Raw genomic sequence first — 567147 nt, forward strand, 5'->3', positions numbered from 1 at the left:
AATCCACATTACTTGCTTTGGATTCCATTTTTTAATTTTTATTTCTTCAATTTCTTCTTTATTTCTTCAAAAGTGGATGGGAATCTGGGAGGCAGTGACCATGAGTTGGTTGAGTTCAGGATCCTGACACAGGGAAGAAAGGTAAGCAGCAGGATACGGACCCTGGACTTCAGGAAAGCAGACTTCGACTCCCTCAGGGAACGGATGGGTAGGATCCCCTGGGGGACTAACATGAAGGGGAAAGGAGTCCAGGAGAGCTGGCTGTATTTCAAGGAATCCCTGTTGAGCTTACAGGGACAAACCATCCCGATGTGGCGAAAGAATAGTAAATATGGCAGGCGACCAGCTTGGCTTAACGGTGAAATCCTAGCGGATCTTAAACATAAAAAAGAAGCTTACAAGAAGTGGAAGGTTGGACATATGACAAGGGAAGAGTATAAAAATATTGCTCGGGCATGTAGAAATGAAATCAGGAGGGCCAAATCGCACCTGGAGCTGCAGCTAGCGAGAGATGTCAAGAGTAACAAGAAGGGTTTTTTCAGGTATGTTGGCAACAAGAAGAAAGTCAAGGAAAGTGACTGGAGGGCAGGGATAGGATACAGAGGGACCTAGACAAATTGGAGGATTGGGCCAAAAGAAATCTGATGAGGTTCAATAAGGATAAGTGCAGGGTCCTGCACCTAGGATGGAAGGACCCAATGCACAGCTACAGACTAGGGACCGAATGGCTAGGCAGCAGTTCTGCGGAAAAGGACCTAGGGGTGACAGTGGACGAGAAGCTGGATATGAGTCAGCAGTGTGCCCTTGTTGCCAAGAAGGCCAATGGCATTTTGGGATGTATAAGTAGGGGCATAGTGAGCAGATCGAGGGACGTGATCGTCCCCCTCTATCGACATTGGTGAGGCCTCATCTGGAGTACTGTGTTCAGTTTTGGGCCCCACACTACAAGAAGGATGTGGATAAATTGGAGAGAGTCCAGCGAAGGGCAACAAAAATGATTAGGGGTCTAGAACACATGACTTATGAGGAGAGGCTGAGGGAACTGGGATTGTTTAGTCTGCAGAAGAGAAGAATGAGGGGGGATTTGATAGCTGCTTTCAACTACCTGAGAAGTGGTTCCAGACAGGATGGTTCTAGACTATTCTCAGTGGTAGAAGAGGACAGGACAAGGAGTAATGGTCTCAAGTTGCAGTGGGGGAGGTTTTGGTTGGATATTAGGAAAAACTTTTTCACTAGGAGGGTGGTGAAACACTGGAATGCGTTACCTAGGGAGGTGGTAGAATCTCCTTCCTTAGAAGTTTTTAAGGTCAGGCTTGACAAAGCCCTGGCTGGGATGATTTAATTGGGGATTGGTCCTGCTTTGAGCAGGGGGTTGGACTAGATGACCTCCTGAGGTCCCTTCCAACCCTGATATTCTATGATTCTATGATTCCTTTAGCACTCTCGGATGCAACGCATCCGGCCCCATGGATTTGGTCCCAATCTGTAACTCACATCCCTCCTGCACCTTCCCCTCCCCCGAACTTGGCTATTTCAATCCATAATAAATTGTGCATCATCATCTTGTTGGCACGAGTATGTGTAATATACACTGTAGTCTTGGGCAAGAGAGGAACATTAGTGATGGGAATTGAAGATCTAGAGTTGGGCTGTGCACACCCTAGCTCAGCAGTTTGGGGGTCTAGCATCCTTCCAGAGCCTGGATCTAGGCCCATGGCTTGTAACACTAGCTGTATTTATTGCAATGAGTGCAGCAGTGTCTGCATCCTCGTCACATCACAGAGCGGTGCTCACCATCTCTTCATTGGCAGAAGTTGCTCAGCTGAACAGCAGAGCCCTGGCCCCATCTCAGTGCTCAGACCGTCCCTACCCCACCTCTCTTAGCCACCTCCTCCTGCCACTCTTCTTTGTGCTTCTTCCATGCCAACCCTCTGTACTGGGCACAGCCTTCCTGAACCTAACTACCCAGGGACTCCCTTCTGTAAGCTCCCTGCCTTCCATGGAGCCCTTCGCTCAGCGAGACTTCACCCTGTAACCACCATTAATCATCCAATGGCATTACCAGGAAATCCACAACACAATCATGCTTCCAACAGGAAAGTGGTGACCTCCTTCCATTTCCCTTTGTCCTATCTGCCTAGGTAGCTACATGGCCCTGTCGCCATCATAACCGATACCCCCCCAGGTTTTAAAATAGAAACATCTCTCTCTCTTTTGCCAGCCCGTAGAAAAGAGAGTAGGGTCAGTTTCTGGCCCTTCCCTTTGCTGATAGTCATGTCTCTGCGGGAGTGGGTGTTCAAAACGTGCTCTGGCGGAGCAGAGTTTTGCATTTAGTTCTGAGCCCAGGGAGGCCCCGGGTCATTCTGCCGCAGCGAGTGAGCTGAGGGCCAGTTCCCAGGGAAGTTGTGTCTCCCACACTCACCAGCACCCTCACGGCTACGATGGGGAGACCTGATCAAAAGAGGAGGTGCTCTCTCAGGTAGACAGGGCCTGTACTGGGGTGCTGGGTGCCCTCACTGGTCCCTGAAGCCAATGGAAGTTGAGAGAGGTCAAGATCAAGGCTGTGTGTGTTTATTTGACTGTGAACTGCGAGAAACCCACAGGAAATAATCACCACCTGCAGCAGCAGCAAACCCAAATGTGTCTGCATTTAGTGCACATTTCCCCGATCATCCTCCGTGAGCCTCTGGGGGATACTCAGGAGGGCTTGTGGAAGGCTAATCATGCCAGTGTGAACAGAAAATCACTAGCTGAGGGTAGGAAAACAGCCAGGCTTGTCAGAGCGCAGAGAGATTAAAGCACTCTTAAAGTTTCTTGTTGATATGTGCAAGACAATGGCTGTATCTAACACACATGCTGTATGCAGGGATCCTTTAAGCCTTCGGTCACAGGCACCCTCCTCAGGTGGACTTATCAAAGACAGGCCAAGGTCTTTGAGAAATCAGAAGCTCCCTCACTGTGGCCTAGCCCTGGCACACATCTAAGGGAAACTCAACCCAACCAGAGAGCCAGCACAAGATCTAGGCTGTCTGTACAACCCACCTTGGGCTGGCCCTGTGTCCAGGGAGAATGGTACCTTTGTGACACTGAAGTATCTGGGAGTTTTGGGTGGCAGAGACTCAATGCATGACTAAAGCAGTAAGGATGCAGTTCTTCCTGAGATCTGTGCACTGTGAAAACCCTGCTGCAACCCTACACAGAGGGCTACACTAAGGCACCATGGAGAGTTCTCTGCAAGCCCTCAAGATGTGGAGATGGAATCAGCACCAGACCACAATAGACCGTGTGATGGGGTGTGCTCTCCACACTGGCCATGCAAGAACTGAATTAGGCCAGGGGGCCCCAATCAGCTAATTAGGCTGCAAACAGGGGAGCTGTAGGCAGCTAATCAGATAGATGCTCACCTGCGAGAGACAGGAGGGGTTTCTACAAAAGCCAGGAGGCTGGCAACAGAGGAGGCAGCTGGGAAAGGCTGCAGTCACTCCCTAGGAAGAGGGAGGAGTGTTTGGAGGCTGCAGAGATGAGTTCCCTAAAGTTAGTCCCTGGGCAGAGGGAGGGAAGAGAGTGGCAAGCCCTGAGGAGTGGGGAAGGCCAGGAGGTACAGAAGCAGCTCAGGGAAAGGCAGCAAGGTGCAGGGAACAGACCTTGGCTGCTGTGTTGAGGGTCCCTGAGCCGGGACCCGGAGTAGAAGGTGGGCCCAGGTTCCCCTGTGGGAGCAGCATTGTGAGGCAGAAGACTGCCCGATACTGTTGGAAAGTGGGAACCTTGATACACTCCCCCAGAAAAGGAAATCACAGCAGTGACCTGCCCGGAGGGCTGAGTCCCGAAGAGGACGCTGCAGCTCCTGAGAGCGAGAGGGGGGCTGCAGGGGGGAAACTGACGGGGTCTAACCGCTGGAAGGGGCTCTGGCCTGACCAAGCGAACCCCTGCTTCATGGCAGAGGATCATTGCCAGAAGGGTCAGTGAGAAATGCCCATCACATACAGCTTGGCACAACTGGCCAGGTGCATTATGGGAGAGTTAACATGACTTTGCTCTGAAACATCAGGTACTGGCTGATCCAGAGTCAGGACACTGGAGCTAATACCGAAGAGTTTGAAATGGCATGGAAAAGACTATGCATCAAATTCACACTGGTATAAGTATGCACTAGTCCATTACCTTCCATGGAGCTTCCCTTGGTGACCCTTCACTACATGTATAGCAACAGGTTTCATTTTGAAAAGGAGGACTGTGGCACCTTAGAGACTAACCAATTGTATTTGAGCATGAGCTTTCTGTAGCTCACGAAAGCTCATGCTCAAATAAATTGGTTAGTCTCTAAGGTGCCACAAGTCCTCCTTTTCTTTTTGCGAATACAGACTAACACGGCTGCTACTCTGAAAAAAGGTTTCATTTTAATTGCATCGAATAACCTGTCCAGTAAATATCAGCTACAAGTAACTGTAGCTCAGCCAGTGCTGTGTACAGGCAGGTTCAGGGCCTGAGACAGTTCTCAAAGTAGCATGCCACCTTTGCATTCATGCAGCTAGAGTTTGTTTGCTGTTAGACCATGCTCTGTCCTCTAGACCCAAGGTGTTTGAGGGAAAAGCCACATCTTCCTAGCTCCCAAAGCCAGGGTCAAAGGGACCTATTATTCTCATCTCCATGCACAGGTACAGTGCAGTATTTACATACTGAACTCTCATTAGCATTAATGGGAGTTTTGCACATAAATCCATGTGCATCAAGATGAAAAAATAGAAAAATCTGCCCTCTGCACAGGGCCTTCTGGATGGGATGGGAAATTTAAGCAGGACATGTTCTTCTCACGGAAACGCAACAAAGACAATTAGGAAAACAGAGCCCGGAGGGAAAAAACACAGCAACGGTTTCACAGGCTAATTCAATGACAGATCAAGAGACCCTTGTAGAGCATCACGTACGGCCTAGCAGAGACGCCTTTGGAATCCCCACGGCTTTGAATTTCATGCTCACCACAGCCATGCTGATGCAATCATCCCAGAGAGACATGACCATGTAAACAGGCCGCACTAGTACATCGCTGTATTAATCTGTCTGAAAGGACACTGCAGGGCTGGGTCAATGCATACCTTTATTGTGGTGTAAAGGCTCCAGAGTAATGTTTGAAGCTGGTTTTAGAAATATATCTTCAGCTCAAAATTGCTTGGAAAGTCTAGAATAGCTTGTGGGGGGTTCAGTGGATGGAAGGGGAGTGAAACCAAGTGGTTAACGTTGGTAGGGTCCCACATGAAGTCATCTAATCCATTCCCTGGCTGCTGCTGCTTGTTGCAGGAGTGTAACATCTCTAGAACATTTCCAGCAAGTAATCATCAATCAGCAGTTGAAAGATTTAGTGACTGACTTCACTGCCTCCCTGGAAGCTGGCTTAATTGACCAGCTCATTCTACCACTGCAACAGGTTTTCCTATAGTTTTGATGGTTTTTGTCTAATTTCAGTTCACATTTCTAGTCTTGTCTTTGCTAAAGAACAATTATGAGGGGAGGGGGCAGGGAAGAACCCTCTACAAATATTTGAAGGGTAAGTATAGCACCAAGGAAGAAAGGAAATTACTTTGGGTGATGTGAGGGCATGTAATCAAGAACAACTGGATAAAACTGTGAAAAGGAAAATTTGGGATGAATATCAGGAAAAACATTTTGGATATAAGCCCTGTAACCTGAGAGACAGTTTCATCTCTTGGGTCATTTAATGGTAGACAGGAGAAAGCCCTGGAAGCTGTCAAGTTCAATGGAACTACTCATGTATGTACAGTTAAGCATGTGCTTAAGTGTTTGTGTAACCCACACACCTCCTGGTGTGGTGTTCTGGCCCATCTCGTGGCACCAAGACCACTCAGAGAGAGAGAGAGAGATTGATGAGTCTGCTTTACAGCCTTAGCTAACAGGCACACGGCTTTTAGCTCATGCGGTAGAGGCTCACGCATTTAGCTCCAGAGGTCCCAGATTCAATCCCGCCTGCCAACGACCAGGGTCTGTCGGTGTTACATTTGCATCAACAAGGTCTTAGAGTACGGAGCACTGACAGCAACAAGGACAAGGGGGCTCTGAGGTGTGTGGGGCAGTGGGATGCTGTTGTAATATGATGACGGAGGAGGAGAAAGGAGGAAGGGAATACAGAGGGAACAACCCTTCCTAGCGTAGGTTGTTTCAATATCCAAATTCTGTGATGGGGGCAGCCAGCACTGTGTGAAAGGGAATCACCTCCCTGGTCCCCTTTACACACCCCAGCCTGTGCTGGAATCTACTGCAGAGCATCACAGGGAATACTCACTTTTCCCTCCAGTAACCCTACTCCCGCCCTTTTGTGAACTAGTAAAGCGGAGGCCGCAGTTTTGATAATAAGAAAACAAATTAACTCCTGGTCGTCCCCAGCCTTCGAAAAACAAGGAGCGGGGCGGAAGAAGTGGCAGCAAAGTTCTTGAAGACAATGATAACAACTTTAATAAGAAGCAGTAGCTGTTACCAAGAGGAAGTGAAGGGAAAGCTGAAAGGTTCCTTGCTAAGTCCAGGTGGCTCTGGGCTGTTGTTAATTGCAATTCCAAAAGGCAGAATAAACTCAGGATGGCACAACGGATGGAGCCAGGAGGACACAATGTGAGGAAATATAACACGGTAAATGACCTAGAGAGGCAAATGGAGCAGCCGATGGGCCGTTGAAGTGAGTGTGATGGTAGCTCAGAAGGGATCTCACGCGAGTGCTTTGTCTCTTCTTGGACTTCCCAGCTGCAGCGTGGAACCAGCTATTGTAGGATATTACTTTGCCGCCCATCACCCTCACATCAGAGTACCTTCCACAGACAATCAGGAAGCCCCTAGTGGACTTCTCTGCATCTTGGCCTTTTTTAGGGTAAAATGTCTCACTTGGGGCCTCATTCTGGGTTTTTTTGGGTAGATTGAATTGTTTCAGGTTTTTGGGGTCGCTGGGGATGTTAATGCTGAGTGTCTCATAATGCTTGCAGCTACGGACTATGCAGTAATGGATAGCCTGTAATCTCGCTGCTCTCTCCAGCCTGTATTATCTTCATATATCTAGTGGGCCTGATGATGATTGCACACTGGTTTTACACCAGTGTCACTCCCCTGACTCACACCTATGCACGTGTCTGATCCTGCTCTCATTGGAGTCAAGGGCCAAATGTCACTAATGTCGAAAAGGGACCCTGGCGGTTCCATCATCATAGAATCATAGAATATCAGGGTTGGAAGGGACCCCTGAAGGTCATCTAGTCCAACCCCCTGCTCGAAGCAGGACCAATTCCCAGTTAAATCATCCCAGCCAGGGCTTTGTCAAGCCTGACCTTAAAAACCTCTAAGGAAGGAGATTCTACCACCTCCCTAGCTAACGCATTCCAGTGTTTCACCACCCTCCTAGTGAAAAAGTTTTTCCTAATATCCAATCTAAACCTCCCCCACTGCAACTTGAGACCATTACTCCTTGTTCTGTCATCTGCTACCATTGAGAACAGTCTAGAGCCATCCTCTTTGGAACCCCCTTTCAGGTAGTTGAAAGCAGCTATCAAATCCTCCCTCATTCTTCTCTTCTGCAGGCTAAACAATCCCAGCTCCCTCAGCCTCTCCTCATAAGTCATGTGTTCCAGACCCCTAATCATTTTTGTTGCCCTTCGCTGGACTCTCTCCAATTTATCCACATCCTTCTTGTAGTGTGGGACCCAAAACTGGACACAGTACTCCAGATGAGGCCTCACCAATGTCGAATAGAGGGGAACGATCACGTCCCTCGATCTGCTCGCTATGCCCCTACTTATACATCCCAAAATGCCATTGGCCTTCTTGGCAACAAGGGCACACTGCTGACTCATATCCAGTTTCTCATCCACTGTCACCCCTAGGTCCTTTTCTGCAGAACTGCTGCCTAGCCATTTGGCCCCTAGTCTGTAGCGGTGCATCACCACTGACCGGGCTATTAAAAGTCCCAGTCGGAGCCACAACAGGGCTAAGTCAGGCTCCCTGCCTGCCCTGGCTCCACGCGGCTCCTGGAAGTGGCCGGCATGTCCCTGTGGCCCCCGCAGCTCCCATTGGCCGCAGTTCCTGGCCAATAAGAGCTGTGGAGCCGACCCTCAGGACGGGGGCAGCGCGCGGAGCCTCCCTGGCCACCACTGCACCTACGGGCCTGGCCCCACCCCCCTGCTCCTCTCTGCCCCCTAGCCAGACCCCAGGCACCTCCGGCTCAGGGCAGTCTCCGCTTCCCACCACCTGTGGGGCCCCACCTGTCTCCCCGGCGCTGAGCTGTCTGGGACTGGGGCAGAAGCCTGGCCAGTCTCAGCCAGTTTGGGGGGGGGCAGTGTGAGGGCTTGGCTGGGCCCCTCCAGTAAAGTGGGTCCCAAGGGAGCCTGCCTGGATGATTGTGCCATTTCTGAGGGGCCGGAACAATTCCCAGCTCTGGGACCAGCCCTGGCTGGTGTGCCAGCTCAGCCCAGCAGACACAGTCGCCTCCCAGCAGGGCCAGTGAGTGCGGCCGGGAGGCAGGGAGTCGGTCTCCGGGAGACCTGGGGGGCGGGTGCTGGGCTGGGAGCGGGCGGGGAAGATGTGTGTGTTGGGGCACGAGGGAGTGGGGTTCTGTGGAGGATGCTGGGCAGTTGTGGTGGGGCTGTGGGCAGGAGGGCACTGGGCAGGGGTGGTGTTGTGCAGGGCACTGTGTATTTGCAGGGGGTCTGTGGGGGGCTCTGGCCATAGGGTGTCGGGGGGATGTTGGGCAGGGGGGCTGTGTGGTGTGGCCTGGGCCAGCCCCTGATGGGAAGGGGCGCGCTGGCCGCACAGGGCCGGGCGGGCCACTGTGCACCTGACAACTGTCGGTTTGTAAACAGTGCCCTCGCACTGAGCTGGGTGGAACAGGGCCACCCCTGCAATACCATGCCCCTGGCCGGCCCCTCGCTCTGGGGACTGACCTTCCCGCCCCAGGCTCCATTGCCTCCGTGGGGGCCCACAAATATGTTTGGCGCCAGGCCCACAGAAGGTTAATCCGGCCCTGCTTTTATACAGGCACCCTACCGTGACTCAAAGACTCTAGCTGACGGAGAATCCATCGCATCGCTAGTGAAGTGGTTTCAGTAGCTTAGTCTCTGTTAAAAGAGAGATGAAGCCGCTAGTGCTGAGTGGGACACGAGACCTCTCAGACTTCAGCACACAGAGAAATCAAACGTTAATCTCCGCAGGGAAAAAATAAATGGAGAGAGGCTTAGTGGGAGCCTTTCCATTGACTTCAGTAGGCTTTGAATCAGGTCTCACCTGAATGGCCTGAATTCATTAAGTTGGTCTGAACACCACTGCAACAGCAGGGTTCCATTGCCTGCAGGGAACTTATCGCCGATACACGTCAGAGACAGCCGCTAGAATGCCAGTCATTATCTCCCATGTACAGACGCAGAAGAAACCAGCATTCTGAAGAGGAAATTACCTGAATAGAAAGCTTTGAAATCAGGGCTTCTCACACAAGGATTTACATTTTTCTTCTCTATCATATAAAATAAGTGACTTACCTGGCTGTTCTCTGTGTCTCCTTTTCTATCTGGAGTTGTTTGCCAAGAAAAGCACTATGTCTACTGCTCTTTTAAAAACTCCTAGATAAACATACAGGTCAGAATGCCAAACTTCTCTCTAACTCATCAACAGTGGTATAAAGCCCAAGAGGGAAAAGTGCTCTTTCCAGGAGCTGCAGGCGAGACTGCTGAGACGTGCGGTATCGGACACTTAGGATCAGAAGTTACAGTGAGTCCCCGTGGCACTTGGCATAGTTAATAAAGGCTATGAGAGACAACACACACAGCATGGCTCCTGGGTCTGTGGGTGGAACATGGCACTGTGTAGCACTGAGTAAATAAAAAGCAATTGATCATTGGACTCTTGTATGACATCAGATATTAATACCATAGGCACCAGAAACAGGACTCTGTATTTCATGTAAGAGAAACACCACCTGAAAAACCTCACACAGGTTGCAGCAAGGGGGAAGAGATCCTGTGCCCAACCTTCTGCATTCAGCAGACTCTGGTTTGGTTCCTGGGCCACAGCTTCAATGGAGAACTTCAAAAGTGAAAACAGATCTTCCCCATCAGGCCACAGAAGAAAATATGTGCTAGTGAGAAAGAGCCACTGAGATTTAGGTAAGCCCACTGGGGCAGGAACCATTCTTTATTTTAGGTCTGGACAGCACTCAGCACAATGGGGCCTGGACCTGAGTGAGGCCTCTGGGCACTACTGTAATGCAAATAAAAATTAACTCACAGGTCAGAGCTGGCACTTCAGTCTTTGGCACTAGATTGATTTAATGACAGGTTTCAGAGTAACAGCCGTGTTAGTCTGTATTTGCAAAAAGAAAAGGAGGACTTGTGGCACCTTAGAGACTAACCAATTTATTTGAGCATGAGCTTTCGTGAGCTACAGCCCACTTCATTGGATGCATAAAAGTGGAAAATGCAGTAAGGATATTTTTATACACACAAATCATGAAAAAATGGGTGTTAATCACTACAAAAGGTTTTCTCTCTCCCCACCCCACTCTCCTGCTGGTAATAGCTTATCTAAAGTGACCACTCTCCTTACAATGTGTATGATAATCAAGGTGGGGCATTTCCAGCACAAATCCAGGGTTTAACAAGAACATCTGAGGAAGGGGGGGCCGTTAGGAAAACAAGGGGAAAGAGAAAAGGAGTACTTGTGGCACCTTAGAGACTAACCAATTTATCTGAGCATGAGCTTTCATGAGCTACAGCTCACTTCATCGGATGCATTTAAAGCTCTCTCCACAAGGAGAAGTTTGGAAAGGGGAGAGTTGGCTGGGGGGAGAGTTCAGTTAAACATGCCCAGCTACTAGAGTGATGGGTGGCAGCATGAAACCATAAGACAGAAAACATTCAGTGGCTGACGGCCACAGCCCAGCGTCTCTCCTGAAACCGCCAGCACTTTAGAAATGCAGCCTCCACCTGGTCATTTGATTTCTGGAGTTTTGATTTGTTCTGAGGGATGTTCCCACCACCTTCTTTTTGAGTATGACTGACAGGGATCAGCCACCGATAGGCTTTAAAAATGCTGCCTGAAAGTTAGTGAGTTGAAAGGTAAGAATGAAAGGGAGAGGGGTCATGTTAAAAATCACAGATAAATAAAATTCCTTCTCTATGTTCCTAACAACATGTGAAATTGCTAAAACAGAGAGAGGGCTTTAAAAAACTAACAAACAATCCAATGACAATGTCTGGATTCCATTCCTAGCTCTGCTGCAGATGGACACACCCTGGGCAAGTCACTTCACCTCTTGTGCTTTGGTTTCCTCACCTGTAAAATGGGATAATGATCTGTCATAAATATAAAGGGAAGGGTAAACCCCTTTGAAATCCCTCCTGGCCAGGGGAAAGCTCCTCTCACCTGTAAAGGGTTAAGAAGCTAAAGGTAACCTCGCTGGCACCTGACCAAAATGACCAATGAGGAGACAAGATACTTTCAAAAGCTGGGAGGAGGGAGAGAAACAAAGGGTCTGTGTCTGTCTGTAGTCGTCTTGGCCGGGGATAGACCAGGAATGGAGTCTTAGAACTTTTAGTAAGTAATCTAGCTAGGTATGTGTTAGATTATGATTTCTTTAAATGGCTGAGAAAAGAATTGTGCTGAATAGAATAACTACTTCTGTCTGTGTATCTTTTTTGTAACTTAAGGTTTTGCCTAGAGGGGTTCTCTATGTTTTTGAATCATAGAATCATAGAATATCAGGGTTGGAAGGGACCCCAGAAGGTCATCTAGTCCAACCCCCTGCTCAAAGCAGGACCAATTCCCAGTTAAATCATCCCAGCCAGGGCTTTGTCAAGCCTGACCTTAAAAACCTCTAAGGAAGGAGATTCTACCACCTCCCTAGGTAACGCATTCCAGTGTTTCACCACCCTCTTAGTGAAAAAGTTTTTCCTAATATCCAATCTAAACCTCCCCCACTGCAACTTGAGACCATTACTCCTCGTTCTGTCATCTGCTACCATTGAGAACAGTCTAGAGCCATCCTCTTTGGAACCCCCTTTCAGGTAGTTGAAAGCAGCTATCAAATCCCCCCTCATTCTTCTCTTCTGCAGGCTAAACAATCCCAGCTCCCTCAGCCTCTCCTCATAACTCATGTGTTCCAGTCCCCTAATCATTTTTGTTGCCCTTCGCTGGACTCTCTCCAATTTATCCATATCCTTCTTGTAGTGTGGGACCCAAAACTGGACACAGTACTCCAGATGAGGCCTCACCTATGTCCAACTCTTTCAATTTGCCTACAGCCAAGTTGCCTGTCCAGTACAAGGGCTGGTCAGGAATGTGGACTTTTGCAGTCTATGATGATTATCCCATCCCCATGCTGTTGGGGGAAGACTTGGCCAATCACGTGAAGCAGGCCAAGAGGGTGGGAACGGTCACCCGCAGCCAGGCTAAACAAGCCGTGGGGCCTAGCTCTGTTCCGGAAACTTCTATCAGGGCCCGGTCAGAGGTGATGGACCCGGACCCCAGGCCAATGTCTGCAACAGCAGTAGTGGATCCAGTCCCAGAGACCCAGACGGAACCAGTCCCAGAACCGGAACCAGCCGAACAACCAACACCAGACCCCGTGCCAGCACTGAATCCAGTACTTGCAACCTCAACACCAGAGGGCCCCACCGAACCTGAACTGGCAGCAGCCGATAACCCTACTCAAGAGGCTCAGCCGGAGCCTGAATCCCAACATAGTGCACCAGCGGAGAGCGGTTCACAGTCAACAGAAACAGCTCCATCCCCTATATCGCTTCCAGAGGGACCAAGCCTATGTCCCCAATCCAATGAGGAACTGATGTCTCCAGCATCAAGGGAACAGTTCCAGACCGAACAGGAAGCAGATGAAAGCCTCCAGAGAGCGTGGACGGCGGCATGGAGCAACCCACCGCCTCTCAGCTCTTCTAATCGATCCAGGTTTGTTGTAGAAAGAGGACTTTTATACAAGGAAACTCTTTCTGGTGGACACCAGGAAGACTGGCATCCTCAGAGACAGTTGGCAGTTCCAACTAAATACCGGGCCAAGCTCTTGAGCTTAGCCCATGATCACCCTAGTGGCCATGCTGGGGTGAACAGGACCAAAGACCGTTTGGGGGGATCATTCCACTGGGAGGGAATGGGCAAGGATGTTTCTACCTATGTCCAGTCTTGTGAGGTGTGCCAAAGAGTGGGAAAACCCCAAGACCAGGTCAAAGCTCCTCTCCAGCCACTCCCCATCATTGAAGTTCCATTTCAGCGAGTAGCTGTGGATATTCTGGGTCCTTTTCCGAAAAAGACACCCAGAGGAAAGCAGTACATACTGACTTTCATGGATTTTGCCACCCGATGGCCGGAAGCAGTAGCTCTAAGCAACACCAGGGCTAAAAGTGTGAGCCAGGCACTAGCAGACATTTTTGCCAGGGTAGGTTGGCCCTCCGACATCCTCACAGATGCAGGGACTAATTTCCTGGCAGGAACTATGAAAAACCTTTGGGAAGCTCATGGGGTAAATCACTTGGTTGCCACTCCTTACCATCATCAAACAAATGGCATGGTGGAGAAGTTTAATGGAACTTTGGGGGCCATGATACGTAAATTCGTAAATGAGCACTCCAATGATTGGGACCTAGTATTGCAGCAGTTGCTCTTTGCCTACAGAGCTGTACCACATCCCAGTTTAGGGTTCTCCCCATTTGAACTTGTATATGGCCGTGAGGTTAAGGGGCCATTGCAGTTGGTGAAGCAGCAATGGGAGGGATTTACACCTTCTCCAGGAACTAACATTCTGGACTTTGTAACCAACCTACAAAACACCCTCCGAACCTCTTTAGCCCTTGCTAGAGAAAACTTACAGGATGCTCAAAAAGAGCAAAAAGCCTGGTATGATAAACATGCCAGAGAGCGTTCCTTCAAAGTAGGAGACCAGGTCATGGTCTTAAAGGCGCTCCAGGCCCATAAAATGGAAGCATCGTGGGAAGGGCCATTCGTGGTCCAGGAGCGCCTGGGAGCTGTTAATTATCTCATAGCATTCCCCACCTCCGACCGAAAGCCTAAGGTGTATCATATTAATTCTCTAAAGCCCTTTTATTCCAGAGAATTAAAGGTTTGTCAGTTTACAGCCCAGGGAGGAGACGACGCTGAGTGGCCTGAAGGTGTCTATTACGAAGGGAAATGTGCTGGTGGTGTGGAAGAGGTGAACCTCTCCATGACCCTTGGGCGTATGCAGCGACAGCAGATCCAGGAGCTGTGCACTAGCTACGCGCCAACGTTCTCAGCCACCCCAGGACTGACTGAACGGGCATACCACTCCATTGACACAGGTAATGCTCACCCAATTAGGGTCCACCCTTACCGGGTGTCTCCTCAAGCTAAAACTGCTATAGAACGGGAGATCCAGGATATGTTACAGATGGGTGTAATCCGCCCCTCTGAAAGTGCATGGGCATCTCCAGTGGTTCTAGTTCCCAAACCAGATGGGGAAATACGTTTTTGCGTGGACTACCGTAAGCTAAATGCTGTAACTCGCCCAGACAACTATCCAATGCCACGCACTGATGAACTATTAGAGAAACTGGGACGGGCCCAGTTCATCTCTACCTTGGACTTAACCAAGGGGTACTGGCAGGTACCGCTAGATGAATCTGCCAAGGAAAGGTCAGCCTTCATCACACATCTCGGGCTGTATGAATTTAATGTACTCCCTTTCGGGCTGCGAAATGCACCCGCCACTTTCCAAAGACTTGTAGATGGTCTCCTAGCGGGATTAGGAGAATATGCAGTCGCCTACCTTGACGATGTGGCCATATTTTCGGATTCCTGGGCAGACCACCTGGAACATCTACAAAAAGTCCTTGAGCGCATAAGGGAGGCAGGACTAACTGTTAAGGCTAAGAAGTGTCAAATAGGCCTAAACAGAGTGACTTACCTTGGACACCAGGTGGGTCAAGGAACTATCAGCCCCCTACAGGCCAAAGTGGATGCTATCCAAAAGTGGCCTGTCCCAAAGTCAAAGAAACAGGTTCAATCCTTCTTAGGCTTGGCCGGTTATTACAGACGATTTGTACCGCACTACAGCCAAATCGCTGCCCCACTGACAGACCTAACCAAAAAGAAACAGCCAAATGCTGTTCAGTGGACCGGAAAGTGTCAGAAGGCCTTTAACAAGCTTAAAGCGACACTCATGTCTGACCCTGTACTAAGGGCCCCCGACTTTGACAAACCGTTCCTAGTAACCACAGATGCATCCGAGCGTGGTGTGGGAGCAGTTTTAATGCAGAAAGGACCTGATCAAGAATTCCACCCTGTAGTGTTTCTCAGCAAAAAACTGTCTGAGAAGGAAAGCAACTGGTCAGTCACTGAAAAAGAAGGTTATGCCATTGTCTACGCTCTGGAAAAGCTACGCCCATATGTTTGGGGACGGCGTTTCCACCTGCAAACCGACCATGCTGCACTAAAGTGGCTTCACACCGTCAAAGAAACTAACAAAAAACTTCTTCGGTGGAGTTTAGCTCTCCAAGATTTTGATTTCGACATCCAACACATCTCAGGAGCTTCTAACAAAGTGGCTGATGCACTCTCCCGTGAAAGTTTCCCAGAATCAACTGGTTAAAATCGTCCTTGAGATGTGGAAAATATTGTTAGTCTTTATGTACTTGGTAGTATATTTAGAGATGCATGTGTCTTATTAACTCTGTTTTCCTAGAGCTCCAGGAAGAAATCCCAGCCAGTGTTTCACCCTAGCTGAGATTTGGGGGGCGTGTCATAAATATAAAGGGAAGGGTAAACCCCTTTGAAATCCCTCCTGGCCAGGGGAAAGCTCCTCTCACCTGTAAAGGGTTAAGAAGCTAAAGGTAACCTCGCTGGCACCTGACCAAAATGACCAATGAGGAGACAAGATACTTTCAAAAGCTGGGAGGAGGGAGAGAAACAAAGGGTCTGTGTCTGTCTGTAGTCGTCTTGGCCGGGGATAGACCAGGAATGGAGTCTTAGAACTTTTAGTAAGTAATCTAGCTAGGTATGTGTTAGATTATGATTTCTTTAAATGGCTGAGAAAAGAATTGTGCTGAATAGAATAACTACTTCTGTCTGTGTATCTTTTTTGTAACTTAAGGTTTTGCCTAGAGGGGTTCTCTATGTTTTTGAATCTAATTACCCTGTAAGATATCTACCATCCTGATTTTACAGGGGGGATTTCTTTATTTCTATTTACTTCTATTTTTTATTAAAAGTCTTCTTGTAAAACACTGAATGCTTTTTCATTGTTCTCAGATCCAAGGGTTTGGGTCTGTGGTCACCTATGCAAATTGGTGAGGCTTTTTATCCAACATTTCCCAGGAAAGGGGGGGTGCAAGTGTTGGGAGGATTGTTCATTGTTCTTAAGATCCAAGGGTCTGGATCTGTAGTCACCTAAGCAAATTGGTGAGGCTTTTTACCAAACCTTGTCCAGGAAGTGGGGTGCAAGGTTTTGGGAAGTATTTTGGGGGGAAGGACGCGTCCAAACAGCTCTTCCCCAGTAACCAGTATTAGTTTGGTGGTGGTAGCGGCCAGTCCAAGGTGTAATATTTTGTACCTTGGGGAAGTTTTGACCTAAGCTGGTAAAGATAAGCTTAGGAGGTTTTTCATGCAGGTCCCCACATCTGTACCCTAGAGTTCAGAGTGGGGGAGGAACCGTGACATGATCCTTCCCAAGCCCTCAGGGGTATGGCAGGATAAATATATTAAAGACTGTGGGGGGCTCAGTTACTATGGTAATGGGGGCCAGATAACTAGAGAAGTATCTGAGATAGAATCAGAGTCTCCACAGCCTAAGGAAGGGCTGACTCAAGGCATCCAGGAAAGACTTTTAAAAAGCTGGGAATCACTTATCAAATGTTATAGGCTCTGGTTGAATGAGCGGACAAAGCTCTTCTCTTGTCAATATCCAGTTCTCTCCTTGGTTCCATTTCTTGTTCTTCACAAGAGTAATCTCTTCCACCTTAAGGACAAATACAAATGGTTCCAATGGCCCTGCTGGATTCCAGGCTGAAATTAGCAATAACATGCTCACCACTTAAAATGATGCCATCAGGTGCTGTGGCTACGACTCAACATGCTGGTACGGAAACTCACACAAAGTCTGGGTCAGTTTGCAGAATTACCATTGTTTATTTTCCTCAGTGTTTCAGTTACACAACCAAAAATAAAGTCAGTTTAAAATTAGCAGTAGCCTCAAAATTTGGAGCCATGACTGCAGTCTGAGATTAAACCATTTAGACTATCAGAGCCAACGAGCCACAAGAAAGAGATCTGTGTTTGCAGTTGAAAAGGAAGGGTTCGCTTTAATTGCAATAATTGTGGCAAAAGGCAGTACAACTGCTGTTGTTTAATGGAAAGACTCATTTAGCTAGAGCCACCCACACAGCTCATTTTTCCCTTTACTTCCTCTTAGCCTTATCTCCAGAAGCTGCCAAACAGAGGAGATTAAAAAGTGTGTTTTGCAGGGAAGGGAACTGACAGATCTGGCCTCTCCCTCACTCCTGCCTTTGCCTTTTGGTTTCTGCTCTGCTGATGGTGCCAGAGATTTATTTTTCTTATCTGCACTGAACGTTGTTTCTTGTTGGTGTGCTGATTATCGACCATGTTTGTTCAGTTTCAAACATTTTGCTATATTAGGGGCCCTCCACTGTAAGTGTTTGCAGGGTAATGTACTTGCAGGAGAAAAGGTCAAGGTAGGGGCCTCTGACAAGATTTCTCAGTGCTCCTGGCCCTGCCAGTGCCATATGCCCTAAGCTCCCTATCACAAGGGGACTCTACACAACAGTGATGGATGGCTGCAAGTGCAGAACTAAACCATGATACAGCCCTCCTGCTGGTCCAAGTAGGTGGACAAGGCCTCCCTAATTGAAGGGGTGATGCTAAAGCACAGGTGCGTTCTTCAGTATTTCACACCATCAGTGTATTTCACTTTAGGAAACAGGCTCTTGAAACTCAGAGGTGCTATGCTCAGACAGTCGCCCTGACACAGAGGGAATGGTGGGAGTCACTGACTCATGAGCTCGCTGCTCATCAGCTGATACACTCCATTTAAATAACTTTACATTCCCCTGAAGTGTCCTGACATTCTCATAAGTAAGCTGGAGAAATGTGGGGTGGGTAGAACTAACATTAAGTGGATACATAATTGATTAAACTGCAAACAAAGAGTAACTATTAATGGAATGACGTCAGCTAGGAAGGAGGTCTCAAATGGGGTTCCATAGGCATCTGTTCTGGGTCCAGTGTTATTTAACATCTTTATTAAGTACCTAGATGTAGAAGTAGAGAGCATCCAAATTTGCAGATGACACAAAGGGGGGGGGGGAGGAGGGAAGGTTGCAAACACTTTGGAGGATAAAACTAAAATTCAAAGGGATCTTGATAAATTGGAGAACTACTCTATAGACAACAAAATGAATGTTTAATTAAATGAAATTTAACAAAGACAAACTTCAGAGAAGTGCTTCTGAAGTGCTTCAGAGAAACCAAATGCACAAACACAGAGGGGGTTAACTGGCTTGGCAGCAGCACTGCTGAGAAGGATCTAGGAGTTGTGGTGGATCACAACCTCAGCCTGGGTCACCAATGCAATACTGTTGCAAAACAAAGCAAATCCACTTTTAGGTTGATTTAAAAGAGGCATAGCATGCAAGTCACAGGAGGTGATAGTACCCCTCTACTCGGTGCTGGTTAGGCCTCAGCTGGAGTACTGTGGCCAATTTTGGTCCCTGCTGTATAAAAAGGATGTAGAGAAACTGGAGAGGATCCAGAGGTGAGTGACAAGGATGATCAAAGGGATGGAATGCAAGCCATAGGAGCAAAGGCTGAAGGAACTGGGTATGGTTAGTTTGCAAAAGAGGAGATTAAGTGGAGACATGAGATCTGGAGGGATAGCTCAGTGGTTTGAGCATTGGCCTGCTAAACTCAGGGTTGTGAGTTCAACCCTTGAGGGCGCCATTTAGGGATCCAGGGCAAAAATTGGGGATTGGTCCTGGTTTGAGCAGGGGGTTAGACTAGATGACCTCCTGAGGTCCCTTCCAACCCTGATAGTCTATGATTCAAATACTTGAAAGGCTGCCATAAGAAAGATGGAGAAAAGTTGTTCTCTCTTGCATAGGGGGCAGAACAAGAGGCAATGGGTTCAAACTACAGCACAGCAGATTTAGATTAAATCTCAGGATACACTTCCTAACTGTAAAACAGTAGGACAATGGAACAAACTGCCTAGGGAAGTCATGGAATCTCCTTCACTGAAGGTTCTCAAGAAGAGGCTGGAGCCATTTGTCTTCGATGGTTTAGATATAACAAATCCTACATCTTGGCAAAGGGTTAAACTAGATAACCCTGGCAGTCTCTTCTAATCCTCCGATTCTATGACATACAAACTCTAACACTCCACCAACAAGGCAACCCTTTAACACCAAAAGTGTCTTTGGGGCAAGACCCATGTCTATTTTAGTCTCTGGAACATGCCAACGCAAAGCCATGCCAGTATCAGTTATTAATACATAGCAATTTACAATGCACACACACCCCACCCCCTTTGAGTGCCCAGCAATGAAAGCACTTGGATGAAGGTGGGCACAGGCCTAAACAAAGACTGGAGCAGCCAGATACAAATATCAGTTCAAATGGGCTGATTAAGACGCACAGCGCACACATGTATGGATTAAATGCCACAGAGGAGAAGGATCCTGCTGCCACCCATGACATGAGCCAGACACAGGGTTCTGTAGAACCGGGGGGGAATGTAAGAACCCATAACCCTGACTATTCAACTCGATCATTTACTGAGATCTCTACATTATGAAGGTTGGAGACTATCCTCAACAGGCAACATTGTTTTGTCTTAGAAGGTGTGATCCTGATCCCTGGGGGAAATTCCCATGTATATTCAGTTATATAGACTCATTTTCAGAACTTAAAAGTCTCCCATTCAGAAACACGCTAGCAGATGCACCCTGATATTTAATGCTAGATAGCCACAAACGTACCAAGGAACAACACAAGACTTGGTTCTACAGACATGCGGTTATTGTTACTGGCTAGAATTTAAAAGGCCTCCCTGTCTTGTTTAATTCTGTCTGATTTGTTCTCAGCCACGCCGGATGTTTTGTTGCACAAACAGACTCCCTCTGGCTGATGAACTGTCAGTGCACTCACCACTATTTAAAATAAAACTAGGACATTTAAGTGAAGAAAGGATGCCAGTGTCTGAGTCTTAAACCAGCACATCTGGCCAAGGCCATCAGTACAATCCCTCACTGATGCCCAGGATTCTCACTGCCCCTTGCTGGCATCAGGGATTCTGCACAATAATAATGCACAAAACAAACTCCAATACCTACTGCAAAGGGCCTGGGACCACCACACTGCAACAATGGTATAAAACTGGAGTAACAGCAATGAATATGGGTAGACAACCCTGCCCTGCACAAAAGGTATACACAAGAATTACTTTGCCACTAAACTGCAGCTGGTTCTGGGGTGGAGGGTTATAGCTAACACTTCACACAGCTCAGTGCACCACAGTCACTGAATATTTATATTCAAGGGGAGGAGAAATTTGACAACGGATGCCAGAACTAACCCAGATTCTCACAAAAAGTGCCCTGGATCTTTCATATCTTCCCTGAGCTGGTGGGAGCTCAAGTTAAAGTTCCATCCAAAGGAGATGCAGAGCAGACTGCTTGGGAGTCAGTCTCTCTCTTGTAGAATAAAAGATGAAGGGCCAGATCCTGATCTGGCATAAATCTGTGTAGCTTCATTGTCATGAATGGAACTATGCTATTTACACCAGGTGAGGATAGAGCCCTTCTCAAATATTGCATTACATTAGCTATCTTCCAGTCACTGGGTACAGAAGCTGATTTAAAGGACAGGTTAAAAACCGTAGTTAATAGTTCCACAATTTCACATTTGAGTTCTTTCAGAACTCTTGGGTGAATGCCATCTGGGCCCGGTGACTTGTTACTGTTCAGTTTCTCAGTTAATTCCAAAACCTCCTCTAGTAACACTTCAATCTGTGCAATTCCTCAGATTTGTCACCTATAAATGGTTTCCAAAAAACACCCATGAACCTGAGCACTGGTGACTGATACTTAACAAAAGTAGTGTCACACTGATGGGAAAGAGAGAAATAATTCTAACAATATCTTCATGTACAAACCTTCAATGCAGTTTGAATGGAGACCAGAAAAGAGGAAGCAGGAAAGGGTCACACATCATAGAATATCAGGTTTGGAAGGGACCTCAGGAGGTCATCTAATCCAACCCCCTGCTCAAAGCAGGACCAATCCCCAACTAAATCATCCCAGCCAGGGCTTTGTCAAGCCTGACCTTAAAAACTTCTAAGGAAGGAGAGTCCACCACCTCCCTAGGGAACCCATTCCAGTGCTTCACCACCCTCCTAGTGAAATTTTTTTTCCTAACATCCAACCTAAACCTCCCCCACTGCAACTTGAGACCATTACTCCTTGTTCTGTCATCTGCTACCATTGAGAACAGTCTAGATCCATCCTCTTTGGAACCCCCTTTCAGGTAGTTGAAAGCAACTATCAAATCCCCCCTCATTCTTCTCTTCTGCAGACTAAACAATCCCAGTTCCCTCAGCCTCTCCTCATAAGTCATGTGTTCCAGCCCCCTAATCATTTTTGTTGCCCTCCGCTGGACTCTCTCCAATTTTTCCACATCCTTCTTGTAGTGTGGGGCCCAAAACTAGACACAGTACTGCAGATGAGGCCTCACCAATGTCGAATAGAGGGGAACAATCACTTCCCTCGATCTGCTGGCTATGCCCCTACTTATACATCCCAAAATGCCATTGGCCTTCTTGGCAACAAGGGCACACTGTTGACTCATATCCAGCTTCTCGTCCACTGTAACCCCTAGGTCCTTTTCTGCAGAACTGCTGCCGAGCCATTCGGTCCCTAGTCTGTAGTGGTGCATGGGGTTCTTCCGTCCTAAGTGCAGGACTCTGCACTTGTCCTTGTTGAACCCCATCAGATTTCTTTTGGCCCAATCCTCTAATTTGTCTACAGCCCTCTGTATCCTATCCCTACCCTCCAGCGTATCTACCTCTCCTCCCAGTTTAGTGTCATCTGCAAACTTGCTGAGGGTGCAATCCACACCATCCTCCAGATCATTAATGAATGATGTTTTAGCAGAGGGCCCATTTAGTTAAGGTTTTTCCCACATGTCCTGCATTTTTCTGAGCACCTGTATCTTGTCCTCTCCACACTGCTGCCCAGAATATCACCTGCTCAGAAGCAGCGCAATATGCTGTCATGGCTCCTGCTACTGCCCCGTACTAGATGCCTGAGCATTTGGAAGTGCTACGCAAGGTTATGAAACTGCTCGTTATCTCCTCTCTTCTCAGGATAGAGAAAGGTTCAGTGTGATAGGCTCTCTGCTCACCTGAGTAGACCTCTAAACTTGATGCTAATAGAAGGTGGACATTAATTCTCAGGGAGCTTTAAAGAATCTGAATTTCCAATTCACAGAGCTGCTTTGCTCTCCAAGGGGCTCGCTTTAAAAATCACTTCAGGAAGACTTCAAAGGGAATGGAGAAAGTTACTTCCTATTTACTGCTCCAGTTTTATTCCCTTACTGTGTCTGGACCCAGTAACCCCCAGAACCTGTTACCTAGCCTCCTCGCCTCAGGTCAGGCCCCTCACTAAACCCTTACAGACCTAAGACAAACGGAAATACCACCACGAACCTTCTTCCCTCACGCTGCAGTTCAAACAGGTGCTTTGTCCAAAGCTGGCGCTCCCCTGCTGCGGTCACAGCCCAAACCTGGCAGCTCGGTTGGCGTGAGGGCAATGAACCCGTGGGACGCGCGGACAGGTTGGCGTGGAGGCAAATAAAGCAGGTGAACACGAGTCCACCAGGCTCCGACGGGGGCTACGACTCTGAGCAGCTCCACACGGACCCCACCGCGTCCACGTGCCCGTGGAGCTCCGGAGACAACCCAGCTCCAGCACCTGCACTGGCCCAGAGCAGCCGGGGCGTGCCGTGGGCCTAGGCTTCCCCAGAGAAAGCCCCCGCCCCGGTTACCGCACGGGGCTCGCCTCAGGCCTCGTGCTGACAAAACCGCCCCGTGACCCCCTTTCCCCAGTAACTCCAAAGTGCCACGGACCCAGATTCACCCTCAGGGCCACAGCGTGAGGATGGGGCAAAATCAGGGCCGTTGGCAAGGCAAGCCCATCCCCCAACGCCACAGACAGGGCGGGACGGGCAGCTCGCTCCCCTCCGCCCTTTACCGCCTGGGCCGGCCCCTCAGCTAGGCCCAGTGTCTCCTCTCCCCACAACCCCCCATTACCTGACCGGGCTGGCTCAGGTGCCCCCTGCCTGCCAGCTGGCCTGGGCTCCCCGGGGCACTGCGCCCCACTTGGGAATGGGGGAGGCCGGTGCTCTGGCCAGGCCTAGGCCCCAGCTCCACAGCAAGGTCTGGGGCAGAGCTCTGCTGGCAGGGCGGGAGCCCTCGTGTGCCGCCCACCCGCCCTGCTGGGGGAGCGGTGCCCACGGGCAGGCAGGGGCACCGTAGGTTTTGGACAGCAGCCAGAGGCGGCTGGAGAGAGAAGGGGAAGCCAGAGCCATACAGGCCGGCCGCTCCAAAAACCACTTTGGGTTCATGGTGTCGAGTAGGGCTGTCCACAGCCCCTTATTACAAGGGACATCCCTCATTTTTTCCATCTCTGTGCAACGAGATTGGCAGTTGCTGAGTGCTGAAAAAAGCAGCAAGGAACAGCCCCTGGCGAAGGTCGGGGACTGCTGATTATTATTAATAATAAATAATATCAGGAGGAGGGTGGGGCAGGGGTGCTAAGAAAACAATCCCTCATTTTTCAAATACAACATTGGCAGCCCTAGTGTTGAGGGTCAGGAAGAGTGGGCTTGTTTAGTCTGCAGAAGAGTGACGGGGGATTTGATAGCAGCCTTCTACTACCTGAAGGGGGGTCCCAAAGAGGATGGAGCTCGGCTGTTCTCCGTGGTGGCAGATGACAGAACAAGGAGTAATGGTCTCAAGTTGCAGCGGGGGAGGTTTAGGTTGGATATTAGGAAACACAGTTTCACTGGGAGGGTGGTGAAGCACTGGAATGGGTTCCCTAGGGAGGTGGTGGAATCTCCTTCCTTAGAAGTTTTTAAGGTCAGGCTTGACAAAGCCCTGGCTGGGATGATTGAGTTGGGGATTGGTCCTGCTTTGAGCAGGGGGTTGGACTAGATACTTCCTGAGGTCTCTTCCAGCTTTAATCTTCTATGATTCGATTAACTCATGATATTTGGTGTTTTTCTGGCAGCACCAGCTCCAGTAGCCATGGGAAGTTGCAAGAGTCTGAGCTTCCATTGAAAAACCAAAACAAAACAAAAAAACCCCACAAGTTTCTCGTCATTGTGGTGATGGAGAAAAGCTTGCAAACATGACCCGAACGCCTCCTAAAGGCTTCAAATCTAGCAAGCAAAGAAACAGAACTCCACTGTATTATTTGTGGGTGTAACTCACGTATTTTGAGCACTTGGGGTTGATGACACTGGATAGGGGCAGTGAGGCTCTCTGTCCACCAGTCCTAGAGTCGGGGAGCTTGGTCCTTCCCCTCCAATTAACTATGGGATTTCTCAGATGAGTTGGCTTGTCCCCTACCCTAAACGTTGTGGGACAGTCCCTAAATTCAGAGAACCATCCCACCTCCTCATGCTCTGAGATGGGCAAAACCCCAATATTAAACCAGCCCAAAGGGGAAAAGCAGAGAGAGAGAGAGCTATTCCCTGTCAAAAAGTGTGCTTTGCTGGGAGAAAGGGGATCAGTCTGCTATCCAGGAGGTGATTAGTGACTGCCCCCAGGTGCAGAACATGACTAATTGGGTTCTTTCCCTTGCTTTTCAGATGACAGGGGTCAAGCCCTATCACTCTCCTCCTTGGGAAGGGCCTGGTGAAGGCTGGGGAGGAATACAGGCAGCTCAGCATGAGCTGGGAAAAGGGCCTGGAGAAAGGCTCTCCCATAAAAGCTGCAGCTGTGTGAAGCAGCATGAAGCGCTCCAGGAAGAAGGTAGGTCTGGCCCCAAGGAGGGCAGAAAAGCACCACAAGGGAGGCCCGGGAAGCACAGAGGAACAAGCTCTAACCCAGCAGTTTTCAAACTTTTTGAGCTGAGCTCCCCGTCCCCCTTTGATTTACAATTTTGGGTTGTGCCCTCCCAATACCTGCCCCACCCTGAAAATGCAAGCGGTGGAGGTGCATGCGACAGTCTCGGGGGGCAGAGCCAGTGCTGGACAAGAGGCGTTGACACAGACCCACAGGCTGGGTGGCCTGCTGAGGTGAGTCGGGGGTGGAGGTGCGCTCCCTCCCTGAACCCCGCCAGAGCCCGAGGCCTGTCACCCGGCCCCAGGGCCAGAGCCCGAGCCACCTGGTGTCATCACTCGTTCCCCAGAATGTTCCTGCATGCTCCCTTAGGGGGCACCCCCCACAGTTTGGAAACCTCTGCCCTAACCCTGCTGAGCCCCAGCAGGAGCAGTGTACCAGGGCAGCCCCGTCAGTGCCCAGTGGGTGACATTGCCTGGCCTGGTTCTTGCTCTCTTAACCACACACACACACCTGGTTGTCACCCTTTCAGCAGCCGTGTATTTATTCATCACTTACAAAGTATAACAGAACACACTGCCGGCTTATAGCAACTGCTGCCCCCACAGCCTTCTCTCTCACCCTCTGAGCTTCCCCCTGCTTCCTCTTCCTCCCACTTATATCCTCCCAGCTACTGAGCCAATTGCCTCACTAGCCCAGCAATTGCCACCCACCTGTCGGTAATCCCCAACACCAACGAGTTAATTGGTTCCCTTTACACCTGTGCTCTTTCCAGTGCCGCAGCAACCTCAGGGACCAAGGTGCTGCTACTCACAGGGCCCTGTCATAGGCACTTACAGGAACAGGGGAAAGACTATTATAATCCCAGAATGGGAAGACAGTATTTTAAACTGATTGGGCAAAACTGAGGACTGCACCCGGGAATCATCAACTGGAAGAGGTCATCCAGTCCCCTGCACTCAAGGTAGAGTTAAGTATTATCTAGATAATCTCTGACAGGTGTTTGTCTAACCTGCTCTTAGACAAACACCTATCAGGGAGGGTCTGGATAAAAAGCAACTAAAGGCCTGACCAGCCAGGGCAGGGATAAGGGAGACAAAGAATACTTTAAAAACACAGAGTTGCTTGAAATGCAGCTGTGAGGTACCTACTAGGAAACCAATGGACAGGATTATCCTGGCAAGGAGGCAGTGGGGTGCACGCTCTGACCAGGAGATACACACCTGGATGGTCCTGGCCTTTTCTAAAATACTACTCCCACAGCCAGGAGCAGAACCCAGGAATCTGGAGACCCACCACTATACGGCTGTTTAGCAGTGTAACACATTGGCAAAGAGTGTGTCAGGATAGGCGAACCACCCAGTCCTGTTTCCAGTACTCCCTTAGTGCAAATAGTACAGGTCTGTGCTATGGCTTTGAAGGTCCTGAGTTCAAATCCTAACAGTCCATGCAGGATTAGATAACATGTAATTAAAGACTGTGTCATAAAGCATATGCATGAGGCTGCAGAATTAAAGGTGCATTGGTAATGTAAGCAGAGTCAGGATGAACTCCACCCTGACATCTGGTGGTGAGGTGTGGCAAGTTGTGGAAAAGAACTTCAGGGGCCGATCTCATTTGCATAGGCACACCCACCCCGCCTAGAATGAGGCCATAGCTGCCCAAATGGTCACTTTGGCTGCTGTGGGACCCCCAGCGTCTCTGTCCCTGGTCAGGGCAGCCCCAGAGTTGAAAAGTTTATCTGCGGAGCTTTACCTCCCAACCTGGGTGGAGATGGGACGGGGGTAAGAGGCACCTTACACGATCTGAAGCTGACCGCTCCGCTCCACCAGCCGGTCCGCAAGGCACTCCAGCCGTCCCGCAAACTGCTCCACAATAGATCTTCAGGCTCCCCCACTACTTAACACAACGCTCAGTGATTTCAGCTCTTAGCCAGTTCAGCTCTTTGGTGAATTCAGCTTGCAGTAGGGGAGCCTCAGTGCTGGTGCACTGTCAGCCCAAAGCGAGCTCAGCAGCCTGTAACTAGACTTCTAATGAAATCAAAATTAGCTCTGACATTCCACAGTGGAGAGAGGAGGACGTGCAATTAGCCTGTAAAGCCCTCACCAAGGGGCCCATGCCACCAAGTATTAATACTTGTCCCCAGCCTCTCTCTATTCACAGAGTTTTGGAACCCATGACCCTTGCCTAGCGAGTGCTACATAGTTGATGGTGAGTCCCTCCATCATAACAAAAGGCTAAATACAGTTCCCAGCACAGTTCCCATCATCAGGGTAATAACAATTTATTCTTCCTGACCCAATAACAGAGACACTGGGGATCCCACAGCAGCCAAAGTGACCATTTGGGCAGCTATGGTCTCATTCTAGGCGGGGTGGGTGTGCCTATGCAAATGAGATCGGCCCCTGAAGTTCTTTTCCACAACTTGCCACACCTCACCACCAGATGTCAGGCTGGAGCTCATCCTGACACTGCTTACAGTAACGTTAATTCTGACATTTCCTGACTTTTGAATACTTGACTTTGCAACCTGATTGTTCTTGTAGAAAAGGACTTTTATTTGTAATCTACATATATTTCTCTGTGGCACCCTCTCAAGTTAAGAATCTGGGAGAACCTTGGTAATAGGTTATAGAGCCTGTCCATTTTAAGCAACCAGTCTGCCTCCAGTCAAGCTCCAGAGGGACTGAAGGCTGTTCCCATATCCCATCTAATGTATGGTTGGTGGCCCTATCTTAGTTGCGTGAGGCTTGTGATATTGGGGGTCTGTACCTTTAAAGGCGGAGCTTCCCAGATAGAGTCTGGGTGTGATACAGGGAAGCTTTCGTTATTGTTATGCACAGCCAGTTGATGAACTCGACTTATATTAAAGCCGAGCTGTTGCAAGCAGTTTAAACACTAGGTGCTCATTGAACTCCACCAATCTCAGTTCCAGGACCCCCATCACAAGCTCACCACCATGCTTTGCAAAAGTGGCACAAGTGGCAGAGCTAAAAAATGAGAGGGCCATGGAGAACAAGCTACTCCTGGTGGACGTTCAACCCACAGATCGGGATTTAGGCATGTTGACAGAGCAAAGTGTGTGGGAAGCTTGTCCTGCTATGGTCCGGTAGATAAACAAAGGACTTAATTCCCAAGGCCATCAAGCCCATGTCTGCACCAGCACTAAATCCAGGCATATAACTATATGCACTTTATTTATAGATATGCAAAATAGCTCATTAAATAATTTGCAGAAATGTTTCATACAACAGTGACCAAGTGTCCCCAGTTCTCCCTTCCCCCAAAAGGCATTAATGCAACAGGGGAGGCTCTGTCACAGGGTGTGCTGAAGGGATGAGGCTCTGAGGGGCCTATGAGGCTCTGGTTGTCAGGATAAAAGCCAAAGTGAGCCCTAAAGCTGTTGAAATTCCCCATCATCACTACTTCAGATGGCCATGTGGTTTTGCTATGGTGAGGCTAATTAATTACATGCTCTTTCAACTGGCTTGATTATGCTAAAGCTGAGTATTGTATTAAAAACAAATTCCATAACTAGTGCTGGAAGCAGGGCAAGAATGATCCGGGACAGTCAGAGAATTCTTTGAAAAGCTGAAAGGAGAGTAAGAAACAGTCTGGAAGTCACATGGGTACAGGAGAAAATTGTGTCCAGCTCTAAAGAAGGGGCTGTGGGGAGAATGCATGGTCACTGTACGGGTCAGTAATTTTGCCTCCACATTTACCATGATAAGAAATAATGGTTGTTAGCAACCAGGATGAAAAGGTCTCATTCATGCTGCTGGACCTGCTGCGTCTTTGCCTCTGGAGAAAGGCAAAACAGGAACCAATGGCTGGAAACTGAAGCCAGAAAAATTCAGACTGGAAATAAGGGACAAATGCCTGATCAGGAGAGTGATTAACCCTTGGAACAAACACCCAAGGAGACTGGTGGCTTCTCCATCTCTTGATGTCTTCAAATCCAGACTGGATGCCTTTCTGGAAGATGCTTTAGTCAAACACAAGTGATTGTGTTCACGGCAGGAGTAACTAGGTGAAACTATGGCCTGTGTTATGAAGGTCGCACTAGATGATTAATAATCATAGACTTACCATAGACTATCAGGGTTAGAAGGGACCTCAGGAGGTCATCTAGTCCAACCCCCTGCTCAGAGCAGGACCAATCCCAATTTTTGCCCCAGATCCCTAAATGGCCCCCCTCAAGGATTGAACTCACAACCCTGGGTTTAATCCCTCCTAGCCTTAACCCTAGATTCACAGAGTTTATCTTTTCCTTGGGGCATCAGCATTTCCCTGACTCTGTACAGCACATAGGTCATACTCAGCAATGCCTTTGGTACACAACGGGAAAATGGGCTGAGGGAAACAGACTTGACTGGGCCCTTGGCTGCTGCTGTTTGCATACAGCAGGTACGTAGAGCCTTGTCTCAGCTCCCTGTTGCTCGCATTCTCTGCTGAGTTATGCTAATCTGTGTCCCCTTTCCTTGGGCCTAATTACCATTGTATGCACCGCAAGCTGGCAAAATTACTATCCTTGATTTGACACTACTCTCCTTCATTAAACTGGGGAGAGTTGTGCACCGCATAAGAGCCAGATGGACCCGTGAGTACAAGTGGGTGCTGATGGGGTGGAATTTAGGGAGAAGGAAGGAAGGAGCAGCAACATCCTTTAATGTAACATAGCTCTCTCCCTCTCCTTGCTCACAAAGTGCAAAAATATCAAACATGGCCACTGCATCTCTTCTTCTTGTAATTTCCTCCACACAAAATTTCAGACATTTTTCCACTCCCAATGTGTTTCCATGTGATTCAAAGCTACAACTGACTCTAACCGAAACATTTCAGACAAAATTTCAGGGATGTGAGATTGCCTCAAACCAGCTGGCTGCTCCATAGCTGTCCCTATGGAACAGCTTGGAAGTAAGTGCAGAGTTGTACAATGGCAATCAATGTTCAGATAATTGTTGTGAGATGTGGCTCGTATCCACTGACTTACAGTAGCCGGATAGCAGTACGTTGGGCTACCTTACCATCTCAGTTTGATTAATAAGCAGGTGGACATAGCATTATCCCATTCAAGAGCTGAGGCTTTCCGCCATTTCTGATGACTTTCAGGGTACAAATCACAAAGGGAAAACAGAACCATTATCTTACAAGGTGGATGAAGCTCTGCTTTACAGATTGAGGTTTCCATTTCATTCATAGATTGTTACTTTTTGGATTGCATAGACTCTGGGTTATTTTACAAACCACTATCAGAACTAAATACCCTGCATGGAATAGTCCCTAGGTATACTGAGATATAAGTCATGTAATACGCCCAGAAGTTTGCTATAAACTGCAGAGTGAAGATTTTGCTTTACTGAAAAGACAAAGCATCTTTTCTATCAGCACTACTCAACTGTAGAACAAACACAGAAATACAGGCTCCTAATGACAGTGACTGATAGCCCAGCACTTCAGCCATTTAGAAATGCACAGGACACTCCTTGGAGAAGAGACTGTAAGGAATAAACCTACGTTGGCCTCTGGTGGTATAGGCGAGATTTGTGCAATGTGGTTTTTCCAGCTCTAATTTCTATGACTCAAGTACCAGCTCCCCCCTGAGAAACCCATGTGGCTCACTCAGGAATTGTACAGACAATCAGAGTGGTCATCAACTTTAAAAAGATGGTCCGGACAAATCACAGCCTGGATCAGCTGAATGTCACGTAACAGGGTGGTGTCCAGCATGGACTGGCATCTCCAACTTGCTGAGGGTAACTGTTACCACCTGCCAGGAGCCAATATTCAGGGCCTGAGGGATCCCAGCTCAGGAACAGTGTTCTGAGGCTTAGGGAAAAAGCTGGCCGAAAAAAAGCCAAACAAAGAACTTTACCCTAAAACCAGGCATTGTTTACATTTCCCAATTCTTTATAAAGGAGCATTCAGCTGCCCCATGCCAAAATTTGAGAGCACAATCTTGCTCAAGTTTCTGTGGGTTTATTACATCTGTGATTGTGATCGTCCGCAGAGCTTCCTCCTCCGGTGAAACAGAATGACTTGACCTAGGTTTGACACCATGCACAGGAATATGAAATGCCAAATAAGGACTCAGGAGGTTGACAAATGGCTACACAAAAGAGAAGTATAAACTAGTATAAAACAGTTCTCTGAAAACATTTGCTCAATATGCAGCGGCACTCAAAAAAAGCTAACAATGTTTCGAACCATTCGGAACGAGATAGATAATAAGAGAAAATATCATGACACTATATCAATCTATGGTACGCCCACACCTTGAATACTGTGTGCAGTTCTGGTGACCCCCATCTAAAAAAACATATATTAGGATTGGAAAAGGTACAGAGATGGGCAATAAAAATGATTAGGGGTCTGAACAGCTTCCATACAAGGAGAAATTTAAAAGACTGGGACTGTTCAGTGTGGAAAAGGAGATGACTGAATAGGGGATCTGAGAGAGGTCTATAAAATCATGACAGGTGTGGAGAAAGTGAAGCGGGAAATATTATTGATCCCTTCACAGAACACAAGAACCAGGGGTCACCCAATGAAATTAACAGGCAGCAGGTTTAAAACGAACATAAAGAAATACTTCTTCCCACCACGCACAATCAACCTTGGAACTTTTTGCCAAGGGATGTTGTCAAGGCCAAAAGTATAACTGGGTTGAAAAAAGAGTGAGATGAGTTCTATCCGAGAGGGCAGGTCCAACAACGGCTATGAGCCAGGATGGTCAGGAACACAACCCCATGCTCTGGGTGTCCCTAAGCCTCTGACTGCTAGAAGCTGGGACTGGTCACTCAATGATTCCCCCTGTTGCATCTGGCATGTTGAAGACAGAATAGTGGGCTTGGTGGACCGCCGGTCTGACCCAGTCTGGCCATTCTCATGGCCACTTTTAGTTCTGGCTTAAATCAGCATTGGCTTTTCAGCAACAGCTGTGTAGCCACTGGATCAGAACTCAAATGCCACCCTCCTTCTCCTTATATATGAAGGATCAAGGCAGGGAGCTAGAAAAAACAGGTCAAATGACTTTAGATCAGAGGTTTCTGAAGGTTGCAGATGGACAGAGACTTATTTTCCTCATCGTAAAAAACAGGGGTAGGCAAACTTTTTGGCCTGAGGGCCACATTGGGGTTGCAAAACTGTATGGTGGGCCAGGTAGGGAAGGCTGTGCCTCACCAAACAGCCTGGCCCCCACCCCCCTATCCATCCCCTCCCACTTCCTACCCCCGACTGACCCCCCTCAGAACTCCTGACCCATCCAACCCGCCCTGCTCCTTGTCCCCTGACAGCCCCCTCCCGGAACCCCCCATCGTTGAGTCAGCAGTGTGCCCTTGTTGCCAAGAAGGCCAATGGCATTTTGGGATGTATAAGTAGGGGCATAGCGAGCAGATCGAGGGACATGATCGTTCCCCTCTATTCGACATTGGTGAGGCCTCATCTGGAGTACTGTGTCCAGTTTTGGGCCCCACACTACAAGAAGGATGTGGATAAATTGGAGAGAGTCCAGCGAAGGGCAACAAAAATGATTAGGGCTCTAGAACACATGACTTATGAGGAGAGGCTGAGGGAGCTGGGATTGTTTAGCCTGCAGAAGAGAAGAATGAGGGGGGATTTGATAGCTGCTTTCAACTACCTGAAAGGGGGTTCCAAAGAGGATGGCTCTAGACTGTTCTCAATGGTAGCAGATGACAGAACGAGGAGTAATGGTCTCAAGTTGCAGTGGGGGAGGTTTAGATTGGATATTAGGAAAAACTTTTTCACTAAGAGGGTGGTGAAACACTGGAATGCGTTACCTAGGGAGGTGGTAGAATCTCCTTCCTTAGAGGTTTTTAAGGTCAGGCTTGACAAAGCCCTGGCTGGGATGATTTAACTGGGAATTGGTCCTGCTTCGAGCGGGGGGTTGGACTAGATGACCTTCTGGGGTCCCTTCCAACCCTGATATTCTATGATTTTATGATCCCTAACCGCCCCCCCCCCAGGACCCCACCCCCTATCCAACCCCCCCCCGCCCTGCTCCCTGTCTCCCAACTGCCCCGACTCCTATCCACACCCCTGCCAGGCCCCCCGGGACTCCCATGCCTATCCAACCCCCCCCCGCTCCCTGTTCCCTGACTGCCCCCCAGGATCCCTGCCCGCTCCCCACCCCCTTACCAGAGCAGTAGGAGCTTGCAGCCCCGCTGCCAGGTACAAAATATGAATAGAAAAGAGAAGGGGGCCCGGCTAAAGATGCTCTCTAGGAAAGAGAGGAGACATTCTGAGCCCTCCTCAGGCATGTAAACCGGCCATTGCTCGGTGAGGGCTGCACCATTCCAGAGTGCCCTTCCACTGGCCGGCTAGGCAGATCAGTGCATGCATGGACATCATAGAAAATAAATGGAAGTTGTCCTGTATCCAGTACGTTAGACAGTGGCTGGTGAGCCACAGTTCAGCAGCTTCTGGATGTGCCTAGCACAGTACTAAGCCCCTTTCTCTGTGTCTGTTGATCAAGTACACAAGCCACCTTAAAAAAATAAGACAAATCTTTCTCTCCAGCTATGTAACAATTGGAGGTACAAGACATAAGATTTCTCCCGGTATGAGACCCAAACTCCCTGCAGATGATGATCCTTTGCGGATGATACTAAACTGGGAGGAGTGGTAGATACGCTGGAGGGCAGGGATAGGATACAGAAGGACCTAGACAAATTGGAGGATTGGGCCAAAAGAAATCTGATGAGGTTCAATAAGGATAAGTGCAGGGTCCTGCACTTAGGATGGAAGAATCCAATGCACCGCTACAGACTAGGGACCGAATGGCTAGGCAGCAGTTCTGCGGAAAAGGACCTAGGGGTGACAGTGGATGAGAAGCTGGATATGAGTCAGCAGTGTGCCCTTGTTGCCAAGAAGGCCAATGGCGTTTTGGGATGTATAAGTAGGGGCACAGCGAGCAGATCGAGGGACGTGATCGTTCCCCTCTATTCGACATTGGTGAGGCCTCATCTGGAGTACTGTGTCCAGTTTTGGGCCCCACACTACAAGAAGGATGTGGATAAATTGGAGAGAGTCCAGCGAAGAGCAAAAAAAATGATTAGGGGTCTGGAACACATGACTTATGAGGAGAGGCTGAGGGAGCTGGGATTGTTTAGCCTGCAGAAGAGAAGAATGAGGGGGGATTTGATAGCTGCTTTCAACTACCTGAAAGGGGGTTCCAAAGAGGATGGCTCTAGACTGTTCTCAATGGTAGCAGATGACAGAACGAGGAGTAATGGTCTCAAGTTGCAGTGGGGGAGGTTTAGATTGGATATTAGGAAAAACTTTTTCACTAAGAGGGTGGTGAAACACTGGAATGCGTTACCTAGGGAGGTGGTAGAATCTCCTTCCTTAGAGGTTTTTAAGGTCAGGCTTGACAAAGCCCTGGCTGGGATGATTTAACTGGGAATTGGTCCTGCTTCGAGCAGGGGGTTGGACTAGATGACCTTCTGGGGTCCCTTCCAACCCTGATATTCTATGATTCTATGACTCATCCGAACAGCTGAACTGCTCCTCTCAAGGAGCGGAGAGACAAGGTCCTGAGAGAATCTCTCTTCCTGGACCAACTTCGGTGACTAGCAGGCCAGGCTGTGGCTCTGACTGCAGCAGCTTCTTCAGTTCTTGAAGACAGACTGATGGGAAGAGCAACCCTGTGTGATGGTTTTAATTAGGGACACAGGTACTGCACAGCCCAATCCAGGTTTAGTTGGGCAGTTTCTCTGAGTTGCTCCATTCTTATTTTTTAGCCCAGTCCAATTTTCCTTCATGACTTTTGTGTTTGTTTATAGCCCTTACCTAGGGAGCCTGTAAATGATTCTTCCCTCTTTACCCTCCCTGGTGGAGGCTGTTTGACATAAGCTACCAGTAGCAAAGCACAAAACACGGGGAGAGGGGTGGTGGCTTTGGTCTGTGAATTTAGATCTACTGTTGTGGGTTCTGTTCCCAGCACTGCCTCACACTGGAGGTGGAACATCGGTGAAGTCACTTCCCCGCTCTGCACAGTGATCCCCGCTCTGTCAAATAGGGACAGCGTACACCTACCCCACAGTGATCTCAGGCTTTATGAATTAACAGCTGTGAAGTGTCTGCAGAAGCGCCAAGTGTTTATCCACAGGACAGTGGCAGAGCAGCTGTGTAAGCATCTTGCACACTGCTCTGCCAAGGTGCCTTCAGTCCTGACCTAGAGAAACAGCCTCTTTGCTGAGCATATGGCTACACGACAAGCGCCACAAGAGTTTTTCCATCGCTGCAGTGAATTCTTCTAGCTGCATCTACAGGGGTCCGGGGTTAGGTCGCACAAGACCCAACATTTTTCACAGCCCTGAGTGATGTAGCTAGGTCAATCTAACTTTTAGGTGTAAACCAGGCCTGAGTCTGCCCACATGGGGCTAGGAGAATTAGTACAATTCCAGAGAATGGGAAGAAAGTCAAGGAACAAAGCAAGGGAAGCAAAAGGTGGAGAAAAGACCAAAAAAAAAAAAGTCACTAATATGCTATTCCTCTACGCATTAAAGGAGCATGAAACACAAATATCTGATCTTTTTGTGAGGCAAGTAACCCTTCTTTACTCTAAACATCCCATCGTTATATGAGGATTTCACCTGACTCGGACACACAGGGTATATCTACACTGCAGCTGGGAGGTGTAATTCCCAGGTTGGGTAGACATTGGGGAGGGGAGGGATAAGCTCAGTGGTTTGAGCATTGGCCTGCTAAACGCAGGGTTGTAAGTTCAATCCTTGAGGGGGCCATTTAGGGATCTGGGGAAAAAATTGGGGATTGGTCTTGCTTTGAGCAGGGGTTGGACTAGATGACCTCCTGAGGTCCCTTACAACCCTGATATTCTATGATACATAGCAGCAGCTTTCACAGGTATTAAGAGAACTGGCAAGTTCAGTTTGGATCTGAATGGATACAAAGAGCTTTCTCTCGTCAGTAAAAATATCAGACACACACATGTAGTAGTTAGGGTGACCAGACAGCAAATGTGAAAAATCAGGACGGGGGTGGGGGGTAATAGGAGCCTATATAAGAAAAAGTCCCCAAAATTGGGACTGTCCCGATCTGGTCACCCTAAAAGTAGTTATCAGTGGTTCACAGTCATGCTGGAAGAGCATAATGAGTGGGGTCCCACAGGGACTGGTTCTGGGTCTGGTTCTGTTCAATATCTTCATCAATGATTTAGATAATGGCATACAGAGTACACTTACAAAGTTTGCGATGATACCAAGCTGGGAGGAGTTGGAAGCGTTTTGGAGGACAGGATTAAAATTCAAAATGACCTGGACAAACTGGAGAAATGGTCTGAAGTAAATAGGATGAAATTCAATAAAGACAAATGCAAAGTACTCCACTTAGGAAGGAACAATCAGTTGCACACACACACAAAATGGGAAATGACAGCCTAGGAAGGAGCACTGCGGAAAGGGATCTGGGGGTCATTGTGGATCACAAGCTAAATATGAGTGTGACGAAGTTCCTCCTCTGCCTTGGTGGGTCCTCGCTTTTTGGCAGATTTGGTCGCCTCAGATGTTCACAGCAGCCCTCAGTTTGGCTGCTTCTGCTAGAGGCTCAAACCTGCCGTTCACTCAGCTAACCTCATCGCTGGCCAGCATGGGGGAAATGGAGACCAGTCTCCACAGTCTCTGCTGATCCACGTAGCGGGTCGGGGACAGGCCAGATCCTTTTCCAAATGAGACCTTCCCTTCTAGTGTTGCTCACAGACCAGGTCAACTCCTCCTGTGTCCGATGAGGAGTTGGGAGGATGCGGGGAACCCGGGCCCGCACTCTACACCGGGTTCCAGCCCAGGGCCCTGTGGATACCAGTTGTCTACAATGTCTCTTGTATCAGCTGCGTGACAGCTACAATTCCCCGGGCTACTTCCCCATGGCCTCCCCCCAGCACCTTCTGTATCCTCACAGCAGGATCTTCCTCCTGAAGCCTGATCACACTTGTACTCCTCAGTCCGCCAGCAGCATGCCTTCTCACTCCCTGCTCCTTGCACCCCTCCACTAACTGATGGGAGGTCCTTTTAAACCAGGTGTCCTGATTAGTCTACCTGCCATAATTGATCTAGCAGGTTCCTGATTGCTCTAGTGCAGCCCCTGCTCTGGTCACTCAGGGAACAGAAAACTATTCATCCAGTGGCCAGTGTATTTGCCTTCTACCAGACTCCTGTACCCCATTGGTCTGGGTCTGTCACATGAGTCTACAGTGTGATGTTGTTGCAAAAAAAGAAAACCTCATTCTGGGACGTATTAGCAGGAGTGTTGTAAGCAAGACAGGAGAAGTAATTCTTCCACTCTCCTCTGCACTGATTAGGCCTCAGCTGGAGTCTTGTGTCCAGTTCTGGGTGCCACATTTCAGGAAAGATGTGGACAAACTGGAGGAAGTCCAGAGAAGAGTAACAAAAATGATGAAAGTCTGGAAAACATGACCTATGAGGGAAGATTGAAAAAATTTGGTTTGTTTAGTCTGGAGAAGAGAAGGCTGAGAGGGGACATGATAACAGTTTTCAAGTACATAAAGGGTTGTTTACAAGGAGGGAGTAAACTGTTCTTCTTAACCTTTGAGGATAGGACAAGAAGCAATGGGCTTAAATTTCAGCAAGGGCGGTTTAGGTTGGACATTAGGAAAAACTTCCTAACTGTCAGGGTGGTTAAGCACTGGAATAAATTGCCTAGGGAGGTGGTGGAATCTCCATCATTGGGGATTACTAAGAGCAGGTTGGACAAACACCTGTCAGGGAGGGTCTAGATCAGTGGTTTTTAAACATGTTTTCTGGCGACCCAGCTGAAGAAAACTATTGATGCCTGCAACCAGAGCTGCCGTGACCCACTGCCTGACATTTTGCGACCCACTACTGGGTCGCAACCCGCAGTTTGAAAACCACTGGTCTAGAATCAGGGGTTCTCAAACTTCATTGCACCGCGACCCCCTTCGGACAATTACTCCACAACCCCAGGAGGGGGACCGAAGCCTGAGCCTGCCCGAGCCCCACCATCCCAGACGGGGGCAAAGTCAAAGCCCATGCCCCACTGCCTTGGGTGGGTGGGGTTGGGGGAGGGAGACCAAAGCCAAAGGGCTTCAAACCCTAGGCAGGAGGCCTGTAACCTGAGCCCCCACGACCCAGGGCTGAACACCTTGGGCTTTGGCCCTGGGCCCCAACAAGTCTAATGCCAGCCCTGGCGACCCCTTTAAAATGGGGTCATGACCCACTTTAGGGTCCTCACCCAAAATTTGAGAACTGCTTAGTCTAGATAATACTTAGTCCTGCGATGAGTGCAGGGGACTGGACGACCCCTCGAGATCCCTGCCAGTCCTACGATTCTATGTGTAGGTCAAGGTAAGTGGCGCTTTAAAAACTTGAGCTGGCCCGTCGGGGAAAGGCTCAAGATCAAGTGGTGCTGACACAATGTAGTGGGGACACAGCTGCAAGCTAAAGCCTGGGTTAGCACAACACAGCAGCTGCTCATCCAGTCACTCTGGGCTTGTCTTCACTGCAACAGTTAGCACTAGTTAGTACACTCCAAATAGTCAGACTGTGAAACAACACCAGAGTGACACAGAGTGATGTGATTAGTCTCACAGAGTAACTGAAGACGAGTTTGCAAATCACTCGAATGCTTCTCCCTTCTCTCAGCACAGTGATGAGTGCTGACTTTCATTGTCTGGGCTTTGTTCTGGTAAATCTGGAAGCGGTTAAGGTGATTCCACTGAGGCTGCCTAACAGAAGGATCAATCAGGCCCGGGGGGCAGCTTTCTCCTCCATTTTTATTTTGAATAGTTGGCCCTCTACACGGTGTGTGCAGCTATTACTCCAGAGGGAAAACAGATGGAAAACAAATGAATGCACATCACAGCTTGCCAGCACGGCATAGAGAGCCTTAGATAGCTGGGAAAATTCAACCTCCAGCAGGCCAGATCCCATTGCCTGATACAGTCACAGTAGCTACACTGATCTGGTCCTTCAAGGTTCCAGAGAACAGACAGGCGAGTAAAGCAGCCAGGGGATACAAATCAGGTAAGTGGTCTCTGTGAGGACACCCACATTGTATAACACAAGTGAAACAACACGGAGCACTCAACTGAATTGTGTTTCAAACATCATAAACAGAGGAAAAATCTCATACAGCCTCTCCTATCCCCTTCAGTCCTGAGCATCTCTCCACCTTGCTCAGGATTTACCAATTACAGTTCATATCCTTGTGGAGAACTTGCAGCACCAAAGAGACTATGAGTTTTGAACAGGCTGAGTCATAGGCAAAAAGCATAGAAGTGACCGCTGCTAAACGATAATTTATTAAAGACTGTACTATCATTTCCTAAAACAATGGCACAGACAATGATTAAAAATCATAACAATAGCTTGGAGTTTTGAAGATCATTATTATAGTACATCTATAGACAATAACAAAGCAGATATGCAGTCTCTGAGAACTCTACAAGCAGGCCTGTGAAGTACAAGATTCATATCATACAGCTGTACAAATGTCCGAGAAAAATAGAAAATAAAATACAAAAGAAATCACCCAATATGCAGTCCTTGACTTTATTGACAGTGTTACAGTACATTATGTGCCAGGACTGGCTTGTTCCACCTTCCGTTTTCAGAGTGTAACAGTGCTCACTTGGCTGCAAACAGGAATGAAAAGAAGTCTCAAGTACAAACCCTAATCTTTGTCTCCCAACCTAAGAAATATGTTAAAAGGCAATGCAGTAATCATCTTTGCTCAGGACTTCTCCTTTTACAAGAAACAAATTGGACACGCCTTTTATCTAGTGCAAAAATATTTCCCATGGTGACATGAATTCACAGAATGACGGACAGTCATACTTATGCAAACCATCCTCTGCATGGCCAACAGCAAGCTCATGATCAAGAGAGATCCCTCCCCACCCAGCCTGTGTAAATGGACAGAGTTCTTTCTGATGAGCACATGCTGTATCTGCCCCAGACAGGCCATTGCATCAGGGTACATAGCAAGGAATCCTCAGCTACTCCATGGAAATAAATGCAGTTGAAATCTTGTAAATATTGAACCACCAACTCAAATCCACCCCCCGCGTTTGCTACATGTCAAAAACCTAATAATAGTACAGTGCTGAAGTTAAACACAACAGAGCAGCCATTGAATGTGTCATCACCACAGTGCTTGCTCCATGGGACAGAGGTGCTCAGAGTATGGCTCGTGGAATCTAGCAGCCTGCAAGAGCCCTCAGTTCACAGCGATTCGGCTGCACCAACTAGTGACAGCGTGCTCAGCGGTGGTCTGCTCCTGGTTAGCTGTCTCTGCAGCTCTCAGTTGGGCAAAGGCTTGGGCACAGGCTTGGGCACCCGGGCTCTTGACTGGCTTGTGCTGACTCTGCTCATGACAGCACCATCTTGGTCAGAGTTCACTCTAGCTGCAGCGTCTAAAAAACAAGCCGCGTTTCTGAAGTTGATGCTGAGGTGCCCGCGTGTCACGTGGGAATGTACTGGCACTCTCGACACAAGAACCTCCTTTGGCAGTAAGGGGCACAACCGCGCTTTCCCAGCAGCCAAAAGCAGCGTTCTCCTCCCAGCACATTTGAGTGGTTTCTTTCATGGTTTGATTCTGAAGACATTTCATGTCTGCCAATTCCAGAGGATCAAATCACAGCGCTCCATCTCCACACCACCCAGCGTGCCCAGCCCAGACGGACAACCATTTTGTACAAAGCACAATTTGCATCTGAACTAAAAAGTGTGTGTCTCGTTCTCTAGGATGCCTTACCCAGCCACTAAAAATAAATAATTCACATCAGATTGGTGGACTTGTTTCCTGCACGCCCCGTGCACTATTGGAGCGAACACAGACTAACTGAAAAACTTTTTGTAATTAAGAAAAGAAAATGGTTGAACACTTGCACATATTGGCACAAGGAAAACGAGAGGGGGAATGTTCAGAGCTCAGTTCAGGTGCCTTCTTCCGTGGAGCGGGACTCAGATTTCAACTTTACAAACTCTCTGGCCACTTCATCATTGGTTCGTTGAGAAAGAATCCTCAGGACCGTGAGCCCCGTCTCGTCCATGTGAATCCTACGCCCTAGTGGGCACCAGCAAGCACAGCTTCCTTTGTCCGCTATATCTCTGAGCTGCATCACAGCTATCCCCAGGACCCGATCTTCCCGAGCAAAGCAGTAATCTTTCACACAGACTTGGAGCTCATAGGCATCTGGGCCGTCTTCATTCCCCAATATGCTGAAAATGACAGGCACAAATTACTCAAATTAAAGCAGGAAGCACACTGTCTCCTTAGATCCCCTTGCAACAAGGGAATCCTGTTAAAAATGTTATACAGACACATTTATTTAGTGAGAGTCATGGCAATTACATGGGGAACAACTCCCAGAGCTGTCACAACAGGAATGTGCCATCACCCTGGGCACATTTTAGGGCTCTGAGCCTGCCATAGAAACTTCACTTCCAAAGAAAATCTTCATCAAAGCAGAACACCGTAAAGGTGTTTTACGAAGAAAACAAAAGGGGCCATTCTTTGTTTCTTTATGAGGGATTAAGACAACCTGACTTCCATTTTTCACCTTTTTGCTTGTTTTTCATATTAGAAATTCAGGTCCTGTTTAGCGTGGAGTACTCTATGATAACTGGAGAACTAGTAAAATGATGATGTCACAAGAGTCAAGAGAGCAAAATTTGAGCTACGGAGAGAAGGGATTTTTAGTCAGACTCTTTTAAACCATTGTTTTTGTTGAGACTCTCACAACTTGACATTTTGGAGAGAGGAGGCCCCTGTTCAGTGATGGTGAGAGCTTAGAATAGATATCCCAAAGACTCCCCCGCAGCAAGCCCCCCCAGCAAAACCAGAGATTTAACCTTCCTCATATTTTTAAGGTTAAAAAAAGGGCAGAATCCTCTTCGCCACATTTTGGAAAAACCCTTTTCCAGCCTTCCTTACAATCAAAGCAGCAAAAAAGTGACAAGCTCCATTTTTTTCCAAAATCTTTTGCAAGTGATATTTAACCTCTCTCATTCGGGCTACGGAGTTGAATGAGGACTAGTCTACTGCTCCGTTTGTAAGACCTTCAGAGGGCAGGGCGCTTTGTATTAATGAAATGCCAGTTGAGAAGTTCAATATTCAGTGTTTAGAACTGCTGCATTTCTAGCCATGGGAGAAGATGGTATCCTTGGAACAGGTTTAGAGGGCTGCTTCTCCCATGTGGCTAGTAAAGATGGAAACTAATGGGAAGACTTTTGCTATCACATGAGGAAATTTCAGCCTTAACTCTACCAACAAAAGCGATGACTCATTAAAATAAGGGATCCTCATAAAGCAGGCTGATGTGCAGCAACACACACAATACGCATGTCTGAAGGTAACGGACAGATGCTCTTTACATGAGTCATGAACTGTACACATCTGTCCCTGAAATCAGTGTTCCAGCAGCAGCCGCCGTTCAGCACTGTCATGATGAATTGGTTCCTCATGCCAAAATACTGGACCTAAGACGCACCTGCTGCTTCCGGTTACCTTACTGACACCAACAGGTCATTCTATTGCACGTAGCAGCGACGTGATCTGTGCTCTGCACGTGCTTCCCAAGGCAGACCCTCAGCCTCTCTTTCATACTCACAAGTGAAAGGTTTCGTTGTATTTGGGTGCCCAGTTGTTGCTCTTTGATTTGGTTGTGAACTTTCTTTTCTTGTCACTTTGATGAGGTCCAATCATAGTGACTTCAACAAACGGGCGGAACATGCCGGATGTTTGCCATTTCAGGTCATTGGCTGCCACAACTAGACAAGAGAGAGAAAATCAGAGGCTCCTCTGTAGAAAGGTTCATCTGTTCAAACTGCTCTAGGCAGATTTTAATGCTGAGCTATCCACAAAGATCACACAAAACAACTCCTCTGGTTAAAGGCTTCCCAGCTGATCTTATTTCACAGTTCAGAGGCTCTGCTCTGAAAGAGATCAGTCCTGAACTCACATGGGGCTGGGATATATTATTTTACTGAACAAATTACATGGTTTTTATTCATGATTTAAAGTTCTGTGGAGGGAATTCCGTACTCAGGAAAGCAAGAGGCTGGTAATAGTTGCAATCGGCAGAAGGCAGGCAGCCAGCCAGTTTGAGGCACACAGCTCTGACAGTGCACCTTAATGCTGATCTGCAGCTCCCCATTGCCATTCCAAATGTGGGCAAGCCTCCCACTGAAGTGTCTATCTCCTTGAATTTAGCTGGGGAGAGCAGACACACTTGGGTCTCTTGATTTTTATAAACAAGACTATTCCCTTCTTACCGTCACTTCTCTAATTGGTGTAACACGGAGTCCTATGTGGGATGAGTTTGAGTCGTCACTCGGGGAAAAGAAAGTGCTCTGATACTATGGCTAGCGGCAAGCCACATGAGCTGCAGCTTCTGGCAAGGTTTTCTCTGCGACGGGTTCTCAGCCTTAGAGATCTTCCTCCAGACCCAGCCACCAGAGGCCAAATCTGTTAGCTCTCTAGACACACTGTAAAACTCACCTTTTCCCCCAGGCCTTTGTGCGGAGAGATGGTGGACATTTATGTGTAGGGAACCCCACTGTTACAGTGTGGGTTTTACTCTGTGGAATGGGGGCCTTAGAGAGACTTTTGTACATTTGAAGAAATAAAGAAAACAAATTAAAGGCAGCAAACATCGGCTCACGAGAAAGTAACCCGAATCGGCAGGTAGTGATCGATCTATTGAGAATCAATTTATCGTGTCTCGTCTAGACGCGATAAATCGATCCCCAAACACACTCCCCATCAACTCCAGAACTCCAGCTCACGAGAGGCGGAAGTGGAGTCGACGGGGGAGCGGCAGCGGTCGACTCGCCGCCGTCCTCACAGCCAGGTAAGTCGACCTAAAATACGCCGACTTCAGCTACGCGAATACTGTAGCTGAACTTACGTATCTTAGGTCAATACCACCCCCGCCCATGTAGGCCGGGGCTAAGAAGGAGCCATGGAGAGGGAGGAGGAAGAGGTAGCCCATTTGGTCATCAGGGATTTTTGGCTTAGTCCTGAACGTGGACAGACTTTGCTCTCTGGTGGCTCAGTGAATGGAATGGTTCCTTAACGAATGTTATTTTATGCCTTGCTGTGCACAGCACCACAGTATGGTGGGATATCTGCAGGCCTGATGAGAGCCATGTATTTGACTTGAGTGTGTTCCACAAAATTACTTTCAAAAAGGAGAGAACTGTGGATCACCAGGTGACTGGGTGAGCTTGGACACCACTGCCATCATGATGCTGTTTCTCTGGCTAGGCCAGATGGGAGCCCAGTTTTGTTCTTCGTTTAGTACAATTGTTAATTCTACCCACAGACTGGACAAAATCAGATACACTGATCTATGCCAGCCTACAGCACGGGCACTGCAGTCCACTAGTACCAGTTCATTCCTGCTGGGCAGAGGTTAGCACCCGCAATGCTTGAGCGGCTATATACAAAGCTTCCTGCTTTACTATACCTTTCACTGTGACCTTGTGTTCACCAGTTCCTGGGTGCGTATACAGGTCGATCTGTATGGACACTTCACCCACGGGATCATCCACACCAGAACCTGATGCAGAGATTGACAAACACCGAAAGATTAGTTTATTGGCACCCAGCTTCGGCTTATGCGCTCAGCAAGGCAATACCCCATTTGCAGTAAGTTACCCCATCTAACCAGCTTCCTTGCAGACCCTTCTAGTTTGATGTTAATTCAAAGGTCGATCCAACATCACATTTGTAGGCCAAACACACACCATATACATTACAACTTTTGGGAACAGATTATAAAAGTAATTATACTGCAAAGATTTCACACTACGAAGGATTAAAGCATGGTTTTTGAAGTGCCTTGAAAACCTACAATGGATCCCAACAGAGAGCATCTGCTCATGAGTTCCTACTAAGATACTGCACACATGCAGGCATTCCTGTGACCCGGGTCAAGCACCATTTTCCCTCCATGCAAACAGAACTAGTGAAAACAGAGGGGGGAAGGTTTGGAAACAAGGGATAAGGACATAGGATTAATACTAAATTTGCTCTGAGCCAAAGTACATGTCCAGTCTTCCAAACAGCGTTCTGTACCTCCACACTGGATAAAAGCTATGATTCCCACTGCCTCCATCCCCCAAGGAAGAGAGGAGTCCCTTCAGACCATTATGAGCCATATAAGACTATGAGGAAAGTTAAGAGTTCACAAGCTGCTTGGAAACTCTACTTTTTCAGTTAGCCAGTGAGTAGTTTCATAAAGGAAAAGGTAGCATGTTTTAATAGAACAGGCCCGGGGAAGGGACAGAGGTCAAATGAGCTTTAAAATTCTCATGCTATGTTGTGTTTGAGTGAAATTCAGGACAAAATTTGAAAGAGAGCACTGAAAAAAAAATTTGGTTCAATGCTCTAACGCAGTGTTTCTCAACCTGGGGGTCACAACCCCCAGGGGGGTTGCAAGAGGGATTATGGGGGGTTGCAAGCAGGGCTGGTGTTAGGGGTGGGAAGCAGGGCAACTTGCCTGGGGCCCCACTAAGCTAATTTACATGTTTCAGCCCTGAACCGGGCTGAAGTCCGAGCCCCCAAGCTTAAGGGAGGGGGGGTCACCATTTTTTTAAGTCCAAAGGGGGTCACCAGCACAAAAGGGTTGAGAAACACTGCTCTAATGTATGACTGAATTCACATGTCTGAAGGGTATTCTGTAGGCAGCAATCGCCCAGTCATTTTAAAAGAGGAGGATGTAAACAAATGTAGGCCATTTCCTGACGTGCGTACGGCACGGCCCAGGCAGTGAGTGCACAGGGACCAAGGCACCTTGACATACGTTCATGCATCTTGAACCGTAACCGATTTTTTGGGGAGTGCACCTGAAGGCTCTAATTTATTTATCATGCCCTGGGAGCACTAAACACTCGTTTAAGATATGAACAGGCTGAGTGGGTTTTCTTGAATGTATCTTCTCCCGATCAGCAGACCGTGCACTAGTAGAAAATGACTAAGTACAGAGAGGAAGGAACAGAATGTGAACACTCTATCAAGGCTGGGGGGGGTGTCTAATTTTAGCCCCTGCCTTGGTTTGTTGGCATGTATTGCTCCTTCACTCTCTTCCAGCATTGTTCTGATGAGTAGCCAGGTTACTGGCATATCGATAAAAATGCCAGTAACCTGGCTTCTCTCTCTACATATATAGAAAAACCACAAAGATAACTGCCCTCCAGGCACTTCAGGGACTTTGTATATTTCAATGCCCTTCCTGCCCACAAAAACCGAGAGAATGTTCAGAGTACAGGAACTGAGTGACATGCATGACTCTGCTTTGGAAGAAACCCAAGGCACGGAGCTGTGCTGCAAGCTATCCAGTAACGAAGCTGGCATTTTTCAATGTTATGGCCCTTGTTTTGGGGAGCATGCACCGTGTTTTACCAAAATTACGTTGGGCCTGATCTGCATTGCATTTACCCCAGTGTAACCTGACAGACTCTGAAGGAGCCACTCCCTGACTTACACTGGTGAGAGCAGAATCTGGCCCATTGATTTTAAAGCTGATTCAGTTTGGGGCTTGTCTATCTTAACTCTGTTGCTTTTTATAAGAAGATCCTGCTTTCTTATCTGAAGTGCTCTTATACACAGAGGGCTGGGAATATCTGTAGATGGCAAATAGGCATAAACATTCTACACCATTTACTAATTTCTTGGTGGTGGTGACAATTAAAACTTGGGCATGGAAATCTTGCTAGATTTGTGATATGTGAGAGTGAGGGCTGTACACTGAGATCACAAGTGCAACACGTTACAGATACGTTTTCACTTAAAAAACAAAACCCAAAAGCTTTGGGCAACGTACAAAAATTGGAGAGCTGAAACCCAGCAAGATTCGAGTGAGTGGCAGGACTTCTAGCTCCCCCTCGAAGTCAAATACTTCCGCTGAGCCCTACCCTCGCGTATGTATGACACATTACCCCGTACCATGAAGAACCTGCCTCAGCAGCGTGAGCGTGCACATCTAGTAGTGACCACACAGCCATAGGTCGGGCATAGCAGAGGGTAAGGACAGCCTGTAGCATCTGGCAAAGACTGTTTATTAACCCTTTATTGTCAGAACAGAATGCACATTCCCGTGAATTAATCTCAAGCTCAAGCAGTCAGTCACACAGTCCGCGGCGCTGCTCTCTGTAGGGTGGAAGCAGTCCACAAGGGGTTAGGTTCTAGGGGGAGCTACAGGGAGGCAGGTCTCTGGAACGGGTTTCCAAAAGCAAGGGAAGTTTGCAGCTGGCTAATGTTGTTATGGTAACAGCATTAGTCTTGAACATACCCTTATCAGGAAGAACGTCCTCATTAGCGGTAAACCTAATACCTTTCCCATCATGCACTGAGTCATGAATTCAAAAGGCAAGGAGCAGGCAGGACAAAGAGAAAAGAGTGTGAATTACAATCCAGTCAGCGGTGACACTTAGACAAATACAACTCAAGGAAGTCAAATATTCTCGCTCTTAATAGACTAATATACCCTTCGCTCTGCTGCACCAACACAGGGTTGGAAAGCGATGCTGTTTGTACAAGCCAGGGAGTCCGTTTGGGTTAGCATTGTGAGGGCATGAATCTTGCTGCTGGGAGAAGTACACTGAGAGCTCTGATCCTCAAACGTTCTAGCTTGGAAGTCTGATAGCTTTGTGCTCTCGAAGCCCTTGCAGTCAGAGGGGGCTGGAGTGCCTCAGCGGCTGCCATGCACGGCCGTTCGGTGGTGCAGCAGGGGCAGCAGACGCCTCACTCACAGAGTTACAGGAGCACAGCACTGACTTTTTTCAGCCATTCCCTACTACAAGCCTATGGGAGGCCTGAAGAACGTGAGAGGAAACCCCAGCTGGAGAGAACTCTGTAAAGCAGGAATCAGCCCTAAACACCGGTGCTGTTCCCCCTGCCCCCCAGATGCATGCCCAAGTTCTCCAAATCATTCTATAGTCGGGGGCTATTCAGATATGTTTGCAAGGTCCAATCCCAGCACAGGGCCCGGAACTGAACTGTAGCCAAAGAGGACTCAGTTCACAGCTTCTTCAATGCTGCTACGAAAAATCGGTCACCAGAAGGCCTGGTTCAAACCCTCCCCCAAAGTCCTCAAGGGCTCCCCACCTGGAGAACTCTCTAGGGTACAGTATACAGCAATATGGGGACTGCCAGACTGAATTAGCCCAGTGCTCCACCTAGTCCAGAGTCCCATCTCCAACAGTGCTTCAGAGAAGTGACCTCACAGCCACCAGTTATGGGATAACTTCACTGAGAGAAAGTTTCCTCCTAACCCCCCTCCGTAGTGCATTTAGCTTGTGTTCTGAAGCTGGTGGTTTATATCCCTCTCAAGCCCCTTTCAAAACAATATTTCCTGTAACCGCTCTGGACATTTTTGTTATCTACACAAATATCTAATCTTTTTTTCAATCCTGTTACACACATGGCCTCAATATCTTGTGGCAGCGAATTCCACAGGCTAAAACTGCACTGTGTGAAATAGTATTTTCTTACATCAGTTTTGAATTTGCCACTTTTCCGTTTAGTTGAATGTCCCTTTCCTCTTGTATTAACACCACATCAGTGCAGCCAGAACATTGCAGGTCAGCATAACTGAGTGTGGTATGACCATGCGGAACGTTATCCCACAGCCTGGAATATCCAGACAATGTGCAGGGCATAAGACCTAGTTAAGTCTACTGCTTTCATGTGGCACGGATGAGGGCATCAGTAGTGAAAAGCTATGCTAAAGTAGACAAAATGCAAAATCAGAAGGATTTAGGAGCTTGGTTCATTTTTAGGGTTGAAAACCCTCCAGGATTGTCCGGGAGTCTCCAGGGATTAAACATTATGTCATGTGAGGAAACCTCCAGGAATATGTCCAGCCAAAACTTGCAGCTACGTTATACATCTTGTTGGACTGGGAAGTGCTTTGCTCTGACAGAGCCACAAAACTGACTCTACCATAAGTATGGGTACCTAATAACAAGATGGGTCCCTTCTCATTTCCCTCACTCCAGCATCTGGAGGATTTTGTTCACTGGAGTTCATCGTGGAAGGCATCTTGTGCTTACTCTGTCTGGCCACCAGATGTCAACGTTGCTTTGCAAAGATACAGCTTCAGGGGGTGGGGGGGTGAGAAAGCCTGGATTTGTGCTGGACATGGCCCACCTTGATTACCATGCACATTGTAGGGAGAGTGGTCACTTTGGATGAGCTATTACCAGCAGGAGAGTGAGTTTGTGTGTGTGGTTTTTGGAGGGGGGTGAGGGAACCTGGATTTGTGCAGGAAATGGCCCACCTTGATTATCATGCACATTGTGTAGAGAGTTGTCACTTTGGATGGGCTATTACCAGCAGGAGAGTGAGTTTGTGTGTGTGTGTGTGGGGGGGGGGGGTGGAGGGTGAGAAAACCTGGATTTGTGCTGGAAATGGCCCAACTTGATGATCACTTTAGATAAGCTATTACCAGTAGGAGAGTGGGGTGGGAGGAGGTATTGTTTCGTGGTCTCTGTGTGTATATAAAGTCTGCTGCAGTTTCCACGGTATGCATCCGTGGAAGTGAGCTGTAGCTCACGAAAGCTCATGCTGAAATAAATTGGTTAGTCTCTAAGGTGCCACAAGTCCTCCTTTTCTTTTTGCGAATACAGACTAACACGGCTGTTACTCTGAAAGCTTCAGGAGTGTTTTCCTTGTTGATGATAGTAGCATGATCCTTTAGGTAACTTTGAAACATTTACATGCATTGTGTTTCTAGATCAGTGGTTCTCATCCGGGGTACGTGTATCCCTGGGAGTATGGAGAGGCCTTCCCGGGGTACATCAAATCATCTAGATATTGGTCTAGTTTTACAACAGGCTACGTAAAAAAACACTAGCGAAGTCAGTACAAACTAAAATTTCATACAATGACTTGGAGTACTTGTGGCACCTTAGAGACTAATTTCAGAGTAGCAGCCGTGTTAGTCTGTATTTGCAAAAAGAAAAGGAGGACTTGTGGCACCTTAGAGACTAACCAATTTATTTGAGCATAAGCTTTCGTGAGCTACAGCTCACTTTATCAGATGCATTCATTTTGTGTGAATACAGACTAACACGGTGGCTACTCTGAAACCATACAATGACTTGGTTAGACTGCTCTCTATGCGATACATGGAAATGTAAGTACAATATTTATATTCCAATTGATTTATTTTGTAATTATATGGTAAAATGAGAAAGTCAGCAATTTTTCATGAATAGTGGGCTGTGACACTTTTCTATTTTTATGTCTGATTTTGTAAGCAAGTAGTCTTTAAGTGAGGTGAAACTTGAGGGTACGCAAGGCAAATCAGACTCCTGAAAGGGATACAGTAGTCTGGAATGGTTGAGAGCCACTGTTCTAGATCTCAAAAGAAAGGGTGTTTGTTGTAAGTTTGTGCGTTTCAGTCCCACAGAACGCTGCCTGAAGGACACTTTATTTGACTTTAAAAGGATTCTTGTTTCTGCCTCTTTGCCATCAACTTCTCCAAGCAGAGAGAGGCAGATACTCTAAAATTCAGATTTTGACTAGCCCCTTCCATACAGCAGCGAACAAGATGTTTTAGAAGAGCTTCTTCCACTTCTCCATTCCAGTCCCACACTTGGTAGCAGAGTCGCGCTGGCAGAGTCAGGGCAGCATGAGAGCACAGATGTTATGATTTGGGGGACCCCAGGCTGCTGGAGGACTGGTGCATGCAGGGAGGACTGGACTATTAGCGGTGAGACTGCAAGGGACCCCCCCAGAGTTTCTTGCATTGTTTGTGCTTTGGGACAGCTTGCAGCGTGGGATAGAGGCGGTTAGGGACTATTTAGAAAAGCTGGACGTGCACAAGTCCATGGGGCCGGACGAGTTGCATCCGAGAGTGCTGAAGGAATTGGCGGCTGTGATTGCAGAGCCACTGGCCATTATCTTTGAAAACTCGTGGCGAACCGGGGAAGTCCCGGATGACTGGAAAAAGGCTAATGTAGTGCCAATCTTTAAAAAAGGGAAGAAGGAAGATCCTGGGAACTACAGGCCAGTCAGCCTCACCTCAGTCCCTGGAAAAATCATGGAGCAGGTCCTCAAAGAATCAATCCTGAAGCACTTGCATGAGAGGAAAGTGATCAGGAACAGCCAGCATGGATTCACCAAGGGAAGGTCATGCCTGACTAATCTAATCGCCTTTTATGATGAGATTACTGGTTCTGTGGATGAAGGGAAAGCAGTGGATGTATTGTTTCTTGACTTTAGCAAAGCTTTTGACACGGTCTCCCATAGTATTCTTGTCAGCAAGTTAAGGAAGTATGGGCTGGATGAATGCACCATAAGGTGGGTAGAAAGCTGGCTAAATTGTCGGGCTCAACGGGTAGTGATCAATGGCTCCATGTCTAGTTGGCAGCCAGTATCAAGTGGAGTGCCCCAGGGGTCGGTCCTGGGGCCGGTTTTATTCAATATCTTCATAAATGATCTGGAGGATGGTGTGGATTGCACTCTCAGCAAATTTGCGGATGATACTAAACTGGGAGGAGTGGTAGATACGCTGGAGGGGAGGGATAGGATACAGAAGGACCTAGACAAATTGGAGGATTGGGCCAAAAGGAATCTGATGAGGTTCAATAAGGATAAGTGCAGGGTCCTGCACTTAGGACGGAAGAACCCAATGCACAGCTACAGACTAGGGACCGAATGGCTAGGCAGCAGTTCTGCAGAAAAGGACCTAGGGGTGACAGTGGACGAGAAGCTGGATATGAGTCAGCATTGTGCCCTTGTTGCCAAGAAGGCCAATGGCATTTTGGGATGTATAAGTAGGGGCATAGCGAGCAGATCGAGGGACGTGATCGTTCCCCTCTATTCGACATTGGTGAGGCCTCATCTGGAGTACTGTGTCCAGTTTTGGGCCCCACACTTCAAGAAGGATGTGGATAAATTGGAGAGAGTCCAGCGAAGGGCAACAAAAATGATTAGGGGACTGGAACACATGAGTTATGAGGAGAGGCTGAGGGAGCTGGGATTGTTTAGCCTGCAGAAGAGAAGAATGAGGGGGGATTTGATAGCTGCTTTCAACTACCTGAAAGGGGGTTCCAAAGAGGATGGCTCTAGACTGTTCTCAATGGTAGCAGATGACAGAACGAGGAGTAATGGTCTCAAGTTGCAGTGGGGGAGGTTTAGATTGGATATTAGGAAAAACTTTTTCACTAAGAGGGTGGTGAAACACTGGAATGCGTTACCTAGGGAGGTGGTAGAATCTCCTTCCTTAGAGGTTTTTAAGGTCAGGCTTGACAAAGCCCTGGCTGGGATGATTTAACTGGGAATTGGTCCTGCTTTGAGCAGGGGGTTGGACTAGATGACCTTCTGGGGTCCCTTCCAACCCTGATATTCTATGATTCTATGATTCTATGACTGTATGGAGATCCCAGGCAGGTCTGACTCTCACGGCTTTAGCTGTCACTTTCTTTTAACAGCAACATTGGAATGAGAGGTCCCACCCCACAGACTGCATTTAAATCAGGGTATAACCTGAAATCTTAGGTTATAACCTTAAGATATTATCTTAGCCTAGGCTTAGTTACGTTGGTTTTCATGTGCTTCTCCAGGGATGAGCAAGAATCACAAAACCACACAGGTGGCCAATGAACGTCCTCTGGCTATGGACTGATACTATTCTGTGCAGAAACGAGGAGACCACTGCTTCTGAACAGCTGTGAGATCCACAGCAACAAATCATTAGCCACATTAGTATTGGGGGCCAATGTGGCAGTGTTACCCTGGCTTCCACAGAACTCTCGGGGGCCATCACAGCAGCGTAGTAAATAACTTGTCCTACTGCTGCGTCTTTCCCTCCAGCAATGAAGATACGTAATAATCTAGACAAAAAGAACAGGAGGACTTGTGGCACCTTAGAGACTAACCAATTTATTTGAGCATGAGCTTTCCTGAGCTACAGCTCACGAAAGCTCATGCTCAAATAAATTGGTTAGTCTCTAAGGTGCCACAAGTACTCCTTTTCTTTTTCCTCCAAAAACAGTACAATTCCCTGTACAATAACTCCAAATCACTTCCCCCCAATCACTTACCAACATTCATGCCAGGAGCTTGGCTGTGAAATTAGCGTCAGGCAAGAAAACCTCCAAGAGTTAAATTTGCACATATTTCTGTTCCTTCAAGATGTAAATATTGAGCAGGAAAACCCCAGCAAATAGAAGCTCTGAAACTGTCATGTTTCCAGGAGTGTGACTGCCAAAGACGCTGCAAACCAGTAGTGCAAGCCATGGCAATTAACATCACACTGGAGAGCTTTAGTCAACCCACCTGATGACAAAAGAGAGCCTTACCCTGAGCTGTCTGTGTCTGGACAAAGGTTTTGATGAGAGTGTCCGTGGTCTGAGTGTAGAGGGACAGCGCATAGCGGAGTGACTGCAGGTCTGGGCTCTTCTCCAAGAAGGTTTTCTTTAGGCCATTCCCACCAGCATGGAAATATTGCTAAGAGCAAAGAGCAAAAGCAACAACGTAAAAGGGAAACCGCCACCAGCAGCTGCTGGCAGCCCCTCCGAAAGCAGAGGGAGCGGAAACCTTTGTGAAGCCTTTTTTGCAGCAGTGGCTGATTCCTCACCCCAACAGCTCTCCCATCCCTGTCAGACCCTGACTCTGCAAGCACACACAACCCTTAAATATGCTGGCTCCATCGTACTATTGACCTGAGTGCCATGTAGGTGTTGAACTAGGCACCTCTTCAGAAGTGGGTTTATGCAACATACTTGGTAGCCCTGAGTCATTCTGGTGCCTTATTGCTGATCATTCACTGAGCTATGTGCCAGGTACTATCCATTCCAGAACAGCGTCCGGGGAGTGTCACTCACTTTGATAGTATCCAGAGCCAGGTCCAGAACCGCACACTGCTTTGGAGTGAGACTTCTAGTTTCTTCCCTCACCATGTGATCCTGAAAAGAACCATCAGATCAAACATTAATATACTTCTAGCGGCAAAGGCCCCAGTAAAGCTAGGTGCACTGGATTCACACAGGGCTCTCTGGCTGGGGCACTGATACAGCTATGTAAGAAAGAGTGATAGGGTCCCTTTCAGAATCATCCTTTGAGGCGACTGATAAAAAAAAAAGTTTCCTCAAGTTCTGTTGTGTGCACAAGAGGGAAGGAGGTAAACACTCCGTGGTGACAGACTGCATTTTAATCCAAGCTTGTACTTTGCAACCCTGTTTCATGAAAAGCCCCAAATGACAAATCTGCTGGTCACTCATGAATTATGCAGCTCGCCCCAAAACTGCTACTAACAGAACCTTCAAACCACAGACCACAGTGACATGTTCTGTGTGTCTCACAACTTGGACAGAAAAACTGCTTGAGAGATTTTTTTGGGAAAAAATTTATTGGTCCTACTGTATTTTTCATACCCCTCCATGCATACAGGCTGATTGCCTTGGTGCCGAGTGAAACAGTACAGATCCAAGGAAGAAGAGTAATACCGTCTATAAACTTCTAAAAATTAGCTAAAATACAGAAACCTTGGGACCTACCACAACTAAAAATCAGTGCTGTGTATCCCCCTAGAAATCTTCCTTTTCTAATTGTCCATCTGTTAGAATATACTGTTAACAGAATTCAGAGTAACAGCCGTGTTAGTCTGTATTCGCAAAAAGAAAAGGAGTACTTGTGGCACCTTAGAGACTAACCAATTTATTTGAGCATAAGCTTTCGTGAGCTACATGAAGAAAGCTTATGCTCAAATAAATTGGTTAGTCTCTAAGGTGCCATAAGTACTCCTTTTCTTTTTGTTAACAGAATATATTTTTAGTTCTTAAGTGTCATGAGACAATCAACCCGCAGACCTGTCACCAGGCCAAGCATTATCTCTTTGCAGGCTGGGCCTCAAGCCAGTGTAAGTTTGGAGGGTAAATTCTACATTCTGGGGGGTGCATATTGGTGAAGGAGAGTTTCTCCCGCAGGTGGGTTGGCCATTTGAGCTGCTGAGAGGTTTAGAATTTTAGTAGCAGCAGCATTCGTGGTCAGTATGTAGGGGAAGCAGTCAATGCAATTTATTACACACAATATCACGACTACGCATTTCGTGAATGTACTGGGGTCTATCAAAACCCAGACATTTTTCCACTGGGAATGCTGACTGCTGCATTACACCTTTCAGGGAGACACGCCTGCCTGGCCATTTGCACCTTTCATAGCAAACAGAGTCATGATGTAGCTACCCGTTCCTGTCTTGTATTTCTAACACTTGCCACGGGAGCCCCGTCAATCTTCATAATGACCAAAGATAGGTACATTTCATGTTCTCTTACTGCCAGGTGCTGGTTCCAAAGGCTGGCCTGGCTGATGTTCCATTTGTTATCTGGTTGAGCCTGGCTCCGCCTTTAGTTAAATATAGACTGGGGCCCCTTGACCTTTGCGAAGTAATATGTTCAGCCCTCACGCTGAACATGTGCACGCAGCTGGCCTAGATTCATGTGGCCCAGATTTTCAAACAAAGTTAGGCTCCTACGTCCATACAGAACATAAGAAGGGCCAGACTGGGTCAGACCAAAGGTCTATCTAGCCCAGTATCCTGTCTTCCAACAGTGGCCACTGTCAGATGCCCCAGAGGGAATGAACAGAACAGGGAATCATCAAGTGATCCATCCCCTCTCGCCCATTCCCAGCTTTTGGCAAATTGAGGCTAGAGACACCATCCCTGCCCATCCTGGCTAATAGTCATTGATGGACCTAAGTAGCCTGTATTTCAAGAGTGCTGGTGCCCAGTGGCTATTGGGCTATTTCAAGAGTGCTGGTGCCCAGTGGAGCTATTGGGTGCTCCATGCTTTGGGGAAGAAAATAAAAAAAAAATCAGCCCACTTTGTCAGGTCTTTTAGTATAAATGGAAGGAGCCAAAACTTTAGACCTCTGAATTGAAAATCTCTGCCTGCATGCCGAGTTCCAGGGTAGGGCAGGTGCTTCTGGTTTAGGATTCACACAGTTATTGGTTTGCCATTCAGCAGGTTCTAATTCTCTTCCTTGCTGCATCCCAGAGCAGCACCAATGTGTGGAGCTACCCAGTGAGACCACAGCAGTCTCTTTTCTCCCGGCAATGGCCAGTGTTGCACAGCATCCCTTCTGCTGCGGAAGCAGGAGTTCTCCTTCGGTTTCTCTTATGAGCTGTGAGTAACTCAGTTGAAGCTAGTGCTGTTTCACATTCCTGTACACAGAGGGCAAAGCATTCTCTTTCAGTCAGTCTCAGAATAAACATCTCATTCATCTAGAGCACCCGGCTACCCTATCCTGGGACTGGGCTTGTTTAATCAAGGTAGCTGTATTTCCAGGACATAGAGCAGCTCTCTCATCTGGTGCTAAGTCCTGTTGAAATGTCTCCTATGTCCCTGTCTGCAAGTTGGGAGATTCCCTACCTTTTGAGCCCATATTAGGAGATCAGCCTTTCTTTCTCCTAAACCATGGAAACTCTTATTCTTCTCTGACGTTTGAGCTGCTACTGAGACAGACCTTGGTCTATGTTACCATTTGGGGAGTAACATGTGTTTGCTCCCAGATGGAGTTCTTCAGGGTAAGCTCTACTTAACAGTGTGACGTGGATTTATCAGCCCAAGAGCTTCACCGCAACATCTGCAGTCAAAGAGCTGCCTATGATCTTCATCTCCCGCATACGAAGCTTATTTTCATCAGCCATCACCGCTTCCATAACAGAGTGCAAGAGGTGTGGCTTTGCAAGCCAGGAGCACTTTGCAAACACAATAAAAAGATTTCAAGTGAGAACACAATTTCACTGTCTGCCAGCACGGCTGCGATCAGCACGTGAAAGAGCCAGCTGCATTGTTCCTTGCTTCAGACAGCAGCATCAGCAACAAAGATCTGGAGTCAGAACTAAGCTGGCCATTCTGGGACAATGGGAGGCAGAGCAACCTGCAAGCGCCCTGCTCCATGGATGCTATATATGGGCTCAAACACAGAGAGCAGGAAAAACTTGTTTCCATTCAGCAAACCGAGCAGATGACATTTAGAAGATACCTGGGAATCAAGTATGCATATTACCAAGGTGCCATTTCCACAGTCACTTTTCAGACCATGAAATTACTCTAAAACACATGGTGAACTGATTCATGATCAGGACAAGAGACCATGCTTGTCCAGTTTGCCAGCTTGAGTTTTTCAGCCGAGTTACTAGACACCCCTGGGCTCTCTTTACACTTTCCTTTTTGTATTAAAAATGCAAGGAGTGGGTTGGATCTCCTATGCACCCTGTCAAGTGGCAGAGAAGCCAAGGTGGCTCAGCATGGCCTTTCACTCGTGCTCTCTCTTTTAGTCTTATATATAGTGATTACAGCTACTCAGGCCCGCAGAACCGACACCCCTTTGGAATCTTTGCTCTTCGGACAAAGTTCATGTGGATGCAGTGTTCTATCTATCTATTAGAAAAAAGGGTTACCTACCTCTAGTAACTGTTGTTCTTCAAGATGTGTTGTTCATTTCCATTCCAATAGGCATGCACACGTGCTGCACGCATGATTGTCGGACGGTTTTTCCCCTAGTCAGGTCGGCTGCGGAGACCCCTGGAGTGGCACCTTTATGGTGGTGTATATAGGTTCCTGCTGACCCGCCGCCTTGCCGGATACTCCGACAGAGGGGAGGCGGGCGGGATTTGGGATGGACATGAGCAACACATCTCGAAGAACAACAGTTACAAGAGGTAGGTAGCCTTTTTTCTTCTTCAAGCGATTGCTCATGTGCATTCCAATAGGTGACTTCCAAGCAGTTTCCCTGGGGGAGGGGTCGGAATTCACCTGGTTGCCGAGTGCGGCACTGCCCTGCCAAAGGCTGCATTGTCCCTCGCCTATTGGGTGATGGCGTAGTGTGACGTGAAGGTGTGGACGGAAGACCGCATTGCTGCCTTACATATGTCCTGGAGAGGGACCTGTGCCAGGAATGCTGCGGACAACACCTACGCTCTCGAGGCGTGCGCCGTGAGCAGAGGGGCTGGAATGTTAGCCAGGTCACAGCAAGTCCTGATACAGGACGTGATCCATGATGAAATGCGCTGGGATGAGATCAGGAGCCCCCTCATCCTTTCTGCAATTGCAATAAAGAGCTGTGGTGACTTACGAAATGGCTTTGTGCGCTCAATGTAGAATGCTAGGGCACATGTCCCTAATGTCCAGGGAATGGAGCATGCGCTTCCTGTTACTGGCATGGGGCTTAGGGAAGAACACAGGCAAAAAACGTGTCTTGGTTCACATGAAACTGGGAGACTACCTTTGGCAGAAACGCAGGGTGAGGGCGTAACTGCACCTTGTCTTTATAAAAGACTTACGGGGGTCTTGGAAGTCAGCGCTCTGAGCTCGGATACCCTTCTAGCTGAGGTAATGGCCATGAGAAAGGCCACCTTCCAGGAAAGGTAGGACAGAGGGCAGGTTGCCATGGGCTCAAAAGGGGGCCGCATGAGAGCGGACAGGACCAGGTTGAGGTCCCACCGGGGAACGGGCTGTCGTACCTAGGGATAAAGACCATCCAAGCCCTTGAGAAACCGGCCACCATGGGATTACCGAAGACTGACCTACACACTGCCGAAATGGCAGCAAGGTGTACCCTGAGATGATATTGCCAATCCCTGCTGCTTGAGGTATAACAGGTAGTCCAAAACAAGGGGAATTGGAGTTAGCTGTGGTTCAGTTCCCCTCTGCAGAGACCAGATGGAAAACACTTCCACTTTGCCAGGTACGTGGCATGAGTGGAGGGTTTCCTATTTCCCAGCAGGACCTCCCTGACTGGATCCGAACACTGGAGCTCAAGAGGATTCAGCCATGGAGTTTCCATGCCATGAGGTGGAGGGACTCCAGATTGGGGTGTTGCAGATGGCCGTGGTCCTGTGTGATTAGAGTCGGGCACACAGGAAGGGCTACTGGTCTGTCCACTGAGAGGTTCATCAGCATGGTGAATGAGTGCTGGCAGGGCCACGCTGGTGCTATGAGGATCAAGGAAGCCCCGTCCCGGCAAGCCTTGAGGAGGACTCTGTGTATGAGAGGGAAGGGGGGGAACGCATACAGCAGGTGACTTGTCCATGAAGGAGCCTGGGCTGTGGTTCAGGAAGGAGCAGAACTGCTGGTACTTCCTGTTGCTCCGCATCGCAAACAGGTCTATGTAGGGAGAGCCCCAGCTCTGGAAAATCAAGTGCACGTCTGGCCTGAGGGAGCATTCGTGACCATGAAACGAGCTGCTGAGGCGATTGGCTAGTTCGTTTTGCACTCCCAGAAGGTGCGACGCCTCTAGGTGTATCGAGTGGGCGATGCAAAAATCCCACAGCTTGAGGGCTTCCTGGCACAGGGGAGGGGAGCGAGCACCACCCTGTTTGTTTATCTAGAACATCGCTGCAGTGTTGTCTGTCAGCACCAACACACATGCGCCCTGCAGGTGGGCCTGGAACGCTTGGCATGCCAGACGAACCGCCCTCAGCTCCCTTACATTGATATGCAGCAATAGTTCTGGGTGGGACCATAGGCCTTGGGTTCTGGTGTTGCCCAGGTGCACTCCCTAAACGAGCGCCGAGGCGTCCGTGACCACGGATAGCGTCGGTTGGGGTTTGGCAAAGGGTACTCCCGCACAGACCACTTGTGGCTGCAGCCACCAGTGAAGAGACTCGAGACTGCAAGCAGGGAGGGTCACTATCATGTCTAGTGGGTCCCTGCCTGGCCTGTGCACCCGCACCAGCCACGCCTGGAGGGGCCAAAGGCATAACCTGGCGTGTTGGACCACGTATGTGCAGGCTGCCATATGCCCCAATAGCTTCCTGCAATTCCTGGCCTTGGTTGTGGGAAATTGGCGAAGGTTTTCGATAATGTCCGTGAGTGCTTGGAGGCGCAGCTCGGGCAGGAATGGCCTGGCCTGCGTGGAGTCCAAGAGAGCTCCTATGAGCTCTATTTTCTGCGTCAGGGCCAGTGTGGATTTGGGCACATTCAATATGAGGCCCAGCCTGCAGAATGTGGCCTGGGCCAGAGACAGGCTCTGGGGCTTGTGCTTGTGACTCTGCCTTGACAAGCCGGTCGTCCAGGTACGGGAACACTTGCACCGGACGTTTGCGGAGGAAGGCTACCACGGCCGCCATACACTTGGTGAATACCCAGTGGGCCGTCAAGAACCCAAAATGGGAGCACCCTTAACTAGTAGTGCTGGCCACTGACTACAAACCTGAGGAATCATCTGTGGGCAAGGATAATGGATATATGGAAGTATGCATCTTTCAGGTTGATGGCAGTGTACCAGTCCCCTGGATCCAGCGAAGGAATGATGGCGGCCAGAGGGATCATGTGAAACTTCACTTTCCTTATGAATGTGTTGAGATCTCGCAGATCCAGGATAGGCCAGAGCCCCCCTTGGCCTTGGGGATGAGGAAATAGCGGGAGTAGAACTCCTTGCCCCTGAACTCCTGAGGAACCTCCTCTATTGTCCCTAGCATGAGGCGCGATTGCACCTCCTGCAAGAGTTGTTTGTGCAAGAGGAGTTGTTTGAAGGGTCCCTGAAGAGGGATGGGGAAGGTGGGTGGGAGGGAACAGAACTGGATAGAATATCCCACCCCTACCATGCTGATGACCCAGCGATCTGACGTGATCTGGGACCAAGCACAGTAGAAGAGGGAGAGTCGATTCACAAAGTGGGGGTAAGGATCAAAGACTAAAACTGATGCTCTGTCCTTGGGCGCATCTTCAGAAGTTTGACTTTGGGCCAGGGGGAAGTTTGGCTGAACCCTGGCCTTAGAATCATAGACTATAAGGGTTGGAAGGGACCTCAGGAGGTCATCTAGTCCAACCCCCTGCTCAAAGCAGGACCAATCCCCAACTAAATCACCCCAGCCAGGGCTTTGTCAAGCCTGACCTTAAAAACTTCAAAGGAACGAGATTCCACCACCCCCCACTAGGTAATGCATTCCAGTGTTTCACCACCCTCCTAGTGAAGTAGTTTTTCCTAATATCCAACCTAAACCTCCCCCACTGCAACTTGAGACCATTACTCCTCGTTCTGTCATCTGCTACCACTGAGAACAGTCTAGATGGATCCATCCTCTTTGGAACCCCCTTTCAGGTAGTTGAAAGCAGCTATCAAAACCCCCTCATTCTTCTCTTCCGCAGACTAAACAATCCCAGTTCCCTCAGCTTCTCCTCATAAGCCATGTGTTCCAGCCCCCTAATAATTTTTGTTGCCCTCCGCTGGACTCTTTCCAATTTTTCCACATCCTTCTTGTAGTGTGGGGCCCAAAACTGGACACAGTACTCCAGATGAGGCCTCACCAATGCCGAATAGAGGGGAATGATCTTGTCCCTCGATTTGCTGGCAATGCTCTGACTTATACAGCCCAAAATGCCATTAGCCTTCTTTGCAACAAGGGCACACTGTTGACTCATATCCAGCTTCTCGTCCACTGTAACCCCTAGGTCCTTTTCTGCCTTGGCCTGAGGAGGACTGTAACAAGTACCTCCTGTTATTTCTGCCCCGTCTCCTTGACGAGTCTCGTCTAGGAGGCCCAGAGTAGAAGAGGGACGGGGGAGTGAGGCTTGAAAGGCTCTTTGAGGTACAGGGGTGTGGATCACCAAAGACTTCAAAGTCGCCTGTGAGTCCTTAAGGCTGTGGAGGCAAGAGTCCGTATTTTGGGCAAACAGACCTGCACTGTCAAAGAGGAGGCCCTGGATTGTGTTCTGGACCTTCGGTGGTATCCCCAACACCTGGACCCACATGCTGCGCCTCACTGTCATGGCGGTGGCCATGGTCCAAGCCACCAAGTCCACTGCGTCTAACAGGGCCTGGAGGGAGGTTCTGGAGACCACCCTGCCCTCCTCAACGAGTGCGCTAAACTCCTTGTGCGAGTCAGCCGGGAGCAACTCCTGGAACTTTGCCAACGAGCTCCAAGAGTTGACAGCATAGGGGCTGAGTACTACTTGCTGATTAGCCACTTGAAGCTGGAGCCCCCACATCGAGTAGACCTTCTGGACAAAACGGTCCAGCTTCTTAGAATCCAGTGACTTAGATGCGGGACCTGGCTGTCCTTGCCTCTCTTTGTGATTTGCTATATCAACCACCAGAGTCCCCGGTTGGGGGTGGGTGAAAAGGTGTTTGTACCCTTTCTGCAGCACAAAATAGCATCTTTCCACCCCTTTAGCGGTGGGTGGTATAGAGGCCGGAGTCTGCCAGAGCACCTTAGTGGTGTTCTAGATTGTTCTTATTAGGGGCAAAGCCACCTCTGGGGCAAGGATGTCCACCATTGGGTCAGACTTCTCCATGACCTCCTCTGTCTGGAGACAGAGGTTTAGGGCCACCCTCCTAAGGAGGTCCTGGCATCCGTCACTGATAGGGCGGTGGTGGTACCCGCCACCGCCTCATCTGGCGAGGAGGTGGCGGTGGCCTATGGGACAGGGTCTTCCTGCCCTTGGGCTCTCGAGAGGTCGGGTCAGGTACCTTGGAGCCGCCCGTGACTGGAGGTGGCTCCATTGTCACTGATGGCACTGGTCCAGGTGCTGCGCCTGAGCGTGACAGCCCAGAGTTCCTGTCTCATGCGTGGTCCTCAGGAGCCTGGGGGTGTGGCGAGCCAGCAACGTTTCTGGGGAGTGGGGGGGCACGGGGTGCAGATGCCACCGACACTGGCCTGGATCCCTGAGCATGATGGTAGGCCCAAGGGGTCCAAAAAGGCCATTGTACTGGGTTCTGCCACTGGGGCGGCCAGGCGACTGCCAGTGCCGATGACTCCACTGGTCTGCAGTGCTGGGATCGGGAGACGTAGTGGCTGCATCAAGATACAGAAGACTCAGCGACCGACTCGGACAAGTAGTCTGCCCGACTACGAGGGGGGCGGAGCCTGATGGTGCCAGGGAGTGGTACTGGGGAGATGGTAAGTGGTGCGGTCGCATCATAGGCTTGCCACAATGATGAACCAGAGGTGGGGCTGCCATCGGTGCCGTAAAAGCTGCTGGAGCCACGTGCGGCCCCGGGATAGATGCTGCAGCCACTGCCGGTGCATGGGCATGCGGTGCTGGGGATTGCGCGATCATGGCAATGAGGTCCTGTACTACCTCATAAGTGTCCGACGTGGAGGGAAGGTTGAGCTCTTCCTCCAGATCCTCCCAAGTCAGGAAGGACACCAACACCGGACTCGATGGGCCTCCTGTTGGGGCCAGAGTCAACAGTGCCAGGTCTTGAGGCCCAGACCATAGGTGTTGCACCGGAGGACGCACCCCGCTGGAATCCCCTCGCAGCTCCTTGACGGGGGAATGATCTCTGTCCGCCTTCTTTTTCTTATGCGGCACCAGGGACTGTGAGCAATGCTGCCTAGGGGCACTGGCCTTATGAGTTGGGGAGCAGCACCAGTGCTCCTCGGAGGAGTCCCTCCTCGGTGCCAGGAGATCCCGCTCCGAGGCCGGGGCGCTATGCACAAATGATGCTGGTGCAGCTTCTGGTGCCGGCTGTGGGCAAAGGGCTGACTCCATCAGGAGGAGCTTCAACGATAGTCCCGCTCTCTCTCAGTCTTGGGTCTACAGCTCCTGCAAATTGGGCACTTATCTGTCCTCTCCTAAACAACTGAGACAGGCAGTGTGCAGATTGCCTGGGGGCATAGGTTTCGCACACCTCTCACACGTCTTAAACCCCTGCGACCGAGGCATGTCCCGGTGCCTGGGGAAACTAGGGCGGGGGGAAAGCCCCCTAAAGTAAGTCCAATTAACTACAAACTAGTATAAAACTAACTATGTACATCAGAGAAAAGGGAACCACGAGGTAGGCACTTGCGAATGCAAGAGACTGAGCTGCTCCAACGACCGTCACTGGTGGTAAGAAGGAACTAGAGCAGGTGGCGGGTTGGCAGGGACCTATATATACCACCATAAAGGTGTCACTCCAGAGGTCTCCACAGCCGACCCGATGGGTACTGCTCGGGGAAAAACCTTCCAACGATCGTGCAGGTGGCGTGCGCGCACCATTGGAATGCACATAAGCAATCGCTCGAAGAAGAACTAGTGCCTCTGGGAGGGATCGAGAAGAGGGCATGTACACTTTTGTGTGCAGCTAACATGCACATAACTGAACTTCAGTGGACACCTCCCCTGTCATCCTAGACTTCTGTGCGCACATAAGTACACAGGCATGCAAATCAGGGGCTGCACAGGAACACTGAATGTGCATCTGTGCAAATGAGGCAGGTGCAATTCTGAAAATGAAGTCCTTTGTACAAAAAAAAATTGCATTTCACTGAACTTATGCCCACCAGATTTTCAGGCAATAGCAGTTAGCAGAATGTATGTACCATTTCAGATTTATGTTCAGAGCAGCTTTACGAGTCGCAAAGGCCCTCATATGACCCCAGTGACTTGAGAAGACAAGGACTATCCCCCATCCTCTTGAAGCCTTTGGCCAGCTGGCTGCCTGAAGCAAAGTTGCTGCCCGTCTGCTGAGCTACCTCTGAAATCTGCGAGCAGAGGTACTAGGACAAAAGGAGGAAGACAGCTTAGCTGCCTCGCAGCTGCAGGCAAAATAGCACAGCACAGTCCCTGGCACAGGAATCTGAGCTTTGAGTTCTGCCGCAGAAGAGCCCGAGGGGCTCCTGAAAAACCAAGGTGCCTGCAAGGAAAGAGATAACGGTCCCGAGGTGGAGGGTAGACACGGATGGAGAAGAAACGAAACAGACACAGTCACAGTCCATTAACATCTTGTGTCAATGAGTGTAACAAATGTGGTACACGCACAACGCAACTGAATTTTAGTGGCAGGGAAACCGTGTTAATGGAACATTTAAAAATGCATTAATTCAGTCAGAAAAATGCTCTTTGCATTGGAAAGCACTCTACAATCAGCATCTTGTACCAAGTTCAGCGTCCTGCCAATCCTCCCTGCTGCACAACTGATAATTGTGTGCGTTGCGATTCCTTATTTGCAGCTTCTCTTGCACACAGGAAGGTTAAATCATATTCAGAAGGGCCTGACAGGTATAAAGCATCTCAATTTCTCTATTTGCATATCGTTCTTGTTTGGACCCTGGGAGCAATGCTTGATTGGCTCACCATGCGGCAGCGTGCACTTAGTGACATGCGTGTCAGCTAAGGTGCCATCAAAGCACATGCTAAATGCCAACTTCCAGCAAAAGGGAGCCTACGCAGTCAGAATTTCTGGGCACAGTTCAGCTCTGCTCTAGAAGTGACAGTCATTTTCATATCAATGAGTCCAATTCAGAAACTATTCCTTCGTCAATAGCTCATGCAGCGTACATGCCCATTGATATTCATTTATTACAAGTGCTGATCACTATTTATAAAAGAGCTCAAAGCGAAAACTCGGCATTTTCTATTGCACAAGTACAGGTAGAGGAATTGGATGGATTCGCAAAGTGTTCTTTCTTTTTCATTTTAAAATAAATTACCCGATTGTTCACTTGTTATACTGAACATGCAAATAATTCAATCTACAGTAAACGAAAAGCCATGCAGTAAATCTACGGGCAGCACACGTTAGTAGCATGTATTTTAAGGTGCACATTGCCAGTCACGGAGGGGGGAGACAAAACGCATGCTATGCACTACTGCACTTTCATGTTTGTATACAAGGACATACATGCAAGCCACACACAACATCAATACCTTCAACTTTGACAAGTGTCCCAGTTCCTTAGCAGCACTGAAAATCAACTGCGTACCCTATGATTGCAAGAAGTTAAAGTCGAAGAAAGGAGAGAAAGATTAGAAATCAATTTTTGAGCAAGTAAAGGAAAAAGGTGCAAATCAAGTTGGTCCATTGATCTTGATATAACAAACCCAGTGCCAATCATGCTAGTTTATTTTCCTCCATTTCCAAGGAATACATTTGTTAGCTAGGGTAAAGAGCAGCCTTCCTGTGGACAGCCACATACAGGGCTCCCGCAGACTGTGGTACACTGCTAGCTCTCACTTGCAGAAACCACCTGTGTAAACCAATTACACATCTAGATGGATTACCCACAAATAGATTGTGAAGACATTGCATTACCCTAGACTTGAAGCTCTCCTACAAAATTATAACCAGACCTTAGGATCTGGGAGTGAAAAGCTTTTATGGAGTTAATGATAAACTAAGCGCAGATCACATTATTAGTTAAAACTTTTGTGTAGACATGCAGCACAGTGCAACTGAAGAGTGGGGTTAAGCACGTTAGCCCCACAATTTGATTTGCTTGTTTTTCAGTGTATTATCTCAGGCAGAAGACAGGCAGGCTCAGTCTATTGGAATACTATAACAATTCCTTATTCACAAACATGAACAGATCAATACCTAGACATCCCGTTCCCACACCATGGTTTACTTGTGTCCTCTGAACAATGACGCAACAAGGAAGGAAGCTGGAGCCCTGGAGATGGGAAATGTGACTTGGAGCCAGATACACTGCAGCACAATGAATGCTGATCCTTGGGCAGAGACAGAGGGGAGGATGCCATTCCTTTCCCTCTGCCATAGCATCTTTCCACCCTTCTCCAATGCACCTGTCACCTGGGTACGGGAGTACTAAACAAAATTAGTAAGGCTGCAAGCAACCAGACAGTGATCGCCATCCCTTACTCCTAAGATCCTTTACGGGGTGTGCTTGAAATGATTTTCTTCCTCCCCCTGTGTTTTCTCCCCATCTCTTTTCCTACCTCTGATCCAAAGGGACTGTTCAGCGGAGAGCCTGAGGAATCCAACCTGCCCTCACACTGGTCATGAATTCCCTTAGCTCACCTTAGCTCTCCGTTGCACACTCTTCCAGGCTACTCTGGCAGGTGCTGTGGGGAGGAGGCTGTAAATGTCCAGACTTCTCCAGTTGAGTTTTCCCCTTTCTTCTCAGTGAGGGCTGAAATGTTCTGGGAGGATTGTCCCCTGGAATGGGGAACTGGACCCTTGTCCCTCTGGGCCAGTAAATGATAATTAGGGCACCACTGTTTAATTTTGTTTCAGTTACTTTTCCTAATGAACACCATACACCACTTCAAAAGGAATTCCAGTGAAGCTAGCCCTGCCCTTGGGATTGTTGGTGTACTCGGTAATTTCCACAAGGCCCATCTGTTTCCAAATATCTCTAATGAGCCCCTCACACTGTACATTATTTTCCTTTGCCACCTCCCCTCCCTACCCCTTTACCCACTACTCTTCCTTACTTCAGTAAGCCCTTCTCTCTCTCACATACTTCCACAGCAAGAGCCACCAAAACAAACAATCCTAGTGCTAAAAGTCTGGAAGAGTTTGGCTGGTGTAGTTGAGCAAAAAGAAGGCCAAGAGGGAATCTGATTGCACTGTATCAATATATCCCAGGGGGGTAAACACTAAGGAAAGCAAAGAGCTATTGAAGCTGAAAGACAGTGTTGGCACAAGAATAAATGGGGATAAACTGTCCAGGGACAAATTCAGGCTGTAAATTAGGATGATGCTTCTAACCATCAGAGGAGTGAGGCTCTGGAGCAGCCTCCCAAAAGGGGTCAGTGGGGCAAACAACTTAATTAGTTTTAAGAGAAAGCTGGACAATTTTATGTGTGTGATTGTGTGACGGGGTTGCTTGTGCTGCCAGAAGCTGGAAATGGGTGACGGGATGGATCACTTGATGATTCCCTGTTCTGTTCATTCCCTCTGGGGCACCTGGCAGTGGCCACTCTTGGAAAACAGTATACTGGGCTAGATGGACCTTTGGTCTGACCCAGTATGGCCATTCTTATGATGGTAGGGGACAGGGCTTGGCAGCCCTGGGGGGCCCTTCTGGTTTATGTCTTATGTTCTGAAGCTCATGCTTCAGGACTCCAGCTGGTCTCCTGCAGGGGTCAGGAAGGGATCCCTGTCCCCCAGGTACTCTGGCGGTATGTACTTTGTTTTCTCTCTGAAGCATCAGGGATGGCCACAGCTGGAGATGGGACATTGGACGGGGAGTGTCAGGGCTCTGAGGTGGCACTGAGCAGTCTCTCTCTCAGATGCTTGGCTGGCTGGTTCTTGCTCACGTGCTCAGGGTCTGACTGATCACCATATATGGGGTCAGGAAGGAATTTTCCCTCAGGTCAGACTGGCAGTGATCTGTGGGGTTTTTTAGCCTTCTTCTGCCACGTGGGGGTGCGGGTCACTAGCTGGAATTATCTGGGTACATCGCACTTCAATGTTTCTCTGCCATTGTGGGGTCTTGGACATTGGTGCATCTCAATCTCTCCCATTCTCTGCCTGTGGCACATAATTGAGTGTCTGTATGTCAAGAATTATAACATTCAAAAACCCCAGTCGGTGAACACTTCAATCTCCCTGGACACTCAACAACAGACTTAAAAGTGGCAATTCTTCAACAAAAAAAATTCAAAAACAGACTCCAATGAGAAACTGAAGAACTGGAATTAATTTGCAAACTGGACACCATCAAATTAAGCATGAATAAAGACTGGGAGTGGATGGGTCACTACAAAAACTATTTTCCCCCTGCTGTTACTCACACCTTCTTGTCTACTGTTTGAAATGGGCCACCCTGTTTACATTGGCCTCATTACCACTACAAAAGTGATTTTTCCTCCCTTGGTATGCTACTGTTGAGAATAGCCCATTTCCACTTTAATTGAATTGTCTCGTTAGCACTGACCCCCCACTTGGCAACTTCCATCTGTGTGTGTGTGTGTGTGTGTATGTGGGGGATGTGTATATATACACACACACACCCCTACTGTTTTAGTCCACTCCATGCATCTGATGAAGTGGGTTATAGCCAACGAAAACTTATGCCCAAATAAATGTGTTAGTCTCTAAGATGCCACAAGGTCTCTTCATTGTTTTTGCTGATACAGACTAACACAGCTACCACTCTGAAACCTGTCTGGGTGCAGCTAGTTGGGGGTCAGTGGCATAGAGGTCTGGATGTGTGGGCTCAGGGTGGTGCAGAGGTGTGGCACTTGCCAGGGTGAGGGTTTGAGTGCAGTGAGCTCAGTTGGGGGTGGTCTGGGTACAGGGGTGGGAGTCCCAAGGCAGGGGGGTTCCAGATGCAGGGATTGAGGTTCACTGGGCTAGGGTTCAGATATGGAGGACTAGAGGGGTTCTGGGTGTACGGGGTGAGGCTTGGCGGGGGTGTCTGGGTATGGGAGGTCCAGATGCACGGGGGTTGGGTGGATGGGGGTGCAGCTCCCCATACAGTGACCACTCCCCCCACAGCTGAAGAACGATGGGGGCAGGAAGCAGGGAGGATGCTGACCTTCCTGCAGCTTGGGGAGGTTTCTCGGGGTGAGTCTTACACAGCCCCAGCCACTCCTTGCAGGGGAAGAGGAAATCCCATTCTCCCCTGCCTCCAGCCCTGCTGTCTGCTCTGGGTGCCTGAAATGATGTATCTGCGCAGCTAGAGAGTGGTGCGTAACCACTCTTGCAGATTCTCTTTGTTTCCCTGTCAAAGTCATTTTTCTGTGGGGAAGCAAAGAAATCTGTGGGGGACGTTAATTCTATGCACCCGCAGTGGTGCAGAATTACCCCAGGAGTAACAAAGGTATATCCTAGTAGCTTTTACAAGGTGCTGTTAACTAATCGCACTACTGCACTACCTGACTGATGCGTGTGACTGCACTTAGGGTTTTGATCTGTATTGATGGCCAAATGGTAAATGCTGTGTGATTTCTGGAGTTCATTTTTACTTACAAGAGGTTCTTAAGGTTCAGCACCTGCTGAGCTAAGCAGAAGAGCACACACTATTTTCTAAATCAAGTTACAAGACATTTTAAATGAGCAGCCCCAAAATGCTATTTAAATATTAATATATCACAGTTCAGTTCTGTCATTCCTCTTTGGAATTTTTCAATACGAGTTTGAACAACAACATTAGCCACCCAAGGCACGTAGCATTCCTGCAGCAGTCTCCTAAGTAGGCCAGGTCTGAAACACTGAGCAATACCCAAAAAGAAAAGGAGTACTTGTGGCACCTTAGAGACTAACCAATTTATTTGAGCATGAGCTTTCGTGAAATACAGCTCACTTCATCGGATGCATACCGTGGAAACTGCAGCAGACTTTATATACACACAGAGCAATACCCAGTGATTCAGAATGCTTCATGGAACAAAGCTGCTCAGATAACTACTCTCCAATTTTTCTTTCCCACTAGGCACTATCCCTGTCAGTCAATGCCAATCTCTGTCAGCATATGTTTGCAAACAGAAGTTATTCTGTTATTACAGTGAGTTTGTCATCAAAGTTGGGATTGCCTAAATGAAATAACATGGACAGCTCCTGTCTTTGCCTGATGACACTCTTGTAAACAAGATACTACGGCTCCTCAAAAGGCTGTTTATCCATGCAAGAAAACATCCCACCACCATTCTGGAGTTCCAGAAACTTAACCCCATATATCCACTCAGCCAAGAGAGACAGTATTGTAATTAAATGTTGATCTTTACTTATACTTGGTAAGCTATGTGAATTGCTCTCTGAATTCCTGCAGCTCATGTTGCCATTGGTCTTGAAATCCATGGAAATTCAATATCCACAGGCTTATGAACCAGTGACTGGAGTGTATTATTAAGACACTTGCTGCTGCCTGCCGTCCTAGAGGCGTGAAAGCAACAGGTGAGATACAATTCCATTATAACCTACATCCCATGAGCTGGCTAGCTTCTCTTGTCAGAGAGCCACTTCCTGCCCAATGGGAGAAATCCTGCAGAAGCAGGAGAGGACTTGGGCTTCTTTTCGTAGCCTCTCCATTTTGAATGTGTCAGAGAAGGTAACATGAAGCCATATGGAGTATCACAGAATGGCTATTCTGTGGCGACTTCCAGCAGGGTTGCAAGCAGTAGCTATGTATGGCCTTTCAGCGGGAAATGTGGTATCTGGTGCTTTCCTCCCCCTCAGTATGGGAACTTCAAAAGGGGCCGGCATAAAAGCCCAAAGCAGCTCCTTCCCCTGGTGCCCTAGGAAAGCTGTTATTTCATCTCTTCAGGTTAGAAGGGATTCTTAGGATCATAATAAGGCTGCTCTTACATTCAGGCTTCCGCATATCTACTAACAGACTCTTTCTACAGCAGCTTAAAAGTAGCCTAGAAAACATACATGCCCCCCCCCCCCTTAAAGTTATTTATCTTCACCATTCTAAATCCAGCACACAAATGAAACTGATTAAAGAAACACAAACATGGTCACTTAAAACCTGAACATAGAGAGAAGGCCATAGTTTGATGCTCAGATCCCTTGCAATAGTTTCTTGCTTGGAAGGTATGATTCACTGTGTGCAATACAGCTCTGGTGTTTACAGCATCCTTAAGGGTGAGACAAGGGCCCTCCCTGTCACAAGACAAATAAATTTACATCAAGATGCAAGTCTCCACCACCTCTTCAGACACCATGACCTGAACACCTTTCAACTCATACCAGAAACCAGTGACAAACAAGAAGAGCCACTCATTACACCAACCCAGGCCAAGAGCCTGCTTAAATGTGGACAAGTAGTAATATTTCTGGACCATTTCCAAACAATTAGCTTATAACCCAGGGCCAGGAGTTTACTCTGCCTGTGACTGGACACCATCCTAGGAAGCAGCTGGATATCTGGGATTGCAATGTAATCTGCTTCTGTAGCTCACCAGGATTAGGGGACAGGCTAATTTTTCATCATTAACAGGTCACTGCAGTTCATGACACACATTAATCCAATTGGTTCCTGCAGCTGAACACTTATATACATCTACCTTTGAAATCAGGTGTATCCTGGTCATGCTTCAAACAACTCCCCGCAATCGGAGACAGAAACACTGCCCCTCTCAGTAGGGACGATGCCTAAAAGTGTCATTAATGAGCAACCCCAAATTCACCATGTGTAACAGGAGAAAAACACTCCCCAGCCTAGGGAGCTGATGATCATTAAGTGAAAGCGTTTCCATGGTTGAACTAACCCAGTGTAGTCAGCCCCAGCCACCGGGGAATTTGACGTGCGCTGCCTTCTGAAAAAGGTTGCAGACTCCTCCTATTCAACAATTCGGTGCACTTGACAGTCACCCTTTGGACTCCAGCATCTCGGATGCTGTGCTGGGAGAGCACTCTCTCTGCCTCAAGATCCCAAAACCAATAAAACCATTTCTTTAGTTTCTTAGATTACGGCCACCACTTTCCTTTCCAAGCTCACCCTTCAGAACAGGCTGGTCTGCAGACCACACTACCCAGACAGGGTTATATGGCAGAATGAGAATGGCTTTGCACTGAGTAAGGAAGAAGGTTACGCTTTACCGTGTGGTCTGTGAGCGGAGGAAGCACGATCAGCTTCTCCATGGTGTTCATCACCACCCTCCACAGCTCCTTCAGCACCCTCTTCAACACCGTCTTTTCGCATACCGTGGCAAAGAGCGTCAGGCTGCAAGGAGAGAGCAAGAGCTAATTAAAACAACGCTGTTCCAGCAGTGCAGTCTGCAGGAGAAATGGAGTGGAAGTGTGGGTGAGATTTAATGCCTCACCTAGCAAACAATTTATGTTAACTCTTACCTAAGGTCTCATAGGAAAGAGCAGCGTTCCCTTTGCCTACAGCACTGCTAAAGTAACATTTTCTGTTGCTTTTTCCTTCAGCTTTAGCACTAAGACATTTGCACAGAACAGGATTTTTGTGCCCAAGAATTCAGCCACTGCTATTTAACATCCAGAGAAATACAAAGTTTTCATTTGTATTATGGTAGCTTGCCAGGGGCCCCACACAGGATCAGGGCCCCACTGTGCTGGATGCTTACACATAAAATAGGAGAAGCACCCTGCCCCAAAGGGCTCATCCGTCTAAATAGGGAAAGACCCAGCAGGTGAGTTTACACTAAGAGAGGGCCATTATGCTCTGCTGGTGTGACCTGCAGCAAACACTCCACAATCACTCTGGATTGTGCTAGAGCTTCTCTTTTAGAGACGCAGGGAGATGAGGACACAGGAACACAAGGATTTATCTATTGGCTAGGTGTATATATAAAATGAGTGGATGAGACAGCGTTATAATTATGTTGGTCCCAGGATATGAGAGAGATAAGGTAGGTGAGGTAATATCTTGTACTGGATCAACTTCTGCTGGTGCACGGGACAAGCTTTCAAGCTTCACAGAGCTCTTCTTCAGGTCTGGAGAAGCAAACCAGCGTGTTCAAGTTAAATACAGAGTGGGACAGGTTGTTAAGCATACGAGGGTCACACGTGTCGTAGCATCACTCCGTATAAAACGGGCACTTACTTACCTGCACTGCACCTTGTTCTCTGAGATGCGGGTGCAGACGCGTATTCCACCCAGGGGTACAGGCGCCCAGCACGCCGACGCCAGAGAATTGTGCTTAGCACTAGTTGTAGGGTGGCACTCAGCTCTTGTGGTCTTAGCCCCTCGCCTGACTGTCCAAGGGTAATGCCACCTAACCCCCCTCAGTTTCTTCAATCCAAAATCCCAGGCTGCAGACTCTGTTTAAATAGAGACTGCAGAACAGCCATCCCAAAGTTTGCATCTGGTAATAGCATAACTGTCACGGAGTCCCTGGGCGATGCTCTGGAACTGCTCCCCATGAAGCCAGTCAGGACTCTGGGGCAGTCGCCTTTCTGTGAGCAGCCTGTCTTCAGGACACACAGCTCACACAGCTTCCACCTTCCTGGGTCTGACCTCGGAGCATTCAGCATCCTCTGCCCCTCCGTGCGCTTCCCCCAGTGAGTCCGCTCAGGCGGGGCTCCTGGGGAAGCCAGAGGGTCCTGCACCCCAACTTCGCAGTCAGACGTGACTCTCAGCCAGCCAGGAAAACAGAAGGTTTATTAGACGACAGGAACATGGTCTAACACAGAGCTTGTAGGTGCAGAGAACGGGACCCCTCAGCTGGGTCCATTTTGGGGGGCAGTGAGCCAGACGACCACGTCTGCACTTCACTCCATGTCCCAGCCAGCCCCAAACTGAAAACCCCCTCCAGCCCCTCCTCCTCTGGGCTTTGTTCCTTTCCCGGGCCAGGTGGTCACCTGATTCCTTTGTTCTCCAACCCTTTAGCTCTCACCTCGCAGGGGGGAAGGGCCCAGGCCATCAGTTGCCAGGAAACAGGGTGTCGGCCATTCTCTGTGTCCAGACTCCTGCACACACCGGCCCTCTAGGGCTCTGCAATGATCATACACCCTTACTCCATCACCTAGATACTTAAGAACTGCCTAGAGGAAACTGAGGCACCCCCACACTATTCAGAGGAAACATTAAGAACAGTCCCACTTCGTCACAATAACACCTAGCTAAAGTGTGTACAGAAGACCAAGAAGCTGCCCTACAAATGTTCACTATTGAGATATCATTGAGAAATGTGATCTGTGTTGCTTGTGGTCTTGTCTAATGGGTCCATGTCTGTGGGGGCATAGTCTGAGCTACCTTTGGGGTTTAGATGGAGGGTCAGCCAGTCTCCTCACAGATGATCTCCCAGTTAGATAATACAGGTTCCTGTATTACCACAGCTTATGAGGCAGATATTACGCTATTATCTGAGCTGCTTCTGAGCATTTTCCTTCCTCCTCATTTAGCCAAGTATCATTCACGCGGTGAGGTGTAGATTGCCAAATGCTGGAAGAACAACCTGGACATGGTGCTGGGTCATCAGGTCAGGCAGGAGATGGAGAGATTTAGGAGGCTGAGCTAACACACTGAGAAGGCCAGAGTATTAACATTGCTTCGTCAGGCCATTGCAATAAGAATCAACTTAGTATGGTCCAATGTGAGTTTGAGGATAACCCGAGGAATCAGAGGGAAATGGGAAGGCATACAACAGGTCTCTTCCCCAGTTCAGATGGAAAGCATCAGTTAGGGACCCTGGACTGAGCCTCACTTGGAAATAAAACTGACATTTTCTGTTGCCCTTCATTGTAAAGAGGTCGATGGAAGGAATGCCCCATTCTGTGAACATGGACCTCACTCTGCTGCTCTTCAGTAACCACTTGTGGTTGCTGAGAAAAACCTGCTGAGATGGTCAGCCAGCTGGTTTTGAGAGCCTGGTGAATGTGCCACCGTGGGCATAGTTTCTTCCTGACAAAGCCAGCTGTAGTGGGCTCATCCCTGCTTGTTCACCGAATACACTGCGATGGTATTGTCTGCAAATGTGTGAACTGCTGCTCCCCAGCTCTGATCTCAAAAGGCCTGATACACATTGTATATTGCCTGAAGCTCCAGCATGTTAATATGACTGGAAGCTTTCTACTCTGACCACAAACGTTGAATCTTTCACTTCCCTAGATACACTCCCCAACCTATTATGGAGACATCGGTGACTATTGTTCTGGTTGGTGGAGGATGGGCAAACGGAACCCTCTGGCACATATTGTTCTGTCCACTAATATAGTGAGTCTGAGGCTACTCGGGTAAGCCTGTCCAATGAGCATCAACTGGGGCGATAAACCCACCTGAAGCATGGCAGAAGAGGGCAAAGAGACAATCTTACACGCTGCACCATGTAAGTGTGTGTGGCCATATGGCCCAGTAGTCCCAGACATATGTGGACTTGATTTTTTGGGGTTCAATATTGGTTTTTCTTTGTTCAAAATCAACCCTTGACAATCAGAAGGGTCCAGCATGAATTGGACACAACTAAGGACTTGTTCCCTTGATCTGCAGCTCAATAGCCAATTGTCCAAGTATGGGAAGACATGAATTCACCTCCTCCTAGGTAGGCCGCTACCACCATCATGCATTTAATAAAGATGTATGGAGCTGATAACAGGCCAAAGGGGAGAACCCTGTACTGGTAATGCTGGCCAGCAACGTGGAATCTCAGGAACTTTCTATGGCCTGGGAAAATCACAATGTGGAAATAAGCATCCGAAGATGAAGAGCAGCAAACCAGTTATGAATCAAGGCAGGGAGCATAGTAGCCAAGGTAACCATGTGGAATTTCATATACTTGACGAACTGGTTGAGACCAAGGATAGTCTCATTTCTCTCTTGGAGATCGGGAAATACTGGGAATAAAATCCCTTCCTGTGATAACGAGGAATCTCCTCCACAGCTGCCAGAACACGAAGAGTTTGGAGCCGCTGAAGAGGCAGTGACTCATAAGAAGGGTCCCTGAAAAGGGAAGGGGGAATGGAAAGGAATTGTTCAGCATTACTCAACCCCAAAATGCTTAGGGCCCATCTGTCCATTGCTGTGGATTCTCAAGCACTGCAGAAGCGAGACGGCCTGCCTACAGACTGAAGAGATGGTGTTGAAACATCCACAAGTGGCATGGTGCTCTTGATTTAATAGTCAAATGGGCTGCATTCCCAAAGGTGGAGGTGGACGAGCTGGCTGGGTGAAAGCAGATCCAGACGACCTTCTCTTGTGGGACTCACTGCCCTTTCTGGAGTAGTCCCGGTGCCTCAGTTGGTACGGTGCCTGTCTAAAATACCTTTGAGTGGTATTGCTATTGTTGCTGACCTCCAAAATGACACCTTTTTGTGGTTTCAGAGCAGCCGCCGCCGGGATAGTCGGTATCTGCAAACAGAACAGGAGGGCTTGTGGCACCTGAGAGACGAACCCATTTATTTGAGCACGAGCCTTCGTGAGCTACAGCTCGCTTCATCGGATGCAAAGAGTGCAGGGTTGCTTATGAGTCCTTAAACAAATGCAACTTCTCATCTGTCTTACCAGAAAATAAAAATCTGTCAAAGGGCAGGTCTTCCATGCTCTGTTGGATGTCTGCACTGTTCCAGAATTCTGCAACGGTGGTGCTCTTCTCATCTTAATCGCTGACACCATAACTCTGGCACTGGACATTGCTGTTGCAGCTGCCAACTACAAAAATGTCTTAGCGACCAGATGAAACTTCTGCGATAAACGCCTTCATCTCCTCCCTAGAAGATTCAGGTCATTTGTCCATGAAGTTGGCTACAAAGTCCCAGTTCAAAAAACTGTACTTGGACAGCAGCACCTGCTGGTTTGCAACACACATCTGGCAAGGACGAAGGCAATATATTTTTCAGCCCATGAAGTCTAACCTCTTTGTTTCCTTGTCTTTAGGTATAGACTTGTACCTATCTTGTCATGACCTCTCATTGGCTGCAGTCATGACAACTGAATTGGGAGCAGGATGTGAATAAAAATGCCCGAACCCCATGCACAGGAACATAACTCTTGTCCATATGCTTTGCCATAGGTGTCAAAGCAGCTCTGGTATTCCACAAACCTAGGAGGACTCCAACAGTACCTCACTAATAAGGAGAGCTACTCTCCCTGGGTTGAAGACTGAAGGATGTCCACCAATTTGTGCCTGTTTTCCTGCACAAACTCAGCCTGTATAGCCAAAGTAATGGTCTCAAGTTGCAGTGGGGGAGGTTTAGGTTGGATATTAGGAAAAACTTTTTCACTAGGAGGGTGGTGACACACTGGAATGGGTTCCTTAGGGAGGTGGTGGAATCTCCATTCTTAGAGGTTTTTAAGGTCAGGCTTGACAAAGCCCTGGCTGGGATGATTTAGTTGGGGATTAGGTCCTGCTTTGAGCAGGGGGTTGGACTAGATGACCTCCTGAGGTCCCTTCCAACCCTGATACTCTATGATTTGATGAAAGCATGAAGCTATTTAAACTTCAGAGCTCCTGATGTTCCTTAAAATCTTCAGGGCCAGGGGAGGAAGATTCCGACACTGCAGAGTCATTGAATGAGGAGGATGAAAGCAACGGAGCCATTGGAACCTCCTGGTGCAGTACTGGTTCTTGTATACATGGATCCATGTGTACCTGCTCTAAGGGAGATGCCTCCATCTGAGTTTGCAATGTAGGCGGCTGAGGAGGGGATACCACTGGCTGGTCAGTTTATCTGGCCCAGGAACAGGTGGAGGATTCGGATTTATAGAACGAGGAATCGCCCATTGATTCCATGGAGGCTGCTGAGCATAAGGGCATGGCATTAATAACCAAGAACCCGTCTCCACTGAGCGAACAATACAGATCCCAGTATCAATCCAGATCAGAAGGTGGTCTTGACCACCTTCTAGACTGGTGTCTGAAGAACAAAACGTAAGGGGGATGACCACCCCAGGCTTGATGCCGATGGACACTCAAAGTTGTTCAGAAGCAATGGGGGAGTGACCCTCAGAAAAGCAAGCAAATGTCCAGCCGCTTCCCCGGTCCAATAAGTTGAACAAGGTCAGCTCCCAGACTACTGCACTGGGCAGCACAGCATGGGGAGGAGGTGACCAGCCCTCTGTGGAGAAAGAAGTGGTTCAGGACTATTTAGAAAAGCTGGACGAGCACAAGTCCATGGGGCCGGATGCGCTGCATCAGAGAGTGCTAAAGGAGTTGGCGGATGTGATTGCAGAGGCATTGGCCATTATCTTTGAAAACTCATGGCGATCGGGGGAGGTCCCAGATGACTGGAAAAAGGCTAATGTAGTGCCCATCTTTAAAAAAGGGAAGGAGGAGGATCCAGGGAACTACAGGTCAGTCAGCCTCACCTCAGTCCCTGGAAAAATCATGGAGCAGGTCCTCAAGGAATCAATTCTGAAGCACTTAGAGGAGAGGAAAGTGATCAGGAAGAGTCAGCATGGATTCACCAAGGGCAAGTCATGCCTGACTAATCTAATTGCCTTCTATGACGAGATAACTGGCTCTGTGGATGAGGGGAAAGCAGTGGACGTGTTATTCCTTGACTTTAGCAAAGCTTTTGACATGGTCTCCCACAGTATTCCTGTCAGCAAGTTAAAGAATGGGCTAGATGACCTCCTGAGGTCCCTTCCAACCCTGCTATTCTATGATTCTATGATTGCATTGGCATTGAGGTAGGTACCGAAGTCAGTGCCCCAAAGACGGGTCAGGAATATCACATTCCCACTCAGCACTTTGACTCCCTGTGGAGTATTTACACCCTCCAGACCATTGTACTCCTCCTAGTCACAGGAACGAAGCTTCCTCATTTTTCAAATACGTGCTCTCTTTACATGAGAGATCCTAGCTGGAGCTCTATTCCTCATCTCCTCTGAGACCTCTGCTGCAGCTGGAAATCAGAGACCAGGCAGGTGCACAACTTTGCTTTGCTTTCCTCTCCTCGTGCCAGAGATGAAAAGTAAAGTTTTAATGGAACAAAGTACGCCCAGAGTCCAAAGGCAGAGGCACCGCTAGTTTCAAGGAACACATATTCAGCTGTAACACGTCTGTAGAGGGTGTACACTGGCGTCCTTCTGTAGCTCAGCTGTGTCTCTCTCTTTCCAAACACTAGCCACGTGTATCTGAGTGAGACACCACAGATAGAAGACTAAGCAACAGCCCAAGTGAGAAGGCCAAGTATTCCTACCTGGCAGAGCCCATTCCCACAGAAGAGCGAACATACTGATTGTAGGGCCAGGAAAAGTCCATGTGGCCCAACGGCTGGGTTCTTTGAATGCTGATTTGAAACCCACTTTCCTGCTTCTCTCAGGAGAGCCCTCAACACCCTTCTCCAGAAACACATCCAGGTATTTCTTGGCTTCAATTTTGTGCTTGGTTATAGCTGCCTTACTCAGCATCAGTTCTCTGTGTTTACTCCCTTTTGCCTGGAACAGTCCTGATCAGTTTCCTTATTCGCCTCTCACTGACCATCCCCGTGCCAGTGTAAGGGCGCAGAGAGATCAGACTCACCAGCAGAGTCCCACGGGGCTACATCTATAGGAAGCCGTTGGGAGAGCTGAGGACACAACGCACTGGCTGAAGTGCCAGCAATCCATAGACCACACTCCGCTCCTTTATATCCAGCATGAACACAACCCTCTCCCAGGTCTCTCAAGGCCTAGCCAAAATCCTCAGCTGGGTGAAGAGCAGCTGGCCAGAGCTGAACCCAGGCAACGAAGAGGTGATGCTAGCCAGACACAGGCAGCATTTAGAGGAACTTGCCTCCTCTGTAGGACAGACAGGAAGAATAATCCAGGCTCTGCCTCTGACTTGCTGTGGACAGGAAAGAAGTCATGAACATTCCCACTTCCGCTTCCCACCAATAGAAGGTGATGCTGCCTCCAAGGAGTAGTTAGGTAAAGAAAGCATGGAAATTGCTTTATGGATGTAAAAGTGCTTCTGTGTACGCATGCTAACTATGAAGCACACAGTCCCTTTCAGCATCCAACCCGAGGAAAAGTTGGAATGACTCAAGTACAAATGCAACAAAATAAACCATCTCTCATGCAACAAAATCACAAATTATACCTGGCGAATGTCATGGGATTCACAGAAACACCATATCATATCTGCTGGCTGACACTTTCAAAACGAGAAAGTCTAATGAGTCATCCAGAAGCCGCCTCTTTTCCAAAGATAAAAACCCTCCGGGATGACTCTGATAGAGAAGATGTCTTGAGGGAGTCATCCAGAAGGCTGAAGAAACCCCTCCCAATCTGTTAGAGATTTTATGTATGTATGGCAGTATGAATACAGAACTGAGCTCTTCTTACTTTCCATCCAGGAAGTCCATTAATGGCCTCAGGACATTATCCGCATCTTGCGCCACCGTGGTCCTGGCATTTGCAGGGATATTTCCGGTCCCTTTTACTTGACAGAGTATATCTGACATCTGCTTGACACACTCATCAATACGGCTCTGAAAGCTAGACAGACGAGAAAAGCAAGGTTATTCAGTGGCTAAGCTATCACCTCTTGCACATGAAAACATAACATGCACTCACTAATTACGCAATACTCCTCCTGATTCCATCCAAGACCTTCCCTATTGCTTCCTTCTCAATGTTGTTAAGAAGGACACACTATCAGGGTAATCAACTGTGTAGAATATCAGCAGTGACACTAGGATCCCTACACATGGTCTCATCGCGTTGGAGATAAACTCATTCACTTAATTAAAAAGCTGCCCTTTCTTTTTGAAAGAATTACAACTGCACCCAACTAAAAGCATACTGTTCTGTGTCTGGTATATACAGTCTATGACTTCATGCAGATCAGGAGCGTAACCAGTGCTCAACTTCGGTGCACTGCGGACAGACACATACATGCAGCTCATTGCCAGACCTCACAATAGAGGGTTAAAATCACAGGTGCTCAGCAGCAAAGACACGTGCTGACTGAAACAATCCCCAGTGCCAGAGGGGCCGGGTTATACATACTGTCAAGACGGTAACTGGGGCTTGGCTAGCCAAGTGAACAATGTCTGTCTCTCTGTTGAAGTGACATGCCACGGTTAGGGGAGTTCAACTGTCTGGAACTCCCAAGGGTAGACAGGTAGAGATCCCAGCCACGTCCATTAGGGAAATTAGCTTGTCACAACCACTATCAGTAGATGGCAACCAACCTAGTTACTGCAGACCAGGGGTTCTCAAACTGGGGGTTGGGACCCCTCAGGGGGTCACAAGGTTATTACATGGGGGGGGTCGCGAGCTGTCAGCCTCCACCCCAAACCCTGCTTTGCCTCCAGCATTTATAATGGTGTTAAATATACAAAAAGTGCTTTTACTTTATGGGGGGGGGGTTTGCACTCAGAGGTGTGCTGGGTGAAAGGGGTCACCAGTACAAAAGTTTGAGAACCCCTGCTGCAGACAGTCCAGAAGAATCTAATGTAGTGGTTTAATGTGCGGAATACTGCAGCAGAGCCTTCAACACATCAGCTGGGAATACAGGGAAATGCCTTGACATTTAAGTTGGCAATATAGTTGTAGCTGTGCTTATCCCAGGGTATTCGAAAGACAAGGTGGGTGAGGTCAAATCTTTTCCTGAAGAAGCTGATCCAAAAAGAGGTATCACCTCACCCATCTTGATATTTAAGGCAATTATTACTGACAATAGATGGTAAGTGTGGCATTCAATTAATGTTTGTGTAGCGTCTTGAACATGTAAGAAGTGCTAGGGGTTGCAGCCAAGATACCAGATCAACCGAACATGGGGGCGGGTGTGTGTGTCTCTAAAGCTGGCTCCTAAATCTGTATTTGGGCACCTAAATAAGGGGCCTGATTTCCTATAGTGTTGAATCAGCAGGGCACCTGTGACATAGGTGGGCCTCTCTCCTTTCAAAACATGCAGCCTCGGTTTCTGCTACTCACTATGCTCCGTGCCCCACCGACTTTTCCACCTACACCCTCCCACTGCCTTCTTCCCCCACCATGGAGCAGCCTCCCCACAGTGCATCAAAACATCCTGCTGATTTCTAGCATCCTACTCCATTGAAGCAACCCCAGAGCCAGGATCTTCTCTTTCTATTCTGCCTCTATTCTCATGTTCACCTCTCAGACACCGCTGCGGAGCTTGAGAGAGTGGGTACGCCCCGGCGTGGCACTCGAGCGGAGTGCCAGCATGCAATGCTGCAGCAGCCAATTGTCAGGAACACAGGCAGCTCGATCAGATTGACTGTACAGAGTGTGGTGGGTCTCGCCCACAGGTCAGGGTCTCACTGATTGCCATATTTGGGGTCAGGAAGGAATTTCCCCCCAGGTCAGATTGCGGCATAGATTCACCTTCCTTTGCAGCATGGGGCACGGGTCACTGGCAGGTTTAAACTAGTATAAATGGTGGATTCTCTGTCACTTGAAGTCTGTAAATCATGGTTTTAGGACTTCAGTAACTCAGCCAGAGATTAGGGGTCTGTTACAGGAGTGGGTGGGTGAGTGAGATTCTGTGGCCTGAGTTGTGCAGGAGGTCAGACTAGATGATCACGATGGTCCCTTCTGATCTTAAAGTCTATGAGAGGCCTCATATTGCAGGGATCTGTGCTTGGGAATGGGGTGGGCTGTATATAAACAAGAAATTATCAACTTCTCAGGTTCTAACAGCAGCTGCTTCCTTTACCCCCAGTGAGCTGAGTCTTCTGGTCTGGACCCTTTCCTCCAGCTGGCCCAGGGAAGTATTGTTTCTAGACTTTAGCAAAGCTTTTGACACGGTCTCCCACAGTATTCTTGTCAGCAAGTTAAGGAAGTATGGGCTGGATGAATGCACTATAAGGTGGGTAGAAAGCTGGCTAGATTGTCGGGCTCAACGGGTAGTGATCAATGGCTCCATGTCTAGTTGGCAGCCGGTATCAAGTGGAGTGCCCCAAGGGTCGGTCCTGGGGCCGGTTTTGTTCAATATCTTCATAAATGATCTGGAGGATGGTGTGGATTGCACTCTCAGCAAATTTGCGGATGATACTAAACTGGGAGGAGTGGTAGATACACTGGAGGGGAGGGATAGGATACAGAAGGACCTAGACAAATTGGAGGATTGGGCCAAAAGAAATCTGATGAGGTTCAATAAGGATAAGTGCAGGGTCCTGCACTTAGGACGGAAGAACCCAATGCACAGCTACAGACTAGGGACCGAATGGCTAGGCAGCAGTTCTGCGGAAAAGGACCTAGGGGTGACAGTGGACGAGAAGCTGGATATGAGTCAGCAGTGTGCCCTTGTTGCCAAGAAGGCCAATGGCATTTTGGGATGTATAAGTAGGGGCATAGCGAGCAGATCGAGGGACGTGATCGTTCCCCTCTATTCATAGATTCATAGATATTTAGGTCAGAAGGGACCATTATGATCATCTAGTCTGACCTCCTGCACAATGCAGGCCACAGAATTTCACCCACCACTCCTAAAAAAAACCTTTATTCGACATTGGTGAGGCCTCATCTGGAGTACTGTGTCCAGTTTTGGGCCCCACACTTCAAGAAGGATGTGGATAAATTGGAGAGAGTCCAGCGAAGGGCAACAAAAATGATTAGGGGACTGGAACACATGAGTTATGAGGAGAGGCTGAGGGAGCTGGGATTGTTTAGCCTGCAGAAGAGAAGAATGAGGGGGGATTTGATAGCTGCTTTCAACTACCTGAAAGGGGGTTCCAAAGAGGATGGCTCTAGACTGTTCTCAATGGTAGCAGATGACAGAACGAGGAGTAATGGTCTCAAGTTGCAGTGGGGGAGGTTTAGATTGGATATTAGGAAAAACTTTTTCACTAAGAGGGTGGTGAAACACTGGAATGCGTTACCTAGGGAGGTGGTAGAATCTCCTTCCTTAGAGGTTTTTAAGGTCAGGCTTGACAAAGCCCTGGCTGGGATGATTTAACTGGGAATTGGTCCTGCTTCGAGCAGGGGGTTGGACTAGATGACCTTCTGGGGTCCCTTCCAACCCTGATATTCTATGATTCTAAGTGGAGGTTTCCAAACACAGGGGAAGACACCAGCTTCCGTGAAAATGACCATGCAACTGGGTCACCGAAACCCAAGAACTCCTCGTTTGCAGGGTCACATAACTAAAACATTACGTGTTGGCAGCTACATCTTACTCTGTGCATAAACTGCCACATAACGGGGCAGCCCAGCATAAAGCAGTCACTGCAGTGAGCTATGGGTGTCAGTCTCTCAGGCACCAACGGACAGGATTCCAGCATTCCTCGGTTCATCTCTCCTCTCCTCTAAGAACAAACAACATCTAACCTGCAGTTAGCTGGAAACCTTGCTATGTTTCCTCTGAGCTATAAAACCTGGAGTATTTATTACGTGTGAAAAGCTGATGTGGAGCGTTACACTAAGTGGGATGGTAATAGTGTCTCCACACTGTTGATCTATTGAAATATGAGCCCCCGACCTAGGTGTGTTTGGAATTACATTTACTATGTTTGGGATGCGTGGAATGGGATTAAGGGTGTTCTAAGGATAGAACCACACCAGGCCAGGACGCAGAGAAGGGATTGCCAACTTGTTCAGAGAGACCACGTGAGACACTGATTTATTGATTTAATTTAATTTTTTCTATAGAATGGCCATTTCAGCTGCGCAAGTGGCTCCATACCAACCACCAATCTTTATTAAGGCTTGTTTCGTTGGTATCTATGTCTAAGGTGCCTATCGTCTTGGTAGGTGATGAGGTGGCAGGTGGTTCTCCAGCTTGCTCTAGATTTAGTCATGGATGTTACTTTTGCACAACACATGCTGTGGGGTGTTGCCCCCCATTCTCTGGGGGAACGGTACAGTAAAGCGGGGCTCTGTAGATAGCAAAGGGAGTGCTCCAGGCCTGCTGTTGAGAAAGCTCATCTCTTCCCCTTTGAATCTGTACCTAGGCTCTTGAAGACAATGTACTGGAATATCCGAGCTGCCACGGACGCCCTCCCCGACCGGTCTTGGGGTTGGGGTATTGTTTGTTATACAGTGTTGGAAGCCTACAGCTCTTCCAGAAGCCAGCGTGAGGGTGGGAAGAGGTGGGTGTGGGATCATGCCTTGGGGTGAATTACTCTCCCACTATCCATCCTTGCACTGAAGACTATATTTGGTCCATCAGTAATGCACTAAATATGGCTCTTTGACCAAACCAGGCTCTATCATCCTGTGCTCTGTGATGGCGCTTCCTCAGGACAGAGGGAGCAGGGAATTTAGATGTCATTGTTTCCTCAGCCACTGCAGCTATCCCTCAAACATGAAAAAAGCTCGGATCTGATGCATAAGAGGTGCAAAGTGTCCCAGGAGTTGCCATTTATACAGACGCTTTCTACTCTAGTGAGGACACCTACGCTACCTCTCAGTTACATCCTTGAGGAGAAGATCTGTTTTGCACAGTAAGCCGCCCTTCCACTTTTAATTTGATGCCATCACTTCTGAATAGATGAAGCAGCTGAACCCCATTGACTGGTTAATCTCTCTCTCTTGCTGGCACACGTTTCTGAAACACTCCCTGATACGTGTGCTGATCCTGCATAATCTCTGTAAATTACATTTTCAAATGCCGAGAGTCCACCCTAATTGTCTTGTAACATTGGTACTGTGAAGACAAGTGTCAGATAACAATACTAACCCACTAATTATGATTTCTCACTTATCCGCCATCTAATTATGAATGTCATTGACTCAGTTCCATGTGTTCGTATCTCCCCATCTCCTGCTGCCACCATCCATGAATAGCAATGGGAGTTACACACTTAGTTACCAGTTTCATATGCTGAAAATGCAGCTGTGTGTCAACAAGTCCCACAAAGTAACTGATGATCATAAATACTACAAATGTATGGATGGGAAGCAGAGCAGTCAGGCTGAGCTTTTATTCTCACCACCCAGGTGGGAGCTACACTACTGGATGTGCCTGCATTAATCTTTTTACAGGGCATAGATGAGATGAACAGTCCTTATCGTGGGGAATAGTTATTTTCAAAGATTAATAGACTGGATCAGTTGGGGGATATTTTACTTCGGAACATAAGACTGGAAGGGAACTCCTGGCTCATCAAGTCCAGCCTCCTGCTATCATAGGCCACCCCAGCCTATAAATTCCTTCATAAATTTATCAAACTCCACCTTAAAACTAGTTAGGTTGTTTCCCCCCCTACTCCTGCTGGGAGGCTGTTCCAGAACCTGACTTCTCTGATGGTTAGAAACCTTCTTCTAATTTACGGGCTAAACATATTCATGGCCAGTTGATACTCAATCCATGCCTCCCGACAGAGGCCTGAACATCCAGCAGAGGGGAAGTGTCTTCAGCCTTCCATTCTTGCTTAAGCTGCAACTTTTGTGCTCACTGTAGAATTGCGAGAGCTGACACACAATCCTTGCCATAGGCAGTTTGTATCTATGATTTGTAAATAAAGCTTTTAATTGCCACTAGCAACACTTTTGGTGCTTGTCCCAACAATGACTGACCAGCCTATAAAAAAATGCCCACCTTTGCAACATTAGAGTACTGGGTCTCAGTGTGAAACACAAACGCTAAGCCAGTTTCCTTCCGATTTCAATCCTCATTTAACAATCAGAAAGCATTCAGCTGTTACATGCTTTAACAGACTGTTTGCATTTAAACAGGAATATCACTCTCTGAATGTTGAACTGGAAACTGCTTTCAGAGCAAAGAAGAGCAGGGTTCAATTCTCCCAGAGACACAAGTGCTGTTAGCAGCAGGATCAGCAATATATGTAATCCAAATACAGAATCTGAATTGTGAAATGATGTTCTGTTCCCAGGCAGAGCAATGAACACAACAGATACAATTTTCTGAAAGTTTCTCAATTCTTCAGATGGAGAACTGAGCACATGAAGAATTAAGCAAATTCAGGGCCATGAATTTGATTTAAAACAGAAACACAGTGTGCAATTGCCATGTGTTTTACTTTCATCTCAGTCTCACGAGAGATGCAGCTGGAGTGGAAGGAAAGGAATGTTTCTATGGCTATAGAAGCTAGATGTACTCACCTGTTACCAAACACAACACTGAGTTCATCCAAAACATTGTTCAGTTTCACCTGAAGCTCTTTGAGATTGTCACTTGCTTCTGGGTCCAGCTGTGGACAAAAGGAGAGAGCTTAGCTGGAAAATCTAGGTTGGTTTGCTGTTCCCCAAAGTACTATTACCCAGTGCTGACTAAACGGTAGAAAATCACATGAAATATCCTCAAAATGTGTATACTAGCATCCTTTCCCAGGCACCACTGTAGAGTTCATGGCCAGCTGCTCTAGAGACTTCCCCATAGAACTTGGGAACCATGAACAAATGTTACTTTGGCTCCTACTTTCCGCCACCTCTTCTCAAAGTCATCCCTTTTCCTGATACTTGTGGAGTTAAGAAATAAAGAAACATTTAAACCTTTCCGGCACAGAACCCAGACTGTGCTGTGTTACTGCGATATATACCTTTGGGTTCTGAGTCACCTTGGGGCTATAGGTTTAATTTAAGACTGGCTTCTTTAAAGTGGGGCTTTTCACTGGGGTTTGTTTCTCCGTGTGTGAATTTGAGAGTAGTTGCATCACCTTCCACCGCCAGAGTCATTACACAGACTTCAGGCTGCAGTTCAGTGGAGCATGGGGAATAAGGCCACAGGTTCCCCACTCTTTTGAAAATCTGGCAGTGTGTCACAAAGGGAGTGGTTATGTGCTGAGCACTTTGGAAAATATGTTGTGGACCCTGAGCACATGAAGATCTGGCCCCTTAGTGATCAGCCCTGAATACTCCTGAGTCAGCCTGAGATACAGTCAAGTTCTCTGTGTGCGAGTCTTTCAGCTGACGCATTAAACCCTGAGATCCTGTCTGTACTGCATGAACGGTACTGATCTCTTGACCCCTGCCCTAAGAGTCCTGGTTTGCTCCACGATCCATAGCTCATAATTTCCCTCTTCTGCATTCGTGCAGTGTGCCTGATGCTGGTGGTTGCCACTCTCCAGCCTTAGGTGGTTGCATTTCAGCAGGGCAGCGATGCCTGCACATGCAGAGTGTGTGAAGTGCTTTGGGATCCTCTGGGCTGGAAATGCTGTGTGAACGTGAGATAGGATCACTTCTGGTTACATCAGCGCTTCTGGTTCTTAAACATAAATGAAATGCCTCTGCTGTTTGTGAATTGGGACTTTAGAACTCCAGCCTGCCCTCCAACTTAGACCTCCTATATATTCACTTGTTGCAATGGCAGTGCGGTGGCTAGAATTCAGGGGCTTAGGTTTCTAGGCTAAATCCCAGTATTGGAGCTAGACAGGAATTAAGCACAACAGGAGTTCCTGCTACCCCATTCTGTACTGGAGCCCTGCTTGTTTTCTTTAGCATCTATCAGAGAAAGGAAATCCTCAAGGGAAATACAGAGATTTGGAATGGGATTCACTCCTTTCCCTTTAGTAAACTAGCTGGGAAAATCCAGATTTTAACAGGTGTTAGAAAGTGTGCTTACCAGTCTTCTAGATCTGCTTTCAAAAACAGAGAAAGAAACAGCAGCTGTTGGTTTATTTATGAGTCTCAGGAGTGAAGTGCTGACTGCAGTGACTTTCCTGCTTTATTAATGTGAGTTTGTAAGGTTATTCCCTGTGCACCTATTTCTCCACACACACAGCAACGAAGATAGCCCCCGATCTAACCATGCTAATTAGAGGCTTTGGGCCCAACTCACAGGTGACAAAGCTAGGTATACAGCCTCCTAGTGGTTGCTTTTCTTTCTACCACCCGGCCCCCTTCCATTTCCCAGGCATGTAAGACCCCATCAGTTTACAGAGTCTCCAATGCAGAATGTGTAATTTACAGCACCATTACTCCTCTGAACTCAGCCCACCGCCTGAGGGAGTGGGACTCAGGATCAGCCTGACTCACTGTGACATTTCAGACAAATGCTTTGCCAGCTGAACTAGAGAATCAGCTCTCTTCTAATGCAAGCCAGTAGGACTGGTACTGATCACCCACCACTCCTTATATTCTGCTATTTCTTCGATAGCTACAGGCTGTGTCCGTACTGAATCCACAGGATTTTTTAGGTCCACATCTAGGACAGCAATGGTAGATTGCAACTCCTGACCCTTGGAATATTGAGCTCATGCCCTGTGCAACTGGTGAGTTATTTTACTGTGGGAAGTTACATAAGCACGGCCACAGTGGATCAGACCAAGGGTCCATCTAGCCCAGTCTCCTGTCTCCCGACAGTGGCCAATGCCAGGTGCCCCAGAGGGAATGAACAGAACAGGCAATCAACAAGTGACCCATCCCCTCTCGCCCATTCCCAGCTCCTGGCAGACAGAGGCTAGTGGCTCTCAGAGCATGGTTACCACAGAGGATGCATTGAGTGCATTCAGGTTGCGTCTTACTACTTTATTCTTGTAGCAGTGACCCTGCCCTCCCGTGAGAGGGCAGAACATGGCTCCCCGGTATCCTAGTATCACCAAGTTTTGCATTGGCTAGAGAGGATATCTGGGAGCAACACTTCACACAGGGCATGAACACTCAGGCCTTTACAGTGCTTCTGGCCAAGGGGCTGCAGACCCAAACTCAGATCCCTGTAGCACTCTCTCTCCTCTAAACTGATCCCCCACCCCCCTGTTTCAGGTGTGATTCACAAGACTGCTAGTGACACTGATTAAAAAAGTTTCTAGCTTTTTCCTCATTACCCATTAGTAGCCACTAAGTACCTACATGCCTGCAGCTTCCATCCAGGACACACCACACGATCCACTGTCTCCAGCCAAGCTCTAAGATAGAACCGCATTTGCTCCAATCCCTCAGACAGAGACAAACAGCTACAAGATCTCTATCAAGCGTTCTTAAAACTACAGTACCCACCTGCTGAAGTGAAAAAACAGATTGACAGAGCCAGAAGAGTACCCAGAAGTCATCTTCTACAGAACAGACCCAACAAAGAAAATAACAGAACGCCACTAGCTATCACCTTCAGCCCCCAACTAAAACCTCTCCAGCTCATCATCAAAGATTTACAACCTATCCTGAAAAATGATCCCTCACTCTCACAGATCTTGGGAGACAGACCAGTCTTCGCTTACAGACAGCCCCCCAACCTGAAGCAAATACTCTCCAGCAATCACAACAAAAACACTAACCCAGGAACCTATCCTTGCAACAAAGCCTGATGCCAACTCTGTCCACATATTTATTCAAGTGACACCATCATAGGACCTAATCACATGAACCACGCCATCAGGGGCTCGTTCACCTGCACATTTACCAATGTGATCTATGCCATCCTGTGCCAGCAATGCCCCTCTGCCATGTACATTGGCCAAACCGGACAGTCTCTATGCAAACAAATAAATGGACACAACATCAGGAATCAGAACATTCAAAAACCGGTAGGAGAACACTTCAACCACTCTGGCCACTCAGGAAAAGATTTAAGGGTGGCAATTTTTCAACAGAAAAGCTTCAAAAACAGATTCCAAGGAGAAACTGCTGAGCTTGAATTAATATGCAAACTAGATACCATTAACTTGGGTTTGAATAGAGACTGGGAGTGGCCGGGTCATTACACATACCGAACCTATCTCCCTATGTTAAGTATTCTCTCACCTTCTTGTCAACTGTCTAAATGAGCCATCTTGATTATCACTACAAAAGTTTTTTTCTCCTGCTGATAACAGCTCATCTTAATTAATTAGCCTCTTACAGTTTGTATGGTAACTTCCCCCTTCTCTGTGTGTGTATATATATATATAACTTCTTACTATATGTTCCACTCTATGCATCCGATGAAGTGGGCTGTAGCCCACGAAAGCTTATGCTCAGATAAATTGGTTAGTCTCTAAGGTGCCACAAGTACTCCTGTTCTTTTTGCGGATACAGACTAACACGGCTGCTACTCTGAAACCTGTCACTAAGTGATAGTGGAAGGAAAGCCAACTGTGGTGCTGAATTTCTCAGCTCAGTGGCAGAAAAGTCCTTTGTCATTATGGAGATACTGATTCTTCTGAACAGCTACTAACACATAAGGAGGAAAAGTCTAGATAATGTATTAACTAGCTCCTTAATGGCTGGTATTGGCATTCCCTGGCTCCACACAAACTGCAGGGGATTAACAGAACGTGATTTAGGTCCATTAGAAGGGCATGAGACTGGTGCCTACTATTTCTGTATCCGAATTAGATACAAGTTACAGGTTTCAGAGTAACAGCCGTGTTAGTCTGTATTCGCAAAAAGAAAAGGAGGACTTGTGGCACCTTAGAGACTAACCAATTTATTTGAGCATGAGCTTTCGTGAGCTACAGCTCACTTCATCGGATGCATACCGTGGAAACTGCAGAAGACATTATATACACACAGAGACCATGAAACAATACCTCCTCCCACCCCACTCTCCTGCTGGTAATAGCTTATCTAAAGTGATCATCAAGTTGGGCCATTTCCAGCACAAATCCAGGTTTTCTCACCCTCCGCCCCCCCCCCCCCCACACACACAAACTCACTCTCCTGCTGGTAATAGCCCATCCAAAGTGACCACTCTGTTCACAATGTGTATGATAATCAAGGTGGGCCATTTCCAGCATAAATCCAGGTTTTCTCACCCCCCCCCCCACCCCCATACACACACAAACTCACTCTCCTGCTGGTAATAGAGAACCTGGATTTGTGCAGGAAATGGCCCACGTTGATTATCATACACATTGTGAAGAGAGTTGTCACTTTGGATGGGCTATTACCAGCAGGAGAGTGAGTTTGTGTGTGTGTGGGAGGGGGGGGGGTGAGAAAACCTGGATTTGTGCTGGAAATGGCCTAACTTGATGATCGCTTTAGATAAGCTATTACCAGCAGGACAGTGGGGTGGGAGGGGGTTTGTTTCATGGTCTCTGTGCGTATATAATGTCTTCTGCAGTTTCCATGGTATGCATCCGATGAAGTGAGCTGTAGCTCACGAAAGCTCATGCTCAAATAAATTGGTTAGTCTCTAAGGTGCCACAAGTACTCCTTTTCTTTATACAAGTTACAGTCCTTCATAGACTTCCTTCAGTTTTCAGTGTAGCTGGAAACTCTTCTCTGCCAATATGGTGAAGCACTGATAAAGGCTCCTGAAGGAACTAATATCTACTTTGCTGCTTCGTCAATGAATGTCAAATGTACCAGCTATCCATGAGAACAGGAAATGCCACTTGGACTGCACAATAAACCTGGCTTGCAGAGCGGAGCAGCAAGAAATATTAGAAAGTTGGCGCATTGTAATGCATATCATGACCATGACATTTCTGCTGGAAGCTGGAACTCCACTGCCTTATGGAGTCTTACAATCTCCCTCACTCTGGGTGCATGGAGCGTGACACTGAGAAAGAAAGCTAATAAAAATGTTCTCTTTCTATGAAACATGAGACAGCCTAGACTACATGGTGATTAATTCTGAACAAATGCTCTAATTCTAGTAGGACTAATACTTGGCACTTCTACAGCATCTTGTTTGAGGATCTAAAAGCAGTGTCCAGACAATGAATGGAGACTCTCAACACCCACCTTACACATGAAGCCAGAACGTATTATCTGTATTTTCAGAGACGAGGCATCCTGTCTCTATTTGAAGCCATCAAGAAATGGAGACTCTACCACTGCACAGGGCAGTTTGTTCCCATGGTTAATCCCCTTGCTGGTAACAATTTGGGCCTTATTTCTAAATTTGATTCTGTCTGACTAACGTCCACCTACTGATGGTTGTCATGCCTTTTGCGGTTAGATTAAAAAGCCCCTTGGTACCAGAACTTTCTCCCTGCATAGGTACTTATACACTGTAATCAAGACACCTCTCACTTCTTTTTGATAAGCTAAAACAGATTGAGACCTTCTTTAAAAAGACACAATACATTGGTTTTTATCTTTATCCCAGGCTTATGTCACATGGTCCCAAGGATCACTCACTTCTCCCCCACCTTTCAGGAAAGGGAGAAGATGGAGGGCTGAGCAAAGCCAGCAGTATGCATTTCTAACTCTAGTGTGGATTTGACAGAGGTCTTACAAGACTGAAGAACTCAGCAGGATAAGAAGCTCTTAGCAGGAGCCTGGACCCAAGGAATGCTTTCCCACAGCTGTTATAACAAAGTCAAGGCTGTTCTTCAGCGATCCTGGGGTTTGTCATACAGGTGACTGAGCATTTAAAATGAGGGATAAATCTGTCTGAACACCAAGAAGAGAGTATGTTTTACTGGAGCATTTTTCATACAGCTTAGCTGATAGCCAAGGGCATGAAAACTGGAGGAAGACAAGTCCAATGAAGACATTGTTCTCAAGGCTCAAAACAGTAGCACCTGAGAGTTATGAACACCTCAGGAATGGAGGTTGTTCATAACTCTGAAATGTTTGTAACTCTGAACAAAACATTATGGATGTTCTTCCAAAAGTTTACAACTGAAAATTGACTTAATACAGCTTCGAAACTTTACTATACAAAAGAAAAATGCTGCTTTCCCTTTATTTTTTTAGTAGTTTACATTTAACACAGTACTGTAATGTACTTGCTTTTTTGTGTGTGTGTCTGCTGCTGCCTAATTGTGTAATTCCGGTTCCAAATGAGGTGTGTGGTTGACTGGTCAGTTTGTAATTCTGGTAACTCTGATGTTCCACTGTAAATATCCTTCTTCTCGGATATTTTCCCTGAGAAGCTTGTACTTCATAAAAATCTAAGTTTCTACACCTTTTAATTGGGCTTGTGCAGCATATCAAGAATTCGTGACAGTGGGCAGTGCAGTACATGGGTTTTTTTATCCTGCAGAAGTTAATGATTGCATAACTTGTGAAAGGCAGAAGAAGGTAGGAGTGGGCTGCAAAGTCGTTCCTGATGAATGAAAATAGAAAGTATTACACTGCCCACTGTCAGACTGTTTGTACCATTCCCAAGCAGAGGTCTGTAGAACAACATGAGGGGTGAAGAGAAAACAGCACAGGTGGCATGAATGCTTTACTTGCATGACTTTATGACTGCCACATTCAAAGATATTCAGATTCCAAGGCCAGAAGGGACCACTGTGATCATCTAGTCTGACTTCTTGTGTAACACAGGCCGGAGGCCTTCCCCAAAATAATTCCTAGAGCAGAGCTTTCAGAAAAACATAATGCATTTGTGAAGGGATGAGTGAATTATACAAAAAGAAAAGGAGTACTTGTGGCACCTAAGAGACTAACAAATTTATTTGAGCATAAGCTTTCGTGAGCTACAGCTCATTTCATCAGATGCATTCAGTGGAAAATACAGTGGGAGTGGATGGGTCATTACACAAAGTAAAACTATTTCCCCTTGTTTATTCCCACCCCCCACTGTTTCTCAGACGTTCTTGTCAACTGCTGGAAATGGCCCACCTTGATTATCACTACAAAAGGTCCCTCCGCCCGCTCTCCTGCAGTGTGTATGGTAACACCCATTGTTTCATGTTCTCTATGTTTATAAATCTCCCCACTGTATTTTCCACTGAATGCATCTGATCAGGTGAGCTGTAGCTCACGAAAGCTTATGCTCAAATAAATTGGTTAGTCTCTAAGGTGCCACAAGTCTTCCTTTTCTTTTTGCCAATACAGACTAACACTGCTGCTACGCTGACACCTGAATTATACAAGTTACTCCAAAGTTATGTCAGTGACATCAGTGAACATATATGACTGCCATCACCATAGAATCTGTGCCTACAACATTTACACCACAACGTCATTGTGTATTATGCTTTTACCACTACAAATAATTTCAGAAACGCTATTTTTCCCCAAACACCTAACATTTGGGAGAGGTTTTTGGAAGCTATATTGATAATATTTGTATCCCTCTAAGTCAAGCTGTCCTAGCAGCATGAGATCCACTGCACAGGCTCAAAGGGAGAAAAATAAAGTGGTATAAAACTCTAAAAATGATCTAAGAGAGCTTTTCAATCACGTATTATGTTGTAGTTTGAATGAGGGAATCTCTTGGGATCTTCCAAGGTGGGAAACCAGGGCAGTACACCACACTGGAAGGAGGATTTTCCAGATCTTTTGTGCTCCAGCTTGTGACCCATTGAGGCTACAAGATATTGGGTATTATGCCCAGGGGTTTAGGGCTGAATGCTGCCTTATCCCACAGCATTATCCTTGGGTAATGTTTTAGGGAGAGTACAAGGAATGCAGGCAGGAATAGGATTTCACATTTGGGAAGAGCAGGAACAACTATTTGAAACCTGTTCAGAGCTTTGTAATATTAGAAGTACTCCATGTGTGGATGGATTAGGTGAACAGAATGCAGCTGAAGTAGTCAAAGGTGCATGCTATCTTAAATTCATTGAATCTTTCTCACCACCTACAACTCCTAACTTCCATGATTTGTCTACCTGCAACTCCTAATTTATTAGTATAATTACAGGAAAACTGCCTGGGTGCTTTCATTCGGCCAGAATACCTTGGGTAACACACAAAAATAAACATTTACTGAGAGCATTGATGTGACCTCACCGTAACATTTTCTTATTCTTTACAGGGAAATAGCTCCTCTTATTGCTTTTTAGACAGCAGTGAGGGCAATGTTTACATTTTAGTGCCAACCACTGTTTGAAGTATGGATGCTGTATGCACCTCTTGTAAACACCAAGTAATTGTCCTTCTTGAAGGAGAGGACAAAAACTTTGCACAAGATGAGGTATTTCCAGAGCATATAATTATCTCTATTTTCAGAGTCGTCCTCTCACTAACTGATATTCACCAGCCAGGACTAATCACTGTCAGAGTAGCCACTAAATAAACTAGAACAAAGCAGTCTAGGCTAGCGGAACAGAGGATCTGGCAGGGTTTCAATCTATGCAGAAAAGTACTAAATGCATTCCAAGAGGAAAACCCTGGGGAGGTCAGCTATTTCAGGTACTCGGCACAAGTTAAATGAAGTATTTCTGGTGAACAGTGGCAAGCGGATGAGGTGAACAAACAGCATGTAGCAAAGAGTCTCACTCCCAGGAAAACTTTCTAATATATTGAGTAAACTATATTCCAGTTGCTCATCATGTCATTCGCATTCTTTTTCTCCCCAGGTTTGTGAGTCACAGGGTTTGAGCCAGAGTTCCCCGCACATCTCCTCCTCCTTGTATAATCCCACAGTGCAGGGAGACCACTGAAGAATCATAGAATATCAGGGTTGGAAGGGACCTCAGGAGGTCATCTAGTCCAACCCCCTGCTCAAAGCAGGGCCAATCCCCAACTAAATCATCCCAGCCACGGCTTTGTCAAGTCTGACCTTAAAAACTTCTAAGGAAGGACATTCCACCACCTCCCTAGGGAACCCATTCCAGTGTTTCACCACCCTCCTAGTGAAAAAGTTTTTCCTAATATCCAACGTAAACCTCCCCCACTGCAATTTGAGACCATTACTCCTTGTTCTGTCATCCGCTACCACTGAGAACAGTCTAGATCCATCCTCTTTGGAACCCCCTTTCAGGTACTTGAAAGCAGCTATCAAATCCCCCTTCACTCTTCTCTTCCGCAGACTAAACAATCCCAGTTCCCTCAGCCTCTCCTCATAAGTCATGTGTTCCAGTCCCCTAATCATTTTTGGTGCCCTCCGTTGGACTCTTTCCAATTTTTCCACATCCTTGTAGTGTGGGGCCCAAAACTGGACACAGTACTCCAGATGAGGCCTCACCAATGTCGAATAGAGGGGGACGATTACGTCCCTTGATCTACTGGCAATGCCCCTACTTATACATCCCAAAATGCCATTGGCCTTCTTGGCAACAAGGGCACACTGCTGACTCATATCCAGCTTCTCGTCCACCGTAACCCCTAGGTCCTTTTCTGCAGAACTGCTGCCGAGCCATTCGGTCCCTAGTCTGTAGCAGTGCATGGGATTCTTCCGTCCTAAGTGCAGGACTCTGCACTTGTCTTTGTTGAACCTCATCAACCTTTGTTGATGGTTGAGCCAACCATCAGCCTTTGTTGGCTCTAGACTGTTCTCAATGGTAGCAGATGACAGAACGAGGAGTAATGGTCTCAAGTTGCAGTGGGGGAGGTTTAGATTGGATATTAGGAAAAACTTTTTCACTAAGAGGGTGGTGAAACACTGGAATGCGTTACCTAGGGAGGTGGTAGAATCTCCTTCCTTAGAGGTTTTTAAGGTCAGGCTTGACAAAGCCCTGGCTGGGATGATTTAACTGGGAATTGGTCCTGCTTTGAGCAGGGGGTTGGACTAGATGACCTTCTGGGGTCCCTTCCAACCCTGATATTCTATGATTCTATGATTCATCAGATTTCTTTTGGCCCAATCCTCTAATTTGTCTACGTCCCTCTGTATCCTACCCCTACCCTTCAGCATATCTACCACTCCTCCCAGTTTAGTGTCAGTTTCTCAGCCATTTTCGTGTCACTACAGGAGGCGGCTTTCAATGGAGGATGCTGCAAAGGGACAAGCTGGGCTGGGAGGGAGAAGCTCGCAGCAGACGGAGCTCAGGAAGGTCATGAGTTTTTGTATAAATGTAGTTTTGTTCTGGATGATTGCTGTGTGATATCACAGCTGAGATCTGCATTCCTGTTCCAGCTAGAGTCTCAGCACCCTGAGCACCGACTGTCTGGACAGAGGTGGAGTGTTAGTGTACCACAGACTGAGTGCAGAACATATGTACCCTAAACACTCCAGTACGTTACACACACTGCACTGTACCTTACACCAAACAGTTCGACGTGCGCTTGTTATTTCATTTATGTGATCTTGTATGCTCATGAAGTGCTGAGTCATTATGCAGCATTAGGAATGAGTGTGAAAATGCAGAGGTTTGCACACCCGCAGTGCTGGCCACAGGACTCTCCTGTGAACCTGTGGTGCAAGCTGAAACCCCCCCTATGATTTCTCAACTCACCGGGAAAGTGCTGGGATAGGCATTGTTGAGATTCTGTGCTGAAAGACGCACCTTTCCCAGAGGGTGATCTTACCCAGGCTAAGTGAAATAGTTTATATTGTCATTAAATACAGTTTACCACCAGCCATTTGAGATACTATGTTATTTCCGATTGTAAGTATAAGGAAATACTGTGGCTATCTGATAGCACTGTTGGGTAACTTGGCAAATGCTGATTTCTTAGTGGTGTTCCCTGTACATGTGAGTGATGCCTTCATAAAACTATTTACATACGTTTAATCATGGGAGCAATTGTTCTGAAAAATTGGCCCTTTGTGGCCATTACTGATATAATATCAAGGCTGGGTGCACCCCGTGCAACACAGAAGTCTGGGTTGCTGGGACATTTTGTTTGAGGAGAACTGTGCTCCACTGTGAAGAAAACCTCTTTGCTGTCATCCTTGCATTAGCCGGTGAAACATTTAGCAGGTTTTGTTTTTTTTTTTAAAAAACAAGCATTTGTCACTTCTTAGAATTATGCCACTAAGCACGAGAGAGACTTGGAAACAACAGTGCAGAGTCAAAAAGTTGAACTGCACTTCAGTGAAACACCACCCCTGAACTCTCCCCTTGGCGTGCAGATGACAGCGCAGCGTCTAGCTCGTCACAGCTAAAGAAAATGCCCTGAGGCTCTAAAAAGATTTTTTCCTAACATGATCAATGTTCTTTTCTTCATCACCCCGAGTCTTGAAAAGCAATGAAAAGAGAGAGAGAGAGAGAGAGAGAGAGAGAGAGAGAGAGAGAGAGAGAGGAAAAAAGATGTACATTATAGCTGAGCATCCTCTCTTCACAAACAGCAACTGAAACAAAATTCTTTCATGTCTCTGAAACTTGCTACACTCTGAACAAGAGTGTCACAGGAACAGCGCAATAAATCTACCTTGGCAAACACTTTTTTAGTGACCCAAAGAATGAGACAGGTGAATTACACAGCATGTGCGTTTTTTAGAATATATTAAATGTACGTCATTTACTCCCAACCAAGTTACTGACCTTTACACACTGCACAAAATGACTTGTGCCTGTAACGTGGAGGGTTTGTCGACATTCCTAAAAAACAGACTTGAAAACATCTTCTTGTGCCCATGTTAATGCATGTTCTTATTACTGTCTTATTACTACTTCCCTTGTCCTCCCCCGGGCTCCTGTCTGTTGTTTGAAAACCCTGCTGTTGTGTTCAATTAGACAAAGATTTTCAGGGCAAGGGCTGTCCTTTCACTCTGACAGCCTGGCACCTAAAGCAATGGGGCCCTAATCTTTACTGGAGGCTCTAGGTAAACCAGTAGTTATGGGCGTAAGTAGCCAATTTTAGTGCTCTTACCTCCTTAGCACCCATGGCCTCAAACATCTTCTCAAGCTGCACTCTCAGCTGCTGAATGTTGTTCATCAGGATGCAGGGCTGAAGGAGGCAATGGCAAAGTCTTGTTACTGATCAGGGTGACAACACTATTTGTTCTTTCACTGGCATAGCCAGGGCTAGAATTTCCCCCAGCATGTAAAGGAAGAGGAAGGGCAGGGGCAGATTTCAGTGCTAACAAAGCTTAGGAGGAAAGTCCCTCTTTCCAACCAGGAAAGGGGGCAGCTGCTTGCAGACATGCCAATCAGTGGTTAAGGGGTTGCTCCAGTGACAATTGGCTGATCAAGTAGACAACTGGCAGCTGCCCTCCTGTAAGAGTCCATTCTGATATCGCCCCCAGACTCTCAACTCTGACCTGTGCAGATCTGAACTGCATACAGATCATAAAGGGAGGTGGTGCACAACAAAGTGGCCGCTCCCAGAAATTCACGCATCAGCGAGGGGGAAAAATTTATCTGCTCAAGCTCCCCCGTTTGCAATTAAGGGACTCTATGTAGCAGATCCCAAACATCTCTAGCGTGAGACTCAGCTAGGGATGAAGGGAGAAGGGATGCAGTGATCCATCTCAGCCTGCCTCATTCAGAATCTCTCCCCTGAACACAGTACCCATGGAGGCATTTGAATTGACAATAGCATCCAGTAGCAGTTTGGAGGATTTGTATCATAGAGGCAGATATCTGACCTAGAAAACTGCCAGGCCATGGTGAAGTGGCATTAATCCGAAGGGGACGAGATGCATCTTCTGTTTTAAGTGCCCTGACGTATGAGCAAATCCGCCCGGCTACAAGGGAACAGCTCCCCACTGGATCAAATAGTCAAACACCCATGAATGATGATCCTCTGCGCCAGTAACACTCCTGATGAGAGTGCCAGACTTCCAGTTGAATGGAAGCTTTTCTATATAGGGGATTATATTTTGCCAAACCCTACTTCTACCAATCAAGGGATTTTCTAAGGGTGCTTTCCAATTGTCCATATATGGGGAAACTCCTGCCTGATCTATAAGTAAGGAAGGTCACTGATGTGGGTCTTAAAGAAAAGGAGCATCTAGCAGACTGACTGAGTTCTAGGTCACAGAAGTGGAATGGCTTGTCTTGTTTGGACCATCCCTCTTGAACAGAACTGGGGGATGGCGGTGTCCCAGCCCCATCTGTTGTCATTCATGGATATGTCTACACGCTGGGGCACACAATGGGCATTTTCTTCCAGAGATTAAGCTAAGGTTTCCACCACACCAGCACGGATCAGATGTGGACTATTTTGGCTTCACAGTCTCTTTGGGGTAATTCACTCTTGTTTTTGCGTGCCATTAGCAAAAGAAAAAACTTAGGGAATGCAGTGTTAAGTTTCCCCGAACATGGACGGATGCCAATTCTATACGCATCCCTGGCAGGCTACCGGGTTGGGTACAGCACCGAGTACTGTTCAGAAACTAAAGGAGATTTGAACCATTTGTGAACACAACAGGTGGAAGCCATTTGCATGCTGTGGCCTTTACTTCAAGAAAATGATGGGAAATTATGTCTTTTGAAGAAAATAATTATGGGTAGAAACAATGAAACCTGTATAAACAATTAGCACTTGCAGCAGAAAGGGGAGAAAGTCTTGGTAAACACATGAAAATTGAGTGAACAACATTGTTTTTGTTCTTTCACTCTCTTGGGGCAGACACAGCTGCATTACCTATTAAACTGCACAGGAAAAAATACACCAACTAATGGCCTCGAGTGACCCTGGAATGCTGGAGCACTTATCGATCACTCCGTTTACAGCCACTGTGATCGGAGTGTGACTTCTCTGGTGCCATGTCCTGACAGAGTCTGAATTACATGAGCACAAAGGGAGAAAGCCCATTTGCTAGGAGAAGGCTGGAGCATTCCCCTGGCTTCATTAAAGAAGAGCGTCAAGAACAGCATGTGACAGACATCCAGATTTCAGACACAGTTTTATTTACCACCACCATTAATGATGTAGAAATGGGGTTGAACAACAAGTTAGTTTAAGTAGGGGATAATAAACTGGGAAGTGTTTGTGAAAGCCAAATGGGATACAGACATAGTATAAACATCTACAAAGAGTGTCCCAAGCCCATTTCTTTTCATGGCTGTAAAACAAGATTTAGACAATAGGGTGGATGCCTCACTCCAAAGGGCCCTGGAAAAAGGTGATAGCAGCAGCCATAAAGCAGTTCCCCAGGTTCAGAATGAAAAGATGGGGAGAAGAGCCCAAGCCCCAGCAAGGCAGGCAGAGTCTACCTTGGCCATCACCTTGTCACGTGGCCAAGCACCCTGTGCAAGCATGGAGCCCGACAGGAATGGTCCATCTCTGCTCTCAATAATTCCATGTGCGGCTGTAGCCTGAGGAGGGAGGGGATCACAGCAGAGTCTACAAGGTGCATGCAACTGGAATATTTATTTCCATCTCCTTAATGGAGAGTAAACCCTCTGACATAGGTGTGGTGGGACTGACACACAGCAAGTGCCCAATTAGGAATCATTAAAAAATGGATAGAGAATAAGATGGAGAATATCTTATTCCCCTTATATAAATCCATGGTACGCCCACATCTTGAATACTGTGTACAGATGTGGTCCCCTCATCTCAAAAAAGATATGTTTCAGAGCAACAGCCGTGTTAGTCTGTATTTGCAAAAAGAAAAGGAGGACTTGTGGCACCTTAGAGGCTAACCAATTTATTTGAGCATAAGCTTTCGTGAGCTACAGCTCACTTATGCATCCGATGAAGTGAGCTGTAGCTCATGAAAGCTTATGCTCAAATAAATTGGTTAGCCTCTAAGGTGCCACAAGTCCTCCTTTTCTTTTTTCTAAAAAAGATATACTGGCGTTAGAAAAGGTTCAGAAAAGGGCAACTAAAATGATGAGGGGTTTGGAACGGGTCCCATCTGAGGGGAGATTAAAGAGGCCAGGACTTTTCAGACGGAAAAAGAGAAAAGACTAAGGGGGGATATGAGAGAGGTCTATAAAATCATGAGTGGTGTGGAGAAAGTGAATAAGGATAAGTTATTTACTTGTTCCCATAATATAAGAACTAGGGGCCACCAAATGAAATTCATGGGCAGCAGATTTAAAACAAATAAAAGGAAGTTCTTCTTCACTCAGCGCACAGCCAACCTGTGGAACTCCTTGCCTGAGGAGGTTGTGAAGGCTAGGACTATAACAGGGTTTAAAAGAGAACTGGATAAATTCATGGAAGTTAAGTCCATCAATGGCTATTAGCCAGGATGGGTAAGGAATGGTGCCCTAGCCTCTGTTTGTCAGAGGGTGGAGATGGATGGCAGACGAGAGGATCATTACCTGTTAGGTTCACTCCCTCTGGGGCACCTAGCACTGGCCACTGTCGGTAGACAGGACACTGGGCTGAATGGACCTTTGGTCTGACCCAGTATGGCCTTTCTTATGTTCTTAACTTTGATTTGCTCACCTATAAAATGAAATTAACTCCATAAAACTCCTGGGGCTTGATGACATGAGCAACAATGATGCGGTTTATAGCTTCCCAGCTGCAGTATGAGGACTCTTTAACCTGCTATTTTAAAGCTATTGCAGAGCAGCTCAATGATGCCTGGGTTTCTAAAGGTGGGGAGGGGGGAAATCAAATGTTACTCACTAGTTTCTCCTTGGAGCAGTAGGACTGGAAGCACTTGGAGAGAATGTCAGCATACTGCATCAGCACTTTCCCAATTGTCTGCAAAGACAACAGTGAATGATGTTACACTCTGCTCTTCGACTGAGAAATGCAGGATGTTTGCAGAAGAACACAAAAATAAAATCAAACCAATAACTTAGAGTAGACAGGATTCTTCAAAACTTTTAGCTTCTGGTTCTTCAGGGTTCATTAATTTCATTTTTGGGTGGCTTTTTTTTTTTAAGCAATTTAAGCGTTCTATGCAGATGTCTGATAATCAGACTTTTTAAGGACTTTCTCTTTGTGTATACTGTAATGAATAATCTCTTTGTAATGCTCCTCACTGCACTTTAATGTAGTACTGTTTCAAACAGTACTATGTTAAAGGACACTAGGGACCCTTTAGTACACAGTAGCAGGGTCTACATGGACCAATTAATGTGCAAAACATTAGCGTGCTTTGGAAATCACCCCCCTGTGGTGTGTGTTATCGCTCCACATAGACAGGCCCTTAGATACATGTAAGCATTTCTGGTGTTTACTGGAGAAATGCCAATGTTTTCTAAATTTTTATTTTTTGTCCAGGGGGTGTTTTATCAGCGTTTATCGGTTAAAACCAAAAATAAGAAGCCCTAAAGTTCTTTAAAGTTCTCCATACAATTGAAGGCAGATGAAGAGCTAAATGCTAGTGCTATTACCTTAGCAAACCTCCTCATATAGTGAGCTACAATCATAGGGTCTGGACACTCCAGCTTCTTAATGATCTCAAAGCTCTGATTGAGCTGTGTGAAGACATCCACCACCGAGCAGGAGAATAGAGCATGCTCAGATGTTTGCTGGAACTAAACAAAAAACACACACAGTAATTTCTGAGTGTCTTGTACGGATTTGAGAGAGGCAGCTGGTATTTCTCAGGTATCTGTCCTTTGTCTGCTGCGTGGGGCACTGGGCAGCTGCAAAGCAGAATATGTTCACCCCAGAATTAAGGAAGGAGTTTTCAAAGGGTCCCAAAGAAGTTTGGAACCTAATTTTCAAGGACTTATGAGACCTATCTCCCTTTGACAATTGCAGTCTAAACCAGGAAGGGACATGACTCAGCACCTGGGATTGGCAATTACACTGCTGAGACCTTTCATGAAATGCATCGTTTGCCTGTTCATTTAATGAGCAACATGGAAACGAAAACGCACAGAATTTTTTTTTTTAAATAGAGAAATATAAATGAGGGCTCGCATCCACATTCAAACAGGCTACGTACAGCACAACAACGCCTTCTGGGAGTGCTCGGTGAGGTTAAAGAACAGATGGATTAAGGTCACTTTCATTGTCACGATTAGACAAGTCCCTAGATTCATGTGTTTCAATGACTTCTCTCACAGGCATGGGGATGTGGGAGAATGCCAAGCCTCTTGCTGACACAGATTAGCAGCAGCACCACTTGTAAATGAATTGCTCTGCAGCCCCTATTAGGTTAAAACAGTTCCTGAGGACCTGGGGACAAAGTCTCAAGATAAAGGAGATTCCTATTTCTTCAGTGAGCTAAAATGGCTGCATCCGCATTCAGGCTCCTGAATTTGCTGTGGTAATATTTGGTTCCTGGGCACAGTAATCCAGCTACGTACCCCATCTTTCTTATCTCTTTCCAGGGCTCCATGCAGGAATTCCAGGGAAACATCTTCATTCTCATCCAGCCACTGCATCACAAACTGCTCAAACCATCTGCCACAGGGAGAGGAAGGAGAGCAAGTTACAGTGTGAAACGCGGTGCCTAGTCACAACTACTAATCTTGTGGCATTCCCACCTCTCAGCACTCGATGAGTCTTTCAGTGATTCAAATGCCTTCAAAACAGCAAAAATCCTGGCTTTCCTCTCCCCAGCTTTATTGGTTACATTTATTGCCAGACAGCAGCTGACCCTCTAGCGAGCCAGTCTGAAAGCTGATCATCATCTGCCCAGGTGCCCAGCTGGCTTTCCCCAGGGAGGATCTGAAGGACAGCAGCACCCTCACACACAGGTGTACTGACACATGTGCCCACATTGCTTCCTGGGCAGGAACAGTAGGCCACAATCTCGCCTGACGCCCTGAGCACTGGATTGTCAGATTGGGCCCCTCATAACCACGGGCTTCAGTACAGTTGCTACTATTTCACCCACTTCGTTCATTCTCCCTCTGCACTGTTCCACCTCTGCTCATGCTCTCTCCCTCTTCAGTAGCTTGGTTCTGGTTTTGCTTTCAATGTTTTTACTCCTTTTTCTCTTTTCCTGTTTGCATTACTAGCCCTCTCTCCCCCTCCCCGAGAACCGTGTGCTCACTAATTTTACCAGTGGCTCTGAGAAATTTAACCACACATGCTCCCAGGGACGAGCTAAGGGATACAGGTTTGGGAAGAGAAGCTTGCTGTGTGAGCTTGCAGCTCTCGCTGTCAGATCTGCATTGCATAAGGAAAGAGAGAAGGAAGTGGCTTCCCTGGGCCTCCTGCCATTTTGTCTCCAGGTGCAGGAACATATTTTGGGAGTTGGGGGAGGCAGATCCCAGATGAGGCAGTTTTCTCCACTCTGGTGCTGCTCTCTGCTACCCCATACCCTCCGTAGGGTAGCCTGGCATCCTCTCTCCCAAAGGCACAACTGCTCTCCAAGTTGGATCCAGTCTTTTAGACTCTTTGGCATGCTAATTCGTTAACAGTCTGGGAGAACGCTTGAGTAACCAGAGCTTAACGTCCGATTGGTGGCACTATACTATCCCCACAGGAGACACCAGCCCATGCAGAATCAGCAGTGCCATGGTGACTTATCTCTTGTGAGAGTGCAAGTGAATTCAGTGCATATGAAAGGGGCCAGACTGACCCACCCTAGAGTGGAGCTCCATGAATCCCAAGAACAGGTGGAACGTGGGCAAAGGAGAACAAGCTTCCCCCATGCTTTCCCATCTCCTATCATGGAGAGGGGAGAGAGTAGCATAGCAGGATGGAAAGGGCTCCGGAAACTGGGCCTGTTAAAAATGGGTGCCCTTTTGTGCCAAGGAGGTAGCTTTACAATTAAAGTGGGGACATTTATCCACTTGGAACTGGACTAGACTCTTAACTCACTGCACCAGACAGCTACCAGGACTGATGTGCTGGATCTGAACCAGCAAAGAGGAAGAGAAAGGACCTGTATTCCATCAGCAATCCCTTGAGCTAGCCAGACCCCATTCTCTTGCTGTTTGAAAGCATCAGGACAATAGATAGGGGAGGTTTTCGGTGGTGTTTAAGAAGCAGCAGAGCATTTAAGGTTTCATCTGAATTAAATGTCTCTCTAGAGTTCATTGCACAGCTCTTCTCTATGTAAGTATTTAAGTACTGTAGCTGCAGCAAATCTCACTTTCATATAGTACCAAACAGCATTCACAAACAAGGGGAAAAAAGGCCCATGTGTGAATTCAATCCATAAGAAGTGTATTACAGGAGCTTCACAGTAGAGTACGACCTTCTCTGAACAGGCCATGGAGCTCATTCAAATGGTGCTAATTATGGGCTGCTTGAATTAGCAAAAAATGTGAAATAACGTGAGAGACACGAGAGCGAGACAGACAGAGAGCGAGCGCACAACCGCAGAGCAGCCTTAAATACTGGGTAGCCTTAAATACTCCTAACACCTTTGCATATACAGCACATCCCTGTTAATATTGGAAATTGTAACTGACACAGTGTTAAATGCCAGCAGCAGCCTGCCTACACCAGCATGACCCAACAGAGCTGGCAGCCACGCTGACCTATGTTAGCAATGATGGGAAAATTTCCCTCACAGAGACAAGGTCTTTCCATGTTCCAGTGAAATTGCTTTTGACCTGGCAGTTCTGAGGCTTTGAAAGTCATGGTTTGTGCATGGGCTGCAGGACTCTCTTGATTTGAGCGTTTTGTTTGGTTTTTAAATAACGATCGTGCTTTTTAAGCCATGACTCATTCTTTTTACAAGAGAGCTCAGGTACTAAGGAAACAGAGGTAGTTTATAAGAGGGTAGCTAGCAAGTCTCCGATTCGCTGCAGAGCTCCTGAGTGGCAAGCTGCACACTGTATTGTATTGCTTACTGCCCCAGAAAGTTACAGCTCAATGAATGACACAGGCTGCTTGCTACTTACTAATTGCTGCTTATGGCACAGAAGGAGGCAGAACGGCCTACTGGTTATCCCTTACCAGCCATTGCGTATTGCGCCTTTGACATTCACTGCACGCTCACAGAAGGAGATAAGGGCACTTCAGAAAGTGTGCCACACGCAGTGATGAGAACACAAAGCCACTCGCCATAGATGGGATGCATAATACTTCCAGCATAATGGTTTACAAATTCACGGTCATCTAGGTGTTTTGCTGTCTAGCCAGACTGCCTGGCAAAAAGGGAGGGTAATTTTGGGGAGGGGGGTTCTTTTAAGACCCTCCTCCACCAGAAACTCCATAGAGAGAACTATGCTAAGAGAACATTAAGGATAACATAAGAATGGCCATACTGGGTCAGACCAAAGGTCCATCCAGCCTAGTATCCTGTCTACCAACAGTGACCAATGCCAGGTGCCCTAGAGGGAGTGAACCTAACAGGTAATGATCAAGTGATCTCTCTCCTGCCATCCATCTCCACCTCTGACAAAAGAGGCTAGGGATACCATTCCTTACCCATCCTGCCTAATAGCCATTGATGGGCTTAACCTCCATGAATTTATCCAGTTCTCTTTTAAACCCTGTTATAGTCCTAGCCTTCACAACCTCCTCAGGAAAGGAGTTCCACAGGTTGACTGTGTGCTGAGTGAAGAAGAACTTCCTTTTATTTGTTTTAAACCTGCTGCCCATTAATTTCATTAGGTGGCTCCTAGTTCTTATATTATGGGAACAAGAAAATAACTTTTCCTTATTCACTTTCTCCACACCACTCATGATTTTATAGACCTTTATCATATCCCCCCTTAGTCTCCTCTTTTCCAGTCTGAAAAGTCCTAGCCTCTTTAATCTCTCCTCAGATGGGACCCATTCCAAACCCCTCATCATTTTAGTTGTCCTTTTCTGAACCTTTTTTAATGCCAGTATACCTTTTTTTAGATGAGGAGACCGCATCTGTACACAGCATTCAAGATGTGGATGTACCATGGATATATATAAGGGCAATAAGATATTCTCCATCTTATTCTCTATCTTTTTTTAATGATTCCTACCATCCCGTTTGCTTTTTTGACTGCCGCTGCGCACTGCATGGACGTCTTCAGAGAACTATCCACGATCTTTCCAAGATCCAAGATCTTTCTCCTGATTAGTTGTAGCTAAATTAGCCCCCCATCATATTGTATGTATAGTTGGGGTTATTTTTTCCAATGTGCATTACTTTACATTCATCGACAAAATTATTTTAAAATTAATTAATTTCATAGACACATTTTTACATATTGTTTGGCAGAGAGCAATTGCCTTCCTCTTCCTGCCTGTTTTAGTAAGTGATCTAAAAGAAATTGCCACACCTTTTTAACTTATTCGCACCATCTAACACTCAAGCCTGTGCTATACAGGAGGTCAGACCAGATGATCATAATGGTCCCCTCTGGCCTTAGAATCTATGAACTCACACAGCAAGTGACGCAGAGCTCCTGTGGAAATGATGGTCTGGTAACATGCCAATGCAGATTGACCTAATGAATATGCAGGAGGCATCGCACCCTGACTTTGGAGGGCTTGACCATGTAGTCTTTACAGCCCTTTTGAGAGTTCTGGTTTTGAATAAACTCTTCAGTGTAGTGCGCTCTCCTACGCCATGAATGGGAGCTGCGTCTTCTGGCTGAAAGGAAATTTCCTATTGTTGTGTGTTACAGATCTAATGTAAGACAAAGGGCTGCAGTTTCAGCCTGTCCTGAACCTGGTCTCTGCTTCTATGGCCAGAATTTTGCAGACAAAATTAAGGCTTACATGCCTAGGTACCTGGCTGCCTCCACAAATCAGGTACTGAGACATTTAAACAGTGTTTTCAACTGACCATGCAAGTTACAGGGGCAAAAACAGACTGGGTTTTCAAGATTGGGCCAAACACGTGCACAGTAAGTCACGATATCAAAGGCAGAAATGCCTTCTACCTCCAGAGACTAGCTCGTCTCTGGTACAATCACACTACTTGATGCGTACTAAAGTGTATAATTTAGAAAAAAACATGATATATTAAGCATTTTGAAAGGACAAAGAATAAGAAGTTCATGCTTTTGGGAATTAACATCTTCCGTCTTTCCGCTGACTTCTGTGATGGACAAGAGGAAGCTCTAATGCTCAACTGCTGGCTGCATTTCTACCCAGTTTCAGAAATTGATGCTGGATTGTTGAAAGCAAGGGGAGTGACAGGTTTAAGAGTCAGCACTTAGAAACCTTGACTTTATTTTCAACCCAACCTCAAGGCCATCAGAAATGGATCACTCAGAAAGCATTCTCCCCCACTGCCAGGTATGGGATAAGGCAAATGGGTCTGAGCTCTGTCTCCTGTCCATTCTGAGGCGTAAGAGTTGGCTCTCTGGATAGTGGAGTTTTGACTGGTCTCAAAGAGTTTACTAGGTTTAAAGCTGAAGCAGAGAATTTTAAGTATCTTCTGTACTTAATGAACTTGCATTTCATAAAATAGAAACTAACTCATTGCTACAGTTAGCCCCAGTGGTATTTTTGAAGGGGTGGGCGTAGGAGCGCAGACAGGTAAGGGAGATGGTTGAAATAGTCATTAGACGTGTTTGGTTACATGCCTAGTGTTAAATATTAGCACTGATCAGCAGCAGAGGTTACTGAGACTGCACATACACCAGGGCACTAGGAACTCTATAGAGAGATACCGCACAGACAAAGCCAGCAGGTTAGATCATTGAATATTACTGCTTAGTGACACTCCGGTCACATTTTTCACCCATAGATCGCAGAGCTCCTTAGGAAAATAGCTAAGCATCATTATCATTATTTTACAGATCTGTAAACTAAGACACAATACAGAGAAATCAAGTGACTGCCTTCGCTGACTCAGAAGCAGAGCCAAGAAAGGAAACCAGGCTAGCCTCCTGTCCACGTGACCATGCAGCCTCTCATTGCTCTGCTGATCTGTTCCCAAGGCCCACAGTTCAAACTGGTTATTATATCAGGTGTCCCAAATTCGAGTGATGCCCTGTAGATCAGGCATGCTCAAATTATGTTCACCTGAGGGCTGCGCTGACAACTTGCTAGGAGCCCAAGGGCCATGCCTAATTTTAATAATACAGCTTAGATGGCACATGCCCTTATTTTTAATTCCTTGGTGTTGCGCAGCAGCTACAAGCCGCAGCAACAGGCCAGGTTGCAATCTGGGACCTGTAGTCACCAGCAACTACAGCTCCATATTAAAGGGCAGGACAGACACACTGTATAACTCTGATCCTCACTGGCCTCCCTGGATATAGACCATGTGATCCAGGCTCTCTGCTTTGCCCTTTGTTGAATGCAGTATTTCATGCTGAAACTCATGGGATTCTCCCAAGGTGAGCTTGCACTGAACCAGCTCTGCCCTTTGCGGGACAGATTGATATCAGCAGGATGGGCCTGCTCACCCTGTAAATCAACCCCAGAAAACAAATTATTCAAGTCAGACCCTTTGCAACCTCTACTAAAGAGAAAAGGCATCAGAACAGGAAGTGGGGCGGAATTGCTCCAGGGCGGCGAGGACCTAAGTGAGCGCCTTGCTCAGGGAAGGTGCCATTATTGGAGTCTAATCTAAAGACACCAGCACTGCTTTACTAAGGACGGTGCCTATTTAAAAAAAAAAAAAAAAAGGCGGCAGCCCCTAGCGGCAGCCCCTAGCGGCAGCTCCAGCTTCTGGCAGGAACTTGGGGTGGCCACTCAGACAGTGCTTGGAAGCCAAGGTTTGATAAGACAGAGCATTTGCCGTTTAACCGTTGATTACAGAGTCAAAATTACAAGGCCCACCCCAATGTAACCAGATCACAGATTGTAAGCATGCCATAGAAATGCCCCCAAATCAAACCTAGATCCCAAGGTCCAACCCTCTGCTAAATACTTTGGCTCTTGAGACTGAGTTGAGACATACTGTACAATGAGATGAAACAATCACGTATGTAAGGAGGAGAAAGACCAATAGCAAGAATAGCTGAGAGAAGGCTAGTATGCTTTCGTTATGGTCAGAAAGAAGTGTAGAGGCAGTAAAGATCGGAAAGGTAGGAAGACTAAGGTAAAGCAGAAAGATCACCCTAAGGAAGGTGTGAAATGGGGCAAGAAATGGAATTTATAACAGAGAACACAACTGACTTACGCTGGATAGTCGGGCACTTTCCCCTTGAAGGCAGGCAGATTGCAAACATACTCATTGTACAGCCATTTCACTTTGAAGTGCAAATTCATATAGTCTGCACTTTTACATAGTCTGTGCTTCTCATGATCTGTTGGGAAGAAAACAAGCAGTCAGGTATGTTAAATTAGCATTATTCCAGCTGCACTGGTCACAGCAGGGTTGCGTACAACACATCTGCAATGTGCTAAGGTACTGGTGCATGAGGTATGCCTATAATGCCATGACATTTCAGCAGTTAGGATTTCTACAGCATTTGGGGGTTCTTTGCAGATCAGCAGGTTGAGTTCTGGAGTAATTTTGCACAGCTCCATCTAACACTTCAAAAATAGAAGAATTTCTGTTGTCATGACAATAAGAGGAGAACGATTTCTTATGGCCTGTCCTCCTCTTCACATTAGATGCTCTGGATTTTGTCGTCCTAAGAAAGAAATAATACGATTCCTAGAGATGGCATTTGGGTTCTCCTAGAGTATATTTGTTACCACCATTTAAATATCTTGCAGCCTCCAAGAGAGGAGGGCAGAGAGAGTTAAGTTCCGTATCTTCATTTGTTAGTGATGTCCTAGTATGGAGTAGGTGTGGATTTCTACAGGGGCTCTGCAAGGCATTTTCATCACTACAGCACATGCATCTTTTGCCTCCCAGACTCAGCTGGCTCAGTCTCTGCAGAGCAGAGGTGAAAGACTAGGAGGCCACTGCTGGCTCAGTGCACTGGGGACACTTCATCATCAGGAAAACACAGTTCTTGCTGGTGCAGGAAGGATGTCTCATGAGGAAGCAACTCTCTTCCTTTGTATCTCCACCATCCTGCGGTGGCACAAAGTCAGCTCCACAAGTCATAGGGGCTAAGGAAATGTTCTCAGCTGCCCTGCTTGTACCCTCATCTGCCCAGGACTCAATCAGCAATTCCCTCCTCCCAGCATTTCCAGCCGGACTGGTGCAGAAGGCCCCGGGTCACCTGCTCTCTGGGGTTGGGCCATTATGATCATTTTACGCCCCCACCCCCACCCCCCAAATTCTTTATATGGGCTGCCCATAAAGCAGTCAATTGATTTTAAGGCAGACCTGCCTGCTTGTCAAGCCTCGAGTGGGAAACAACCTGCCTATACTTTAACTTATCCTTGAGCTTTGTCTTAGTAGTTAAATGTGTTCTCACATCACTTGTTTTTAGAGAGGTTCCACCATTACCACTTACTTTCACTAGCAAGCGATGAGAGATTTTGCTACATCTTGGAAAACTCAGCCGCCAGAAACATCCCTATTCCCTTCTGGGATATTATGAAGGATACTTCTCTATCAGACTGGTGCTTTGTTTTAACCACCACCGAGTCCATGACTACAATCCTCTTTCCAAAGGGACACCTGCTGCATTTGGAAGCCTCTTACTGGGTTTTATTTGAGGTGGGTCCAAGCTGCAGAGATTTCCCTGGATCTGAGTTTTCCCAATGCCACAGTTGGTTTGATGGCCAAACTTTATACATGTATGTGACCCGTTCACTCCAAGTGACGTTTTTCTTGGAAGTGAAGAAAAAGAGCATCGCTGTGTCTTAGAGCTTGTCTACATGAGCACTTGGCAAGCTGAGATAGGAATTTACCCTGCCCCAGCCTGCTGCAGCATAACGGTCCACGTGCACCAGCTGATGTGCGTTAATAGTTTATAAGAGCACTTTGAGCTAGTCTCTTTGAAATGGGACCAGCTGAAAGTGCATTAACAAATTGTTAACATGTGTCAGAGTAGGAGTGGACATGTGGACAGTAGTTAGACTGCAGCAGGTAAGTGCGGGGCAGACTTAACCTCCCATAGTCTAATTGCTTATGTAGATATGCCTTAGCTTAATGAAGCTGTGATATCCTTTGTGCCTAAGGAGAATAGGAGCCCCACCTCAGAGTATCTGACCTACTGGCCTCTCTCAGTAGTAAGTGCAGAAGTAAAGACATATGTAGGGGGTTTAGCAGTCAGACTGGAGTTGGAAAGAGACACAAGTATGCACTCCGTGCCTCTAGTGAGAGGAGGGAAATCAGTGGACAATCAACACTTTGTTCATTTTGATGTGGAGCACTACAGGGGTTGCCATCGCCCTACTTGACAGAGCAGAGAGTCATTCTTGCATAGGAGCAGCTACCAGCTTATAACACAACTGGATGCATTTGAGATGAAGTGGCTTGAGCAGTAAGTTTTTCTCCACAGGTGACAAGGAGACCATACAACTTTCTAAATGACAAGCCCTGTCAAAGTAGAGGTCAGTAGTGCTTGAGATGCAAGATGTGTTACCTCCCCTATGAAAGATGGATATGTGGCTATAGGAAAAGCACAGGCCATGAGACAGACTGATCAAAGAAAATCTAACAAATTTATTTGAGCATAAGCTTTCGTGAGCTACAGCTCACTTCATCAGATGCTGTAGCTCAGGAAAGCTTATGCTCAAATAAATTGGTTAGTCTCTAGGATGCCACAAGTACTCCTTTTCTTTTTGCAAATACAGACTAACATGGCCGCTACTCTGAAAAAAGAAAATCTGATACATTTTAGTCAGAAGTTTGGGGGGAGGCCTAGGTATCACCTTGTCTTTGCACAATACACAGCATAAGGTGTTGGCCATCAGGACTTACAGCTCTGAGCCACTCCTGGCAAACAAAAATTAGACCTTCAGCACAGGAACATAGGAACAGCCACAATGGATCAGACCAGTTGTCCATCTAACTGAGTCTTCTATCTCCTGCTGTTTCTGAGGAAGGTGCAAGGAAAGCCCGCACAAGGCAGGCATGGCACAAGTTATATCCTGCTGTTTTTCTGTCAGAAAAGCGTCTGAGTCCACACCATGTGGAACTGCTACTCCTGTGGGAATTCTGCGCCACTGCGCATGTGCAGAATTCATGTCCCCTGCAGATTTCTTTGCTTCCCCGCAGAAAAATGACTTTCTGACAGGGAAGCAAAGGGAAGCTGCAAGAGCAGCCATGCACCACTCCCTAGCTGCGCAGGTACATTGTTTCAGGCACCCAGAGCAGCCAGCGGAGAGGTAAATCACCACAGGGCTGGGGACAGCCCAGCCAGTGGCTCCTAGCCTGAGCCGGGATCAGCTCCTAGTGCTGGCTAGGCTGGAGGCAGGAGAGAACAGGACTTCCTCTTCCCCTGGAAGGAGTGGCTGGGGCTGTGTCAGACTCACCCCCAGAAACCTCCCTGAGCTGCAGGAAGCTCTGCATCCTCCCTGCTTCCTGCTCCCATCACTCCTCAGCTGTGGGGGATGGGTCACTGTACAGGGAGCTGCTCCCCCATCTGCCCAACCCCCACACATCCGGACCTCCCATACGCAGACACCCCTGCCAAGCCGCACCCTGTACATCCAGAACCCTCCTAGCCCTCCAGACCCAAACCCCACCCCACTGAACCTCAACCCCTGCATTTGGAGCGTCCTGCATCCAGATCCCCTGCCTTTGGACACTCACCCCTGCACCTAGACCACCCCCCACTGAGCTCCCTGCACATAACCCCCCACCCTTTTGAGCCCCACCCCCCTGACCCCCCACATCCAGATCCCCATGCCATTGACCCCAATTAGCTGCACCCAGCCCCCCACAACACCAAGCCCCACTCCCCCAGCACCCAGCCCCCCTCTAAGACCCCCACAGCTGAGGCCCAACCACTTTCACCTGGAAACCCCTGCCGAGTCCCATTGCCCCAGCACCTGAAACCCGCCCCAAAGAGCCTCTGTGTATACAGATACCCCCCCCACACACATGCCTAGACCACCCCCCACTGAGCTGCCTGCATCCAGGTTGTCCCACACAGAATCCTCTCACCCCAGACCTGGATCCTCCCACACTGAGCCCCTCCACACTTGGATCCTGCCTGCACCACACCAGCTGCACCTGGCACAGGTGCCCCAGGATATTTCTGGGGCAGGCATAGGTCTTGTGCTGTGTCAGGGTTGGGTGTAGCCTCATCACTGAGTCCGTGTCCCCGGAGCGAGGGGTGGAAAGGCTGCACAGTGATCTCCAACCTTCGTGCAGCCAGTGGTCTGTGCTCCCCACTGTCATGCGGGAGCCTCTGCATTTATTTACGACAAATAAAACTTGCAGAATTTTAAAATATAGTGCACAGAATTTTTAATGTTTTGGAGCAGAATGTCCCCAGGAGTAAATAACTGCTGATCCTGAGGTTCCAGTGGAGGCAGCCAAAGGACTCCCAAGGACCCTTTGCTTTTCTGTTGGAGAAGACTGCCCACGGAGCAGGACCCCCCACCAGCATTTAAGAGGAGCTGCTGACCCAAGACGCGGAGGCCCAAAGGGACGAACACCAAAGTACTCAGAAACCATGTGGAGTAAAACCTGAATGGGGCTTGAACTCTGAAGCTGTCTGCCCAAAATACTCACCAAGGTGGCGCTGCATAAAAATGACATGGCACCCACCACCTTGGAACTGAGAAAACAACAGCACCCACCTCAGATCCAGCAGGGACCAGTGATCCCTGGATCCAAGTATAGCATTAATCGGCCCCCAAAACAGGTCTTCCCGGAGCTGGGAACTTGTCATCAGTACTGAAGAGATGACAGTTCTGGAGAGAATATTGGAAATGCTAGACAGGTCTGAGTAATGCGACATCTCTTCCAGCAGATCCTTCAGAGGGGTTAGGGGGGTCTGCCAGACAGTTCCAAGGGGCATCCCCACAAATAGGACTGACCTGACTATGTTAGGTTCCACTGGAAGAATACGGATCCTAAGCCATTTTGCCATTTCCTTACTGGGCACTTTTACAAGTGACTTGGGATGTCACATCTTGGCTCAGACCCCTCCTCAAACTCAACCAAAACAGGGAGCGCAACAGGGCAAGAGGAACACCTCTTAAACCCTGTGATCTCAATGGATACAATGTCTCAGGCAAGGCCCCTGGTGATCCCAGAGCAGTAGAAATTTGACAAAAACAGCCAACACACACATTTTAAGTGGAGGTTACTTACTGTAATTGGAGGTTCTTCGGGATGTGCAGCCCCTTTCTGTATTCCACATGTGGGTACACAGGCACACCATGCACCTGAGTCTGGAGATTTTAGCAAGCAGTGTCTGTTGGACCACATGTGTGCAGTGAATCTCCTCGTGCTCCTAGGTGAGGGTATAAGAAGCAGTGCGGGTCGACACCCTCTCAGTTCCTCTTCTAACCGCAAATCTGATCAGATCCGCAGCAGAGGGGATGGAGGGCAGGTAACAGAATACAGATGGGGCTTCACATCTCAAAGAACCTCCGGTTATAGTAAGTAACCTCCACTACTTCTTTGAGTGCTGGTTCCTATGTGTATTCTATACGTGGGAGATTGAAAACCAGTTATCAGATCGAAGGTGGGGGCAAGGAAGCCAGCAACAAAGATGCATGCAGTACTTCAGATCCAACTGCTGCATCTCTAGCAGCAGCTTGTCCTTTTGAAATACTCTAAATGGGGGGTGGGTGGGTAGGTCCACCATGAAGGCTCCCAGTTTGCTGACCCTCCTGGCTGAAGTGATGTCCACTAGAAATGCCACCTTCATGGTCAGGTGGGACACGGAACATGATGTTAAGGATTCAAACCGAAGTCTAGTGAGCTTTGACAGCACAAGGTTCAGATCCCATAGTGGTGTGGGTTTAGTGACTGGCAGAAAGGCCTGGATGAGGCTTAGAACCTGGGGGCTCCACTTCTAAGCACATTTGCTTGTAGGGGTGCTGCTCATTTGGTGAAGCCAATGTTCCGGGGAGGGCGGGGGGGGAGAGGGTGTCTCCCCGGCCTGGATCCGAGAGGGCTTCATAGCCTTCTCCAGTAAGAGTTTTCAAACTCACGATCTTAGCGGAAACAGCCAACAAATGCTGCACTTCACTGAAACGCCCCCCCCCCCCCACACCCAGACAGTAGAGGCAGTGTTGGTTTGTTGCTGACAGAGAAGGATCTAGGGCAGTTTTTGAAGCTCAAGAGTCTGGCATAGTCCCTGATTGTGGGGAGGGAGTTCCTGGTCTGGGGAAACAATCTATACTAACCACACTAAAATTAACAAAGCATATTATTTACAGGTTTTCTGAAAGAGAGGACACTGGATTCTGACTCAGACCATGTGGCATTAGAAGGAACTGAGAGAGCGTCGACCTACACTGCGGCTTGTACCCTCGCTCGGGAGCACAAGGAGATCTACTGTGCATGTACGGGCCAACGGACACTACGCGTTACAATCTCTAGACTCAGGCGCAGGGTGTGCACCGGGACCCAGGTGTGGAATACACATAGGCACCAATACTCAAAAAAGAACTAACACTTACAAGTCTAAAATTTTCCTAACTGCACTATTTAAGGACTATTTTATCCTAAATTACAAAGCAGAAGAATGGAGGGGAATGCAGGCGTCACTGGGTTGGCGTGCGGGTAGAGGGGAATGCAGGGGTGACTAGAAGGGCTGGGGTGTTTACACACAAACTCTGGAACATTGTGAATTCTACAACTATCCCTTGCTCCCAACTACTGTGACTCCTATAGAAGGGCTCTCTGGAGGCAGAATCAGGAAGGATAAAGCCAAATCTATTTGCCCAAAATAAGCCAGACAAGAGAATGCACTAAAGGCAGAGAAACTAAAATTAGCAGAGTCATGGATCCAAGTCTTTTCCAAAAATATTTTTGTTCGGTCTAGGATAAAATGTTACTAAAATGCAGAGCAGGAAGATGCATGACATCAGCAGAAGCATAATCCTGGGGACTGACCTCTAACACAATCTGCAGCAAGAAGGAGAGAGGGTGACACTGACTTAAGAAAACTAAGGGAACTAAAAAATAAAAAGATGATGAAACCTTACCACCATAAAAGAGGACTTTGCGAATGCGAAAGACAGGTGGGGCTTGTGACAGAGGAGAGACAAAAGTGAACCACAGGAAGAAACAAACATGATGGAGATCAAAGAAATCCGTTGAAACCAAAAACCTCTTGCCCCTTAGCAGCTAACTCAATCATGACCAGCTGCTCTCCCCTTCCAGAGACTGGCTACAGGTTTTGGTTACCTCTACCCGTTTGATAAAGGGAAGGATTTCAGAAGTTACTGACGATAAGAGACAGCCCACAGCACAGAGCTATACTGGCAGCATGCCCGTGATTTCCTTTTTCAGACAGAATTGTGCTCTTGTACCTTTTATTTAAAGCAACCTGTGTTCCACCCCATTAGCATATACCCTTTGCTTCTTCTGAAACATGTTATGCAGGAAACATGTAGGAGTTGGAGATCTTAGTGGACTTATGTGCTGTAGCCTACCGGACATGAAAGAGCTTAGCAGCAGGACTAATGGAAAAGTGCATGAATATTTTCTGACAACTGCTGTGTTTCATCCTCAGCAAACCACAAGAACAGAGAAGAGTTCTACAAAGGTCTCTTATTTCCCCTGGGAACACAGTCATACTGTAGATGTTACAGCTGAAAACGAGCTCTTAGGGTCATCCAGTCCACCATGAGGGCTCACATGGGATTGCTTCTTTGCAGCATGTTCTCCAGTGCTTTGTCTAATCTATTCTTGACCCAGACGTTTCCACAGTCTAATACACCTCGCCATTTGTTTTTTTCTTGAGATATAACCTATACTTTCTTTAGTTAATTTAATTCCATTATATCAAAAGATAAAAATCTTATAGAGACCCTGAACTATATCCCCCTCTCTCTGGTGTTTCCACAACTCAAATGCTTGTGCACAGTTATTGAATCTCTTCCCCCTTAGTAGTAGTTTGATCACCCTATACATATTTAATTCTTTCAGATCTGTCAGTCCCTTCATCCTGTTCTTATCCAAGTTCCCTCCAACTTACCAACATCTTTCTAGCTCTGAGGTGGCCCACAACTAAACAAGCACCATACCTCATGGCTGGCAGCTTCTCTATTACTGTCACAGTCAACTGCCTTATTGGTAGAAAACAGAGCTGCATTCCCCTTTGCTTGGAGTCTCTACTCTCTGGATCATGAAGCTGCCCTCTGTGTGACTGAGGGACCTCTAATGATCCATGTTGAGCGGCAACTGTTTGCCACAGGTCAGCTGTTAAGCAGGTTAATCGTGCAACCAGCCAACTCTCACCACTCAGAGCTGCCACCTTATATCCCACTCCCCAACATGTCTTTCTGTGTGAACCCAAATCATGTTGTTTTTCAGCCAAGACGACATCTCTAGCAGTCTGTGAAACAGCCACGGAGAGAATGCTGCTAAAGAGCTTTGTCAGACATACTTCTCCAAGATCAGTGCCTAGCTTGCTGTGGGTTTCCTGAATTCTGGTCTCCTTTACGTAGGTATGACATACAAACAACACTGCCATTTACTTGCACACCAGGCGTTTGTGGAAACCTGTACAGATACAGCTAGAAAAGAAAACTTCCGGAGAGGATTGTGTTCAGAGCTAGCATCTTTCCAAACCCGAGAGCACTTATACTGCCGGCAAATTTACTTCCTGACTGACCATTTCACCCTTGAGTTCGCTGCCTACATGAACGAGTGTTTCTCAACAATGCTCTGGACAACTAGAGAAACCAGTCATTTCACCTCTCTCAGGTTAGCTCTTTTGTTCACTTGTGCTGTTTTGAGGACATACTGAGTTCACAGTGTCTCTTCAAAAATGAAAGAGCTCATGTCCCCTGCATAAAGGCCCACCAGGCGCCATGACTGACAAGTCTTAAGGGCTTGAAATCCCAAGGACTATTTTCAACCTGGTATTTCCTAGATCTTAAGTCACTAGAAACTGGTATGTCCTCCTCATAATAATTTAGATTGGATGATTCTGGAAAACAGAAGAAAAAAACGCTAATGGCATTTAAATAAGCCTGGGATTTCTAAAGCTATGCATCTCCTGTAGGCACTCTCTTGCTTCCTACCAAAAGATCCTGTTCACTAACAGAGTAAAGAGCTCCTGGATGCATTCCTTTTACACTCAATATTTACCATTCACATTTCCCCCCCACTGTTCTGTGTGCACAAGATTTCTTCTTTAATTTCAAGGTGAATTCACTCTTTACTGATCCTGAGTAGGTGCCCACCCCTAGACAATGAGTGAGGATTGTAAGGAAAGGATAATTCTCACCCCACATCCGTGTCTACATTACATTAAGTTATAATGTGTCACAGTTCTTTATAAATCCTTCCATAAATCCACCTTAGTGTGCTTCATAGCACCCCTTAGCAGTGTACATCAGAGCCTCTACAACACATCATCTTTATTGCAGCCTGGGGTGTGGAGGGAAGGTCACGGATACAGCTCCTCAGACTCACCAGCAGAGCCACCTGTCAAACATATTACTTACCTGGATTTTACTGAACTCATCATTTAAGCTCACAGCAGGCACTGTCTGGAGAGTGAGATTCCTGTCCTCATTCTCAGACACGGGGCTCTAATGCCCATCCTGTGTCCACATTCCTTTTTAATTTGCTATTTTAAAATCCCTCACCGCAGCTTCTTAAAATCAACCTCATTTAACACATCATATTTTAATAATTTCCCCTTTAACTTGCCTACCTCCTTACCCTTCAAGGGCTTAACTGCAGCAACCTTTCACCAGAGCATCCCTTACTCTCCTTTTTGTCCTATAACATATTGATATGCCTTACCCTGTGGTTCAAGGAACGATGCTCTAGGGGTAGCATGCTAGCCCAGGATTTGGAAGACCTGCTCTGCCACAGACTGCATATGACACCTTGGACAAGCCACTTTAGGTCCCTGTGCCTCAGTTCTCCATCCATAAAGAAGAGATAAAAAGAACGTCCCTGTTTCACAGGGATGTTATGAGGATAACTGCGTCAAAGGCTGCGCAGCACTTCGATTCTACCGTAATGGGGGCCACATAATGTATCTATGACAGACAGATACAGGCCAAACCCTGGCTCTGGTTCACTGACAAAGGAAAATGAATGCCACAGGTGAGACTCCAAGTCAGAACACTCTGCTGTTCCTTCTAGAAAGCTTCATCCTAGGAAACAGCAACAGAAACATCCCTGTTGGCTTTGATTATCAAGATGGAAGGTGGAACAGAGACAGTTCCAAGTAGTCACGTCCGAGACTATTTCTCCACTAAAACCATCACCTGGCATTACAGCTGGCAGCAAAGGTAAAGCCAGTGCTGAGCAAAGGGGATCCAGGGCCATCATGGCAACCTGCATCACTTAGGATACAGGAGGCAGCAGCATTATGCAGGACCTGGAGCTTCTAGGTGCTCTCAGAAAGGCAGCAGAAATTAAAATTCTTCCTCAGTGGATCTCACCTATTTTTAGCTGATTCATGGGCCCTGACTGGGGGATTCCACCTAGAATTATTTGGCACGTGAGACATCGCTACCAACCAACATTTGAAGTTAGTTGGCAAAAAAAGTCTCTTGAACAGCAGTTGTCTCCAGCTCCCACAGCATCAATTAATTTGCTGAACCCTCTTGGTAGATCAGGTTCAGTTAGCGTAAGAGCTTAATATACTACAGCTCTGTAGACACTATCAAGGATGCTTTTGGTAGGAGAGGAAAATCTCTTTACCTACTCACAACTACGAACTCTACTGAAAGGCAGGAACTTACCACTTGGTGAGTTGAGTGAGCTCATTTTATCCAGAACTTAGGAACAGACACACAAGGAAAAACATCATGAAAACAGTTAAGAGCATGTATTTGTACTTTGGAACGACACACACACAAATCTATCTTCCACAGAATACATTTGCTATTGTTGTAGAGATGGGCCCTCCTGCTCGATCGCATTGAATGCACACTGCCCTGGGACAGACGGATTACACCAAGAGGACTGAATGAGTATTACAGCAGATACTGACAATGCTCGGGAGTTCAGAATCTCAGGGTACAGCTGTGCAACAACTGGACTAGAGGGGAGCCAAGTCCAGTGATCGAGACTGATAAAATCTGCTCTTCGCTCTTTACATAAGTTCATTTTTTACTTAAATTTGCATTTTTCATTGAAAGCTATGAGCTAATTTCAACATCTGAGTTTAAAACAAAGGCAACAAGAACTATAATAACTGAATTTAGTTTAAAGCCAGTTTTGATTACAATTGTTGTTGGCTTGTAGAAGGCAAATTAAAGAGCATTCAGAGTAACGCTTACTTAGAAAACTAGAATCTCCACAAGGCAGAATCTTTCGAAGAGCCACATGCAGAAGACGGCTAATACATGTTACAAAGTTTTCAGACCTACTGAACCATATGCATGGTCAAGGTACAATTATACAGAACTACCTCCTATTGTTCTTCAGCCTTCCTTTAGCTCCTCACCATAAAATCCTTCTCAGTCCACTAACTTCACCTGTACCAACCACAGGCCACACAGAAGACCACCCTATAAAAGGGGGGCTCTGCATGTGTGTACCCCTTACAGTTATTTTCCTGCACCAGTGTGCTAGGGGGTGTACAAGACACAACTGCAAGCCAGTTCTCACCGGAGAAACTTACAATTGAGAAGATATTAAGATGGGTGCCAGGATGCATTGTGATAACTGGATCAGCAAATTTACTCTAATTGTGAACTCTATCATCAAAAGCATAGGACAGTTCATAATATGTCACAATAACCTGTAATAGGAAATACTGATGGAAAATGGTACAGAGAGAGATAAAAAACTAAGTCTAAACAAACAGGACTAGCGATATGGTTCAATGGCTATGTTAAAATCATTCTTCATAAAAACAGAAGATGTGGAACTGGAAACTAATAAACCAAAACTGGTATGTCAGATAGTAGGTCTAATTCATGGACAAAATAATGAGGGAATGGGCTATTCCACACACCATTCCCTTTGTGGGTCTTTAAAGAAAGAGACTTGGGGGTAAGGGAGAGGAAGAACAGACAGTGGCTACAGGTGCGAGCTTCATCATCACGGCTGCCACTCCCACTGCTTCCTTGGACCCTGGGCCTTTATCACCCTCATCCTGACTTGACCCGAGTTAATGACAGAGGGACCCAGACACCACCACCCCCGCTACCAGCACCAGCTGAATCCCAACCACCACCAGAAGGAAACAGGATTGGACTTTAACAGCAGCAGCTCCAGGTTGTCTTAACTAACTTCTCTTTTCCCCAAAGAGACAGTTATCACCATCTTGGATACCACCTAAGGAGACGGTCATACAAGGGTTTTTTCCCTCTGAAACTTCCTCCAGCTAAAGGGAAAGGGAAAAAGGGATGCTGTGAAAATGGAAGCCTTACTTAATACTATATTTTTTAAGAGCAGGTTAGACAAACACCTGTCAGGAATGGTTTAGATAATACTTAGTCCTGCCATGAGTGCAGGGGACTGGACTAGATGACCTCTCGAGGTCCCTTCCAGTTCTATGATTCTACACATTTCAAATGTTTTAACTGTTTTTCCTTCTTTTCTTTATCTTTAATAAAAAGTTAAGAGGATGTCTAATGGTGTTTAAGCCATGGCACTCAGCAGACTGAGGTCTCTGTATGCCAAGCCCGAGACCTTGCTTAACACTGTTTAATGTTGGACAGTGACTGGGTTATGTTAACACTTTCGGCCCTTTCTTCCATCTAAGTTAATAAAACAGATGCACTACCATGGTTCTGGGAAGACCATGCAGGGGGCAACATAGGAGAAGGTGTGGAAATGGGAGAGAAGCTGACAAATGGCTGAATGAGGCTAGTAGCAGCATGAGAGAAGAGCAGACAAGTAAGGCAGGGCAGTTGTGAAGGACCTTGAAGGTAAGGACAAGAAGTGTAAGCTTGATACGGGGAAACAGACACCAAATGAGGGATTCAAAGAGGGGGATGATATGCTCAGAATGACCAGCAAGGAAGATGACGTTAGCACCTGCGTCCTGAACAGTAGAGCTCTGCAAATCCGCGGATATCCATGGACCGTTTTTGAGGCACACAGTTCGGATGCGGATACAAATTTTTTATTCACGCAGGCTCCACTGAATGGGCTTGAGGGCTAAGGGAGGAGTCAAAAATGGCAGTTAGGTGCTGCACTTTGGTGAAAGGAGGAGAAGGATGTTGTGGTTAGCAGTGACAGAATGGGGGAATGGGAAGGACGACAAGGAGCTCAGTGCTGGCCATGGTAAGTGTAACTGATGGCAAGACATAGAGGAAGACAAAGACAATCAGAGATGTGGGATTTGATGAAGGGAGCTGAATCACCAAGCATCAAGAGTGTGGCTCAAACCATGTGAGCCAATGAGAACACCCAGAGAAAGGATGTAAATAGAGGAGCCAAGGAAGGGACCAGTGGAGAGAGAAGACACTATCAGAGACAACATAAAGTGGCCATGCATTAGTCTGCCACAGTATATTTATATGTGGCTACAAAGCAGAAAATAAAGTGGGCATTCGCAGCACCCTTCCAGGCTGGAAAGACACAAGACCAGGTGCAGCAGTGATCCAGGGAACAGCATCTTTTCCCCTATGGTTTCAACTGATAACCAAGGGGCTGCAAGTTAAATGAGCCTTGACACTTGAAGGATGCTGGTTAGGAAAGCTTGCACAGGTCCGAGCCCCTCCCTCTGTCAGGCTGTCCACCGTTCCACTAGTGCTAACTCACTGAAATCAGATAAAGAAAGAACAAATGGTTTGGGGGCCATTTTGATAGTGACAACGTAACAACTGGAGGTGTTGGAACAATAAATACAGCATACACAGATTATCAGATGCAGATGATATAGGGCAATGGAAGTTGAATGCACTCTACATCTGGCAAGATTGGGTCCAAATATTATAGAAGGTAAATTCAGTAAACTTTTAACACTTTAAGAAGAAAAGGAGTGCTGGAAATAACAGGACTCTGCTCTGGGAGTGACCTGGCCTCTGTATGCATAACTCCCATTTCTGGGAATGATAAAACTCCTATGGATGAGTCTGCCTTGACTATTTGAAGATGGAGACCAGATTCCTAGGAGCCCACCAAATGCCTCTTAGGTGTTTCTTACACTGAGCTGCCTTCACACTGAGAGGTTTGAAAAGGATAATCTGCCTGCCTGCCTTTGCATCACTTAACTCACTGAGGGAGAGAGACTTGTGCTGGAGTTTTGGGAGACGGAATGACAGAACCTTCCTATTCTTGTATGTCCCAAGGATTAATACCAAGAGTAGATTTCAACACCAGTCTGCTTGAGTGAAGATGGACCGTAGTGTGCTGAGATCAGCACACACTACAAGCTGTAGCTCCATCATATTCCAGGTGAGGATGGCTGAAGTCTGTTCTATTTTTTTATATATATATATATACATACACATATACATATACACAGAGAGACAGAGAGAGAAAGAAAAAAAACTCTTCTCAGGCTCCTGGGTGAAGTCTGGGCATCTTGTGCGGTTAGTTACCATAGAGGAGGTAGTGTTCACAGAGAATTTAGCACAAGCAGGGATTTCCCAGATGGTTGTGGGAAACCTCTCAAGAACTTCTGCTGCTCACTGCAGAACCTCACACTACACTAGGACACCACCACGGTGCAGTTTTCATTTCTGTAGCTTCCATTGCAAATATTTCAGATAATTAATGGGAATTTAAAAACAATTAGTTTGCAAGTTCCGCTCCAAGCAACTCTGTCCAGCAAGTTATCAAGTGAGCAGTCAAAAGCAGAGGAAATAGGATAATCCTGCTGCAGTTCGTACAACTTGCTTGGGAAAGCTAACTGTCAGTTTCCATTTACTTTTTTGATTGCAGTTTGGAGGTTTTGATGACTGAGGCTTTCTAGGGATTAAAATGCTGTGTGGTCCAGCTTTCCACTTCCTACAGCATTTCTGATGTGCACTGGAAAACTACTTGAGACGGTTATACAAAACGATCACCCTGTCAGACTTTTCCTTTAGTGCTATTCACATGCTATCGACTAGGAACAAAAAGTTAGCAATTACAGGGCAAGAGCCTACAGTAGTGAGAAATCCCAACATTCTCCTACCTTCCATGGCATATTTCATATCCTGAGCAAAAAGGCTCCACATGACTTCAGCACTGACCTTCCCAACAGTGAGCTCCTGAGGAAACCTGCATGGGGGAAACAGAGATAAGGCTTTAATAGTTTAAGAATAAGGGGCATTTTCATTCAGCTCTGAGCTAATCTATCTACTGAAAGATTCAACACAACAGAAATTTCCTTCATCCTGTGAAGATAAAAGGCAGGTATCTGGAAAGTGCCAATTGGACTCTGTGCTATAGATTAAACAGATTGAAAATATTCCTGCTACTGTAACTATGTTTTTAATCTACAAGACTAGCTATTGCACGGCTGTTCTCTAGAAGTAGCTACATACTATAATTCTGTAGTATTATGTCAAAATGTTTATCCCTCTTATACCTTTTTTCTTTTCCCCTTACAAAACTAGGTTTCTTGTCACTGTTGGGATTAGTGTGCAACATTGCCAACAGGCTAACACTAAGCAGGTGCACCTGCAAAATCCCGAATGTGTAATCTGCCCCTTTGTCTGCAGGAAACATGGTGGGTTGCTGGAGACAGCTGAATGGAAAGTATCTGACATCTTCCTCACCAAAGAGAAGAAGTGGATCCTTTTGCCCTGAACAAAGCCATCCCCACCCACTGAACTTTCTCAGTTCAGCATAAAACATGGACACACCTAAATCACAGCACAAAGTGCTGCCACCACAGGACCAAGTATGTGTGTTAGAAAAGTGCATCCCAGAAAACTGTACAAGAAAAAACAACTCTCACCCCATTTTCAGGTGTCTCACTGAGTTCAGGATTGTAATAACCAAGGTGTATGGGTTCGAACTCCATCAAAACTGAACCTTTTGAAACTCTTCCATCCCAATCAAAAAGAATTATTTATATAGACAGACAAATAAGACAGAAAGACAGACAGACAAGATAAGTATTCTCTATAAATACACAAATAACAGAAAAGATAGAAGACAGTTTCACAAATAAAACACAATAGACAAAGAGTTTACTTCTAGTATTAGCCATAAAGAACATGGAGGATTCTTACTGGTTCAGCACAGGGGTATATGAATTTTTATCTTCTTCTATAATGGAAACTATGAGAGTGATGAGTTTAGGCCAGAAATCCAGGTTCCTGATGCTGGGGCCTTGCTCCTCAGGAGGAAGGTCCTGATTTTTGTTCTGGAAAGGAAGTCGTGAGAAACTGAATACTGAATTTAAACAAATATGACTTCTTATCAGGCCTGCGGGTTTCCTGTGAACTGCACATGCTGCATCCTTTGCCACTTTCTTCTGAAGTTTCCATATTATGGCTCTGTCTTGACAAGCTACCTGATCTAACACAAAATATCATAAAACGCAGATTATGCTGCTAAAAGGCAAGCCTTGCGTAACTCTGGTATTAAAATGGCCATTTCTTTCTTGTTTACTGCATTGGGACCAGGGACTTGTTTCTGGACATCTCATGACGTGCTTTCTTGCCTAAACTATTTCTAACTATTTCTATTTCTAACCACTTCTAATTGGATCACAGATATTTACTAATCTATCCACAATGACAAACAATGCATCTCTTCATGCCATCTGCACATTACGGTAAATGGAACAATTTGGATCGATGTAGCTATAGTGTAGAGTTGCACCAACCACCATGAACGATACTCAAGGGATAAACTAGATTCAGTAAAACAAGATAGAACTCTGTGCCTGAAGACTCATGTAATTTAAACCCTATTCCTTCTGTTAGCTTACTATGCGTTCTAATTAGCTGTTGCTGAATGAACATTATATCAAATCTACTCTTTCAATAGACTGCTCCAATCATGGAATAAAACATCTGTGGTTTTTGAAAATGATCTCTAAAGCAATTAGTGACAGTAAAACAATCATCCTCTTTCATTCACCGCAATCAATGCTCATCAATTGGCTACAGCTGATGTGCATTCATAGAATCATAGAATCATAGAATATCAGGGTTGGAAGGGACCCCAGAAGGTCATCTAGTCCAACCCCCTGCTCGAAGCAGGACCAATTCCCAGTTAAATCATCCCAGCCAGGGCTTTGTCACGCCTGACCTTAAAAACCTCTAAGGAAGGAGATTCCACCACCTCCCTAGGCAACGCATTCCAGTGTTTCACCACCCTCTTAGTCAAAAAGTTTTTCCTAATATCCAATCTAAACCTCCCCCACTGCAACTTGAGACCATTACTCCTCATTCTGTCATCTGCTACCATTGAGAACAGTCTAGAGCCATCCTCTTTGGAACCCCCTTTCAGGTAGTTGAAAGCAGCTATCAAATCCCCCCTCATTCTTCTCTTCTGCAGGCTAAACAATCCCAGCTCCCTCAGCCTCTCCTCATAACTCATGTGTTCCAGACCCCTAATCATTTTTGTTGCCCTTCGCTGGACTCTCTCCAATTTATCCACATCCTTCTTGAAGTGTGGGGCCCAAAACTGGACACAGTACTCCAGATGAGGCCTCACCAATGTCGAATAGAGGGGGACGATTACGTCCCTCGATCTGCTCGCTATGCCCCTACTTATACATCCCAAAATGCCATTGGCCTTCTTGGCAACAAGGGCACACTGCTGACTCATATCCAGCTTCTCGTCCACTGTCACCCCTAGGTCCTTTTCCGCAGAACTGCTGCCTAGCCATTCGGTCCCTAGTCTGTAGCTGTGCATTGGGTTCTTCCGTCCTAAGTGCAAGACCCTGCACTTATCCTTATTGAACCTCATCAGATTTCTTTTGGCCCAATCCTCCAATTTGTCTAGGTCTTTCTGTATCCTATCCCTCCCCTCCAGCGTATCTACCACTCCTCCCAGTTTAGTATCATCCGCAAATTTGCTGAGAGTGCAATCCACACCATCCTCCAGATCATTTATGAAGATATTGAACAAAACCGGCCCCAGGACCGACCCTTGGGGCACTCCACTTGATACCGGCTGCCAACTAGATATGGAGCCATTGATCACTACCCGTTGAGCCCGACAATCTAGCCAGCTTTCTACACACCTTATAGTGCATTCATCCAGCCCATACTTCCTTAACTTGCTGACAAGAATACTGTGGGAAGTATTCAGAAGATCACAGGCCACAAAATTTAGTCTATGCTGGTTTATCTTCAGATATCATTTACAACATTATCTCAAGCCACTCAGCCTTGATTTTTGCACATCTATCCATCTACTCACAGGATCTGTCTGGTACTCGCGACTATACAGTTCATGGCAATTGTTGAAGATGTATTCATAGGTTGAGTTGAGACAGGCCTTCACACAGTCCTTTACTACTTGGCTGGCTCGAGGTGGGCTCTGTAGCTCTTGAACCTGGCAGGGAGCAGGAATAAAGTTAAAGAGATACTGCTCATGCGTCGTAAGAGGAAGAGGGCTTTAACCCAGGACTTGAGAGAGACTGGTTCAATTCCTTGTGATGCCTCAGTGACCTATGAACCTGAACAAGTCACTTAGTGTCTCTGAGCCTCAGCTCCTCACCTGCAAAACAGGGATAACAGCACAACCCTACCTCACAGGGATGTTGTAAGCATAAACAGCATTAAAGATTGTGAGGCACTCCGATATTACAGTCATGGGGTCCAGATAAGGAGCTAAACTAGACAGCTGTATCTAGAAACATAGGTTAGAAGGGCAAGGCACACAGTACTGCTATGTGAGGTTCAAGGGACTTCATGAAATCAGGACACAAACATCAAAGTCTCTCCCACTGCAAAAGACAGTCCAGAGAAAGACTCCATCAGAGCTCATGACATTTGATCAGCCAAGAGTTCCCAGAACATCTCATGTTATTTTTTAAAATCCACAATGGTGCCTTCTAATTCAGGAATTCATTTGACCTCTTTGTTAACAACTTTAAAATGTGGATTAGAGCCATTAATAATAGTGTGCAGACATGTACAGCCTTTTCCCTCTTGCAGCCCTCATTCTTTTTGCTTTATACTTATTATTCTACCTCACACTCACAATGCACATCTATTCTAAAAGGCTTTGCAAGCATCAGATTTGGGATAAGACCATGTCCTGAAACACACTTGGTTTTACATTTGGTCCTGTTTTTTTTTTTGTTTTGTTTTTTTCTTAATTTCTAACCGTTCTAAGTAGAAAGCAGAGTTTGGGAACAATTTTAGCATTTTACAGAAATCTTGTATGGATTATGGGGACTTTCAAATGCAGCACACGCTATAAGACGACATTTAGTTAGTTTATCTGGTGCTTTTTCATAAGAGATAAAACACGTTCCTTGCCTGAAGAACTTACAGTCAGACTTGATAAAGCACATTTTGAAATGCCATGAATGAAAACTCATTTAAAAAAAAAGGTGAAGATGGCTAAGTGACAACAGTGTTCTCATCCATCACATCATCTTCGGAAACCAAGCATTTAAAAACAAGGCAATGAATAATTAAAGATATCAAATCTTATGCTGCCCTCATAAAAAACAAATATAAGCACAAAAAAGACATTTCATTATTGCACAATGACCTTACCTGTGAGCCATGACTCTCTATTAATCAAGTAATTATTTGCGTTATCTTAATTTCAGTATATATTTCCTTTTGAGAGATACAGTTAAATGAGAAATATTATTGCTTAATATATTTATCAGACCATAGAAGTTTTTGTACAGACTTAATTGTTGTTTATTGATACGGCTGGAAATGTAGTTTTACAGGAAAAGTTTATAAGTCAATAAATGGTAAAATTACATATCCTACCTGGGTACAGAAAAATTGTATGTTTCTTTGTCAGAAGGATTTTGTGATTACTGATGATGAAAAGTATTTATTTTGCATCAGAGTTAGGAGTATTAAGTTGTGACACTGATAAGAATGTTTACGTTTACTACGTGGGCAGCACAAGATTGCTGTTGCCTGCGACTAGTCATTTCCACGCAGAAAAGGGTTTGGCTTTGGAGAATAACGGGTTAGTTCTTCATTGCAGTAAGCAGGCTTTTCTCTGAATAGTATAGGACAATGACACACACACACTGGAATATTATCGCTGTGATGAATCCTCACCTTCATTCTGAAAAACGTGATGCTGGTCAGCAAGTCCACTGTGGATTTCAAGTCCTGTAACCGCTCAGGGCTGCTGGCTGGGAAATTGTTCTGTTGGCATAAAAGTGAAGCCACACCTGAAAGAGCAATCAGACGTCCACACAAACTCTCCCGCCCATTCAGAATAAACATGTTAAAAACCCTTGGAAACGTATCGAGCCCAGGAGCTTCTATCACTCAAAACCATGCTCAGTAAATAAAGGTCTTCACATTGAACAAGGTAAGACCTTTTCACTGCAAGAGTTCATCTGTTTAATTAAAAAGTTCTTCATGTGAATTTAGTGTTCATGAAAGGTAGCAGACTGATAGTCATAAGAACAGCCACACGGAGTCAGACCAATGGTCCATCCAGCCCAATATCCTGACTCCCAATAGTGGTGGGTGCTCGATGATTCACAGGGAATGAACAGAACAGGGCAATTATCGAATGATCCATCCCCTGTCGTCCAGTTGCAGCTTCTGGCAGTGACACACTTAGGAACGCCCAGAAAATGGGGTTGTGTCCTGACCATCTTGGCTAATAGCCATTGTTGGACCTGTCCTCCAGGAACTGATCTAATTATTTTTTTAACCCAATTATAGTTTTGGCCTTCACAACATCCCCTGGCAACGAGTTCCATAGATTGACTGCATTGCGTGAAGTACTTTCTTATGTTTGCTTTCAACCTGCTGCATCCCAATTGCATTGGGTGACCACTGGCCTTGTGTTATGTGAAGGGGTGATCTCTTTTCTAAGTTGAACAGTTCCAGTCTTCTGCAACATTCCTGGTATGTAGAACAGGAGGACTTGTGGCACCTTAGAGAAACAAATTTAGTCTCTAAGGTGCCACAAGTCCTCCTTTTCTTTTTGCGGATACAGACTAACACGGCTGCTACTCTGAATTCCTCATATGGAAACTGTTCCATAACCTTAATTTTTGTTGCCCTTCTCTGTACTTTTTCCAACTCTAATATATCTGTTTTGAGACTGGGTGACCAGAACTGCATGCTGTATTCCAGGTGTGGGTGTACCATGGATGTATATAGCATCATTATGATATTTTCTGTATTAATATCTATCCCTATTCAAATAGGTCCTAGCAATGTTAGCTTTTTTGACTGCCACTGCACATTGAGCAGATGTTTTCAAAGAACTATCCATGATGACTCCAAGATCTTTCTTGAATGGTAACAGCTGGTTTAGACCCCACCATTTTGTATTTATAGTTGGTATGATTTTTTCCCAATGTGCATTATTTGCATTCATCAACGCTGAACTTCATCTGCCATTTTGTTGCCCATTCACCCAGTTTTATGAGATCCCGTTGTAACTCTTCAGAGTGTGCTTTGGACTTAACTATCTTGAGTAATTTTCTATCCTCTGCAAATTTTGCCACATCACTGTTTACCCACTTTTCCCAGATCATCTGTGAATATGTTGAACAGCACTGGTCCCAGTAGAGATCCTTGTAGGATTCTCTTCTTTATTAAAGTTTCAACCAAAGAGCGCCTCTGGAGCCTTTTTAAAAGATTGGTGTTACGTTAGCCATCCTCCAGCAATCTAGTACAGAAGTTCTGCAATTTCATATGCGAGTTCCTTCAGAATTCTTGGGTGAATACCCACTGATGCTGGTGACTTATTACTGTGTAATTTATCAATTTGTTCCAAAACCTCCTCTACTGGACACTTCAATCTGGGATAGTTCCTAAGATGTGTCACCTAAAAAGAATGGCTCAGGTGTAGGAATCTCCCTCGCATCCTCAGCAGTGAAGACCAATGCAAAGAATTCATTTAGCTTTTCTACAACAGCCTTGTCTTCCTTGAGTGTTCCTATAGCACCTCCGCTATCCAATGGCCCCACTGGTTGTTTGGTCCAGCTTCTAATGTACTTAAATTTATTTTTGATGTTGGTTTTAGTGTCTTATTAATTGCTATTTAAATTCTTTTTTGGCCTGCCTAATTACACTTTTACACTTGACTTGCCTGAGTTTATGCTCCCTTCTATTTTCCTCAGTGGGATTTTACTTCCAGTTTTTAAAGGATGTCTTTTTGTCTCTAACCTTCTCTTTTACTCTGTTTAGCCATAGTGGAGGGGTCTTTTTTTGGTCTCCGTCATATTTTTTATGTGGTGTATACATTTAGTTGAAGCCTCTATTATGATGTATTTTAAAAGTTTCCATGCAGCTTGTGACTGTTTGTTTGAATGTCCCTTTAGCCTGTGCCTCCTCATTTTTGAAGTTTGATGCTACTGTGGTGGGTTTCTTTGGTATTTCCTCCCCCCAACAAGGATGTTAAACTTAACTACATCATGGTCGCTATTACCAAGCGGTCCAGCTCTATTCACCTCCTTGGACCAGATCCTGTGCTCCATTTAGGACTAAATCAAGAATTGCCTCTCCCCTCATGGGTTCCAGGACTAGCTGCTCCCAGAAGCAGTCATTGATGGTGTCTAGAAATTTTCTCTCTCCAACCTACCCTGAGGTGACATCTTCCCAGTCAATATGGGGATAGATGAAATCCACCATTTTTATTGGGTTTTCTAGTCTCTCTAATCTCCCTCAGTATTTCAGAATCACCATCCTGGTGAGGTGGTCAGTAATATATTCCTACTGCTTTACTCTTATTAGTCATGCATGAAATTTCTATCCAGAGAGTCTCTATAGTACAGTTTGAGTCATTTAAGATTTTTACTACACTGGACTCTATGCTTTCTTTCACATACAGAGCCACACCCTCACCAGTATGATCTACTCCATCATTCCTGCATATTTTGTACCTTGGTATTACTGTGTCCTATTGATTATCATCAATCCACCAATTTTCTGTGATGCCTATTATATCGATATCCTCATTTAACACCAGGCACTCAAGTTCACCCATCTTAGTATTTATATTTCTTGCATTTATATAGAAGCACTTACAAACTTTGTCAATATTTAGTGCTCTGGCTTCATGTGATGTAATTGACTAGGACTCTTTCATTTGACTTTCTTTTCAGTTCCTACCTGTACTTTATCAACTTCTGTCCTCTCTTCTTTATATATAGAGGAGCCTCTTTAATAAATCCTCCCCTAAGGGATGTCTCTGTCTGAACCATGTACTCCTCTGCATCTGTCCTTAATTAAAAACTGCTCTACAAGCTTTTAATTTTACAATCCAGTGATCTGGTTCCATTTCAGGCCAGAAGGCCTTTATTTCCCCATAGAACAAGTACAGAATAAGCAGCAACAGAGCATGCTTCCTCACCTTCCCCTGACAACATACCTAGTTCTGGGCTGGAGCCTGATCTCAAACTAACTGCTTGACAAGGCTTTGTTTTTCCCCACAGCTCAGTTTTTGGCCGCTCTTTGGAGACAGCCAATAAGGATGCCAGGTGTGGTGGGATTTGTGATTTCCAGTGATATAGAAAAGAAGATCTGAATCCCATTTACAATCCTCTCACATAGCCAGATGTCAGCTACCAAGACTCAGACTCTAATGCCAGACGGGACCATTCTGATAATCTAATCTGAGGTTGTGCAAAACTCAGGCCATAGGAATTCCCTGAATTACTTCCTGTTTGAACTAAGGGAAATCTTTTATGGAAACATCCAGTCTTGATTTGAAAATTGCCAGTGATAGAGAATCCACAATAACCTTTTGTCAGTTGTTCTGATGGCTAATTACCCTCACTTCTAAAATGTGCACCACATTTCCAGTCTGAGTGTTTCTCACTTCAACTTCCACCCATTGGATCGTGTTAAAGCTTTGTCTGCTAGATTGAAGAGCCCATTATCAAATTTTTGTTTCCCATATAATTATGGACCGTGATCAAGTCAACTGTTATCAAGAGATGTAGCGCCAAACCTTAAAGTTTGTCCCTTAACACAGTCTTAACTCCAGTCTAGTTCCCTCTCACATATTGTGCCCATTGCCATAGTAGCCGAGTACCTAGGCATTTCACCTTCTATTGCTTGGACCTTAGCTGAATAAAATTAAATATTTAATTCTCTTTTCCAGGCCAAGTGAACACGAATGGAACTAAGGGGAAACCCCTGAGACTTAAAGGGAAAATAGATATTCCAGAATGCTGGGAATGTCCGAATTCTCAGGGGTTAATTGTTGCTGTTGACACCAGACTGTGAATTGTCTCCACTTTGCGGAATAACACTTTCTAGTGGATTCCTTTCTGCTGCTGTTGAAGATCGTTTGAACAGCCTCTGAACATGATGTTCCACATCCATCCAAAAACCAGGCCATGAAGTTGAATGAGGCTGCGTTATGGTGCTGTACCTTGCCCTCGTTCTGGGTTAATAGGTCTGGGAAGAAGGGAAGGATTGAATGGTTATGAGAGGTAACACTGACATCTGGAGAATGCTGGGGTACCAAACTATTGGGGGCCATTTGGGAGCAATCAGGATAACTGATGCCCCGTTGTGTTTTATCTTTCTCAGCACATGACAGAAGAGTGGGATGGGTGGAAAAAACATACATAAGCTCCTGACCAAGTCCGGAGGAATGCACCTCCCTGGGAGCCCTGACCTTGTGCACCCATGGAGCGTAGGTCCTGCATTCTGAATTCTTCAGAGTTGCAAACAAGTTGCACATTGGACATGCCCATTGGTGGAATATGCTCTATTACTGAGCTGCGTAGTTCCCATTCATGGTCTTTGGACAAGATGATGCAGAGACTGTCTGCAAGCATAGCGTGTATCCTGGGAAGTGCACTGCTGATAGAGTGACACAGGGAGGGATGCACTAGATCCACAGATTGGCAACTTCCATGCACAGATCTCGCATCACCTTGTCTATTGATTCAGAATATTGTTGACATGTTGTCCAACTGTATTTGCCCATAACTTACTGCTACATATGTTAGGAAACTTTCACAAGATCTGCAGACAGCTCACAGTTCCAAAAGTTGGTATCTTGGACTCCCGAAGAGTCCATGCATCCTGTGCTGTATATTTGTCCAGGTGAGTGCCCCAGCCCAACAGGGAGGCATCCATAATTAGTTCCTTCTCTGGTGGAGGTGGAGTGAAAGGGACTTCCATATACACGATAGCTGCTTTCCCATCTGTTTAGTGAGTTTTGTATTCAGAGGAATGATCTTCTATGCTGTCTCCATTTGGGATGTATACTGTCTTGAGCCAGGCTCGGAAAGCATGAAGTTGAAGCCTTGTGAATGGTGTTACATAAGCGCTGGCAGCCATATGCCCTAAGAAAGCAAGACCCTCCCAAACTGATGTTTGTGTAGTAGCCCAAATCTCCATGACTAGCCCATGACTGGTGCTTTCATGGTGAGAAATCTGTCTCTTGGAAGGTATGCGCTTGCTGTGATGGAGTTCAGTATTGTGCTGATAGTTGTCCCACAGGCAGTAGAATTTAACACTAAATTGTCTTCATTTAAAGATATGCCCAGTGATCACAGCAGCAGCTTGAGGAGAGCCGCTGTTGCTGATTGGACTCCTTGGAGAGATCGCTCCATCAGTAGCCAGCACTGAGATATGGAAAAATCAAAACTCCCTTGCAGTGGAAGTGAGCTGCCACAACTGCCATCACCTTTTTGAAAACCCTTGCAGCTGTGGTCAGGCCAAAGGGAAGAACCTTGTACTGGTCACGGTTAGAATCCAAGGTGAACATGAGAAATTTCCCATGTGCAGGCTGGATATCTATGTGGAAGAAGACATCCTTCACGTTGAGAGCTGTGAATCAGTTTCCCTTGGTCAATGATAGGATTTACTGCTGCCAAAGTTACCATTCTAAAGTGCATTGCTCAGATGCAGACACTGAGTTGCCATAGATCTCAGAGAGGTCTCCACGCTCTCTTTTTCTTGGGGACCAGGAAATATTTTGAACAGAACCCTTTTCACTGGTATTGGAGAGAAACAGGCTCCATGGCTTCCAGTTGCAGATGGGAGTCTTATTTCCTGAGAGAGCATTCCTTCATGAGAGTGATCCCTGAAGAGGGATCAGGGATAAAGGAGGGTGAAAGGGAGAGAAAAATTCTATTGTGTATCCTACATGGATGATAAAAAGCACCCATTTCTTGAATGCGCTGCTTTGCCAGTTGTTGGAGAAATGGGTTAAGGGAAGGAAAATTTGGTAGTAGAGTTGGTTCGCAGCTCTTGGCAGACCCGTCAAAATGGTTTCCTTGTTGACTGCTGGGTTTGGGGGATAGTGGTAGCTGATGACAGAACAAGGAGTAATGGTCTCAAGTTGCAGTGGGGGAAGTTTAGGTTGGATATTAGGAAAAACATTTTCACTAGGAGGGTGGTAAAACACTGGAATGCGTTACCTAGGGAGGTGGTGGAATCTCCTTCCTTAGATATGTTTAAGGTCAAGCTTGACAAAGCCCTGGCTGGGATGATTTAGTTTGGGATTGGTCCTGCTTTGAGCAGGGGGTTGGACTAGATGACCTCCTGAGGTCCCTTCCAACCCTGATATTCTATGATTCTATGATAGAAGCAGGAAACACAGTCTGCCTGAATCTTTGTAGCCTCTGACGCTTCCTTGGGAGTTTGTAAGATCTGTGATGGACAAATAGTTGTGCAGTTGTACTTTGTCTAGAAGGTTGCAATTTATGAAACTTCTCCTTGGGTGCTAGTGTATAAATCCCAAGAGAATGGAGGGTTGCCCAAGAATCTTTTAATGAATGAAGGGACTCATCTGTCCTTTCCCTATAAAGATTGGTCTCTTCAAAGGCTAAGTCCTCAATAGTAGACTGGACTTTTCTTAGGAACTCGGATGACCGAAGCAATAATGCTCTCATCACAACCACTGCAGTGGACATTTATCAGGAGGTCATTTCAGCTGTGTTGAGAGTAGTCTGTAGTGATGATCTCATAATCAGCTTTCCTTCCTCAATGAGAGCTTCAAACTATCCCTGGAGCTCTTTGGGGAGTTTATCTGAAAAGTTTGTCAATTTATTGTAGTTCACTTGATGTACTTGGCCGTAAGTGCCTGACAATTTGCTACCCTGGGGTTTTGGCTGGTGAAGGAAAAGACCTTTCTACCAACTAAGTCCAAGGACTTAGCTTCCTTATTGGAAGAGCAGATTTCAACTGGTGCTTTCGGCTTTTCTCTGAGGCTGCTTGGACTACCCAGGATTTAGGCACTGGATGAGTGAATAAAAATTCCACCCCTTTGCCTGGGACTGAGTTTTTTTTTCTCTGCCCACTTAAGGGTGGGGCACACATGGTTGATGTGTGCCACACCACCTTTGCTGGTTTCAATACTGCTTCGTTAATAGGCAATGAGATTTTACTGGGTCCCATGCTGTGCCAGATATTACTTCCTCTAAAGGGATTTGGAGCATCTCCACAACCCTCTTCAGCAGGTCTTAATATTGCTTGATGTCATCAGAAGGCGAGGAGGAGGTAGGCATAATTGCCTCATGTAGGGACGAGAACGAGAACCCTGACTGACCCAGCAGTTCTGGAGGTGTCTCTGGATTCTTCTCTTCTGTCAGCTCGTGAGGAGGGTCTGCTTCCTCTATGTGAGGAGAGTGATGCTGCGAGTCCTATCTCAAACAAACCGATTCAGAGCAACATGTATACGGACCCAGTAGGACCAACAGGATTGGTCAAATGGTGGTTGAGGTGCATCCCAAGGCATAGGGTACTTAAGTTCATGTGGAAGATAATCCATTTTGTACGACTTTTATGGAGCCCATGAGATTCTTGATACCTTGTCTGGACTGTGGGAGGTAGCATTCTCTCACCCATGTTCATGCTATCAAATGAGAAGATAAGATCTTGTTCCATGGATGGTGCCGATAGACTCAGCTGCTTGGCCGCCTCTGTTAGTTTACAGTATCAGGGAATGGGTGTCCATAAGTACCAATGGTAGTGTTGATTTAGCAATACCCTGATTGGGAGACAGTCTGGGAAGAAAGACCTCCATGTAGCCACTTGGGAAAAAACCGATGTCTGTGGAGATAACGGCGCCTGAAAGGATGGGTGATTCAGCAACTTGCAGGACAAGGAGGATTTGCCGGGTGGTAAATTTGTCCCCTGAAGAGGGGGAACAAAGGCTGGTCTCTGTTTGCACCGTTAGAGTCAAATTGGTTGGAATTCTCAGTACCAGTTTCCTTCCTTCCCTCTCTAATGTCCAGAGAGTGGGCTACCGGATCCCTCACTGCAGCCCTTTTCTGCTGCCAAATTCCTGGCTTTATCCTAGTCCCACCTGTTCCTTCTCAGATGGCTCCTTCATCATTCAGGGGTTACTTAGGCTACAGCTGTGCAGAAATAGGTGGCCTATCTGGTTAATTGATGCCTTCTCAGCCCCATCAACCCCTTCTAGGGTAATATGGGGTGAACATCCCATCATACTGGGCATAGTAATCACCTTGAAGAGTACAGACAGGAAGGGGGGGGGGGGAAAGAGTCCCAACTATACTAACTCTCAACTACTAATCTATAAACTATTCTATAACTATTTTCAGGTAATTAGGAAGGAAGCGAATTTGCTGAACACTGGAGCTTTCCAACACACACCATAGGTAGCAAAAGGAAATTGGAAATACGGTTGGTCCACACGGCCACTTTATACCCTTAGTAAACAGCACGTGGAGAACTGCACAGGCACAGACTGGAGGACACGATTAGCAGAAATCTTCTGGTCTCAGGCGCCCATAGAGCACCAGCACCCCACAGTGGAATACAAATAGGCACCAGCACTTGAGGAACAACTCTACACATGCGCAGCAGCAGGGTCCCCATGGACTCGCATTGTGCAGTAGAGTAATGTGGAGTAGATTTACACCCCAGTTTGCCACGAACTGAAAGTTCATGTAGACAAGCCCTCAACATGCTCGAGAGGGTGGGTGGGATGCAGTTACAACAGAAGAGTGGATAGAAATATCCTTTATAATGCATTCATTGGTTTTGCTGCGAAGTCAACCTCATCCAGACACCTTATTGATATCTGCATTGATCGTCAAAATAATTACAACAGAGGAGTTGCAGAGAGATCCAATCTGTTATCTCCTGGCACTAGATGGGGCACTCAGGTATTAATTCAAAGCAGCTAATTTAAGTTGGTAGGATTCAACGTGAGCTGCATGAACAGCTAAGAATAAGCCTGTGAAGGCAACCCCCTTTTCAAGCTAACATGTGCATGCCCTCCCCTGTGCTTGGAGCACTCACCAGTAACAAAAATTTCTCTAAGACAAGATTTAGTTACAATCATTGGGTTAGTGTTGTGAACTGAAGAGGTACTCATGGCGCAAAACATCTGGCAAAGATTTTTAAACAGGACACACTCAAAAAACTAGACTCATTTTCTTCTGCCTTATGTAAGCTAGTAAGCGAGAGTTAGATGAACAGAAAGCAATAACTGGCTTGTATGTAATATGCTTGTTATTTTTTACATGCCAACATAACATGCTTCAAAACCCCTAATTGTCAGAGGATGACTTACGTCAGAGCTATCCTTGAAAGGTTGCAGAGTAACAGCCGTGTTAGTCTGTATTCGCAAAAAGAAAAGGAGGACTTGTGGCACCTTAGAGACTAACCAATTTATTTGAGCATAAGCTTTCGTGAGCTACAGCTCACTTCATCGGATGCATACTGTGGAAAGTATAGAAGATCTTTTTATACACACAAAGCATGAAAAAATGGGTGTTTACCACTACAAAAGGTTTTCTCTCCCCCCACCCCATTGTAAGGAGAGAGATAGAATCATAGAATCATAGAATCATAGAATATCAGGGTTGGAAGGGACCCCAGAAGGTCATCTAGTCCAACCCCCTGCTCAAAGCAGGACCAATTCCCAGTTAAATCATCCCAGCCAGGGCTTTGTCAAGCCTGACCTTAAAAACCTCTAAGGAAGGAGATTCTACCACCTCCCTAGGTAACGCATTCCAGTGTTTCACCACCCTCTTAGTGAAAAAGTTTTTCCTAATATCCAATCTAAACCTCCCCCACTGCAACTTGAGACCATTACTCCTCGTTCTGTCATCTGCTACCATTGAGAACAGTCTAGAGCCATCCTCTTTGGAACCCCCTTTCAGCTAGTTGAAAGCAGCTATCAAATCCCCCCTCATTCTTCTCTTCTGCAGGCTAAACAATCCCAGCTCCCTCAGCCTCTCCTCATAACTCATGTGTTCCAGTCCCCTAATCATTTTTGTTGCCCTTCGCTGGACTCTCTCCAATTTATCCACATCCTTCTTGAAGTGTGGGGCCCAAAACTGGACACAGTACTCCAGATGAGGCCTCACCAATGTCGAATAGAGGGGAACGATCACGTCCCTCGATCTGCTCGCTATGCCCCTACTTATACATCCCAAAATGCCATTGGCCTTCTTGGCAACAAGGGCACACTGCTGACTCATATCCAGCTTCTCGTCCACTGTCACCCCTAGGTCCTTTTCCGCAGAACTGCTGCCTAGCCATTCGGTCCCTAGTCTGTAGCTGTGCATTGGGTTCTTCCGTCCTAAGTGCAGGACCCTGCACTTATCCTTATTGAACCTCATCAGATTCCTTTTGGCCCAATCCTCCAATTTGTCTAGGTCCTTCTGTATCCTATCCCTCCCCTCCAGCGTATCTACCACGCCTCCCAGTTTAGTATCATCCGCAAATTTGCTGAGAGTGCAATCCACACCATCCTCCAGATCATTTATGAAGATATTGAATAAAACCGGATCACTTTAGATAAGCTATTACCAGCAGGAGAGTGGGGTAGGGGGAGAGAAAACCTTTTGTAGTGGTAAACACCCATTTTTTCATACTTTGTGTATAAAAAGATCTTCTATACTTTCCACAGTATGCATCCGATGAAGTGAGCTGTAGCTCACGAAAGCTTATGCTCAAATAAATTGGTTAGTCTCTAAGGTGCCACAAGTCCTCCTTTTCTTTTTGCTATCCTTGAAAGAACATCAGTTGTTCTGTAAGAATAATCAATTATGAACCCATTTATGCAATCAACTCTCGACATTACAAATCAGACCTAATTACATTTTGCCACAGCGCTCACACTATATTACTATTTTTGGCAGAATGAACTAACATCTTATCCAAGGATTAACTTTTCCCCCCAATCATAAAGAGTATCATTCTACTATTTATAATTATATGCTTCCCAGTGGTACTTCTAACAGAATTAGAATGTGTCTTGTGTGCACGCAGGGTGGCTGTCAAAAGATTTCTCTCCACTCAGAACACAAAGACTACAATTCAACCCCCAAGCACCACAGGACATTACTGGAAATCAGCTTTTCTTGAAGGTTGAGACACACAGGCTTTTCTAAAGATCTTTTTTTAAACAACATTGGTTGCAGTCACCCTTCCAGCCTTCCCTGCCATGTACACATGCAACAAACGCAGATTAGCCACAAATAAAGACATGCAATATGTTGAATAGTGAAATCAGAAATGCGGCACCAATTAAGATCTGGCTGAAAATTCATCCCAAATTATGTTATAATAGATTGTGTATATTTCAGTCTCCGTATCCTCCCCTGCTAAGTGCAAAGTATGACAGAATGAGATATTTCTGTATTGAATTGTGAACTCCGTTTTCTATTGTAACATCCATTTTCTGCTTGTGCTGAACATGAGTAGCCCTTGCCCAAGGCAAATCTATTCTGATATATCCTGAATGGCTATTCTGACCAGGAAAGGTGGTTGACATCTTGTTCAGGGACTATTGAGCAGAAGCAATCATAGAGCAATCTAGGGCCAACAATTTTGATTCTCTCAACTTCTGGCCCAACCCCAGGGAACAATGGATTTTCTACACAGAGGCTGGAAGGAAGAGACAAGCTTTTCAGCTGAGCACATGGCAAAAAGAGAGAGAGAGAGAGAGAGAGATTGCATGAAAAGGGTGGCCATTCATTGCCACCTACACGAAGTGATGGCTGGAGACAGAGAAGGCAGGAGGGAATCTGCTTAGTCTGAAATGCTGACAAGACCTAAGACTCACAGACGGGATGAGATCAGGCTATGGGGGATCGGTGCATCTCACGAATTTTGTTATTTTTCAAAGATCTTTAACTTTAGTGCTTTTTAAGAGTAAATTGACTGTGATTAGTAAATCCCCTTGCTAAACCTGTGTTTCTTGTTTCCCTGAAGGGGTTAAACTAGAAACCAGAGTGCCCACAACCTAGAGGGAACTTTCATGGATCATAGCTATGCAACTAGAGGCTTGGGTGGTCTGAGGGACTTGTTCCAGGGTCTGGGGTGGCTTCAACGGAGAGTCCCATGTCCCAAGGAAGGGCTCAGACAAGGAGACTGAACCTGGGAGTGCCCTTACAGATCCAAAGCTGGAACCCTGACCAAACTCTGGCCAGCCCCAGTAGGCTTGGAAGCACATGGGACACAGTTGCTGGGTCCACTCCCAACAGAGACTGGGCCAGGTTGTGACACAGAGCAGCTCTTATTTTGTAGGTATGTCCTTCAAACAGGCCACTTGGGGTTACTGCTGGTATTTAACTCAAAGGGACTAGTTTATTCTGACAGTATGTTGGGAGAGTAGCAAAAGTCAGCACAGTTCTCAACCCTCAGACTATTTCCAAGTGCTGATCAAAGGGCTTGAGGTGGTGAACATACAAGAAGGGGAATGGTTTAATTGTGTATCTGAAGAATTAGTGCGTGACAGTGATTCCATATGTCACAAAAATGCCCAAAATAGGGAGATTCACTGGAGAAAATCCATGCTCTACACAAGAGAGCCTGAAAATACACCATTTATAGGCACTTACCCTATACATGGAGAGGTCGATACGGAGTGAATTGTGCAGCTGGTCCAGCAGTTTAACAAACCTTTCTTTCTGTTGGTCGGGAAAAAATATAGTAAATAACCTCATTCTCCATCACAGGAAATTAGACCTAATCAACACTCCCAATAACGAGAGTGCTGCCCAAGAACTAGCGCTGGATCACAGAAGAGTGGGAGGAAGTTTAATGGATTTATTCTATTGTGCAAACTTGGAGGAAAGATAATATTTGCTTCAGGTCTCTGAATTTACTCCTAAACTTGATGTAATAGTAATTTCAGTATAACATTAGAAGGGTCAGGAAAATTCCCCTTCATCACTTAAAGGAGACATATGTACCATTCAAGTATAGAGAGAATACAAGACCACAAATAAACTTATTGAAACTGATGTATGAATTCCAGCTATTGATCTGCATGGTTGCAGGTACATAATGATCACATTTAAAAGAAAGACTTATTCCCAAACAGGTTCCAACCAGTGATACGAGCCCTAGCTCTTGTAAGTTAGATTTTCAATTTTGTTTTTTTCTTGCTGAACAAAAAACTGCCAACATTTCATTTCATTTGAAACCTTTTCAAAACAAAATGTCAATTCAAAACAAATGTTTGTTTTCGGGGGGGAGGGGGAGGGAGGGGGATGTGGGGTATGTGTGTGGGGGGGTGACCAAAATGATCAGGTTGACCTGAAATTGTGAATCGTTTCACTGCTTGAAACGTGCATTTAAAATTTTTTGTCCAGCTCCAGTCTCTGCCTTACTTGGGGCCCAAACTCTGGCGGGTGCTGGTTCGGCACAGAAGCAATCTCCCCTTCAGTCAGATGTGCTCTCCCCCGTAACAGAGCGTGGCTTGTCCCAAACCCCATTCTGACAATCTTAAAAAACCCAAGCTCTACTGCATATTACAGGGAAAACAATTTAACAGGAGGGCAGTGGGGACTGGACAGTACAATCCATGTCTTAATAAATCAGTATTGAGTTCCCCCCACAACAGAGTAGAACCTGAGATACACAAACATCAAGTGCAGCAGCTGTTTGGAGACAGACTTTTAAAGAAGTTGCTAATTTAAGTTCTGAAACCATCACATCCCACGGTATACATTATCTACAGTACCTCACGCAGCGTTCAATACAGTTTGCTCATTTCCACACCATTTGTATTCTGGTGTTACTGGAGCACAGAATGCAAGCATCACAATGCATTATACTGATTAGTATCTAGTACCGATGACCAAGACCACATCAGTTGTGTTAATTCCTCATACAGAAGAGTCCCACTGCACCATCCAAGGATATAATGCTCCTAGTGATTCACTTTAACGTCCACGAAAGCCATAAGCAAACCAAGCAAGTAAAACTGTAACAGTAGCATAGCAGGACAGTTAACACTGAAACATACCCCAAAGTTTGAGGCGGCAAAGCGGTCAGAAGCAGACACGTTTGTAGATGCAGTCGTGTGTGCATAGTAGGCATTGATGTTGGCCAGTAAGGTGCTCATCACAGCTGGCACTCCTGGACACATGTACTTGGAGGACAGACATGCAAAGTGCCTGGAACAGCATAAGCAAGGTCAGTTATGGAGAAGACACAAAGATGCTCTAAAGTTTACAAGGTTATTTCTGGCCCTTGGGGAAAAGCAGAGCTATAGAGTTGATTCTTTCAGCTATTTCCACCCCATTAATATTGGCAACGCACGGCTCAAAGTACCATATCAATGAGAGCTGTAGCTATAATCCAGAATTTCAACTTCTTGACAAGTCTCCATTGTCCCAACACTTGACTTTTCTGCAAAGATACCAGCTAGTAGTAGCAAAATAAATGCTTTTAGCATGGCCCTGGAAACATTACATAATAGCCTCTCAATTTGGCAATTTATTGATAAGTCCAATCCTGAGATTCTTCTGTTGCTCCAGGATACGGTGATTCTGAGACAATGCCTGATGCAAGGAGACCTGCAAAGCATACTGCTCCTTCCAATAGTCAGTAACTTCCTAAGTGACGTGCCAGCAGGAATTGCAACACACTCCCTGCCTTGAGTGCAGCAGGATCTACATACCACTATCTTTGTGCTTTACAGACATTTCTTTGATTCTTTAGGGCTAATCCTGTCATCCTGCAGGAAGTATGTTGTCTCATTTGCATTTTCTCATATAATTGCTCTTATTAAAGTGTAAGGAAATCTCTTACAGGAAATCTTAAAATTATTCCACCAGCATTTGGTCTTGAGGAGTGATTAAAGTAAACAACCAAAGAAAAGCTGGTATAAATAAGGAAAAACAGCCCTTTAAAAAAGGGCTAATATTATAAGACGTAACACAAGAGAAGAGTGTCCATGTGTCAGAAACTTGTTAGAACTTCTGCTACAAATTCCAGAGAGATTCTTTTAAACATGAAACAGGTCATAATCCCTGTGTCATCCTTAGGCAACACGCAGTCATTAGCTTCCATGTTACTCACCTTCCAAGTAAATTGACAGGGCTTTACATGAAAATATTTAAGAATCAATGTTTCAGATAAACACATGGCATTGCATTAGTTGTATATGGTAGGTACCATACTGGCCTACAGGTAGTTCAGGCGCTCAACTAGTACTGTATAAAAATCCAGACAGACAGACCTGCATGTCTCTACCTGTGTCTTTCACAGATACGTTTATGGAAGAAAGAATGATCTCCAACTACTTTAATTCTTCTGAAAAACTGAAAAGCCCGATTCCCAGCAGAAAGCTGCTATCAGGGTTTGAGAAGGGATGTACTTTTTAGCAGTTCTTAAAGATGTAGCATAACTGATGAAACGTAGGTTCTAATCGTAACCCATAAACACTATATGTGAGCAAAGAACACCTGGGGGCTGGCTAGCACAGCTCTATTTCAGTAATTCCTTTCCATTTTGATTATCATCGTTCAACTGGCAGAAAGTGAAGATATGTGCATGGAGAACGACCTGTGGAATGCATTCAGTGCAAGGGCTTCAGGATGCCCCAGAACTGAAACTTCAACTTCAAAGGTGAGTTTCTTCAAGCTAATCTGCCTCATTCAATATTTAACTGAAGACAAAAAGCAAATGCAATACAAATGGTGGTCTGCAGGAAGATGCAGAGTGCATTAGGAACTCAAGTCAGAGCTCAGTGTTTAGGAAAGGCCCCCAGGAAACCAAGAATTGGAACAGTCTAGTTTCAAACAGAGCAAACCAGGTCATCGCCTTCGGCAAATCCTCCTACTTAAAAACTGATTGTTCTGGTTCTTGACCCAGGATTCTTTGATCACCATGAAAGAGCACTGGTGTTAAATTTGGGTCACAAATACCCTTCTTCCTCATCCCCACTAGACGTTTTTATTTGGGCGTAGGGAGGACACATTTTAAATAACTCCAGCGGTCAATTAATGGAGGACCCAGAATCTCACACCATCAATGGTTTACCTCTGGGAATCAAGCTCATGCTTATTTACATCAACACCACCGGATACGGCTGCTCAGACTTGAAATTCAAGGGGCAGGACTATCAGCCAGCTGTGGGTTCCGAGTCCCTCAATCCTGATCCTTCTTCATCCACTGATTTCTATCTTTTGAGGAAGCTAAGCGAAGAGCATGATAGCCCTTTCCTACTCACAATAAACCTAAAGGACAGTAGCCAGCAGAGCCAGATGGGAAATCACAGGCCATGCCAGCCATCCTAAAAATATTGAGTACCCAACATATTTAGAACTCTTCCCTTTGAGATTAAATAAATTAACTACAGCAAGGGTTCAGTATGAGGAACACATGGAAAGTAACTTACGTCATAGCCTGGTATATTGTTTCTATACCGTAACGCATTGCAAATTCATCCACGATCTCTTGGGCTGTCTCATCAAAATACACCTTCCAGGCATCATCTCCTTTGGCATCAGGGATCTTCACCACCCCGTTCCCTTGAATGTCTGTGAGATAGTGGAAGAGGTTCTGAAATGGAAACAAACTAAATTAAACCTGATGTGTTGGAAGCCTCTAAGGCTGAGCGCAACATGACCGTCTTGGAACCACCCTGGAGACAGAACATCTGAAACACCTATTTGCTTTTTTATTAATTTATTTCAGTTTTCTTCCTCAGCATCCATGACAGGATTCCTCAGATTCATCCCTACAATTTCACCTACCAATATAAATAACTCACTCATACTCTGAGGAAATAAAACTTTAGCTATTCCATCAGTGCTCAAATTTATGTTAACAAAGGACAGCATGGACAACCTGCCCCCAGGACCAAACCCAATGTGCATGAAGTGGAGCAGACCTTTAACACAAGCGTGAGGCCTGCAACTACAGGTCACCGTCCCCATGGGCCACACCTCAGTATTGAGGGTAAGGGAAACTGCAAGCTGTGGTTTCAAATAATGGTTAAAGGTATGTGCAACTTTGGATATGTCCTTAATGTGACTTTGTATAAATCTAAAGAAATAAAAATAAAATGGATGGAACTTCACAAGCATATTTGATTCACAAACTACATGTCTGCCACGCACCCGAATCATACAGATGCAGTCTGCCCATAGTAAAACCACCTAACAGAACAGTGCAAAAATTGGCTTAATGCTTTTTCAGCTTCTCTGTCACATCATGGACCATTCACAATGATCCCCATGGTCTGAGGTGCTCAGAATGGAAAGCTAGCCAGCCATTTCACCATGATTCTACAGCTTCCTTAATCATTCTGGCACAACAAACTTCACTATGCAGCCACAAGCCTTTGCCCTCCAACGTTTCAAGCTAACAGTCACACAAAGAACAAGCTGTGACATTGCCTAAAACAAGGTGCAGAACAAAGCCTTCGAAGGTTTAACACTCCACTTTACATTTGTAATTTAATTAGATTGCAAGGCCCTTGGGGGAAAAAGCACCTCCCTCAGTGGGCCAAATTGTGCAACTTTTACTCCAAGGGAATTCCCACTGGTTGCAATGAAAGTTCTCTTGAAGTAAGGACTTTGTAAAAGATGCAATAAAGTATTTTCTTCCGCCAGCGAAATCTCAGACTGATTGGTCTCCTGAAACTTAAAAGGCTCTGTAGGGGAAATAAAAATGACTTAAAACGGACAAACTGTTTAAACTAACGTAACGGTCCTTTCCCAGGCATTCATTATTTGCCAAACATTCTGATCATTATGATCTTTGGAAAAAGGGATATTTCTAACGATATCCCGACTGACTTGGGCTCAGAAAAGAATCAGCTACGTACCCTTATTCATTCCAACCTTCAGCCTCATCTAGTTACACTGGAAAGGCTTTCACCCACTGCTGCTGTACAGTAATCAACACACGTGCAGTTCAGCATATTTCTCAGTGTTTCTCCAACTCATGTCGTATACAGATACATAAGCCTTCAGGACATTCACCTCCTCCGTGTGTAAATCAAGTGATGAAAAATCTCATGTTCTAATTAGGAGCCACAGGACTTTTTGCTTTAACCTATGATTTCTCCCGATCTAATAATTTTAGCTGCAAAGCATCTCAGTTTTGTCTGTGATATACAGACACATTGGATAAAAGAAGGAAAGAAATGATCTTTTAAAAGGAGGAAGGGAATGACCCTGCATATTCAGAAGGGGGAAAAAAAACCAGACAATTAGAGAAGCAGAGTTGCCACTGAACTAAAAAGCGATGATTTGACCGTAACACCTGCTTGCCAGCCCGTTACATTTAGTTGACACCTCTTATCCTTATTCTTCCACCTCCCAGAGGTATCTGGCCCACTTTTGCCCACCTCAAGAGACACCAAGGATTGAACAGCCATGGACACTGGATTATCCTCTATTCCCTAACGGTCCCTAGTAGTAAAGTGGTGCAGCAGTGTGGGGGAAGATTATACTGCCATTGCCTGCACTCCGCCTGCTCAGTGGATAAATAGAGGGGCTTCACCCCCAACACTGATACCCTAAAATATTTCAGAAGACAATTAACAATTTATTCACAACCCAGCCAAGATGAGATATCCCACCTTGTACATGGGCAAAGCTTTTGTAGCTTTCTTAAAACAGGCAGTGCTATCCACATCTTAATGCGCTTAAAAGCGCTTATAGTTACAGCGGGACAGACTATGGTCTTTCTATAAGCAGGCTGAGAGAGTTCATGGGGAAGAAGACACGGACGTATACCACATTACCAAGCCAAGGGGTTAGGACAGAGAATGCATAACTACTACCACTATCCACCACTGGCTTACTCACTTCATGAAGGCATGTGTACTGAATGTGATACGGAGCCACCTTCTCTTCTCCTTTTATTTCCACATTGATTTGCAAGCGTATAGCACCAGATACAGCAGATTTATCGGTTCTTTTCTCTAGAAAGAAAAATAAGTACTAAGTTAAAAATATTTTTCTTTGCACAGGAACTAGCTCTTATGGCCACAGCAACACAACGCGGTAAAAGGAAAACACATGTGGAAGTCCAGGCTGACTTTGAAATGAAATACGACCCTTCAATATCGTCTTTTTCAAAGTGTTCGTGTAAATTTGCATTTACCAAATGAACACAAGTGCCATGACATATTTACGCCGTTTCACACACAACTGGGATAACTACATGCGTATTTCAGACATGTGCAATTCAACGCATAAAAAAAATAATTAAAACGCAGTTCTTTAGCCCCACTGGCACAGGACAGCCACTCTACTAACACGCAGGTTATTGAATCAGAAAAGCCAAAGATCATGCTGAAACCCTTTATTTCAGAGAGTATGTGAATCTGAGAATGAATTTAGTGACCATGAAATTAAGGAACTAAGGGTTAAACTTTCAAAAGCAACTACGTGATTTAGGAGACTACAACCCATTTTCAAAGTTGATTTAGACGTGTAGGCGTCAAAGGGCATGTCTACTACATGAACACTCTGTGGCAAGCTGGTGTGTAAATCTACAGCGTCCCAAAGTGCCACACACTAACTGCTCGTGTGAACCCTGCAGCTGTACACTAAAGGTTCCCTAGTGCAAATTCAGATACTGCTGTTAGACAGGTTTTCAGTCTCGTTGACTTAGGTTCCTAAGTCACTTCCGAAAAGGGGACTTGAGCACTTCAGAACATTTTACCCTCACTTCAGTTGGATTAAGAGCATAGCTCTGCCCATGTACCTCGATCACATGCTGAAGTGCTTGTTATACCAGTCCAGGCCCTTAAACAGGTTTGCAGCACCCTGTGGAATTCTGCACCTTGGCTTTCCAGCACCGAGGGACAATTAAGACAGATTCTGTGGTAGTTTTGTGTTGGAGACTACCATAATCCCAGCCAATTTATTTCTACTTGTTTCACACATGAGAATTGGAATCCAGTCTCTACAGGTAACAGGATATTCTAAGCCACTGCACCACCAACCCCACAGGTTTATTTTTCCCTGGCGTTAGGCTACCAAAGGTTAGTCCACACAGCACTTGTTCAGTTTTGAAACCTGGGATCCACCTTTCCTGAGACACCCTTGCTGGAATGGGTAACAACTTGTGCTCTTTTTTCATCTCTTACACAGTTAGAGACCATTGTCACCCCAGGGATTCCCCTATTCAAACACTCTTGATTCTTTTCATCTTTGTAAATCTTGAGGCCTGCACCTGGTCAAGGTGCACAGTGTTGGCTCCAGGGATGCTCACAGTTCTCAATGTTGATCGGGTTATCCCGAAGCCTTCCCTATACAAACATCATTCAATAACCATGACAGTCAACTAGTTCTTAGCTTCCAGCAGAGACCCCACACAACCCCCTTCCGGGACATACTGAGAAGACGGTCAGACACAGGGGTAATATACCTATGTGGCTATGCCGGGCATGTCTTTGTCACCATTACAAGAGAGTAGAGCAGAGTGGGTTCCCATAGGCAGAAGGTGCAAATACCACTCACTGAAGTTTGTCTTTGTTTTGGTCCTTGCTTGTAGAATGCTGTTAACATTACCCCTATGGTAGTGGTGGCCAAGGTATGACTCGAAGGACAAATGCATCCAGCCCAAGAGCTCTACAATGGCTCTTAACTTGAATATAGACGTTATAGTCTGTGGAGACTACAAGTCTCAGCATGCAAAAATATATTTTGATTTGAGATGTTCTGATCTAACCTAAGAATGGCCCTACTGGGTCAGACCAAAGGTCCATCTAGCCCAATATCCTGTCTTCTGACAGTGGCTAATGGCAGGTGCCTTAGAGGGCATGAACAGAACAGGTAATCGTCAAGTGATCCATCCCCTGTTGCCCATTCCCAGCTTCTGGCAAACAGGGGCTAGGGACACCATCTGAGTCTCGACAGACTACACTCAGGACAAATGCAAAGTACTCCACTTTGGAAGGAACTATCAGTTGCACACATACAAAATGGGAACTGACTGCCTAGGAAGGAGCACTGCGGAAATGGACCTGGGGTCCTAGCATATCACAAGCCAAATATGAGTCAACACTGTAACACTGTGCCACTGTAAGCTCTCTAGTGTAGACATGGCTTAGTCCTGCCATGAGTGCAGGGGACTGGACTAGAAGACTTCTCAAGATTCCTTCCAATCCTACGATTCTATGATTCTACATTGTCATACTAAAGATAAGCACCACGGCAAACTCCTCCATTTGATGCATGCAAGGTATGGCCATCAGGCTACTTGCATACCATCCACATTTGAGCAAAGACTGGATACTCCTGGTTAACACCAGGCCCAACTCTCTGGACAACACACTTAACGATGAAAATGTCTTCAAAGGAATCAATCAAGAAAACACATTTAAAGATCTCATTCTTGTCACCCAAAAATATTTTTTCCCTTAAATTACTTTGCAGTACAACGTCCTTTACTACTACATGAGTCAACAACACGATGCTGTTGAAAAAAAAAAGATGCAATTTTGGGTTGCATCAACAGAGGCATAGCATGCAAGTCACAGGAGGGGATAGTACTGGTCCACTCCATGCTGGTTTGGCCTCAGCTGGAGTACTGTGTCCAATTTTGGTCACCAATGTAGAGAGAGAAAAGATGTAGAGAAACTGGAAAGGATCCAGAGGTGAGTGACAAGGATGATCAGAGGGATGGAATTCAAGCCATAGGAGCAAAGGCTGAAGGAACTGGGTATGTTTAGTTTGGAAAAGAGGACGTTAAGGGGAGACACGAGATCTGTCTTCAAATACATGAAAGGCCGCTATAACAGAAGATGGAGAAAAGTTGTTCTCTCTTGCCACAGGGAGCAGGATAAGAGGCAATGGGTTCAAACTATAGTATAGTATGTTTATATTAAATCTCAGGAAAAAATTCCTAACTGTAAGAACAGTAGAACAATGGAATAAACTTTCTCAGGAAGTTGTGGAATCTCCTTCACTGGAGATTTTTATAAAGAGTCTGGATAGCCATCTGTCTTGGATGGTTTAGACACAACAAATCCTGCATATTGGCACTGGCAGTCCCTTCTAACCCCACAATTCTACAGTAACGACAGGAGTAATGAACTCGTGGAACAAGAAGGAGTTGCCTCTTCAAGCGTTGGAACACAGTGAAATGAATCGTAAGCCACTCCTCTGTCACACATCTCTGATGCTATACAGAGCTGTGGCAGGGAAGGACTAAAAGCTACTAACAACAATTTATCAGAGCATTAGAAATATTTGCTGGCAATCAAGCCTGTCCCAAATTCAAACATATGTCTCGAGCTCTGCAACAGAACTGATGTGTCTAACAGAGCATTTTCCTCTACACAGAGTTGAATGTTCCTCAATTGTTGCTGCATAAGACAGACAGTTAATGATGCTAAAAATAGAGGTGTTAAATGCTTCCACCAGGTAAGCACATACTGCTTTAGGATGTGAGGACATTATACCCCCCGATTACCATCTTCTTCACTTGCATTAACGTGGCCAGGATGCAACAGAAGGTAACATGCCTCAGGTCCAATTTTCCAGACTTCAAACCCACTTCTCCACAACCCTACTGACCCACACGGGCTGCCCATTAACCCCGGCAACAATTTAAAAAATGAACGCTCCTTTGTAGTGCAGTAAATAAAGAAATCTGTTATAACTTCAGAAATCCATAAAATATATCTGCCTGCATCCCTAATCTAGGCTAATCAAAAAATCAAAAACCAAATTCCCATTATAGATGACCAAAGCGCTAAGGGTTAGAATTATTGAGACTATCCAGTGCTGAGTTTCTTTGCACATTGACAACCAGCGGGACTTTCTGAGAGTGGAATGGACTACACTGTCTTTAAACTACTCTTCTGTTAGAATTCACTAAAGGAGCCTTTCATACAGACTTAACAGAATGAACTATTTCATTCCACCTACAGATCTTTTTGGAACGAACTCCCACCTCCTAATCCTGCTCAATTAATTGACCACTAAAATGAGGCACAGTGGGAATCCACAATGTCTGGGGTATGGCCATCTTATTTTTGCCAGCCTGGTCCTTTGTGCCTTTTCCGACACTCTGCAAGGGAACAGCATCTTTAATAAGTTACTAACTCCTCTGAGCTTTACTTAACTTTTCTTGCTATGAGGAGAAACATCCCCCACTAAGATGTCCTCTGTGTCCTCATATGAGCCTTCAAGCTTCCCCACTTTCCTGCTTCTAATTTTTTTTTTAAATATAATTCAGTCTAAGTGAAATGTGCTCATCTAACAGCCCTTGAGATTGAAAGCCCGTTTATTCACAGTACAGGTACAGCATAGGCCCTGGCATCTCATACCCACAGGGAGCACCTCATAGGATGAGAGAGGAGTTCAGACTCTGGTTTCACTAAGTAAGCATCCAACAAACAAATTAATTCCAACTGAGGGTCACATGTGTCTGCTAAGAAGTGGACTGAAATTCAATAATTTATTTCTTATAGGCCAGTGAACAGTTCTCCAATGCTTAAAACTTTCAGTTATCTATAATTTGAGGGTGGATTTGAACTGGTGACCTACAGGTGAAAGATGCCATATCCCATTCCTCAGTCAATCTGCCATCCCCAAAGCCCTCTTACTTCTGTTAAACAATAGAAAGAACTCTCTCCTCCATTCTCAGCCTAGGCAGAACAGAAGAGAGTCTAGAAACAAAAACTGAACCTACATCTCCCACACAGCTGTACAGAATAATAATCACTGGGTCCACTGGGGAGGCCAGAGGAAAATTTCAGCCCAGTACAGATGTCAGAGTTTGTCCCTACTCGATCCGCAAACTCAGTTCTTTAAAAGCAGCTTCTCCTTCAGCCACTCTGGAGACACTGCTCCCCCTCCCAGAAACACACATCTGGGGCCCTGTGAGAGGCAGCAGAAGCATTAGGATGAAGGCAGTTAGTAATCTTCAAAATTCTTTCCCATCGCCATGTGCACATACTGTCACTGCTCAGATACAACTCACCCGCTTACTGTCGGGGGGGCACCATCACCACCTCCTCCCTTTTTCCCCCATTTTGTGAATGGCCCCTACATCTCCAAAAAAAAAAAAAAAGTGTGTGTGGCCAAAACTATTTGGCACATTTGTGTCAAATTCACAAATGGTTTCAGGCCAACCAAAACTTAATTTTTTAGCAAATCTACTATTCATGGAAAAAATTTCACCCAGCTCTAGTGATTTATAATGCTTGCAAAGAGAAAATACTCTGCCTTTATGATTCTCCAAAGAGCATGTATTAGCGAATGTTTTTCACTGGGAAGACCACCACCTGATAGCCTGCCCCGTAACATACCCCCAAAACTCTTCAAAGTCACATGTTCTTTGGAAATTACACTAATGCACACACAGGATTATGAGAGTTCCTAACCCAAACATGCCTAATTTAGTAAGGAAAGTTCCATACATTTGTAAACTCTACCAAGGATTGTAATCTAAATTAGAGGACTGAAAAGCTACTCACCAAGATTGTACCATACATCCATCTCTCCACTCAATGTGCGGACTTCGATGATGGTCTGCCCCAAAAAATCGTCCGACTCACGTTTCAGCCTCTGCTTGACACGAGACTTAATGTCGTCATCCTCATCCCAGACACGCACTTTGATCCGATCCGAGGAGTTATGGCACTCACTGTGAACAAGACAAGTAAGTACAGATGGGTGACCAGCCACAGAATCCAAGGGTGTAGAATGCATGGTTTTACAGCATGACTGACCATTCTCTGCTATTCGTTTAGTGGTATTTATTTCATAGATGTTCATTCACATTGGCAGCTGATGGCGAAGGATGCGAGATGCAAATAAAATTTAAGTACTCAGCAGGAATTGTGCTACAGAGTTTTTGAAGGCCTTCTGCTACAATATAGCCACAAAACTCTGAGGACCCTGACCACTACCAGGGACTGCTAGTGGATACTGCATGCCGCCTAGTGATTTGATTATAGTGTATTAGTCAAAGGTTCAAACTTCTGTTAAACAACAAAGAACTCTCTCCTCCATTCTCCTCTCCTCACCAAAGAAGACTCAAATGGAGGCCATTAACTTAATTTTGTTTGAGACTTTATTAGTGTCACTAGCAAAGCAACAGTGTATTAATGCACAAAACAACACAGTCAGGGAGATGATATAATACTGCTTCTGTGTGGGAGGAAGGGATGGGAAACAGCAACTCTAACGAAGTTGGTATTTAAGAGCTACAACGTGCCCCAGGCAGGGAACTAAAGAAATCTCCTTCAAAAAGGCAGCTTTGTTCTCAGTTGAAGCTTCACATCTGATCTGATGCTGAGAAAAAAAAACTCAGGTATCCTAAAACCTAAACAGGCAGGTGACCTGCACAACACACAGAGGAAATGAGAGAACTCAAAAGCTATAGGGACACAGCAAATAGCGAGATCTTGTCACAAAAGCCCTGCTCATTTATTGGGCATGTGATGTGATAAAGCAATTTGAATGCTCATATAAAAGCATGACAAGGGTGATTACTCATAACCGTTACAAATGTCTGGCCGCACCAGAAAAAAAAGGGGGTTCCTGAAAATATGGCAATTCCTGCTGAAGGTCTATGTTCTAGCCTTTTCAAACCTACTGCATCAGTTGCTAAGCAACAGGGGGAGAATGAACAAGGAGAGAGAATGAAGAAATGGGTCAAAAGAGATTTCCTAAGCCAAGTCAGTGAAATGTGGCAGCAACCATGGTGTTTACATGTTCCCTACCAAGAACTCATTTGGTCTCCCATTGCCATCTATTGTGTTTTAGGATTCATTAACAGACAGCTAATGCAGAAGAGCTCACTGTGAATTAAATGGAGAAATGCAGAGGCAATTTGAGGTTGTCCTGATCGTTTGCTGCTGTTTGAAAACCAATCCATTCTGCATTCCTCAAGCGATTCAAAGTACCACTTAGAATACAGAAAACCAATGTTTCAATCAATATTTCCCTGGTTTTAATTCTTTCCCTCCCATGTGTAAACATGTACAGGTGTTTAAGATGATTTATTGCATGGTGTGCTGAAGAGGAGATGCTAAGACTGTTGGTTCTTCCTCTAGCTCTCAAACCTATTTGGGCATGTTGCCATCTCTGTAGGCCCAGCAGAATAAGAGGCTACACACTAAAAATTCTTCATAACCCAAACAAATATTATAAAAAACTCTCAATTTCCTAGGGGCAGATTTGGAAAGGTATTTAATTGCCCGAAGATGCAGACAGACATGCACAATGGGATTTTCACAAGCTCCTAAGCAAGTTAGGTCCTTAACTCCCACTGACAGCATTTTTCGGTGCCTAAGTACTTCTGTTAACCTGGCCCTAGGTCTTGACCCTCTACTACAGTCTGTCAAAAGTACTGCTTCTTTAGGAAGATACTCAAGCTGATTTGACCTAGTTTGATCTGCACTGTGCGCCTTTTAAACTTGAACATGCACCATACGAGGTACCTGGAATAACGGTGTTCTCTTTCTTTACTTACAACAGGGGACCGCGCAGCACCACAATCACCGCAGAACGTTTTCAGTGGTACCAACTGGATCTGTACACCTCAAGACTGTTACTGTCTCTACCATACACACCTTTCCTTGAGGGATGCTACTATTTTTATGGGGCTTCTACCTCTTTGTATTTCCTCTCCTGGCTCTGTACCAGAGTGATTCACCGGAGCTCTCTGTGCTGTTAAACACCTGAACCTGGGGGGACAAGGCAGGGGGCGGGGCGAGGCGAGGTTTAAGGCAGAGTACACCTATAGAATCTGCAGTCTTTGTTACTGTTGAACCAAGACAGCCAGGCTGATATCAGCCCCACTTCTACAGAAACGAGAGCTCTGGGATCCAACTCGAACACGTTTATTGCCTGGGAGATGAAGGACAATGCTCACTTTTAAATTGAAACAGCATAAACCCAGTCTTGTGGAGTCTGAACATATATCGCAGTGTTAAAAAACGTCCCCACAATGCAGGAAGCAGCACCTCTCTAACGCTCTCCAGCACTTGCTGCACTTCTTATGTTCCTGTTTTCTCTTTTTAAAATATATTTATATTAGTTGGAGTGTTTTTATTGTGATTGTTTGTGACGTTTCACCTTGATTGTCTAGTTGTACTGAATTATTTAAAATAAAAATTTTCAATAAAAATAATGTACAAAAACCAGGGGGTAAAAAATGAATAAAAAAAGATGAAATGAGTCAAACTGCTTCCAAGATGGTGTTTTCAGTGGGGGTCTAAATTAGCTGTTACCACTCAAGAAAGATCTTGGACTCATTGTGGAGAGTTCTCTGAAAACATCCACTCAATGTGCAGTGGCCGTCAAAAAAGCGAACAGAATGTTGGTAAACATTAAGAAAGGGATAGATAGATACTAAACTGGGAGAAGTGGTAGATACGCTGGAGGGCAGGGATAGGATACAGAGGGACCTAGACAAATTGGAGGATTGGGCCAAAAGAAATCTGATGAGGTTCAATAAGGATAAGTGCAGGGTCCTGCACTTAGGACGGAAGAACCCAATGCACAGCTACAGACTAGGGACCGAATGGCTAGGCAGCAGTTCTGCGGAAAAGGACCTAGGGGTGACAGTGGACGAGAAGCTGGATATGAGTCAGCAGGGTGCCCTTGTTGCCAAGAAGGCCAATGGCATTTTGGGATGTATAAGTAGGGGCATAGCGAGCAGATCGAGGGACGTGATCGTTCCCCTCTATTCGACATTGATGAGGCCTCATCTGGAGTCCTGTGTCCAGTTTTGGGCCCCACACTACAAGAAGGATGTGGATAAATTGGAAAGAGTCCAGCGAAGGGCAACAAAAATGATTAGGGGTCTTGAACACATGACTTATGAGGAGAGGCTGAGGGAACTGGGATTGTTTAGTCTGCAGAAGAGAAGAATGAGGGGGGATTTGATAGCTGCTTTCAACTACCTGAGAGGTGGTTCCAGAGAGGATGGTTCTAGACTATTCTCAGTAGTGGAAGAGGACAGGACAAGGAGTAATGGTCTCAAGTTGCAGTGGGGGAGGTTTAGGTTGGATATTAGGAAAAACTTTTTCACTAGGAGGGTGGTGAAACACTGGAATGCGTTGCCTAGGGAGGTGGTGGAACTTCCTTCCTTAGAAGTTTTTAAGGTCAGGCTTGACAAAGCCCTGGCTGGGATGATTTAACTGGGAATTGGTCCTGATTTGAGCAGGGGGTTGGACTAGATGACCTTCTGGGGTCCCTTCCAACCCTGATATTCTATGATTCTATGATTTAATTGGGGATTGGTCCTGCTTTTGAGTGGAGGGTTGGACTAGATGACCTCCTGAGGTCCCTTCCAACCCTGATATTCTATGATTCTATGAAGACAGAAAATATCATATTGCCTCTATATAAATCCATGGTATGCCCACATCTTGAATACTGTGTGCAGATGTGATCGCCCCATCTCAAAAAAGATACATTGAGTTGGAAAAGGTTCAGAAAAGGGCAATAATAATGATTAGGGGTATGGAACAGCTTCCATATGAGGAGAGATTAATCAGACTGGGACTTTTCCAAGCTGAAAAGAGATGATTAAGGGGGGATATGATAGAGATCTATAAATTATGACTGGTGTGGAGAAAGCAAATAAGGAAGTGTTATTAACTCCTCCTCCCAACACAAGAACTAGGGGTCATCAAATGACATTAATAGGCAGCAGGTTTAAAACGAACAACAGGAAGTATTTCTTCACACAATGCACAGTCAACTTGTGGAACTCCTTGCCAGAGGATGTTGTGAAGGCCAAGACTATAACAGGGTTCAAAAGAGAACCAGATAAGTTCATGGAGGATAGGTCCATCAATGGCTATTAGCCAGGATGGACAGGGATGGTGTCCCTAGCTTCTGTTTGCCAGAAGCTAGGAATGAGCGACAGTGGATGGATCACTTGAGGATTACCTGTTCTGTTCATTCCCTCTGTAGCACCTGGCATTGGCCACTATCGGGAGACAGGATACTGGACTAAATGGACCTTTGGTCTGACCCAGTCTGGCTGTTCTTATGGGAGGGAGGGAAATTGGTGAAACTGTGACTTAATGCCTCCTTTTCACAAATAAGAGTTTCCCTGGCTTATGCCATTATCATTTATTTATTATTTTAATTCCTGTAGTGCTCTGATGGCCAAATTAGACTCAGGACACCATTGTGCTTAGTATAGTGAAAACACAGAGGAAGACACAGTCCCTACTCTGAAGAGTTTACAGTTAGAGCTGGTAAGGAATTTTTGACAAAATATTTATCAGAAAATGCAATTTCATTGACAAAAACGGTTTGTGGAGAAGGGTCGGCGTCTGTGAATTTCCTGATTCAAATAACATTTTGGAAAAAATGTTTTGAAATTGTCAAAACATCCAGTTTCAACATTTTTTAAATGAAATGTTCCATTTTACAGTTCAAAACTTTTTAATTCAAAATTTCAGCTTATTTATAGTCTAAAAAAGTAAACAAATTAAAAAGGTTGAAACTGAAATGAAACATTTCAACTGACCCAATCAAAAAAAACCAATCCTGTATTATCTCTTTGTGAACATTTTCAAGATTTTGACTTTTTGTTCCAATCTGTGGCAGGAAACATTTTGGAAAAATGGAAAATTCTTCCAGCATACAAAAACTGTTTCCCTATTCAGTTCTACCTACAGTGTTTTTAAGACAAGAGGAAACTTGTGGGTGTAACAAACAATTGAAGGAACGGGGGAGGGAGGACAAGGGAAAGAGGAATATTTACATAGATTTAAATAGGCCAGCTAAGCACATAGCTAAATGATTTTGAGCCATTTAAAAAATATAAGTTACAAGGTAAAATTAAAAGGATAAATATCTTTAAATGCCTAGCGAGCACTTATACAGCCATTTGGGACTCATATTTCCTTTAGGAATCATGGTAGCAGTGGCTGTGGAGGGGAGTTTTGAAGGAGAACAGGGTAATACCGTTACAGGCTAGTGTTACAGGGAGAGTTTCCTGCACATAAAGGGTGGCATGGAAGAAAGTGAAAAGGTGTTTGTAAGAGAGGTGGATAATATAGAGTGGCATTGATGGCAGAGTGAAGGAGACGGAGAAGGACATGATAGGACAGAGCGGATAAGCAGGAAGACGGGCTCTCTGCAGGAGTTTTTAATGGATCTGAGGGGAGCAAGGTGGTTGTCTGGAAAACCAGGCTAGAGGCAGCTATCTGAGGTGATGCGGGATGAGGGAGTTGCAATGATGTAGAGAAACAGAAAGAGTGACTCAGAGATGTTCGAGGGAGAAAGGAGCAAGGTTTGGATACAGCCTGAATGAGCAGGCTGAGAGAAGGCGGAGTCCAAGCCGTCCCACTTACAGATCTGGGGAAGGGAGGATAGTTGTGTTGTCAACAGCGATGGGGAAAACAGCGAGCCAGTGTTTCTGGCCACGTTAACTTTTAAAAGGAGAGGCCAGCTAAGTACATGGAGAGACAGACAGGTTAGGGTGGAGAGGCCACTGGGTAAGTCGTCAGTGTGAAGATGGCAATTGTGTCTAAGCAGATGAGGTCACCATAACAAATGGTACAGCGAAGGGAGCAGAAGAAAGAGCCTAGTGCAATCCCCATGACAGTGAGAGAGGGAGGCAGAGAAAGAATGAAAAGATATGAGGAAGAGATGGCTTGAGAGATCAGAGAACCAGGGGAGGAGGAGAGCATAAATCAGGGATCGGCAAACTTTGGCACGCAGCCCATCAGAGTAAGCCCCTGGTGTGCAGGGCTGGTTTGTTTACCTGCCGCGTCTGCAGGTTCGGCCGATCGCAACTCCCAGTGGCCGCACTTCGCCATCCCAAGCCAATGGGAGCTGTGGGAAGGGCGGCCAGCACATCCCTCGGTCTGCGGCGCTTCCCACAGCCCCCACTGGCCTGGAGCAGCGAACCGCGGCCAGTAGGAGCTGCGATCGGCCGAACCTGCGGACGCAGCAGGTTAACAAACCAGCCCGGCCCGCCAGGGGCTTACCCTGATGCCAAACGTTGCCGATCCCTGGTATAAAAGCAGCTGAGAGGTCAAGGATGACAACCATGGAGTAAAAGCCCTGAGATTTGGCAAGATCTCCTTGACAAATAATTATCCCAACAGAACAAAGAAATAAGTCTTCTGTTCCTACCAGTATTAAACTCGTTTGTTCTAGAGCAGGAGTGGGCAAACTAAGGCCCGGGTGCCACATCCAGCCCTTCCAACATTAATCTGGCCCTCGAGCTTCTGCCGAGGAGCAGGGTCCAGGACTTGCCCTGCTCCAGCACGCCAGTCGGGGAGCGGGGTCAGGGGCTCGCCTCACTCCGTGCATACCATGGCTCCTGGAAGCAGCGGCATGTCCCCTCTCTGGTTCTTACACATAGGGGCAGCCAAGGGGCTCCACACGCTGCCGCCACCCCACGTGCCGTCCCTGAAGTTCCCATTCGTTCGGAACCACAGCCAATGGGAGCTGCAGGTGCAGTGCCTGCAGATGGGGCAGCATGCAGAGCTGCCTGGCTGTAGCTCCACGTAGGAGCCAGAGAGGGGACATGCCGCTGTTTCTGGGAGCTGCTTGAGGGAAGCGCCACCTGGAGCCTGCACCCCTGACCTCCTCCCACGCCCCAACTCTCTGCCCCAGCCCTGATCCCCCCCTGCCCTCCGAACCCCTTGGTCCCAGCCCGGAGCACCCTACTGCACCCCAAACCATTCATCCCCAGCCCCACCCCAGAACTCGCACCCCCAGCTAGAGCCCTAGTCCCCATCCCAAACACCCCAACCTCCTGCCCCAGCCCAGAGCCCCTTCCCACATACTGAACTCCTCATTTCTGGACCCACCATAGAGCCCACACCCCAGTCGGAGCCCTCACCCCCTCCTGCACCCCAACCCCCAATTTTGTGAGCATTCATGGCCCGCCATATAATTACCATACCCAGATGTGGCCCTTGGGCCAAAAAGTTTGCCAACCCCTGTTTTAGAGGGACAAGTTACTCTGAAATCAGCCATTTTGCTGTTACCTATCTCTGCAGCTGTGATTACACAAACAAATCTTCAAAGTGCAAAAGGCAGAAGCAGTGCTCAGAACCACTTAATCTCTAACTACATTATCCCAGCTTCCTCCTAGGCACTGCTGCATAGCATCAATTCCACTGTTCAAATCCAAATTTCATAGGGGTCACTGAGCTGGGAAACTATGGGTATGTCTACACTGCAATTCAAAATCCCACGGCTGGCCTGTGCCAGCTGAGACGGGTTCATGGGGCTTGGTTCTATTTAACTGGGGCTGTGACGATGTGACGCAGCAGGGAGGGGGGAGTGTTGACCTGGGAATGTGCCCTGGGGATGGGAGACCTGAGAGCCTGTAACCTGAGCTGGGAGGGAGAGGTAGAATCATAGAATATCAGGGTTGGAAGGGACCTCAGGAGGTCATCGAGTCCAACCTCCTGCTCAAAGCAGGACCAATCCCCAATTAAATCATCCCAGCCAGGGCTTTGTCAAGCCTGAAATTAACAACTTCTAAGGAAGGAGATTCTACCACTTCCCTAGGTAACACCTCTGCCCAGGAATGTGAACAGAGGCTGCAGAAGGGAACCTGCTGGGGGGGTTTAGTTTCAGTTTGGTGCTGGGTGGAGGAACGCAGGGAACCCCAGGGCTGGGGTCTAAGCTCCCTGCTCCCCCAGAAGGACTTGACTGAGGAGTCCTGGTTGTACCCACAACCTCTGTTTTGGACTGTGTTCCTGTTGGCCATAAACCTTCTGTTTTACTGGCTGGCTGAGAGTCTCAGTGAATCCTAGGAAGAGGGGTGCAGGGCCTGGACTCCCCCACACTCCGTGACAGGGGCATAGGCATTTGGGATTGTGATGAAGCTCGAGCTCTAGAACCCAGGAAGGTGGGAGGGTCTCAGAGGTTGCAATTAAACATCCCCTTCACCCAAGTCAGCTGGCACAAGCCAGCTGCGTGTCTCTAATTGCCGTGTAGACAGAATATGATTTTACTTTACTACCGGTTTCATCCAACTAAGGCCCAGGCACAGGGGATGAGGAAGCACAACTGAAAGGTTCCACGGTCATCAAGATGTAGCTGAACAACAGAGGCAGAGCAAGCAACAGATGTAACCGTCTTGAAAGGGGCAGGGTAAACACAGAACTCAGAGGAACAATCACATGTAACTACAGAGATGACTGAAAGTTGCTGAGCATGATAATAGGCTAGGCTGCTGAAAAGACAATTACGGAACCAAACGGAAGCTGTGGGTGACACCACAGTAGTTAACTATGTAGCAGTGCCATGCCTGAAGCAATAGCCGTGATGAAGTGTATTATTTGTGGCTGTGTGTGTCTAAGTATAATATTGATTATTTACTGAAGGGAGGCAATGCAACCACTCTAACCACCATACCCTTCCGCAGTGAAGGAATAAACACACTTTGCAAAGTGCCCAGTGACAACGTAATCTGTTCCAGACAGAATGATTTCACACCTGCCATTCAGGATCAGACCCAGCTGGGTAGCACAAAGCAGTTTCCATGGGAAGATATTTTAAAGTAAACAATTTGCATTGTGCCAAGGACAGGAGATGCAGAGTTGTCCTATTGTACATAGGGCAACTTCCAGTGTCCACATCCATTAGACACTGGGTCCTTTTCCAAACATTAGCAAATGATGCCAATAATCGTATGCTTTAAAGTGGGGTTAAGCAGCCTCTCAGCAAGCACAGGGCTTTGCCTTTCAAAGGAAATTTTGTTCCTTATCAAATTTCTCCTAAATACTATACATGTAATTTCACTACATAGATGCAGGTGCTCTGCATCAGCCCTTCCAAAAAGAACTAAATAGAAAATATAAACTTTCCTAGTTTCAGAGTAGCAGCCATGTTAGTCTGTTTTCGCAAAAAGAAAAGGAGTACTTGTGGCACCTTAGAGACAAACAAATTTATTTGAGCATAAGCTTTCGTGAGCTACAGCTCACTTCATCGGATGTATGTAGTGGAAAATACAGTGGGGAGATTTATAGACACAGAGAACATGAAACAATGGGTGTTACCATGCACACTGTAACCAGAGTGATCACTTAAGGTGAGCTATTACCAGCAGGAGAGCTGGGGGGCAGAGGGCTGGAACCTTTTGTAGTGATAATCAAAGTGGGACATCTCCAGCAGTTGACAAGAAGGTCTGAGGAACAGTGGGAAGTGGGAGGGGGAATAAACATGGGGAAATAGTTTTACTTTGTGTAATGACCCATCCACTCCCAGTCTCTATTCAAGCCTAAGTTAATTGTATCCAGTTTGCAAATTAATTCCAATTCAGCAGTCTCCCCTTGGATCTGTTTTTGAAGTTTTTTGGTTGAAGAATTGCAACTTTTAGGTCTGTAATTGAGTGACCAGAGAGATTGAAGTGTTCTCCGACTGGTTTATGAATGTTATAATTATTGACGTCTGATTTGTGCCCATTTATTCTTTTACATAGAGACTGTCTAGTTTGACCAATGTACATGGCAGAGGGGCATTGCTGGCACATGATGGCATAGATCACATTGGTAGATGTGCAGGTGAATGAGCCTCTAATGGTGTGGCTGATGTGATTAGGCCCTATGATGGTGTCCCCTGAATAGATATGCGGGCACAGTTGGCAACGGGCTTTGTTGCAAGGATAGGTTCCTGGGTTAGTGATTCTGTTGTGTGGTTGCTGGTATTTGCTTCAGGTTGGGGGGTCTGTCTGTAAGCGAGCACTGGCCTGTCTTCCAAGATCTGAGAGAGTAATGGGTCATCCTTCAGGATAGGTTGTAGATCCTTGATAATGCGTTGGAGAGGTTTTAGTTGGGGGCTGAAGGTGACAGCCAGTGGCGTTTTGTTATTTTCTTTGTTGGGCCTGTCCTGTAGTAGGTGACTTCTGGGTACTCTTCTGGATCTGTCAATCTGTTTCTTCACTTCAACAGGTGGGTACTGTAGTTGTAAGAATGCTTGATAGAGATCTTGTAGGTGTTTGTCTCTGTCTGAGGGGTTGGAGCAAATGCGGTTGTATCGTAGAGCTTGGCTGTAGACAATGGATCGTGTGGTGTGGTCTGGATGAAAACTGGAGGCATGTAGGTAGGAATAGCGGTCAGTAGGTTTCCGGTATAGGGTGGTGTTTATGTGACCATCGCTTATTAGCACCATAGTGTCCAAGAAGTGGATCTCTTGTGTGGACTGGTCCAGGCTGAAGCTGATGGTGGGATGGAAATTTTTGAAATCATGGTGGAATTCCTCAAGGGCTTCTTTTCCATGGGTCCAGATGGGTCCAGCCCCCAACTAAAACTTCTCCAGGGCATCATCAAGTAAAACTATATCCCCATGTTTATTCCCCCCACCCCTCACTGTTCCTTAGACGTTCTTGTCAACTGCTGGAAATGGCTCACCTTGATTATCACTACAAAAGGTTCCCCCCCCCCCCCCCCGCCCCCCGCCCCGCTCTCCTGCTGGTAACAGCTCACCTTAAGTGATCACTCTTGTTACAATGCGTATGGTAACACCCATTGTTTCATGTTCTCTGTGTATATAAATCTTCCCACTGTATTTTACACTGCATGCATCCGATGAAGTGAGCTGTAGCTCACGAAAGCTTATGCTCAAATAAATTTGTTAGTCTCTAAGGTGCCACAAGTACTCCTAAACTTTCCTAGAGTGCTTTAAACCATCTTATAGAATCTAACAAAGAATTAGAATCCTGCCTTAAAATCGTACTGGATAGTTCAAAATATCCCATTTATTCTCGTGTGGCAGTGGCCACAGATAATCAGGATATAGGCTTCCTTGTGATAGACGCTGCTACACACATAGAAATAAAGTGCATGCCCCATACATTTCCAATCAAATGTAATTGTGCAGAAGGAAGGGATCAGTCTCACATTTTTAAAGGTCTTTAGAGTAATTTCAATAGAAGCTTATTAAATGACTGTGAAACTCACTTGGTTTCATTCCTATTAAATTCCTCAGGACTTTCTGTAATGGATGTGGAGGCAGTTACAGGTTTCCAGCAGGCAACAACAAGGATGGCCTACTACCTGCTCTATCAAATAGCTTACTCTTAGAGATGTAAATGCACTCTGAGAACTGGTTATTAATCTAAACGCTAATCCTGTGGCAATGTAGGCAGATAATGGTCTAAAATAGTACTGATTTGGGAATGCAATAGGTACTCTACACAGTACTGATTTGGGAATGTAGACCCAAAAAGATCTCAAAGTTTTATTCTTGGAAACATGGTTCTAAACCTGAATTTCCAGGCTGGGCCATATGTTCTTTTTTCAGAGAAAAGAAACATACAGGAAAGGAGGGAGATCACCTTTAACCAAGGAGTTTACTCGTATGCACCTTGTCTTGCCTTATTCTAACAAGCACGGGAAAACCATACTTGGAATAGGTACTCCATTCTTAGGCTTGGTCTACACTACCAACTACCAACTTATGTCGGTATAACTACGTCACTAAGGTCATGTCTACACTACCCGCCGGATGAGCGGGTAGTGATTGATCTATCGGGGATCGATTTATCGCGTCTAGTGTAGACGCGATAAATTGATCCTTGATCGCTCTGCCATCGACTCCGGAACTCCACCACGGCAAGAGGCGGAAGCGGAGTTGATGGGGGAGCGACGGCCGTCGATCCCGCGCAGCGAGGACGTGAAGTAAGTGATTCTAAATCGATGTAAGCTACGTCGACTTCAGCTACGCTATTCTCGTAGCTGAAGTTGCGTATCTTAGCTTGATCCCCCCCAGCGTAGACCAGGCCTCAGGAGAGGGCTTCTCCCATCAGCACAGCTTCCACCTCTTGCGGCAGTGGATTAACTAGGCCGACAGAAGCAGCTCCCCCGTCGGCGTAGGTAGTGTCTTTAAGTACTATAGCAGCAGCGCTGAAAGTGTAGACAAGCCTTTACACAAAGCATTGACAACTGAGTTTCTGAACACTTTCATGAATTTTCTTGTACCAGTGTCTGTGAATAGCCCTATAAGGCATTCAGTTGTACATACACCACCTTGCATCACATCAAGGGTTACAAAGGAACCCTAAAATGGCTAAACTTTTTATCACTTAGACAGACATCCTACTTTGTAATAAACCTTCGAAAAGAGCATTTAATTGTGCTTCTGTTGAATGAAGACACCTTTGAGAAGTTAGCCAGCTAGTAATCACTGGAGAGGAAAGCTGTAAAGAGTTCATGCAATAAACCAAACAGAAAGCAAAAACCAATGAAAGTAGAACTACCAACCTACGACCACCCCCTGACCTGGCCCCTCTGCTACCAATGAAAACCCAATGAAACCAACTTGTGCAAAAACCAATGGAAGTAGAACTTACCAACCCACTGACCTGACCCCTCTGCTGGTTTGATTTGTCTCCCTTGGGTATTTTTTGTCTTTCAGACCATAAGTTCTTAAGGTAGGAACTGTATCTTGCCTAGTACATTGCAGGTACTATCACAACCTCTACAATAACTGATACAAGCTCCTCACTTTGATTATAAGATCTAACAAATAATTTCTTTATTAAAAAAATGATGATTTTTCTCTTGGATAAGCCTCCTTGGGAGAGAGATTTCCCAGTGAAGAATGTTTTTGGTCAAGTTGTGTAGCATATGTTCAACAGCTAGGCTCTGATTATGAATGCTAGGAAATGTCAGCATTTGAAGAGTCATCAGCAGAAGGAATCCATAAGCACCAAGCATAAATAGCATGTCTGCAATTGACCTAAATCTCTGAGAAGACAGACTCCTGTGTCCTAGACAATTAAAAATGGCTCTCCTTTTATCCACAACAAGGTCAGTTGCAACACCTAGGAACACCTTGAACCTGGTACAGTTCTTTTTCAGCATCCTTAAACCTCAATATCTTGTCTATTTAAATCCCACTTTCCTCAGCTCCTCTCAACACCTCATCCTTCTTGGTGCTCTGTCCCCTAGCAATACTAAAATGAATGTTTGCACTAAGATCAATTTTCATATTACTGGCTGAATCATGGATATTTCCATAAAACTTGTTCAGTGGCACAATTAAAACACTGAAATTTATCACACTGTATTATCTTTACCACAGTATTTGTTATATTCCCTAAAATTAGACTGGAACATACTTGTAAATACCATGGTAACGACACTGCCATAAATCAAGATTTTAATGGCACTCACACAAATATAGATGGAGGCAGACTTATTGCTATGTTGATTCTAGAGTTATTACAGTAATAACCTACAGTAGTTCCTGTTTAGGAGGTAATAACTTTACCTTGGATTAATAATGTTAAAATAAAAGAATCTCATTTTTTGTTTTCATTGTACATGGTAGAGACAGGCTTGGGGGTCACAAACTCAGTTTTGAAATACAATGCAAACAAATATATTTCAGTGTGCAGAGAAGAGCCTTGCTGACCTAGAGCGGGAAGGAGTGGGGGAAAGAAGAAAAGAAGAGAAGGAGAGAGGGATTGATAATTTGATGGTAAGAAGGAGACAAAGAGGTTTTAGCTAAAAAAAATTTAGGATCCAGAATCTTCGCAGTCCACTTTATTTTCAGAAGCTTTTTTTTTTTTCCATTTACTGTTTTTACATTTAATTAAAATGAGTACCTATAACTTGACAGTGCTTCTTATTAACTCGATAACCATATCCTGGGCTCACTGACTCAGCCTTTGGCGCTTATTTGCCATATAAGCAGCCTTTATTTTAAATTTAGCCCAAAATAGGTTGATAATCTTGTAAACAGATTATCCCTCAAGTTATCATTATTTTATTTTTACAGCACTGTAGGAGAGCAAGTAGCTTTAAAAATAAGTGACAAGCTACCCCCAATGCGCTAACAAGCCAGTTCAAACACCACAGCAAGGAGTAACAATGAAAGGAATGGTGAGGTCTTTTCTTTTGTGTGTGTTTTACTGCTACCTTTCTAAAGAATTTCAAAGGTTGTTTATTATAAAGGAACAGTGTAAGTCTTCAAACTATTAAGGATTTTCTTCCCTCTCTGGGGATGTCTAAACAACAACTTTCTATACAAATATTGATAAAAGTAGATACAGAATCTATGAACTATTGAACAAGAAGTGGAGGCAAAATGGATGTGCACACTTTTGTATAGTTCAGTATATATCACTATACAGATTATGCTATGAGCACACACTATGTAAAACAGAAACAGACAAAACACAGTCACGACTACAAGTGGTGAAGTACCACGTACAGACACAGGAGAGAAAGGTATGCTCGTGAAGAAATACAGACAATATAAATGGATCAGACCAGGGGCAGATATTCAGTGAGTACTTACAAGTGGAATTTCTCCTCCCAAACAGGGTTCAGATTCCCAAAAATTGTTTTAGTTCTCTTCTTTGTCTTGCCAACTTGAACCGTCACATATGGATCACTGGATCCAGTTTTGTCCTTAGCCTGCAGACCCTGAGCACAAACCACTGTGGAGAAAATAATAATAAAGTTTTGCTATAAGCCTGCAGTGCTAAAAGATGTGGCATGTACTGTGTGACAGAACAGCTTACTGCACTACGCTCCTCAGAAACAGGAATGCTCACCAATGACAGTTTAACACTGAGAACCACAGATTCCAAGGCCAGAAGCGTCCATTGCGATCATCTTGTCGGAACTCCTGTATAACAGAGACCATGCAACTGCCCCAAAATAATTCCTAGAGCAGATCTCTTAGAAAAACATCCAGTCTTGACTTAAAAACGCTCAGTGATGGAGAATCCAGCACAGCCTTTGGTCAGTTGTTCCAATGGTTATTCTCACTGTCACAGGCACCAACTTTTGTCAGCACCAGTGGGAGCTCACGCCCCCCCCTGCCCCACCCCCCACGCCCCGCCCAAATCCGCCTCTCCCTGCCCCTATTGGATCCCTTCCCCAATACCTGCCCCGGCCCAGCCTCCTCCCCCAAGAGCACCGCATTCCCCCTCCGGCCCCCTCCCTCCCAGGCTTGCCGCGCGAAACAGCTGTTTCACGCCACAAGCGCTGGGAGGGAGGGGGGAGAAGCAGGACCCAATAGCGCGCTCAGGGGAGGAGGCAGAGGTGAGCTGGGGGGTTGGGGGGGCAGGACGGGTGGGGAGCTGCCAGTGGGTGCAAAGCACCCACCAATTTTTCCCCGTGGGTGCTCCAACTCTGGAGCACCCACGGAATCAGCGCCTATGCTCACTGCTAAAATTTACATCTTATTTCCAGTCTGAATTTGTCTAGCTTCCGCTTACCGGTGATAGTGATTTTAGCTGACCATTTGGAAGTGCCATCAAGCACGCTCTGTTTCACTGTTTTCATTTGCTGAGCATGTGTTAATTTGTTCTCACTAAAAACATCTCTGATCAAGTCAAAAATTTCTGGCTTGTTCCGTTCCCGAATCTTCATGCGATCCTTCATGGCCATGATGATGTTTTGGGTCCGATCCTCTGCTCCATGTTTAGAGCTCTTCTCTGCTGCTCCTGTGTACAATAAGGCATGGAACAGTTACCAAAAACTTGTAAACAATGAGGAAATCATATATATGTTATGTTACAGAATCATGATGACAGAGATCAAGTTTATTATATTAAAAAAAATCAGTTGAGAAGATATGTTGTGATAATTGGGACTACAAATTTACCTAATTGGGAGCTCAACTGTGAAAAGTGAGTGACAGTCATAAAATGTCACAATAACCCTAATAACAACAAATGTTGATAGGAAAGGGTGCAAAAGGGAGACCGACTGAATTAGTCCAAACAAGGTGGCCTCCTGGGATAATTCAAGGATTGTGTGAAGATCATGCCTTTTAAATGAGAAGAATGTGGGAATGGAAAATTAGCAAACCAAAATTCGTGTGCTGGAAATTAAGCTTAATTGGTGGATAAAATAATGAAGGGACAGGGCTATTTTGCCCATCACTATCTTTTGAGGTCCTTTTAAAAAAGAGAGAGATCAAGAGGAAAATTGGTGAAACAATCCCAGCAACTCCTGGCACCCGAGGGTCTACCATAACATGACTGGGCCTTCACCATCCTAATGCTGAGACATGTTCTGACCAGACCAGGCCAAAGCAAGGCACCAAGATGACACTGCCACCTCCACTGGCTCCGACTGAATCCAAACCACTATCTGGTATGTGAGATGATGTGTTCTCTCCATTGCGACCCCTCCTCCCATGAACTCTTTTCCTTCCCCTTCTTACTTATTCTCTTCCCTATCACTCTCCTTTTTCCTTCTGTCCAGTAAGAGTCTGGTTTGGCTGGCTAAGACTGTGTATTTTGCAATACTGCCATAAGCCTGTGACCAGAGAGGCAAGTAAAAGCAATGCCCTAAACAGCCCAACTCTTGTACAACGGTGCCAGGTCTTGGGGTGGCTAAGACGACCAGGCGCTGTACCTGTGTTTTTCCAGCAGTGAAACTGCAGCAAGTGAAAGTGAGCACCAGACAGCAGCTGCATTTTCTATCTTTGCCCATCTTCTCTCCCTCATTTATGTGCATTTCTCTTGTTGTCTTCTCTAGAAACAGGATCAGACTTTAACAACAACAGCCCCAGCCCATCTTAACTCACTTTTTTTCTTTTCCCCAAAAAGGGAAATTATCATAATCTAACACTGTCAAAAAGAGGAGATTCCTTCTAAAAACACTGTCCAGCTAGAGGGAAAGGGAACAGGAAACGTTGTTAAAATGGCAGGTTTCAGAGTAGCAGCCGTGTTAGTCTGTATCCGCAAAAAGAACAGGAATACTCATGGCACCTTAGAGACTAATAAATTTATTAGAGCATAAGCTTTCGTGGGCTACAGCCCACTTCATCGGATGCATAGAATGGAACATATAGTAAGAAGATATATTTCAGAGTAACAGCCGTGTTAGTCTGTATTCGCAAAAAGAAAAGGAGTACTTGTGGCACCTTAGAGACTAACCAATTTATTAGAGCATAAGCTTTCGTGAGCTACAGCTCACTTCCTTGAGCTGTAGCTCACGAAAGCTTATGCTCTAATAAATTGGTTAGTCTCTAAGGTGCCACAAGTACTCCTTTTCTTTTTAAGAAGATATAAATATACATACAGAGAAGGTGAAAGTTGCCATACAAACTGTAAAAGGCTAATTAGTTAAGATGAGCTATTATCGGCAGGAGAAAAAAAACTTTTGTCATGATCATCAAGCTGGCCCATTTAGACAGTTGACAAGAAGGTGGGAGGATACTTAACATGGGGAAATAGATTCAATATGTGTAATGACCCAGCCACTCCCAGTCTCTATTCAAACCCAAGTTCATGGTATCTAGTTTGCATATTAATTCAAGCTCAGCAGTTTCTCATATCAAGCATTCTTAAAACTACAATACCCATCTGGTGAATTGAAGAAACAGATTGACAGAGCCAGAAGAGTACCCAGAAGTCACCTACTACAAGACAGGCCCAACAAAGAAAATAACAGAACGCCACTAGCTATCACCTTCAGCCCCCAACTAAAACCTCTCCAGCGCATCATCAAAGATCTATCCTGAAGGACAATTCCTCACTCTCACAGATCTTGGGAGTCAGGCCAGTCCTCGCTTAGACAGCCTCCCAACCTGAAGCAAACACTCTCCAGCAACCACACACCAAACACACTAACCCAGGAACCTATCCTTGCAACAAAGCCCATGCCAACTCTGTCCACATATTTATTCAAGTGACACCATCATAGGACCTAATCACATTAGCCACGCCATCAGGGGCTCGTTCACCTGCACATCTACCAATGTGATCTATGCCATCATGTGCCAGCAATGCCCCTCTGCCATGTACATTGGCCAAACCAGACAGTCTCTATGCAAAAGAATAAATGGACACAAATCTGACATCAGGAATCATAACATTCAAAAACCAGTAGGAGAACACTTCAACCTTTCTGGCCACTCAGGAAAAGATTTAAGGGTGACAGTTTTGCAATAGAAAAGCTTCAAAAACAGACTCCAATGAGAAACTACTGAGCTTGAATTAATATGCAAACTAGATACCATGAACTTGGGTTTGAATAGAGACTGGGAGTGGCTGGGTCATTACCCATATTGAATCTATTTCCCCATATTCAGTATCCTCACACCTTCTTGTCAACTGTCTAAATGGGCCAGCTTGATTATCACTACAAAAGTTTTTTTCTCTTGCTGATAACAGCTCATCTTAATTAATTAGCCTCTTACAGTTTGTATGGTAACTTCCCCCTTCTCTGTGTGTGTGTGTGTATGTGTATATAAATATCGTTTTACTATATGTTCCATTCTATGCATCCGATGAAGTGGGCTGTAGCCCACAAAAGCTTATGCTCTAATAAATTTGTTAGTCTCTAAGGTGCCACAAGTCCTCCTGTTCTTTTTGTTGTTAAAATGAACACCCTACTTAATTTACATTTCAAATGTTTTAACCTTTCCCCTCTTCTTTTCTGCATCTTTAATAAAAAGATTTTTAATGGTGTTTTCTCCCCGGCACTAAGCAGGCTGAGGTCCCTGTACACCCAACCCCGAATCTTGTTTAGTGCTGTTTAATGTTGGACAGTGAAAGGGTCATGTTAACACCTTTAACTCTTTGGGACCATTTATTTCACCAAAATTAATATAAAAGAGACCCTCAATTCAATGCCTCTTGCCACTGACCAGACTGAAGTTGGGATTGAAAAGTGGTGGACAAATTTCAACTAAAGAGGCAGCAGCTAATTAGTCCCACTATTGTATCAGATACTACATTTAAGAAATATATACTGTAGATGTGGATTTCAGGAACCATTTTAAATACTGTGCTTTAATTGGCCAAACAAGGCATAAAAGAAACATTAGATGTGTTTCCACAGTAGAGGAATCCTTTCTATTGTAAGCCCAATTTGCATCCTCATCTATCTTCAAAAGCTTCTCTTCATTTGAAATATATAGTCAGAAGACACTTATCACAAAATTTGAGTTAAATGTGTTCCTGAGAGATAGCACTTTGAAAAACTGGTATGTTTCACTTTTTGAAATACCTTTTAACTAGGGTTGTCGATGAAAGCAATTAACTAAAAAAAATTAATCATGATTTAAAAAATTAATCGTGATTAATCGCACTGTTAAACAATAGAATACCAATTGAAATTTATTAAATATTTTTGGATGTTTTTCTACATTTTCAAATATGCCAATTTCAATTATAACACAGAATACCAAGTGTACAGAGCTCACTTTATATTTTATTACACGTATCTGCACTGTAAAAAATGATAAACAAAAGAAATAGTATTTTTCAATTCACCTCATACAAGTACCTTAATGCAATCTCTTTATCATGAAAGTACAACTTACAAATGTAGGTTATTCTGGTTACAAACTGCACTCAAAAACTAAACAATGTAAAACTTTAGAGCCTACAAGTCCACTCAGTCCTACTTCTTTTTCAGCCAATCGCTAAGACAAAGAAGTTTATTTACATTTACAGGAGATACTTCTGCCCACTTCTTAATTACAATGTCACCTGAACGTGACAACAGGCGTTCACATGACACTTTTGTAGCCAGCATTGCAAGGTATTTACATGCCAGATATGCTAAACATTCGTATGCCCCTTCATGCTTCAGCCACCATTCCAGAGGACATGCATCCATGCTGATGACATTTGTTAAAAAAAAAAATAATGTGTTAATTAAATTTGTGACTGAACTCCTTGGGGGAGAATTGTATGTCTCCTGCTCTGTTTTACCCATGTTCTGCCATATATTTCATGTTATAGCAGTCTTGGATAATTACCCAGCATACGTGGTTTGTTTTAAGAACACTTTCACTGCAAATTTGACAAAATGCAAAGAAGATACCAAGATGAAATTTCTAAAGATAGCTACAGCACTTGACCCAAGACTTAAGCATGTAAATTGCACAGGAAATCTATACACATTGAGAAGATTTAAGCTGAGATTTTCAGAAGTGCTGAAGCAACCAAGACTTTCCATAGGACTCGTGCTCTTAAGTGAATGAGATACTTCTAGAAATGTGTGCACAGGAGTGGTTCTGATAAAGCTGAATTTTTATTTCTGCATGATTTGCTACACATTTTTGAATGTCTGAAGAGATGCAGGTGACAGAAGACTTCTATACAAAGTTCAGAACAGTCACTTGCTCCATAGTAATAGTTGTTCTTCGAGAGGGAGGTAGTGTAGATCCCACTGTAGTTGCACATGCGTGCGAGATCAGATTTTTTTTTTTAATAGCAATGTCTCTCAGGGCCATGCACAAGCCTTGTGCCTCCTCGTGCTCGTGTGTGATGGCATAAAGGGCACCGCAAATGCAACCTTCCTTCAGATTCTATGCAATTCAAAGGTTTGAGAATTCTGAAAGTAGGGATGGAGCCTAATGGGATCCACACTGACTATGACACCTCAAAGAACTACAGTTACTACAGGATGTTGCCTGATTTTAGGAGATTAACTGGCGAGGCTATAACCCATATATATATATATATATTATATATAAACAAGAATATTAATCTGATCAGAAGATAAGGTTCTTGTCCCAGAATGAGGCTACAAGGATAAGTAACCATAGTTTCTTCTTGTAGTCAGTGTCAGAATGGATCACACTGTATGTGCCTGGCAATTAGTAGGCCCCCAGGACGGTGGAAATAAGGAGTTTCAGCTGCATCAGTCAAAGAGACACTGTAGTACTGCTGTCTTGAATTTGGCAGCTGATCTAGTGGCTAAATCCAGTATGTAATATTTGACAAAGGTGGCGGTTACCCCAGCACGTTCAGTGGATTTTGGCTATTCGCATATTTCTGAAGCAGGCAGAGAATGTCACTTGATATCTGCAGTGGGAGAGGTATACCAGTCAACTGGCAAGACAAGGTAAACTGTGTTACCCACTTAGATATTCTCTGTAATGAGATGGCCAGACCTTTGGAACAGCTGGCTATAGCCAGAAATAAACAGGAAGACATATTTGAATGGTTTCATTATGTTGATGTAATAAAGTAGGGCTCTGAAACATCCACAGCATGTAACTTCTTCTCTCCTTGTGTAGAATGGGCAAATTAATGGATTAATTGAGGTAGAATTCCAGGCTTTCTGAAAATCTAAGTATACTATATCCACTGGATCCCCCTTGTCCACATGCTCGTTGACCTCCTTAAAGAATTCTAGTAGATTGGTGAGGCATGATTTCCCTTTACAAAAACCATGTTGACTCTTCCCCTACAAATTATATTCATCTATCTGTCTGACAATTCTCTTCTTTACTATAGTTTCAAGAAGAAAGTGGCTGTTTCCCAGGAGAGAAAGTTCTATTTTGTAAATGGAGCCTGATAGTTCACAACCCAGAGGTCCTGGGATGACTTGAAATCAATCGCTGGCACTGGTGTTACTCTCTCACCTGATGACGACGACAAGGAAGGCGCTTTGGGAGGCAACATTGATTTTTGCTCCTGTCCCCCAGTTGTAACCTCAAGTTGCTTGTGGAGGCCAATATCCTGCTCTAACACGGAGGGCCTTGCTAATGGCAGCACTCCTTCTCTTCCTTTGTGCTTGGGAGGGGAATCTGGGACCTGTGCAGAAATAGTCCTCAATAAGGCCAACATGGCCAAAGTGGCACATTGTAAGGATTCTGGCCAAGGTTGACATTGGCTGGTCCAGAGCCAGTGATGTCTTGCTTGAGATAGGGCTCCAAATGGGACCCTCTAGTATCCCTTCTTTAGGAACACTTTCTGAATGTGGGAGAGCGGGGTTCCTACTTCATCACAGTGAAACTGCATAGGCTTGCGAGGATGTTGAGTATATTGTCATCGAACGGTGCAGCCCTCGTGCTGGTTGGGATGTCCCAAAGTCTCAGAAGGAGACGCCAATTCCTCCCTTAAGATATATCTTGGGCTCTAGGTGAGTTTGACCACTGGTACCAATGTCAGTATGTGGTCGTCCTTCTCCAGTCTTAGGGTACATCTACACCGCAGCTAGTGGTGTGCTTCCCAGCTCAGATAGACAGCACTTCTAGCTCTGCTTGAGCTAATGCACTAAAAATATCAGAGTAGCTGGAGGTAGCACGGGTATTGGCTTGGGCTATCCATTCAAGTACATAGCTAGGGAGGCTAGGCAGGTTTGTAATTCAGCAACTAGCCTGAGCTGCCACCCTTGTTACCCCAGCTAGTCTGCTATTTTTAGCACACTAGTTTGAGCAGAGCTAGCATGTGTGTCTACTAGAGTTGAGAGGCACACTCCCACCTGCAGTGCTGATGTAAAATTACAGCCAATGGATGACTTGGAGACTATCTCTGGAGGAACAGCATTTGTGATTGTCCTTGCAGAAAGGTCCCACATGGTGTTTTGAGCGGATTATGATAATCTAGTCTGATCTCTGGCATTACCATGGGCCGAAGTGTCTTTGAAAAACTCCCACTTAGAATATTGTAGCTATAAAAATTACAAATGTTTGAAAGGCTGCAAATTCAAAATTAAAGTGAATGACCATAAGAAGAGAGGATGGAGGTGAAGTAGCTATTACACACCAATCACAAATACAAGAAGCTAGCAGGAGATAAAATCTTTCAAGGGCATTCAACTATTAAGTCGAACCAAAGAAGTCCAATATGTAAATCCTGCTTATCTACACATCTCCAAAATCCAAAAGCTTCCTAGAAGCGCGAGATAGTAATGATGGCCCCAAGATTTATCATTCCCCAATAAATTTCATAGTTATGTTAACTGCTCACAAGAAGCTAGCATCAGTTAGATCTGAGCCATGAATTAAGGAAAATACCACCACAAACAACAAACTGGACAAGCTAGAGAATAACAGTTTATAAAATTTTGAGAGGACACCAAGATGGGAGGGGTTGCAAACCCTTTGGAGGACAGATTAGAATTCAAAATGACTGGCAAATTGGAGAACTGGTGTCATATCAATGAGATGAAATTCAACCAAGACAAATGCAAAGTATTTCACTTCGGAAGGAAAAATGATTCGTGCAAGTACAAACTGGGGAATAACTGGCTAAGTGGCAGTACTGCTGAAAAGCATTTGGATCACAAATTGAACAGGAGTCAACAATGTGATGCAATTTCAAAAAAAGCTAATCTCATTCTGGGCTGTATTAAGAGGAGTTTTGTATGTAAGACCCAAAGTAAATGTCTCACTGTATTCAGCACTGGTGAGGCCTCAGCTGGAGTACTGTGTCCAATTCCAAAGGACACACTTTAGGAAAGATGTGAGAGTTCAAACCAGAGAGAGTCCAGAGAAGAGCAATAAAAATGGTAAAAGGGTTTAGAAAACCTGATCTCTAAGGAAAGAATTTAAAAAACTGGGTGTTTTTAGTCTTGAAAAAAGATGACTTTGGGGGACCTGATAGTAGTCTTCAACTACGTTAAGGGCTGTTATAAAGAGAACGGTGTTCAATTGTTCTCCGTGTCCATTGAAGATAGGGCAACAAAGTAATGTGCTTAATCTGCAACCAGGGAGATTTTTGTTAAATATTAGGAAAAACTTTCTAACTATAAAGGTAGCTAAGCTTTGGAATAGGCTTTCAAGGGAGGTTGTGGACAAACACTTGTCAGGGATAATCTAGGCTAGGTTTATTTAATCCTGCCACAGCACAGGGGGCTGGACTTGACTTCTCGAGGTCCCTTCATGCCATACATTTTTATGATTCTTTGATTCTATTAGATAAATAGGAATATCAGACTTTACCCTACACACAAGTTTGCAGTGGTTTACTAAGGGTGTGTTTTTAAACTGGATTTAGTTAGATCTGTGCAAAATTCTGTGTGGACACATCAGTTTAAGAGTGTCTTATTTTGGTTTAGCTTAATATGTTTTTACTGGATAAAGTTAAATTGAAATAAACTACTTAAACCCCGATCATGGTGTCTATACACAATCTTGCATCTAACACTAAACTGCTTAAAAATATACATTTAATTAAACCAATGAAGGTTTGTGTGTAGACAAAAGCCTTTGGGTCATAGGAATACCTAAGGATTTGAGAATGTGGTCAACTCCTTCATGAAGCTAACAGGTGATATTGGGAAGTGATTCACACAAAGCATTGATGAGATGTAAAAATTTTCAGAGGCTATTGACTGAGTATAGAGACAGGTGGGAGGGACTTCTGCCCTGGGACCACAGTAGAACTCTGGGGTTAATTTATCTCTATAGATTTAGCCACAGGTTCTCTGCTTTGTCCCAAGGACTCACACAAGGAGCCTGGGGGTTGGGTTGTGCAAATTGCTAGCCTGCAGATGGAAAGACAGGGACTTGTGGAGTCCGGAGCGGGGCACCTGGGTTGTCAACAGCCAGTAGTTTTGTGAGAGTTTCCTTCCAGACAAGGCTCCCTTGTGCTGCAAGCAGGCTGTAGCAATTCCCCCTGTACCCCTTGCATAACCCCCTAAGTGTCTCAGTAATCCCCACAGTCTGATGTGCAAGCACCTCTCACCTCCTCCCACAGTGATATCTTGTATCAGCCAACGATCCAGTTATAGACTGAACATTAGTAAAGATATATGGAGCTGAAATGATCCAAAGGGCAATACTCTGAACTTCAAATACAAAGTACAAAGCAACTCTAACATGACTAAGGCTTTCAGTCACAGGGCATACACTATCCCCCACATAATAAAATCCTTGGGTAACTGGCCTAGAACACACAACCTTATTGAGAGAAACCAAAAAGGCAAACAGTCCAATTTTATCAGCATTATCTGGGATTCTGAAATCTAGAATGAACTAAAAAACTTACCAACTTTACAGGAAATAACTTGCAATCCAATCCAGTCCCTAAGAGCTTCAGTGGCATGGGTGGAAATGTTCTGTTTTACTTTTAATACTTTACAGCATTACTTTTGGAGGCAATCACTGACCACACCAGATGTGAATGTAAATGATTTGTTATAAATGATAGATAATTTCCTAACTTTAAGGCCTGCTTGTTCTTGCAAGGTTTGCTGTATAAGAATAAACTCTCTTCCAGTGAATGACTGCAGTGACAGAGTTCAAAGGCCTGAAGAACATACAAGATCTTGAGATGCTCAGTGCCCTATAAATGGGTTTGGACGTCCTCAACGCACTCTCTAGAAACCAGTCATGGTATGAGTCAATCCGGGAGTGGAGGCACAGTGGTCTGGTTTCCCTCTGCATCCACTCTCAGATTGACCCATACCATGACTGATCACAACTATTAGCAAAGCATAACATAACAGCACTGGCAGTTTAATGGAAAAAAAATCAAGACAGCAGCATTGGTGGTATAAAAGACAGCTGTTCAGTAGGAGGAGGATGCTTGGAAATTATTTGTTCTTAGAACTTAAAATAGACATTAAAATGTAAAGTAAGCATATTCTTACTCATTCTGTGCAAATATTTCCCAAAACAGAATATTGGGAGCAAACAGGTGCTTCATCACCCTGGTGCTTTAATCATTGCTCGGCATGGAAAATTAAATTTTATCACGACTGCAAACATACCCTTCACACAGGACAATCCAATTTCAGAGCCAATTTCGGAGGTTATAATATGTTCAGATTCTAATAAGCAAAAGTTTCCTATTCACAAAAAATGTTATTGGCTTCCAATCTTGAATCAAAAACTGTCTGAAGAAGTTAAAAGTGAACTTGAGCTCCAGGAGCCCAAATGGCATCAGAAGTCAGGATTAATTAATAATACTGTTTTCATCTGGCCAGGAAGCTAAACCCCTTCTTGTCAGATGCCAACATAGCCACAGCAATCCATGCATCACTAGCTACGAGCTGATGACTGCAATCCATGGCAATAAGGGAAGCTCCAGATGGTGTAATGTTCAGTGGCCGGTCTTCCAAGTAGCACAGACCAACAATAACACATGAGCCCCAGCATCATGCATGCCACATTCCTATTCAATAAAAGATTCAGTTTAAGACCTTGATTCTTTATTTTAAGACCCTCAAATGACTGAGCTAGTTGTAATCCTCAGGCAGGATGGAATTAATAGCATGAAAAATCAGACACAGGAGTAAGACACTGGGCCTTCTCAGTAGCTGGTCCATGGCTGTGCAACTTCCTTCAATGAGGATCTTACCATCAGAACATCCTCACTCTGAAAACCCTTCAAAACTCTGCTCCCACACCTTCTCCACCCTCATTTCTTAGCGTCATGGCCACTCATCCCCAACCTTCGCTTCCCCATTCATATCAGTCATTTTCCAGCTACTCCCACAAAGATATCTGGGGTTTGGGGGTCCTTTGGGCACTACTACAATTAACAGTGCCAATGCCATGTTCAGTGCAAGGGATAAAAGCCATCTTTTTCCAGTAGCTTTCCCTTAGGGATTTCAACAATAGCTTGATGTGAACCGAGGATAAAAAGAAAGGAAGGAAGAATGGGAGTACTAATGGAAAAAGAACTTCTAGCCCATCCGAAAATGGCAGTAGAAGGGGATGAGAGAATATCTTCTCTTGACCAATTAATTATATATGTATGTAAGTACGTTAAATGCTCATATTACAGCAATAGGCTTATTATAAATACCTGTAGAAGACAGAACTTGGAACTTTGTATTCCTTGGAAACAAGAGACTGATGTTAATACCAGCTATAAACCAGATGCTACAGTGACAACTACCATATAAGAATCCAGACAGATTATCCCTCAAACAGCTGATGAACAATTATCCCTCAAACAGAGCAATGAACAATTGCCAACTGTGCCCACATATCTATTCAGGGGACACCATCACAGGGCCTAATAACATCAGCCACACTATCAGAGGCTCGTTCACCTGCACATCCACCAATGTGATATAGGCCATCATGTGCCAGCAATGCCCCTCTGCCATTTACATTGGTCAAACTGGACAGTCTCTACGTAAAAGAATAAATGGACACAAATCAGATGTCAAGAATTATAACATTCATAAACCAGTTGGAGAACAATCTCTCTGGTCACTCGATTTCTGATCTAAAAGTGACTATTCTTCAACAAAAAAACTTCAAATCCAGACTCCAGCAAGAAACTGCTGAATTGGAATTCATTTGCAAATTGGATACTATTAATTTAGGCTTAAATAGATACTGGGAGTGGCTAAGTTATTATGCAAGGTAGCCTATTTCCCCTTGCTTTTTCCTACCCCGCCCCACCAGATGTTCTGGTTAAACTTGGATTTAAACTTGGAGAATGGTCAGTTTGGATGAGCTATTGCCAGCAGGAGAGTGAGTTTATGTGTGTGTGTGTGTTCCCGGTGGGGGGTGGGGTGAGAAAGCCTGGATCTGTGCTGGAAATGACCCACCTTGATTACCATGCACATTGTAGGGAGAGTGGTCACTTTGGATGAGCTATACCAGCAGGAGATTGAGTTTGTGTGTGTGGTTTTTGGAGGGGGGTGAGAGAACCTGGATTTGTGCAGGAAATGGCCCACCTTGATTATCATACACATTGTGAAGAGAGTGGTCACTTTGGATGGGCTATTACCAGCAGGAGAGTGAGTTTGTGTGTGTGGGGGGGGGGGGGGGGGGCGGAGGGTGAGAAAACCGGGATTTAGGCTGGAAATGGCCCAACTTAATGATCACTTTAGATAAGCTATTACCAGCAGGAGAGTGAGTTTGTGTGTGTATGGGGGGGGGGGGGTGTGAGAAAACCTGGATGTGTGCTGGAAATGGCCCACCTTCATTATCATGCACATTGTAGGGAGAGTGGTCCTCAGTCCCTGGAAAAATCATGGAGCAGGTCCTCAAAGAATCAATCCTGAAGCACTTGCATGAGAGGAAAGTGATCAGGAACAGCCAGCATGGGTTCACCAAGGGAAGGTCATGCCTGACTAATCTAATCGCCTTTTATGATGAGATTACTGGTTCTGTGGATGAAGGGAAAGCAGTGGATGTATTGTTTCTTGACTTTAGCAAAGCTTTTGACACGGTCTCCCATAGTATTCTTGTCAGCAAGTTAAGGAAGTATGGGCTGGATGAATGCACTATAAGGTGGGTAGAAAGCTGGCTAAATTGTCGGGCTCAACGGGTAGTGATCAATGGCTCCATGTCTAGTTGGCAGCCGGTATCAAGTGGAGTGCCCCAAGGGTCAGTCCTGGGGCCGGTTTTATTCAATATCTTCATAAATGATCTGGAGGATGGTGTGGATTGCACTCTCAGCAAATTTGCGGATGATACTAAACTGGGAGGAGTGGTAGATACGCTGGAGGGGAGGGATAGGATACAGAAGGACCTAGACCAATTGGAAGATTGGGCCAAAAGGAATCTGATGAGGTTCAATAAGGATAAGTGCAGGGTCCTGCACTTAGGACGGAAGAACCCAATGCACAGCTACAGACTAGGGACCGAATGGCTAGGCAGCAGTTCTGCGGAAAAGGACCTAGGGGTGACAGTGGACGAGAAGCTGGATATGAGTCAGCAGTGTGCCCTTGTTGCCAAGAAGGCCAATGGCATTTTGGGATGTATAAGTAGGGGCATAGCGAGCAGATCGAGGGACGTGATCGTTCCCCTCTATTCGACATTGGTGAGGCCTCATCTGGAGTACTGGGTCCAGTTTTGGGCCCCACACTTCAAGAAGGATGTGGATAAATTGGAGAGAGTCCAGCGAAGGGCAACAAAAATGATTAGGGGACTGGAACACATGACTTATGAGGAGAGGCTGAGGGAGCTGGGATTGTTTAGCCTGCAGAAGAGAAGAATGAGGGGGGATTTGATAGCTGCTTTCAACTAGCTGAAAGGGGGTTCCAAAGAGGATGGCTCTAGACTGTTCTCAATGGTAGCAGATGACAGAACGAGGAGTAATGGTCTCAAGTTGCAGTGGGGGAGGTTTAGATTGGATATTAGGAAAAACTTTTTCACTAAGAGGGTGGTGAAACACTGGAATGCGTTACCTAGGGAGGTGGTAGAATCTCCTTCCTTAGAGGTTTTTAAGGTCAGGCTTGACAAAGCCCTGGCTGGGATGATTTAACTGGGAATTGGTCCTGCTTTGAGCAGGGGGTTGGACTAGATGACCTTCTGGGGTCCCTTCCAACCCTGATATTCTATGATTCTATGATTCTATGGTCACTTTTGATAAGCTATTACCAGCAGCAGAGTGAGTTTGTGTGTGTGGTTTTTTGGAGGGGGGTGAGGGAGTGAGAGAACCTGGATTTGTGCAGGAAATGACCCACCTTGATTATCATACACATTGTGAAGAGAGTGGTCACTTTGGATGGGCTATTACCAGCAGGAGAGTGAGTTTGTGTGGGGAGGGGGCGGAGGGTGAGAAAACCTGGATTTGTGCTGGAAATGGCCCAACTTGATGATCACTTTAGATAAGCTATTACCAGCAGGACAGTGGGGTGGGAGGGGGTATTGTTTCATGGTCTCTGTGTGTATATAATGTCTGCTGCGGTTTCCAAGGTAGGCATCCGATGAAGTGAGCTGTAGCTCACGAAAGCTCATGCTCAAATAAATTGGTTAGTCTTTAAGGTGCCACAAGTACTCCTTTTCTTAGTGCAGATACTGTTTCTACCAGTGTTTGTATAGTGCGCACAATGAGGCTCCAATCCGACCTAGGGCCCCTGGGCACTACCATAATATAACCAACAAAAACTAGATTTGGTTTAGATTAGAAAGGAGGAAACTATGCAGAGCAAATCTGAACCCAGATCTCCACAGAATCTCAATATCTTTCTGGTTTCTGAGCATCAGTACAATATGTCCAATAGTCTTATTTCATTCAGCAAGTACAGGAGTTCTTGACTCAAAAGAACAAAACCTCAGGCAACTGATCAAAATTTCAAGGTAGCATCCGAAAAATGGCATTTGTTCCATGACCCTGCTCACTGCAAATCCATTTTACTTGTGTAACTTTATCCTATAGGTTTATGTGGAATTAAGCGAAACTACATTTGGAGAACATGCTCTCAAACTGTCAGAATAAGGATTCCTGCTAAAAGAAAGCCCCACACATCTGATCTTAATGCAGCTGGGAAAGTTCAAAGTCTCAGATTTATTTAATCTCAATTCTTGCTTTTCCTGCAGGAATCCCTATTATGATGAGAGATGCGTAGGCCAGCTGGGACCTTTGCTCATTCCTCAAACTCAACCTATACCCTATCTAAAGAGTGAGAGAGAGTGAGTGTGTGTATTCTACCTTCAGGAATACTGGAAAACTCATGAGAAAGCCTTTTCATGGGAGACTTTTTTCAGCCCTAATATTTGTGTGCTTATCCCAAGGGTACACCTAAACATTATGATCCATCACCACCTCTCCAATTTCTCTGCAGCTCCTTCTGTGTCTGTTCCCTCCTCTTCTTGATAATATGTTCACCATCTTCAGCTACCCTCCTATCTTCAGCATCTTTCCACACTCTGGCTAGCTGTAGTGGGGTGGACACCCGCTCGGGCCCAGAGGGGTTTAAAATAGCCCTGGGAGGGGGCTGGGGCAGGGGAAGAGCTGGGCTGATTGGCAGAGCAGCCACAGCTGGGGGCCAAGCCCCAAACAGACCCAGCAGGCCTTATCATAGAATATCAGGGTTGGAAGGGACCTCAGGAGGTCATCTAGTCAAGCTGCCTCTCCACATTAATGGATTCATCATAACAAACACTCTCCAACCCTGTAAGGCACATGAATATTACCATTCCAAATTTGCAGATGGGGAACTGAGGTAGAGAGATTAAAGGACTTGCTCAAGGTCAATGGAGAAGTCTGTGGCACAACCAGGAATTGTACCTTCCTTTGTAGTATTTCAGACCAGTGCCTTAAAACACAAGTCCATCTCTCCCTCTCCTTGGAAAGGGCATGTGTCTGCAAGAGGGTGGTGGCGGTGCAGAACAGCAGCAGTGTAGAGCACAATTTCGAGATCTCATTCATTTCAGAAAATGTGTAGTCATTTTAATAGAAGCTGAGAGACTTCACCAGTCGTTAGACTAACACAAATCTAAACAAACCGTCAATTACGAGATTCTGTATACGTGCACAGTTTGGAAAAGACTATGGACAACTTGTTTGCAAATGGCTCTTCTCCAGTCCCCTCCTCTCCCCGTTCCCACCCACCCCACTGTCAAAATGTTACAAGGAAAAGCCACTCACTCTGTAAGCAATCAGCATTGAGCAGGTCTTGGCACTTCTCGTGACATTTGACCCCACATTCAGTGCAGCGCATACCCTGCCGTGCAATGCCCCATAGGAGCCCTTCACACTCGTAGCAATATGTAGGGGTCGTAGCTGTCCACACCTCAAAATTGTGAGGGGTTGTGCAGGAGATAGGGTAAATTAAGGCTTGCAGGGTCTTCTTATATACATGAGATTTCTGCAATACAAGAACACACATGAAGCAATGTCTGGGATTAGGATGCTGTTAACATGCATTGTTTAAGCAAGAGAGTCTTATCCTGGGATGATGGGACTGTTTTCTTTAGGGAATGTATCATTTTTCTTGAATGAAAAAGAGAAAAGGCTAAGATTAAATCATCAACGCCTGTCATGTTACGCCTGATGGAGCCATGACTGAGGTAGCCAAGCATGCTAATCAGAGGACCTGGTAGAAAACACCATTTCAAAATCAGTTTTGCAGTTACTTTAAATAAACCATAACCAATGACATTTAGAGAGCAAGAGAAGTTAGGTCTGTGTGTAATAGTACACTACATAACAAAGTTCTACTCGGCATGTCTTTGTTCAGAAATCAGACCCTTACATGCTATTCTAAGGTTCTATCTGGGACATCATATTTGACACACATTTTTTAAAAAAACCAAGTAATACCAGTTGCTTTACACCTAGACTCCTCGTCCTGCAGTGCTCATCTGATACTCCAAGAAGAATCTTAATATTCACAGAACCAGCCCCCCAATTTGTTTAGGAAAGGCCCCGGGGAACAAATAAAATCTACTTACCAGCTCTTCATCCTTAAGAGAAGTTCTAGTGGCCATTGCTGAGGTAATTCCAGCCTTTCTGGATTGAGCCAATGACTGAGAAGGAAAAGTGTCTGTTATTCATTACAAAAGTGTACACAAATTCACTGGAGGTCACATATTTGTACATGCACAAAAGGGAAGATTCTGCTACCAGCAATGGTACTGAACAGAAAGTCTACACAAGTCAACAGCCCTCTGCTACATATTCCAAATGTAATTTCCTTACCCCAGAATGAGTCAGGGTGTATACTTTAAATACATAAAACTTGTTAACCATTTATGTTTCCTTCTGCCCTAATCCACTTTGTTCTGGAGTGAATTTTATTATTTTCCTCTGTATGAAGTGTAGATGAAAACTGGATTCTCTCCTGCATCCTTGAAACAGACAAGGTTTATACACAGTGTTCTAAACTCATGCTCCAGCTTTTACATTCAAGTTCACTCAGACAAAGGACATCAAATTATCAGCCTTGTCACCTAGAAAGAGCTCCAAACAGGGATGGCTGGATTGGGTCAGAATGAGGAGAATAAACTAAAATCTTGAAGGACTTTATGGGGTTGGAAGGGCAGTGTGTTCGAATGTGTCTGTGTGTCACATGCAGTGGCAATCACCGAATATAATGATCATCACTGCTTCTCAGAGTATCTACCTTCACATTACATATGATGGAGGGACTGCAATCTTACATTTCTTTGGTTACTGTTTTTTCAGCACCTGCCACTGGCATCTAAACAATATCTAAAAGGCTAGATAAGCAGATTAGGTCCTCCAGCAAACTACTCTAGCTATAGGAAGGCAGACAAGGAAATACGAGATGATGTTGCTGGTTCTATTAAAGCCAGCTAACCCTCTCAGAAGCCATCTCTTACTCTGATTTATGATGCTTGAGAGAAGACTGAAAAGGTTCATTCAGTCAGTGATGTGGTGGGCCAGAGTGAGGCATATGCATGCATTGTGGTATGGCAGCATTCAAAATAAAAAAGCAGAAACATTGGAGGGGAAGTAAAGTAAAAAAAATCTTTACTTCAGGTAAAGACGTGGTGGACAGTTTTTAGCTCCACTTACCATAACCTGTAGAGAGAGTGTGAAAGCATACAAAAGAAGTATAATAGGTTAATTCCATTATTACAAAGTTCCCAGAGATACAAGCAGTTAGTAAAACATACCCTCCTAGCCTCTGCACGTGCCAGATGAACAAACCAAATTCTCTATCTTTACATAGAATACATTTAGATATCAGTGTATGGGGGTTAGAGATTTCACAACTTCTCCCAAGTGTTACTGTATTACCTGCACCTGATACTATACTCAACCACCACCCATAGAAGTTACACTCCTCTGACATGCCATCAGTGTAAGAAAGCAAGCGGACCTCACTGTATGGTTTCTATTGGAGCATGTAACAGTGGGCAAACAGGTTTCAGTGATGGGAGGAATTTTTAACCTTCAAGGAGCACAACAAGTCCTGTGTACAGACACGAGGAAACAGTCGGCAGATTTATTTCTCTTGAACGTTCTTAGCACCTAGTATTTTTCCGAAACACCAGTCTAGACGTTTTCATATTCTACCCATAGGTTGGAGATAAATTAACTGGAGTAATAAACAGTATTGCGCCCCAAGGCACAAAGGGACTAGAGCAATTATAATATTCATAGAAAGAAAAATCTTACCAAATCACTGACAAGTGGAATTGGTTTCTTTTTACGTAGATCAGGCATGCTGTCAATGCCATAGAGACCACCTGCAGGCCTGGAAGTACATGGGGGAAATGTGTTAATAAGGTCACAGAAATGGCACAGTATGATACTGTCACAAAACATCCTGTAGAAACCAAACATGGCCTCCTGCAAATATTGATCACTCTGCTAATAAAGTAATCAATGTAAATAGAAGGAATCAATCTTGACACTTGAAGGATTAATACATTGTGACTCAGTAATAAATAGAAAATGCTAAACCCTACAACGAATAACCGTGTCAAGTTTAAATGCTGAGAAGCACTTTGCTTTCTTTTGGTATAGCTGCACCACAATTTACTGCTGCTATTTTGAGCATGTCATAAAAGTCCTTGGAGGTTTGGAAACCATGTTGGCCTCCTTCTTATCCCCTCTCTTCGCCGCCCCTCCCAATGAAATCAGTTTTGATCTCTCCTTCAGAAAAAAAAATCACAAGTTTTGACAGAGTTAATGCCAGAAGTAATCATACACAATTGTGGCAGCAACACTTCAAACTCTAGACAGACACACTCCATTTACTGTAACCCCAGCCTCCTGTCATTTTTTGTGTATCTACCAATATTCAGAACACTGTTACAGTGTGAGAGAGAGGTAGATAAGGTGGGAAAGTGCCAAAGGGAGAATGACCAGCCTAAAGGTCATAGCCAACTGTCATTCACATCAGTGCAGAACACAAGTCCTGGGACTCAGGCCTTTAGGATTTTGGGGGGAAATTCCGTATTTTGGGGAAAAGGAGAAAACACTTCTCTAGTTTTTTTATTTTTATGATACCAAGACTATTTCTAATATTCCAAACCTCGGGGCAAGGATGGATTTCATCACCAAGGACTATCACTAAGCTGACAGGTAGAGGCATGAAGATTCATAGACAACAGGAATACAAGTGCTTCAATATGGTAAAATTATATTTATTTTACAGCATCCAGAAGAGATGCAATGATTTTTTTAAATCAAAACTTAAAAGATTCTCCTCTCCAAAAATAAATAGTTTTTAGTATACTTTCTTTTCCATGCAAGTTACCTGACCAATGCAGGATTCTTGTAACAGAAACAATCATCGCCTTTAAATTTCAAACATTTTCCATATAAAGAGAGGGGGATTTTAAAACATTATAGATTCCCACACTGAAGTGCCAGCCATTCATTAGTAAAGTCGGCAGCGGAGTGAATGGCTGTGTTCTTTCCATGAAAACCAGAGTCATTTCCTTGGCAACGCTTACAGCGTGTAATATTAAATGGTACCGTTCATTTTCCTTGGTGCAGAAAACAAATCACAATCATCCTATTAAGTGATAATATTAGGCAAATGTAAGTTTGAGCTCAAAGTGGCTTGTCACTGAGAGTTAAGTGCCTCACTAAATCCATTGCATGCATTTACACAACACCAAGTAGAAGGCAGTATGCTAACTACAAAAGCGCAGAGCACTAGCTGTGAACAAATGTGCTTTCCTTTAAGATCACTGTGGTTACACTACATGTGTCAAGGTTCCTCCCCCACTCTGAACTCTAGGGTACAGATGTGGGGACCTGCATGAAAAACCTCCTAAGCTTATCTTTACCAGCTTAGGTCAAAACTTCCCCAAGGTACAAAATATTCCACCCGTTGTCCTTGGATTGGCCGCTACCACCACCAAACTAATACTGGTTACTGGGGAAGAGCTGTTTGGACGCGTCTTTCCCCCCAAAATACTTCCCAAATCCTTGCACCCCACTTCCTGGACAAGGTTTGGTAAAAAGCCTCACCAATTTGCTTAGGTGACTACAGACCCAGACCCTTGGATCTTAAGAACAATGAACAATCCTCCCAACACTTGCACCCCCCCCCCTTTCCTGGGAAATGTTGGATAAAAAGCCTCACCAATTTGCATAGGTGACCACAGACCCAAACCCTTGGATCTGAGAACAATGAAAAAGCATTCAGTTTTCTTACAAGACGACTTTTAATAAAAATAGAAGTAAATAGAAATAAAGAAATCCCCCCTGTAAAATCAGGATGGTAGATATCTTACAGGGTAATTAGATTAAAAAACATAGAGAACCCCTCTAGGCAAAACCTTAAGTTACAAAAAAGATACACAGACAGAAATAGTTATTCTATTCAGCACAATTCTTTTCTCAGCCATTTAAAGAAATCATAATCTAACACATACCTAGCTAGATTACTTACTAAAAGTTCTAAGACTCCATTCCTGGTCTATCCCCGGCAGAAACCAGCATATAGACAGACACACAGACCCTTTGTTTCTCTCCCTCCTCCCAGCTTTTGAAAGTATCTTGTCTCCTCATTGGTCATTTTGGTCAGGTGCCAGCGAGGTTACCTTTAGCTTCTTAACCCTTTACAGGTGAGAGGAGCTTTCCCCTGGCCAGGAGGGATTTCAAAGGGGTTTACCCTTCCCTTTATATTTATGACAACATGTAAACTAAAAACAGAACTTTTCAAGCAAACATCCTGATTTCCTCCATAAAAGAGGGATGGACCGCCATGACAGAGACTTCTTATTTTAAAATGCGCATTATGCAGCATCAATACAGCACACCTTACGTGGATTAAAAACTGGCTACCTGACAGATCTCAAAAAGTGGTTGTCAATGGAGAATGATCATCAAATGGGGATGTTTCTAGGGGAGTCCCACAGGGTATGGTACTAGACCAGTGGTTCCCAAACTGGGGTTTGCAAAATGTTACAGGGGTTTTTTTGGGGGAAATTCCCTAATGGCGGACAGAGCTGTCCCTAGGGACCCCGGGCAGCATGGGGGCAGCAGCCCAGAGCCCCTGGACTTCCAAGAGCTAAGCAGATCAAAGCAAGCATATCTGTCACAATGAGGAGATTTAAACTTCAAGACTCCTTATAAGAAATGGAAAGGGGGGTGGACATTTTTTGCTGTTTTTAAAATTAAATAGGCGGCTAGTATTGTTTTTAAAATTATTATGAAGAACAAGTTTAAGCTTTGTTGTAATATACATTGTTTGCCTGGACTGCTCAAGACATGAATGCTTGTGTAGGAGGAACTCTGAGTTGGCTTCTTAATATCTTCATGCTGTTTCACATTTGATACTCCTTGATGAAACATAAGAGACTTGTCTTATAACACGCTTATTCAAAGTGATACAAGCTACGAAAGTGAGATCTTGGAAGAGTGTTGCCATTTTCATAATGTAATAAAAATACTGTAATGATAAAAAATAATAGTGTGTAATAAGCATGTCATTAAAACAAATTTTATATTTCCGAGATCACTGCTTTTATAATTTATACTCAGGTAAAGGAAATATTCATTTTTAGGAGGGGGTTTGCGAGACTTGACATTTTATTGAAAGGGGTTCACAGGCTGTTAAAGGTTGGGAACCACTGTACTGGACCAAATGCTATTAAACATTTTCATCAATGATCTGGAAATAAATACAGAAATCACTACTGGTAACATTTCTGAATGACAATGAGTGGTGGAGTGGTTAGAACTCATTATACTGAGGACAGTCATACAGAGTGATTGGTATTGCTTGATAAACTGGGCCCATTCAAACAAAAGGTGTCTTAACACAACCAAATGCAAAAAGTTATACAACGAGAAATGTAGGCCACACTTACAGAATGGAGGACTGTATCCTGGAAACCAGTGACATTGAAAGGATCTAGGGGTCGTAGTGAACAAACCACTAAACATGAGCTCCCAGGGCAATGCAATAAGAGCTAACGTGATCCTTGAATGTATAACCAGGGGAATACTGAGTAGGAGGAAGGTTATCTTACCTCTGTGTACTGCATTGGTGAGACCAATACTAGAATACTGTGTACATTTCCAGAGTCCACACTTTGAAAAGGATGTTGAAAAGTTGGAGAAGGCGCAGAAAAGAGTCATAAAAATTGTTAGAGGGCTGGAGAAAATGCCTTACAGTGAGAGATTGAAGGAGCTCTACTTATTTAGCTTATCAAAAAGAAGATAGAGGTGATGATTGCTACCAGTAACTAACTGCTTGGGGAATAGAAATTTGATAACAGAGGGCTTTTCGATCTAGCAGAGAAAGGCATAACAAGATTCAATGTCTCGAAGTTGAAGCTAGACAAATTCAGACTGGAAATTAAAAATTTAACCTTAAGTTAGGTTAATTAACCATTAGAACAATTCACCAAGAGTTATGCTGGATTCTCCATCACTGGAAATCTTGAAATCAAGATTACAAGTTTTTCTAAAAAGATCTGCTCTAGTTCAAACAGGAATAAAGGGAAGTTCTCTGGCCTGTGTTATACGAGAGATCAGACTAGATGCTCACAATGGCCCCTCCTGTCTTTATAATCTCTGAATCTAAAAATAGTTAACATTTGTATATAACCTTACATCTTCAAACCACTTTGGAATCATTAATGGAACTGAACAAATTCTGTTAGGAATGTATGCTATAATCAATTCTAAAGTACAGGATAGCCTTGGAGTTAAGGCACTTAGAATCATAGAAAATTAGGGCAGGAAGAGACCTCAGGAGGTTATCTAGTCCAATCCCCTGCTCAAAGCAGGACCAACACCGACTAAATCTTCCCAGCCAGGGCTTTGTCAAGCCGGGCCTTAAAAACCTCTAAGGATGGAGATTCCACCACCTCCCTCAGTAACCCATTCCAATGCTTCACCACCCTCCTAGTGAAATAATGTTTCCTAATATCCAACCTAGACCTCCCCCACTGCAACTTGAGACCATTACTCCTTGTTCTGTCATCTGGTACCACTGAGAACAGCCTAGCTCCATCCTCTTTGGAACCCCCCTTCAGGTAACTGAAGGCTGCTATCAAATCACCCCTCACTCCTCTCTTCTGAAGACTAAATAAGCCCAGTTCCCTCAGCCTCTCCTCGTAAATCATGTGTCCCAGCCCCCTAATCATTTTCATTGCCCTCCACTAGACTCTCTCCAATTTGTCCACATCCCTTCTGTAGTGGGCGGATCAAAACTGGACACAATACTCCAGGTGTGGCCTCACCAGTGCCGAATAGAGGGGAATAATCACTTCCTTTGATCTGCTGGGTAAGCTCCTACTAATACAGCCCAATATGCCATTGGCCTTCTTGGCAACAAGGGCACCCTCCTGACTCATATCCAGATTCTCATCCACTGTAATCCCCAGGTCCTTTTCTATGGAACTGCTGCTTAGCTAGTCGGTCCCCAGCCTGTAGCAGTGCGTGGGATTCTTCCATCCTAAGTGCAGGACTCTGCGCTTGTCTTTCTTGACCCTCATCAGACTGGCTCTGTCACACAACTCTGATATGTTCAGCAAGTTGCTGCACCTCCTTTTCTGCAGCTGGAAAATGGGGACACCACCACAAATGTCTGGGGGGCACTCAGATATGAGGGTGACTGGGGCCATATAAGCATCTAGATGGACTGGCAGAGGCTGGAAAGGAATGGCCAACTACATGAACCAATAGGGCAAAATTAGTGATATAAATCGAAATAGTTACTGAAGATTCCTGTACTTTTAGAGTATATGGTTTGCTGTAATGTCATTTTGATCAGTGGCTCTCAACCTTTTCAGACGACTGTACCCCTTTCAGGAGCCTGATTTGTCCTGCGTACCCCCAGGTTTCACCTCACTTAAAAACTACTTGCTTATAAAAATCAGACAAAAATACAAAAGTGGCACAGCACACTATTACTGACAAATGGCTCGCTCTCTCTTTTTTACCATATAATTATAAAATAAATTGATAGGAACATAAATATTATACTTACATTTCAGTTTATAGTATATAAAGCAGTATAAACAAGTCATTGTCCATATGAAATTTTAGTTTGTCCTGACTTTGCTAGTGCTTTTTATGTAGCCAATTTAAAACTAGACAAATATCTAGATGAGTTGATGTACCCCCTGGAAGACCTCTGCATACCCCCAGGGGTACGCATACCCCTGGTTGAGAAGCAGTGGTTTTGATGATTTACAGCTAACCAAATTTCACCTCTCTCACACAATCTTAACTTTGTCAGCTTGTTTGGTTGTTGAATTGAACTATGGTGCTTGCTGTCTGGCACCACGTCTCAATCCCAGGCCCATGGGGCAGGCGAGTGGGAGCTGTACCCTCTGCACCAGGCTACAAGGGCTGACAAGGGAGCTGCTGCCAATACCCCGTCACCAGAGGCTATGCTTACTGACTCAGCAGGGTCAGATGACTACCAACAGACTGGTGATTGGACAACATGGTGTGTAAAGCTTCCTCTTCCAGTCCTATCCCTTGTTTGAGCAAATAGTCACTAGGCCACTTACTGCCCAGACTCTGAGACCAAGTCCCTGCCTCCTGCTCCTGCTATCTTGCTTTATTCCCGCTATCACACCTCGTCCCTGTTCCAGTGGCCCACACCTTGTTCCTGGTTCCTGCTTCTTTGCCCGGATCCCAGTTGCTGACTCCAGCTTTGACCCTTGGCATGACCTCTCACTCAGACTCTGCCTTCGATTCTTGGTGTGAGCATGACCCCAACACTACTCAAGGCTCTGACCACTGGATCAGACTATGCATCTTATAGGCCATGACAGTTTGCTCAGATCAACCTCAGTCTCCTCCAGGACTCTTCGTTGAACCCCTAGTGGGAGCACAGACACCACCAGGGCTTCTGCTCCATCGTCACTCCAGGGGCCTGTGAATCGGCAGCAGAAGATCACTGCCCTCTAGGCAGAAAACTAGAAACTGAAGGACCAAGTATGACATCTACAGATGAGAAATAGTTCGCAGCAGCAAGCTACCATACTCAGAGCAGTTGTGGGTACCCACTCAGCTTTTCGTACAACACTGGCTCAGATGACCAGCCCCAGAGTGCCTGTGTTGGAGAGATATGATGGGACCTGCAGTAAGTTTCACAGGTTCATTACCCAATGCAGACTCCTGTTTATGCTCCATCCCAAAAATATAGAATCATAGAATATCAGGGTTGGAAGGGACCCCAGAAGGTCATCTAGTCCAACCCCCTGCTCAAAGCAGGACCAATTCCCAGTTAAATCATCCCAGCCAGGGCTTTGTCAAGCCTGACCTTAAAAACCTCTAAGGAAGGAGATTCTACCACCTCCCTAGGTAACGCATTCCAGTGTTTCACCACCCTCTTAGTGAAAAAGTTTTTCCTAATATCCAATCTAAACCTTTCCCACTGCAACTTGAGACCATTACTCCTCGTTCTGTCATCTGCTACCATTGAGAACAGTCTAGAGCCATCCTCTTTGGAACCCCCTTTCAGGTAGTTGAAAGCAGCTATCAAATCCCCCCTCATTCTTCTCTTCTGCAGGCTCAACAATCCCAGCTCCCTCAGCCTCTCCTCATAACTCATGTGTTCCAGTCCCCTAATCATTTTTGTTGCCCTTCGCTGGACTCTCTCCAATTTATCCACATCCTTCTTGAAGTGTGGGGCCCAAAACTGGACACAGTACTCCAGATGAGGCCTCACCAATGTCGAATAGAGGGGAACGATCACGTCCCTCGATCTGCTCGCTATGCCCCTACTTATACATCCCAAAATGCCATTGGCCTTCTTGGCAACAAGGGCACACTGCTGACTCATATCCAGCTTCTCGTCCACTGTCACCCCTAGGTCCTTTTCCGCAGAATTGCTGCCTAGCCATTCGGTCCCTAGTCTGTAGCGGTGCATTGGATTCTTCCATCCTAAGTGCAGGACCCTGCACTTATCCTTATTGAACCTCATCAGATTTCTTTTGGCCCAATCCTCCAATTTGTCTAGGTCTTTCTGTATCCTATCCCTCCCCTCCAGCGTATCTACCACTCCTCCCAGTTTAGTATCATCCGCAAATTTGCTGAGAGTGCAATCCACACCATCCTCCAGATCATTTATGAAGATATTGAACAAAACCGGCCCCAGGACCGACCCTTGGGGTACTCCACTTGATACCGGCTGCCAACTAGATATGGAGCCATTGATCACTACCCGTTGAGCCCGACAATCTAGCCAGCTTTCTACCCACCTTGTAGTGCATTCATCCAGCCCATACTTCCTTAACTTGCTGACAAGAATACTGTGGGAGACCGTGTCAAAAGCTTTGCTAAAGTCAAGAAACAATACATCCACTGCTTTCCCTTCATCCACAGAACCAGTAATCTCATCATAAAAGGCAATTAGATTGTCAACAGATCAAGTTAAAGTAGGGGCTAATATAGAGCCTGCTTACCAGTGAGGCTCTGGCATGGGCCTCTTCCTTTTTAGAACAGAATCATTCAGTACTGACCAACTGGGATTCATTCTTACAAGCGTTTGCCAGTATTTTTCAATGACCCTCACAAAGCCCACACAGCAGAGACTGCCTTACCAAAGTTTCAAAAAAAAAAACCCAACCTGGGGTCAGCCCCTTCCTATGTTGCCAGTACAGATGTTTGGCTGTAGATGACACCTGGAACGCCGTCATCCTCCATCCATTTCGGCATGGCCTTTGTGAAGAACTAAAAGACCAGGTGGATCCCCTCCCCCACCAGTTTAAAAGGCTTTCACAGGCCTGTGCATCCGGATAGGCACCAGACTGCATGAATGGCAACTGGAATGTAGGAGGAGCCCTCCTACCTCACGCACTTACCTAAGGCTCAGCCCTCAGGACCAAGTGAGCTTGTTCCCGCCTATCATTGGGTGAACAAGAGTTCCAAAGATGGGAAAACCTCTTCCTCTATTAGGGAGGAGCAGGGCATACAGTAGCCAAGCGTCCTGTCAAAAACCATGCTAACCTGATGACAGTGAAGAGACTAACTTCACACCCAGTCATGAACCCAAGCCTGGGTACCACCAGGGAGAAATCCTTAGATTATGCTAAACTAGGAGTTCCTCCTCCACCTCCACTTCTACAGATTTCCCTAAAATTGCAGATCCTGCAGGTTGAGCAGGACTTTCCCATACAATGACTGATTCGGGAGCAGGGGACAATTTTATGGATTTTTCCACCATCATGATCTTCCGTCTCTCACTACAACCCAAGGTTACACCGGATGTGGTAGAAACAATAGGTGGATCTCCGCTGGCATCAGGCCTTGTTACACAGGAGACTGCACTGATGGAAGTGGTGACAGGGGAGCACCACAAAGTCATACGGTTTAACCTTATTACCTCCTCACATTTCACCATGACTTTAGGGGCATGCTGGCTTACCACCACAATCACCATATTCATTACCTTCCAATCCAGCTTCTGTAGGGAGAGTTGCTTTCCTGTTCAAGAACTCAAAACCCTAGAAACCAAGACTGAGGGTACCACTCTGGCAACCCAGACATTCCCCACATAACAGCAACCATGTCAGACCTAGAAATGCCAAACCCATACAATGGACCACATCTTCCTGCAAAATACTAAGACTGCCAGGATATTGTCATAGAACAGAAAGCTGACTCACTGCTTCCACACTGTGTTTATGATTGCCCCATTGACTTTCAGCCCAGAGCTAACGTGCTATTCAGGCATGTATATTTATGTCAAAACCAGAGCTGGCAGCGTTAAGTGAGTACCTTCAGGAAAACCTAACTAAGGTTTTATTTACCTCCTCTGCAGGAGCCCTAATACTCTTTCTGGCAAAAAAGACTGCTCCTGAGAGTTTGTGTAGACTACAGGGCACTGAACATAATAACTATATGCAATCAGTACCCCTTACCGGTAAAGCCCAGAGGACCTGGACTGAGTCCGGTCAGCTCAGGTGTTCACCAAACTGGACCTCAGAGGAGCAGGATATCCTAGTTCAGTTTGTAATAGCATATTCAGAGGCTATTTAATTTAATTTTAAATTTTTATATATATATACACACACACACACATATATATATATACACACACACACACACACACATATATATATATATATACACATAATTATGGTCCTGCCATAAATGCAGGGGACTGGACTAGATGACCTCGCAAGGTCCCTTCGAGTCCTATGTTCTATTCCAGTAGTCCAAAAGCAAGTCACGACCACCATGTCCACGAAGTTCTCAAACGATTGCACTAGCATGATTTATATGGAAAACTGGAAAAGTATGCATTTGACCAATCATCCTTCAAGATTTTGGAGTTCATCCTGTCAGCAGACAGACTATGGATGGACCCACAGAACGTGTCTGCAATTTGGGGTTGGGCCAAACACTGAATCATCTGAGACATCCAAAGGTTTGTGGGGTTTGCCAACTGGAGACCCACCAATGCTTTGAACACCTGAAGACAGCTTTCACATCTCAGTTGCTGACTCTGACTTTGACACTTGGCATGACCATGAGTTAACCAGCAAGTTAAGGAAGTATGGGCTGGATGAATGCACTATAAGGTGGGTAGAAAGCTGGCTAGATTGTCGGGCTCAATGGGTAGTGATCAATGGCTCCATGTCTAGTTGGCAGCCGGTATCAAGTGGAGTGCCCCAAGGGTCGGTTTTGTTCAATATCTTCATAAATGATCTGGAGGATGGTGTGGATTGCACTCTCAGCAAATTTGCGGATGATACTAAACTGGGAGGAGTGGTAGATACGCTGGAGGGGAGGGATAGGATACAGAAGGACCTAGACAAATTGGAGGATTGGGCCAAAAGAAATCTGATGAGGTTCAATAAGGATAAGTGCAGGGTCCTGCACTTAGGATGGAAGAATCCAATGCACCGCTACAGACTAGGGGCCGAATGGCTAGGCAGCAGTTCTGCGGAAAAGGACCTAGGGGTGACAGTGGACAAGAAGCTGGATATGAGTCAGCAGTGTGCCCTTGTTGCCAAGAAGGCCAATGGCATTTTGGGATGTATAAGTAGAGGCATAGCGAGCAGATCGAGGGACGTGATCGTTCCCCTCTATTCGACATTGGTGAGGCCTCATCTGGAGTACTGTGTCCAGTTTTGGGCCCCACACTACAAGAAGAATGTGGATAAATTGGAGAGAGTCCAGCGAAGGGCAACAAAAATGATTAGTGGTCTAGAACACATGAGTTATGAGGAGAGGCTGAGGGAGCTGGGATTGTTTAGCCTGCAGAAGAGAAGAATGAGGGGGGATTTGATAGCTGCTTTCAACTACCTGAAAGGGGGTTCCAAAGAGGATGGCTCTAGATTGTTCTCAATGGTAGCAGATGACAGAACAAGGAGTAATGGTCTCAAGTTGCAGTGGGGAAGGTTTAGATTGGATATTAGGAAAAACTTTTTCACTAAGAGGGTGGTGAAACACTGGAATGCGTTACCTAAGGAGGTGGTAGAATCTCCTTCCTTAGAGGTTTTTAAGGTCAGGCTTGACAAAGCCCTGGCTGGGATGATTTAACTGGGAATTGGTCCTGCTTTGAGCAGGGGGTTGGACTAGATGACCTTCTGGGGTCCCTTCCAACCCTGATATTCTATGATTCTATGACCTTAACTCTACTCCTGGGTCTGACAGCCCACATTATGGGCTCTGACACTTGCACAGCGCACATGCTTTTGCTAACGTGCACATTGCAGATATAAAAGTAGGAGGATCTTACTGCTCAGCAACATATGTAATATTTGTAGGAGTTTTATTACAGCGTGATCTGTTGATGGATGGAATAGTGTCCGTGTATAAGCAGAAAGGGAATGTTTAATTTTTTGCATAAATATATTGTTTGGTTATATACTGTACTGCACATGAATAATATTTTGTGCTGAAGCTTTACCTCAATTTTTTAATATTTGGTATCAATACTTATTTTGTATTGGAAGCGTACCCATTGAGAGAATGTGCATGTCTATTTTAATACTACAGAAACAAGGTGGGTGAGGCAAAACCTTTTATTGGACCAATTTCTGTTGGTAAGAGAAGTTACGTGTAAGCTCGAAAGCATGTCTCACTCATCAACAGACGTTAAGGCAAAATAAAGCTTGAGTGGATTGTGGCACTTCCCTAGATTCTGAGGCCAAAAGGGACCACAATGATCATCTAGTCTAACCTAATGCATAACACAAGACATAGAATTCACCAAAATAATTCTTCTTATGAATTTTTAAATATGTTATTAGACCTCTCATCGTATAAGAACGGCCACACTGGGTCAGATCAAAGGTCCATCTAGCCCAGCATCCTGTCTTCCAACAGTGGCCAATGCCAGGTGCCCCAGAGGGAATGAAGAGAACAGGGAATTATCAAGTGACCCATCCCCTGTCGCCCATTCCCAGAACCAAAGCATTTGGTTCGGTGCTAGCTGTATTAGGCATTAACACCCTTTCAACCTGAGCCATCTTTTATTGAAGTTCTTTGTGTGGCAGAATACAGTATATAAATCACAGTTTGGATAAACATCACATTTCTGGTGTAATGAAGAAATGTTAAATGAATTATTTTGTCTGACGCAAATTTAATTGTGTAGAATAGTACAAGTCTTGTTTAATACAAAAATAATTTAAAATAAGTAATTATTTCAAAAAGTATAATTTCTACTCTTCAGGCCAGCAAATCATCTTAAGTGTGTGAACTGGTATATTTATTATACAAACTCCTTGTTAAAAAGAGAGTAGAAGGTGTTGTTTATAGTTAGAATAAATCACTATCTTCTGCTACCGCTAATTGCCAGTTCTCCACCAACCTCCTCAGCAGAGTCTTGGGCTCCTTTGGGAAGCAGGAGGTTGCTAGGCAGCACTAGGCTTCTGCAGGTGTGGCAAGGAGCTCTCTATGGCACAGCCAACATTGCAAAACAATTACTAAAAAGTAAAGAGCTGTAAAATGAAGCCTTATTTGGTTTAACTTAATGTTTGGCTAAGAAAACCTATTTCAATGTTATGAAATCTAATTTACACACAGGGAGAACCAATATTATGCTAAGATTTCAGGACAAAGCTGCTTCTGCACATCAGTGCCTACTGTGTATTGTACACATGCAATGACAGTGAATGAAAAAACAAAGCAAAGCCATATGTTTCTATCCAAATATCACACACACAAAACTCAAGCAGCATTAATGTGTCCACGTCTTTGTCCTGAACAAACTCGAATTCATTATGAAGAAACTACAGTGGTGACATCCAATATGCAAAGCATCACGCTGACTTAACTTGTAATCAAAATCTGCCAGCTCCAGTTGCTGTGGCTAGCATACTACACAGTGAAGAAACTGCAACTCACCTCACGCTGACGAGCTACAGATTAATAGTTGTGACCATTATTGAGCTAAAGAGATTTTGCAAAGCTTTGCCGAGTCCCTCCAGTTTTATCAGCTTACTCTACTTGCCATCGTTGCTGCACTCATAGGGTAGTTTCACAACATTCTTTAGGTCCATTTTTATCAGGAGCTAGGACAAGGCATCTGAACACTGGCAGAACTCAACGTTTATTCTGAGATGCTGGTTTTCCTTTCCAATATGGCCAGCTTCCTGGCTGACTCAGAACAAGATAGTATACAAAGCCTCCTCTAAGATTTTAGGCACTTGACCACTCCAATTTGGATAGAAAGGACTATGAATACTTATGATCACCATACACGTTTGCATATAGCACTTTATAAACAAGGTGTAGCCATTCCAACGTAGTACTTGAGTCCAGGTCTCAACATGAACAGCCGCACAATACACACTATTGTTATGTCGCTTTCCTCTCAATTTAAATGGAGGCTGTGAAAACATATCAGCATCCTGCTCTTGGAAGCGGTATGGTCATCTTTATGACTTAAAGCGCTACAATTTGAAGAGAATCATTAAAAACAATTTGTAGCGTGCATGTCGCTTATACTTTTGCTTAAGTGAAATGAGACTCAAAATAGCGTGAAACAATTAAAATGGAAAATTAAATAGTACAAAATCCCACTTACCCTTCTTTGAACCAAGGTGGTTTTGATGGATCTCCATCATCTTGACCCTTAAATAATGAAAAAGAAACAAAGTTAGCTTCCAAAAGAAGAGAACCTGAAATAAATCAGCAGGATAAGGTTTGGGGAGAGGTGTAATGGAGCACACTTCATGCAGGTAAACGCACACAAACACTCCATTTCCAGAAACACCTCAAATGACTGCAGCAAGGCGGGACAGGTCATGGGGATACACAAACAGTTGATGGAATCTCATCAAACACCTAAAGAGGGACCAAAAGAGCCTGTTCAGTGCACTCCCCTTTCAAAAGGAGTCTCAGAAGAGCAACTCCAGCCTTCCCCACCCAGCCAAAGAATTCCTTATCGCTCTAGATCACCAGGAGTACATTTATATTTGAATATTATAAATTAAAAACAAGCTGTAAGAAATGCACAAATGAGGGACAGAATGAAGCTACAAACATAAGTGATCTTGATTTACTTAGCAGGGGAATACCTCAACCTACTGTGATTTTATTCATGCACAAATATAAAGGCCTTCCTAATCCACAAAACAAAAACTTCAGTTTGCTGTAGAACTCCACCTTTAAGTTAATGTGCAAAAGCTTTGTACTCCACAGGGTATACAGGGACACTCACTTTTTAATGAGGTGCCCAGCTGAGAACCAGGACAGCTGCAATCCCTAGGCACAATGGGGTAAACTATGGTCAGGTTTTCAGTATCACATCTGGCTTGTGTCAGTTCAAGCCACACTCTTACAGTATTCAGAGTAATACTTACAGTAGTGTAAGGAACATACATTTGTGGGCAAAATGTCGTTTGACTTTGCTTCTATAAAAATTCCTCAATGGAATGACATAAGAATTGAGAAGGATTTAAATATTTATTATGTACCTAAAAGGACCAGTAAAATTTGCTGTGCAGAGAGAAATTGTTTACTGTAACTATATCTGGAGAAAAAAGGTACCTTTATTGTCTGTTGCTAACCAACTCTTGGGGCTCATGCTAAGGTTGCCATGTGTCCAGTTTTTGACTGGACTACCCAGTCGAAAAGGGACCCTGATGTAGTAGTAACATAAGCCTGAAACATAAGCCCTTGTATCAGAGGCTGGTATGAGGCCTGAGATAAAGTAGTGGTCAAAGCTTTGCTGATATAAGGCAAAGTCAGGCTGTGAGCAAGAGGAAGGCCCTACTCACAGATTTTGGCAAGAACAGGGCTGATATTGCGAAAATGCACATTCCTAAGAGGTGCTAGCAGAGAGCACACATGCAAACACATTGCAGAAGGGTGGTACCAGAACACCCCAATACCAGCGCGTTCTCCAAAGATAATAGGAACACGCTGACCCCTCCTAAAGATAAGGTCTGGATGACAGTGTGATGGGCGGAAACTGGCTATGTCAGAGTGGGTCAACTAACTACCTCAGAGGGGTAATATGTAACTTGTTTGTAACTGATGTATAAAATGGAGTCTCAGAGGGAGAGTCAACCTAGGGGGGAATGGAAAGTCCTGCTATTCACTGAGCTGCGTCCATTGTCACGGGCACACGTCTTAGTATCCTTGTAGAGTCTGCCAGCTGCTATTACCATGCCTTGTCGACAATAAACCTGGCTGGGCGCCTTCGTATCTTAACGGATCCTGTGGTCATTGGGCAGTTCGACTTGAGGTCTGCTCTGCCAACTATCTGTACAGAGCTGGGACGGCACACAGAGAACACACACATGCAGGCAAACATCTAAACGCTTGGCAGCTCCAGTCAGCACGGCTAACAGGGCTGCTAAAAGTCTGGTCTGCAGCACAGTGGGGGTAAGGCAAGCTCCCTGCCTGCCCTAGCTCCACTCGGCTCCTGGAAGCAGCCGACATGTCCCTCCAGGTCCTAAGTGCAGGAACCATGGCCAATGGGAGCTGCAGGGACGGCACCTGCGGGCACAGGCAGCACGCGGGTGCGAGCAGCACGCAGCGCTCCCTGCCCCCTGGGCGTAGGAGCCGGATATGCCGGCTGCTTCCGGGAGCCGCCCGATACAAGCACCGCCGGGCCAGAGCTTGCGCCCCAAACTCCCTCCCACACCCCAACCACCTGCCCCAGGTCGGAACCCCCTCCTGCACCCTAACTCCCACCCCAGCCCTGAGCCCCCTTCCTGCACCCTAAATCCCTCATCCCTGGCCCCACTGCAGAGCCCACATCCCAGCCAGAACCCTCATCCCCTCTCACCCCCCAACTCCCTGCCCTAGCCCAGAGCCCCCTAAACCCCTCATTTCTGGCTCCACCCCAGAGCCCACGCCCCCAGTGGGATCCCTCACCCCCCCCTGCACCCTAACCTCTTGCCCCAGACCCGTGAAAATGTGTGAGGTTGGGGGAAAGTGAGCGATGGAGTGAGGGGGTGGGGCCTCTAACAAGGGGCAGGGCAGAAGTGGGGCAAGGGTGTCCAGTTTTGTGCGATTAGAAAGTTGGTAACCCTAGCTCATGCCCTTCCAGAACTTCATCTTCAAAGCTGAATAACTACTTTCTAATGGTAAGATTGGGGTATGTGGAAGAGATCATAACATTTAAGAGTGATTATTTTAGGTCAGTATGAATCTTAATTTGCTGACAGTATATAAATCACGTGTACAGAAAAGAAAAACATAAGTGTAAATCATTATCTGTGGAGATTGCAAAGATGGTTAGTATAACAGGCACCCTTTCTCTAAAAGTGGGTGTCCTCTCCAGAATCCACATCAATGTAAAGGGACATCTGTCAGCAAGTACATTCCAGTCAAATAATGGATAGAAAACAGAGGACAGCATCAGAAAGGAATATTCTTCTGTTTCTTTCCTGTGGGCATAACATAGAAATTATGGACAGAATCACATACTTATGAAGAACCCTCCATGGAAAACCTGAAGGTACTGAGAAAACATAGCGAGTTTCCACTCAGTTTGAATCATCAACCTCTCAGGGCGAGAAGTCCAATTTCCTTACTGTTATTTATTATTTCTATAGCTCCATTGGCGTGCATGACACTGTCTAGACAGAAAACAAGACTCCTATCCTGAAAAGCGTACAGTCTAACTTGGATTAAACAGATGAAGACAGGATGGAGGCAAATGTTGCAACAAAGTCAGACAGTTCAAACTAAGTTTGGCACATGCCTTGCTCATTCCATTGATTTAAATATATATATATAAGTTTTAATGTATCCCAACTTTGACGATACATGATTGTGAAGGCTTGCAGAACAAGCAAGAAGCAGGAGCTTTCAGCCCTACTGAAATCTGAAGATCAGTGGAGTTTCCTCACAGATCTTGGGGCATTTGCAGAGAGAAGGAGCATTCCTCTGAGGGGGCTATACCTCTTCACAACTTCCTGGGTGCCCCCGTTGAAGCCATGCCATCCATACCCTCTCACCTAAGCCATACCTCTACAGTCCCACTGAGGTGATCTGACAATGCAGAGTGAGGACACAAGGGGACCATAAAAATCTAGAACACAGTATAAACAGGTATTTCCTTTCAAAGCGGAAAAACAGAGTACAGGAATAATTCCCACACTTTTCCTATAAACTTCAGGAGAAGATGCAATGAAGCATATAGTTAAATCAATAGGATTGTCAAGCCCGCTGAAGATATGAATTTAATGTTCTGGTAGCAGTAACACAGGAGTGAAAAAGCAATTTTTCCGCTGGAATCAAGGACCAAATGTGTTAAGTGCAAATTAACAGTGGTTTATTGCTGAAAATAACTTCTCAGACACAGAGAGTGGTAGAAAAAGTATTTGACTAGCTCATCAGAGGTGTACTAAATATAATTAGCCAGTTTTCAAGAGATTAAAACACCAGCATAGATAGTGTCCAGAATATTTAATATTTCTAAAATCTGCCTGACAATAAGGGATTGGAAGCTGCATTTCCTGCAGCTAGGATTAGTTGAAGTTAGACTTCAACTCAGGAGGTGCTATCACAGCAGAGAGAGAACGTAACATATCATAATATACCCTACAGCACCTAGTGACATTTTGCAGAGAGTTACATTCGCCTGTCGAGGGCAGAGATGTCAGATTGCAGTGCTGTTAGAGTGGAATTACCACAACTGATGAGCGCTGTCCCTTGAGCCTGGCAGTTTGTTGTCAGAAGGTAGCACTGCACCTTTCCCATGAAAGGGAAAGGGTTCAGCAGCCGGCCACGGGCCTGGGCCAGGCTGCTAGTTACAAGACAGTTCGAGTCAGTACAAAACACTTAGCCCTGGTCTACACTGGGAGGGGGTGTCGATCCAAGTTATGCAACTTCAGCTATGTGAATAACGTAGCTGAAGTCGAGGTACTTAGGTCGACTTACCGTGGTGTCTCCACCGCAGTGAGTTGACTGCTGCTACTCCCCCATTGACTCTGCCTGTGCCTCTCGCAGTGCTGAAGTACAGGAGAGCGCTCTGGGATTAATTTATTGCATCTAGATTAGATGCGATAAATCGATCCCCGCTGGATCGATCGTTGCCCGCGGATCCGGCAGGTAGTGAAGACATACCCTTAGGGTTTGGCGGACAGCAGTTGTTAGCTCACAGAACAGACTGCAGCTAAGGCAGCCAGACCTATCTCAAAGCCAGGAAGTCCAATACTCAACAGGGTGGGACCAGGAGACAAACTAAGTGACAAAGGAGAAGGCGGTTCCAAAGGATGGCTGGTATTTTAGCCATTGTTTCTCATGAACCAAGCAGGAAAGGAAAGAAAACGTGTACAATTTAACACCCAGAGTATCCACAACCAAAGCGTTCATACAAAACCATTCAGGAATTATTTCTAGTAAAAAAAATTCAGCATTTCTGCCATCCTTACTTTCCTTGAGTTGTCCCTCACTCCTCAAGAAGCAACTTGGACTACTGAAAGCTAGGAACCACTCATCACTGAAAGGGGTGCAAAATCCAGCCCGACTATTCATTTAAATCTGGACATTATCTTTTACTATTCATTTTGGTAAAGTGTATAAATGTATGATAATGTATTTCAATAATGGAGTCTTAAACAGTTACTCAAGTACATAAAACTTGAATCATTACATCCCTGTTCATTTGGTTCTATACTTCTCATACTGACAGCCAATAATTTTACAAACCTGGGACCTGGTCCACCAAATACTTACCAGGTATAAGAGTAGCAGCCGTATTAGTCGGTATTCACAAAAAGAAAAGGAGTACTTGTGGCACCTCAGAGACTAACCAATTTATTTGAGCATAAGCTTTCGTGAGCTACAGCTCACTTCATCGGATGCTGTAGCTCACAAAAGCTTATGCTCAAATAAATTGATTAGTCTTTAAGGTGCCACAAGTCCTCCTTTTCTTTTTGCGAATACAGACTAACACGGCTGTTACTCTGAAAACTGTAACAAGAGTGATCAGGTAAGGTGAGCTATTACCAGCAGGAGAGCTGGGGGGGGGGGAGGGGAGGGAGCCTTTTGTAGTGATAATCAAGGGGGGCCATTTCCAGCAGTTGACAAGAACGTCTGAGGAACAGTGGGGGTGGAGGGGGGGAATAAACATGGGGAAATAGTTTTACTTTGTGTAATGACCCATCCACTCCCAGTCTCTATTCAAGCCTAAATTAATTGTATCCAGTTTGCAAATTAATTCCAATTCAGCAGTCTCTCCTTGGAGTCTGTGTTTGAAGTTTTTTGGTTGAAGAATTGCAACTTTTAGGTCTGTAATCGAGTGAGCAAAGAGATTGAAGTGTTCTCCGACTGGATTTTGAATGTTATAATTCTTGACATCTGATTTGTGTCCATTTATTGTTTTACGTAGAGACTGTCCAGTTTGGCCAATGTGCATGGCAGAGGGGCATTGCTGGCACATGATGGCATATATCACATTGGTAGATGTGCAGGTGAACAAGCCTCTGATAGTGTGGCTGATGTGATTAGGCATTCTTACAACTACAATACCTACCTGCTGAAGTGAAGAAACAGATTGACAGAGCCAGAAAAGTACCCAGAAATCACCTACTACAGGACAGGCCCAACAAAGAAAACAATAGAATGCCACTAGCCGTCACCTTCAGCCCCCAACTAAAACCTCTCCAACACATCATCGAGGATCTACAACCTATCCTGAAGGACGACCCATCTCACTCACAGATCTTGGGAGGCAGGCCAGTCCTTCCTTACAGACAGCCCCCCAACCTGAAGCAAATACTCACCAGCAACTGCACACCACGCAACAGAACCTCTAGCCCAGGAACCTATCCTTGCAACAAAGCCCGTTGCCAACTGTGCCTACATATCTATTCAGGGGACACCATCATAGGGCCTAATCACATCAGCCACACTATCAGAGGCTCATTCACCTGCACATCTACCAATGTGATATATGCCATCATGTGCCAGCAATGCCCCTCTGCCATGCACATTGGCCAAACTGGACAGTCTCTACGTAAAACAATAAATGGACACAAATCAGATGTCAATAACTATAATATTCAAAAACCAGTCGGAGAACACTTCAATCTCTTTGGTCACTCGATTACAGACCTAAAAGTTGCAATTCTTCAACCAAAAAACTTCAAACACAGACTCCAAGGAGAGACTGCTGAATTGGAATTAATTTGCAAACTGGATACAATTAATTTAGGCTTGAATAGAGACTGGGAGTGGATGGGTCATTACACAAAGTAAAACTATTTCCCCATGTTTATTCCCCCCCTCCACCCCCACTGTTCCTCAGACGTTCTTGTCAACTGCTGGAAATGGCCCACTTTGATTATCACTACAAAAGGCTTTTTCCCGCCCCGCTCGCCTGCTGGTAATAGCTCACCTTACCTGATCACTCTCATTACAGTGGGCATGGTAACACCCATTGTTTCATTTTCTCTATGTATATAAATTTCCCCACTGTATTTTCCACTGAATGCATCTGATGAAGTGAGCTATAGCTCACGAGAGCTTATGCTCAAATAAATTGGTTAGTCTCTAAGGTGCCACAAGTTATCCTTTTCTTTTTTACCAGGTATAGTGCTTACTACCACACATAAAACCATGGGACCACTTACAGTAGTGAACACTACACCCAGTAGCATTTACTTAAGCTGTAACTCACAATTCTCCTACCAACCAATAACCTTGATTTTTAAAACCCATTTAATCTTCTATTCCTCGTAAACATTGCATCAATCAAGTTATCAGCATAAGTGAAAAACATATTGATATGTAAAACCACCATACATAAATGGTTGAAGAAGCACCACGGTTAAAATTATTTTTTTAAATGTGTCCTTACCTGTGTATAAGTACGTTAAATTATTAACATTGAAAAAAAATGCCAATGTCTAAATTTGTTTTTGTAAGGATCAGGAGGACGAAGACGCTAAGATAGGAGTGACTGTGTCAGTACCCCTACCGAACCTCCGAGTGTGTTTTCAGAGGCATTGGTGAGCTCAGACTGAGCAAAGTGGTCACAGTTATTAAACACTGGACCAAGATTCCAACTAACCTGACTTGATCACTCACGCATTTTTACACATGATGTTCAAAGTTACAGAAAAGCAAAAGGTGACTATTTCATCCACGCCCCCTGTATCTGCAAAGAAGCTTCACCATAATGTAACAATGGCATTAGCTTAAGCAACTGACTGAAAGGTTGCCATCCCAGGGGCAGCTGGAGGATAACCAAATTCAGGCAATTACAATTCTCTATGTGGCAGACTCAGCAGCCTGGCAGGTATCTGATGCTTTTACATGAAAGGAGGAAGATGACAGAGGATTTACCTCAGAGAAAATGTTACATACGAGACATTTCGTTTTTTATTTGTCATGTGCACTAATATGAAGCAGTTGATACACACGTGACTAAGCTAAAGCTTAAAGCTCAAACTTCTGAATTCGGGGAACTATGACACCTCGGGAGATTTGTTCCACATACAAGCCAAATGACCATGTGAGGTTCAAACTGCTGCAGGAAGCCGGTTTTGCTCAAGACACAGAAACTAATGAAAAGCAATTCATGCAACGAGTACCTAGCCCACATGGCACTGACTCAAAAAAACCCAAAGTGAGACATGAAGGAAACCAAAATGGCAACTGAAACAGGAATGAAAGGTTTTTAAGACAGGCAGAATTTCCTCTGCACTCGAAGTTAAGAATACACGCTAAGAAATTGCATAGCACTCCATGAAAAACTCCATAAATGCACTGGGGGTAGGGAGAGGAGAGAGGGGAACAAACATTTTTCAAAGATTTATCACACAGTTAAACCCAGTACCGTCTGTGTACTTGAATGGCAGCAAGCAGTGATGCAAATCTCAGCATAGGTCCTGTGACTGGAGAGCAAACTGTTTCAGATTAGCAAATACATCTAAGTACAGATGGCACAGTTGTATCCTTTACACTGTATATTGGAACACAAGACACTGTAATTCCAAGGAAAATATACAGCACAGTAGCCAAGGAATCGGTATAGGAATCTACAGCAAACCTGTATTCCAGTTCATGTAATATTGCTTGAGCCCAGTGTTATTACAACCCATAAATGGTAGTTTCAGCTTTTAAATGCAATAATTATACAGAAAACATTGAGAGATTAATGAAGTGATGCTAGTGATGAAGAGTGTGGACTGGAACCATTCACTTTGTCAAGAGGTGCAGGAAGTAAATGGGGTACTAGAAAACACTAGATAAAACACTTACATTGAACCCACTTACCCTTTGCTAATGTTGCACATGTATATACGCACACAGATCACAGAGTATCATTCAGGAATCTCTCAATCTATAAAGTATGAATATTTTTTCCTTAGGAGGTAACCCGCACTGAACAGACTCTTCTTTGCTCATACACGTTATTAGCGATTCCTCTGAAAACCAAAACATGCTAAACTCCGGAAGAATCTGAAAGCCTCAGCTGAAGCAACTGGTTACAATTAGACAGGGCATGCACACACATTGGAGCTTCAGAAAAGGAGGAGACACACTGGTTAGAATATACAGTATGTATAACCTGAAGTTCTCCTCTACTTCCTTCTGCAAAAAAAAGGGGGGAAGGAGAAGAACAGAGTTAGAGTAGATTTCTGCCATGGACTTTGCGACAGAACTTTGAAAAGTGGAATAAACCTTTGCCGAGAGTCCAAGAGCTGTTAGTGTGGTGGGAAGCTTTTCACATGCTTGTCTGGAACATTTACATACTAAGGTCTATTTAGCTAAAACATGGATAATTTTTAGTTAGAGCTTTAACATCAGGGTTCATGTTCTTATGCATATTAAATTGTTTTTAAACAAACAAAAAGGCTTCAGTTCCCTTTTCATTAAAAAAAGACAAACTTTTTCATAATCCGATTTTCTTCTCAGAATTTTGTATCACACACTTTACATGCTTGCCTGGCGGATAAGGCCAAAGAGGCAAGACCCTCTTAAACAGTCCCAGGGCGATTAGTCTGGACTTGACATACTCCTAGGATAAGTCGATCTTCTGTTATTAATTGTATTTAGATCAAATGCCTAAGCAACAGCAGGCTGAAGAAAATCAAGAGGGGTAAAATGGTCCCGTTTATTAAAACTGCAGTGAACATTTTTCAAACTTGCATTTTTCACCTACTGTTTCCCCCTGACGTAAGGTTACTGAATTTTGCCTGCAAGTGCACCAGCACAGCTTCCCCAGGTAGTGTTGACCTTGCTGGAGAGGCCCTTTTATCTTTTCCATAAAGGCCATTTTCAGTTAGGTGGCACCATCAGCTATTAGCATATTGCCAAAGGTTGGCTCTCGTGAATGAGCCACTGCAGAGTCATTACGCTATGAAACATATGCAAATACACCTGTATGTGTGAACATGGGGGAGTGAGAGAGTGCGTCCATCAGTCCTCTGGGTTATTTACCAACGTTCCTTCATATCCCTACCTTTCTTTCTACTCTTTCCCCCAATCTTCTCCTAGCTGCACTTCTCCATCCCTCTTTCATCCTCTCCCTCTCACCTGAAAATAACACTAACTCATACGGCCAGTGCCTCCTACCTCATACAGCTAACAGCAACAGAGCTCCCATCCCTACCTACACACCCAGCATGAGACTTGCAACAATGATTCAGAGTTCTGCAGGGTAAGCACCATCTCATTGCTCAATACATTCTGGGGTGCTTGCAAGCCCAGGAAGCATTACAAACTCAGAATCTCTGAGAACCCGTACACCTGGTGTGCTTACAGAGAGAGCGTGCAACCACAAGGAGTGGCAGTGCAATGAAGCCAGTAAAGATCCCTTCCAGCAAAGATGGGATGGAAGCTTTAGGATGTTTGGGTACAGTGTTCCTCTCCCCATGCCACAGCAGGCTAGAGCTCTATCCTGGAGGACAAATATCTCTTTCAAAATGGGGTCCAGAATAGCAGGCAGTTACCACTTTCTCAGTCTTTTCAAAGATGCTGCCATTTTCCTGCATAACTTGTATTACTTTACTACCAGACAGCGAGCAGGAATTTCACACGTACACAGATAACTTGCACCATTTATCACAGAAAGAAGGTGCATTTCTTATTTCTCTCCCCTCACTTCCCAGCTTCTTCATCCTAATGATAGAACGCATTCTACATCAGAGGGTTTAGGTAGAGCCTAAGGATGGTTAATGGGGTCTGCAACAGCCTAGTGCTGGCCTTTTCAAGGCAGGCTACAAGATTCATCTGCTTTCCCTGGCTTTTCTAGGACTGGTTTCAGAGTAACAGCCGTGTTAATAAATTGGTTAGTCTCTAAGGTGCCACAAGTACTCCTTTTCTTTTTTCTAGGACCGTGGCTAGGCACTTTATAAACGGGGGAAAATAAATACTGAAATCAGGAAACATGCTTCCTCCTCTCCTAATTTTTCTGTTAATCAGAAAATGGCAACAACTGTGTAATGAGATATTCTTGGTCACAGAAAAGCTGAAGCTTCAAGAGGAATTTCTTAGAGAGTATACTCCTTTAGGTGACTGTGTATTTATACATTTGATTTAAAAGACCAAAGTCTTCCTTTCTTCCTACCCTTTCTTTTTTGTCTGTCAGCAGAAAATAGCAGTCTCCATTGTGTAAATTTTACTTTGTGACTTTTTCTAAGCAAAGACCATTTCTGTTTTTAATAAGATTTTTATTTTATGAAAAAAAATCTGAGGGTTTCCTACAGCGAAACTAGGCTCCCAAAAATAAAATAAAGCAGTACTGTACTTTAAAAGACCATTCCAACATTAGTGAAGTTTTGCAAGAGTCACGCAAACTTTTAGAGATTATTTGCACTTCTAGTTCACAGTGATTTGTAGGTATACAAAGAGACATTTCACAAACCTTACAGTGTAACAGTTCTTTGTCTGTATGAAGGAACCAAATGACTTTAGAGAAAACAAGCACTAAGTCAAGTCCTCATAGCAACTAGGGGCAATCAGTTGAATAGCTAAAACAATTTGTAAAATTGCTCTATATAGGGTGTAAATTACATATGTGTGATCACTAAGAGTATTAAAATAGACAAGCTACTTTTAACTTAATCACTGAAAGTAAAGTCATTTTATGCAAATGACCAGCAAGAATGCAGCTAAAACTTATGCTTTTAGCAGAGTTTCTGGATCAGGATATGTATGGCTACAAAATCAAAATATTGCAACAGAAAAATTTAATGCACAGACTTCTATACAGTTTTCAATTCAAATAAAATGTTAATTTAGTTTTAGGCTATGTTTGAGCAACTACCCTTGATGGACTAGCTAAAAAAAATCTGTGTGTGTAACATCATTAGAGTCTTCACAAGCATAATATTCAATGGCGTTTTTATCTTAATGTTGACTTTATGGAAACCAAGATGGACACCAGTATGATCATATGAATTTATCCAGCTCCTTGAATCTGCATCACAAAACACTGACACAGTATCTGAGATCTTCACAGGCAATGCACTGTAATACACTGCAACAGTACAATATTATTACCCCAGTTTTCAGGAATGATCCTGGTTGCCATAAGCTGGTGGCACAAAGTATATTGTATTGCTAAAATGTCATGAAAGTTTAAAGACATTGGGCCATTCCGAAATATCACACCTGATCCGCTAGTAATCTGACAAAACTGGGATAACCAATTCTAACAGCTGGACTAATTTGTTGCTTTTACTGGGCCACAAAGAGGATAACTATATATTTTATACACATAGAACTATTAAAAAAATTTTATTACAGGTTGCAAAATCAAGCACTCAAAGGTTAGTAAATTCTAGAATTCAGCTCTTTAGTGCACATGCATTATGATACAGCCTCTAATTACATGATCTCAAATTATTTTTTCTACAGGAACAGTGCCTCGTTGAGTACACAGAATGGACCAGGTTCTGGACATGAATACAAGGTATGCAGTGAAGGGAAGCTGTTGCCTGTAGGACCCCTGCCTCATTTGCCATAGAAGATGGAATGTGGGTAATGAATAAGACAGGGGATGGAAGGAGGGGAAAGGATGGTTTCCCAGTTAAGATAACTAAAGGCTGCCTTGGAATACTGGATTCTATCCCTGTCTCTGTCACGGAGTTCCTCGTAGACTTGGGCAAATGACCCTTTTTCTTTTTGGTTTGGTGGACAAACAGAATTTTTTTTTAATTTAAATTAGTTTGGGGCCTACCCAAAATAAAATGTTTTTTTTTTCTTCAGTGAACCAAAAAAAGTTGTTAAAAAAATTGTAGGGATGTCAATTAATCAGTTAACTCACGTGATTAACTCAAAAAAATTAACCACAATTAAGAAAATTAATCACAATTAATCACAGTTTCAATTGCACTGTTAAACAATAGAATGTATAAGTAGGGGCATAGCGAGCAGATCGAGGGATGTGATCGTTCCCCTCTATTCGACATTGGTGAGGCCTCATCTGGAGTACTGTGTCCAGTTTTGGGCCCCACACTTCAAGAAGGATGTGGATAAATTGGAGAGAGTCCAGCGAAGGGCAACAAAAATGATTAGGGGACTGGAACACATGAGTTATGAGGAGAGGCTGAGGGAGCTGGGATTGTTTAGCCTGCAGAAGAGAAGAATGAGGGGGGATTTGATAGCTGCTTTCAACTACCTGAAAGGGGGTTCCAAAGAGGATGGCTCTAGACTGTTCTCAATGGTAGCAGATGACAGAACGAGGAGTAATGGTCTCAAGTTGCAGTGGGGGAGGTTTAGATTGGATAGTAGGAAAAACTTTTTCACTAAGAGGGTGGTGAAACACTGGAATGCGTTACCTAGGGAGGTGGTAGAATCTCCTTCCTTAGAGGTTTTTAAGGTCAGGCTTGACAAAGCCCTGGCTGGGATGATTTAACTGGGAATTGGTCCTGCTTTGAGCAGGGGGTTGGACTAGATGACCTTCTGGGGTCCCTTCCAACCCTGATATTCTATGATTCTATGAATACCAATTGAAATATATTAAATATTTTGGATGTTCTTCTACATTTTCAAATATAGTGATTTCAATGACAACACAGAATATAAAGTGAACAGTGCTCACTTAATGTCATTTTTTATTACAAATATTTGCACTATAGAAATGATAAAGAAATAGTATTTTTCAATTCACCTCATACAAGTACGGTACCATCTCTTTAGTGTGGAAGTGCAACTTAGATTTTTTTTTTTTTTGGTTACATAACTGCACTCAAAAACAAAACAATGTAAAACTGAGTCTACAAGTCCACTCAGTCCTATTGCTTGTTCAGCCAATTACTGTTCTGTGACTTTCCAGGACCTCCGTGACTTCTGCAGTGGCGACCCAAGGGCCGCCTGAGCAGCTCGGGCAGCCCTTGGGCCAACTGCAATGGCCACTGCTGGGGCAGTTTCAGGCCCCCCAGCAGCAGCAGCAGTTTGGGTGTGGGAGGGGGCTCAGGGCTGGGGGTTGAGGTGAAGGATGGGGTAAGTGCTCTAGGCGGCGCTTACCTTAGGGGACTCCTCAAAAGTGTCAACATGTCCCTCCCTCAGCTCCTAGCTCCGCGTGCTGCCTCCGCCCGCAGGCACTGCCCCTGCAGCTCCCATTGGCCACAGTTCCTGGCCAGTGGGAGCTGCGGAGCCGGTGCTTGGGCTGGAAAGCACATGAAGCTAGGAGCTGAGGGAGGGACATGTCACCGCTTCCGCAAAGCTGCAAGGAGCTGGGTAGGGAATCTGCCAGCCCCACCAGCCCCCCTCCCCTCAGCACAAGTGGGGGGTCCCGAGCCATGTGCTGCTACCCGCCCCCCCAGACCAAAAAGAGTCCAGCGGAGGGCAACAAAAATGATTAGGGGACTGGAACACATGACTTATGAGGAGAGGCTGAGGGAACTGGGGATGTTTAGTCTACGGAAGAAAAGAATGAGAGGGGATTTGATAGCTGTTTTCAACTACCTGAAAGGGGGTTCCAAAGAGGATGGCTCTAGACTATTCTCAGTGGTAGCAGATGACAGAACAAGGAGTAATGGTCTCAAATTGCAGTGGGGGAGGTTAAGGTTGGATATTAGGAAAAGCGTTTTCACTAGGAGGGTGGTGAAGCACTGGAATGGGTTACCTAGGGAGGTGGTGGAATCTCCTTCCTTAGAAGTTTTTAAGGTCAGGCTTGACAAAGCCCTGGCTGGGATGACTTAGTTGGGGATTGGTCTTTCTTTGAGCAGTGGGTTGGACTAGATGACCTCCTGAGGTCCCTTCCAACCCTGATATTCTATGATTCTATGAACTTGTGCACTGAATGAGGCAGGTATCTGGTGAGGGGAAAAAACCAGTATGTGATCATGGAATTAAGACTGTATCGGGCAGATAAGTGATATATTCAAGCTAGGTTATAGTATTATTATTATTATTATGTGGACCAGCATTAGAGAGAGATGAGACACTGCCAGGGGATTTCACAGATATTTGCTGACAGCAGAGGAATGGCAAAACTCAGGAATTTGGGGGTCCATTCTAGGCTCTGGAGAAGAGTGTGAACTGATAGGTACAGACTCTTCTACCCATTCCCCCAAATATGGCATCTTCTGCTCACCTCCTCCAACTTGTCCCTGTACTAATCCTGTCTCTTTCCCACCCCTAGCTTCTTATTCCAGTCCCACTCTCCTTGCACAGTCATTCAGTTCTCCCCTGCACCCCATCTCCTCGTCAGCTCTATCTCCCCTGACCTCCCTCCCCTACCCCACTGGTTCTGACTCCAATCTCCTTGCCCAGCCAGCCCCAGTTTACATACATGCGCTCCTTATGCCAACCTATTCTCCCCCAGCAGGGAGTCATTTAGAGCAGGGGTTCGCAACCTTTTTCTTGCTAAGGCCCCCCTCAACATGCTATAAAAACGCCAGGGCCTAGTGTGGTGGGGGAGGGAGGGAGGAAGAGCACGGTGTTCCTGCCCCAGGGGCACCCTTGGGCATAGGCATAGTTTTACTTCTATTTGGGGGACAGGGGGCAAGGGCTTGCGGGGCTTGAGCCAATGCCACACAGCAGAGTCCAGGGAGGGAGTGCCACCTCCATCCCCTGACTCACTCAGGAGGCCACCCAGCCTGTCCAGGCTGTGTGGGGACGCAAGCAAAAATATAATTCAAAGTGGGGACTCAATTCAAAAAGTTTTAAAAAGCTGCTCAGGATGCCGGGAGGGAGTAGCTAGGGGCTGTATGCAGGCAGGGGGTAGCTAGGGGCTGTGTACAGGCCAGGGGGGATCCCAGTGCAGCTCCTGGATTCCGCCCCTGCACCATTCCCGGCTGGGGTAGGGGGGCCTGGGGTAGGGTGAGCAGATGTCCCAATTTTATAGGGACAGCCCCGATTTTTGGGTCTTTTTCTTACATAGGCTCCTATTATCCCCCACCCCGTCCCGATTTTTCACATTTGCTGTCTGGTCACCCTAGGCTCGGGGGAACTGGGTTTCATCTGCAGGGCTCCGCGCCCCCCCTGAAAGGGCTCACAGACCCTTAGGGGGCCATGGACCTGCAGCTGAGAACCACTGATTTAGAACAAGAAGAGAGAAGCTCCCTGCTCTTAGTTCAGGTGCCCAGACCAGGACCTGGCACAGCCCACAGCAGCCCAGAGCTGCAATTGCAGGGAAAATCCTGTTCAGCCCTGGGGCTGGAGCATGCTCAACGCAGAGGGAGTCTGAGGAATTTAGCTGCTAAAATATAACAATGCTCTACTGAGCATGTGTGAACTCAAGTTTTTTCAAAGGCCTATAAGTTGGCCAAATTTGGACAGGTTTTTTTTGTTGTTTAAGGGATTGTTTATAAAAAGGGATGGGAATAGGTACTTCCCAGAAACGAAGGCCACCCCCTCACAACTTACAAAACATGGGGCAATGGAGCAGAAAAAATACCAGAACTTAATGTGGGCAAAATGTATTTTCCACTTGTTCTTTGAAAAGGCTGAAAGTTCTGGCTTTAAAAAAAAAAAACAGCCTCAGGCAGACACCTGGGATGGAAAATATCAGTCGAACTGGTTGAATGTTCAGCAAAGTTATAAGCAATTGAAAACAAAGTCATTTATTGGGAAGCATCAGACACCCTTAATAAAAGGCCATGCTACCAGCCCCGCCTAGAATCATTTGCCCTCCAGCCATCACCAAAAATTAACACTTAATTCAACCCTTACCACAGAACTCCATCCAACTGACTTGTTCAATTTTGAGCTTCCTCAATTTGTCAAGAGGATATTCCTTTGTATTCAAATTCAACTGAAAGAACCACTATTTAGATACATCTGCCAAGTTCTAAATTGTTCAGGTAATTTGCATTTGGGTACAACTATAAGTAATTTAAACCTTTACACCAATTATTCCTTCACCAGAACACACAACGATTTATTAATACCTTCCAGGTTATTTCTGTCCTTCGCTGCACAGTTACCAGACGTCTCTATTAAATATCTTGAACTTAACTTTCAAACTAAGATATAAACAACTATAATTCAAGGTCAGAGTTGCTTAGAGGCAGGCAGGAGGGATTAGGTCACCAGTGGAGCTGACCCAGACAGTTATAAAGGCTGTAAAAACAGAAACATTTTATTTTTAAAATGAGATTTCAACAGGCATCATGAGTTGGCAAGGCATATTTCATTGCATTCTGAGTATGGTGACCTTGAAAAACAGGGTTTGACTCAGAAATCTATACTAAGCTAAGTGTAGTGAAGACAGAGCACCATAGCACCTTAAAGCAGCTCCTCTTCTCTATTATAACATCTCCTGAGAAAACAAACACCAGATCAATCTCATTTTAATGGAACAGATTTTATGATTAACTTTCTCATGCCCTCTAAGACCTTGGCCACAACCTTCATCATCTTCTCGCTTCACCTACTGCAAACCGATGTGGCCTCCTTACACCATCCTTAACTGGCTCCAGGCTATTCAGAACATTGGGGCCAAACCCATCTCCCCCCTCCTCCTGTTCTGACCACCTCACCTCACTTTATTAGCTTCCTCTCCACTTCCACGTCAACTTCAAGCTTTGCCCTCATGTTCCAGACTATTTTGCAAAAAAAAAAAGTCTGCTCCTCCCTACATCTGATTTCTACCCAGTTTCAACTTCCTTTGCTCATGCCAAGCCTCCCTCAAAACACTTCAGTTTCCTGCACCAAGAACACATACTACACCTGATGTACTAGAGCAACTGTAATAATAATTTACCACTTTGATGCCCCTTTACATATGCAAAGCACTGTGCAAACACTGATTGATCTTTACATCATCACTATGCTGTATTATCCCCATTTTACACATGGGGAAATGGAGGCAGGGAGCTGCAGGGACATGTAAGGTTGTCCAAGAAGCCCATGTCAGAGTCAGACTAGAGTCCAAGAATGCTGACACTCAAGCACGCTCTCCTTCCTCCAGACCACACTGCCTACTATCGGGATTTGAACACTTTGATATGTCTATACTAGGGCTGTCAGTTAATCGCAGTTAACTCGCGATTAACTCAAAATTAATCGTGATTAAAAAATTAACCGCGATTAATCACAGTTTTAATTGCACTGTTAAAGAACAGACTACCAATTGAAATTTAAATAATTTTGGATGTTTTTCTACATTTTCATATATATTGTATTCTGTGTTGTAATTGAAATCAAAGTGTATATTATTTTTATTACAAATATTTGCACTGTAAAAAAGTATTTTTCAATTAACCTCATACAAGTACTGTAGTGCAATCTCTTTGTCATGAAAGTTCAACTTACAAATGTAGAATTATGTATAAAAAAGCTGCATTCAAAAATAAAACAATGCAGGCTCTAAAATTTTAGAAGTCCATTCAGTCCTACTTCTTGTTCAGCCAATCGCTCAGACAATCAAGTTTGTTTACATTTGCAGGAGATAATGCTGCCTGCTTCTTGTTTACAACATCACCTGAAAGCGAGAACAGGCATTCACATGGCACTGTTGTAGCTGGCGTCGTAAGATATTTACATGCCAGATGCACTAAAGATTCATATGTCCATTCATATTTCAACCACCATTCCAGGGGACATGCATCCATGCTGAGGACGGGTTTTGCTTGATAACAATCCAAAGCAATGCGGACCAACTCGTGTTCATTTTCATTATCTGAGTCAGATGCTATTAGCAGAAGTTGATTTTCTTTTTCGGTGGTTCGGGTTCTGTAGTTTCCGCATCAGAATGTTGCTCTTTTAAGACTTCTGAAAGCATGCTCCACACCTCGTCCCTCTCAGATTTTGGAAGGCACTTCAGATTCTTAAATCTTGGATCAAGTGCTGTAGCTATCTTTAGAAATCTCACATTGGTACCTTTTGTGTTTTGTCAAATCTGCAGCGAAAGTGTTCTTAAAATGAACAACATGTGCTGGGTCATCATCAGAGACTGCTATAACATGAAATATATGGCAGAATGCACGTAAAACAGAGTAGTGGACATACAATTCTCCTACAAGGAGTTCAGTCAAATTTAAATAACAGTTTTTTTAACGAGTGTCGTCAGCATGGAAGCATGTCCTCTGGAATGGTGGCCAAAGCATGAATTTTAGCACAAATTAATGTTTAGCATATCTGGCAAATAAATACCTTGCAATGCCAGGATCAAAAGTGCAATGCGAATGCCTGTTCTCACTATCTGGTGACATTGTAAATAAGAAGAGGGCAGCATTAACTCCCATAAAAGTAAACAAACTTGTTTGTGTTAGCGATTGGCTGAACAAGAATTAGGACTGAGTGGACTTGTAGGCTCTGAAGTTTTACATTGTTTAGTTTTTGGGTGCAGTTATGTAACAAAAAAAATCTATATTTGTAAGTTGCACTTTCATGACAAAGACTGCACTATGGTACTTGTAGGAGGTGAATTGAAAAATACTCTTTTACAGTGAAAATATTTGTAATCAAAATATAAATCTAAAGTGAGCACTGTACACTTTGTACTCTGTGTTGTCATTGAAATCATTATTTTTGAAAATGTAGAAAACATCCAAAAATATTTAAATAAATTGTATTCTATTATTTTTTAATCGTGAGATTAATCTTTTTAATCGTGCGACTAATCGCAATTAATTTTTTTAGTTGCTTGACCGCCCTAGTCTATATTATACTATACTTATCTAGGCATCATAAATTGCTTCAACTTTAGTTGCACAACTGCAAACAATAAAACCTGCAGAACTAAACATTGTATGTTTTGGTTATATCCTAAAGTTAGACATAATAAAATTTGTATAGCACTCCCTCTTCCCCATACTTTCTGGATCTGAAGATGCTGTACACCTGAGCACCTTGAAATCCAAAAAGGTGAAAACAAAGAAGAGTAGGTACATTTATTTTTGTATGAAATAAAATTAACAGTTTTAGAAAACATCTTTCAAAGAGAGATATTCCCCCGTCATCTTGAAAGTTTTTTGAGTGTTCCCTTGAAAAACAAACTGGTAAGTGCTAAGCACAGACTCTTAGAAGGATTTTTCATGCTTGAGGCAACACATATCACAACATTCTGTTTTAATAAATCCTCCAATAAAGAATACACATGAAACAAAAAAGTGAACTATTAATTTAAAACAGCGTAATTTACATCATTGGAGAAGGCTACCTACTACTGAAGTCAAATATTGATTGATAACTGCTTTGATTGGTCCTGCTTTGAGCAGGGGGTTGGACTAGATGACCTCCTGAGGTCCCTTCCAACCCTGATATTCTATGATTCTATGATAGAGGAAAAACATGGTTCAAAGCCATAGGCAAATTAAGACTTGAGAGGGAAAGGGCATTCATTTTCTGATGTACTGAACAGTTCCTTATTCTGAACAGGTTTCAGAGTAACAGCCGTATTAGTCTGTATTCGCAAAAAGAAAAGGAGGACTTGTGGCACCTTAGAGACTAACCAATTTATTTGAGCATAAGTGAGCTGTAGCTCACGAAAACTTATGCTCAAATAAATTGGTTAGTCTCTAAGGTGCCACAGGTACTCCTTTTCTTTATTCTGAACAGTTTTTTATGACTTACTACAAAAGGAAAAATGAAAAAAGCAATTGTAGATAAATCACAATGACTTAAAATAAGGAAATCAATAGGTATTTCAGAACAGGGTTCAGACACATGCTGCCTCCATCAGTCTCTGGAATATAGAAGCCCCTCCACCCTACAACTCACCAACATTTCCCGGGCTTTATAGTGATTTGAGGTTAAGAGAGTTTATCCCCTGACTTCTAACTAGACTAGGTTAGAGGTCTGGACACAGTGAGGATTGCAAGGCTTCATTTTACCAGATCATTGTTAATAGGTCAGCTCTATGGGCCAGATTCTCAGCTGGGGGAGATCAGCACAGCCCCACTGAAGTCAACACAGCTACACCAGTTTCACCAACTGAGTATCTGACTCTGTATGTTTGTTACCTCCCCTTCCAATAACATAATGCAGTCTTACATGAGAACCAAGCGGTGAGGAAATTGAGTGATTTACACAGACATTACTGTTTACTTATTCGTACACTGAGTGCATGGGCACCATTAGTAAACACTATCCTCTATTTACTTTCGATCTCTGGTACTGGTTATATTTACAATCTTAATCTCAAAGCCAAGGCCACTGTCGATGTTAAGGGATTTTACTTTTAATCCCTACCACTGCTACCACAAATTCATCTCCACCACCAATACGGAGCCTTCGCCTAGACAGGTATCTGGCTACCCCAGTTGATGTTAATGCTGCACCAGAGCAGATCAAACCAACAGAATGTTTAAAGCATTTGCAACAGTCGGTGACCTGTCTACATTAGGGCTCCCAAATCCCTGTTCGCAATAGTGGAATATTTCCCTGGGGTCTCACCTCATGGACAGATCTTTCAGAAAAATTACAGAAACGTAAAATCATACTATCCATGCACATGGGCTTCAGCTTCACCTGTCATTTCACTGTAAGCATGGTACACGGGCTAGTTTAACATTTACTATTCTACTAATCACTGATGGAGCCACCTGGAGAAGCGTGGACCCATTCATTACTAAACAGTTCCACTCCTGAAACTGGCAAGTTTAAGTACTGATAGCTGAAAAACACTTTCTTATTGGATTTTGTAACTACTGTAACTTGGGAAAGAACCTGGTCACAGAGGACGACACAAAAAACCCCAAAACACCTGCTATTTTGGAGATACATGACTAGGATCCTCAAAAAGAATATGAAGCCTGATCATTTGTATTCCATTTTACAGCAATTTCAGTAATGCATTATTACATAGTTTGAATTTTAGCATATGGTATAGATTGCTTATTGCGGATTTTTTTGTTTGTTTTTTTAATTGACTCAATATTGTTACATCATATGTACTTTGTATCTGTAACCATTTACAAATCACCTATAAAGCATTTAATAAGTAGTTCAACCACCGAGTTAAATATTGCATATCCAGCTGTAGTAATAGTAGACTTTAGAAAAAAAATTAAAAAACTTTTTAATATACCTGAATTCATTTCATCGGTCGAAATCAAGCTTGCTTCCTGTGCGAGGTCCTTTAAAAGTCTCCTACGCACTTGTCTTTTTTCCCTTAGCACATTTTTGAAGTTGTTGATGCACTTGTTCAGGTAGATAGTCTCTGCACACACCTTTTCAAGGCTCACGGGTCTGCACTCCTTTGTTTGCTCAGGTAGAGAGCTAGCATCTGTCACTATCTCACCAGAAGGTAGGGACTGTCCAGCATAAATCTCCGAGTCAGAACTCAACACCAAACTAGGGACAGGAGACTCATGAGGGACAGGTGGAAGCCTGGAAGGAACAAATTGCATTTGAACTACAGCTTCACTGTTGGCAGACGTGTTGGCCTGGCTCTCAGAAGACTGACTGGGGGGGCTTTCTGTAAAGTTATCAGAGCTACCACAGACACCTACACCACTCAGCGCAAGTCCACCATCATGTTCCATTTGGAAGCTGGCATCATTTTCCAGGAGGACTTCAGAGTCACTGGTCTCCAGCTTGTGAAACACCACCTGTAGAGCTGATCTAAAATGATGAATAGCTTTCCCAAGTTTGTTAGTATAAAACTTCATGTCCACAAGATCAATGTTATCCTGGGAATGGTCAAGAAAATACTGGGAATTTTCTAACACATCCCTAAAGACCTGGTCAGTTTGATCTTGGTCATTCAGATCTATCTGGACCATATCTTTCAGCGTATCACTACTATCAGCTAGTTTATCTGCTGTGTGAACACTGCTTACAGTTGTAGCACCCGTAGACTGATCTTCCAAGAGAAGATTTATTTGCTCTGTACTGAGGAACTCAAGCATGGTGTTACCGTCCATTTCATTTTCTCCTGTAGTTATTCCCTCAGCTTTGTCCTCCTCTAAAGGGGAAGAGCAGTTCTTAGCCACATTTTCAGCATCAAGCCCAAGTTCTCTTCCATCACATAAAGCATGTATATGGCTGGTGTGATCTGAGGTCTCTGGGGAGTGGCAGGAATTTCCTTCATCTGTTTTCGGCAAACGAGTCACCTGAAGAGTTTGCTGAGGTGTGTGGGAAACATGGAGAACAGGCAGAGGAGAGTCACTCTTTTGTGAAGTTTGCTCATTACAGTTGTTTATAATTTGCGATACTTGCCCCATTTTTATCTCAAGTTCAGAGATCAAGTTACTTTTCTTAGCTAAGGTTGACTTGTGTGTAAAACCAACTCTCTCCCCTAGACACTGTGTTTTTCTACTTGTGTTTTTGTACCTAACCTGGTAAGATTCAGTTTGAAGGTGTGCATCACCACCAGTTCTTTGAGCCTCTTCATCACAGTTCAGAGAACTCCAGTGATTTTTCTTGAGGCCAGGCTGCAGTAATGAGAGTGGATCTGCTCGGCAGCCCCTTTGGCCAGTCTGTTGGTTTTCCTCTTCGCTAGCAACAATCCTGACCCCCGTGCTTTGCATGAGAATAGACTTTTGTAAAATGAAATCTCTTTGTTCAGGGTTTGCAAGTTTCACAATTGCTGGTCTTGGTACTAACGGTTTGCCTGGAGTTGCGTTTGACCTATAAGCATCTTTTATGTACTTACTACACTGGATACCATTCAAGCAGTAGTACTCAGACAAAAAGCTGCAAATGAGCTCCATAGTGTTTTCACCATCTTGTTCTGGGATACCATAAAAGTATAACACTGGTTCTTCCTTGCGTACAGCTCTGTATGCCTCCCTGGTGTGTGTGACGTGAGAGGTTTTGGCAGTGGAACCGCTCTGTAAGCCTTCTATCTCACTCAAGACCGTGTCTACACAGCTGGACACTTCATCCACTGAGCCTTTTATCAAGGTAAGGTGTTGCCGGAGTTCTGCAATCTCTGTCTGGATGCGACTTATCCCCTGTAACTCTTTAACAATGTACTCAATCACATCTGCAGAATGGTCTCTTGGTGGAAGGCTATTACTGTTGTATGCTGGAAGCTTATTTTCATTCTCAGTGCTCTCTCTCCAACTCATGGTAATACTAAGGGTAGAAAGGTCCTGCCCCTCAGATATTACACCCTTGCTCTGACAAATAGGCTGCATAGTACCCTCAGATGATATTCCTCCTAAGTCTTGCTGATTCCGTTGAACTGAGCATGGTATTTTTACACAGCCATCCCAGTTAAGTTCCACGTCACCAACACAGACGTCACTCATCTCCCCAGAACCATTTCTCCTGTCCTGAGCAAAGCCCACTCCAATAGGAGAAAATTCAGTGCTTGTGGATTTCCTCTTTATCCCACAAACATACATGTCTGTTTCAATTTCTACTGGGGAAAGCTGGTGACTCGGACTCACTGAGATCTCATTTACTTGGCCTTGCAGAAGTCTCTTCATTTTGTCCCTCAGATACAAGTGGAGTCTTTGCTTCTTGAATTGCTTCCTGGCCAAGAGTTTTTAGAACAGATTTTCTGTGCAGAAGAAGAATATCGTGTTCTGGCCTTTTCAATCTACTGCTAACAAACATCAGCAGCAGCCGCACCTGTGTTTCTCCATAGTACAATATAGCAGTACAAGCACACATCAGTCACTGCCCAACGCGCACACGCCCATCCAGGGTTTATTCTTTCATGGAGCAGCTACCAAAAGAGAGGAAAATATTGCATTCCAATCAGAAAATACAAGGCAATTTTCCGCATATAATAAAAAGTAATCGCATCCACAAAAAGCCAGTTAGAAAGAGAATCTATTCTTTCAAATGTTCCTACCATAATGCACTTATTTCAGCTGTTGAACTGACAACCAGTTCTACGTGAGGCATTCTTTAATAAAGCAAGTGTCTCTCCCTCTCTACCTCCCTTTCCACAAGGAGGAAAAAAATACCAAAGAATCCAAAGCCCTCTGACGAGTCAATGTGTGACCATGCCTTTTCTACAGCTACAACTGCAAATCCCACAAAAGTAGCTACCCCTTCTGAATACAAAATTCTATCCCAAAATACGAAGGATTCTCTTTCTGCAGGTGTCCCTTCTCCCTGGGCCCACCATCTTCACCCTTTCTTGCTTCAAAAGGGAAGTAAGATCAAGTTTAAATTTGCTCGGTATCAGCAATCCCCAAGGAATCACTGAGATTGACATAATGCAGCAGCAAAGACTGGATGATAGTTTTGGGACTATAAAACTCTTTCATTATTTTAATAATAAATGTTAAAATAAGAAAGTAACACTAAAGAAACATGCAAAGCTTACAAGCTCCCAAATTAACCTACATTTAATATATGCCATATACAGATTATGAACAAACTGACTGATCTGACAGGATGATGTCATTCTTATTCCAGTTCTCTGGATTTTACACTGGATCATTCCAGGATCACACCCATCCCCCAGAAAGGAAATTAACACTGTATTATCTGTTTAAGGCTCGTCTGACCCCCATTAGCATAATATCTGAGCACCACACAGTCCCGGGGCTTGTCTCCACAGCAAGGTACTGAGCAGCAAACCAGAGTGTGGCTCTAAAGCAGTGTGACTCTACATTCCCTTATGGACACTGCTGCAGCATGCTGAGAGTCTCGGAATGCCATCAGTGCACTGTAGATTCACACCCTGACATGCCGCACAGTGACCTGCCATGTAGACAAGCCCTTAGTGTCACCTCAGCATCCCCATTTTACAGGTGGGGGAACCAAGGCAGTGAGAGATACGCTCAAGGTCACACAAAGTATGTGTCGAATAGGGAATTGAATCTAGGTCTCCTAATCTTCAGGCTAGTGCCTTAACCGCTGTATTATCCCTCCTCTCCCAGGCATGTGCTCTAATCAGGACAGCATGTGGCACAGCTGGTCAGTGTAGGAGCAATACTAAATGCCTCTCATTTTCTAATCAATATTCAGTCCTAGAACAATTATTTTAAACAAAAATAATTCCACAGTGCATTGAGACAAACAGCACATAATGAATCACTGAGCACAACATAAAAATGGCCATACTGGGTCAGAGCAATGGTCCACCTAGCCCAGCCTCCAGTCTCCAACAGTGGCTGGTGCCAGATGCTTCAGAGGGACTGAACAGAACAGCGTGATTTATTGAGAGATTAATCCCCCATCGTCCAGTCCCAGCTTCTGGAAGTCCCGCTACTGCCTAAGTATTAATATTTTTACCAACAAATAAAGCCTTTGGGGTGCAGTTTTAGCCCATACACCAGTTTCTGAGAATGAAGGCTTACTGTAATGTCATTACCTTTGAGTGGGAAGTCTAGAATTCTTCTGTAAAAGCAGGGGAAGGGAGAGTTAAAGGGAGCTTCTCCTCTTCTTTTGAATTACCAGCAGAGTAAACTCAAGCCTCTCCTACACTTTACACAAGCACTTAATCTCCATCCTGAAAGCTCAACACAAAGCTAACCTGGTGCTTGGCACAACTGCTATGAGTCTCATACATGATTCAATCCACAACAGGGATCTTCCTTTGCTTCATTTTGATGCTACTTAGCTGAGCAGCACCAGGTCAACTGCTTGCATAGCGAATCACAATCTGAGCTTTTCCCAGGGGGTCTTTGTAAACACACTACACCCCACCTCCTTTGGAGAGTAGCATGTACTCGCTCTGCAGTACTCCTAGCCAAGAGAGAGGGCCCAGTAACTGATCCCATATATCTCTCATTATGTGGCTATACAGTGTACTAACCATAGGAGTATCAAAATGCTTAATTTTATTTGCACTGAGGTTATGGCCTGTCTTAGGGCCTGACCCAAGGTCCCCTGAAGTCAGGGGGAGCCCTTTCATAAAATGAGGGGCAAACCCAAAGTTCATTGAAGATGTATCTTTTAAAAAAAATCAAAAAAAGTATTTACTTATTTCAATTTACAGAGTACCTATCCAGAGCTCTATATGTCTACAGCAAAGCTGGGCTATGAAACTCATTCCCATAATACATCCCCCTCTAACTACACCCCACGACTATAACTGGTCCACTTTTTCATATAACATTCTCATTTTTAGTAACCATTTTCTAATATTTTCAATTAATACATTTTGGTTTTGGTTTTACCCTTCTGCTTTTCTTCAGGAGGGAGGATTCCTTACATCTGGACAAAGCAATGCTTGCCAACACTCACCTTTGTATTAATTAGATCAATTTACTTTGCCATAATTAAGGTTGTGTATACTGGAAAGATACTTCCACAGTTGTATCAGCACTTTAGTTTACAAATCGCATTATTCCATTGGTGGAATTTAGCATCCCAATGTAGTTTTCATTCCAAAATGTAACATGCACCTCCAAAGAGGCTAGTCAGACAGAGTTATGCTGAAAGATAAAAGTATTCCCATTTCATAATTTTTTGCACTCTTCTTAGGAAAAAATGTTTTGGTTTAATAAAGTGAAAGTGTTCAGGCCCTAGTCCATAAAAAATGTAGCGTTTTTCTTTTTACGATTTAACTACTCCCTCAGGGAGCTGCACTGACCTAGGAAATAACGTTTGTTCAGGCTATATTTCTCCATCAATTACGTAGTTACCTCTTCAAGTCACTTAAGAATAATCTTTTTAAACACTAACAATTTTTAAATTACTCAGGCACACAGTTACAGAGATTTACAATGTAGAATGTTAGTCTCTCTGTGGGGCAGAAGAAAGTAAAGATAAAAAGTTGTGGCTTCTTATGTACATGAGCCAAGTATCATACATATCAAGTCAAAGTTGCAGGAACTATCAGAAGCCTGCATCCCAAGAAAGGGGGGGAAATTAATAGGCAGGAGTTGTAGACCAGGCTGGATGAGCAAGCATCTCAGAGAGGTGATTAAGAAAAAGCAGAAAGCCTACAAGGAGTGGAAGATGGGAAGGATTAGCAAGGAAAGCTACCTTGAGGTCAGAACATGTATGGATAAAGAGAGAAAGGCCAAAAGCCATGTAGAGTTGGACCTTGCAAAGGGAATTAAAACCAACAGTAAAAGGTTCTATAGCCATACAAATAAGAAGAAAAAGAAAGAAGAAGTGGGACCACTAAACACTGAGGATGGAGTGGAGGTTAAGGATAATCTAGGCATGGCCCAATATCTAAACAAATACTTTGCCTCAGTCTTTAAATAAGGCTAATGAGGAGCTTAGGGATAATGGTAAGACAACAAATGGGAATGAGGATATGGAGGTAGATATTACCACATACGAGGTAGAAGCCAAAACTGAACAGCTTAATGGGACTAAATCGGCGGGCCCAGATCATCTTCACCCAAGACTATTAAAGGAACTGGCACATGAAATTCCAAGCCCATTAGCAAAAATTTTTAATGAATCTGTAAACTCAGGGGTTGTACCGTATGACTGGAGAATTGCTAACACAGTTTGTATTTTTAAGAAAGGGAAAAAAAGTAATCCGGGTAACTACAGGCCTGTTAAGTTTGACATCTGTAGTATGCAAGGTCTTGGAAAAAATTTTGAAGGAGAAAGTAGTTAAGGACATTGAGATCAATGGTAAATGGGACAAAATACAACATGGCTTTACAAAAGGTAGATCATGTCAAACCAACCTGACCTCCTCCTTTGAGAAGGTAACAGATTTTTTAGACAAAGGAAACGCAGTGGATCTAATTTACCTCGATTTCAGCAAGGCATTTGATACGGTTCCACATGGGGAATCAGCAGCTAAATTGGAAGAGATGGGGATCAATATGAACATTGAAAGGTGAATAAGGAACTGGTTAAAGGGGAGACTACAACGGGTCACACTGAAAGGTGAACTGTCAGGCTGGAAGGAGGTTACTAGTGGAGTTCCTCAAGAATCGGTTTTGGGACCAATCTTTTTATTACTGACCTTGGCACAAAAAGCAGGAATGTGCTAATAAAGTTTGCGGATGACACAAAGCTGGGTGGTATTGCCAACACAGAGAAGGACCGGGATATCATACAGGAAGATCTGGATGACCTTGTAAACTGGAGTAATAGTAATAGGATGAAATTTAACAGGCAAAAGTGCAAGGTCATGCATTTAGGGATTAATAACAAGAATTTCAGTTATAAACTGGGGATGCATCACTCGGAAGTAACAGAGAAGGAGAAGGACCTCGGAGTATTGATTGACCACAAAATGACTATGAGCCGCCAACGTGATACGGCCGTGAAAAAAGCTAATGCGGTCTTAGGATGCATCAGGCGAGGTATTTCCAGTAGAGATAAGGAGGCGTTAGTACCGGTATACAAGGCACTGGGGAGACCTCCCCTGGAATTTACTGTGTGCAGTTCTGGTCTCATGTTTAAGAAAGATGAATTCAAACTGGAACAGGTACAGAGAAGGGCTACTAGGACGATCCAAGGAATGGAAAACCTGTCTTATGAAAGGAGACTCAAAGAGCTTGGCTTGTTTAGCCTAACCAAAAGAAGGCTGAGAGGAGATAGGATTGTTATCTATAAATATATCAAAGGGATAAATACCATGGAGGGAGAAGAATTATTTAAGCTCAGTACCAATGTGGACACAAGAACAAATGGATTTAAACTGGCCATCAGGAAATTTAGACTTGAAATTAGACGAAGGTTTCTAACCATCAGAAAAGTGAAGTTCTGGAACCGCCTTCCAAGGGGAGCAGTGGGGGCAAAAGACATATCTGGCTTCAAGACTAAGCTTGATAAGTTTATGGAGGGGATGGTATGATGGGATAGCCTAATTTTGGCAATTAATTGATCTTTGACTATTAGCGGTAAATATGCCCAATGGCCTGTGATGGGATGTTAGATGGGGTGGGATCTAAGTTACTACAAAGAATTCTTTCCTGGGTGTCTGGCTGGTGAGTCTTGCCCACATGCTCTGGGGTTAGCTGATCGCCATATTTGGGGTCAGGAAGGAATTTTCCTCCAGGGCAGATTGGCAGAAGCCCTGGGGGTTTTTCGCCTTCCTCTGCAGCGTGGGGCACAGGTCACTTGCTGGAGGATTCTCTGCACCTTGAAGTCTTTCAACCACGATTTGAGGACTTCAATAGCTCAGACATAGGTCAGGGGTTTGTTACAGGAGTGGGTGGGTGAGATTCTGTGGCCTGCATTGTGCAGGTCAGACTAGATGATCATAATGGTCCCTTCTGACCTTGAAGTCTATGAGTTTATGATTCATACACAGATAGTGAGGTTAATGCCGAAGATATTCTGCTGTGTAAAACTATTTCTCTTTAATGATGGGGAGAAGGATTTCTGTGTTGCAAAGACTCCCTCACTATGCTTGGTGTTCACCACACTGTGTTCCTTTGCATCCAGCTATAACTCTGCCACGGTGGTTTAATGATTGTTCCTTTAGATACCAAAAAACAATGAAAGCTGGAATTTGCTTTCAGTTCATCTGTCTGTGGCTGAAACACTATTGTAATACACTGAAGAGCAGCAGATCATTACATGGGGCTTTTTTCTAGTGGAGCACCGTGATAGGGTGTTCACCACACACCAGCCTGGAAGGGGTTAATTAATCAGGTAGGGCATAGGTGAGTGGAATTAGGTGGTCTAAGTAATCCCCTGAATGGTAACAACAGAGCCTAGCTGACAAGGAAGGAGGCGGGGTTAGGATAAAGCCAGGAGGCTGGCAACAGAAAGAGGCTGCAGAGTTGTAGTGTACAGTCACTCTATGGGAGTGGGGAGACATGTTTCAGGCCACAGAGTGCAGTTGTCTGCACTTACGCCCTGGGAGGAGGGCATTTGAGCTGGTACACCCAGAGAGGGGAGAGCCAGAAGCTGTAGGAAGGAGTCCAGGGAAGGAGCAACAGGGTCTAAGGGAAAGCAGGCCACCGATGCAGGTATAGGGTCCCTGTAATGGAACCTGGAGCAGTGAGCAGGCCTGGGTTCCCCTACCAACATCCTCGGGGCAGTGCATGAGGAGACTGCCTCAAACAGTCGGTATGGAAAGACACTGATACACTGGAAGGAAAAGACGAGGGCCAAGGACTGGCTGGAAGGCCAAGTCACGAAGACAGAGCATCCTGAGTCGCACAGAGTGCAGCGAGCAATAAAAGTGGGGGGAACTGGACCTGGAAAGAGCTGATCACCACAGAAGCCAGCAGCACGCGCCACCTGCAGTGATTGGGCCCTGTGACAAGCCCTTACTCAAGAAGCTGCAACCGCTCCAAAGATGCCAGTCCAGTGCAAACACCACAGAACTGTGTAATTACACATATTCCTAAGGATTCTCATTATGGAGTGGCAATTTGTCAAAGTAAGGGAGAAAGGAATTAACTTGACTTCAGGAACAAATAATGACTAGCCAGCTTTTCCCAGGAAGAACAGACATGAAAGAGGTATTTCCCAAAAGACTGCTATGAAGTGGCCAGAGCAGAACACAGGAAGGTCTGCTCAAGCTGAGGGAGAACCCCATTCATAGGTTTCAAAGACAATTCATATACCACTTCATCCTACTGAAACACAGAAGGTAAAACCTTTCAGTTTCATCCAGAGGCAAACAGGATTGAAGGAAACGTTGCCACTGGGAAGAAAGTATCTTACTCCTTTCAGGCTAGCAGGTCATACGTTCTGTTGCTTCTACAGGCCAAGCTCATTGCACTCACCGGGGGCTCCTTGCATCCCTCCATTCTTCCCCACAAGCTCCCTGTGCATCACCCTCTCATCTTCTCTTTCAGGGACTCTCTGCAACCCTCCTACCGCCTCCCTCATGCCAGGGGCTTCTGTGTATCCCCTGTTCCTCCCTCCCCCAAAACCATTTATCTCCCATTGACAGGGGCTTTGTGGGCCCCCCAGACTCTCCATTCACCCCATGTTACCAGACATGGGCTCTGTATCCCCATGTCCATCTCCCACTATACCACTGTCCCCCAATTACAATGTGTGCTCCACCGTACCAGAGACAGATGCCATCAAATTGAGCGTAAGACCTCACAAGCTCAGCCACAACTCCAGACTAAATACACCCAAAGGAGTTTAAGAACTATAAATGAGAAGATCATTTCTTGCCAACAACTAATGCATCCAAGAGTGAGCCTATGCCACTGCAAATGAGAAATCAGAAAGAACTTGGAATTCCTGGAAAACCAATCTAGACCTGGATGATAAGACCAATGACCAAATCATGATGAACTGAACTGAGGGACACAGCTGAAACCTCTACTGTCTGACCCAACACCAGTACAACTAACAGGAGGCCTAGTCTCTAAAGAGAGAAAATATTTGCACCTTGACCTTTTTCTAGATATAGCAGGGCCCCTTGTTAGATGGATACTCTGCTTCACGTGTCATATGGTGGAAGTCACCACTCAAACTTACCAAAAAATCCATCTCTGGCCAAAGTGAGCAAAATCTCTCCAGATTTTTTGAGCTCCACAGGGATGAAGACAAACTTTTTAAAAAGTGAAAACGTTAAGGAATGAGGTGAATTAACACTCGTGAAAGCCAATGGAAGTTGCGTACCTAGCTCCCATTTCAGTCTTTGAATGTCTCCCCATAACGTATGAATGCCACAAATTCGTTTTCTTCTGGCCCTATAGATATACGACAGCAGAACAAGCAGGAGTGAAAATCAGGGGGACACAAGCAGTAAGCACACTGGGATGATAAACAAGAGTGTAAAAGGTCCAAAGAAGAAAACGAATAGATGCAATGATGAGACTAATGCTCGACATTCGGGGACATACAAGGGCTTTACATTCACAGTGCAGTTCTGAGGATTTTGGCTTTCCCCAAGGGAAAACAACTCGTTGCAACTTGGGCTGAGCGGTGGCTTTGACTTCACCCCAGCTCAGTCCCTCTGTCAACCATTGCACGGATACAGTGCAGAGCATGAGGAGCAGCTTTACAGCATCTTTCTCCAGCAGCACCGAGTGGCTCCAGGAAAGAGAAGTCAGTCTTAGTGAATGCGCCCTATTCTTTGCGTTGCTAAGCCATTGCCAGAATGTGTCCTCAGACCCCACTTCATCTGACCAAGAAGCTTTCAGAAGCCTGGTACTTTAAGACATATCTCCCACCCCAGTCCCCCAGTACAGTTAAAAGACTCAGTCTGAATGTGATGAAAGATGATCAAGGCAACACTAGAATGGTGAAGGGGCTCAAAGAGGGCAACAAATTCCAGCGGAGGAGAAATATTTTGGAACAGTCTTTCATCTACCAGGGCTCCCACAGAATGCACCCTGAGCCACGGTATCTGATTTCACATGAAACGTATCTGAAAATGCTTAAAGTTCTGTATTACCTGTGCTAACAATTAAATAAGAAAAGCAATGAGGTGAAATAATTGATACGTTACCTCATCAGTAAATGTAAAGAAATACCTGCTGAAATGCAGGACACTTTGTAACTGCAAGATTTTGACATGAACAAGAGAAAGGAATCTCATAGTTAAGGCTGCCATAGCAACCTCTGCCAGCACTCTTCTACATGCTGCAACATTGTTTCCTCCTGAGAATTTTTATAGAATCTTAAATATACTCATTGCTGAAAGGGTTTCAATAAAGACCCAAACGATGGGGTCTGAGTGGTGTGGAACAGCTACAGGCACTGTTGCTGGCAGTACCATCTCTGGAGACTGGCAGGCTACATTTTAATTGACAAAAAAAGGTTTAGGCTTTGATTAGACAGCGCTTGAGGGAGGCAACTTCGTATTTCTTTGCTTTTTTCTAACACCTCTTCTCTTCCAAAACTTGATTTTTCAATAAGTAATAGAAATTGCCACTTGTTTTAGAGTCATAATACGAATTACTTTTTAAAAAAATTACACAGCTCAGTGAGTCTGGATTCATGGCAGCAGCACTAAGTGCTGCTAAAAGAGAGAATAATCTGAAAACTCGTTCACCTGGAGGACATTACTGCTACTGAAGTGACAGAGAAGATGTGCACGGCACTTTACAGATGAATTTTAAAAAGGGAACATGCCCATAGCATTTATAATCAAAGTGAAAGAATGGTGGATGCTGCACAAAGTATGAGAAAGAGCAACATTATAAGTAAGGGATTGTGAGCGACAGTTTTATTATACACGTCAGTTCCTTTTTTAATAATAATAGTGTTTGTTACTGTATAAGAGCAAGAACTGCAGTGACTGTTACAGTTCCAAACTGTTTCTGTTCTAATCACCATTTGCAGTTCCTCAGCCCTTTCTGAAACATTTCGGGAGGACGTTTTCCAGGTCTGGGGTTTGCCCAAGAATGGATTTGTTTGGAAAAGGTGAAAAACAGTGCAGGACATTTTTGTGCACACAGACAAGCCAACCTCGTCTCCTACCCCCAACCTAGTGGCATGCCCACTGGACCATCCTCCCTATCTCTCGCATGTCCTCATTTTTGGGAACTTAACTCTGCAACCCTAATATTCTTTTAACATTGCTGTTTGTGTGAGGTTTAGAGGGAACAAAGATGGGAGTGGTAAAGCAATACATGTATTAAGAGGGTAAGGATGTCCTGCTCGTTAGTGGCCAAAAATGAGCAACTTGTAGACAAGAGTCAAAGGAACGGAGCTGTCACGGAGTTAAAAGATGGGAATGGGCTGAATGCCACTCACTAGGAAAGTGACAGGTTTGAGTTTTACCACTGCAACTCATGCCTGACCCTGAGTAAATAACAAATCCTAAAGTATACTTTCAGACCTGAGAATGCCTTTCCAAGACACAGCACAGGGCAAGAGGATGAGAAGGCTGCCCTGAGAAACAAGAGGAAAACCTTATTTATTCATATTCTCATGCAAAATTACTTCTACCGATATACAGTAGCAAGTGGGGCAGTCAAGTGTTTGAATACAAACAGCAGATTAAGTGGAATTAATTTCAGCAGCTCTCTTAGTTTCATAATCTTCATGTTAAAGTATATTGAATTTTTCACCAGACTGGATAAATCAGGTCCCTCAAACAGAGCTTAGGTAAAAATGACAACCTAGGAGCATTGTAATTGATCAGAGATGAAAGTTTTCTTTAAAGCAGACATACCTAAATCAGAACCCTAGTGACCAAGCACTACAACTGACAAGCCAGGTTGAAAGGAAATGACACTTAACAACTGAAACACAAGTATCAGGTTTTCCTGACTAGTCACCTAGGATTCCAGAATTTAGGAAGCTACTTACTGGGTCATTGAAACTACTTCTGAACATTCCAGTTACATCCAAGGTAGAATGTGCATGCAGTGCTTCCAAATAACCTAGATATATCTTTCAATGAGAGACAGAGGCACAGTCATGAAATGGTTAAAGGATGCTAAGTGTTCTGTTTCAAGTAAGAGAATTGTTACAGGCTGTACCTTTCTCCCATTTGCAGTCTAAATGACAGACTGGCTTCCATAAAGAGAGCAGAGGGAACAGTTTGAGTTCCCAGGCAGCCCCAGTGTTTCTGACAATAGCCACCAGAATGAAAGAGGAGAAATAAGATTTTTCTCAGAACTGGAATTGCTCACTGAAAGGGCATGGAACTGATTTTCCAGCTTGCTGTCAATGCGTGTGGAGAACTGTGTGGGTTACAAGGTCAATCACAGTTGGAGATGGTAGGTAATGCTGGGTAGTCCAAAATGATGCAATTAGGAGATGCAAACTTGTGTGTTAAACAGTACTTATCACAGCTGGAGGTAACGATCGGCACTAGCTCATATCCCTGGCCAAGCTCTAACCGGCTCAGTAATTCTTCCTGGGATTTATCCCACCCTCAAAATGGGCTGAGGGATTTATTCCTTTGCAAGGGAATTGAAATGAACACTTCATTACAATGAGGGGGTGGGGTTTAATAAATTATTAAGCCCACTTAAGACTGTCTAGATCAATTTAAGGGGACAAACAGCAGCCATTGCCATTTAGATGAATTATGAAAGAGAACATATAAAGTTGATGGAACATGCTTGCTTTTTAGCTCACCCTGCTAAGCCTCAGCCAAAAAGGATTTTAGTCCAAGAGTGCTCAAACTGAACAAGATTTATTTCTCAAGGTTTCTTCCTTTGTATGTAAAGATAAATAGCATTGCCAGTCCTTTTTAAGTCTGGAAGTTCATCTCAGAAAGGCTTTCTGCATTAGTAATAGTGAGTCGCCCATAAAAAAGGGGCAGAAATAGAAGGTGAGAAGATATCTGAAATTGTCACACCATCTGCTCTGATTCACAAGCCTGTACAGCATCCCTGATGCTTGCTTCATGCCAGTCATCTCCCCTTGCCAGCTCACAAGCTCTTCAACCCATGAAATTAGGCCAATGGCAAACATTTTCAGGTTTTCTGTGACTGGCATTCATAGAAGAATCTGAAACCATTAACTGAGTTACTCAAACCAGTTACTTTTCAAGTGATCAAATTAAAATAATTTTCTAATTTAAAAAAAAAAACAAAATAAAAAAACTTTCCCCTCAACTATTCCCTTAGTAAAGATCTTTGATGCCAAGTTCAAGCAGAAATATAAACCCTCCTAACTCAAAGATATTCAGAATAAACACTGACACAACCTTCAACTATACCAATGCTAAAGACTCCTTCAGTAAATGAGTATAGATAGTAAAAATATAAAGCGTATGAATACACACATTATGGAGTAGGTTCTCCTCTCAATGCACGTGTGTTTAACTCCTGTAAGCTTCTGTTGGTTCTACTGTATCAGCAGGGTAATATCACCAAAATATATTACATAAATAAAGAATATATATATATATATATATAATCAACTTAAAAATACACAGCAATTTTCCTTGGACCCAATAAACTTTAGTACTTGCTGGCAAATTGAAGTTTACATTTAGCAAATTCACCTGTTCCAATCACTTACCTTACTGCTTCAAACAAAAATAAAAGGTTAAATTAAAAGGAAATTCACTGAATTAATAGAAAACTATAAAGCACAACAGCATGTTCTGACAGAAGAAGCAAATCTGGAAGGATTTGTAATCTTGTTACAGGTTAGCCAGACAATGAACTTTCACAATGTAGATTATAAACACATAATTCTTGGTGTCCCGTCACAGGTTGCTGGGAAGGAGATGCTATTGTAAAAGGCATCTCAAATATCCTGTTCTACCTCAACCCTGGGATACGGAATAGTGTAAAGTTCAAGACATTTAAAAAATGCAGACAGCTGCTAAATATCCAAAGTGAAAAACAGAAGGCAACAAATGTAAAGCCACAAATCCACAGAATCCAGTCAGTTTCAAGGAGGATTCCTCAAAAGAAATTTCTTAGTTCAGCAACATAATTCATTTTTCCCTTTTCCAGCCAGCACCAAGTGCAGTCAAACTTCAACTGTATCTTCAGTTGTGACTCAACAGAAAATATTGTACTTAAAAGAGGCAGAGAGAAAGCTGTGCAGCAATTGCTACTTCTACTCCTCCTCTTCGGCTGCTTCCTGCCTAAAGCCTTACGCATAACACCCTACCCTCCCTCTCTCCCTCACACACCAACACTCCTGGACTTGAAATGATTCTTCATGTTATTATCCATTCAGAAGGAAATGGAAATTGATGGAACCAATCTGACAATAAACCAAATACACTCTTCTGGAATCATGAGAGCAGACAGCACAGCACGGCAGGCTGACACATACTGGAAAAGCTCTCAGGGTGAGTCTATGGTAGCTCTGTAAAACCCTGTGTGGGGGGAGATATGGGGGCTGGGGATAACTGCAATTACTTAATGGCAAGAAAATTTTTTCCCCAGATTATTTTTTTATTATTAGCAGCAGCATCTACTGTCCACCCACCCTAATTTAGCTGCAAGAGATGTCGTCACCCTTGGAAGGCAGCTCAGTCATAAAAATCATCTTACATCCTACAGCAGAGGACTGTATCAATTCTGTTAAAAGACTGAGGAATTCAGGACTCAAAAGACATGCATGTTGATCTCCTGCTTCCAAAAATAAAAATCACTTTGTTAAAACACACACATGCACACAATAGAAAGGACATGGGGGTGTAATATATACAACCATGATTTTCTTAATTTATTTTGAAACATCAAGACTTCTCTTCTACTCATTCCCCACTATAGAATAAAAAACCTAACTTTGTGAGAAGTGAAGTACTTAATTTAAAAGGTCTTCCTCAGACACTGACTTTGTTCCCCGCTGGTCTATTCAAAACACTGCTGCTAGCCTTTCCAGCCTACTGTTCTAGCCATTAATCCTACTCTTCCAATTCTTCCACTGGATCTCCCTTCTCCACCACATCCACTGAAAGCTCATGTTTATACTTTTAGGTACTTCACATTAGACCCTTCCTCTCTTGGTTCTGGTTCTCCACTGAGTGAGCAACACTCTTCAGAGCTTGGAGTATGGAGCAGGAGCTGTGTAGGTTTCCCCACGGCACTTCAGTTCTGATGAGGGAACAACTCACTGATGCAGCATCTGTAAAGTTCTTCACACGCTAAATGGTGAAGTTTTCAAAGTGACTTAGGAACTTTTGAAAATCTCAATCTTAGCCCCTCCTGTCTGCTCATCTTCTGTCTATTTACTTGGTCTTGAACCTTTTTGTATATTCACCCACGCACCTAATTCTTTTAGCTATTCCAGCCTTGAGCATTTACTTTACCAATTCTTCCACAAAAACCTGTGTGCTTTCTTCCATTGTGCTCCTTATTGCATGGAATAACTACCCAGACTAAGCCATAAAGCCCTGCCTTCTTCCAAGCCCAACACTTACACCTTACCTCATTGCCTACAGCAAAAATGTCAGCTGATCATGGCTGGACAGCAGGGATTCCGGACAACATCTGTTTTAGGAGAGTAAAATGAGATTCTGCAAATTTTGCACATAGCTGCTCTAGGTAGCCACATGTTCCTATCACTGTTACCCATACCCTTTCTCGCCCATTGCCTCTGTTTGTTCTCACCTGCTGCTTTTTGTAGGTGGGAATTTTGAGGCAGGAACCATGATGTTTCCTATGTAGAATCATAGAATATCAGGGTTGGAAGGGACCCCAGAAGGTCATCTAGTCCAACCCCCTGCTCAAAGCAGGACCAATTCCCAGTTAAATCATCCCAGCCAGGGCTTTGTCAAGCCTGACCTTAAAAACCTCTAAGGAAGGAGATTCTACCACCTCCCTAGGTAACGCATTCCAGTGTTTCACCACCCTCTTAGTGAAAAAGTTTTTCCTAATATCCAATCTAAACCTCCCCCACTGCAACTTGAGACCATTACTCCTCGTTCTGTCATCTGCTACCATTGAGAACAGTCTAGAGCCATCCTCTTTGGAACCCCCTTTCAGGTAGTTGAAAGCAGCTATCAAATCCCCCCTCATTCTTCTCTTCTGCAGGCTAAACAATCCCAGCTCCCTCAGCCTCTCCTCATAACTCATGTGTTCTAGAGCCCTAATCATTTTTGTTGCCCTTCGCTGGACTCTCTCCAATTTATCCACATCCTTCTTGAAGTGTGGGGCCCAAAACTGGACACAGTACTCCAGATGAGGCCTCACCAATGTCGAATAGAGGGGAACGATCACGTCCCCTCTATTCGTGCAGCACCAGGATAATAAGGCCCTGATCTGATTGATGCCACTGAGTTACACTGTAATAGAACTGATTAATACTAAATGCACCGAATACTGTGCTATGACTTTCAGATGAAGCTCGAAATCCATTTACCCATGCTGAAAACTACCTAGAGGAGTAAATAAAATGAAATACAATCCAAGATTTCTATAGCATTAACCATCTTCAAAGCTCGGCACACAAATCCAGGACAGAATGAAAATGTTTTCCCAGGGGAACAAGGCTACAATAACTAACCTGAAAGTATCACAATTGAGCATAATTTTCTCATTGACTGTTAGAAAATCTGTCCAGCGCCTGGCAAACATTTGTAAGACGGAGCCTTTCAGCATGCATGTCATTTCTTATTTCTTAAGACTCCAGCATAGGAGACCCAGTCCTAGTATTGTATAACTATTTAAATCAACCCAGGTTCAGATCTGATTCAGTCTTCACTGCCTAGTTGGCAGGAGCTGTCAGCACTCAAGAGGCAATATGAGAGAAGCATAATGGGAGACGACAACGTCCTTTTGGTCAGGGTTTGAGAGCTCTGAAGGGAGTGGGATAACTAGAAGGATGGTCTCTGCACCCTGAGCTTTCGAAGATTAGCATATGAAATAGAATTTCAGTGATGTTACATGGTTTAGGACTAACTAATGGACAGTGGGCAGCTGCCACCAGTTAACAGAAGACAAGAGAGTCCTTCAATGACTGCAGGGTGCTGAGGAATGAAATGACAGCAAATACTGAGACTCTAATGAGAGTTCCAGGGAACAGAGACAGATGTGAACCTCAGAACTGCAGACCGAAATCTTGAAACATGGCTATGAAATAATGGAAAAGAAGTTAATCGAGCAGCAGAAGAAACTATTCCTCCTTGAGAACCTGGGGAATGTCTCTGCCTAAAGCCTGGTTGGGTTTTTTATTTGTTGGAGGGTGGACATTGGCAGAAATAATACTTTCCACATAAGGCCAGACAGCTGCAACTCAGATCTGACTAAACAGCCCAGGAGACAGAATGGACTTTACATCCAGGCATTCAGTTATCAGGGTTCACTGCAGTCAGTTATTTACCTTCCTGCAGAAAAATTAAATTTCTACTTACTTTAAATAACTTTTTTTTTTACTTCACTGCTGGGCTAAAATTAAAACCTGAGCCAGTAGGGAATTATTAAAACTGATAAAACTGAATTGAGAAATCAAGGCCAAATGCTTTGATGTGTATTCAGTTTATATTATTCTATTTTTAAAAAAATTCTTGTTATCTTTCCATGTCATTCCAGCTTTCTGTAGAGTAAAGCACCGAATTACTTATAAACTTGTAAAGTAAGCAATTCCTCACATAATAACGTACTGCAGCGAAGGTTGTAGATGATACAGCAGTACAAGCATTCAGGTTTATCCTCTTCTCCACAGCCACAAGGAGACCATCTATCAGTGGCATCAGGGCCACAACCTAGTCTGAAGCCTGACCAAAAAGGGCTTGAATTGCTGGAACTTGGTAGTTACCTCCACAATGACTGCACAAGAAAAGGGAGGATGACTACAGAGGTTTGCAGTCATTTGCATGATCACAACCAAGGTGACATGGCTGCAGACTCTGTTTTTGTGAACTGCAGAACTAGAACACATCCTTTCTTCTCGCAATTGATTTTAAATAAATCACCAATGCTCCCCATTTTCCATTACAACCAACCAATAGCACCACAATAACCTCTTGCTGTAGGCATCTCAGAGATATCTTCAAATGAAAGAATAAGCCTCCCTTTCAAGCACTGTACGAAGCATCAATTCCTTTTTTCATCCAGGAAGCAAGGATGGATGCAGCACCAGTGTGTGGGCAAAAAAAGGAATATAAGGTATATATCATACGTATTGGACATATAGGAAACAGACATGCTGGCCACAATTTGACTTTGAAGCTTTAGTTCAGGGGTTCTCAAACTGGGGGTTGTGACCCCTTACGGGGTCGCAAGGGCATTACACGGGGCATCGTGAGCTGTCAGCCTCCACCCCCAACTCCACTTCACCTCCAGCATTTGCACTACAATCATATGTCCAGTTATCTTAGACCAAGAAAACCCTCCAGCGCACAGAAAACTCTGAAAACCACAGCTCAGCCTCCCTGAGCCACCAGCAGGAACAGCTGGCCATCTCTATTGCTCTTCCCCTGAGGCTCCAGTCGTCCTACCAATGGCCCCAGAACCCTCCCCTCCTAGCTGGCCTGTCACTGTCCAGTCAGCAGACTGACCCTCAGCAGATTCACCACACTGCCCTCTGATGACCTGTTAGCATTCAGCCATTTCATTGCAATACTTTTGCCGGCTGGGGTGCTTGTAGTCCTGTAGCAGTTCTAAAATTGCTGCTTAAATTACAATCAGTTTTCTATGATTCTATGGGCCAAGTAATGTCAGAGCTCGAGAGGCCGTCTAGTCCAGCCCCCTGTGCTGAGGCAGGACCAAGTAAATCTAGACCATGCCTGACAGGTGTTTGTCCAATCTGTCCTTAAAGCCCTTCTGTGACAGGGATTCCCCAGCTTCCCTTGGAAGCCTGTTCCAGAGCTTAACTACCCTGAGAATCAAAGTTTTTCCTACTGTCTAACCAAAATCTCCCTTCCTACAGATTAAGCTCATGACTTCCTGTCCTACCTTCAGTGGACATGGAGAACAATTGATCAGTGTCCTCTTTATAACAGCCCTTGACCTATTGAAAGACTTATCAGGTTCCCCACAGTCTCTTCTCAACACTAAAGAGGCCCAGTTTTTCTACCTTTCCTCATAGGTCAGGTGTTCTCAACCTTTTATCATTTTTGTTACTCTCCTCTAAACTCTCTCCAACCTGTCCACATCTTTCCTAAAGCATGATGCCCAGAACTGGACACAATACTCCACTCATTGGTGCCTAATAGAGCAGGAGAATTACTTCCCATATCTTACATACAACACTCCTGTTAATATACTCCAAAACGATATTTACCTTTTTCACAACTGCATCACACTGCTGGCCCATGTTCAAATTGAGTATGTTTAGGCACATAGACAGCAAGAGAGCAGTTAATGCAAGGAGAACTCTCCCTCTGCTGCTTCCTCTTTCAAATTACATCTCTCTCTCTCTCTTTTAGTGATATCTAATATGTAGTCTTGATACTTCATGAGATCAACATTTTAGCTACACACCTAATTATAAAATCAACTTCACTGACTGAAGCAAAAGTTTCTGGAGTAAATATACAGAGATGAGTGGGAGGAAGAAATGGAATTATAGTCCCATTTGAAGTAGTGAGTGCAGAGGGGCTCCTAAAAGCTTCGGGTGAATTCAGAAAATGTGCAAGTTTTACATGCTTTAACTAAAAAATTGTGAGTCACAGGAATCACAGAACAAAATTAAACAAATAAAAGGTCGAGTATATTCCCCTGACCAGGGCCATGTCCTTAGGACCAAGAAACATGGGCATAGTCAGCTCCAGATATCCTTCCTTACCTGCCTCATGTTAGAGAGACCAGGTGGGCCAGGATAGCATCTGTTATTGGACCAACTTCTGTTAGTGAAAGAGACAAGCTTTTGAGCTTACACGGAGCTCGAAAGCTTGTCTCTTTCACCAACAGAAGTTGGTCCAACAACAGACATTATTTCACGCACCCTGTGTCATATATCCTGGGTCCAACATGGCTACAATAAAACTGCATAACTCATTTTAGAAAACCGAACTGTATTTAGCAAACGTTAGCCAACGTGTTCATCAATGTATTTTTAAACACTACTTCACACATTGTGGACACAGTTGTGTTTAACAACATTTTAGCTGGTGGCAATCAACCCACGGGTCCCCCAGTTTTTCTGGTCTCAAAGGCTGATGGTTGTTTCACCTCTCAGGCCATATGTATGCTACAGGAACTACAGCGGCATGGCTAAGGCACCGTAGCTAGGCTGGCATAACCTATAGTGCAGACACAGCTTACAGTGATGGAAGGGGTTTTTGTGCCACTGTAGGACTGTCACCTCCCCAAGCAACAGTAGCTGGGTCAATGGAAGCATTCTTCCCGCGACCTAGCTATGTCTGCACCCTTCACTGTTTCACACCCCTGAGCGCTGTAGCTATGTCAATTTAAATTTTAAGCGTAGATCAGGCCTCAGGGATAGTCTGTGTGAAGTTCCTTAACAGCCTGAGACACAAACAGCCCAATTAAAAATGAAGTTTAAATGGGAGAGAGAAAATCAGATTAAAACAAAAGAAATCGTCTCCATGTAGTACCTAGTCTGACACTCTGCAAAAGCTAGGCGAGATAGGTATGATTTAAGATTAGTCACAGGAGATGCTTATCTCCTATTTCCCTTCTGAGCTTTGCAGCCTGTCCATGAGACAGCATCTGGTTTGGGGTCCTCTTTGGGGTCCCCTTAGTTGTACCATCCAAGTTACTATGACTTGCCCTCCAGTTCTTCCCCTAATATGGCATAACAAGTTTCAAAGCATTCTGCCCAGGCACATGGATCTTACAGCACTTAGAAAAATCAGATCTGAAGGAAACTGCTCCAACCTTACTTAGTGTTACTGCTGCTGTTTCCCCCATAACACAGTGATGATCCTTCAAGTCAACAGTTATTACACTGAATCTCTCCTTATCCCTTATAACAACGATCCGTGTCAGAAATACTTAAACTCTACTGCAACAAATAAGCTGACTTTTTAAAGCATGACCACTATATTCATCTAAACTCTGGCCCCCTGACATTAAGGAAGCGTAAAACATTTTCTTGAAAGTAGGCATATATTGTCTTATGTACTACAACCCACAAACTCTATATTAACTGGAGCAAATCCAAGTAATGCTTGGAACATTTTCTTTTGAGACTTTTGTTAATTACCTCACTTTTTCATATTTTAGTTCCAATAGTAATTTAGAAATAAATATTTTGAACTTGTTAAGATTGTAGGCTGGGAAAGTATACAAATATGAGAAAGTAACTTTGAGTGTAGTGGGAGGCTGTCTTCCTGAATTACAAAAATATTCTGGTTTCAGAGTAACAGCCGTGTTAGTCTGTATTCGCAAAAAGAAAAAGAGGACTTGTGGCACCTTAGAGACTAACCAATTTCTTTGAGCATGAGCTTTCGTGAGCTACAGCTCACTTCATCGGATGCATACTGCGATGAAGTGAGCTGTAGCTCACGAAAGCTTATGCTCAAATAAATTGAAAAATATTCTGGGTTTAAGTACCCACAAGTCGTCATGGTACCATATAAAGCCTTCATTTTCAGGCATTTTGTCAAAAGCTAGGGTGTCAAGAGAAACTCAGCATGCAACATAAATACTTATTCTGCTCATAGGCAGCAGCAAAAATAGCAGAAATAAGGTGCCGGGTGCTGCCCAGAACATAAAGGAAGATAATGTCCAGGCTTGATTATTAAGTGTAAATTGTGGATAGAGTGAAGAAGCCAGGAAGAGGTAGAAGACAAAAAAAGAGCAGAAATACAGGGTGTAGCATAGTTTTGCAAAGACTTGAAGATTTATGGATAGGAACCTGGGAGGCAGTGACCATGAAATGGTCGAGTTCAGGATCCTAACACAAAGAAGAAAGGAGAGTAGCAGAATACAGACCCTGGACATCAGAAAAGCAGACTCTGACTCCCTCAGGGAACTGATGGGCAAGATCCCCCGGGAGAATAACATGAGGGGGAAAGGAGTCCAGGAGAGCTGGCTGTATTATAAAGAATCCTTATTGAGGTTACAGGGACAAACCATCCTGATGTGTAGAAAGAATAGTAAATATGGCAGGTGACCAGCTTGGCTTAACAGTGAAATCCTTGCTGCTCTTAAATACAAAAAAGAAGCTTACAAGAAGTGGAAGATTGGACAAATGACCAGGGATGAGTATAAAAATATTGCTCGGGCTTGCAGGAGTGAAATCAGGAAGGCCAAATCACACCTGGAGTTGCAGCTAGCGAGAGATGTTAAGAGTAACAAGAAGAGTTTCTTCAGGTATGTTAGCAACAAGAAGAAAATCAAGGGAAGTGTGGAGCCCCTTACTGAATGAGGGAGGTAACCTCATGACAGAGGATGTGGAAAAAACTAATGTACTCAATGCTTTTTTTGCCTATGTCTTCACCAACAAGGTTAGCTCCCAGGACTACTGGACAGCACAGCATGGGGAGGAGGTGACCAGCCCTCTGTGGAGAAAGGAGTGGTTCGGTGCTATTTAGAAAAGCTGGACGAGCACAAGTCCATGGGGCCGGATGCATTGCATCCGAGAGTGCTAAAGGAGTTGGCGGATGTGATTGCAGAGCCATTGGCCATTATCTTTGAAAACTCATGGCAATCGGGGGAGGTCCCAGATGACTGGAAAAAGGCTAATGTAGTGCCCATTTTTTAAAAAGTGAAGGAGGAGGATCCTGGAAACTACAGGCCAGTCAGCCTCACCTCAGTCCCTGGAAAAATCATGGAGCAGGTCCTCAAGGAATCAATTCTGAAGCACTTAGAGGAAAGGAAAGTGATCAGGAACAGTCAGCATGGATTCACCAAGGGCAAGTCATGCCTGACTAATCTAATTGCCTTCTATGAAGAGATAACTGGCTCTGTGGATGAAGAGAAAGCGGTGGACATGTTGTTCCTTGACTTTAGCAAAGCTTTTGACATGGTCTCCCACAGTATTCTTGCCAGCAAGTTAAAGAAGTATGGGCTGGATGAATGGACTATAAGGCGGATAGAAAGCTGGCTAGATTGTCGGGCTCAACGGGTAGTGATCAATGGCTCCATGTCTAGTTGGCAGCCGGTATCAAGTGGAGTGCCCCAGGGGTCGGTCCTGGGGCCGGTTTTGTTCAGTATCTTCATAAATGATCTGGAGGATGGTGTGGATTGCACCCTCAGCAAGTTTGCAGATGACACTAAACTGGGAGGAGTGGTAGATACGCTGAAGGGTAGGGATAGGATACAGAGGGCCCTAGACAAATTAGAGGATTGGGCCAAAAGAAATCTGATGAGGTTCAACAAGGACAAGTGCAGAGTCCTGCACTTCGGACAGAAGAATCCCATGCACCGCTACAGACTAGGGACCGAATGGCTCGGCAGCAGTTCTGCGAAAAGGACCTAGGGTTACAGTGGACGAGAAGCTGAATAGGAGTCAACAGTGTGCCCTTGTTGCCAAGAAGGCCAATGGCATTTTGGGATGTATAAGTAGGGGCATTGCCAGCAGATCGAGGGACGTGATCGTTCCCCTCTATTCGACATTGGTGAGGCCTCATCTGGAGTACTGTGTCCAGTTTTGGGCCCCACACTACAAGAAGGATGTGGAAAAATTGGAAAGAGTCCAGCGGAGGGCACCAAAAATGATTAGGGGACTGGAACACATGACTTATGAGGAGAGGCTGAGGGAACTGGGATTGTTTAGTCTGCAGAAGAGAAGAATGAGGGGGGATTTGATAGCTGCTTTCAACTACCTGAAAGGGAGTTCCAGAGATGATGGTTCTAGACTATTCTCAGTGGTAGAAGAGGACAGGACAAGGAGTAATGGTCTCAAGTTGCAGTGGGGGAGGTTTAGGTTGGATATTAGGAAAAACTTTTTCACTAAGAGGGTGGTGAAACACTGGAATGCGTTACCCTAGGGAAGTGGTGGAATCTCCTTCCTTAGATATTTTTAAGGTCAGGCTTGACAAAGCCCTGGCTGGGATGATTTAGTTGGGGATTGGACTAGATGACCTCCTGAGGTCCCTTCCAACCCTGATATTCTATGATTCTAAGAACTAGGGGTCACCAAATGAAATTAATAGGCAGCAGGTTTAAAACTAACAAAATAAATATTTCTTCACTCAACACAGTCAACCTGTGGAACTCCTTGTCAAATGACGTTGCAAAGATCAAGACTATAACAGGGTTCAAAAAGGAACTAGAAACATTAATGGAGGATAGGTCCCTGCCCTGCTAGGTGTCACTAGCCTCTGTTTGCCAGAAGCTGGGAATGGGCAACATGGGATGGATCACTTGATGATTTCCTCTGAAGCATTAGCCACTGTCGGAAGACAGTATACTGGGCTAGGTAGACCTTTGGTGTGGCCATTATGGCCTGACTGCCTGTTTACTCCAATGCCCTTCTCCCTAACTCCCAGTTTCCTCACCTCAAGCTCACTCTACACCTCTCCCTTATACCTTCCTCTTCTCACCTGTTCTGTCCTCCTCCCCCTCTTCCCCTCACCTGGTCCTTCTGTTCAGGTAATTTCCTCTGAACTAAACCCAACACCCCAAAAACAACAAAACTAACAATGTGCTACCATCACATTGATAGCTCAGCTTGTATATTTTATCCCTTTCTCCTATACCTTTGTCTTGTCTATTTAAACTGTAAGCTCTTCAGGACAGGGAATACTACTCCTCCTCGGTTTGTAAAGTGCCTAGCACAATGTGGTCTGACCTTGGCTGGTCCTTAGGCACTAAGACTGTAGTAAACATGATTAATAATAGCCTGTTCTCCAGGTGCAAGTTTTTGCAGTAAGTAACATGCACAGAAACCAGAAAAATACTTCTCTTGACTATTTAAATCCATTTACACAGTACTTGAAGGCTCCAGTTAGCTCCTGATTAAATGACAATCTTATGCAGTTACACAGGTTTCCACAGAAATATGCATGGCATCTCCCCCTACACATAATAAAATATGCTGTGTGACAAAATCCATATATACATATGGAAAACAGGAAAAATGGAGACAAACAGCACTAAGTGATAAAAAGACAATATATGCCAGAACAGTTTCCTGCCTTTGCTACGGCTTGTTTTTAAAACTGTAAGAATGACATTAAGGGTCCGTTAGTGCAATATTAATAGTTCATGCTCCTTCTGTGATCTCTCAAGTGCCACTTGTTAGACTTTTTGGGTGGGGGGGGGTTGTTTTTAAAGCCCGGTACTTTGAAAGTCAGGACCCACTGCTATCAGTGTAGTGCAGCTTTTCTTGTACAGATTGTTTCATCTATTTACAAAACTGGGAAACAGAACCCCCGACTCCTACACTAAGTCTTTTAAAAAAAGTGTTAAGTCTGGCTTTCCTGAAAGCCTACACTATTTTTAAAAGCTGGTTACGTGAGGATTTCTCATCACAACCCGTGTCTCCCACTCCACCCCAGTTCTGATGTAGAGTAACTAATCTATTCCACTACTGGATGGGTCTTTCAGCATCTCTAAAGAAGAACACCATGTGCACTATGTACAGGTGCTACACATAAATGCTCAACACACTGTGGACAGTCACTCCTCTGTTCTACTTCTCATTTAATTGTGGGTCTCTACCTATGGATTGTGCCACTATTTTCTTCTGCCCTTTTTTTTTTGGGGGGGGGGCGAGAATAATGGGAGAGAGGAGATTCTTAGACCTGAAGTTGGCAATGGTTGCTTCGTCCAATATTATAGGGATTTTCCACAGCCTGGGGGCTGCTGTAAAGAGGGCTTATTCCCATTATTAGATGTAGGCTCCATTAATCTTAAGGTAACATACAACTGCTCTAGTGGGCCCTAGAAAGAGGCAGGTCCTTGATATCTCCCCAATAAAGGCTTTCTATACCACTGCTGGAACCCTGAAGTGAATTAAGTACAGCCATAACTGCGCAGCCAATGCAGGTTGAAGAGCAGCAGCAGAATATGCTCGCTGCAGCTCATCCTTTCAAGGAGTTGCATTTGTGCACCTGCTGCAGTTTCTTCATGAATTTATCCAGACCAAGGCAAATAGTTATATATGCCCCTTCTGGAGGTGGACAACGCATGAACTACTGTGACCAGGTTGCTCGGGAGGAGTGGAGGACTCTTGCTGCAAGTCAGATTTGGAAGAAGGCACTTTTGGAGACAGTGTATAACTGGGAATCCAGAGACAGTAATGAGACATAAGGTGTCTAGTTCATATCATAAAGCCATCTATTTGACACAAATTGTCACTCTGTTCAGCAGCAAAAGACAAACAGCAGGGAGTAGTGCAGATCAGGAGTGAGATGGATTGGCAGAGCTGTATGGGGATGTCACTACAATCTTATGTGCTCTGGGGTAGAAACCTAATTCTCAACTTGAATTGGTTTCTTCTACTTTACTATCTAATGCACTGCGGTGTAGTAACAGACCTGCCCAGAGATCATGGAACATATTGTACTTGTGATCTAACATGGGGATTCACAACCTGGAGGCTGGGTCATAATCACCCTACATTTCTTTATAGCTAGACAAAGAGGGGCATTTCTGAAGCCTGTGTTATAATATGGGGTCACAATATGGGAAAGATTGAGAACCACTCATCTCAGCTATGCATAAATGTATTTTTAAGTATGTAAAAGATACAAGAATTCTAATGATGCAACCAATGTAAGAACATTTAATGGCATTATAATTTGGCTCAACCAATGTAAAGCATCCCATACATATGTGAAATTGGGGTGGGGGCGGCACTGTGATCCTGAAAAATTCCACAAACTTGAGAAAGGAAACTCAGAAGGATTTCCCACCATTTTATACAAGATTATCTGGGTCCTGCAGTTTTACAGGAAGCTAGAAACCAAAAGGTGGAACAACTTAATGGGAAAGTCATCTACCCAATATGTGAGTTCTCACACTTTTCAAAAAAAATAGTTATCTGCAGGATTTTCAGCAAAAAAAGCAAATATTTCCTACAAGATTTCATCAATACTTTATACTAGTTCAGCTCTAATGAGTAATTGCTAATTTAGGGTCAAATTTAGCTCTCATCACACCTGTGCAACCCAGATGATGATATGGTATGGGACAAAAGTGTCCAGCTCTATAATTTCAGGGTTGGTATTTTCTTTAGTAGGCCGTGAAAAGAAATCAAAATGGACTGTTAGTGTCCTACAATGTTTAGAGAAGCATACAGGAAATCATGTTAGCAATTAAGGTTTCTAGTTGTACTGGTCCTTGGGAAAAGCTTTCTAGCCAAAAAGCTACTTCCCAAGAGACTTACATAAGAACGGCCATACTGGGCCAGACCATAGATCCATCTAGCTCAGTATCCTGTCTTCTGGCAGTGAAATTTTCTCTTACTTTTCAATTTCTCTTTTCCAAAAAGGGCATGACTGCTGACTTTTCCTATCAGAGATTAGTCCAGCCAAAGCTATTCCAACTCATAACATATTAATGAATATGTAGAACTATTACCACTGTATACACATGGAAAATTATCCCTTTACTAGAGCTGTAATTCCATGAATGTTCTATGTAAATCAGGTTAAAAATTGGTGGTAAGTCTCTAAGAGAATCTTAATAAGGATGAGCAAACTTAATACAAATGGTATTCCCATATAAGAAGTGAGAGAGTAGATATTTGAATCGGTGGATATGCCACCCTTTGAGGTGCTGACAGGGGAGATGAAATTTATCTCTCCTCCAAGTAGAGTAAATCTGCTGATTCTCTCCTCATTGTAGAATGACTAGCAGTGAGAAGGAAATAATTAATCAATGCAGATTACTTAAGTACCATAGTAGAGCAACCTTTTGCTAAAGGCTGTGTCAGCAGACACAGTGATGAAACCACGTGGGGCTCTGTGAAGGCATATGGTGGGCTAAGTTTCTGCTTGGCGATTTCTTCTGCTATTGCACAAGACTGGTCTGCCCATTAGCTAGCTAGAGAACAATCTGGCAGAGTGTGGCTATAGTCTACATACATACTTATGTACCCTCCACTGCTTTAGTATCTGAGCACCTCCCAAGTATTTACGGATTTATCCTCACAACACTCCTATGAAGTATGGGATAGTATTCCCATTTGACATATGAGGATCTGAAGTACACAGAAATGAAATGTAACTTAAGTGTAATTGTAAATGCAAGTGCCTGAGATCATGCAGGTAGTCTGTAATAAGGTCAGAAACAATTCCTATCCTAACTGTTCTCTCCATTGTACCAATGGGATCTTTGAGGAAAGCAGGAAGTTAAAGCAGAGAAACTCTCTACAGATTTTTTCCCAGCATTGCATAATTTGATCTGTGATATTTCTCAGAAATGGAGGAAACCCTGCCAGATACAATATCTGGCAAACACAAAAGTCTTGCAGATGGAGATGAAATTCTCCATGTGACAACAAATCTATGGCAACCCTTAGGAAAAGTATATTTTCAGAACTGAAATATACAGAGCTTAAACTCACGTCTCTGTTACCATGTGGGATGCTTTGGGAAATGCACAGCTTAATCATCTTTGGGGTACTGGCCAAAGACATTTGCAAAGATTTTTTTTAAATGATCAAGCAGGAGTAAAATAGTAAAAATAAACCAAATTCCACTGAAACGATTAGAAGTCAGTACACTATGAATAGTCAGGAGCTTGGGAATTGGATATGGACAGTTTCACCTCTGGGTCACCAATTCAAATACAACCCAGATTGCTAATAATGGCAAGTAGTTGTCATTCAAAGCGCTGTTTGTTGACCTGTGGGTCTCAGTCCAGTTTCAAGTGGACAAGTGCTCAACTCAAAACATGTACCATCACAACTGGCACTAATTAGTACCCTGCCTACCATTCTTCACCAACGATGGGAAGTGCCAAAGAGACTGAACTTCCTACACAATCCTAGAAGGTGTCCTTCTGTTCCAGTACAGGAGAACAGTACAGGACAGAGTGGGTCTTTTTTACTAGTATGCACTAAAAATGTGACAACAGCATAGGAATGCAACTTCTGCCAAAAACTAAAACACAGCCCACAGCAGGTAGCAGAGAGGCAGCAGGTATTTGATCATTAATTTGCATCGCACCCCTGAGGAAATTCTGGCAACAAAATCTTTGGCTGAAATGCAGGACTATATTGGGAAACTAAGAAACATTTAGAGAATGCCTTCTGCTTAATTAACACATTAAATGGAATCTATAATTTATGAAACAAATTTAATAAAAGACTTCAACGGGTGTTTAGGGATATTCTTTATTTGAGGCAAGGTTTTCAAGATTTTTGAAAATGAGTACCTTAAGCTGAGCTCCCTAGTCCTCATTTAGGTGCCTAGAAAAGTGGCTCAATTTTCAGAACTGCTGAATATCCAGCAAGAGAGACTGAACAAGACTGAACAAGTTGATCCTTATTAGATCAACAAAAAGGAAGAGGAGAACAGCCACTTAATCTGGGGGGAGGGTTTCTGCGATAGAAGCAATTATCAAGACAGACCATGCAGTTACATGACTATTAAAGAGAACAGAATTGCCTATATTTAATTGCTAAAGATGAAGATTTCAAATCAAAAGTTTGGAGAGAACTGCGTCTATGAGAAAAAAATTCAAGGGAAAACATGGCCTAAATGCCTAAAGTTGAGAACAAAAGTGAATGAATCAATGTATTTAACTTTTTACCTAAAGTACAGGAAGAAATTTCACACCACCTTCCCTATATCAAAGCAGTAATTGACTTTAAAAAAAAATGGACAAATGGCTTCTGGATAGCAATGTTTACAGTGCTTTCAGTACTCAGGAGTATGTCTATAGGGTCTTTAAATGTTTTTCTTTATTAAAAAGAAATAGAAATACTATTCTATACCTTTCTTAAATTTGCAGACTAACATAAGGGAAAAATCAGATTCAAATTTGCCTTAACTCAAAAGTTTCTTGGGCTCATCTACATTTGACAATTACTTTGGATTAAGGCAGGGAGTGAATTTAAAGCACAACAGTTTTCCAGAAGAGCTCCCTGTGAAGACACTCTTATTCCAGAATAAGTAACCACAATAGCTGTTCTTATTAATTTCCCTGTACAAACAAACCTGTGGTGTGAGAGTACGAGGATTCAGTCAGAGCCCTTGCTGGGCTAGAAACCATAGTTTTATTCTGGAATGATTCAAGTTAATTCTTTTTAGATGACTGCAGTAATCCAGGGACAAACCAGCTAAGAAATGGGGAAGTCACATTTTGACTCATCTGTAACTCTCCAGTCAAAGGAGTTCAACAAACCAACACACACAGAGGCAAACTCAATATACACTGGAAGAAGACATTTTAGTAATTTGCATATTCACAACTTACTGTACCTCTTTGTATCTATCAAATCTTACATTAAACTCTTATTATCTCACTGACTCATGATGCTGTAGGATGTATGTGTAACTCTCACACAAGGGCTAATATCTTCCTAGGTGGGAGGCGGGATTGATAACCGCATATGGCCCTTTCTATCTCTGAGTTAATGGTTCAAATTCCTACCCAGATGATTAGCAAACAAAAGTTACTACAACCAGTTTCAGTATCTGTAAGAGGAATTTGCCAGCTCAGGTCAATGGATAATGGACATGTGCTACTTTACAAAAAACAGAATTGTAATAATCAGCCATTGGCTTGTTTACCAATCACATTAGCTGAAAGTCAAAGCTCTGAATTGATATGGATACAGAATTTGCCTCTCACATCTGTAAGTGGTCCTTCCACATCAGGACAGAGATCCACTGGCACACAGTGATGTAAGGTAATCTCTATGGTACTTGGTATAGGCGCTACAATCCATTTCATTTTCTTCAGCAGGGATAATTTTGTCGTATTCTCCATACTCTGTGGCAGAACTAAATTGTTTTATTTTGTATCCAGGAAATATATACCACCTGACATCAGTTAAACAAAAGCGTCCTTTCTTCTCAACACCAGTGCCCAACAAGCCCTGCCAGTTTTATCCCTAAGTTTGATACATGTTCTTAAAAACCCAGTTTGCCCAATCCAAAATATGAACTTACTTCATTGACCTTAAAATAGTAAAAGCACCATCATTTGATGCATCATAGATCTCAAGAATTAGGTGGAAAAGGGATCTGGATTATGACTAAGGTGAGCCAAAAATGGAACTGTGAAGAACAAGACAAACAGCTCTTTTGTCTCCCAAGACACATACTTTAAACAGTTCCAAAAGAAACGAAGGAAACAGGTACAAATTCTACTAGCGGTACTCAACTGTATCCCATGCAGGACGTTATCAAAGTCTTCAAGCAGATATAATTGTAACACCCATACCATTACAAAGCAGACAGAGGAAAAGACCACATATAAAAGGAAGACATGAAGTGTGTGCTTCTGCTTGCAGGCAACAGCTTACCATCTGTAGAAACTGAATACACCATATATTCTCCGTGACTGGACACAGGATAAAATTGTGTAAAACTCATACCGAAAACTCTTTTTATGCTTTTCAAATCAGAATATTCCAAATGCAGAAGAAAACCTCCCAATCTGTTCCTTTTAAACTTCCAAACAACAACGTTAACAAAACAGTTACTTTTTCAGAGATGTCAGGATATACGACCCGTTAATATCAATTAAAGATTTACAAAGTGTTTGATGTAAAGCTTCTCAAGAAACAATTGTGCACTGTAAGAGAAACAATTGTACTGAGCTAACAAGAGATTCTGATAATAGTTTGAAAAACACATACACTCTGAATTTTGAACTGGTCAAAGTAAATAATCAATAATTCAGTCCCAAATTATCTAGCAGCCATGTCTGTTGGTTTCAAATACATTTTATACAAATTAGAAAGCACTTCCACAGATCCTGCATCTTTTTTCTGTGTTAAAATCCCTTCGGAAGTGCCCAGCTACTGACCTATCAGTCCTACTACAGCATTTGTTTCTAAGTGGCTCTAACACGCCAGGTCTCAGTACAATACACAGATTCCAGCTTTATATGATGTGTTTACTGAAATTTTGCTAGTATAAACTAAAACTATGAGGTGTCCCACAAAGAGTCTCCAGCCACAATCTAAAAAATTAGCAAGCACAGAAAAGGAGGAAAAAGTGAAGTAACATGTAACCTTACCTCCTGAAGCCGTAGTCGTATTTTGTTAATAGCTCGGAGCCAGCAAGCTCTTGCGGGAGAAAACAGTGGGGGTTCATTTTCATCAAGGTAACTTAAAACAAAGACATGAGAACAATTTTAGAAATAGAAAAACCACAAAGTGAAATACACTCATTCAAAATGTGGCAATATTGTTAAGGAACTGGAGAGCAAATGCAAATACAGATGAAGAGGCACATGAATATCCAGCACATTAGAAAGCCACATACAATCCCAAAGATACTCCTGTAAAGGAGATGCCAATCTAGGGCAGTTAGGGATAAGAGGCATTGGACTGAAATAGCAACTATGGGAAGGAGAAATTCCTAGCTTTGTAACAGCATATAACAACTATTCTGAGACTTGATGACTTTTATAAGATGAGAAACTCGTTCCTGGTCTTTTCGGGGGAGAAATTCCACATGTGAGGGAAAGAAATATTTTTGTAGCTTTAAAAGAATAACAGCCTCAAGTTGCTTAGAGATTTGCAATGTTAAAAGCAGTCCCAGCAGAAAGGGGATGTTCGTGGTCACATGATAAATGCAGTTTATCACATTGCTGCTGCTACCACCCCGACTGGTGGGGCGTGTGCACATCTGTCCTTCAAACACTCCAGCTGATAATACTCCTATACCACAACAACCCACCATGTACTTGTCTACGCACTCTCCCTTACCTCACATAGCACTAGTCCATCCTTTGTACATTTCCCATTTACATGGTGAGCATTAAGGGGAAGGCACCTGGTCTTTACCTGTCTGTACAGTGCCAGACACACATGACAACTGACAACAATGTAAACAGCAAATCATTTTTCTGGGGAAAGAATTTTGCTGATTTGTAACAGGAAAGCAGGATCAAGTCTGAAGGAGGTGAGTGAAGTTAGCCATAAGAGTTTTAGAAAAGTGCTCAAATAAATTGGTTCGTCTCTAAGGTGCCACAAGTACTCCTTTTCTTTTTGCGAATACAGACTAACACGGCTGTTACTCTGAAACCTTAGAAAAGTTTGGCGCTCTCTTGTTCACCAGTCTTTTTGTTGGTAGTGGTGATGTCTTTTTACGTCTCTGACATAAGAACTTGTCTACACAAAAATTGCACCTATTTACCTATACTAGTATAAAGGTGCTTATATCTGTACAGTTCATTCTTATTCATAGATTCACAGGTTCCACCTAGTTTGATCTCCTATATAAAACACAGGCTAGAGAACTTCCCCAAAATAATACCTAGAGCAGAGCTTTTAGAAAAACATTCCATTTTGATTTTAAAATTCCTAGTGATGGTAGATCCACCACAATCCTTGGTAAGTTGTTCCAATCGTTAATTAGTCTCACCGTTAAAAATTTACATCTTATTTCCAGAATGAATTTGTCTAGCTTCAACTTCCAGCATCTACATCACGTTATACCTTTCTCTGCTACACTGCAGAACCCATTATTCAGTATTTGTTCCCCACATAGGTACTTGTAGACTGTAATCAAGTCACCCCTTAACCTTCTCTACATTCAAGGGAGTAATTACACCGGAATAAAGCATCTTTATACCAGCATAACTGCATCCCCTCTAGGGTCTTGGACCAATTTAACTATTTTGGTAGGAAGTCACCCACCTAAGCAAAATAGTTAAGTTGGTACAAAACCTGTGTGTAGACCAGTCCTAAGCCTAGGATTATTTCTGCTTCAGCTGAAGTGAGATAAAGAAGGAAGGGCTGTCTTCACCACTGGCAAAAAGGTTGAAACATTACAATACAGGACCAATAGCAGAGGAATTATAGCAGTGAATCAGAGTAGAGAAATTTTCTTACTCATATGATGAATAGTGAGAAATAACCTACAATAATAATGCAAATCATTGTATTCTGACATGCTAATAATGGCAGTCAGATAGAGTACAAGGCAATTGCAATTGTACAGTTACTGAAAACTAACACTGATTATGCAAATGATGTTCCAAGCGTAGGAATTTTTATAGATAAACTCTACATTTCTTCCCTCTGAGTGGTCAAGACTATCTATCAATAATGATCAATTTATAATGGCATAAATGATCAAATCAGCCGCTCTTCAGCTTTCCAATAGGACAAGACACTTGTTCACAGCTGTGCTGGACTGCTAATTGTCGTCAGCAGTGTTAAGGCAGTTTAGCTTCCCAAATGCATGGAATATCTAACAGTCAGATGTGATGAACAACTGGTAAAACACCCTGAGGTCACTGTTAAGGTTCTGCATCCGAGTGCACATTTGATTAAGCTGATATATTGCTTTTTGATAGCTGTTGGAGACCGGAGTGAAAGGTTTAGGGAGCGTGATATCGGTAGTGTTGAATGAAATACGAAGGTGGGAAAAATGCCTGAACTTCTTATTTCCATTCCTTTCAGGTTTGGATGGATGACATGTGTCCTGCCACAAGGTTCACTGCCACTAAACAGGTTTGGTTTGCTAGTATGGGCATAAGCACACAGCTTTTCCAGTCAGTAGCAATCCAGCTGCTCCAGGCCTGCCTCTCATACCCCTCATCAAGAACGGAGGGAAAAAATACTGCAGATGAGTTGCTAGGTCACTGAAGGAGGGTGCCTGTAGCACAGCTATCCAGTAAGTACAGTTTACATTTCCCAAACATCTATCACTGAGTATAAAGATATTTATCAGAATACAGCATGTCAATACGATCAACTGATTTGTTTGGGAAGAGTGTAAGATGGGGACATTGCAGACTCGCTTCCAACTCTGGGGTTAACCAGATGATATAAATGTCAACAGTAAAACGAGCATTTCACTCATAGGTGCCGACTCCATGGATGCTCCAGGGCTCGAGTACCCACAGGAAAAAATTAGTGGGTGCTCAGCACCCACTGGAAGCCCTCCTCCCCCGCAGCCCCACTCATCAGCACCTCCCACCAGCTGCGGATCAGCTGTTTGGCAGCATGCAGGAGAGCGCTGGGAGGGAGGAGGAGAAGTGAGGGAGGGACGCGCTTGGGAGAGGGAGAGGGGCAGGAAGAGGCGGGGCATGGCCTCGGGGGAAGGGGTGGAGTGGGGGCGGGGCCTGGGGTGGAGCATGGGTCAAGCACCCCTGGGGAAAGTGGAATGTCGGCGCGTATGATTTCACTGTAAGTTACAACATCGCCATTACTTTACACCGACATACTGTACACTTCACTTACCTCTCTGGCTGCCCTGCACGGATCTCCTTGGGCTTCTCAAGTTGTGGGGTTAACTTGGATGCAGAATGATCTTGAGCTGTCTCATCTCTCACACAGACCTTTTCCTTCTCTGTTGTTTCGCTGTGATGCTCATGGTGTTCCTCCTGCTCACTGCGCCACTCCTGGCCACCCTTCTGATAGCTGCCAGAGCTGTGACAGGAATGATTGGGTTCCCCTTCCCGCTGTTCATCCTCCTGCTCAGACCCCTGGGCACTTTCATGGTAATGGTCAAGCTCACTCAGGTGAGAGCTTCCCTGGCTGACGTTACATGAGGAGCCATACCTGCTACTTCCAGCAGGACTGGGAGGGGTAAGAGATAAATAAGTCAAAAGGCAGTGGCAAGGAGGAAACATGCAACAAACTGCAAGTTTAGTGACGAACAATCTGCACGGAAACTATAAGACACTACACTTAGTGCAAAGCTTGGCTATATTCGGGCTTGCTAGATGTGTATAATCAACTCACAGTATCTAACCATTGTAATCCCTGAACTAATCTAAATTGCATCAGAAATTGGGCATAAACCTACTGTAGGTACTATAGCAATAGAAACAGAAATGCAGTGCCTATTGGTATGCTAACCAAATTTGTAACAGTAATCATACCAGCACTTTACTATTGCCCTATTCTAAAGAAATTCAGCCAGGGTTAACAATGAAGGTATTCTAATCAACACAGAAGAGTAGAAATGTGTGCGTGGAAATCCGAAAGGAAGATCGCTCATCTTCCACTATTTTAAATGCTCTTTACTTCCGCCTCATTAATTGTACTGCTGCTAGAATCTGTGACCAGAAAGATGGATCCTTCTTAGCAGAAGGAGCGCATATATCTTAATCCTACTGAACTCTTTAGAAAGCATTGATTCCATATAAAAACCACACGTAAAAATTAGGACAATTTGGGATGGAAATTTCACATGCAGAGTCAGGAAATTCCATTGTAAGATTTCCTTCAGAAACCATTACTAAAACATCTTACTTGTGTATATACATATAATACTTTCTATCACCTAATATGGAGGGATAATGTTTTGACCTTAATGTGCACGAGCAATGGATCAGTTACAGTCACTTTGGGAACAGATTTTGATTCATGAATGGTGGTCATTTGGAATTAATGCACTATGTGTAATTCTCACATATGCTACATTTTTTAATTGCATTTGGTGCTGGATTGGCAGCTCTGGAGTCTGATTTCCTCTGTTCATAGAATAGTTAACAATAGGGACATATGGGAGAGCAAGCTTCCCTTTCACTGCCCACCAATGGGAGTTCAGCAAATCTCCACCATGTGTGAGACTGAGGCAATTATAATTTAGAATATACACAGGACAAAATAGAGGTTCGTGAACTACTGCAAACCTTACTCAGTAGCATCCTACATTGCTTGAAGTATGCAGATTGTGTAGAGATTTTAATGACTCACAACCTTAAAGTTTAACCTGTAATACCTTCATTGCCACCTTTGGAAATACTAAAAAGCCTGAAAAATTGGAAAACATTCTAAATATTTCTGTAATAATTACTACAATGGCAAATCAAGCTTCAACAATTTAAAGGCCAAACATCTATTTTATAAATAATATAATTTTCTGGGCACAGCACAGTATTATCTAGTGTTACAAATGTTTTTTTCAGTGAATATAATCACTAAACAAGTAAGCAAAACCATTCTGTACGTACCCGACTTTTATCAAGCAAAGAAGTAAGTTGTGAAAGGCTACTGAAAGCAACACTCAAAACAACTCATTCACGGAGACAGAACACAAAAGGAGCACATGAGTAAGCTAATTACATTCTTACAGAACACACAGGAGAGCAGAGGAAGTTGAGAAAAATGATACAAGGACTTAGTGTTTAATCTAGTGACTACACAACAGTATTCGCTAATGTGAACCATGAGTAATGCTACAAACAATTGATCATAAATAGGGATAAGACTGAATTATGCACAGTAACACAAAGTTTGATATCTACTGGTAGAGAGCACTTGCATTATAAATGGTCAATTGCTTGATACCATTTATTATGCTGCTTTTGTAACTGGCCTTTTCTTATCTGATGGTTCCGTGCTATTCAGATCTGCTGCCTGTGATCCAGGATGAAGCGCTACAGTGTCAGGACAAGAAACAAGATCTTCCTGTTCAGACTCAACCTGCTGACGTGGTAACTCTCCTGGTGGCTCTTCCACGGAAGGAGGACGCGACAGTTTATTGGAAATTGTGCTTTGTTGATCTTCAGATTCTTCGGCAACTCTGTCTTTTAACTTTTTGCTGGACACATCAATATTGCTGATTCCAGACGCTTCTTCGGAAAGTTCAGCATTCACCATGTCAGGCTGCTCAGTAGAGAAATTTGATTCAGTATTTGAATCATCTAGTTGATTAGACACAGCAGATTTTGAATTCTCATCGGCACTGACTGTTCCCAGCACCTTTACATCTGGTTTTGACAAAAGCTGTGGCAGCACATCCGGTTCCCTTTTGACAGAGGTCTCCTTGTTGTCTTTTTGCCAAGGAAATGAAAAATCTAGCTTCTTGCCAAACACTGCCCCTTGAACACTATCTGTCTTACTCACTTTTTCTTCATTACCTCCTTCAAACAGAGTTGAAGAAAACTTCTTAAAACCGGACATGAGGCCTGGCTCTGGTGCAATTTTACTTGCAGAAAGTGGCTGTTGTGAGAAGAAGGACCCAAACAGCTTTCCACCCTCCGTAGAAGACGACATGAAACTAAATTTTGACAAAGCAGATATACTTGGCATTTCAAACACAGGTTTACTAGTATTTGCATCTAGAGGAACATTCGTTGGTTCACACTGTTTATTCAAATCATATTTGGGGCTAGTTGCTCCTGTAGTCGTTTCATTCATTGTTAAATGTTCTGTCAGCTCTGCAGGAACATTTGGTTCCATTTCAAGGGTCCGATTCACATCTGGCTGGTAGGCATTAATGTCTGCCTGATCCCCTGGAGTGACGACTACTGTTTCAAGAGTAGTGCTCAGATCTGACTGGCACAAATTTACATCTGCCTCATCAGTTAGAGCTCTGGGTTCCAGTTCAAGTACACTATTAAGGTCAACCTGGGAGAAGTTAACATCCACCTCAGTGGCAACTTCTTCTGTTGGTTCTTCTGTTACATGTGTAGTGCCCACATCTAAGTGACACAAATCGAGAGATGTCTGGCCAGTTATTATTGTCTGTTCTGTACCGATTGCACTGTCCAAATCTGAATGGCACAGGTCATCATTCCCCAACTCTACAGAGGGCTGTAAATTAGCATTCAATTGAAGTACTTCAGGCACTTGATCTTCACCTGAAACCAACATTTCTGAAGCATTTAGCTGAGACTTCTCTTGACTGGTTTCAAGTCTTTGATCTTCTCCAATATCTATTTGCACACTAGAATCTTTTGTGGAGTTCTCTTCTGAGTCTGATGGGCAAGTTTCCTTCAGAGAATTGCTGGTCTTTATTTCAGACACTTCGGCTGCGGATATTTCTTCTAGCTTTTTGGAATCTTTTATAGGAATTGACCCTATGGTGTCTTTCCCACAATTGCTTTCTTGAGGTTTGGCAGTGGGTTTCAGACAAACCTCCTCTTTTGATGTTTCTTTTGCACCTTTAAAAATGCCAAAAACATCATTTGTGAAAGTTGGAGATGGCCCACTTGGGAGAGAAGAGAGACCAAAAAAGGAGGGGCTTTTCTTTTGAGCACTAGGAGCGGCTGGAGTTTGAGAGTGGGAGAACAAGCCAGATAAAGTTCTAGGAGATTTCACTTTTGTCATGAAGCTTGAAAATATTTCCACTGAAGAATCCAGTACTGATTTGTCATTCTCTGGTTCCTTGGGTGTGTTTTGCAAATGAGATGTTTCTGGCATTTTTGAGAAAGACTTTGACTCTTGTGCCTGTTTTAATCTAAGTCCAGAGGAAGGCTCGGGTAATTTGTGCCCAGGTAATTTATGCTTGGGTACATTCAATTTTTCTTCTGAGATGACCTCCTTTGATACACTGTTGGTAACATTTAAGTCATTTAAATTTGTGAAATTGTTTTTTTCATCTGAAACTGAACTGCCACCCCCGTTTCCAGAAGTTTGTCCTTTTGAACATGAATACTCTTCCTTAGCTGAGGAAGGTGTAATATACTCTTCCTTTCCTGTGCTGTCTGGGAGATGTTCTTTTGGCTCCTGAAACCCTGGAGAAAAGGACTCACTGTCCTCTTGTAACTTAGAAACTTCAAGGCAAGGATCGGAAGAAACTGGCTCTGTTGTGGCATTCCTGTCAACCTGTGAAGGCTTTTCTACACCGCTCTCTTTGCTTACTTCAGCAACGCTTTCTACTGACCACTCTTCTATGGGAGCATTTAATTCATTTGCATTGCTGGGGAAGTTGTTCAATGTCTCTTGTTTGCCAACCACTGGCTCCACAATACCAGGAGCCTCTTTTTTACTGTCTAACCCCGATTGTCTGGTAACTCTGATACTAGAGTCAACAGAAACGCTTTGCTTCATAAATGGCTTAGAGGTTGCTTGCTGAGCATGTTTTACAATGTTTTCCTTCTCTGGAGGAGTTTGTGGTTTTTCATCCAAAAAAGATGTCAGATTGAAGAAACTAAAGCTGGAACTACTTTGAGGCACGTTTTTCTTGACTGTCGGACCAGTCGAAAAGAAGGAGGGAAGCTTAAATAGCCCTTCTGTTTCTAGCTGCTCAGCATTAGGAACATTAGCAGCAGATGCTGAAGATGTAGGGGTCTCTGGTCCACTCAAGAATGAGAATATGCTCCTGCCGAGTGGTTGTGCTGGCTGTGATTTTGAAGCAGTGGCATTTGAAAAACTGAAAGGCAAACTAAACCCTGACTCTCTAGATGTCTGATCTGGCTTACTTGGTTTCATTTTATCAGGTATGACACTCGTAAGATTATCTCCTTGTTGCTTTGGCATAACCACTGATGCACTACTGTGTTGCATTGGGGGCTCTCTCAATTGACCGATTCTGGGACCTGTGTGTACTGGCTTGTTCAATGCATTTCCAGAGTTTTTGCAATAGTTGTTCTCCTCTTCTACCTTTCTGCTTGGTTGCTCCATTTGTATACTATGACTAGGCGAGGTCTGCTTGTTCAGAGTCTCTGTTCTAATCTCTCCAACAATGGCAGAAGAAAGGGACTGCATGCTACTATGCTGGCTGCCTGCCTTTTCAAATTTCTCTCTGAACTCAACTGGAACTCTATCGGTTTTTGGTAGAACAGTGGCATTTGCCAATTGTTGAGAAGAGACTGCATCTCCTTTGAAGATATCCCCCAGGGAACCAAACAATGATGATATACCTGAAGTCTCCTTTCTCTCCTGAACAGTTTTATCATTTTCTGCCAGATTTGATGGCTGCGGCCCTTTGTTCACCTGTGTTTTAAAGAAATCAAAAAATCCAGAACCCTGATTTTTTTCAGCTGTTGAACTTGCAGAAGAATCTTCTCCTAAACTAAAGAGTTTCAAAGCACTTTTAAATAAAGTTTCCTCTGGCTCTGTGGACGACTGGTTCTGATTTGGCTGAGGTTTCTTGTGCTCCTCACCACTTACTTGGGGTCCAAGATGACTTGAAACTGGACTTGTCTTAATGGTCTTATCTGCTCTATTTGCCTTGCTATCAGGAGTAGTTTGGCTTAGTTGAGAAGATGATTTTGTTAATCCTTGATTTTTCATATGGATGTTTTTCATCTGAGTAAATTCATGCTTTTCATTTCTAATAGATTCTAGTTTATGAAATTCTGTTACACCATTTCTCCCTAATTCAGGCTCAGTGGGAGTCTTTTGCCCAGTTTGTGTATCATCCCCTAATTTTGATGTTAATGACAAAACATCATGTTTATGTCCAGATAATTTTGACTGTGTACCTGTTGTCTTCATGGTAGACTCCTCCAAAAACTCAACGTCAGAACCTGAAGCCTTTCCAATTAAGCCACCCAAAGCAGAAAATAAAGATGCGACTTTGTTCACTGGTGTTTTTTTATCTTCTGCAGTCTTTTTGAATTCTGTCCAACTTTCAGCAGATGCAGAAAGTTCATCTGTTTTATGAGAGGACTGAAACAGATGGAAGCCAAAAAATCCTAATGATCCACTCTCAGAAGTGGTTATAGGGATGGTTTTGTCTGATTGCTTGATGTCAAACTCTTTATTTAACATCCAACTAGAAGTCACTTTGGAATGTGTTCTAAGATCAAGGGTTAGTAGAGGTTCTTCTGAATAATACCCACTTTCCTTTTCAGGCCTAAAATCTACTTTGAGTTTTTGAAGTTTATAACCTGAAAAATCTAATGGCTGCTCTCTTTGGTAATAAATAGACTCTTCAAACATTTGTGAAAAGGTCTCCAAATTCATGTTCATTAGCTGATCACTTCTTTGCAAAGCTACAGACAAATCAAGAGGCTTATTTATAAGGTAATTATCTAGCTGCTCCTCTTCAGCAAACCACAATAGTTCATCTTCACTGCCAAGAGGGACTTTGAAACCACAAACAGCAATGTTATCTTCCAACACTGCCCTTGGAATTGAATCCATCTGAAAGTTATAGCTCCAATATTCTTGATGCGAGTACATTTCAGGTGCACATACATAGACATACTGTCCTGTCGGATCAGTGAGCAGTGAATAGACATACTGACCATCACTATACATGTAGTATCCACATTCACCATCTTCTGATGGCCACCATACACCATGCTCAAGCAACGTCAGCCAGTGCTCGTACTCCTGACTGTACGTTGAATACACAAAACTTTCATCCATACTTATAGACTCTTGGTCAATTAAAGTCCACATAGTTCCATCACAACCAGATGAGTAGCTTAAGTCCATAGGCAACTCTTCTAATGAGCAGTTGCAGTCCGTTTCAAAAGGTGTAAGATTACTGCCATTTCCATTGAGAGAACTAGTTGCCCGCATGTCATTTTCTTCTAAACAGACTTCTTGAAACACTAACTGATCAAAGGATTCATATGACATTCCACTTAAATCTATACTCTGTCTGTCACAATTTCCATTTATTCTCCAGTCGATAACATTTGCATTTCCATCCTTTTTACATAGATTCATTACTGTGTCATTTGGCACAGGCCAGTCCAAAAACTCAGTAGGTACATCAAAGTTCTGGTTTAAGACATAATAAACTGGCTGTGCTACTTCCTGAGCGTCTGCAGAAAACTCTCCCGTGTCATACTCCCATTCAAAGCTAGAATGACTTCTTGTTTCTTCAAAAGTTGGATACTGCTCCGTTATGTTATGGGCTTTACCATCCAACAAAGAAAAGTTAAGAAATTCATTGGATCCTTCATTTAAGAGAGTATGATACATTTTAAATTCTGTATCTTGGTTAGGGATTTGCCTGCCAATTACAGATTTCCCAGATAAGTCTTGTACCCTCTGTTGAGAGCACAGCTCATTCTGAGATGTAGAGTGCCCATAGTAGGGAATATGGTGTTCCTCTGTTTTGTTTACTATTACGTTGGGTAAATGATCACTAGTTTTGGAAGATTCAATCACTTTTGTGTCATGCAGTTTCTCTTTTGGTCTGAATACGAAACTTTTCAAAAAGCTGGAAGTTTCTTGTTTTTCCTTAGGGATTCCTTCAGCATCAGACGTTATGTCTGAACCACTGGATTTTTTTTTTAAGTTGGACTCCTCACTTCTATCAAAAAACTTCATGAGGGCAAGTGAATTTGATTTCATCTCATCTTGCTTACAGTCAGACACATCTTCACTTGAAGAAAATTTAAATTTTCCAGAAAATAATCCAGGTGAACTGTTTTTCTGGTTGTCCCTTTCATTTTTAACATACAACTCTTGCCTATTGGGAATATTTTCAGAAGAAGAAAACCAAAAACGTCCCGAAAGCAAACCTTGTTGTGTGTTTTTCTTCTTTGTATCATCCTTGCTTTTAAGGTCTCTCTCTCCACCAGAAGACATGGATTTTAAGTCTGTTGTGTTTAGTCCTGCTGTCGTCATATCCTGTTTTATATTTCTACTTTTTTCCTGACCATTCACAGATCCACACTTTGTATGTGTAACTTTAAAGGTGGTCGAGGGACTTTTTTGATTTCTATTTTCTTGTGCACATGTACTGTTTTCCTTATGAGTGTTTTTTATTCTTATAGGTTCCTCTTTATGATTTGGTATATTTGGAACTGAAGTAGACTTTAATGAGCAAAATTTGGCATTTCCTGAATAACTACTTTTGTGTTCATCTTTAACCGCTGAAGTTATGTCACTAAAACTCTGACTGCTTTGATTTTTTGAGGCTACCAGGTTTTCTGCAGAAGCAAATTTAAACAAAGAAGGAAAAATGCTTCCTTTCTCTTTTGTATTCTGCAGCTTGTCTGAAAAACCAAAACCACTAAAAAAAGGAATCTGTAGTTTACCAGTAAATGGGAAGGAATGTTCATTTGTGGAACTGTTTTGTCTTATATCATCTTCAGATCTGTGGCTTTTTGAGAATCCAGATGAGGCTTCTTTTTGCACAGATTCAGCAGAAGGAAGCAATAACTGGCTGAAGGATTTTTTGAGCGGACTGAAAAACTTATCAGATGTTATACCTTGCTCTGGAGGTTGTGAATGAACCTCCACTTTACTTCCACTTTGCTTGTTTTCCAATTCATTACCTGGACACTGATTTCCTGAAATGTTTATACACTCTTCTACAATTATGTCAGGCTGATATGCCACATGATGAAAATCTGAAGACTTCTGTGGCCCACCCTCCTGCTTGGGTACTACTAGACCCTCAAAATTGGCTTTCAAGCTAAAGGAACTGAGTGAGTTTGTAAGTTTACCAAAGATTGAGGATACAGAATTGCTGCTTGTGTTAACTTCTGCCTCACTTTTAGTTTCATTTTGATTAGTTTCAGAAACAATACTGGTGATTGTGTTCTCTTCAGAGGATTTCTCACTTTTGTTTGTCTCAGAAGCACTTATAAGAGGTCTTTCTTCCTTGGTTTGCTCATCTTTTATGATTACTTTTTTTGGTACTTCTTTTTCAGAGAAAATTTTTAAAGGATTAAACATACCTAAAACTGAATTCATAACTGAATTTTGATTCTGGGGTGAAGGCTGCTGGCTCGTGGTGGTGTTTTCTGATGACTCCTGAAGACAAGGAGCTGTAGAAGTTATATCCTCTCTCTTAGTGGCTTCTGTGTTACTGAAGTTTGCATCAGGCACCCCTTTGTCACTGCTTGTCTGGGATGGTAATAATGAATGTATGGAAACTTTTATATCAGCCTTACTTTCCACTTTCACTTCTGGGGCTAAATGCTCAGATTTAGGTTTACTAGAGTATCTCTTTGAGATTCCACCCTCTGATTGGCTTAGAGTTTCTGGTTTCTCTGGTGCTGAAGACACAAGCTTTTCAACAGAGGTTGTGAAGTGCTTTGTACTTGAGCCTATCTTCTCAGTGAAAGAACCAAATAAGGAATTTACTGTGTTCTTTACACCTGATAAGTCTGGGAGAGATTCAGATTTGCCTTTGCTGTTCTCTTTATGCTCCATTATAGCAGGTTTTGCCTGGTCAGGGTGTACATATTTCTCCGTTGAATTATCAGCATTATCCCGCATGAGTGACGCACACTCAGAATTTGTCGCTTTTGGGAGAGTACCAAATTTGCTAATCTCTTCCTCCTTTTCAGCCAAGTATTCAGATACAGTTTCTACCAGACACTGTAGTTCATCCAGCGCATCAACATATTCCTCACTTGGCTCTTCAACTGGAGAAAGCATCAAGTTTTGCACTGGATAGCCATACTTGCCTCCTCTAGTCCTATGTTTTTTGTCACAGTTAGCCTTTTGCAACTGAGATACTGAGTCTGCAGCATGATTATCTGTGAAGTGGTCAAGATGACAAACATTTGATTTGTACCATGTTTGTGAAAGTACAGCTAATTCTTCCATTTCATCATCTGAAACAGGTGAATACTGAAGCTCCTCAGAAGCACTGCTGTCAAATTCTTCAAGGTTATCTAATGGCACAAAAGTATTGACTGGTTGTTCAGAATTTGTTACTTCTTCACTGCGAAAGTGAACTGAGCCATCACAGTCATGGTTTGCCCGCTGCTTGATGGTCCACTTGCCACTTTTAACCATTAGGCCATTTTTGTACGGACGCAAAATTGGATAATCAGGTAGCTGTTCTTTATTTTCGATGCTGCAGCCATTAAATTTTTCAGTTCCTTCATATACTGGGAAAACACTGCTAGGTTCAGACCTAGTTGCTATACCACTGAAAGAGACTGTTTTCTCCACAGGAAAATGTAGACTTCCATTATAATGTAGGCTTATTTGTTCACTCTCATCAAAATTTTTGTATCTTAGTTTCTTTTTCCTTCTCCTATCTATTGTATCATATTCCTGAGGATATCTAGGAATATCTAAGGTTCCTGACTCCACACACACATTCTGGCAATATCTTGATCTTTCATGGTGGTTGAAAGTCTCCTTTTTTGAGTACATTTGGGTTTTCTTTACATTTGTTTCCTGACAATTTCTATTTCTATTACTTTTTTCTAGGAATTCCTCTATCAGCAGTTTTCCTATCTCCTCATAGTTACTCTCCCACTCTTCTTCTTCAACTTCAGAATCAAATGGAATGATCCTGACCTTTTCACTTTTAACTAGAGATCCTTGTCTAATAGACGAAAGATGAAAATAAAAAGGGAGAGAAGGCAAAAAAAGGGGGGAAGGAGTGAAGGGGAGGAAAGAAAGTTAAAATTTTTTTCAAAGGACAGTTTAAATGAGAAGACCAGAAGAACAGCGAATTAAATGTATTAACAAAAGAAATATAAAACATGGAACACATACAATGGTGTAGACACTGAAAGATCATCATCTACTGAGAGACTATATAACATTTCTTAAATCAAGGGATCAAACATTACCATAATAGTCTGCAGGGTCAAAAACTTCCATAACAATTATGACACAGATCTTCTACAAAAATTAAGGAATGGCTGTTTGAAGTAGAAGAGTTATCGGTGAAAGATTATAATAATGCAACTTCAGATATATTTTGGTGTCTTGAGATTATGGTGTTATAATTTAAGGAATGCTCAAACAGTTAATTGCATTTTCACTTGAATTTCAAGGACTGTATATTTTGCTAATATTAGGCAAGTTTCTGTTAATCTGAAAGGTGCTCATTACTTTAAAATGAATCCTGTTTTGTGAAAATAGCTACTGTAATTTTTTATAATAGACATTTAAAGCCAGTAATGAGGATAAGTCGTTTTACAAAGTTACCAGCAAATTAGGATGCCTCCTAGGGGCAGACCCAGCACTTGGATCCAGTGCACACAAGTCACAATTGAATGCAAAGGGAGCCATGTGAATGTGTGAAGAAAGTCTGTAGACTCTACAGTAATAATCAGAACAGTTAGGCATCAAAGGAATAGACCTGTTCTGATGTGAGAAATGTATTCAATTAAGAGTTTTTCCCCTACTTTATAAAAATGTTACATTTCACTAAAAAGAAACAAACAAACTTAAATACAACACCTGGAATGGAAACAAGCAATGACATCAGTCCATCATTAAGCTACAGTTCGGAAATACAGTGAAGGCATGCAAACAATGAAAGTCGGCTGAAGTATATCACGAGATGACATCACAACAGCAACATCAAGGAGATTAGACAAACATCTAGCTGTAAAGAAGTTAACCCACCTATCGGACAAATCTAGAGACTGCCTGCTTTCTAGCGAGTACTGGCGGCTTGTCATTTGACTAGACTCAGATGCAGATTCTAGGTCAGATCGGCCACTCACAGTGGAATCTATGCTATCATATCGCCTTGAAAGTAAATAAAGTAAGAGCAGGAAGACAGGTAGTTACATATTGATTCCAAACTTAATATTGCAAATAAAATTTCAACTAAAAAACCCACAGATAGGAAGTCTGGTACTCTAGAGTCACATCATTATTGGGACTAAAACATGGGCTAGTCTAAGAAAGAGCAAAAACAAAGATATTAGGCAGGCCAGGGCAGAGGGAAATAAAAATCCATGTTCTTATCTTAAAGGACCAGGATCACCCTTACTGGGGATCCAAATTACCATCATGAAAAGGAAAGCTCTCCCATGCAGCATTTCTAGAGACGTTTTTAAAATAGATATCTAGACATAAATCCTCATGGGCACTTAGATAATATGGTGACCTGCATGCCACCAAAAGAGTGGTTAGATGGATTGAATAGGAGACTGATTGAGAGTCAGCTCACTTTTAATGAAAATAGTTTTGGACCGAAACAGGCTGCTAAAGTCCTTTTAACAGATTTCCCTTGTCTTTAATGTTTTCCTACACACAGTCCGATATACTTACGAAATTTAACAATTGAAAAAAGTGACTTACCTGTTCTGTAACTGTTGTTCTTCAAGATGTGGGTACAGAAGTGTATTGTGCCCTGCTGGGTTTGTGCCAAACGCACCAGTGTCAGAGATTTTTCCCCTAGCAGTACCCGTCATGGCTGTGAACATGCCCTATGTCTCCTCATGACCCCTCCTGAGGCTATATAAAAGCAGCCCCGCCCTGACATCCCTCAGTTCCTTCACACTGGAGAAGCTGGTTTAAGACTGAAGAAGAGGGGATGGAGGGTGGGTTGTGGAAGATGTGTCCATACCAACCTCAGTTACAGAACAGGTAAGTCACTGTTTTTTCTTCTTCAAGTGGTTGTAGATATGCATCCCACTCAAGTGACTCCCAAGCAGTACAGTTCGGAGATGGGATTGGCGTTTACTTGAACAGCAATTACCGTTTCCATCAGAAGCGGCTGTGACAGCCCAGCACCAAGTAAATGTATGCACAGAGGACCAAGTAGCAGCCCTATAAAATGTCCAGTATGGGAACATTCCCGAGGAAAGCCACAGGTGCAGCTTGGGCCCTTGTTGACTAAGCCAAGCACATCTGTGGAGGAGGAATACTAGCTATGACATATGCTGAATGGATGCAGGAAGCAATCCACAGAGATACTGTTTGTGCTGATACTGCCTGATCTCTCATGCGTGGAGCCCTGCAAATCCGCGGGTATCTGCTTCATATCCGTATCTGCGGAAGCGGATCCCCTTGGACCATTTCTGCGAATAGCAGCATGGATGTGGATACAAATTTTGTATTGGTGCACAGCTGATGGTAAGAGCCAGGCAGGCAGCTGTGAGGAACCACAGCACAGATCCTCTACCTGCCCTGGGTAGGAGGCCTAGGGGGCAGGGACACTGGGCAGGGGGCTGTTCAGGCCCCATGCCCAGGGCAGGTGGAGGGTCCGCAGTAGCTCCACACAGCTGCCCGCCCAGCTCTTATCGCGGCCAGGCTGCAGCTCCGATCTGCCCCCCTGGCCAGAACCAGGTTGGGGAGAGCCGCACTGGCAGTTGTGGGGAACCTGGGTCCCCCCACCTGGCCTGGGGTTGCTTGGGTCCCCCCGCCAGGGCAGGTGGAAGGTTCGCCGCAACTCCCCACAGCTGCCAGCGTGGCTCTCCCCATATAACCAGAGCTGAAGTAATCCTTTGGAGAAGATCCTGGTAAGATTTAAAACCTGCTAAGAGGGGAGATGAGGAATCTAGGACTCCTAGAGCTGCCTGACGTGTTGGGAAGGGAATTGGTACAGCTGAGGTGACCTCATGAGAGAGTGGTTGCTGCTCTGGCAAAGGGTCCTCCGGGAGCTGTGGCTCGAGAAGATGGACACACTCCTACAGCCCTGCGGGGGCTACTCTAGAGGCTGATGCCCCTGAGGGTAGGCAGGTCTGCTTGCAACTGGGGTTGAGTCCTAGCTCTGTGAGAGTAGAAAGTTCTTCACAAGTCACAGGAGGAACACTGCAAGAAGGAATAGAGCATAGGAGGCCAATATAGCTTGTAATTGCTATAAGAATGGGAAACCTCTTGGCACCAATGTCTTTCCCCTGCAGGGAGCTTAGAGGACCTGCAAGATTTCTTCTACTGTGGAGGAGACGAGATGTGGAGAAGACGCCACACTGGGACCTAAAGAGCCCTCTGGATAGTCTGTGAGCATGGGCGTAAGCCACCGAGCTGGGGTCACAGGATATCCTGACTTACCCATAAACCAACAAGAAAGGTGCGAAGTCAGTCCTGAGGATGGGAGTGTTGTTGGTACAGGACAGGTTGCCATTAAGTCCAGAAAATGGCTTCCTGTCGGTGCTGAGGAGTATGACTGAGTCTGTGCAGGCTCAGAGGGGAGTCTAAGGCCCCTGGCACCAAGGCGAGGATGCAGACAGTGCCACAGAGCAGGAGTGCACCAATACCAAGCCCACAGTCACCTGTGCTGAAGGCAGCATGTGTTTCATCACTGGCACTGAATAAGTCGATGGCATCAACCTTAGCCCCAGTGTTGAAGAAGTTGAAGGGCCTGGAATTGCAAGTGGTATCAACAGACCCACTGAGTCCTGAGGTAGCAATGAGGGTGGCACAGACAAACAGAGCGAGTCCACTTCTGTGGGCTCAAAGGTACCGAAAATGGTAGCGTCACAACTGTGTCCTTAGGTACTGAATTCAATGTCCAGTGAATCCCTGATTCATCTTGTGGAGCCTCTTTTGAGACAGTTTTCAAGATGCAGAGTGACCCCTTTTCTCTTTCTGAGGGAAAATCAGGGTCCCAGGGTCTGTCTGTTGCCACTCCAGAGGCAGAAGGCAGCTAACTAGACTACAGGTACCACTAACAACTATCAAAGCTATTGACAAAGTGAAAAAAACTTGGTGACAAACAGAGAGGGAAAAAGCCACCAGGAAAAGCCTCACACATGGACAGCTGCGACTAAGGCCACTGGCAGTAAGTAGTAATTGAAGGGGGACAGGATGCCACCACATTACGTAATCTCAGGACAAGCCACAAGGAGACACAGGGCATGTGTACTGCCCTCACAAGTACTGCTAAAGGGAAAACCTCTGATGTTGGTACATTTGGTGCTACCATACCTGAGTGGAATACATGTCTGCAACCACTGAAACCACCAACCAGTCATACTTTCATCACAGAATTCTTTAACCAGTTCAAGCTCTGGACAACTGATTTTCCAAAAAACAGCAGGCCTTTACAGAGGCCTTGGAAATTGTTCTTCACAAATCAAAGCATTCGAGCATGTCTGCATTCGGGATTTTCATAGCCATGAAGCTGCACAGATGCAGCCTGATTAGGGCAATCCCCCAGCGAGCATGTTTCCCCATCTGTAAAATGGGGATAAGGATACTGACCTCCCTTGGGATATGCTGATGAAAAGAGCTAGGCATCATCACCACCCACAGGGGTAAAGCAGCACCAGCACAAGCCTTGCTTTCAGCAGTACAGTGCATCTATGCTGAGGGACAGCACTGGTCTAGCTATACCAGTGCAAAACCCCCTAATGTAGTCAAGCTCTCAGCAAGCAGCGAAAGAACAGAAGTGTGTCTAATTAAGAATACATACCAAAGCAAAAAGACAGTATGCAAGCAAAGTGGCAGAGAGATTTGTTTGCAACGTGCAATCATAATGAAATACAAATCTGTCCAACACAAGGATGTGGTGACAGATTCGTAGATTTTAAGGCCAAAAGGGATAATGTAGTCTGACCTCCTGCATAGCAGAGGCTAAAGAACCTCACTCAATAATTTCTGCCTCAAACCCATAACTTCTGTTTGAGCTAGAGCATATCCGTCAAAAAGATATCCAGTCTCGACCCAAAGACTGCAAATGATGGAGAATCTACCATCTCCCTAGGTAAAGAGTTCAAGATGCAATAAAAGCAAGCATTTTGCAGATGTGAATCACTAAGCTCACACTGCAAAAGAATTACAAGCATAATCACATACAGCTGGAGGACAAATCACCAGTAATGATGCAGAAGGAGTTCTTTATTGGGACTCAAATTTGGAAACCAAGAGATTAATAGATTTACAGGTTATAAGACCAGAAGGGACCACTGTGATCATCTGGTCTGACCTCCTGCATAACACAGGCCATCAGACTCCCCTGAATTAATTGTACTGGTTTGTGAACAAAAGGCGAATTTACAAACAGATGCTGGAGCTGGGCGCAATGTAAACAGCAAGCACAAGCAATCCCCACCACCACTACACACACAATCCCCTTCCCCCACAGAAAACCCACTAGCAGCCACCTAACGTTGAATTTTTAAAAAAAAAATGCTATTTTGATAAAGTGGGCAAAAAATAAGCCTATGTAGCAAAGCCACACTGACACGTCTGCGCAAGGACAGATGACAATAAGAGTTTGAAATAATTGAATAGGAAGTCCCATGTGTAATAAGTTATCTACTGCACAGGATGCATGAGAAAGAATCTGATTATGTCTTTAATGGTCTAGAATGCATTGAGAATAATACATCACACTGTTATAGATAAAAGTACAAAAATACACGTACCACCAAGTCCCATTAGCAGTGACAAAGTAAAAGCTGAATTTTACTGGTAAAATATGGTATTTCTAATTAGATACTAACTGACTGAGTTAACTGTATGATCACTATAATAAAACCACCACAGTTAAGGATATGCCATTAAACATAAGCACAACCCATGAGAACAACTGATGTCTAGACTTCAGAATGCAAGTGTACCCTCAGTTAGGGAGGTATGCCAAGGGTTTGGGAATAAGACCAGTTTGATATAGAAAGTGAAAAACTCTGCACCTCTCACTTTTTTGGTAGATATATGTTCAAGCGACTACCCTTCCCTTCCAGATTATTTCAACACATGAAGTGTATATCAAAGCATCATGTCCTATTTCTCCAAAACCTATGCCTATCAAGCTCACTAACATTGTCTCCTTGTTTCCTTGTGCTCCCACTGCCTATCCATTGCATCCACCTGTTCTTTTTCATATATTTAGATTGTAAGCTTTGTGGGCCTGCATTCTTGCTAAGTGTTTGTATGGCATCCTGGTTCCCGACTAGGGCTCTTAAGCAATACGATTATTATTATTATTCACCTAATGAGCTGGACAGGGTGAAGTAATGGTTGATAAATGCTGATTTGTGATCAAAAGAAGAACCACATAGACTGTATAATGTTCTGCTATGTGCAAAACACCACCTTAAATTGAAAAAGATCCGGGGGGGCGGGAGGGGAGAGATATCAATTTCTGGAAATAAACCCGTACTTTCTTACGGCACCAGGTACACACTGAGGCAAAACCCATGTTATGCAACAGTGCTATGTGCTAACAGGTAGGAAAAAGGGAAGAGACAAAGGCTCCTTCCTTGAATATCTTTGTGTGAGCAGCTGATAGAGGGATAACAGCTAACGTGAAACAGAAAATTAATTTGTCACCAGTGAAGAGGAAATTTACCATAGGACAGCACTGCTACACTGAGTTCCATTTGCTTCTAAAGGTAGCACACAATTGCCAGATGACATTTTCAATCATTCTACCCTTATTTATTTATTTATTTAAGGAAAAATAGAACCAATCAAGCTCCTAAGTTTGAACACATTCTAAAAATTCTTTTATGAAACTAGGCTGCAGGATCTGCCACAGTACTTGTGTTATTCAAAGGTGGAGATTTAGACTAGAAGAGCACATCTATTCACAAGGCAGGTGAGGATACCTTGTGCTGTCTTATTACAATACTTTTAAAACCTCTAGGCTGTCCCTCATCAGTTTGCATAATGCTTTCAGGATCTACAGTAAACTTTCAAATGGCAGAGAAAGAGCTACAGTTTTAAAGTCAGCACCCACCTGATGGCCATACGTTCCCGGTAATCCAGATCACAGCTCTGCATGGAGTCCATGCAGGCGTCCTGAGACACACCCTGCTGCTGCAGGCGAGAGGGCACAGTAAACTGGTGCACAGAAGCGTTGGGCTGTGAGATTGTGTGGTAAGGAGGAGGAATGCTGTTGCTGGTCTCACTGCGGTAGTCACTGTCTCTGTCATCCACTGCACTATCAGGGTCTTCCAAGGCTAAGAAACAAACGTAGTTAGAGCACAACTCACCAATTCCACTCAGATGGGCAAGCAGCACCCATTTCACACTTCACAGCAAAATGTCTTTTAAGAGGCCTTTTCTGTAATGCTGGGGTCCTAAAAAGGCAATGCAGAGTGTGAGCTCATGTTCTCCAAATTTATATTGAAGAGTTCCCTGTTTACCTTTCCTTCTCTCTCATTTGCCACGTCCTTATAAGCCAACATTTACTTTTTTTGTTTTCCCTTCAACCACTGCTGACAAATAGGAGCACAAGATGCTTTTAATTTAGGGAACTTTTTTGGATTCCTTTACTACAGTTGCAAAAACCCTAATAAAAACAATTCAGTTGTCAGAGAAGTACATTCCCCTGTGCAAAGTTGAGTCTGCCCTGAGGATTTTATTTTACTCTCGCTCATCTAGCGACTGATTTTAAAAACCCAATCAAACCAGAGGAGCAGAAAAGGAAATTAAAAAAAGCTTCTAACTTGTTTCCCTTTACATGTTTACAATCACTGTATCACTCCTTTCAACATACTTTACCAATATCAAAAATGTTTCATTTCTCTCAGGGACAGAGATTATCGAAAGGCTATCATATGCTTGTCAGTCAAGAGGAAAGCCAAAATCAACTAGCAGAGTAACTCTGCCGGTATACAAGTTATTTCTTCTTATTGTAATTGCTACATTTAACACATTCCTGTAGCTACATTTAATCGTCCCATTTAGAAACTTCAAGAAGTCAACACAAATGTCTGTTGTGTAAATACCATCGCAACAAAAAAGCTCCCGCCACATATTGCGCCTCTCCCTTGAAAGAGATCGCAACTTATAACCCTTCTAAAAGAGAAGAAAAATGAAACTTCTAGTCTGACATCTGTTCATGGCCTAAAAAATAAAGCTCCTACTAGGCCGTGCAGTATGGCAACTTTATCTTTGCAAGTTTCCAGTCAATAAATAGATAACCGTGATAAAGCAGGTGAAGTGCATTGCGAACATGCTTGAAATAAAGAAAAATCACAACCATCAGCCATTATTCCTCATGACCACCACTAGCACCAAAGCCTGAATAGAAAGGACAATCAAATCAAAGCTCTGTCTGAGAAGTTGATTCCGTACTTCATGCATGCCTCAATCAGCCAGCATCACAGCACAGACTGATTGGGACTGAGCAAGGAAATAAAAATACAGGTTGGTTTCTTCGTTTGCTTTCCCCATTTCTTTGACAAACAAATGGAAGTTTAATTCTGGATATTCCAGATTGAAATTATCCACAGTAGATGGATACATGTTTTCCATTGAAGGTTTCATTTCTTTTGACTTAACAGTTTCTATTGTTTCATATAATTTAAGGTTTGCTATTACTGAAACAATCTGTTTCCCTTAATATAGTGCAAAGGTATAGTAATATCCTGACACGGAAGCAAACAAAAACCACCTCCACTGGAGAACGTCAGCACATCTAGTTGAAATCTCCTTCAAACAGGCTTTCTATTCATAAATCAAAGCTAGTCAATTTGATTGTCTTCAATGAACATAGCATATAGTCTTCTGCTTCTTAATAGACTAATGCTATGCAGTTCTTGTCAGTTTCCATACATTAAACAGAAATGAATTGCTATTATGTTGAATTATTTGGATTCATTAAAAACCAAAGAGGTGCCAATCTTGCACTCTAGTTGGAAAAGAAAAACTGGAACCCCATAAAATACAGAAACAGTAACCATGCAGCAAAAAAAAAAAAAAAAAAAATCAACAATTTCCCCCTTACAACACTCAGTCTTGGAAACCTGATCAACTTAGAAAAGGATTTTAAAACTGCTTACTCCTCAAAAACAAACAAAACCAATACGGCCCTGCTGTGTAAAATTTAATGACCTGATGTGCAATGGTGCTGACTACCCCTGAGAAGTTAAGTCCTAAATCTTTGGGGCAGGGACTGTCATCTATCTGTTTGCCCAGTATCTAGCACAATGGGACCCCAGCCTCAGAAGGATAACACAGTGCTACTTCGAAGGTTAGTGTCACCACAGCTGACTTGCATCACACTAAAACAATGGCACTGTTACTATACCTCATACTTATAATTATGGAAGCATGTGTGTATGTCTCACTCTATACTAAATATTTGGGGTTCCCTCTGGCAACTACTTAATGTTTTTCTGCAAACCCCTCAATTTAGGGCATACTGAATAATGAAGAAATGGTGACATCCCTCAGTGCAGCATAACACTTTCCAGTTAACGCCACTAAACCACCTCGCGATTATGCATTTGTATGGTCAGTCTTTCAAAGGACATTAGCTCACTACACTGACTGTAGAGAATCCACCTTACAGTACAAAGGGTAAAATTCTCCACTCTGAAGAGTTCCAATAAATGTTCTGCTCTTCTGTAACAATGGTGACGCACATTACGTCTCAGTAAGGAAGTTCTCCCCGCAGAGAGAATCACAGCAATAATTTAGTGTTGTTGTAGCCATGTCGGTCCCAAGGTATTAGAGACATAAGGCGAGTGAGGTAATATCTTTTATTGGACCAACTTCTGTTGGTGAGAGTTCTTCTTTAGCTCGAAAGCTGGTCTCCCTCCCCAACAGAAGTTGGCCCAATACAAGATATTACCTCACCCACCCTGTCTCTCCAAAAGCAGGAATTTAGCATTTGTAAAATTGTAGATTAAATTTATACATTAATCATCCAAGTTGATAGAATATAAGTATTTATAACACGTGGCACCAGGATTTCTCTATGTCATCATTAATGCACAACATGTGTAGACTCATGGGTCCCAAGTTAGAGCATGTTTTACTGATAGCAATTTTAAAGAATAGGAGTCCATAACCCAGTGATAACAATGAGGCTACATCAAACATATACTGTATCTTTGATAAATGCCCTGAGCATCGGCAGTATGTCTAGGGATGTTAACACCACTAGAAAGCAAGACTGGTGGCAAGTATACTAATAATTTAGGCCCAGATTCTAGTTCACTTACTTATGTTGAACAGCACCTTACTGCACACGCAGCCCCACTTCAGTGCCTTGCTCCATGAGTAGTTCCATGGACGAGTCAGCGTGAGTAAGGATATCAACGTCTGTCTCTTACACAGGCAGCAGTATGTTTTACTTTAGCAGAAGTGTTTAGCAAGATGCAGTGGCTGTGACATGAGTGCATTAATATTCTTGTTACTAAAAGGTATTTAATTCATCCTAAGAAAAAGAGGAGACTGACAACAACTTGCAGAAGCAGTTTTGCAGATACATTATCCATTCAATAAAAAGGAACAGGTATTAATGCTTACTATGTTTTAGCAAAATAATCTTCACACAAATGAATGGGATAACTTACAGCATCATCTGCCTGAGGATGCTGCTGCTGTCAGTTTTCCCACTCCCGCTAAGCCATCGCAGAGAAGATAGTCTTTGAAAACCAGTATGTTAGTAACTAAAGATATAATGGCACGCACTGGTAAAAAGACTTCAAGGAATTGGTTTAGGAAACTTCACATGCACCAAAAGCTCTCAGGGGATGCAAACAGTCTCTCAGTCTACAGTCCTACTGTGTAAAGGGGATAAACCCAAGGGAAAGGGAAAAGGCATGCTCTGCTCTGATAAATAACTGAATATTCATGCATACAGTCAACATATACAATGAAAAGCTATTGGACAAAGTCACATCACACAGAGGGATTGACAGAGTAAGGATCTAGAGCCTGAAAAGAAAAAGCAAGACAAGAGACAGCAAGTACACATGTGAACTTTGGGGAGCTGGCATATCCAATTCCAAATTCCCTATTTTCATCAGTACAGTAATTCTGATGCAACTGCCACAGGGCAGAGAGCATTTAGTTATTTTTATACTGGTCTCAAAACAGTTTCAACTCATTTCTGCCCCAGCCATGTCAATCAGGTTTACATTTGGACAAGTGTTTTTCTTTAAAAATCTTGTTTTCTAGGGGGTTGACAGCACCACCATTACTTGAGGGAGAAACTGGCTATAAAAATCCTCAACCCAGGGCCAGCTGCGAAGGAGGGGCTTCTCCCAGAATAAGTTTCAACTTGTTTAGAATTGCCTGGTGGTTTAATGGCAATTTCTTGTGCTGTCCCTTGAGAGTTGGGATCCAGTTCCCAAGCTTGATCTCACTCCTAAGGATATCACAAGCAGTGGTAAGAGCAATGCAGTATGCCAAGTCCTAGGACAATGGAGATGGGGGAGAGTGCTTTGAATTCCACTCCAATGACCTCACACCCCCTCACCAAAGAGAAGAGCCATTTACATGACTCCAGCTTTCTTAAACCTTTAAGTGACTGTTGGGGAAAATTTGAGAGTGAAGTGTGATGAAGGAACAGGGGCTGTTACAATCTAGTCTCGCCTCCTGCGTACAGAGGCCATAACTTCTTGCTGAATGAGTCATCACTTTTACAAAAACATCCCACTGGGCAAAAATATTTTGTCAAAGAAGAGTTAAAACTGATTGCATGTGGTCACTTATGTTAAAAACTTGAAAGCCAAAAATGAGTTTAAGTACAATTTTCCAGGTCATTAGTTTATCCAGACTATTTTGTATCACTGGGCACTTAAAGGGACATCAGAAACTTGAAATCTAGTCAATTTGAAATAAATGAGTTAACAGTTTCATATATTTTACCTGCCACCAAGCCTCCAATTTGGGGGATTTTACAACCAAATTTTCCTATTTTTTATTTTGTTTTTAAATCCCTTTTGTTAAAAAGAGCCACAGTAACCAGTAACCTGACTATACAAGGAAAACAGTTAAGCTTACAATGCACAAGAGGCTGCCAAAACACAATGAAAACAGATATCTTTTTTCTAATCTTTCCGTTATGATGATCCAGGTGTTCATTCTGGGTGGCATTTTAAAAGCCATCAGTGTTGGCCTAAGCCTACCCCTACCAAATTCAGGGTTAAAATACCACTGACTTCCAGGGAAGTAGGGGCAGGTCAACACTGAGCACTCCTGAAAACCTCATCCTAGAACAATACATAAAATAGTTTCAGAGACATGTCCCATTTAAGTTGGCTGGACCCTTTAAAAAAAATCTAAACAAGCAGATGGAATTGAGACAGTTAAATAGCCAAGACATCCTCTAGGCAGTCACAGTATGGCACACATTAAAAACCTGGCACTGGTGAGAGGTGTACACCTTCTGCTTTTCTTCCAGATCCCTGAGTTTCAATCCGGATTGAGTATAAAGTGACCGAAATAGTTCAGTGATTCCTGGTTTTTGCCCTTTTCTATCGTAGCCTTCCCATTAAGTTAGTTTTCTAATTTAATACTCTAACAGAGATGACATTTTTTCAACAAGTATCTCTTATTCAACAGATCTTCCAAGAAGCTGAGTACTTGTGTTCTCTGCTTAGCAGTCAGTATCTTCCCTATAAAAGGGAACTTTGTGGTGAGAAGACTTGCCAGGAACCAGTGTACTTGCACACCCAATTCAAAATACAGGACAGACAGAGAAAGGCCCTATTTCCAAAAAAATGGAATATAAATTTCATAGAGCAATCTACACTTTACAGTAGCTTACCCAGCAATACTGGGAAACTCTCACACAGTGGCATGAGAATAATACAGATTCCTCTCCGAATTTGTAGCAAACGGGTTTAAAGTGATGAAGTTTCACCTACTTTGAGACAGAAGCAATGCATGTATAACAGCAGCATCTTACCAGACGATCAGCTAAACTCGACAAGACACAAGAGAACATATCATTAAGGCAATTACCTTATAGCAAAACCCTCCTACTCCCCCTTTCAAATGTGCTGTCTATGACATGAATTGTACCTGCACACCATTTTCTGCTCACACTGTATGCAAATTAATGTACGAAGTGGACAGGTAAGAATGTACTCAGTGGATGTTGACTCCAGTAAACTTCTATAATATACTGGAAAGGAGGAAAAATATTAATCCCTAACTGAAGGAAGGCCAGTACTTTCTAAAGCTTTCCCTCCCATGAGTTGCACATGAAAATGAAGTTTTTAAAATCTCTGATCTTTATAATTTAAAAGTAGATGGAAAAATCTAATTATTCCTTAATTGACGCTCCATAGCTATTGAAAGTAAATCTCCCTAGCCATTCAGAAATCCAGTAAATTGTGTGCAAGGCTAGAAGAAAGTACCATAGGTATGAGTTTTAAACCTTTCTTTATTGGGGACGGTCTGAATGAATATGAATGTGATTTCATACCAAATAGTATGTAATAAATGTGCCAAACCGGAAAAGTGGAGCTGCCAAAAGAGCAAGGAACTCCAGAAAATAAAGGGCATTTTTCTTCTCAAATGCTCCATCAAAACAGGAGGTTATGTTCCCATTGCTGTAAGGAGGCACAATGTTTGGCAGCCCCTATGAAGTGCGGTGTATTTGGATATCACCTAACTGGTCTGACTTGCGTACAACCTTCCCCATAGAGAACAACCCTATTGCAGGACCATCAAGCACAGGAAAGAGAGAGAGAAGCAAGTGGCAACGTAACAGGGTGGTCTGTCCCCTTTAAGGAGGGGGCAGGGAACTCAAGGCCAGCCCATCCTGTTCCATGACATGGCCTCTTTAAGGGAGCAGCAGACAAGCTGGGCAATGGGAACCAGGTTTAAATAAGGAGTTACCTCCTGAATAGGATAAAACCCAGCTGTCAGCTGACTCCACAGGAGAGAAGGGAAGCTCCATGAAGCAATGCTGAAACCTGGCTACAGATGGGCTGGGAAGCCAGCTTGAACCACTGCATAGCCTCAAGACTGTGGGCTAAGGAATTCCTTAACTAGGTGTAGAGGTGTGGACCTGAAGGGGCCACAGAAGACACTATTTTTATAAAGACTTAATTGGACTCCAGGAAGGGGAATATTACTTTAAGTACTTAGGGCTGCGAATAAGTTAGTTGGGAGAAGCCAGAGGGAACAGAGGTGTCCCTGCAGGGTTCTGCTGTGCCACCAGGGGACATACTCTGGGACAGCACCCTGTCACCAGCAAATTTCAGAGAGACAAAGTGGGTGAGGTAATATTTCTTATTGGACCAACTTCTGTTGGCGAGAGACAAGCTTTCAAGCCACACTGAACTCTTCTTCAGGTCTGGGAAAATTCTGACATTTTAAATGTTTCAGAGTGGTAGCCATGTTAGTCTGTATCAGCAAAAAGAATGAGGAGTACACTTGTGGCACCTTAGAGACTAACAAATTTATTTGAGCATAAGCTTTCGTGGGCTAAAATACACTTCACCGGATGCATGCAGTGGAGAATACAGTAGGAAGATATATATACACAGAGAACATGAAAAAATGGGTGTTGCCATACCAACTGTAACGAAACTAATGGGGGGAAATTAGCATGGAGAAATAATTTTTACTTTGTGTAATGACCCACCCACTCCCACTCTTTATTCAAGCCTAATTTGATGGTGTCCAGTTTACAAATTAATTCCAATTCTGCAGTTTCTCGTTGGAGTCTTTTAGGTCTGAAATTGAGTGACCAGGTGTTCTCCGACTGGTTTTTGAATGTTATAATTCTTTTGCGTAGAGATTGTCTGGTTTGGCCAATGTACACGGCAGAGGGGCATTGCTGGCATATATCACATTGGTAGATGTGCAGGTGAACGAGCCTCTGATGGTGTGGCTGATGTGATTAGGTCCTACTCAATCTCTACGCAAAAGAATAAATGGACACAAATCAGATGTCAAGAATTATAACATTCAAAAACCAGTCAGAGAACACTTCAACCTCCCTGGTCACTCATTTCAAAACTAAAAGTCGCAATGCTCCAACAAAAAAAACCCTATTTCCCCATGCTAATTTTCCCCCTATTGTTACTCACACCTTCTTGTCAACTGTTTGAAATGGGCCATCCTGATTATCACTACAAAAGTTTTTTTTCTCCTGCTGATAATAGCCCACCTTAATTAGTCTGTTACAGTTGGTATGGCAACACCCATTTTTTCATGTTCTCTGTGTATATATATCTTCCTACTGTATTTTCCTCTGCATGCATCCGATAAGTGAGTTTTAGCCCACGAAAGCTTATGCTCAAATTTGTTAGTCTCTAAGGGGCCACAAGTACTCCTCATTCTTTTTGACATTTTAAAAGGTTTATACTCTGCACGCTATGTGATGCAACAGACAATGGGCAAAAAGATAGTACGTTTAAGGAAATTGAAGAAAATAGTATTTTACATAGAGTACAGTCAATCCGTGGAATTCTCTGCGACAAGGGGACATGCAGAGAAGTACTGTGACAGGATTATAAGGGGACTAAATAATTGACCATTAATATTTTACTTAAGTAAGCCTCAAGAAGGATATGGGTAATTAAGCCTCATGCTTTGGGTCATAAGCTAATCACTTTGGGTTAGACAGGGAATTCCCCCCCTGCTGCCGCCACTCACATACAACAGCACTATAGAAGAGATTAGCTCTCCCAGGATAGAGGGCATGGCTTAAACTAAGATGAATGTATTTCCCCGCAGTGACAGACTGAATAGAGAAAACACTAAGGAGAGAATAGTTTATATTGGTCCAAAGTAGCATAACTAAGCCTAATGAGATAAAACTGAACAAAAGAAATTTTAAGCCAAATATGAAATACTTTCAACAGTAAGCAAACTACAGACAAAGGAACTGTCTGCTCAAGGGAAGCAGTAGAAGCCCCATTACTAAAGTGATTTAAAATTAGACTGGACTAGACCCTCCTTGAAGAGAATGTGTGGCCAGAGGGGGCTGGATTAGATCATTTACTGTGATAGAAATCAGAGATGAAAAACACCTATTATCTGATATGAAAGCCTCCCATTACCGCCTACCCTTATGCCTTCTGGATCTAGCATGCCTGTCAGATAGTGATTCCCATGTACAGTAACACACACACACACACACAGGCCAGAAAGGAGAAGACCAAGTTGCCTGGTTGTTGGAATTCCTTCTCTGACAAGGGATGGATTTGTATCTCGATCTGTCTGCTGGCCGTTACAGCACACTAAGTTAGGTCCCACAAGTTTTCCCTCTACATAAGGATGTCCATTCTGGGTCAGACCAATGGTTCATCCAGCCCAGTATCCGGTCTTCCAACAGTGGTCAATGCCAGATGCTTCAGAGGGAATGAACAGAACAGGCAATTATAGAGTGATCCATCCCCTGTCGGCCAATCCTTGCTTCCAGCAGCCAGAAGTTTAGGGACACCAAGAGCATGGGGTGGCACCCTTGCCCATCTTGGCTAATAGCCAATGATGGACCTATCCTCCAGGAACTTATCTGATTCTTTTTTGAATCCAGCTATACCTTTGATCTTCACAACATCCCTTGGCAATGAGTTCCACAGGTTTAATGTGTGTTGTATGAAGAAGTGCTTCCTCCTCTTTGTTTTAAACCTGCTGTCTATTAATTCCTTTTGGTGACCCCGGTTCTTGTGTTATGCGAAGGGGTAAATAACACTTCCTTATTCACTTTCTCCACACCATTCATGATTTTAGTGTCTTTATAGATTATTTAAAAAGTATCTTTTTGTCTGTAACAGCTCCTTTTCCTTTTTAGTCATGGTGGTATTTTTTGGTCTTCTCCCCCTTCCCCCAATTTGGGGTACACATATAGTTTCAGCTGTATTATACTCTTTTTTTAAGTTTCCATGCTACTTGGAGGCATTTCACTCTTGTGACTGTTTCTTTTGATTTCCATTTAACTAACCTCCTCATTTTTGTGGTAGTTCCCCTTTTTGAAGTTAACTGCTTCGGTGGTGGGTCTCTGCTATTTTCCCCCTTTCATACATGTTAGATTTAATTACATTATGGTCAGTATTGCTGAACAGTTCAGCTGTATTTACCTCTTGGATCAGATTCCCTGTGCCACTTAGGACTAGATCGAGAATTGCCTCTCCCTCTGTGGGTTCCAGGACTGGTTGATCCAAGAAGCAGTCACCAGTAGTGTCTAGAAATTCTCTCTCTACCTTCCACCCTAAAGTGATACGTTCCCAGTCAATCTGGGGATAGTTGAGATTCCCCATTATTATTGGGTTTTCTGTTTCTGTAGCTTCTCTAATCTCCCTGAGCATTGCACAATCATCCTGGTCAGGTGATCGGTAGTATATTCTTACTGCTATATTCATATTATTTAAGTATGGAATTTCTCTCCATAGAGATTCTATAGTACAGTTTGAGTCCTTTAAATTTTTCACTAAATTTGACGCTATGCTTCTTTCACATATAGTGCTACTTCCTCACCAACATGACCTACTCGGTCATTCCTATATACTGTATACCCTGGTATTACCATGTACCACTGATTATCATCATTCCACCAAGTTTCCGTGGTGCCTATTATATCTATATCCTCATTTAATACCAGGCACTCAAGTTGACCCATCTTAGTATTAAGACTTCTTGCATTTGTATAAAAAAGATGCTTATAAAATTTGTCACTATTTAGTTGTCTGCCTTCACATGATATAACTGAACAGGACTTTTTCATCTGACTGTTTCTCTTCAGCTCCTACCTGTAATTTATCAATTTCTATCCTCTATTAAGATATAGAGAATTTCCTTTAATAAATCCTCCTCTAAGGGATGTCTGTCTGAACCATGTGCTCCTCCGCACATCAGCTTTCCCCCAGCCTTTAGTTTAAAAACTTCTCTCTGACCTTTTTAATTTTACATGCCAGCAATCTGGTTCCATTTTGGTTTACATGGAGCTCATCTTTCCTATACATGCTCCTCCTTTCCAAAAAGGTTCCACAGTTCCTAACAAAACTAAATCCCTTTTCTGAATACCACTGTCTCATTAACACATTGAGAGCTTGCAGTTCTGCCTGTCGAACTGGCCCTGCACGTGGAACTAGAAACATTTCAGTGAATGCTACCATGGAGACTTTAATCTCTTTCCTAGATGCCTAAATTTGGCCTCCAAGACCTATGTCACTGGTACCATTATGTACCATGACCATTGGCTCCTCCCCAGAAACAGCACTGCACATTAGTCTATCTAGATGTCTCAGTAAGTCCTCAACCTTCAGACCTGGCAGCACTTCACCATGCAGTTCTCCCGGCCATCACAAACCCAACTATCTATACTTCTAACAATTGAATCCCCCATTACTATTACCTGCCTCTTTCTAATAATTGGAGTACCCTCCCTCCGATGGGTATCCTCAGTGCAAGAGGATACCATGACATCATCTGGAAGGAGGGTCCCAACTATGGAATCATTTCCCTCCGCTCCAGTTTGATGTTCTCCTTCCTTAGACTTTCATCCTCCTCAACAGCACAGAGGCTGCCAGACCAGGGGTGGGACCACTCAAATGTATCCCAGAAAGTGTCTTCTGTGTTCCTCTCAGTCTCCCTTAGTTCCTCCAATTCAGCCACTCTGGTCTCAAGAGTCCACACTTGGTCTGCTTGCAACATACGCACACACATGCCCTCGGCCCACAAGGCAGGTAATCATACAAGCTGCATTCAGTGCATTAACCTGGATCCTGGATTTTTTGTTGTTGTTTGTTTTTCTTTGGGGGGGGGGGGTATGTTTATTGGCCCAAGTTTAGAGAATGTTTATTAGGAATATCTGGCTCTCATGCTCCATCTCACAACACCCCCCCGGTTTGCTCCTCCTATTCACTAGCTTCTCTAGTTGCCTATGAACTGGCTTTTTAAACACATTCTACTTGAGTTAGTCCCACCTGCTTGTTCAGTGATCCTAAAGAGATTAGGGATCAAAGAATGGCAGACTAGTGCCTTGTTAGGCAGCACAGCCTTGCCTAGCAGGCCGCTAGGTTCAGCATATAGCCCGCTTTCCCCCCCCCCCACACACACACACACAAAGAGGCACAGGGCAAGCAAGCACACAACAGACAAATTAACGGACAAAAATCTCTAATGTATACAGAGTCCACATTTATCAGTTGCCAGAGTTTTATTCCTCAAGCAGCTATTTTGCCTTATTCTTAGAAAGGAAATATGGTTTGGTATTTGTTGGCAAACACTGACTTTCTAATGGAGGTCACAATCTTCCTGCCCTGCTCTACATTGATTTAAAAGGATGTAGCTGATGAAGGCAAAGTCACAAAGTAATGTTTCCACCCACAGGGTTGTCACTTTTGTTTGCCAGTTTCACAAACAATAACTTTTGTTTAAGGGTGAAGGTTGACAAGGTGTACAGGTAGCTAATGTGCTGCATCTCTGTATGACCCAGAGGTCTATTCCAATTCTGCTACTGGTTGCTAGACTTCCTCACCCAAAATCCTAATTTAAAAAAATAGACTGTTCAAGAACATGGCCAGAGCAAGAAAACGAATACAAAATCAAAGATGGAACAGGACGATAATACACACAAACATGAAGTTCCCATGAACACAGAAGGAAAGAAAACAGAAAAGGTTTTCCTATATGCATGAATATCCCTGATATTCTCATGCTGGAGCATGCTGCAGTGCTACAGAACCATGGAACTTGCAAGAAATTAAACTGTTACATACTCGGCTGCTCTTGCCATCCGAAATAACTCCAGTTGCCTGGGTGTAACACAAATGGCAGCAAAGAATAGGAGTGGAGAAAGAACGCTTAGAAAAATAAACCAAGGGAGAGTTTTTCCATGCATTTAAAAATGTCTTAGCTTGCGAAACTTAAACATGAAACAGCACTTATTTGTAACATTCTGCATCTTTACTAGCTCACTGACCTACCTCTCAGGGGTGTTTATAAACCACTCTGAACATTAAGATCGCTATGTGAACGCTAAGGATTATTAAACTATTATATTCCCATTACCAATTGGTAGCATATCTACAACACACTGCTTCCCAGTCAGGAGCACTGAACTCTGTACTTTCTAATTCCCATGTGTTACCATGATTCCAATCAGTATTGTCCATTAAACAAAATCAAGAGAGGAGAGAGTGTGGTCCAGTGGGAATACTGAACTAAGGGCTCAGGAGACATGGATTTTATTCCCAGCACCGCATGTGAATTAATGTCTCCATTTGTAAATCAGGATAATAGTACTTACCTGTTTGCAATAGCACTCTGAGATCTGCAGATTAACGTACCATAAGATGAGAGTAGAAATGCTGCTCTGAGTGCAAACTATACTGGGCAGAATCTTTTCTTAGCTTCAAACATTATAATGAAATATACTGTTCCAAAACACAGGACTTCTATAGCACTTTATACATCCAGAACACAGTTCAAACACTTCTCCCTTATACACCTAAGCAAATATCTCCATTTCACAAATAGTGAAACTGAGACAAAGCACAGGGCAGAAACTTGACCAAAGCTACACAACAAGTTAGTAGCAGAACAAGGATTAGAACTCAGGACTTCCTGACTTCCAGTTGGGTGCTCTGTCCTCTAAAGCACACTGTTAACCAAGGTCAGAATTTGATGTAGTTAAGGTAAGCGGTACATAACTTGACTACTGTACAGACCTCTTACAGTGAAGTTTGAATTACATAAACAGCATACACATCTAAACAAAATCAAGGCTAATATTGATAGAAATTAATGTTCAATTGTGCTTTAAAAAGTGAGTCTGGAAAGTGGATTTGACAGTTCCATGTTTATTGACTATTATTTCCATATCACGAGCACTCAAGTAACAAAGATTTTTCCCCTGCTCCTAACTGCCAGCCTTGCAAACTCTGGCTGAGATCCGAGGGCTAGTCCACACACAAACTTGCAAAGAAAAACATGAATTAAAACAGTTATGTAGGTGTACGTTTCTGTGCAGACATGTCAGATTACAAATAGTAACGTTTACTTTAGCTAAAACAATGTAACAAATCAACCTTTAAATAACCCAACTTTAGCTATGCGAAAATCAGTATCCATGCACAACTTCCACCGAAATAAGGGAAGCCATTTTTAATCATCATCTTGTGTTATTTGGTACAAGTTTGCATGTCGACCAGCCATTAGAGTTAAACTGGCTCTCCCCCTCTTCTCCATCAGTTATAAAGATTCTGTGAGCCAAATTAGACCCTTAAATCATCCAAGCAAGCCCGCCCTTCAGATCACACCCTCAAGGACACCCATTGAAAGCAATGGGTTTGTATAGGTGTGACTAACTGAGGCCTCAAATCCAGGTCACTCCTGCTTATGCTCTGCAAAAATTAGCAAGAATAGAAAAACCTATGAACACTAGATTGTGTCACTAAACTGAGTAGACATGACTGCCTGAATAAACGTGGTGAATTAGAAGGTATTTTTACTGAGTCCATAAGTAAAGAACCGTAAATTAAATAAGTGAATAGTTAAGCAAATAAAGTTAAATACTAGAAAGAACCTTGACATCCAATTAACTATAAACCTCAACCAAGTTCAAAGTTCAAAGTGCCGAGTGTAGCAGACTTGCATCCAGAAGTCAAACGTTATCTCAGTCACTAGCAGCACCTGTGACAAAACTGCCACTGAAACACCAGTACTTGACTGAACAAGCCAGAGTGAGAATTTCAGCACAGACATGCCTATCTGTGTCAGAAGCCTGCCAACCTGAACTGGCTAAAAGCTTGTGTGACCCTAATCCAATGCCTGGTAAGGGCAACTGGAAGCCATTGTTGTCTGACATTTCCCAGACGGCAGCAAAAGTCTCTGTAAAACAGAAGTGGCCTAATGAATACATTTTACTGACATCTGAGCCTATTTCTGAGGAAAGAAAAGGACAGAGTGAAAAAATGTGAGAAGAATAGGCCTGGGGGGGGGCAGAGAGAATGGAAGCAGATAGCAAATGAGATCTAGCCAGGGACTAGACGAGAAGCAAAAGTGAAGAAAGAGAGAGGAGATGCAGAAAATAAAAGTCAAGAGGAGGAGCAGAGGAGGGCAGAGATACAAGCAATACACAAGAGCAAGCAAATGGTAGAACTTGGAGAACATACCGATTTACTTTTTCTTTATAAAGGAGTAAGGTCTGCAGATACAGGGTAGAACACATTATAAGGTGTTCCCTTCCTTATTAATTTGGAAGCCAGATCACCAAATCCTACATATAGCCTTGGTATCCAGGAATGAAATCCAGAAGCCTAAACTCCAGTATCACACTCAGTCCAATAGCCCACAGCTGCCCGGTGGCTACTGAGTAACCATTAGCTGCTAGATAAAAGGAGAAGTTCAATTTGTCGCAGGTAAATAGCAGGCGAACTGTAATGGCTGAAGCAATCAAGCTGCAGACATGCAGACGGAATCGTTATTAGAATTATAGCCCATTTGTGAACCAGTGATTGTACAGACTCGCTGTACTCAGATGGCCTGCTGCTAGTCTCATTTAAGATACAATATACTTGCATTTATTAATAAGTTAATCCATACACACCATCCTGAGCACCTTGTGGGAAATAGTATGAACAAAAATTACCATGATCAAAAAGCAACATTCAGGTTAAAACAAAAAACAGAGGCCCAGCAAACAACCCCTCCTCTCCCTCCACAAGTTCCACCCAGAGATAAGACTATAAACAAAGAACACTCCCAAAACTAGACACAAAACACCTCCTTTAGTATGAGGATACTGATTTACTCTGACCTACGTGGAGGGAAGTCCCAGGCCATTACAGGAAAAGAGGCTTGAAAATGCCTGAAATTGTCAGCAGATGTAGGGGATGGAAGCACAATAGCCTCGTCAAGGGAAGAGGAAGAAAAACGTAATGTTGGAGGAGCTTCCTCCTCCTGCTCTTCCTCAGTTGGTACTGGCAGAGTTTCCGTCTCTGGAGAGCGAGAGACCAATGGAGGAAGGAGAGGTGTAGGTCTCCGGCTTTGCTCCACAGGGGGTTTCCCGAATTGTGCACTGTACATGGCTCAAGGGTCCCAATATGGCCAATGTGGAGGAAGTGGAACATGAGGCTGCATCCATGGTGGTCCATGCCAACACTGTGCATATTGAGGATGAGTAGGAGTGATCTGTCTGGCAGACAAGGGAGCGATGGAGCTTTCCTTCTCCTCCTCGTCACTGGGGAAGGGAGGTGCTGTCTTGGGGCAAAAAGGGAGGAGTGTCATGAGTCTGGAAATGAGGGTGGAAGGTCACATTGAAGGAGAAGCGGACTCAGAAGTGTCTGATACCAGCAGGTCTTTAGAGTATCTAAACTCTCGTGGAGGAGGAAAAAGCACCATCGGTGCCGATGTACGACTCGGTGCCGAAGGACGTATCCCCCTATGGTGTCAGCGGATGGAGCCAGAGACTTGGCCGGCACTGAAAGTTTTGATGGTTCCAACAGCTTTGAGTGTGTCAAAATGGACACCGGTGCAAGGACTTTTGCTGGTGCCATAGCTCCTGCAGTTGGCTTGTCTTGCTCTCCAGACCTGAGACACGGTGCCGAGCGCTGTACATCTGCCCATTTAGGGTCTTTAGACAGTTTCTTCTTTCCCATACAGGAGGTACTCGGGCAGGCCCTGAAGCTATGTCCCTTGTCAGATGCTGTTGAGGCAACTGACCTGCAGGAGACAGTGTTCTGGTGGGCTGTGCCTCAAAGTGTGAGGATGAAGCCTGTTTCTTCTCGTCCGAGTGAGAAAGAGACAACTTTCTCTTCGAGGGGAGTGAGGATCAGCAAACAACCTGGCAGAACATGAAGGCCTCAAGGGGAGAATCTGAGCCTGGGTCTGATGCAGGCCACAGTGGTTTCTCCATGAGGAGAAATTTTAAGCAAATGTCCCGGTCTCTTCTGGCTCTGGCCATCAGGCCATGGCAGTGGGAACACTTTTCTGGAACGTGTCCTGCTCTCAGACAGTGAATACACTGTGGGTGGCTGTCTATTACCAGGAAGGCAGCCCTGCAGGAGACGCAACTCTTAAACATGGGGGATCCAAGCATAAGGGAGAGGGGAAAGAAGAGGACAAAGGAGGATGTGTTCAGTGAGATCCTGCAGGCCAGTGCTGCATCAGACCGTGAACATAGGCCCTGGAGAGCTAATATGGCCAACAGCACGGAGAAGGAAAGAGCAGACAGAAGAACAGCCCAGGAGTCCCAGGAGGACAAGGATAGGGAAATGCACCAGGACATAATGTGTCTTCTCAGAGAGCAATCTCAAACGCTGTAGAACCTGGTTGACTTCAAGGTCCAAAAATCCTGGACTCGCCACCTCTGATGGTCCTTCAAGAACTCCACGGTCACTACTCCCTACCCCACTCCCAACATACCACGTAGCATCACAAGCCACATCCTTACCCGTACCATTCCACACCAGCAGAAAACTAGGAAAACCATAGCTTCATATACAGTGACCTGTGAGAACCACAGCTGGTGTATGTGCAGCCACAACAGACGACATTTATGGACTGAAATGATTGCCACCTTTCCAATTTTAAACTTCTACTCCATTAATGTATGTTAACAGTTTGTATTGCATTTCCTGTGTATTTTTACACATTGTTTTTCTGCACCATTTTTGCCACTCGATACATCTCTATTTTTGAAGAATAAAATTACCTTTATTAGTTCAGAATACACATTGCAGAATGCAGAGGTACTCAAAGTACACAGTGCCAGTAAATGTACAGCAAGCACCACATAATTCAGAGCTTCAGGAAAACACTTAGTTCTACGAACAGCAAGCATTACCCAATTCCTAGCAGCACCCAAAGCTCCAGGCCCAAAGAACAGTCCAGCACAGAACGCTACTGTTCTCACTCATTGAAGTGCTCTTTTAAAGCACTCCTCAAAATGAATAGCTCCCTGATGAGCTCTTGTATAGCCTTCTTTCTGGCTGCTGAAAATCAGCAGATGGCCAGTCCACCTCTACCCCCCATCCTGGCAGCAGCTTTCCCCCCTTTCCCTTATAGGTGTTATGCAGGACACAGCAGGCAGCTATAACCATTGGGATATTTTTCTCACTGAGCTCCAATCGAGTAAACACCACCAGCATCCTTTTAATCTTCCAAAAGCATATTCAACAGTCATTCTGCACCTGCTGAGCTGGCAGGTAGATCTTTCCTTGGTGCTGTTGTGATGACCAGTGTATGGCACCATGAGGCAGGGGAGAAAGGAAGAGGCTGGGACCCCAAAATAGCTATTGGCATTTCAATGTCACCAATGGTAATCCACCAGTTCGGAAAGAATGTCCCTGCTTGCAGCTACCTGAGCAGACCTGTGTTCTTAAAGATGTGAGCATCAGGCACCTTCCCTGACCAGCCCACATAGACATCAGTAAAGCATCCCCAGGGATCCACCAGCTTGTGCATAACCGCAGACAAGCAGCCCTTTCTATTTAAGTGCTCTGTGGCAAGGTGTGCTGGTGTCAAAATAAGTATATGCATGCTTTATCGCCCCACCCCAGTGCAGGAACCCCACTGGTACAAATTGTGCACTGTGTCCCACACACTGCCAGTTGTCAGTCCTGCGTAGCAGGAGATGATTAATGATGATTAATATACACTTGCATGACAACAGCCCCCACTGTGGATTTTCCAACTCCTAAAATGATTTCACACTGACCAATACCAACTGAGACGCAAGCTTCCAGAGTGCAATCACCACTCACTGCTCTGCTGTCAATGGCCTGGAGATCTGGGGTGAGCTCAGCACAAGATCCAGGAATGCGTTCTTTCACATCCTAAAGTTATACAGCCACTCCTTGTTACCCAAAAGCTGAATTACAATACCCTAACCAGTGCCCCACGAATGCCATCAACAGCCTTGAATTGGTATTCACTATGTCCCTTATCAAACTGTCCTTGAAGAAACTATCGTGTCCCCCACTGTTGAGGTACTTCCTCAGGGTCTGCAAATACAGGAGAATTGTGAAGATCCTGTATTTGCAACATTCATCTGTGTAGTGCAGATTTCTGTGGGGTTCATGCTTCTATCACAGATGACAGATACCAAAAAGTGCCTTGTGGGTGGTTTTTTTTTTTTTTAAAGGCGCAAAAATTATGGGATATGAATGGCATGCGATAGAGAAAGTTGCATGCTGGCAACATGACCCCTAGCTCCCAGAGATCCCTGGGTGAGTTATTTCTATCCCACAACACTGAAAATTTCCCAAAAGGCATTATACGCTGGACCATGACGCACTGTGCTACTATCTGTGATGCACTAAATTTTCCATTAACGCAAGAATTCCCGGTGATTACAAGCAGCAAAGTATGCATGAGCAATACGCAAACTTTGGCAGCTGTGCACCAATGTAACTTGCATCAACCAAATTTTGTGGTATAGACATGGCCACAGATTCTCTCAAACTCTGCTTTTGTTTTTACTAACACCTACTTAACTTCAAAAAGAAAAGGAGGACTTGTGGCACCTTAGAGACTAACCAATTTATTAGAGCATAAGCTTTCGTGAGCTACAGCTGTAGCTCACGAAAGCTTATGCTCTAATAAATTGGTTAGTCTCTAAGGTGCCACAAGTCCTCCTTTTCTTTTTGCGAATACAGACTAACACGGCTGTTACTCTGATACTTAACTTCAGACTCTGACATTTGGATGAAAGACTATGTCAAAGATTCAACATATCCGCTGCTCCTATTCAAATGCTAAAGCTAGCCATATATATGTGTGTGACATGCAGTAGGTCCTTCAGCGTAATCCGGAAAGACCAAAGTTGACATTCTTGATATTTTGAAGGTTAATAAATGCAGAACTAAATTTAAAACCCTTTCAAGTCATTTTTATACATCATAAGGCAACAAATATTTGAGCTGCAAAATGAGCAACAAGCTCAGTTTTGAAAAACAATCTCTTGCAGGTCACCTTTGAAGTATGGCTTCTGTTTACATTTTATTTAAAAGGTTAGAAACTTGCCAAAATTCAACACCTTGACTTTAATAGAAATGGAGGGAGGTAAAAGATGTAAAGTTACAGTTTAGAAAACATCCAAGCATCACATAAGATTAGCCTTAATCATTGATATTATAATAGCAAAATACATCCATTCTAAAATAGAGAGATTAAATAAACCAGCTACCATGTCTGCTTTAATTAAACACCAACATTATATGTCTGAGTTATCACATTATTTTGGAGTCATAAGCATCAACAAATTTAGTTTCAAATAAACCTCCAGTTAAGGATGAAGCAATGCTGAGGCTAAAGAACTCCTCTCACTAACACATTTTATAAAATACATCTAACTTCCCACAATTAGTTGAGCACAACATATGCTTGTTCTATGTCTCAATTATGTAACTACACAGGGGAGAACTTTTCCTACATTTTCACACTCCCAAGCGCAGATCAGAGTGCAGGATCACCAGAGACACTGAAGAATGTAGCAGAATATGAAGATTTAATGCAGTCTAATTTGAAGTGCTGCATGTCATTTCATTACTATTTACACATTTGTTGAAGTGGCTGGGTTGCATTCCACACTGTTGGACTGCTACCATTTATTGCTGTCCACTTTTTACACTCAAGCTGCTAAATCACTCAATCTGTTTTACTGTTGATCCCAATGCTCTGTGCTGAGTGAAAGCAGACAATGTCTAATCAAGTTTAACCAGCAAAGTTTGGGCACTAGAATTTCCAATGTACTTGATGGTGTTGATTAAGTACTTCCCTTTAGAAGGCAAACAGAGCTTCGCAGATTCTGTTCCGTTATGCCCCCAGCCTTTAAAAAAAGGGGAGCAGACGTGGAGGGATAAATAATATGTACATTCTTGATAAAGGGACATAGATAGATTTTGCTCACAAATATTACTGCTTCCTGAAACAGCCACAACGACAAGTTCTCAGGAGGCAGAACTTAAGAGTGCAGCCATGTATCTGAAGGAAAAAATGAGTTTAAAAACCTTTTGACACAGGGCTTCTCTACACAGCAAGTTACAGCGCAGCAAGCTAGGCTGTGACTCTATAGCACACCAGTTTGCCATGCAGTAATGTCCCACGTGGATGCTGCTACAGTGCACTGCACCCTGGGACTTTCAGTATGCTGAGGCAGTGCCCAGATAGGACATTGTCGCGCAGCAAGCTTGGGGTGGGGGGAACTGTATATTCACACACTGGCTTCTGGCACAATAACTTGCCATGTAGACAAACCCTAACTTCTCTTCTACTCTCTCTCCCTCCTCCCCCCAGCATGTAAGGAGGTCTCTTCTCTCCAGGGGGGAAAAAAAGCTCTCAGATTTATGTTTGTTTACGTTATTTTCATTGCAAGTATCAGCTCCTTTTTCCCCTCTGTTCAGCTTTTAAACACTGCAAAACAAGGCCCAAGACCCAAGCTGACCTGTAAGGAGGAAAGGGTGAAGTTGGCAAAGGAGATGAGAGATGGAAGAAGGGAAATGGTGGGTGAAGGGGAGGTGATGTGCTTCACGGGATGGGGGTGGGACAGGGACATGAATATCTGCCTTTTCCCCCCTCTATAATTTACTTGTTGCCATTTGACACAACAGTTAATCCTTTAAGAGTGGATTTGTGTTTTTTTAATTTCATTTAATTTTCATATAAAATTTGAACCTATTTTCAGCATGCCAATGTTAGGGCCCTTCCTACTAACTGGACCCAGAGCCACAAACTCAGACCAAAGGCTGTGAAGTCTGAAACCAGGAAAAGTTATTGCCAGATTAGCAGGCACTTCCCTTAAATTATTACAAACCAATGCAACTCCCTTAATATCTGTGCACAAAGAGAAATTAGCAGAAGAGCACTGGTTAATTTTCTCCATGACAACAGGATGCCAGTTGTGTCCATAGCATAGTACTCACATCAAACAGAGCTGCCATCTGTCTTTTCAATTACAGGATACCCGTTCAATTACCAAGGCGCACAGGATTTTATTTGGCTTACAGATGCAATCATAAATAAACCCACTTGTTTTATACATTTCTTTCCTTCTTGAGGACACAATTTTGGAATACAGTAGATGGTTAAATATTACAGTCTGATAGCCTTTATATACAAAAACTGTGATGACAAATATAAGAATATAAGAAGGGCCATACTGGGTCAGACCAAAGGTCCATCTAGCCCAGTATCCTGTCCTCCAACAGTGGCCAATGCCAGGTGCCCCGGAGGAAATAAACAGAACAGGGAATCATCAAGTGATCCATCCCCTGCCGCCCATTCCCAGCTTCTGGCACACAGAGGCTAGGGACACCATCCCTGTCCATCCTAACTAATAGCCATTGATGCACCTATCCTCCATGAACTTATCTAGTTCTTTTTTTAACCCGGTTATAATCTTGGCCTTCACAACATCAATTCTACAATTGTAGAACTGCTACTCTCAGGGAAATTTGGAATCCTTGTATTTTGGTTTTCAATCTTAACAGACTTCCAGAGCAAAATTCATTACTCCAAGAACTATGCTTTTAGCTTCCACGAATAGCTTTAGTGGTAATTTCATGACCAGTTTAAATCATATTAAATTTAAGAAAAATTACATTCCATTGCTGTAGTAAAAATTCAAACTGTTACCTTTATTGCTGATACCAAAAGATTCATATTAATGTGTTTAATACATGAAGATGACATGCCATCTGAAAACCAAACTGTCCCAGCAGAAAAAATCAAGATAGGCAGTTGTGACTAACTCTTGGCAAATTATTAACTCAAAGTGAATCAGTCATAAATTTAATGTTTTTTCTATTCATAATCTATCCATGAACAAGTCATGATTTTTACCACTGTGCTATTTACAGAATAGTTTGTAAGAACAAGTTGTAGCCTATAGTTTGTTTACAGACTGGTCACTATGGGCATTTGCTTTTCAGGCCATTTGATTGGTCATGTCGAGTCAGCTTATATTGTGTTGATTCTCCCTTCCCCTGACTGTATACCCAAGGTTTTAGAGACAGCAGAAATTGCAGGAGAATGGGGTAGGGGGAGAGAAAACCTGGATTTGTGCTGGAAGTGGCCCACCTTGATTATCATACACATTGTAAGGAGTCTGATCACTTTAGATAACCTATTACCAGCAGGAGAGTGGGGTGGTGGGAAAGAAAACCTTTTGAAGTGATAAACACCCATTTTTTCATGGTCTGTGTGTATAAAAATATCCTTACTGCATTTTCCACTTTTATGCATCCGATGAAGTGAGCTGTAGCTCACGAAAGCTTATGCTCAAATAAATTGGTTAGTCTCTAAGGTGCCACAAGTACTCCTTTTCTTTTTGCGAATACAGACTAACACGGCTGCTACTCTGAAACCTTTTTCCTGTTTGCAAATCATCCATGAATTTGAAGAATTTTAATCTATTGTGCAAACAATAAGCTTTTCAAAATGGTCAAAGTGTTTCCAGTCTGGTTACTAATGAATATTCATAGATTCATAAATACTAAGGTCAGAAGGGACCGTTATGATCATCTAGTCTGACCTCCTGCACAATGCAGGCCACAGAATCTCACCCACCCACTCATACAAGTATTCTTGATGCTTTGGCTTTTTGCAGACATCCTTCTGAAAAGCTCATTCACCTAAATATTCACAAATAAGACAACAGAAGGGGTCATAATGTGAATCTGGCAATTCACTAAAAAAGTTGAATAGTTTTTAACTGCATTTGTCCAAATCTAGTCATTGTCATACTGCTGAATTCCCTCTTGTTTGAGAGCCAATTATTTCACAAGAGTGTCACCTGTTCACTTAATTTTATTTACAGTAAGTCACTTATATCTCAGACAGACCAAGAAATCAAGATTCTCCCCGGTGTTAATGATGCCAAAGACACTGATTCCACATCATACTTCTATCTTCTCTGTTATCTACTGCTGACTGAAAATGTTCTGGTGGAATAACTGTCCACCTGAAAAGAACAGGAGTACTTATGGCACCTTAGAAACTAACAAATTTATTTGAGCATAAGCTTTCGTAAGCTACAGCTTATGCTCAAATAAATTGGTTAGTCTCTAAGGTGCCACAAGTACTCCTTTTCTTTTTGCGGATACAGACTAACACAGCTGCTACTCTGAAACCTGTCACCCAAAAATACTGATTCAAGAGATTTGAAACATTCCATGGAAACCTCTCAATTTGGCTTAAACTTCCAACGGAAACCAGACTGGTTAGAACCCTCAGTTTCCCCACAGTCTGCCTGGCAGACTCCTCCGGTCAGCAGCAGGGAGCTCTTTTGTTTTGAATACACTCAAATGTTCCCAGTGCAAGAATGTTTTGGTGTTTTCAAAACAAAATATTGCCAAATTTAAGTTTTCGCCCCTTCTTGGGATTAAAAATTTCCCCCAAACTTGATGTTTTTCATAGGACAAAACTTCTGCTTTCCAAGCTGCTCTACTTGTATCCCTGATGTAGGACCTTGGCAGGTTTAGAAGCACAATATGACCAAGTAATTCGGAGCTCTTTAAAAGCCTTGAAGCTTCATTGAATCTCTCTTTTCTTTTTCTTTCTTTTTTTTTTTTAAACAAAGACTTTTGGAGCACTGCATATACCCCAGATGGGTTTGTAAAAGCAAAATAAAGTGTACAGAGCTTTTAAACTGATAGAATAAATCAGGAGTGTCAGCAGTGATGTGGTGGGTCTGGCCTCCCTTGCAACTCGGTAGCAAATGAGATGCCAGCAAATCCATCAACGTACAATTTTTCAGTACAATACTTAATGCTTTCATGATGTCCAGCTTGCTGAGATGCACTCTTAAAAGAAATGCAAAGGTGTAGAATAAACCTGTCACTAGTTTTTAACTAGTCATCTTACACATACAAACTTTTACTAGCACGCATTTTTGGTAGCAAAACTCTGAATGAGTGTTCCACCTTTACTCAAAAGCTAAAGCCAGGTCCGGAGTTCTGTGTATGCTCTACAACTGCTCATAACATCACAGCTACCTAGCCCACTGCTCTCTGCATTATCTTTGGTAGCTGTAAGGTAAATAACTTTTGCTTAGTAAACTCAGAACTTCAATGTGTTTGCCATATAAGTGAACGACCAACAGATTTTTAAACAATTGTATTAAAACAATTTCAGAAATTTAAATCTACGCAGGCTAAACTGTCAAATATTAGGGATATCAAACAAATGTTAAGAGATTTTCTACAGAGCTTTGGCCTATGTCCGCTTTAAGAAGTCAACAACAAAGTCAGGCAGGTGCAAAGTGGTAAGTGGACTTACCAGTTCTCTTTCAGTACCTAAAAAGCGGATAGAGCCCAGACAGTCAAAACATATTAAAAATTCCACCACTACCAAAGAAGCCTTTTTATCATCAAGGTTACTTATCTGAATAACCTCATGGTTTGTTTTGTTACTGTAATTTTGTCTTTCTACCCCACACTTCCTCCTACTGTTTAATAAACTAATACATGCGTCTTGCCTTAAGGTAGATAAAACACTCTTTTGGATAGGAGGCAACTTCCTAGGTGTTTTTACAGTGCCTACAGGGGTCTGTGGACACTAGTCATCCACATAAATAAGGCATGCATCTGCAGTTTTACGAACACACGATTTTCATTTTCTTCAATCACAGAGGTGCCTATTCAAGCGAGAGAGAGAGAGCACGCACGCTAAGATGTTGAAACAGCTCTGAGCCTCTTAGAATGCCCTTATATTCAGTCTTTCTGCAACAATGATGCCATCTTCCAGCCACTGTAGCACATTACATTATTTCCCAGTGTACTATTTGCTTTTATTATCTCTTTACATATAAAATGGCCTACGTAACAGTGTTTGGATACAGTTTAGCCCTCTGAGTCTGGTAAGATTTATTTTCTGTTTAGAAAGAACATTAACAAGTGAGATTACTGGTAAGTATCCTGTGCTCATCAAGAGTGTCACTTCTGCATATTGTCTGTAGTGTAGTTGTAGCCATGATGGTCCAAGATGAGAGAGACAAGGTGGGTGAGGTAGCATATTTTACTAGACCAACTTCTGTTGGTGCAAGACAAGCTTTTGAGCTACACATCTTCTTCAGCATTTCACAGCTCTGTGCAGCTCAAAAGATGGTCTCTCGCATCAACAGAAGTTGGTCCAGTAAAAGATATTACCTCATGCACCTTGTCTCGCTCAATTCTGCAAATTCACAGCTGTGGGACTGGCACTTAGCTGTGGAATCTCCTGAAGAGCAGTATCCATTGGGACCACTCAACCCTCCTCCTCTCCGAGCAATGAGAGAACGCAAAGGGAGGTGACCCAAAACACCCTGCAATTCCTTCCCTAGTTTTGGAGTTCTTGACCAGAGTGTCTGAAGAATTGGGGAAGGTGGGTAGGGAAAGTGTGAATATGCAGAGGCAACACACTTGAAGAACAGTTATTGGTTTTGTAACCTTTTTCTTTGAGTGGCCTCTCCATATTTCCACTTGCGAGAGATTAGTGAGCAGTACCATCCCCCTCAGAAGGTGAGCTGCAAAGCCACCAAAACATGAATTGGCTCTAGACTGCAAATCAAGAGTATTAGAAGTAATCAGAATTTTGCTCTCCCAGAACAGACTTCAGTGAGGGACAAATTTTTGCTTTAGGCACATATGAAGCTTCAAGTATCAGATTTGCAAACTGTATGTAAAACACAGCATGAAGGCATGAAACAGATACTATCTTTGGATTAACTGATATCTTCTGATATCTCCAGGTGAATTAATACCGGTCATAACAAGGGTATAAAAGATAAATGGAGAAATACAGACAGGATAGTGACCCATATAAAATGGAAGCTGAGAGGACTTGAGAACGGAAGAGGTGAGGTCACTAACCAAATCACATTTCTCATTTTGGCTACGGTTTATAAGGATTAGCTATTTGGCCTGTATCTCACTGAGTCCCTAGTCTATAGAAATGGTTATAAGGAACGCTGTTTCCACAGAGATATGGTACAGGTGAAAGTCTGACCAATAGCAGATCAGAGGCCCCAAGAGATTCGTGAACTCCAACACCAAAGCAAGAGAAACACCTGCACTGGAGTGAATGCTCCCAGAGCAGCTAAATGAACACAGATTTCAGAGTAACAGCCGTGTTAGTCTGTATCTGCAAAAAGAAAAGGAGTACTTATGGCACCTTAGAGACTAACAAATTTATTTGAGCATAAGCTTTTGTGAGCTACAGCTCACTTCATCGGATGTATGAAGGGATGCATCCGATGAAGTGAGCTATAGCTCACAAAAGCTTATGCTCAAATAAACTTGTTAGTCTCTAAGGTGCCACAAGTCCTCCTTTTCTTTAAATAAATACAGATACCCTGTAGCACTCACAACCCCATCAATCACATTGCTAAGAAATCCAGTTTCCTTTGGCAAAGATCAAGACAAAGCAATTATCTCAAGCAACCTTAGCATTACATAGAGTAACCCTCCCAAAAATTAAGCTATTATAAGGTGAGGGAGGACAGTTGCCCTGAGTATGTGAGGGTGGAAGCTAAAATCAAATCCAAGCAGTATGGATGGCAGCATCAGTTCTGGGTCTGGTTCTGTTCAATATCTTCATCAGTGATTTAGATAATGGCATACAGAGTACACTTATAAAGTTTGGGGATGATACCAAGCTGGGAGGGGTTGCAAGTGCTTTGGAGGATAGGATTAAAATTCAAAATGATCTAGACAAACTGGAAAAATAGTGTGAAATAAATAGGATGAAATTCAATAAGGAAAATGCAAAGGACTGCATTTAGGAAGGAACAATCAGTTGCACACATACAAAGAGGGAAATGACTGCCTAGGAAGGAGTACAGCAGAAAGGGATCTGGGGAGTCATAGTGGATCACAAGCTAAATATGTGTCAACAGTGTAACACTGTTGCAAAAAAAAAAAAAAAAAAAGCAGACATTCTGGGATGTATTAGCAGGAGTGTTATAAGCAAGACAGGAAAAATAGTTCTTCCACTCTAGTGTGTGCTGATTAGGTCCCAACTGGAGTAGTGTGTCCAGTTCTGGGCACCACATTTCAGGAATGATGTGGACAAATTGGGGAGAGTCCAGAGAAGAGCAACAAAAATGATTAATGGTCTAGAAAACTTGAGCTATGAGGGAAGATTGAAAAAACTGGGTTTGTTTAGTCTGGAAAAGAGAAAACAGAGGAGACATGGTAACAGTTTTCAAGTATGTAAAAGGTTGTTAGGAGGAGGAGGGAGAAAAATTGTTTTTCTTAACCTCTGAGGATAGGACAAGAAGCAATGGGCTTAAATTGCAGCAAGGGAGGTTTAGTTTGGACATTAGGAAAAACTTCCTGTCAGGGTGGTTAAGCACTGGAATAAAATGCCTAGAGAAGTTGTGGAATCTCCATCATTGGAGGTTTTTAAGAGCAGGTTATCATACACCTGTCAGGAACCGTTCAGATAATACTTAGTCCTGCCATGAGTGCAGGGGACTGGACTAGATGATCTGGTGCAAGTGCTGGAGGAACCAACTAGGGGCAGAACTCTTCTTGACCTGCTGCTCACAAACTGGGAAAAATTAGTAGGGGAAGCTAAAGTGGATGGGAACCTGGGAGGCAGTGACCATGAGATGGTCGAGTTCAGGATCCTGACACAGGGAAGAAAGGAGAGCAGCAGAATATGGACCCTGGACTTCAGAAAAGCAGACTTTGACTCCCTCAAGGAACTGATGGGCAGGATCCCCTGGGAGAATAACATGAGGAGGAAAGGAGTCCAGGAGAGCTGGCTGTATTTCAAAGAATCCTTATTGAGGTTACAGGGACAAACCATCCCGATGTGTAGAAAGAATAGTCAATATGGCAGGCGACCAACTTGGCTTAACAGTGAAATCCTTGCTGATCTTGAACACAAAAAAGAAGTTTACAAGAAGTGGAAGATTGGACAAATGACCAGGGAGGAATATAAAAATATTGCTCGGGGATGCAGGAGTGAAATCAGGAAGGCCCAATCACACCTGGAGTTGCAGCTAGCAAGAGATGTTAAGAATAACAAGAAGGGTTACTTCAGGTATGTTAGCAACAAGAAGAAAGTCAAGGGAAGTGTGGGCCCCTTACTGAATAAGGGAGGCAACCTAGTGACAGAGGATGTGGAAAAACCTAATGTACTCAGTGCTTTTTTTGCTTCTGTCTTCACGAACAAGGTCAGCTCCCAAACTACTGCACTGGGCAGCACAGCATGGGGAGGAGGTGATCAGTCCTCTGTGGAGAAAGAAGTGATTTGGGACTATTTAGAAAAGCTGGACGAGCACAAGTCCATGGGGCCGGATGCGCTGCATCCAAGAGTACTAAAGGAGTTGGCGGATGTGATTGCAGAGCCATTGGCCATTATCTTTGAAAACTCATGGCGATCCGGGGAAGTCCCGGACAACTACAGGCCGGTCAGCCTCACCTCAGTCCCCGGAAAAATCATGGAGCAGGTCCTCAAGGAATCAATTCTGAAGCTCTTAGACAAGAGGAAACTGATCAGGAACCGTCAGCATGGATTCACCAAGGGCAAGTCATGCCTGACTAATTGCCTTCTATGACGAGATAACTGGCTCTGTGGATATGGGGAAAGCGGTGGACATGTTGTTCCTTGACTTTAGCAAAGCTTTTGACACTGTCTCCCAAAGTATTTTTGCCAGCAAGTTAAAGAAGTATGGACTGGATGAATGGACTATAAGCTGGACAGAAAGTTGGCTAGATTGTCAGGCTCAACGGGTAGTGATCAATGGCTCCATGTCTAGTTGGCAGCCGGTATCAAGTAGAGTGCCCAAGGATCGGTCCTGGGGCCGGTTTTGTTCAATATCTTCATAAATGATCTGGAGGATGGTGTGGATTGCACCCTCAGCAAGTTTGCAGATGACACTAAACTGGGAGGAGAGGTAGATACGCTGGAGGGTAGGGATAGGATACAGAAGGACCTAGACAAATTAGAGGATTGGGCCAAAAGAAATCTGATGAGGTTCAACAAGGACAAATGCAGAGTCCTGCACTTAGGACGGAAGAACCCCATGCACCGCTACAGACTAGGGACCCAATGGCTCGGCAGCAGTTCTGCAGAAAAGGACCTAGGGGTGACAGTGGACGAGAAGCTGGATAGAAGTCAACAGTGTGCCCTTGTTGCCAAGAAGGCCAATGGCATTTTGGGATGTATAAGTAGAAGCATTGCCAGCAGATTGAGAGACGTGATCATTCCCCTCTATTCGACATTGGTGAGGCCTCATCTGGAGTACTGTGTCCAGTTTTGGGCCCCACACAACAAGAAGGATGTGGAAAAATTGGAAAACGTCCAGAAGAGGGCAACAAAAATGATTAGGGGACTGGAAGACATGACTTATGAGGAGAGGCTGAGGGAACTGGGATTGTTTAGTCTGCGGAAGAGAAGAATGAGGGGGGATTTGATAGCTGCTTTCAACTACCTGAAAGGGGGTTCCAAAGAGGATGGATCTAGACTGTTCTCAGTGGTAGCTGATGACAGAACAAGGAGTAATGGTCTCAAGTTGCAGTGGGGGAGGTTTAGATTGGATATTAGGAAAAACTTTTTCACTAAGAGGGTGATGAAACACTGGAATGCGTTACCTAGGGAGGTGGTAGAATCTCCTTCCTTAGAGGTTTTTAAGGTCAGGCTTGACAAAGCCCTGGCTGGGATGATTTAACTGGGAATTGGTCCTGCTTCGAGCAGGGGGTTGGACTAGATGACCTTCAGGGGTCCCTTCCAACCCTGATATTCTATGATTCTAATCCCTGCCCATCCTTGCTCATAGCCATTGATGGACCTATCCTCCATGAATTTATCTAGTTCTTTTTTGAACCCTGTTATAGTCTTGGCCTTCACAACATCCTCTGGCAAAGAGTTCCACAGACTGACAAACACAGAACTGACGGTGCCAGAAAATCAAGGGTGCTGGACCTTCAGCACTGGGGTCAGTCAAACCTGACAATTCAGAGAACCCTCCGGGCACATGAGTAAGGTGTCACACTTTTAAGTGGCACATCAGAGAGTCAACAGCACTGGCCTTGGACCCAGCTGACCTGGGCAAACCTATGAGCCTGGGTATTGCTGATGCTGGACACCAAATCACTCTGACAAGGTACAGAACCACTTCAGCTAGCGACTCAGTCACCGGTGCTTATCATTGCACCCCGTGGAAATAGGGATGGTAGTGCAGCTTACACTGTGCAAAAAACCTCTTCAGGCAAGTGGCCTCCACCTCAATTGTGCAGAACCTCAAGCACTAGATTGTCAACCTGGATCGAACCGGGGGCCTAACACCACTTACCCTGGTGCTGGACCACTTCAAGGAGGTGGTACACCATTCAATGGGGCCAAAACTTTGGCATCAGATTCAGGGAACCCAGATGGCTGTGAAGCCAATGTTGTGCATAATGGCCACCAGATCATTTCATCAAGTGTTCACTTGAGACTCATGGAGCTGCAGCACCCCAGGCACGAGACCAGATCAACCTGGATGGTTCCAAGAATCTTCATGCCACTTATCGTGGATACAGAACCACTCCTGGTTCGCTGGAGTGGACTGCGTTAGAACCACCACACAGATTAGGCTGATGATAGGGATGTAGAGACCTCGCTGCTACGTCAACAATGATGGGACCTCAGCGTCAGATTAGTCAATCTAGCAGGATCTCAGGACTGTGTTGATAACGTCTGGAACCTCGACATCAGATTAGGCAATCCTAGAAGGTCCAGGAACTTTGGTGATGTATAATCTATGCCAGAACCTTGACACTGGGCTCAGTCAGCCAATTAAGCGGCATCCAGGTCTCTTGTCTTAAATCAGAGGCAGAACCACTTAGGCTAACCAATCTCCAAAATCCATGCTGGATTTACACATTACCAAACTAAACTGATGGGTCTTAAGGAAACTCCCCTTCAGCATAGTGAGGCAGCCCTCACACGCACCCATGCCAGATAGGTACCATTTCTTCTTTGCTCTTTTAAATAAAGAAACTTGTACTACCCAACAACCTAACATAAAAAATCCACTGAAAAGGTAGAAGAAAAGGAAGAACAAGATGTGCATCAAGGACCTGGTGCGATGTCCATATTTGCTGCACCTCCAATGGTCAAGAAGGAACTGAGGGGCAGTGGGGGGCACTCCCCCTTTTACACACTGTGAACCCTGTGTGAGGCGATAGAGGGTGGGGTGAGGGCCGCAATGCCTACTGCTCTCCAGAAGACAGCACAGCTCAATGCCAGGAAGCACCAGTTCCACAAGTGCAAATAAAGAACAAGTTCTTATGCACTATGGGTAAAGTGTTCAGAATCATTTAAGCCAGAGGTGGGCAAACTACGGCCCGCAGGCCACATCTGGCCACCGTTCCCTCTAAGCAGTGCGCGTGTGCACACGCACAGAGATCCTAAACCCTGCGCACACAGCAAAACACTGCGTGCACATTTGTCCTGCGTCCTGACCGTGCATCAGGATCAGGATGCCCTTTGTCCCGATATCGGGGACCGCTCACCATCACCGCCAAAGTCCTGGGGCTGGCCTGGCAGCGCTTCCTGGGGCAGCTCCCAGCGCCGCGCCCGTCCGCCAGCAGGAGACTGCCGTGCGGGCGGCCCCTAGGCACAGGGGCAGAGGGAGTCTCCATGTGCTGCACCAGCTCCCTCCTGCCCATCCAGAGCTGTGGGGGCGGGGCTTGCAGGCACCAGCAGCGGGCAGAGAGCCCTCCGCTCCCCCACCCCACCCTAGGAGCCAGATGCTTCCCGGCAGCCGCCCTCTCTGCGTGCTGCCAGCACCGACAAGCCCCGCTCCACGGCTCCGGCAGCTCCCATTGGCTCTTTTCCCAACCAATGGGAGCCACGGAGCTCACACTTGGGGTGGGCACAGCACGTGGAGAGTTTGGAGACCCCCCTCCCCCCGCTGCTCTGACCCTAGGAGCCAGAGATTTCCCAGCAGGGCTGGTGAGTGCAACCAGGGAAGGGGGCACGGTGTGATGGAGTGAGTGTCTGGGAGGTCGGTAGTGGGGTGCTGGGCTGTGAGGCTGTGGAGGGCGCTGGGCAATGGGGGAGGTTTTTATGTTTGGGGGTGCTAGGCAGTGGGGGAGATGTGTGTGTGTCAGGGCACTGGGGGTCTGTGCGGGGCATTGTTTAGTTGTGGTGGTGGGGCTGTGGGGAAGGGCACTGGGAGGAAGGAGAAATCTGTGTGTATTGGGAAACTAGCAAGTGGGGGGTTCTGTGTGTGGTGCTGGGCAGCTGTAGGGAAGCTGTGGGCGGGGGGGGCGCTGAGCAGGGTTGGTGGCGTGCACAGCACTGTGTATTTGTGGTGGAAATGTGGGGCGGTTGTGGGAGGGCTCTGGGGATAGTGGGTTCAGGGGATGCAGGGCAGGGGACCTGTGTGGCTCTCTTCCTCCCCCCACCTCCGCTCGCCCAATATGTCCTGATATTTCACTCTTGTGATCTGGTCACCTTATTTACGGGCGACTTTTTACATTGTTCGCCCGCCATCTATCAACACAGCCAGATTCTACTAGCTGACAAGGGGCGGGGAAGGGAAAGAAGGGCAATGAATCGTACCCCTCCCTGCAAGCATTTTCAACTAGGAACGTTGATCACGTCAGGATGGTTGGGACCCACATATCTCCTTGTAGTCTGTTCATTTGGCTGTGTACAAACTCAAGTATGTGCAAATAAGTCAAAATGCCTGGCCATAGTTGCTAAGGAACTGCAAAGATTTCCCAGAAATGAACAAAGGTAAGTGTTGTTTTCGTGATTGAAATCTTTCAAAGGCATTGGACTTCATACATTTACTCATGACGTTTTACCATTTTCCTGCTTTTTTTGCCGCAGATGCATGGACTTGATCGGAGCTATGCACAAACTTCCGGTATCCTGATATGAATGATCTCCCATTTGCCCTTTTGTTGAGTCACGCTGTTAAGCACATTGAAATAGTAGCCATATAAATAAAAAAGTATTAATTTTAAATTAATCTGGTAAAAAAATCAATCCCAAAATGTCACTGTCTAGAGGTCTAAAGCATAAAAGAACAGCGACTTCATGTAAATCTGGATGGCTGGCTGAGACTATAGAGATGGTTACACTGAAGTCACATAGTGTAATGCTTGTTAAACATCATGAAATATTCACATATGACAAGGACAACAGAGTGGTTTGTGTACATTGTCGAGATGCCAGAGCTTCCAGAGAATTTTCAACAGGAAGAACGTGGAACCAGGTATGGAAGTTGGATTTCTTAAAGCGTCACCTGTCAAGTAAGTCTCATATAGATGGTGTATCAAGACTTAGAAACAAAAACCCTTCCTTATAGAGCACATTGCTTAGCATGATTCTTGAAAGTCCAGCGGAAAAGCAGAGGAGGCAAATTAATCTTGAATGCAAGCGCTCAAACCCAGAAGAAATCAAGGTACTTATTGACAGTGTGTTGTTGGCTACTAAAATGAACAGCTCAATGCTTTCTGTTCAGGATATTAATGACCATATGGAAAAGTATGCACACATACCAGTGAGCTGGAGAAGTAAAAATTATGCTTTTGAATTTCTTGAAATTATCAACTGCATTGTCCAAAGTGACCTCATGCATGAAATAGCATTGGCAATGTTTCATACTCTAGTTGTTGATGAAAGCACTGATATATCCATTAACAGATACTTGATACTCTACTTTAAATATAGATCCATAAATTCTGCAGACTACAAAACTTTGTTTGGTGGACTATTACGATTGCAAGAATGTGATGCTGTTTCAATAGTATCTGCAATCAAAGAGTTTTATAAAGAACACCAACTTGATCTAATGAAAATGGTGATGTTCACATCTGATGGTTCCTCCGTGATGTTGGGCAAACTCAATGGCATGGCAGCTCAGCTGAAACATGACATTCCACATTTAGTCCAGCAACATTGCGTTGCACACTGGGAAAAACTGGGGATTTCTGATGCATGGAAAGAGGGCAAACTGATAAGACACCAAAACCTTAATGAGAACTGTCTACACTGTGTTCTGTCGGTCATCCAGGAGAAATTGCAAATTTCAGGAAATAGTGGATGCTTCTGAATGCGAGTCAGTAGTTTTCACCCTACTCAATTAAGTGCGCTGGTTATCTAGGCACTTTGCACTTCGAGCAATTATTCGCAACTATAATCCTATTCTGGAATATTTTGAGCAAGACAAAGATACTAATCCAGTTTCTAAATACTGCCACAAAAAGCTGAATACCATGGAATACCAAACAACATTAGAAGTTTTGAATGATGTTTGAAGGATGTCGGAGCTGGCTTCACTATCCACGCTGCTCCAGGAACGGGGTCTTACACCTCTTGAAGCATTTCACCTTGCCCGAGGTAAACTGAACAAGATCAGAAGACAGGGCCTTGGAGATTCAGTCTTATGGAGTGACAAAGTTAAGGCTCTCTTAGATATGAGCGCTCAGGAAAATAATGAAATTGATACCAGTTCCGTAACAACTTTCATAAACATTTTGTGTGCACATTTGGCAGACAGGTTTCCAGAGGATGAAGTCCAAGAGTGGTCCGCTTTTGATTGTGCAGCCATAGTTAAGTGTGACTTCAATTTTGGAATTCATCAGGTCAAATCCCTGTGTTCAAAATACAAAGACTTCAGCAAGATAGTCAGTACAACGACTTCACGTTTGCAGTAGCAAAATAATCAAAAGCCAATTGGTTTTAAGTTTCCCAGATATGGGGACATTTTGCTTACCAGAACGAACAGTTTCAGGATCTTGCAAAGTTGATGGATATTGGAGGAACATTCCTAGCATCAAGTGCAGACTGTGAGCATGGCTTTCGCTTAATGAACACACTAAAAAAACAAACTACGGAATCATTTAGAAGTAGATCATTTGGACATGCTAATCTATATTGAGTTACCAGCTGGATGGAGGACTGAGATCTGGACAGAGTTTATATTTAATGGGCAAATGAAAAAGATTGCAGGGAAAAACAGTAAGGTTTGTTAAGCAGTTTTTGACATTTTGACCAATAAGGAAATTAAAATGAATTTATAATTACATATCTTATTCTTCGGTGATAATCATTTATTGATATTTTTTAGGAAAATTTTAAATTTAAAACAAACTCTTGTTTTTCTTTTTTTTTTAAACTTATGTCTATCTGAAAACCCATATAAATTGACATAATGGCATACTTAAACATATAATGAAGACAATTTAATATCAAAATCTTTTCAGACGTGTATAGAATGCAAGGTGAAAGTGGACACCAACGGGCAGAAGCCTTTGGACTGATAATGATCATGATTGATGTGTGTTTGATATATGCTCGTGATTGTCTATAAAAAAAGATCAAAGCATAATGCTTCAAACTAACTTCTGCTTCATGAAGAATGGTTAAATTTCCTTTTTCTAAGTATTTAAAAATGACATTTATAAAATAACAGTGTAAAACTATCACAAATTTCAAATTAAAACTTTTTAAATGTATAAGCATTTTACTCGTGTCAAATATAAAGGGAAGGGTAACCACCTTTCTGTATACAGTGCTATAAAAATCTCTCCTGGCCAGAGGCAAAACCCTTTCACCTGTAAAGGGTTCAGAAGCTAAGGTAACCTCACTGGCACCTGACCCAAAATGACCTAGGAGGGGACAAGATACTTTCAAATCTGGACCGGGGGGGGGGGGGCGTGGGAGGGGGTTGGGGAACAAAGGGTTCTGTCTGTGTGATGCTTTTGCCTGGAACAGATCAGAAATGCAGCCTTACAACTCCTGTAAAGTTAGTAAGTAATCTAGCTAGAACATGCATTAGATTTTCTTTTGTTTAATGGCTGGTAAAATAAGCTGTGTCTTTTTGTAATTTAAGGTTTTGCCCACAGGGATTCTCTATGTTTTGAATCTGATTACCCTGTAAGGTATTTACCATCCTGATTTACAGAGGTGATTCTTTTACCTTTTCTTTAATTAAAATTCTTCTTTTAAGAACCTGATTGATTTTTCATTGTTTTTAAGATCCAAGGGTTTGGGTCTGTGTTCACCTGTACAAATTGGTGAGGATTCTTATCAAGCCTTCCCCAGGGAAGAGGATGTAGGGCTTGGGGGGACAAATTTACCAAACAATCTGGAAGCAATTAGCTTGTCTTGATAAGAACACTCTTGAGAAACTTCTCTCTATTTTAGATTTATTAACTCCCTGGTTACAGACAATATTTGCAGTTGCTGATTTGCCAGCAGAGAAAACTAAATCTGTTTTCTAAAAAAGCAAACACTTTTCTGTACCAGTTTGCATCGTGACTGACTTGAAGTGGACAGCATGTAAACACTGGTAGAATGACTCGGGGTGAAATATAATGAAATTTGACATTGCTAGAAGCAGTTTTGGACATGTATAAAGAACAAATCCTTGCCTTCTAAAATGCTAATTGAGTCTGGCATTCAGAGATTCAACAAACTGAGTAATCAAATAAAGATACCATGCAAGCTAGTGTACTTCAAACAGTGTTTTTCCATAAAATAAAAGCCAAGTAACTTACTGATTTGCTCTTTCAATTTTAATTCCAGATTACTGGTAAAAGACATTACGGGAGTGCTGCAATTATTTCCACAAACAAGCATTAGGAAATTCAGAGCTAAAGTTAAATTAAAAACAAATTCAAATATGTTAAGGTCTGGAAAGGCACATATGCACCAAAAAACCTTAATTCTCTACTATAGTTATGCCAAAAAGGAAAAAAAAAGTTATAAAGCACCCTCTAAAAATAGTTAATCACATCTGGGTCTAATACGCCCTAATCATAACTGTATACTCACTGCCTGGAATGACTACAGAGCAGAGTTATCATTGTGGGGAGGGAGGCAATGAAAGGTGAGCAGAAGTGTGTGCAGAGCACGGGCGGTGAGAAGCGGAAGAGTACCCCATGTGAGGAGAGAGGCGATTTAGTGGCTATCCTGAAGATAGAGGGGAGAGGGCAAAGATGTGACTAGGGCCTGAAGTGGGAAGAGGTTTATGTGAGGGGAGTCCTGTGTTGGGGACATCCAGGACTGTGCATCCAACACGGACTTGGGGTAGGGAGCCCAGTCCCCTTCTGTGCCAAGGCATCAATAGAGATTCATAAATAAGGCCAGAAGGGAACATGATACTTCTCCGTAACACTGGCCCTCATCCACAGCACAGTTGAGCGAATTTCAGCAAGTGCTCATTTGCGTCAATTCCGTAACGTCTGGCTGAGCTACACCATGTCTTTTAGAACTACATCCAATCTGGATTTAAAGATCTTCCCATACAACTGCTGCCTCGGTTTCACAGCCTGCCAAGATAGTGGGTACAAAGGCACCTGTGGCAGAAAGAGCCTTCAGAAAGCCAGAGACGTTGGCATGTACACTGCGCTCCCACACAATCCAGGGTCCTGCTCTGCATAGCGGCAATCTGCCGAACACAGATCCCTTTTCCCATATGCTGCCTTCCTTCATCATAGCTCCCCATTCTGACACTCTGTACCTCAGAGGGAGTGCCCTGTACTCCATTTGTACATAATTGTGATATTTCATATAAAGCATGCCACGTAAAGTATCATGGGAAAGGTTATGATCTGCTGAAACACGATTATTCTATCTAAATATATATCATTAGTGCATATGATGTTATGAGATTATACTGTATGGTTGTCACTAAAATACGCTGTGAGTTGAGGAATCTCCAGATATTAGTTGCCCAGAAACAACAAAGGAGCTAACCAACAGCCGGGCGGGAGTCGAACCATCAACAGCCATCGTGGGAGTTACAATTCAGGCCACACCAGAGGAACTGCTCAACCTTGCCTGGTGACTCAGCAATGCCAACCAGATATGCCAGGACTTATGGTCTCCAAGCACATGGAATGAGGATATGAAATATAGGACAGAGGCCACATGTTTTGTCCTGTCTCTTCCCCCACCTATGCTAAAGGCAATGGGAACGCTGGAGCTGAGGAGACTGGTCCCCAGGCTAACAGGGAGAGCCTGCATATGAAAGACTAACCAACCTGCAGTATCCAGTGGGATGAGAAAAACTGCTTAGTCCAGATGTTGCCTAATCTAATAAGGTTAAGAATGTAGACTGCGTGCTTATCTTTATTTTCTTTTGGTAGCCACTCTGACTTCTGCCTATCACTGAAAATCACTTAAAATCCATCTTTTGTCATCAATAAACTTATTCTAATGTTTATCCTTACCAGTGAGTTTGACTGAAGTGCTTGGTAAATCTGCTTAGTTTACAAAGGCCTGTGTGTGTCCACTTTCCATTAATGAAGTAGTGAACCAATCAATAAACTTGCATTGCTCAAGAAAGGATCTTGAGCAGTGCAAGATGGTATATGCCCTTGTTGCCAAGAAGGCCAATGGCATTTTGGGATATATAAGTAGGGGCATTGCCAGCAGGTTGAGGGACGTGATCGTTCCCCTCTATTCGACATTGGTGAGGCCTCATCTGGAGTACTGTGTCCAGTTTTGGGCTCCACACTACAAGAAGGATGTGGAAAAATTGGAAAGAGTCCAGCGGAGGGCAACGAAAATGATTAGGGGGCTGGAGCACATGAGTTAAGAGGAGAGGCTGAGGGAACTGGGATTGTTTAGTCTGCGGAAGAGAAGAATGAGGGGGGATTTGAGAGCTGCTTTCAACTACCTGAAAGGAGGTTCCGAAGAGGATGGATCTAGACCGTTCTCAGTGGTAGCAAATGACAGAATGAGGAGTAATGATCTCAAGTTGCAGTGGGGGAAATTTAGGTTGGATATTAAGAAAAAAAATTCACTAGGAGGGTGGTGAAGCACTAGAATGCATTACCTAGGGAGGTGGTGGAATCCACTTCCTTAGAAGTTTTTAAGGTCAGGCTTGACAAAGCCCTGGCTGGGATGATTTAGTTGGGGATTGGTCCTGCTTTGAGCAGGGAGTTGGACCAGATGACCTCCTGAGGTCCCTTCCAACCTTGATATTCTATGATTCCTATGGTATAAGGCTGGGAGCTGGGGGGATTTGGCTGGTGCCTTTCTCTGTGTGATTCTTGAGTGGCTCTGGGAGCATTCATGCAATCTGGCTGGGTATGAGGCTCCACATGAGGTTGTACTGAGTGGTAACAGCACCTGGAGGGGTTTGCTGCTTGTCACCAGTAAGGCATTGTGAGAGACAATCTAGATTGGTGAAGTAAGGGGGCACAGAGGTTCTACAGTCCCAGGTTCCACCACAGGGATGCCATCATGCCCCCTCTTTCAACATTAGAAAGTTGCACCTTGAGGAAAAATGGCCACCATAAGGAAGGCATGGAAGACCAGGGATGTGAGAGTCTACCATAAACCACCACTCATGCGCCCAGAGGTGTTTTTCCTCACCAGGAGTCCGGCTTCAATGAACCTAATCCAGTCCACTGGAGAGAAACGCACCACTGACAAAGCAGAGGAGCCAGCGAACAGTCACACAGCCGATGCAGAACAGTAACAGTTAAGGGTCATGTAATCTAATGAGATGTGTATAACCACTCCCCTCACTCCACTGACTCATTTCAACCAATAGAATTGCAACATACAAATTAGCTGGAGAAAGTATCATGATTGTTTGAGTTAACTCTGAAAGCCCAGTTTAAAAGTGATCCGAACTATCGCTGGCCCAGTCTATAATTAGATGCAACAATTGTTTATTTCTTCAAGTGGAACCTATGAGATTTCAGTGAGCTTTATCCACAGGATTCACACATTGTAAAGCCAGAAGGGACCACTGTGATAATCTAGTCTGGTCTCCTGCATAACACAGGCAATAGGACAACCCCTGAATTACTTCTTGTTTGAACTGGAACAGCTCTTTTAGAAAGGCATCCAATCTGGATTTAAAATATGGATACTTCAGGTTTTAAGACAGTCTCTTCACTGTTAAAATAAGATCTTCACAGAGGCAGGGGGTGGGACTAGATGACCTCCTGAGGTCCCCGCCAACCCTGATATTCTAGGATTCTATGAGATCCTGCCTACTCTAGGGTTCTTGCACCATCCTCTGAGACATCTGGTGCTGGCCCTTGTCAGAGACAGGATATTGAACTGGATAGATCTTGGGTGTGATCCCATCTCAATTTCTATGGGAAGCTTGGGAAGTCTCTTATTTCATTATTGAGCTCATTTAGGAGAAGAGTCTGATGAGTGCTAAATTTATTGTGCTTTTTTTAAAACAAAATAATTAGCAGTGACATTTTTAAATTCTAAGAATATTCCTTCTATACTCAAAGCGCTATATTTTTACGCAGGATCGGCTACATTATTTCACAGATAAAGAGACTGAATCTTTCTTTGACAAGGAAAACTCAACTCAGCCTTCACTATGGAATTACAAGTGGTCTGTCCTAGATTTTTTTCTTTTTAAATTTAAGCTCTTAAGGTTCTTAATTATTATTATTATTATTTTGTTGCCAAGTGCTGAGTTGCACACTGGCAGTGCAGAAGCTGTACAAGCACTCATGGCTCCCACTGTGCTCTTAGGGACAGCGCAACCACAGATTTACTACGTAAAAACAAGAGATACAAGGCCAACAGTTTCAGAACTTGGTGAGGACTACTTACATATTTAGGTATGTAAGTAGCCTGATTTTCAGCGATACTAAGCACTCACAGCTCCCACTGAAGGCAACAGACAAAGAGTAGATAGGAGAGTGCCATAAAGAATTTACTGGGAGTTCAAAAAGATTGGCCACTTACTGTACACATTTATATTGCCACATTTCTAATGGCTCCATTTTCATGCCCAGGACAAATCAAATTAACCACTCATGCAAGACCTATTGTTTAATACTTTGGGGACTGCTAACAGATCGGTTTCCTCCTAGGTTTTCCATTTGGCTGGAAGGCTACAAAATGCCATTGTTCCAAGAAAGAATAGTTACATAGCATGTGTAATGTTTGATAAGTTTATTTTTCTCTTTAAACAAGATGAAAACTGATTTGTGATCTGACATCAGGCCTTCACGTTACCTGTTTCATAAATAAGATTGCTTTCTAGCAAAATTGAGGCTACTAGCAAGAGGTCTAGAAATGACAATTGTAGTTTTAATGTTTACAACCTTGATTTACATAAAATGAAAGCTTTATACATAGCAGATGCTACTTGTCATGGGAGCTTTACAATTTATAAATGCTGTGCTGTGGAAACAGGTGCAGCTATCTGATACATGAAAATTCCTCCTGATTCACCCACACATCATGAGATTTGGAAAAGATCATTCACGTGAGCCTTTCACAACTGCTGAGAATCTTCTGTATTGCTACTGCAGGAAGCCACGAAAGTCATTTTAATGATCAGGAAGAACATTTACCCCTCAGCCACTTTACATTGGTACTGCTTTTCTTTGATCCTTTGAAGTTTGGAGCCTGGTAGCTAAGTCATCCCAACTTAAATATTTTCATTTTTTCAATTCAGTTTGTTGATTTTAAATTTTTTACGGTAATTGTCTTTTTCCGTATGTGGATTCACTTTAAGGATTATTTTCCTGCTTTAATACCTACAGTATTTGTTTAATTTTTAAAGCTGCACTTGGAATTATTTTAGATACCACAGTTGGGATGCTCGATACACTGTCCAGTAGGGCTTTCAGCTAGAACTGACTGGGAAAAGCTGAATGTTTTAACTGGTTAAATATTCAAAATCTCTGAAGATATTACAGACAAAATGATTAAACCACACACAGATAATTCTCCTGTCCAAAAAAAGGTAAACAGTAATTAACCTTTACTAATGTTAACAGCTTTGTAGCGATCCCATAATCAGCCTATTGGATAAACAACCTGTAGAGTGTAATACCCTAGTCTTATAGGATTTTAACGGAGAATAGGAGACTTGTTTGAATGACAGAGCATGAGTTTTATTATGTTGCTTCTGTAACCCACATGATACTGCAGCATTTCACTTTATTGCTCCAGGGCAGGAGACTAGGATCTTAGCTAGATATTCTGAGTATCTGCACATGTGCAGAGAGCAGGGCAGGGCAACTCATCTAGAGGGTCCCAGAAACTTCCAGAACAGAGTGCAGCAGTTACCAGACATGCTCCGTAGCTGTTTTGATGCTGTATTATATGATGTTTTCACTGTGGGCAATCCACCTGGTAGGTGACACCCAAGTCACCCTCTGAGTGCTGACGTAACCAAAGTGCAATGGGGGCAAGGGGAAGGTTATAAATACAGGAGTTAAAGACAGCTCTATGGACTGAGTGACTGATCAAAGCAAGACCAAGAGATGTGTCTACTGCGTGGGCTGGGTCCCAATCTCTGTACCACTCTGGGTACGGGTTAGTGCTCTTCCAGCTTTATTTACCAGGGAAGCCCTCCATTAAGATAATGTTTGATCATAAGAAAGGCCATGCTGGGTCAGACCAATGGCCCATCTAGCCCAGTATCCAGTCTTCCAACAGTGGCCAATGCCAGATGCTTCAGAGGGAATGAACAGAACAGTGCAATTATCGAGTGATCCATCCCGTCATCCAGTCCCAGTTTCTGCCAGTCAGAGGTTCAGGAACACCCAGAGCATGGGGTTGTCCCTGACTACCTTGGCTAATAGCCACTGATGGACCTATCACTGTGGTATGTTTTATGGACCTACAGGGAAAGCTGGCAGGGGAGCATTTGTTACCCCTAGAGACTACAGAGCCAGTGGAAATTACATTGAGCTACCAGCTAACCGCTCTAACTGGGACTGTATCTCACTTAGAGGGCGAGACTGGGGCAGCACTGAGTGAGCTGAAGGTTTGTGAATTTTGCCTGACTTAGCTGGGCTCATGGAGAGAAGATGATGCCCTATAACGAGCTCCAGGAAATGGATATTTTATATGCTGATCCCAACCCCTGCACCACTTTGGATACAGATGATAGACTTCTTGGAAGGATTGAGACCTCCTATTTCTCAAGCTCTGCAGAGTCCAGGTGACACACACTACATACTACATTCATGGCATAAAGGCTGAAAAATGACCTCTGAAAAAAGATCAGAGGGGACATGCTGTGTTGAAGTATAGAAAACGTTATGCTGAAACCTTATATTTGAATGTTTGTAACAGAAACAAAAGGTGTAAATCTGTACAAGGGACATCAGAAGTTCATGTCAAATAGCTTTTGTTTAAAAATGATTCATAGTATTTCAAACACTACTTACAATAGCGTCTGTTTTACTGAGAAAGCGTATAGTGCTCTCCCTTTGAAACGGACTGGGGTCTATTACCATCCATTTATCAGGGTTTTACATACAATAGCCCTGAGGTTTAACTCTGTGTAATGCTTTCTGAAAAGTCCTGAAAAGACTGAACTCTGACCTGTACTTCACCAAAGAGTTACACTGAGGTGCAGGACGAAGGGGAGTGTATAGTTATAGAGAATATTGCCTGAGCATTCCCTCCCCTGTCCCTGTTATGTTTCCAAAAGCGGTCAAGCCGTTAAAGGATGTATCAACTTTGCTTTCACCTTACAACATTAGATATCCCCTCCCTGCTGTAAACTAAAAATAGCTTTTCAAAAATATAATTTTGCAAAACAATCAGTACACAACATGTGCTAAACTTTCCACATTCACATTTTCATAAGTACCAAAAAGGAAACAGATCCAAAATAGTGAGTTAAAGCAGAAACAAGCAACATTAATGAATATTTTTTCATCTCACTGTATTAAAGAATATGCCGAGAATAAATGCAATATTAGGAATAATACACAAAACGTTACTACATTTTAACAGGTGCACGGACATGATTTCAGCCTCCAAATATTCTCCTCCTCCAAAAAATACACCGTTAAAAAAAGGCATAAGACTACCATACAATACTATTAAAAATCATATTAATGATTTGACAGAAAAAACACAACAAAAACCTCAGAGTGAAGTCTGAAATATATTCCATCTAACTCTCCCATTATCCATTGTTACTACAGAGATCTGAACATTTCAGGTGATCTCATAAATCTTGTATGTCTACTACACTGGTAGAACAAGAATAGGTTAATGGCAGAGTTTCAGATTTCACTATTAATCTTGTACGGCTAAGATCATTCATAGGGCTCTTTACGGCAGAAGCCTACATTTAGAGAATTCTTCCTGACCTATAAAAATGACTAGTTTAACATCAGACCTAGATGTCACGCAGGCTGCCATTTCCTAACTGCAGCTCTAACTAGAGAGCTTTGCCTGGATACACCAGCCAATGTTAATTAACCATAGAGTGAACCAACATTCGTTTAAGACAAAATAGTGTTGAGAGAGAAAATAAAGTCATACTTACAACACTGGGAGGCAGCAGTGGGCAATGGTTTCTTCTGGACTTCTTCTGAAAATGAATACTAAGGAAAGACAAAAGAAAGAGCACAGACAGATAACAGATTGAAAGTAACCTTATAAAACAGGATTTCCAGAACATAACAAGCTTACGCTCTGAGAGGATATCGGCGTGGGGGGTGGGAGGGGGAGGGAAGGTGTTAAAGTACAAAATAATATTTTCCTTAATTCCCAAATACAGAACACGCTCCCAGAAAAGTAAAAACTGGCACTATCCCATGCAAAATATCTGTTCATGGCTGCACACAAGGCTTCGGTAAAGTCTTATCTACTTTAAAAGCTCAAGACAAAAAATTTCAGACTTGGGGGCCTCGAATTAGGCACCTAAATCCATATTTAGTCACCTAAAATATAAATGTCTAAATTTCAGAGCTGCTGAGCAGTGATTTCAGTGGAATGTGTGCGCACTCAGGAGCCTGAGAATACGGCAATTTATATATGAGATGCCTAAATATGAATTTGAGGTACCTGTGTTTGAATGCAGTACTGGATGTGGGAACTAGGAAAGAGCTAGATAATTAGCGTGCTAATTAGCAGTGCAATACCCAGAACACTCTTTCAGCATAGTCTGGAAACATCCCACAACATGAAGGATTTTACATTTTATTTAACACTACACTGGAGCACACAGAGATTCCATTTAACCAATTTTGGATTATTCCGAAAGGGTCTGCTGCAGCATTAAAGGTGTTCCCTTGAGATATGTTTATGATATTGTTTTGGCCACCTCCTCCCAGTACCACACCAATAATTCAAAAATAATCCAGTGATCTGTCTGAGGCTAGAGACAGAAGATAAGCAGAATAATTTATAATCCTATTAGGCAAAATGTCAAGAACACAACCCTCATCAGCCAAGAGCTGGGAAAAAGGGCCCCAAAGTCAGTGGAAGGCTGCAAGTTTTGAAATATTGAGTCCTCAAATCAATGCCATACACTGACCACCAGCGGAGCTATTTCACAAAAAATGAGGAAGTAAACACAGGGACGCACTTTCAGTTGACTAGCAAGAAGCTGAATAGGTAAGCACAGTGAGAAAGAACAGGCTGGATGAGCAGACAAGCCATCTAAAAGAATTGGGGATTGCATCACAATTCATGCAAACTTCATCTACCAAGAATTTGATGAATCACTAGAGGGCACCTATGTTCCACTGCGTGTCTGGCACTAGAATTCCCCTGCTGAAACCCATAGCTTTCAACCCAGGAGGAGGGATATATTGCAGCAGAATTACTGGAAAGTTGTAAGTTCACACGACTTGCTTTTTCACCAGGTTCACAGATACCAAGCAGCTCTAGAGCTATTACTGGATCCCTGAATCCAAAAGAAGCTACATGCAAGCTATTTTTCCACCTAAACACAGCTGTGAGACTAGGTTAAACAGTTCGAGACAAGACTTAACTTCTGCCTGAGTATTCTTGATCTCCACAATGAATCCACTAACACACTTAACGGAGGAAGGCTAAGTTAAGAGTACAATACATTTCCCCCAAACTTCAACACCCTACATCTCTATCACCAACAGGACCTTTTATTAATACTCTCTTGTAGAGAAACGTATTACACTTTTGGTTAACACTGTTTACACCTGCCCTTGTTGGAGTTAACAAGTTCCTTAAATGCAAGAAATTAAGTCCATCAACCAGATAAATATCACCTTCAGTAAGACAAGTGTCCTTGGTGTATATTTTGCATAAAGAGCTAAGAAACTGAAGTGTTCCTTTTCTGGTTTTCAATAACAACAAACATAGCCTGGGGCAGCACTGTTCTCCTAACTGCCTCATCCTGCTGTCTAGCAAAGCCAGAGTTTTACACTTGTTTTGAATCAAAGGGCTTGTCTACACCACACAGCTTTTAGTGACAAGTCAGCGTCAACACAGCCTTGTCACTAAAAAGTCAGCGTGTGTAAACGACAACTTCGCAGTGTACACAAGCCCCAAGTATCATGCAAAACTCAATTTCTCCTCAATTTCCACGTGCTGCAGCCTCTTATTCTAGCTGGCATTAACACCGCACATAAGGGAATGTGAACAGCTCAGTGAAAAACTTGTGAATGAAGGAAAACAACAGTAATTACCTAAACTTAACTGTCATGGAAATTCTGCATAGCGCTACAGTACACTCTGGAGCATTTTGGATCAGAATCCTACTTTAATTATAGTGTTTGCATGATTGAAGTGAGGTTTACTCACCTCAGCACGATCTTCCAAAGAGTTTATCTGTTCTAGTTTTTTGGTCCAATATCTGGCTTCCTCCTCAGGGATATCTATAGCAACAGCAAAGGCATCAGTCATTCACACTAAATTAGTTATCCAGCAAGTTATTTTTTTAAATAAATTTGTATTCAACAGCAACACTTAAAACAGTGATGACATTCCAAGAGAACAGGATTTTTTTTAAAGCACATCATAAAGACCGCCTTCATTTTGAAATTCACTGAAATGTCCTCTATTAGCATCAAACGTAAAATAAGTTTTAAATAGTAATTTAGTTCCAGGTCTCTGTATGTAAACATTCTAGTTTATCGCTACCTAACCAAACACAAAATACACTCAAAGCAGAAAAGAAGGATGCAAAATCTTACTGGTTTATACAATTATAATAAATATAATGAGTCACTAAAAAAATCATGAACCAGCTACACACTTGGAAACACAATATGATGTGATCAAAGGCCTCTTCTCCCAAGTTCTCTCCCCTTAACCCCAGAAGAACAATGCCTCTAACTACCCCATCTAGAGAGTATATTTTCATTCATGGCACATCAGGGTGTATCTAAGCATCTACAAACTAATAAAATCACCCCAGTTTTCCTTCGCAGGCCATAAACTGTCTCTTCTGGGGCAATTGATGTTACCTGAATGAATTCCGCTAAAGTGACTGTGTTTTCACCACTGTGCAGTGAAGGTTTAACTTTATGGTAAACTAAAAACACTCCTTCCTCTTCTAGAGGCTGAGCTGTCCAGATACACAATTAACACGCCTGTGCTTGTCAGCTAAATGTTTGCAGCTGACAGTTTAGTACCCGAGGCTTGGGTAACTATTTTCTATTTCAAAATTTAAAACAATAAAAAACATTATATAATGGACTCTGTAATTGTCATTTTCAGAGAGGGTCATCTTTTTGAGGAGGGGACTGTCACTTGCGCTTGGGAGATGAACTAGTGCAGATATACCCCACATTGGAAGGCCAGAGAGAGTGCTCTGAGGACCACAATGTCACAGAATGATGGTCAAGTTACAATTAAAGTGACAAATGTACAAGCTGCAAATCTAGACGGTACCAAGGAAAGGCAGTGAGCTACATCATCAGCAACAGGGACTGCTGCAGCTTAACGTAAAGCAGCCCTGTGAGAGAATTATTGAGGTCACTTCAGAAACTTCAGCAGGATGCAGAACAGAATCCAACAAGGAGAAACTGTGGAGAAACACAATATTAAAAGAAATGCACTGTTTAGAGTGAAATCTCACCCGAGCCCTCTCCCGGAATACTTAACAAAAGGATAGCACTTCTAAAAGTAACAGGAGTACCTGTGACACCTTAGAGACTAACAAATTTATTTGAGCATAAGCAAGTCTCTAAGATGCCACAAGTACTCCTGTTCTTTTTGCGGATACAGACGGTTAAGAAAAAGTTAGCATATGTGACTCCATTTTGGTTTGGGGCCCACCATTGTCTAAAAGCAAGCACATCATGCACCAGAAGGAGTGTTCCTTAAATACTGTATTCCTGTGAAAACCCTCCCCCTTGTTTCCAGCCTGTCTCGACTCCCGGTTTCTGTTCTTTGTCTGTTCCTAACTCCCTGCCTCCTGGACTTAATGTGAGCCTCCCATCCTGATAAGAAAGGCTACTGGTGCATTGCTTTAGGACCATGTTGTGTAGTTGAAGTAATGGTTTAGCATGGGGAATGTACCTAGGAGGGATAGGTGGTAGATAAGGGAAGGGTTTGTCTATTGGCTAAGGTTTCCGATGCACAAGGGCAACGTGCTTTGCTAAAAGGTATATAATCTCTCTATAACCTGCATTCGGGGTCCCCTCCTGACTAGCAGGGGGGCACCATGCTCGAGCGTAACAAACTTAGTATCTTTGGGAACTCTGCAGTTGTGAACTTTGTTCGTGTGCCTCAGCCTAGACTCAAACTGTGCGTGACCTGTCGGGTATAATTCGCAGCAGTTCCTGTGCGTGACCTGTCGGGTATAATTCGCAGCAGTTCCTGTGCGTGACCTGTCGGGTATAATTCGCAGCAGTTCCTGTGCGTGACCTGTCGGGTATAATTCGCAGCAGTTCCTGTGCGTGACCTGTCGGGTATAATTCGCAGCAGTTCCTGTGCGTGACCTGTCGGGTATAATTCGCAGCAGTTCCTGTGCGTGACCTGTCGGGTATAATTCGCAGCAGTTCCTGTGCGTGACCTGTCGGGTATAATTCGCAGCAGTTCCTGTGCGTGACCTGTCGGGTATAATTCGCAGCAGTTCCTGTGCGTGACCTGTCGGGTATAATTCGCAGCAGTTCCTGTGCGTGACCTGTCGGGTATAATTCGCAACAAGACTAACACGGCTACTACTCTGAAACCTGTCACTTCTAAAAATGAGGCTTTAGAAAAACAGGGACCATTTTTGCATAACATATATTTAAAAAAAAATACCACAAATACAAAAAGTAGCATTGAGCTTTGGTGTCTGCTTTCTAATGGTCCTTTGTTCTTATTTCAAAGTAGGGAATTTTCGCCTGGGGAATTTGAGGGGAGGGGGAAGCACCAGAGTCCATCCTAGATAACAGAGGCAGCACAAGTTTTCAGCACTGCTCCAGTTGCTATTCACCACCATTACACACCTGCACTCAAATGACAACTTTCAAAACAGAGAAACAAGAAGGAAAATTACTAATATTCATAACACTTATAACTTTACATTTTCAGGGATGTCGTTACAAAACAAGAGAGTTTTTACAGTGGTGGAACTCCTTTTTTTCCTGTGGCTTGAACCTTCATAGACTTTACTCATAGACTTTAAGGTCAGAAGGGACCATGATGATTGTGTAGTCCAATGGTCGGCAACCTTTCACAAGTGGCGTGCCAAGTCTTCATTTATTCACTCTAATTTAAGATTTTGCCTGCCAGTAATACATTTTAACGTTTTTAGAAGGTCTCTCTCCATAAGTCTATATTATATAACTAAACTATTGTTGTATGTAAAGTAAACAAGGTTTTTAAAATGTTTAAGAAGCTTCATTTAAATTTAAATTAGAATGTGGATCTGATCAGTTTAGTGCAGTGGTTCTTAACCTGGGGTGCACACAGCCCCTGGGGGTGCGAGACGCCCTTTCTGGGGGTGCGAGACATGTAAGATTTTTTTAGAAGGTAAATCATCAAAAACACAAATTAAACACAGGCACATAAGTACAACTACTTTGTTTCATCAAACCTATGTATTTATTAACATTATACATTTTTAACAATTACTGTAATATATAAAGTTAAGTTTTCAAGTTTTTAAGCTAATTGTAGTATAATTTTTTATAAGGGCTGCAGAGCGCTGGGCCCAGGCCAGGAGCAGAGCTGGGCTGGCTGCTGGTACCCCATGCCGGCAGGAGGGCTGAGCAGGGCTGGAGGCCCAGACCCCAGTTTGCGGGGGCCAGTGGCTGGAACCCCAGACAGTCAGCGGGCTGAGCAGCTCAGCCCGCTGCCGGTCTGGGATTCCGTCCGCTGGCTCCTGCCAGCCGGGATCCTGGCCGCTGGCCCCTGGCCCACTCACCCTGCTGCCAGCTGCGGGTTCCGTTCACCCAGGCCAGCAGCAGGCTGAGCGGGGCCGACGGCCAGGACCCCAGACCGCAGCGGGCAGCAGCAGGTCAGTAAAAATCGGCACGTGTGCCACAGGTTGCCAACCCCCGGTCTGCTCTGACCTCCTGCAAATCCATAGGCAGCTTCAAGGATGTATTAGGAAATACCAGAAACAAAAATTGAAAGGAATCAGCAGCAGTCTGAAAAGAATCTCTGACCAAAAGCAGCTAGCACATTCACTTTAACTCCTGAAGGAAATATTTAGTGTTAAGACTGAGGTTTTATTGCATTACAATAGGAAGTGACAAAACCCTAGTTCAGTTCATTGCCACAGCCTTTATAAATGTGACAATCTGCAAGGCTAAAGGATGACATCTATAAAGTGAATAGCAAGAAGTCTGCTGCTTGCCAGCGGCTAAGATTCGCGATGTGACAGAGAGTGGACCAGATGATACGTCTGGGGGGAGAAAGCAGAAGGAGACTCCGCTGGTTGGAAGGCATGAGATGCACTGTCCTGAGGTTGGGGGTTCCATGACCACCACTCCCAAGAGAAGGAGGCGGGTGGTGGTGGTCGGGGACTCTCTCCTTCGGGAGACTGAGTCATCTATCTGCCGCCCTGATCGGGAAAACCGAGAAGTCTGCTGCTTGCTAGGGGCTAAGATTCGCGATGTGACAGAGAGACTGCCGAGACTCATCAAGCCCTCGGATTGCTACCCCTTCCTGCTTCTTCACGTGGGCACCAATGATACTGCCAAGAATGACCTTGAGCGGATCACTGCGGACTACGTGGCTCTGGGAAGAAGGATAAAGGAGTTTGAGGCGCAAGTGGTCTTCTCGTCCATCCTCCCCGTGGAAGGAAAAGGCCGGGGTAAGGACCGTCAAATCGTGGAAGTCAACGAACGGCTATGCAGGTGGTGTCGGAGAGAAGGCTTTGGATTCTTTGACCATGGGATGGTGTTCCATGAAGGAGCAGTGCTGGGCAGAGACGGGCTCCACCTTACGAAGAGAGGGAAGAGCATCTTTGCGAGCAGGCTGGTTAACCTAGTGAGGAGGGCTTTAAACTAGGTTCACCGGGGGAAGGAGACCAAAGCCCTCAGGTAAGTGGGAAAGCAGGATACCGGGAGGAAGCACAGGCAGGAACGTCTGTGACGGGAGGGCCCCTGCCTCATACTGAGAATGAGGGGCAATCAGCAGGTTCTCTCAAGTGCTTATATACAAATGCACAAAGCCTTGGAAACAAGCAGGGAGAACCAGAGGTCTTGGTGATGTCAAGGAATTATGACGTGATTGGAATAACAGAGACTTGGTGGGATAACTCACATGACTGAAGTACTGTCATGGATGGTTATAAACTGTTCAGGAAGGACAGGCAGGGCAGAAAAGGTGGGGGAGTAGCACTGTATGTAAGGGAGCAGTATGACTGCTCAGAGCTCCGGTACGAAACTGCAGAAAAACCTGAGTGTCTCTGGATTAAGTTTAGAAGTGTGAGCAACAAGAGGGATGTAGTAGTGGGAGTCTGCTATAGACCACCGGACCAGGGGGATGAGGTGGATAAGGCTTTCTTCCAGCAACTCGTGGAAGCTACTAGATCGCACGCCCTGGTTCTCATGGGTGACTTTAATCTTCCTGATATCTGCTGGGAGAGCAATACAGCGGTGCATAGACAATCCAGGAAGTTTTTGGAAAACGTAGGGGACAATTTCCTGGTGCAAGTGCTAGAGGAGCCAACTAGGGGGGAGCTTTTCTTGACCTGCTGCTCACAAACCGGGAAGAATTAGTGGGGGAAGCAAAAGTGGATGGGAATTCGGGAGGCAGTGACCATGAGTTGGTTGAGTTCAGGATCCTGACACAGGGAAGAAAGGAAAGCAGCAGAATACGGACCCTGGACTTCAGGAAAGCAGACTTCGACTCCCTCAGGGAACGGATGGCTAGGATCCCCTGGGGAACTAACATGAAGGGGAAAGGAGTCCAGGAGAGCTGGCTGTATTTCAAGGAATCGCTGTTGAGGTTACAGGGACAAACCATCCCGATGTGTCGAAAGAATAGTAAATATGGCAGGCGACCAGCTTGACTTAACGGTGAAATCCTAGCGGATCTTAAACATAAAAAAGAAGCTTACAAGAAGTGGAAGACTGGACATATAATCAGGGAAGAGTATAAAAATATTGCTCAGGCATGTTGGAATGAAATCAGGAGGGCCAAATCACACCTGGAGCTACAGCTAGCAAGAGATGTCAAGAGTAACAAGAAGGGCTTCTTCAGGTATGTTGGCAACAAGAAGAAAGCCAAGGAAAGTATGGGCCCCTTACTGAATGAGGGAGGCAACCTAGTGACAGAGGATGTGGAAAAAGCTAATGTACTCAATGCTTTTTTCCCCCCGTCTTCATGAACAAGGTCAGCTCCCAGACTGCTGTGCTGGGCATCACAGCATGGGGAATAGATGGCCAGCCCTCTGTGGAGAAAGACGTGGTTAGGGACTATTTAGAAAAACTGGACGTGCACAAGTCCTTGGGGCCGGACACGTTGCATCCAAGAGTGCTAAAGGAATTGGTGGTTGTGATTGCAGAGCCATTGGCCATTATCTCTGAAAACTCGTGGCAAACGGGGGAAGTCCCGGATGACTGGAAAAAGACTAATGTAGTGCCAATCTTTAAAAAAGGGAAGGAGGAGGATCCTGGGAACTACAGGCCAGTCAGCCTCACCTCAGTCCCTGGAAAAATCATGGAGCAGGTCCTCAAAGAATCAATCCTGAAGCACTTACATGAGAGGAAAGTGATCAGGAACAGTCAGCATGGATTCACCAAGGGAAGGTCATGCCTGACTAATCACCTTCTATGATGAGATTACTGGCTCTGTGGATGAAGGGAAAGCAGTGGATGTGTTGTTTCTTGACTTTAGCACAGCTTTTGACACGGTCTCCCACAGTATTCTTGTCAGCAAGTTAAAGAAATATGGGCTGGATGAATGCAGTATAAGGTGGGTAGAAAGTTGGCTAGATTGTCGGGCTCAACGGGAAGTGATCAATGGCTCCACGTCTAGTTGGCAGCCGGTGTCAAGTGGAGTGCCCCAGGGGTCGGTCCTGGGGCCGGTTTTGTTCAATATCTTCATAAATGATCTGGAGGATGGTGTGGATTGCACTCTCAGCAAATTTGCGGACGATACTAAACTAGGAGGAGTGGTAGATACGCTGGAGGACAGGGATAGGATACAGAGGGACCTAGACAAATTGGAGGATTGGGCCAAAAGAAATCTGATGAGGTTCAATAAGGATAAGTGCAGGGTCCTGCACTTAGGACGAAAGAACCCAATGCACAGCTACAGACTAGGGACCGAATGGCTAGGCAGCAGTTCTGCGGAAAAGGACCTAGGGGTGAGAGTGGACAAGAAGCTGGATATGAGTCAGCAGCGTGCCCTTGTTGCCAAGAAGGCCAATGGCATTTTGGGATGTATAAGTAGGGGCACAGCGAGCAGATCGAGGGATGTGATCGTCCCCCTCTATTCGACACTGGTGAGGCCTCATCTGGAGTACTGTGTTCAGTTTTGGGCCCCACACTACAAGAAGGATGTGGATAAATTCGAGAGAGTCCAGCGAAGGGCAACAAAAATGATTAGGGGTCTGGAACACATGACTTATGAGGAGAGGCTGAGGGAACTGGGATTGTTTAGTCTGCAGAAGAGAAGAATGAGGGGGCATTTGATAGCTGCTTTCAACTACCTGAGAGTGGGTTCCAGAGAGGATGGTTCTAGACTATTCTCAGTGGTGGAAGAGGACAGGACAAGTAGTAATGGTCTCAAGTTGCAGTGGGGGAGATTTTGGTTGGATATTAGGAAAAACTTTTTCACTAGGAGCTTGGTGAAACACTGGAATGCGTTACCTAGGGAAGTGGTAGAATCTCCTTCCTTAGAAGTTTTTAAGGTCAGGCTTGACAAAGCCCTGGCTGGGATGATTTAATTGGGGACTGGTCCTGCTTTCAGCAGGGGGTTGGACTAGACCTCCTGAGGTCCCTTCCAACCCTGATATTCTATGATTCTATGATCCCCAAGAAATTCTAAAAAGTGAGGCTCAAACCTTTGTGAAAACATCTTGAGAAATAAAAGCCCTGTATTGTACCAGGATAGTTTTGTTCAACACAGTGAAGTCTTTTCTAAGCCCAAGGGGACACTTGAGAAGTAGATGGTTCCTTAGACCAGCGTTTCTCAAAGTGGGGTTCCAACCCAATAGAGGGTCCCTAGACTATTGTAGGGGGGTTGTGAGATCGCAGGCTGGTGGCTGGGCACCCAGCTGTGAAGGTAGTGCCACCTGCCAGCAGCAGCAGATAAGGGTGGAAAAGCTGTCTGACAATACCATGCCACCCTTACTTCTCTGCAGCAGCTGGCAGGGAGCACAGCCTTCACAGCCTCTGGCCAGCAGAGCCACTCTCCGCTCTGCCCTCAGAGCAGGGCGCTCCATGAGAACAAGGCCATTCTGGTTGTGTCACTTCCCTAAGCAAGGCCCTTGTTTTCACAGAATGTGGCCTACCACTTCTATAGTGTATGAAGAGCATCAGACTAAACTAACAGCAGGAAAGAACAGGTAGCGTAAGTAAGTAAATAAAGTACTATAATATCTGAAATAAACTAATCTGTGAAAATAATGGATTGTTTTATTGTACATGGCACGAAGAGGGGAGCTCAAGCTGACAGAGGGTGGAGAACAGAATTTGTAAGTGCAGGGAAAAAACCAAAAACCAGAAAATACTACACTTCTTATTTGGCATTTGGATTTACTTACACTGGCTCAGAAGACATTCCGAGTCCCCAGTGTGTTTTGTGCAGTCAAGTTTTGGCCAATAGCCTAAAACCAAAAAAGCGCCAGCAACATTTACAAACAAGACACCCTACATAGGTGGAGAGGTCTGTGGAATATTTTGAAAGAAACCTTCATGAACTTGAGCAACAAAAAACTTATGCAAATCAGCAACTGTGACAGCCAAAACTCTGGAAGCACCTTATGCTCTCTCACTTTTAAGCACCAGGGCAAAGAAGCCTCACCATCGCCAAACCTCTTATTTTTCTTGAATCGAAAAAAATGAGAAAGTATGATTGGCAAAGATGCTGCCACTCAGCTGAGCTCTACTCCACCATCAAATGATAAAGTGAGTCACGGTATTGAGAATATGTCAGGTGGTGGAAAGGATTAAAAATAGCACATTCTTTTCCTTACAGATTGATGAATCCACCAATGTTTCAGGAGCAGCACAGTTAGTGGTCTATGCTCAGTATACTTGGGAAAACAGAGTAAAAGACGACTCTCTCCTCTTCAAGGCACTGCTGACATATAGTAGGGAAGAGGAAATATTTAAGTTCCCTGATGCCTTTATAACAGGGGAACACATTAACTGGAATAGCTGTGTAGGGATCTGCACCGATGCCATGACAGCTGTCTGGTACCAAGAGTGGGCTTGTCGGCAGACAAAAGTAGCCACCACAGAAGCCCAGTGGACATGCTGCATGTTTCACAGGAAACCTCTTGCTGGTAGGAATATGGATCCCTACCTAAAATACATTTTGAGTCAAGCTGTAGCAATCATTAATTTTATTAAAGCAAAGCCCCTGAATTCCCAACTTTTTAAAAGTCTGTGTGAAGAAATGGGCTTGGATCATCAGCACTTATTACTGCACACAGAGGTTCACTTGCTGTCGTGGGGAAGAGTCCACCTGTTTGAATTGAGAAACAACATGTGTGTTTCTGACCGAAGTGGATTCCACCTTGAAGCAGCATTTAAGTGACATCAAATAGTTGGTTGGCAACTCTCTCTTATCTCTCAGACATTTTTGACATTTTTTTACATTTGTTTAAATTCTTTGAATACTACAAGGAAATGAAACAAACAAACATCCTCAAACTCAATGACAAAATACATGCCCTTACTAAAAAACTGAACCTTTGGAAGTCAAGTCGACAACAAAAAATGTCAAATGTTTTCAGCGCTGAATGACCTCCTGGAAATCTCAGCCAGTGATGTTACCATTGGGGATATAAAAGAACATGTAGCTGAACACCTCCCTACATTCACACAGAGTATTTAAAAACTGGGCTCAATTGTGACCTAACCACATTTAACTGCATAAGAAACCCATTCGACTACCAGTTTTCTCCAAATTCAAATCTCACCTTGAAAGCTCCAGAGGAACTGATCGACATCTCACGTGATTCCATTCTGAAGCAACGATTCCAATCTTAGCCTCTGGCTGACTTCTAGGTTTCGCCTCGAAGCAAACTATCCCCAAATCCCAACTGCAGCAAGTAAACTGCTTCTCCCATTTGCAACTATTTACTTACGTGAATCTGGGTTTTCAGCTTTGACTTGCTTAAAGAACAACACTGGGCAAAACTAAATGTAGAGGACAATTTAAGGGTCTTCCCCCTCAGTTCCCTGAAGCCACAATTCAAAAGAAGTGTGGCTTCAAAACAGCAGCACCCCTCACATTAAGAGTCCAGATACTTGTTTGTCTACAGTTGTGTATAAAGCCACAACCCTTGGACAACACTACGATGATTACCAAAATCACTGGAAAAGGCTTCCAGCTCCTGTAACTGTGTCCTGTTGCCTTCCCCCCGCCCCGCAAAAATGTATTCCTTAAAGTCCACATATTTATTCCTGAGAAATGTTACTTTACACTTTTTGAAAGGCTTCAGTGCCTTTGACTGCAGGGATCATAACAACATGCTTCTTTTAGTGCACTTATGAGTCTGTACAATAATTTGCTAACACTTTTGGGGGGTGGGGGATGGTCATCACCTGAAATATTTTCAAAGGGGGTCCCAGCACAAATAGTTTGAGAATCCCTGCACTTTTGAACAGGTTGCACTTCATTAGACGATACCAGCACATGTTCAGTCTCTCTCCACCTGAGATAAAGAAGCTGCAAGAGGAGTTTGTTGATTACCAGTTGATGTAGAAATCAGCTATCATAGAAGATTAGGGTTGGAAGAGACTTCAGGAGGCCATCTAGTCTAACCCCCTGCTCAAAGCAGGACCAACCTGGACGCAATACTCCAGATGTGGCTTCACCAGTGACAAATAGAGGGGAATAATCACTTCCCTTGATCTGCTGGCAATGCTCCTACTAATGCAGCCTAATATGCTGTTAACCTTTGTGATAAATGAAGCGAGGGTAGCTCCCTTTGATCGACACCCAGCCAACCAGTTAGCTCTAAAATCCTTGTTGGTAGCTGTTCTCTGCTTGCTTTACTTGTAAAGGGTTAAAAGTCCCCCAGGTTAAAAAAAGGAAGCGGGCACCTGACCAAAAGAGCCAATGGGAAGGTAGAACTTTTTTAAATTGGGAAATAAACTTTCCCTTTGTCTGTTGTTCTCTCTGGGCAAAAGAGACAGGCAGCAGGAATGCTGTGTAAAGTTTGAACCAGATACGAAAACCATCAGATCATATCTAGAACTACTTTTAACAACCCAAATACGTAAGTAAATTAGGAATGTTTAGGAAGATGCAATTAGGTTTATTTCCATTTATTTTTAAGGCTTGTGAACGCCTCTGTGCTAACCCCAGATGCTTTTGTTTGCTTGTAACCTTTAAACTAATCCCCAAGAAAGCTATTTTGGATGCTTAATTTTTGGAATTGCTCTTTTAAAATCTAGCAAAAGCCTGAGTTCCAGATAAATTTTATTAAAAACAAAAAGGAAGAAAATACATGCTTTTTAAGAACAGGATTGGATTTTTGGGGTCTTGAGAGGTTTGCATGTTGTTTGATTAGCTGGTAGTAACAGCTAATTTCCTTTGTTTTCTTTCTCAGCTCTTCCTTGGAGGGGTGGAGAAAGGGCTTAAGGGTACCCCACAGGGAGGAATTCCCAAGTGCTCCTTCCTCGGTCCAAGGAGGGTTTTTTTTGCATTTGTGTGGTGGCAACATTTAGTGGCAAGCCAAGGTCAGAGATAAGCATTGGGAGCTTAATACAAGCCTGGAGTGGAAAGTATTAATTTTTAAAATCCTTGTCGGCCCCCACCTTCTGTACTCAAGTGACAGAGTGGGGATTCAGCTGTGACAGCCTTCTTGGCAACAAGGGCACATGGTTATATGCAAAATAATCACACTGTTGTATTGACAAAAGTTTTCTTTTTTAAGTTTATATAAAAGCAAGGGTTTTTTTTAATGTTACTCGTTTTGTCCACTGACTGTGTGCCTAATCAGGTAATAACAATTCTGGTCCTCAGAGATCTCTACCCATCCAGGTTTTTGTTCCAACCAGCAAATAATTGTTTTTCTTAAAATCCACTGGTTTGCATGGCATATAGAATTCTCACATGTCTTAGACTTTAGTATGAAGTAGGACATTTAAGTGTTTCATATGCAATATTAAGCAATGCACATTTTAAAACTATTAAGTGCTGGCTTGATTAAAAACCTGGACTGTTGGATGTTGCCAAGGACTAAAGAGGAGAGTCCCTGACTTTAGCTATGACCTAACAGCACCTGAAAAGTCTCACTCAGTCTTGAATCTCACCTCTTTGGGGCTGTAAATCTCACTCTTAAGGACAGCGAACCCTTGGACTCTGTAAGCCATAAGCTATTGCTAGGCAACTACAGCAATGGGCTAGCAGACCAACCCACAGACGTTAGGCGCCTGAAAGGAAAGACTAAAAAGAAAAAAAAGGGAGCAGAGTGTCTGAACAGAGAGAAGCACGGAAATGTTGCTTCATCGACATGATAGAAAGAGAAGGAGGACTTGTGGCACCCTAGAGACTAACACATTTATTTGAGCATAAGCTTTCGTGAGCTTCATCGGATGATAGACAGAGAAACTGAAGTACAGAGACTATTAGCAGCTGAACCATGACCAAAAGTTTTTACTCAGGATGTAGGGCAATGAACCCTAAAGCCTTCTCAAGGTGGCGGAGATGAAAGCCAAGGAGAATACCTTAAGCTTAGCAGCAAGAAAAAAAACCATCTTTTGCTTGTTAAAGAAGTGTTCCTTCTGGGGTTCTGCAAAGTCTTCAAGAAAAAACATTTCCATAACACCGAATGGGTGACCCAGACATGATACAGAGAACAGAGAACAAATTTAATTTGTGTCTCCACAGGTTTTCTCTAAAACTTAACTATGATGTAAGCATTCTTGGAAGAAATACAAACAAATGAAATAAGATAACGGAAGGAGAATGGATTTTCATATAATGTACTTGACAAAACCTAAATTAATAATTACCCTGCAACAGCTGACTGCACCACACCACTTAAGAGAGCACAGAGTGCTGCTGTAGCTGCTTGGAGACATCAAGTGGTTCAGAGACTCTCTGAACTCAGGAGTTGGCAGGTTAAATGAAGGAACAAGTATTTCACTTTTTAAAATGTCAACAGACTTAAAAGGGATCTTACACATTTTTAAAGTCAAAAAAGAATTGTAATTCACTTAACTTTCTCACTTTTCTGTTATAACCCCTGCTCCTCAGAAATTTATGTTGTGCTCATATACTGGGCAATGTGTTTTTAAAGAACAGCAAGAAAAGCAATGTGCTGCTTTCAATTCTTGATGAGAATATAGGAATGGGGTGGGCGGGCGAAATCACATTTAAGACATAAAGGACTTTGCATTTATCAAACACAGAAGTCTGTTCTACTATATAAAGGTCTTTAAGGTGACTGCTTTACTGACTGTAAAAAGAAATCAGCACTTTACATGAGGAATTTTTACTTTACACTCATACAAGATGAGGATGGAATTTTTGCAATGCAGAACGAGCAAGCTTCTGTAGATAGTCTTGCTTCATTAGTAATATAGAAAGAAACTAACATATCCCCTAAAGTTTAAGGTGATCATCTATATTGCAGTAGTGTCTAAATTCCACCAGACACTTTGCCAACACAGAGAAAGAGATCACAGTCTAATGCATGGAGAAGTGATGCAATATGCAAGCAAAGTGATCACGATAAAGACAAATACAAGGCCCCCCAAAATCAATCCCTCTACTCCAGGTAAATGAGCAGTTCACTCATAGGATAAAGAGTTGAATTATGTCAATGAGTTCAATGGCATATAAAAACTAATTTTTTGAATTACAAAAATTGGATTTTTTTTTATTTAAATTGGATTTTATTTAAAATAATTATAGGGTCTGTTTTTTTTTTTTTTTAATATAAGCTTATTTAAAGTTAAAATTGTGGTGGACTCTCCATCACTGACCATTTTAAAATCAAGATTGGATGTTTTTCTAAAAGATCTGATCCTGAAATTACTTTCGAGAAGTTCTCTGGCCTGTGTTCTACAGGAGGTCAGACTAGATGATCACAGTAGTCCCTTCTGGCCTTAGAATCCATGATCCTATGAATTATGACACCCTGTGTTAAGGCCTAAACTTACTCTGATCTATTAGAATCATTTAAATTAAATAAAACATTATGCATTAAGTTTGCTGCCAAAGTTTTAAAGAAAGCGAAACTGGTAGACACCACTAGCCAAGCCACTACCTAAGAATCAAGTTGTTGAAGAGCTATTTCTGATTTTTACAACAGCAGCCTCTTCTGCAGTTGCAGAGTTTATGTAACTAGTTCAGTTTAGTGATTAGGACATTCAAAGTTAAAAGACAAGAAAGAAAGTTACTCAGCTTGTAGTAATTGGAGGTTCTTCAAGATGTACGGCCCCTATCTGCATTCCATTGTGGGTGCACACGCGCTCCCTGCACCCAGAATTGGAGAATTTTGAAAGCACTGTCAGCACACTCATGTGCCCTTGTTCTCCTCAGCCTCCAACCAAGGAGATCATCAAGTTCCTTCTCCACCACAAATCCAGAAATGAGCCACAGCAGAGGGGAAGAAGGGTAGGTAGTGCAATACACATAGGGACCGTACATCTCAAGGACCCTCCAGTTACAAAAGGTAAATAACTTCTCTTCTTCAACAGCTGGTCCTTATGTGTATTCACTGTGGGTAACTGAAAAGCAGCACTCAAGTAGAAGGAGAGTGTGAGGATGCAGAGCTGTGCGAAGGGATGCAACAGGAGAGGTGTCCTGCACAAAAGCACCGAGCTTTTGACACTGTCTCCCACAGTATTCTCGCCAGCAAGTTAAAGAAGTATGGGCTGGATGGATGCACTACAAGGTGGATAGAAAGCTGGCTAGATTGTCAGACTCAACAGGTAGTGATCAATGGCTCCATGTCTCATTGGCAGCTGGTATCAAGTGGAGTGCCCCAAGGGTCTGTCCTGGGGCCGGTTTTCTTCAATACCTTCATAAATGATCTGGAGGATAGTGTAGATTGCACCCTCAGCAAGTTTGCAGATGACACTAAACTGGGAGGAGAGGTAGATACGCTGGAGGGTAGGGACAGGATACAGAGGGACCTAGACAAATTAGAGGATTGGGCCAAAAGAAATCTGAGGAGGTTCAACGAGGAGAAGTGCAGAGTCCTGCACTTCGGACAGAAGAATCCCATGCATCGCTACAGACTAGGGACCGAAAGGCTAGACAGCAGTTCTACAGAAAAGGACCTAGGGGTTACGGTGGACGAGAAGCTGGATATGAGTCAGTGTGCCCTTGTTGCCAAGAAGGCCAATGGCATTTTGGGATGTATAAGTAGGGGCATTGCCAGCAGATCGAGGGATGTGATCGTTCCCCTCTATTTGACACTGGTGAGGCCTCATCTGTAGTACTGTGTCCAGTTTTGGGCCCCACACTACAAGAAGGATGTGGAAAAATTGGAAAAAGAGTCCAGCTAAATCATCCCAGCCAAGGCTTTGTCAATCCAGGCTTTAAAAACCTCTAATAAAATCTAGGTGTGAAAGGATGAGATCTGCTAGTTCTAGAATCTTAACGAACATGGTGATGAGACAATCAGTTCAATTTACTAACTATAAATACTATTTACTTAACTTAATAAATCAGTTTTAAATGCAAAACATGCTTTGATAAAAAAAATTTCTTATGTATCCAGCATAAGGTAATTTTATTTAATTAAAAAGGAATGTCTATTATATTTATAAAATATTATGTTCATTCTGATCTACCTCATCATTCAGCTATCTGCGCTCACAAAAATCACTCTCAGTAAGGTTTTCAGAACATGGAATCTTGACACAGATCTTAGAGCCTCAAGGCCAAATCTTGAGTCCTCCTTACACCATAGGAAGGGGTATGTAAGATGAATACTGCTTAACTTGGCTCTACAGCAGGATGGTCAATTCTGAAGATGGTTGTCCAAGTGCCCATCTGCAGAATCATGGTGCAATGCTACTCAGCCCAGAAGACAGCTCATAGATACTAAGGTCAGAAGGGACCGTTATGATCATCTAGTCTGGCCTCCTGCACAATGCAAGCCACAGAATCTCACGCACCCACTCATACAAGTATTCTTGATGCTTTGGCTTTCTGCAGACATCCTTCTGAAAAGCTCATTCACCTAAATATTCACAAATAAGACAACAGAAGGGGTCATAATGTGAATCTGGCAATTCACTTAAAAAGTTGAACAGTTTTTAACTGCATTTGTCCAAATCTAGTCATTGTCATACTGCTGAATTCCCTCTTGTTTGAGAGCCAATTATTTCACAAGAGTGTCACGTGTTCACTTCCTTTTATTTACAGTAAGTCACTAATATCTCAGACGGACCAAGAAATCAAGATTGTCCCCGCTGTTAATGATGCCAAAGACACTGATTCCACATCATACTTCTATCTTCTCTGTTATCTAAAGCTGACTGAAAATGTTCTGGTGGAATAACTGTCCATCTGAAAAGAACAGGAGTACTGCAAAGGAGTCAAACAACTAGAATAGAAGAGAAGGAGTACTAGTGGCACCTTAGAGACTAACCAATTTCTTTGAGCATAAGCTTTCGTGAACTAGTACTCCTTTTCTTTTTGCGAATACAGATTAACACGGCTGCTACTCTGAAACCTGTCATTAGAATAGAAGAGGTCACCTTATACTGATGAACAAGTTTAAAACGCTTAGCAAGTTCAACCAGATAACCAAGGAAGCAAGAGCTAAGGTTGTCCCTATGCCTTTAGCATTCCCAACAGCCCCTTATGGGTTGGGGAGGAAGTAGCGTAGTCCTGTGTGTATACAGACCACTAAGATGACTAAATCTTTTCTAATCTCACTTTTCCCTGTAGATATACTGTAATTTCTTTATGACTGATGCTTTTGCTCTAAATTAGCTGATTTTGAACGTTCTGTATTTTTTTAACCAGATGCATCTATATAGCTGAAAAACTGCTCCCATAGAAGTCTGTTATTCCTGTGATGTTGGGTAGATGATATTAAGCTGGGATACAAACAAAACAAACATCCAACTTTATTTATGAACAGAGAGCTGTAGATGGCACTTGTACTTTATTAAATAAATTGCACAGCTCTCCAATTTATTGCACCATTTAGAATGAATAAACTGTCAGGTAAGTGGTTTGAAACGTGCTCCCTGCTTCAAAATGAAGTGTCTTGTGTGTCACTCCTGAAACACCTAAAGCAACTACTAGCTTTAGCTCACGCTAGGCTAAAGATTCATGGCACAAAGAAACCTTCAAATCCCTCTTATTTATGCTGAGCATCTAGGTAACAAAAGATTTAACAAGGAAGCTGTCATATATGAAATTTCATCTGCAGTTAGGCTGAGAGCACAACATATGTTCTATGTTCTAATATATTGTAATATAAACAATGAGAATGATATAAACAGAACTCCACTGAAATGTTTATCCCTCAGATTGTAGCATTCCAGTTAAGCCACCAAAATACAACTCACCAAAAGGTAACTCGAATCTTGTATCCAGCAAAATTTTATGGGGAGTTGGCTTTTTGGTCCCACAGATCTCATCATGCTTCATTACGACTTCTGCCTCCAGCGTAGACCACTCTCCAGGTCCTTCCTATAAATTAAAAGCCATGAACTCAATTCCCTAGGTCTGATGATATTTTATCCTGGCAGTCATCCTTACATAATGAATTCCATTGGACATTTGCTGATAAGGAGCCCAGGAACAACCCAACAGGATTAGTAAGATTAGCAATATACCCTGCTAGTCTTTACTCCTAAAAATTAACCCAGTTTTCTGATTGCCATACCCCACTGCTGACTACTTCCCCTGGAGCTTTGGCTGCACAAATTCTGCAGGATAATTTAAATGCTTATACCAAGATAAGGAAGAGAGAATTTAAAATGTAACTGCAGCAAACCTACTCACGTCCGTTGGGAATTTTGCATAGAGTATTCAATAACAATCACTGAGGAGAACTGGGGCTCCTAAGACAATTTAGCACAAACAAGTTTGTTGGGCTGGGTTCCCTCTACCTCCTTTTGCCCATTTTCTCCTACTGCCAAAGTTAATTACCATCTCCTGGCTCTATAATATCCAGCACTGTAAAATCTCTCTCTTTTAAATACTGTCCACATACACTGGGCTTGGAGCTACGAAAATAAATGAGTAAGTTTAGACCTGCTTTCAGAACTTGTTACTTGAGTAGCTAACAGAAGAATTTCAGAATTTAGGAAATCCCTGTTACTTCGCAGCCAACACTACTCATAGTAAACAATGTTTTGTGGCTTTATTTAGGGAATCTGCAGGTATCCTCTAGCATTAAGTATAACTCCTAAGGAAAAATCCTCATGCCACCAGGTGAAGGTCACAGTGCTTGTTACAAGGGTGGCCCATAACAGCCCCTTGAATAGAGAGAGATTTCAGCTGTTAGCATGCTATGAGGTAATATTTTTACAATTTTTCCCATGAGTGTTACAATTCTAACATCAGTTTTTGAGAGGTCTATATGAGAGCTACCAAAGCTATAGGTTCTTCACAAAATTAGATCTCTTTTTACATTTGTACAACTGAGACCTCAGAAGCATGTACAGTAGATTCAATTTTTGTTTGGCTTACTAGCAGCCTCTGTGATCCAAAAATACAGGGCCCCTTCCACACACTTCCCCAAGTTTCTCAGGAGCACCTATAATTGGCATACGGTGTTATGTGCACCATGTGGCTACATTAGAGGCATAGTAACCTTGACACTGCACTTTCACATTAGTGTTCTGTGCTAGCTAACCTCATCAGACTGCCGGATGGCCTTAAGTGCAATCCACACAGTCCCGACCATCGTGTCCCAGATCAGCCCTTTGTTCCATACTTCAACAATCAGGCCCAGGTCCAGCCGACTAATCTCACTGAAAGAAAAGAAGAAGAGAAGAGGCAACGTTTAAGGGGAAACTAGACGGTAGCTGTAAACTCAGCTTCTGACTGTAAGTGGCAACCATTTGCACACAAGTGAACATATAACCTCACTTAAGCTACAGGCATTTAACAGTAGGCTACAGCCTTTTTCCAAAGGCAGTCACATATCCATCCGGTGGACTTGACACAGCCACAAGGAAACATGACGACAGCACACTGAGTGAGATCCTGGGCTGGAATACAGAGAGGTGACTTGGTTCTCTGTATTCCTGGGCTGGTTCTCTACGGTCCCCCCCCTCAGTGTGAAAGGATCAGCCACTCCCATCCCTAACGAAGGGAACAGTCATGTGATTCTCAGCCAGCAGGGGTCTAGTAGGGACATGTAACCTTCATATGCTGAGATTGGTCAAGACCTTTGTTACCAGAAGTATAGATAGGAAGGACTTCCTCCCTCCCCCATGGGTAAAGGGAGCATCTCTCATCAGTACATCTCTTCCAGATGTATCATCCCAGCGTAAGTAATTTGTTTAAGACCACTCTCCAGCATGCCCACTTGAGAGAGAGTTTAAACACTAGCCCCTAAATCCAAGGACCGCTTTTGTGTCCTCTACCAACACAGGAAGCCTACAGGTGTCATAGTCACCTTTCCTGTGAGGTAAACAGCAACTCAGGAACGCTTTGTGAAATATTGCCCTGTACTAGGCTTCCCAGCACAGGAGGGAAAAATTGGCTGCACCTTGCTTCTTGTGAACAGCAAGGAAGCCTTACAGTCTGCGTCAGGGACCCCCTGTTGGAATACGAGCGCTCTGAAGGGACACAACATTCAGGGCTCGTCTTCAGAGCATTTTTGTACAGCTGCAGTTCTTCTGAGACCAGATTTCAGGGGAATGATACACTGCAACATAGCTCCTTTTGCTTGGCAGAGTGCATCCACACAATGTTGGTCAAAGGAATTTGGAAGGCTTATAAATAGTTAATTGTCCCTCGATTGCCACCAGGCTAAAGAGTCTCGTGAATTATTCACTGACTTATTCATCACCCAGATACAGATCAATAATTGTACAACTGGGGACTGCAAACTTAAGGGTCCTCTGAGACACTCTCAGGTGGAAACAGGCTACAAAAACAAAAATACTCTTGAAACAAAAGTAAACCCTATGCCTGCAGCAAAGTAAGCGGACACCTGTTAATATCCAGCTTTCCCTTTTAGTTCCACATCTTAGGTTCTTGACCCAGGACAGGCAGGCTTTGAGTTCAGTGTTCAGACTAGCATTTGAATGAGGTATAGGTGGTATTTTTTAAAACTGAGTGCTTACACATACACAAATGTAACTTCCTGCTCTGTCAGTGCTGTCATACAAATTATTAGCTTGTTGAAAGTATCTTGGTACTTGCCCCAAACTGGAGAATTGAATCCCAAACAAAGCTCTCTACTTAACTTCAATGTACAGATCAAGAAATCAAGTGCAAAACCCCAGCCAACTTCTGTTCAAAATTTTGAGGCACTAATCAGTGAACCATCTTAGGGAGGAATTTCAGGCAAAGGAACTGCTTTGATGGCTTCAACTGTGTCTCCCTTTCTCCATCTACTGGTTAGAGTAAGGATCATTCCAAATCAGAGAACAGACTAACCAAGAAACGTTATTTCACATCAAAGTTATTTTTCTTTCTGACTTAAAATCTAAAGCTTTAATGCTGTTTCAGGGCTAGGAAGAAAGTAACCAACATTCATATTTGCAAAGAGAAAGCAGTTTTTGCTTTCTCTGTGATGTCCAGCAGTTTAAAAAGCTACTTCCGAACTAGAAAATGCTTCCAAAGACCAAAGTAGAAATGCTCTGTCTGGGGAAAAAAAAAATCTAATCTCAAATACCCCACATATAATGCTGCCAGAAGCTGAACTGCTGCCTTTTACAAGGAGTTTTAGAGCTACAAAAAATACTAAAAACACTAACTAGTTTTATCAGCCAAAGAAGCACCTTTGATTTGTTCTGCTATTTGAGAATACTTTTTTGGACAGGTCAATGTGGTACACTTTGCTGTTAAGGGAGCCTTTCCTTGGGGGGAAGAAGTGTGGATAAAAAACAATGATTTTTTTTTTTATAAAATGCTTTTTGTGGAAAAAAAGCAAACTAAAGATAGTTTTAATTAAGCTTTTGATATGGTCTCCCACAGTATTCTTGTCAGCAAGTTAAAGTAGTATGGGCTGGATGAATGGACTATAAGGTGGATAGAAAGCTGGCTAGATCGTCTGGCTCAATGGATAGTGATCAATGGCTCCATGTCTAGTTGGCAGCCAGTGTCAAGTGGAGTGCCCCAAGGGTCAGTCCTGGGGCCAGCTTTGTTCAATATCTTCATTAATGATCTGGAGGTTGGCATGGATTGCACTCTCAGCAAGTTTGCAGATGATACTAAACTGGGAGGAGTGGTAGATAAGCTAGAGGGTAGGGATAGGATACAGAGGGACCTAGACAAATTAGAGGATTGGGCCAAAAGAAATCTGATGAGGTTCAACAAGGACAAGTGCAGAGTCCTGCACTTAGGACAGAAGAATTCCACGCACTGCTATAGACGAAGGACCGAGTGGCTAGGCAGCAGTTCTGCAGGAAAGGACCTAGGGGTTAGAGTGGACGAGAAGCTGGATATAAGTCAACAGTGTGCCCTTCTTGCCAAGAAGGCTAACGGCATTTTGGACTGTATAAGTAGGAGCATGACCAACAGATCAAGAGATGTGATCCTTCCCCTCTATTCGGCATTGGTGAGGCCTCATCTGTGTCCAGTTTTGGGCCCCACACTACAAGAAGGATGTGGAAAAATTGGAAAGAGTCCAGCAGAGGGCAACAAAAATGATTAGGGGGCTGGAGCACACGATATATGAGGAAAGGCTGAGGGAACTGGGATTGTTTAGTCTGCACAAGAGAAGAATGAGGGGGGATTTGATAGCGGCTTTCAACTACCTGAAAGGGGGTTCCAAAGAGGATGGAGCTCGGCTGTTCTCCGTGGTACCAGATGAGAGAACAAGGAGCAATGGTCTCAAGTTGCAGTGGGGGAGGTTTAGGTTGCATATTAGGAAAAACTTTTTCACTAGGAGGGTGGTGAAGCATGGGAATGGGTTACCTAGGGAGGTGGTGGAATCTGTTTGCATCCAATGAAGTGAGCTGTAGCTCATGAAAGCTTATGCTCAAATAAATTTGTTAGTCTCTAAGGTGCCACAAATCCTCCTTATCTCTTTCCTTAGAGGTTTTTAAGGTCAGGCTTGATAAAGCCCTGGCTGGGATGATTTAGTTGGGGATTGGTCCTACTTTGAGCAGGGGGTTGGACTAGATGACCTCCTGAGGTCCCTTCCAACCCTGATATTCTATGAATCCAAGACTCTGTATAACTTTTCATGAGTGATGTACCCGAATACTTTGATACTAATATTTAAACTGTATTGTTAAATGTATTAACCTTAATTTGGGTTATTACTGGCTATGCACTATGTATATCTTATGACTTTTAAAACAAACTTTGTATTGGGGATAATCTAAGCACTATACCCAGATGTACAGACACTTTTCTTAACTTGTGTTTTATATAATTTTTTTAACATTGGCTTTTAAATTTTTTTTAAATTTTTTAAATTTGAATGCAGGGATAATGAAGTATTATTATCCTTACTGTGTAAGTAAAGTGCAGGAAAACTGTACTTAGCATGCCCTGATTGAGAGGGGTAATCCTAAACTGAACCTCACTTGCTGAGCAGGGAGTAGGGATGTCAAACCCCAGTGAAGAAGAGAATGGGTAGTGTGGTGGCAGGTGTTCTGACCTGGTGGTGTACACTTTGCCCGATGAAGTGAGCTATAGCTCACGAAAGCTTATGTTCAAATAAATTGGTTAGTCTCTAAGGTGCCACAAGTACTCCTCTTCACTTTGCCCAAAGAGTCCTAGATGCCGTTTGATCTGCCCCTTTGCGTTTTTGACAGAGCTGATTGAACTCAATTGAGAGTCCTTGTTTCTGGCTGGTGATTCCTAGAGCTGACATCACTGCTGAGCTAGGGGCTAAGCCTTAGACCTTGAATGGGCACAGTCAAAGACAACACAGAGACTGCACTGAATGCGAAGTTCCCCACTACTTGCTGAAATCACTAAGCCCTGAGGCAGAAATCATTAAGACCTGAGTTAAGCAGAAGAACCTCAGAATGTGACATCGCGGGAGCAACAAGCAGCAGCAGAAAGGAGCAGCCACAGAGCAACGGCAGCAGCTGTAAGCCATTTGCAGAGGCAGCAGCAGAGGCATTGCTCAACACCCTCCCGCACCCCGGGGTAGGAGGTGAACCCTGTGAATGCACCTCTGAACTCTGGGTCAGTACTAATCAAGGACAACCAACTGTGAGTCGAGTACAGCAAAAGGAAAGGGGAGTGATGTGTTAATGGGACATGCATCGGTTGCATCTTCCCACTGTAAGGTGGGAAACTGAGGCAAAGGACACTGCCCAACGCACTGTAGGGTCATGTTTGCTTAGGGTCAGGTGCTTTTGAATGTGACTGTGGTGTTTTCCCAAATTAATGCTGGGTTCCCTTTCCCTTTTATTAAAAGTTCCCTTTTCTTGTGCACAGGGTTGGTGCTTGCAAGTGGGGAAGCATTGCCTCCAAGGGGCACCCAGGGGTGATATTAAGGTTTCTCAAATTACTGGGTGGGGGCTCAAGTCGGTTCTATTTTGTATTAAAAGGAACCCTTAGAGATCAAACCCAGCCCTTCTTGCTGCTGACTACACCTAGCAGAAGGGTTATACACACACAAATATTTTTCTTTAAAAAAAACAAGAACATATGTAAACAGGATTTTCTCATGTTTTTTGAGGTTTTTATGAAAACATGTTGTATGTTTCAACCAAAACCAAAAAGAATCCAATGTTGTTTATCTGTATTGCAAACAGTTCAGTTTTCACAGATCCCTCTATAGTATTTTTATCCCACAATCAAAACCTGGTTTACAACATTTCAAAGCAAAGAGGACTAAGTTAGCTTGGGAGTCCAGCTTTACTACAGTGTCAGTAAACCAACAGAAAATTTCCATTACCAAACGGGGCTGATGTAGACCTACTCAATGCCATTAAGAATGACCAGTGTCAAAACTTCAAAGGAAATACAACAACTCTTCAGATTAACCCTCAAAGCCATCAAAACACAGCACACTGGCAAACAGTCACAGTCAAGGAATTGTCAAGGCCTCATCAATACGCAGAGGTACATGCAAACATCAATGCCCAAGTGAAGAACTGAGGCCAAAGACACCCCTCTCAACTAAGATCACCATTGCACGTAAACCACAAGAGCCACAAGCCCTCATCTTCTCTAAGGGATATTGGACACTTGACAGCTTCAGCCACATGGCTATGTAGTAGGACACTGGGGAACTTGAAGAGAAGAGGACAAACCAACAAGGCATCCAAGACAAAAATCAAAGCCCTCAGTGGTGGAGAACTATATCTGGCTTTAACAACTGCAGTCTGGAATAAGAGATCCTTTGCTGGAAGCAGTAGGAAAGGAGCTGAAGAACATGCTAAAAGGCACTAATGCAATTGCAGCTGATCTCCAAACAAGACTTCCCTACAGATGCCTCAAAGGGTCAAAAATCTTTGAAAGCTATAGGAGGTTCCGCAACATTGCCAGCTTCGAAGCACAGGACTCAAGAGCAGGAATCCAGTCCATCTGACGTCTCTAGAGAATGTCAATCCCTGGATTGGTCCTACCACAGCACAGTGAGCACTCTATCCCGACAGCAGAGGTTTCACAACCTTTCCATAGATTAAAGATCTTCTCATGGGCCACCTCTCATTCACTGTACATCATCTCATTCACTGTACCACTGGGAGGAGTGGTAGATACGCTGGAGGGGAGGGATAGGATACAGAAGGACCTAGACAAATTGGAGGATTGGGCCAAAAGAAATCTGATGAGGTTCAATAAGGATAAGTGCAGGGTCCTGCACTTAGGACGGAAGAATCCAATGCACCGCTACAGACTAGGGACCGAATGGCTAGGCAGCAGTTCTGCGGAAAAGGACCTAGGGGTGACAGTGGACGAGAAGCTGGATATGAGTCAGCAGTGTGCCCTTGTTGCCAAGAAGGCCAATGGCATTTTGGGATGTATAAGTAGGGGCATAGCGAGCAGATCGAGGGACGTGATCGTTCCCCTCTATTCGACATTGGTGAGGCCTCATCTGGAGTACTGTGTCCAGTTTTGGGCCCCACACTACAAGAAGGATGTGGATAAATTGGAGAGAGTCCAGCGAAGGGCAACAAAAATGATTAGGGCTCTAGAACACATGACTTATGAGGAGAGGCTGAGGGAGCTGGGATTGTTTAGCCTGCAGAAGAGAAGAATGAGGGGGGATTTGATAGCTGCTTTCAACTACCTGAAAGGGGGTTCCAAAGAGGATGGCTCTAGACTGTTCTCAATGGTAGCAGATGACAGAACGAGGAGTAATGGTCTCAAGTTGCAGTGGGGGAGGTTTAGATTGGATATTAGGAAAAACTTTTTCACTATGAGGGTGGTGAAACACTGGAATGTGTTACCTAGGGAGGTGGTAGAATCTCCTTCCTTAGAGGTTTTTAAGGTCAGGCTTGACAAAGCCCTGGCTGGGATGATTTAACTGGGAATTGGTCCTGCTTCGAGCAGGGGGTTGGACTAGTTGACCTTCAGGGGTCCCTTCCAACCCTGATATTCTATGATTCTATGATCCACCCTGTATAATGAATGAGGCAGGAGTCTATACAATAGGGTTGCTAACTTTGACAAACTATTCCGGGAGATGTTGACGTAATGTCATTTTCTTAAAATATCCTATAAAACTCTCCCAGGTTGCTTTCAGTAGTCACCTGGAGATTGCTGACAATTCTGGGAGACTCCAAACCAACCCTGGACAGTTGGCAACCCTCCTATACCATTAAAATTACTGTATTACACATACATACAGTGAGGCAGATTTCACTGGCAGCCTACATTTTTGACATTTCCCGACTTACGTACTTGATTTTAGAACAGTAAGAGAATCTTAAAACCACCGTTTGTACCAGTAACAGTTGGCCATGGTATTTCTTTTTAAGGGTTGATCTTTCTATGCACATCTGGTTGTTGTACAGCACTGTACTTACAACATGAAGTCTTGTTCCCAGCAGGGCTGGTCCCCTCGCACGGCAACTGTTGTACTCTTCACATTTTGCACTTTCAAGGTCACGTAGGTATTGAATTTATCTAAACAAAGAGTAAAATGGTTCCTTTTTGCTATTACCATCGCTTACAAAATCAACATTGTAAAGTCGCTAGTTGTTATACTACGCACAGGAAGTGCTACTGGTGGGCACATTATCTGACGGTGGGCACATTTTCTGGCTATTTATCAAGTCCATAAGAAAACGTATTTGAAAAAAAAAATCTTTCATGGATTTGCATCTTCCACAAAAATGTTACCCTCAATTTCTGAGAGAGGAGAGATTCATACAGGACTGAATAAAATCATTTTCTCTCTAAACTGAGGACAAACTGTTGACAAACAAAATGATCTACAGTAAGTTAACAGCAACTTTAAAAGAAAATATCAAATCCTGAAGAAAAACAAATACAAGTGACTACTTGCCCAAAGGCAGGTGGGGGAAACTAGACCTAAAGGCCAGGACATCATCTATCCCTAAACAGATGCAGTAACCAAAAATGTGTACAACATGCACTGAGGGACACAGTCTGAAGTTAACCGAGATACTCTCATGAATCTGGATCCTCCTCTGTGACACCATGTATAAGGGTTTCTGAGAACAAGTTAGTGAAAAAATATATTTTGAAATTTATGCAGCTTAATATTAAGCCAGCTGTACTAAAAGAACAAGCCACATTGTCATGTTTTGACAGTGAGTTTATATATATATATATATATCTGAAAAAAAGCTAATTACCTTGTAGTATTTCTACCCAACACAATTCCGAACCATACCTCCTTTGTAGCTGCTATTTATTCCTTACTAGCCATAATGAAAAGATGTGTGGGTGTAGGCCGATATAAAGTTTAAACACCCAGCAATCTGAGAACGAACAAGCTCCCATTTAAGGAGCAGTTATTGCCTGAGGCACTCAACCAATCACATCAACCTCTGCACAAGTCATGTACTAAACAAGCAGAATGTAAATTTCAAAAGGAGGAAACATTTAAGCAACGCAGTGTCCCAGTATAGCTATTCTCAAAAAAAGTCAGATCATAGTCCATTATTACTCAGATTCATGATCAAAACTGCAGACTGGTGCTGCAGGCTACACTAGCATATCCTAGCAATTGGCCACACAGACTGATGAGGAAGATTTCTGCACTCTTAGCCAAGAAATCAGAACTGTGATCGACTGTAACTGCGCCTACTGTGTACGGGAATTGTGAAGTCGGACAGTACCCCAGAACCAAAAGGATGACAGGGAAGCAGCATAGTCCAGTGGTTTAGATAAAATTGGGAGTCACTGGACTCTGGGTTCTATTCCCAATTTTACCACTGTCACACAATAAGATGCTGTATATGTCAATGAAGCCATGCACAGCTCAGCATGAGTCCCATGTAGCGAAAGATTATGCAACCATACAAATCACTGCATAATTGCCTTTGTTTTCAGGCTGCCACATAACTATGCTCCAGAAACTGTTTTCATTTCGTTAAAAATTAAGTGCCTAGCCCTTGTTGCAAATATAATCTTTAAAACATGAATAAAATACAAACTGATTGTGCAGACTGCTGGAAACAATAATTCTGGGGAAAGTATGAACTGCTGTCATTCATCTTATATAGGGAATTAACACTGAATTTTAATACTTTGTGTGTAAACAGTACTATTTCACTGCCGATCATTTTAGTAGAAATATTCAGCTACTGTACTTCATATTTGAATACAATTCTCAATACTGGATCACTTTGTACACTGTAAGCTCTTGGGGCCAGGGGCTCTTTTTTTTTTATGTGTTTTACATTATGTGTACACAACGCTTGGCACAATCGGATTCTCACCCCCAATCAGGGCCTTTAAGCACTATGATAATAGAAAGTATTAAACATTTGTTATAGCAACACCCAAAGGGTTCAGTCAGGATGAGGGCCCCATTGTGCCAGGCATTATTTTCCAGTTAATCATTGGAACAACTGACCAAAGGCTGTGGTAGATTCTCCATCACTGAACATTTTTAAGTGAAAACTGGCAGTTTTTCTAATAGTTTCTCTAGTTCAAACAGGAATTAATCCAGGAAAGTCTTATGGCAAATGCTATACAGGAGGTCAATGGTCTCTTCTAGCCTTATCTATGAAACTATTGTATCTAGAGAGTGTCTCTGATTGGGAGAGTTTATATTAGAACAGGGGTGCCCAACCTAAGGCCCACGGGCCACACGCAGATAACCAGAGCATTTCATAAGATCCATGACCTGCTTCAACACAATATATTAACAGCCAGTTCATTTGTGTTTTGTTGTAATATTTACATCATGTTAGTTTACAAAAGAGTGTAAACAGACAATACTGTACATAGAAGCAACCTATCTAAATACATACAAAACAAGCAGAAAAAATATAAACCGATACAATGACTTAAAGTCTTATTAAAATACGTAGAATCTGTTTGACCCACACAAGGTTGTGCTTGGATTTATGTGGCCCTTCCGGGTAATAAGGTTGGGCACCACTGAACTAGAAGACACGCAAAGGGGTTGGGGACGAGACCTATAACATACAAGCCAGAGAACAAGGTGACTTTGGCCCAATTTTGTTGCTTACATGTTTTTTCGATGGAGGCATTCAAGTTTTGTCATCACCTTGGACAGGGCATAGGGACTGGCTGGAGTGGAGGGAGCTGGTACGAATAATGGAGTAGGAAGAGGAAGGAAGCTCATCACTCACCCAGCCACCGTTAGCAAGCAGTGTTTCATAGGCAACGCAGCAGAAGAGAGTCTGAATGAGGAATTTGAGGGAGGATAAAGTAGTGCCTGTTTTAGATTCCATCATGAAATCTCTCATTCATAAGGGGTAGCATGGAAGAAGCACAAAATTGCTTGAGAGAAGAACTGGCTGGGGCAGGAAAGGCTGGGAATGTTGGCCAAGCAAAGGCAGCTGTCAACCTCACAGGTTAATGACTGTTTAGAGCACGAAAAGTCTAGCTTACCTGGAGGCCCCTGGAGTTTTGCTTTTTTCACTGTGAAGAAAAAAAATACACATTCAGTGATTTTGTCATAGTAACCATTTTATTCTAGGCATTACACAACACAAGATCTGTCAAGCACTCAACACAGGACTGCGCGACAGGGGTTCTGTGTGTTCTGATCCCATTTTTCATTTTATAACAAACCTGTGCCACAGATTTCTCCTGTAAACTGGGGTAATTAGCTCAGAAAGGTAGTTGTGAGGATTAGTTAATGTTTGTACAGTACTTTGAAAGTCATCATTGACTTTACATATACATTATAACTGCACTTAAGTCTCTTGCAAACCAGAAGCTATTAGCATTTGAGTTTTCCATACCATCTAATTTGTATGTTAAAGAAGCAATCCTGTAAAAAATTCTATTCTACGTTCTATTCTCAAACTGTGGGTGAGTACAGAGTAGAGGTGGTTGGGACATTTTTGATCAAATGTATTTTTGTTTCAATATGTTGTATCTAAGCTCAAACATTTCACTCAGACATATTTGATTCCACCAGGAAGGTTTCAGAGGTCCATGACGGACACACTAGTCATTTCCAGAGCGTAAGAAAAATTATTTTAAAAAAAATCTGATCTTTTACACAATTCTGTTTCACAAAAATATTCAAGGAGTTTTGGTTTTGTTCCAGTGAGGAATGAAAACAAATTCCAAGACCTTGAAAATTGTCGCAAAATCTTTTCCGTGCAGAGATGCCAGGTCACATGGTTCTGGCTCTTCCTACATGTTTTCAACCGCTTCTACGGTCATCTAAAGATATTCAGGTTTCAGAGTAGCAGCCATGTTAGTTTGATATTCAGTAGAAGATGCTGGGCACTTATAAATGCAGCTAGGACTAAAGAGGCTAACCAGCCTTGGCTCAGCTCTTCTCCCCCACTTTTGTCCTGGTTTCTTAGATGTTTCCAGCAGTCATCCTGGGCAGGGATTCAGTGAAGAACGAACCCTGATTAAGTCACTTCCCTGTCTTAATAGGATTTACATATGGCAGGAATCCTTTGTTTCCCATTAGATTCCCACCTCCTATTAGTGGAAAAATACTAGTAGTCCAACATGGAGTCCAGTACCAGGTGACATGATCACATGACTGCAGGTTTCAGAGTAGCACCTGTGTTAGCCTGTATTCTCAAAAAGAAAGGAGTACTTGTGGCACCTTAGAGACTAAGCAATTTATTTGAGCATAAGCTTTTGTGAGCTACAGCCGATGAAGTGAGCTGTAGCTCACGAAAGCTTATGCTCAAATAAAACGGTTAGTCTCTAAGGTGTCACAAGTCCTCCTTTTCTTTTTATGACTCTGCAGTGTCAAAACACTCATGAGTCAAAGGTTGTTTGCAGCATCTCAGGAAGGTGGGAGATTAGCATCTTCAAAGTCCTAGTGTTCTCCCTAATTGCCCATCCAGGCTGATGGCATTCTGTCTGGTGGACGTTCCCCAGGTGTAAGCCTACTTGGAATTGTTACATAGTCAATATTCTTAACTTCAGATTCAAAAATGATACATGCATACAAATAGGATAATCATATTCAGTAAATCAACCTTTCCAATGATAGCTTACATGATCCATCTTGCACACAACACATCTTAGTTATGCCATATTCATATCATAACAATATCTCTGAAGAATATGGGGCATAGTGTCACATGAATAAACAGTTTATTTGTTTATATGCGCACACACACAGTTATAAACTTGCTTCTAGCAGGCCTTAAAAAAGGTTTTCAAGAGGATCTTCAATGAAGACTGGGTGGTAATCAAGAAAGCTAGTTTAGGAAAGATGTTCCACAAACAAGGGACAACATGGAAAGAAAGCACCATCATGTCATTAAAAAAAAGATACACTGATATCTTCAAGGAGTAGGTAACATGTCTAATTCACATAGTTTAAGAAGCAAGAATAATTATTATAACGTTACCATATTTACATTGTTTAGTCTGCGGAAAAGAAGAATGAGAGGGGATTGGATAGCTGCTTTCAACTACCTGAAAGGGGGACCAAAGAAGATGGATCTAGACTGTTCTCAATGGTAGCCGATGACAGAACGAGGAGTAATGGTCTCACGTTGCAGTGGGGGAGGTTTAGGTTGGATATTAGGAAACACTATTTCACTAGGAGGGTGGTGAAGCACTGAAATGCGTTACCTGTGGAGGTGGTGGAATCTCCTTCCTTTGAAGTTTTTAAGGTCAGGCTTGACAAAGGCCTGGCTGGGATGATTTAATTGGGGATTGGTCCTGCTTTGAGCATGGGGTTGGACTAGATGACCTCCTGAGGTCCCTTCCAACCCTGATATTCTATGATTCTATATATTTGTGTACATTTCCAAATGCATAGACAGTCTACCCATGTTATTTTTCCAGTGGATAAGGGCCACCTCTCACTGGTTGGGGGTTTACATATGTTGCACTTTGACAAGCTCACAGACTCACTGGCACTATAAAGTATGAACACCTAAAAACTATATCTCCAAGTTCCTGCTAACTTTTCTAGTGCAAATGCCATAGCATTTACAAGAAAACATACCTAATCAGCTGAAAGGTAAGACGCACCTGAGAGTGAAAATGACTTGAGAACTAAAGAAGCAATTACCTTTTCTCCAGAACAGAACACTTGTGCTGGAAGGCCATACTGACTGACCATCAAGCAAAATATTTCTGTGTAGAAACAGTAATAATGAATACTGGCAGTTATGGAACCACCAGAACAGAACTACAAGAAAAGGTCAGTTGCCAGCATCTCATCCTAACACTGAAAAATACTTTACAAGTGTATATATTCCGAGTCGAAAGGATAGGATCTATGTAACGTTCTCTCCATACAACAGGACAGGAATATTTCAACCAGAAGCTAGAACTGTTCTGCTAAAGGCTAGAACTGCTGAGAGGTGTGTGTTTATAATGTGTAATATAAAAAGTGTGAGCTCATGCACACTGTTCCCCAAAGATGGAATCTCAGATGATGCTGTGTAACAACTGGTACAAACAGATATACACCACGCAGGTCTAAGGATTCCAGGTGACTCCCTGGGGTGGCTGATCAACTCCTCTTTGAACCACACAGGTATTGAAGCTTCTTAACAATTTCAAGTCTGGCACAGGGCAGTCTACCCACTTCCCAGCTGACTATGGGGACAAAGTATGAAGACAGGTGCTCTTTAGGATCCTCTGTCAATGCTTCTAGGGTGAGGTGACGTTGAATTGCCTTTAACACTCTGCTCCTCTTTTCTGGATGACAGGAGAAAGGAATGTTAAGGAGAGGGGGGAGATGCAGGTTATTATATAACTCCAAATGTTAGTGGATCTTTCCTCGTGGTCAGGAATAGTAAGATTCCACTGCTGCTGGCAGTGAAGCAGACCACTGCCAACGCAGAGACTCAGAAGTTATTATGACAGTACCCACTGCCACAGTGTGCTAGTAGCTTTCGACAATTACAAAGGTGACCGTCTGTACCACAGAGTGTACAGTCTCGAGTTGCCAACACATTGGGGCCTCAAACAAAAGTGGAGGATCCTTTTGCTCTGTTAGTAAAGGCTCCTCTGCCCTGGTTTACAGAAGGAATTCTATCTGATGCTAGCCTGAGAGGTAGAGGTTTTGTGTACTCTACACCGACTGTGGTGCTCTGTCCTCCACTATTCTGAGCCACTTATTAGAGGTTCATAAGCCCACTTTGGCCTTGGCTAACAGAGCTGAATCTTAGATCAGGCAGAATAGAGCCTCATGTTTTAAACTCCAGAGGCTGTGGGTTCAATCCCTGCTGCTGAAAAGCCTGCCCAGGGACATGGCACTACCAATTTTTATACGCACACAGTGTGTGTGTGTATACACATACATATATATAATTGTATGTAATTAAATAATTATATATAAATTATACAGGAGGCAGAAGCGGCAAAGAATCCTGTGGCACCTTATAGACTAACAAACGTATTGGAGCATAAGCTTTCGTGGGTGAATACCCACTTTGTCGGATGCATGTGAAGGAAGCAGAGTTGTGCTTAATTCCCCACCAAATCCTTAAGGGCTTAGTTGAGGGGTTTTCCCAAAGAGGCATTTTCATCCCAACCCACTGCCTCAGCCCAGAGCCCCCTCCTGCACCCCAAACCCTTCATCCTCAGCCCCACCCCATAGCCCACACCCCCAGCTGGAGCCCTTAATTCTTCTCGCACTCCAACCCCGAGCCAGCCTGCTGAAAATGAACGAGTGAGGCAGGCTGGGGGAAGAGAGTGAGCAATGTGGGGGGGGGGGAAGGAGTGAGAGGGGCGGGGCCTCAGAAGGGGCAGGGCAGGGGCAGGGCAAGGGTGTTCGGTTTTGTGGAAGTAGAAAGTTGGTGACCCTAGTGACAATTCAGGGAATTAAATTCATTTTTTTCATATCATTTATGATTGAACCTGTATTGTAAATTAGAACCCTCATGTTTTATCTGATACTACTTTGTGTCCTGTGTTGAGAGCCAGTTTGAACTGGTCTACGTGTGGCCTGTTTGTGATGCATAACAACCACATTTCTCATCCTATGGAAAACTAACATGGAAAGTTGTGCTGAGTCATGAATGGTTTTCTGAAGGATCTGCTCTAGTTTCAACAGGAATTATTTTGGGAAAGTCCTACGGCCCATGTTCTACAGGAGGTCAGACTAGATGATCACAGCAGTCCCTTCTGGGCTTCGACTCTATGAATCAACCAGATGGCTCCCAAGTACTATTGGCTTGCTAACTACTCTTATCCACTTCACTACCCCAACGAAACAAGGGGGTGGTGCAAGTAAATCCAGTATGACTGGGGCTAAATGACTAAGACTGTGTTCGTAAGCAGGAGTGGTTCTGTGTTCAAGGGCCATACCTCCAACAGGAAGAGAAGAGACAGCTAGTGGAGAGGAAGCAAAGAAGACTTTGCCCTCCCCCAAGGACACTGACCAAGACCCAACAACTCTTAGGAATGGTGAGGACTGAAGGCAAATTGCGTTCAGATATTTTGTTGTTTCATCTTAGATTACGTAACACTTGTGCTGTCTAGGAGTAAACTGAGGCTTGTACATACCACCACTTGTCGGTAAAGTTAAGCTGCTCAGGGGTGTGAATAAGCCTCCCTTTGAGCAATGTAAGTTATACCAACTTAAGCGCCGATGTGAACAGCTCTATGCTGGTGGGAGAGCGTCTAATAGAGGTGGATTTACTGCCAACAGGAGAGCTCTCTCTCTTCGGCATAGCGCTTCTTCACCAGAAGCACTACCCCAGTGCAGCTGTGCTGTTATGATGCTTCTAGTGTAGACTAGCCCAGAATGTTACAGAAGTTCCTTTGGAAAGCCTGTGTTTCTTACTTTGCCTGTCACATTGTCCCCCAAAGAGTTTAATTATAAACAAGAAAGTCCACAAGGGTGAAGCTTCGGGGAAAGTGTGCACAGGCAAACAGGGAAGTTTGGGATTTTCTGCACAGGTTACAGGGCCAAGGGCAGTTGGACCCCTGTCCCACATCCCAAGAAGAGGTGCCAGCCAAGGCTACACCAAGAACATTGGGCCCTGGAAGCAAAAAATGGAAACAATGACCCAACTCTACCAAAACCCAGCAGACTTGAAAGTCTGGGGGATCCAAAGGTTCAATCCAATATAGCAAACTGGTGACCATCCACTAAATGGAGACTCAACCATGACGGTAAATGCATCACCCCAGACAAAGTAAAAATATTAGAAATTAACCCTCCCATCAAAAATCAATGTTTCCCACTTATTTGTAGAAGACACTGGTTACTCAGTCACTTCTAAGCTCTGGGAATGCAGCATTTTGAAACTGTAATTGTTACATCCTACTTCGCTTCAAACAGCAGCTCTCAGCAAATTTGGCAGCCGTGAGAGAGCTCTGTCATTCAGGAGCAAACGTGAAATTGTGCTGAATGGTAATCCTCCTATGCTCAGCGGGGGGTAAAAAATGAAAAACAAATGCTAGCAAACAAGAGATGAAACTGTAGTCTAGAAATAGAGCTTTGAGCTGCCAGGTGAGCGATCTGGGTATGAAAACCACAAAGATATGCTCACCTTCCTGCTGCAGTTACTGCAGAGACCATAGTGAATTTAGTCCTAGGGAGAGGGGGTGCAGAAGTACCTTGGGTCACTCGATGACCTATTAGAGTAAAAATCCTCCAGTCCACCTCCCCTTGAAGGATATGGTCATATCTATTGCAGGACTGACTGAGACAACAGATCAATTGATATCTTGACACAAAGTATATGGGAGTGGGAAGAACTAGTGGCAAGGTCTGGTTGCTGAAAAAACAGCCAATGTCTCCCAAAAAGAACTAGCCAGAGTCTGTCACCACCTTGGTATTATTTGAAAGGACTAAAAGACAAAGTTAACCCCCTATCAACTATCCAGATTTCAAAATGTGAGATTCCAAAGGCTACCCATTTCTGATTTGAAACCACTAGTATGCTGAAGCTTTTACAAGCTTTAGAATATTACTGGACCCCAATGCCTAAAAGTTCTCTTCATTACAAAAAAGTGTGTGGAAAAAATGTTAAAACTGTCCCCATTCTTCTTCTGCTCAAGCTGATAACACAGAGAATAATGTGGTGATAGTATTTCTGAACCACAAAATCGGGAGAATAGTTTTGGACTGTCGCACCAGAAACCAACTGGATCAGAGATCACACTCAAAAGAACAGTCTCCTCTCCATAATCATAGCTTCTAAAAGAAACACATTCTTATTCAGGAAAGTGTTAAATGTGATATGGAATTTCTCAATGAATTTGTGGTTTCAGGCTCACCTTTTGCATTTGCTTTGCTAAATACGGGGATATAGATACAGAGAGAGTGAGCAGATGTCCAAAAGATTACATTCCAACTAAATCCAGCACATGATTTACAGAGCTGGTCATTCACCACACTGCACAACAAAATCCACATCCATTCCATGAAAAAGAACAAAATATCTGAAACCAGGTTTGGGTACTGGGGGAGAAACAGCGAGAAGCTACAGTTTAATTGGTGGTCTCCAACTAAATTTAACAAAAAGCTTGCAAAAATGTTTTGCCAGCATCAGCTCTTTCATATAAACCTTTAGTCCTGAATTATTTCCCTCCTCCCCCGAAAAAATTAAAACAATGCTATTATATTGGGTTCTCTCAGGAAGCTCTGGCCATGTCCCCGACTGTACACAAAAGCGGTAGGATTGCAGTAGTTCAGACTTGCATTTAACTCAGTTTGTAAGTTTGTCACACACAGAAGCATCAGATTTCCCTGCTCCATTATATAGCGTTGTATGAGCGCATGGTGCTTTACTTGCAAAAATAAAAGACAACTCCCCTGCTTATACTCCAAAATTAGACCCAATCACCAAATACTCTGCCTGCATACAGGAAGTGGCACAGGTAGGACAGTATTGAAACAGAAAGAAGAATCCCCATTGAGAATATTCTCCGTAATTTTTCAAGTTTCCTTTTGTCAGAGGTCCAGGAATGTTGCCTGCCTCCTGACTCCGTAGTTCTAAACCATTCCTAACTACTGTACCTCCTTCATGAGTCTGATTTGTCTTGTGTACCCCCAAGTTTCACCTCATTTAAAAACTACTTGCTTACAAAATCAAACATACAAACGTGTCACAGCACACTTACTGAAAAATTGCTTATGTTCTCATTTTTACCATATAATTATAAAATAAAGCAATTGGAATATGAATTTTGTACTTACATTTTAGTGTATAGCATTAGAACAATATAAAGTCATTGTCTGTATGAAATTTTAGTTTGTACTGACTTTGCTAGTGCTTTTTATATACCCTGTTGTAAAACTAGGCAAATATCTAAATGAATTGAGGTACTCCCTGGAAGACCTCTGGATACCCCCAGGCATACACATATCCCTGGGTTGAGAACCACTGCCCTGACCCACCAATACATGCCCCATCCTTACAAGTTTATTGTACTTTTCTATCTTTAAAATAATCCCTACTCTTTCAGATCCCTCACCAGTTTCTAGGGACTGTGCCAATTATTTGTATATAACAAATGTTTCTTCCAAAATACAATATAAAAAAGAAAACTGAGATCTGAGAAGCATCCAGCTTAAAATTAGAACAGACTCGCCAAGATTATAAAAAGGTTAAGATTCAATCAACTAGTCTAGACTAAAGAACCCAAATCCTAAAGACTGCAAATTCTGGCACTGACCTTCTATTACTAAGATTCTGTGACCCCAAAAAAAAAAAAATCTCACTTAGACAGACCTCTGCAAAATGTTTAAATTCACAAAAAGGAACAGCCCAGGAGCTGGTCAGAGTCTGCATTCAACCCCATCCTTTGTAAAAGCAGGGGCAGCTGTAAACTGCTCCAGTCACAGAGAAAGTGGAATTTCAGCTGAATGTACATTTCAACTCTTCAGCTTCCTGCATCAGACTTGACTACGTACCTACTATTCAATTTAATGACATGTGGCTCATTCAATATTTATCAATTAAACTGACGTAAGTCAAGCTCTAAAAAGTTGAACACAAATGGAAAAAGTAACAAAGATTTGCTGGCATTTTTTGTGCCTTAGATGTAGCAGTGCTGTATTACGACCATCCAAAAAAGAAAGAGCAAGTCAGTGCCACCTTTTTCCTCACAGCCTGTCTGGAAGGGGCAGCATCTTTTACTTTTCACATCCATCCGCAACAGAATTATTTGTCTATTTCCTCCTTTTAAGTGTCAGTTATTTCTCACCAATATTTTGTTACCATGAGAAAACATTTACTTTGGGATCAGACTAGATTTCTTCAACCTTTCCCAAATAAACCAAGAAAGACTCAAATAGCTTCAAGCTTCATTAATTACAGCAAATCTCAAACTGAGCCAAGCTAGGCTTCCCCTCCCCACTGAAAGCCCAGGCTCCAACCTTAACTCACCTTTTGCTACCAGATCTGCTGGATTTTCAGGCAGCAGGCCTGCCCACTCGATTCTTTGGGAGTTTTCCAGTCGTCTCATTCCTCACCTCAGGTGCACCTTTAAGGGTCCAGGAAGAACAGGAACCTACCCAACTGCTCCACTCATTCTATAGCAACAAGGCTGATACATCATTTCTCCATACCTGCCACGTGTCATGCCCTGATGTGATGCTTATACATTTTGCAGCCCTGACATGCCTACACACATTTCAGATGGTGTCATTCACAAGAGACTCCAATACAGTTAATACCCTGTAACCTAACAGAAAGTGTCCTGGATGTGGGTGACAGGAATTCTATACCCTACCTCTTTCACAGACCCCTTAATATTTCTGTATTTCACAACCTTTATTACTGAGCAAAGCCTTATGCTTAGTGCAGGGCCAGCTCCAGGCACCAGCTTTCCAATCAGGTGCTTGGGGCAGCATTTAGAATGGAGCAGCAGTGTGCCCCCAAGGTGGCAATTCGGCGGCAACGCCACCACGCTTCCCAACGCAGCGGCTTCCGGTGGCAGTGGCAATTTGGCAGCGACTGCTTGGGGCGGCAAAATTGGTAGAGCTGTTTCTGGCTCAGTGTGACAAATATGGCCGTTTCCTACATATCTTTGGGAGACATTATTGAATTAAGTTTAAATGTAACTAAAGGGTAGGCATAAATAGTCAGTTTTCACAGTGGAGAGGTAAATAGCAGGGTTTCCCAAAGATCTATACTAGGACCAATGCTGTTCAAAATATTCATCAATGATCTGGAAAAGGATGTGAACCAGGAGTACTCCATTTTTTGTCAAAGTCCAAATTTCTTGGTCAATGTATAGTCAAGGTCCAGACTTCAGGATAAATAATAAAAACAATAATGATAATTAGTCAATAAAAAGATTTCTGGGTCCATTCAAAAGCATCTGGCAGTCCAGATTTGGCCCGCGGTCCACCTATTGACTACCCCTGGTGTAAAACAGTATGATACAAATCTGACTGCAAAAAGTTACAAAGGGATCTCACAAAACTGGGTGATTGGGCAACAAAATGGGAGATGAAGTTTAATGTTGATAAATGCAAAGTAATGCACATTGGAAAGCATAGTCCCAACTATATTATATATATATATATATATATATAATGGTGGGGTCTAAATGAGCTGTTACCACTCAAGGAAGATCTTGGAATCATTGTGGATAGTTCTCTGAAAACATCCACTCAATGTGCAGTGGCAGCCAAAAAAGGGAACAGAACGCTGGGAATAATTAAGAAAGGGATAGATAATAGGACAGAAAATATCATGTTGCCTCTATATAAATCCATGGTATGCCCACATCTTGAATACTGTGTGCAGATGTGGTCGCCCCATCTGTAAAAAGATCTATCCATCTATTGGAATTGGAAAAGGTTCAGAAAAGGGAAACAAAAATTATTAGGGGTATGGCATGGCTTCCATATGAGGAGAGATTAATCAGACTGGGACTTTTCAGCTTGGAAAAGAAACGGCTAAGGGGAGATATGATTGAAGTCTATAAAATCATGACTGGTGTAGAGAAAATAGATAAGGAAGTGTTATTTCCTTTTGACACGGTCTCCCACAGTATTCTTGTCAGCAAGTTAAGGAAGTATGGGCTGGATGAATGCACTACAAGGTGGGTAGAAAGCTGGCTAGATTGTCGGGCTCAACGGGTAGTGATCAATGGCTCCATATCTAGTTGGCAGCCGGTATCAAGTGGAGTACCCCAAGGGTCGGTCCTGGGGCTGGTTTTGTTCAATATCTTCATAAATGATCTGGAGGATGGTGTGGATTGCACCCTCAGCAAATTTGCGGATGATACTAAACTGGGAGGAGTGGTAGATACGCTGGAGGGGAGGGATAGGATACAGAAAGACCTAGACAAATTGGAGGATTGGGCCAAAAGAAATCTGATGAGGTTCAATAAGGATAAGTGCAGGGTCCTGCACTTAGGACGGAAGAACCCAATGCACAGCTACAGACTAGGGACCGAATGGCTAGGCAGCAGTTCTGCGGAAAAGGACCTAGGGGTGACAGTGGACGAGAAGCTGGATATGAGTCAGCAGTGTGCCCTTGTTGCCAAGAAGGCCAATGGCATTTTGGGATGTATAAGTAGGGGCATAGCGAGCAGATCGAGGGACGTGATCGTTCCCCTCTATTCGACAATGGTGAGGCCTCATCTGGAGTACTGTGTCCAGTTTTGGGCCCCACACTTCAAGAAGGATGTGGATAAATTGGAGAGAGTCCAGCGAAGGGCAACAAAAATGATTAGGGGACTGGAACACATGAGTTATGAGGAGAGGCTGAGGGAGCTGGGATTGTTTAGCCTGCAGAAGAGAAGAATGAGGGGGGATTTGATAGCTGCTTTCAACTACCTGAAAGGGGGTTCCAAAGAGGATGGCTCTAGACTGTTCTCAATGGTAGCAGATGACAGAACGAGGAGTAATGGTCTCAAGTTGCAGTGGGGGAGGTTTAGATTGGATATTAGGAAAAACTTTTTCACTAAGAGGGTGGTGAAACACTGGAATGCGTTACCTAGGGAGGTGGTAGAATCTCCTTCCTTAGAGGTTTTTAAGGTCAGGCTTGACAAAGCCCTGGCTGGGATGATTTAACTGGGAATTGGTCCTGCTTTGAGCAGGGGGTTGGACTAGATGACCTTCTGGGGTCCCTTCCAACCCTGATATTCTATGATTCTATTTACTATTTCTCATAACACAAGAACTAGGGGTCACCAAATGAAATTAATAGGCAGCAGGTTTAAAACAAACAAAAGGAAGTATTTCTTCACACAACGCACAGTCAACCTGTGGAACTCTTTGGCAGAGGATGTTGTGAACGCCAAGACTATAACAGGGTTCAAAAAAGAACTAGATAAATTCATGGAGGATAGGTCCATCGATGGCTATTAGTCAGGATGGGCAGGAATGGTGTCCCTAGCCTCTGTTTGCCGGAAGCTGGGAATGGGCGACAGAGGATGGATCACTTGATTACCTGTTCTGTTCATTCCCACTGGGGCACCTGGCACTGGCCACTACTGGAAGACAGGATACTGGGCTAGATAGACCTTTGGTCTGACCCAGTATGGCCATTCTTACGTAGTTATAAGCAGAGCCCCTTGAAATTTCTTTTTATATACAATTAATATTTTAAAGGAAATTTGTTATTTTGTTTTATGCCCCCTGGAAGGAATCTGGGAGACCCTGGAGCACCTGGAGAGCAAGCCCACCCCAGTTTGGAGAGCAGGGCTTCGGAGCAGCTGGGGATTAGAGAGTGAGCCAGTCCTGTTCTCACCAAACTGTGCAGGCTCCTGTTAGTGCTGGGCTTGGCTCTGTTCCTGGCACATGGGCTTGCAGGGCTCGTCAGGTTTGGCCCAGCTGACCTGCTGTCATGAGGCAGGGGCAGCCGTGTCACACACAAGTGGCGCTGTGACCCTGTGCACCAGGTCGCAACACCACTTGCTGGAGTTTGCCTCCTGCCCCTTTAATGACAGAGGGATGGGTAAGCCAAACCTGGGTGGCGTTTTGTTATACAATTTTTTAATTTCATTTTGTTTCACATTCGTGAAAAACACGGGGCTCTAGTTATGAGTTATGGCTCTGGCTGCACTGAAGTTGGGGGAATTTAACATGATGTGGTCTCATCTTATTTCTTCGGCTACCTGATGCTACAATAATTAAAATTAAATCAAACTCCAAAACAAAGATTCTTCTTCTAGTACTGCCATTTGAGTTGCTGTCCTCATAGAATCATAGAATATCAGGGTTGGAAGGGACCTCAAGAGGTCATTTAGTGCAACCCCCTGCTCAAAGCAGGACCGACCCCCAACTAAATCATCCCAGCCAGGGCTTTGTCAAGCCAGGCCTTAAAAACCTCTAAGGATGGAGATTCCGCCACCTCCCTAGGGAAACCATTCCACTGCTTCACCACCCTCCTAGTGAAAAAGTTTTTCCTACTATCCAAACTAGACCTCCCCCATTGCAACTTGAGACCATTGCTCCTCGTTCTGTCATCTGTTACCATTGAGAACAGGCTAGATCCATCCTCTTTGCAACTCCCTTTCAGGTAGTTGAAAGCAGCTATCAAATCCCACCTCATTCTTCTCTTCCGCAGACTAAACAATCCCAGTTCCCTCAGCCTCTCCTCATAACTCATGTGTTCGAGTCCCCTAATCATTTTTCTTGCCCTCAGCTGGACTCTCTCCAATTTTTCCACATCCTTCTTGTAGTGTGGGGCCCAAAACTGGACACAGTACTCCAGATGAGGCCTCACCAATGTCGAATAGAGGGGAACGATCACGTCCCTCGATCTGCTGGCAATGCCCCTACTTGTACATCCCAAAATGCCATTGGCCTTCTTGGCAACAAGGGCCCACTGTTGACTCATATCCAGCTTCTCGTCCACTGTAACCCCTAGGTCCTTTTCTGCAGAATGGCTGCCGAGCCATTCGGTCCCTAGTCTGTAGCTGTGCATGGGATTCTTCCATCCTAAGTGCAGGACTCTGCACTTGTCCTTGTTGAACCTCATCAGATTTCTTTTGGCCCAATCCTCCAATTTGACTAGGTTCCTCTGTATCCAATCCCTACCCTCTCAGAATGAGAGCAAAGCCTTTAACAGACTTGAAAAATAACCTTTCAAAATTTCCCCTATACTCCGATTTATATAAGAAAAAAATTCATAGGTGCCTGACCTTTATGTTTAAAGAGCAGACACATCAACGTAATACAAGGATCAACAGACACTCTGATTGAGGTCAGACAGTAACCTACTACAAACCCTTAGGTATTTCTTAGTGAAAGTCTGCAAACAGAAAGCTATCAAATATACACCAGTACTGTGCCAGTTACATAAGAAGGTCCATACTGGGTCAGACCAAAAGTCCATCCAGCCCAGTATCCTGTCTACCGACAGTGGCCAATGCCAGGTGCCCCAGAGGGAGTGAACAGAACAGGTAATGATCAAGTGATCTCTCTCCTGCCATCCATTTCCACCCTCTGACAAACAGAGACTAGGGACACCATTCCTTACCCATCCTGGCTAATTGCCATTAATGGGCTTAACCTCCATGAATTTATCCAGTTCTCTTTTAAACCCTGTTATAGTCCTAGCCTTCACAACCTCCTCAGGCAAGGAGTTCCACAGGTTGACTGTGCGCTGTGTGAAGAACTTCCTTTTATTTGTTCTAAACCTGCTGCCCACTAATTTCATTTGGTGGCCCCTAGTTCTTATATTATACATAGTGCTGGAATGTTTTACAATATTTTTAAACAAATTCTGCATGTAGAAATCCAGATTTCTAGACTCAAAACAATTTCAGCCTCTCTGAAGACCAGTGGCTTAGACAGATTTAAAAAAAAAATTCTGAACTCCAAGATATGAAATTGTTTCCTTCTTAGTTAAAGGCTGTTCCCTTCTTTCTGTCTTGTATGCCTTCCTGTGGGTTTGTATGGCATGGCACCTAGCAAAATGGATCCTCGTTGGGAATTTCTGGAGTCACTAAAATACGAATAAATTCTGGATTGTGTCTGATGGATATACACAAGGAGGGGAAAGGACTACCTCTTGTCTGTATCAAATTCCTTATCTAAAATTTCATTATGACTAAAGCTAAGATTTTGTCACGGATATTTTTTAGTAAAAGTCACAGACCGGTTATGGGCAATAAAGAAAAAGTCACAGAAGCCCGTGACCTGTCCCTGACTTTTTCCTAAAAATATCCATGAGAAAATGGGAAGGGGCTGGGCAGATGCTGGGTAGCTGGGAGCTCCAGGCCACCCCACACACCACCACCGCCTGTGGCTGGAAGCAGCCAGGGCTGAAGTCATGGAGGTCTTTGGAAGCCATGAGCTCCGTGACCTCTGTGACTAAATCGTAGTCTTAATTATGACACCTGGATTGTTTTCTCTTGTGTTGGTCTAAATCTTTAAGGTCAAAAAAGTCAATGTACTAACTTTATATTTAAAGTCCTGTGAGGCCTAGTCTACACTAGAAAATTGAATTGAATTGGCTTAACTACATTGCTCAGGGGCGTGAAAAATCCACACCCTGAGTGGTGTAGGAGTGGTAGGAGAACTCCTCCTGTCAGTAGGTCATATCTGCACTGAAGCACTATAGCAGAATAGCTATGGTGCTGTAAAATTTCTAGTCTAGACAAGCCCTTAGACTTTCACCCTGCGTTTACTGTAGTTACCACAGTACTAGGCGGATAGTGATCTTAACTGAGCTGCTCAATATTTTACTAAGCTTGGTACTGTCAATCCCCCTTCAAGAATGGGTCTACACAGAATTCTCTTATTTAATCTTGGGATTTTATTGTCCTACCCATTAAATAGTTTAACAACCAGTGGGGCCACTGGACAATCGAGATGCTAAAGGATGCTCGAGACTTACAGCTCTCTTGATTCTTTGCAGGTTAAGTAAGGTGGAGTTAGTAGGCGAGATACGTGAAAGCTGTTTTACAGTTATGGATACTTGTGCGGAAGTGAGAGTTTAGTAGGTTGTTACTAAATGTTTTTTCAGTTTTTGTATGTTAATGACAAAAGTAAAAAAAGTTCAAGGAATACAAACATCTTCTACAATACTATCAAATATAAAACACACACCGTCTCTATACCAGGGAATACACATAACATGCAAAGCCAACTTAGCCTATATCTAAGAAACAAAAAAATTCTGCTAACAAAACCCTTCTCATCCAAGAATCATCCCCTACAACTGGAGGAGAGCAGCAGGCTTTAATCATGCCCTTACAGTTAGACTTTGGCTTTGCTGGACCTACAGGAGAGGTGGAAAACAAACTCCAGAGAAATGGCCTTACATTAAGATCACCCTGCCACCAGCTCCCACACATTTAAATCTAGCACCTGTTAGTGCAGGGTCAACTGAGGTACATGCTGACAGAAAGTCCTGGGTATCCAGGATCTAAGACCATTAATAGAAATCAATACCTTGAATTATGCCCAGAAACAAATGGAAGGCCAGTTAAGACCATGGAGAAGTGATATAAAATGTTGCCTATTGTTAATACTGCCTAATATCTAAGCAAGCAAATTCTGTCCCAGCTATAAATTCTAAGTCATCTTAAAGAGAAGCCCCAATTAGGACATTACAACACTTCAATCAATACATCATGAAGATAAATTTTACTCTGGGGAGGTCACAATCTGAGTGAAAAGCATACAGATGAAAAACAAAACAAAAATGGCATCTGAACCCATCAGATGGTGTCACTGTCTAAGGCAAAGCCCTCTGTGAAATTATAATGAACCCTTAGTGTGAAAAGAGAGACTATGCCACTTGTATATTATAATATTATCTATTACTTGTATTACCATCATGCCTAGGAGCCCTAGTCATGGAACAGAACCCTATTTTGCAAGACGCTGTACAAACAAACAAGATGGTCCCTCTCCCTAGATTGACAACAGATGGATACATACAAGGAAGCAAAGTACGTTATTGGTCAGCAAGCTAAGCAGCTGTTTCAGCACATCAGCAGCATAACTGTTGACAAGTATTCTGTAGACATTGTGGCAAAAAGAGTTTTAAGAAGGGTTTTGAAGGAGAAGTTAGTTTAGCTTACACACACCCCAGGGAGGTACCTGTACAATACATATACCCCAAGGAAGGTATCTGTGCCAAAAGGGATATATCTAGTACATACAACTCACAACATCAAGTTCAGATCCAAGAACTTGTTCCAAATCATGAAAAATAGTTTGAATTATAAGGATATGGAAGGACCTTCAACTCCTAATGATCTAATCTAACGGGAGGCTCAAATCTAGAAACAGACAGACAATTTAAGGAATAAGGGGAAGTGACTTCTAGCTTTTCATAGGCACACAGGACTGCCAGTCCAGACGAGATCGGGGATCAATCTAGTCTAGTATTCTGTCAGATTGCCCAATCGACCAGATGCTTCATAAGATGTAGTGAACCAGCAGATGCTTATTTACTTCCTAACCCCCACCCCCCCCATTACTTTGAGGTTGGCTTATTCTCTGAAACAGGACTATTTACATGATTTATCTTATCTAATGTAACTTTGGCTATTCTCTTTATCTATAGATATCTAATCCATTTTAACCCTAATACATGTATGGCCTCAGTGATATCTTGTGGCAATAAACTCAACAGATGAACTATAAGTCATGTCATAAACATTTCCTTTATCAGTATTAAAGTGTTGCACTTAAATTTCACTGAGTCTGTGCTTGTATTACTAGGGTAAACAGGAACACAGTTTACCTTCCCTATACAAGGAGAACTTGTGGCACCCTAGAGACTAACCAATTTATCTGAGTATAAGCTTTCGTGAGCTACAGCTCACTTCATCGGATGCATCCGATGAAGTGAGCTATAGCTCACGAAAGCTTATACTCAAATTGGTTAGTCTCTAGGGTGCCACAAGTTCTCCTTTTCTTTTTACGAATACAGACTAACACGGCTGTTACTCTGAAACCACAATTCATTATTTTATATACCTCTATCATATCCCCTCTCATTCATCTTGTTTCTTTACATGAATGTCTCTTTATTCTGCCTATCGGCCTTTTGGCTAAGATCAAGTGTGGCCTTTGGCTAAGATCAAGTGCAAGTAGTCTCTTGGCCTATCCAAGGCCGTGATCAAGTGTCTTGATGTTTTTAGTCTTTTGGCCTCAAGATGAAAATATTGTCTGTGTCTCTGAGACCTTGAGGTGAAAAAATTACCTAAGTTATATCTGTTCTTATCACTTTAATATCTGATCAGCATTCACCTTTGAACACCCTTTATTTCTACAATATCCTTGTGAAGATAGAATGGCACATTTCAGGTGAGAACATTCAGTAAGTTTATATAAAAGCATAAGGTCGTCAGTGTTTTTATCCCCTTCCTTATATATTACCAATATTTTATTTAGTTTTTTGACTGCCATCACACACAAAACATAGGAAACATAGCCAGGTATCACTCTGGAAAGTTCTATGAAAACTGGAGCAATTATAATTTATTTAGATCCCAGTAATTAATATGAGTAGTTGAAGTTATTTCTTCCGAGGTGCATTACTTTACATATGTCAACACAGAATTTTATCTGCCATTTGTGTTGCCCAGTCACCACGCTTGATTAGATCCCTCTGAAGTTCTTCACATTCTTTACTAGCCTAAATAATTTTGTGCCATCTGCATAGGTTACCACCTCTTTTCTCACCCATTTTCCTGAACTTGGTAAGTATATTCCATACCACTGGTCCTGGTATAGAACCTTGTGATGCCATACTTAAATTCCCCCAACCCATGACAAAAAATTGATCATTTCTTCCTATTTTCCGCCTCTTAACGAATTTCTAATTCATAGCAGTATTTTACCTTTCACCAATAACGGTTTAGTTTTCTTAATGTTATGACGGAACTTTGTCTAAACACCTTTTAAAAATCCAGATTAAATAAAGAGAACCAGATGCCATAACCTGTGTCCTGACGAGCCATCTAAATAGTCTTTTTTAAATATAATTTCATTGTTAATTGATTACTGTATCTTATTAGTATGTTTTCTTAATGTAAATGAGATTATTAGATCCCTTTAAATAGACCAGAATTTAAATCTCAGGTGGGAAACCTTTTGTAGTCTCCAACACAAGAAATCAAGATTTTATCCTTGAAGCACAGTTGGAAAAAGGGACAGTTTGGAAAATAGTGGTGGCGAGTTTTTGAGACTCGGTTCTCACTACAGAGGCTTTAAATAGAGGCCCTGCTTCTACAAAAATATTTTGCAGTGAAAAAAATATGGATACTTCTGATTACCTGCCTAGTTAAAAGTGATAAGAAAACAAATCTATTTTCTGGAATGGTTTGTTCAGAAGTCAATTAGAATCACAAAATATAGAAGTGTTCAGAAAGCCTACACTGATTAAATCAATTCAGACAGTTGGAGACACATCTGGGACTGTGTTTATGGGTTAATCCACTCCTAGATTTGATTTAACTCACCAATTCAGTGATACACTGTTTTTCTTGATGAAAAAAGTTTGATATGGCACTCTGATTTCCCCCACGACTAGCTAGAGATCTCCACTACATGACATATTGCTTAAAGTGATTCAAAATACTTATAATAGAGAGTAACATTCCACAGGTGAGGCAATTTCAGGAGTTAGATTATTAAGCATCTTCCTGTGGAATTATTGCAGATTTTCTACAGACGCTGGGGTTTTTTTTAATTGAAGTTTTTAGCAATCTTGTTTAAAAATGCAAGCAGTATTAATGCTGTCTGAATCTTCAGACAACAAAAACAGCAGGAAGATAGATTTATGCATCCCCCAGCAACCATGCTGAAAAATTAGTTTTCAAAATTAATTACGGCCATTTAAATGCCAACACTAATTTTTTACTTCTGTTCCCCCTACGAGGTCTAAGCAAATGATCTTATCTACTATGAGTGGATAGTCATGTGCATGCAGCGACTCCATTCATTTGAAAAGACAGTCTACAGGAATAAGACTATGAAGTAATGGAAGTTAAATGTCTTTTCAAGTATTTGACCAGCTAAGGGTTTTCCTACTGTCCTTCAAAATTAGTACTGGGACTTTTGTTCCCACTGGATAACCTTGTGCTCATGCGCGCGCACACACTCCCCCACTGGGAGTGTACTTGTACATAAGAGATTATGTTTTACCTTTGTCTAATAGTTTATTCAAAAATATTTATAGTTTTTGAAGACAAGTTTCCATAGTTTCAAAAAAGCAAACAGAATGTTGGGCATCATTAAGAAAGGGATAGATAAGACGACAAAATATATTGCCTGTATATAAATCCATGGTATACCCACAACTTGAATACTGCTTACAGTTCTGGTTGCACCATTTCAAAAAAGATCTGTTGGAATTGGAAAAGGTTCAGAAAAGGGCAACAAAAATGATTAGCGGTACGGAACGGCTTCCGTATGAGGAGAGATTAATCAAACTGGGACTTTTCAGCTTGGAAAAGAGATGACTAAGGGGGGATATGATTGATGTCTGTAAAATCATGACTGGTGTGGAGAAAGCAAATAAGGAAGTGTTATACAATCCTTCTCATAACACAAGAGCTAGGGGTCACCAAATGAAATGAATAGACAGCAGGTTTAATACAAACAAAAGGAAGTATTTCTTCACACAATGCATGGTTAACCTGTGGAACTTTTTGCCAGAGGGTGATGTGAAGGCCAAGACTATAACAGGGTTCAAAAAAGAACTAAGTAAGTTCATGGAAGATAGGTCCATCAATAGCTATTAGCCAGGATGGGTAGGGAAGGTGTCCCTAGCCTCTGTTTGCCAGAAGCTGGGAATGAGCAACAGGGAATGGATCACTTGATGATTACCTGTTCATTCCCTCTGGAGCACCTGGCCTTGGCCACTGTTGGAAGACAGGATACTGGGCTAGATGGACCTTTGGTCTGACCCAGTATGGCTGTTCTTATGTTATGTTCTATGCATTATGTTCACATGGTTCATTTTTTCAATTTTGATAAATTCAGGTTAAATCCATTACTGATGCACTAAGTGATGGAAATGTCTATCATATGCCAAGCTAAAAATCTGCAAATCATAGTTTAAAATCCACTTTTAGAAAGGACATCCCTCCTTTTAATAGGAGACAAAGTGATTTTTCATGACATTTCTGTGCAGTTTTACTTTTGAGTAAAATCTATACAGAAGACTACATTAAGGAACCTTAAGGCTGAAAAGCCAGGAAATGGCAAAGCTAAGATTGCTGACACAACTGTATTTCTGTCTGTGATACAGTCTTTATGTCATCATGTATTATTTGTCCCCATAGGATTCCTGCCTCATTCATTACAATTTGAATGGTGCAGAATGAATGAGGCACTATTCAGTATCTATTTTATGTCTTCACTGTTCAATGAGCACACTCCTGCACATCATTCATTCTGCCCATGAGTAGGATAGACAATGATTTTTTTTAAATCAAAATTGGATTTTTAATATTAAATATACTTTTCTGTTTTAAAATAAATCTATTAAAACAAAATTTGAAATTATGACAACCTATATTAAGGCTTAAACTCCAGCTAGAGAGGACTGCTGTCATGCCGCTGAGGGAGGAGGCGGCAGCAGCAGCAGCTCCGGTACAGGGAGGACACTGGCTGCTGGTTACTTCTGGCAGCAGGTAGTGCGCCACCCCTACTCCCAACCCACCCCCCACGGTGATGGAGAACCATTATGCTGTCCTGGCAACGAGTGATGAGGATTCACCCCCAAAGGTTGAAGAGGTGAAGCCATGTACCCCCAAGGCTGGGAGGATCATGGCCGCCACCCCCAAGAGGAAATGTAGGGTAGTGGTGGTTGGAGACTCTTCTGAAGGGGACGGAGACACCCAACTGTCGCCCAGACATGGCATCCCGGGAGGCATGCTGCCTACCATGGGCCCGTATCGGAGATGTTACGGAGGATCTGTCGAGGATCATCCGGCCCTCTGACTACTACCCCATGCTATTCATCCATGTGGACACTAATGATAGTGCAAGGTATGACCCTCAGCAGATCAGAAGTGACTACAGGGCTCTGGGAGTAAGGGTGAGGGAGCTGGGAGTGCAGGTAGGGTTCTCTTCAATCCTTCCCATCAAGGATAGGGGCCTGGGCAGAGACAGATGCATCCTGGAGGTGAATGTCTGGCTGTGAGGATGGCTTCGGCTTCCTTGACCACGAGATGCTGTTCCAGGAAGGAGGACTGCTAAAAAATGGGTCCACCTATCAAAGAAGGGGAAGAACATATTTGGCTACAGACTGGCTAACCTAGTGAGGAGGGTTTTAAACTAGGTTCAACGGGGGCAGGTGACCAAAGCCCACAAGTAAGTCAAAAACATGGAGACCTGGGAGAAGGGTCAGAATCTGGGGGGGAGCATGGGCTGTTAGAGCAGAACTAAGGGAGAGACCAGACAGAACTAGTGGGGGGGAAATCAAATCAGTATCTTAGATGTCTGTATACTAACACGAGTATGGGGAACAAGCCGGAAGAATTCAAAATGCTAGTAAATAAACACAACTATGACCTAGTTGGCATCACGGAGACATGGTGGGAGAATACACATGACTGAAATATTGGTATAGAAGGATACAGCTTGCTCAGGAAGGACAGGCAGGGGAAAAAAGGGAGGAGGTATTGGCTTATATATTTAAAATGTATGCACTTGGACTGAGGTTGAGATAGAAATAAGATACAGACTTGTTGAAAGTCTCTGGGTAAGGATAAAACGGGTAAAAAACAAGGGTGATGTCATGGTAGGGGTCTACTACAGACCACCAAACCAGGAAAAAGAGGTGGATGAGGAGTTTTTTTAAAACTTACAAAATCATCCAAAGCACAGGACTTGGTAGTGATGGGAGACTTCAACTACCCAGACATCTGTTGGGAAAATAATACAGCAGGGCACACATTATCCAAGAAGTTCTTGAAGTGTAGTGGAGACAATTTTTTATTTCAGAAGGTGGAGAAAGCTACTAGGGGGGAGGCTGTTCTAGATTTGATTTTGACAAATAGGGAGGAACTGGTTGAGAATTTGAAAGGCAACTTGGGTGAAAGTGATCATGAAATGGTAGAGTTCACGATTCTAAGGAATGGTAGGAGGGAGAACATCACAATAAAGACAATAGATTTCAAGAAAGCAGACTTTAGCAAACTCAGGGAGTTTGTAGGTAAAAATCTCAGGGGAAGCAAGTCTAAGAGGAAAAACAGACAGTTGGCAGTTTTTCAAAGAGAGACATTATTAAGGGCACAAGAGCAAGCTATCGCACTGCGTACGGAAGACGGGAAGTCTGGCAAGAGACCACCCTGGCTTAACCAGGAGATCTTGAATGATCTAAAATTCAAAAAAAGAGTCCTACAAAAAGTGCAAACACTGTCAAACTACAAAGGATGAATATAAACAAACACATGTATGTAGGGACAACATTAGAAAAGCCAAGGAACAAAACGAGATCAAACCAGCAAGAGACATAAAAGGAACCATTCTACAAATACATTAGAAGTAAGAGGATGACCAAGGACAGAGTAAGCCCGTTACTCAATGAGGGGGGGAAGGGGGAACAGTAACAGAAAATGTGGAAATGGCAGAGGTGCTTAATGAATTCTGTTTCGGTTTTCACCAAGAAGGTTGGTGGTGATGGGACATCTAAAATAGTGAATGCCAGTGAAAATGAGGTAGGATCAGAGTCTAAAATAGGGAAAGAACAAGTCAAAAATTACTTAGACAAGTTAGAGGTCTTCAAATCACCAGGGCCTGATGAAACGCATTCTAGAATACTCAAGGAGCTGATTGAGGAGCTATCTGAGCCATTAACAATCATCTTTGAGAAGTCATGGAAGACGGAAGACTTTCCAGAAGACGGGAAAAAGGACAAATATAGTGCCCATCTATAGAAAGGGAAATAAGGACAACTGCAGGGAATTACAGACCAGTCAGCTTAAATTCTGTACCCAGGAAGATAATGGAGCAAATAATTAAGCAATCAATCTGCAAACACCTAGAAAATAATGAAGTGATAAGTAACAGTCAGCATGGATTTGTCAAGAACAAATAGTGTCAAACCAACCTGATAGCTTTCTTTGACAGGGTAACAAACCTTGTGAATGGGGCGAAGCGGTAGATATTGACTTGAGCAAGGCTTTTGATACGGTCTCGCATGACCTTCGCATAAACAAACTAGGGAAATACAACCTAGATGGAGCTACTGTAAGGTGGGTGCAGAACTAGTTGGAAAATCGTTCCCAGAGGGTAGTTATTAGTGGTTCACAGTCATGCTGGAAGGGCATAATGAGTGGGGTCCCACAGGGACCAGTTCTGGGTCAGGTTCTGTTCACTATCTTCATCAATTATGTAGATAATGGCATACAGAGTACACTTAAAGTTTGCAGTCGATACCAAGCTGGGAGGGGTTGCAAGTGCTTTGGAGGATAGGATTAAAATTCAAAATGATCTGGACAAACTGGAAAAATGGTCTGAAGTAAATAGGTCTGAAATTCAGTAAGGACAAATGCAAAGTATTCCATTTAGGAAGGAACAATCAGTTGCACACACACAAAATGGGAAATAACTGCTTAGGAAGGAGTACTGCGGAAAGGGATATGAGGGTCATAGTGGATCACAAGCTAAATATGAGTCAACAGTGTAACACTATTGCAAAAAACCCAAACATTCTGGAATGTATTAGGAGTATTGTAACCAAGACACAAGTAGTAATTCTTCCACTCTACTCTGTGGAGACTAGGCCTCAACTGGAGTATCGTGTCCAGTTGTGGGTGCCACATTTCAGAAAAGATGTGGACAAACTGGAGAAAATCTAGAGAAGAGTAACAAAAATGATTAAAGGTTTAGAAAACATGACCTATGAGGGAAAGATTGAAAAAATTGGGTTTGTTTAGTCTGGAGAAGAGAAGAGAAGACTGAGACAACAGTTTTCAAGTACATAAAAGGTTGTTAAAAAGAGAAGGGAGAAAAATTGTTCTCCTTAACCTCTGAGGCTAGGACAAGAAGCAATGGGCTTAAATTGCAGCAAGGGGGGTTTAGGTTGGACATTAGGAAAAAATTCCTAACTGTCAGCGTGGTTAAGCACTGGAATAAATTGCCAAGGGAAATGGTGGAATCTCCATCACTGGGGATTTTTAAGAGCAGGTTGGATAAACACCTGTCAGGGATGGTCTAGATAATCCTTAGTCCTGCCTTGAGTGCAGGGGACTGGACTAGATGACCTCTCAAGGTCCCTTCCAGTTCTATGATTCTGTGATTCTATAAACTATTAAAATAATTTTAAATTACATAAATAATACTTAGGCAACACACGTTTGCTGTTGAAGTTTTAAAGGAAGTCAAAACACTGAACTCATGACAGTTATGGAATAAGCATCTGGAACGACAGAGTTTGTTTTAGAGTTAATCCAGCTTTTGACAGCAGTAACCTTTTCTGCAAATGCAGAGAAAATATTTGCTTCATTTCAGTTGATTAGCTCGATCCAATGACTAGTTCATTCAAAGTTGAGAAAGCAATTAGGAGTTGAAAGAAAAGGAGAGCTTGCTTTATTCTTTTAATCTAGGAATAAAAATGGAGGTGAGAGGATGAGATCAACCAGTTCTAAAATCCTGAATGACATGGTACCAGAAACAACCAGTGCAATCACTAGCTACAGAGAATACTTCCTTTGTTTAATAAATCAGTTTTAAATGCAAAACATGTTTTCATAAATTTTTTCCTTATGTATCCAGCACACTGAGTTTTATTTAATAAATTTTGAATGCTGTTTTTGTACATTTTAATTCAATTCCAATTCCATCCAGATAGTGCTTGACACAAATCACAAGTAAAACAATTAATCTAGTAAAAAATACATCATTCACCATTATCTAACACCGTGGTTCTCAAAACTTTTGTACTGGTGACCCCTTTCACATAGCAAGCCTCTGAGTGCAACCCCCTTTATAAATGAAAAACAACACTTTTTAATATATTTACCACCATTAGAAAAGCTGGAGGCAAAGTGGGGTTTGGGATGGAGGCTGACAGCTCGCGACCCCCCCATGTAATAACCTCACAACCCCTGCGGTGTCCCGACCCCAGTTTGAGAACCCCTGATCTAACAATGTAAAAATTAAAATTTTGAATAAATGTATATTCAGCTGTATAATATAGTGTATCCTCATGGTTAACAAAAAGTAGGCTTTACACTAACAAAAGACAGGCTTTACACTAATTTTGGTTGTAAATCAACCTGTTTTAATGATTACCAATCAATGAGAATCAACCCTTCCTTAGGAAAATAACTAAGTACAAATACATAACAGGATTAAAATCTATTATTTAAATCAAGATTTCCTGCTTGCTGATTTAAATCAGGATTAAAAATTGGTGATTTAAAACAATTTATTCTGCTATTAAGTGTCCAACTCAGGCCTCTCACTCTCTCATAACCAGACTGTCTAAAACTTGCCAATTCCTTCTGGATAATATCTAAGATACTCCCTCGCCTATCTAGCCACACAGGTAAAATTCTCAGCCACACACTCAGTTCAGTTGCTGCAACATCCTTCTCTCAAGCCTTGACAAATGCAAACTTTCCCTGCTCTTATCCATTCTGAATGCAGCTGCAAAGATCATTTTCCTAGACAGCCCCTTTGACTGTGTCACCCCTTTCTTTGAATCCCCCCACCCCACTGACTCCACTTTCTCTATCACATCAAAGGAAAGCAGCTAGTCTATTTTCAAGGCCCTTCAGTCAACCCCCTCCCTGCCGATCATCTCTCATTCACCATCAAGCTGTCAACGCTCATCTCTGATCAGCCCACAATGCCAACTTCCATTGCCCACTTGATCCATTTTCAAATAAGCACTTTCCTGCTTTCTCCCATGCTGTCCCATACACTTGAGAAGCACTCCCTGTAAACATCAAAGTTTCTTCATTATCATCCTTAAAACTCCTTTGCCATGTAGTTTACAAAAAAAACTAGACAAGGGTTAGCCTGCTGGTGCGCAGATATCACTGCCTATCATATTGACCAGTAGTGTTTCATTGTTTTCTTGTACGCCTGCCTGTCTGTATCTATCGGTCGTCGTTGCCTTATTCTTACATTGTAAACTTCCTTGTTTTTGTTCTGTTTGTGTACAGAAGCTAGCACAACGGGGCCCTGGTCCATGACTAGGACTCCTAGACGCTGTAGTAATACAAATGAAAAATAATGTTCTGCCCCTTACCTCACATTTGCTTCAAAGTAAATGCAAACAGAATTTGGTTCAAATCGCAAATCCACAAGACCCCGGTCTTGATAACTATATATTTATTTCTTGCTTCATTCAGTGCTCAGATCATCATAGTACATGCTACTTGTACAATGCTACCCATGACGCCATGTCCTCGCTGTAACTGTGTTTCACCCAAGCTGTATTAAAGCTAGCACAGGTATATCTCCCCACATGACACAGCAGATGAAGGGGTGATTATAGACATACCCTTAGTGAATTGACAGAACATGAGGTTTTTTCAGCTACAATTCACAAAAAGAGTATAGATGTTCACAGAATACCCTTATGCCCTTCAGTGGGGTTACTCCCTCCTTCCCCAACTTCATAAACTGCTAGATTGGTGGAATTTTTGACTTAGAATCACAAAATCATAGGACTGGAAGGGAATCTCAAGAGATCTTCAGTGCATTCCCTTGCACTCAAAGCAGAAATAAGTATTATTTGTCGTGTTATTTTGAACTAAGATACATGATTAACGTACACAGCATTGAAGTTTCTGGTTCCTCTAAAATTGTGGGGGTGGGACATGATGAGGTTTTTTAAGCTTTGCCTCCGTCATTACTACGGTCTGTCCTCACCAATGTGTTTCATAAATCTCAAGGCCAGAAGGGATAATTAGATCTAATCAGACCTCCTGAGAACTTGACCCAGGTTTCCTTACTTTTTCTGAGGAGGAAGGAGGGTGAATGCACACTGATATTTTGAGATGCTTTTAAATCATGAGAACATAATTTCTTCTGAGATTTACCTTAAAAGAAGAGGGGGTTTAGATGTTTTTTGAAGTGAGTGACAAGCTTGCAATTACTAAATTAATATTGGCACAACTGCATATTTGCTAAAAAACTAAATAAGAATGCAGCAGGCTTGCCCAATTTCTCTACAGCACTCCCAGTTAGCAATCCTAGAATCACAGAATATCAGGGTTGGAAGGGACCTCAGGAGGACATCTAGTCCAACCCCATGCTCAAAGCAGGACCAAACCCCAACTAAATCATCCCAGCCAGGGCTTTGTCAAGCCTGACCTTAAAAACCTCTAAGGAAGGAGATTCTACCACCTCCCTAGGTAACCCATTCCAGTGCTTCACCACCCTATTAGTGAAAAAGGTTTTCCTAATATCCAACCTAAACCTCCCCCACTGCAACTTGTGACGATTACTCCTCGTTCTGTCATCTGTTACCACTGAGAACAGGCTAGATCTATCCTCTTTGCAACTCCCTTTCAGGAAGTTGAAGGCTGCTATCAAATCCCCCCTCGTTCTTCTCTTCTGCAGACTAAATAATCCCAGTTCCATCAGCCTCTCCTCATAAATCATGTATTCCAGTCCCCTAATCATTTTTGTTGCCTTCCGCTGGACTCTCTCCAATTTTTCCACATCCTTCTTGTAGTGTGGGGCCCAAAACTGGGCACAGTACTCCAGGTGAGGGCTCACCAATGCCGAATAGAGGGGAATGATCACATCCCTCAATCTGTTGGGCAATGCTCCTCCTCATACAGTCCAAAACGCCGTTAGCCTTCTTGGCAACAAGGGCCCACTGTTGACTCATATCCAGCTTCTCGTCCACTGTAACCCCCTAGGTCCTTTTCTGCAGAACTGCTGCCGAGCCATTCGGTTCCTAGTCTGTAGCAGTGCATGGGATTCTTCCTTCCTAAGTACAGGACTCTGCACTTGTCCTTGCTGAACCTCATCAGATTTCTTTTGGCCCAATCCTCTAATTTGTCTAAGTCCCTCTGTATCCTATCCCTACCTTCCAGCGTATCTACCACTCCTCCCACTTTATATAGCCTATAATTCATTATAGGCTATATAAACTACCGTATAAATTACCCACATTTCTAACCTGATACCATTTGAAAACCTTAGAAAGTTTTCCTCACTGTGTGTTTGACAAGTTCTTTTAAAAGTAGTATTTATTTCTGGTTGTGCAATTAAAGGGGACACAAATCATTATTACATTTCTGCCCAACAGCTGCTTTAAACTGAGCAGTGAAGACGGGAACAAAATCTCTAACTCAATCACTGAGATTATGAGATGTTAATCCTACTGATGCTGGCAACACAGACAGACAACTCTACCAGGTGACCTGGTTCCCCAAACACAAGAGAGGAATTTGAACAATAATTTAGCAATGTTTCTTTCTAGAATTCTGCATTCGTGAACAAAGGTTACAACACACACAAATTACTATGTATAAAAGGGCAAATCTGACAAAAAAATACGCTGCCCCAGAATTTATTTGTAGTCAAAGTGGGTGAGTTTGTTTCTTAAATTATGTGGTGCTTTAAGAGTTCCTCTCAGGAGAAATTTCTGATTAGATTTTGTTTAAATCCCTTTGTTTTCAGGGCTTCCCTGCTCATGAAAAAACCTGATTGACAACCCTGCAGACCAAAGACTTCCCCGCAAAACACTTCATTGGTTTAATGCCAAGATAGATAGCCTCTCCAATCCTGAATCAATGCCAAGATTAAAGATGAGATATCTAATGACCTTTCAGAGACAGAAAGAAGAGATCTGTACCACTGAAAAAGAGATTCCTAGATTTTGAATGGGACACACCGCACTTGCCTCAGGCTCTGGAAGGTTACCTCTGGGTACTGTTACTGTTAGATTCAGTAAAATAAGACCTCTGGCTTTAAAGCTGAGAAATCCCCAAGGGTGAAAAGTTTAAAATATTCTAAACATTTCTACGAATGTTTCTGTGAAGCATGGCACATCAAGAATACAAGATGTTGTGGTGTGGTAGAGTCAACTGGCACTCATTTGGCATGGGCTGCGTAACTCATTTGCAACTTCACAACCCAGACAATGGTGCCAACCTCTCCCACCCCAAAAAAGCATGCCAATGTAATTATACCACTTCAAAACATTGTGTATTCACACCCATATATTATTACACACACAAAAACTAAGTTCAAAGATTATTAATGCTGTAAAGTCAAGCTCTGAATGAGGCAGGGGTCCCGTGGAAAAAACAGCATGCAATCATGTAATTAAATACTGTATCATAATGCATTCACAAGGGGGCCGAATTAAGGTAGTACAGGTAACCTTAATGCTCACATTTCCTAACTGGAATGCTTGACTTGGTGACCTTAAATGTTCCTTTAATATAGTTTTACTGTGTGTGTGATTTCCTAGGTTTTAAAAAGCAGACTGAAAAAACAAATTCCATCATGTTTCATATTGACACTCACATGGATCAGCAGGAGCATTGGAACCTTTTGATCCACTGCACAGACCTCTGCCACTTGAGTTAATGGAGTAACTGGTAGCAGCAGTGGGTTGTCACCCTCTAGCACTACAGAAAGGATGGGACACTTGTCCAGGGGATTTCACAGATATGTGCTGACAGTAGAGTCATTCCTCTGTTAGGGAGTAGGTTCTCATGGGCAGAGACTCTTCTGCCCCTTCCCCTTACACATGACCCCTTCTCCCCATTCCCTCCAACTTGCCCCGGTCCCAATTCTGTCTCTTGCCCACCCCTAACTCCTCATCCTGGTCCACATTCTCCTCGCCTAGCCAGTCCCAGCCTCTGCTTCTCTTTCCAGTCTCCTTGCCCAGCACTAGTCTCATCCCTCCAGACTCTCCATCCCAGTCAGTCACCTTGCCCTGCCAATCCCATTTACCCTCCCAGCTTCTCATCCAAACTGTGTTTCCCCCTCTCCCAACCTCCATTTGCAGCCCCTTCCCACTGGCTCCTAGCCCCAATTTCTCCCCTCAGGGTACTCATCAAATCTCATTTACCTCCCCCCACTTCCTTGTCCCAGTCTCCCCTGACTCCTCATCCAATCTCAGTCTTCCTCCTCCACCTCTTAGCACCCCCTTTTTGCCTCCCATCCCAGTCTTCTTGCTCAACCATTCCCAGAACTCCCACCCCAACTCCCAGTTTATTCCAAGTTTCAGCTCCCCAACCCCAGGCTCCTTTGTCCTAATCTACTTCCCCTGGCTCCTGTCCCCTCTGCATTCAAATCAGGAAGCTTCCTCCTCCACACCATCTGGGCCCAGCTGGGGAACCATTTACAGCTCAGTCTCAGTGCCTGTATCCAGCACAGCCCGCTTCAGCCCAGAGCTGCAATTGCAGGAAAGTCCTGTTGAGCCTTGGGCTGGAGCATACTCAGACCAGAAGGAATTTTGGGGGAACTTAGCTCCTAAAATTGAGGAAGCCTCTACTGAGCATGTGCAAACCTCAATAAGACTTTGCAAAATAATGGCCAAATTTAGGTGGATTTTCACAGGAATGGCAACAGGCACATCCCTTACACCGAAGCCGCCCCTTGCCAAATGTCAAGCCCCTGCTCCAAAGCATAGGGGTGTACAAGCCTTCTGAAGAAGGGCTCACTCCAATTCTTTTAACATGGGCAAAACAATGTAGTTTTCACTAGCCTCATTCTTGGAAACAATTGAACCATTTTGGCTCAGATTTTCTAAAAACTTCAGCCTGAGGCAGACACCCAGCATGGAAAACTTCAGCCCAAACAGCTGAAGTTTGGCAAAGTTATAAGCAACTGAAAACAGGGTCTTCAAATTGGAAGTGCCAGGCAGTGCAACTACCCCTACGCATTATTTTAGTTTGAGTGAATTATATTGCATTTCAATGGGAGAGGCCTATCCGCTGAGCCCATTAGTTCTCCGACATGAAGGTACAGCTACTGATGCACAACCCTGACACCTTCCTGAGCGTCTTTGACATAGGCAAATATGTACACATATTATATACTGAATTAAGATACCCCTGAACAAAAAACTTGGTTTGGCTTTTACTTTTCTAAAGCATGCGTAAAATCAAGTTGAATCCCAAAACTTTTTACACAAAACCGAGAAAAATGGGCGACCACCACTTATAAACATTACTGAAACCGCCAGAGCCAGAGATCAACGCCTTGTTACCTTCCACTGTACTATGGCAACCGAGAAGCTCTTCGGGGAAAAGCAGCAGCTGCTTTATTTTTCAGAGCAAATAATGAACAAGCAGAAAGCCCTAAAATAGCAGCTTACTTTGAATGCTGACATCATCAAAACTCAATAAGTGTCTTGATATCCCAAGTCTGAAATACTAAAATTAATTGCTTAAGTTCATGAGTAAGAGAAAAAGGCAACATACTAGTGACAAAAAATAAACTGACTCTCAGCTTAACACTGAAAACCCACAGGGCACTACGTTTAGCACAATGGTTATAGCTAAGGCCGCAAATCATTCATGGAGGTCAGGGAAGTCACAGGTTCCGTGATTTTCCATGACCTCCGTAAAGATTGCAGCAGCAGGTGCAGCTAACCCCAGCACCATCCCAGCAGCTTGGAAAGCCCAGGAGCCAGCTTCCCAGGCTGCTGCTCTGACAGCCCCAGGCCATCCACTCAGGCTGCGCCCCACCCCCTGGCAGCAGCAGTGGGGCCCTGGGCCGCCCCTCCCCACCCCCCAGGAGCAGGAGTCCTCAGGAGCACTCCCCTCGCAGCAGGTAAGATTTAGTCACAGGTATTTTTAGTAAAAGTCAGACAGGTCACAGGGCCGTGACTTTTTGTTTACTGCCCATGACCTGTCCATGACTTTTACTAAAAATACCTATGACTAAAACATAGCCTTAGTTATGGCATAAAGAAATGAAAGGTTATTCACTTGTAAGCGGAGCTCTTAGGCTTGGTCCACTCTTAAAAGTTACACTGAAATAGCGACATTGGTCAGGGACGTGAAAAAACAACATCCCTGATCCATAGAGCTCTGCCAACCTAACCTCAAGTGTAGATGCAGCTAAGTCAACAGAAGAATGCTTGCATTAGTTACCCCCATTTAGGAAGATGATGTTCCTGTACTGGCCACAAACACCTTCCATTGATGGTACACATTAAAATAAAGATTGAGAGACTGCTCTCTAAAACGAGCAACGGATTGGGCTCCGAAATCAAGAGTGTAGGTTTGAATGTAGGTTGAATGGAGCTCACTGGGGCAGATTTAAGGGATCAGGAGTTACAGTAGTAACTCAGTTATGAGGTTGTTCGTAACTCTGCACAAAACATTATGGTTCTTTCAAAAGTTTACAACTGAACATTGCTGCTTTTAACCAATTTAAATGAAATAAGCACAAAAAGTTTCCTTACCTTGTCAGGTTTGGGTTGGTTTTTTTTTTTTTTTAAACTTTTCCTTTATTTTCTTTGTAGTTTATGTTTAATACCGTACTGTACTGTATTTGCCTTTTTTGTGTGTGTGTCGTCTCTGTTGCTGCCCAATTTTCTGGTTCCAAATGAGGTGTGTGGCTGACCCATCAGTTCATAACTCTGGTGTTCGTAAATCTGAGGTTTTACTGCTCATCTTCCAAGCATATCAGGAAGCTTATATCTGACAAGCCACATCACTGTCTTCCTTTGCTAGGGTGCCGATAAGAATGTTGACAACACATAGGCAGCTTATCTGCCTTTCATGCTCACCTTTATTGTCTCATCATTTCCTTGAGCTCCCCTCCACCGTCTTTCTACTAGCCACCCTCTGTCTGTTGCCTTCTACACAGACTAAGTTCTCTGGAGCAGAAGCCATCTGTTACACATTCATACAGCACCTAGCACAATGGGGCCATGGTTCATGACTGGGGCTCCTAGGCATTACTGCAATACAAATAATAATCTGACCATCTCCTTCTGAAACCCCTGCTCGGTCACAATAGGGATGAAGATACATCCCTGAACACAGAACAAGTCCAAGTTTTTGAGCTAACAATGCCCTTTTGATATCTTTAGGGTCTACTTTGTCGTTCTGAGGTTTGGGCAATAAGAATGGGAAATGGATGGGCTGGTAGAGATGGAATTCTGAAACCACCTAAGAGAGGAATTTAGGGAGTTTATCTCCCAGTGTCCTGCAACGGCTAAAGAGCATGGAGGTGATTTCACCTCTGCATCTGGCGCTGGTGAGACAGATACTGGAAACTGTGTCCAACTCCGGTGTGTACATTTTAAAAAGGATGTTGAAAAATTAGAGAGAGTGTAGATAAAAAGAAACTACACCTACATCAAATCCCAATTTGCTTAGTGACAAACTCAATGACTAATCCAAAAATAAACACACCTCCAGCTGTATTTTGCATGTGCAAGTTTTTCCTCCCCATGGTTTATTTTCTTATTAGTTTATACCTGTTGACACACATTTATTTCCGTGGCAACTACTTGTCAGAGGTAATTTGCATCTGGTTGTACTCTATAACCCACACAGAAAACGTCATTAATTTAGAGTTAAAGCTGCTAAAGTGTATTCCCTTTTAAATGGGAATAATCAAAACTTAAATTAAGGCACTATTAACAACCAGAGCAACCTCAAGTTACATTTCTTGCCATCAAAAAGAAGCATCAACAATGTGTGTCCAACACTACCCACATTGCATTTGGTGTTGTGCAAGAAAAGAGGCATGATCCCTGTCCAGAAGGCTTCCAGGATACAAAATAACACGCAGAAGTATTCAGACTCCTCACCTTCACAAGTGCTCATTTACTTGTAGACAACTGATAAGGGAAACAAAGAGACAAGAAAAAAAGATCTATGGCTAGCAGAGTTTAGGATAATAAGGAAGTTTATTAGGAACAAAAAAAACTAATGGTATCGGTTCATTACTAGCTGGAAATGGTAGAACTGTCAATAATAATGCAGAAAAGGCAGAAACGTGCAATAAATATTTCTGTTCTGTATCTGGGGAAAAACAGATGATTTATTCATATCCAACGATGAAGTATTTTTTAGTCCAACGTTAACTCAGGAGTTTGTTAAACAGCAGCTACTGGACTTAGTTATTTTTACATCAACATGTCCCAGTAACTTGCATCCAAGAGTTTTAGGAGACGGCCAAGGAACTTTGGACCATTAATGTTGATTTTTCATAAATCTTAGAACAAGGAGGGATTTCAGAGTAGCAGCCGCGTTAGTCTGTATCCATAAAAAGAAAAGGAGTACTTGTGGCACCTTAGAGACTAAAAAATTTATTAGAGCATAAGCTTTTGTGAGCTACAGCTCATTTTATCGGATGCATACAATGGAAAATATAGTGGGGGGATTTTAGATACACAGAAGGCATGAAACAATGCGTGCTACCATACAGACTAACAAGAGCGATCAGGAAAGGTGAGCTATTACCAGCAGGAGAGCCGGGGGCGGGGGGGCGTGCAATGGCGGGGAGACCTTGTGTAGTGATAATCAAGGTGGGCCATTTCCAGCAGTTTACAAGAATAGGAGGGGAAATAAACAAGGGGAAATAGTTTTACTTTGCGTAATGACACATCCACTCCCAATCTTTATTCAAGCCTAAGTTAATTGTATCCAGTTTGCAAATTAATTCCAATTCAGCAGTCTCTCCTTGGAGTCTGTTTTTGAAGTATTGCCACTTTAAGGTCTGTAATCAAGTGACCAAAGAGATTGAAGTGTTCTCCAACTGGTTTTTGAATGTTCTAATTCTTGATGTCTGATTTGTGTCCATTTATTCTTTTACATCGAGACTGTCCAGGTTGGCCAATGTACATGGCAGAGGGGCATTGCTGGCACACGATGGCATATATCACATTGGTAGATGTGCAGGTGAACGAGCCTCTGATAGTGTGGCTGATGTGATTAGGTCCTATGATGGTGTCCCCTGAATAGGTATGTGGACACAGTTGGCAACGGGCTTTGTTCCAAGGATAGGTTCCTGGGTGAATGGTTCTGTTGTGTGGTATGTGGTTGCTGGTGAGTATTTACTTCAGGTTGGGGGGCTGTCTGTAAGCAAGGACTGGCCTGCCTCCCAAGATCTGTGAGAGTGATGGGTCGTCCTTCAGGATAGGTTGTAGATCCTCAATGATGCGTTGGAGAGGTTTTAGTTGGGGGCTGAAGGTGACGGCTAGTGGCGTTCTATTATTTTCTTTGTTGGGCCTGTCCTGTAGTAGGTGACTTCTGGGTACTCTTCTGGCTCTGTCAATCTGTTTCTTCACTTCAGCAGGTGGGTATTGTAGTTGTAAGAATGCTTGATAGAGATCTTGTAGGTGTTTGTCTCTGTCTGAGGGGTTGGGGCAAATGCGGTTGTATCGTAGACCTTGGCTGTAGACAACGGATCATGTGGTGTGGTCTGGATGAAAGCTGGAGGCATGTAGATAGGAATAGCGGTCAGTAGGTTTCCGGTATAGGGTGGTGTTTATGTGACCATCGCTTATTAGCACCGTAGTGTCCAGGAAGTGGATCTCTTGTGTGGACTCGTCTCTTTGGTCACTCGATTACAGACCTTAAAGTTGCAATTCTTCAACAAAAACACTTCAAAAACAGACTCCAAGGAGAGACTGCTGAATTGGAATTAATTTGCAAACTGGATACAATTAATTTAGGCTTGAATAAAGATTGGGAGTGGATGTGTCATTACACAAAGTAAAACTATTTCCCCTTGTTTATTTCCCCTCCTATTGTTCTAGTAAACTGCTGGAAATGGCCCACCTTGATTATCACTACAAAAGGTCTCCCCTCCCCTCCTCCTGCTGGTAATAGCTCACCTTTCCTGATCACTCTTGTTACAGTCTGTATGGTAACACCCATTGTTTCATATCCTCTGTGTATATAAAATCTCCCCACTATATTTTCCACCGTATGCATCCAATGAAGTGAACTGTAGCTCACGAAAGCTTATGCTCTAATAAATTTGTTAGTCTCTAAGGTGCCACAAGTACTACTTTTCTTTTTAGAACAACAAGGAAGTTCCATAAGATTAAAAGATAGCTAATGTTGTACCGATATTTAAAATGGGATGACCCGGGTAGTTATGGACCTTTCAGCCTGCCTTCTATCCCAGGCAAAATAATGGAACAGCTGATATTGCACTCAAAGAATTATAGGAGAGTAATACAATATAATGAATGCCACTCAGCATGGGCTAATGGAAAATAAATCCTGTCAAACTAGACGTATTGGATTGATAAAGGTAATGTTGATGGAACATATTTAGACTTCTGTATGGCATTTGACTTAGTACCGCCCAACATTTTGATTAAAAAACTCGAATAAAAGACCAATATGGCACATGTTAAATGCATTAAAAACTGGTTAACTGATCAGTCTCAAAATGGACCTTGTACGTGAGGAATCATCACTGAGCAGGTGTGTTTCTAGTGGGGTCCTGCCACAATCAGTTCTTGGCTCTAGACAATTTAAAAAATTTTATCAGTGACCTGAAAGAAAGCATAAAATAACTGATAAAGCTTGTAAATGATGCAAAGATTGGTGGACTGGTAAAGAAGGAAGAGGACAGGTCACTGATACAGAGTGATATGTATCATAATGTTTGTTTTAATTAGGCTTGGCAGAATTCATATTTTTATATAGTTTTGACAGCTAATATTGAGGTTTCTTTTAAGTATTTGTTATTGATTTAACAACAGTTATTCAGTTGTGCAAAATTACAGATTTAAGCATTTTTTTCCTATTTACATTTTCACAGTTGCCAGGAAGCATGGGAGGGTCAGACAATAGTTATTTAGTAGATGTTGACTTTCAAATAATTTTGTAACCATTAACACACAAACTGTCATCACGTTAAAATATACAAAGTAAATTTCCTTAAGTCAAACTAGTAAGTTCTCAAGCAACATTTCCTATTTTGCCTAGCTGTAAATTTCAATTATCAAAGGAAAGTGTGTGTGTAGTGAAATCTATGTTTACCGACATGTACTGATAAAAACCCAATCCTTCCAAGCCTAATTTTAATAGGGCCAATTATGAACGTATGCATCGAGGAACAAAGAACGTAGGCTTTATTACAGGATGGGGGACTAAGCCTCAGAAGCAGTGAGGATGAAAGATTTGGTGTTAGTGGATAATCAGCTGAACATGAGCTCCCGGAGTCATGCTACAGCCAAGAGTGCTAATGCAATCCTTGGAGAAACAGGAGAATCTCAAGTAGGAAGAGGGGTTATTTTCATCTGTTTGGCACTGGTGTGACCACTACTGGAATACTGTGTCCGATTCTGATGTCCATTATAAATTGGAGGGTTCAGAGAAGAGTTACAAGAATGATTTAAGGTATGTTTTCTAATCCTTTCAATGAGAGACTCACAGAGCTCAATCTACTTATTTTACCAAAAAGAAGGTTAAGGGGTGACTTGATAATCTGTTATTACCTGCATGGGGAACACATTTGATAATGGGCTCTTCAGTCTAGCACACACAGCTAACAAGGACCAATGGCTGGAAATTGAAGCTAGGTATATTCAGACTGGAAATAAAGATGCAAACTTTTAACAATGAAGGTAATTAACCACTGGAACTATTTATGTAGGCCTGTGGTGGACTCTCCATCACTGGTGATTTTTAAATCACGAATGGATGTTTTTCCAAAAGATCTGCTATATTTCAACCACAGCTATTGAACCTGAAAACAGAAATTAATGCATAGAAGTTCTATGCCCTATGCTATGCATATCAGGCTAGTTGACCACAATGGCCCCATTCTGGCCTTAAATTCTATTAATCCGTTTCCACAATACAACTGACAATACACACATCCAAATCCTTAAGGCTTTGTGTTTGGGTGTAAATTCTAAATCCAATCCCAATCTTCTGGGCAGTAATAAGGAAACAGTTTCTTTTCAGAAAACAATGGATAGCCAAAGAGGCTCCTTGCGTCAACAAAACATGGCAATTAAAATATTATTTGAACTCATCTGCACTGATAGATCAAACCAAAAGGAAAGTCTTGAGAGCAAACTTCTTCTCATGGATCCGGAGGTGATTCAGGTGTGCTCCTCACCCATGGGTAGGACGTCTTTTCCTCTCAATTCCTGAGCAAATTTTTCCACTGCTCCCAGTTGTAATAGGGAGTCAAATTCTTGTTGAAGCAATGCCTCATGAGAAAAGTCTCTGAAAAGGGATGGGAAGGGAGTTGGAACAGTCTGAAAACTGTCTGGAATACCCTTTGTTCACAATCTTGAAGACCCACTGGTCCAAGGTAATCCCAGACCAAGCTTATTTAAAGTAAAGGCCATTGCCAAACAGAAAGAAAGGTGCTAGATCCACACGGGCTCTTGACTGTCCCATCAAATCTATTTCCTCAGCACTTGTCTATGCTGTGGGGCTATGGGGGATGAAGCTGATGAGTGCAACTAGAGGAACCATTGGCACTTCCTCAGTTGTTACAAAGGACCTTCTTGGCATCATTGCTGGGATCTTTGTACTTAAACAAGGATTGAGACCTCTGTAGGTGCTTTTTACACATCAGCTCTGGGACGCATCCCTGGCAAGCAGAGACTTGTTCTCACGGCTTTTAACAAAGCGAGCACCTTGTCAGGGTCAGGGTTGAGGAGTCATTCCCTTGAAATGGAAGTGTGCCCCAAGAACGTCTTACTGCCAACTGGCAAAGGGCGAAGAGGGGTTACACAATATCTTGAGCCTGATACATACCTTCTGGTGCACCAAAGAATGTCATGTGAGGTCTCAGATGAAAGCCAGTGTGTCACATTTCACAATGATTTGATAATGTGTATGTACAGATATGAAAGGAGTTAAGTATACACACTGAAAATATGTTCTTGAAGTCTGTGTCAAGGTACTGGTCACCAGCAAAGGTGAAAACAGGTTTTCTATCAGACAAGAGACGTTTATCCACCTATTCATTTACATGTAAATTAAGTATTGTCTCATTCACAATGGGTCGCCAATCACCAATCTGAACTGAAAGTAAGTTAAAGAGCAGGGGGACTTCAGAAAACAAACTATCAGAAAGAGAAAAATAGCGAGCTGGGGGCGGGGGGGAGGAGAAAATCCTGTGTGGAAATTTACATCAAATGTTTCCTCCTCTATATTTGAGAGACAGAGGATGATCAGGCACCCTTCACTGAGGAAGTAAAAGTGTAGCAATTTTGCTTCATGAAAGAGGGATCTCAACCAGGCTTGGCTGAAAATGCTGGAGAGAATTTCAGTTGAGGTACGTTTCCTTCCACAAGAAAATAACTTGTTAGTTAAGTTTAGTCTCTAAAAAGCATGTTATGATTTTGTTTTACACGTAACCATTTGCTTCTAGTATGCTTACTTATTACTGGAATCTCCATTTTTTGATAATAGACTTATTCTTGTTTTCACTATAAATATATCTAAGTAGTAGGGTGTTAAGCCAAGTGATGGTCTTGAGTTGAATCTTACAAGAATGTGTGCGCTGTTCCTGTAGGAATAGTAGGCCTGGTAATTCCATGAGCGTTCAGTGGATAAGGGGCTGGATGTTTTAGGGAACGATCTGAGTATTCGGGGATTGGCACACGCTGATCACTGGCTGTACAGACAGAGCAAGGCTTGCGCGGGCCTAAAACGTAGTGCCTGTGCTGCCCGAGGCTGACGGTTTTGAGGAGGTACTCTGGAGATACCTGGCTGCCCCTAGGAAGCACTACAGGAAGGTCCTGGACCTCACAAGGAACACCTGACACCTACAGCTAGGAGGAGCATCTCATCGTCACCACAGATGTCACACACAGCGGCAAGAAGTGTGGCAGGTCCAGTTCTTCCTGGAGCACTATTCTGGCAGTAAGCTATCCTGTCAAGATGGATTTTAGTTTCCCCTGATAGTCATTGGTGAGCCTGTAGATCAATTAATACAATTGGCCTCATAGAAGACAGACAGTATTCAGCAAGGAGCGCCTGATAGCTGTAACTCTAATTGTAAACTCACTGACAAATGTATTTTGCATCCAAAAAGGTCATAAGAACAGCCATACTAGGTCAAACCAATGATCCATCTAGCTCAGTGTCATCAGACAGTGACCACTGTCAGATGCTTCAGAGGGAATGAACAGAACAGAGCAATTTCAACTGATCCATACCGTTGTCCAGTTTCTTCAGATCCTTTGCTCATGGGGTCACTCAGATCTCCTTTAGATCATTCCTGCGTGGCATGGATGATCAAAGATCCAAAGTGGGATGCTGGAAAAAGTACTCAAAACCCCTTTGCCTGTACCTACATACTTTTTTCCATATTCTTACAGAAGCAGCAGGGATAGACATCGGAATGACCTTAGCTGGCTCTAGAAGCCCTTCGTTAATGGGCAGTTCCATTCTGCCCAATTGAGAGGCTGACAAATGCCTAGCAGCTTGTGCTGCCTCTTCCTGGAGGATTGAGAGGGAAGGTCAACAGAGCGTCTGCCAGCCATCTCATCGGGTTTTAAGAGAGTAAAACTGCAGAGGGAATGAATGGACGCTTGATTGCGTCATCCAGGGACAAAGTAGTTACTGGTGCTTTACGTCTTCCTTACTGAGCTCTTGCTCCACTACCGCTTGTTGAAGAGTTGGTACCATGGCCAACCGTGGGAGGCATTTAGGTGAAGACTACCTTGATTGGACGTCATCTGGGCAGCTGGTTTCCTGAACGTATATTTATTCCTCAAAGGGGCCCAATATGGGCAGGGCTGGCAGGAATAGTGAGGAGGATGTATACTAGTTAGGGGGCTCTTGAGCAGAGCTCGCTGATGTGCAGGTGCCTCATGTGAATTCCTCCCTAGGAATTCCTCTAACTGTTGTTGTTAAATCACAACAAATACTTAAAAGAAACCTCAATATTAGCTGTCAAAATTATTGCCTTTCAGTGTCCCATTGGGTTATCTGCAGAAGAGGTGGGTCACCGCCAGGAGAGGATGATCTGCTACAATCCTCCAAGGACACCAAGAAGGCCAAGTCCTCTTCCATGAGAGGGGCCCAGTGTTCTGGGGAGACCTGCTCAGTCAGGACTATAGTGGATACCATTGGGACAGGAGATCAACTTGGTCTTTCCACTGCCTCCAGTGAATACCAGTGCACGTATAGGTTTCTATTGGGCACTGATAACAAGAAAGAACATGGAAGTGTTAGAAAGGTGTAAAGCTCTCCTCAAGTCCCACATATTTATGACACACCAAGTGACTCCAGAAGAGAGAACAGCAATAAGTCTAGCAGCTCTAGAACTCCAGAGCTCTGACTACCTTTCAAGCCCTGCCATTGAAAAGCTCAAAAAGAGGCTGGATAGCCATCTGTCTTTAAAGGTTTACACAACAAATCCTCCATCTTTGCAGGAGTTAAACTAGATGATCCTTGTGGCCCCTTCTAATCCTATGGTTCTATGATTGACACATTATGTGACCTAGGCCAAGTCAGTGCACCTCTGTTAGCTTCCACAGCCCCTTCTGTATATTGGAGATGCCTATATACCACTCAAAGAAGTTGCAAGGAATGCTATTTCAGTGTTTTGAGAGTCCTGAACAAGAAGCATTATAGAAATGCCAAGTACCTGCATACACATAAAGGAGCCTGGCTCATTTAAAATGTAGCTCATTAAAGTTACCCTAATGAGATTGTCCCTCATGGAAAAGAGATGTTTCTTAGATCATCGTCTTCATAACATTGAAATATATGAGCCAGGACATAGTCTAAAATAGGAGAGAACACTGAAGTCAAATTTCAGAACTTCCCTCATCACCACAGAGAAAGTTTAAGGCAAGGAGAGGGGGGTTAATAAAAAGAAGCGTAAAACCACACGGTACTGGTGCCTGTTTTACTAGAATATAGAGGTATTTTAGGTTATAAATTTGAGTGTCTTCAGGTTTACACTGTAGCAGTCTTGGATAGAATGGCTTTGGTGTAATCCACATTTATGATTACAATACAATTTAAGGGAGTTTGTAAAATAAATATAGTCCAAACAATCTCTTATTTCTTTGCTTTATGGAGTTTATCTGTTATATGACTTCAGACTAAGTGCTGTATTTCCCTAGTTATTAAAGAATCCACTAAAAAGTTCAAGCCATCACAAAAGTTAAAGAAAAAATTGGCAACAACGAAAAAAACAAAATGTAAACTGTCCAACAACTTCAAAACTAAATTAAACTTTCAGTTAGTTTCATCGCATAAGCTAACAGTCAGTTAAATCCAATTCCGTTCTCACCCAGACTTCTAGATACAAAGGAGATAGATCATTAAACCAATGATCTAATACATCCTAGGATAACAGACCATCTGTAAACAAATTCAGTACTGTGTGTACAAAAACTCCAACATAACCAGTCTTAAGTTGAAAAAGGAGGAGGGCAGGCATTAGGGTGGCAGAATGCTGTAAAGCTTTACCAAAGAAAGCTTTAGTATTTTATACGACCTATATGACACCTAGAACATTCCCCAAAAGCAAAGTGTCCTCACCTGAGTACTACTGCAGTGACTACTGCATCATTCTGGACAAATACAGTCAAAGAAGAATCCAGAAAATAAGACTGGTATCTTGGAATATAAGGACATTAACTGGAAACAAAGTGTAAAGCTGGCTCAGACACTGATGAAAAGGAAAGTACAGATTGCCTACACTCAAGAGACCAGTTGGAAGGAAGCAAAGGCAAGAGATACTGGTGATGGCTATAAGCTACTATACTGTGTGTTGAATAAGAAATTAATATATAGCTTTGACAAAGTGATGCAGGAACGTGTAGTGGCTGTGGCTAGGATAAGTGACAGAATAATTCTCATTCAGCTAGCTCTTGAGAATATGAATCAATGGTGGAATAATATTGCAAGTAAAGTTCAAGAATGTACAAAAAGCCTGTTTGGTGAAACAAAAGCAAGAGCCTTTCTTCCCTAGGGAAATCTGGTGGTGGAAACTTTGAGAGGCCATGAAGGAAAACAAGTGCTTTAATTTTGGCAAACAATTTTCCAACAGCAAGATTTTCATGAGTAAAAAAACCCCAAAAAGATAGCAAAGAAAGAGGTGGCAACTGCGAAGGCTAAAGCCATAGAAGGTTCATATGCCCGCCTTGAAACGAAGGAGGGTGAGAAAAATATATGAATGCACAGACCTGCAATAAGAGACCTGAAGTCATTGATTGAAGTATTTCCACTTTCATCTTTAATGACGGAGATCAAGGAGAACCAGATTAAGGAATGGTGGACAAATTACTCTGAAAGGCTTATGAATGAAGAGAATCCAAAAGAACCATGCCATACAAGTTCGTACAATACCGAGAGCAATGAGACATCTTGATTGGGTACTATAATTCAAACAATAATCCCTGGAGTCTTGCATTAAATTTCTGAGGTGGGAAAAACCAGGATCTAGGCCTTGTAGAGATACAACACATTTCACAGAAAGCATGAACAGGGGAAAGAAAAGAGAAATCTACTATGGAACTATAGTTGGCTATGAAGAAATCTGTACCAGGTAGATCCAACAGATCCAAGAACATGGATGTTACCATTACTTAATTTTACAGAGAAACGATCACCTTCAGAGCACCATGATTTTGGCCAAGGAAACTGCAACACTATACCCATGTCTTTCAACAGACCATTGTGTCTTACACATTACTTTATCTGCCTGGTCACTTCTATCTTGCTCCTATTCACCTAACAATATCTTGTAGCACAGCATCAAAAGAAAAAATATTTCTAGTTTATTAGAGTTTAAGATACCTTTTAAGTCACACTTTTAAAATATTCAACAGAGAAGATGATCCTGAACATTAGAGAGACTAGGTGGGTGAGTATCTTTTACTGGGCCAACTCCTGTTGGCAAAAATGACAAGCTTACGGTCACACCATCTGGAATGGCTAATGGCCACGAGTGCCGATCTCAGGTCAGACCAACAAAAGCAGGGCAGACACCCCAAACTGGCAGTATTTTCTATAATTAGTAAGAATGAGATTATGTCATGAAGGTAATTGAAGTCATGGATTCCATGACTTTCATAGACCTCTAGGACATTTTCTGCTTCAGCCTTGGGCACCCAGAGCCATCAGCCACCACAGGGGCACCTGCAGCTCTGAGTCACCGGGGCTGCGAACGGGACCCAATTGTGGCAGCGGGTGGTGGACACACACACACACACCCTCCAACAGCAGAGCTCTGGCTCTCTTCCTCTCACCCCAACTGGCCTTCCTTCTCCACGTGCAGCCATGTCTTTTCACAATATAATCTTCCTATCTCTTTGGAGGTCAGCCGAATGGTTGTTTCAATTCCTGTGGATACCAGTCGGTGACAGCTGCAGTCCATTGATTGTCAGTGAGCCTCGCTATATGCCTGCTCTCAACAACGACGTCCTGCACTCCACTCTGCTTTCTGATCACTTCACTGGGGACTGGGTCGCAGACTGAAATTCCCAGAATTCTTTTTTCCATCGCCTTCTCCATGACAGACAGTTGCTGCTCCTCTGTCTTAGTCAGTGCCCACGTTTCACTGCCGTACAACATTGCTGGCAGTACTGTTGAGTTGAAGAGGCTGGCACATGTTGCATTGTTGATTTTTCCTTGGAGGACATCCTTAATAGAATTGAATACGCACCAACCTTCTTGCTTTCTTCGCGAGAGTTCGCCTTCCTGATCATGGCGCATGTTAATTTCTTGGCCCAAATAGATATATTGCTTAACTTCTTTTATCTGTCCGGTATGCCTGCTCTCACATGTCTACACGTTGTTCACCAAAATACGAAACAACCGACTCTCAGAGTCTGGATGAGCAGCAGCCAAGAGCAGGCAGGCTTTTGAAGGAATTTCAGCACAATGGACCATATTTTCACTATAAACCAGCTATTGGAATGCTCAAGGAAATACAAATTCCCTTTATGTATTGCCTTCATCAACTATGAAAAAGCATTCAACAGCGTAGAGATCAATGTAGTGTTTAAAGGTCTTGCAGAGCAGAGCAACACCACAAACTATATCAAACTATTAAAGGAAGCAAATTCTGACTGCACTACAGATATAACTTTATTTGATACTCCCCTTTACATCCCAGTTAAGAAAGGTGTGGAACAAGGAGACACTGTTTCACCAAAACTCTTCACAGCCTGGCTCAAAATGGTAATGAGGCAGTTGAATTGGAAGGGTGGAATCAACATCAACGGAGAGCAGTTAAATCATCTCAGATTCACGGACTACATTGTGTTGATCACCAAAAATTCTATCAAACTACAGAAAATGCTGCAAGAACTCCACACAAAAAGCAGCCAAGTCAGACTGAAATGAGACTGAATAAATTTAGGTTTCAGAGTAACAGCCGTGTTAGTCTGTATTCGCAAAAAGAAAAGGAGTACTTGTGGCACCTTAGAGACTAACCAATTTATTTGAGCATGAGCTTTCGTGAGCTACAGCTCACTTCATCGGATGCATCCGATGCATCCGATGAAGTGAGCTGTAGCTCACGAAAGCTCATGCTCAAATAAATTGAATAAATTTAGTTTTGGAACGGTTAGATATCTTGTCAAAAGCCCCCCTCTATTTTTAATAAAAAAGTCACAGACAGGTCATAGGTTTCCATGAATTTTTGTTTATTAGCCACAATCTGTTTGCGATTTTTACTAAAAACAGTGACAAAATCTTAATCTTATTAGATCTCACCAACCTAGTACCAAATGTGAACGCCCACAGTACTACAATAAGCGTATAACGGAGTCACAGACAGTTCCCTTAAACACTCCAGTCTCTTATTTCTAAACAAGCTTGTCATAAATATAAAGGGAAGGGTAAACCCCTTTGAAATCCCTCCTGGCCAGGGGAAAGCTCCTCTCACCTGTAAAGGGTTAAGAAGCTAAAGGTAACCTCGCTGGCACCTGACCAAAATGACCAATGAGGAGACAAGATACTTTCAAAAGCTGGGAGGAGGGAGAGAAACAAAGGGTCTGTGTCTGTCTATATGCTGGTCTTTACCGGGGATAGACCAGGAATGGAGTCTTAGAACTTTTAGTAAGTAATCTAGCTAGGTATGTGTTAGATTATGATTTCTTTAAATGGCTGAGAAAAGGATTGTGCTGAATAGAAAAACTATTTCTGTCTGTGTATCTTTTTTGTAACTTAAGGTTTTGCCTAGAGGGGTTCTCTATGTTTTTGAAGCTAATTACCCTGTAAGATATCTACCATCCTGATTTTACAGGGGGGATTTCTTCATTTCTATTTTTATTAAAAGTCTTCTTGTAAGAAACTGAATGCTTTTTCATTGTTTTCAGATCCAAGGGTTTGGGTCTGTGGTCACGTATGCAAATTGGTGAGGCTTTTTATCCAACATTTCCCAGGAAAGGGGGGGTGCAAGTGTTGGGAGGATTGTTCATTGTTCTTAAGATCCAAGGGTCTGGGTCTGTAGTCACCTAGGCAAACTGGTGAGGCTTTTTACCAAACCTTGTCCAGGAAGTGGGGTGCAAGGTTTTGGGAAGTATTTTGGGGGGAAGGACGCGTCCAAACAGCTCTTCCCCAGTAACCAGTATTAGTTTGGTGGTGGTAGTGGCCAGTCCAAGGACAACGGGTGGAATATTTTGTACCTTGGGGAAGTTTTGACCTAAGCTGGTAAAGATAAGCTTAGGAGGTTTTTCATGCAGGTCCCCACATCTGTACCCTAGAGTTCAGAGTGGGGGAGGAACCTTGACAAAGCTGAACTCAGTCATCGTTTGACTTCTATATTTGTGTGAGCAGCTCCAATCAGGCCAATGGGGCCACGAGTGGGAGGGAAAATTCTGTGCCTGCTCGAGGCTTGCAGTTGGGGGGGGCAACACCCCAAAAATTCTAGGTTACTCCCAGTCCCAAGAGACCAGTCACTCATCCAGGTTGAGTTGCATCCTAGATCTCACACCAAAGACAACGCTGGTAGCCCATTCTATAGAAAACTAACTAAAGGTTTCGCAAAAAGACAAAGAGTACTTGTGGCACCTTAGAGACTAACCAATTTGAGCGTAAGCTTTCGTGAGCTACAGCTCACTTCATCGGATACATACTGTGGAAAGTGTAGAAGATCTTTTTATACACACAAAGCATGAAAAAATGGGTGTTTACCACTACAAAAGGTTTTCTCTCCCCCCACCCCACTCTAGTGATCACTTTAGATAAGATATTACCAGCAGGAGAGTGGGGTGGGGGGAGAGAAAACCTTTTGTAGTGGTAAACACCCATTTTTTCATGCTTTGTGTGTATAAAAAGATCTTCTACACTTTCCACAGTATGCATCCGATGAAGTGAGCTGTAGCTCACGAAAGCTTATGCTCAAATAAATTGGTTAGTCTCTAAAGTGCCACAAGTACTCCTTTTCTTTTTGTGAATACAACATGGCTGTTACTCTGAAACCTAACTAAAGGTTTGTTAGCTAAGAAAAAGAAATCAGAGTTATTGAGAGGTTAAAGGAGATAAAATATGTACAGCTGAGTCACAGTTTATAATACCAAATGGTAGCAGAGATGTAGTAATCTACCAGTTCCCAAGAGTCTCTCAGGGCTACCCAGAATAACTCTGGAAAAAGAAAAGGAGTACTTGTGGCACCTTAGAGACTAATCAATTTATTTGAGCATGAGCTTTCGTGAGCTACAGCTCACTTCAGTTATTTTGCCCTTTTAGAATAGAAACAGTCCAAAGAGGAAGGATTTTCCTTCGTATCAATATTTATATTCATTCTCTTAGAACAATCTGACAGGACAGCTATCACGTGATTTCTCCTTCTTTGATGGCTGAGAGAGGGGAATGCTTTTAGAGTCTTTGAACTCTGAATGCTCTACAGAATGACCACTTGCTTTGAAATGCCTGAGATGCATTACCTTTCTAATAAAAGAGTCCTTCATTTGCATTACACAAGGCTTTTTCACATTTGGAAGGTCATTTAGACACAGGGGGTCATATATAATGCAAAATATTAACAAGATACAGATAAGTGAAAAAAGTGCCTGCAAAATTTCATTAATTCTATTAAGTTTAAACACCTAACCCATGCACATACATTTTACAGCCTCTTTTGATCTTCTGCTAATACACAACTGAATTGGCCTGACTTCCAGCTGTGAGTTTGTCAGTTTTCAGCCGACCCTACAATTTTGATCAGAACTGCCATCAGCCTTACACTTACACAGAGCTCTTCAGATTCCTCAGACCCAGAGTCTGTCATCTTCCCTTCTGGGAAACAAGTTTCAGAGTAGCAGCCGTGTTAGTCTGTATTCGCAAAAAGAAAAGGAGGACTTGAGGCACCTTAGAGACTAACAAATTTACTTGAGCATAAACTTTCAAACTTACAGCTCATGAAAGCTTATGTTCAAATAAATGTGTTAGTCTCTAAGGTGCCTCAAGTTCTCCTTCTCTTTCTGGGAAAGTCATTCTTCTGAAGAAGAGAGCAAGAAGTTAACTCTTTAGACTTAATCTGGAGGAAAACTGGACTGGAGAGTCCTTTCACCTGGTAAGTCTTTGAACGTCAGATTTTAAACAGCCTCCATCTCCACAATAATGGCCCAAGGTGATGGACTCTGACATGGAGCAAGAAAATAAGCATTTCAAATACTTTGACAGAAGATGCACAGGGACCTACTTTTGCAAAAAGTTTCAAGTGTAAGAATCTTCTCCTCCAGCAGTATAAATGCTCAAGATTCAGTTTAGAAAACAGTATTGGGCTGTAAAGAATTAAGAGGTTTAAGTCACAGGAGCTTTAAGTAATAAGGTTAAAACCAGTATTCCTTAAAGGGACACAGTCCAGGCTGGTAGCCAAATTTTTGTTACTTATCCACTGTGTTTTGGATTGCAGATAGACTGGAACAGGACACGTCCTCCTGCTCTGCACCACTACTCTGTTCTATTAAACATAAGTTAAATTCATAAGAATCCTACTCAGTTTCAGTAAAAAGCATCAGGGGTGTAAGTTCAGTGCAGGACTTCTGGAACCTCACTGTCATGCTGTCTCTCTTATATACACGCCCCTCTCACCAATACAAGAGAATCTCTGTCAGCTGAATTGCACCCAAGTGGTTCTTGCACAAGCTATTTTTGTGACATTCCTAAAAGTAAGTCTGCTCCATCAGTTGTGCAATTGCAGTAGATGACCCACCTCTGACTAGACAGAACAGGAAAAAAGCACCATGACTGAATAAATTCAATTGTGGATGCTGGGATTTTCTAGACTACCTAACAGAATTAGGTACCCAAAAGCCCACTGAATTTCAATGGGAGCTGGAGTTTTAACTTCCTTAGGACTCCTTTGAATCTCTTCCCCAAGTCACCACCTTCACAAAACATTAAGGACAGCATTACTGCAAAGAAGTGTACTGTACAGAACTGAAGAGATGTCTGGGATTCACTAACTGGCAGTCTCTCTTTGTGAATTTGAGATTGCCACAGAAATGTGTTCAAAGACACACCATTGCTGGCAATGCCATCTTCTTGATGAGGACAAGAGATAAAATGGTTAATGATGCAGAAAAGGCAGAAGCATTTAACGAATAATTTTGTTCTATACTTGGAAAGAAGCTGGATAATGTACTTGTATCATATGAGGTTGATGAACTATCTTCCAATCTATTAGTAACTGAGGAGGATGTTAGACAATATCTGCTATGGATGAACATTTTTAAATTAGCAGGCTCATAAAATGTGCACTCAAGAGTTCTAGAAAAGCTGGCTGGAGAAGGTATTTGGCCGACTGATAATTTTTAATAAACCTTGGAATACAGGGGAAATTCCAGAGGACTGGAAGAGTGCTAATGTCCAATATTCAAAGAATGGCAAGCAAAACAACATGGGTAATCATAGGCCCTGGTAACCTGACATCAATCCCAGGCAATATAATGGAAAAGCAGATGTGGGATTCAATTGATAAAGAATTAAGAGATAGGAATATAATTAATGCTATCAACATGGTTTTACGGAAAATAGGTCTTGTCAAGCAAACCTGATTTCATTCTTTGATGAGATTCAAAGTTGGGTTGATAAAGATAACTGAGGAGATGAAATATACTTAAGACTTTTATAAGGCTTTTGACTTAGTACCACACGTCATTCTGATGAAAAAAAATTAGTACTACACAACATCAATGGGGCACATTAAATAGATTAAGAACTGGCTAACTGACAGACCTCAAACAGTGGTTGTCAATGAAGAACCATCATCAGATGTGCATGTTTCTAATGAGGTTCCGCAGAGATCATAATCTTTTTCCTAATATCCTGTTACTTTTGTTCAGGTGTGCTCTATTACAAAAGGATATTAAAGGTCACAAGCAGCATGAAACACACTCCAGAACCATCACCCTCTTCAATGCATCATAGGTGCTAGCATAACCTCACCCTGAGGAATGTTCATGTATGTGTATGTGTATGTGTATATATATATATATATATATATATATATATAAAAAGATAGAGCTTATTTTGCCTAGATTTCACATGACAAAACACGCATTTGTTACAAACTTTTATGCTTTTTTTTAAACCAAATCAGAACACGGAATTTATAGCAGGCAGAAAAATACAGATTATAATTGTGAGTTAAACAGGGTGTGTAATATACACGTTTTAATACAAATGGTTGCCCTAAGTCCCAGCTAAGGTCATTTGAACAGGCACCTAGTTATAGCCACCAGTAACAGAAAGGTACATGGTATTACACTGGTTCAGGGATATAACACTGTAAAATACAGGATTAATTATCTTTTCTCCATTTATCCTACTAAAAGAAAGTCAAAGTATCAAAGGATAAAGGACAAGCTGCTCTATGGAAGAGTTAGGACCATATCCCCATTATGATAATGTTAAATAACAAAAGGAGTGAAAGTAGCCTGACAGAGGTTAATACTTATTAGCCATCCTAAGACATGTACAAATATATTTTTGTACTTCCTGTAGCTAAAGTGTATCAGAAGTCAGATTCCATTTGTAACAGTTAGTACTCTGCTTTTGTTCTGTTAAGGACAGAATGAAAACAGTTGACACTTTAAAAGTTATTTTCCAAGTCATTCTAGCACCATAGCCCAATTTGCCAAGGTCCAAATATCAGAAACATTTGTGTGACAGGAAACTTGAAATAATGTGGGATTTGGTCCTTTACTGTAAGGACTTCTTATACCTCAGTTTCATTATTCTATTTTCCATGTAGATAATTCCCAACATATGTGACCTCCCTCAAGATAAGAGACATGTAAGAAGTACACTAGCAACTTTGTCAGATGCTATTCTTTCATACGCCTATTTGTCTCAATTACATCGTGCCTCTGTCAATGCTTTTCAAGTCCAACTGTTATTTCCCTTTTAATCTCCACAAGAAAGAAAATTTGTAGTATTTATTTTGAGTAAAATAAAATATCTGTTCAAACAAGCTAGTGCTAAAAGTGCTAATTACAAACATGCTACATTGGAGACCCAAATTAAGAGACCTTCACTCCCAAGCCAGCAAAAACTGCAAGTGCGGGATTCAGCCCCTGAAATGGAGCACAGGTTACTACTGACCTCATTCTGTCTATTTTGAAAAGCTTGCTAATGGGCTATAGAAGAAGCTATGGCCAAACATCACAATGACAGAAGAGAGAAAGAGCATCAAAGTTCTCCTCTTAACTGAAAGCAAACACTATACTACTTCAAGAAGGGATTTAACAGAGTGAACGGTCCTGCTCAGTAATGCAAAATTAAAAAGGATCCATTTCCATTTTTTCAATGCTTGCTTCCATCATCAGAATTTTCACATGGGGTTCTAATAGGTGTACAGACAAACGCATTAATGTACTAACTTTTGCTAATATTGTACAGTATAAAAACAAAAATGAGTGAGATACTCCAACACTCCTAGCTAATTTTGATATAAATGGAAATCTCACCTACTGAGAGACATTTTACCCCTTCTTAGCAGCAAAATATACATACTTCACAGAACACACACAAACAAGATAAAGTCCCTCCCTGAAGATTTTTAAAATCATATACAAAGTAACTGATGCAATAATATCATATACAAAGCAACAGTTCTGATGCAGATGGATGTGGTGAGCAGCATAGAAAAGAGGAGAGGAGAGGAAGTGAGTTTTAAGGAAATATTTGCAAGATAGGGGGAGGGAACTGGGTAGACAAAAGATAGAAGGTTAATTCGCCCCATAAGTGGTAGGCAGCACATAAACCAGCACAACACATAGGGTAGAAGGATTAGGAAGACTGTACAAAAAGAAAAAACACTAATTTAGGTAAGGGGAAATTATGCCACATTTTGAAATGATAGATAGGAGCCAAGATGTGATGTACTGAAACATGGTAACTAAAAGGATTTCAAGGGTTGCGTTGGAAGGGATTCAGCTGTAGTCAGGGCAAAAGAAGAGGACTTTAAATTGCAGTATTGTAGATAGCCAAGATTGGGGAATGAAAGGTAGGAAAACCAAGGGAGCTTAGTGGAATCAGGCAAAGAAAGTACGACACTGATGGAATTTTTAGTTTAAAAAAAAAGTGCGACAAGGATGAATCATGGGTAATTAATGCTACAAATGTATTATTATTTCCAGGTACTCTGAAGTTCCTTTCAGGAGGTTTTTTTTAAACCTCAGGTACATTTCATCTGATTTTTATGTTTAGTCTTCTCATATATATATTTTTTTAAACTACTTGCTTCTGACCCCTCCAACTATTATTTACTAATCCTATTGCTTCCCGCACAAGGTTTGCTCATACATTTTCCTTTTCACTGACGTAAACACCAAGCAAAAACACCACTTCAAAACGTGGGCCTTTTTAGACCTCACTCACTTACCTCCCATTGCCATTTTATTTCCTCCCTTGGGTTACAGGACCTGGTTTGCTTCCATTTTAATTTGGCCTACCTCTCATGTGTGTCTCCATTCTATGTTTAACAGTCCGCATTCATCTGCTCTTGAAATTGCCTCCTTTTTCAGTTACATGGCTTTTCAAAACATCTTTTTTCAAGTTGCAGTAAAATGGCTGCATTTTGGATTTTAGCATTCAGTTTCCTTCCTTCCTCTATCCCAATTCAAGCTAATACTTCAATTTTTCAAACCCTACATATGATGGAAACCACTTCAACACAGCACCCATAGTTCCAACACCTATGCAAGAAACTTAGTTTTGAAAGTAATTAAAGCTTCCAGTAACTCTGATTTAGTTTTGACATTATTGGAATCTTTCTCCTAATTTTTTGCTCTTCCACTTCTATGCTTAAGTAGTCTAAACACAGTCCTTATATAGTTCCTCCCTTAGATGCATAGAAGATTAGGGTTGGAAGAGACCTCAGGAGCTCATCTAGTCCAACCTCCTGCTCAAAGTAGGACCAACCGCAATTAAATCATCCGAGCCAGAGCTTTGTCAAGCTGGGCCTTAAAAACCTCTAAGGAAGGAGATTCCACCACCTCCCTAGGGAACCCATTCCAGTGCTTCACCACCCTCCTAGTGAAATAGTGTTTCCTAATATCCAGCCTACACCTCCCACACTGCAACTTAAGAACATTGCTCCTTGTTCTCTCATCTGCCATCACTGAGAACAGCTGAGTTCCATCCTCTTTGGAACCCCCCTTCAGGTAGTTGAAGGCTGCTATCAAATCCCCCCTCACTCTTCTCTTCTGCAGACTAAATAAGCCCAGTTCCCTCAGCCTCTCCTCATAAGTCATGTGCCCCAGCCCCCTAATCATTTTCATTACCCTCCACTGGACTCTCTCCAATTTGTCCACATCCTTTCTGTAGTGTAGGGCCCAAAACTGGACCCAATATTCCAGATGTGGCCTCACCAATGCCGAATAGATGGGAAAAATCACTTCCCTCGATGTGCTGGCAATGCTCCAAATAATGCAGCCCAATATGCCTTTAGCCTTCTTGGCAACAAGGTCACACTGCGGACTCATATCCAACTTCTCGTCCACTGTAATCCCCAGGTCTTTTTCTGCAGAACTGCCCCTTAGCCAGTCGGTCCCCAGCCTGTAGTAGGACGGAAGAATCCCATGCACTAAGTGCAGGACTCTGCACTTATCCTGATAGAACCTCATCAGATTTCTTTTGGCTCAATCCTCCAGTTTGTCTAGGTCACTCAGGACCCTCTCGCTACCCTCCCCCTACCCTCCAGCGTATCTTCCTCTCCCCGCAGCTTAGTGTCATGCGCGAACTTGCTGAGGGTGCAATCCATCCCATCATCCAGATCATTAACGAAGATGTTGAACAAAACCAGCTCCAGGACCGACCCCTGAGGCACTCCCCTTGATACAAGCTGCCAACTAGACATTGAGCCATTGATCACAACCTGTTGAGCCTGACAATCTAGCCAACTTTCTATCCACCTTATAGTCCAGTCATACAATCCATACTACTTTAACTGGCTGGTAAGAATACTGTGGGAAACCATAGAATCATAGAGTATCAGGATTGGAAGGGACCTCAGGAGGTCATCTAGTCCAACCCCCTGCTCAAAGCAGGACCGATCCCCAACTAAATCATCCCAGCCAGGGCTTTGTTAAGCCTGACCTTAAAAACTTCTAAAGGAAGGAAAGTCCACCACCTCCCTAGATAACCCATTCCAGTGCTTCACCACCCTCCTAGTGAAAAAGCTTTTCCTAATATCCAACCTAAACCTCCCCCACTGCAACTTGAGACCATTACTCCTCGTTCTGTCCTCTTCTACCACTGAGAATAGTCTAGAACCATCCTCTCTGGAACCACCTCTCAGGTAATTGAAAGCAGCTATCAAATCCCCCCTCATTCTTCTCTTCTGCAGACTAAACAATCCCAGTTCCCTCAGCCTCTCCTCATAAGTCATGTGTTCCAGACCCCTAATCATTTTTGTTGCCCTTCGCTGGACTCTCTCCAATTTATCCACATCCTTCTTGTAGTGCGGGGCCCAAAACTGGACACAGTACTCCAGATGAGGCCTCACCAATGTCGAATAGAGGGGAACGATCACGTCCCTCGATCTGCTCGCTATGCCCCTACTTATACATCCCAAAATGCCATTGGCCTTCTTGGCAACAAGGGCACACTGTTGACTCATATCCAACTTCTCGTCACCCCAGGTCCTTTTCCGCAGAACTGTTGCCTAGCCATTCGGTCCCTAGTCTGTAGCGGTGCATTGGGTTTTTCCGTCCTAAGTGCAGGACCCTGCACTTATCCTTGTTGAACCTCAGATTTCTTTTGGCCCAATCCTCCAATTTGCCTAGGTCCTTCTGTATCCTATCCCTACCCTCCAGCGTATCTACCTCTCCTCCCAGTTTAGTGTCATCTGCAAACTTCCTGAGGGTGCAATCCACACCATCCTCCAGATCATTTATGAAGATATTGAACAAAACCGGCCCCAGGACCGACCCTTGGGGTACTCCACTTGATACCGGCTGCCAACTAGACATGGAACCATTGATCACTACACGTTGAGCCCGACAATATAGCCAACTTTCTACCCACCTTATACTGCATTCATCCAGCCCATACTACTTTAACTTGCTGACAAGAATACTGTGGGAGACTGTGTCAAAAGCTTTGCTAAAGTCAGGAAACAATACATCCACTGCTTTCCCTTCATCCACAGATCCAGTAATCTCATCATGGAAGGCAATTAGATTAGTCAGGCATGACCTTCCCTTGGTGAATCCATGCTGACTGTTCCTGATCACTTTCCTCTCGTGTAAGTGCTTCAGGATTGATTCCTTGAAGACCTGCTCCATGATTTTTCCGGGGACTGAGGTAAGGCTGACTGGCCTGTAGTTCCCAGGATCCTCCTTCTTCCCTTTTTTAAAGATTGGCACTACATTAGCCTTTTTCCAGTCATCCGGGACTTCCCCCGTTCGCCACGAGTTTTCAAAGATAATGGCCGATGGCTCTGCAATCACAGCCGCCAATTCCTTTAGCACTCTCTGATGCAACATGTCCGGCCCCATGGACTTGTGCACGTCCAGCTTTTCTAAATAGTCCCTAACCACCTCTTTCTCCACAGAGGGCTGGCCACCTACTCCCCATGCTCAACCATATCAAAAGCTTTGCTTAAGTCAAGGTATATCATGTCTATCACTTTCCCCCCATCCACAGAGCCAGTTATCTCATCATAGAAGCCAATCAGGTTGGCCAGGCATGACTTGCCCTTGGTGAATCCATGTTGACTGTTCCTGATCACCTTCCTCTCCTCCAAGTGCTTCAAAATGGATTCCTTGAAGACTTGCTCCATGATTTTTCCAGGGACTGAGGTAAGGCTGTAGTTCCCTGGATTCTCCTTCTTCCCTTTTTTAAAGATGGGCACTATATTTGCCTTTTTCCAGTCGTCCAGGACCTCCCCTAATCGCCACAAGTTTTCAAAGATAATGGCCAATAGCTCTGCAATCACATCAGCCAACTCTCTCAGCATCCTCAGAGGCATTAGATCCAGCCCCATGGATTTTGTGCATGTCCAGCTTTTCTAAATAGTCCTTGACCTGTTCTTTCACCACTGTGGGCTGCTCACCTCCTCCCCTTGCTGTGCTGCCCAGTGCAGCAGTCTGGGAGCTGACCTTGTCTGTGAAGACTGAGGCAAAAAAAGCACTGAGTACTTCAGCTTTTTCCACATCCTCTGTCACTAGCTTTCCTCCCCCTATTCAGTAAGGTCCTTCACATCCCTTGCTAGCTGTATCTCCAATTGTGCGTTGGCCTTCCTGATAACACCCCTGCATGCTCAAACAATATTTTTATACTCCTCCCTAGTCATTTGTCCAAGTTTCTACTTCTTGTAAGCTTCTTTTTTGTGTTTCAGCTCACCAAAGATTTCTCCATTAAGCCAAGCTGGGTGCATATTTGCTCTTCTTTCTGCACATCGGGATGGTTTGTTCCTGCACCCTCAATAAGGCTTCCTTAAAATACAGCCAGTTCTCCTGGACTCCTTTCCCCTTCATGTTATTCTCCCAGGGGATCCTGCCCATCAGTTCCCTGAGGGAGTCAAAGTCTGCTTTTCTGAAGTCCAGGGTCCATATTCTGCTGCTCTCCTTTCCTCCTTGTGTCAGGATCCTGAATTCAACTCTCTCATGGTCACTGCTGCCCAGGTTGCCACCGAATTCTACTTCCCTACCAAGTCTTTCCTCTTTGAGAGCAGCAGGTCAAGAGGAGCACGGCCCCTAGTTGGTTCCTCTAGCACTTGCACCAGGAAGTTGTCCCTAACACTCTCCTTAATTCAATCCATGAACATTGACTGCTTCTGTTTCAACATAATTTGGCAATTTGGTATACATCTCCTTTCACCTACCACACACAGGTTTTGCCATGCTCATCATGTCTAAATCACAGTGTCTCTAATGCCAATCATCAGTGGTACTTGTGTATCAGGACTTTGCCTGTCTCCCATGTTTGCTGCTGGACAAGAGTATACTGAAGTTTTCTTTGAAGTGCCAGTATTCTCAGATATAGTATGTATGTGAAGTCATACAGCATGTTTTGTTTTGTTACATACCTGGGATATGATGCAATTGTCAAGGATTAAATGAACATTTATTCATTTCAGCTTTTATTTATTATTCGCTTCATGATAGCACCCAAGCAGGATCCAGTACAAATACATTGGAAGATACACTCCCTGCCCTCACCTTTTAATCTTTTACATATAAGAGCAGTTCCACAAAAAGTAGAAGTTTTGTTTATAAGTACTGGCACCCTCCAATAAGTGTTAGTGAATGTCAGTATAAAGGAAATCCCTTACCTGCAACAGTTCTTGAAGCTTTCACCTCACCAGATCCCCAGTTTTGGATCTGTCATTCCAGTGCAACAGGCCAAGAGCTCTTAGATATTTTACCCTGTGAGAGTGTAGCAGAGTGCAAACCCCTGTCTGCAGTTTCCATTTGCCAGTACCTCAGCTCCTTCTAGAAACTTTTCCTCTAAAGGGACGGAAGAAAAGTAACAGCTTCTAACACCACCAAATCAAGAAGGCTTTCATTTTTCTACTGGGGGTGTGGGGGGAAAGGAGGCAATGAATGAACATATCAAGCTACATAGTGATAAGAACAGCATTCCTGAACTTTGAAGTAAAGTTACTATGAACCCACCAAGGTCAGAGTTTCCACTAATCTCTTCATCTACTTGGCAAATAGGAAGTTTTCCCTGGTGGGTGTTGAGGCCAATACGATCAATAGCTATGAAATGTAAGCTTTAATTTCCAAAGTAAATTAACTTTATAACCTCTGTGGTTGTAAAGATTAACCTGAATGCCAAGTTAATGTATCTGACGTAGAAGTATCCTCACAAGTCTGCAGCGATCACCTGTGAGGATTTCATTCTTGAAGCTCAAAGAATGTCTGTAGGAATACAGACCCACATTAGAGTTAAGTGAACTATGGTTTTAAATTGAGTTGGGATATCTGCATGAGCAATAGGCCCAAACCATGAACATTCAGAACAGAAGTCTGCTAGAGGGAATGGTAATATGGTCAGAAATCAAAGCAAGTCAATTTAAATAAGGACATCCCAAAATTAAACTAACCTTCAAAGGGGACTGGCCTCTCCTATCTTGGAGCATAGACAGACAAACTGGATTCACTCCCGAAGACCAAATCCAAGCAATAATGTTTGCAAAAACAGAGCGCCCACCATCCATGACAGGGTGTACAAAGCCCTGACCAGGCAAGAAGGGGCTAAAGAGCAGCTTTGTGCTCATGCAGCCTGTAGCCCATAGGATTATTTTGCTAGCTATTATATCCTACTAATCCATCCAGCAGTATCAATTAATAGGTTTCTTTTTCTGAAAAAGATCTTTCGTTCTTATATTTTATCAGTATTAATTCTTTGAAATTTAAGATGTGTTGAGGCATGTATTTCCTAATAATAAGCTTTGCTGAAATGCAAGAAGCCTACCACTCTGTAAGATCCAGTAAGATCTGCTATATAGCAAAAAGTATAATCAGTTATAAATGTATCAGCATAAAAGTTGGCAATCTTTGGCACAGATAAAAATGGTCCCTGAACTTTGGGGAACCAAAGGGAGGAACTATCTACATTACATCACAGGTTTATCGGGCTTCTATAACTGGCTGGAAACCACAGGATGCATCCGACGAAGTAAGCTATAGCTCACGAAAGCTTATGCTCAAATAAATTGGTTAGTCTCGAAGGTGCCACAAGTACTCCTTTTCTTTCTGATAAGTCTGTAACACTATCTTATGCTTGTAGAAACTGGCATAAAGTTGATCAGTGACTGGAGCCAGAAGTTCACTTGCTACATGAGCTGAAGTCACAATCATCAGGAAAATGACCTTCAATTTTAGAAACTTACACTCATAGGAAGAGTGATTCAAAATTAGCTTTTACAGTAACTCCTCACTTAAAGTCGTCCCAGTTAACGTTAAAAGAAAAGGAGGACTTGTGGCACCTTAGAGACTAACCAATTTATTAGAGCATAAGCTTTCGTGAGCTACAGCTCACTTCCTCAGATGCATATCGTGGAAATATGCATCTGAGGAAGTGAGCTGTAGCTCACGAAAGCTTATGCTCTAATAAATTGGTTAGTCTCTAAGGTACCACAAGTCCTCCTTTTCTTTTTGCGAATACAGACTAACACGGCTGCTACTCTGAAACCAGTTAACGTTGTTACATTGCTGATCAATTAGGGAACATGCTCGTTTAAAGTTGTGCAATGCTCCCTTATAACATCATTTGGTAGCCACCTGCTTTGTCCACTGCTTGCAGGAAGAGCAGGCAGTTGCAGCTAGCTGGTGGGGGCTTGGAACCAGGGTGGACCGGCAGCTCCCCTATCAGCTCCCCATTCCCCAGGCAGCAGCCACCCAGCAGGCTATCAATTGCCAGCAGTTCAGCTGTCCCTCCCCCATTGCCATGTGCTGCTCCTGCCCTCTGCCTTGGAGCTGCTCCCCGGAGCCTCCTGCTTGCTGTGCGGGGTGAAGGGCTGGAAAAGGGGGTTGTCAGGGTGTCCCCCTCCCCCTGCTCCTGCACCCCACTCATCCCATTTTCATAGAGCAGGGGGGACACATGACAGGGCTCAGGATGGAGGGAGCTTCCTGGCAGCAGCTACCATCTCAGCTTGTTGATTAACTTAAAAAGGCAGTGTACTTAAGAGTGGGGTCAGCATACTTAAAGGAGCAATGTGCATTTCTCTCTCACACACAGCATGTCTGTCTCTGTCTCCCCTCCCTCAGTTTGTGCTGCCTTGTAGAGTTTACGATTATATTAACAACGAGTTAACCCTTGAGGGCTCAGTAATTGCTAGTTCATCATTTAGCTGTAAGGCATTCCCTGGGAAATATCCCACCCTCTGACTTCTTCACCTCAACCAAGCTTCACAATCATCATCACTTCACAATCAAGCATCACAGTATTAAAACTGTTTGTTTAAAACTTATACTGTGTGCATGTGTGGAGAGAGAGACTTTTGCCTGGTGAAAAATATTTCCCTGGAACCTAACCCCCCGTATTTACATTAATTCTTATGGAGAAATTGGATTTGCTTAACATCATTTCACTTAAAGTTGCATTTTTCAGGAACATAACTACAACGTTAAGCGAGGAGTTACTGTATCTGCTTTGCCAGACTCAATAGCATTGCACAGCACAGCGGGCTTTTTAAATTAACATATTTAAAAACCTCTAGACCCAAATCAACTGGAGAAGAGACTGATGAGAGACCAGTCTAAACGTTGACTAGTCCACAACAGGATGCCACTGAAATAGCAACCAAATGAATCCAGATAAAGATAGTTCACAAGATCAGCTCAGATAGGTCAAGGTTTCTGCAAGGAACAAGGAAAGGTTGTGTCGTTTCCTGTGAAGTCTTTGCCCTTGTACTCCTTCATAGTAAACATTTTCCAAGGGAGTTTTCCAGCTCCTCTGAGACTACTGCAACTCTCAGCATCTTGATCGTCTATCTGCCTCTCCCGAAGGGGCTGAGATGAGGGGGCCTGGAGCATTGACAGAGCTTCAAAAATAGTCACCGATACTGGCTGGGGCCAAAGCCATTGTTACAAAAGGCACATAAGGCTCCATCACAGAGGCCACAACTCGGCCACACTGGCAGCACTAACTCTGAGGGCCAGAACAGGAGCCTCAGTACAAAGCACTCCAGCTACACCTAAAAACTACTGCTGATTAAGTAGGGAAGAGAGATGACTTGAAGCCAGTCTGACCATCAAGCCTGTTCGGATAGCCAGAATCCCTGTCTCTCTCTGTGCTTTAGCACATGAATGCAGCAGGAGAAAATCCAAAGGTCCCAACAGAGAATAGTGTGAAGTGAAGAGCTTCAAAGGGGATGCATCAAGGAGCTACTCACCCTCTTGGCACCTCCAGTCTTTTTGGCCCAACAGAATAAGAAATTAAAAGCCAGCCTGAAAATCTGATAAGCGGCGTAAACCACCCTCAGAAAGTGAAAAATTACAATTTAATATGAGACAACAGCTATGATGTAACATGGTGATGACAAACTAATGGGTGATCTTAGGACCCCATTATTGTGCGAGGTGCTGTACAAAAACATGGCAGGGACTGTCTTTTTGCTCTGAAGAGAACAGATGGAGACAGGTGGACGGGGGAGCACACAGAAACATTGAGACAATACTGGTTATAGACAGTAGTCACAGCATTCTAGCAGCCTAACGGTTGCCAAATTTTTTGTAGCCAATTCGGAAAAAAATACTACTCATTCATTACAGCCAACTATGTATGCTGTATTACAGCAGCAGAACTGAAGTTAATGACAGCAACAAGTCCTTAGAATTAATCCTGTTTTTCAGGGGTTAATACCATCACTGTTTTAATGTGCACCCAGCTGAACTATAAAAAGCAACTAAAATATTTTTTTTTCCGCTTCAAGGGTTTGCCCCAATACAGTGAAGAGCAGCCCTCTCCCACTCCAGTTTCCTCTGCCTCACCTCTAATATTTTCATACCTGGAAAGTTTCCATCATCTTTAAATGGTCTGGGGTCATGATGGCCTTTGTATTTAGACATTTTAAGACCTTCACCCTGCAAACATTAATGGACATGCTTAACTAAATGTATGCAGGACTAGGGCTTTACTTTCCATGCCACCTCCAACCCTTGCTTAAATTACTGGGGAAGCTTTCAGTTTTAAATACTGCATTAACATTCAAAAAGATTTAAAAACAAAAACAAAAAACTGGTTCAGAGATCAAATTTAGAGGTTTGTGTTTTCTGAACATTTTGAGAGAGATGTGAAGCCAAATTTAACACCTAATTTTCCTATCTAATATTGCCACAATGAAAGATCATAGGAGATATATCATGCTACTTTTACATAAGGATCAAATACCCTGTCAATAGTGTCTTACACAGCATATGAATCAAAGGGTCTGATAAGAGTGCACAAAATTGCCACATACAAAATAGATACAAAATATGAATATTTTGGCACCTCTCTAGGACTCCTTCAGCAAAAAGGTAGTTGATTACATGCATACAGAGTGCTTCTTTCACAAGGCATGAGACCACCACCTTATACTGTTACCAGCTCAGGAAGTGAGCAAGCTATTGAGCTCAGAAACCCAAATTCAGATGAATTTTACATTTAGAATGAATTGCGAGGCCAACCAAGGTTTGTTTTCCTTTAAGCAGAAATAACAGGGTGCATGGAGATAGCTCAGCAATAATGAACTAAGACACAACTATCACAATGATTATTGCTAGTCATGTAAATTTTTGTTTATTTTAGTTTTTATTACTCCAATTACTGCCACAAGGAAATTAAATGAAAAAGCTATTTAATAACATGATGTCAGATGTTGACACAAAGGAACAGCAACAAGGAAATCCAGAGTTAAGAGTGACAATCATCTTTCTCTTATTTCAAGGTTGGTATATTTCCTATCAATTTAGCAGAACTGAGCCATCTGTGCTTTGCTACCTAGGAACAATAAGGTGATTTGTGAGAGCTATTTTCCAGCAGTTTAAACTAGTGACCAGGAATCAGGAAGTCCTACACTCTAATCCCAACATACAGGGGCTCTTCTGAAGTCTTGACAAGAGAATTTCACGCCTCTGCCTCAGTTTTCCATTCTATAACATAGGGGGAAATAGTTGGTTTTCTACCTCTTTAATCCATTAATCTTCACAGTCGCTCAATGTTTGTGACATGCTTGGAACTGTGCTTAGATAGGACACTGATGGGGCCCTAGAACGACTAAAGATTCCAGGGCAGTGTCAGCATTCAATCTAAATTTCCTTGGTTGAACCAGAGCATATTCAATCCCCTAACATTTTAGGGTTTCACCTTATGTTTATTTTAAACACTGTGGAAGTAACATGCCCCTCACCTGACCAAACATACCTTCAATCAAAAGTAATACCCTGGTGAGGCAAACACTTTGCTGCATTTCTGTTCTGTCCTCGGTGGACAGAGTTAGGTACAAGCAGCCGGTGTTTAGACAGTAATACAAAAGAAAGATAGACAGAAAGAAAGATACTGAAAAGTACAGCCAGAAATAAAAAACAATGGATCATTATTACCAAGACAGAAAACTGTTCCTGTGCAAACAAGAATCACCAACCACACCCGCCCGCAGACTAGCGGAGCAAACCCTATTGTGTAAAAACATCGCACCCCAACCACTCAATGAAAGAACAGCCACAAAGACGAATCCCGGCGTTACACAATCACCGGACGGGCCAGTCCACAGATTGGTCTTGAACGGGACCGTACAGCCTGGAGCGGGAGACCCATCTGAAGCCAGCGGCCGAGGAGATCTCGCCAGTTGATGAGGACTGCCGTTTCTTCTTCCTAGTCGCTACTGTCCAAACCAGCGCTCCGGCGAGGCGCAGGCCAAGGGAGGCAGGGTCCCTACACCCCGCCGTGCGCACACTCGCGCGGCGGCGGCTGCGGGCGGCTCGGGGCGCAGCTCGCCTCCTCCGCGCGCCCCGCTGCCGCCCCCCGCCCGCGGCGCCGCGCGCGCCCGGAGCCGGCTCGCGGGAGGGGCGCCGCGCGCGCCCGGAGCCGGCTCGCGGGAGGGGCGCCCCGCTCAAGGGCAGCGGCCCCGGCGCCCCCCGCGCTGCGGGACTCCGCGCCGGCGCCTCCCCGCGCGCCCCCCGCCCGCGCACGGCTGCGGGGAGGGGGCCGTGCCCGGAGCTGCTCCCAGCCTCGCCAGGGCCTCGAGCTCCCCCCGCCCCGGGGGGCGGGTCGCTGGGGCCCCCCCCGGCCCAGCCTCGGCGGAGCAGGCAGGTGGGGCAGCGTCCCGCGGGCAGACGCCGCGAGACCCCGGGGGGGGGGGCGCTGAGAGCCGGGGGGGCCCCCACAGGGCAGCGGGGACCCGAGCGGGGCAGGTCCGCGAGCCCGGTCGGGGGGCGGGCGGCGGCGGCGGCGCGGACTCACCTCGCACGCAGAGGAGGGACATGGCGCGGGCCCCGCGCGGCTCCCCTCAGCCGGACCCGCCTCAGCTCGGCCCCGCGAGGCCGCCCGCCGCCGCCGCCGCTCCCCGCGCTCTCCTCATGCCCCTGCCCGGGCACGGCGGCTCCGGACCGTCCGCAGCAGCAGCAGCGCCGCCTCCCCTCCGGCCGGGGCGCGGCGAGTCAGGGCGCGGAGCGGGGCCGGGCGGGCGGCGGCGCCATGACCCGGGGGAGGAGCCGCCCGGCGCCGCGGGGACAATCGCCGGCTCCACAGGGCAGCGCCGCGGCCAATCCCGGCCCGAGGGGGCGGGGCTGGGACAGGTGAGTCGCCCCCTCCCACCTGGGGCTCGCCCCGCCCCCCAGAGAACACACACCCCCCCCCCCAGCCCGGCCCCGCCCTCAGCACTGACCCAGCCCCGCCCCCCGGAGAACGGCCGTATCCCAGCCCCGCCCCTGACACCGCCCCAGCCCCGCCCCGCGGAGACCGCTCCGAACCCGGCCCCGCCCCCGCTTCAGCCCCAGCCCCGCCCCCCGGAGACCGCTCCTAACCTGGCCCCGCCCCCGCTTCAGCCCCAGCCCCGCCCCCCGGAGACCGCTCCTAACCTGGCCCCGCCCCCGGTTCAGCCCCAGCCCCGCCCCCCGGAGACCGCTCCGAACCCGGCCCCGCCCCCGCTTCAGCCCCAGCCCCGCCCCCCGGAGACCGCCCCTAACCTGGCCCCGCCCCCGCTTCAGCCCCAGCCCCGCCCCCCGGAGACCGCTCCTAACCTGGCCCCGCCCCCGGTTCAGCCCTAGCCCCGCCCCGCGGAGACCGCTCCGAACCCGGCCCCGCCCCCGCTTCAGCCCTAGCCCCGCCCCCCGGAGACGGCTCCTAACCCGGCCCCGCCCCTGACACCGCCCCAGCCCCGCCCCGCGGAGACCGCTCCGAACCCGGCCCCGCCCCCGCTTCAACCCCAGCCCCGCCCCCCGGAGACGGCTCCTAACCCGGCCCCGCCCCTGACACCGCCCCAGCCCCGCCCCGCGGAGACCGCTCCGAACCCGGCCCCGCCCCCGCTTCAACCCCAGCCCCGCCCCCCGGAGACGGCTCCTAACCCGGCCCCGCCCCTGACACCGCCCCAGCCCCGCCCCGCGGAGACCGCTCCGAACCCGGCCCCGCCCCCGCTTCAACCCCAGCCCCGCCCCCCGGAGACGGCTCCTAACCCGGCCCCGCCCCTGACACCGCCCCAGCCCCGCCCCGCGGAGACCGCTCCGAACCCGGCCCCGCCCCCGCTTCAACCCCAGCCCCGCCCCCCGGAGACCGCTCCTAACCTGGCCCCGCCCCCGGTTCAGCCCCAGCCCCGCCCCCAGCGAACCTGGCCCTGCCCCCGGCTCAGCCCTAGTCCCAGGCTCAGGGAGACCCCAGCCCTGTCCCCTAACGCTGCCCCCTAACTCTGCTCCTAACTCTCCTCCCAGGCTCACCCCTCTCCAGCAGGGGTACCCACGGGATACCCAGAGGTCTTCCAGGGGTTACATCAACTCACCTGGTATTTGCTGGGTTTTACAACCTGTCCAGTGACATGAAAAGTGCCAGCCGCAGTCAGTACTAACTAAACCTTCATGCAGACAGGGACTTGTTGGTACTGCTCTGTAGACCAAACCCTGAAATGTAGGTACCATATTTATAGTCCAATGGACTGACTGATAATTGTACCGCAAAAATGAGAAAGAAAATCACTTGTCAGTAATATTCTGCTGTGACCCTTTTGTGTTTTTATGCCTGATTTTGTAAGCCAACCAGGTTTTAAGTGAGGTGAAATCCCGGGGGTACGCAAGACAAATCAGACTCCCGAAAGGGGTACAGTCTGCTGGAAAGGGTGAGAGCCACTGCTCCAGAGAACACGCCTGATGCAGCCCCTCCCCATCTTGCACCTGGGAGCCCTGACTTGGGAGAACAACCTCCCTGCCCCCTGCTCCAGAGGCTTTAAGTCCAACCCAGGGGATACTGGTGTGGAGTGGGTATTCTTACCCTGGGCGTGAGTGGTGTCTGGTCTCTCCCTGGAGAGGCTGGGCAGGCCTGTGGTTATTCCCACTGTTTAAATTGTAATGAAAGAGGTGCTGGGGGGGCTCAAGCAGTTTTTTAACATTAATAACTGATTGATTGTTCTTCCGGGGTCAGAGCTGGGTAGGTTATTCTTCCCCCCGGGTGTGGATGGAGCACTATTCTCCACCACCACAGGGCAGGGCTGTATGGATATCCCAACCCCCCACCCCACCCCCCAGGGGTGTGGGGTTAGCCTCTCCCTTGGGAAGTAAGGCTGCGGGTTCACCCCTGTGTTACAAATCCTAAGGGGACTGGATTTTGCCAGGTGACACGTGTTTGCCCTTGATTCCAAGGCCCAAGCGGCCCATTGTTATCATCCAGTCTGACCTGGGTCACACAGGCCCCAGGACTTCCTGGCATTCATTCGTTTGAACTAGAGAATATCTTTTAAAAAAACAGCCAATCTTCGATGTAAAACTGCCTGTGATACAGAATCCACCACAGCCCATGGTAAATTGTTCCAATGATTAATAACCCTCACTGTTAAAAATGTGTGTCTTGTTTCTAGTCTGAATTTGTCTAGCCTCAACTTCTTTAACCTTCTCTTCAGTCAGCTAAATAGATCGAGCTCTTCGAGCCGTTTGCTGTATGGCATATTTTCCACTTCTTTAATAATGTTCATGCTTCTTCTCTCACCTCTTTCCCATTTATCAATATCCTTTTTGATTTGTTAACACCAGAACGGGACTCAGTATTCTAGCAGGTTTCAGAGTAACAGCCGTGTTAGTCTGTATTCGCAAAAAGAAAAGGAGTACTTGTGGCACCTTAGCGACTAACCAATTTATTTGAGCATGAGCTTTCGTGAGCTACAGCTCACTTCATCGGATGCATGTAGCTCACGAAAGCTCATGCTCAAATAAATTGGTTAGTCTCTAAGGTGCCACAAGTATTCTAGCAGTGCTCACACCCGTGCCAGATACAAGGGAATCCTTACTCTTGATCCATATTTCCCTTTTTATACTGTTGAGGATAACACTAGCCATTTTGGCCACAGCTTTTTGCTGGGAGCTCATGTTCAGCTGATTATCCATCATGACTCCCAAGTCTTTTTCAGAGTCACTGCTTCCCAGGATAGAGTCCACCAGCCTGTAATTATGGCCTGTATTCTTTGTTCCTAGATGTATAACTTGGCCATATTGAAATGTGTATTGTTTGCTTGTGCCCAGCTTACCAAGCCATCCAGATCGCTTTCTGTCAGTGGCCTGTCTTTTTCAGGGAAGAGCAATTGTCTTATAACTCCTTCCCTCTGAGATCTCTGTACCAGTGACAGCTGCACCAGTATTTGAACACTCCCCCCAGTGTGCCTGCTCACACACTGAAGGGAAGCTGGAGTGGTGATGCCACAGCAAGCCACTTAACACGTGTTTGAAAACGCACAGATTGCCCAACTCTGGAAACCCCCTTTGATGTCAGCCTGCTCACAGAGAGCAAAAGTTGGATGCTTTAGAATGCTGCATGCTGACACCAGTAGGACTGAGTCCTAACATTCTCTTGGGTGCATTTCCTCTGTTGATAAAAGGCAATGCCATAGGAGTTGGTGATTGAGCAGCCCACAGTTTGCGGCCAGGCCTAGGTCTTCAGCTGAATCAAGCAAAATGAGGATAGACCCATTCCACTTTTCCTTCTTCTGCAGCTGGTTCCACAGTCAAGCTTTTCTATTAGAATCCTGTCATGTTAATTGTCTGACCACTCTAGTTGTTGGCCTAGCATTGTTCATGTTTAGCTCCAAGCATTCACAGTTTAGCTACAGCATCAGATTCAGCACTAATCTGCTCTTTTGTGATTTCAGTACCTGTTCTGCCAGACTCTCCTGCAAACTGTGTACCTACATGAGGTGTGGGATTTTGCTGTAGTTGTGTTGGAACTCCGCTGCTTTGTTTCTTACAGCAATTGAAGTGTTGATCACCCCTTCCCCATTCACTGTTTAAATCTGCACTTAGCAGGTCCTATGGCTATAACAGCGTGGCTCCACCCTTAAGGGATGGACCACAGAGGATAGCCACACCCGGAGAAGCACACCTCTATTGGAGCAGGGGATTTCTTATACAGAACAGCAGGAAGCTGCATAGGGTGATTTGACAGAAGAAGGAAGCCAGGTCCAGAGGGCTGAGCTCCAGCCAGAAAGCACTAGGACTGGTGGCTTCTGCTGGGGCAGAGGAAGCTGTCTGTGTGAGGTAGAAGAATCAGGGCTGAATATACACTTGTGTTATGGATTTTATTTGGGGGACTTTGTGGACCATTTTTGTTACTAAGGGGCTTGAGGACTGTTTGAGCCTCTTCTGTTATTAAGTCAGCCCTGAATGGGGGTGCAGATAGCCACAAGAGAGCCTCTGTGGAGCTCTTAATGGATGTTCATGAGGGGGCTAACAGGGAAAGGTTCCTGCTAAGCAATCCTTGGCCATGATGGGGTGTTTGGTAAGCAGTGCCCCCCTTCCCACTACAATACCTCCCCCCTCCACCTCAGCAGGAGCTGTATCTACTCATCTGTTGCCAAGGAAAGAGAATGAGTGTAGCCCTCAGTTCTATGAGCCTGACTCCCTGGTCAGTGTACAGACACTTCCACCCATGCGAAGTGGGAGTGAAATGCATGTAAGACAGAATGGTGCTGTTTTACACCCACTTGGCACGGGGCACAGCCGTGAAGAATCACGTTCTGTAGCTCTGGCTGGTCCAGCCTGATCTCCTGCTGGGAGCACAGACCAAGTGACATGGAACTCTTAGTTTCTGCCTTCAGACATTTAACAGTTACATGTGAGTAGTTATATCGTGTGACTGGTTCTCAACGCCCCCACCACTGGGCTGTCACCATGAGTGCTCTGGCAACACAAACATTTCAGATAAGAGGTAAGGTACTCCACGGACCGCAAGCTGGGAGCAGAGGCAGAAGACACACCAGACAATGCCCTATTTTGTATTGTTAATGTAATGACAGTAGTTTGCTATGTTAGTCCATACAGGCTCTCACCTGTATGGAGTTCCCAAATATGTGCGTGCGCACACCTGCTAATTAAGTTTTTTTTTTTAAACTAGTAATGGCAGAAAATAAAGGGTGCAAATACTAGAGCTGCCAACTCTGTTACAGAAAGAATAGAATCATAGAATATCAGGGTTGGAAGGGACCTCAGGAGGTCATCTAGTCCAACCCCCTGCTCAAAGCAGGACCAATCCCCAACTAAATCATCCCAGCCAGGGCTTTGTCAAGCCTGACCTTAAAAACCTCTAAGGAAGGAGATTCCACCACCTCCCTAGGGAACCCGTTCCAGCACTTCACAACCCTCCTAGTGAAAAACTTTTTCCTAATATCCAACCTAAACCTCCCCCATGGCAAATTGAGACCATTACTCCTCGTTCTGTCATCTGCTACCACTGAGAACAGCCGAGCTCCATTCTCTTTGGAACCCCCTTTCAGATGGTTGAAAGCAGCTATCGAATCCCCCCTCATTCTTCTCTTCCGCAGACTAAACAATCCCAGTTCCCTCAGCCTCTCCTCATAAGTCACGTGTTCCAGTCCCCTAATCATTTTTGTTGCCCTCTGCTGGACGTCTTCCAATTTTTCCACATCCTTCTTGTAGTGTGGGGCCCAAAACTGGACACAGTACTCCAGATGAGGCCTCACCAATGTCGAATAGAGGGGAACAATCACATCCCTCGATCTCCTGGCAATGGCCCTACTTATACATCCCAAAATGCCATTGGCCTTCTTGGCAACAACGGCACAATGTTGACTCAAACAGATAGAGTAGTTCCTAAATACATGCAGTGAAGTGAGTTGGGTTCTGGCGAACAGGTACAGATTGACCAGCTAGTCCACACCCTCGCACTTTACAGAGAGAAAACTGTACTAAAGGAAATGAAAATAGCAAAAGCAATGGGGTTTGGGATCCTTCCAGGTGTTAGATGAATGTAAGATTATTTAAACAGCTTACAGCTATTCATAATATGCATAATGAGCATTTCTCTAATCTAATTTTGACCATCTCTCCCAATGGGGCCTCTAATGCATGGAGGATAATTTCATTTTATGGTAATGCTATTATGTGAGGATTCTTTGTATAGTCAGTCCTTTGAGAGAAGATTGTGTTTAAAATATTCACTGAGCTAATGGGCTCCCCAGCTGTAAGAGTACGGGGTGAGCTTGATCCTGCTCCCAATTAAATCAGGAGCAAAACTCCTATTGGCTTCCTGAGGAGCAGGCTGGAGCCCTGCATGGAGCCTCTATTTTGCTATCTCTTCCTATTTGCTTTTCACTGCAGTTCCTCTTGATGGCAAAGCAAATAAAAAAAACAAAGTTAAGCAAAACATTCAAAACAGATGAATGAAACCCCAATTGATTTATATAAGCTTCACATATGACATGTGGGCCCAACATGACTTGCTCGTGGCTGCAAAAGAGCAGGCACCAGGCCACTGCAACCTCTGCTAAGGGAATCCAGGTTTGTTGTGGAAATCATCACATCTCTCAGAAGTCTGGGATTTGGTTTGTGTTCCTAGCAGTCCTTCAAGGAGTGCAAAGTGAATCAACTAGTTTAGCTTCACAAAACACAATTCGCTGTAAGCCAAAAGATTTAACACAGGTCTGGTAATTACCCACAATGGAATTTGGACTGGATAGCAGAATTAACACCTCTGCTCTTATGAATGATCCTTTGGCGCTTTGCACAGCCACAAATGGTCAGGACCTCAGTTTTACATCTCACGTGGAGATACCCCCTTGCCCCTGCTCCCCTGCACAATACCATCTAGCACCCTGCTGAGGGCATGAGTCAGAGGAAAGAGCATGCCCACCTCTTACTGCCGCGTTCTAGGGTTGTCTTGGAAATCTCCTATATACGTGTACTAACCCGGCCAATGCCACTTCGTTCCCAAGTGATGGCCCACCTTAGCCCTAGTGGTGTGGCTGCAGGTTAGTTGCTAGACTGAAACATCAAAAAAGGACAAAACGCAGGATATGTAAGTTCTGGAGACAAGATGACATTACCTAAGCTACTCACTGAAGTGCACTTACAAGAGGGTAAAGGTCCTTTTCGGGAGTTGCTGCTGGGTGCTTTGTCAGTTAAACTGTTTTACATTTGCTTTTACTTCTGTGATGAACTTGAGTGGTGGGCAAAGGACAGCAGGCACTATTTTTGCTGAAGTGGTGCCAGTCAGTTGGGCTAATATGGATAGGCAAGACCCCTGGCTCTCAGGCTGCCCAAAATGAAAGTGGGCAAGGGACAGTCTGATGTGGGTGTGCTGTTCCCACGGCCCTTTGCCCCTGTGAGAAGGGTGCGGCAAAACCTGTTGAAAGGGTCACGTATGACATCCTGCCTATATTTCGGTATCTTTCATAGGGCATTCCTGCCCTGTGGCACCTCCTGCTGAATTATTGTGGCCCTGCAGGTACTTCCTGCCTCAGTTTCCCTTCTCAGGACGCCAATAACTTCAGGCACTTTTGATACTTGACTCAATAATACCCTCCTTAGGGCTTGTATATTACAAAATCTCATGCAAAAGGGGCAATGACAAAGTGTCCCAAATAAATCAACAGTGCTTCTGGCTTTCAGCATTCCTCTGACGCCTGCCCTCCTAGCTCCATTCCCAGTCTCCTCAGGGATCTTTGTGTCTTCTCTTTATGGCAGGAATCCCCATCTCTCCTCCTGGAGCTGGGCTGCAATCTGTGTCCCTCACTGGCCCTTACTGAGTCCTCAGGCTCAGAGGGTTTAGCAGGCTTCTCCTGGTGTCTGATCCCTGCTAAATCAGGGCCTGGTAGGAGCCTTCTTGCTCCCTTCTCTGTCTGCAGGCATCTACTCTGCTATGAGGGAGGACTATCAGGGTTGAAAGGGACCTCAGGAGGTCATCTAGCCCAACCCCCTGCTCAAAGCAGGACCGATCCCCGACTAAATCATCCCAGCCAGGACTTTGTCAAGCCTGACCTTAAAAACTTCTAGGGAAGGAGATTCCACCACCTCCCAAGGTAACACATTCCAGTGTTTCACCACCCTCCTAGTGAAAAAGTTTTTCCTAATATCCAACCTAAACCTCCCCCACTGCAACTTGAGACCATTACTCCTCGTTCTGTCATCTGCTACCACTGAGAATAGTCTAGAGCCATCCTCTTTGGAACCCCCTTTCAGGTAGTTGAAAGCAGCTAATAATCCCCCCTCATTCTTCTCTTCTGAACATCCCCAGTTCCCTCAGCCTCTCCTCATAAGTCATGTGTTCCAGTCCCCTAATCATTTTTGTTGCCCTCCGCTGGACTCTTCCCAATTTTTCCACATCCTTCTTGTAGTGTGGGGCCCAAAACTGAACACAGGACTCCAGATGAGGCCTCACCAATGTCGAATAGAGGGGAACGATCACGTCCCTCAATCTGATGGCAATGCCCCTACTTTTACATCCCAAAATGCCATTGGCCTTCTTGGCAACAAGGGCACACTGTTGACTCATATCCAACTTCTCGTCCACTATAACCCCAGGTCCTTTTCTGCAGAACTGCTGCCGAGCCATTCGGTCCCTAGTCTGTAGCGGTGCATTGGATTCTTCTGTCCTAAGTGCAGGACTCTGCACTTGTCCTGGTTGAACCTCATCAGATTTCTTTTGGCCCAATCCTCCAATTAGTCTAGGTCCCTCTGTATCCTATCCCTACCCTCCAGTGTATCTACCACTCCTCCCAGTTTAGCGTCATCTGCAGACTTGTTGAGGGTGCAATCCACACCATCCTCCAGACCATTTATGAAGATATTGAACAAAACCGGCCCCAGGACCGACCCTTGGGGCACTCCACTTGATACCGGCTGCCAACTAGACATGGAGCCATTGATCACTACCCGTTGAGCCCAATAATCTAGCCAGCTTTCTATCCACCTTATAGTCCATTCATCCAGCCCATACTTCTTTAACTTGCTGGCAAGAATACTGTGGGAGATCATGTCAAAAGCTTTGCTAAAGTCAAGGAACAACACGTCCACTGCTTTCCCTTCATCCACAGAGCCAGTTATCTCATCACAGAAGGCAATTAGATTCGTCAGGCATGACTTGCCCTTGGTGAATCCATGCTGACTGTTCCTGATCACTTTCCTCTCCTCTAAGTGCTTCAGAATTGATTCCTTGAGGACCTGCTCCATGATTTTTCCAGGGACTGAGGTGAGGCTGACTGGCCTGTAGTTCCCAGGATCCTCCTTCTTCCCTTTTTTAAAGATGGGCACTACATTAGCCTTTTTCCAGTCCTCCGGGACCTCCCCCGATCGCCATGAGTTTTCAGAAATAATGGCCAATGCCTCTGCAATCACATCCGCCAACTCCTTTTGCACCCTCGGATGCAGCACATCTGGCCCCATAGACTTGTGCTCGTCCAGCTTTTCTAAATTGTCCCAAACCACTTCTTTCTCCACAGAGGGCTGGTCACCTCCTCCCCATGCTGTGCTGCCCAGTGCAGTAGTCTGGGAGCTGACCTTGTTCGTGAAGACAGAGGCAAAAAATGCATTGAGTACATTAGCTTTTTTCACATCCTCTGTCACTAGGTTGCCTCCCTCATTCAGTAAGGGGCCCACACTTTCCTTGACTTTCTTCTTATTGCTAACATACCTGAAGAAACCCTTCTTATTACTCTTAACATCTCTTGCTAGCTGCAACTCCAGGTGTGATTTGGCCTTCCTGATTTCACTCCTGCATGCCCGAGCAATATTTTTATACTCATCCCTGGTCATTTGTCCAATCTTCTACTTCTTGTAAGCTTCTTTTTTTTATTTAAGATCAGCAAGGATTTCACTGTTAAGCCAAGCTGGTCGCCTGCCATATTTACTATTCTTTCTACACATTGGGATGGTTTGTCCCTGTAACCTCAATAAAGATTCTTTAAAATACAGCCAGCTCTCCTGGACTCCTTTCCCCCTCATGTTATTCTCCCAGGGGATCTTGCCCATCAGTTCCCTGAGGGAGTCAAAGACTGCTTTTCTGAAGTCCAGGGTCTGTATTCTGCTGCTCTCCTTTCTTCCTTGTGTTAGGATCCTGAACTTGACCATTTCATGGTCACTGCCTCCCAGGTTCCCATCTGCTTTTGCTTCCCCTACTAATTCTTCCCGGTTTGTGAGCAGCAGGTCAAGAAGAGCTCTGCCCCTAGTTGGTTCCTCCAGCACTTGCACCAGGAAATTGTCCCCTACATTTTCCAAAAACTTCCTGGATTGCCTGTGCACCGCTGTATTGCTCTCCCAGCAGATATCAGGGTGATTGAAGTCTCCCATGAGAACCAGGTCCTGCGATCTAGTAACTTCTGCGAGTTGCCGGAAGAAAGCCTCGTCTACCTCATCCCCCTGGTCTGGTGGTCTATAGTAGACTCCCACCACGACATCACCCTTGTTGCTCACACTTTTCTAAACTTAATCCAGAGACTCTCAGGTTTTTCTGCAGTTTCATACTTGAGCTCTGAGCAGTCATACTGCTCTCTTACATACGGTGCAACTCCCCCACCTTTTCTGCCCTTCCTGTCCTTCCTGAACAGCTTATATCCATCCATGACAGTACTCCAGTCATGTGAGTTATCCTACCAAGTCTCTGTTATTCCAATCACATCATAATTCCTTGACTGTGCCAGGACTTCCAGTTCTCCCTGCTTGTTGCTTCGTGCATTTGTATATAGACACTTGAGGTAACCTGCTGATCGCCCCTCTTTCTCTGTATGAGGCAGGAGCCCTCCCCTCTCATGCGCTCCTGCTCGTGCCTCCTCCCGGTATCCCACTTCCCCACTTACCTGAGGGCTTTGATCTCCTTCCCCCGGTGAACCTAGTTTAAAGCCCTCCTCACTAGGTTAGCGAGCCTGCTTGCGAGGATGCTTTTCCCTCTCTTCGTTAGGTGGAGCCCGTCTCTGCCTAGCACTCCTTCTTCATGGAACACCATCCCATGGTCAAAGAATCCAAAGCCTTCTCTCCGACACCACCTGCGTAGCCATTCGTTGACTTCCACAATTCTACGGTCTCTACCCAGGCCTTTTCCTTCCACAGGGAGGATGGACAAGAAGACCACTTGCGCCTCAAACTCCTTTATCCTTCTTCCCAGAGCCACGTAGTCTGCAGTGATCCGCTCAAGGTCATTCTTGGCAGTATCATTGGTGCCCACGTGAAGAAGCAGGAAGGGGTAGCGATCCGAGGGCTTGATGAGTCTCGGCAGTCTCTCCGTCACATCGTGAATCCTAGCTCCTGGCAAGCAGCAAACTTCTCGGTTTTCCCGGTTGGGGTGGCAGATAGATGACTCAGTCCCCCTGAGGAGAGAGTCCCCGACCACCACCACCCGCCTCCTTCTCTTGGGAGCGTTGGTCGTGGAACCCCATCCCTGGGACAGTGCATCTCATGCCTTCCAATCGGCGGAGTCTCCTTCTGCTCCCTTCCCTCAGATGTATCATCTGGTCCACTCTCCGCATTAGTACCTGTGGAGAGAACATGAAAACAGTTACTTACCTGTATCTGCCCTGCTGGTACATGGACTTTCCCCTTTTTTCTTCTGGAGGTCACATGATGCCAAATTTCTTCACCATCCTTCTGTCTCCGATGTGCAGCCTGCTCTGAATCTTCAGAACCTTGTTCCTGTAGAAGCCTATCCTGACATCCGTCCAGGAAATCTTCAGTTTCTCTTATGCAATGCAGGGTCGATATCTGTTGCTTCAGACCTTGAACCTTCTCTTCCAGTATGGAGACCAGCTTGCACTTTGTACAGACAAAGTCGCATCTGTCTTGTGGAAGAAAGACAAACATACACATCCAGTGCAGGTCACAACAGCTGAACACCCCCCCATCCATATTACCTTCCTTCTACGAGCTTCCTCTGGAGTTGCAAGGTTTCTGGCTCTGGGCCTTTAAAGAAACAGTACCAGGGTTTCCACCCCATCCCTAGCTGCTCTTGGGACTGCTTTTTTTCCTATCAATATCTCCCAGGTCTTTGCATCTATAATCCTACCTCTCAACAAAAGAGCCTTGCCAAGTGACAGGGTGGACTGACCAGCAGGAAGTACTTCCAGTGTTTAATCTGTAATGAAAGAAGTGCCAGGGCCAAGCAATTAGGTGCTGGGCCTCAAGCAATTTTTATACATCCATCACTGATGCAGCGAGACCAAAGGCGCCGGGGCTGTGAACTGACAATCCTAGAGGTGCTGGGGCTCAGCCCTGGCACAAATTAAGTACTGAGTACTTCCCTCAAGGGGCAGGCTACCCCTCACACTGTCATTCTAGGCATTTATGCTGTACTTGTCACTGCAGGGTCAAAGCACTGTTTTATCATCCCAAGAGATTAATAACCACAATTTGGCAGAATAAGTTTCAGGTTTGGAATGGAGCATTTGAGGAGGAACAACAGATTTTTGTATATAAAAACTGAGTTATAAACCATTAAATTGTAGCATGAGTTCTCTGTGGTGATTAAACGTGGAACATATTGGGCTCTATATATAGAGAATGGGCTGTGTAACTGGATAATCCTTACACACACACACACACAAAAACTCTTGTGAAGTGCAGGACATGTAAAAGAAGGGTTAATTTTTGCCCCCTATTCTACAGTATCCTCCACTCTGTGTTTGCTTCACAGAGATATGTCTGTCATGAGTATGTGTCAATGACTAAACTTCTCTCTGGGATGCTGTCACGGTTCCTCCCCCACTCTGAACTCTAGGGTACAGATGTGGGGACCTGCATGAAAAACCTCCTAAGCTTATCTTTACCAGCTTAGGTCAAAACTTCCCCAAGGTACAAAATATTACCCCCGTTATCCTTGGACTGGCCGCTACCACCACCAAACTAATACTGATTACTGGGGAAGAGCTGTTTGGACGCGTCCTTCCCCCCAAAATACTTCCCAAAACCTTGCACCCCACTTCCTGGACAAGGTTTGGTAAAAAGCCTCACCAATTTGCCTAGGTGACTACAGACCCAGACCCTTGGATCTTAAGAACAATGAACAATCCTCCCAACACTTGCACCCCCCCTTTCCTGGGAAATGTTGGATAAAAAGCCTCACCAATTTGCATAGGTGACCACAGACCCAAACCCTTGGATCTGAAAACAATGAAAAAGCATTCAGTGTTTTACAAGAAGACTTTTAATAAAAAATAGAAGTAAATAGAAATAAAGAAATCCCCCCTGTAAAATCAGGATGGTAGATATCTTACAGGGTAATTAGCTTCAAAAACATAGAGAACCCCTCTAGGCAAAACCTTAAGTTACAAAAAAGATACACAGACAGAAATAGTTATTCTATTCCGCACAATTCTTTTCTCAGCCATTTAAAGAAATCGTAATCTAACACATACCTAGCTAGATTACTTACTAAAAGTTCTAAGACTCCATTCCTGTTCTGTCCCCGGCCAAAAAGACTACAGACAGACACAGACCCCTTTGTTTCTCTCCCTCCTCCCAGCTTTTGAAAGTATCTTGTCTCCTCATTGGTCATTTTGGTCAGGTGCCAGCGAGGTTATCTTTAGCTTCTTAACCCTTTACAGGTGAGAGGAGCTTTCCCCTGGCCAGGAGGGATTTCAAAGGGGTTTACCCTTCCCTTTATATTTATGACAGATGCTGAGAGGGAAGAATTGAAATGTTCCTGTAAACAAGGTGGGAGATGAGCTAATGATATCTGGTGCATCTAAAGGGATAGGGGACTTAGGCTGACCTTTGTATGCATTGGGAGTGTGTTGTGCAGGAGGCTTTGTGCCAGTGGCAAGGTAGCTGAGCATGGGAGCACCCCTCTGCCCCCACACAACAGTCACTGTACACATCACTTTCACAAAGCACATAACAGCTCTTGTGCTGATTTGTTCCGTTATCAAGTGTCACAGTAGGCAGTAGTGAAGGATGTATCACTGTGAAGGCTGGGTTCCAACCCCTCCTTTTCAGCAGCCCATAATCGGCGCATGTTCCCTCTGTGCACTATACCACGCTTCCAGTCCGTTTCCAAGTGAAGTTCAAGGTATTATTCTAAAAAGCCTTTTATGATCTGGCTCCTGTGTATCTTAGAGACAGGGGCCAGATCCACAGCCCTGTGCAAATCAGTCGAGCTGCTTTGAAGTCAATGAGGCGATGGTGATTTACACCAATCGAGGGTCTGCTCGTAGAGACCCAGTGCAGCTGCAGGGAGGGACTCTAAGGGCTTGTCTACACATACAGCGCTGCTGTTGCCCTTAGTGAAGGCTCTGCCTATGCCAACAGGAGAGCTTCTCCCATGGGCCTAGGTACTCCAGCTCCCTGAGAGGTGGTAGCTTTGTCTTCTCCTGTCGCCATGGTGCTGTCAACATCAAAGATTAGGTTGCTATAACTACGTCTCTCCAGGGTGTGGATTTTCCGTATCACTGAGAGACATAGTTACACTGCCATAAGTTTGTGGTATAGACCAAGCCTTAGCCACTTTTCCATTCTTCCTCTCCTGTTTTATTAGGAAAACCCTACAAATTGTGCTGCTAATCTGCCATCATCTGACCCTCTTCCACCCTCTTCCCTCTGCTTGTTTGTAAAAACCAACTTGTGTTTTGGGCCATGTGTACACTACCACTTATGTCAGCAAAACGTATGTCTCTCGGGGTGTGAAAAAACAACCCCCAAGAAACATACATTTCATGGGCATAAAGGGCAGGGCGGGTGGCGCTATGTCGGTGGGAGAGCTTCTCACACCAACATCACTACCTCCGCTTGTTGAGCTGGTCTTATGATGGTGACGGGCGCACTCTCTCCCATCAGCATAGAGCGGCTCTACGAGCGATCTTACAGCAGTGCAACCGCATCGGTCCCATGGTGCCGCTGTAAGCCCGCTAGCGTATCATAGAATATCAGGGTTGGAAGGGACCCCAGAAGGTCATCTAGTCTAACCCCCTGCTCGAAGCAGGACCAATTCCCAGTTAAATCATCCCAGCCAGGGCTTTGTCAAGCCTGACCTAGACAAGCGTAGACATGGCCTGAGTTTAAACGTAAACTCTCTGGGGTGGGGATTGTCATTTAGTGTGTTTGTAGCACAAGGAGACCCCACTAGGAATGAAGTTGGTGAGCGTTGCTTTAATACAGATCAATGGCCAAATGATGCTGCCCAGTTTTTAAAACTACAACACATCTTGGTACCACGATACTTATCACCACAGTCATACAGCACAACCATTTTGATATATGGGAATTTCGCCGTCCCCACTCACCGCCACAGACAATAATGGCTATAACTGGGATTATGATAGGTGTAATAAACTCCATGCAGTTTACATGTAGATGCAATAGTGTTATGCTGACTCATTTTGTCTGTGCAGAGGATACCACGTGTATAGGTGGTTCAGTCGGCTCTTTTTAAAAAATGTGTGTTCTCATTTTGGGGGGTGGGGGAGGAGAACAAAAAACAAAGACAAATGAACAAACAATGGGAAGGCAGATCTGTTTAAATATGTCTGAGTTCCCTCTTCTCTGAAACATTGCCTGCTCTTTAGCTGTCAGGTCAGGCAAGTCAATGAGCAAAGCTTCTGTCCCTGCAGGCAGTCTGCTCTTCCAGCTAAGCTCTCTGGGAGCTTGTCTACACAGTTCAGACTCCAAGGGTGTGAATTGCAGCACGCACCCAAAGGGCTACTCTGATTCTCCCATGTGGGTGCAACTAAACGGTACCTAGTTCATAGACCTGTGGAATGCATTAACACGGACTAGGTACCTTTAGTTCACACCCGTATCGTCCACACAAGAGAGTAAGAGTAGCACTTTGATGCACACTACAGTTCACACCCCCATGGTTTGCTGGCAGTGTGTGTAACCAAATGACTCTTGTCTGCAGGGCTGTGTAGACAAGAGTCATTTGGCTACACACTCTGCCAGCAAACCAAGCTTTTCGTGAGTTGGAGAGTTTCCAAACTGATTGGATGTATCCCAAACCTCAGCGCTGGAAAGTAGCTTTTAAGGAAGTATCCCTTATCACATTCATCCTCCTACCTACTTCTAGCCGAAAGGCTTGTATCCAGAGAAAGTCCCACACCATGTGCCAGTGGGGCTCCAAGAGACCACATCTGCAGCAGCAGTCTCTTTGCAATGCCCGTGCACAGTAACCTATCCAGGGATCAGTATGAATGAAATATAATTTTCTGTGGGATTACCTTAATTATAGATTAAAAACTCTCTATTGATGTCATGCAAGGCACTTTCCCATTGACTCCCATTTCAAGGATCTATACAAATCTTTGTTCCAGGCTTGGCACAGGCAATCTAAATTAGGGAAGGCCTTTGGGGCCAGGAAGTCATAACAGGCTATAGCTAGTCAGGTGAACCTATGGAGCTCTCTCCATATCAACAACCGTTCTGCTCAACTGGCTCTTGATTCCCAAGACTGTGTGTTAGCCACAAGACTGTCCTTCCCCTTCATCTTTTCCATGACCAGAGGCTGGGAGAGGGGTTAGAGCATTACTGACAAATAGTTGTGGGAGCATCAAGGGGGTGAATATGGCTTTCAAAATCTATTTAACGTTCTCTTCTCTTTCCGGAAGGCGACACCTGGGAGGGGCAAGAAGGGTCACATGCCCCTCCCCAGATGCCTGTGGGGGGCACATTCAGCAGGAAACCACAGGGGCAAAAGGAGCAGAACGTGTGGCCATCGGGCAGCCCCATGCTGGCAGCTCCTCCGATGTAGCTGTACTGCCCCCCCCCCGCCCCCAGCCCTTCCACGCAGCTGTGTCCCCTGGGGTCTGTACAGCCCCACCGGAGGACAGGGCTGGGGGCGGGGGCACTACCGGGACAGCCATGCCCGAGGAACCCGGTGGCCCCATGCTCTGCTCCTTTCACCGCTGCAGTTCCCGGGAGAGCCCCGTGGCACTGAACTGAACTGCAGGGCTCTCCCGGGAACTGCAGCGGTGAAAGGAGCAGAGCGTGGGATCGCCACTGCCAGGAGCCAGCGCCCCCTGCCAGCAGTTCCTCCGGTGTGGCGGTACCGGGACCACCCCCAGCCCTGTCCTCCTGCGGGGCTGTGCAGACCCCAGGAGACACAGCTGCGTGGAAGGGCTGGGGGCAGAACAGCCGCGCTGGAGGAGCTGCTGGCCTGGGGCCGCCCTCCTTTGGCCTGAAATCCATATCCACTGCAATGGGAGGACAGAGCCCCCTCCCCCACCTGTGGTAACGTGGGCTGGGGAGAGCGCGGAGGCCCAGGCTGGGGGCAAGATGAGGAGGAGTCATGGGGGGGGTCACATGGGGAGGTCACGTGCCCCCCTTTAGCTGGCGCCCCGCTTTGTGTCCCTCCCATGAGTCGCCCAATCCCAGATTTGCTCTCACACAAGGTGGCATTATTTAGCAATACAAACTCTGCAATACAAAAAAATGCTTCCCCTAACTGGGAAATACTTTTTAAACAATGAAGACCTTTCCCATCCTGGCTCCATAAAATCCACAGAAAGATAAACCACAGTCTATAAACTCTTAGGCTCATAGTAACGTCTGGCTGGAGGGAACCTCAAGAGGTCATCTAGTCCATCCCGCTACGCTGAGACAGGATTAAGTATACCTAGAGCAGGGGTTCTCAACTTCATTGCACCGTGAGTCTCTTCTGTCAACAAAAATTACCACATGACTCCAGGACGGGGGACTAAAGCCCGAGCCCTCTTGAGCCTGCTGGCCCGAGCAGAGAGGCCAAAGCCGCAGCAGGACCGAAGTCCGAGGGCTTCAGTCCCAGGCAGGGGCCTTGTAACCTGAGCCCCGCTGCCCAGGGCTGAATCCAAAGCCCGAGCCCTGCTGCCCAGGGATGAACCCCTTGGACTTCAGCCCCAGGTGGTGGAACTCAGGCTTCGGTCACAGGCAGTGGGGCTCAGGCTTCAACCCCAGACCCCAGCAAGTCTAAGCCAGCCCTGGTGACCCCATTAAAATCGGGTCATGACCCACTTTGAGGTCCCAACCCACAGTTTGAGAACTGCTTACCTAGACCATTCCTAGCTACAAGCAAGGCCTTGTGTACACTACTGCAGCAAACGAGACTAAACTCTCTACCTGGCCCCGCTGGTTTCTCTTGTGCTCTGGTGCAGCAGGCTGGAAATTTTGTGGTAGCTTCATATAAACTAAAAAAATGGAGGATTTTCCTGTATTAATTATGAAAACAGATAATACAATCAACCCAGCGTCCCCTGTGTATATTGACTTCGTATGCAATTCGTTTTAGGTTGCGTGCGTGTGCACACACACACGTCTCAGTCCTCCGTGTACCACAGATCTTTATTCTGATTGTGTTTAACTGCAGTGTGGGAGTTGTCGTGGGGAAGCTGGAAGTGTTGGCAGCTGAGTAGGGGGCAGTTGTGGCTTTTGGCACCTGTGGTAGAACGAAAGGCAGCTTGGGATTGCTGAAGAAGCACATTAGCTGGATGTTTCTGCCAAAGTGACCAGCAGTGAAATATTAACAGTGGTGACATTTAAATTGTCCTCTTTGGATTTCAGAGTTAACATCCCAGTGAGATAAACTGGGCAGCTCACGCTTCTTTGAGCTACTGTTTCAGGCACTCTGCTGACTCAGGAAAGCAACTATGTGTGACTTGTAATTCTGGTTCATTTTTAAGGCTTCCTTTGTAACCATAGGGGCCAGAATATGACTACTGCCAACACACACGGCTCTGGCTATAAGGGGCCAAATTCAGATTTGCAGTGAGAATAGCAAAGTTACTCTTGCTTACACCAAGTCTAAATTTAGCCCAAGGTGTCTAAGTAGGATCCTCAGATGCATGCTGCAGAGCAGATAGTTTAGGAAGAAAAAACCCTGCGTTTCTGGCCTTCATCATGTGGCTCTTCATCACTGGCATTCCTATAACAATATCCCACTTCATCTTCTCTAGCAGCAATAATTAATCATTTGGGACCAACCAGACCCCAATCAACTGCTGCTGAAAAAGTCATCCTCGTTACGAAAAGGTGGCACCCACCCACTCTGCTTTGCCAGCTGTTTGACAGCTGCATGTTTACTAAGGATATGTCTACACATAAACCACTATAGTGGCAAAATTGCATCACAGTAGTCCTTCAGTGAAGACACTGCCTATGCCAGTTACCCTGGCCTAGTTTCCTAGTGTAGACGAGACAAAGTTTCTTTACTAAAGGAGCTGTCGTGCAACCATCCTTAGGTTTGAGGTAAACTGTCCTTTCCTTCTCTCCCCCCCTCCCCCCGTTACCCCCTATTTTATGGATTTAATGGCTCTGTCATTATAAAAATGGATCAGGCTGAAACCTGGCATGTAACATATCCCAGAGGAGGCTTTATTTTTAAGTCAAAAAGCATTTACATCTGTTAAACCCTTTTCCTGTTATGCAACTGCCAAAAATGTCATTTCAGACCAGTTTTTTGCGCTAAGCTCTAAAGATGAAAAACCTTTGCGTTCACCCAATGACATTTGGCAGAAATTCAGTGCTGAATGTAAGCTAAACTTTTTACTAACACTAATAGCATTGTGGGAAGAGAAATCTTGTGAAACAGCCCTCATTTAACTTCACAGATTGGGAGGAAATGATGAGCATGCTTAGCTGGTATTTTTACCCCATTTATTTAGTAATGCAATCTTCTATTTCTAGCACACCCAGAGGACCTCAAAGGCCTCTCCACACGGATATACACTATCCCCGCTATACACATGGATCATTCCACCAACCACTGAAACACTGAACCCTCCTCCAGAGTAGATCACCACCGATACAGAATAGCACCTCCAACAGCTAAGCCCAGTAAGTGAAAACCAACGTAGACAAATGGAAGTGCAGGGAGGCAGAATGTATGTAGTTCTCTGTTGCAGTTTGACCAAAACACTGGGCTTAACACTCCAGCTCTTCAGAACAGCACCCTGGGCCATTAGTTCAGTGCTAAATTGGAGGGAAGGGCAGCCTTTACTGAAGCCGCGGCCATAGCTAGATTCCCAGGCAAGAAGGGATGTGTAACAGGGTGGCTTGCCAGTGGGCTAGAGAGCCTGGGGCTAAGCCAGCCCTGATTACACAGGACAAGCCACATCTGGGTTGCATCAGATGGTCCCGGGGAAAAGGCAGCGGGAAGCTCCTGCAGTGAGGGAGGTGCAGCGGGTTGCTGGAGCCAGGGAAAGAGCGAATGGACAGTTTTGTGTTTGTTTGAGAACTTCGTTCATTTAATAAATACCCAGACCCTATGCAGGGCTGTGACTGAAAGAGACCATGGAGTCTGGGGAAGTGGGAAACAGGGGCAGGGCACAGCAGAGGCACTCCTGGCCACAGTGGTGTGCTCAGGTGGACACTGATTCCAGCCAGAGTCACCCCAGTGCCAAATGCAGAGATTACAATAAACTCTCTGCTCCTGCTTGAGATTCCCCTGTTCATGCTTCCAAGGATCGCAGTAGCTCTTTTGGCCACAGCATCCGAGCTAGGAGCTCATGTTCAGCTGACTATCCTCCAGGAGCACCAGTTCTTGGGAGTCCCTGCCTCCCAGGATTCAGTCCCCCGTGTTCTGCATTCTTTGTCTCTAGGTGTATGCATTTCCGTTTAGCTATATTAAAATGCATGTTTGCTCGCTCTCAGTTTATCAAATGATCCAGATGGCTCTGTGACCTGTAGCAGCTGGTTTTTGCCTTCTAGTTCTCCCATCTGGATATTTCCCAGACCAAACACTGCTCAGTTTGTGACGTTAGGAGGAAGGATGGTGCTTAGGCCACTGAGCTGAGCCTCAGGAGACCCAGGTTAAATTCCCACTCCACCATACACTCCCTGTGTCACTTACTCTCTGTGCTTCAATTCCTCGTCTGTACAATGGAGACAACACCACTTCCCTACCTCCCTGGGGTGCTGAGGGTAAATACGTGAGAGATGGTGAGGCATTCTGATACAATGGCTATAGAAGATAGATACACAAGGCAGTCTGCCTGCCTTTGGATTATGAATCTCTCCTCCAAAAGGCTGGGCAAGAGCAGCTCCTTTCATCTCGGAGAAAACCTGTTAACATAATGGAGTGGCTTGCATAGGAGCTGACCTTTGCATTACAACAGCTTGGTAGCAAAAGATGACTCTTAACCATTCAGGTTTGAGTCAACAGAATTTTACTCTTCCCAGTGCAATTATCCTAAACTCCAAAAACACAGGGCTTACCTGCACTGGGGCAGGAACCTTCACTTCCTGCCGCTGCTGTTGATCTCATGACAGGAGTCTTTCAGGTAACACAATATAACGCAAGTATCCGGCGGTTAGCCGTGTCTGACCTATGAACTCCACAGCATGGTCTATAGTTTGTGTAAACTACAGATTCAAGCATGTGATCCTCCATACTGACAAGTGATGCATACTGCATACTGACAAGTGATGAATCCGATGAAGTGAGCTGTAGCTCACGAAAGCTTATGCTCAAATAAATTGGTTAGTCTCTAAGGTGCCACAAGTACTCCTTTTCTTTTTATGATTATGTAACCAATTATATCCCACCACCTTAATTAGTTTACACCCAACAAAATTAATTATACAGCAGACAGGAACAATCACAGAACCAGACAGAGATTATACAGACAAACATAGCAAAGTAGGAACTATAATGACAAAACAATACAGAAGTGAGGATTTCACATCCCAGCTATTGATAAGTGAGTTCTTCCCAGACAGGATGCTATCAAACTAAGTTTCCTTTTACATTTTCTAGGCACTTCCCTTTCTCTGGAGATGATAGGCACTGTCAGGACAGGATTGTATTCCTAACTGCCCAATAGCACCTTCTTTCAATGTGACTAGTTTGGAATGTGAGGAGGTGACCGGTCGCTTCCCAGTTTATGACTGCCTGTTGCTTAGCCAAAGGCCTTAGCCTAAGAACAGGGCCTCAGACTATCACAGTAAGAGAAGGCCCTTACACTGGCAGACAGTGATTTTGATTCTTTCTTTTATCTCTCTCTAACTAGCCAAGTGATAAGAATACACCTAAATTCTTAGAGCATAGGCCTTTACAGACAGACCTGAATATCTATATCCTAACAGTGATCAATGGCTCGATGTCTAGTTGGCAGCGGGTATCAAGCGTAGTGCACCAGGGGTCAGTCCTGGGGCCAGTTTTGTTCAACATCTTTATCAATGATCTGGATGATGGGATGGATTGCACCCTCAGCAAGTTCGCAGATGACACTAAGATTGGGGGAGAGGTAGATATGCTGGAGGGTAGGGATAGGGTCCAGAGTGACCTAGACAAATTGGAGTATTGGGCCAAAAGAAATCTGATGAGGTTCAACAAGGAGAAGCACAGAGCCCTGCACTTAGGAAGGAAAAATCCCATGCACTGCTACAGGCTGGGGACCGACTAGCTAAGCAGCAGTTCTGCAGAAAAGGACCTGGGGATTACAGTGAACGAGAAGCTGGATATGAGTCAGCAGTGTGCCCTTGTTGCCAAGAAGGCCAACAGCATATTGGACTGTATTAGTAGGAACATTGCCAGCAGATCGAGGGAAGTGATTATTCCCCCTCTATTCAGGACTGGTGAGGCCACACCTGGAGTACTGTGTCCAGTTTTGGGCCCCCCACTACAGAAGGGATGTGGACAAATTGGAGAGAGTCCAGTGGAGGGCAACGAAAATTATTAGAGGGCTGGGCACATGACTTATGAGGAGAGGCTGAGGGAACTGAGCTTATTTAGTCTGCAGAAGAGAAGAGTGAGGGGGGATTTGAGAGCAGCCTTCAACTACCTGAAAGGGACTTCCAAAGAGGATGGAACTCGGCTGTTCTCAGTGGTGGCAGATGAGAGAACAAGGAGCAATGGTCTCAAGTTGCAGTATGGGAGGTGTAGGCTGGATATTAGGAAACACTATTTCACTAGGAGGGTGGTGAAGCACTGGAATGGGTTACCTAGGGAGGTGGTGGAATCTCTATCCTTAGAGGTTTTTAAGGCCCGGCTTGACAAAGCCCTGGCTCGGATGATTTAGTTGGGGTTGGTCCTGCTTTGAGCAGGGGGTTGGACTAGATGACCTCCTGAGGTCTCTTCCAACCCTTATCTTCTATGATTCTATGATTTCCTAAACACATGAAAGTTAAGTTACATAGTCTTTATAACTAATACCTTGCATTCCAGTTCTAATCTAAGGTGGATAGAAAGTTGGCTAGATTGTCGGGCTCAACGGGTAGTGATCAATGGCTCCAAGTCTAGTTGGCAGCCAGTATCAAGAAGAGTGCCCCAAGGGTCGGTCCTCGGGCCGGTTTTGTTCAATATCTTCATAAATGATCTGAAGGATGGTGTGGATTGCACCCTCAGCCAGTTTGCAGATGACACTGAACTGGGAGGAGTGGTAGATACGCTGGAGGGTAGGGATAGGATACAGAGGGTCGTAAACAATTTAGAGGATTGGGCCAAAAGAAAGCTGATGAGGTTCAACAAGGACAAGTGCAGAGTCCTGCACTTAGGACGGAAGAATCCCATGCACCGCTACAGACTAGGGACCGAATGGCTCAGCAGCAGTTCTGCAAAGAAGGACCTAGGGGTTACAGTGGACGAGAAGCTGGATATGAGTCAACAGTGTGCCCTTGTTGCCAAGAAGGCCAATGGCATTTTGGGATGTATAAGTAGGGGCATTGCCAGCAGATTGAGGGACGTGATCGTTCCCCTCTATTCGACATTGGTGAGGCCTCATCTGTGTCCAGTTTTGGGCCCCACACTACAAGAAGGATGTGGAAAAATTGGAAAGAGTCCAGAGGAGGGCAACAAAAATGATTAGGGGACTGGATCACATGAGTTAAGAGGAGAAGCTGAGGGAACTGGGATTGTTCCCAGTCTGCGGAAGAGAAGAATGAGGGGGGATTTGAGATCTGCTTTCAACTACCTGAAAGGGGGTTCCAAAGAGGATGGATCTAGACTATTCTCAGTGGTAGCAGATGACAGAACGAGGAGTAATGGTCTCAAGTTGCAGTAGGGGAGGTTTAGGTTGGATATTAGGGAAAACTTTTTCACTAGGAGGGTGGTGAAGCACTGGAATGGGTTACCTAGGGAGGTGGTGGACTTTCCTTCCTTTAGAAGTTTTTAAGGTCAGGCTTAACAAAGCCCTGGCTGGGATGATTTATTTGGGGATCGGTCCTGCTTTGAGCAGGGGGTTGGACTAGATGACTTCCTGAGGTCCCTTCCAACCCTGATCTTCTATGATTCTAATCCTGGATTTTCATTTAAATTACAGTACAGAACACCGGACAGCCACCTCCCACCCTCAGAAAAAAACTTGAATGTTATTTAAAATTGTTCAGACTTTCACATGAGTTATACAGTTTTGCTCATCATCGTCCTGGACCTGGTTGGGTACTCTGGGAAGTGCTTAGTTCTGATTGTTCTGACATTTTATTGACTGCTTGGTAAATGTTTTATTTACCCTCAAAAGTCTTTTTTTTTTTTTTCTTCTTTTAATGGGTAAGTAACCTAAATCCTGAGCTGTAATCTAACCCCATTGTGCCACTTTGGCACAGGAAAAAAGTGAGAAAGCCCACAGATCTTCCTAGCTGAGGTTTCCCTTCCTGTCATTTGTAATAAGGCTCCTTTACATCATGCTTGCAATGTAGGAGCCTTAAAACTTTCACTGGGTTTTATCCTCTGTCTCTGCGGCTGCTCCAGGCACACTGGAACAGACACTCTGCCTGGGTTGCTGTGGAAGAGGTGCATGTCCCCTGGCAGACTCTTTTTTCTTTCTTTTTTTTTGCATTTTTCTGTGCGGTGGCGGGGGCCACAGAAATATGTGGGCACTATGAATTCTGCGCCCTTGCAGGGATGCAGAATTCTGTCAGGAGTAAGTAGTGTTTCCATTTTGCCCAGGATTGATGTCAGGTTAACTGGTCCGTAGTTACCCATGTCATCCCACTTGCTCTTTTTGAATATTGGCACAACATTCACACTCTTCCAGTCTTTTGGAGTTTCCCCTGGATTCCAAGTTTTCTTATAAATTAACATCAGAGGCCAGAGGTGATATCAGTCAACTCTTTTAGGACTCTTGGTACACGTTTTCTAGGCCATCTGACTGGGAAATTATTATCCCTCATAGGTGCTATTTAACATCCTCCTTAGTTGCTAAGGGATTGGAAATTAGTTCATCACCCTCACATGATATGAGTACATCATCGTGCATTTTTTCCACATGCAGATTGCAGCGGTCATCAACTTAAATACTGGGTCAGAGTTTGTGAAAACTAGTCCCCACACACTGTTCAGAAGAAGATGCAGCATTGCAAGGTGGAATCTGTCATTTCTGTGGGCTGCAGCTCAGCATTGAAGAGGTCTGTGCACCACACTTCAGTTACCCAGATGAATTTAACCCTGTAACATCTGTGTAAGTCTGAGATCCAGCCAAAGCAAGGTCTGTTGGAAAATATGATCCTTTTGAAATTTTCAGCAGGATATTTCCAAGTAATATCTTACAGACAAGGGCAATCTTTTTGTCTTGTTTGTACAGAACCCAGCACAATGGGGTCCTGGCCCATGATGAGGGCTCTTGGGCGTTATTGCAATTCAGTAATAAGTGTCCTTAAAGGTGACTGTACTGGGTGAATCTGGGACCTGGTCTTCAAACTGTTTGCTCGCCCTTTGAGTGAAACATGTGTTAGCAAAAACAAATACAAAAAGCAATGTTTTAAATGAGCAACCCCCCTCTTCCCTCCTCCGTTTCTCAGGCTTCACTGCCACTGACCCCCTGCTGCCATACCAGACCTAGTCATCTGGGCAGTCCCCTGGGAAAAGTAGGACAGGCAAGGCCAGGGTGTCTAATGTATGAAATAAGGAGGAGAAAACCTTGACCTTTCAGGCCTTCTTTATTCATCGTAAAGCAGCAAGAAAAGGGCATGAGATGTTTTTTCTCCTGTTGTGCAGAGCTCTGTACTCTGCACTGTCCACAGTAAGAGAAGACCAACTAGCCTGTTACCGTTTACAAAAGTCAGCAAAAGTGGGAGACAAACAGACTGGTCCAAAGTGGATTGTTTAACTTGAAGTGTGATAAGGGGACTGCAAGGCTCCTGCAGAGACAGGGGTTACCATGCCAATGAGCTGAAAGAGTCTAGAAATAGGAGGGAATGTTTGCAGATGAAATCACCCACATGTGTTTTGATTGGTTACTTTTAAGGGGATGAGGCTGTCACCTGTTCTAGGACACTGGTCATGTGGCAGCAGTGGGATGAGTGGACTGGGAGGTGTATGCTTTACCATCAGGGGACCCTGGGATTTCCCAGGAGACTCCCAGCCCTTCATTGTCCTGCCCCTGAAAGGGACCCTGACCACACTGGGCCAGACAGAGGGAACTGATGACATCGCCACATTCATCAGCTTCAGCTAAATCCTGAACAGCACCTGGGACCATGGGCGCCAACTCCATGGGTGCTCCGGGGATGGAGCACCCAAGGGGGAAAATTAGTGGGTGCTCTGCACCCACCGGCAGCCAAGCTCCCCGCCCCACCTCACCTTTGCCTCCACCTCCTCCCCAAGTGTGCCGCGTCCCCGCTCCTCCGCCTACCTCCCAGTGCTTGCCACCACCAAACAGCTGTTTAGCGGCATAGCAAGCTCCAGGAGGGAGGGAGGAGGAGTGGGAATGTGGCATGCTCAGGGGAGGAGGCGGGGAAGAGGCAGGGCCGGGGCAGGGATTTGGGGAAGGAGTGGGAATAGAGGTAGGGAGGAGGCAGAGTTGGGGCAGGGACTTTGGGGAAGGGTTTGGAATGGGGGAGGGGGTGGGGCCGGGGTGGAGTCAGGGTGGGGCTAGGGGCAGAGGGGGGTCAAGCACCCACCGGCACGAGCAGAAGTCAATGACTATGCCTGGGACATGAGCTTTAGGCCCTGCTGGCAGTTACGTCCATGTGTGGAATGAATTTTGTTATATGCACCAATATGGAGGTGACGTGTGGTGGGGGTGGGGCTGAGAGGTTTGGGGTGCAGGAGGGGGCTCAGGGCTGGGGCAGAGGGTTGGAGTGCTGTGGGGGGTGAGGGCTCTGGCTGGGGGTGTGGGCTCTGGGGTGGGGCCAGGGATGAGGGTTTTGGGGTGCAGGCTGCCCCAGGGCTGCAGCGGGGAAAGAGGATGCACCCCAGCCCTCTCTTGCCACAGTAGCCTGGGGCGAGGCACCTTTCCCCAGCCATGAAAGCTCTGGGGCCAGGGGAGAGGCACATCTGCCCTCCTGCGTGGCCCATGATAGCCGGCTGCGCAACTTAGAGGGAACTTAGGCTGTTACCCCCTCCTGTGTGTGTCATTTTCCTACCTTATTTCTCTTCTCTCTCTCTCTCTCTCTCTCTCTCTCTCCCTCTCCTTTTGCCTCTGTTTAATAAGAGTCTGGCTTAGCTGCCAAGACAACTCCATCTTTTGCAACACTGCTGCAAGCCCTTGACCAGAAAGACAGCTAAAAGCTATCCCTTACACAGCCCACTGCTGGGCCAAGTTTGCCAGATCACAGACGGCGCAGACCGTGTGCTTGGCCTGTGTCTTTCCAGCGGTGAGGCTGCAGCTGCATTTTCTGTCTTTTCTCTCCCCTCTTGCATGCGTTGGTCTTGTATTTTGAAGGGAAAAGGACTGGACTTCAGCTCCAGCTCAACTCACCTTTTCTACCCCCTCCAGCAGAGGACAGTTAAAATCTGATGTAATATCATCTGAAAGTCTGGTCAGGCAGAGGGTTCCCCCTACATGAGCTCTCTACAGCTAAAAGCAAGAAAGATGTTAAAATAAAAGCCTCACTTAACAAGTTACATTTCAAAGGCTTTGTCTTTTCTCCTTTTCCTGTCTCTAATAAAAGAGAACAGGGAGGGTGGAGCCCGAGCCCTGCTGCCCTGGTCTGAAGCCTCAGCTTCAGCCCCAGGCCTCAGCGAGTCTAACGCTGGCCCTGGCAACCCCATTAAAATGGGGTCCCACAGCAGTCTGAGAACCGCTGATCTCCAGCGAAGTAACCAATCCCAGTCTGCTTAGAGACCATCCTCCCTGTACTGGTGAGCTGCCCCCGCCCCCCTTCCCTGGGCTCACACAGAACTTAGACTAACACACATAAAAAGCATAAAGTAATTCACCTGGAATGGTCCCTTGAAAAAATATTAAGTGGCCTGTTAACTCCTCAAGCCATGGCAGGGGTGGGGGTTATAGCTTATTGTAATAAAGCATAAATCTAGTGTCGGGTCTGTGATTTTTAGCATCTAGGAGAGTTACGAATTTAATCTCCCAGGCTCCTCTTTTGAAGGTGTTGCGCGGGTTTCCTTTGAGGATGAGGGCTGAGAGGTCAGATATGGAGTGATCGCTGTGTGAGAAGTGTCCACCCATCGGTGACAGGGTGGTTTTGTTTTTTATCATTTTCCTGTGAGAGTTCTGTTGTGAGCACAGTGATTGTCTGGTTTCACCCACATAGTTGTTGTTGGGGCAATTAATGCACTGGATGAGGTACGCCACATGTTGTGATAGGCATATGTAGGACACATGGATCTTGAAAGGTGTATTGCAGGGCGGAGGGGGAGTGTTATGTCTGCAGCTTTTGCATCTGTTCTGTCAGGGTCTGGGGCTGCTTTGAGTTGGCGTGTCCTGGTCTGGTGTTTGAGGGCCAGAAGAGGGGCTTCAGGAAAGATTTCTTTCAGGATGTGGTCTCCATCGAGGATGGGTTGTAAGTGCTTCATGATACCCGGCCTGGGGTGCTAGGTGACAGGTAGGGTTGTATGGTCAGAGGGGGGTTATTTCTGTTTTGAAGCAGGTTCTCTTGGGGTATTTAGGTGGCTTGCTCCATGATGTGATTAACTTCTCTAGTGGAATGTCCTTGTTTGGGGAAGGCAGTTGTAAGTGTTACGGTGTTGAAGCTCATCTGGGCAGGCGTAGGCAGTGCTTGTGTAAAGCCAGGAATAGCTGGCTGAGAGAAGGAGGAAACCTGGGGTGAGACAGAAGCCCTGGGACCCTGACCCTGAGGGCAGGGGTTTGCCTAGAGGGGTGGTGGAGAAGAAAGCCTGCAGAAGGTGGAGTAGGAAGAAGCCCAGGGAAATGGCCATGAAGATTGAGATGGTGCAGACCTTGACTGCTGATTGTAGGGTCCCTGGGCTGGCATCCAGAGCAGTGGGGGGGTCTTGGTTCCCTTACTAGCCCCTGGGAAAGGGGCAGTATTGATTTGGAAGACAGCCTGGAATGGCACCCGGACAGCGTGCCAGTGAGACTGTGTTACCCCCAGAAGAGGAAAGCTGGAGGGCCAAGCCATGAAGAGGAAGCATTGTGACTCCTAGAGAACAGGAGGGGCGGTGATGCAAGCAACTGAAGGAAGAGGGTGTCAGACCAGGCAGAGCTAATCCCTAGATGCAGCCACCCGGGCCACTCAGGAGTGAGTAAACCCCCGACATACCCCATGACAAATTATTCCAGGAACTTCAGGGTAACAGAGTGAGGATCTGTGCAGCAGTCCCAGAGACATCTGGGTAACAGATCACATGATGCTGGGTCTGTGCCGTAGGCTGGGGTGTGGGAATAGTTAATAGTCTCTACATTGTGCCTATCCCTGGAGTCTGCGTGTCTGTTCTTTATCTCAGTTGTGCTGTCTGAGCTTTGACAGAGATAAAGGTCCCATTTGTTGTGCTTTCCCAGTGCGGTGAAATCCACTGATCTAATTTCCTCTTGCTGAGTGAAAGTGGAAGTTGTCCTCCTGGCAGCAACACCTGCAGGAAAGCTGAAACGGATTTGAGGGGCCAGAGCAAGCCCTTTGCTAATCCCATTGTCCCCAAGAGCCCTGCCAAAGCAGAAAGACGGGAGGCAAATGCAGCCAAGAGGGAAGTCCCAGAAAGCTGGAACTCCAAAAGGACTAGCAACCTCGCATTGTCCCCTGACCGCAGGACGCTCTCTGAGCATTCGCTACTCTCACAGGGGTCACAAAGGTGAAAAGCAAAGATCAAACTTCTCTGGAAAACAAAGGAGTGATTGGGGGGAGAGGCACTGCTTTCTCCTGTGGACCACTCCTGTCATTCCACGCCTGTCCCTGCGCGGCCAGTCAAACAGGTGGCTGAATTTTAACCCATTTCTAGTGGTACCAGACCCACACCCCAGGTGTTAGGCTTTTGCTCTTTTTTCTGACTTCAGGAGGGTCTCTTCTCTCTACTCACTTTTGCTGCCACGTCGGGGCTGGCAGGAGAGCATGCTAGCGATTTTAGCTTTCATTGGAGTTCCCTATGAGAGGAGGACAAGCTCATTGTCTTGACCCCTGGGTAAGAACTTGGCTTGGCTTGAGCCCTGGGTTTTCACGTAGCTAAAAGGGCCTGCCAGCCGCACCTGACTTAACTGAAATGGAAGAGGTCACAGCTGCAGTCCTCTCTGCGGGCAGCCACTTGAACCCGGGGGCCAGTGCTCAGGTCAAGGTGTGGCGTTGCTGGTGTTCTGGGGCCTGTAGTCCTTACAGACTACCCCTCCCAGGTCAGGGGGCCCGTGAACCACCTTGTAGAAATCAATGGGCTGGATTGGGCCTGTGGGCTACACTCTGGCCACCCCAACATAGTTTTTGGGAGCTGTGTGTAGTGAATCTGTTGCCAGTAGCCACCTGGCCAGCGTCCTCTCTCATAACAGCTCATGGAAACAAGTAAAATCACCACCCCAAAAGGGCTGTCTGTGGGCAGAGAGGTAGCTCAGGGTGCAGGGAGCGGGTAGCTAGGGACTGTGTGTGCAGAGAGGGGTGTAGCTTAGGGTGCAGAGGGTACTAGGGGCTGTGCGTGGACAGGGGGGTAGCTCAGGGTGCAGGGAGGCGGTAACTAGGGGCTGGGTGCGGGCAAGGGGGGTAGCTCAGGGTGCGGGCAGGGGGTAGCTAGGGGCTGGGTGCGGGCAGGGGGGTAGCTCAGGGTGCAGGGAGGCAGTAGCTAGGGGCTGGGTGCGGCCGGGGGGTAGCTAGGGGCTGGGTGCAGGCAGGGGGGTAGCTCAGGGTGCGGGCAGGGGGTAGCTAGGGGCTGGGTGCGGGCAGGGGGGTAGCTCAGGGTGCAGGGAGGCGGTAGCTAGGGCCTGGATGCGGGCAGAGGGGTAGGTCAGGGTGCAGGGAGGTGGTAGCTAGGGGCTGGGTGCGGGCAGGGAGGTAGCTCAGGGTGCGGGCAGGGGAGTAGCTAGGGGCTGGGTGTGGGCAGGGGGGTAGCTCAGGGTGCAGGGAGGCAGTAGCTAGGGGCTGGGTGCGGCCGGGGGGTAGCTAGGGGCTGGGTGCAGGCAGGGGGGTAGCTCAGGGTGCGGGCAGGGGGGTAGCTAAGGGCTGGGTGCGGGCAGGGGGGTAGCTAGGGGCTGGGTGTGGGCAGGGGGGTAGCTCAGGGTGCAGGGAGGCGGTAGCTAGGGGCTGTGTGTGGACAGGGGGGTAGCTAGGGTGCAGGCAGGTAGTAGCTAGGGGTTGTGTGCAGGCAGGGGGGTAGCTAGGGTGCTACCTCTTCATCCAAGCCTGGCCAGGATGTGCTGCAAGCCAAGGAGGGAGCTCCCTGGAGGGAGGGCAGCTGTGATCTGTTCTATTGTGTACACCTCAGGCACGGCCCTGGGTTCATGGGAGGCGCAGCCTGCACTGGGCCGAGTCTGCGTGAGCCTGCCTCAGCCTGTCAGTCTGCACAGCAGCCCAAGGGGTGATTGCCGCAAGGGAAGGACGCCTATGCTAGCTGTCCCCGCCCTAGCGCAGCTTAAAATACCAGTGATGATGCGGTGGCGCCAGGGACCGACTGGCTAAGCAGCAGTTCTGCAGAAAAGGACCTAGGGGTGACAGTGGACGAGTAGCTGGATATGAGTCAGCAGTGTGCCCTTGTTGCCAAGAAGGCCAATGGCATTTTGGGATGTATAAGTAGGGGCATAGCGAGCAGATCGAGGGACGTGATCGTTCCCCTCTATTCGGCAGTGGTGAGGCCTCATCTGGAGTACTGTGTCCAGTTTTCGGCCCCCCACTACAGAAGGGATGTGGACAAATTGGAGAGAGTCCAGTGGAGGGCAACAAAAATGATTAGGTAGCTGGGGCACATGACTTACGAGGAGAGGCTGAGGGAACTGGGCTTATTTAGTCTGCAGAAGAGAAGAGTTAGGGGGGATTTGATAGCTGCTTTCAACTACCTGAAGGGGGGTTCCAAGGAGGATGGAGCTCGGCTGTTCTCAGCGGTGGCAGATGACAGAACAAGGAGTAATGGTCTCAAGTTGCAGTGGGAGAGGTCTAGGTTGGATATTAGGAAACACTATTTCACTAGGAGGGTGGTGAAGTACTGGAATGGGTTACCTAGGGAGGTGGTGGAATCTTCATTCTTAGAGGTTTTTAAGGCCTGGCTTGACAAAGGCCTGGCGGGGATGATTTAGTTGGGGATTGGTCTGGCTTTGAGCAGGGGGTGGACTAGATGACCTCCTGAGGTCTCTTCCAGCCCTGAGATTCTGTGATTCTATGACCCTGGCAACAGCCGTGCACTGACTGTCCATGCGGAAGCCCTGGCCTACACGTCCGCACTGCTGTCCGAGTGCAGGGAAAGCGACCCGTGCTGCAGGCAGTGTAGACGCAGCCTTAGAGACAGCCTGGGCCGCTGCGCTGGGGAGCTCTGTGCCTTCCCACAGTGCTGGCGGTGGCTCAGGGAGCTGAGTGGTTCTGGCTCCACCACCCTCCCCTGACCCACCCTGTCTGTAGCAGCGCAAAAGAGGCAGCAAAGATCCAGGGCTCAAAGGGGTGCACTCTGCCCCACCCCCAAGCGCTCCTGTCCCCCCTGGTCTGCTGTGGGCCGCACCCTGCATGGCAGGAATTCGTAAATTATAAGGCCAAAAGGGGCCATTGTGATCAGCGGAGAGGGCCAGATTTGTGGGATGCTTCCCATAGCTGGTGATCATCCCTGGGTCTGGGAGTGGCACAGCTGAGCCTCCTGCCTCCCATCACTGTGACCTCATTCTCTCCGGTGCTTGGGGTGCACAGAGATGAGGAGGCAAATCAAGGGAGCCCCAGCCGGGGCAGCTGGCGGGGATTTCTGTGGTGTTTAATTCTCAATCCTTTCTGGCTCTGAGCAGGGGATTGAGTGTGTTCGCTGAAAGGAAGGGCAGTCACATGGGGACTCGGCACAGCTGGAGCAAGGGCTGCAGCCACCCAGGGAGCGAGGTGCCTGCTGCTGTTTCCCTTCGGCAGGGAGTGACTTGTGGAAAGAGTCGTGGGGCGTGTAGGTGCTAGGGAAGCACCAGCACCAGAGAGCCAGGGTGACCACGACCCTGGGGCAGCCCAAAGTTCAGAATAAAGCCCACTGGGTCCCAGGTTCAGGTTGGGGGAGGCTAAATGCCTTGTGGAGTTGATCTGTGATGAGACCTCCTGTTCCATAAGCCAGCTGGTATCTGCTGTAGTGTTAGCACGTGCATGCGTGTGCACAGGTGTGTCCGTGACTGCGCACACGTGTGTGTCCGGGTGTGTGCGGGGGGGGTGTTGCATGCAGGCGTGCTCATGCTCATGCATAGTCAGGCACGTGTGCGACCGTGGGGGTGCAAATGTGCGTGTGTCTGTAACTCCATCTGCTCACGCTGCGCTGCCAGATCCTGGCTGGAATATGTCACCACTGCTCAGGTGAGCATTAGACCCTAAGCGTCTCTCTCCTGGGTGGAATCCCACCCATCAAAACCCTCTTACCAGTGGCCGTTAATGGAACTCCTCCTCCCAGTCTGCCCCCTGCCTCTGCTTCTCCTGGGCCCCCTCTGGCCTTGGCATCTTCCTTGAGTAGCACCATGCCCCAGGTTTAAGACCAAATAACTGCTGATGTTTCTTCTCCCCAGAGCCTCCTGTTAAAGCTGGAGCAGGTTCCTATTCACAGCCTGCAGCCTGTGGGGAAAAACTATCTTCAAGAGACAGATTCAGAAACTAGACACCTGTGTCATGCCGGGCTATGAAGAGACGGGAGCAGCCCTGTCCCCATCCCCGCTCTGTGCCGCTGCTGCTTTGCTTCCAGGATTTTAAGGTTTTGATTAACAGCAACCATTCAAACCGCGTTCCACACTCTGCCGTGTCCTGCTGCAGTCTCACATGCCACGGTTCCTGAGAGGGCTCTGGACTCTGCTGCTGTCTCCGCTCGGCGCAGGTGACTTTATTGAACGCTGAGTGCATCATCAACGTCTAGCCAAGAAGAGCCTCTTGTGTAGCGGAGCTGGTGCGCTGACAATGCTCAGGCTATGGAGACAGAGGCAGGGAGGTGAGTGGGCCGAATGGGGGAGACAATTGTAAATCTAGGAGAAAGCACCCACCCTAACAACACTTAGCAGGCCTGTGACAGTCCAAGCGCTTGTAGAGATTCAGAGATTCCAAGGCCAGAAGAGACCCTTGCGATCATCCCCTGTCTGATCCGCTGCATAGCACGGGCCAGAGACCTGCCCCCACAATAATTCCTGGAGCAGAGCTGTTAGAAAATTCTCCTGTCTTGATTTGAACATTGCCAGGGATGGAGAATCCACCGTGACCCTTCGGAAATTGTTCCAACCGTTAATTACTCTCACTCTTAAACAGATGCACCTTATTTCCAGTCTGAATTGTCTAGCTTCAATTTCCAGCCATTGCTTGGGTTAGACCTTCCTCTGCTAGACTGAAGAGCCTATTATCAAATATTGGTTCCCTGTGTAGATATTTGTAGACTGTGATCAAGTCACCCCTTAACCTTCTCTTTCTTAAGCTCAATAGACGCAAGGAGCTCAGTCTCTTTGATCATTCTCGTGGCTCTTCGCTGAGTCAGAGTCCCACTTTACAGATAGGAAAGCTGATGCAGGGAGAGGGAACGCAGCAAAACAGAATGAGGAGTAGAATTGCAGCCACCAGACAAGGGCTCCAGAACCTTTGTAGAAGTGGGTGGGCCACCGGTGCCAGAACCAGAGGGGCCATGGAGTCACACCCCCACACACACTTTTTAACGTGGGCATAGTTTGGGAGCCAGAGGGTGTCATTGCCCCCCCAAACTGCAAGCCTCAGGCAGGTACAGAGCGGCGCCGGAGCTGATCAGAGGAGTGATGTTCTGGGACAGCCTTCCAAAGGGAGTAGTTGGGGTGAAAAACTTACCTTGTTTTAAGACTGAGCTTGATAAGTTTACAGAGGGGATGGGATGATGAGGTTGCCTACAATGGCCTATGGCCCACCTGCGACTCCTAACGGCTGGCGGTGGGACGCTGGCTGGGGAGGGCTCTGAGTTACTGCAGAGAATTCTTTCCCAGGTGTCTGACTGGTGGGTCTCACTGACATGCTCAGGGTCTAACTGGTCCCCAGATTTGGGGTCAGGAAGGAATTTCCCCCCAGCTCAGATTGGCAGAGACCTTGGAGGTGTTTTGCCTCCTTCTCCAGTGTGTATCATGGGTCACTTACTGGTTTGAACTAGAATAAATGGTGAATTCTCTGTAACTTGAAATCTTTAAACCTTGGTTTGAGGACGTCTGTAATTTAGCCAGAGGTTGGGGGTCTGTTATTGGAAGTGGTGGGCGAGGTTCCATGGCCTGTGGTGTGCAGGAGGTCAGACTAGATGATCATGATGGTCCTGTCTGGCCTTTAAGTCTGAGCCTCAGACCAGGCCAGTGTCTAGATGAGTGACACTGGAAAGAAAGGAACCATCCCAGGCTTGGCTCAAGTGAGGAATTTTTCAGGCACCCTGTAGCCTGAGTGTCCAAGGCCAGGAGCCTCACACAAGCCATAGATACCCTTTACAGAGGACAGGACGAATGTGTAGCCAACTGGCTGTGGGCAGTCAGGCCTAGTGGTGGAAGCAAGAGTTTGGCCTACTGGTTTAGAGATGGGTCCAGGGTGGGCAAAGTCCAGGACACAAGCTGAGGGTCATTACCAGAGGGAAAGAAGCAGAGGCCGGAGCTGGGAGTAAGCAGGAGCTGTAAGCCATGGATCGAAGCCATGAGGGGAACAGGGGCTGGAACAAGGGCAAGCGCGCGACAGGTGCGGTACACATTGAGCAGCTGCTGAGCTGCTGTGGGGGCTGGGCTTGTAAGCAGGGCTGCCACCCCGGCAGCCGCTCAGTTCCCAGGCAGGGCAGCGGGGCTCACTGGCTGCCTAGCAGCACAGTTAGTCAGGGAGCTGGCCAGCAGTGGGTCCGACCTGGCCAGACGCCACACAGAATGGCAGCATGACATGGGGCTGGAACTGGGGTGTTCCCAGCCTCTGGCGCAGGATGGGCTGAGACTGGGGCCTCCAGCCCCACTCCCCACCCTGCCTAGCTGCACAGTGGGGGGCTGCTTTGCTAGTCAGGGGCATTCTCATCCTCTTTTAGAGGAGACCTAAAAGCAAGGCACTGCCCCCTCCCCCAAGCACTGCAAGTCACAGGGCACTTTGCACACAAGACAGATGCTAAACCTGGTGTTCTGGCCAGCTGCCAATGGAGATAGGAAGGTGGAAATGCAGCTAACGCATCCCCCTCCCACACCAGCTCTCCATGGGGATATGGATCCTGCCCTTCCTGGCCTATGCTGCTGTCTGGTGTTGCTGTGCTGTGTTAACCAGCTGCCTTGATCTACTCTCCAGGCGGCTGCATTTCAGGAACAGTGTTAGGATATAGATATTCAGGCCTGTCTGTAAAGGCCTAGACTCTAAGAATTTAGGTGTATTCTTATCACTTGGCTAGTTATAGAGGTACAAAAGAAAGAATCAAAATCACTGTCTGTCGGTGTAAGGGCCGTCTCTTACTGTGACAGTTTGAGGCCCTGTGCTTAGGCTAAGGCCTTTGGCTAAGCAGCAGAGGCAGCCATAAGCTGGGAAGCGAATGGTCAGATCCTCACATTCCAAACTAGTCAAATTGAAATAAGGTGCTATTGGGCTGTTAGGCACTATCAGGACAGGATTGTATTCTATCACCTCCAGAGAAAGGGAAGTGCCTAGAAAATGTAAAAGGAAACTTAGTTTGATAGCATCCTGTCTGGCAAGAACTCACTTATCGATAGCTGGGATGTGAAATCCTCACTTCTGTATTGTTTTGTCATTATAGTTCCTACTTTGCTATTGTTTGTCTGTATAATCTCTGTCTGGTTCTGTGATTGTTCCTGTCTGCTGTATAATTAATTTTGCTGGGTGTAAACTAATTAAAGTGGTGGGATATAATTGGTTACATAATCATGTTACAATATGTTAGGATTGGTTAGTTAAATTTCAGGAAAATGATTGGTTAAGGTATAGTAAAGCAGAACTCAAGTTTTACTATATAGTCTGCAGTCAATCAGGAAGTGAGGGGGTGGGTGTGTGTGGGGAAAATGGGAACAGGGAATGTGGATAAGGAAATTAGAATCATGTTTGGCTAAGGGCAGGAATGGGAACAGGGACACAGGTGTAAGGCTCTATGGTGTCAGAGCTGGGAAGGGGGACAGTAAGGAAGGAAACTGGAATCATGCTTGCTGGAAGTTCACCCCAATAAACATTGAATTGTTTGCACCTTTGGACTTCAGGTATTGTTGCTCTCTGTTCATGCGAGAAGGACCAGGGAAGTAAGTGGGTGAAGGAATAAGCCCCCTAACAAACAGGCATAGAGATTCGTCCCTGTCTACACCCTCTAACCTGCCTTGGAACCAATCATGATCGTTGGACATCCAGATGGGAGCTGTAGTCAAGGCGATTCCCCTCCCGCCCTGCCCAGCAAAACCCTGGGAGCCAGAAGCAGAGTCCAAGCACCGGCTTTATGGGGTGGATTTTCAGCTGGGCTCTGCACCAATTTTTCTCTCTCTGTCTCAGTGTGTTCTGTTGCGCCCATCACCACAGTATCTGGGTACCTGCCACAAAAATCAACAGCAATAGCAAAGTCCCCAGCAGATTCCATGGAGTCTCTGGCTCTTCCCCCTTGACAGCGTAACAGTTCTGCCGGTGGGGGGGCGGGCGTGTTGTTATTAATTTCCTCTCTTTGGTTGGTGGGGGTTTGCTGGGCAGAAAGGGCCATCGGTTTTGGGAGTATCACTCAGTTGGTGGAAAAGCCTTTTCTAAGAGAAGTAGGTGGGACTCTGGTTGGCTCCAGGAGCTGTATCCATCCTCTCAGGACGTGGGCACACACAGGACCTGTACGGTCGGGAGACAAGCTGGGAGCAGTTTGAATAAACTCTTGATTGTATTGTGACCCTTAACCTGCAGAGACTACTCCAGAACCTGCTCCTTGAGCTGGACAGCGGCTGTTGTCCTAGTACATTGAGGAAGGGAAACGTCTGCGCCAAGGAGCAGAGTAGATACAAACACTCTCCGTTCTGCGGTCCCGTAGGTCTCTCTGTGTCTCGTTCTCCTGCAGAGCACAGCCACGCCAGGGGGAGGCAAGAACCTGGAACTTCCAATGCACGGACTCAGCCCCTCACGCTGAGCAAGATCCTCTGTTAGCAGGGGAGGGAAGGTTTCAAGGCACAGACAGGAGTGCGTGGCAGGAAAGTGGGTGCCTGTGACAATCTGCCCCCTGGGGCCTACGACACAGTTGAGCAGTTTTGTTTCCATTCGATGTGTCACACTCCCCTCTGCCTGCTAGTTACTATTACCCCGTGGTTACTCTACCATCCTCCTCTCTCTGCACCTTCACAGCACTGCGCTACTGGTGATCACAGGACACTCTGGCCACAGCCTGGTGCCACCACCCCTGGCAGCCCGCTTTGTTCCTGCCTCTGGCCGGGAACCGTGTGTGGAGGCTGAAGAGGGATACCGTGTTAGCAGCACAGGAAAGAATTGGCGGCCGTCGGGCGGGGTGGAAGGAAAGGGTGGGGATAACAGATGTGGACAGATGCTGGTACCTGAGCTGAGTTCCCACACAGGAGGACAGTGACTTTTCCCAGATAATTTTCCTGGCTTTTATTTGCAGGCATTGACCTCCCAATGGCTGGAGATTGCATAGCAGCTATTACCAGCAGGAGAGTGAGTTTGTGTGTGTATGGGGGTGGGGGGGATGTGAGAAAACCTGGATTTGTGCAGGAAATAGCCCAACTTGATTGTCATGCACATTGTGTAAAGAGTTGTCACTTTGGATGGGCTATCACCAGCAGGAGAGTGAATTTGTGGGGGGGGGTGGAGGGTGAGAAAACCTGGATTTGTGCTGGAAATGGCCCACCTGATGATCACTTTAGATAAGCTATTACCAGCAGGACAGTGGGGTGGGAATAGGTATTGTTTCATATTCTCTGTGTATATATAAAGCCTGCTGCAGTTTCCACGATATGCATCCGATGAAGTGAGCTGTAGCTCACGAAAGCTTATGCTCTAATAAATTGGTTAGTCTCTAAGGTGCCACAAGTACTCCTTTTCTTCATAGCAGCTGATGTGACGGAAAATGGGGCCGCTCGGTACTGATCTATGAACAGTGTAGGGGACTTGGTTACTAGGGCATTCAGTGTATGACTATATGTACAGGTGAAATCAACAGGGCTATGGAGAAAAAAACAGGACAGCAAAACAATGACTCAAGATAAAGCACCTCCCTTGAAACACGTCCAGGTGTTTAAGAGACAACACCTGAGCTATTACCTGTGAAGTTCCTATGAGCTGCGTGCCTGCCACGTTACACAGCTTGTTTTCCCAGTGTTGGCAGCCAACAGGCGGACAGGACCATAAACCATTAAAAAGCCTCTCTTTGTCTGGAGGTGAGAGAGGGCATTGGGGAGCTGTTTCTGGGAACAGACGGACACAGCTGGAGGTTTCTGAAGAAGCTAGGTCTCTGTAGACTCCCACTACAGGCGGCAGGGCTTTTGGGAAGGGGGACCTGCGCACAGACTGTTTTAAAATCCTTTTCCTCTTGTGCTTTGTTCCTGCTGTTCAGATTAAACCATAGTTTGGTGTAAGAAGCTGCCGGGTCATGGTGTTCACCACTGGCCACAGACTCCTGAAGGGAGGAACTGCAGGGACCGAGCCCCACTGGATACACAGGGTGCAGTAGCCCAAGGTCCAACCTGAGTGGGAGAAGGGCATGACTCCACCCAGAAGAGGTGAAGGCACAAGGGGTGCACTCAGAGATACAATTAGTCCTGCAACCGTGACAGCCGGATTATTGCACTCCCTGGTAACCATGGGGTTAAACTCAGTTTCCCCCTCCCCTTGCATGGGGATTCAGGGAAGGGCTGTCGGAGCATCTTGGGAGATGGGGGGCGGGATGGTCAGGCCCTGCCCACCATGGTCATAGGCATGGGGTGAATCCCTGGAGGGCAGGGCCAAGGACACCAATTAGGTAGGGCAGTGGGGGGCTGCCCACCTCCCCCCTCCCCCCCCCCCCGTTTTCATACAGGAGGTGTGCTCCCAGGCAGAGCTCTCAACAAGTATGGATTGTGTGTTCTCCCAGCTGGTGCCCCTGGGGCAGGGAGGAGTCCATGTTTTGTTTACAAACAGTGGCAGGGTGATTAAGATAAGAAAAGGCTGGTAATTAAATTAAGGATCTGGAAGTGAACCTGTACAACAGAAAGAAAAGGAGGACTTGTGGCACCTGAGAGACTAACAAATATATTTGAGCATAAGATTTCGTGAGCTACAGCTCATTTATGCTCTAATAAATTTGTTAGTCTCTCAGGTGCCACAAGTCCTCCTTTTCTTTTTGCAGATACAGACTAACATGGCTGCTACTCTGAAACCTGTACAACAGGAATCCCTCTGCCGGGTGGGAGTTGAACACAGGGGACTCAGAAGAAATACAGCCAAGTCCTCTGAGCCAAGGTTACATTCAGAACAGAAGGAGATGTGAGGGGCGCAGGTGAAAAGAAGGGGCTAACCCAGGGGAGGGCTAGCAGTGGCATAGAGAAGATCCCACGCTATCTGTGGTACTTATGTGGCCCCATCACTGTAGTATCTGAGCACCTCACATCGCAGCCCCTCGGTGAGGTACAGCAGGGTTGTTATCCCCATTGTACAGATGGGGCACCGAGGCACAAAGAGACTAAAGGCTAGACTTTCAAAGACTTGTTTAGGCACCTAGTTGGATTTTCAAAAGCACCGAGAAGATTCGGTGCTTTATAAACCCCACTAGATGCCCAGTTACATCTTTGGGTGCCTAAAAACCTTTGAAGCTCTGTCCCTAAGGCACTGACTTGAGGTTATACAGGAAGTCCGGGGGGGCTGGGGAGTAGCACCCAGGTCTCTCAGGGCTAGCTCCCGATCCACTGGACCAGCCGCTCTCTCTGCTGCATGCTGCAAAAAAGAGGCCTCTGGTGGATGGGAGCAGAACCAAGGCACGGCCCGTCCCCCGAGCTGCCAGCCCACAGCCCCAGATCGTTGGGATCCATGTCGTGGCTGACGGTATCAAAAGCAGCACAGAGGTCAGGAAGGCTGAAGAAAGAAAGAGAATGAGAATCAGATGAGAGGTGAGTACTTAACTCCCAGGGGTGGCAGGTTCTGCCCCAGCCTGGTTGTACCGCAATACCTGCTGTGCAGTTTTAGATTTTAACTGAAAACCATTTTGCTTGGTCCTTTTTTGTTCTGAGTTTGAGAAAAGGAAGGAATAAGAAAGTGTCATATGAGTATCCGATGTGTTTATGCCTCAAATTCTTAGGGTTTCAGCTGTATTCAGGCCAATTCCATAACAAAGAACAGAAATTGCATCCACAGAGTCCATAAAAAGAACAGGAGGACTTGTGGCACTTTAGAGTCTAACAAATTTATTTGGGCATAAGCTTTTGTGGGCTACAGACCATCTGATGAAGTGAGCTGTAGCCCACAAAAGCTTATGCTCAAATACATTTGTTAGTCTCTAAGGTGCCACAAGTCCTCCTGTTCTTTTTGTGGATACAGACGAACACGGCTGCTACTCTGAAAAGAGTCCATAAAAATGACCATTATTGTCATGATTTGTGTTTATTCACTGGGCATGATCTATGTGCTCAGCACTGTTCAGAATATGCCAGAAAATCCAGTCCTGGAGCCAATGCGTATAAGATGGCTTAGATATTTAAGTATGAAGTGTATAGTTATTGACCACACGTTATCACATGTTCACTGTGATGCTGATATCTCTGGGTGAAGGCACTGGTGACAATAGAAGTTTTACTTGATTAAGGACTAGAAGATTTGACCCTCCAACTTCCTTTCAAAAGGAAGAGCTGCCCAGAGCTCCTGTGCCTGTTTATTTTCCTTTCCTGCCTCCATTTGCCCTGATAGACCGCAGAAGTCTCAATTTTTTTCCCAACTTTAAAACATGGAATTTTCTTGGTGTTTGATTTAAAATATTCTCCTGTGAAAACTTCAACTCAGTCACTTTAGTGTTGTGTTTAAGAGCCTTCTGGAAAATAACTAGTCTTGCCAACTCTCATGATTTTGTCATGACTCTCATGATTATTGTTTTCCTTAAAGCCCCAGCCCCTGGAGTCAAGCAATAGGTGATGATTTCAGCCTTCCTTTTTAAAGAAAAATGAAGTTTCTAGCCATCGTGGCTGTGGAGAAAGCTTCAAAATGTGACCCCAGTGCCCCTTAAAGTCCCAAAAAGCAGAATGTAAGCAAAAAGAACACCCAATCTAGTATTTTTACATAATCTCATGATTTTTCGTGAGCCTGATTCTTGATTTTTGAACATTTGGGGTTGGCAATCCTGTGACAGTGACTTGAAAATGTCAGTTTCATTCCTGTTTAAAGTCATTTTCTAGTCTGTTGTGTGTAGTGAGGTAACACCCCTCCAGCCCCAGGCAGGTGCAGTATAAACTCAAGGTGCCTTGCCCTAGTAGGATGTTTCCAAAAGTTAAATCATCTATTCCAAGCTTGACGAACTGCAAAAAAAGTGATAGAAAGTCACCTAGGCTTTTCTACAATTGTGTCAATGGTTGTATTCAGGAGTTAGTAACAAAGTAAGAATATAAATTTTTTTTTTTAAACCTAACCAGTGTCCGTTAAGTGCATTGCCACAAGATGTCGGAACAAGTATTAGAGCTGAGTGGGGCTAATGTTTATTTAATGTTCTTTCTTTATATAGGAATTAGAAATTATTATCTGCCAGGAGCACTGTATCGAAGTTGTCATCTGCAAAAAAAAAAAAAAAAAACCAAGGAAGTTTTCAGGTGCCCAAGTAGCTTTTGGAATCTGAAATGGTGCCCTGGGCAGGGCCTTGCTGGCTGAGGCAATGGCTTTCTCTGGAGCCATCTCACCAGCTCACACATTTCAGTGCCTGGCGCTGCACAGGAGCCACCCTGGCTTCAGCTCTGCCCTCCACAGGCAGAATTTTCCATGCAGCGGCTGGGCCCTGGGAGCTCCCGGGACCAAATGCCTGAGGAGGAAGATCCTCCCGGGGCTGGTGGAATGTCCCTGTGCACAAGACTCTTCGTGCACGGAGAAGCTGAATCCCAGAGTGCGCTGCGGGAGGGACCCCAGCCAAGCTCAGAGCAGAAGCAGAAACCCGAGCTCCTGCAGCGTTCCCTGTGGGGAACGATGCGTTTGGGGGCTGCAGCGTGGAGCCCCGATTTCTATCCCCCCCACCCGCCCCCGCCAATTTCACTGATAAAGGCTCCCCTCAGCAGCTATAGCACAAAACAAGCCCGAGGCAGCTGTGATGAAAGGCCAGGGCCAGTGGAGTCACAGAACGGCTCGAGGGGGAAGGTGGGGAGCAGAGCCCCTGCAGCCAGTAGATAGCATCAAAGCCCCCTTGGGAACACAAGTGAGGGGGGTTGGGCTGAGGCGGATGCTCTGAGGACAGTTTCATTCCGGGGGTGGGGGTCACCACCGCCAAAGCAGCCTATGGGGTCACCCCCCCCCCCAGGGCATATGGCATCAGAGAGCATGCAGCTCCGAAGGGAGGCCTCGGCCATACCCAGCCAGGACCCGTTGGGGTTTCCAAGCCCAACAAGGCCGGGGGTAAGCCAGCCTGCCTCGTGGTGGGCAGCAGGTGCACCAGGCGTCTCCGCTCGGATGGCGCTGTGGGAGCACTGCGTGCCAGGAGCTGTAGGGTCCGCGGTCTGCACTGCCTTTTGCCAGAGGACAGCTGTGCTCTGCTCCCACGTATGCGCCAGCCTCAGGCTCCTGGCAAGCAGCCCGCACGGCCCTTGGCTGGGCCCAGCCAGGACATCCCAGCCCAGGGAAAACACATGCGACTGCACCAAGTCAAGTGACAAAGGGCTCCCCGTATGGGGGGAGGGGGCTCCCCGGGGCTGGCTGTGGGGAGTTTGGGCTGCAGTGCAAGTCTCCCTCCACTTCCAGGCACCAATTTTATAGCCTCCGGGCCAGTTTGGCCAGTCCAGACAGAGCATCTCCCCAGCCCTTCTGTGCACACATGCCCACCCCCCACCCCATTGTCTTTAACGGAGAGTGCGCCTTGCGCAGAGTCCTGTGATGCTCCAGGCAGAGCAGAGGCGGGGGAGCAGTACTTTGCAGCAAGATGCTCAGGGCAGATCGGTCTGCAGGCCCTGTGCCCGCACAGCAAAGCGATGAGGAGTTCCCCAAGGGGCCCTCAGATACACAGACCTAGTCAAAATATACTGGAACATGCTGCCACCTGCAGCCACAAGAGAGTATTACACCATCCCGAAAGGGCCCAGGCGTCCGGGCCAATCTGGGAGCCTCTGCTCTCAGGCAAAGACATGCATGGGCCAGACTTCCAGAAGAACTCAGAGCACGGGCGGACTGGGCCCTCTGAGACGATGGCATATTCTCCCCGGAGCCATTATCTGCTAGGGTGACCAGATGTCCCGATTTTATAGGGACAGTCCCGATTTTTGGGTCTTTTTCTCACACAGACACCTATTACCCCCCACCTCCTGTCCCGATTTTTAACACTTGCTATCTGGTCAGCCTATTACCTGTACGCAGCTCAAGGCAATAAATACACTAGCAGGCCGGTAACGAAGGTCTCCTACTGGCCAGTCCAGGTTCATCGAACTCATATGCAGGGTGACCAGATGTCCCGATATTATCAGGCCTGTCTCAGTGTTAGGGACTTTGTCTTACATAGGCCAGTATACCCGCCCCTCCTCCTCCTCAAAAAAAGTGTCCTGATTTTTCACACTTGCTGTCTGGCCACGCCACTCGTGCGTATTGTTCCGTAGTGCCCAGGACTGTGCGCTGAGAGCTGCAGACCCCCAACCCAGAGAGCTCAGTGCCAACGTAGGCCCTTCGGTAACCACACCAAGCGTCACCGACCGTATTCTCCAGCCCTTTCTCCTCCCATGCCAGCAAAGCTGATGCTGCTCCCCTCTCTGGAACAGCTGCAGCAGGCCATGGATTGCACGCTGGGCGGGGGGAGCCTGGGCGTCCCTGGCAGACTCCGATAACCCAGTGACGGGCCCAGTGCCGCAGTCACCGCTAAAGGATCACACCCAGCTGCCCATGGCTGGCTCTGGAGCAGCCCCTGCTCCCCACCCCCACCAGGCCTGGCAGCTCTTTCTCCTTTCTGGAACGCTTCGTCTTTCGCTATGGGGGCTTTTGTGGCAAGGCAAGTCCTGCCGGGTGCTCTGAACGGCTCCAGCTCGGCCCCGCCCAGTGCCAGCCTTGACGGAGAACGCGTTATCTCCAGCGTTTGCCAGGCTGCGGCAGCGGGAGAGGGGAACGTAGGCCTCGTTTGACGACTATATTCGGGGCAGGGGAGCTCCAGCCAAGCCAACGGAGCCGCTTGTGGGGGACAAATTCCATGCCTGCCCCAGGCTTGCAGTGCTGGGCCACCATGGGGTTAGCACTGGCCCAGTGTTTGTCCGGGTCTCGCCCAGGGACCCTGAGGGCTCAGTCTCCGTTCCCGTTGGTTATGTGGGTGTAGCCCCTCATGCCAAGACCGGATAAGCGAGTGGCGTTGTGCGTGTGTCTGGGTGTGTCCCTGTCCGTGAGGGTGCAAGCAATGCGAAGCGTGTGAGAGGGGCTGACCCAGCGACGTACACACACACACACGGCATGGCTCACACACGCTGAAGCCAAGTTCCCCTGCCTCGCTGGCTCCCTCCCCGGTCTGGAGTGGTGGGTGCTGCAACGGGCTATGCATTACCTGGGCAGCCGGTCCTGCAAGGGGGGCAGGGGACTGGCTGGCTTAGTGGGGCATCCCCTGCTGCTGTCTGCTGTGGTGACCTGAGCGTGGGAGCTGCAGCTGCTCTGGAACCGGCTGCCACAGCTGGCCTTGAGGCTGCGGCTGCCCCTGCTGGATTTCCTGGGGCCGGGGACACGGGCTGCTGGGCTCCTGCTTCCCTGCCACGCTGCACAGAGACACACGGCAGCGCGGGCTCCACCGGCGCCGCCAAACAGCCATCATCCTGGGCTGCAGGGGGGTGAGGAGGAGGTCAGGGGGCTAGTGGCAGGGGCCCATTCTGGTGCATTAAGTTAAATACGCTGAACCTAACCCCCCCCCACACACACACACAGCGCCCTGGGTGGTCACCCACCCATAAGGCCGGCCCAGTTTGGAGAGGTAACATCCCACCTGCCCCCACAAACTATTCCCATGGGGGGAACCCTGTGGTAGCTCATTATAGGCCTCTGAGGTCAAGCCTTGGGCTTTGAGCTGGCCACTGAGTCACACGGGTGATGTGGCCAAAGCTGTGGCCGTGCCCAGTCACTCACGGCCAGGTGGTGTGTGCAGCAGTGCAGGAAATACCCCCTGGGGACAGTGCTCTCAGCCTGGAGAAGGCGGCAGGCCCAGCTGGAGGCCCTGAACCTTTCTGTCGGGGGCTGCTGAGCACCTGGGTGGTAATCGCTGGGCCAGGGACGGGAAGAAGGTGGGGCTCAGACGGGGAGCCTGGGCCGAGGAGCGAAGGCTGCAGGAAGCCTCCAGTGCACTCTGATGCTCTGTAACAAAGGAATAAATGCGACCGTAACGCCCTGGTGCCTGCGTGTGACTGCGAGGCCTCACGAACTGGCCAGGCCGCGAAGCAGCCCGAGTAGTACCAGCGGGTGACGTCCGTACACACCCCTGAAGGGGCAAAGGAGCGCGTCAGCCGACCCGCAGAGCCAACGCCCAGGTCCCCAGAGCCATGCGGCAGCCATGGAGAATCCCGTCTTGTGCCCTGGCACGCCAAAGGTGAAAGGGAACGGGGCGAAGTCCTTGGCGCTTGGCGGCAGTTCTGTTTATTCTGCATGGGGATCTATTGCCTCTGCCTGTCAACACAGACAAGGAGCCTCTGTCACCTCAGGGCGCGGCTGACGTCAAGGGGATGTTTGCCTTTCGCTGCTGTCCAGCACTGATTGCCTGCACCTGGCCTGGCCTGATGGCTGCGGGGCAGTCTGTGTGCGGGGAGGGGATGTCTCCAGGCAGCGCTGACAAGCACGGCCTCCTCGCAGCGTGGCCGCTGGGGCAGACACGGGCTCAGGCAGCGAACAGAGTTCATCTGCTCCTCCCTTTTGTTTTCAGCAGCAGGTACAGCGGGGCTCCCCTCACCCCCAACACAAAGGAAGAAAAATCTGGGAGCAAAGGAGCAGCCTGAGCCGCAGCGGGGAATCGAGACCGGCGAGCAGGGGGTGAGGGAGGGATGGTGCCTTGTGCCCCGCTCCAGGGCACTCCCACCACGGCTGGCCCGGCAGAGGAGTTCGGTCTCCAGGGCCCATTCTGTCCTTGCTGATGCTGCCAGCAGCACCGGTGGAGATTGTGACGTGTGGACACCTGCCGGCAAGGCACCGGACGGACCCACCAGGGTCAGCTCACAGGGCCCACCAAACAGCAAGCGAAGGCTCACAGCTGTCCCCATCCGAGAGTGCTGGGGGCAGGAGGCTGCATCAGCTGCCCCAGTGGGGTGATTCGGTAGCAGGTCAGTCTCTGCCGTGGTTTGTGGACACAGTGCACAGGCTAGAACCCCGACAGCACAACCCCCCTGCACTGAACAAGGCAAAGGTCCTTCCCCCTCAGCCAACGCAGCCGGGAGAGCTGTTCTACACAGTGATCAACTCATCAACCCGCTCCCCACAGGGACACTCCTCCAGCTGGAGCTGCCCAGCTCCTGCGTGCCCGGCTGCTCCCCCTCTGCTTCCCCTGGCCTCCTTGGCCTTGTCCCCACTTGGGAAAGAGGGGCGTTCTTATCTGGTGCTAGCTAGCCCAGAGAAACTGCTGGCTCACACAAGGCAGTGTGGGGCTTTCCACGTGAGTGGCAGGTCTAGGCTCCCTCTAGTCTGCAGCTCAGTCCACTGACAAGCGTTAAAGCTACCCACTGTCTCCCCTGCACCAGGATTTCCCCGTGGGAGCGCCTGTGTTAGCTGTCCTGGGTGAGAACACAAGGCTGTTCCCGGGGACAGGCGCCCCCACGTGGTCACTGCGATCAGCACCGCTGGGAAATCACAGGACCGGTGACATGAAAGGAGAGAGCCCTTGCTCCTGCCCTGCAGAGGAGACCCAGCACCAGAGCGACAGGCAAGGCACCCGCTGTGCTTCCCCAAAGCCGCCTCGTGCAGCAGAGCAGGGGGCAGGGCACAGGACCAGAACAGCAGCATGCTCCAGCCAGCTGCACTGAGCACGGGGTTCCTGTGCATTTCACTGGCGTGCTAGCACGTCACGAGCAGGGCCAGCCGCACACCAGGGCCACTCCAACCTTCCCAGAAGTGGTGGGAATCCTCCTGCTCCACACACACAGGCCCTGGTCGCTTGAACTGAAGGAAAATCCTCCCCACTTGTTCGCAGCAAAGGGACAAGGACATGTGGTCAGTTCTGATTCTTCCAGAAGATGGCAGTATGATGTGCACACAGACTTACTGTATTGATTATACAGTCTGGGAACTGTGGCTAAATCTTGGACTATTCCCTAAATATTTTCTGCCTGCCCTGAGAGGCCCTTACAGCCACTTTATAGCCTCCGAGCCAGTAGCCTGCCCAGTTCTTCCAAACTGTGTGGGATCTTAATCTTGGAATCTGCCACTGCTCTTTTGTAAACCACACTCTTATTACAGGCAAGAGTGAAGAAAGGGGCTGCCTCTTGCCCAGCAGCACTGCCAGCTGCAGTAATGAGTGTTTGTCACAATAATGTAAAAAAAGGACAAATTGTGGTGTGGGGAATTCTGGGATTGTGGGCAGAGCTGGGCTATAGCACGGCCCCTTTTCATTTCCCATTCTGAATCCTAATGACTCTGACTGGGACCTGGAATTTTGTTAGTCAGATTAGATGCAAATCCCTTCATCCCAACTGGCAATTCCACATACCCCTTTTCCAGCTGCCCCTCGCCATCACCAGGAAATTAAATTATGTCAAATTGTCTGGAATTAGGTGATGCTAGAGAGTTACTATAACTGCAGGGAGTTGCACATTGTCTTGGTAAGCGGCTGTATTGTCTCTGGCAACAAATGTTGATCACGCCTCACCCCATATTTGCCCCTTGGGCCATTAAATCCTGCCAGTTGCCCCACAATGAAGCCAGGGGCAGCTTATTCGTGTGGTTTCAGCCCAACTGTGTCAGGGTTACTGACAGAAAGCAGGGAGAGCCCATGACGTTGTTTCTGGGGGCTGGTCCCTGGTTGTAGGAAAGCTGACAGCCAAAGCTTGGTGGCTAAGAGTTTGAGCTCTCCAGACAGAAGCACTGTCCCTGAGCCACCACCTCAGCTGGGCAAATTGGCTCTGCTGGGACAGTGCTGGATGCAACCACCAGCCTCATGCTCAGAGAAGAATGAAGACCAGAGAGGTGGGGACCGTGCTGGCTCTAGGGCAGAGTGGTGGCTGCAGGAGCCATACTTTTCATTACAGAGGCCAGTGGTTCCTAAAGACACCTCCTCTTTGGGTGTAGCCTATAGACACTGGAGGGGCAGGGGGCACTGACCCTGTCCAGCCCACAGGAGTGAGTGGTTACTTGTTTGTCTAGTCCTGGCCTACCAAGTTAAATTCTGAAATGTGAGTTGGTCACTATGGGGCAGCAGGTCACGTCTCTGGAAGGGCAGTGTCCATGCAGAGGGACAAGCTCCAGGAATGAACCCTGCTTGGAACGCTTGGAAGGCTGAGGCTGTACAAAGGGTTAGAGACTGAGAGAGGAAGGGGTGCATCAGGGAACCCAACCCCCAAAGAACAGCTGACTCCTTGGGACTACAGTAAGAGGCGGTTCAAGATCTGTCCCCATCCTGTGCTCTAACCCCTCAAAACCCCCCCTTGGATACTTAGCTTCTCCATGGACCTCCCATCTCCTCATCCTCCCTCATTGCCCACCACCCTCCAGCTTCCCTCTCCTGCTGCTGAGAAGCAAGTATGGGTCGCTTTTACATGGCAGCTTTCAGCCTCTTTCAAGGGCTCGTCCACACACAGCTTTTGTACCACTTTAACTATCCTGGTTTGACACTTGCACAATTAAAGGGATACAACCCTCTAGTGTGAATGCAATTATACCGGGATAAACACGATATAGCTTATCCCCATTTGGGAGAATAAGCTATACTGATATAAGGCACCTTTATATCAGTAAATCAAGTTCACAGTGTGGATTTTACATAAGAACGGCCATACTGGGACAGACCAATGGTCCATCTAGCCCAGTATCCTGTCTACCGACAGTGGCCAATGCCAGGTGCCCCAGAGGGAAATGAACAGAACAGGGCAATTTAAGGAGTGATCCATCCCGTCGTCCAGTCCTAGCTTCTAGCACTCAGAGATTTAGGGACACCCAGGGCATGGGATGCACCACTGACCATCTTGGCTAATAGCCATTGGTGGACCTGTCCTCCATGAATTTATCTTTTTTGAACTGAGTTATACTTTTGGCCTTCACAACATCCCCTGGCAATGAGTTCCACAGGTTAACTGTGCATTGTGTGAAGAAATACTTCCTTTTGTTTGTTTTAAACCTGCTGCCTGTTCATTTCATTGGGTGACCGCCTGGTTTGTGTGTTACATGAAGGCATAAATAACAATTCCCTACTCACTTTCTCCACACCCGTCACGATTGTATACAGCTCTCTCACACACCCCCTTAGTCATTTCTTTTCTAGGCTGAACAGTCCCAGACTTTTTACTCTCTCCTCATATGGAAGCTTTTCCGTAAACCTAATCATTTTTGTTACCTTGCTCTGTACTTTTTCCAATTCCAATGTAGCTTTTTCAAGATGGGGCGACCACACCCGCATGCACTATTCAAGATGTGGGCGTGCCATGGATTTATAGAGAGGCAATAGGATATTTCTGTCTCATTCTCTCTCCCTTTCTTAATGATGCCCAACATTCTGTTCCCTTTTTTGACGGCCGCTGCTCAATGAGTGGATATTTTCAGAGAACTACCCACAATGACTCCAAGGTCTCTTTCTTGAGTGGTTAAAGCTAATTTAGACCCCATCATTTTCTATGTAGAGTTGGGATTATGCTTTCCAATGTGCATTACTTTGCATTTATCAACACTGAATTTCATCTGCCATTTTCTTGCCCAGTACATGATCGGCAGAATACTTTTTAAAACCACAAAATTTCAGTACTTGGATAAATGCGTAAAGAATGCAAAAAATAAAAGCATTTTTTGTTTGCTTCTTTGTTTGTTTGGTTGGTTGGTTGGTGGTTGTGTGTGTTCTAGTTTTTTAACGAGGGTGTGGTACTGGGAAAATCTTCAGTAAGTGACTTGTCAGAACATGTATTTGATCTAATACAAGAGCTTTTTGCCATTGATCCTCGCTTACTGCTACCTGTTATCCCACAGCTTGACTTCAAACTAAAGGTAGGATACAGTGATGTTCTTGAATTTAATACAAGTAAATGAGGAGCATAAAGTTGGGAGCCACAGATTTAAGAACTATTTCACTATTCCAGTTGATAACTGGACCACCAGAACTTTTCCACTTTGCATTATCGGGCTGTTATTTTAATTTGATCAAATAAATGGGATAGAGAACAGACTTATGAACAGACTTGTTAAAATGGAACACCCAAATGGGTCTGTCTTTCATTTGACTGTTTCTCTTCAGTTCCTAACTGTACTTTATCAACTGCACTCTCCTCTTTAGTAGGGTAGAGAGCATCTTCTTCAATAAATCCTCTCCTAAGGGATGTGTCTGTCTGAACTGCACCTCGTCTACTGTCAGCTTTCCCTCAGCCCTTAGTTTAAAAACACCCCTATGACTTTTTTAATTTGACATGCCAGCAGTCTGAGTCCATTCTGGTTTAGGTGGATCCCATCCTTCCTGGATAGGCTCCTCCTTTCCTTTCCCATAAGGTTCCCCAGTTCCTAATCAACCTGAACCCCTCCTCCCTACACCATCGTCTCATCCACACATTGAGACTCTGCAGTTCTGTCTAACTGGCCCTGCGCATGGGACTGGAAGCATTTCAGAGAATGCTACCATGGAGGTCCTGGATTTTAATCTCTTTCCCAGCAGCCTAAATTTGGCCTCCAGAACCTCTCTCCTATCCTTCCCTAGTCATTGGTACCTACATGTACCACGACCATAGGCTCCTCCCCAGAACTGCACATAAGTCTATCTAGATGTCTTGAGAGCCCCACAACCTTTGCACCTGGCAGGCAAGTCACTCTGCGGTTCTCCCGCTCATCGATGTGTAGAAAGAATAGTCAATATGGCAGGCGACCAGCTTGGCTGAACAGTGAAATCCTTGCTGATCTTAAATACAAAAAAGAAGCTTACAAGAAGTGGAAGATTGGACAAATGACCAGGGAGGAATATAAAAATATTGCTCGGGCATGCAGGAGTGAAATCAAGAAGGTCAGATCACACTTGGAGTTACAGCTAGCAAGGGATGTTAAGAATAACAAGAAGGGTTTCTTCAGGTATGTTAGCAACAAGAAGAGGGTCAAGGAAAGTGTGAGTCCCTTACTCAATGGGGGAGGCAACCTAGTGACAGAGGATGTGGAAAAAGCTAATGTACTCAATGCTTTTTTTGCCTCAGTCTTCACGAACAAGGTCAGCTCCCAGACTGCTGCACTGGGCAGCACAGCATGGGGAGGAGGTGACCAGCCCTCTGTGGAGAAAGAAGTGGTTCGGGACTATTTAGAAAAGCTGGACGAGCACAAGTCTATGGGGCCAGATGTGCTGCATCCAAGGGTGCAAAAGGAGTTGGCGGATGTGATTGCAGAGCCATTGGCCATTATCTTTGAAAACTCATGGTGATCCGGGGGAGGTCCCGGAGGACTGGAAAAAGGCTAATGTAGTGCCCATCTTTAAAAAAGGGAAGAAGGAGAATCCTGGGAACTACAGGCCAGTCAGCCTCACCTCAGTCCCTGGAAAAATCATGGAGCAGGTCCTCAAGGAATCAATTCTGAAGCACTTAGATGAGAGGAAAGTGATCAGGAGCAGTCAGCATGGATTCACCAAGTGAATGCCTGACTAACCTAATTGCCATGATTCACCAAGTCATGCCTGACTAACCTAATTGCCTCCTATGACAAGATAACTGGCTCTGTGGGATGAGGGGAAAGCAGTGGACGTGTTATTCCTTGACTTTGGCAAAGCTTTTGATATGGTCTCTCACAGTATTCTTGCCAGCAAGTTAAAGAAGTATGGGCTGGATGAATGGACTATAAGCTGGATAGAAAGCTGACTAGATCGTCGAGCTCAATGAGTAGTGATAAATGGCTCCATGTCTAGTTGGCAGCCAGTATCAAGTGGAGTGCGCCAAGGGTCGGTCCTGGGGCCGGTTTTGTTCAATATCTTCATTAATGATCTGGAGGATGGTGTGGATTGCACCCTCAGCAAGTTTGCAGATGACACTAAACTGGGAGGAGAGGTAGATATGCTGGAGAGTAGGGATCGGCTACAGAGGGACCTAGACAAATCAGAGGATTGGGCCTAAAGAAATCTGATAAGGTTCAACAAGAACAAGTGCAGAGTCCTGCAGTGAGGATGGAAGAATCCCATGCACTGCTACAGACTAGGGACCAAGTGGCTAGGCAGCAGCTCTGCAGAAAAGGACCTAGGGGTTACAATGGACGAGAAGCTGGATATGAGTCAACAGTGTGCCCTTGTTGTCAAGAAGGCCAATGGCATTTTGAGCTGTATAAGTAGGAGCATTACCAGCAGATCGAGGACGTGATCATTCCCCTTTATTCAGCATTGGTGAAGCCCCCGTCCGTCAGTTTTGGACCCCACACTACAAGGATGTGGAAAAATTGGAAAGAGTCCAGCGCAGGGCAACAAAAATGATTAGGGGGCTGGAGCACATGATTTATGAGGAGAGGCTGAGGGAACTGGGATTGTTTAGTCTGCAGAAGAGAAGAATGAGGGGGGATTTGATAGCTGCTTTCAACTACTTGAAAGGGGGTTCCAAAGAGGATGGATCTAAACTGTTCTCAGTGGTACCAGGTGACATAACAAGGAGGAGGTTTAGGCTGGATATTAGAAAACACTATTTCACTAGGAGGGTTGTGAAGCACTGGAATGGGTTACCTAGGGAGGTGGTGGAATCTGCTTCCTTAGAGGTTTTTAAGGTCAGGCTTGACAAAGCCGTGGCTGGGATGATTTAATTGGGGATTGGTGCTGCTTTGAGCAGGGGGTTGGACTAGATTGGCTCCTGAGGTCCCTTCCAATCCTGATATTCTGTGATTCTTTTATTCTATGATCGCAATCCCAGCTATCTATGCTTCTGATGATCAAATCCCATTACTATTTCCTGTCTCTTCCTAATAAGTGAGGTACCCTCACTGCAAGAGGATACCACGACATCATCTGGAAGGAGACTCCCAACTGGAATAATTTCCCTCTTCACCAATGTGATGCTCTCCTTCTCCGAGACTTTCATTCTCCTCAGCAGCACAGAGGCTGTCAGACCACTGGTGGGACTGTTCTACTGTGTCCTGTAAAGTCTTGTCTATGTACTTTTCCATCTCCCTTCGCTATTCCAGTTCAGCCCCGCCTGTACTCAGTTTCTGAAGGGCAATGAGTTGCTTGCACTGAACGCACACACAAACGGCACCTGCCCACAAGGCAGATAATTCTACATGCGGGATTCAGCGCAATAAACTGGACTGCCCCCACTCTGCTGCTGGACTCCTGCCTGCTTTATTAGACTTGCAGAGGTCTGTTTGTTTGGTTTTGGTTATTGTTCTTTATGTGTGCTTTGTTTGGGAGGCATTATTGGCCTAAGTTTAGAGAATGTTTATTACGTTTATCTGGCTCTCCAGCTCCCTCTCCAAACCCCCTCACAAAGCTCTCCTGTTTGCTAGCTCCTTTGGTTGCTTACAAGCAGGCTTTTTAAACCCCCATTCTTCCAGCGTTAGCCTCGCCCCCTTGTCCAGCAACCCAAAAGGGATCAGGGATCAAAGGAAGGCAGGCTAGAGCCTCCTTAGGAAGCGCTTAACCTCGTGGAGCAGGCCGCTGGGCACAGAGCTCCCCAAAAGGAGCACACTAAACAGTTCAATCAAGAGGGCACGTGGCAAGCAAGCACACCACCAAACAAACTAACAGGCAGTAGTTAACTATGTGCTGATTTAACTGTTGAGTTGAATAAAAGAATCACCCCTTGGTACAAGAACTGTGGGCAGACCAGGCCTAAGGCACAAGCCTCTGTGGTTTCAGCCCTTTCTAGAGCAGCTGATCAGGTCGTCTAGGACAGAGGTGGGCAAACTATGGCCCGCGGGCCACATCCAGCCCGCAGGACCATCCTGCCCAGCCCCTGAGCTCCTGCCCCGGGAGGCTCACCCCCGGCCCCTCCCCAGCTGTCCCCCCGCCCCTGCAGCCACGCCGCCACGTAGCGCAATGCTCTGGGCAGCAGGGCTGCAGAGCCCGGCCTGACCCAGTGCTCTGTGCTGCACGGCATGGCACGGCTGCCTGTCCGGGGGTGGTCAGGGAGAAGGGGTGGTTGGATGGGCAGAGGTCCTGGGGGGCAGTCAGGAAGGAGGAGGGAGGTTGTGTGGGGCAGCTTGGGGCAGTTAGGGGTGGGGGTCTGGGGGCAGTCAGGGGACCAAGAGCAGGGGGAGGGGTGGATGGGGCAGGGGTTCCCGGGGGGCCATCAGGGAACAGGGTGGGTTGGATGGGGCAGGAGTCCCGGGGGGCCATCAGGGGGTGAGAAGCGGGGGGGCTTGGATAGGGGGCGGGGGCCTGGCTGTTTGGGGAGGCACAGCCTCCCCTAACTGGCCCTCCATACAATTTCAGAAACCCGATGTGGCCTTCAGGCCAAAAAGTTTGCCCACCCCTGGTCTAGGAGATCCCCTCCTTCTACAACCTACAGCATGAGTTTCTGGAACAGCAAGCCAGGAGGGCAGGTCCGGAGAACCGGCTGAGCAACTCCCGCCCAACCCCACCAAAAGACTCAGTGAGGCCAGTCAGGGCTGTGCTGGCAGCTCCAGGGCGGTTCTAACCCAGTGACGAACTCATCAGGATGGCGTCATTCACCAAATGTGCCCTTCGAAGGGAAGCCCTGCTGGCAACAGCCTGAAAGCGGAAGCACACGCTGCCCCGGCTACATTGTCCTGGAGAAACACAGTACTCCACAGTAAATGGGCTCCGGGGAGCAGCTGTCAGGCTTTAAGGAATGACTCTTCCTGTCCCTCAAAGTTTGCAGATGCTCCCAAGCAGCTCCCTGCTCCCTGTGTGGCTGCAGCTTAGTTTGCTTAATTGCGCAACATACAGTCAACCAGGATCAAATTTGTGGATGGCACCAGAATGAGAATGGGAGCAACCAAGCAACAGGGGAATGCAAAGTGCAGAAAGACCTGGGAAGATCAGCACAGTGAGGGCCACAGGCAGCTGAGGGGATACAGTGCTAATTACAGTGTGCTCAGGAAGAGGAAACAAAGGGCCCAGAAACAAAGCCAGGAGATGTAACTCAGCAGTCACACCCATCCCATTAAAATGGGCTTTTAAAGCCAGTCTCCTTAATCCTGTCCTAATTCCAAAAACATGTTTTTAAAAAAGTCACTTAGCAACCTTAGTTGACAACAGCTTACTCACCCATTACATCACCACGAAACCCAAGCATTTAGAAGCATAGAAATTAATAACTACAGATGTCACAAACCTTACACTGCCCACCCAATAAACATGAACGTATTATCCTTATCCAGGACAAAGAAATGCATATTTCACCACAGCACAATATCCTTAACTCTGACCCACAGAGAAGGCTTTCAGGGTATTTTTGCTATTTTGATATCTAAATATTTCCTTTTAAGGGGCAGCATTAAGTGCTAAACATTATTTATCCTACAGCAGAGGCCCCAGTGAAGTAATCAAGGCTCCATTTTTCCTAGATGCTCTACAAACATGCAGGAGAGAGACAGTATTAGTTGCATTTATCATTTGACAGCAGCAATTCTGAGAAAGTTCTTGTATTTGCAATCTCTTGACTATAACCTTATCTATCTAGAGCACTGGGCTGAGTGCTTGTCATCTGTGGGGGCTATTTTTCTAGGGCTGGTTTCCAAGCTCACTGACCTTATGAGCAGTCTCTCTCCTGGTTTCAATAAGCGTTGGATCAGGCCCCGAAGCAGAGCATGTAACCAGTAAAGCTGTTCCCTGCTTGCATATTTCTGCCCAGTAACTGTCCTTAGCTGTACAGCTGCTGTACGTAATCCCAACTATACATAGAAAATGGTGGGGTCTAAATTAGCTGTTACCACTCAAGAAAGATTTTGGAGTCACTGTGGAGAGTTCTGCGAAAACATCCACTCCATGTGCAGCGGCCGTTAAAAAATGAACAGAATGTTGGGCATCGTTAAGAAAGGGAGAGAGAATAAGATAGAAAATCTCATGTTGCCTCTGTATAAATCCATGGTACGTCCACACCTTGAGTACTGCGTGCGGATGTAGTTGCCCCATCTCAGAAAAGATCTATTGGAATTGGAAAACAGAAATGATGAGGGATACGGAACGGCTTCCATATGAGGAGAGATTAATAAGACTGGGACTTTTCACCTTGGAAAAGAGATGACTAAAGGGGGGGAGCCCAGGGCTAATGGGACTGGGGTGAACCCCGCCATGGGGAGGGGTGGGGAGCCCAGGGCTGATAGGACTGGGGTGAACCCTGCCGTGGGGAGGGGGCAGGGAGTCTGGAGGCAATGTGTGTGAGGCAAACCCCACCATGGGGGAGGAAGTAGAAGTTTGGGGGTAATGAGGGTGGGAGGAGCCTGGGGATAATGGGGGTGGGGCGAACCCCACTGTGGGGAGGGGCGTTAGGGGGTAGATCTCCCAAATGAACCTGGTCAGCCTAGTAGCCAGGCTGCCCCAGGGAGCTCCCTTCCCCCCTGCCAGGCGGAGCCCAGCCCAGCCCCTAGGCCGACCAGGTTCACCTGGGAGCTCCAGCACCTGAGCCCAGCTGAGTGGGGCTCCCCCAGGCCGCTCTGTTTGGAGGTAGGGGAGTAGGAATTCGGGGCAAGGCGGGGCTGTGGGAAGAGAGAAGGGCTGGAGTTGAGGGGGAGGTTGGAGGCAGGTGGTGGAGGGGCTGCAGGGAGAGGGATGGGCTCATGGGGAAGGGGAGGTGGAGGGGCGGTCGGGGCAGCATGGGGGAGGGGCTGCAAGGAGGGGGAGCGGTGGTTGGGGGCGGGGAAGGGGGGGCAGTCGGGGGGAGAGGCTGGGGGAAGGGGAGGGGGTCCTGCAGGGAGGGGTGTGGTAGATGGGGGGAGGGGCTGGGGGAGAGGGAAGGGTTGGGGCAGAAGAGGGGGAGGGGCAGTCAAGGGCAGAGGGGGAGGGGTGGAGGAGCTGTGGGGAGAGTGAAGGGCTGGAGTGGAGAGAGGGGCAGTCAGGGGCAGAGGGGCAGGGGCTGAGGGGGAGGGGCGGTCAGGGGAGGGGGAAGGGCTGGGGTAGAGGGAGGGACGGTCGGGGCAGAGGGGGAGGGGCGGTCAGGGGCTGGGGGGAGGGGGAGGGGGAGGGGGAAGGATTAGGGTAGGGAGAGCAGCAGTCAGGGCTGAGGGGAGGGGAGGGGAGGGGGAGGGGCGGTCGGGGGCGCGGGGAGGGGAAGGGGGCTCTGAGGGGGAGGGGGGAGGGGCTGGGGTAGAGGGAGGGGTTGAGGGGGCGCGGGGAGGGGGAGGGGCTGAGGGGGAGGGGCGGTCGGGGCGGGGGGAGGGGGAAGGGCTGGGGGAGGGGAGGGGCGGTCGGGGGCGGGGGGAAGGGGAGGGGGAGGGGCGGTGGGGGGAGGGGGAGGGGCTGAGGGGGAGGGGCGGTCGGGGGCGGGGGGAGGGGAAGGGCTGGGGGAGGGGGAGGGGCGGTCGGCGGCGGGGGGAGGGGCTGGGTAGAGGGAGGGGTTGAGCGGGCGGGGGGAAGGGGAGGGGGAGGGGCGGTCGGGGGCGGGGAGAGGGGGAGGGGCTGGGGTAGAGGGAGGGGTTGAGGGGGCGCGGGGAGGGGGAAGGGCTGAGGGGGAGGGGCAGTCGGGGGCGGGGGGAGGGGCTGGGGTAGAGGGAGGGGTTGAGGGGGCGCGGGGAGGGGGAAGGGCTGAGGGGGAGGGGCAGTCGGGGGCGGGGGGAGGGGCTGGGGTAGAGGGAGGGGTTGAGGGGGCGCGGGGAGGGGGAAGGGCTGAGGGGGAGGGGCAGTCGGGGGCGGGGGGAGGGGCTGGGGTAGAGGGAGGGGTTGAGGGGGCGCGGGGAGGGGGAAGGGCTGAGGGGGAGGGGCAGTCGGGGGCGGGGGGAGGGGCTGGGGTAGAGGGAGGGGTTGAGGGGGCGCGGGGAGGGGGAAGGGCTGAGGGGGAGGGGCAGTCGGGGGCGGGGGGAGGGGCTGGGGTAGAGGGAGGGGTTGAGGGGGCGGGGGGAGGGGCGGTCGGGGGCGGGGGGAGGGGGAAGGGTTGGGGGAGGGGCGGTCGGGGGCGGGGGGAGGGGGAAGGGCTGGGGGAGGGGGAGGGGCTGGGGTAGAGGGGGGGTTGAGGGGGCGGGCGGGGGCGGGGGGAAGGGGAAGAGCTGGGGGAGGGGGAGGGGCGGTCGGGGCCGGGGGGAGGGGCTGGGGTAGAGGGAGGGGTTGAGGGGGCGGGGGGAGGGGTAGAGGGAGGGGTTGAGGGGGCGGGGGGAGGGGGAGGGACGGGCGGGGGCGGGCGGAGGGGGAAGGGTTGGGGGAGGGGCGGGCGGGGGCGGGGGGAGGGGGAAGGGCTGGGGGAGGGGGAGGGGCGGTCGGGGGCGGGGGGAGGGGCTGGGGTAGAGGGAGGGGCGGGCGGGGGCGGGGGAGGGGGAGGGGCGGGCGGGGGCGGGGGGAGGGTCACCCGGTGAAGGTCAGGGTTCGCTGCCGTCTCCTCGGCCCTCGGGCCCTGGACCCGCCCCTTAGGCCTCCCACCAATGAGGAGCCGCTTCGCCCTGGACCCGCCCCTTCCCCGCTGTCATCACAGAACCGCACGTGGAGGAGGCGGGGCAGAGGCCGGGCTTATCCGTATACGTCACCACCCTGCGCCTTGCCATTGGCTGCGCGGCCGAGTTGGCTCCGCGCCCGGCTCACGCAGCGTCAAAACCGCCAGTCAGGGAGAGGGGGCGGGACTAGGGGCGGGGCCTGAGTCTGGACCCGGAAGCGGCTGGGGGAGCCTCTCGGCGGCGCTCGGCAGTCGGCGTCGGGCAGCGGGCGCTGCGGAGCCGGAGTCGGTGGGTCCCGAGAGAGGCGCCGGGCCGGGCCGGGGGAGAAGAAGAAGAGACGCGGTTGGGGGTCCGAGGTCTGGCGATAGTGGGGCGGGGCGACCCTGATGTCGGGGGGGGGGTGACCCTGATGTCGGGGTGTGTGTGTGATGCCTGGGGATAATGGGGCGGGGTGACCCTGATGTCGGGGGGGGTGACCCTGATGTGGGGGGGGTGACGCCTGGGGATAATGGGGCGGGGTGACCCTGATGTGGGGGGGGGTGACGCCTGGGGATAATGGGGCGGGGTGACCCTGATGTGGGGGGGGGGGTGACGCCTGGGGATAATGGGGCGGGGTGACCCTGATGTCGGGGGGGGGGGTGACGCCTGGGGATAATGGGGCGGGGTGACCCTGATGTCGGGGGGGGGTGACGCCTGGGGATAATGGGGCGGGGTGACCCTGATATCGGGGGGGGGTGACCCTGATGTGGGGGGGGTGACGCCTGGGGATAATGGGGCGGGGTGACCCTGATGTCGGGGGGGGGGGTGACGCCTGGGGATAATGGGGCGGGGTGACCCTGATGTCGGGGGGGGGGTGACGCCTGGGGATAATGGGGCGGGGTGACCCTGATGTCGGGGGGGGGGGTGACGCCTGGGGATAATGGGGCGGGGTGACCCTGATGTCGGGGGGGGTGACGCCTGGGGATAATGGGGCGGGGTGACCCTGATGTCGGGAGGGGTGATGCCTGGGAATAATGGGGCGGGGTGACCCTGATGTCGGGAGGGGTGACGCCTGGGAATAATGGGGCGGGGTGAACCCCGTCTGCGGGGGGCGAGGTCTGGGGATAGTGGGGCTGGGGTGAACCTGATGTTGGGGGCGGGGTAAAGCCTGGGGATAATGGGGCTGGGGTGAACCCCGCCTGGGGGCGGGGGTGAGGTCTGGGGATAGTGGGGCTGGAGTGAACCCTGCCGTTGGTGGGTGAGACCCCGGCGGGTCATGGCGCTGGGGTGATCCCTGCCTGGTTTGGCGCCCTGGGGATAATGGGGCTGGGGTGAGCTCTGTGGTCAGGGGTGACCTGGGAGGGGGGTAATGGGGCTGAGGTGTACCCTGCCGTCGGGGGGGACAACACCTCGGGGAGTAATGGGACTGGGGTGAACCCTGTCCTCAGGGGGGAGGCCCCTGGCGGTAATGGGGCTTGGGTGAACCCCAAATGGAGGAGTGTGGGGATCTGATGAATCAGATTTTGAGGGGTGAACCCCCAAATCAGGTGGTGATGGGGAGCACCTACACAGAATCTGCAGGGAGGAGTTCATGCATTACACAGTCTTCCTGCCCCCACACTAATTTCCCAGGATTATGGCGAGGCTGGGGGTGGACTGGGGTGGAGTACATGAACCCCAATCATGGGGGAGTGAAGCACTTTCAGGGGGGATTTTGAGGTGAGGCAAGAATGGAGGCAGTGGTGAGAGGAGAGGGTTTGTAGCTTCCATACAGACTCGTGTTGCTTTTCTTTCACAGGGTTTTGTGGTGATCTGATTCCCTTGAGCAGAGGCTGCAGGTAAGAACTGGATTTGACTTGAAATGAGCTGTGCTGTTTCCAGGCCTTGCTAATCAGGTTATGTCCTCACTGTTGCTGCTGAAGTTATCTGGTTCATGCACTTCAGAACTGGGAATGGGACATGCGGCCTTTCACCTCAAGGTCACAAGTTCAAACTCAGCTTTGCTTGGTCGTGACTGAAGACTGTCACCATCTGATCGGGTGACCAGACAGCAAGTGTGAAAAATCAGCACTGGGGTGTCGCTGTCGTGCCATAGTCTAAGGTGTTCCCTTCGAAAGGGCTCTGGGATTGGAATGATGAAGTTTGCTCATAAAACCTTATTTCCTTGTTGTTTAGCTTCAGTTCACCGAATAGCGGTAAAGCAGGGGTGATTCTGGCGCATGTCTAGTATAAGATCCACAGAGCTCTTCTGTATCAGGGGGTCGCCCTGTTAGTCTGTATCCACAAAAATAACAAGGAGTTCGGTGGCTCCTTAAAGACTAACCGATTTATTTGGGCATAAGCTTTTGTGGGTAAAACCCCACTTCTTCAGATGCAACTGAAGAAGTGGGTTTTTTACTCACGAAAGCTTATGCCCAAATAAATCGGTTAGTCTTTCAGGAGCCGCCAGAGAGCTCTACTGGAGACTACATGTCCCAGCATGCAATGCTTCATTTTAATATCTGAGCTGCCTAGTTTACCCCATTGCATGCTGGGATCTGTAGTCTCTTGAAAACCACAGTCCATATTGCAATAAGGGCAGCCACAGTCTGTATTAGGGTGACCATCTATGATTCTATGACCAGATGTCCTGATTTTATAGGGACAGTCCTGATTTTTGGGTCTTTTTCTTATATAGGTTCCTATTACCCCCCCCACCCCCTATCCCAATTTTTCATATTTGCTGTCTGGTCACCCTAGTCTGTATATTTGAGCATAAGCTTTCGTGAGCTACAGCTCACTTCATCCACTGAATGCATCGGATGAAGTGAGCTGTAGCTCATGAAAGCTCATGCTCAAATAAATTGGTTCGTCTCTAGGGTGCCACAAGTACTCCTTTTCTTTTTGCGAATACAGACTAACACGGCTGCTACTCTGAAACCTAGTCTGTATGTTGTGACTGTCCTTAGTTCAGAAACTGGATGGGCAGAGCACTACACTTTATCCACAGGCACGGTATCTGTTCAAAAGTCTAGGTCTTGCTGGCCTTGCATTAGACTGTGGTGGCCCCTGGTAAGCATCATCCGGTCACCACAAGGTCTCGGACAGAGGAGCAAAGGAGCTGCTCCTGCTCCCTGACTGTCTCCTCGCTGGCTTACTGCTAGGGTCCTGTGTTTTCTCATACCTAGACTCTCCTGGCTCGAGTGCTCCATATATTTTTGTGTAGCTGTGGTGTGCGCAGGGTCTGGGGAGCTGTCTCTCTGGGCCTGGCTGTTCAGAAGTCTCCTGCGAGCTAGCTGCTCTCTGGAGCCTGTGCTGCAGGGAGCTGCAGCAACAGTTCCTTGGCTGAAGCTCCAGGTTCCTTTAACACCTAGGGCAGCTCTATAGATGCATTTCAGCTTTGTCACTGACTCAGCTTGTTTCTTGTCCCCTCTGGGGAGAGTTTTCTTTTCCTCTCTCATTGGAGCATTGCTCTAAGGCAGTGTTTCTCAAACTGGGGTCTGCGAGGGTACTCCAGGGGGTCTGCAGGCCTTGCTGATCCACTCCTCTCCTTCCTCCCAATGCCTCCTGCACACCGGGGAACAGCTGTTCAGGAGGGGGACGAGTGGGGATGGGGTGTGCTCGGGGAATGGGGCAGAAAGAAGTGGGGAAGGGTGGGAAATGGGCGGGAGGGGCCTGGGACTGAGCGGGGCGGTTGGAGGTCTTAAAAAAATTTTAAGTCAAAATGGGGGTCCTCGGGTTGCTCAAGTTTGAGAATTGTTGCTCTAAGGAAAGCCGGGAGGATGGAGAACAACACGGTATTGAGACTCTGGCGCTTCCAGCTGGTGGTGAGAAATCTGCTTTGGGCTCTGCTGTGTGAGCTGGGACTCCCTCCGCTCCAGAGGTGCTGGAACAATTTGTACAGTGGGGGTGCTGAGAGCCATTGAACCAAACTGTGAACCCTGGATATGGTGGAAACCGCGTCAAACCAGCACTCCTGGGTCTAGCACTTCTGCTCAGCTCTGTTGGCTTGCTGGCAAACTGGGAAGAGGAACAGTCTGCCCTTGATGGCTGATCTGCCTCTTCTCTTGTGGTCAGTTAGGAAGGAGTAGTGGTAGTAGCTTTGTCTGTGTCTTGCCTGTGCCCTTCCCCCGTTTCCAGGCCATGTGAGACCAACTAGATCCTCCCCCTGTTCCGTAAGAGCTCCTGAGCTCTTCCTGTTCTCGCCCCAGCTCTTGGTGTCTTCGGAGGATATCACTGTTTGCTGCTCATTTCCTTCCTTACCCTCATGCAGCCACTTCTGTTTCATTCCCAGCTTTCTCTCTGCCCTGCGTTTATTGTACAGCCCCCACAGGTTGGATTGACCCCTTCTCCTTTCTCAAGCTGGCAGGTCGCTCCTGAATCTTGGACGTTGGGTCAAGTGGATGTTTTTCTCTCACCGTAGAAGGGAAGCCAATGCTCCTTGACTCCAAACCCTTCTTCAGCTACCAGCTGAGTTGCCAGGCCTTCACCTGCCCTCAATGCTGGAAGGATCTCTGAGAAGATGAGTTGTGCTGAGATCACTTTCCCAAAGTCTCTATAGTCCTCCCATGGCTCTCTGTATTGTTAGAGTTGGTGGATATTATTTGTATAACTGTAGCACCCCAGAGAGCCCTAGCTGTGGACGAGAACCCCATTGTAGCAGGTCCTGCCTCGAAGAACGTACAGTCCAAGTGTAAGACGATAGATGGATAGGTAGGAGAGTATGAAGAAATCCTGAGACAGTCGTGGTCAGGTGATGGTCTCAGCGCACCAGCAGCCTAAACATTGCCAGGTTGTTTGTAGGCACCACAGCAAAGGAGAGTTTGAAGGAAGATAAAGAAGCCGCTTTGTGGATGCTTGCAGAAAGCTCCTCCAAAGCATGAGGGACAGCAAAGGAGAGAGCACGAAGGTGCTTGTTTGAAAACATAATAAGTGAGGATGGAAGCTGATGTCATTGGCCAATCAGAGGGGGGACCTGACCAGGAGAGGAATTCTGCTTAATTCCTTACCACCATGGGTCATGTCTGAATTTTTTGCCCCTATGCTAGAGAATAGGCTGCCTGGGTCTCCCAGTCTCCTACCCTTACTGCTATCCACGCTGCCTGGCCGTTCTACTTCCTGGAACCCGCCTTCCAGATGGTCTCTTACCCTCCACCTGATTTGCGTGGGCTGTGTCCTCTACCTTTTCCCACTCGGCTTGTGCTAAGAGCGGGGGAACCAAAGAACCGCTGTAGGCTTCTGAGGGTCCTGGGGAAGTACCTTGCGGCCCAGGGCCTAACAGAGCTTGAGCGTTGCTGGAGACCTGGTATTTCCTGGCGGTATCCAGGGGCGACGACTCCTTGAAAGTTTTTCTCCTTCCTAGCCTCCATTCACCTTGCACGTCCTGTGGTCAGCTATCAATAAACAATTCCCTTTCCCTTGTTTCTTTCAGCTTCTTCAGCTGGTTTTGAGTCCCCAGAACGGAAATCAGCTGGGCTCACACACCCTGCATTTCACAGGCTTCTGTCATATCTGTCCTGTGGCCTGCAGCTATACTCACTTCAGCTGTGGCCTGGGTCGAGCTCCTACACTAAACTGGGTCTTGATGGGCCAGTCCTCGGATGGAAGGCCTGCAAAGAAAACCCAGGTGCTGCAGGAAGTGGTGTTAGTAACTCAGCAGGCTGTGCTTCTGGGTAGTGACCGGACGTCCCAGGCCTGCTGTTAGGTGTGATGGAAACCCCAGCAATCGGTGAAGACCCCACTGCACTTTATCCAAGAGCTGAAGAGTTAACCCTGATTTTCTGGCCAAATTCCAGCTGGGCTAATTGCATTCTTTCAGTATCACATCTCCCTGGTGGAGAGAGGCTTCTCCTGGATGTGGGTGGCTGTGCTTAGTTGGTGTCTGAAGTGATTCTCTTTACTGGTGTGGGGAGGCTTAACGCAGCTTGAGCTCCCTGGATGGAAGGCCCCTCAGTGGGCAGAGGATTGATCAAAGGTTCAAGTGAAGGACCTTGTCTTGCTGCCAGGGCGCATTCTGCATGTCGCAGGTATAGCTTGCTGTGAAAGCTCAGTGGGTTTGGTGCCAGGTGGAGCGCAGACTGATTCTGGGGCACCAGGTGTGAGACAGAGAACCCCTGCCAGTCATTCAGGTGCTGGTTGCTTTAAACAAAGCCCCACAAGTGTGTGACTTACTCCTAGTTACGTGCCTGGCCCTGGGGAGCAAGTGAGATTGGGGCACTTCTGCCGCCTAGTAGAAAGGCAAGGGATATGCCTGTGCTCTCCAGAGGGCTGGGAATGCACTCGGCTCCATAGTCTGTGCTGCCTTGCCCAGGACCATCGCCCTGAGCTATTGATGTAAGCCATCTGAAATGACAGGGTCTCTTCAGGACTGAGTGCGTGTGCGCAGCAGAGGCTTGCTCCAGCACAGAAGGCCCGTCTGGGGAGGAGGGATGGTAATATGAGCTGCTGATGTTAACTAGCTTTCACTTGTGTGTCTGGCCAGGGGAACCCCAGTGGCCAGACTTAGACTTTGAGTCTCTCCGGGCAGCTGTGTGGGCTCCTGCAGAATGCAAGCCCCTGACAGGCTATTCTTACAGCACTGGGAGCCAGGGAGAGAGAGCGCCTCAAGGAGATCATTAGGATGGTACTGGTAGGCTCCGTGGGGCTATTATTTGGCTGTTGCAGGGCTGGGTTTGACAGCTGATAGGAGGGGATTTTCCTTCGCTTTTGCTGGCTAATGCCCACTTTTTCAGACCCTGTCCATTCTAGTTGTTTGATTAGGAAGGTTGCTCCCCACGGTGGGGCTTTGTGTTCCTATGATCTGATTTAAGGGGGTAGTCCTCTGGGGCCTGAGTTAGTTCTGTGTCCTCGTCTACACTTGCAGCTAAACCACATACAGCTGCACCCAGTGGTGACACCCATTGTAGTGTAGACAAGGCCTCATGTACACTGGTGTAACTCCATTAACTTCAGTGAAGCCACTCCTGACTCTCAGCAGTGCAAGAAAAGGAAAATGAAGTCCAATATGTAGCAAGTCCTTTCCTACCACAGCAATGCAGCCACCTCTTGTGTGAAACCTGGTAGCTGATGAACAGTTCAGAGCAACTCTCCATGAATGTAGGATGAGAAATGAAGGCGAATCTTGTATCCAGATGAAGTTGCAATGGGAATGTGGGGTGGTGACATGGTATGATGTGAGATGGAATTTTAGCCGGGACAGCAGGGTTAATACCCCAGCACTTTACAGAAAATGCCATGGGCTCTTCAGTGAGTCTGTGTGGTTGGGGCCCCCTCGTTCTTGCGCTCCTCCATTCTGCTTCAGGGCACGAGCCAACCACTGACTGCCTTGATTACCCCATGGGCAGGTTATTACATATTTGTCCATTTTGTGCATCTCTGTGCACATGCCTCCCCGATGCTCCAGCACAGCAGGTGTTTGTGATGATGGAAACTCTCCAAGCACTGACAGCTGGAGGTGTAGGTCTGTTCTTCCAGCCCACTCTGGTCCTTGGGCCAAGGGTATAAACGGCCCCCCTAGCCCCCCACAATTGTCCCCAGTTCCTCTTTGTCCACCAGAGCTAAGCCAAGTGGTCTGGGAGCCTTTTCTCACTTTACCTTGGTGCATGGTTTAACCCCCATACTTGTGTGTAGCTCTGTGGAAGTGTTCTCTTGTCTGTCTCTGAAGCTGTCCGTGGCAACTGCTCAGGCTTCCTGCACTGGGGTTCCAATCAGGGAGCCTGCAGAGCCTTGTGCCTTGAATTTGGTGCTCAACAAACACCTGGGAAGGGTCCTTTGAGTCCTTGGGATCTTGCTGTCTTTTGCACTGCTCCCTGAGCGTCTCCTTCCTGCTGGTGTTCACCTCAGCTGGGAGGGCTTCCCAGTTGCAGACTCTGCTGGCCAGGTGGGCTGTGGGCTGTCCTTCGTCCAGGGAAAGCAGTGCTGACACCTCACCCTAAGTTCCTGAGTAAGGTAGTCTCGGATTTCCGTTTGAGTCAGTGGTCGTCGTCTTGCATTTCTCTGAGGCTTCATAGTTACCCTGGGGAGATCAGGCTCTGCGCTCTGGGTGTACACGTGGCCAGGTTAGTGTTATCCGGACAGAACTAAGTCTTTTAGGAAGTGTAACAGGCCATTTATTGCCCTGGATGAAAAATCCACCAGTTAGGCTCTTGCTGCTCAAAACTCCTCTGAACGGATTAGGGAGTCTATCCGATCACGTATGGTACAAATTCACGAGCGTCCTCATGCCAAGATGTCCTGGGCTCCCTCCACAGGGACACAGTAGTGTCCACACTGTGCCCAGATCTGAGATCTGCAGGCCTGCCATGTGGGCTCAGGCCACATCTTTACAGGCCCCACTCTCTTGACCCTGCAGCCAAAGCAGTTGCTGGGTTTGGGAGGGCAGTGCTTGTGGCTGACTGACCTCCTTGGCCTGCTTCCTTGGGAGGCCCCTGCTAGCTAATGTCCTGTTGTGGAGCTCGGCGGAGGCCGCTCGCAAAGGAGGAAAGGGGCTGAATTACCTCCTGTGCTCTGGATACATTGGTGCTGCAGAGCCATGCTGATCTCACTCCCCCCCCACCCCACACACTTCAGGTGCGCTTTGGGGGCAGAGAGGAACTGAGGATCGCTGGTGGGAGCAGGCCTTATTTATACCCTTGACCTGAGGGCAGGAAGGGTTTGAAGGACAGGCCTGCATGCCCAATTGTTAGCGAGAAAGTGGCTACGGGTCCCAGGCACATGACTCCTAAAGGGGGACACTGGAGGGGCCCTGTGTTTAGGGAGAAGGAGCTAGGAGAGGTGAGTAACCCCTTTTTTCTTGCATCTGCCTTCTGCTAGGCAGGCCATGGTCAGAGACAGGCTCCTGGGCTGACGGGCTCTGGCGGCTCCTATGGAATCGTGCTCTAATGGGAGGATGACTAAACTCTGCCCAGAGTGGGCTGTGTATAGGGTTGCCAGGTGTCCGGTTTTCGACTGCAACACCCAATCGAAAAGGGAGCCTGGCTGCTCTGGTCAGCACTGCTGACCGGGACGTTTAAAGTCCAGTCAGCAGTGCAGAGGGGCTAAGGCAGGCTCCCTGCCTGCTGTGGCTCCGCGTGACTCCCGGAAGCAGCGGCATGTCCCCCATACAGCTCCTAGGTGTAGGGGCAACCAGGGGGCTCCACATGCTGCCCCTGCCCCAAGCACCAGCTCCCATTGGGTGGGAACTGCAGACAATGGGAGCTGCGGGGTGGTGCCTACGCACGGGGCAGAGCGCAGAGCCGCCTGGCCACGCCTCCACGTAGGAGCTGGAGTGGGGACATGTCACTGCTTCTGGGAGCTGTTTGACGTAAGCGCCATCTGGAGTCTGCACCCCTGAGCCCTCTGCACCCAAACCCCTGCCCAAGCCCTGATCTCCCTCCCACCCTCCAAACCCCTTGATCCCAGCCTGAAGCACTCTCCTGCACCCTGAACCCCTCATTTTTGGTCTCACCCCAGAACCCTCACTCCCAGCCCAGAGCCCATACTCCCTACCACACCCCAACCCCCTGCCTCAGCCTGGAGCCCCCTCCCATACTCTGAACCCCTCAGCTCCACCCACCCAGTCCGGAGCCCCCTCCAGCATCCCAACCCCCTGAGCCAGCCTGGTGAAAATGAGTGAGTAAGGGTGGGGAGAGCGAGCGACGGGGAGGTTGCAGGGGATGGAGTGAGCCAGGGCAGGGCCTTGCAGAAGGGGCAGGGGTGGGGCAAGGGTGTTTGGTTTTGTGAGTAGAAAGTTGGCAACCCTAGGTGTGTGATGATTCATTGCTGCGTGCTCCTAGAAGTGAGGGGTGGAGGAACTGGGACAGGGCTGGTCCCTATAGCATACTTGGTAGCATTTTGCCCAGTCTAGTTTGCATGGCCTGGTGCTGGCCCCTGGATCTGTCTGATGTCTCTGGCAATGCACCATGGCACAATTCTGGAGCACAGCACGCTTCGTATCCTTCCCAGAGGAGCAGGGATTACGCTGTCTGGGCCATTCGTGCCCAGCGACAGAGGTGTCCAGTTCATGTTTACACATCTTGGATGGCACAGGTTGGGGCTGGAGGGAGAGGTGACCCCCCTCATGCCCAGACCTGCTGTCACACTCCAGAAACAGTCACCAGATTTTAATTGTAGCTGTTCTACCCCCTGCATTGTCCTGTCTTTGTCTCTCTGTTCCCAGCACTGCTGCTTTTGGGTACTCGATGCTCTGCTTTGGGATCTGTCTGCCTCCTCCCACCCCTGTTCAGACACCCCTCAGTCTGGGACTTGGGATTCTACACCTCCCTCTCCCCCACTCCCACCTTCCGAAAAGAGAAGAATGATTCTCCCTAGTGGAGTGCTCCAAGCCCCATGGAGGCTAAGGACCGTCCACACTTCCTGAGCTGTCTCTGATGGGATAGTTCAGAGTGGCCTGTGGGCCTGCCATTGCAGCATGTGGCCTGTGTGACTGACCCGCCCTCTCGATTCGGTGCTACTACACGCCTTCTATCCTAGGGCTTTACGCTGCTGCCCCTCGCTCTAGGGCCGGAGCATCTGGCTCAGTCTCTTCAGATCCCTTATTTACCGTCTTTCCTTGTACTCAGTCCCTCCCAGCACAGATGCTAATGCCTGCCGGCTGCCTTGGGCCCTTTGCCCTGGGGAGGTTGGGGGAGAGGGGAGGTGTCGGTAAGAATTCCCGCTCCCCACCCCCCCCGACTCTTCCCCTCTGCATGGCGCTGACATGGACACGGGCAGCCTGCACTCCGCTTTCCATTCGTGTCCCCCTGGGCCAGCTTCACCTGTGGGGCCATTGCCGCCTTAGACAAGTTTGGTCACCTGTGTGCCTTGTCTGGGGAAGGGCGCCCGCCCATGGGACTGTAAGGATGCTCGTACCAGGTGGGAAATAGAAAAGAAACCGCTCAGGGCAGAGGGGAGAGTCTCGCCTTGGTCGGTACAGGCTGTACACGAACTCCAGCACACCGAGCTGGGATATCCCCAGCGGGCTACGCTGTCTGGGGTCTGGGCAGTAATGGCTGGCAGCCATTGCAACACAAGATTTGCCATATTGGATCCAGTTAATTGGTGTGATCTGCTGTCTTGCTGCCACCATACATGACATACCCCTGTGCCCTGCCATCCAGGGGTGCTGAGAGCCACTGGACCAAACAGCAAACTCTGTCTGTGATGCAAACCACGTCAAGCCAGGGGGGCAGCAGAACCCGCAGCACCCCTAGTTCCACACCTAGGCTGCCATCTCTGTTTGTGCGGGCAGACTGAGTATCAAGGACCCTGGTCTTACGCATTTGTCCCTTGACCTGCTGTTTGGGCCAAAACCAACTCTGTATCTAAAGTGCGTGATGCTCCATGGGTCTGCTTGCCACCCCCATCTTTCCTGCTTTCTGATTGCCCCATCCGACAGGTCCCAGTTGTAATCCTCACACCATGGGAATCGGGAGGGACATAAACCCAAATTGTCCCATGCAGGATGTTAGGCCAGCCCTTTCCCAAAGGACCTGGGGAGCGCAGCCCTGTGTGTTGGCACCCACTCGAGTACAGCATCCCCACTGCATGAGGATCTGCACTGTTCAGCACAGGACCGCTGTGTTCACAGGCAGAGTGTGCTCCTTTCATGAGGCCCTGGGGTGCTTAGACAGATGAGATTTAATACCCACAGTCCAGGGAGATGGGAACAAAGCTCTGACCTGTTCTGTGTCCCTGAATGGCCTCTTGGCATGTGGAGCTGACACCCTCCAGTCCTGGGGCAGGCTGGAATCAGATTGACACCCACACTGGGGGGCTTGGGGTGTCCAGATGAGTTCAGCTCAGATGTCGATCCGCTGATTGTCCGGGTTTCTTTCTGTTTGCACAGGGTGTTCTGTCCTGCAGGGCCCTTCCCCCCTGCCCCCTGCTTTGCAGGGGTGCTGGCTGTGAACCAAACTCTGGAGCTGGACAGCCCTGAACTTCGCAAATGTCTGCAGTTAGGTCCAGACCTTAATTCTGCAGCTCGGGCCCATCTTTATTTTTAGCCCCTTTTAAAGCCTGGTTGATGGTGTTCCAAGGAAGTCACATGACCTGCCTGAGGTCAGTGGCTCATCCTGGATCAGGACCCAGGTTTCCCAACCATCAGCTGTAACCATGAAGCCTTTGTAATGGGGTCAAGTGTTTGAGTGACTCATGTGAGCAGGGGGGAGGGGCAGTGGGAGCGAGGCTGTCTAATGAATTGTTAAGCTTATTTGTCAATGATGTTCATAGCAACATTAGCGAGTGCTACAAACTATGCTCTCTGCCCTCCCCTCGCCTCTCCCATCTGTATGATAGTTCTATGGATAGGATTCACTTTACTCACCACTGATATGCAGCTACCCCTGGGGTGGAAGGCAGCAGCTGTGTAACAGGACGCAGCAGTACTATTCAGCAGTGTTTAGGACGGGAAGGGAAGGAAGGTCTTGTATCCAGTTCAAGCCCCAGTGGGATTGAGGGCAGCAGAACAGAATCATTTACACTGAAATCTGGTTAACACCCTGTCTCATATGGAAAATGCCCCAGGCCTGTAATGACAGGTAGGGGTCAGGACCTCAGTTTTCCATCACATCTGCTACTGGGACGAGGCAGAATTGGCTGAATGGGTTTTGGGACGTTAAGATGGCATCTGATGCGCGTGAAGTGCTATGTGCCCTGCTCTTTGTGCCATCTAGTGGCCGGGCTGCCAGGGCATAGACTGGGTGGAGGGGAAAGCACCTGCTGCAGGCTGCCCAGGGCACTGACCTTGCCGGGACGCTGGTGACGTGACGGGGGGGTGAGGGGGTTAGGGTGTCCCATGGGTGGGAGTGCAATGCGGCTGCTGAACCCCAAGTGGGGCCGTGTGGAGCCAGCCCCACATGGGGGGGTGGGCGGGGGGCTCTGTGGAGGGGACAGGCAGCTCGCGGGAGCTGAGACAAAGGAGTGAGGCAGAACAGCATTGAGGCATGCTGAGGGGTGGAAATGGGGGGAGAATTGTTATGGCAACGCATTGCTGACAGCTAGATCCATGGGGGTAGCTGCTTCAGAGGAGAGAGGAGCAGGCACGGCAGGATTGCCGTCTGGGTCAGCGGTTTCCCTGGGTCCCATCACGTGCAGACTGTAAAGCACCAAAGCTTCCCCAGTGGCATTGTGACCCCCTTGCTAACACTCCCTTCCCCAGGGCTCTGCACCCTCATGTGCTCCCTCAGAGCACAGCTGGCAAGCCTCATGTGGTGACTGCGTGGGCTAGCGGATGGGCACCTCTAGCAGGATGCACCGCAGGGTCCAGAGGGAGAGCTTCGTGTGGACATCTGTGTGTCTTGTCTCGCGCTCTGACCTCCATAGCGCAGGGCACCACCTAGATGATCGAGCCCTGCTGTCTTTGAAGCCTTGAGCTGCAGGCTGGCCCAACCAGAATGGACCCAGTCTCCTGACTCTTGCTTCACTGCGACTAGAGAGTAGATTGTACCCCCTCTCTTGTACCCAGAGCCATTGAACCCTCTGGCAAGGCCAGTCCCTTCAGCAGTGCCTAGAGCTCCCTGGAAATGCCTTGATCCCAGGGTGTGGCCCAAAGGTGTGCCCAGCTGTAAATCCAGGTATTGTAAGGGGAGGTTGGCACTTCTAAGAATTGTGCCACTCAGGCTGCTACTGCACTAGCAACCAGTGGAGAAGGGGTGAAATATTTCAGAAACTACCATTAGAGACCAGTCCTCGCCAGGGGCATCCTGGGCCCCATGAGTGAGTGAAGGAGACAGGATAGGCCTGTCTACACCACAGATAGAACTGGATCAGGCAGCCTACTTCCAAAGTGGCTGCAATTTTACAGGAGTTGGGACCTTAGCCATCATCTGCACTCTGCCCAAAGCCTTGGCTATGACCCCCCAGGAGGGGACTAGATAGGAGCTAACAGAGCATCCCCACCTTTGTGGATTGATCAATGTACAGCTGTAAACCTCTTTTACAGTATACGTTTCAAAGGTCAGTGCTAGGTATTAGTGTAAAAGGATCCTGTGAACTAGTCCCTTCCCCCGCTCCTTCTGCAGCCAGCCCAGACTGATACCAGAAGGAGCCAGCCCTGCCCACAAAGGAACCAGCAAGCTCCGGCAGCTGCAGATTGCTGGGACTATTATGGGATGGAGCACGAATTGTTGTACCACCCATAGTCGGAGTTCAGTTTGCACTGGGGCCATTCAGGCAGAGGAGGAGTGGAAAGGAGACCACGTTGCTCTCCCTGGATGGCGTTTTGCCTCTCCATGGATGGCCCAGCCATTCGCATGAGCCTGGTCTTGTGCGTGAGCTGTGTCCTCTCCTCTCAGCTCTGAATGGGGGTAAAAACCAGTTGAACGTTCCTAAAAGCCTGCTCTGTCCGCAGCCTGGCTTGGCCTACACCGGGGTGGGCAAACTTTTTGGCCCGAGGGCCACATTGGTGTTGTGAAACTTTACGGAGGGCTGGGTAGGGAAGCCTGTGTCTCCCCAAACAGCCTGGCCCCTGCCCCCTATCCGCCCCCTCCCACTTCACGCCCCCCCGACTGCCACCCTCAGATCCCCCAACCCATCCAACCCCCCCTGCTCCTTGTCCCCTGACTGCCCCCTCCTGGGACCCCCACCCCTAACCGCCTCCCCAGACTCCATCTCCTATCCAACCCCTCCCTGTCCCCTGACTGCCCCAACCCCTGTCCACACCTCTGCCCGCAGACAGACCCCCCGGGACTCCCATGCCTATCCAACCCCCTGACCACCCCCAACCCCAGAACCTCAGCCCCATCAAACCTCCCTTGTCCCCTGACTGCCCTGACCCCTATTGCCACCCCCTGGGACCCCACCCCCTATCCAACCCCCCTTGCTCCCTGTCCCCTGACTGCTCTGACCCCTATCCACACCCCTGCCTCCTGACAGCCCCCCCGCTCCAGGACTCCCATGCCTATCCAACCACCCCCTGTCCCCTGACTGCCCCCGGGACCCCCTGCCCCCTTATCCAACTGCCCCCCCACACTCCCCGTCCCTTACCATGCTGCTCAGAGCAGCCAGAGCCAGGCACGCCGCCCGCGCTGCCCAGCAGGGGGGCCGGGGGCTAGCCTCCCCAGCCGGGAGCTCAGGGGCTGGGCAGGACGGTCCCACGGGCTGGATGTGGCCCGCAGGACGTAGTTTGGCCACCTCTGGCCTACACAGTTCACTCAGAGTTGAGCTGGCTTCGGCTGCCAGGCTGCTGCACTGGTACAGCTGGCTTGGAAACCTGAATCGATTTTAAAATGGGTTAGACTCCGGGGTGAAATTGTGACATTACCCAGGCTGCAACCTGGACTGCTGAACAGCTGTGTCCCCTCAGTTCTCCAGCCTGGAGTCCCTTTTATACTGCTTCGCTCTGAAAGCAACCACTCCTGCTCTGCTCACACCCAGTCTCCAGCATGTAAATTACTCCCAGCTGCATTCTGTGAGTGCAGCCAGCCACCCATGAATTATTCTGCAGACTAACACCAGCAAACTCCCACTCCCAGATTTGTCCCCAGAAATGTGTCTGGTACTGGCCCGCTCTCTCCTTCTGGACAATAAAAGCTCATAGAAAGTCCATCATTTTATTAATAGAAAATGATATGCAGAAATCCTAATTTCCCAAATGGAGGTTCCCAAACTCTTCAGTCCAAACGCACTGGTTTAGATAAAACAATAAAACAAGTGTGTTAACTACCAAAAGAGAGATTTTTAAGTGATTAAAAGTAATGAGGCTTAAAAAAAAAAAGTGAAATGCAACTAATATCTACCTTGACAACCTAAATGAGTTTAAAGTAGGGCTATTGATTAATTGCAGTTCACTCATGCGATTAACTCAAAAATTAATCACGATTAAAAAAATTAGTTGCGATTAATTGCAGTTTTAATTGCTTCGTGAAACAATAGAATACTAATTGAAATGTATTACATATTTTGGATATTTCTTCTACATTTTCAGATATGTTGATTTCAATTACAACACAGAAGACAAAGTACACAGTGCTCACTTTATATTACAAATATTTGCACTGTAAAAATGAAGAAATAGTAATAGTATTAATAGTATTTTTCAATTCACCTCATACAAGTACTGTAGTGCAATCTCTTTATCATGAAAGCTCAACTTACAAATGTAGGTTCTTTTGCTTTGGCTACTATTCCAGAGGACATGCTTCCATGCTGATGACAACTTGTTAAAAAAATAATGTATTAATTAAATTTGTGACTGAACTCCTTGGGGGAGAATTGTACGTCTCCTGCTCTGTGTTTTACCCGCATTCTGCTGTATATTTCATGTTAGAGCAGTCTCGGATGATGACCTAGCGCATGTTGTTCATTTTAAGAACACTTTCACTGCAGATATGACAAAACGCAAAGAAGGTACCAATGTGAGATTTCTAAAAATAGCTACAGCACTCGATCCAGGATTTAAGAATCTGAAGTGCCTTCCAAAATCTGATTGGGATGAGGTGTGGAGCATGCTTTCAGAAATCGTAAAAGAGCAACACTCCAATGCGGAAACTATAGAACCCCATACCACCAAAAAAGAAAATCAACCTTCTGCTGGTAGCATCTGACTCAGATAATGAAAAGGAACAGGCATTTGTCTGTGCTGCTTTGGATCGTTATCGAGCAGAACCCGTCATCAGCATAGAATATTAGGGTTGGAAGAGACCTCAGGAGGTCATCTAATCCAATCCCCTGCTCAAAGCAGGACCAACACCAACTAAATCATCCCAGCCAGGGCTTTGTCAAGCTGGGCCTTAAAATCCTCTAAGGATGGAGATTCCACCACCTGGATGCATGTCCTCTAGAATAGTGGTTGACGCACTAAAGATTCATATGTCCCTTCATGCATCTGGCACATAAATATCTTGCAACGCTGGCTTCAACAGTGCCATGTGAATGCCTGTTCTCAATTTCAGATGACATTGTAAACAAGAAGCGGGCCTCATTATCTCCTGCAAATGTAAACAAACTTGTTTGAGCGATTGGCTGAACAAGAAGTAGGACTGAGTGGAGTTATAGACTCTAAAGTTTTACATTGTTTTATTTTTGAGTGCAGTTATTTTTTGTCCATAATTCAACAATTGTAAGTTCAACTTTCATGATAAAGAGATTGCACTATAGTACTTGTATGAGGTGAATTGAAAAATACTCTTTTATTTTTACAGTACAAATATTTTTAATAAATATAAAGTGAGCACTGTACACTTTGTATTCTGTGTTGTAATTGAAATCAATATTTTTGAAAATGTGAAAGACATCCAAAAATATTTATATAAATAGTATTCTGTTTTTAACAGTGCGATTAATTTTTTAAAATTGCTTGACAGCCCTAATTTAAAGCAAAAGGACTCTCACCGCATACTTTAACAGTCTTGCTGGCTAGAATCATTTCAGCCAGTACTCCTCACCCAGTCTAGTGTTTTTCTTTTCCTTCAGGTGGCGTTGATGGCATGAGCAGAGAGAAGGGAGGAGTAACTTGTGGCATTTGTTCCCGTTCTTGCACTTTCCCCTTCTTTGAGACTCCTTTCAAGCTCGGGTTCAGCAGACAAAAGGTCTGTGGGGATGGGACCTTCCAGCTGTTTCTTGCCAGGATGTAAATTTCTTGCTCACACTCTTTTCCCTGCCAAGAATGGCCACTGAACCGAGTGATGATTAGTTGACACCCAGCTGGGGCATCAGTTTGCCTTTTGTCTCTCAGGATCCAATTTGTGGCTGCTTTTCTAAATTTGCATCATGTCTCAGCAATATCATAGAGTGGAATCTTATAACTTTACATACAGTGTTGCCACACGTACTTTACCAGGACAATAATGGTCAGCAAATTGAGTTTTCAGATACCACCTCCTAAGGCATACTTTGTACAAAATTTAACATAGCCTTGTAAAAGGAGCACAGACTGTCACAGAAATGTGCCCAGTGTAGGCCAGACCCTGAGCCTGAGTGAAAGGAACATGGAGATCGGGACATGGTGCGTAAGTGAGAACAAGTGATTTTTGGGCAGAGAGCCCCACGCTCGGGCCTAACGTTTCAGGGGGAGGTTACTTTAGTTTTGCTGTGCTTCCTTGGTGTGATGGAACAGCCAGACAAAGGGGAACCGCTCAGTTGCCCAACATCAGCAGACATACCTCTCCCCATCCTGCCCCACAAGTCCCGGACAGTTGAGACATGCAACTGACAGCTTAGGCACATCTGCTCAATGGGTTTGGCTCTAAACCCTTTGGGACTGGGATTGTCATTCACAAAGTACCACGCCTCATACAATGGGTCCCCTATGGGGCTGGCCTCTAGGGGTATGTCTGCCTTGCAACAGAAGACCTGCAGCTGGCCCAGGTGAGCAGACTCAGGCTCGCGGGGCTTGGGCTGCCAAGCTATGAAATGTCTGGGCTCAGGCGGGAGCCTGGGTTTTGAGACCCCGTGAAGTGGGAGTGTCCCAGAGCCTGGGCCCGAGTCCAAATGTCTATGCTGTAATTTTATAGCCCCGCAGCCCAAGCCCTGCAAGCACCCTGTCAGCTGACCTGGGCCAGCCTCTGGTCTTTTATCTCAGTGTAAATGTATGCTCGGTGTTTCTGTAACATAATGTTTAGAGGCGGTGTGGTCCAGCGGATAGGGCTCTTGACTGGGATGGGGGAGACATGGATTCTGCTCCTGACTCTGCTGCTGCCCTGCTGCGTGACCTTGGGCAAGCTGCTTCCCTGCTCTCTATGACTCTGTTTCCCCTCCCACCGTGTCTTGTCTGCTTGTACTGTAGCTCTTTGGACTGTTCCTTACTACGTCTTTGTACAGTGCCTGACAAAATGGGGCCCCGCTCTTGGCTGGGGAGGGCAATAATAGTCATTTGGGGAGGAGTGAGACACACAGTGCTGGAATACACATCTAGGGAGAGGCGGCCGACCTAGATTCCCTTCTAGTTGAGGGTGTGAACAGAGCTGCTGTGCTGGAGTTCAGAAGTGTGGTGTGAATTACATGCTGCACTTTGCTTTAGCCATCTAATAGCCCTGTTCTGGAATATACGTCTGTGACGGGGTAGAATAGGTGTGGAGACCCCCTGCTGGAGGCCTTGTGGCCCTGTGTCACCCCACTCCAGAAAAGAGCGGAAGAGAGATCCTCCAGGCAGCCGAGAGTGGCTGTAGGGGAGCAGCCAATCAGGGGTAGAAGGGCCATATAAAAGGAAGCAGCAGAGGTAGAGCAGTCAGTTGCTGCCTGGAGCTGGAAGAGGGGATTCTGGGTTCCTGGCTGGCTGAGCAGCAGACCGGGGACAGCTCAGTGGAGGCAAGACTGAACCCAGGGAAGGCTGCCGAAGACCGGGGTAGCGAAGAAGGAACTCCTGGCTGGCTGCGAGGCCAAGCAAGGACTGAGCCCAGAGCCTAGCTAGACCAATTAAGAGTACCGTGATGGGTCTTGTTGGCCTGGTTAGAGACTGAGCCCAGGGAAGGCTGCCGGAAGGACACAACAACAGAAGGTAGTGCGATGGGCCCTGTTGGATTGTTATAGAAGGCAGTGTCTCCTGGGAGGAAGCCTTGGTGGGCGGTAAAGACTGTATACCCCGGAAGGGCTTTTGCTTCTTGTTCCACCTACAGACAGTGTGCCTTGGCCAGAGGGCTAAGTCACTGAAGACCTGCTGAAAGAACCATCAGCTGTGGGGGGGGTGGCTCGCGGGAGGCGGGTGCTGCCCTGTTGTAAGAACTGAAAGAAAAGCAGGCTCACACCCAACCAAAAGGGGGCGCCCACGAGAGGTAGGTGCCGCCCTGTTCAAAACTGAGCGATTGCAGGCAGGTATCAGCCAGAGACGGGGTGCTTGCGAAGGTGGGTGCCGATGCCGTTACAACATCCCTGTCAGTAAATCAGACGCCGAATACCACGTTATTCTGTCATCTTGGGAAACTGGCGGATGCTCTTCTCTGAGAACAAAAATGAAGCTGCTCCGATGACTGCTGCTGCTTCTGTAAGAACACGGCAGAGCGAGGCTGGGAGCTCAGCAGAGACGAGGCAGGTCCAGGAGCTTATGGCAGGAAACTTTTCCTCCCTTTGGTGGGTGGTTCCACCTCCACGTTGATGACTCCTGCATTTCACACTGAACTCAGGAATTCGGAAAATCGCTGCGTCGAAAGGTGCCCTGCTGAGACTGCAGCCTCTGGCTATAGGGTGGAGAATGCATGAACGGCAAGAGTGCAAGTTCTCCCGTGGCCCCATCCCTCACCACTGGTCCCCAGTCCCGACCTGGAGAGAGTGCCCCTACTGGGATTTTTCTCATTGTCAGTCAAGGGCTGGTGTGGCCCCGTGGCTGTTCCCACTGGTGGAAGAGTTAGTATACCCCAGGCTGGGGGCGTGGTAATGCACCCTGTCTACACTAGTGCTTCCACCATTATATACATAATACTGGTGTAGGCCCACAGTGGAGGGAAAATCCTAGTGTATACACTGCGGGGTGGGGGAGACGATAGTTCAGTCTCCATGACATGTTCAAACCAGGCCCTCTAGGCTGAAACTGACAACAGCCGTGCTGGTGGTTATTGTGACGTAGTCCTGCCCTGTAGGAACTGGACGGAGACCCACAACTCATTTCAGAGAGGCCCCCACAAGAACATTGTTCTCAGGCATTTCTTTCCGTGCTAGTCTGCCTGTCTTAGCCGTGTGGTATCACGCTCTGGGGACTAAAGGGATCACCCCCAGCCTATGCTTCATCTCTACTGTCCATGCTGAACCCTTCATAGAAAGCTCATGAAGATGGTGAGAGAAGATCAGATTATGCAGAGTTGATTGGGCTGCGTGACGCTTTTTGGGGGTACTCGATGCGCCTGGGGTGAATCGCTGCCACCTGCTGGCAGTGTGAGAGAGCCCTGCCTGTGCCCAGCTCCCACCTGCTGGCAACATGAGCCCTCTGCTCCAGGCTCCGCAAGCCCCACTCTTCCTCAGTGCAGGCTACCAGTTCTCACACACCACTTTGTTAAGCTTAAGTCCCCAGTCCCTTATCTTCTGGCCATGTGCAGTGTACACTGATCCGCTGCCTCTGTGAACGCAGTGCACTCCAGTTTGCTGGTTTCACCTCAGTTCAACCCTATCCTTAGGACAAGGCACATAGACGTGTCCATAGTAGAACCAAACTGGTGTTTATTGAACAGAACTTGAGTCAGAGATTCAAATAAAAGTAAGTGTAAGGTTTTGGAACTATTGGTGGACAATAACCAAGCCCCTCTTTCCCAGGCATCCTGCCACACTGGGCCGAGATAGGACTGGCTGGATGACCCGACTGGAGGGTCGGTTCCAACCCAAACAAAGGAGAAAACCTGACCCCAGGCTTGTAGGAGGTCTGGGGGAATAATGGAGACATGGTGACTAAAGACCTGACCCCATAACCACTCGAGGATGCTTCCAGTGAGCACTGGCCATCACAAGCCCCTGCTGGCAGAATCGCTTCTCTGTAATGGATAAAGTCTTGTGCCCTTTCCCCTTCTCTTACAGATTGTTGTAACTCACCCCAGGGCAGGGGGCCCCTATTCTGAGACTTTTCTTGAGGTTCTTTTGTCTTTTTAAACCCTCAGGCCTGCACATCATCCAGACAGTAAACCTAGGGTGGCTCCAGGGATGTCCATTGTTCTTAATGCTGACTGAGTTAGCCCTGGGACCCGCCACACCTCATGTCACTAATTTCCCTTTAGCAGTTTTGAAACCTAATATTCTACATTTTACATCTCTCTTAAGCGATTCCCCATAAACATCTCACAAGAGCTGTGACAATCAGCTAGCCCTTAGCTTTCGGCAGAGACCCCACACAAACCCCTTTGGTGAAATATTAAGACGACGGCTGGACACAGGGGTAATATATTTGCCTGGGCATGTCTGTGTCATTTGGCTGCCACCACAAAGGTAAGTTAACAGTGCTCCTTCCCCTATGGTGCCTAGTTACAGGAGCTGTAGCTCTTCGGGCACTGAGAGCTGGGGCCATTTAATGCTTTGTTTGTTGGGGGAAGAGATTTCAGATTTGGAATGGTTTGTGTTTTCTTAAACAAACAAAATAAATACCCAACCAACTATTCGTATTTCCTCTGTGACACTCCGGGCCTGCATGTTTACTATGAATTTATTTATTACAGAAATTATAGCTGCTGTAATTGTGTGTCTGTACAGTATTATGCTGGTAGATGAAATCGATCAAAGCTGTGATGCTTCCAGGGGTGAAGATACTGCTAACATGGCTGTCTTGCAGCGCAGGCCGGGTGGAAGGTGGGGAGCTTGCTGCGGGTATCTTCCCTTATTGTTTTCGGGGGGGGGGGGAAGCGTCTCATTCTTCAAGCCTTATGTTCACTAGCACTCCCACTGCTGTTGCTGCTGGTGCAGCTGCACCGGTGTCCATGACCCAGAACCCTAGTGAAGACAGGGCCATATAAGTGGCCTGTGGGAGAAGTCAATTTCTAGGTTCAAAAAATACTCTGAGAAGGGCTGTTTGCTCATCCAGTGCGCGCGTGTGTGTGTGTGTGTGTGTCTGTGTGTGTTAAAGGTACCCAAAATAAATCCTTAGCTGGCTTTTTTTTTTTTTTAAACAAGGATTTACACAAGCTTAAGTGAATCACTTGAAATGGGCCAATTTGTAATTGGATATGTCTCAGACGCATGTTAAGAGGGAAATTAAAAGATTGTGGATTAAGTGACAAGGGACAAATGAGCTTAATCCAATATGGCACATCCGGGGAAATCCAACTGGGACTGGGTATTGGCATGATCTCCCACATGCTAACACTAGGGTTTTCCACCTCAACGCAGTCCTCCGGAGGGTTCTGAAAAGGTGTCTACACTGCACTGAAAGACTCACGCTATGCTGTGGCTGGCCCGGGTCAGCTGATTCGGGTTGGGGGGGTGGGCGGGCTGTGGAGCTATACAATTGTAGTGTAGACATTTGGGCTGGAATCTGGGCTCTGAGACCCTCACCCTGCATGGGTGGGGGGGTGGGAGAGGATCTCCATACCTAGTCTTCATCCTGCGTCAGCTGATGGGCTTTAAGACTCAGTGCCACGGGCTTTTTAATCACAGTATAGACATACTCAGAGGGTCTGTCATGAAAAGGGAGGCCATGGGAAGATAGAAACAGAGGGAGCCACCAGGTCTCATGCTGGAGAGAGATGCCAGAACACTTGGAGACCAGCAATGGGCAGCAGCTGTTGGAGACACACACCTTTCTGCTGTATAAGCTTTACTTCACAAGCACAGGTCTTAAGTGGCCAAGCTTAATGGACTCAGCCCAGTTACAGTCATGGTGTTATGGCAGAAAGGTAGAGAAGTAATGAAGCGAACAATTATTGTAAGATAAATAGCTGAGCTGGGAGACACTGCAGCATTGCACCCTGTCCAGAGCTCTGATGGGTGGGGAATTCAGGAGTAAAAAGAGAATGCAGGCAGAAGTCCAGCAAGAGAGTGGGGGCCACCCAGTTTATTGCCCCCAATGCAGCATGTAGGATTACCTGCCCTATGGGTGGGTGGCGTATGTGTGCATTCAGTGCAAGGAGCTCCTGGCCCTCAGAGACCGTGTACGGGCTTTGGAGATCAGAGTGGCTGAGCGGAAGGAGCTAAGGGAGACAGAGAGGTACAGAGAGGAGACTTTCCAGGACACAGCAGAATGGTCCCACCCCTGGTCTGACAGCCTCGGTGCTGTTGACGAGGATGAAAGTTTTGGGGAAGGAGAACATCCAACTGCAGGGGGGGAAATGATCCCCAGGTGATGATGTGGTATCCTTTCGTACTGAGGATACCTCTCTGGGGGAGGGAACTCCAATTATTAGGAAGTGACAGGTAATAGTTGCGGGCAATTCGATCATTAGAAACACAGATAGCTGGGTTTGCAATGACCAGGAGAACTGCATGGTGACTTGCCTGCCTGGTGCAAAGTTTGCGGATCTCTCGAGACGTCTAGATAGACTTATGTGTAGTGCTGGGGAGGAGCCAGTGGTCGTGGTACATGTAGGTACCAATGACATAGGGAAGGATAGGAGAGAAGTTGTGGAGGGCAAATTTAGGCTGCCAGGTAAGAGATTGAAGTCCAGGACCCCCATGGTAGCATTCTCTGAAATGCTTCCAGTCCCATGCACAGGGCTAGTTAGACAGAACTACAAGGTCTCAATGTGTGGATGAGATGATGGTGTAGGGAGGAGGGGTTTAGGTTTATTAGGAACTGGGGAAACTTTTGGGAAAGGGGGAGCCTGTACAGGATGGGTGGGCATCACCTTACCCAAAATGGCACCAGATTGCTGGCACTTAAAATTAAAAAGGTCGTTGAACAGTTTTTAAACTAAGGGCTGGGGGAAAGCCGAAAAATGCGGAAGAGCACATGGTTTGGCAGAGACATCCTTTAGGGGAGGAATCTATTAAGGGAGATTCTCTATGTCCTAGTAAGGAGGAGAGGATGGAAGATGATAAAATACAGGTAGGATCTGATGAGAAACAGTCAAATTAAAATAAGTCCCATTCAATTACATCATGTAATGGCAGACTGCTGAAAAGTGACAAGTTTTTAAAGTGCTTAGATACCAATGCTAGAAGTCTAAATAATAAAATGGGTGAACTAGAGTGCCTCATATTACAGGAGGATATTGATATAATAGGCGTCACAGAAACTTGGTGGACTGAGGATAATCAATGGGACACAGTAATACCAGAGTACAAAATATATCGGAAAGACAGAACAGGTCGTGCTGGTGTGGGAGTGGCATTATATGAGAAAGAAAGCTTAGAATCAAATGAAGTAAAAATCTTAAATGAACCAAACTGTACCATAGAATCTCGATGGATAGTAATTCCATGCTCGATAATAAGAGTATAGCAGTAGGGATATATTACTAACCACCTGACCAGGATGGTGATAGTGACTGTGAAATGCTCAGGGAGATTAGAGAGGCTATTAAAATAAAAACCTCAATAATAATGGAGGATTTCAACTATCCCCATATTCACTGGGTTCATGTCACCTCAGGACGGGCTGCAGAGATAAAGTTTCTTGACACCTTAAATGACGGCTTTTTGGAGCAACTAGTCCTGGAACCCACCAGAGGAGAGACAATTCTTGATTTAGTCCCAAGTGGAGCACAGGATAAGGTCCAAGAGGTGAATATAGCTGGACCGCTTGGTAATAGTGACCTGACCATAATATAATTAAATGTAACATCCCTGTGGCGGGGAAAACACCACAGCGGCCAAACACTGTAGCATTTAGTTTCAGAAAGGGAGACTACACAAAAATGAGTAAGTTAGTGAAACAGAAATTAAAAGAAAAGGAGGACTTGTGGCACCTTAGAGACTAACAAATTTATTTAAGCATAAGCTTTCGTGAGCTATAGCTCACTTCATCGGATGCATCATAAATCAGCTTCTGTACCAAATGACTGGAGGATAGCTAATGTGATGCCAATTTTTAAAAAAGGCTCCAGAGGTGATCCTGGCAATTACAGGCTGGTAAGCCTGACTTCAGTACCGGGCAAACTGGTTGAAACTATAGTAAAGAACAAAATATTCAGACACAGAGATTAACATAATTTGTTGGGGAAGAGTCAACATGGTTTTTGTAAAGGGAAGTCATGTCTCACCAATCTACTAGAATTCTTTGATGGGGTCAACAAGCATGTGAACAAGGGGGATCCAATGGGTATAGTGTATTTAGATTTTCAGAAAACCTTTGACAAAGTCCCTCACCAAAGGCTCTAAAGCAAAGTAAGCTGTCATGCGATAACAGGGAAGGTCTTCTCATGGTCTGGTAACTGGTTAAAAGATAGGAAACAAAGGATAGGAGTAAATGGTCAGTTTTCAGAATGGAGAAAGGTAAATAGTGGTGTCCCCCAGGGGTCTGTACTGGGTCCAGTCCTATTCAACATATTCATAAATGATCTGGAGAAAGGGGTAAACAGTGAGGTGACAAAATTTGCGCATGATAGAAAACTACTCAAGATAGTTTAGTCCCAGACAGATTGCGAAGAGCTACAAAAGGATCTCTCAAAACTGCGTGACTGGGCAACAAAATGGCAGATGACATTCAATGTTGATAAATGCAAAGTAATGCACATTGGACAACATAATCCCAACTCTGCATATAAAATGGAGTCTAATTTAGCTGTTACCACTCAAAAAAGAGATCTTGGAGTCATTGTGGATAGTTCTCTGAAAACATCCAGTGTGTGGTGGCAGTCAAAAAAGCAAAGAATTTTGGGCATCATTAAGAAAGGGATAGATAATAAGACAGAAAATATCATAGTGCCTCTGTATAAACCCATGGTACGCCATATCTTGAATACTGCATGCAGATGTGGTCTTCCTGTCTCAAAAAAGATATATTGGAATTGGAAAAGGTTCAGAAAAGGGCAACAAAAATTATTAGGGATATGGAATGGCTTCTGTATGAGAAGTAATTAATAAGACTGGGATTTTTCAGTTTGGAAAAGAGATATGATTGGGGGATATGATAGAGGTCTATAAAATCATGACTGGTGTGGAGAAAGTAAATAAGGAAGTGTTATTTACTCCTTCTCATAACACAAGAATAGGGTCACCAAATGAAATTAATAGGCAGCAGGTTTAAAACAAACGAAATAAATATTTCTTCATACAATGCACAGTTAATCTGTGGAACTCCTTGCCAGAGGATGTTATGAAGGCCAAGGCTACAATACGGTTCAAAAAAGAACTAGATAAGTTCATGGAGGATAAGCCCTTCAACGGCTGTTAGCAAGGATGGGCAGGGCTGGTGTCCCTAACCTCTGTTTGCCAGAAACTGGGAATGAGCCACAGGGGATGGATCACTTGATGATTGCCTGTTCTGTTCATTCCCTCTGGGGCACCTGGCATTGGCCACTGTCAGTAGACAGGATACTGGGCTAGATGGTCCTTTGGTCTGACCCAGTATGGCCGTTCTTATGAATTTCCTACCCTGTTGAAACGAGTGGGTTTTAAGAAGGCTGGCCTGTGGGCGTGAGTGTGAAACCAGGCAGCTCCAGCTAGATGCTGGTTCTGACTAGATGCTTGGATCATGCCAAAGGGGCAGGAGTTTTAGGTGATTCATAGCGCTTGCATGAGAGGCCAAGCACCAAAGGGCTTTCCAATGGGTTTGGGAGATGTTAAGCACAGACCCAAGGTTGTCAGGGACTGCAATAGGGCAGTCTGACCTAATTGTCAGTTGGAAGGTGTGCCACAGGTCAATCCAGAGTCAGAGTGGGGAGCCATGCCATGGGTCGAGCCAGAGTCAGTAACTGGAGTTAGAGCAAGGAAGCAGGACCCAGAACAAGGAGGGGGAACCAGTCAAGGAGGCAGGAACTTGGTCTCATGGGTCTGGTCAGGTCCAATGATTAGTTGCTCAGACAAGGGGTAGGATAGGAACAGGAAGTTTTATATTGATGGTGTCTAATCAGCAGTCTGCTGTTGAGGCAGTTCCCTCATCTGGCACTGAGGATAAGGCTCTTGTTTGGTAACTCCATAGGTGTGGGTTTGAGACCTGTGGTACCTGACAGGCTGAGGATACTTTCCTTGGTGGTGGTTTTGATTTGGAGCTGAAGTCCAAGCGATGGAGCTCAGGCTGTATCTAAGAAGTGCGAGCTTTGCTGCTGTTTTTGCAATAAAAATCCTTGTTCCCGTGTGTAAATCCTTGTGAACAAAATAAATGAGGACTGTACTGCCAGGGGTGCGTGTGCACACTCACACTCAGCGAGGAACAAAGCCGCCGGGGAATCCCAAATCCCCCATCAGGCACTCAAGGCAGGGGCAATATTCTACTAAACTTGCACGATGCTTGCTTAGTTATGCCACACCTGGCAGAGAGACCCTTGGTGTAAGAACCGAATGGAACAGAATACATGGAACTAAAGGGCTAAATTCAGTCCAGGAGTAGCAGGGTGCAGATCCCTTGGATGTCAGTAACAGTGGGTTCTGCTTACTATGGTGCAGAGAATCTACTCCTGACTGCAAGGAAAGTGGAAATAGGAGCGGGATCATGGTCTAGGCAGGTAGTTAGTGAGGGACATGTGGGTCTTGTCTTCTTCCCCCAATTCTTGAACCCCCAATTTGCTTCACAGAGGGGCCATGGCCAGATACTAACCACTTCTAGTCACTAGCAACCTATAGCCGTATTTGAACCAGTGACCTTGTGAGGAGCGGCTCTGTGTCCCATTACGTGGCCCCTATGGTGATGGACTGTTCAAGGAACAAGGCTTCTCCAGCTCTTTGTTCTTTCAGGTCCCATCTCCCTACGTGGGGTTGGGCGGGATCATTCCCTGGTGTAAGTTCCTAGTGCTCTGCTCAGCAGTGCTCCCTGAGAGGAACACTAGGAATGTACAGGGGAGAATAACGTCCCCTTCCCTAGGATATTCTTCCATGTCATGATCTGTGCCGATCTCCTTCAGGGTTTGAGTGGAAGCCATGAAAGCCCGGCCCTAGAAAGCCGTGTGACAGCTGCTGCTCCAGCCCCTCTCCCTACCCGCCTGCGTTGTCTCACAGCTCAGGTGCAGACCCACCAGCTCTTGTTCATCATGCCACCTCCTGAGATCCATTGCTCCAGCTACAACAGAGGCCTGGGCTAGACTGAAAATTTAGGTTGCTATAGCTACGGCACTCAGGGGTACGAAAACCACACACCCCTCAGCACCACCACAGCGGTGCCGGCCTAGCCCTGCTGTAGACGCAGCTAGGCTGCCGGAAGAATGCTGCCATCGACCTAGCTACGTTGGTCAGGGATGTGATCCTACAAGCCACGGAAAAACCCCTGCCATGGTTGTAGGCTGTGCCTGCTCTAGGGCCTTATGCCACCGGAGCTACGGCACGGCCCCTGTAAGCCCTGTCGTGTAGACATGGCCAGAATCCGCAAAGGGCGTTCGCAGGCATTGCCTGTCTGTTGCTTGGACAGTCCTGGTGCTTGGTCACTGGGGTATAGGAGAGTCTGGCAGGTGACACGGGCATCCCGGTATTAGCACCTGTTTCAACCTGTCCTTCCTTTGGGGTGAGATTACCTGTGTAAGGAGCAGGTGCCCCTCCTGCTCCCCTCGAGCCTGGGGCCAGGCCCGGGTGGCTGTGGAACGGCTGGTCCTTGCTGCAGCCGGCGAAAGGCTGGCGCCTGTCCCCAGGGTGCTGCAGGAGCAGTAGGTGAGCACCTGCCAGCGGCCTGGCTCCGTCCCGCTGATCCCCTCCGCAGGGGCGGGTGCTGAGCTTCCCCGCTCTCCCCGGCAGCTGTCCCGGGACGGCTGCAGGGCGGTGCTCAGGGAAGGGGGGATTGTGCAGGGGCTGTACCGCAGGCAGGGAGCTGGAGAGATTTGAAGGGCCTCACGGCTGCCTAGGGCTCCTCGCTCCTTGGGGCAGCCCCTGATGAGGGGGCAGCGCAGGCCAGCCGCCCCCCAGTGCAACCTCTCCCCCCCCCCGCGGAGGGCAGGCGGGCCGAGGGGCCCGGGCTCGCACCTTGCCTTCGCGGCCTGCCATGGACACTGCGCCTCGCGGTGGGACCCTGCGCCAGCCCCGCCGCCGCGTGCCTCAGTTTCCCCTCCCCCCCCGCGCGGGCCGGGGCGGGGTGTCGCTTTGGGACTGGCGGCGGCCTGGCCGGCGCGGAGGCGAGCGGGCCGGGCCCGGCGGCTGCCAGGTGAGGCGGGGCGGGCCCGGGGCCCGCGGCGGGGCGGAGCCGCGGCCGGCGCGATCAGCTGGCAGGAAATGGCCCGGGAGGCGGGCGAGAGGGAGCCGGCCGGCAGCCCGGGCCCGGCGTGTCACCGCGGGCGGGGGGCTCCCCCAACGCCGCCCGCTCGCCAGCCCGGCCCCGCCGCCCCCCTGCCGCGGGCCTAGGCGCCGGCCGCCGCCAGCTCCGGGTAAGTGGGGCCCGGCCCGGCCCGGCCCGGCTCGGCTCGGCCCGCTTTGTCTCCTGCCCCCGTCAGCCCCAGCCCCCCGCCCCGGCGCTGGGGGAGCGAGACCCGGCCGGGGGCCCGGGGCGGCTCCGTCCCCGCTCGTCCGTCCCCAGCCCCGCCGGGGGCCCCGCGGGCTCCACAGCCTGGGGCGGGCGGGGAGCTGGGCAGGGCAGCCGGGCCGGGGACCCCCCCGCGCCCCCCGGCGCCCAGGGGGCAGCGCTCAGTCCGGCCGGGCCGGGGACCCCCCCCCGGCGCCCAGGGGGCAGCGCTCAGTCCGGCCGGGCCGGGGACCCCCCCGCGCCCCCCGGCGCCCAGGGGGCAGCGCTCAGTCCGGCCGGGCCGGGAACCCCCCCCCCCAGCGCCCAGGGGGCAGCGCTCAGTCCGGCCGGGCCGGGGACCCCCCCGGGGACCCCCCCCCCGCGCCGCCCAGGGGGCAGCGCTCAGTCCGGCCGGGCCGGGGACGCCCCCCAGCGCCCAGGGGGCAGCGCTCAGTCCGGCCGGGCCGGGGACCCCCCCCCCAGCGCCCAGGGGGCAGCGCTCAGTCCGGCCGGGCCGGGGACCCCCCCGGCGCCCCCCAGCGCCCAGGGGGCAGCGCTCAGTCCGGCCGGGCCGGGGACCCCCCCGGCGCCCCCCAGCGCCCAGGGGGCAGCGCTCAGTCCGGCCGGGCCGGGGACCCCCCCGGCGCCCCCCAGCGCCCAGGGGGCAGCGCTCAGTCCGGCCGGGCCGGGGACCCCCCCGGCGCCCCCCAGCGCCCAGGGGGCAGCGCTCAGTCCGGCCGGGCCGGGGACCCCCCCGGCGCCCCCCAGCGCCCAGGGGGCAGCGCTCAGTCCGGCCGGGCCGGGGACCTCCCCGGCGCCCCCCAGCGCCCAGGGGGCAGCGCTCAGTCCGGCCGGGCCGGGGACCCCCCCGGCGCCCCCCAGCGCCCAGGGGGCAGCGCTCAGTCCGGCCGGGCCGGGGACCCCCCCGGCGCCCCCCAGCGCCCAGGGGGCAGCGCTCAGTCCGGCCGGGCCGGGGACCCCCCCGGCGCCCCCCAGCGCCCAGGGGGCAGCGCTCAGTCCGGCCGGGCCGGGGACCCCCCCCCCGCGCCCAGGGGGCAGCGCTCAGTCCGGCCGGGCCGGGGACCCCCCCGCGCCCCCCGGCGCCCAGGGGGCAGCGCTCAGTCCGGCCGGGCCGGGAACCCCCCCCCCCAGCGCCCAGGGGGCAGCGCTCAGTCCGGCCGGGCCGGGGACCCCCCCGGCGCCCCCCAGCGCCCAGGGGGCAGCGCTCAGTCCGGCCGGGCTGGGGACCCCCCCGGGGACCCCCCCCCCCGCGCCGCCCAGGGGGCAGCGCTCAGTCCGGCCGGGCCGGGGACCCCCCCCCCCGCGCCCCCCAGCGCCCAGGGGGCAGCGCTCAGTCCGGCCGGGCCGGGGACCCCCCCCCAGCGCCCAGGGGGCAGCGCTCAGTCCGGCCGGGCCGGGGACCCCCCCGGCGCCCCCCAGCGCCCAGGGGGCAGCGCTCAGTCCGGCCGGGCCGGGGACCCCCCCGGCGCCCCCCAGCGCCCAGGGGGCAGCGCTCAGTCCGGCCGGGCCGGGGACCCCCCCGGCGCCCCCCAGCGCCCAGGGGGCAGCGCTCAGTCCGGCCGGGCCGGGGACCCCCCCGGCGCCCCCCAGCGCCCAGGGGGCAGCGCTCAGTCCGGCCGGGCCGGGGACCCCCCCGGCGCCCCCCAGCGCCCAGGGGGCAGCGCTCAGTCCGGCCGGGCCGGGAACCCCCCCCCCCAGCGCCCAGGGGGCAGCGCTCAGTCCGGCCGGGCCGGGGACCCCCCCGGCGCCCCCCAGCGCCCAGGGGGCAGCGCTCAGTCCGGCCGGGCTGGGGACCCCCCCGGGGACCCCCCCCCCCGCGCCGCCCAGGGGGCAGCGCTCAGTCCGGCCGGGCCGGGGACCCCCCCCCCCGCGCCCCCCAGCGCCCAGGGGGCAGCGCTCAGTCCGGCCGGGCCGGGGACCCCCCCCCCAGCGCCCAGGGGGCAGCGCTCAGTCCGGCCGGGCCGGGGACCCCCCCGGCGCCCCCCAGCGCCCAGGGGGCAGCGCTCAGTCCGGCCGGGCCGGGGACCCCCCCGGCGCCCCCCAGCGCCCAGGGGGCAGCGCTCAGTCCGGCCGGGCCGGGGACCCCCCCGGCGCCCCCCAGCGCCCAGGGGGCAGCGCTCAGTCCGGCCGGGCCGGGGACCCCCCCCCCGCGCCCCCCAGCGCCCAGGGGGCAGCGCTCAGTCCGGCCGGGCCGGGGACCCCCCCCCGCGCCCCCCAGCGCCCAGGGGGCAGCGCTCAGTCCGGCCGGGCCGGGGACCCCCCCGGCGCCCCCCAGCGCCCAGGGGGCAGCGCTCAGTCCGGCCGGGCCGGGGACCCCCCCGCGCCCCCCAGCGCCTCCAGTGCTGCCAGCCCCTTGTCTGTAGTGCAGGCCTGGGGAGAGGAGGTGGGTTCTTCCGGCTGCTGTGTCTGAAGCGGGTAGGGCCGGTGCCCCCAAACATTTTCTGTTGTACTCCCCCCTTACCAGTTACGGAACCTGCCACCCCCTCTTCCCCTCCTGAGCCGGGGTCGCAGCTGGGAGCAGGGCCAGGGCTGGACCAGAGCTGGGGGCAGAGTGGGGCTGGATGGCGCTCCGTCCCCACCTCCCATGGGGGTTGGCCTGGGCCCATCTGCACCCCCCAAATGTTCCTCCATTACCTCCTAGGGGGACGCACCCCAGAGTTTGGGACCACTGGGGTGGGGAGCTGTGTCCTGTGTGGGTCATCGCCAACAGATGGCGAGGAGGAGCTATGCCGAAGCTCTGTAAGTCCGGCACCTCTATAGAGTGGCGCTGCTTCGCCCTCCCTGCCTGCCTCGCCAAACGAGATGCCATGCGGGATGGGCAGTCTGTGCCCCGATCCAGAACCCTGGGTGCAGGGCAAGGGGGCATTGCGGCCCTCAGCTCCGATCCCCGTCCTGTTCCTTCCCATCTCGGACTGCCGTGCTTGGACACAGGGCCTGGCAGGGTGTGGGTTTGAGCTGGTCTGTCTTGGCCCCGGAGAGGAGTTGGGAACGTTCTCACCTGTGGGCTGCAGTGCTCCCTGTGCTGTCCCTGCCATTGTCTTCGCCTCGCACTGAGCATGGGCTGGGCCTGGGGCAGAGGAATCCTTGCAGAAGGGATGTGCTGGGGGGGTTGCTCCGGAGCCACACCTGCCTCCCATCTCTCTTTGGATCCCTTCACTGCCTCACGTCGCTGGAACAGTATCCATGTGTTTCCTGTAAACCCTGCCTACATGTGGGCAGCCAGACTGTGCTCCTCTTGTTGTCCCTACGGTGTGTGAGGACTGCAAGTCACAGCATGCAGCCCCCCACCTCCATCTGAGCCATTTGCATATCGAAGGTGAGGGTGACTGCAGTGGGGCTTGTCTTGTGCGTGTCTGGTGCTGCGTGGGGGCTTCCGGCAGGCAGTCAGCAAGGCCCTCAAATGGGCAGTGTGTGGCCGGGGTCAGCTGGTAATTGTATCCCAACTGATTTCTGTGAAGTGTCTTTCTTTCAGGCTGGGTCCCAAAGGGCTCATTGAAATAACCACAGTGCAGTGGTGCCGGCAGCAGGGGCGAAGGCCCCCTGAGGGCCTGGAGCTGGATGGTGAGCGTGGCAGGCAGAGAGGCTGTTCCAGCAGCCTGGAGCTGCAGAGGAGACAGCTCCTGAAGCAGTTGTGGCCAGGCACTGGGGAAGGTCAGGGAGGAATCTGCTGCTAGGTGCTCAGGAAAGTGAGGCAGGGCGAAAGGAGGCCTGTGAAGTCAGCAGGAGCAAGTTCACGGAGAGCTTTTGAAAAGAGGACAAATACGTCCTGGATTGTGAGATGAATGAGAGGATGGGAGCAGTGTGAACGTGAGGCTGGGGCCAGGAGGCCCGAGTTCTCTTCCTGGTTTGGGTACTCTCCTCTGGCTTGGGGTCACACACTCAAAAATTAGCATAATCTTCGCTTCCCCTCTGTCTACCCCCCACCCTCCCACCATGATGATCATTGATGAGTTTGTAAAGTGCTCTGCAAGATGCAAAGGGTCCTGGCAGAGACCTGGCCACTGATCGTCAAGACAGGCAGAGAGAAGGGTCAGGAGGCACTGCTGAGGGTGCCAGATTAGGACATTTAGGTAGCACCAGTGAGTGGCAGGGAAGAGGGATGTGTGTGATACAGATGAGACAAGGGAGAAGGGGCTCTGTTTCTGCCTGGTCTGCAGGAGGGAGGGTGTTCTGGGCTAGGGGAGATGCATGACCAGGTAGGATGGGGTGGGGAGGGGAGCAGCCATGACAAGGTTACCCTCGTGGGGAGAGGTCCCTCATGTGGAACCCTGTGCTGAGGTTGAAGAGAACTGGGGGGGCGAGTGGAAGGGAAGCTTTTCTATCCTGGAAGGAGGGGGCTGTTAACTAGTGGGGCTGGAAGAGCCATGACCTCTGTGCTGTGGCTACAGAAGACCCCAGACTGGAGAGAGGAGCTAAGCAGGAACCAGTGTATGTCAGGGTGAACTGGAGAGGGGGCATATCAAAGAGAAATCTTGGCCGTTTGCTCTGGGTCCTAGAGCATGGGGCTTGTAGCTGATCCCTGGTCCTGCAGCTTGGCTTGTGCCTCACTGGTATGGCTACTTTGAACAGCGAGGAGTAGGAATTGAGGAAGAGGTAGCAGTTCTTCTGGTACAATCCTCTTGGAGCCCTCCTGTCCCATGGCAGCCTGGGGTGGAGGGCATGTCTGCTCTAGATAACACTTCTCATCCCTGATGGGGGGAGCATTGTACTCTGCTTCCTGCTTCCGAGCCCCGCCTCAGTAGAGCTGCTCTAGCTAACCAAAGCCCTGCAGGGAGAGAGCCGAGTGCTAAAAGAGATGCCAGTGGGGGAGACGGAGCCACTGACCCGGAGGCAGATGAGATGCAGACCTGGGAAGCTACCCGCTGGAGTGGTGCTGTGGCAGGCGAGGGAAGCCTGCTTTAAGGTCATCCTGGGCTCCAACGCCATCCTGGGTCTCGCATGTGATTGTTAGGCAGGGAAACACAATTCCAGATGATTATGTAGCTAATCTGATTTAGCGGTGTCTCCTCTCCCCAAAGGGCCATATGGGGCACAGCTGGCAGACGGGGGCCAGGAGAGGAAGCTAGCAAGGGAGATGAACTGGCAGGCTAAACCTTTCATTTTGTCTGCCCTTCGTAAGGAACCTGAGGCATGAAGAGGAGGAGACCAGCTTCCAGCATCAGCCTCAGATGATACGAGCCAATCAGTCAACGTACCCAGGGTTAAGGGCAGGGTAGCAGCTGAGCAGGCAGAAGTGGTTTTGACTGTTCAGGGTTTTCCCAGCATGCACCAAGGGTGAACCCCATCTGTGAACCATGGGGCAGGGTTTGTAATTGGCAAATTTCGCTTTGGGTTTATTACTGCCTGGGAAAGATTTAACAACTGAACTAAAAGGAGGTTGCCCAAGTCAGTCTGGTGTGGATAGGGCCTGTCAGGGCCCACCCCGGCCACTGAATTGTGCTCCCCAAGTTGGCTCTTGCTGTTGTGAAGTTCACCTGTAACGTAACCGTGCTGGGGTTGCCATCCTGAGTCTGCGAACAGCCTGGAACGAGGGGATGGATCTCTGCTGTGCTCTGGACCCAGTAGTATCCAGGAGGTGGATACGGCCTCTGGGGACTGCCCTGTATGTAAGGGGATTCCCTGGACAACATAGAACTGCTGCATGTGCTCTTTGCTGCCCCTTCTTTGCTGCATCCTTGGCAGAAAGAAATAGAGCGCAGAGCTGGAACACACTGCATTCCAGCTATTCTTAGCTTGTGGACAACTCCTGGGGCCACTGCAGCCAGGATATAAGTTAGAGCAGCCTTGAGACTGCTCAGCTCTACACCAGGACTGGGCAGATCAAAGATACAGGGAGCACAAAGGTGACTAAAGGAGCAGGAATGGTGCAATGAAAAATTGAGCTTGGTGGCTCTGAGAGAAGCAATAACTGCCTCTGTTCATCTCAGTGGGTTGTTCATTTTGGAACCGTATGATGATGTAAACGTCAGTGTTGTTAACTATTCGCTGGGTTAACTGCAGAAACATCCAGTTAATGTGCTTCTCTCACAATACCGATCTGCCTTCCACATGTACAAAGCCCATCCTGTTCCCTGTCCGGCTGCCAAAGCCTCTCTCCCACCCTACTCTCTGACAGCTTGGGTAAGGCAGTGATTCATTGTTAGTACAAACGTCTGCAGCATGCTGACAAGCTAGGGGTGGGGTGAAATGCACTGAATTCAGCCCCCCAGTCAGTGGTGGTCCACCTTTTCAGCTGAATCTGGCATTTCAAAAAGGTCAAGGGGCCGTAATCAATATAGTGGGGCAGATTCTCTGCCTGTTCTGCTCCAGTTGTGCCTTTCAGACAGCGCAAGGGGAACAAAAACCACCCTCAAGCCTCCGGCTGAGGCTTCCGCCAGGTATGGGAGAGACCCCTGCAGGTGTAGAGCAGTGTAGACTGTCACAGTTCAGGGCAACTGCACCTGTATTCCCCCTCTGTGGTCCAGCCAGGGCACCCACTCTAGGCTCCTGGCTCCTCAGCTGTCACTTGGGTGGAGACCCTCGTTTCTCTTCCCCTGATGGATTTTTCCAGGCCGTCCAGTTCCCTGCCTACACTGTGAGTTCCCCAGCAAATCAGACCACTTAAGCAGGCCTGGTTTGCTTGCTCTTCGAAGACTGTGAACAGTATAGTTGGTCACAGTTACAAGTTACCACACAGCCCTTTTATTCTAAAGGGAAAGAATCACATTTTACAAACAATAAAAGAACCGACATGCATGCTAATAAGCTTACCAGAGATCACCCCAACTCAGTCAGTCCTTCTAACCCCACCCAGGGTTTTTTCCCAGGGTAACAAGTTCATAACAGCTTTTGCTCAGAACATGAACAGTCTTGAGTATGAGAGTCACTGCTTTCTCCAGTTTGGTTCTCTGATCTTGTCCTCCTGTAACAGGTGATCAGCAGACAAAGGTCCCTTCTTCGAGGCAAAGCTTCAAAAGGGAGCAAAGAGATTTCCTGGGATACCCTCTTAACTGTAGAAGTTCTTTCTTGTCTGGCATGTTGTTTCAAATGGTTGTTTGATGCTCCTAACACTTCCCAGAGTTTCCATCAGTTATGTCTCCCCCTGCTCTTCTGAGATGTTACATACAGTCCCACAATAATGCATAAACATTTGCATTTTTAATATCATGAACTCCCAAGATACCTAAACTTAATTCAGTAACGTTTGTTCAGGAGATTTCAGGAGACAGCCAGATCTGTCACAGACAGCTCCTGCACTTCCTTTCCCACAGCCCTGGTGAAGGGTGGGAGTGGCTGGTACACACTGTGCTACTGCTATCCCCAACTGGAGCAGGGTCCCTAGGGAACTGTTGTCAATTGGTGCAAGTTAGAGAAGCTCCCAGGATGCCCTAACCTTGGCTAGAGAGTGAAGCACAGCTGTGCTTTCAGGCTGCTGGTGAATGTGGAGGGGTTTCAGGCTCATGAGAAACAGGCAAGGTCTTGGTCCTCAGGCCTGCTCTACACCTAAAACTCAGGTCGACCTGGCTGCGTTGTTCAAGGGTGTGAAAAATTCACATCCCTGAGAGACATTGTTAAGTGATCTGAGCCCCAGTATAGATACTGCTAGGTCAAATTCTTCGACCTAGTTACTGCCTCTTGAGGGGACAGATTGACTACAGTGACAGAAAACCCCCTTCCGCCGCTGTATTGTCTACACTATGGCACTGCAGCTGTGCCCTTCTAGTGCATCTAGCATAGACACAGCCCCAGTTGTGTTAGGTTAGAGCCCCAGCAGCACCCTTGTTTAGGTGAGTAATTAGGGCACTGGCCTCAGAACCAAGACACCTGGTCTCAGCCACTGACATGCTATGTGATCTTGGCTGAGTCTGTCCTCGGTGCCTCAGTTTCCCCTAGTGGTAAAATGGAGGCCTAGACATCTTTGCAGCACACTGGGAGATGTGGGTGCCAAGCACATGGAAACACTAAGTGGTGTTGCTACTTCCATGGGAATGGAACAATGAAACGAATAATTACCGACAGAGTGATTGTGATCCTGAATTGTGGCCACGCACAGGCTTTGTAGCTGGAGTGAACCCTTCCTGGCTGGCTGTGTTACGTTCTTGGTACTTGCCTGTTGTTTCGTTCCTCTATTCCTAGTTATCCCAGGGAATGTTCTGAGCTGTATGCGGGGATCGTGTATGTTCAGCTTACCCTGCCCCATCCCCCAGCGTTCACTCTTGTGGCTCAAAGGAACAGCTTGTGTCCAATTCCTGTGAATTCTCCCACAGGAGCAAGGGCAAAAAAGGGTGTTGCGGGGACATGCGCTCTTCGCAGGGATGCTATAAGGAGCACCACGTACCCCATCCGCCCAGGGCGCTGCACCCACGTGCCTGCTCGCTCTCGTTCCTTGGCACAGATGGATGCCCCCTTTCGACAGAACCTCGCTTCTCTCCGTGAGACCTATGCTGTACCCCAGCCTGTCTCCTGCACATAAGCTGCTGTAATGCCTGATCTCCCCCCGCCACCGCCTGTGGGGAAGGGGAGGATGAGACTAGTAAAAGAGCTCTGGTAAGGAGTGATGCCAGTGGAGGGTGGGCCCGGGGCAGATCCCTTTTCATTAGGGTTCCTTTCCCCAGGGTTCCTGGAAGGTTGGGCTGAGAAGCAGTTGGCACAGGAAGAAACCTATAACCTGTGCACCTCCAGAGCACTTTACCAACAGTGATCCTCCAGCCTCTGGGCCTTGCTGGGCTGGCTCCCTCTCCCTACTTCACAGGGCCACAGCCCAGCAGTTAGCCTCGAGCCCCCCAACTCTTCAGCTGATCCAGAGACCCAAAGTCAGCCTGGCGTGGGTTGCTGCAGGGACTTGAGCCCCACTCCAGCCTCCCTGCCTCACCCCTTCCCCAGCTCTAGGGCTGGTTGCCCAGTGGAGCTGGCTGTAAAATCTGAGGGGCTATTCACTTCATTTAGCAGTGGTTGTGGGGGGAGGCCCTAATGTGTGTGGTCTAACCCCTCCCCTGAAAGATTCAGTGCGTTTAGGGGGCCGTGCATGTGAGGGACATGTCTTGGGGTAGCACAGGGCTAGGTGTGTGTTCCAGCTGTACCCAAGGGTGGGTTCGCAGGTGCTGGGATCTGCCTGTGCAGGGAGTTGGGCCCTGGGTCTGGGCGTGCTGGGTAAATCTCTGGAGAGCGGAAGGTGGGGTGTGTGTGCAGGATGCTAGGCAAATAAAGTGAACTGGCAGGCAGCCTTGGGGCTGTTCGCTCCCTGCTCCACCCCCCAGCTGCTTCTCTCTCCCATTCTTACTCCTGGCAAGGCTCCCGTCCATGGGGCCAGCTGCTGCTCTGGTGCATCTGAAGAGGACAAGCCAAGGAGCCAGTGGCCCCAGCTTCCTGCCCTGCCTGTCTCTCCTGTTGCTGGGGGCAGCCTGGTTCCCCCAAACAAGGGGGATTTGGTGAGGCCTGGTGTGACCCCTCCTCTTCCCACCTGGCTTGGTGCCATCTGGAGTTTATGGCATCACCCTGGCAATGCCGGTGAGGCTGCGCACAGTGGCTCCTGGCAGGAGTGTGATTCCTCTAGGAAGTGGGGCGACTCTCACAGTGGAAGGCCCAGAGGAAGCGCACTCCTGGTGCTGTGCAAAGCCCAAGAGAACAGCGCAGGCCTGGCTCCAGGGTGATGGCCTGGCTGGGCCCGAAGGGGAGAGCTGTAAAAGCCCCATGACTCAGCAGACGTGCCTGAGTTAGGGGGTGGTGGTGGCACCGTGCCCCTTCCTGAAGGCGTTCGTGAGACTGGCTGTTCAGAGGGGCTCAGCAGCCAGGACTGAGGGCCAGGACTCCTGGGTTCTAGTCCCAGCTCAGCTACTGTCTTGCTTGGCGACCTGGGCCAAGCCACTTGTGGGGGGAGGGATAGCTCAGTGGTTTGAGCATTGGCCTGCTAAACCCAGGGTTGTGAGTTCTATCCTTGAGGGGGCCATTTAGGGATATGGGGCAAAAATTGGGGATTGGTCCTGCTTTTGAGCAGGAGGTTGGACTAGATGACCTCCTGAGGTCCCTTCCAACCCTGATATTCTATGATTATCCTCATTTTCTATGATTATCCACTTAATCTCTTGCAGCCTGTTTCCCAGTTGTAACAAGCGGGGGATGAGACTGACTAGGCTGGGGGTGAATTGGTTAATTTTGGCATAGTGCTTTGAGGTGTGAAGGGCTTAGCATGGGGACTCCCCGCCCCTGCTGGCGGGTTCCTGCCAGGCACAGGGCTGTGTTGTGGATGGGGCAGCAGGAGACGGGGATGTGTCCGGTTGCCCAGTAGGGGAGGCAGGTCATTCCCTGTGAATATGGATCGTTTAACCTGATCCTCTGTGGATGGGGCCACATGAGAGTCCTGGGGGCAGGGCTGCTGTGATCTCTGGACTGGGGTGGAAGGGTTGTCTGTGCTGTGCCAAGCCAGGCAGGGGCTGGTTGGGGAAGGCATTGGGGGTGGCGACAGCCAGGTTTGGCAGGGCTGTGTGCGCTCTAGCGATCATGGCTGAGTCTCCTTTGGTTTCCTGCCTGTCTCCCTGCTCAGACGCTCGGCTACGGCAGACTGCCCCCCGCCACCAAGGCAGGGAGAGAGGCATAGGGAAGGGACACTGAATGCTCAGAGAAGAGCTTTGCCTTGTCTGTGTGTCCTGCAGCCTTCTCCCCCTGTGGCCATCAGCATGACCCCCAGCTCCTCACCCAGTATGGTGCTGACTTGCTGTTACTGGCAAGATCCCACCCCCATGCTGTGTCTATGCCTGGCGTGGGGTGCTGCAGGGACTTGAGCCCCACTCCAGCCTCCCTGCCTCACCCCTTCCCCAGCTCTAGGGCTGGTTGCCCAGTGGAGCTGGCTGTAAAATCTGAGGGGCTATTCACTTCATTTAGCAGTGGTTGTGGGGGGAGGCCCTAATGTGTGTGGTCTAACCCCTCCCCTGAAAGATTCAGTGTGTTTAGGAGGCTGTGCATGTGAGGGACATGTCTTGGGGTAGCACAGGGTCCTGCCACTCTTGGTGTGCTGGACTTTTCTGTGGCTGCTCACCCTGTATCCCTTCCCCTTGGCACACTGCATGGGCCTTACCATGCAGCTCTTGCCTGGCGCCCCCCTGGCCCTCCCTGCAGGGTGGGACGTGGGATCCCAGCCCCTGGGTTCTGCCCTTTTCCTGCCACCAGATACAGTCTCTTGATCACCTTTCCTGTTGAGGCTGTTCTCAAGGCAGCCCCTTTTCTGCCCAGCACAGAGTCATGTGATGGGCACCCTGTGTGACGAAGTGGGACTGTTCTTAATGTTTCCTCTGAATGGTGTGGGGGTGCCTCAGTTTCCCCTGTGCAGTTCTTAAGTATCTAGGGGGTGGGGTAAGGGTGTATGATCACTGCAGAGCCCTAGAGGGCAGGAGTCTGGACACAGAGAATGGCTGACACCCTGTTTCCTGGCAACTGTTGGCCTGGGCCCTTCCCCCCTGCAAGGTGAGAGCTAAAGGGTTGGAGAACAAAGGGATCAGGTGACCTCCTGGCCCGGGAAAGGAACAAAGCCCAAGGGAGGAGGGGCTGGAGGGAGTTTCAGTTTGGGGCTGGCTGGAGACATGGAGTGAAGGGCAGACTTGGTTGTCCGGCTCACTACCCCCAAAATGGACCCAGCTGAGGGGTCCGGTTCTCTGCACCTGCAAGCTCTGTGTTAGACCATGTTCCTGTTGTCTAATAAATCTCTGTTTTACTGGCTGGCTGAGAGTCACGTCTGACTGCGGAGTTGGGGGGCAGGACCCTCTGGCTTCCCCAGGACCCCGCCTGGGCGGACTCGCTGTGGGAAGTGCACGGAGGGGCAGAGGAGGCTGAATGCTCCAGGTCAGACCCAGGAAGGTGGAAGCCGGGGGAGCTGTGTGTCCTGCAGACAGGCTGCTCACAGAAAAGAGACTTCCCCAGAGTCCTGCCTGGCTTCGTGGGGAGCAGTTCCAGAGCATCGCCCGGGGACGCCGTGACACCCTGGACCCATGTCTCCGTGATTGTGCTAACCTGCTTATCTTTCCCCCGTCTGAATTGGAGGTGACTTCTTTCTGGCCTCACTGCAGACGCCCAGTTGGGGAGACCTGCTGTCATGCCACCCGCATGTCGCTGGTGGAAGCAGGGCACCGACCAGAGATGGTGGAAGTGGGGTGTGGGTGACGCGCAGGTTCCTGTCCCCACTTGGCACAGCGAGTCCCAACCACTCCCCAGACTCAGGAACACTTGCCAGTGACTAACAGCTGCCAGCCCAGCCCATCCTGATCCCAGATGGATGGGGAGCAGAGGGAAGCAGGGGCAGGGACAAGGAACTGTCTGGAAGGAGTCACTTGCTTCCAGTACATTCAGCTTCTCTGTCAGCCTGTTGTTCTCTTGGGCTGTCTGGTCCTGAATGTGTCCCTGACCGGCACTTCTGTGTCCTTCTGCAGCTCTCCTGGCTCTGGGCACTGATTGCCACTGTAGCTCTGTCCTCAGAAACAGCTTAGCCACAGAGTCTCCCAAAGCCAGTGCCTGAGGCCCCAGTCTGTAAGCGTGTGTGCTGGAGTGGGCCTTGCCCGAATGCCCCCCTCGCCTGAGTAGCCACACTTGGTAAAGGAAGCTTTCCAGGCCACACGACACGACACGAGCAGAGCTGACCTGTGGCTGTGCCTGCATTCCTGCCCTGCAGGGCAATGGCCGATGGAGTTTCCCCGAACCCTCCGTGGGACTGAGGGGCGCCGGGAGAGCTGGTTGGTGCTCTGCGGTGTGTGGACACCCCTGCGCATTCCAGCATCTTGCACAGTGGAATGGCACTGGTTTGGCTGCTCTCATCCCTTTCCTTTCTCACTGTCTCCCAGTCCCTGGTGCTTGATCTTCTCGGTAGCTTGGCCTTCTCCCCCACCTTGGCTGCTACAGGATCTCTGCTTCCCCTCCTCCCACTTCAGCTGCCTCTCTGTGATGTCTGATTGTTACCCAACCCTCCTCCTGGGCACCTGTTGGATTACTTGGGTGACCTTCTTACTACACTGGGGTGTGGGGAGAGACAGTGTGGCCCAGTGGTTGGAGCCAGGAGCCCCAAGTACTGTTCCCAGCTCTGAATCCCTGGTGAGCTGGATTCCTGAGAGCTGCAGAGAGCTTTGAGGCTGCTGTGGGCTCCAGCTCAGCCCATCTGTTGTTTATTACGCCACAAAGGCTGGGGTTGGCGGGATTCCCCTCTCTGTGATATGGGTGAGATCAGGTTAAAAGCCTTTGTGGGCCCAGCTGCCCTGGCAAAGCACATGGCCGGAATCGGTGAGCTTCTCGTGTTCCTGTGAAAGCCACGCGGCCAGGCCTGCACGAGCTGGGGCCTGGTGTGGTGTTGCCCCTTGTGAGGCTCTCCTCAGTTCACAGATCCCTGTCTGGCCCGGCACCTGCTCCAGTGGACCAGGGCCAGCTGGGGACACAGCCACAGCCTGCACCCAGCATCACCTGCCCTGCGGGCCATGGAGACAACAGGTTCCCTGGTGCAGTGTGCCGGAAGCCACCGAGCACCCTGGGGCCGCACCTCCTCATTCACGAGCCGCTCCAGTCGGGTCTGTTTTCTGAGAGCGAGGACTCCTGGCGAATTGCCACCCCAGCCCCTCAGTTCACCACTCCTGGCGCACACGCTGTTTCTGGTGTCGTCCACAGCACGTCCTGTGTGAAACCTGCAGCTGCACCTGTCGCGCTGATCCCTGGGGGATACGGCCTGGCGTGCGGGGGAGCTGTTTCTGGGTCCCTGCTCTGGGCTAATGGGCTGTGGAGGGGGGACTCCACGTGGAATGGCAGGCTGGAGGCTGGCTGGAGCAGTCTGATGAGTGCCCGGGGTATGAGCTCCCTTGAGTGGCCGTGTACAGGTGTTCTGAAAGTCGCCCTATGAGACACTCTACTGGGCAGCCTGCCGGGAGGCTAGCTAGGGCTCAGGACATCTGGCCACAGTATGGCCAGCTCTGATGCCCTGGTCCAAGGCTCTCGTGTTACTGCCAGGCCAGGGGCTCTCCCTGCACCTTGTCGTGCGCTTCTCCCCTACCCGCCTCTGTCTCAAGAGAAGGGCCTCTGCAGCTGCGGATTTCCTTTTAGCCAAAGGCAACGCAGGGAGTGTCAACGTGGCTGATGTAAGGGGCCATCCCTGACCGCGGGGCGAGGGGGGTATGCCCACCCCTGCAGTCTCTCTGGGAGAAGAGACCCCCATCCTCATTGCCGCACAGTACACTCTTCCACAGCCATGGGAAGGCCCCTCCCTCAGAATAGACGGGGTGGCTATGGGCACACGTGGGCCAGGCCCACCCCTGTTGGCAAGATTCCTGTCAACCCAGCCTTGCTACTTTGGGCTTAGTTCAGTTCAGGCTGTGTACATTGCAGCAGGCTGGGAGGGTGTGGGTGTACTGTCAGGCAGGCTGGGGAGTGGAAGGGATGTTGGTGTCCCACAGATGCTCCTGTAGCTGCCGCAGCCTTCTCTGTGGGATGCAGCTTTGTAATGCAGAGCTGGTGGCCTGAGCAAAGGCGGCTCCACAGCGATTAAAAACCTGTGCTGGCCAGTGTAGCTGACTCAGGCTAAGGGGCTGTTTAATTGCAGTGTAAATGCTTGGGCTTGAGCTCTGGGACCCTCCCACTGCACAGGGTCCTAGACCCCAGGCACTAGCCTGAGCCCTAAGGGTACGTCTATGCAGCAATAAAAACCCTGTGGTGCTGAATCTTGGAGCCTGGGTCAATTGACTTGGGCTGCAGGGCGGACGTTTGGCTCGGGCTGGAGCCAGGTCCCTGAAACTCCCTGAGAGGGGTGAGTCTCAAAGCCCAGCTCCAGCCCCAGCTCACACATCTGCACTGCAATTTGTAGCCCCGTGATCCTGATTCAGCTGATCTGCCAGCTGCGGCTGCGCCGCGGGGCTTGAGTGAAGCGCAGATGTCCCCTTACGGTAAAAGGAAGCATGTTGCAATGTACGGATTGCTGGAGCAATGGCCGGTGCACACTGGGTAGGTGCTGAATCCAGAATGTCGCCCTGCTCCTGAGTCCAGGGCCCAGGCTTGACTCCTGGTTCAGGTCTCTGGCACCACACACGGCTACATTCGCAGGAGCTGCTGACCCCGTGGGAGCAGCACAGAGGGCCCTGAAGGGAAGGTGAGGCCTGGGCTGTTCTGCAGCCCCCCTGAGCGAGGAGCAGCATTGATGGGCTCTGAGCGATGGGTGGCAAAAGATGGGGATTCCTGGGACTCCTCTGGATCTGCTTGTGCCCATGGTGGGGACGCCCTGGCAGGTGCCATGCTGGACAGTGTGTGCGCGGTGGGGGCCCGGGTGTTTTGGGCAGGGCAGACTGTGTGGGAATGGGCTGGCAGGGCTGAAGGGAGGCTGTGTGCGGAGCGGAGGGGTGGTTGAGTGTGAGTCAGGAGGGTGGCAGTGGGGAAGAGGGGTGAGGGGACTGGGGAGCATCTGGGGCAGGGTGCAGAGGGAATGTGAGGCAGTGAAGGTTGGTGGGGCCTGTGGGAAGTAGGGGAGGGGGTTGGGGGGAGTGAGTGGAAGCAGGGGTAGGGGTGTGTGTAAATGGGGCAGGGTCTGGCGTTCTAGGGGTGGGGAGGGCCTGGCTGTTGTGGAAGGTGGGGGTGTTGCAGGGTGGGGGATAGGCCAGGGCTGGAGGGGAGGGGGCAGGGAGCAGAATCTGTGACTGTGGGGCGGGTGGGCAGTCAGGGAGTGAGCAGGGGAGGGGGCTGGGCCTGGCAGTGGGGTTGGTGGGACTCCAGGCCCATGGGGAGGGTGCAGTGGTTGGGTTGCTGGTGGCCAGTGAGTCAGGGGAGTGTCTGGGCAGAGGAGACTGGGGAGATGCGAGTGCAGGGAGGCGGGGGCCCTCAGGCCGATTCGGATTGCCTGCCGCTCTCACCCAGGCTCTGAAGTGCTGCCCAGCAGGGAACACCAGAGCCGCCCTCAGCCCCTAGTCACTGACACGCCCTGAGGCTCCGGTAGCTGGGCTGCTCCCCTCGGCTGGCCTGGCTGCACGCGGGCATGGGAAGTGGGCTGTCATGACTAACACTGGTCGAAGGGGGCCCATCATGGCAAATAGCCTGAGCAGGGTCAGGATGGGACCAAAATGTGATGGGACGTGAGCGACGCTGGAATCCAGCCCGGCCCACTGACGCCCCTTCCCAGGGAGGTGCTGGGGACACCTGGATTCAAACCCCAGCACAGCGGGCCCAGGACAGGGCTCCGCAGGGGCTCTAACTCCGGCTGAGACTTGCAGGCTCGTTTCTTCCTCTTCATTGTGAGCTCTTAGGGCAGGGACTAACCTCTTTGCTGTCTGCACAGCGCCCAGCCCCATGGGTTCCTCTGGGGCCCTTGGGTGCTTGTGTGCTACACAGAGTGTGTTTGATTATTGGTATTGTGGTAGGACCCAGGAGCCCCAGTCATGGATCGGGACCCCACTGCCCTAGGCGTTGTACAGGCACAGAGCAGAGACAGTCCCTGTATCTCTGGTGAGAATGGTCCGGCTAGTTATGATGCCATCGTGTGTGTGAGAGAGAGAGAGAGAGAGAGACCCCTATACAATTCCCGTTGTACAGGCACCTAGGCTTTGGAACAGAGCAGACCTGTTGGTCTTCTGGAGGTTGGAGCGATTGGTGCCTCCAGCTGAAACCCACAGAGAGCAGCTGCAGGAAGACGGAGGTAAATTGTTCCTGTTAACCTCTGAGGCTAGGACAAGAAGCAATGGGCTTAAATTTCAGCAAGGGCGGTTTAGGTTGGACATTAGGAAAAGCTTCCTAACTGTCAGGGTGGTTCAGCACTGGAATAAATTGCCTAGGGAGGCTGTGGAATCTCCATCATTGGGGATTTTTAAGAGCAGGTTGGACAAACACCTGTCAGGGATGGTCTAGATAATCCTTAGTCCTGCCCTGAGTGCAGGGGGCTGGACTGGAGACCTCTCGAGGTCCCTTCCAGTTCTGTGATTGGAATGGAGTTTGCTGGCATGTCCAGCAGGGCTGCAAGGGTCGTGAAGCTGAGAGGTGAGGTTGGGGTGGAACAGTGGCTGTGGGTGTGACCACCAGCCTAGACCCAAGTCTCCTTCTCCAACCTGCACTCGGCTTGGCTTGGGGAGGGGACCTGTGCAGCTCCACTGCCCAGGAGTTGGGGAAGGTTTCACTCGGCAAGCGAATGGCTTCTTGTTGCCCACAGGGGTAAGTGGTCAGAATGGAGACACAGCGTCCTGCTGTTTCTGCCGCGTGTTGCAGAGGTTCGGCTGAGCCGCGGTGAGAGATTCTCCCCCCGCCCGCCGCCCCAGCTTTGCTGCTGCCGCCTCTGCAGCCGCATCTTCTTTGTGTTCTGCAGGAGCCTCCCGCTCTTCTTCAGTTCAGTGCAGGAGCTGAACAAAACCCCCATGTGAAGCGTGTCTTCCCCGCGCCCCCTGGCACGAGAGGGAGGGTGGGGAGCCCGGCAAGGTCAGCTGGCTCCTCATGAGGCCAGCATGTGTCCTTCAATGTTCTGCTCCTCCAGGGAGCTGGGCTGGAAGGTCACTGGTCACCTTTGACAAATGCTGTTTAAAATGAAAAGACCTCAGCACAAGTGGAGTGAATTGAAGGCCTCGGCTAGTCCCTGCTGGATGCCGTTCAGATCACAAAATCTCTGCCGTCTGTCACTATTCTGTACCGTTGTCCGTCTTCGGGAGAGATGCTCAGGCTGGACTAGCAAGGGGGGACTGCAGGGCCAGACTGAGGGGACCTGGCTGAGCAGAGCAATGGGGGCTGTACGTCAGGACTGAGGGGCATTGGTAGGGCTGTGTGTGGGAGGATCAGGAAGGAATTTCCCCTCAGGTCAAATTGGCAGGGACCCTGGGGGGGTTTTGTCTTCCTCCGCAGCATGGGGCACGGGTCACTTGCAGGTTTGAACTAGTGTCAATGGTGAATTCTCTGTCACTTGAGGTCTGTAAATCATGGGTTGAGGACGTCAGTAACTCAGCCAGAGGTTCGGGGTCTGTTCCCAGAGGGGGTGGGCGCGTTTCTGTGGCCTGAGATGTGCAGGAGGTCAGACTAGGTGATCATGATGGTCCCTTCTGAACTGCACGTCTCTGAGACTGTCTAGCTCCTGCTTGGCTGTGCCTGGCTCCGCTCGGTGCATTTGATCTCTCGCGTTCACCAGCACTAAATTCCTCGGCTGGATTCCGGGCTCAGCTCTAGTGAAAGGCTCCAATTATTTCCCAGCTCTCAGCATCTCCATTTGCTGCCCATATTTTCAGTATTAGTGTCTGTGCCGGCTGGAATTCCGAGCGATTAACGTGGCTGTGACATGCCTCCTAGGGGTGTTATCCCTGCGCTTGTCCCCCACAACCCCCCTTCCTCCTCCAGCAGAGAGCGAGCGCGAGCGAGCGTGAGACAGGCAGACGGAGACAAAGGTCTGTCCCCAGCCCGGCTGTCCCCTGCCTGTGCTTTCTCTGCTTGTGTGTTTTCTTAGGCTCCTGGTTAACGTCTGAGCTGCTGTGGAGCTGTGAGGCTTTGGCCTGTCCTGCTCAGGTTTGAGCCTGCTGGGCGGGGAACTGCCTGCTTCTCAGAATGGACGGAAGGTTTTTAAGCTGCTTTTCATTCTTTAAGGGCCTGTAAAACTGCTTGGGAATGGGAGTGGGGGGGCAGGAGTGCACGGAGGGGCAGGCAGCAGGAGTGTGTGCATGGAGAGGGGAGAGGCAGGGGACCGGGACTGCATGGAGCGCACAGGTGGGGAGGTGCGAACAGTCACACTACCCCTGTTGTAGCATAATGTTTGGAACGTGGTCTTCAGACGTGCTGAGTGAACGCCCCTTCCCCCTCCCCGCCCCATAGATCAGCGACATTATTCCCATCTTACTGATGGGAAACTGAGGCACAGAGCGGGGAAGTGACTTGCTCAAGGGCATGCGGGGAGTCAGTGTCAGAGCTGGGAAATAGATGCCAGGAGTCCTGGCTCTTCAGCCCCTGCTCTAACCTCTAGACACGCTGCTTTGGAGGAAAGCAAGTTGCATTGTGTTCTCCCAGGGTGGCACCTGCGCTCAGTCTCGCATCCGAGACCTCTAGCCTCCAAGGGCTGCACTCGGGAGATGAAGGTGGTCATGTGTCACAATGCAGATCTCGGCTGGACTTCAGTCACCTCTGTAATGAATGGTGAGTGAGTCTGTGGGGTGCATGGGGCAAGGGGCCCCAGGTCACGCTCAGAGAGCACCTTGTGTGCCTGCCCACACACCCACAGTGCTCAGCACTCTGCACCAGTGGGAGAAACCAGATCAATCTGGGGCTAATTTAAGTTCCTTGAGGTGAGTAAGAGCTTTTCCTGTCCAAGGGAGAACCCTGGAGCCTGCCATACCCATCAGGACAGCGTCCCTGCTCCAGGGCCATGGGGAAGGACTGCGGGAGCAGTCATCTATAGCAGGGGGTTCCTAAACTGGGGGTCGGGACCCCTCAGGGGGCTCGTGAGGTTATGATGTGGGGGGTCATGAGCTGTCAGCCTCCACCCCAAACCCCGCTTTGCCTCAGCATTTATACTGGTGTTAAATATATTTTTAAAAGTTTTTAATTTATATGGGGGGGGCTGCACTCAGAGGCTTGCTATGTGAACGGGGTCACCAGCACAAGAGTTTGGGAGTCACTGATCTACAGAGTACCACCTAAGAGAGGTACCTGGTACAGCTGGCTCTGGCTGTTGTTGGAATAGACTGTGTCTACACTTACAGTGGTGTGTGGAGTACAGCTACACACTGCAGTGAAAGGCGGGCTGCTTCCACGCTTGTCACTGTGGTGTACCTACACGCTGGTGAAAAGCTCTGGCGGGGGGAGGCGGCGGGGAAAGGCCCTGGCGGGGGTAGCTAGTATGACAAACAGCAGTATAGACATGGGAGGCTCTGCATGGCTCTGAAGAGAGCCCGTGTAGGGTTTATACCCTGAGGTTTCCGGTGTGTAGGGCACTCAGCTGTACTCTGCCTAAGCCATGCCTCGCTGTCTACACTGCCGTTTACACCAGGGCTACCTGGGTGTGCAGCCTCGGTGCTCCGCACGCTGCTGTGTGTGTAAACGTGCCTTTAGAGTGCGTCCACGCTGCGTTCGAAACCCCACAGCAGCGTGTCTGCAGACCTGGGCTTGCACTGCTGCACTCAAACCAGCTGGTGCGGCCTGGAGCTGAGCTCTGAGGGCTGGGGGTAGGGTGAGGGGTGGGGAAACATCTACGCTGCTGTTTCTAGCGCCAGAGCACTCAACCTGGGTTGTGAGACTCACCGCCGTGGGTTTTAAAACACAGTGCCGTTCTTACCCTAGAGCCCCTGCTCTCAGCACCAGCGCCCCACAGGGGGCTGGTAGCAGCACCCCCTTTCTCTGCAGAATGCTGTGGGGGGCTCCTCTTCTCTAGTAATGGCCCCTGGCTCTCTGCCTGGGTGCTAGGCCATCCCTAGCCTCCCACCCCAGTGCCTCTGTGTTTGGCCCTGTCGCTGCTGTCCGGCTGTGCCCCTGCCAGTAACTGATGCTTTGATCCCCTGGCCCAGCCAAAAAACTCTTTTGGGATCAACCCGACATGAAAAGATTTAGATCTTCTTGATGACACTTTCATATGAGGTGTAAAGAAACGTTCCATCTTGGCTTGGGGCATCTTAACGGCTTTTTTATTAAAAACAGGACATTTGTAAACAGGACAAAACCACCAGAGAAGGAGGAGGTGACTGCCCCCTTATGCGCTTCTGATTTCAGGTGTTAGCCAATAAACACTGATCAAACACCCCAGTACCCAAACACCAATCGGTGCTTGTCCAGTACACATCCGAAACAGTTACGTGTATCTGCCTACCTGGAGCCGAAACTACGGAGGAGTCTTGCTGGAATTCGTTGATCCTGATTATGAACTCATCCATGGAGCAGTAATACAGACTGCATGGCTGGTATTTCTAAAGCCCACTAAAGCGTTGTGCATGAACTGGTGTGCCCAGAGGCTGCTGGCGCGGACTGAAGGTTCACTAGTACACGTGAATGTGGTGCTGTTTGAACGAGTACGATGTAGAAGGGCACTAGGGAATGTTACAAAGAGATTACTCGATGCACTATTGTGAAGCAGTTGCACTCACTGCAGGTGCGCCTCCTTGTGGCTGGGTCTGGGAACTAGCTGTCACCCCATCTGGGGCCCCCTTCTGCCAGTTGCTTGCTCTGTGGTCCCCCTCTCTCTGCGTGAGTCAGCCAGGAGACACTGGTAGTCAGATAGTCAGACACTATCTAGTGTCCCCACCCCATGTAACAAAAGCCCACCAGACAAGCTGTCCGTCTGCCATCTCGGCTCCAGGCCTGAGCCACTTTGCCAGTGGCTGGTAGGGGAACCTGGACCTGTTGGCTACTCTGGGTCCAGCCCAGGGAGCCTGTGACTAGGTGTCTCCCTTACTGTTTCCCTAGGCTTCTTCCTGCCGCCTTCTCTAGCTCCTGGCCTGTCTCTGGCTTTACCACCAGAGCTTCCTCTGCTCTCCATGGCTACTTCACCCCCTCAGCCTCTTCTCACCGGGCCGGACCCAGAGTTTACGCTCCCCCTGGATCTGCCCCTTGATGCTGGCCAATTCCCTTTCCCTCTGCTCATCCCTGCACCTTCTCCCTGCTCTCACTTCCTGGCTTTATATGCCAATCCCAGCTTCTCTGCCCGTAAGCGGTGGTTCCCCTCCTGGCCCACATTGCCCCGCTCAGGGCTTGTGGGCGGTGGAGACCCCATCACAGGTGTGTACAAAGAAAGAGCCCAGACCCTCTCCTGATGTTTTGGTCATTACATAAAACTCAGCAATTGCTAAACGTGAACCCTGACCAATGAAATAAATAAAGCTCCCAAACCAGAGCCCCATGGTGAGCGCACTCAGCTGGGAGATCTGGGTTCAAGACCCCAGTCTGCCTGATTGGAAGTAGAGACTTGAAGGTGGGTCTCCTGCATTACAGATGAATGCACTAGTCACTGGGTACTCGGGGGGCGGGGCTTTGTCTCTCCCCCGTGGAACTGGGGGAAATATTGAGTGGACAGAGCATGCGGGGGAGAGGGATGTTCGGGCTCCGGTCCCTGAGCCAAGGAGCAGGTTTGATTGACCCAAAACTGAATTTCTGAGCAGGTAAACTCTTGCCCAGCTCTATGCGTGTCCCCCAACAATCGCCTGGTGTTGCTGCGGTGACGAGGGAGAGGCGTTTGGTTGTGACCCTGGTAACTGTGTCACTCCTCTGGGCACCGCAGTCACCACCCTTCCTGTACCGGAGCGTGACTGGCTCGCTTGGTTGCCCCTCTGCTCCAGGACGCTCCAGTAGGGTCTGTGTGCTGCTGTCCTCCTCCTGCTACGGCGCCTGGGCCTGGGCCTGTTGCAGATCTTCCCAGCCTGCCAGCCAGAGAGAGGTGGGAACACCCCGTGGAGGTGGCCATAGCGAAGGTGTGCTTCGCCCGGCCGTGCTGCTGTCGTGGAGGAGCTGCTGGAGAGCTCCCCTTGGGTGCTCTCTCCTGGCACAACTGTCTGGTGACCCCCATTGGCCTCCCCAGTGGGAGGCCCTGCAAGTGGGGGAGGTCTGTGGACACTTCCTTGCTCTGGTTGGTTTAGTTTGACCTCCCACACGCCTTCCTCTGGCTTGGGAGTGGATCAGAATGTGACCAGCAGGCTGGAATGCATGGTGTCGTGCAGGGCTTGCCTCTGCCACCCCTCCCGCTGCCCCAGCCAGGGATGAGGTTTCCATCCCCCTCCCCATGCAGGGGCGGCTGCTTCGGCCCAGGGCTGGCTGTCTGTTTGTTTCACGTCCAGGCAGGAAGCTCCTGAATATTGTTGTAGCTGCCTCATCTGCCCTTCGGCCAACTGAGGACGCCCCCTCTCCAGTCATCTCAGCCCCAGTTCTGGCCTCTGTCCCCACCGGATCAGACCACCAGCCCCTTGCATCTGGTAACCCTGCCTGCCTTGGCTCAGGGCACTGGTTCATCGCCCTGTTCCTGCTGCCCTGAAGCAGACCAATGGACCCTGGTCTTCCTTATCCTGCTAAAGAGGTCAGACCAGGGATCCACCTAGCTCCCCCAGTCCCCGCCAGACCATTGGCCCTGGCTGTGATGCAGTCCAACCCCCCAGCACTAGCTGTGTGAATGTCCACCTGCCCCTAATGCACCATTGGGGTGTGCCTGGGGCCGTGCGGCTGGAGAGCAGAATTCCCCGCCCCTGGCCCCATACAGACTCCTCTGGCCTGATTCCTTGGTGAGGCAGCACAGGACTTCGGGTGGAAGATGGAGTTTTTTCCAGACGCAGGGCAGGGGAAGAGCTGAGAGAGGCCATCCAGGCCCTGTGTATTCCTGGATCCACACCCTAAGAGACCTGGGGGGTGGGGGGAAGGTGACCCCTAAAGCAGCCTGACCGGTGCTCTGCCAGCAAGGGAGCGCAGGCTGCTTCCCATTCCCTCATGGAGAGGTGCTGACTCGGGTGCAGCAGCTGGCTTGGTCAGACTGAAGCCCTGAGGGGTCTGCTCTGGGGCCTTGGAGGGGTGGGGGGTTACAGTATGAGGAAGGGGGAGTTGGGGCAGAGCTGGGAGCTCCTGGCTGGGTTCTTCCAGCAGGCCAGGCTGGGGCCCTGCATACATCCAGGGGCACCATGGCTGCCCTGCGTGCCCCCAGCGTGCCCTCAGGCCCGTAGGAGGGAGCCAGGGCTGGGAGCTGGCAGGGGGAGGAGTGTGTGTGTGACCCAGCCCCGTCCTTAGCAACAGCACGGGCTAAACCCCCATGAAATCGCACCAGCGGCCTGGGCTTGTTGGGGGAGGGCGGGTAACCCCAGCTGGGCCGGCCTGTGGGACTCGAGGTGGGAAGTGAGCTACCTGCTGGGCCACTGTGGGGGCTGGGGGTCCCCCCCTTAGCTCCCTGCAGGCAGGGCTGCAGGAGGCCTGCCTCTGGGGGAGGGGAGGGCGCCGGCTCCCTGTCCCTGCCTGTCTGTCACGCTGCCGGAGCGTGGGAGTTCCTGGTGCCCCGTGCTGTGCACGGCTCGCTCTATATAAGGGTTACAGGCTGTAGCAGGGAGGGGCTGGGTGCCGTAAACAGCAAAATGCTGCTGCAGGCAGGCTGGGTCTCTGGGGTGGGAAGGAGCAGTCCCCCCAGTGCCAGACCCTCCGGGACGGAGCCGCACTGACCCACAGCTGGCCTTGCCCAGCTGCTCAGCCCACCCTGCATGCAGCCTCCAGGGCTTGGTTCGTGCCCACGTAGGTACCGGGTTCCTGCTGAGCCTAGTTCTGACCTGCCATGCGGCTTGCAGTCTGGCCTGTAGCCTGCGTGTCGTCCCCTCGGAGGTAATGGGAATGAGGCGATTTCATGGTGTGCCTGAACGTAGGGGGATCCTCAATGGTGGCAGAGCCCTCGGAGCTCCCCTAGGGCAGCAGTGATGGGCAGAGTTGGGGTGGCGAGGTGGGTCCTTGATCAGCCACCAGCAGGCATCGGTAGAGAGGTCGGTGTAGCCATCCAAGGCCAGCCCCGGGGCAAGGAGGGTCTGCAGAAGGAAGAATGTGGCCAGTGGCCAGTGCTGCGGCCTGTCTCCTGGGCCAGGAAGGGACAGGTGCCAGCAGGCAGCCCGAGGTCCCCGAGCAGCGCTCAGAGCCGGTGCTGCTAGCCGGGCTTGATTGTAATAAACCAGACTAGCGGCCAAGCAGCCCTCGGATTCTGGCTTCAGGAGCTGCTGCTGCTTGCTGGCTGGGCTGGCCCCTGCTGCTGTCTGGTGAGGACTGTTCCTTCCTGCCCTAGGCTCACGCAAACGTGCTGGCTTCGCCCAGCATTTAGCCTGCAACCAGTGGGGAAGCCGCCGGTGTGGGTGTGTTGGCTGCTTCCCATGTTGCGTTGCATCTGGTGACCGGGGTGTGCTACGGGAAGCTGGCCGTCTGAGCCAGGTCTGCCCTAGGACTGTTCCTCTATTATGCTGTCTCGATGGCGTGACACACCTAAAATGCAGCTGCCTCTGGGGTAGGACATGCAGATTCGAACAGCTCGCAGCAATGCTGCACGAGAGCTTGGGGGGCGAGGTGAAGAGCTGTAACTGCAGGGGGGAAATTGGGATGTAGAGTGTAATTGCCCAGGCCTGACCTGACTGTTCTCCCCTCTGGTGGCTACGTTAGAACAGACGCATGTCGTCAGCACCTGGGTTTTCAATCCTGTGGATGGTGGCACCCCCAGCTGCATCGGGCCCCTAGCGCTGCACTGCCTTGGAGGGACGATCGACCCTGCTGAGCCCCTAATGCTACTTCCCGGAGTGCCTGGGTGTTCCTCGCAGGTCTCCCCTCCGAGTCCTGGCAACCTGGTCAGAATCCCACCCCTGCTGCTGAGGGGTGAGCATAGCTGCACTTTCCCCTGTGGCCTGGCGGTGTGGACAGGGCATGCACACCTGTCACCCTCCACTAGCCCCGTCGCGCTCTGAGTGGGGGATTGGAAAGGGGCTGGTATTTCCATATGGCCGTCGCCCTACTGTGCTTTAGATCTACACGGGACCTGCTGCAGCGTGGCTGTGTCCTGGTGCAAGTGCTCCGCGCAAGTCGAGACAGCCCTTCTGTGTATCTTCACCCTCTGCTTCCTAGGCTAGGGAGGCTAGCAGGCCAAGCTGAGCCCTGGCAGTAGTTGAATTCCCTTCAGCTCTTGGCCCAGCTCAGCTGACGGTGTTTCTGGTGGTGGTGCACAACCCGGGGAGTGAACGGAAAGGCTGTGTTCATTTCAGGCACCATTTGAAAAGTGGGGAAGAGCTGGCTGGCTGCTTGCCCAACTCCTGCCGCGCGCTGGGTGCTGAATATGACAGTGTAACACCAGGCCCTGTTCCTGAGAGCTCCCAATCCAAGGGACGCAGCCGAGGAGCTGGGATGTACTCGGACGCCCAGGGCAGGGATACTTTTGGAAACATCCTTGTATCTTTCCTATGACGTCTTATTGTGGGCATTGACCGCAGGCCACTAGGATGTGGGGCTTTTTCACCATCTTGTTTCTGCTCTTATCCCATGTGTCGGGGCCACTGTGTCAGGGGAAGGGCTGTGTGCTCTGTGTCTCTAGGGTACTGGTTCCAATCCAGTGGGGTGGGCGTTGGCTGGCTCATGGATAGGGAATGGGACACGGGGCATTTCCCCTCTAGGGGCCACCGGCTCTAAACCAGCCCCAGGTTGGAGGGTTTGCTTGCATTTCGCATCTCATCTGGGTTTGAATCAGGTTGGTCACTGCCTTTGGGAGGCCCAGCGGTCCCAGCGCTTGGGTGTAACACACAGATGTATTTATCTACGCCCAGCGGGACTGATCTCCGCAACCCCCAGATGGTCACCCCCACTGGCCCCCTTGCTGGGAGCCTCTGCAGGAGCGGGGCCAGCGACTGAATGGGCCAATGCTGGCACTTCCTTCTCTTTGCCCAGGGGGTCGTTCCTTCCAGTCCTGCCGCGGGGCTGGGGTGTATGGCCTGTTGTGCCCTGCTCTGTCTTCTGTCCACCCCCTTCCAATGGCATCACACTCACAGGGGGATCTTTGCCCAGTGGAATAGGACACAGTGAAGGGACTTGCCCCATCTTGCTGTGTCGGACATGCTCCCGCTGAGCTGCGCCTGGTGGCTGCCCCCTTGAGGGAGGGTGTGAGCGGTGCGGGGAGGGGGGCGTGGAGGGCAGAATGCAGTGTCAGCACCCTGCTCGCACCCCGTGGAGCCAGGCCATGTGGGGTACTCTGGGGCTGAGTCTCTGTCTCTCCACGCAGGTGCCATGTCTGACGTGCTGGTGGGATTGTGAGTGAGCAGCCATCGCCGCAGTGGCTGGAGCGATGCTGCGTAGGGTCCGTCTACTGCTGCCCTGCAGTCCTGCCTAGCCCATGACGGGTGCCTTGGAGCAGGTGAGTGCCGGCTGAATGCAAGGCCTGCCATCTGTGTGCTGGCTGAAGCCGGGAAGAATCCATCGTGACTCGCCCCCAGCACAGACGGGCTTCTTGCTTTGCATCAGACGATGGGGCCCTTTCTCATGGGGAATCCCAGGCCCGATGGGCCAGCAGGTGACCCTGGAGGCTGTGTCCCAGGCAGCAGCGCATGTCAGCCACGGGTCCTGTAATGGCAGGTCTCCACCCTCCCATGAATCTTCTAATGCCCCCTGCCCCGCTGCTTCCCCCACTCTCTGTGGCCTGGCCTCTCCTCTCCTCCTCCAGCCCCTCGCACCCAGGTCCAGGAAGAGGGAGCTCTCTGGCTGCAGAGCTGGGCTCCCGTCCCCACCAGTGCCTATGAATCCCAGTGGAAGGGTAGCTTTAGGCTCTGTGGCCTGGCCTTTATTACAGGCGAGGGGGCTGTGGGCTGCACATGGGCCGCCCTGGTTTAAATCAGTGTCTCGCCTGCCCTTGTGTCCTCCCCAGGTGCCCGTCTGTCCAAGCGTTCCACTCCCTGCCAGCGCCAGCGGGTCTCAGAGTCGCGTCAATCCTCCCTCTCCTTCCCCCATTAGTGCTGCTGAACAGGCCCGAGAGCCAGCCAGGCCCCTGCAGTGATTTAGAGGCAGATCCCGACGCCCGTGATGGTGGGAGCCATTCCTCGGCAGCCGCGCCGCTTCTGGGGGGTGCCCGGATGGCAGGTGTCTCCAGCTAGCTGTGCCAACGACCGTCTGCTGCTGGGGCAGGAGAGCTGCTCGGCGAGGGGTGGGTGGTGAGTGCCCAGCCGCGTCCCGAGCGTGTGATCGGGGAGATGATGGCTTGGCAGCCTGCACTGGCTACTAAAGCAAAGGGGTACTGAGCTTTTGTTTGCCCCCTTGAGGCCAGGCTAGCCTCCTCAGCTCCTGTGCCTGGAGGATTAGCTGAGGCTCGACCTGGTGCATGTCTGGCCTTGTCCCCCATGGCCCCTGCGTTACAGCGCTGACTGGCCCAGCCAGGGACTCCTCCCGACTCTCCGAGTGCGGGGCCCGAGGTCCCAGCATTGTCCCTGCGGAGCGGCATAGACTCACATAGGCCTCAGCAGCCTCCCCACATCTGGGGCTTGGTAACCCTGCCCCGCCTCCAGGCTACAGGGCTTCCGGAGAGCTGGCCCGCGCTACTCCCCGACCAGCCTGGCTCCTCCTGTGGAGCTAGGGCAGGGCAGTCTGTGGGGCTCTGCACCAACCTGCTGGAGCTGTGGAGTGGAGCCTGCTGCACCAAGGAGGGGTGCCTGGGCCAGGGTCCCAGGGGCTGATCCCCTCCCCTTTGCTCCCACAGATGCGGCACTGCAGCGCACCCCGTAGCGGAGGGCTTGTCCGGAGGGAAGGGGTCTGAGACACCACCCCCTTTCTTCAGCCCCGTGACCTCCTGACACCGTACCCCCCTTCCCTGCCGCTTTATGGGCTGTTTCGTCTTTGGCTCTGGTTGGGGTCCAGCCCGCTAAGGCTCCATGCGGCACATCCATGCTGAGGCGTCCCTCCCCCAGGAGCATGGCACAGACTCGGGCCTGTCCCGGCCAGGCGGCCAGGCGGCCTTGGAGCCCCCCCCCGAGCGCTGCCCCCGCCGCAGCATCGTAATGGGCTACAACAAGACGGAGATCAAGCGCCAGAAGGTTTATCAGGTCTCCATCTTCTCCCACCTCTCCAGCTCCTCCGAGCCAGCAGACCAGAGAGCTGGGGGTGGGCGACAGGCCATCAAGAGAGGGTACCCAGAGCAGTGGGCTCCGGAGGCTGGGCGGGATCCCAAGCGAGCCCACTGGGGGGCCACGGGGGCTGAGGCCAGGCAGGACGGGGTCCCTGGGGAGCTGCACCCTGGCCAGGACGCCCCAGACGCCACCGCCTTGGAGGACGGGCTGCTGGTGAAGGAGCTGTCCCTTTGTGGCTCGGCCCAGCACTTCTCCCACAGCGGCCTGCGGGTGGTGGAGCACCGATGTGGGGCGCGGGAGAGCAGCCCCAGGGCCTGCCGAGAGGACAGACTGCGGGAGGCTGCCTCCCCCTGGCCACAGCACACAGCTTGCAGCACTTTGCACAGGAGAGACAGTTGCCCTGCTCAGCTGGGGGCTGGCCCCTTGGGGAGTCCCAGAGCCTGTGGCTCCGTGGAGGGCAGGGAGTGCCCCGGGCTGGCTGAAGCCAGGGAGCAGCCTGCGGAGGGGAGCGGGGCCCGGAGGGAGGAAAGGGCTAGCAGCCAAAATCGACTTGACATTGATTTGCACAATATTGCACAAAAACCCTGGGCAGCCTCGGGTGGGAGGGGGGAGGAGCAGACAGGGGGCAGCCCCGCCCACAGCCATGGGGCTGGCAGAGAAGGGGAGCCGCTGACTGCGGCCGATGGGCACAAGGAGCCCCACACCCCACGGGTGGCCCTGGGCCCCGAGAGCAACGGCCTGGGCTCCTCGGAGAAAACGCCCTGCATGGGCAGCAGGCCCCCTGGGGCCAGCGGCGGCAGCTGCGCGGCGAAGAGGAAGCTGCTGCCCTCGGGCGAGGGCGTGGCGGACTCGTGTTCGGAAGACGAGAGCGTGGCGCCGGCAAGGAAGAAGCGGGCCCCGCTGTGCCACCCCATCCTGACCGCCTGCCGGAGCACCGACGCCAAGGGCGCCCCCTTCTGGAACCACCTGCTTCCAGGAGCCAAGGTGAGCGCCTCCTGCTGGGCTGCAGGGCTGGGGCAGGAAGGGCAGGCCTAGAGGAGCTGGGGAAGGGGTAAGCGAATGGGAAGCCAGTGAGGGGCTCGCAGATGGGGTGGGGCCATGGGTCGGACGCTGTGGAAGGAGTCAGTAGGCAGCTGGGGAAGGGGCTGGACCATAAGGTGTGTCCTGTCCCCTCCTCCCGCTGACAGGTGGCTGGAAGAGTCCAGGGCGCAGGGCTCGTCTGCTGACTCTGCCTGTAATAGGGCTTGGAGCCTGGCATGCAGGTCTGCTGACTCTGGGCAGCGTTCGGCCTGCAGTGAGAGCTGCCTGGCCATGGTGCCTGGACCCTCTGCAGCTCCACGGGGGCATGTGGGGGGAAGGGCAGCACTGGTGGAGTGGGGAAGGCAGCAGCTGGAGCCGGGGGGCATAGGAGGAGCAGGAGAGTCTGCGGATCCCGGAGCCCTGAGAGCAGCAGGTCCCTGTGCTGTGACACTGTCTGGGGTGGGCGCTTTGTGGCGGGGCCTGTCTGTGCGGAGGGGCAGCCCGTGGGTTCTCTTCTAGCATGTTACACCCGCAGAAGGAGCAGGGGCTTCCCAGAGCCCGGTAACCTGCTGCTCCCTGGGGCAGACAGGACCCTTCCTAGCCGATGGCCACAGGGCTGAGCTGAGCCTGGGACCTCCCCATCTCGGCTCCTGGTTCCCCCAGAGCCCGGGCAAGCCCCCCAATACCGTGGGGGGAGGGGTTACAGCCCCTGCATGCCACCATGAGTCAGCCAAATCCTGTGCCCAGGCTGGCTGTCCTGGTGCCTGGTGGGCCTCTGTGCTGTGGAGCTGGGCACAGCTTTAGCACCTCCAAGCTCAGAGAGGGGCCCCCTGCAGGTCCCGTTGGGGGGGTTGGCTGCCCCTGGGGGAGGAGTGCAGAGAGAGGCCCTCCTCCCCTGGGCCAGGACTGCCTCTCCTGGCATCTGTGTGGAGCCCAGCTCCGGGTTCCCTCTGCCAGGCAGAGGCTCAGGTGCCCTGGGGGGGCAGTGCTGGGGTGTGTGTGACCGTGCTGTACCTGGAGTGTGGGAAGGGGGCCCGGAGACCCCTTGCCAGGGGGACAGCCTGAGTCCTCGGCTGTGCTTCCCGTCCCGGGTCTGCTCCCTGCCAGTCCAGCTGCTCTCTCCTATGCTCCGGGTGGCCCAGCCTCTCCCCAGCCCAGGCCCTACCGTATCCTCCCCATCCAGCTCACTAGCCGTCTCCCTGTCCCCGCCACTTCCTGCGTTGCAGGGTCACCAGTGAGATCATGCTGAGCGGCCAGACGCCCCCCATCTCTGGCAGGCCTGCTGGTTGCGTGACTCCTGAGGCCGGGGGATAGATGAGCTGGTATAAGGACTGATGTGTGCTCTGCCCCCAGCTGGCATGCATGCAAACATGCATGACACATACACAAACATATGTGCTGGGCACATGCACCCTGGTGCTTGTCAGGAGCCCGAGGCCAGCTAACCACATCCCTGCTCCGTTCTGCCCTGCTGCTGCCCGTGGCAGCCTGGCACGCGGTGATTGCAATCCTCAGGCACTCTGATGTGTGAACAGCCTCGGGCCCGTCCCCATCAGCCTGGTGACGTTCCTGACTCCCTGACTCTTCCTTACTGGAGCCATTTTCCAGCCCACCAGCCCCCCACTCTAGGAGTGCTCCCCTCCAGCCCTGCTCCCCACCCCAGTCCAGGCAGCCGCCTATTGTCCAGCACCCTGGAACCTTCACCCCCCTTTCACACAGGCTGGGGCCTGGCTGGCCTGTTGCTCTGTTTTGTGCTGCCCTTTTGTGTCTCTTCCAGAAGGTAAAATGCCTAGAAAGGCGAGTGCCCTTTATAAAAGGGGTCGGCCACACCCAGCTGGTAACTCAGCCCGGGTTTGGCTGCCCGCGACCTCTCAGGGCTTGGCCCCTGGGCTGCTGGCATGAGCCACGCAGCTGTGTCTGCTGGGCATTACTGGGGACCTGGCATGAATTACCTGGGGCTGGTTGGTGTCCAAGAGATGCCAGGGCATCTCCTGGTAAGTGTCATTCCGGGCCTGCCTGCAGCTCTGCAGCAGCGTCGGACCCTGGGGGGGGTGGGTGTGTGGGAATGGCAGGCACGGGAATGTTCTGTGTCTAGCTGTGTGCTGACGATGTCTTAGTGCCTTTGCTTGCCCCGTAAATGTGTGGTCCAGGCCTCTGCCCGCGTCTGGCTGGCTTGCAGGAAGTACCTGTCAGAGCTGTGCCAGCTTACGGGGCGCTGGGCCTGTTAATAAGTTGCCGGGATGCCTGCAGCCGGTGGGGCTTGGACACTGACAGATCCCCGTCTCTGTGTGTGTGTGAATGCCCGGGCAGGCAAGAGGGGAACTGTCAGACACCTTCGGCTGGGACTGCACGTGGGACGTGTCCTCCTGAGACCTGGCTGTCCTTGGTGCCTGGTACAGGCTCCTGGAGGCAGCAGAGATAGCAGAAAGCCCTTTGGGATTGGTGGGGTAAGCCCACCGTCCACCCAAAGAGAGGCAAGGGTTCACTCTCTCCCTCTGGCCCTGGCTGTGGATTCCCTCGTTGGAGATTTCCGGTGGCTCCATGGTCTGGCTGGCAGGAGCCATGGCCTCTGCTGGTGGCTGAGCTAGCAGTAGCCAGGGGCTGTGGTAATGCCCAGGAGGGGACCCCTGGAGTAATAGGGCGAAGCGAAGAGGGGGAATGAGCTGCCTTTCACAGTGGAGTTCCTGCCACTGGGAGAACCAGGGTTGGACCCAGCCCTGGAGAACAGACTGCAGGGCCTGAGGGGTGGGCCTTGATGGGGGTCTAATGGGGCTTTCCCTGATGTCTCTGTTGCTCTTGGAGCCCTGCTGCGTTGACCTGGTCCCTGTGTGTATGGGGGAGGGCGTGGGAGACTGTGGTTTGGTGTGGGGACTCTGAGGGGACGGGGGAGCTTGTAACTTTAATGGGCAGTCAGGGATGGTCACTCAGAGACAAGGCCCCCCAGTGCCAGTCCCTGGCCATTCTCCTCCCGTCTCTCTCATCTCGGGAGGGGGCAGGGAGCGGGCCCAGCAGACACCACCCTCTGCCACCACCCTGCAGCCACCTGTGAGTGGAACATACAGCTGCTTCATGGTGTGCACAGGAAGTGAATGACAGTCCTGTGTCCCATCAGCAGAGCTGACTGAGGGAGGAGAGGGTGTGTGGCACATGTGGGAGGGGGCGTTCTCTGGGCCAGCTGTGACGGGGAGGTGCTGATGTGTGTGATGGGAAGAGCTGGTGGGTGCAGGCCCTGGACTGGGAGAGGTCTGGTGGGTGCTCTGGAGTTGGCCCATTTGCTGCCCCTAATACGGCTCTTGGGCCTCTTGTCTCCCTAGCGCTCCGCAGACGGCACTGCGGTGGGGCGAAGGCTAAAGAGTGGGCTGCGCCTGAAATCGTGAGTGTCCTGAGCTGCCTGGTTCCCCTGCTGGGGTTAGGGCCAAGCCGCGGGGGCCCCGGGCACTGTGGGCAAGGGGGCTGCTCTTGGGCAGACTGGCCGTGATTCTGCCCCTCTCTTCCCTGGTGCGGGGGTTGGTTCCTGGGGCGATTGCCCTGCCATGCCCAGGCCCCTCTGTTTGGGACAGGGTGCATCCGCACAGACCCTCCCCAGCACCCTTCCCACTTGGAGCCCCTTGGACCCTTAGGTAGCTGGGTGGGTGGATCCTGCCTGCCTTTTGTGGGGAGCTGTGTGCTCTGGGGGTGCAGTGACAGGGGCAGGTGACCCTCTGGGGAGAACAGGAGTGGGAGCCCGAGGCTGCCCGAGATCAGCACTGATGCTGACTTCTCTTTGAAGGAGACATCTCCGCAGCAGCCTCCGGAAGGGGCCTGTGGGCACCCGGCCCTCTGCAGCTGCCTGGGCCACCACCTCCATCAGCCATGCTCTGCTGGGGAACTTTGAGGTAACCACAGCCTGGAGGCCCATGGCCTCGGACAGGGGAGAAAGCCCCTCTGGGATGGGAGGGGAATGAGTCCCCCTAGGGCCTGCTCTGGCACTGGCTGCCTTTGTGCAGCTCCTAGGGTGGGAATTGCGTGTGTTCCTCTCTCTCCCCATGGTGCTGTCGTGGTCTTGAGCGTGTCCCTGTGGTCTGTGCTTCAGAGCATTCCCCAGAGGGACAGCTCAGCCCAGCAGGCAGTGTGTGCACGGGGTGCTCCTGCCCGATGAGATGCCAGGCTGGGCTGCCCCGTCCCCCAGGTAGGATGAGGGGAGAGGCTGCCTCAGAGCTGACCTTCCAGCCGCAGTCTGCCCCAGCACTTCCCCGGCCTGGCACTCGCCCTCTCTTCCCCTGCTCTTGGCGCTGGGCACGCGCCATCATCAGACAGGCTGGCCTCAGCCTGGCTCCGTCGGGAGCAGGTGCCCACATCATAAACAGCAGCTCCTTGGGCACTAACTGGCTCCCTCTCTGGCAGTCTCAGCAGGGAGGCCAAGAACTCATGGGCCTTAGGGGGCGGGAGGTGTATGGGACAGGCTTAAGTCATGTGGCAGGAGTGGGGGGTACAACATTGTATGTTCAGTGTGGGGTACATTCACCTGTTGTGGCTAAAGAAGCCTCCAGGCCCCAGCTGCCCTTGAGAGCCAGCAGCCCCAAGGATGGGGAAGAGTCTAGTTCCTGTTTCCTGCTGAGAGCTCTGTCCCAGTTCGCCTGCTGGGTTTACTGCCTCCAGCTGGGTCTGGGGCGTTGGGGGATTAAAGTCCACATTGAATCTGTGGCCTCCTGGGATCTCCCCTCCTGGAGGTGCTTTAGGGACGCTGGTCCACAACACCCTGCAGTGCACAGGCCACTCCCACTGCTGCAGTGCCACCATCTCTGGGATGGAGCGCAGCAGTTGTTTAACAGCGCAGAGCAACCCTACCCCCAGTCTGGGCCAGGACACGAAAGCATCCTGCACTGAGCTGAACCTGAAGGGGGATTCAGGAGGAGTTGTGTAAATTCTCCCAGGACCTGGCGTTAACACCCTGACTTGCACAGAGTGCCCTGGGTCTTTAATAGCCAGGGGTGTGCTTGGAGCCCGTGGGGACGGGCACTACAATAAGATCCCCAATGGAAGTGGTCTGTTGCTGGGATACCGCCATGAGTGTACCCGTAGGGCTGGGGTGAAGGATGCAGGTATGCCTTCGGGGCGCAGGGCACGGTCCTGGCAGGACCCTGCTGGCTTGGGAGTGGAACGCAGAGTCCAGGCTGAGGGTTAGCAGCAGAATCGGCATTTGAGGGCTGTGCCCTTCCCTCGTCTCTTCTCCCCAGGAGTCCATCCTGAAGGGGCGCTTCGCCCCATCAGGCAGGATTGAAGGGTTCACCGCGGAGATCGGGGCCAGCGGCTCCTACTGCCCCCAACACGCCACCTTACCCGTCGACGTGACCTATTTTGACATCTCGGAACACAGCGCGCCCTCACCTTTCCTGGTACGCTGCTGGGCAGGGGCTGGGGGCATGGGGTGCTCGCTGGCACACGGTGGAACAGGCTGATCAGGTAGACCAGGGACAGTGCCCTAGCTCTGCCCGGCTGAGGGTGTGCAAAATGAAGCAGGCTGAGGCTGCCCTCTTTAGAGAGACTGCACATGCCAGGGGCTGCCGGTGGGGGAGACGAGCCCATGACTTTGGGATCCACGCCTCAGCTTGGCTTTGTTACCGCTTTGGGGGAGGGGTTTGACATGGTGGTGTGGGGGCTGCCTGTGCCGTGATTAGAGGCCTAGATATGGAGGGCTGGAAGGTGACTGGCCGGTCACATCTTATTCTTGGCTAGCAGGTCGTGCTGGGACCTGGAGTCGCCCTGGGTTGCCCCTCTGTATTAAGTTGACGTCAGCTGTGAGTAGCAGTATAGAAGCCAGTGGCTGCCCGTGGGCTGTATTTCCCGACTCAGGTGCTGGCTATAAAGGCATGTGGCTCTCGGTACAGAGCAATGAGTCCAGCACTCGTGAGCTCCGAATCCCCAGCCTGTCGGGGGGGAAACGCCCCCCCCTTGCAGGGCACTAATGGAGGGGAGACCCTCTGCCAGCTCCTCCCCAGCCTGTGGCCAAAATCCTGCATCAGTTCCTTGCCCTTGTGGGGGTCTTGAGCCCTCTATTCTCTGCCTGTGGCACACACATCCTGTCTCCTGTAGGCTGTGATGCTCTGCTCCAGTTCGGTTGTTGGGTTTCGTGGGCGGTGGTGGCCTGTGGCACGCAGCTGATCAGACTGGATGAATCATAGAATCATAGAATATCAGGGTTGGAAGGGACCTCAGGAGGTCATCTAGTCCAACCCCCTGCTCAAAAGCAGGACCAATCCCCAATTAAATCATCCCAGCCAGGGCTTTGTCAAGCCTGACCTTAAAAACTTCTAAGGAAGGAGATTCCACCACCTCCCTAGGCAACGCATTCCAGTGTTTCACCACCCTCCTAGTGAAAAAGTTTTTCCTAATATCCAACCTAAACCTCCCCCACTGCAACTTGAGACCATTACTCCTTGTCCTGTCCTCTTCTACCACTGAGAATAGTCTAGAACCATCCTCTCTGGAACCACCTCTCAGGTAGTTGAAAGCAGCTATCAAATCCCCCCTCATTCTTCTCTTCTGCAGACTAAACAATCCCAGTTCCCTCAGCCTCTCCTCATAAGTCATGTGTTCCAGACCCCTAATCATTTTTGTTGCCCTTCGCTGGACTCTCTCCAATTTATCCACATCCTTCTTGTAGTGTGGGGCCCAAAACTGGACACAGTACTCCAGATGAGGCCTCACCAATGTCGAATAGAGGGGGACGATCACGTCCCTCGATCTGCTCGCTATGCCCCTACTTATACATCCCAAAATGCCATTGGCCTTCTTGGCAACAAGGGCACATTGCTGACTCATATCCAGCTTCTCGTCCACTGTAACCCTAGGTCCTTTTCGCAGAACTGCTGCCGAGCCATTCGGTCCCTAGTCTGTAGCTGTGCATTGGGTTCTTCCGTCCTAAGTGCAGGACCCTGCACTTATCTTTATTGAACCTCATCAGATTTCTTTTGGCCCAATCCTCCAATTTGTCTAGGTCCCTCTGTATCCTATCCCTGCCCTCCAGCGTATCTACCACTCCTCCCAGTTTAGTATCGTCCGCAAATTTGCTGAGAGTGCAATCCACACCATCCTCCAGATCATTTATGAAGATATTGAACAAAACCGGCCCCAGGACCGACCCCTGGGGCACTCCACTTGATACCGGCTGCCAACTAGACATGGAGCCATTGATCACTACCCGTTGAGCCCAACAATCTAGCCAACTTTCTACCCACAGGTGAAAGCAGTGCATTCATCCAGCCCATACTTCTTTAACTTGCTGACAAAAATACTGTGGGAGACCATGTCAAAAGCTTTGCTAAAGTCAAGAAACAATACATCCACTGCTTTCCCTTCATCCACAGAACCAGTAATCTCATCATGGAAGGCGATTAGATTAGTCAGGCATGACCTTCCCTTGGTGAATCCATGCTGTCTGTTCCTGATCACTTTCCTCTCATGTAAGTGCTTCAGGATTGATTCTTTGAGGACCTGCTCCATGATTTTTCCAGGGCCTGAGGTGAGGCTGACTGGCCTGTAGTTCCCAGGATCCTCCTTCTTCCCTTTTTTAAAGATGGGCACTACATTAGCCTTTTTCCAGTCATCCGGGACTTCCCCCATTCGCCACAAGTTTTCAAAGATAGTGGCCAATGGCTCTGCAATCACAGCCGCCAATTCCTTTAGCACTCTCGGATGCAACTCGTCTGGCCCCATGGACTTGTGCACATACAGCTTTTCTAAATAGTCCCTAACCTCCTCTTTCTCCACAGAGGGCTGGCCATCTATTCCCCATGTTGTGATGCCCAGCGCAGCAGTCTGGGAGCTGACCTTGTTAGTGAAAACAGAGGCAAAAAAAGCATTGAGTACATTAGCTTTTTCCACATCCTCTCTCACTAGGTTGCTTCCCTCATTCATTAAGGGGCCCACACTTTCCTCGGCTTTCTTCTTGTTGCCAACATACCTGAAGAAACCCTTCTTGTTACTCTTGACATCTCTCGCTAGCTGCAGCTCCAGGTGCGATTTGGCCCTCCTGATTTCATTCCTACATGCTCGAGCAATATTTTTATACTCTTCCCTGGTCATATGTCCAACCTTCCACTTCTTGTAAGCTTCTTTTTTATGTTTAAGATCCGCTAGGATTTCACCATTAAGCCAAGCTGGTCGCCTGCCATATTTACTATTCTTTCGACACATTGGGATGGTTTGTCTCTCTAACCTCAACAGGGATTCCTTGAAATATAGCCAGCTCTCCTGGACTCCTTTCCCCTTCATGTTAGTCCCCCAGGGGATCCTACCCATCTGTTCCCTGAGGGAGTCGAAGTCTGCTTTCCTGAAGTCCAGGGTCCGTATCCTGCTGCTTACCTTTCTTCCCTGTGTCAGGATCCTGAACTCAACCAACTCATGGTCACTGCCTCCCAGGTTCCCATCCACTTTTGCTTCCCCAACTAATTCTTCCTGGTTTGTGAGCAGCAGGTCAAGAAAAGCTCCCCCCCTAGTTGGCTCCTCTAGCACTTGCACCAGGAAATTGTCCCCTACGCTTTCCAAAAACTTCCTGGATGATCTCGCCTTCACCTCTCTGCTGTGTCTCCTGGGCAGGCAGCCCTGGGTGCTGGGTGTGGCCTCGTCTAGCCCCTGCTGGGGCAAGTCCCTGCACCTCGATGTGCTGGGGGAGAGGTTCTCTTCCAGGGGGCAGGTGGGGCCTTGCCGAGAGTCCCCTCTGGTGGCCCTGTCCCAGACTACTCCTGGGCCCTGTGTTGGGGCTGGGCTGTCCCGCGGTGCTGCCAAATGGCTCATGTGCTCTCTCTTGACCTTGTCCCAGGGAGTGATAGACTTGGAAGCCTTGGGAAAGAAGGGTTACAGCGTCCCCAAAGCTGGAACCATCCAAGTGGTGAGTCGGCTCCTGCTCTCTGCAGCACAACGATGGGGAGTGGGGGTCGGTTGCCTTGGCCCGGGCGGTGCTGGGTGATGCCTGGCTGCACGGAATGAGCTGGGCCTGGAGCATCCAGAGAGATGGGTGCAGAACAGCCTCTGGGATCTGGAGCCAGAGGAACCACGGGCATGATCCAGGCATGGGGGCGGTGCAGGAGCTGTGGGGAGCTGGCAGGGAAGGAGAAGGGGAAAGCAGAGATGCAGGGAGGGCAGTTATAAAGAGCTCTGCCGTGAGCAGAGCAGGGAGCGGCACTGAGCGTGCTGGGCAGGTGGTGCTCAGATACCACAGTGATGGGCACCAATATAGGAACTTGAGTCGAGGCTTCAGAGATGGGGAAACACAGAAGGGCTAGGGTTAGGGTCCAGGGCCTTGCCATGTCAGAGCGGGGATCGGAACCCAGGAGTCCTGGCTCCTCGTGCCCTGCTCAGACCACTAGGAGACACCACTCCCTTACAGGCCTGGAGAGCTCAAGTGGCTGGAGGATGCTTCTCGGAAGCTCTTAGTGCAGCCAGGGCTGAGCAGGAGCAGGGGCAGGGGAAGGTGTTGCTGGAGGCCAGAGGGGTCATGAGGGTGAAGGCTGATGTCTCACCCATTGGTAGGGTAGGGGCTAGAGGGGGAGCTGGGGATTGAGGCCAGGGAAGGAGTGAGGAGTTGCTGAGAAGGACGGCAGTACCTGCAACATGGATTTGGGGGATTAGGGACCCCAGTGTTGAGCCTCACCACACGCATCGTTGGTACCCGGACATCCGCCCTGGCCGGGTGGGTGCTGGGAGAGCTCCTCTGGCAACAAGTCTCTCCCCCTTCCCCTGTATCACGGATCCACGGGCCCGGTGCTCTCGCATGGCTCTGGAACAGTCCCTGGGAGGAGCCCTTCAGTGTGTCAGCCCCTTAGGGTCACACTCTCACGGGGGTCAGCCCCTTAGCCTTGCGGCCTCCTGGGACCAACCCTCAGATCCTTCAGATCCCTTACTTAATGCCATGAGCTCCGGGCTGTGAGTCCACCAGAGGGAGACTTGCACCCCCAAAGGGAGCAATGCCCCCCCCCCGATGTCCTGTCTCTGCAGCGACTCCCCGCCAGCAGGGCAGCAGCAGGAGAGGTATTAGCTGTCTGGGACACAGAGTAGAAAGTCCTTAGTTAACACAGAGAACAGAAAGTTACAGCACAGTCCAGCTGGGTCAGTCCCAGAGCCCTCTGACCTCTCCTTAATCCCAGCCCAGAGCTTATCTTCCTGCCTCCTGCAGCCCACACTTATCAACCCCACCTGGTCCCCTCCTTTGCCCTTTGTTCTCCAGCTGGTCAGACCCCCACTGGCTTCCTGCCAAGGGTCTGCTATTCATGCCAAATGTCTGGGCAGCTGGAGTGGCCATTGTCTTCTGGGACTCTCCATGGGGGTGGGGCCCAGGTCTCACACAGCCAGGCTTCAATCACACCTGGATCTCTGCAAAGAGTGAACAACCTCCTCCCCACCCACCTAGTTACCCAGACAGCACATAGGGGAAACTGAGGCACCCACCGTATTCATACAAAATAGTATGAAAAATTCCCACTTGGTCACACCCTGTGCTTGTCCTACAGCCCCTTGGCCCCTGCTCTTTGTGGGGCCTGGACACCACCTGGAAGCCCCTCTTCACCCAGCCTTGCCCCCTGTGGCTCAGATCCCTTTCCCCCCACTGACTTGCTCTCTCCCCATTTCCAGACCTTATTTAACCCTAACAAAACTGTGGTAAAGATGTTCCTGGTGACGTACGACTTCCAGGACATGCCGGCCAGCCACCTGACCTTTCTGCGCCACCGCATCTTCCTGGTGCCCGTGGGGGAGGAGGGGCCCGGCGAGGCACCCAGCGACCCGGCCTGCGCCGGCCCGCCCAGGAGGGTCCTTTGCTACCTGATGCACCTGAGGTAGGGGCTGAGGTGGCGAGGGAGGGACGGCCATGGGTCCCATCACCCGGGGAGCTGGCCCCTCTTCTGGACAGCAGCTCCTTCCCCACCCCCTCCTCCCTTTCCCTCGCAGCCTCCTGTTCCCCTCGGCTTGGGTTCTGAGCCCAGGGGTGGCCGTTCCCCTTGCGGCAGCCTGACTTCCTTACCGCTGGGAACAACGGGAGACGGCGGCCGTCTTGACTGCCACCTGCAAGGCTGCCAGGCCATGGCAGTGACCTTGCCCAGGGCAGCTCTTGGCTCCGGGAAGTGTGTGGCAGTGGGAAGCGTTGGCCGTTCTGAAGGAGGACAGAAGGCCACGGGGAAGCTGCCAGCCATGAGAAGAGGGTTGCAGTGCCGAGCTCCCCTCCTGCAGCCAGAGCCTCCTGGGAACCCCACAGCTCTGGTCCTGCTGCTGGCTCCTCCTTCCTGCCGTGGCCCCAAAGGAGCGACTGCTCCTCCCTGCTGCAGCTCCTAGCCTCTGCCTCAGGGGGTCTCATTTGCCCTCAGGTTTCACAGCTCCAAATCGGGGAAGATCTACCTTCACAACGACATCCGGCTGCTCTTCTCCCGCAAGTCGATTGAGGTCGACTCGGGGATCCCCTACGAACTGAAATCCTTCACGGAGATGCCAAGGAACCCCTGCTACTCACCCCGGGCCTGAGCTCGGGGAGTTCCATGCCCCCCTCTCCACCCTCACCCCAGCACTTCGTAGACAAGTAAAGGGCAAGAGAGCGGAGCCATCTCCTCCCCCAGAGGTATTGGCCCCCACCAAGCTGCAGGTTGGTGAGGCACACACGCACATACCCCTTGACAGCAGCTTTGCGCCTGTACCAGAGAGTGAGCATGGTGACGGGATCATAGAGATGGCGGCATGGTGTGTCCGGGAGCTGGCATGCTGGCTCCTGTGCCCCCAGTGGGTCAGAGACGCTCCTAGGCCTCTGGTTGCCACAGCTCCAAGCCATGCCCTACAAGGGAGGCTCGGGGGCAGGAGGGCTGTCGGTCTGTGGGGCGCGGATCAGGCGGAGCTGAGCTGGCTCCCAGACTGTGAGGAAGGATGGAGCAGATGGCAGCTCTTGGAGGGGGAGGTGCTGTATTTATTAGTATTTATTGTTGGTGAGGAGCCAGGATGGAGGGTTCACGGTGTGGCTCATAACCAAGCCTTGATCACAAGTGCAGTGAGTCCGAAGGGCTCTGCTCTTGATGCCCTGTGCATGTTGCACGAACAACTGCACAGCCCAGCACGACAGCAGAGGCTGAGTAAGAGACGCTCAGCACTGGAAGAGCAGGGGAGACTGAGTCAGGACTGAGGGGTATCAACAAAACTGGTTGGTGGGACTGGGGCTGCGGGTTGGGATTGAGGGGCACCGGCAGGGTGGGAGGGAGAGCCCAGGGCTGCAGGTTGGGATTGAGGGGCACCGGCAGGGTGGGAGGGAGAGCCCAGGGCTGCAGGTTGGGATTGAGGGGCACCGGCAGGGTGGGAGGGAGAGCCCAGGGCTGCAGGTTGGGATTGAGGGGCACCGGCAGGGTGGGAGGGAGAGCCCAGGGCTGCAGGTTGGGATTGAGGGGCACCGGCAGGGTGGGAGGGAGAGCCCAGGGCTGCAGGTTGGGATTGAGGGGCACCGGCAGGGTGGGAGGGAGAGCCCAGGGCTGCAGGTTGGGATTGAGGGGCACCGGCAGGGTGGGAGGGAGAGCCCAGGGCTGCAGGTTGGGATTGAGGGGCACCGGCAGGGTGGGAGGGAGAGCCCAGGGCTGCAGGTTGGGATTGAGGGGCACCGGCAGGGTGGGAGGGAGAGCCCAGGGCTGCAGGTTGGGATTGAGGGGCACTGGCAGGGCTGGCCGTGCAGGGCCGGTGGGCTGAGACTGAGGGGTGTTGGCAGAGCTGTCGGAGGAAGGGGCTCTTCTCTTGCTCTCACTAGTCCTAGTGCTCTCTGCAGAAGCCCCAGCTCCACCTGAGGGAACTGGAGGGCTGGCAAGAGCCCCCGTGCATGGCCCAGAGGAAAGGCCTTGTGTGTGGCCTGCTGGGCCCTGTCTCCCCAGGGACTGGGCCCTTGTTCAGTCAGTTGGGGGAGCCTCTGTTCCTGCTCCCCTACCCCTGTGGGCAAGTCCAGCCCTTGGGGTGTCCCTGGATAGCAGGGCAGTAGTTGCTGGCTGCAGGGGTGGGCTGAGCAGGTGGCCAGGGGTGCTGTAGGGGAGGGGGGGGAAGGGGTCTGTACTGGGGCCACCCCTGCTATTCAACATCCATGTGAGCTGGGCTGAGCTGTATCTGTTGTCATGGGTATTGCTCCAGGAGACTTCTCAAAGGAAGCCCAAGCCCCTGTGAGAAGGGGGCGGGGGCTCTCTCCTCTCCCCGCCCTCCCAGAGCAGGGGCACCCAGCGTTTCTGAGTGTCTGCTCCGGTGGTCTGGAGCCCGGGCCCTCACTAAGCAGGCTGCGTTGGGGCAGGGGCAGGGGCGGGGTTCTGGGGTAATGCTGGTGCATAGATCCCCCTGCCCAGCCGGAGCTGGTGGTAGGTGTGGCTGTTTCTGAGGATGCAGGAAAGCCAAAAGCTCCAGCTGCAGCAGACAGCTCCGGGGCTCAGCCTGGCCCCCAGGCACTGGGCATGGGCTGAGTGAGGCCAAGTGGGGCCTTGTAAGTGAGAAGGGGAAGCCAGAGGGTGCATGTGGTCACTCCCTGGCAGCATGTCTGGTATGCGGGGTTACAGGAGGGGGATCCTAGGGGCTGGGCTAACCCCATACTCCCTGGCTGACAGCAGAGACAGTGCTGGCCTCCCAAGGCCCCACGTGGCTGTAAATACCCCATCTCCCGCCATGGGAGATGGTCCTTCCCCTCTGTCAGTCCCTGCCTGGGCTCACCGTAGGCTCCTCTCTCCTGCCTGTGCCTGTGGAGGGTTGAGTGAGCTCTGCCTGAGTCACTGCAACCAGCTGAGCCCTCCAGACCCAGAGGCCGAGCCCTCCCCGGGGGAATTCTGGCAGGTCCCTCAGCTGTGAGTCACCTGAGCTCCCCTGGCTTTGACGGAGCCGCGGCTTGCCTTGCTGCACCTTGCTTGGGGCTCAGGGCCGGTGACGGGAAGTGGCTGCTCAGCGTTTTCACTGCACTGTGGGATTGGATGGCAGGAAACAGGGAGGGGGCAATGGCTCTAGCCCTGTGACCTAGCAAACTTGGGGAGAAAAGAATGCAAATGGGGGGAGGGCCAAGCACAGGGCTTGATGTTTGGGGCAGTCACAGGAATGGGATTTAGGGTTGCTTGGAGCAATATCTCCCCAGCCTGGAAGAACCCTGCAGAGAATGTGATGGAGCCTGTCCTGGCCCCAGATGTGAGGGAATCAGGGGTGGGAGGGGAAGTGGCCAGAGAAATGGGGAGGCCTTGGCACTCTCTCTAGCCCAGGAGTTGGGCTTGCAAGAGTCTGGCCTGAGGTGCCTGAGATCGTGGGGGAACAAATATGGCCTGAGACTCAGGGTGGTGGGGAGTTAAACGAGGATCCCTAAGGATGGAGTGGAAAGACCTCCTGCACACGCTTCCCCCCCCAGCAGGAGGAAGCATGGGCTTAGTTGCATGCCAGGCCCCGGGGCGGAGGGGAAAATCCTGCAGAGCACAGCTCCTCCTTCCCTATTGCGCACCAGGGTGGTGGGCGTGAGGACTACAGTTCCCAGCAGGCCATGCACTATCTCCAGCTGAGCTGCTCTTCCCACAGCTGATGTGGAGGGACACTAGTCTAAGTGTAACTTTTAGCAGCAGGCCTTTGTGCAGAGCCTGTGTCGCAGCCGGGGCACTGGGGGTCCAGAGTGATCTCCGCATTTCAAAGGAGGCTGTCGGGCCCCAGAGGGAGGGAGTGACTCCGGCCGAGCTACCTCAGGTTAGAGCTGCTGCTTTGTCCATTTCATGGGGAGGCTCCGTCATCCTCTTCCCCATGGCCCCTGTAGCTGCTGGTCCCTCGGCACTGTTGTTCACAAGATTTTGCATCCTGCTCCAGAAACGAGTTGGGGGAACAAACACTTACAAAAACTTGAAGAAGAAAAAAAAAAAAGAAAGAAAAGAAGAAGAAATATAGTACCTGGTACTTCTCCTTTGTAATTTAATAAATGTTTGTTTGGAAACGGAATGCATGGGGTTGTCTTCATTGTGCTAAGAGGAGAGGCTGGATGGCCAGTGATAGGTCACTAGCCTGGGACTTGGAAGACCTGGAATCTGCTCTGCCACAGATGCCCGGTGTGACCCTGGACATGTCCTTTAGTCCTTCAGCCTAACAGCATTTCCTGCCTCACAGGGGGGTTGTGAGCACAAACGCACTGAAGATCATGAAATGCTCAGGTACTATGTAAAGTGGGAGCCTGATAGGTATCATGGCTAGGCGAGCAGAGAGGCTGCTGTGGCTGGGGCCAGAGCTCAGTTGAAGAACGTGAGCTGCCTTAGATCTTGTCCTTTGTGGTTTCAGGCTCCTGCTCAAGCCAGGAGGTAGCTACCTGTGCCCAGGGCTACTGAAACCTTCTACAGTGGACACCGTCAAAAGGACTGTTTCTCTAGCTCCTTTCATCTTGTGTAGGCTTCGAGTGTGGTCTACAGCCATAGCAGTCCCAGTGCTGGGTAGCCACCTCGGGGATGGAACCCTGCAGCTGGTTCAACAGCACCAACCACAGTTCACAATAGGTCAGGTGGAAAGTGAACAAGAATCCCAAACCCCAGTGAAGCTGCAGGGGATGCGGGGAGGCAAGCGCAATGGAGCAAGGGGGGATTCAGCCATGATGCTGGGTTTAACGCCCTGACTAGGGGGCCTTTCAGAGTACCCACGATCTGATCTTAAAGCCCCCACTTCCCTGAACGCTGGTGTCTCCTGTTTGCCTTGTGACATGTTCTCTCCTGACCGCCCAATGCCACCATTAGTGAAACGCCAGACCTGAGCTGGGCTGTGGCGACAGGGCACCAGTGTCTGGCTCAGCACTTTCTATCTTCACCTTCCAAGGTGAAGCAGCCACTAAAGGGTCTGAAGCAGCCCAAGCTGTGCCCGATTGCTGGGAAGTGTGAGGGCTTTGCAGGATGGACGCAGGAGAGTCACCACCTGCCCCAGCAGGGCAGCCTACACAGGAATGGCCTTTTCAGAGGCTGCCCTACCGTGAGGGAGGTTGGGACATACCTTAAGCTGGGATAATGGCACCGTAGCACTGTGTGCCCAGATCCCCCGACTGGCACTAGACCTGCTCAGCATATCATCAATGCAGTTACTCCTGCTAGAGGCTGTCACAGGAGCGGAGACTGGCCCCTATGGCACAAGGAGATAGAGGGAGCGCGGCCCTAAAGTGACATTTGGTGCCAAGACCTATCTGATAAAGCCTGCTTGAGAGCTGCTCTCCTATTGAACATGCTTTGTACAGCTCATGTGCCCCTTCTCCCTGTGTTCTTCAACATGCAGAAAAAGCTGGTGTCGAGGGAGGGGTGTATCCCTTCCAGTGCTGTGCCTGGAGTTCTCTGCCAACCTGCGGGCAGGAGAGGGGAATTCTGGGCTCCATCTCCCTGCAGATGGAAGTGGGATTATTAGTGAGTGAGGGTGGAGGTTGTGTAAAGCTACACAGAGGGGCCAAGTCCCTGCTCCAGGCAGTTTCCACTCTACCCTTCATTCTTCATCACCTCAAAGTGTGCTGGCCACTGGCCAGAACAGAGAGAGATAGTCCTTGCCCCAAAGCGCAGGGTAAGGGGCAGTAGGGAGGCACAGGGGGCAAGGCTGAGACCAGAGGCATCCCATAGTACCTGTGCTCAGTGGCTGCACGGTGGGGAGCAGAGCAGCCCAAGGAGGGAGTCATGGGAATGGGGGCAGCCCTGGGAACAGGCTCTAGCCCATGGGTGAGCAAACTTTCTGGCCCGAGGGCCACATCTGGGAATAGAAATTGTATAGCGAGCCATGAATGCTCACAAAATTGGGGTTGGGGTGTGGCAGGGGGTGAGGGCTCTGGTTGTGGGCTCCAGGGGGGGGCCAGAAATGAGGAGTGCAAAGTTTGGGAGGGGGCTCCAGGCGGGGGCGGGTGAGGGCTCTGGCTGGGGGTGTGGGCTGTGGGGTGGGGCTGAGGATGAGGGGTTTGGAGTGTAGGAGGGTGCTCCAGGCTGGAACCGAGAGGGCGGGAGGGGGATCAGGGCTGGGGCAGGGGGTTTGGGCACGGGAAGAGGCTCAGGGCTGCAGGCTCCAGGCAGCGCTTATCTCACACAGCTCCTGGAAGCAGTGGCCGTGTCCCCCGATCCGGCTCCTAGGCGGAGCCACGGCCAGGCGGCTCTGCGCGCTGCCCTGCAGCGCCCCTTGGCTGAAGCTGCCGGCCCATGGGAGCTGCAGGGGTGGCGCGCTGAGGGGAGCCCCCTGGCTGCCCCTACGCGCAGGAGCCGGAGAGGGGCCACGAGTCCTGCCCCCGCCCACGCAGGCGCCGGGGGACGCCGGAGGAGCCGGAACGCTGGGTGGCGAGCAGCCATCGCGGCCGACCGGAACCGGAAGACTGAGGGTGTCTCACCCGGCTGGGGGGACGCTCTGTCCCGACAACTCGCTGGTGACAGCGCTCCTGGCGGGGCGGGCCGCGCCGCGCCGCGGGGGACGCTCTGGCCCTGCGCCGCCCTGGTCCCGGGCGTGGGGGGAGTGTTTCCGGGGGGAAGGGTTTCGGCAGGGGAACCGCGCCGCCCCCGCGGCCGGAAGTGTTCCCGGCGGAGCGGGAGGGGTCGGACCGGCCGCACACACCCGCTTCCGGCTGGGCGCGATGCTGGGGCGGGCGGCGCGCGGGGCCGGGCGGCTCCTGTTGGAGGTGCGAGGCCGAGGCCTGGGCGGGGGCGGGGGCGGGGGCGGGACCGGCTGCCCCGGGACGCGCCAGGAGCCCGTCCCTCCCCCCCAGCGCCCCCTGGCCCCGGAGTTTGGGACAGGAAGTGGAGGGAGCGTAGGCAGAGTCACGTGGGCTGGCATCGACCCCCCCACCCCCACCCCCGAGGGGCTCGCGCTGCCCGCTGGGGCTCCCCTGGGCTGCGTCCCCGGTGTGGGGGGGGCGGGGCTGGCGGGGGGGGCACTTATTGCCCAGTCATGGCCTGGCTTGACTCTTCCCCTTCTCTCCCCAGAGCTCCCGGCGGCCGGGGCCCAGGGCGTGGCTGGCCGCAGCCCCACAGCGATGCTCCTCCAGTCTGCCCATGAACACCATGGTGCTCTTCGTGCCCCAGCAGGAGGCCTGGGTGGTGGAGCGAATGGGCAGATTTCACCGCATCCTGGAGCCCGTAAGGAGCCTCCTCGCCCCCTGGAGTCTGAGCGCGGGCCCCCCGTGTGCAGTATCAGAGCGAAGAGCCAGAGCAAAAGGGATTGTGCTGCCAGCTCACGTTCCCTTGCATCACTCCTGTGCTGTGTCCTCCTCTTGCTGGCATGTGGGAGCTGGGCTGACTTCCCTACCTGGCGCCCTCAGCCAGCAGTGCCTGCAGAAACCGCGGGTTCCTCTTCTGGGGGAGAGGGAGGAAATTCCTGCCGCTGCTCCCCAGTGCTCCCACCCACCTGATATGATGGGCCCGGGTGGGGAGTGCAAGTAGGTCTCTGAGATGGGGTGGGGGAGGGTTAGAGCAGAAAGATCATAGCAGCTCCACCAAAGGTACAAAGTGAACCCCCCCCTCCCCCCCACACGTTCCTCAGGGTGAGAGGTGATGAAAGCGTCAAACTGAATGTACTTGGTCTATGTTTTTCCTTGCTGAGTGCACCTGCCCTTCTGGGGTCTCCTGGTCCTCCTGCCCTGCCTGGATAGTGGGAGTGTGGGAGCTCCATGTGGGGTGCGTTCTTGGCCAGAGAGAGATTTCCCTTGCAGAGCGTGCTCGACTGTTTGTAGTCCCTGTAAAAAGAACAGGAGGACTTGTGGCACCTTAGAGACTAACCCATTTATTTGAGCATAAGCTTTTGTGAGCTACAGCTCACTTCATCGGATGCATGCACCTCATGTATTGTTTCATGGTCTCTGTGTATATAATGTCTTCTGCAGTTTCCACAGTATGCATCCGATGAAGTGAGCTGTAGCTCACGAAAGCTTATGCTCAAATAAATTGGTTAGTCTCTAAGGTGCGACAAGTCCTCCTGTTCTTTTTGCGAATACAGACTGACACGGCTGCTACTCTGAAACCTGTAGTCCCTGTGCCATTCCAAGCTCTCTTTCTGTGGTAATCTCACCAGTCACCAGCTGGTGGCGCTGCAGGCACAAAGAATGATGCTGTTGGGAGGATTGGGAAAACAGGCATCTAAGCTGGGAGGTGGAAGCAGCTGGGAAGCTGAAGGCCCTGAGTGTGTAGAGCGAGTCCATTGCACCCCCCTGGGGCTACCACTGCACCAGTGTGCACTCAGGTTGCCCGCGCAGTAGTCTCCAGCCTTGCTGTCCAGTCGGTGGGAGCTGATCCAGCATCCTGCTGTGCTCCCCAACTTAGTGCCCTCTGCTCTGGGGCCAGGATGCTGGGCTTTCCTTGCAGCTTTCCCTGCTCTCCTCCCAGGGTTTGAATTTCCTCATTCCACTGCTGGATCGGATCCGCTACGTACAGAGCCTCAAGGAAATCGTCATCAATGTCCCGGAGCAGTCGGCCGTCACGCTGGGTGAGGAGGCGCTCGTCTGCCCTGCTTCCCCCTTCCCAGCCCCCTGTCTGCACCTCAGGGGGCGGGGCAGCAGCTGGGGGTGGGAGCCTTGTGGGCTCCTTGGCGAGTACATGCAGATCTGTCCCTTGGGGCCTGGACTTGGCCTAATTTGTAGCACTTTGGAAATGGGAAGTAGCTTATCCCTGTGAACCCCTGCCTGGCCATCTCTCTTTACTGGGGCAGGCTGCAAATGCCACTTCCTTCCTGCAGGATCCAGGAGGATGTTGCCCTGTTGACAGGAATGTTCTCCTTTTCCCTCGCAGATAATGTCACCCTGCAGATAGATGGTGTCCTGTACCTACGGATCATGGACCCCTATAAGGTACTAGCGGGGCTCAGTGTGGCCGTGGAGATGCGAGGCGGCCACCTCCCACTGTGTAGGCATCTGCTAATGCTCCCTGCCCTACACAGCTGGCAGCTGCTCATGCAGAAAAACTGGGGGTGGTGGGATATCTGTAATCACTGGAAGGACCAAGGCGTGGAGCAGTCCTGGAGGGAGAGGCTGGGAGGTCACCTCCTCATTGTCCCAGCCTGACCTCTGCTCCTGAGCATGGAGGAGCTTGGCCCTGCAGCTCCCAGCTGCCTTGGTGTAGAGGGAAGAAGCTGAACATGCTGCTCTCCTCCCTCATCATCCTCTCATTCCATGGGATCTTGGCCTGGCCTCCAGGAGCTCCCTGGATGAGACTTCTTGCCCCAGAGCAGTGGGGGTCGTTTAGATCTCTGTGTCCCAGCCCCGCCGGAAACACCAGCCACTCTCACTGTCACGGACTTGATGCTGATACTCCAGTCTAGGCCCTGCCTCTGAAGGATCCTGGTGCAGACACTGGCTCTGGGGGCTGGACTCTGTCTGGCCTCGAAGGTGAGTGTCTCTGTTGTTGCACTAGGTCCAGCAGAAAGGCCCTGCCCCAGGGGAGCGACTGTCTGAACTGGCCACTCTGGGGAGAGCTCCACCCCACTGACCAGTGAGGGAGGGGGCTGGCAGCAGCCTAAGTGGCTGCTGGGCTGGCAGGATTCTTGGGTGCTGAGTCTGATCATGGTCTCTGCTCCCCCTTTCCAGGCCAGTTATGGGGTGGAGGACCCTGAGTACGCGGTGACCCAGCTGGCCCAGACCACCATGAGGTCCGAGCTGGGCAAAATCTCCCTGGACAAAGTCTTCCGGGTAAGTTATGGGCTGGGGCTGGATTGTGCTGCTCGGCTCCTGAGCCTTACAGAATCTACTCTTGGATGGTGTCTTCAGTGCACTGCTGTGAGCGCCCGCTGCGGGGCTGTGACTGTTGGGTCTGGGGGGCAGTGTTTGTTCTCAGAGGTATTTTGCCAGCTGAGGGGTGTGGGGGCAGGGAATCCAGCGCTTGAGGAGTCGAGAAGGAGCTGGCAGCAGCATCCCTCTGGGTGCCAGGGGCACTGGAAGTGACGGGGTCTCCCCAGCCAGACGTTTCCTCTTCAAATAGCCAAACTCCCTCAGCTCAGGGCACTTCCTGGGCCTCTCCCAGCGAGGCACCAAACCCCAGGAAGGGTCCCAGCCTCACGTGTCCCTGTTTAACTGGAGTGACTCTTGCTGCCATGAGTGCCGGACGCAGGGTCGGGAGTGGCCCCCCCTGGATCTCACACCAAGGAGGTCGGTAGCTCGCGCCACTCTCACTGCGGTGAGAACCCCTGCGTGATGGATGCTCTATGCCAGGACCCAGCTGGCTTGGCCTCCTGCGTGTTGAGAGCAGCTCCTGTTGGTGGCAATGCTGTGGCTGGCTGTGTCCTGCCTCACAGAGCGGGAGATGTGGGCTGAGGGGAGACATGTCCCTGTGAATGGCTGTGCCTTGTGAGCCGGGCTGAGGTTGTCTGGCTGCTGCTCCTGTTCTCAGGGTTGCTGTTGTGGCCTGGGTGCCTGCATTACTGCAGTCCTTGCGCTGATGACAAGGGTGGGGGCAGTCGGTTCTGCTCTATGGCCACAGGGCCATGGTTCTGGCAAGTGGGTCCTCCAGGGCTGGATTTGGCCCCTCCCCTCCGAAGGGGCAGGGCCTTGCTGTTTCTCTGCCCCCTTGTTCTGAGCTGAGCCCATCTCACTGCGCTCCTGGGTTCTTGTGCCTTCTCCAGGAGCGGGAGTCCCTCAATGCCTGCATCGTGGATGCCATCAACCAGGCCTCGGACTGCTGGGGCATCCGGTGCCTGCGCTACGAGATCAAGGACATCCACGTGCCTCCCCGGGTGAAGGAATCCATGCAGATGCAGGTCAGCCGATAGCCTGGCCACCCCCTGCACTCTCCACGTGCAGGGAGGGCTGGGTGGGTGCCGATCTCTGGTTTTAGTCCCAGTCCCTGTGGGCTCCCCTCCTCCAGAGCTGGGTTGGCTGCACGGGCCGTGAACTCTGCCTGAGTTAGGCCAGTACCTGGGGTGAGCACAGGGCAGGGACCCGCAGCTCAGAAGTCCCATCCCCCCCACTCTCCAACAGACCGAGCAGGGCCCCGTCCCCAGGGATCTTGGGCAAGAAGAGGAGAAGTGCAGGTGTCTGCGGCTGAGGACACTGAGCGTGGTCACTCTGCACCCAGAGCGGCCGGGCCACATGGTACCACGGTGCTCCTTTGGCTGCTGCCTTAAGGACCTGCCAGCGCCCCTTTCACGCAAAGGGCTGGCGCCAGGCTGAGAGAGTCTCCAGATGCTCAGGCTCTAAGAGGGCAGCAGAGAGGGCTGAGGGCCTCCCACTGAGAGTGCCTGGTTTGCAGTCCCAGGGTGTGGATGCAGAGATTCGGCAGGAGCTCCTGCTGGCTGGGCTGGGGCGTAAGAGGGGAGCTGGATAGGCAGGTCCAGAGCGAGCCACGTAGGGCTGGTGGTCTCCCAGAGAAGGAGGAAGTCAGTGCTTTCTTGTGGAGCTGGTGTAAGCTGCTTCCTGTGGGTGGGAGCTTCAGCTCTTCTCAGGGACGGCCCCATGGCGCGGGCAGTGCTCTCACGCAGCCTGGAGGAGGCCCAGCGTTTCCTGGGGCTTGCTTGGTGCCCAGCAGGGATGTCTTAACCCCTTATGAGCAGCACGCCCCTGCCTGGAGCAGATGAAGGGTGCCCCCTGCTCTTGCCCCTCCCTTTGTCCCCTAGAGGAGGGACGATCCGTGGGGTGGCTGCAGCATCCCCCATGGTGCTTCGGTTCCAGGTGGAGGCCGAGAGACGAAAACGTGCCACAGTGCTGGAGTCAGAGGGGACCAGGGAATCTGACATCAACGTGGCAGAGGGGCGGAAGCAGGCCCAGATCCTGGCCTCCGAGGCTGAGAGGGCCGAACAGATCAACAAAGCTGCTGGTAATGAACTGGAGCACGGTGGGGCGCTGGGGTGGGGCTGGGTCCGGGGCTGTCCGTGCTGCCAAGAGCTGGTCCCTCCCTGGGGGCATCAGGCCACTCACTCGAGTGACAGCAGTAGGCGATCCTCCTGCCAGCCCTGCAGAACTAGGCCCCGCGCTGAGCGGGAGCCGTGGGGTATTTAACTGCCCTCCGGGCCGGGAGACCCTGGTGTGACTGTGGGTGTGGTGCGGACTAGCACTGTGGGGCTGCAGTCTGAGATGCTGTGGGCTAGCTGGCAGGGAGGCACACTGGGAGGGAGGCTTCCTGCTACCTTCAGCCTCCAGGCTTGTGGCAGAGCATGAAGCTCTCCTGGTACAGAGCAGCCTCAGCCACGTGGCAGCGATCCCTGGAGCGTCGCAGGAGCTTGCCCGCTTCCCTTTCCCTGCTGCTTCTCTCCGCTCCGTCCCCTGACTCCTGCTCTCCTACGTTTCTGCCCAGGGGAGGCCAATGCCATGCTGGCCAAGGCCAAGGCCAAGGCAGAAGCTATTCGGCTCCTGGCTGATGCTTTGACGCAGCAGGTGAGTGCCCGTTGCTAGGGAGGCCGAGGCTCTGCCTGTGTCCAGGTGCCAGGCCCTTGCTCTCCGTTGGTGTCGAGGCTGGGTGTTGGGGGACTCTCCTCCGCAGGGGACACGTAAAGGAGAGCAGCAGCCTTTCCTCCTGACCCCGCAGCCGAGCGGGCGAGAGGCTTTCCCAGCATGCATTGGGCTGAGTGCGTTACCCACGAGTGAGCCATGCCGCTCGCCCCAAGCCTCTGCCTGTGGAGCCCCCACTCCGGAGCCTCTGTCACTGCCACGGTCACAGACCAGTGGCCATGGGGAGGACAGTGCGTGGGGTCTGCAGGGGAGACCCGCTGCCGGAGGGGTCACCACAGGGCTTGGTGGCAGTGCCTGGAGGCTGCAATGCCATCGCCCTGCCCCACAGAGGACTGCAGCTTCCTGCTCCCCTTCAGCACACTGGGGACCCTCCTGCTCCCTTTCCCCTCCCTGAGGAGATCCCACCTTCCAAGCCCTCCCCTCCCAGGAGACCTTCCGGCTCCTGCTGCTCTGTGCCCCTGCCCAGCCGTGAGGGAGAGGGGGTGCCTCGGCAGGGAGCGGGGGAGTTGGTTACAGCCCGTTGGGATCCCCCTGGGGATTAGCTGGCTTCCCATTTTCAGATTCATCCCCAGAACTTCCTAACCCTAATCCAGAGCCCCACCGCTTCCCAGACGTGGCCACTGACCCTCCCCTTGCTCCATGGGGTGCAAGGGTCCAGCATCCGGCTGGGGGCAGCAGCTCCCATTGTGCTGTGTGCACAGTGTGACCCCCTCCATCCCTCTCCAGAACGGCAACGCAGCTGCCTCCCTGGCTGTGGCGGAGCAGTACGTGAGCGCCTTCTCCCAGCTGGCCAAGGACTCCAACACCATCCTGCTGCCCTCCAACACCGGGGACGTCACCAGCATGGTCACGCAGGTCAGCACAGGGCAGTGCTGCCTAACAGCCTGCTGGGCCCATGGGTCGCAGCAGAGAACTCAGCGGCTATAGAGCCAAAGGGGGGAAGGAGGGAAATTGCCCCGGGGGCAGGGCTGGGAATTTGTCCTTGTGAATTTACTAAGGCTCTGACATGAAGGCTCCTGGGTGGGGAATTCGCCATGGGACCTGACAGAGCTGTGGTCCCTGCCAAGGCAGCTTGTGGCCAGGCACAGGAGAAGGGAACCCAGCTGCCTGCTCTGGGGCTGGCCAGCCCAGAGACGCTGCCTTCCATGGAGACCAGGGCAAGGCAAGGTCCGAGCTCCCCACTGGGTTCCACGCTGTCCCCTTGGGGTGGGAGTTACTGTCGCCCTTGTCCATCCCTGGGCCAGGCCAAGGGGGGGCGGTCAGATCACCTTGGCACAGGGAGCCCTGGGGCCCTGGGTGTGGGGGGGTGTCAGCCCTCCAGAGCTGCCTTTCCTAGTGTTGAGAAGTAGCCCAGCAAACCTTGGGGAGGGAGCAGGGGCTGGTGGTGACTCCCGACATGGGCCGTTCTCACGTGGTCTGCCCTGTGACACCCCCTGTGCTGTCCCTGCCTTGGCCCCTGCCGTGGCCGAGCTCTGAGCAGGGTAGCCCCTACTGAGCCCTGTTCTGTCAAAGGCCTTGGAGCAAGGGCCCCCGGCTGCAGGTGTCTTCTGGCCCGCCTGCACTCTGCCGTGCCAGAGTCCTCCATTGCAGAGTCTTGCTGTGTCCACAGCAACCGCTGTGTCTCCCTTCCTTCCCCTTTCCCCAGGCCCTGGGCATCTACAGCGCCCTGACCAAACCGCAAGCTGCAAAGAGCTCGGAAGCGACCCCACCAGCCCTCGAGGTCCCCGAGCACCCCACCACAGAGCTGCCTGAGGCGGATCAGGTGAATTCCAGCTAGCGGAGGAGCCTGGAAGACATGGATCACTATGAACAAACTGCTGCGGCAGCACCCGTCATGGAGCGTGGCACCCCTGCTCCTGCCACGGTGGGAGCCCTGCAGGGCGCCTGCTGGGGCAGTCACGCCCTGCTACCCTCCCAGATCAGACTCTCTCCGCTCTCTCTTGGTTCTTCTTTGTATTTGGATTTAATCATGTAATAAAGGAAATAGCACCGGAACCGCAGCGCGTGTCCTTGGCCCTGTGTGCCGGAGGGGGTAGCAGCTCCTCTGTGCCTGGGAGGGTCGGTGACATAGGACTGGGCAGATGGGATGAGACCCGGGGCCCAGTCTCCTGTCTCCACCAGTGCCTGGCACCAGCTGCTGCTGTGGAAGGTGGCGAGAGCCCCTCTGAGGGGCAGTTCTGGGGCAACCTGTCTTCAGGGGAGTCTCCTCCCAGTAGTTAGGATGGTTTGAAGCCAGAAACAGATTTTTATATCCCACCTCCAATTAACACATTTAATACTTTCCCAGCTCTGGCTATGGGCACTCACAGAACTGTCCCAGCCCTCTTTGAATCTTAAGTTCTGAGTGACATCATGCAGCAATGAGTTCCGCAGGCTAATTACACGCTGGGTAGGAAAGGTGTCCTTTCCTGGTTTCAGAGTTTGTTGCTGCAGTGGCCTGGCTAGGCTAGGCGAGGCTGTGAGGAAAGGCAGGGGCAAACCAAGACAAAAGGGACAATTTCCAATTGTTAGAACTTTATAAGGGAAACCCAAAAATGGTAGGTTTCAGAGTAACAGCCGTGTTAGTCTGTATTCGCAAAAAGAAAAGGAGGACTTGTGGCACCTTAGAGACTAACCCATTTATTTGAGCATGAGCTTTCGTGAGCTACAGCTCACTTCATCGGATGCATACCGTGGAAACTGCAGCAGACTTTGGTAGTAGAAGCTTAGCTGCAGGGCATCAAGCCAAACACATGGTCTCCCTGGCAAGCTTGAATGGCCGCAGCGTTGCCTTTCCCTGCTGCAGGGGGTAGACGGAGTTCTGCGCAGGGGCCTGCATGTGTGGCTGGCGTGAGTCTGAGGCCCTGCGTGGCCACGACTCCCCGGCGGCTCTCCGAAGCGTTGCCCTTTCACCCAGCAGCAGTCGTGTAATGTGCCATGGCAGGCGGGTGTCTGCCCTCAGTAGCAGGGTGGCACAGAGGCCCTTCCCTTCACTGGGGCGGCCCACGGGAGTCGGCGAGGAGGAGGAAGGGCGGCAGGCTGGGGGCTCGTTCCTTAGACGCGGAAGATGCTCCAAAGCAGGCTGTCTGTGTGGAGGGGGGCAGGCACAGAGTCCTCCTGGCGTGGGGATGGATGGGGGGACTTGAGTAGCGGGGGACAGCTGGGTGGGGCCAGTGAGTGGCAGGGGTGGGAGGGGGGGCAGGTGGCCCGGCAGGTGTCGGGGAAGCTAGCTCAGGGGAGGGCAGTTGGGGGGGCAGGTGGCTCCGGTGGGGGGGGAGGAAGTTGGCTGGGGTAGGGGGGCTGGTTGGGGGGCAGGTGGCTCTGGTGGGGGGGAGGAGGTTGGTTGGGGGGGCAGGTGGCTCTGGTGGTGGTGATGGGGGGGCGGTTGGGGGGGGCAGGTGGCTCCAGGAGTGGGAGGAGGCTGGTTGGGGTGGTGGGGGGGCCAGGTGGCTCTGGTGGGGGGGAGGAGGTTGGCTGGGGGGGGCTGGTTGGGGGGGCAGGTGGCGGTGGGGGGGGCGGTTGGGGAGGGCAGGTGGCTCTGGGAGTGGGAGGAGGCTGGTTGGGGTGGGGGGGGGCAGGTGGCTCTGGTGGGGGGGAGGAGGCTGGCTGAGGTGGGGGGGCGGTTGGGGGGGCAGGTGGCTCTGGTGGTGGGGGGGCCAGTTGGAGGGGGCAGGTGGCTCTGGTGGGGGGGAGGAGGCTGGCTGAGGTGGGGGGGCAGGTGGTGGTGGTGGGGGGCCAGTTGGAGGGGGCAGGTGGCTCTGGTGGGGGGGAGGAGGCTGGTTGAGGTGGGGGGGCAGGTGGTGGTGGTGGGGGGCCAGTTGGAGGGGGCAGGTGGCTCTGGTGGGGGGGAGGAGGCTGGTTGAGGTGGGGGGGCAGGTGGTGGGGGGGGGCCAGTTGGAGGGGGCAGGTGGCTCTGGTGGGGGGGAGGAGGCTGGCTGAGGTGGGGGGGCAGGTGGTGGTGGGGGGGCCAGTTGGAGGGGGCAGGTGGCTCTGGTGGGGGGGGGAGGCTGGCTGAGGTGGGGGGGCAGGTGGTGGTGGTGGGGGGCCAGTTGGAGGGGGCAGGTGGCTCTGGTGGGGGGGAGGAGGCTGGCTGAGGTGGGGGGGCAGGTGGTGGTGGGGGGGGCAGTTGGAGGGGGCAGGTGGCTCTGGTGGTGTTGGGGGGGGCAGGTGGCTCCGGGAGTGGGAGGAGGCTGGTTGGGGTGGTGGGGGGGGCAGGTGGCTCTGGTGGTGGGGGGGCCAGTTGTAGGGGCCAGGTGGCTCTGGTGGGGGGGAGGAGGCTGGCTGAGGTGGGGGGGCAGGTGGTGGTGGGGGGGGCAGTTGGGGGGGGCAGGTGGCTCCGGGAGTGGGAGGAGGCTGGTTGGGGTGGTGGGGGGGGCAGGTGGCTCTGGTGGGGGGGAGGAGG

The 567147-nt window shown here is 46.9% G+C and overlaps 3 protein-coding genes across 20 annotated transcripts; 2 read left to right on the plus strand and 1 right to left on the minus strand.

Annotated features, from left to right (window-relative positions):
- Positions 1 to 39400: 39400 nt before the first annotated feature.
- On the minus strand, positions 39401 to 420568 carry UNC13B (unc-13 homolog B). 9 transcript variants are annotated; one of them, XM_073343297.1, is made up of 42 exons: positions 420258 to 420568; positions 355611 to 355640; positions 352583 to 352682; positions 345322 to 345439; positions 344027 to 344150; positions 326715 to 326788; positions 324472 to 324529; positions 292022 to 292057; positions 279337 to 279559; positions 273324 to 273449; positions 261594 to 261932; positions 258416 to 258506; positions 203515 to 203561; positions 189720 to 189798; positions 188027 to 188101; positions 187221 to 187440; positions 171456 to 171683; positions 170528 to 170669; positions 155758 to 155927; positions 150128 to 150243; positions 147706 to 147869; positions 145327 to 145477; positions 143915 to 143983; positions 131214 to 131303; positions 129373 to 129507; positions 127227 to 127360; positions 126182 to 126267; positions 111274 to 111400; positions 104615 to 104711; positions 103691 to 103834; positions 102975 to 103052; positions 99312 to 99389; positions 87117 to 87205; positions 80430 to 80582; positions 72299 to 72422; positions 65713 to 65769; positions 53956 to 54036; positions 53431 to 53578; positions 47412 to 47468; positions 44586 to 44678; positions 42726 to 42885; positions 39401 to 41334 (listed from the first exon to the last, which is right to left on the minus strand). In XM_073343297.1, exons 1-42 carry the CDS (start codon positions 420277 to 420279, stop codon positions 41049 to 41051), a joined length of 5019 nt encoding a protein of 1672 aa, XP_073199398.1. In that variant the 5' UTR covers positions 420280 to 420568; the 3' UTR covers positions 39401 to 41048. The 9 variants fall into 9 exon arrangements, with proteins under 9 accessions (XP_073199398.1, XP_073199399.1, XP_073199404.1 ...); XM_073343298.1 differs by lacking the exon at positions 292022 to 292057; XM_073343303.1 differs by lacking the exon at positions 273324 to 273449.
- Positions 420569 to 480340: 59772 nt separating this feature from the next.
- ATOSB (atos homolog B) lies at positions 480341 to 552436 on the plus strand. 10 transcript variants are annotated; one of them, XM_073343309.1, is made up of 11 exons: positions 480341 to 480483; positions 481905 to 481944; positions 536569 to 536700; positions 537208 to 537490; positions 538033 to 539383; positions 542734 to 542792; positions 543189 to 543294; positions 544636 to 544794; positions 548220 to 548288; positions 550028 to 550230; positions 550756 to 552436. In XM_073343309.1, exons 5-11 carry the CDS (start codon positions 538205 to 538207, stop codon positions 550907 to 550909), a joined length of 1929 nt encoding a protein of 642 aa, XP_073199410.1. In that variant the 5' UTR covers positions 480341 to 480483; positions 481905 to 481944; positions 536569 to 536700; positions 537208 to 537490; positions 538033 to 538204; the 3' UTR covers positions 550910 to 552436. The 10 variants fall into 10 exon arrangements, with proteins under 10 accessions (XP_073199410.1, XP_073199409.1, XP_073199411.1 ...); XM_073343308.1 differs by having other exon boundaries at positions 537294 to 537490; XM_073343310.1 differs by having other exon boundaries at positions 537294 to 537483.
- Positions 552437 to 556923: 4487 nt separating this feature from the next.
- On the plus strand, positions 556924 to 564761 carry STOML2 (stomatin like 2). The gene is made up of 10 exons (XM_073343319.1): positions 556924 to 557018; positions 557323 to 557475; positions 558718 to 558817; positions 559120 to 559178; positions 559914 to 560015; positions 560945 to 561079; positions 561990 to 562134; positions 562612 to 562691; positions 563493 to 563621; positions 564412 to 564761. The coding sequence occupies exons 1-10, from the start codon at positions 556974 to 556976 to the stop codon at positions 564541 to 564543; spliced, it is 1080 nt and encodes a 359-aa protein (XP_073199420.1). The 5' UTR covers positions 556924 to 556973; the 3' UTR covers positions 564544 to 564761.
- The last annotated feature ends 2386 nt before the right edge of the window (positions 564762 to 567147 follow it).

Source organism: Lepidochelys kempii, chromosome 5 (genome assembly GCF_965140265.1).
Source record: "Lepidochelys kempii isolate rLepKem1 chromosome 5, rLepKem1.hap2, whole genome shotgun sequence".
Lineage (NCBI taxonomy): Eukaryota > Metazoa > Chordata > Testudines > Cheloniidae > Lepidochelys > Lepidochelys kempii.

Coding starts and splice junctions, on each gene's coding strand:
- STOML2 (XM_073343319.1), top strand. CDS start 556,974: ATGCTGGGGCGGGCGGCGCGCGGGGCCGGGCGGCTCCTGTTGGAG. Junction 562,692..563,492: donor CTGATGCTTTGACGCAGCAG/GTGAGTGCCCGT, acceptor ATCCCTCTCCAG/AACGGCAACGCAGCTGCCTC. Junction 563,622..564,411: donor TCACCAGCATGGTCACGCAG/GTCAGCACAGGG, acceptor CCCTTTCCCCAG/GCCCTGGGCATCTACAGCGC.
- UNC13B (XM_073343306.1), bottom strand. CDS start 227,674: ATGAAGAGACTTCTGCAAGGCCAAGTAAATGAGATCTCAGTGAGTCCG. Junction 127,361..129,372: donor GCGAGTACCAGACAGATCCT/GTGAGTAGATGG, acceptor CTTCCTTTCCAG/AACAAAAATCAGGACCTTCC. Junction 111,401..126,181: donor TATGAAATATGCCATGGAAG/GTAGGAGAATGT, acceptor TCTTCCCAACAG/ATCATGAGAAGCACAGACTA.
- ATOSB (XM_073343309.1), top strand. CDS start 538,205: ATGCGGCACATCCATGCTGAGGCGTCCCTCCCCCAGGAGCATGGCACA. Junction 539,384..542,733: donor ACCTGCTTCCAGGAGCCAAG/GTGAGCGCCTCC, acceptor TTGTCTCCCTAG/CGCTCCGCAGACGGCACTGC. Junction 542,793..543,188: donor AGTGGGCTGCGCCTGAAATC/GTGAGTGTCCTG, acceptor TTCTCTTTGAAG/GAGACATCTCCGCAGCAGCC.